The sequence below is a fragment of the Panthera tigris genome, chromosome B1 (genome assembly GCF_018350195.1).
Source record: "Panthera tigris isolate Pti1 chromosome B1, P.tigris_Pti1_mat1.1, whole genome shotgun sequence".
NCBI lineage: Eukaryota > Metazoa > Chordata > Mammalia > Carnivora > Felidae > Panthera > Panthera tigris.
The window spans coordinates 161,790,019-162,337,395 of NC_056663.1; the positions used below are offsets into that span (position 1 = coordinate 161,790,019).

At 42.4% G+C, this 547,377-nt stretch overlaps 3 protein-coding genes, 4 long non-coding RNA genes, 2 other non-coding genes and 1 pseudogene across 13 annotated transcripts; 5 read left to right on the forward strand and 5 right to left on the reverse strand.

Moving 5' to 3' along the window:
- The first annotated feature begins 6,358 nt into the window (after positions 1-6,358).
- Positions 6,359-405,765, forward strand: SCFD2 (sec1 family domain containing 2). Of its 2 annotated transcripts, none has more exons than XM_007075895.3 (9): positions 6,359-7,281; positions 20,417-20,585; positions 64,136-64,263; positions 82,002-82,177; positions 173,687-173,936; positions 371,489-371,634; positions 385,023-385,157; positions 395,716-395,835; positions 405,206-405,765. In XM_007075895.3, exons 1-9 carry the CDS (start codon positions 6,444-6,446, stop codon positions 405,296-405,298), a joined length of 2,055 nt encoding a protein of 684 aa, XP_007075957.2. In that variant the 5' UTR covers positions 6,359-6,443; the 3' UTR covers positions 405,299-405,765. The 2 variants fall into 2 exon arrangements, with proteins under 2 accessions (XP_007075957.2, XP_042840474.1); XM_042984540.1 differs by lacking the exon at positions 405,206-405,765 and adding an exon at positions 396,185-397,733.
- LOC122238040 lies at positions 174,864-177,837 on the reverse strand. The gene is made up of 3 exons (XR_006217014.1): positions 177,388-177,837; positions 176,950-176,992; positions 174,864-176,608 (listed from the first exon to the last, which is right to left on the reverse strand). It is a non-coding gene; the product is annotated as an uncharacterized LOC122238040 (long non-coding RNA).
- A 6,872-nt stretch (positions 405,766-412,637) lies between the features above and the next one.
- Positions 412,638-417,133, reverse strand: RASL11B (RAS like family 11 member B). Its single transcript, XM_007075923.3, has 4 exons — positions 416,845-417,133; positions 416,164-416,220; positions 414,939-415,015; positions 412,638-414,164 (listed from the first exon to the last, which is right to left on the reverse strand). The coding sequence occupies exons 1-4, from the start codon at positions 416,984-416,986 to the stop codon at positions 413,694-413,696; spliced, it is 747 nt and encodes a 248-aa protein (XP_007075985.2). The 5' UTR covers positions 416,987-417,133; the 3' UTR covers positions 412,638-413,693.
- Positions 417,134-484,113: 66,980 nt separating this feature from the next.
- Positions 484,114-488,838, forward strand: ERVMER34-1 (endogenous retrovirus group MER34 member 1, envelope). Of its 2 annotated transcripts, none has more exons than XM_042984541.1 (2): positions 484,114-484,213; positions 484,507-488,838. In XM_042984541.1, the coding sequence occupies exon 2, from the start codon at positions 485,469-485,471 to the stop codon at positions 487,203-487,205; it is 1,737 nt and encodes a 578-aa protein (XP_042840475.1). In that variant the 5' UTR covers positions 484,114-484,213; positions 484,507-485,468; the 3' UTR covers positions 487,206-488,838. The 2 variants fall into 2 exon arrangements, with proteins under 2 accessions (XP_042840475.1, XP_042840477.1); XM_042984543.1 differs by having other exon boundaries at positions 485,051-488,838.
- Positions 484,494-484,615, forward strand: LOC122238279. The gene has a single exon (XR_006217224.1). It is a non-coding gene; the product is annotated as a small nucleolar RNA SNORA26 (small nucleolar RNA).
- Positions 488,839-489,995: 1,157 nt separating the features above from the next.
- On the forward strand, positions 489,996-494,023 carry LOC102948959 (annotated as a pseudogene).
- Positions 494,024-506,253: 12,230 nt separating this feature from the next.
- Positions 506,254-511,111, forward strand: LOC102962486. 2 transcript variants are annotated; one of them, XR_444062.3, is made up of 5 exons: positions 506,254-506,598; positions 506,804-506,885; positions 508,597-508,731; positions 509,352-509,482; positions 510,161-511,111. It is a non-coding gene; the product is annotated as an uncharacterized LOC102962486 (long non-coding RNA). The 2 variants fall into 2 exon arrangements; XR_006216368.1 differs by having other exon boundaries at positions 506,254-506,447.
- Positions 511,112-512,240: 1,129 nt separating this feature from the next.
- Positions 512,241-515,006, reverse strand: LOC122237743. Its single transcript, XR_006216369.1, has 3 exons — positions 514,915-515,006; positions 514,506-514,643; positions 512,241-513,623 (listed from the first exon to the last, which is right to left on the reverse strand). It is a non-coding gene; the product is annotated as an uncharacterized LOC122237743 (long non-coding RNA).
- Positions 514,105-514,226, reverse strand: LOC122238278. Its single transcript, XR_006217223.1, has one exon. It is a non-coding gene; the product is annotated as a small nucleolar RNA SNORA26 (small nucleolar RNA).
- A 14,140-nt stretch (positions 515,007-529,146) lies between the features above and the next one.
- On the reverse strand, positions 529,147-539,000 carry LOC107179017. Of its 2 annotated transcripts, XR_006217016.1 has the most exons (4): positions 538,925-539,000; positions 538,118-538,371; positions 536,165-536,377; positions 529,147-529,761 (listed from the first exon to the last, which is right to left on the reverse strand). It is a non-coding gene; the product is annotated as an uncharacterized LOC107179017 (long non-coding RNA). The 2 variants fall into 2 exon arrangements; XR_006217015.1 differs by lacking the exon at positions 529,147-529,761 and having other exon boundaries at positions 536,001-536,377.
- Between the last annotated feature and the right edge of the window lie 8,377 nt (positions 539,001-547,377).

The following is a 547,377-nucleotide window of genomic DNA, read 5'->3' on the forward strand; positions in this document are numbered from 1 at the left end:
AAAGCCGAGCTCGTGAATGAATAATGCATTCTCTTTGTTAAAATAGAACATTACACATAAGGTCGAAGACCCCCCTCATCCACTACCGTCCTTTGCACAAGTACCCCTCGTTTTCTGTTTGGTGTGAATCCTCGATTTTCTATATGTTTACTTCACGTGTATTGTTTTGGTGGAAGAACCTGAGATTAATGAATCTTAAAGGGTGCGATACTGTGTATCATTCTGCGGATTGCTTTTTTTTTTTTAATTTTTATGAAGTGTCTTGGAGATCCTTCCCATGTTAGTATACATCAAACTATATCCATTTTTAAGTGCTTCCCAATATTCCATAGCATGGCTATCACAAAATGTATATAGCTATTTCCCTAGTGGTGTACATTTAGATTGGTTTCAACTTTTCACTTTAACCACCCTCCCTAAAAACACTACAAACGTTTACAAAAGCCTTGTAAATGACTTCTTGCAGATTTTTACAAATATTTCTCCATGATCATAATGTTCAGTTTTTTAGTAAATAATGCCCCATCATCAGGCTACTTTGAACACATCTTTTAAGGAGAAGGTCATCTATGATGGGTCGAAATTAGTGTTCTGGTTCTTAACTATAACTACTTAGTTGCATGACCTCAGGTAATTAACCTTTCTTTGCTTCAGTTTTCTCATCTACAAAATGGGAAAGCTGAATTTAATAGTCTCTAAGGTTTCTTTTGGTCCAAAAGTTTTCGAATAGGACACTCAGTTTTCAACAGGAAGTCATTCTAGTTTACAAATCAATCATGGGTTTACTCGCTGTCTGGTCAATAAATATTGTTCTTCATTTAACAATTATTGAATATCTGCTGTTTAAGAACTTGGAAAACAAAAATATGAATAAAGCATAGTCCATGCTCTTAAAATGCTATCAATTTATTAAGAAAGTCAGAAGTGTCTTAATTAGTTCCCCTACAAGGGAAAAAAGATGGATATGCTTTAATAGAAACACAAATGAAATGTTTACATCCCAACAATGCCACACCATCTCCCCTTATTTAAACAAATCATGTGGTTTTAATCTCCCCTTACCTTTGAAGACACAAAAGCTATTCCCAGTCTCCCTTATCTGTTTAGGATAATCCCTTGCAGTCTTCTAAACTCTGTTGAGGTATCAATGTTGAGGTCAACATTGTGATATCTTTACTGAATCCCGCTTTATTTCCTTCCATTTCTTTGTTTTATAAATGTATTTATGGAGGGTCTACCAAGTACCAGAGACTCTTCTAAGCTATGCAGATTCAGCAAGGAGTAAAACAAGGTCCTTCCTCTTGGTGAAGCTTTCATTCTAATGAAGGAAGACAGACAATGAACATATAAATGTACAGCTTTGTCAAGTTGTGATAAGGATTATAAAGAAGACTAAGCAGGATAGGGGGACCTAGAGCAGAGTGATGAAGAGGGATTAGGTGCAATTTTATAATAAGACATCAGGGAAAGCTATTCTCATAACGTGACATAAGAATAGAGAGCTGAATGGAGGAAAGAAGTAAGCCCTTGTGCACTTCTGGGTGAAGCCCTATCTGACTGAGAGAATAGGAATTGCAAAGGCCCTGAAGCAGAAGTGTGCTTGGTGCCTTCAAGGAACCCAAAATGAAATGGAATGGAGGGAGTAAGAAAGAGGATAGAGATGAGATCAGAGTTATTGGAAGGTGGGTAGAGCAGAGCTAATTACACCCTTCTAGACTCTATGCTGCTTCTATGGCATGTGTGTTTCACATCCTATGGTAATTACATCTACCTTCCTAGGACTCTTCACTAGATGAAGTCCTTCCTCAAACAGGGCATCTTCTTACATGCCACTTATGAGATGGTGCCCAGCACTTAGATCTTGGCCTCTACTGACAGTAATGGAATGACAATTTTACAGTCTGCTTGGGAATATCTTAAGGCAGTCACTCATAGTCCTGTCTATTTATTATTCCATGAGTCTATAATGAACTTTGGTGCTTTCATGGAAGAACCAACTGCCTTCTGCCATGGATTGTCTTTCTCCTTTCGGCTACCTAAAATAAGCTTGTCTTTCAAGATGCTACTTAAACTGAAGAGTTGATGAATAATAACTGAGGCATCAGAATTGCCTTTACAGTGGAGGTAGCATTTCAGGTAAGCTTTGAAAATAAAGATTTTCACAAGCAGAGAAGCCCATAAATCACTAATAACCACTCATAAAAGGCCTCTTCCTTCCTTCCTTTTTATACTGAGTTCCTTGCCTGGATAAGCTTCTTTATCTCCCTACTCACCGGCAGAGTTTAAAGATAGGTAATTTGAAGACATGATATAAACTTAAGACCTCTTAAAACTACAATACTCTATATGTTATGATTATATTTGTTTTCCATCTTATCATTGTGTGTGTCTGTGTATGGGTGTGTGTGTGTGTGTGTGTGTGTGTGTGTGTGTGTATGTGTGTGTGTGCAGTTTGTTGGTTCTTAGGAAAAAAAAACCCAAAATAACTAAGCATCAGTTTAAATATATCTCTCTTTGGGAAGTACTGAAAGGGATTGCTTAATAGATGATGATTAAAATGACGGCAAGAGGTAAAAATCAAATAAAAGTGCCTTGCTCAATATCTAGTAGATAGCAAGTACTCGTTAATGTGCTTTGCATGAATATGGCATTTAGGCCTGACTGTGTTATTCACTGCCAACTTTAGTTAAGTCCCTTAAATCTCAATGTTCTTCAGTTTCCTCATCAGTAAATTGATATATTAAAATATCAAATTACACCTGCATCCTGGAAAGCTAACAAAGCTAAAGTGAGGGTTCAAATGTCAATGCATGTGACAAGTTAGAGGCAAGATGGTGGTATGCTATGGTTTAGGCCTTTTGTCCTTTGAACAACCTGAATCACTGCAGATATGTAGAGTGCAGTTTGTTTCTTTCTAGATACTTCCTTTATAGGTACTTCAATGGGGAGTTAAGCACCAATTATCCATCTTCCTCTGCATTCTGACATATTTTAATACTAATTTTTATATTGCTATTTGTTTCTGGAAAATTGTGTCATCTCCTATTCAGCTCTATACTGTTGTGTAAACTGCACGCTCCTTAAGAATGAGAACAATTTTTTTTTATTTCTGTCTTCACCAGATAAGTGCTTAGTAAACCCTTAAGCCAAACATTGATCATCCATGTGGAGGGCTTAGAAATGAGGCAAAAGGAGATATGTTTGATTTTGTGAGGAATAATAATTGCTAATTATGCTGAGCAAAGAAGTACAAATCACATTGAAATAAAGTAAATCTGATTATCTTCAAGCATGCAATTTCAGCAGGAATTCTTTTGACTCCACCTTAATATCTGAGAGCAAGAAATGGATTTTTCCTGGATTCTCTTCTCTTTTCTGTCTACCTTGTCTCCCAAGGTCATTTCCTCCAGTCCCATGACTTTTAATACTGTCTATGTGATATATGTCACTGACAGCCAATGACTCCCAGTTTTGCTTCTGTAGTCTCAACTTGTCCTTGAGCTCACTCTGATGTTTCACTGATGCCTTCCTTGATATTGAGTAAGCATGTCAAACTTATGCCAAAAACAGAACCTGTGAGTTGCCCTCCCAAACCTCTCCTGTCCCACTGCCATACTCTCTTTATCAGTAATCATTATCCAACGTTGTTCCAGCCAAAACTCAACGAATTACCCTTGATTCCTCTCCTTCCCTTACGAATCCCTCTCATACCGAGGAAAACCTGCTAGCAAGGCCCATTAGTTCTTCCTGTAAAATATATCCCAAATCTGTCTAATTCCCTCCATCTCCATTGCCACACTGCATTTCGAGTAACACAAACCCTTCAATAGCTTCCTGTTACACAAAAAATCCAAACTTTCAGTATCCAAAAATGCAGTATACAATGGTATAGACAATGGAATGTAATCCTGCCTTAGAAAGGAAGAAAATTCTGACTCATATGTTAGATGAACCTTGATATTATGCTAAGTGAAATAAGTCAGTCACAAAAAGACAAATACTGTATGATTTCATTTATATAAGATATCTAGAATAGTAAACTTATGGAAATAGAAGGTAGAATTGTGGTTGCCAGTGGGAAGGGGCAATGGGGAGTTCTTGTTTAATGGACATAAAGCTTCAGTTTTGCAAGATAAAACAGTTCTGGAGTCTGGTTTTACAACATTGTGCAAATAATTTACTGAACTGTGTACTTAAAAATGGTTAAATGGTAAATTTTATGTATTTTGTCACAATTAAACAAACACATGTCCTGACTGAACGCAGTGCATTTATTCCCCAATCTGCTTCTCTTCTGGTTTTCCGAATCTCAGTGATCACTACTTAGCAGTCATCCAGCCAGGAAACTGGGTGTGAACCTGGAATCCTCCCTCTATCTCATTCTCTTTGTCAATCTTCGTAACATCTTTTTATATACCCCACTCTGTCTAGCCGCTTTGTTGGTATCCTTACCTGTTCTCACCCAGAGTTGTTTCTGTGACTGTTTTCTTTTCTTTTTTTTTAATATGAAATTTATTGTCAAATTGTTTTCCATACAACACCCAGTGCTCATCCCAGTGGGTGCCCTCCTCAATACCCATCACCTGCTGTGACTGTTTTCTAAATAATCTCCCTGTCCTAAATCTTATCACTCAAACTGTTTTCCATTTAGAATTCTTTCCCCCCTAAAACTCCAGATGTGAACAAATTATATCCACTCCTAACAACACTTTAACTGTACTCAATTGGCTGCTACTATTTAGAATCAAAATTAAGACTCACTCTGATCTTGTCCCTTTTTTCTAGTTCCTAGCTCCTGTTTCAGCTTGGGCCTCTCTTCATACAATACACTCCAGCTATACAACACTGTGTGTATTTCCAGAGAATGTGTTGTATGGTTTCATGTCTCTATACCTTTGTCCATGCAGCCTCTGCTTGGGACTGCCAGGAATGCTCCTCCCTATCCTGTCCACCTGGTGAACACCTGGTTTTCTTTGCAGACAACTCAAAACTCATGTCTTATATGCAACGTCTTCTGACCACTTCCTTTTTTCCTTAATGCAATCAAAATTATTTTTCCTCCTTTGTAACTCTTATCCATTAAAAAAAAAATGCTTCTGTAACTGTATTGCATTTGCTTTCTTTACATGTGGGGGTCTTTTTATTTCAGATTCTTTTGAAGGCAAGGCTGTGCCTTATTTCTATTTATATGATCAATGCTTAACACAGTGTCTCAAATATTGTACGTGTCCATTAAAAGTTCATTGACTATATCATTTATTACATGGATATGATTGAACATTTATTGATCATTTAATCAACATTTATTAAAAACATGTTATTTTCTTGTGTTGGATATACCAGGCCTTTAAGTGTATAATGTTGTAGGAAAACAAGATTGTTAAAAGTTACGTCATGATATGGCAAATATTTAGCAGAGGTGAAAATTCTTCATGGATCAAGGAATTTATTTCATTAACCATTGTGCCTTTGTTGCCTAGGTCAGTGATTATACCTAGTAAGTGCTTAACAAATAGTGATTGAATTGAACTGAACTTGTGTAACATTCTGGGCTCAATCTATTGACTTAATTGTGCATGCATACACTGTTCTAGGCAGGGATTAGCTGGGGAGAAATTGAGAAATCATGAAGGATTTGTGCCATTACAAGGAGTCTGGCTGTATCCTATAGGCAACTGGGCCAGACTTGGTAGGACCAGCTTAGTTCATTAAGAAGAAAACTGAATTGGAGGGAAAAGAGATATAAAACTGGGAAATGATGGGGGATCATCGCTAGTGTCCAGTTGAGTGGTGACGGTGGATTAAGCCGGTGATGCCAAGGATGGATGGGCCGAAGGGGCTGGATTCCAGGATTTTTGAAGCAAATCCAGATTTAGTGCCAATGAAATGAGGGAAAGAAGATGGAGAAAGTGAAAACGAGACCAGTAGGTTTCTTATGAGGCTTGAGCGCTATAATGTATGTGACAGCAATCTATTAACTACAAAAATTACACATCACTTGGTTGTTTTCATTTTCTATTGGCGGCTCTGAGTTTAGATGAGCAAACCTGCTTTTAGAGACGTGTAGAGGATCCAAGGAAAATGCCAAATTTCGGATTCGCTTTTATTATCCCAGAGATTTCTCAAGACGCAGGGAAAGGTAACCTGAGCCCAGAGGGAGAGGAGAAGAAAACAGTTTAGTGAGGCCCAGCCCTTCCGAATCACCCAGGAGCCACACAGCCCTGCCCTCTTCTCCCCAGCCCCCACCGTCCTTCCGCAAGTTCTCCGCGCCAGCCAATCACGCTCCGCTACGTCATCAATGTGCGCGGACACTGGACAAGTCAGAGGCAGCACCACGTGTACTGTGTTGACTGTCAAAGCCTTCAGGAGCCCAATTCCCGGAAGCTGTGAGTTCTGAAAGAAGTTCCTGCACTCGAGCGCCCGGAGTCTGCGAGCCCCCAACCATGAGCGCCCCGGGCGTGCTGTCCTTTACCCAGCAAGGCTGGGAGCAGGTGCTGGCCAAAGTGAAACGGGCTTTGGTCTACCTGGACGCCGCCTGCGCCGAGAGCCTGCACTGGGGCTGCGGATCCACGCGGCTTCTGGAGGCGGTGGGAGGTCCTGAGTGTCACCTGCGGGAGTTCGAGCCCGCCGCAGTTGGTGGTGGAGCCAAGCAGCCTAAGGCGGTGTTTGTGTTGAGCTGCCTGCTGAAAGGCCGGACCGTGGAGACCCTACGGGATATCATCTGTCGCAGTCACTTCCAGTACTGTGTGGTGGTCACAGCCGTGAACCACGCTGTCCACCTCACCGCTAATCACGTGCCGGCGGCTGCAGCGGCCGAGCTGGAAGGGCAGCAGCCGGTGTTCGAGCAACTGGAGGAGAAGCTGTGTGAGTGGATGGGCAATATGAACTACACCGCCGAGGTGCTGCACGTCCCGTTGTTGCTCGCCCCTGTGGCTCCCCACCTTGCCTTGACTCCAGCCTTTGCTTCCCTTTTTCCACTGCTCCCCCAGGATGTGCATCTCCTTAACAGTGCCCGACCGGACAAGAGGAGACTAGGAAGCCTGAGTGAGGTGGATGCCACGGCCCTGACCCCTGAGCTGTTTCTGCAGATCAGGTGCCTGGTGTCAGGCCTCAGTTCTCTGTGTGAGCATTTCGGGGTGCGGGAGGAGTGTTTTGCCGTAGGTTCCCTCAGTCGGATCATCGCTGCAGATCTGGCTAATTATGCCCCTGCCAAGAACAGGAGGAAGACTGCCACAGGCAGGGCATCAGTGGTCTTTGTGGACAGAACTCTGGATCTCACGGGTAAGTGGGGTTGCTGTGGGTCTTCCTAACCACTCTCCAAAGTTTTGGGACTTTCACTGATTCAGTATATGCTTTATTGACCTCTTACTATATGTCAAGTTGAGGATACAAAGATCAACTAGATGGGTACAGCTCCTGATCCTACAGAGTTTGTCATCTGGAGGGGAATACACACAAGCAAATTAGCAATTACAGTAGTCAATTTGTTAAACGCTGTAACGGGTAAATACATCTTTAACATGCACTGCTTTGTTAAACGCAACTACATCTAGCTAAAGATACTGGGGACATGGACTTATGCTGACATGGAGGAGAACTGTACACCTGGGAACTTTTTAGAAATGTGCAGATGCCAGTATTCACAGTAATGCTTCATAAGACGGCTCTAATTTGTGGGAGAGATGTTGACAGATGAACCAGTGCAAGAGAAACTGTACAATACATGAAATTATCACAGTTTAGTTTTAGGTCTCTTTAAATGAGTGGTAATAAACACTTAAATATCTTGAGATTAAATGCAATTGTATTTAATTGAATATCTTGAGATTAAATGCAATTGTATTTAATTGAATATCTTGAGATTAAATACAGTTGAGACCAACCACAATTGTAGAAAATATTTTCAAATGTTCATTGATTGATTCTTAGCTCTCATTCTATTGAAGATTCGATTGTATTTAATTGGATATCTTGAGATTAAATACAGCTGAGACTAACCACAATTGTAGAAAATATTTTCAAATGTTCATTGATTGATTCTTAGCTCTCATTCTATTGAAGATTTGGTAGGTCATCTCAAATTTTAATAATGTATCAATCATTTATATGTGTAGAGAACAAATGTAACCCTTAAAATAGATGAAGAGAAAACACTTTCTGATAGTGACATGTGCATATTTTCAAAGGTCAACTTTATGATTCTCTAATTAGGTAGATGTAATGTTACTAGTAGTATAGTCTGGCCACACCCAAATTCAGGGAGAATGATCAGGAAACTGACCTTGGCAAGCATTCTTCTGAGTAGATCGGAAAAACTGGAATGAAGTTGTAAAAACCACAATAGCTGTATTTGAGTCTTTGACCTTGTAAGATTAATTTTCAGATCATAAAATAGAAAGTAGCTAAATGAGAATACTGAGATGTCAGCTTAATTATGTGACCAGAAAAAACAGGTGTCTAGTCTGTCAGTGCGATTTAAGTATAACTGTAACCGCCCAGAACTCTTACAAGGATTAAAAAGCACCTGAGGAGTTTATGTTTGTTGAATTTTTGAGCGTGTGGTGTATACTGTTTATACTTCTATTTCCTTACGCCCCAAATAGGACAGATTGTTTCACGATGAACTGTCATATAGTTTTGTGCCCCTCCCCCACTGTTCTGACTTCAGTTAGGCAAACTTTAGTGTCCTGGCTGTCCAGCATCATAGCGACAGTTCTGTTAAGTCTTAGGCATCTCTTTCTTGCATATGACTCTTGAAAATATAAGCCATCAGAAAACTTCCATGCATTCCCATCACCAAATGTGGCACATCTGCACCCACATATTTTTCTTTCTTTACTTTGTATTAAAAAGAGAGGTACTGTCTCTGCTGCTATCTAATGACAACTTCTTCACCTTTGCAGACTAGGTCCTTTCCCTTTTCACTTCTCTCAAAGATTTACCTCTGTTACGTACCCTCCCCTATTCCTAGATCATCATTAAAAAAAAATCTTTTCTACTGGATTTTTCCGGTCAATGTACAAACAGAATGTAGCATCTTTTTTCTCAGCCCCTCATGGTCCTCCAACTTGTTTTATTTCTTGCTCCATTTTATAGCAAACTTGAAAGAGTTGTCTGTACTTGCTGTCTCTACAATCATCTGCTCCAATTTTCCCTTGAGTCCCCTTCAGTTAGGCTCCTTCCCCTCTAATTGCTCTCCCCCCCCCCAGTACTTCCCAGCAATTTCAAATCTCCATCAAGATCGCTAATGGCCTCCATACCGCCAAATCCAATGTTCAATTATCAGGATTCATTTTACTCCCTCTCAAAGCAGCATTTGACACAGCGGAGTAGAGGACGCAGAGAGTTAAAAATATAAAAAAATATTAAGACATACAAAAGATACACGGATAATATAGTTTATTGTGTAATCCCCATGAATATGGAAATCTGACATGCCATTTGCTTGCTGACCATCTTCCCACAGCCTTCCATCACACCCTCTGTCAAATCCAAATTCTTTACCATTGTTTTCAAGGCCATTACAAGACCTGCCTGCGCATACCTCTCCTACCTCATCTCTCATTGATCTCCCTTCACACATTAGTCTCCCACCTCACTGGCTACCTGGCCATCCCTCAACATGCCAAGTATGTCCCAGCCTCAGGGCCTTTGAAGTTAGTTCTTCTGCAGCTCAGCTTGGAATGTTTTTCCTTCACGTATCTACGTGGCTTTCTTGTTGACTTTTTGGAATCTCTGCTCAGATTTCTGCTTCTCAGGCAAGGCTTCCCTGACCACCTTTTTCTAGCTACTCTGTAACCCTAATTGGGATTAGTTTGTTCTTGTGGTCCTAGTAATTTATAAATTAACGTCTTTTTATTTTTATTTTTAATTTTTTTAAATGTTTATTTATTTTTGACAGAGAAAGAGAGACTGTGCATGAGTGGGGGAGGGGCAGAGAGACAGGGGTAGACACAGAATCCGAAGCAGGCTCCAGGCTCTGAGCTGTCAGCACAGAGCCTGATGCGAGGCTCGAATTCACAGACCGCGAGATGATGACCTGAGCCAAAGTCGGACGCTTAACTGACTGAGCCACCCAGGCGCCCCCAAATTAGTCTTTTTAATGGATACCTTTTCAATAATCACTCAAATTGTCTTCCGGATGAACAGATTAATGATTCATTTGTATCAAAGATGTTTCAACATACTCTTATGACCTCCTGTTGGAAATATTCCAGACTGATTTTCAGTTGGTACGTAGCTGTGTTGTCAAACCTGTTTTTTAAACATTAAAATTCTGTACTAGTGAGGAGAGAGAAATCCTCTACTTTTTGGGACTGCAAGTCCCCCACTACTGTTGCCCAGTAGAGAAGAGTGATAGGACCTAGGAGAGTGTGGGAGTGTTGGTGTGGAGACAGCTGGTCCCCCAGAGCTGCTGAGGGTACTGAGACAGCGAGGGGTGGTGGCAGTGATGGCTGTGGGAATGCAACACTTGCCCTCCTCCAAGGTGGTCCCAAACTGAATGGGGTGGTAGGTGGATGGTATTGGTGGCATTATTGTTAGCATGGATGCTCTCTGTCGTTGGTCCAGTCTCTATGGTGTCCAGGAACATACCTGATCACCATGCTCAAATTTTTTCCTGATCTGTCTGGGATGTAACAAGAATAAGGACCTGGGAGTCATGACAATACATTTAATGGAGAAGCTATTACAAGAGTTTGGTGTGGATTCTTACATCAGATTGTGACTTAGATTGGTGCTTTGTTTATCCAGTAATATCTGCAGCATATAAAAGATTACACCAGGGACACCTGGGTGGCTCAGTCGGTTAGGTGTCTGACTTTGGCTCAGGTCATGATCTCGCAGTTTGATGAGTTCAAGCCCCACGTTGGGTTCTGTGCTGACAGCTCAGGGCCTGGAGCCTGCTTCGGATTCCGTGTCTCCCTCTCTCTGCCCCTACCCCACTCACGCTCTCTCTCTGTCTCAAAAATAAGTGAACATTAAAAACATTTTTTTTTAAAAGATGATACCAACAATTTCTAAAAATCAAAAGATGATTGGAAATTGTTGGAATGAGTTGAATACTTTGAGTTTCAATTTAAATTACTTGACAGCAGTTTTAATATAGGGATCAAAAGGAAATACATTTTTCAGGGTTTGATTTAGGTGTTAATTTTCATGTACATGTATTTTTTATTAGTTGTTTAATATTTTGGATAACATCCTTGACAATTTACCATTAGAAAATTTATATGCTTATATACCTTCTTAGAATAAATTAGCACTACCAAAAATAACCTCATAAATATAAATATAAATATAATTCATAAATATCTGTCATTCTTAACATCTTGCTTACAGTACAGATAAATTTCTTTCTCATCTCTTGTCATCACCTTTGTGGAGAGTAATACTAATTTGCCTAATAGTTGGTATAAACATTTATTGAAGGCCTACTACGTGCCAGTTATTTTTCCAGGTATAGGGAAACAGTGATAAACAAGATAGACAATTTCCTTACTCTCCTGAAGCAGTTAATAAACTCTCCACTGTAGAAACACTGAAATGCAGTAGAAATACAGAAAATTTGTTGTAATTATTTGAGAAGCAAATGGCTGCTGATGTCTGTTTGGTATGATTTTGCCTTACTTTTGCCACGTCTAGACCACCCGGAAGCTTGGGTCCCTGCAGAGTGTGTCAGACATGTTTGCACAGGGCATCTAAGTACAACATTCTATGGACTGTTCTGGCTTCCAGTTTGTTTCAAAGGAGAATTAAAAAGGTGGATGTGATTTATGAATCCCTAAAAGGTTTGAGTCTGTTTCCTTTCCATTCTTTTGTGGCTCTTAAGACTGACTAGAGTGCTTTGCTGATAATCTTCAAGTTCAAAATCGAAAGACAGGAGGTGGCAGTAAATCTGGGATTTAAATTTCCTCTCCTGGTTCAATTCTTCTAAATTTTAGTTTCATGTAAACTTTTAAAATACATCCATTCGATTAAAGATTTACTTCCAATCCAAAGGGTGGCTCTTATTCCTGGGATTATGATACACTGATGCATTTATATTTGTTTTAAGATGTATATATTATTGGGGCGCCTGGGTGGCTCAGTCGGTTAAGCGGCCGACTTCGGCTCAGGTCACGATCTCGCGGTCCGTGAGTTCGAGCCCCGCGTCGGGCTCTGTGCTGACAGCTCAGAGCCTGGAGCCTGTTTCAGCTTCTGTGTCTCCCTCTCTCTCTGCCCCTCCCCTGTTCATGCTCTGTCTCTCTCTGTCTCAAAAATAAATAAACGTTAAAAAAAAAAATTAAAAAAAAGATGTATATATTATTTGTTAAAGTATTGAAATTTGAGACTGTTAACAGCTAACATTTGAGAGCATATTACTTTTCTCACCACTCTGCATATCTCAGCTCCTTTGATTTTCACAATAGTTGTTTGAGGTATTATAATTATCCCCACTTTGCAAATGAGGAAACAGAGAAATTGAGGAGTTATGTAACTTGCCCAAGATCACACAGTTAGTAAGTGGCAGTCAGGATTTGAACCTTGACAGTTAACTCCAGAGCCTGTGCTCATAACCCATCTCATATTCGTTACTACAGAGAAAAGTTTGGAAACTCTTGTGCTAGATAGTAGAGATGCTGCTGAGAGGGTATCCAGCTAGCAGCTTCAGAGACTAAACACAGTTGTTGGGCTCCGATCCTGCCATCGTGTTCAGAAAAGCAATTTATTCTTTCTTCCCCCAATCTGATTTCCCACAAAATACAAAATAATCGGCGAATATTTTAGAGTTCAGAGGATATGGTTTAAAATAAAACACAAGTGTGAGGTATGATTGAGAAGACTTAGAAGACTGATGATGTTGCTGGTGTTAAATGCACATCAGTATAATAACTTCAAGTTCTGGCTTAAGTGGCTTAGTTGCTGTTTGCTCTTCATTGACCTTTGAGGGTTTTCTCATTTGTGAACAGGGTAAAATGGTGACCTTGAAGTGCTGTTGGAAGGATATGAAATCATTCATTCATTCATTCATTCAATATATAACTAATATAGTGGGTAAGATTAAAAAGTGATAGGATTTCCATTTGGTATAGCATAGCTGGAGAAGGCCTTTCTGAGGATGTGACATTTGAGCAGAGATGGAAAGAAGAGGAGAAGCAAGCTGTGTGGCTGTCTTGTTGTAGAACATAAAGACCCAGTGGCAGGTGCAAAGGATCTGAGGTGGGAATATGTTTGACATGTTTGAAGAACAGTAGGAGGTCAGTGTGGATCCCTTCAGCTTGTCATGCAAACACGGAGGGCTTGTGGTAGGAGATGAAGTTGGAGAGATCGGCAGAAGGAATGCACCGTAGGGCAGAGTAAGGACTTAGTGTAAAAGCCAAAGTATGATAGGAGAATTGGGGAGTTTCGAACTACGATGTGACGTGATCAGACTTATGTCATATGGGATCATAAACGGAAGGAGTGAGGGGATTGAGGTAGAGCCTCAATATAAGGCTGCTGCTACTGCTCCCTAGGTTGTATAATAGGCATGAGTGGTTAGGTAGGGTGGTCTTAGCTCTGCCTCTTCCTAGTCGTAGGTCCTTGGGCAAGTGCCCAACTTCTAGGTCTCAGTTTCCTGATCTGTAAAATGAAGATACCCACTCAGAGGGTCATTGAGAGGGTAAAATAAGTTAACACATCTATCTCCTAAAACAGTGCCTGGTATATATTGGGCAGTGGAAAATGTTTCTTACTTTTAATAATTAATGATATGCATTTAAAATGACTTAAGTTTTATTACTTCAAATATGTGTTTTCTCCCTAAGGCTAGGAACATGAATACAAGAATGAGTTGTCACACATGTAACCCAGAAGAATTCTCTTACCTGACCTCTCACCTGCTACTAAAGGACATGAGAGTTGGTAAGAGCTAGCTATTTGTCAGGAGCTGCATTCTGTCATACCTAGAGAAAAAAACAAAAAGCAGAATAAGTGAGGGGCGCCTGGGTGGCTCAGTCAGTTAAGCGTCCGACTTTGGCTCAGGTCATGATCTCGCGGTTCATGAGTTCGAGCCCCGCATTGGGCTCCGTTCTCACAGCTTGGAGCCTGGAGCCTGGAGCCTGCTTTGGATTCTGTGTCTCCCTCTCTCTCTGCTCCTCCCCTTCTTGCACTCTGTCTCTGTCTCTCTCTCAAAAATAAATAAACATTAAAAAAAAAAAAGCAGAATAAGTGAGATTTCTATGATGATTCTGCCACATCGCTACAATTTTGGTCACTTAGCAAAGTGTAAAGAATGGTATGGATGATACCTATTCATTTCATAAATGCTTGTTTAGCAATTTTTATGTGCAGCTTCTGTGCTAGGTGATAGTGACATAAAGCCTCACTATTCAGTATGTCCTGGGGACTTAAAGCCTTAGCTTAACTGAAGCTAATTAAATATGCAGAATCTCAGGTCTCAGCCCACACTTATGAATCAGAATCTGTATTTTAACAGGGTCTTTAGGTGATTTGAAAGTGCAGTAAAGTTTGAGAAGTGCTAATGGAAAGATCAGTCAAAGCTATTGTCCATGAGAGACTGAGAACCAAATGAAAATGCCCAAAGCTCAGCAAGTTAGAGTGAATGACATGTGCCTTCATAAGGTTTAGGTACAAAATTCTCCTTTAAGGGGTCACAATTTCTAGGTCAGTGGTTCTCAATCTGGTTTCACCTTCGAACCACCCCAGAAAGTCTGATTTTTAAAAATGGGTCTTTATAAGAGACTCTTAAAAACAGAATAAACTGAGGGTTGATGGGGGGTGGGAGGGAGGGGAGGGTGGGTGAGGGGTATTGAGGAGGGCACCTGTTGGGATGAGCCCTGGGTGTTGTATGGAAACCAATTTGATAATAAATTTCATATTTAAAAAAAATAAAAATGGGTCTGGTGGGCAGGCTAGAATCAGAATTCTTTTAAAAGCTCCCCACATGTGCAAAGACATAAGAAGGGGCATAGGTTGTTCTGGGAATCCTTTTTGGATCATTTTTTTTAGGGCTTAAGGTGCATGAAGGTTGGGATGAATGAAGGAGTGGTAAAAGATGAGAAAGGGTGATGGGGATAATGAGGAAGGAGGTTAGGGCCATTTTCCAAAAGCCTTAAATTTAATGCTCAGTGAGGAGTCGTAAGAAATTTTTAGGCAGGCAAAGTACAGGCACACATTTCCTGTTGAATGAGTTTTCTGGTGGACAGTGTCGGGGATGGATCTATTGATTCCAAAGTGGGAACTGAGAGGTGAGTCAGACTCTGATGGGGTGGGTTTTTTGTTGCTGTTGTTTTGCTTGCTTTTTTTCTAGTCCAGTTTATTAAAGCATAGTTTACATATAGTAATATTCATCAGTTTTAGTGTGTAGTGTTGTCAACAACAGACAGTCGTGAAACCAACACCCACAATCAAGACATTTTGGAGATTGATCAGAAGACCATTATAACATCTTAGGTGAGAAATGATGTGACTTTAAACTGAGTCAATAATGGAAAGAATGAAGAAAGGAGTCATTAAGTATTTAAATGAGAGAATTATCAGCGTGGTGGCTGATATAATGGAGAGGATTAAGAGAAGATATGCCAAGTTTTCTAGCCTGGGCAGTTGCAGAATCCATTCACTGCGATAGGGAAGGTAGGAGAGGATTCAAGTTAGGGGCAGTATAATGAATGTTATGTGATTCTCTTATCCAAGATTTCTGTGTGGGGAAAGGTATTTATTGAATAAACTTGTATATATACTGCCTTATGATTATCCTACCCCCAGCCCCTTCCCCGGCAAAATCCTACCTGATAGTATGGAATCCTTGAGTGGGCTTTTGACGGGTATGCAGTATCTAATACACACCCTTTGTACTCGATTTGACTGATGTGAGACAGCCATAGGTAGTGTTAAAAAACAGTTAAAAAACAGTAATACTTGTAATAGTAGTATTTGAGATCTGATAACCTAACACCGCTTTCCCCATCCAGATTGTGAGTCAACTGAATATGGGATAAGAAGTTGCCAGGTGGAGGTGAAAATACTTGTTTTATTATGGATACAGTAAACATTAAGGAATGCGGCTTCTTATGTCTATGGACAAGTGACTTCCTAATACTGAATCCCAGAATTGAAAGGTTTACCCACACAACAGCAGGACTGAACCAGAGCGAGTCTTTTTCCTTCTTCCCAAGGGCAGAGCCCATCCTAGGAGTAGCAAGTAGAACAGAACCGGAGAGTCCAGGGGAAAAGTGATTGACTAAAGGACGTAAAGCAATTTTGGGAGTCTTACGCGAATTGTTGTCCTTCTACGTAGAAGGGAACGTTAGGAGTAATACATATATTGTTCTTACAAGACAGAACTATAATAAAATACTGAAACATCTCAAAATAATGAAAGAGAGTCACAGATTCTTGAGAAGGAATGATGGGCAATCAGCAAGGAAGTGAGTCTTTGAATATACTAATTCAAAGCGTCCAGTAACTCTATCTCAACCCAAAGGGGCAATATGCACAACCTCAAAATATTCTGTTTGTGAGTATGTTAGAAAATGCTATTGTTGCATTTCTATCTTTTTAGCCTCAGTACAGTGTGACTAAGCTCTTGTGAGGGCTCGTATATGTATGTGTATGTGTATATGTATATGTATGCGTATGTATATTTTATTTTAATTCCAGTATCATTAACATACAGTGTTAATAAGGACGTCTAAATTCTTGCTTCTCACTTTATTCTGTTTGAGTAGAGGCGAGTGAAGATGTTACCTGCCTTATGATAATGATACTAGCATATACATTCACATATGATCCACAGAATAATGCAGGATTGGTATTTTTCTGGTGCTGTTATCTAAACGAGTTTAGCCCTTGAAGCAATTGACTTAACATAGGATTTCAAGTCTTGAGGTTTGAAGATATTTAGGTGTCAGTTGGACCAACTCTGAGTTTATAGCTTAGTAAGATAGTACCACATTTATGGAAGTTGCCTCAGATTACACAGGGAACTAGTGGACTGTGGGACCACTAGAACCCATGCCTCCAATTTCTTTTTCCTACACACACCCTGGAAAAGATGGCATTGGGAAATAAAACACTCTGTGGCTATACTAGACCACATTGCCGTTGGCCAAAATAACTGGGTTCTGGTTGATTTCCATTCTTCAGCTTTTCAAATCATATTTTTAAATTTCTGTAATAAAGGAAAAATTAAGTTCTCTGAAAATTTAACTGTGATACAAGTCTTTCCATTTTATTCATTTCATAAAAGAAGAATCTGAAGTTATTGTGACATTGAGAGGCCCTGAATTCTTAGTCTTTTTTGGGTCATATAAGTAGCACTAGTTAAATGTAAAAAATGAATCTTGAACCAGAGAACTGAAGCCAGAGATGGAAGAAATTGTATTCAGAAGAGCAGGACAATTGCTTGAAAGCCCATACCTGCTTTATCTGTCATTATCAAGTATGCTAGATATACATATCCTTTTGACTAAATCTAAGAAGCTGAGTGATTATGTCTGTGTAAGTTTAACATTTTATTAATTCTCTGATATAATAGTAGAAACAGTAACTGATAGAATGTAAATTATTTTTCCGGTTAGGTAAGTCTCATGTGCTCCTTCTAGAAAATATTAGGAAAAAATGATGTTTAGGTAGAGTTTATATCAACCAAAATATCCTACTATCCGAAGATAACCTTGTTAAAATGTTGGGGTGTGCGTGTGTGCGTGTGTGTGTGTGTGTGTAACAACATATTTTTTATTCTTTTTACAATAGGAATGTATATTCACCATGGGAAGTTTAGAGGCTATAATTAGAAGAAAATAAAAATCATAATTTGAGAACTGCTTCAATATATATACCATAATTGTAAAAAAAATTCTATTCCTTTACTTTTTCTTATTTTTAAATGTTTTATCTATTTATTTTGAGAGAGAGAGAGAGAGAGAGAGAGAGAGCGAGCATACAAGTGGGGAAGAGGCAGAGAGAAAGGGAGAGAGAGAATCCCAAGCAGTCTAGGTGTTATCATCCCAGGCCCAATTTGGGACCTGATCTCACAAACCAAACCATGAGATCATGCCCTGAGCCAAAATCAAGAGTCAGATGCTTAACCCATTGAGCCACCCAGGCATCCCTCCCTCCTTTGAATGTTTAAGATGTTAAGACATAATAATTTTAAGCGTATGAATGATACTTTGGCTCTGTAGAAATAACTATCAGGTTTAAAACTTGAGGAAAAGTAAGTATGTTGTATTGTGACTTCTCATATTTGGAGAGTTTCAAGAGGGATGGATTAGTTAACAATTTGCAGAGGGTTTAATGTAAAACTTAACAAAGACCCCTGAGTTTGGCATAGGGGAGGAGTGAGAAGCAGCCAGACTGTAGAGGCTTAAGAAATTGGGGAAGAATGGCAGCATATGTATACCACTTGTGCGTGCCATGTGTCAACAAATAGCAGTTGAAAAATAAGAATAGCTTGGTGCAGGGTTCAGATTTGGGGCACCAAGTTCAAAGAAATACTATTTTAATGATGAGTGGATATTTTCAAAAATTTTTAGTGAGTGATGAGGGAACTAGTGGAGAGAGAAATTCATGATGCTATGAGGTAATCCTAGTATCTCCATTCCAGACTTAAAGATATAATTCACTTAAGGACCTCTGACCCCCATTTGGATCTCAGGACATTTATACTCACTAGGCATTCGTTCAGCAAGAATTTATTATTAAAAAAAATTTTTTTTAATGTTTATTCATTTTTTTTTAGAGAGAGACAGAGTGTGAGTGTGGGAGGGGCAGACAGAGAGGGGGACCCTGAATCTGAAGCAGGCTCCAGGCTCTGAGTTGTCAGCACAGAGCCTGATGCGGGGCTTGAACCCATGAGCTGTGAGATCATGACCTGAGCCAAAGTCGGACGCTTAACCGACTGAGTCACCCAGGCGGCCCTCAGCAAGAATTAAGTGAGCAGCTTGTAAGTCTGAGTGCTAAGGGGACAACCATAAACCTAGATAGCATAAATAAGATATGGTTCCTTCTAAGCCTAATAAATGAATATTCTACAGATGGTACAAGAACTCTTTCTTCTTTACCATTAGAAGTCACCTTAGAAGCACTCATGTTGGCTCTGTCTTAAGTCATTTTTATGGACCTGTTTTTGTTGTTGTTTTTGTTGTTAATAGTGTGGTTTTGGTGGTTTCTGCCTCTTGAGTTTGAATTCTTGCTCTGTATCTTGCAAGTTACATATTCCTGAGCAAGTTACTTAAGCTAAATCTTCTACTCTGTACATGAGCATAATACCCATCTATTAGAGTTATTGTAAGAATTAAGTGGATAATAAATGTATGGTATGAAACCTAATACCTGGTTCATCACAGGCTCTCAGTAAATATTAGCTATTGTGATGAAGATGGTGGTAATGGTGACGAGGATTCCTTGGATTCTTGATTTGTTGTTTTCTACCTAGTTCTGTCCAATTAATGTGATGTGGGAAGAAGAACAGATAGAGGTAGAGACAGAGAGACATTAGGAAACAAGAAGTTGACTGATTTAGAACGGGTGGGATCAAAACAAGACTTGCCAAGTCCTACCCGTTGTTGGAAGGAGGTCACCCAACGAATGATAGCTTTTGGAAAGATAACTTGGTTTCATGGAAAAAATATTACACTGTCTCATTAGTCTTGAATTTCAATTTGAGGTCCTCAGTTATTTGTTATTGAGAGTTAATGGATGTGAAGTACCTAGAACCGTGTGTTGTACGCAGAAAGCACTTTACAAATGCTTGTATCATTACAAACTGTTATCATTCATTCATTTAGTTTTCCCGTGATCTAAGAAATATTTAGCGAGAGCCTGCTAGCTGCCAAGTTGCCTGCTAGACGTGCTGGGTACAGGGTGAACTAGATAAAGAGTTGCCATTATGAAGATAAGGTTCTAGCAGAGGGGAGAGTTGCTATTCTTGGTCAGGTCTCTAAGCCCTCTGCGTTGTGAAGTTTTCATCAGTAACATAAAGTTTGGCTCTAAAATCTTACAATAGTATCATCCAATGACACTATTTTCTTGGCTGAATATATGCTGATTATTTATTTATATATTAAATACCTATTGATACCTACTGTATATCGGCACTGTGCTAGCTGCTAGGAATATAGTAGTAGCCAGAGAAGACACAGTGCCTGCCCTCATGGAGCCTTAAGTCCAAAACACAAGGCATGGGTTGACTAGGTAATTGTGAGCTTGATTAGTCTTATGGAGGGCAAAATGCTAGGCTTGTGATTTATGTGACAGAAAGCATATATATGTATGTATGTATATATATGTGTGCGTGTGTGTGTGTGTTATTCTTGATGGAAGGGCCATTATAGAGCATTAATACAGCTTTTTTTGAGTTTTGTGAGTTTATGTTCTCCATTTTGTGAGTTTATATTTTTGTGAGTTTATATTTTGTTGTCTGCTTAAACAGGAGCAACTGGACATCATGGAGACAACTTGGTAGAGAAGATCATTTCAGTGCTTCCCCAGCTCCCGGGCCACACCAACGATGTGATGGTTAACATGGTAGAGCTTACGGCACTCCAGAATGAAGACAAGAGTCAGAGTATGGTTGCGCCAGGCTGTCTTGCACAACCCAAGTAAGATAAACAGGGATTGTTGTTTGTTTGTTTGTTTGTTTGTTTGTTTTCCCTCATCCTTCTCTCTCTTCCCCTTTCTTTTTCGCTGAGACCAACTGTTTTTGTAGGAAGGAAACAATGAAGAATTGGACTGGTTGAAAAACTCATAGCGGATAGCCTTGAGAAAAAAGCATTTTTTCCTCTAACCTTGAAATAACCATATCCATTAAACAACACTAAGGCAAAAACTATGGAGGTATCATTTACAGAGGTGTCATTTGGATATAACTGAAGTTTGTTCTGAGGATAGGTTAAGTGAATCAATTTGTACATCTCCATTCCACAGGCAGTTTCACTTGGAAATGAGTCCAGCCTTACTCAATTTCTTTTTCCCAGTGGACTTTTTCACAGGACTCGATAATAGCCCACAAAGCTGTGAAACGGCGCCATGTTTACGCATGTCAACAATATGCTCTCGGACATCAATGACAGAAGTTTCTACTCCTGTGTATGTTTTTCACATGCTGAGAGAAATCAGTAACAGAAGATGGTGTACTTTATGTTATGCAGCGTTTCAAAAACAAAAAAAAACATTTCTCTAGAAACATGACAATCAAAGGATAACAGTAGTTTTACCTCCTCTACTTTGACCTTCAATAATTCCTATGAGAAAAAAAAAAGGTACTAGAAGGTGAAAAAGTGTCTGCGAATCTGTTTCCCTTATTTCTCTGTTTTTAATATTTTTAAAAAAGAGGATCTTGTGCATTATTGTTTGAAATCTTAACAGTAACAGATACATTTGGAATTTCCTATCATATCTGGAATTAATTTTCAGCTCCTGAAGTTTTCAGCTTTTTTTTTTTTTTTTTTAGATAATTAATAACATTTATTGGATGCCTGGTGTGTATAGGCCAGTGTGGGAAAAAACAGAAAGTTCTATACCCTGCCTTTTTGTATACTTAAAAAACATAGGCCACGTGCCTGCTTTGGCAGTGCGTATACTAACACGTAAGCCTGTGGGCTTGCAGCTATATAAATCCAGAAGAAATTGTGATTGGAAATATTTTTAGCTGGTCATAGGGCCTATTCAAAAGTTGCTCATTAAGAACTTACTATGAGCCTTGTCTGAAGTAAGTAATAGGAATAACATAAAATAACATAAAATATCATCCTTGCCTTTAGGGGATACGTTCCTTGTTGGGGTAGTCATTTTTACACACAGGTTCAATTCAAAAAAAAAAAAAAACCAATAGAAATTATGTGAACTCAAGACTCAGGTGTCTGTTACAGATTGTAAATACTACCAAGTATTGGTTCCACACGGTCTTTGTAGATCCATGTGGACCTTGTGGAAGTGGTTTAGTTTGACCTAATTATGTCTTGAAGAATTTAGAGAAAGAGAAGGGCTAACGTGAGCATAGGTTTAGGAACGACAACGGTCAGGGCCTGATGTGGCTGTGAGGAAGGCAGACAGTGTCAGCGGACCACCAGTGCCATCAGCATTAATATTTTCCAGGACTTACCGTGCGCCAAGTGCACTTCTGGGTATTTTGGGAAGTCATTTAGCTTTTATAATAACCTAGTGAGGTCGGTGTTGTTATTTCCCCATTTTACAGGTAAGGAAATAGAGGCAAAGAGACCTTGAGTAACATCATTAGCAGGAGGTGGAGCTAGAATTTTGAGCCCAGAATGTTTGGCTTCAGAGCCACAGTCTTGACATCTGGGCTGCCTATGCAGGGGCCAGAGAGGAGCTAGGCTCACGAGTAGATTTAAAGAGACAGAAACAAAAATCAAGTTACTTGATGATTTAATTTGGAGAGTCCTATTCATTCAACATAGCAGTTACACTAAGAATATAATCCATTTTGGCTAATTTGAGCAGAAAAGGAGTTGCAGGGGGTCTAGAACTTGGAAAAAGCCTCTTCAGTGCCTTGACATCAGAGAGACTGACCTTTAACTGTTTTGTCATGAGTCATTCTGTTTAAGATTCAGATTCCAAGGGAAAAGGTGAGATTGACCTCCCTTGGACCTTGTGCCCACCCCTTGCTCAGCGCGGGACTGGGAGCAGTTCACACTGGCTGAGAATTATGCCAACATTGTATGTGGCACGGTGGAAGGGTTGTTCTTCAAAGGAAAATGGAAACATTTATCGAAAGAAGGGGAAAGGGCTATAGGCTAGCAGAAGCAGTAGATGCCGTTGAATATTAATAGCACACACTTATATGGGACTTCCTGGGTAACAGGCATTGTTCTGATCCCTTTATATGTAGCGACTGTCCAATTCTCACAGCCTCTCTGGAGGTGGGTTCTACTACCATCCCCTTTTACAGATTAGGAACATCCTAGGGTGACACACGCAGTTAGAAGTGGTGGGGACCATATTGGAACCCCAGCAGTCCAGCTCTGAAGTCAGTGCTTGCCATTACCCTGTGCTGCCTCCACAGAAGCCTAAAATAACTACAAAAAGATCAAGTGAGCAGCCCAGAGAAGTTTGCGAGGAAAGAGAAGAGGCGAATCCATCATTAATGAGCAGGAAGAAATCAAATTTCTGACAAGTGTCATAGGACAAACGTAAGAATCTCTTAGATCTGAAAGTTATGTTGTGATTACGGACAATTTATTTACCCTTGACTCCTCGGCACTCATTCTATCTCAAGCTTAGTCCAAGGCTTAGACCAAACCAGTCTTAGAACCCCATTTCCCTTGCTGAGAAATGGGGAGGTGGCAAGAGAGAACGTCTTCTTAGGGCTTCTCGGTCAGGTTTCTTTGCTTCTGATAAGAGACTCAAGAAAGAGACATGCTTTCCCCTCCTCCTCCCACTCCTCCCCCAACTCCTAGGACTCTGATGTAAGTCCTGAAACTGTCGAGGCATTCTGCTGACAACCTGAAGTTGACGCTAACACGTGGAAGGTGGCGTGACCCCAATGTTGCCGAGAAAAGCAGGGATGGGATGCCGTGTCTGGACTTCATATTATGTAGGAGAGTGTACTTCCTTATTGTTTATGCCAAATTGAGTCTCTGTTTTCTGTAACTTGCAACCAAAGGCATCCTGACTGATGTATTTTTTTGGACCTCATTATTTCATCTATAAAATGATGGTGTTGGCCTAAATGACTTCCAAGCCTCTTGGTTTTAAAGCGTTTTTAAAAAAACATTTATTTATTTTTGAGAGAGAAAGAGAACCAGGGAGGGGCAGAGAGAGAGGGGGACAGAGGATTCAAAGCAGGCTTTGTACTTACAGCAGAGAGCGCGACACAGGTCTCTAACTCATGAACCATGAGATCATGACCTCAGCCAAAGTTGGACGCTTAACCAACTAAGGCTCTTGGCTTTAAAATAAAAATGGTTCCAGAGGAAGATGGCAGTGTAGGAGGATGCTGGGCTCACTGTGTTCTGCTGATCACTTAGATTCCACCCACACCTGCCTAAATAACCCAGAAAACCACCAGAAGACTAGCAGAACAGATTCTCTGGAGCCAAGCATAGACGAGAAGCCCACGGAAGAGGGTAGGAATGGCGGAGAGGCGGTGCACGCTACATGGACTGGCGGGATGGAGCCGGGGCAGAGGGGCAGCCCACTGGCAAAGCAGAGCCCCTGAGTCTGGCTGGCAAAAGCAGAGGGGCCAGATGGAGTGTGTTCAGACAGCAAGCGGGACTTAACATCTGGAAGGTTATAAGTTAACAGCTCTGCTCGGAGAGCGGGAGGGCTGGAGGACAACCGGAGGGAGAGTTGTTGAGCCCCAGACAGCGACAGAGCTCAGCTTGGTGGGGAACAAAGGCGCTCGCCAGCGCCATCTCCCTCGCCCATCCCCCAGCCAAAATCCCAAAAGGAACCAGTTCCTGCCAGGTAACTTGCTTGCACCGCGCAAACACCCAACGCTGTGCTTCTGCAGATCCACCCTCCAGATCTGACTCCCTCCCGGTGCCACAGGGCCCCTCCCGAAGTGGATCTCCAAGGGAAAAGGGAGCTGAGCCTGCCCCTCCTGCCCCTGTGCACCTTGCCGATCCACCCCAGCTAATATGCCAGATCCCCAGCACCACAAGCCTGGCAATGTGCAAGTAGCCCAGACGGGCCACGCCACCCCACAGTGAATCCCGCTCTTAGGAGAGGGGAAGAGAAGGTACACACCAGTCTGACTGTGGCCCCAGCGGTGGGCTGGGGGCAGACATCAGGTCTGACTGCGGCCCCGCCCACCAACCCAAGTTATTCAAGACAGCACAGGGGGAGTGCCCTGCAGTTCTGCACCACTCCAGGGACTATCCAAAATGACGAAACGAAGAATTCCCCTCAAAAGAATCTCCAGGAAATAACGACAGCTAACGAACTGATCAAAAAGGATTTAAACAATATAGCAGAAAGTGAATTTAGAATAATAGTCATAAAATTAATCGCTGGGCTTGAAAACAGTATAGAGGACAGCAGAGAATCTATTGCTACAGAGATCAAGGGACTAAGGAACAGCCAGGAGGAGCTAAAAAATGCTATAAATGAGCTGCAAAATAAAATGGAGACAACCACAGCTCGGATTGAAGAGGCAGAGGAGAGAATAGGTGAACTAGAAGATAAAATTATGGAAAAAGAGGAAGCTGAGAAAAAGAGAGATAAAAAAATCCAGGAGTATAGGGGAAAGTTAGAGAACTAAGTGATGCACTAAAGAGAAATAATCTACGTATAATTGGTATTCCACAGGAGGAAGAGAGGGAAAGGTGCTGAATGTGTACTTGAAGAAATAATAGCTGAGAACTTCCCTGATCTGGGGAAGGAAAAAGGCATTGAAATCCAAGAGGCACAGAGAACTCCCTCCAGATGTAACTTGAATCGATCGTCTGCACGACATATCATAGTGAAACTGGCAAAATACAAGGATAAAGAGAAAATTCTGAAAGCAGCTAGAGATAAACGTGCTCTAACATATAAAGGGAGACCAATAAGACTCGTGATGGATCTCTCTACTGAAACTTGGCAGGCCAGAAAGGAATGGCAGGAAATCTTCAATGTGATGAACAGAAAAAAATATGCAGCTGAGAATCCTTTATCCAGCAAATCTGTCATTTAGAATAGAAGGAGACATAAAGGTCTTCCCAAACAAACAAAAACTGAAGGAATTCATCACCACTAAACCAGGCCTACAAGAGATCCTAAGGGGGATCCTGTGAGACAAAGTACCAGAGACATCACTACAAGCATAAAACATACAGACATCACAATGACTCTAAACCCATATCTTTCTATAATAACACTGAATGTAAATGGACTAAATGCGCCAACCAAAAGACATAGGGTATCAGAATGGATAAAAAAACAAGACCCATCTATTTGCTGTCTACAAGAGACTCATTTTAGACCTGAGGACACCTTCAGACTGAAAGTGAGGGGATGGAGAACTATTTATCATGCTACTGGAAGTCAAAAGAGAGCTGGAGTAGCCATACTTCTATCAGACAAACTAGACTTTAAATTAAAGGCTGTAACAAGAGATGAAGAAGGGCATTATATAATAATTACAGGGTCTATCCATCAAGAAGAACTAACAATTATAAATGTCTATGTGCCGAATACAGGAGCCCCCAAATATATTAAACAATTACAAACATAAGCAACCTTATTGATAAGAATGTGGTAATTGCAGGGGACTTTAACACCCCACTCACAGCAATGGATAGATCATCTAGACACACGGTCAATAAAGAAACAAGGGGCCTGAATGATACATTGGATCAGATGGACTTGACAGATATATTTAGAACTCTGCATCCCAAAGCAACAGAATATACTTTCTTCTCGAGTGCACATGGAACGTTCTCCAAGATAGATCACATTCTGGGTCACAAAACAGCCCTTCATAAGTATACAAGAATTGAGATCATACCATGCATACTTTCAGACCACAATGCTATGAAGCTTGAAATCAACCACAGGAAAAAGTCTGGAAAATCTCCAAAAGCATGGAGGTTAAAGAACACCCTACTAAAGAATGAATGGGTCACCCAGGCAATTAGAGAAGAAATTAAAAAATATATGGAAACAAATGAAAATGAAAATACAACAATCCGAACGCTCTGGGATGCAGCAAAGGCAGTCCTGAGAGGAAAATACATTGCAGTCCAGGCCTATCTCAAGAAACAAGAAAAATCCCAAATACAAAATCTAACAGCACATCTAAAGGAAATAGAAGCAGAACAGCAAAGACTGCCTAAACCCAGCAGAAGAAGAGAAATAATAAAGATTAGAGGAGAAATAAACAATATAGAATCCAAAAAAACTGTAGAGCAGATCAACGAAACAAAGAGTTGGTTTTTTGAAAAAATAAACAAAATTGATAAATCTCTAGCCAGGCTTCTCAAAAAGAAAAGGGAGATGACCCAAATAGATAAAATCATGAATGAAAATGGAATTATTACAACCAATCCCTCAGAAATACAAGCAATTATCAGGGAATACTATGAAAAACTATGTGCCAACAAACTGGACAACCTGGAAGAAATGGACAAATTGCTAAACACCCACACTCTTCCAAAACTCAATCAGGAGGAAATAGAAAGCTTGAACAGACCCATAACCAGCGAAGAAATTGAATCGGTTATCAAAAATCTCCCAACAAATAAGAATCCAGCACCAGATGGCTTCCCAGGGGAGTTCTACCAGACGTTTAAAGCAGAGATAATACCTACCCTTCTCAAGCTATTCCAAGAAATAGAAAGGGAAGGAAAACTTCCAGACTCATTCTATGAAGCCAGTATTACTTTGACTCCTAAACCAGACAGAGACCCAGTAAAAAAAGAGAACTACAGGCCAATATCCCTGATGAATATGGATGCAAAAATTCTCAATAAGATACTAGCAAATCGAATTCAACAGCATATAAAAAGAATTATTCACCATGATCAAGCGGCATTCATTCTTGGGTTGCAGGGCTGGTTCAATATTCGCAAATCAATCAACGTGATACATCACATTAATAAAAGAAAAGATAAGAACCATATGATCCTGTCAATCGATGCAGAAAAGGCCTTTGACAAAATTCAGCAACCTTTCTTAACAAAAACCCTCGAGAAAGTCAGGATAGAAGGAACATACTTAAAGATCATAAAAGCCTTTTATGAAAAGCCCACAGCTAACATCATCCTCAATGGGGAAAAACTGAGAGCTTTTTCCCTGAGAGCAGGAACACGACAGGGATGTCCACTCTCACCGCTGTTGTTTAACATAGTGTTGGAAGTTCTAGCATCAGCAATCAGACAACAAAAGGAAATCAAAGGCATCAAAATTGGCAAAGATGAAATTAAGCTTTCACTTTTTGCAGATGACATGATATTATACATGGAAAATCCAATAGACTCCACCAAAAGTCTGCTAGAACTGATACATGAATTCAGCAAAGTCGCAGGATACAAAATCAATGTATAGAAATCAGTTGCATTCTTATACACTAATAATGAAGCAGGAGAAAGACAAATAAAGAAACTGATCCCATTCACAATTGCACCAAGAAACATAACATACCTAGGAATAAATCTAACCAAAGATGTAAAAGATCTGTATGCTGGAAACTATAGAAAGCTTATGAAGGAAATTGAAGAAGATATAAAGAAATGGAAAAACATTCCGTGCTCATGGGTTGGAAGAATAAATATTGTCAAAATGTCAATACTACCCAAAGCTATCTACACATTCAATGCAATCCCAATCAAAATTGCACCAGCATTCTTCTCGAAGCTAGAACAAGCAATCCTAAAATTCATATGGAACCACAAAAGGCCCCGAATAGCCAAAGTAATTTTGAAGAAGACCAAAGCAGGAGGCATCACATTCCCAGACTTTAGCCTCTACTACAAAGCTGTAATCATCAAGACAGCATGGTATTGGCACAAAAACAGACACATAGACCAATGGAATAGAATAGAAACCCCAGAACTAGACCCACAAACGAATGGCCAACTAATCTTTGACAAAGCAGGAAAGAACATCCAATGGAAAAAAGACGGTCTCTTTAACAAATGGTGCTGGGAGAACTGGACAGCAACATGCAGAAGATTGAAACTAGACCACTTTCTCACACCATTCACAAAAATAAACTCAAAATGGATAAAGGACCTGAATGTGAGACAGGAAACCATCAAAACCCTAGAGGAGAAAACAGGAAAAGACCTCTCTGACCTCAGCCGTAGCAATTTCTTACTTGACACATCCCCAAAGGCAAGGGAATTAGAATCAAAAATGAACTATTGGGACCTCATGAAGATAAAAAACTTCTGCACAGCAAAGGAAACAACCAACAAAACTAAAAGGCAACCAATGGAATGGGAAAAGATATTTGCAAATGACATATCGGACAAAGAGCTAGTATCCAAAATCTATAAAGAGCTCACCAAACTCCACACCCGAAAAACAAATAATCCAGTGAAGAAATGGGCAGAAAACATGAATAGACACTTCTCTAAAGAAGACATCCGGATGGCCAACAGGCACATGAAAAGATGCTCGACGTCGCTCCTCATCAGGGAAATACAAATCAAAACCACACTCAGATATCACCTCATGCCAGTCAGAGTGGCCAGAATGAACAAATCAGGAGACAATAGATGCTGGAGAGGATGTGGAGAAATGGGAACCCTCTTGCACTGTTGGTGGGAATGCAAACTGTTGCAGCCACTCTGGAAAACAGTGCAGAGGTTCCTCAAAAAATTAAAAATAGATCTACCCTATGACCCAGCAGTAGCACTGCTGGGAATTTACCCAAGGGATACAGGAGTGCTGATGCGTAGGGGCACCTGTACCCCAATGTTTATAGCAGCACTCTCAACAATAGCCAAATTATGGAAAGAGCCTAAATGTCCATCAACTGATGAATGGATAAAGAAATTGTGGTTTATATACACAATGGAGTACTACGTGGCAATGAGAAAGAATGAAATATGGCCCTTTGTAGCAACGTGGATGGAACTGGAGAGTGTTATGCTAAGTGAAATAAGCCATACAGAGAAAGACAGATATCATGTTTTCACTCTTAAGTGGATCCTGAGAAACTTAACAAGAACCCATGGGGGGAAGGGAAGGGAAAAAAAAAAAAAGAGAGAGAGGTTAGAATGGGAGTGAGCCAAAGCATAAGAGACTCTTAAAAAATGAGAACAAACTGAGGGTTGATGGCGGGTGGGAGGGAGGGGAGGACAGCAACATGCATAAGGTTGGGTATTGAAGAGGGCATCTTTTGGGATGAGCACTGTGTGTTGTATGGAAACCAATTTGACAATAAATTTCATGTATTTAAAACTAAACTAAACTAAACTAAACTAAAATAAAATAAAAATGCTTCCTGAGCCCTTATTGTAACTTAGCTCTGCTTCTGAGCACCTACAACTAAATTCATTCAAATCTGTATTTCCCCCACAACCTGGTCTTTATTTTCACCGGGTGCCTTTTCCTCTTATTTGACTGTGACTGAGTGTTGTCATGGAATATGAGCTTTGAGTACCATCCAAGTATGAGAGTGTGGTCATAAATGTCAAAGGCAGTGATGAGTTCTAGAAGGATCTGAATAAAGAAGAAAGTGTTCATGAGAGCAGGTTTGGTGAAATAGTAAGAGTAGGAGTTAGATTGCATACGGTAAAGAGATAGGTGGTGAGAAAATTATAAGAAATAAAGGTTTGAAGCAATACAGAAAAAAATGGTGGTTTCTTTATAATTTTGGGGATACTGAGAGAACTGTGCTGATTAATATCTTTGCAAAAGAGGAATTGAAATAAATTACAGCTTCTGTCGTATATACTACACTTCCATCAAGATAATAACAAACCACTACTACCTCCTGCACCACCCCCTGGAACTTCTCAGAGAAATGAGTGTGAGGATAAAGAAGTTAGTAGTAAAATGAAAACAGATGGGTGCCTGGCAATAAATAATGTGCCTGCAATGGAATGATCTTTAGAAAGCAAGTCTGCAACTACGATATAATCCTTGATAATCAAAATTTACTGCTAATATACTTTTTATAAAAGGCTGTTTATAATCATAGCAATTAAAGTTGCTGCCAATGCAAACGAGAAATTGATAACTGAAATTCATCATAACTTGGCTTTCTAGTCCTTGTCCGTGGGTCCCTGGATCACGTGGGATATTTTATAAAAGGAGGCAGAATCTTTTCTGTTCTTATGTTTCTCTTACGAAATGGGTATCTATTCTCGGCCCCAGCTCCACTCTCCCTAGGCTGTTACTCTTTCAGTTCCTTATGTCCTTCAGCCGATCCCCAGCTGCATTTGCTATGTCTGTGCTTGTTCTGATTCTGGCCTAACCCAGCACCCACGTTGCTGCTTGGTCCAGTGTCCACTTCTCCCAAAGCTCCTCATATGCCATCAGGTCTTTCTTTCATCTTAGCACTCCTGTTTCCCTTCCCTATTTTACTGTGTTTCTCCTCAGCCCTTTCTAATAAACTTAATTATGTTGTAGTTTTATATATTCCTTCCCTAGAGAGCTGGAGAGAAAACTGCCCGCTAGAGAGTTCCCTGAGAGGAGGGAGATTTGTCTGTGTTATTCATTACTCACTGTGATGTCCTCGGTGCCTAGAACAACACTTGGCACTCAAGGGATATATGTTGAAGTGATACAGGCAGGATCCATGCGTGGAGCGAGGCCGCTGAACTAAGAGAGGGTGAAGCCAAACCTGAGCACAGATGAGATTAATTTGCAGATGTATAGACTCTAATTATTGAATGTTTGAAATGCTCTCATTGTGTTAGGAAGCCATCACAAAATTGGCCCCATAATTCTACCTGTGGGACTTCTTTCGTAGATGTATCTGCATACATGTAGAATGATATGTTATATTCACTAATCACTAATTTGTGGTCGCGGTGTGAAATGACTGCGCCCTCAGTTCAGTAAATCGTGGGACACCTGTGATGGAATAATATTCAGCTATTAAAAGAGAATGAAGAACTAAGAAGTTGTTGATATACTGATGAGCAGTGGGCTCAGTGACATCTTTCCAATGAAAGAAGCGAGGCGTAGCATGCCTCTTTGCAAAAAATGGTGAAATATATATTCATATTTGCTTTTGATGCACTAAATATATCTGGAAAATGTAGAAGGAACTGATGACATCGTCTTCCTCTGCAGGGCGATGCTGCAGGGTGGGGGCACACTGAGAAGTTAGGGAAGTGAATAAAGATGGAGGAAGGAGGGAGACGTCTGACTACCTGTATCAGTGTGTGTGCTCTGAGTTTTCAATCCTGTGCATGTATCTCCTATTAAAAATAAATAGAAATTAGATTTACGTAAAAGCTCGATTTGCTTCTTAACCACCTTAAACAACTTAAGGTGGGATTTTGTGCTCCCAGGAAGGAAAGTAGCTGCTTCCTACCTTGGAACCTCTAAAATGCTTCTTCCCCATTGTCTTCCCTCCCCAACAAACCCTCCCTTTCTTTTAAAACTTCTATTAAAACACCCAAACGCTGCACTGTGATTATTGGTTACATGTCTGTCTCCCCTACCAGATTGTAAATTCCCTGAAGGTAGTAACTATGCCTGGAACTCTTAAGAGGTTCTAGTAAACTGAATAAAAGGATGAATAAATGATTGAATAAATCTTCATAATCAATTTGAGACCAAGTTTTAAGGTGATGACATAAATCCATGAGAAGCCATATCCACTTGACTTCAGCACTTAAGTCACTGTCTAGCGTTGTTGATTGGTATTTATCTAATCTATCTTATTTCTTCCATTAAGCTTCTTCTTGGTGCTTCTTTCCAAATGTACCTCATTGTCTAGGTCAGTAAGAAGGAAGGAAGGCAGCACCAAATGCCTGAATTTTGTCAGGCATTATGCTAGGTGTTTTAAAATGCATCATTTAACTTAATTCTGTTAAATAACACAGTTTCAAATGAGTAAATTTTAAAGAACTATGGACTTTATTAATGGATTCATGAACTGGGAGGCCTCAACCTAGCAAGTAGAGGGGAGCTCCAAAGGGCTATAGAAAGGAAAGGTTTTAAAAGTACAAAGAGAGTGGAAAAAAGGACACTGTTAGCAAAGAATCCATTGTTTTGGACAAGGTCTCCCTCCTAAGGGGAACAGGAAGGGTTTACCAGTAAATTTCCTAGTGCTGACCAGATTTCCACGTTGACTAGTGAAAGGTTACATTTCTGGGCTGTTGGAACTGCGTTTACGTTAGGTATGAAGTCTTCATTTACCAACTTAGGGCCTCAACCTGAGTGATGCCATTTTGGGCCTCTGGTTTTCCTCTTGACAACTCTAAAAGCAACTCTACAAGGTGGATATTCTTCTTTTTTTGTTTTTATAGAAGTTTTGAGAAAGAGACTTAAGTAACTTGCCCTAAGCCAAACTTTCCCTAAGTGATTGAATCGCGTCATTTAATAAAATTATTTTTTAACTTCAAGGCACATTTCTGTTCTACTATATCATGACTCTGATATATGCTTACTTGAATGAATACATAAATAAGCCAATAAATTCATAAAGAGTGGGTATCCTAGTTTATAAAAAGCAATATTTTAAGTCCAGCTTCGGTGTTTTTATTTGGAGGTGGAAGTTTTTTTTCCTAAGACTACACAGCAATGAAATACATGGAATAGATCTTATAGATAAGAGACAAATGCCACAGTGGTTTCAACTTAACGATAAGCCCGTGTTTTTGTTAACTTTTACACTGTTAAGTAATCTGTGATGATATATGTCAAAGTCACTAACTACACCCACAAAGTCAAAAACAATTGTTAAATCACCTCTTAAGAGTCATACATCTTTCTCCTCCTTCCTGGGTTTCCAAATGCCGATTAAATATTCCTATTAGAAAAAACATTTTCAGAGGAAAGAAAGGTAATTTTTCCTAGGGCAGAACCAGAAGTACTACCTCTGATTTAAAAAAAAAAAAAAATTTTTTTTTAATGTTTATTTCTGAGACAGAGCACAGGTGGGGGAGGGGCAGAGAGAGAGGGAGACACAGAATCCAAAGCAGGCTCCAGGCTCTGAGCGCTCAGCACAGAGCCCGACACAGGGCTTGAACTCACAAACTGTGAGATCATGACCTGAGCCAAAGTCTGTCGCTCAACCAACTGAACCACCCAGGCACCCCAGTGCTACCTCTGATTTTAGATTCACCTATAGATAGAATGACTGAACTTAGATGTGAACATCACATAAGGTATATTTAGTGTTAAGGTGGATGTGGAGAGCCAGCACCCAAGGGTGAAACAGGGTGCTGTCGGAAAAACCACCAGATGCCGAATAGAAGTGAGGCAAGATTTTATTCACAGCCGGGCCAAACCTGACCTCCTGATCTTAAGGAGAAAAGTGCAGAGAATGGCCCCGAACAAAGGTAGCAGTGAGCTTACCTGGATTTTAGTGAGTCAGAATACGTCATTATTTGGTTAACCAATTACAATTTACAGCATTTCATGGTAGCCAATTATATTTTGACACACAGACGTTAGTTTTGGCAGGAGCCTATCAATTTAAAGGTCTTTGTCCTAAGAGGGTTTAACATGACCAATCATAGTTAGACACCTGAGATGCCGTAGGGCAACAAGTATGTGACTTTTTACATGTTGGTCTTGCCTAGGCCAGATCTTGGTAGAAGGGGTGGGGGAGCGTTTTTTGCATCCTAAGTCATCTATTTAGCAAGCAGGCGCAGTCACAGAAGCCAGAGAGGGCAGTTAGTAATTTCCAATAACCCTAATAGGGAACTACATAAGCCTTTTATCTCAATTATTCATGAAAGGTGAGTTTAAGCTGAACTTATGTACAATAAGCTTTCTGATATCTTATAAGTTGACCTATTACAAAGGGGATGTGTGATCACATAGCAGTGTTGTGAATGACCTTGCCACTGGTCCAAGCTGTGGCCATCTCCTCAGCCTGTACCAAAAAACAAGTGACATTAAAAAAACTGTTTCATGGGGCGCCTGGGTGGCTCAGTGGGTGAGCGTCCGACATCGGCTCAGGTCATGATCTCACCGTTTGTGAGTTCGAGCCCCACATCAGGCTCTGTGCTGACCGCTTGCTCAGAGCCTGGAGCCTGCTTCAGATTCTGCATCTCCTTCTCTCTCTGCCCCTCCCTAGCTCACGCTTTGTCTCACTCTGTTTCTCAAAAATAAATAAATGTAAAAAAAAAAAAATTAAGAATAAAACTGTTTCGGGGGGCACCTGGGTGGGTTAGTCGGTTAAGTATCTGACTCTTGATTTCTGCTCAGGCCACAATCTCACTGTCGTGGGTTGAGCCCCATGCCCAGCTCTGTGCTGGGCGTGGAGACTGCTTGGTGTCTCTCTCTAAATAAACATTAAAAAAACCAAAACCATTCGGGGCACCTGGCTGGCTCTGTCGACTGGGAAGTGCATGGAGCCAACTTAACAACAACAACAACAACAACAACAACAACAACAAAAACCAAACCTGTTCAAATAAACACTGCAGTTTGAGTAGGAGGAAGGCCTACCTCTTCTCAGCATGCAGCTTGCTATATTTAACTTTTTTAGGGGAATTCTGAAGGTCATGTGGTCTCAGTTACAGGTTTAGAAAAAAGAATTAATGAATGATTTGTGGATGGTGGGGTGAAATAAAGCAGGGCTCTTTTCTGAAAATGAAGGGATAAATGTGTCTTCTAACAAATAAATAGTTTAATATGCCAGAGATAGTTAACTTCTATTTCTTGATAAAGATTTACATTTAATAGTTAGATTTTTTTTTTTAGAATTCTTCTTTTTTTAATGTATATTAAGAGAAGAGGGTTTGAAGGTAGAAACTCTTTTTCTATAATTGCTCACATATTGCAACTCTGTCATGGTATTTGTTAGTTAAGGAATGTGCAGGCAATCTCCAGAATCTTTTTCATATTGAAAAATTTAAAATGGTTTGTGGTCTCTGTGTTGTGAGAACACTGAACTCTGGGTCATTGTGGGTTTGGGATCCATAATTTAAATGGAAACTATGGCTCCTTTAGAAAAAGCTAAGAATTCTCTGAAGTTAGCTACAACAGAAAAGGAGGAATGGAAAGACTCATTACATTTGAATGACAAGTTCCTAATTAGGTTGATGTTAACTCTGCCAAGTAAAAGTCAACAAGTCCAAAAATCTAACTCCTTGTGAGTTAACCAGCCACAGCCTTTATTGGGGTGCTTCTAAATCTTTGGTTTTATAGACTAGCATGTCTTCAGTAGCATGGCAGAATTGTCCCATATTTCTGGCTACAGCTTTTCTCCCCTATTACCTGCTGATATTTTTGCCTGAGGACTCCTTTGCTTGCTTGCTTGCTTGCTTGCTTTGTTTGTTTCTTTCTTTTTTTAATTTAAATTTTAGTTAGTTAACATACAATGCAATATTGGTTTCAGAAATAGAATTCAGTGATTCATCACTTACAGACAACACCCAATGCTCATCACAAGTGCCTTCCTTAATACCCATCACCCATCTAGCCCATCTCCTACCCACTTCCCTCCATCAACTCTGTTTGTTCTCTGTCATTTAGAGTCACTTGTGGTTTGGTTCCCTTTCTTCTCTTCCCTGCACCCCCCCCTCCCCGTATGTTCATTTGTTTTGTTTCTTAAATTCCACATATGAGTGAAACCATATGATATTTGTCTTTCTCTGATTGACTTATTTCACTTAGCATAATACATTCTAGCTCCACGCATTGCAAATGACAAGATTTCATTATTTTTGATGGCTGACTAATATTCCGTGTGTGTGTGTGTTTGTGTGTGCGTGTGTGTGACATATTTTTAAAAAATATTTATTTTTGAGAGACAGAGCGCGTGCATGTGAGTGGGGGAGGGACAGATAGAGGGGGAAACAGAATCCCAAGGAGGGCCCACATGGTCAGCTCAGAGCCTGATGTGGGGCTCGAACTCATGAACTGTGACATCATGACCTGAGCTGAAGTCAGCAGTCAGATGCTTAACTGACTGAGCCACCCAGATGCCCCTGTATACCACATCTTTATCTGTTCATCACTCGATAGACATTTGGGCTTTCTCCATAGTTTAGCTATTGTTGATAGTGCTGCTGTAAACGTTGGGGTGCATGTACCCCTTCAAATCTGTATTTTGGATCCTTTTACGTCTGCCTTCTAATAACTGTGTCACACTGGGATAATGACTGGTGGTAGGGTGATTGGGATCAACAGGGTAAGGCTAGTTTCCTTTGTTTTAGGAAGAAGAAAATCTGAAGAATGAGATGGTTTTAGCAATACAGAAGGCATTGTGGGGGTCCAAGGCAGGAGAGATCTGAAATCCAGAAAGTTCAGTGGGGTGAAAATTTAGGAAGCTCATCATGGGTGAAAATATGGAAGTAAACCCTCCGAGCATGTAAATGTGTGTTGTAATTTATTTGCAGTATTTATTAATTGACTACTGTGTGACAGGCACTTGATAAAGACAAGATCCTCATGGAATTTTTTTCTAATGGGGGAGACAACAAACAGATAAGTGGATATATAATGTCAGTCAGGAATAAGTGCTCTGAAGCAAATAAAGCAAGATAAGGGAATCAAGAGTGACTAGGGATTTGGGGTGGTGAGGAGGTGTATGGAGGAGATAGAAAAGATCTTTGGGAGATGTCTTTCAAGCAGAGACTTCAAGGAAGTAAATTATAAGTCTTGTGGATATCTAGGACTGGAACATTCCATCCTAAGGAAAGGACTAGTTGTTCAGAGATAACTTATGTTGTTAATTTGCTTTTCCCTAATGGCTAATTATGTTAAACATCTTTTCCTGTACTTACGTTCCATCTGCATATCCTTTTTTTTTTTTTAACGTTTATTTATTTTTGGGACAGAGAGAGACAGAGCATGAATGGGGGAGAGGCAGAAAGAGAGGGAGACACAGAATCAGAAACAGGCTCCAGGCTCTGAGCCATCAGCCCAGAGCCCGACGCGGGGCTCGAACTCACAGACCGCGAGATCGTGACCTGAGCTGAAGTCGGACGCTTAACCGACTGAGCCACCCAGGCACCCCTGCATATCCTTTTTTTTTGACAAGTAACCAAAGTACTATATTTTCCTCTTTATGTGTTTGTATAGCTGATCATATTACATATAATAGTATAATTAATTTAAAACTATAGATTTTTTGTTCTTTCTAAGTTTTTAAACTATAGTTAACATACAATGTAATACTAGTTTCAGGTATAGAATTTAGTGATTTATCATTTACATACAATACGCAGTGCTTATCACAACTGTTCTCCTTAATTCCCATCACTTATTTCAACTGTCCCCCATCCGCCTCCCCTCCAGACCCCAGTAACCCAGTAACTCTTCTGTAGTTAAGAGTCTGTTTCTTAGTTTGCCTCTCTCTTTTTGTTCCCCACTATGTTCACTTGTTTTGGTTCTTAAACTCCACGTATGAGTGAAATCATATGGTATTTGTCTTTCTCTGACTGACTTATTTTGCTTAGCATAATACTCTCTAGCTCCATCCACATGATTGCAAATAGCAATACTTTATTCTTTTTTATGGCTGAGTAATACGTATATATGTCTGTGTGTGTGTGTACATATGTGTGTGTGTGTATACATATATGTATATATGTATACCACATCTTCTTTTTCCATTCATCAGTCAGTGGACATTTGGCCTCTTTCCATAATTTGGCTATTGTTGATAATTCTCCTATAAACATCAGGGTGCATGTATCCCTTTGAATTATTTTTGTATCCTTTGGGTAAATACCTACTAGTACAATTGCTGGGTCACAGGGTAGTTCTATTTTTAACTTTTCGAGGAACTTTCATGCTGTTTTCCAGAGTGGCTGCACCAGTTTTCATTCCCACCAATAGTACAAAAGTGTTCCCCTTTCTCCACATCCTCGCCAGTCTGTGTTGTTAATTTTAGCCATTCTGACTGTTGTGAGGTGATACCTCACTGTAGTTTTGATTTGTATTTCCCTGATGATGAGTGAGGTTGAGCATCTTTTTATGTATCTGTTGGCCATTTATGTATCTTCTTTGGAAAAATGTCTATTCATGTCTTCTGCCCATTTTCAAATTGAATTATTTGTTTTTGGGTGTTGGATTTTATAACTTCTTCATATATTTTCGATACTAACACTTTATCAGATGTGTCATTTGCAAATATCTTTTCTCATTCCATTGGCTGCGTTTTAGTTTCGTTGATTGTTTCCTTTGCTGTGCAGAAGCTTTTTATCTTGATGAAGTCCCAATAGTTCATTTTTGCTTTTGTTTCCCTTGCCTGAGTCATGTCTAGTAAGAAGTTGCTGTGGCCAAGGTCAAAGAGATTGCTGCCTGTTTTCTCACCTAGGATTTTGATGGTTTTCTGTCTTACATTTAGGTCTTTCATCCATTTTGAATTTATTTTTGTGTATGGTGAAAAAAGTGGTCCAGTTTCATTCTTTTGCATGTTGCTGTCCAGTTTTCCCAATACCATTTGTTGAAGAGACTGTCTTTTTTTCCATTGGCTATTCTATCCTGCTTTGTTGAAGATTAATGGACCATATAGTTGTGGGTTCATTTCTGGGTTTTGTTTTCTCTTCTGATCTGTTGATCTGTGTGTCTGTTTTTGTGCCAGTACCATATTGTCTTGATCACAACAGCTTTGTAATAGAACTTGAAGTCTGGAATTGTGATGCCTCCAGCTTTGCTTTGCTTTTTCAAGATTGCTTTGACTATTCAGAGTCATTTGTGGTTCCATATAAATTTTAGGATTGTTTGTTCTAGCTCTGTGAAAGATGCTGGTGGTATTTTGATAAGAATTGCATTAAATCTGTAGATTGCTTTGGGTAGTATAGACATTTTAACAATGTTCTTGCTATCCATGAGCATGGAATGTTTTTCCATTTCTCTGTGTCTTCCATTTCTTTGTGTCTTCAGTTTCTTTCATAGTGTTCTATAGTTTTCAGAGTACAGGTCTTTTACCTCTTTGGTTAGATTTATTCCTAGGCAGCTTATGGTTTGAGGCACAATTATAAATGGGATTTATTCCCCAATTTGTGTTTCTGTTGCTTCATTATTAGTGTATAGAGATACAACAGATTTCTGCATGTTGGTTTTACATGCTGCAACTTTACTGAAATTGTGTTATCAATTTTAGCAACGTTTTGGTGGAATCTTTTGGGTTTTCCATTCAGAGTATCATGTCATCTGCAAATAGTGAAAGTTTGACTTCTTCCTTGCCAATTTGGATGCCTTTTATTTCTTTTTGTTGTCTGATTGCTGTGGCTAGGACTTCCAGTACTATGTTAAATAACAGTGGTGAGAGTGGACATCCCTGACTTATTCTTGACCATAGAGAAAAAGCTCTCAGGTTTTCCCCATTGAGGATGGTATTACCTGTGGATTTTTTTTTGTCTCTGGCCTTTATTATTTAGAATTATGTCCCTTCTAACCCTACTTTGTTGAGGGTTTTTATCATGAATGGATGTTGAACTTTGTCAAATGCTTTTTCTGCATCGATTGAAAGGATCATCTGGTTCTTATCCTTTCTTTTATTAATGTGATGTATCATGTTGATTGATTTGCAAATATTGAACCACTCCCGCATCCCAGGAATAAATCCCACTTGATTGTGGTGAATGATTTTTTTTTAATGAATTGTTGGTTTTGATTTTCTAGTATTGAGAATTTTTACATCCATGTTCATCAGGGATATTGGCCTATAGTTCTCTTTTTTAGTGGAGTCTTTATCTACTTTTAGAATCAGGGTAATGCTGGCCTCATAGAATGAATTTAGAAGTTTTCCTTCTATTTCAATTTTTTGGAACAGTTTGAGAAGTCTGGGTAGGGGTTTATCAATTTTATTAATTTTTTCAAAAACCAGCTCCTGGATTCATTAATCTGTTCTATTGTTTTTTTAGTTTCTATATCATTTATTTCTTTAAAAAAATTTTTTTAACATTTATTTATTTTTGAGAGCCAGAGTGAGACAAAGTGAGAGTGGGGGAGGAGCAGAGAGAGAAGGAGACACAGGATCGGAAGCAGGCTCCAGGCTCTGAGCTGTCAGCACAGAGCCCGATGTGGGGCTCGAACCCACAGACCGTGAGATCATGACCTGAGCTGAAGTAGGACACACAACTGACTGAGCCACCCAGGCACCCCTTTGTATCATTTATTTCTGCTCTAATATTTATTATTTCCCTTCTTCTGCTGTGTGTAGGCTTCATTTGTTGTTCTTTTTCTAGCTCCTTTCAGAGTAAGGTTATGTTGTTTGAGATTTTTTCTTGCTTCTTGAGGTGGGCCTGTATTGCCATATACTTCCCTCTTATGCCTGCTTTTGTTTCATCCCAAAGGCTTTGGAGCATCGTGTTTTTGTTTTCATAAGTTTCCATATTTTTAAAAATTTCTTCTTTGATCTTCAAGTTGACCCATTCGTTATTTAGTAGCACGTTGCTTAACCTCCATGTATTTGTGGTCTTTCCAAAGGTTTTCTTGTGGTTGACTTCAAGTTTCATAGCATTATGATCAGAACATATGCAAGGTATGATCTCAATCTTTTTGTACTTGTTGAAACCTGACTTAGTATGTGATCTATTCTGGAGAATGTTCCATGTGGATTGAAAAGAATGTGTATTCTGCTGCTTTAGAATGAAATGTTAATCTATCTGTTAAATCCATCTGTTCCAGCATGTCATTCAAAGCCATTTTTCCTTGTTGATTTTCTGCTTAGATGATCTGTCCATTGTTGTAAGTATGGTGTTAAAGTCGCCTACTATTATTGTGTTACTATCAATGAGTTCCTTTATGTTATTAATTATTTTATATATTTGGGTGTACTATGTTGGGGCCATAAATATTTATAATTGTTAGACCTTGTTGATAGTACCCTATATTGTAATACAATGTCCTCCTTCATCTCTTGTTACAGTCTTTAGTTTAAAATCTAGTTTGACTGATATGTAAGTATTGCTAGTCTGGCTCTCTTGTTTTTTTGTTTTTTTTTTTGTTTGTTTGTTTGGTTTGGTTTTCATTTATGTTTTGAGAGAGAGAGAGAGCATGAGCAGGAGAGGGGCAGAGAGAAAGAGGGGACAGAGAATCCGAAGTGGGCTCTGCCCAGAGGCTGACAGCAGTGAGCCCAATGTGGGGCTCAAACTCATGAACCCTGAGATCATAACTTGAGTCAGAGTCAACCGATGGAGTCACCCAGATGCCTCTGGCTTTCTCTTGACGTCCATTTGCATTCTAAATGTTTCTCCTCACTTTTATTCTACATGTCTCTATGTCTAAGATGAGTATTTTGTAGACAGCATATAGATGGGTCTTTTTTTTTTCTAACACCCTATGTGTTTTGATTGGCACATTTAGTCCATTTATGTTCAGAGGAATTATTGATAGATGTGTGTTTAGTGCCATTTTATTACCTGTTTTGCCATTATTTCTGGAGATTTTCTCAGTTCTTTTCCTGTCTTTGTCACTTTCCACTCAAAGAGTCCCCTTTAATATTTCTTGCAGAGTTGGTTTAGTGATGATGAACTCCTTTAGTTTTGTTTGTCTGGGAAACTCTTTATCTCTCCTCCTATTCTGAATGATATTGCTAGATAGAGTATTCTTGGCTGCAAATTTTTCCCATTCAGCACATTGAATATATCATGCCACTCCCTTGTGGCTTGCCAAGTTTCTGTGGAGAGATCTGCAGCTGGCCTTATGGGTCTCCTGTGTAAGTTAGGGACTTCTTTTATCTTGTTTCTTTTAGGATTTTTTCTTTATCACTATATTTTGCAAATTTAATTATAATATGTCTTCGTGTTGGCCTGCTTTTGTTGATTTTTATGGGAGTTCTCTGTGACTCCTGGATTTGGATGTCTGTGTCCTCCCCCAAATTAGGGAAGTTTTCAGCTATTATTTCCTTAAATAAATTTTCTGTCCCCTTTTTTCTCTTTTTTTCTTCTGGGACTCCTGTGATATGAATGCTATTACATTTGATGGAGTCACTGTGTTCCCTAAGTCTATTCTTGTGATCCATAATTTTTCTTTCTCGCTTTTGTTCAGCTTCATTATTTGCCATAATTCTATCTTTTCTATCACTTATTCATTCCTCTGTTTCTTTCATCCTTGTGTTCATTACATTCAGTCTGTTTTGAATCTCACTTATTTAATTTTTTCATTTATGACTGTTTTAACTCTTTTATCTTTGTGGTAAGGGTCTCCCTGATGTCTTCCATGCTTTTCTGAAGCCCAGTGAGAATTGAAAATGTTGCTTTAAATCCTCCATCTGTTTCAATTAGATCTCTGGCTATGATGTTATCTTGTTCTTTCATTTGGGATTAATTCTTCTGTCTTGATATTTTGTCTAAGTCTGTGTCTTCTTCTCTGTATTAGAAAAGCCTGTTATGTTTCCTGCTTCTGAGAGTAATGGCTTTATGAAGAAGCTGAATAGTGTCCAGTGTTTACTGTATTTACCTATATATTTTTGCTTATTATGTTCTTCCTTCCTGATGTTTCAAGATTTTTTTTTTCTTTTCTTTTTAGAGCTATTCCTTTTGTCATTCTTACAGAATACTAGGTTTTCGAGTGATGAAATCTCTTAGTTTTCACTCATCTGAGAATATTTTTACCTCCCCTCACATTTGATAATATTTTCACTGGATCTAGTATTCTGGGCAAACAGTTCTTTTCTTTCAATACGTGAAAAAGGTGACACTTTTTTTCTGGCCTCCATGGTTTCTGATGAGAAATCTACTTTCATTTGAATTTTTTCCCACTGAAAATAAGGTATCATTTCTTTCTTACTGCTTTCAAGATACTTCCTTTCTCTTTAGATTTTTGATGTTTAATTGCAATGTGTCTTGGTGTGGATTTCTTTGGGATTGTGTTATTTGGGGTTCACTCAGCTTATTTATCTGTAGGTTTATATCTTTTGCTATTTGGGAAATTTTTAGCCATTATTTCTCCTAGTACCTTTTCAGCCCCACCCACTTTCTTCTCTTCTGGAGCCAATGATAAGTGTATGAATTTTCTATTGCTACTGTAGCAAATTACCATAAACTTAGTGGTTTTAAAACAATACAGATTTATTCTCTAGTGCTCTGGAGGTCAGAAGTCTAGAATCAGTCTTAAAACCCTAAAATCAAGGTCTTGGCAGTTCTGGTTCATCCTGGACACGACAGGGTAGTTCCTGTTTCTTTCTTTTTACCTTTTTTAAGTTTATTTCTTTATTTTGAGAGAGAGAGAGAGTGTGTGTGCATGAGCAGGGAAGGAGCAGAGAGAGAGCCAGAGAGAGAGAATCCCAATCAGGCCCCTTGCTGTCAGTATGGAGCCTGATGTGGGGCTCAAACCCATGAACCATGAGATCATGACCTGAGCTGAAAACAAGAGTCAGATAATTAACCAAATGAGCCATCCAGGCTCCCCTAGTTTCTGTTTCTTGCCTCTTTCGGTTTCTAGTGACCGCCTGTAGCCACATGATTCTAATCTTAACCTCCATTATCATGTTGCCTTTTCTTCTGACCCTGACTCCTTTTGTGTCCTTTTATAATGATGCTTATGATTACATTGGACCAACCTGGATGGGTTTTTTGGAGCAAAATTTATGACATTGTGAAATGCACAAATGGAATCATATAGTATGTACTCTTTTGTGTCAGGCTTCATTCATAGCATAATGATTTTGAGATTCACCACATTATTTGATCCCTTTTTAATGCTGAATAGTAATATTCCATTGCATGAATATATCACAGTTTGTTTAGCTATTTTCCTGTTGATAGAAACCTGGTCTCTTTCCAGTTATTTACTATTATGAATAAAATTACCATGAACATCATTGAACAAATGTTTGGGGGAAGATACACTGTCATTTATTTTTCCTTTCAGTGGAATTTCTGGGTTATTCTTTCATTTCCAGTGGAATGGCTATGTCTTAGGGTTGGTATATATTTAGTTTAAGAAAACCTACTAGATGGGGGCGCCTGGGTGGCTCAGTCAGTTAAGCATCAGACTCTTGATTTCAGCTCAGGTCATGATCTCACAGTTCATGAGTTCAAGCCCTGCATCAGGCTCTGCACTGATAGTATGGAGCCTGCTTGGGATTCTCTGTCTCCTGCTCTTCCTGCCCCTCCTCTGCTCACAATCTCTTCCTCTCTCTCTCTCTCTCTCTCAAAAGTAAACATTAAAAAGAAAAACTAAAACCTACTGGATGGTTTTCTAAAGTCGCTGCCCTATTTTACTCTTTCACCAACAATGCATGAGTTCTGATTGATCCACATTCTTGCTAACATTTGGTATTATCCATTGTTATAGACTGAATTGTGTCCCCCCCCCCCCACTCAAAGTCATGTTTCTCCTCTAATTCCTACTACCTGAAAATGTAACTGTATTTGGAGAAAAGGCCTTTAGGTAATTAAGTTAAAATGAGTCCCTTAGTGTTGGTCTTAATCCAATAAGAGGATTAATCTTATAAAAGGAGAAGATTAAGACTTACTAAGGGACACCTGACACAGAGAAAAGGCCTTGTGAAGACACAATTAGAAGATTGACATCTGCAAGCCAAGTGTAGGGCCTCAGGAGAAACCAGAACTGCTGACACATTGATATTGGACTTTCAGTCTCCAAAACTGTGAGAAAATTAATTTCTGTTGTTTAAGCCAACGGTCTGTGGTATTTTGTTATGGAAGTCTGAGCAGACTTTTTAAAAAAAATTTCTTTTTAATGTTTATTTATTTTTGAGAGAGAGGGGAGAGAGAGAGATAGACAGATAGGCAGACAGACAGAGCATGGGCAGGGGAGGAACAGAGAGAGAGAGGGAGACACAGAATCCAAAACAGCCTCCAGGCTCTGAGCTGTCAGCACAAAGCTTGACGTGGGGCTTGAACCCACGAACCGTGGGATCATGACCCAAGCCTGCATCAGACGCCCAGCTGACTGAACCACCCGGGTGCCCCTGAGCAGACTTTTAAATTTTAATTTTAGTCATTCTTTGGTGTGTGAAGTGGTTTCTCACTGAGCTTTGAATTTGCGTTTTCCTCACGACTAATGATACTGAGCACTTTTTCATGTAGTTATTGTGTAGAGAAATTGGAACCCTCATCCGTTGCTAGTAAGAGTATAAAATCATGCTGCAATTGTGAAAAACAGTTTGGGAGTTCCTCAAAAAGTTAAACATAAAACTAATGTATGACTTAGCAATTCTGTTTCTAGATATACCACTGACCCTTGAACAAGGTGGGAGTTAGGGGTACTGACTTCAGCAGTTGGAAATCTGTGTGTAAGTTTTGACTCCCCAAAAGCTTACCTACTAAGAGCTTACTGTTGACCAGAAGCCTAACTGATAATATACACAGATTAACACCTATTTTGTATGTTATATATATTATATACTGTATTCTTAGAATCAAGCAAGGTAGAGAAAAGAAAGTATTATTAAGAAAATCATAAGGAAGAGAAAATATATCTACTGTGTGAATATTTACCTAAAAAAAATCCACGTATAGGTGAATTGAGACAAGTGTTAAGAGACATTATATCTTTCTCTTTGCTTCAATAGCTGGCAATGTTGAGTCTGGATCCTAGACTGGAGATGAGGCACACCATAGTAAACCTAAAACACGAGTAGAAAATACATCTTTCTTGTTGAGATTTTTTGAAGTCCTTTATTACCACAATAAAGGACCGCAAGCCCTTTATTACCACAATATAACCTAGCTTATCTTGATTGATATATCAGGTAATAAAATCCCAGGATGGTGGAATTTAGGTAACTTTTTTTTCCTTTTATTTTTATGTATTTGAATTCTTTAAAAATAAAATATATAATTTATATATTCAGAAAAAAAAATAAAATTATTTTCGTTGTGGAAAAAATTTTTAAAGTTGAAAAATAATTAGAGGCCATATTTGTTGCTAGTAATCATTCATAAATTGCTAATGATGTTTTTATTGGTAACAATGAACTCATAGAGAGTAGGAACTTTATTTTATGGATTGAATGCATTACCCTCACCACTTCTGAGTTTTAATTATGATTATCTCTATTTATGATTCCAAGTTTTTTTTATAGTAGTATAACTTTAGAATATCTAGAGTTTAAATTAATTAGTTAATTAATTTTTTCCATTTTTTTTTCTTTTGAGAATAATTTTTTATTTTTTAAAATTTACATCCAAATTAGTTAGCATCTAGTGCAACAATGATTTCAGGAGTAGATTCCTTAGTGCCCCTTACCCATTTAGCCCATCCCCCCTCCCACAACCCCTCCAGTAACCCTCAGTTTGTTCTCCATAGATATGAGTCTCTTCTGTTTTGTCCCCCTCCCTGTTTTTATATGATTTTTGTTTCCCTTCCCTTATGTTCATCTGTTTTGTCTCTTAAAGTCCTCATACGTGAAGTCATATGATTTTTGTCTTTCTCTGACTAATTTCACTTAGCATAATACCCTCCAGTTCCATCCACATAGTTGCAAATGGCAAGATTTCATTCTTTTTGATTGCCGAGTAATACTCCATTGCATGTATGTGTGTGTGTGTGTGTGTGTGTGTGTGTGTGTGTGTGTACCACATCTTCTTTATCCATTCATCCATCAGTGGACATTTGGGCTCTTTCTATACTTTGGCTATTGTTGATAGTGCTGCTATAAACATAGGGGTGCATGTGTCCCTTCAAAACAGCACACCTGTATCCCTTGGATAAATGCCTAGTAGTGCAATTGCTAGGTCATAAGATAGTTCTATTTTTAGTTTTTTAAGGAACCTCCATACTCTTTTCCAGAGCGGCTGCACCAGCTTGCATTCCCATTCATTAATTAATTTTAAGTAATTTCTATACCTAACATGGGACTTGAACTCATCATCCTGAGATCAAGAGTCGCACCCTCTTCTGACTGAGCCAGCCAGGTGCCCCTAGACTATTTAGTTTTCTTAATGACTCAGTTTGTCAAGTATTATTTTTTCCATTTTTCTAAATGATTATGAAATAATATTCTTTGGCAGAAACACTGACCCCCAAATTTAGATGTCTCTTTATTTTTTTTATAACTTAGATATTTTGCTCTTCTGTGAAAGAGCAAAGAATACTTCATAAAGGCTTAGTATGCATTAAGGATTAGCTACCTTACTTATGTACTTGATGTAATCACCCAATCCTTAAAGTGAGTATCATTTTTATGTTAGAAGGGGCAAAACTGAGGCTCATAGTAGTTACCTTGTTGAAGGTTATAGAACCAATAAGAGTACTCTGTATTTTGAGGTCAGATTCTCATTACAGAACTCATCTTTATTTTTTTTTCCCCCACATTAAAAGCTGCCTCCATATTTGTACTTTATTTACAGAAGGCTGTTGCTTTTTTTTTTTTTTTTTTTTGAGAGAGAGAGAGCATGTGTGCAGTTGTGCATGTGCGTGTGTGCATGAGCAGGGGAGGAGCAGAGGGAGAAGCAAAGAGAGAATCTTAGGCGGGCTCCATGCCCAGAATGGAACCCAACCTGGGGCTCGATCTCACAGCCAAGAGATTGTGACTTGAGCCAAAATCAGGAGTTGGTTGCTTGACGCATTGAACCACCCAGGTGCCCGGCTGTCATCACTTTTCTTTTTCTGCCAGAATTATGCTTAACTTTTTCTTTTCTTCTTCTGGGACTTTATCACTGAGTACTATTGCATAACTATTCCAATTATGGCTTTTCCAATATTAGAATTAAGTTTGGATAATTGTTTTATGAACCATATTAATTGTGGGATGAGCAAAGGGATTTTCAGAATGCAGCCAAAATCCATTCATACCCACCCGTAGTCTGTGACTAAATTTCTCCTTTGCTCTGAGGAGCGCAACGTAGTCTCTGAGGGCTTTCCTAATCCAGAGTTTGGCTTTGCTTATTATTTAGGATTTTCTTTGTTTCAAGGATTCCCATGCTTTAAAAAAATGTTAGGCTTCACATGGAAGAAGCCACAGGTCCTCAGAGCATATATTTGATACAAAGATTACCCTGAGCATTTTGAATTTAAATTGTTTCAGCATCTCCCAGCATAATTTTTAATTTAGGATTAGGGGTTGTGAGCATTTAGGTGCTTGGTATTGCTGAGCTTTCTCCTTTCATTTACTTAGTGTTTCCAAACTTTCTTATTTGGAGAGCACCCTATTCATTTAGTGAACATTTTTTTTAATGTTTATTTTATTTTTTTTTGAGAGACAGAAAGGGACAGAGTGTGAGTGGGAGAGGGGCGGAGAGAGAGGGAGACACAGAATCTGAAGCAGGCTCCAGGCTCCGAGCTGTCAGCACAGAGCCTGACAGGGGTCTCTAACTCTCAAACTGCGAGATGGTGACCTGAGCTGAAGTCGGACACTTAAGCGACTGAGCCACCCAGGCGCCCCTCATTTATTGAACTTTGAAAGCTGCTTGAAATTTTTCTTTGAATTGATTGATAACTTCCTAAATTTATTTCAAGTAATTTCAAGCATCCAAAAAAGTTACAAGAATAGTACAAGAAACTTTTTTCCTCCTTGAACCATTTGAGAATAATTTGCTATACCCATCATTTCCTAATACTTTAACATGTATATCCTTCAAAGGGATATATTCCAATGTATCACTCTCAAAAAATTAATATTGATACACTACCACTATCTGATACACAAGTTTGGCCACTTATCTCCATATCCTTTACAAAAGCAAAGGGATATTGCTCAGAATCACACATTATATTTATTTGTCATATCTCTTTCATCTCTTAATCTATGACAGTTTCTTAGACTTCCTTTGAGATTCATGACCTTGATACTTTTGAAGAATACAGGCTGGTCATCTTGTAGAATGTCCCTCAGTTCATATTTGCCTCATGTTTCCTCATGAGTAGATTCAGATTATATGCTTTTGACAAGAATATCAAATAAGCGATACTGTGTTCTCTTCATTGCATCCTATCAGGTGGCACATAATTTAACCTTGTCTACTCATGGTGATAACTTTGATCACTTGAGTGAAGGAGACATTTTGAGATTATGTGAATATGCTTTTCCTCATCAAACATTACCCCAGTGGCTTTAGCATCTATTAGTATTTTTTGGCTAAATTATTTCCATGATGGCTGTTCCTTTTGGGGTACGTTCCAGACACGTTGTACTTGTAATCTCTTCATTTTGGGTTTTTACTCCAAATTCCTATCTCCTTTTCTAACAGTGTGATTTTGGCTGCCGAAATCTAGAAGAAAACCTGAAGCTGTTCCTTAGGTATTGAGCTTTGTGAAGTGGTTTCCAGATTTTTGCATTTCAAGGAACAGAAAAATTAAACAACAACATAGGGCTTCCTACTCTTTATTAGGTGAGATCTTCTAGTTTTGCTACACAACACACACACACACACACACACACACGATTATTTATCTTACAATATTGAAAACACTTTAGGTCAAATAACTTAGCTTTATGAGAAAACCTACCTCATCCTTATTCTAAGTAAAAAGTGTGTGCTTGCTGTGCAAACGCAACTTTAAAATAAATCTTTTCTACCCCTAAACAGATGGTGGCCCCTAACCCCTCCTGTGGAAGGAACTATCATATGTCCTGCTCTCCTCAGAGTTGTGTCCCCATTAACACTTCAACACTGTTCTGTATTACTTTTTTTTTTTTAATTTTTTTTTTTTAACGTTTTTTTATTTTTGCGACAGAGAGAGACAGAGCATGGACGGGGGAGGGGCAGAGAGAGAGGGAGACACAGAATCGGAAACAGGCTCCAGGCCCTGAGCCATCTGCCCAGAGCCTGACGCGGGGCTCAAACTCACGGACCGCGAGATCGTGACCTGAGCCGAAGTCGGACGCTTAACCGACTGAGCCACCCAGGCGCCCCAACACTGTTCTGTATTTCTAAGGTGTCAAGGAAGATGGGAGTTATATGGGAGTTCAGATGGTAAATAGTACGAGCAACACAAATTGACTTTCCACCTGAACCACAACTGAAAGCAAAACTAGTGAGGAATAAAATAAGACTATAATTCTATTAAGAAATCAAGTTTTCCCAATTTAGCATACATTTATATTCTGGAAACAATCACGCAGATTTTCTATCTATATATGTATGTATAGATAAAATGGTGTCACCAATGGTGAATAGAGTAATAAATTCTGGAATCGCTGTATAATAATAACAGAAGAAAACATTATGCTGATTTTGAAATGACCCTTCTTCACGGAGTGGTGTGGGGAAGTGATAAAGTGACCAGATGAGTTTGCTTCTAGGAGCATCTATAAAACTGTCACTACCTCCTTTTTTTTTTTTTTTAATGTTTATTTAAACATGAGCATGAGCGGGGGAGGGGCAGAGAACGAGGGAGACACAGAATCCAAAGCACGCTCCAGGCTCCAGGCTCCGAGCTGTCAGCACAGAGCCTGACACGGGGCTCGAACTCACAGACCATGAGATCATGACCTGATCCGAAGTCAGATGCTCAACCAACTGAGCCACCCAGGCGCCTTGTTACTACCTCTTTATCTTAGAGTTTCTTGCCACATGAACCAATCCTTAACTTTTCAAGTCTGGAATTCAAACCAAAACACACAAATGTGGTCCAGCCTGGAGTTCCCCAATGGAGCCAAGTGCTAGCCTTTGGAATGGGTCATGGAAGTAACCTACAGGAACTTGAAGTATATCCTCAGAGTCAGAAAAATGTGCATAAAGGGGATATGTGGTTGTTAAGTAATCTAATTGTGTTAGTAATTTAAAATCCTCATAATTGAGTTAATCTATTTATGCATTTAGGAATCCTTATGAAAAAGTCTTTCCTATGCTTTATTGTTTGCTGCGAAAAAATATGAATAAGTTTGTGTTGATTATGGTATTATGAGTAATGAGCTGGTAGAGATAGGAATGAGAAATGTTTACCTGTGCTGAGATGAAATTCAGTTACCTGTACTTATTTTATATGATGGTTAAACAGTTTTGGGGTTATGTTCTGGTCCATTTTTTCCTCCACTTCTATTATGGTCTTTATTTATTTATTGGACATTGGTATTTAAATACTGTTTTCCAATTCTGCAGGATTTTTTTTTTAAGTTTCTATTTTAATGACCCAGTGCCCATCATGACAAGTGCACTCTGTAATCCCCATCAGTTCTATTCCATGTTGCAAGAGGTTTCATGGGCCTGTTGCAGTGCTGAATGAAAGCACCTCACAATGAAGGATGAAATGATGAAGTAGAGTATTCGCTGGAAAGAGATGAAGCTTTGACTATATATCAGTTGGAGATTGGTCTTTTATTCCGAGCACTATAAAGCTTGTATTTATCCTGGAATTAAACAGTGTTTTATCCTGGAATTTTTTGTTTGTTTGTTTCCTTAACAGGTGGTTATGATTTCTGCACTGTTAAAGACATTCCAGTACATTTATAATCTGGAAACAATCACACGGATTTTCTATTAGCTGTGAACTGGGACAGAAGGAGCATGCATTTTTAGGACATTTGTTGTTTCCGCATACCAAACCAAGAGTATATAAGTCACAACAAGATTATTATGTTAATGAAAAGTTTGTAACACACAATACATTTATTCATGCTTTTTAAAATGACAGCTTTTTCTTCAGAACAATAAAAACCAAATTTGTATGGTGCTTTATTCTTGTTGAGCAAATAATGAAAATCACTTCTCTGTAGTCTAACGAGTCTATCGTATTAATGACTTGATGGGCGCATATCAGCGACTCTCTCCGAGTATGAACTGCATCAGGGTCTGTATTTTTTCCAATCTACTCTGCTTCTTCCCCCCAAATATACTCCTATGTGATATTTGAATTAAACGTTTTTGAAGTGATCTTACCTCTTTCAGGAATATATTCGATAGTTATGAGGCTGTTCCTTAACAAATGTAACAGCAGATACAAAAGCTCATTGAATCAGTCTCCTCCTTTCAGTTGTGGAACCACAGGAGACTTTCTGTTGATGTGATTTTTTTCAGTGTCCTTGAGCAGCTTCTGGGCAGTTTTCATTTACTAGTCCTGATTGTGGCATAGTTGCTTTTCCACCAAAACCTCATGTCCTTGAACAAGGTACTTAATGTCTCATAGTCGCAGTTTTCTTCTCTGTAAAAGTGAAGCACACTAGGTGATTTGTAAGGAGCCTTTGATTTGAATTCCTCTTACTTTATGATTTCCATGTGCTGTGCTCAGAAAATAAAGTCCAGAACAGGAATTACATGAAGACAGTGGCTTCGTGTCTGTTTTGTTCACTGCTGTATCCCGTTACCCAAGAATAGGGCCTGTGCATAGTAGGAACTAATACTTGTTGCATAAATGAACAAAAGCCAACATACGAACCTCTAGTAAGAAGAAATGGATGAATTATATCTCCATTAAAATTACATTTTATGTTCACACTTTGAAAGCATTATAGTTTTAGAGTCTAGCTGGGGGTTATTTTTGTAAGACTGGCTGTGTATGTGTGCAGTGCAAGTAAGAGTACATCTGATTCTAACCCTCCCCTGATAAAATACTTCAATGGCTCTCCATTGCCTTCTGGGTAAAGACTATCACTTTTAACTTGTTTTTGAAAGCCTTCTTAAATCTGTGCTCTGCTAATTTTTCAGCCTTAATCTTGTCTATTTTTTCCTGCTCCCTCCTTCCTTTCCCTTCTATATGTTCACACGCTTGGCTGCAGCTACACTAAACTTCTTTCAGACCCTCAGTCTTCTGCTGTCCCGCCTTTTGATCATCCTACATGTTGCTCTTTCATTCGCCCCACCCCATTGTTAGCTTTGCTTCCAGAGAGGGTACCTTTTATTTCCTGTATCAGCTCATAGTGTATTATCTTCAAATTACTAGTTTAGGGGCGCCTGGGTGGCTCAGTCGGTTGAGTGTCTGACTTCGGCTCAGGTCATGATCTCACTGTTTGTGAGTTCGAGCCCCGTGTCGGGCTCTGTGCTGACAGCTCGGAGCCTGGAGCCTGCTTTGGATTCTGTGTCTCCCTCTGTCTCCGCCTCTCCCAGCTTGTGCTCTATGTGTGTCTCTCTCTCTCAAAAATAAATAAATGTTAAAAAAAATTTTTTTTTTTTTAATTACTAGTTTAATATCTCTTCTGTCCAACCAGACTTTGGGAGCTTGCTCAGAAAAAGTCTGCCTGACCTGTTCATTGTTATACACCATTGCACCTCTAGTGCCCGGCACTGTCTATGGCCCATGAGGTGTTGGTGGTCTGAGTGCGACGCCACCCATGCACCCAGGATGCTAACATTCTGATAAAGCCAGAATGCTTCTGTCCTTCATACCCTGTGACCACTTTCACTCCCAACTCATGAAAACAAATTTTCTTTAATACTACATAATTCGAGTTAGTGATAAATGTTATAACAAAATAAAATGCAGCAAGTGGGATTTGGAATAAGAAGTGCCACGTTAGCAGGTGCCTTGGTGACTCGGTCATTAAGCATGTGACTTCGGCTCAGGTCATGACCTTATGGTTTGTGAGTTTGAGTCCCACATCGCATGAGCTCAAGTCCTGCTTCGGGTGAGCATGAGCCCCGCTTGGAGTGAACTCAAGCCCCTCTTGGGGTGAACTCGGGCCGTGTTTGGGGTGGGCACGAGCCCCTCTTCGGGTGAGTTTGAGCCCCACTTTGGGAGAACTCAAGCCCTGCTTCAGGTAAAGCATGAGTCCCACTTTGGGTGAGCCCTGCTTCTCTTCCTCTCTCTCTCTCTCTCTCTCTCTCTCTCTCTCTCTCTCCCTCTGGCCCCTCTGGGATTCTCTCTCTCTCTGCCCCTTGCTCAATTGCACCCTCTCTCTTTCTCTCAAAAAATGAAAAAACAAAAGGAGTGCCACATTAGCTAGCTAGAGCAGTCAAGGAGTGAACACTTGAGCAGCACCTAGAACAGAACTAGCATTTAGTAGGTGTTCAGTAAATGTTTGTTGAATGAATGAGACCTTATTAGTGAACATCTGGAAGAAAAGGGTTGTAGGCAAAGGAATGGTTGGGAATATGCTTTGACCCATTCAAGTAGCTGAAATCAGGCAGTGTGACTGAAGGGTAACAGACAAAGCTGAGAAGGTGAGAGATGAAGTTGTCGATAAGTAAGGAACTTGGATTTTAGTGTAATGGTAGTGGGAAGCATGGAAGGGTTTTGAGCAGGAGAATGATATGACCTGATGGCTTTGGGAAGTCACTCTAGGCCAAGCCATCCTCAGTTCTTGCTTGGACCGTGTAGCAGCCTCTCACCCAGAACTCAGATCCATTCTCTACAGTGAGTGATCTTTTTATTTACAAAAACAATTTTTTAGGGGCACCTGCGTGGCTCAGTCCGTTAAGCCTCTGACTTCGGCTCAGGTCATGATCTCACGGTTTCATGGGTTTGAGCCCCAACGTTGGCTCCGTGCTGACAGCTCAGAGCCTGGAGCCTGCTTTTGATTCTGTGTCTCCCTCTCTCTCTGCCCCTCCCGCACTCATGCTCTGTCTCTCAAAAATGAATAAACATTTTTTTAACGTTTATTCATTTTTGAGAGGTAGGGGAGGGGCAGAGAGAGAGGGAGACAGAGGATCCGAAGCGGGTTTTGCACTGACAGCAGAGAGCCCTATGTGGGGCTTTAACTCACGAACCTCAAGATCATGACCTGAAACTGAAACGGAGAGTTGGATGCTTAACGGACTGAGCCACCCAGGTGCCCTTATGGTGAGTGATCTTTTAATAACGCAAATGTGATCGGTCAGTTTGTTGCTAAGGACTCTTCAGTTGCCCTTGGAAGAAAGTCTACAATCCTAGTGTGGGTTTACCAGGCCTTGGGTAAGATGCCACTGCAACTGAGGGCAGTGGCATACTAGGTCTTCATGCTCCGTTCATTTCCCTGAAAAGGTCTCATATTCTCCTCTCAGGCCCCCTGCCCATGCTGTTGCTCCTGCCTGGACTGCTGTTGCTCAGGTCTTTAACTGGCCACCTCCCACTCTGCTTTGGGGGGTCCCTATCACATCCTCAGCCCCCTCTGACTGCCACCTCCACACCTAGACCGGGTTAGGTGTTGCACTCTCCCAGAGCCGCCCCCCTGCCCCCCATTCTCTGCTTTGTCACCTCTGCGGGAGCATGCTCAGTTCCAGCCTCCCTGCCAGACGGCTCGCCCCCTGAGGGCAGGGCCCTGGAGGCCGCCTGCAGCTGTGGATGCAGCGCCTTAGTGAGTGCCTGGCCCACAGCAAGAGCTTTTATTCTGAAATAAAGAGCCAGGGAAGGGCTGTTCTCCCGTGCCAAGGGCCTACTTCATGTGTCTTTCTGTGTTCAACTGCTTTCTCTTCTATTGAGATGAAGGGTAATGGACTATTTTGTGAGATGTGAGGTAATTGTTTAAAAAAGAGTCAGGAGGACAGATGACTGTTGAAAGCTCTATGAATAATTTAATTAACAACCCTACCTTCAGAGCTCATTACGCTCAGCACGGATGGAAGCCATTATTCCCTGCTGTGGAGAACTATGACTCAGATTGCTTTGCGTTTCAAATTAGTTGAGGATGCTTTGTTGTTGTTGTGATTGTTATTGTTGTGTTTATGTTGGAGCACTCTGACTGTGACTGCAAATCCTGTGAGTAAGCATAACGTGCCCTGCACTCCATGAAGAAGCCATTTTTCTGAGTTTGGTCACAGGATAATGGCGTGCGTTCGCATTTCACTCTTCGTGTCCTAATTGCATGCCTTCCGCTTGCTTGAAGTAGCACCGTGAGTCAACATTGAGCCATCTCTCAAAAATTAATGCTGTCCTCTTTATATTTTATTTGGTGATGAATATTTCCTGTTAGGTTCTAGCAGACTGCATTTGACATTTTGTACATGCCAAACCGAGGCAGCTTCTAAGATTTCATTCCTAGTCGAGTAATTCTGGTGAATAAAGAGCCAGGAATTAACTGAAAGGAGCGTGTCTTCATGAACAGAAGTCTCCTGACACTTAACGCTAATTCTAGCAGGTTATTGCAGTGTGTCTATTGTTGGCCTGTAGTCTTCTTCAAACATGACAATTTGTCATAACAGTTTCATTTTGAAGGATACAAGATAATCGGCTTAGCAAAAAAGAGCATACATTTTGTATGTATCCAACTTTTATGTAGTTACTGACAATATTGAAGCTAATTAAATTTCATGGCAATAAAATGGATCTTTTCATAGGACACATGTTCTGCCTTGTGTTGTATATTTCAAGGCATCTATTGAAACAAAATTGTGTTCTGGTAGGTACGATGAAATACAGTTAATCTCATTGGAAAACTTGACTTTAAAAACAGAGAAAAGGGTAGAAATTGTTTAATTCTATAAGTTTTGGGGAATGTTCTTTTGTTGGCTTTTTATTACTATCACTGGATTTGTGAGAAAGGAAAGGATTTTAGTAAAAGAAATAACAGCATGGAATACTCACCCGTCTTTTACTGAGTTTCACAAAGTTAATCAAATTGATACCTATGAACTTGGAGCACCAGAGCATAATGGAAACCATATAAATGTAGCTTGTTAGAAATCCAAGAAATTAGCATTCTAGTTCAAGCCTCTTATTTTACCGAATGGTGTAGGATCATGGTTAGTAAATGGATTTTGGAGTCCACCAGGGCCTGGGTTCAAATTTGCACTCACTGGCTATGTGATTTGGGCAAATTATTTGATCTCCTTAAGAATCTGCTTTCTCACTTATGAAATGAGGCACTGATATTTATCCCGGAGGGTTGTGATTCAATGAGATAATATAGTCATATTGCCTGTGACATAGTGAGTTCTGAGCAAATGAAACTAAGAAAGATTAATTGAATTACCTCAGGTCATGGAAGCAGTCCATAGCACTTTGGTGGCCCCAAGCTCTAAACCTTGCCTCCTTTCTTATTAACAATGGGTGTTAGGCAAGTGGTTTCATTCTGTCTCTGTTTTATCAGGGGTCAAATAGATAGAGGCCATTTTTCCTCTCTTTCCCAAAGATATAATGAAAAGCAAATAAGAGCTAGATTGGAAATAATTCCTTGGGCATTTTAGACTTTAGTGTTTTGTTTGTTTATTTGTTTTTTTGCCTTTTCAGCTATATAAATGGTATTTATGCAGAATGGTTTAAAATTCAGCAAAGTCTTGGAGGGAAATGGTTAGAGAAAGCTGAATAAAAGTGGAAAGTGGCATCGTGTAGAAGAGTGACTGTCAATGTCTACAGGTGACCTACAAGGGGAATATTATGATATTGTTTATTTTTTAAATTTTTTAATTTTTTTTTAAATATGAAATTTATTGTCAAATTGGTTTCCATACAACACCCAGTGCTCATCCCAATAGGTGCCCTCCTCAATACCCATCACCCACCCTCAAAGAGAGAGAGAGGGAGACACAGAATCTGAAGCAGGCTCCAGGCTCTGAGCTGTCAGCACAGAACCCAATGGGGGGCTTGAACTCACAAACAGTGAGATCGTGACCTGAGCTGAAGTCAGACACTTAACCGACTGAGCCACCCAGGTACCCCTGATATTGTTTAAAACAAAAAGTGGAAAATCCTGACAGTGAGCATTTCCTGCTTCATGAGTTAATATAGATCTACTTATTATACTTCCTTCTTCACTCTGTTTCATTGCATCTTATGTGAGGCGCACACATAAAAGAAGAATAGAAGATATATTAAGGATTAGAAAAGAAAACCAACATGGAAACTTTAAAATTATTGATATTCTATAAAATCAGTTCTCTTTGATGATTTGCATAATACAGGCCTGGCATGGTTTAGTAGGTGGATGACCAAGCTCAGGAGCCAGTTGCCTGGGGGTGAGTCCTGGGTCAGCCACTTACAGGTTGAGTGTACTTAAGTAAGTTGGCTTCTCTGAGACTTTTTAAGTTGGTGTGGCCATCATGGCTTAGCTCAGGGTGTGAGGATCAAATGAGACATAAGAAGTTGTGTTGTAGATTCTGAAATGTTTCTAAAATAGAAAATAGTGGTGGTATTTCAAAGTATTTTTAAATACTGTATTTTACTTGCCTTTCAAAAATCTTCCCTAAGTTAGCCATGAAAAAAGAAATAAGCTGTTTTTGGGTGGGTACGATTATTAAAAGATGTTGTCCAGCTGTTCCTGAACGTAAGACAAAAGACGAAGCAAGACGAGGTAGGTTGATAGACAAGCATAAAGGGTTTAGATTCGGTGTGATGGGACCTAATAGCAGTTTGATTTGTTTGAAGCCATAGTGGTTTTCTCAGGCATATTATAGAATTTTCTTTAGGTGTCTTCGAAATCTAAAAATAGATTTCCACGTGTTTGTGTTGGGTGAGGCAGTGTCTTGATGAAGATGTAATTTACTACGACCTCTAATGTTCACTTCTACCCCAAAGTCGTACATCCGCTTGATAAGTCAGTCTGGAAATATTTATGGAATCTGAACTCCTCATAAAAGTAACAGTTCTCATTTTAAAATATCCCGTTGTGTGCATCCTGTAGAATTTCAATATAATTAATGAGGTAAGAAGCTGGCATAGAAGTCATTGCTTAAAAACCTTCCTTCCTCTTAGCCATTCTGATGGGCATGAAGTGATATCTCATTGTCGTTTTGATTTGCATTTCCCTGATGATGAGTGATGTGAAGCATGTTTTCATGTGTCTGTTGGCCATCTGGATGTCTTTTTTGAAAAAACTGTCTACTCATGTCTTCCACCCATTTTTTAAAAAAAGTTTTTTCATGTTTATTTTGAGAGAAAGAGAGAGCGCACAAGCAGGGGAGAGGCGGGGGTGGGGTGCGGGGAAGAGAGAGAATCCTAAGAAGGCTCCACACTGTCAGTGCAGAGCCTGACTTGGGGCTCGAACTCACAAGCTGAGGTCATAACCTGAGCCAAAAATCAAGAGTTGGACGCTTAGCTGACTGAACCACCCAGGTGCCCCAATCTTCTGCCCATTTTTTTTAATGTTTATTTTTGAGAGAGAGAGAGACAGAGAAAGAGAGAGCGAGCATGGGCAGGGGAGGGGCAGAGAGAGATGGAGACATAGAATCTAGAGCGGGCTCCAGGCTGTGAGCTTTCGGCACAGAGCCTGACGTGGGGCTCGAACTCACAAACTGTGAGATCACAACCTGAGCTGCAGTCAGAGGCTTTACTGACTGAGCCATCCAGGCGCCCCTCTTCTGCCCATTTTTTAACTGGATTATTTGTTTAAATTTTTTTTTTTTTGCTTTTGATAGCTGTAAGTCTTGAAGTAATCTATAGTACAGTTTCTTATTTTATTCTTGCAAATCACAATTCTGTGCATCAATATGTCATATGCGGGAGGATTGCCTGAGTTGGAGTTTTCAGTGTTTGATATGTATCATTATGAATTCTGTATTGTGTACTGTTGATCTTTTCACATTAGAAAATGAAGCTACTGGGGGCACCTGGATGACTCAGTCAGGTAAGTGTCTGACTTTAGCTCAGCTCAGGTAGTGATTTCAGTTTGTGAGTTCAAGCCCCACAATGGGCTCTGTGCTGACAGCTCAGAGCCTGGAGCCCGCTTCAGATTCTGTGTCTCCCTCTCTCTCTGCCCCTCCCCCACTTGTGTTCTGTCTCTGCCTCTCAAAAATAAATAAAACCATTAAAAAATTTGTAAATACATAAATTGAAAAAGGAAAAAAAAAAAAGAAAATGAAGCTATTGGCAGTGTTTAGTCATATATGTATGCAAGTAGATAGAAAAGACTAATGCATTTCCCAAACAGGCTTCCTTGTATATCTTATGAGAAAATTCTGACCTTTGATTTTTTAAATTACCATTGCTGTTGCTACCACTGCTATGTTTATTGAGCACTTAGTATGTGTTAGGCATTGTTTCAGGTGCTTTAGATATATTAACACATTCAGTTCTCATAATAATCTACTGAACATGTGCTATTACCATCCCCAAGTTAACAGAGGAAGAAACATGTACAGAGAGGTTGAGTAACTTCCCAGTGACATAGAGCTAACAAGCAGCAGACCCAGACCCTTTATTGTTTGGTTCCAGAACCCACACTTCTACAGTCCTGCCTACCACTGGTCTGTTCACTGGCCCCTTTGCGATGGCACTCTGTGTATTGTTTAGTCCCTCATCAGGAAAACGGAAAATTTGTACAGTTGGAGAGGATAAATAATTGCGTAAAATACGCTATTATCATTATAGCGTGGATTTCAGTCAACTTCTCTTGACTTACCAAATTTGACATCAGGAATTGATTTCAGGTGAAGCTTCAATAGTGTGAAATAGTCTATTGGATCAATCTTGTGGGCAAATTAGAGCAAGACAGTGATTAACTCGTACGTTCAACTCAGATGCTGACATAGGAGTAAGTGTGTAAACCACCACACAGCAGTCCCAGAGAGACTTGGAGAAGAGGTGAGTGCAGGACATAGAGGGGCTGCCGGTAAGTACAATGTGGTCTTCTTCGGTGCCAGTCATTCAGAGAGCCAACATCAGTTCTCGCGTGTTCCCTTGGTAAACTTAAAATGACCGTGTATGATGGGGGGGTTGGTTGGGTGCACTTAGGAAACTGTTTTGTTTAGGAAGTAAACATTAGAAGCTGTCACACATATCTAGACAATCAGAATTGTTTCTATCAGCAAAACAATTTTCAAGGAAACATGACCTGACTGCATCAGTGTTAGAGATCATGGAAACCTTATGTATTTCTTGTAAAATGTTGCCGTGAAAAAAGCCAGAGAGTACAAGCTCCAAGTGACTTTAGTACGTATAAGCAAATCAGGATTGTATGGAAAAAAAAAAAGACTCCCTGTCATTAAGTGAATTAACTGAATATCTTACAAACCCTTGAACACATTGAATTTTAAGACAATTATCGTTCATCAGCAATAGTAACAACCGTCATAATGAATGAACACAACTACTCATATTTATTGTGAATCCGGAAAGTGCTTTCTGTGCATTATCTTTTTTAACCCTTACCACGGCGCCGTGAAGTAGTCACTATGGTTACCTCTGTCTCACAGATGAGAAAACGGAGAAAGAGAGTTACGTGCACTAGATTATACAACCAGCAAGCATTATTCGTTTGCTTATTCAGCATTTATTGAGTAGACCTCCCGTGAGACCTGGCAGTGTTCTTGGTAGTGGGGACTTTGCAATGGGTAAAACAAATCCCCTACTTTCGTAGAAGGACCTTACCTTCTGTGAGGGAGCTAGACAACAAACAGATAAACATGGAAGCCTATGATCAGTCAGATGGTAATAATGATTACATAGGACAGCAAAGCCCAGGAAGGGAGAAAAGGAATACGAGGATAAGGTGCTGGGATGGGCTCTTTAGTTTTTTATGTGTGTTTTAGTAAAGCAGGGTGGGGAGCTCTCATAAGGCGATATTTCAGCAGACAATGGAAGAGAGAGAGGGATATGTGTAAGAGGAAGACCATTCCTGGCAAAGGAAGAGAAGGGATCTGTGTGCTTGGACTGCCTGAGGAAGATCCAAGAGACTGTGTAGCTCTTGGGTGGGTGGGCGAAGGGGAGAACAATCAGAGTTTGGACCCCAATTTGATCAGACCCCAGAGCCCACATTTTAACCACAACACTAATCCAAGGTGACAACCACAGCCTTGACCTAGTGTGATTTTGGAGGCACTCTGTATTAGCAAAGTACACACTCGCATAGAAAAGAGGATGGCAGTGACGTTCTACTCTAGAAGTTGTGTGTAGTGTTGAGAATATGTGAGAAATCCCTGTGGTTTGGGGAGAGGTGCTTTGGAGAACAAAAGGAGGGAACGACCGTGGACCATAAACTTGGGAAACTGGGAGTATCCCTGCTCGGAATACTTTAGTGGTTCTCTCTTGCCTTCAGAGCTTTGGAGAAATGGCGTAGCTTTCCCAAAGCCCCATAGGAAATAGACCTAGTTTTGAATGATGATAAAGACCGTTTTCGTTACTGCCAAGCTATGTTGCACTTTTCAGAATGTGAAATTGACTGCATACTCCTTGACTCCCTGTCACCTACCGAATGATAAGCCTTGGCAGTGAACATGGGGCCCTTGGAGAGTAGCGCCTTCCCCTTCCCCTTTGCCCTTACATCTACTGCCCTCCTCTTGCATGTCAGCATGGAGCAAAACAATACTCTTTAGTGCCACGTACGGGGGACTTTGTACTGAAATGAAATGCCTGTAATATCCTTCTTCCCCTTGTTTTCTTGTTTTGTCATGAAGATATTATATCTCCCTTGAAGACTTCACTATTTTCCTTCCCAGACTGAGTTACAGCTTCTTGCCTTGGCTGCTTTCAGAGCTTATAGATCTCTGTACTTGCTTATCATTTCTCTTGGAAATCATTCTTTGAGTCCCTGTCCTCCTACCCAGGATTAGAGCCCTTGCTCTGTGCTACCAGAAGACTCTATGCAAGCATGGATCTGCCTCTTATCACATTTTGGGGGGTATTTTGTGTGTGTGTATGTGTGTGTGTGTGTGTGTGTGTGTGTGTGTGTGTGTGTAAATATTTGCCTCTTCTTTCAGGCTCTAAAGTCACTGAAAACTTGTGCCTCCTTTTTATCTGTATTGCAATCACTGAGAAGAGCACTTGGCATATAGTTTACAGGCAAATTTAAATTGAACTTAGAATATTGGATGCTGAGTTATAACGATGACAGTTTCGATCAGAGCAAAACAAGGAGAATATGTTGAACAGTGATGGTGGTTCACTCAGAAAAGAATACATAGTAATAAAAACAGTACTATTTAATGAAAGATTATTGTGTGCCAGGTTTTAAAGTCAGTGCTGAAACACATCATTCCATTATTCCAAATGAAATTCAAACTTGAAAGACATACCCTATTAAGTATAACTTTAAAGCTAAATTAATGTCATAAAACCAAACTATAAAAAATACATTCATTTTCAAACTGTTGCTAACTGGACTGTAGGAAGGGTGAGTGGAGCTTTAAGTGGAGGAAAAATGCCCTTGGAAAGGGACAGAAGTCATCTTTGTTATTTTAGACTCAGTTTATAGAACGTCACTACAAATGTGTATACTTGGCTACATGCAGAGATCTTCCGGAAAGAACACTGTACTCATTTATAATTTGGAGGTGGCGTGGTGGGTGAGACAGAGGGCTGTTGGAAAAGTGAGCCCAGATGAGACCCTGCATAATGCAGTGCTTCGTGCTGTATCAATGGTTAATTGTAAAGGCTGCAGAAGTACCAGCCTTAGAACCTAAGGCCCAAAGTGGGCTACTTAAGGCCATGGTTACTCCGCCTAATTCCTGATTTTCATTCAGTAGAAAACCCATTCATTGGGAATTCTATTGAGTAGTTTTTGAACACTAATTCTCATTGCTGATTGCTTTGTGTTCCCCTGGCAAGTATGCTATCTCAAACTGACATGTTTCTAATCACCGAGAAATCATTTTTAGACATGCCTTTAACTTTGGCTTACAAATCATATATATGCTAGTCTAGCAATGTTGAATTACACTCTGAAATATTTTTAAACGCAAACCTCAAACAACTTATCATATGTTTTTCTCACACTTCTCAGCACACTGTAGCTTTGCTTCCCCCACTTTTTTGGGGGGAGGTGGGGGCTTGATTTTATTATGTCCTTCATTTCTCAATATTTTGTGCTGATTAAAATGGATTAGATATGCTTTATTTCGTCTTAATACTTAAAGCCTGTCAGTAGGAAAGACTATATTCGTGCTCGGAAGAGATATTTAAGAAGTTATTTTGTTTTCAACTCTTTTCATTATCCAGCAGAAATTTATTCTAAAGCTCTTGTGTGGTTTCGCTGCAGGGACGCGGCTGCCAAAGCCTTGTGGGAAGCCTTACTGAGCACCAAGCACAAAGAGGCAGTGATGGAAGTGCGGAGACATCTAGTGGAAGCAGCAAGCAGAGAAAACCTGCCAATCAAAATGAGTATGGGTAAGCGCTTCCTCTTCTCTGAGGGCAGGAGCCACAGGCTCCAGGAAGTGGATTGAAGCTTGCTCTGAACTGCGGGCCAGCCTAGCCAGCATGGCTTCCCGAGGAGGGCATTCAAGGCATTTGTAAACGGTTGAAAGAGTAGGGAAGGAATATGGACACACTGCCCCCAGGGCTCAGCAACGACCCCTCCTGTTTTAGACTCAACTTTGGGAACTCCAGGAGAGTCCTTGCTTACAAAGACTAATTCTTCTAGTTTCTTTACTAGATCTGGGGCTATCAAAATTGGTCTGGACCTCCTCCCCTCCATTCTATTCCATTCCTCCTCCTCCCCTAACCCCCCCCCCAACTCCCTTATTGTGGATGAAGAAAGGGTCTTTTATTGGTTTTCAATTAATGACTGAACTACTGTGCTGAGCAGGGGAGGGGCAGAGAGAGGGAGACAGAGGATCCGAAGCAGTCTCTGTGCCGACAGCAGTGAGCCAGATGTGGGCCTCGAACTCACGAACCCTGAGATCATGACCTGAGCCAAAGTCAGGCGCTCAACTGACTGAGCCACTGAGGCGCCCCAAATTTGTGTTTAAAATGGCTTTTTCCTTTTGATTAAAAAGTCAGAGAACTTGTGTTTTGATCGATTTTAAAAAATGAATTTGATGTTTTACTTATTTTTAAAATTAAATAATTTTATTAATATGGAAATATTTAAAATGGATATTGAATCTGGTTAATAGGTAGAATTTAATTTTGGAAACTTGCAAAAGTTTCTTTCACTATTTTTAAAAATAATGTTTTTCTTGGGGCACCTGGAGAACTCAGTTGATGAAGCTTCCGACTTAGTCTCAGGTCATGATCTCATGGTTCTTGAGTTCAAGCCCTGCTTTGGGCTGTGTGCTCATAGCTCAGAGCCTGGAGCCTGCCTCGGATTCTGTTTCTCTCCCTCTCTCTCCCTCTCTCTCTCTCTCTCTGTCTCTATCCCCTCCCTCGCTTGTACTCTGTCTCTCTCAAAAATAAATAAACCTTGGGGCGCCTGGGTGGCGCAGTCGGTTAAGCGTCCGACTTCAGCCAGGTCACGATCTCGCGGTCCGTGAGTTCGAGCCCCGCGTCAGGCTCTGGGCTGATGGCTCGGAGCCTGGAGCCTGTTTCCGATTCTGTGTCTCCCTCTCTCTCTGCCCCTCCCCCGTTCATGCTCTGTCTCTCTCTGTCCCAAAAATAAATAAAAAACGTTGAAAAAAAAAATTAAAAAAAAAAAAATAAATAAATAAACCTTTTTTAAAAATTAAAAAAACTAATGTTTTTCTCTTGTAATCTGCTTTTAGGTATTCAATTAATATTAGTACATTTTATTGGGTGGGAAAATTTTTCTTTGCTGAGATTCATAGTCCAAGTTCTTGATTATTTATGAGTACAAAAATCAAACTACCAAGTTGAAATAGAAGAACAAAATTTTGAAAGTGAAAGAATGTGGATGAAACTAAAAGGAAAAAAGGTACAGGATCATAATAAGAAAAAAAAATCATGATTCTGAGTGTGTTAGGTGACTCCATATGAGGGCTTTTTGGAACATAATGATGATAGAAAAATGAAGGTAACTAGTGTTTATTGAGTCAGGTTTTTATCTCTTTCCCTGTGTTAATCTTATTTAATCCTCACAGTAATTCTGCCAGATGGGGACCATCAGTATCCCATTTTTGGATAAGGAAACTGGAATAGAGAAAAACTAAGTTGCTTAAGGCCATATATCTGAGAAAGGTTAGGAGAATTCACATCAGATATTCTGAGATGAGAGGATATGTTTTTTATTTATAAAATCATCCTATTTCCATATTACCAATGCCAGAGGTCTATGTGTTATTTTGGAATAGAAACAAGGTGCTACCTTGAGACTTTGAATTTAACTATTAATTTTCCTCCCTCCTTCTTTCTGCTTCCTTCCTCCCTCTCATCCTCTCTTTCCTTCTTTCCTTCCTTCCTTCCTTCCTTCCTTCCTTCCTTCCTTCCTTCCTTCCTTCCTTCCTTCCTTCTTTCCACAGTTCTAGATACACATTAATAACAAGTGTATTTACTTTTTGGAGTTCCTTATCCATGAGAATGTTGAAACAGGAACAAATTCATATTGTGAATCAAGAAAAGTAGGATTGCACAAAGGTCTTGGTGATAAGGTTCATTTATATTGCGGTTCGGTGATGTAACCTTACAATGCTATCACAGAGCATAAATCAATTTTATTGTGCAATATAGGACTCTTGAAAGATCAACACACTTTTGTAGAGGACTATATCTTTTAAAAATAATCAAAGACAAATAAATGTTTTAAAAAGACAGGTAACCCCATAAGGAATTAAAATTCAAATGTTTCAGTTTTTGGTTGACCAAACAAACAAACAAACAAAAAACCCACAAAAAACACCCATAAGCCTCAGATGAAATGATTTGCATTGTCCCAAAATTCCAGAAAAAAAGAAGGAAAGAAATAGATAATGGTTAGCAAATTTTGGTTGTAAGAAGGACCGAAAAGATTGGCCCAAACCACACTTTATTCATGTGCCAACTATAATTTGGTAAAAGCTTAACAGTGTGACTCCCCATTTCTGCTTCATATCAACTAGTCAGAATTTGTGCTGAGTCTCATTTTCATATACCAACGGATAGATAACCATGAACGGTAAGGAAAAGATCTGGAGCTTAAACGTAATAAAACATTGGTATTTGAAAATTCCTTATCATTTAGCTTATCATAAAAAAAAATCGGGTCTGGTGTCTTACATGGCTGCAATGCTTTTTCCAGCATCACTTAAAACTATGAAATATGCTTTAAACTATGTACTCTTCTCCCACTCCCTACTGTAAATTCTACCAAAGTATACATTTTTCTGTAATAGAAGCTTCTAGTACTTTTGAAACATTAAACAGAAATTTTAATTCTAGATTGAGGAGTCTCTCGTATTTAAATTCACTGAGAGGGATCCTATGATTGAAGCCTCAGATCTTAAATGTAAAATTTCTCAGTACAAGGTGAGTTCATATTAAAACATTATAAACTCCGACAGAAAGAAACATCTTTCTGTTAAAGGAAAAAACGCTTAGTTGCTAAAACAAAGAAAAAATTCATTTTATCATTTCACATATAAACATATGCTGTCTTTCCAAAATCTTATTAAGTTGTCAGTTAGCTAAATAAATGTGTCCCAGAAAAGTGATTTTTGAAACATCGTAAACTGAATTGCATTTTCAAAATGAAAAATGTATCCTGAAAGTACAGAAGAAATAGACTCTAAGAAACCCATTTGTTTGGATACGAAATGACCATTTCCAGAAGAAATGACCAGAATAAGGCTGTCTCCGTTTCTACATTTTGCATTTTAAACAGAGACTCGGTTTCTCTGGAATACGTCTGTGGTTGGAGGACCTTCACCAGTGTGCACTCTTGCTCTCTGCAGAGTGGACGTCCTCCCCAGTGTTTGGCGGGGGGCAGGAAGATCACATTGGAGCTGAAGGAAAACAGATCTCTAGAACATCGTTTTTTCTTTTGAGGTCAGATTTCACGAGAAAGTATTCTACGCTTGATGCCTCTGCGTTTTCATCGTTTTCTTGCTTATTAATGTAGTGCCGTCTGGCTTCTGACACTTCCTTGCTAAAAAGTCTCCCAGACCACTAACCATAAGGAGGTTTCCTCTGTCCTCATTCTTCTGGACTTCTTTGCAGCATTCACTGCTAGACTCACCGCTACCTTGTGCGTGTGCCTGTTCTGTGACTGTGATGGGGTGCGAAGTCAGTTATGTCTGGGTCTGCCACCAAAGAGCCAACCTTCAATTTCTATGTCCATAAACATAGGGAAAATATCTACTTCCTAGAATATGGAAGGAGGAAGAAAGCCGTGAGCAGAGTGAAGCTTCTGACCGAAGCAGTGCTGTGTGCTTCAGCTGTAGAAGCTGAAGTCTGAGTGAGTGAATCTACATGGGAACCTAACAGAAGAAGGTTGTTTGATGAGAGGGAAATCAAAGCAAACAAACCCAGTTAGATGATTTTCCCCTTTCTTTCTGGGAAATATGCTTACTCATTCTTTCCAGTTCACTTGTCCTTTTCTAGTCTTTATGCTGAGTGTCTGCCTTTTGATAATGCATTCTTTCTTCGTGCAGAATTCTAAATAGTTTTCCCATGTTCAGCTTAGTTATGAATCCATTGAACTCTGTTCACTCCCCCCAAATCACCTTGCTCGTATTTGGGACTTCCAAGCTTCTGTGGTCACTTTTATAGAAAACTCTCTTGAGCTACGTTTCCAGATGACAGTGTGGGCAGGGTCCGTTATATTGAGCTACTTCTTAATTGACTCTCCTGGTCCTGGGGCACAGTAGTGTCTGGTCCATATACTCATTATGAAGTGGGGTGAGTTCTTTCAACCATTTGTGAGAAGACAGGCCTTTCCCACCTTTACCATCGCAAATGCTCCAGTTCCAAGCCCCAGACAGACAGAGCCCTGGTTTGCTAACGTCCCTCCTACAATGTGATGTCCAGAGCTGAGCACAGATGTCTTAGTCTTTACCTCTGTTTGGACACTAGACTTCTCCTAATGAAGCTCCAAATGAGATTGATGGTTTTTGGTTCCCACCAATGCCACACTATCATGTCCCTCTTTTACCGCATAATAAAACTGGCTTGAGAAAATTTTACTCAAATATACTTTTTTCACCATCGTTGAGAATACTCGCTTCCTTTATTGGTACTGGAGTTCATCCAGTTCTGACTGGATAACAACTATGTTTTGATCATGTTTATATCTTTTACCTTCATTTTGGAGAATTTTATCTGGAATTAAAGGGAACATGCACAGCTGCTGTGTGTGTGTGTGTGTGTGTGTGTGTGTGTGTGTGTGTGTGTGTGTGAAATTGTCAGACTGCACAAAGGATAGGTTAAAACCCAAATAAGACCCTCATACCATGTGATATATGGTAATTTATAAAAGATGAGAAAATCTGGATGCCTCATAGGACACACACACTGATTATTAACTCTCACACATCCTTGTCTTCATATAGAAGCTGTTACCACAATTTGGGGAATGAGGAAGTGAGTTGGTTTTTATTGAATCACTGCTTTATTTCAGGTACTCTAACAGAGTTTTACATAATTTGTTTCATGTAAACCTTTCAATAATCGTACGAATTTGATACTTTTTATTTTACTCCCATTTCACAGGCAAGGAACGCCGAGACCCAAAAAGATGCAGTTTCTTTTCCAGGATTACTGTGCCAGTTGTTGATTTGCTGTCTCTCAGATGTAAACTCACCCCTCCGCTCTGTAACGCTAATGAAGGCTGGGACTCTGCAGACCTCGTTCTGCTTTTCCCGCTGGCTTCCTGCTAGAGAGAGACAGCAAAGCCAGAGGGGATGTCCCTCTGGTCCCTTCCTCTCTGCTTCCTGTGGATTTTCCTGCTGCTTGTCAGGGTCATGCCAGCTCGACTTCACCCCTGCACCGGCAGGGTCTTCCTGTGGTAGCAGCCGAGTCTACTCTGCAGTTCTGCCATCATGTGCAGAAGCAGCTTTATGAGCCCGGGTGCCATTTAGGAGCCTGGGCGCTCCTCCGAGGTGCCAGTCCAGTCGGGGAGAGCCCCGTTCTCAGAGGACTGAGTTTTACTGCAGAGGGTCCTGGTTTCTAAGTTTTGATAATTCCAACCTCTTCCCTTTGTTCCCTCTGCCCAGTAGTGGTATCTGCTTCCAACAATTGCTATGACCACGATACCTTGGAGATTGTATTGTATTGTATTGTATTTTAGAGAGCACGAGTTGGGGAGAGGGGCAGAGGGAGAGAGAGAGAGAGACAGAGAGAGACAGGCCGGGTGGTGGTGGTAGAGAATCTCAAGCAGGCAGAAGCAGGGCTCGATCCTATAACACTGGGCTCATGACCTGAGATGAAATCAGGAATCAAACACTCAACTGACTGAGCCACCCCGGTGCCCGAGTTCTCTTTTTATCCTTTCAGTTACACAGTTAACAATTTGTATGTTAAATTTTCTCTGTTCAGATAACTGCTCTGTTTTCTGCCTTTCTGGGCCCGGACTTATATACTTTTACAGCAAGTAATCCAGGATACAAGCCTGGGTCTGTTGACTTCTGTATCAGGCCTCTTGTGAGATAGAGGACTCAAACTACTGAGGACAGGAGGAGAGCGAGAGGGGAGCGAGAGGGGAGTGGGAAGAGAGCGGGAGGGGAGCGGCTACCAAGCTACAAACACAGAGACGAGTGTGTGGTTCCTGTGCTTAAAACCCTTTGCTTCAAGATAGTGTTCAGACTCCTTACCATGCAGATTATAAAATTCTTCTGCCTTCTGGCTGGATGCTTCCCCCATCATTTCCCATTGCCTTGCCTCCCTTCTCCCCATATTCCAGCAGGAACCTCTGCAGAGCCAGGTCTTTCTTAGCTTTGCCTGAAATATTCTCCTTTGATTGTCCCTGCAGATCCATTTCACACTTCTGTACCGTGCTTCTGGGGGGCTTACCATTTTGGACTGCCTCAGCAGCCTTTCCTGTCCTCTACCTCGCATGTGGAGTCGCGGGCGGGAGTTTGAGCGGGTGAGAGGACAGTGTGGTTGAGGTGAGGGTCGGTTATGTCCCTTTACTCTCCCCTCATTGGTTTCCTTGATATTCTTGATCTTCCTTAGCCTGCGTTCTTGCCTTATTTCTCCTGTTCGAGGGTGCCGTCCTTCCTGCCAGGAGCTTGACTAATAGAACCACTCACCTTCCAGTGCACGTGTGTGCGTGCACACGCGCGCACACAGAGTCTCTTTCTTGTCAAAGTCCATCTTATTTTTCATGATCTAATACAGAAGTCACTTGCTCTGCAAAACCATATTTAATCTCCTTCTGCTCTTCTTCCTAAACCCTTCCTCGGCAGGCTGAATTGATTTCCGTGGCTTCTGAGGACCCACAGCTCTTTTTCTTGTTGCACTTACCACAGTGCGTTGCAGTTAGATGTGTGGATCTGAAACCTTTGTAGGGAGTGTCCGTGTCATATTCTTCCCTGGCTCTTGAGCTTGGCACATAGCCGGTGGCTTAGGACTTGTGAATGGATTGCTTAATGAGTGTGGATGAGTAACAGAGGGACAATGACTATTTCTGTCTTCACTTACATGAATTGGTATTTCTTTTTTTCTTTAAGTATTTATTTATTTTTGAGAGAGAGCAAGCATACATGAGAGGGAGAGGGGCAGGGGCGGGGGGACAAAGGATCCGAAGTCGGTTCAGCACTGACAGCAGAGAGCCCAATGTAGGACTTGAACTCATGAACTGTGAGATCATGACCTGAGCTGAAGTCGGATGCTTAACCGACTGAGCCACCCAGGTGCCTCTGCATGAATGTTTCTATTTGTAGATTTGCTTTCTGATAGTTCTTGTTGCTCTTGATGTCTGTGTGCATCTAATCATGTCTTCTCCCTCGGGTTCTTTTCCCTTTGTCACTCTGCTCTTCTGATTATCTTCCTCTTTCTGGTAGTTGTTTTGTGCCTTCTGTTCCTTATGTTTAGTTTCCTAGAAGACTATATATTTTTGTATCCCCTGTTGTACCTTGTACATAGATACTCAGTTAATGATTGCAACTGATCTCAAAGCCTTACCCTACTTCTTTCCCCTTCCCCACCCAAACTGAAACACCCATTCAGTCTCCTGGCTTTTAAAATTCTCATCCAACACTTTTTCCATCATCTTTCTCATCCCCTTCCATCCTCTCTAATACACAACATCATATATCCCTGTCAGTACTGTTTTTGTTCATATCGTTATTGCAGCAGTTACTAGCAAACCCTGACTAGTTGGACCTGAGAACTCTTATCTATGCTTCTTGGTATTCTCCACACCAAACCAAGACCTTGAACTTACTCTATACCCAATAAATGTTCATGAAATTAATAAGTACATTTTTAAAATTTTTCAAAAATGTTTATTTATTTTTGAGAGACAGAGACAGAGTGTGAGTGAGGGAGGAGCAGAGAGAGAGGGAGACACAGAATCTGAAGCAGGCTCCAGGCTCTGAGCTGTCAGCACAGAGCTTGACATGGGGCTTGAACTCACAAACAGTGAGATCATGACCTGAGCCAAAGCCAGATGCTTACCCGACTGAGCCACCCAGGTGCCCCTTAATAAGTACATTTTTGAATTAATTCTGTTAGTTCAGTTGATGTTTATTATGTATTTATTTAATGGATTTCTTTTTCTATCACTCTCTTGTGGAGTCCAGGAGTGACATTGATTTAGAACATTGGTTCTCAAACTTTTGGTCTCAGGAAGTCCTTTACATTCATTTTAAAAAATTTATTTAATTTTTAGTTAACATATAATGCTATATTAGTTTTAGGAGTGGATTCTGAGAGTAACATTGATTAGAGCATTAGTTCTCAAAACTTTTGGTCTCAGAACCACTTTAAATTCTTAAAAATTGTCTAGGACCCCACAAGCTTTTGTTTATGTGGATTATATCTGTTGTCTCTTTGAAAGGAGAAAACATTGCATTAGAAATTCAAGCAGGGGGGCGCCTGGGTGGCTCAGTCGGTTAAGCATCCGACTTCGGCTCAGGTCATGATCTCACAGTCTGTGGGTTCAAGCCCCGCATCGGTCTCTGTGCTGACAGCTCAGAGCCTGGAGCCTGCTTCCGATTCTGTGTCTCCCTCTCTCTCTGTCCCTCCCCTGCTCATTCTCTGTCTCTCTCTGTCGCAAAAATAAAATAAAAAACATTAAAAAATTAAAAAAAAAATTTAAGAAATTCAAGCAGGGACGACTTTTTAAAATATTTATTTATTAATATAAAAATATGATAAACCTATTATATGTAAACATGAGTCACATTTTTATGAGAAATAACTGTTTTCTAAAACAAAATAATGTAGAGTAGCACTGCTTTACATTTTTGCATACCTGTGAGGTCTGGTTTAATGGAAGACAGCTGCATTCTCATATTTGCTTCTTCAGTTAACCTGTTATGATATGGTATTTTGGATGAAATGTTTAAAAATAAAATGGCCTTACACAGATACATAGTTGGAAAAAGGAGGACTATTTTAATACCTTTTAAGAAAATTGAAGATATTCTTCTTTGACGCCAACTTTACAAGAAGCAGTTTCTTAGATTTAATGACATTGTGGAATATGATACCAGATCATGGAATTTTCCATCCTGTTACATTTAAACCCATAGATCTCTCTTGCACATTAAATGGATCTGTTACACATGCATTATTTTATACCACATACAACTTGGAAAATATTTGTTCTCTAAATTATGCATAACTTCCAGATATTGACACATATTACATAATATAAAAAACATACATAACATAAAAAACATGATATCCCCACGGATATCATTAGAAAATGTTTAATTATTTGGAGTGTAGAGATATAGGGGCAGATGCAAGTATTCCAGAATTGTAATTTTCATATGAAAACTTGACCTTTGTCATTGACAAGACAACTGTCATTTTCCTTGGAGTGACAGGCTCACTTCATTCATTTTTTGGCAAAATGTACAAAGAACCAGAGTTTCTCAGTTGTTTCCTCCATAAGAATTATGTGGCAAGAAAACAGTGGCAACTCAAGTAATCACAGCAGTGCTTTTCCTCCAGTCATTCACTGTATTACAGTTGGTACGAGAAGTGCTTGTCGTATATTTCCCATTTCTTTACACAGGATATTGATGTTTTCTTGAGGGTTGAGATTTGATACAAGTGACCTCTAGTTTTCTCGTGACCATTCTGAAGTGAGACTGACCACTTGTGTATTTTGGCACCACTGCCTGTGTTGGTGCTAAGGCCCCAGCACTTTTACCTACCATTGTTTTTGTACCATGTGTAAACACTGCACAGTAACAAAACAAGGAGCATCTTAGTATTATTATTAAAACAACTGACTTTTTCGGCTACCCGATAGTGTCTCAGGGACCCAGAGGTCTGTGGAACACCTTTGATAACCGTAATATGAAAAAATTCCATATTTCCTGGGGTACAAGATTGGCACAGTTTTCTAGAGATCAGTGGAATCATAGCTGGGTGTCAAAATACAAGGAAAGAAAGCTCATTGAAATTTTTTTCTAGATATTATCCAGATCTACAGGTAATAGACAATCATGTTTATTCATTTAAAAGATATTTGTTATCTGCTCATATTATATATTAAGTCTTTGTAGGGAATAAGAAATGTATAAAATATTGTTTTGTCGGGGCACCTGGGTGGCTCAGTCGGTTGAGCGTCCGACTTTGGCACAGGTCATGATCTCACGGTTTGTGAGTTCGAGCCCAATGTTGGGCTCTGTGCAGGCAGCACAGAGCCTGGAGCCTGTTTCAAATTCTGTGTCTCCCTCTCTCTCTGCTCCTCCCTCGCTCATGCTGTGTCTCTCTCTCTCCTTCAAAAAATAAATAAAAAAAAACATTAAAAAAATTTTAAAAATATTGTTTTGTCTTCAAATAAGTCATTTAACTTTTCTGAGTCTGTTTTTCTGTCTGCAAGATGGGGGGTTAGCAGATTATCTGCTTATCTGATAATTAGATGATTTATATGAAACATAGCATTTATGAAATTCAAAGTATTCTGTCAAAGAAGGGCATATGATGGAATTATTTATTGTCTCCTGGGCATGTAAGATACATTATAAACATAATGACCAATGGTTATGTAACTGCGTATGAAGAGTATTCTACCCAATGTAGAGGTGGAATTATTCTGTCTGAAGGATTTGTTCCCTGATCATTTCAGTTGGAAAATGTGTGGCTAGAGTAATGGTTTTCAGAAGCAAAAGTTGAGATTTGGAATTTAGTTACCTAGTGATTATCTCGAAGCCTAAGTAGTAAATTTCTAAAGGAAATAAAAGGTTGACCAACTAGAGAGAGAAGGTAGAATGGTTGAGAAGGGTGGAGGACAGAACCCTAAACAATACCTCTGTTTAAGGGTACGAAGGAAATAGAGAATCTTAGAGAAATGGACAGAAAGTTTTCACTGAATTAAAAATAATGCCTGAAAGCTTTTAGGTCATTAAACAAATGCTTCCCTATTACACCTCATGTAACTTAATTTGCCTCTGTTTCTCGGTGTCCCTCATTTGCAAGATGGGAATCTGAATTTTTAATGTCCCTTCTTCAAGCATCTACCCTCTGGCCTATATTTTTAACTTAAATTGGTGCATCTTTTTTCTCTTCTTTTTCCTTCCTCTGCCTCTTCGTCTTCTTTCTCCTTCTCTTCCTCTTCTTCCTTATTTTTATGTTTTCTTCACATAAGGGATCCTCAACAAGAGAATAAGGGCCAGGAGTTTAAAAACCCGAGAATGATATGATGAGAAGGCTCATGGCTACAAGATGGGAGTTTCTTTCCATAGAGGCTCCCCTGAGAGCAGAAATTCCTTTCCAAGTGGGGGTAGACCCACCAAGGAAATGCTCCTTCCCTGGCGGCCTAGAATACTGCCCTCTAGAAAACAGGGGTAGTCTATCTGTTCCCTTACATGCTTTCTGCTGAGTTTATAAATGTTGATGCAGTGTTTAAGTTAGCTTCAGGAAGGCTGCATTTCCAAGGAAAACCAAACCATAAATGTTTCTGGTGGTTTTATATTTCACTGTTTTGTGTAACTTTTGGGGAAAGCTGTTTATTTCCTATTTGTGACCCCTGGTCCCACAGCAGTTATGCTTTATTCCACACCATCTTGAAAACATATCTTGCAATAAAATTCTAAATTTTGGAATGATTTGATTAAATTGATTTGCCTAATTAAAATGCTCTTTTCACATTAGTTTCTTACTCTATCTTTGTAGTGCCATAGAGCTCAAAATTTGTGTTAACAAGAAACATACGCGATCTAAAGGATAGCCCAGGAAACCTTCAGTATATATAGTGTGATAAAAATGGACATCAATTTCCAGCTGGACTTTATCCAGGTTTCACTATACAGATGGCTGTATATACTGCCCTTCAGATCCTTACGGGAGAAGATTTATAATGTCTTCCCTCTCCCTTCTTTAATAACTTGTTTCAGCGTCTAATGGTCATCACGATCGTGAAGTTTGTTTCTCATTTCTGACTAATCTCTCCACCTGGATGCTGACCATATTTCTTTGCCCTTTGACCTCAACAGAGGTGGGAAGCTGGCAGTTATTTTTACTCTTCTGTTTCTTTATCCCTTGAAAGTCAATGCTTCATCCATTGTATAAATCAGTGATAGTGATAAACTCAAATTTCCCAGACAAAAATACATATCTGTTTATTTTACCTGAGGCATACGTGATTTTATTTCAGAATTAAGAGGCTATTTAAAAAGTAATACTAGCACCTGCTTCTCGAAAATTCAAATCATAATGTACATGAACTAAAAAGTGAAGGTACACCCTCCCTCCCCACTATTGTGCTCTTCAACATAATCTTTGTTCCTAAATTACTTTCTTGCTTTCCAAGCCTTTTTCTATGTAACATGGGTAAGAAAGTAAGTAAATAAATATGAAAAATATTATGAGAAAAATAAAATAAAGAAGCATACTAATCATATGGCAATATAGTTTCCCTTGTGATTCTTTTCCCTCATTCTTTAAAAAAAGGTTTTTTTTTAACGTTTATTTACTTTTGAGAGACAGAGAGTGAGCAGAGGAGGAGCAGAGAGAGAGAGGGAGACACAGAATCTAAACCAGGCTCCAGGCTCTGGCTGTCAGCACAGAGTCTGAAGCAGGGCTCCAACCCATGAACGGCAAGATCATGACCTGAGCCGAGGTCAGACGCTTAACCAACTGAGCCACCCAAGCACCCCTTTTTCTCTCATTCTTATTAGTGTTTTGGCTAAAATACCAGAAGGAAACTTAGTCATACAGTTGTGCCTTATTTTAAACATTACATGTACACTTTAAAAATTATGTAAAATTGTTAAAATTTTAATTAAAATATTTTAATGTTTATTTTTTATTTTATTTTTGAGAGAGAGAGAGAGAGAGAGAAAGAGAGAGAGTGGGCATGAGTAGGGGAGGGGCAGAGAGAGGCAGACACAGAATCTGAAGCAGGCTTCAGGCTCTGAGCTGTCAGCCCAGACAGAGCCCAGCGCGGGGCTTGAACTTGTGAACTGTGAGATCATGACCTGAGCTGAAGATGGACGCTTAATCAACGAGCCACCAGTGGACGCTTGAGCCACACAGGAGCCCCAATTAAATTGTTAAATTTAAAATGTGTGAAGATATTGCTACATCCCTAGAAAAGTGTTTCAACGAAAGCTAAATATACACCCACCTGCAAACACATGGGCATATAGCCAGTAGAAATGAGTGCTTACATCCACCAGTGAGTGCTTACGTCTAACATATGTTAGAATGTTCATAGTATCATTATTTATAATGGCTCCAAACTGTAAAATATAAGCAGAATAGATGAAAAAACAATCAAAGCAGAATAGATGAAAAAAAAAAAAAACCCAGTACAATCATTTAGAGCAATAAAGCACATTAAAAAAAAAAAAAAAAGATCGAGATTCTGGATAATGTTGAACAAAAGCTAGACACAAAAGAGTACATATGTGTAATTTCATTTATATGAAGTTCAAAAGCAGTTAAAAAAAAAAGATCTGTGCTGGTAGAGGCAGAAGTAATGGTCTACCTTTGTGGGATTACTGACTGGATAGGTATACAAAGGAATCTTCTAGAGTGTTGAACATATTCCATACCTTGATCTGAGTGGTGGTTACATGGTAGATATATACGTAAATATCAATTGAACTGTACACTTAATATTTGTATGCTTTACTTTATGTTATACTCCTCATTTTCCACCTGTTTTACCTGGTGCTCCCGAACCTGGAGTTGCTGGTGTCTTCTAGGGAGGTGGCTCCCTCTTTGTTGCCCTACCTTTTCATGGCAAAGCCTTTTATGGGTGGCTGAGGTTAGGAGGTTTATTTTTATGGTTTGTTTTGCTCCATCATTTAGTATACTTCCAACCCTCTTTTACCTTCCAGGAATTTATATTTTAGCTAAAATTTTTTTAATATGATAAACATGACAATAGTATAAAAATAGATAAAAATGACTATATATATATATATATTTATAAAGTTGGAGTTCACTTACAGTTATCATTACTTGAATATTCTCATTTCTGCTGTTTCTCAGTTATAACTAAGTACAGTTATGTCTCCCAGTGGAAAATTTCATTCAGGTTATCTTCTGATTTATATGGATTTATAGCAATATCTTTTTCATAACTAAGGGAATTTGGGTATGGGCTTTCTCTTGGGGTGATGAGAATGCTAAGTGTATCGTGGTGATGGCTGTACAATTCTGCCAAGAACTGCTGAATTGTATATTTTAAGGGTGAATTGTATGGTACGTATCCAAACAAAATTTAGCCAAAGGTTAAACATAAGTCACGAAACTCCCCTAAAATGTAGAAAGAACAGGACATTGAAAAGTTGGTAGAAAAGATAAAAGATATAGAGAACCAATCTAGGAGGTCTAAGAACGATATTTGAAGTTTCAGAAAGAAAGAGACAGCAGAGTATAAGAAATTAGCAAAGGAAGAATGAGACTTTCCCAGATGTGAAGAAAGTCAAACTGAATAGGCCTCCTGAGAAGAAAGTGGAAAGAATAAAAGACTTCTAAACTAGACATAATCACTGTGAGTTCTTAGAGTACAAGAGAATAAGAGCCTGGGGGCCCCCAAATGGAAAAAAGAATCTCACCTACAAAGGGACAGGAATGAGATTGGCACACATTCTTTATTAGCAACCATGAAAACCAGGATGTAGTGAACAGCACATTATTGGCAACCTAGAATTGCAGACCCAGACAAACTATTATGAAACTCTGAGGGCAAGAAAATGCCTTTTCAGGGACACAAAAACTCTGCTTTCTTCAAAGTTTCCTTTCTGAGGAAGTTACTTGAGGATGTCCAGCAAAACAAGGCAGTATACCAAGAAAGAAAAATCAAGGATTTAATGAAACAGTTCCAACAGAGGAGAGCAATAAAAGCAGTTCCAGGCTGCTGGCTGTGCAGAAAGGCCTAGAAAACAGTCTGCCCATGTTGGAATGGGACCATGAAGGGTTTGACAGTATTGAGGAAGGAAAAAACCGCACAGACTCCAAAGGTAAGAGAGTGTATTTGAGGTTAGAAAACGTTAAAGCTTCGGTGAAGGCAGATAATACCTTATCAGAACAGAGAGAGACAGAGAGAGGAAGGAAGGAAGGAAGGAAGGAAGGAAGGAAGGAAGGAAGGAAGGAAGGAAGGAAGGGAGAAAGGGAGGGAGGGAGGGAGGGGAAAAGGAAGAATGGAAGAAAAAAATATGCCATAGAGCATTTTAGGAGCAGAGTATTATATGCATAAGGAAATGTAATCATAGCACTTAATTTGGCTCTGTCATTAGTAGTTATATAGTTTATAATGATGTAAGCACTATCGATTGATTTTGAACTTTTCTAATGAAACCATAGAAAGAGCACATAAGACTGTGTTATGGCTACAGAAAAAAATATAAATGCCTGTCATCGTGACAAGGTACAAATATAAGTATTGGTGATTTGAAAGATGAAAAGGGGAAATAAGTAAAGGGAAGTGTAAGGGGGGGGGTTGACTAATGTCCTCTTTTTAGAACATGGAAAGCTGGAGGCTACCATCTGCAGTTGACAGAACAAAAAAGAAAGTTTTAGTATATAATGTAGGTTACAAAAATAACCAACAGATGGGGGCAAAATGTTTGAAATCTTTTGTCTGCATATAGACTATCTTACAGTCTCTTTGTTGTGTGTTTCTATCCCTTTTTATTTTTTTCTGGCATTCTGATGGAGTAAGGAAGGGATATAAACCTATTTGTTCAGTCTACTCTCTGAGCCTTTTGTATGTTATTTACAAATCTCCTAAAGCATCTTTCACGCACAAGATTCAGGCTGTCTTGTGTTAACTGTTGAATTTTTCTCTGATGGTCCTGCCTACGACCTATGGTTTCATTTTAGTAGAGCTGTTACCTTTATGTATTGTTGTGGGTGTTTTTGCTATAATGTGTATACATTCCTGGAAAAGTTGTTTTGCAGAATCACATACTAGGAATCAGGATTCATGATAAAAAAAAATACCATTAGCAGAGGCCCATTCAAAAGTCTTTGCAAATTAATAATCTGAGTACTGACAAAACCAGTAGGAATCTTGATAAAATACTAGCATAGATAAAAAAGATATGCTAAATTTCTATACAAAGGGAAATGTTACAGCATATACAGGACTCTATGTGAACCAGAGAGTTGAAGGTAGCTTACTGGAAGGGGATGTAAAGAGGAGGAGAGGCTGTTTAGTTGTGCCGAAGATTAGGAGAACAGGAAGCACTTCCAAGGCAGGGGCACATGGCCAGGCAGAGCCCAGAGAAGGAGCTGGAAATGCGTGCGCACTGGGTATCATGGTTTGTTTCGTCTTATGGCTTGCAGCGTTCAGCTCCTGCTATTAGGTGGCACAAAATGTTAAAATAATGAGAAAAAATGACAAATGAACAGATGTGACTTTTGTGTAATACTGAAATTATTCCGTTTGCCAATTGTGTGTGAACAATTAAGTTTTAGCAGGACATACTGTATCTAAATATTTTAATGTACTGTGCCTTTATTATACTAGAAAAATGACTGAAGAAGAGGGAAATGTTATGCTGATTTCTGGGAACGCAAGACTTAAAACACAAAAGTTTGTTTATTCAAATTTCACACACTGGGTTTTCACGAAAATGATGAATAAAAAAACATGCAATGACAGTATTATTATTTCTCATACCAAGAGGTTTTTAAAAAATTTACTAGTAATATGCTGTTTTAGACAAAGTTTCTGATGGTAGTTGCTTTCTACCATTAAGACACAGTTCTATGATTAAATCAAGCCCAGCACTGACAGAATAAGATGTGCAGGAAAGATTTACCAGACTTGCATCTAAGTTCGGCCCCATTGCTGCCTTCTTGTCCAGTGGAGAGAATCTGGTGTTCAGGAGTTTCATCCACAGTACCGATGAATGGCAGGAATGCAGTCTGAGACCCTGGAGAATGTTAAAACACTTGAAGGACTGCTATATGCAAAAGTTGGAGCTAGAGGCTCTGAAGGAGTGAATCTTCAACAGGCATTTTGTTTTGTTTTTCTTACAATCTCTAGTCCTTTATGAGATGGGGCTCTGGGTCTAGGTCAAGGCAACCACCCTAGTAAAAATGATGCCAAACATTTTCTTCTGATGCCTTGTCTTCCAGGTTTGTTTGTTTGTTTGTTTGTTGCCACTCCAGTTCTCCATAGGTTTTTATTTCATGTAACAGCCAGCTTTTATCTTCATGAATATTGTCATGAACCCACTGATACCAGTGATAAGGTTTTAGCTCCAGTCATAACAGATTTCTCCTCCGACTTTCTGTACACACGCGCATCATTAGAAATTTTGCCTTTTTGCTTCTTCGATTGTTATGTCCTCAGTCTTGGAGAGGCACCCTATTTTGAGCTCACCAATACTTACTGGTGTAACTTTATCTGAGAACTTATTTATGGGGCATTGTAGAATTACAGGATAAACTCTACTAGCAATATGGCCTTGGCCAGATGGCTTAACATCTGCGTCTTTACTTGTGCAATGTAGGTAATAGTTTCAAATTTGCTGTTGTCACCATGTTGTTTTAAGAATCACAAAGGCTTAGGAAAGCTCGCCGTCAACTCTGAAGTTCTGCCCAGTGCAAGGCAGTAGTATTACTGATGACATTCTTCTCATGATTTCACCATTGATAAATTATTGTTTCTCCAGGGAGAGTCACTCCGGGGCAGCTCCTGTCCTATATTCATCTCTTCAAGAACAACGTCAAAGCTTTAGTGAGTCACTGTGGGCTCCTACAGCTTGGGCTGGCCACAGTTCAAACTCTGAAACACCCACAGACTGCCAAATGGGACAACTTTCTGGCTTTTGAAAGACTCCTTCTCCAGGTATGTTGCTATGGGAGTTTCTTGGGATATTAATAGTTAAAATGTTCACTTCTGGGGAAAAACTTGGATTTTTATTGTAGTCTTAATAATAAGTCATATTGTTGACATATGCTCTATATCATATTCTCTAAGAACCTCCAAATTAAAATTACACTAAGAATTTTCCATACCTTTTTTTTTTTTTTTTTTATAGTGACCTCTTTGGCTTTTCACTCAATATCAAGAATGTCTTTTGAGCATTTGACTAACCTTTGGGAACCTCTTCAACTTTATGCCATTTGGACCTTTCTTGATCTCTATGGCATCTTTATTCAATCCTTGCTGCTTTTCTTGTAGAATATTGCTACTATTTACATTTCTTCTGACACTAATCCTCAGATAACATCTAGCATGTGGCTTAAAATGATGTTTAGTAAAAGATGAGGGAAGGCAAACTACATTTGTGAATGTGGTGAATTTGAAGTGATTTGTATTGGGTCAGGACCTTTTCATGATTGATAAAACTTAAGAAGTTATAAAGCATTTCAAACTTAAATAAAATAATATGACATATCCACATATTCTCCACATAGAATCAGAATAATTTACCATTTTTATGTTTACTTTATATCCTTTTTCATTAAAGAAATAAAACTAGAAATAAAGTTGAAACATTTCTGATACTATACCCTTCCTTGCTCTGATTCTCCTTTTTGTTTTCCCAGAGGTATTCACAAACTCAATTCCTTGTTTTTATATTTTTATTAAATACTTACTTATCCATAAATAATACAGAGTATTGGGCTCTGGGTTTTACTTTTTATGTAAGTAATATTGTATTATAAATATTCCTAAACAACATGTGTTTTCCTCTCAACATCCTATTTTTAAGATAGTTCAAGCTGACATGTATTGATCTAGTTCATTTAAACTATACCATACTATTTGATTGTATGACTATACACACTTTATTTCTCCAATTCATATTTATCCAATTCAAATATTCCATATTTGTATGCGTGTGTGTGTGTGTGTGTGTGTGTGTGTGTGTGTGTGTATGGAGAGGGACAGAGAGAGTGAGAGGAAATTCAGTGGAGAGAGAGAGAGAGAGAGAGAGAGAGAGAGAGAGAGAGAGAGAGAGAGAAGAAATAGAGAAAAAAGAATATGGTGAATCTCCCAGGACATGTTTTTTGGTGTACATGTGAAAGAGTTTTTGTAGGATACATACCTTGGAAAGGATGTTAGATTGTTGACCATGCATATTGTTGAGTTTACTGAATATCCCAAAAGTGATCACCAAAGAGTTTGAACTAGTTGACCCTTGCACTAGGCATGGATGACATTTTGTTCCCTTACATAGTGTCCAGTACTCAGTTTTATCAAATTAGAACATTTTTTAAAATAGTGGAGTCAGTGCTATTTCTTTATGTAAGTTTGCAATTCTCTGACTCCTGATGAGGTTGGACATCTTGTATAGTATTTATTGGCTTTTCAATCTTCCTCTTCTGTCAATTACTCATTCTTTTTTGTTTTTTTGTTTGTTTATTTATTTTGAGAGAGAGAGAGAGAGAGAGAGAGCAAAGGAGGGCAGAGAAAGAGGGAGAGAGAATCCCAAGCAGGCTCTGTGCTGCCAGCCCAGAGCTCAGCGTGGGGCTTGATCTCATGAAACGTGAGATCATGACCTGCCAATATCAAGAGTCAAACGCCCAACTGAGTGAGCCACCCAGTCACCCCTCAATTGTCCATTCTTATATTGTGCCCATTTTTATCTATTGGGTAACAGAAAAACTGTCTCATATCATGCCAATACTTCTCTAAGGATGTGGTTTGTCTTTTAACTTTAATTCCAGTATATTGTACAGAAGTCTAAAATTTTAATGTAATCTAGCTGGTTAATATTATCCTTTATGATTTGTGCTTATTTATGTTTTATATTAGAAACCTATTTATACCCCTAATTTCTAAACATGTTGTTCTATATTTTCCACTAAAAATTTACTTTTGACATGTGAAATTTTAATGCACGTGGAATTTATTTTTGTTTATGGTATCATTCAGATCTTTCTTTTCTTGTTTTGAGAGAGAGAGGGCACAAGTGAGCGAGGGGCAGAGAGAGAGAGAGGGAGAGAGATAAGTGGGGCTTATCCGGGACTCATGTTTACCCGAAGTGGGGGCACGAGCTCACCCAAAGCAGGGCTCGTGGTCACCCGTAGTGGGACTCAAAGTCATGAGCTGTGAGATCATGACCTGAGCTGAAGTCAGATGCTTAACAACTGAGCCACCCAGGCGCCCCTAACTTTCTTTTCTTCCGTATGGATAGTCTAGTCTCCCCACATTATTTATGAAATACTCCAAGTACCATAAATTATTTATCTAAGAGTCATTTTCCTCTTTCTCGTGTTGGCAAAGCATCAGTTTTGTTCCAGTGTCTGCTCTTTTCTCATGTGATTCAGGCAAATCCTGATTGGTCTCAGAATACATTGGCATTTTCATTTCCTTACCTGATGATTAGTTTAGCAGCTCAAGCCAAAGATAGGCAAAGGGTAGTCTGCTAGACTACCTACCTAGAAACACTTCTAGGAAACACTTCTAGGAAACACTTCTAGGAAAGGTTTTCTTTTTCCCTGACAGAAGATACATAATTAGGAAACAATTTCCTTTTTCTGCCTCTTGATGTATGTTTGTGACATGAGCAGTTTTGATAATGAAGGGAGCTCACTGAGATCCGAGGAAGACAGAGTCTGGATCTTTGATGACTTTGAACCTTAGCTCAAATATCTTGTTTTGTGATATAATTATTCTTCTCATTGTTTGAGTCATTTAAAAAATGTTGGTTTTCTGTTATTTGGAGCCAAAAGATATTCATCCTTTTCCTACTAATATATGATATGCTAAGACGCCACATAAAAGTGAGCATGTTTCTTACTTTCTAGTCCGTTCCAGGTTAGTCAGTTTATCCATCACAGAATTAATACTACAATGTTTTAAAATCAGTATGTCCAGTTTTATGCTTTTCTTTATAAAAGAGAATTACAAGATTTATTTGTGGGTATTTTAAAGATTTTAATACCATTGTGAGTTGAATTTCTTAAGGTTCAATTTTCTAATTGTTTGTTGCTGGCACACAGGAATACTCTTGACTCTTGCCTGGTGATCACATGTCCAAAAACTTTGCTTTTGCATTATATTTGTTTCTTCCTTTCTACACTGGACACCATTTCTTTCTTAGTGCACTGACCAGATACGAGGACACTGCTCAACAGAGGCAGTGAAAAGTGGTATCTTTGTCTTATTCCTGAGTTTAAAGAAAATGTTCTAAAATTTTACCATTAAATATTATGTTTGCTGAGGTTTTTTTTGTTTTTTGTTTTTTGTTTTTTTGTTTTTTTACTTTTTTAAAAATCAGGCTAAGAATGTTCCTTCCTAAACCTAGTTTGCTACATTGTTGTTTTGTTGCTGTTGTTTTTATCATATGTGAGTGTTGGATTTGATTTAATACAGATTATGAATTTTTTAGATGACTATGTAGGGTTTTCTCACCCTTAATTGTTAACGTGGTGACTTGTAGTCATAATTTTTTAGTGTTAAAGAATCATTACTGTGTTCCTGGATAAGTTCAACTTGGTCCTGCCCCACTGCTGGATTTAGTTTGCAAATACTTTACTTAGCTATTTGCACTTATGCTCCTAGGTGAGATTAGCATATGATTTTTCTTTATTGTGGTGCCATTGTCTGGTTTTAAAACAAAGGTTATGATACTTTTTTTAAAAATCAGGATGAGTTTCATTTTTATATTTTCTGGAGCTATTTGTATAAGAAAGGAATAATCAGTTGCTCAACAGGGAGATATCTCTAAAGAACCACCTCCCCATAGCTTTGTTGTTGTTAGATTTAGATTTTTATTTCTGATTTAATCACTTAAATATTTCTAGATCTATTTAATTTCCTGTTTCTTCTTGAGACTTTGGTAGTTGATATTAGCTTAAGTTGGCTATTTATTTGTATTTTCAAATTTATTGGCAGAAATTGATTCATAGACTTCTCTTAAATATTTAAATCTCCTTTGAATATATAGTTATATTCCATTTTTAAATGCCTAGTATTTTATTTTTATTTATTTATTTTTATTTTGCTCACTTTGTTTTTTTATTTTAGTGTTAGTGGAATTTTATTAATCATTCTAAAGATCCAGCTATCTGTATCTGCATCTATCTCATGTATACTCATACCTATAGCTAACTATTAAAGGCCATGAGTTCATACTAACCACAATTCTGATCTAATACCACAGGGTTATTGTAGCTTTTTCCCTTTCCCTATTTGTAACTTCCCTCTCTGACCATGAAGAACCTGTCTCCCCTTACCCTCAACATATTGAATGACATGATAGATTCCCCCCATATGTAACCAATCTCCCATTAGAGTTGCCGCACCTCTCACGCCCTCCTCACCTCACCTGGGCTCTGTCTTCCTGCTGCAGGCCATGGCCAAGTCCACATAGATGTTCTCTTTCGCCTCCCACACAGGCGGTCCTCCTGAAGCTGCCACGTGCATGCCCTTTTCGCCTCGCTGGAGCTCTGACATCTTGCCCTGTGCTCCCCCTGTCTCGCCCTCGTGCATGGGTGCCTTCCTCACTCCTCTCAGGCTCCGGGACCCACGAGCAGACCCCACTGCTGCCCCCACGGCACAGACACCTCCTCATTCTGCAGGCTCTGACCCCAGCCAGAATATTGCCTTTGCCACTCCCCTGTTCAGATGATCTCACCTCCCTGCTCAGGCTCTGACACGGTCTTTGGAGACTGCTCTTCTCCAACTTCCAGTGAGTGCTTTTTTTCACCTCCTTTGGTTCTAACAACCCTGTAGACTTGTTACTTCCCCCCTGGATCCCTGTATAGTCCTTTAGGCTCTGATAACCTGCTCCAGGCCACTGCTCCAACTCCTTCCCTCCCCATTGCCCTGCCACACAGCTTCCTCACCCTCTGCTGCCCACCACTTATGTCCTCTAAGGTGATTCTCTAGCTCCAAAGTCTAGCAAAAGTGTTTTAACACAAGGCAGAGCAGTTTTCTCCCAGGAATGATCATCTTTCAACTCACTAGAGGTTTCTGAAGAAACTTGATCCAGTATTAATGCTAAGCCATCTTATATTTATAATTAAGTTTTAGAATCCTGTTCCATATTAGACTGCCTCAGATGTGACCACAGGACTTGGTGTGGTTCTTTCAGCAAGTGGAAAGGAATAAAAACACTGGGGAAAAGAAGTAAGCGTTTAAAATGCAAAAACCCTACTTCTTATCATAATTGCATGTTACCCGGCTAGCACTGTGTTCTCCATCATTTCTGGATCCTTGCATGTTAGTGTTGTAGCAGAGGCAAACTTGTAGACTGGCCATCATAATTGCTCTTTGTATATGGACATGCTTATTTTATATAGTATACATTTACCCATTAGTGTAACAAGTCCTAATATACGGTGAGCTATCCCTTTTACAGACGTTAGTTTGATAGTAGAGCATCTAAGTTTATTTTGAGGACGAAGGCAACTTCTAGCATTTCCCAAAGAACTTGAGAGCCACTTAGATGCAAATCTCAGTCAGCACGGAGAGTTGTTTATTTCTTTGGAGACTCATTTCCACCACTTTCTACCAGGCCTTTGTCACCAGGACCTCAATGTTGACTTTATGGCCTAAGTAACGTTATAGACAATCTTGGTTAAGAAAAAGAAATTGGTCCTGGAAATCTATACTTAAGTACAGGTTACTGCATTTCCTCTACACTACCATCTTTTGGTTCAGTGGTTTAGGCGATTTTATGACAAATCAGCAACAGATCTGAGTACAATTCATAAGACTTATGTTTGGCTGAGGCTTCTGAAAATGACAGAAAGATCATGTTGTGTGCTCAAAAGAGAAACTTTTTTGAGTGTTGTTGGGGAAAAATCTAATATTTATTAGCAGTGAATATGCTTTTAAAGACCAAAGGAGATAAAACAGCTTCTCAACTCCTTTTCCTCTCCCTTATCTCCAAGGTCCAATATCACAGTCTGTGTTTTAGGTGTTTGGTACACGTGTGCACATTGCCAAATAATTGTTTCTGTTTCAAGTTTCAAATGTAGGAAAGAGCAGATTTAATCTGAACATGGATACATATGTGATTCTATTCATGAATGTATTCACTTGTAAGAGTAGCTTTGCTTTATTTATTTATTTATTTATTTATAATATGAAATTTATTGTGAAATTGGTTTCCATACAACACCCAGTGCTCATCCCAACAGGTGCCCTCCTCAATAAATCAAAGTACAGATTTACTTATTTTGGATAGTCGTCTACGAAGAATTCTCTTTTTAGAGTGGAACAAGAGAGATTGATTTCGTCACCTCATCTAATTAAGATCAAATTGCCTACCTCATAGTGTTTGCTATTGTTAGGATTGAATGCAATTATGTACGTACGTCACTAAGTACAGTGCTTGACATTTAGTAAATACTCAATAAATAGTAGTTATTTATTCTTTCAGCTGAACCACAAATATTACAAATGCCAATTTATTTTATAAGAGCAATGCCTTCAACATACTCTCGCCTAGACTTTGTTTTTCTAACTTGAAGTTTGTTAAGGAAAAATGAAGTTGTTCCTTAGGACAATGTTACTGCCTTTTTGTATTTACTGTTTGATAATATTTAACAGCATTTTTCTTTAAAGCTAGATGTAAATCCCAGTGTCTCTAATCTGCATGTCTGATGTTTTTGTGCCAATTGTCACAAAGAAAAACTTTATTGACCATAATTTACTGTGGTTATGAAACAGTAGCAAGCTCTGTGGTAGAAGAGGCAGCTGTGTTTATATTTCCTAAAATAATATACTTTATACATATGTGTTACCCATCTCCAGTTATTTCTTTGGGCAGAATTTACATTTCTAAATTAAAATATCACACTTGGAAAGGGAGTTTGAAATCAAATAAAATGAGTTACAAAGCCACTCAAGATAACCCAGGTGCATGTTGCTTTAGTCTTAAATTTCACTTGCCTTTGCAGTGAAAAGTAGCTATACCATTTTACTAGTTGTCAAACCAGTTTTTTTATGGGTAGAATGAACTCCTTTTATGAGATACTAAATTTCAGAATATCTCTTCTGTAACAAATCACATTTCCCTTAGCTAAAGAGTATGCCTGCTTGTGCTGTAACAAACTGGGGGTTCACCTTCCCAGTCCTCTAGAGCTTCTGTGAGGTCCCCAGCCATGGGGCGTGGCTTGGAAGTAATGCCTCATTTCAGTTCCATGCCTGACCACACCGACACCCTGGGAGGTCCCGTTTTGTTGTGACTTGTCACTTGCAAAAGTGCTGGTCACATCATTTGGATAAAGAGTGAGGTACGAGGCAGAAAAAGATGATTCCCAAAGCAGTCCTGAGTGTCGTTTACACATTAAGGAGATTTTTCATAGGATTTTTCCTGAGAAGGAAAACTGTGGAGCATGTTTAAAAGAAAACCTCTTATTTCTTTTATACTCGACTCTCAACAGTTCTGACACCAAACATGTAGGACTCCCTACACCAACCAATCCTCCAACTCTAAACACCAACTGGGTGATCTACAGTTCAATCATGACACTAACTAAATGGAGCTAGTGCAGACCCCACAGGTTGTAGGCACAGTCCCACAAGACTCCCTCCCTTCCCCCCACTTTAGACATCAATTGCAAGTCTGGGCTTCTCATACTTCTGACCAACCGGTTAGATATCAGGTCGCCCATAACCCCTTTCTCGGGCTTGATATTTGGTATAATGGCACACAAAACTCAGGGAAACATTTATTTAACTTGATCAGTTTATTATAAAGGGTATTACAAAGTATATAGGTGAACACTCAGATTATGAGGTACATAGGGTGAGGTCTGGAAGGGTCTTAAGTGCAGGAGCTTTTGTCCCCATGTGGATGGGATGTGCCACCCTCCCAGCACATGGATGTGTTTACCAAACCAAAAGCTCACTGAACTGTATACTTGAAGTATTTTTATGGAGGCTTCATCATGTAGGCATGATTGATTATTAACTCAGTCTCTAGCCCCTCCCCCTCCCTGGAGAAGAGTGGGTAAGGCTGGAAGTTCCAAGCTTCTACTCATAGCTTGGTCTTTCTGGTGACCAGTCCTCAGGAACTATTCAGGAATCCACTAAGAGTTACCTCATTAGAACAAAAGATGCTCCTATCACCCAGGAAATTGCAAGGGATTTAGGAGTTCTGTGTACCAGGAACCAGGGTCAAAGACCAAATATTAGAACAAACGATGATTCTAGAATTTGTATCGCTCAGGAAAATATAAGGATTTTAGAAGCTGTGTGCCAGGAACTGGGGGCAGAGACTAAATATATAGTTCTTATTATGTCACAGTGTTTTTTACAGTATTACATCAAAATAACTGCAAAGGCAAGTATTAGAGAACAACAACTTTCCCCCACTCCAGATTTCCATGAGGTGGGTCTTTGTAGGCATGCTCTTAGTCTGTCTCTGACCCTTTACATCCTCCTCTCTTGGGAAGAGGACTGTCTTTTCTAGTTGGCAAATTTGGGATGATTGAATGGGCTCAACTCTGCCTTTTCTCCTCTCAAGAGGTGCTCTGTCTGTGGAGAGCACTGTGGTACTCAGCGGTTTCAGCACCAGAATCTGCCTTCTTCTTTCTCCACTCTTCTTACTCCTTAGAGCAAGCTGGCAGCAGGGAGTAGGTGCTCTGCCCTGTGTCTCTATGGGAGGGCTCCCTGGTCAGAGCTTGCCCCTGACCCGGGGGAAAAGGCTGTCTGATTCTGGAGCTCCATAGGAACAAGCCACTTGGCTGACAGACCTAATATTCTATCACCCAGACTGGCCTTTATCACTAAAAAAAGGGATGTTTCGACTCATGCCTTTACTAAGGTCTGCTTTATTTCTAAACTTGTTCAGAAGAGAGGTGTGGTTTTTTTGTTTTTGTTTGTTTTTTTTTTTTTTTTTTTTGGTGGTCCCTTTGGAGAGCCCTACAGTAATCAGTTGTTTTGAATGAAATGTCTTAAATATTTTGGGAGAAGAGTTAAATGGGGATTTATTAGTTATCTCTTTGGACATTTGTATTAAGCAGTTTTGTACCTATAAAGAGATGTAGGGGGGAGATTGTAACATAATACATAGGAAAACTTTATTTTTTAATGATTGGGTTGAAAATAACAAAGGTAATTTTCCATTCTGAAAATAAAAGGGGCAGATTTGGTCAGAAGAATACTACCATTTTTCATTGATTCTAAGATGTCAATTTTTCCCCACATTTTAGTATTTCTGAAATTGGGATGCATCCTGAAATTCATGGTATTTCTTAGTTTAATGGCAGTATTCTGTTTCTTGCTGGAAGTATATAAAATAATGGTATATATTATTTGGTAATAATGGTATATATTATGATCAGTGGTATCTTAGAGTCAATAAAATGGGGCTTTGAAGGTAGGAATTCAGACCTTAGGTTTGACTTGGTGTCTTCCTGACTGCTGTATTGCCCATTGGGTTAAAATAATGTTATTTAAATGGCAGTTTTCCTTCACTGGCCATGACTATGACAAATGCCTTGGCACATGATGTATTCATTTCACTGTAGCACTTTTCATAAATTGAGGAGGTTTCCCGCCCTGCCCCCCCCCTCCCAGGCCCCCCCTTCCCCCAGTAAGTTTGTGCCTAGTGCACTATGCTGTGAATACATCGTTACCTCTGGGGTAATCCTGCTGCCATGTAAGAAGTCTAATTGCCCTGAGACCTCCATATTTTTAATGTTTTTTAATGTTTATTTATTTTTGAGAGAGAGATAGAGACAGAGAGAGACAGAGAGAGAGACAGAGACAGACGGGGACGGGGTTGGAGAAAGCATGAGCGGGGGAGGGGCAGAGAGAGAGGGGGGGACAAAGGATCCAATGTGGGCTCTGCGCTGACAGCAGAGGGCCTTATGTGGGGCTAGACATCATGAGCCATGAGATCACGACCTGAGCCGAAGTTGGATGCCAGACTGAACCATCCAGGCACCCTGAGACCTCCATTTTTGAGATGACAAGGGCTCTTGTAGAATCCCCAACCTTGCCTACCAGCTGTGTGAGGGAGCCATCTTGGATGCCCAGCTCATGGAGCTTTCAGGTGGTTGTAGCTCCAGTGGACATCTGACCACAACCACACAATGTTCCAAAACAGGACTGCTCGAGCAAGCCCTCCTCAAATTCCAGATATGACTCCAATATTGTAATTAAAATAAAGTGTTTAATTCAAGTAGAAAAAAAATTTTTTTTTCTGTGTGGATTCTTGATAGCTTAAGAATGTGTTGACTTAGCTTTGGTCCCTAGAGTGAAATATAACTTGTATAATATTTTAAATATAAAAACACTGCCTTTACATTGCTAAAAATTGTGACAGATTATCTTAATTAAACCCATGATTAGTGTTTTAAATCACTACTGATACATAAAATTTAATTATTGAATTTGCCTACTTTTTACCTATCTTGCATGTAACTCATTTTGATTAAAAACATGTGAGACATATTATTCACAACTGCTGATTACCCATTATGAACTAACTAAAATTTAGTTAGAACAACCGACCTGAAATTAGTTAATACTATTTAAGAAATACAAACACCAAGAAACACTACTTAGAACAAGCGAAAAAAATAACTCCTGAATACAAAGATTGTATGTTCTCACAACTTTTCTAACCGTTTTCTTTGTTTATCCTCCTTTCCCTATAAATAGCTGTAGGGCCTCTTTCTCATGGTTCTGGAGAACCACATTATGGCCACATTATGGCTAACTCCTAAGTATTAATTTCAGTATTAAGTTATAGATCTCCTTTTCCCAGCCACATGCACATGCACATGCACATGTGAACACGTGCATGCGTACACACACACACACACACACACACACACACTTCTTCCCTGCATAACAGGTCAAAAAAAGAAAAATAGAGCTGAAGTAACATTGATTCTGGTAAATAGGAAAACTTGGGACTTTAAAATATTAGGGTTTTTTTCCCCCAGCTTTTCTGATGGCTGGTCCAGATCAAAACTTCAATGTCACGTCCTCAGGAAAGCCAAGCCTTCCCTGAGTAGCTCTGTCATCACTTTAGTTTAATTTTGTTTCTCCTTTGCTGATAGTTTTTGTTTACACACTCATTGTCTCCCTTGCTAGACCGTAAGATAAGTGAGACTAGGGACTTTGTTGACCCTGTTTACAGGTATGTTCCAGAATGTACATTCTTCATTTTCATGCTGGCCATAGCAGGCTTACCTGCCTGCCTGTGGGAATTTGAGAAGTTTGTTATAAACATGGAGTTCACTTGCCACAGAATGGCACCTGAATACGAATAACTACTTGAGTGCTTTATGAGAGTTCAGAATGATGCTTTGCATAGACATAGGACTGAAGCTTTTTGTGTTAACACCTATTCTGACTTCTTACATAGCACATAGCCACCCAAAATAATGGCTGTCCTTCCCAGTCACCTTTGCAGCTAGGTTCTGGTGAATGAGACACAAGCACAAGTGAGGTGGGCCGCTTTCAGGCTGTGCGCGGAGAGGGTAGGTACACGCCTCTTACCCTTTCTTCCTGCATGCTGAAATGCAGCCAGGATGGCAGGAGCTGGCGTGGCCATCTTGGGTCGCGAGAGGAAGCTGTGCGTTGGAGATGTTTAAATGAATGATGGGAGGACCATGGTTGGTTTGCTGAAGATGGTGTGAACACTGTACCAGCCCTGGACCACCTACCCGGACTTTACGTCACTGAGAAATACATTGTCTTCCTTGCTAGACTGTAAGATAAGTGAGACTAAGGACTTCGTTGACCTTGTTTACAAGTATGTCCCAGAATGTACACCCTTCATTTTCATGCTTGCCTATCTTGCAAGCCACTATAATTTTGGGTCTTTGTGACAGTAGCTAACCTACATTCTGATTAACATGGTCGTCTCTTGCTGCCGTTTTCATAGCAGTGGTTTGTTCTGTGAGCCTTGAAATTCTGATTGTTTTATGATCTCATGAGAAAGCGGTCAAAGTAATGAATTGTCTCAATGCCTGCACTTTTAAATGTCACCAGTTTCTGGGATATTTGGAAATAGTGTATGGGATTTAGATTACTTAAATGCAGCCATAAATTATTAGAGCTTTAAAATTTTCCAAACAAATTTGCTGAATAAGTCCTAGATGAAAGACATTTGGAATTAAAGAGACCTGAATAGATTAACATGTTGGTCCCTCAGGGGCTCACATGATTAGACTCTTTATTAATTGACAAGACTTCTACCCCCTCATTCCCCCCACAATTCTGAATGCCTGGGGAGACACTGTAACTAAAACGTCTCTGGTTTTTAGAAATACAAATCATCCCTTCATCACCTTTTCTCTTCTCCCGGGGAAGCCCCTGCCTTCTAGTTCTCTGCCAAGAAAGGTGTCACTCCCCAATGGTGGAGGGAAAATCAGCTGAAAAGACTTTTGCAAAAGAAAATATTCTATTCATTCCATGTAATAACAATCTGTTGAGTCCATGCTGCCTGCTGGGCCGTGAGGTTACCGATGGAAACATTTATGGCTTCTTGCATGTGCACAGTTTATCATGTAATGTCGATTGGCTATCAGTGCCTGAGCACCATTTGTGCCATGGCCGGGGATCTGGGACCAGATGGGATTTTCTAGGCTTGTCTGAATATGTGAGTGCTGAACCTGTAGTATTGCGTCTGTGGAAAAAGTAAGTCCTAGATTCTTCTCAACCAATTTATACATACACTTTTGGAACTGCTGATGAAGACTGGGGGACTGCATAGCAGAGTCTGGACAAGTTATGAATTTGCCTATGGTCTTACTGCTAGCAAGTATTGGAGCCAGGTTAAAACCCAGATCTGATTGAAACCATGGGCTTCACTAGTATGTATGGCTGGAATATTTGTCCTGGGGCAGAACGTCCGAATAACTATTGGCCGTTTAAGTCTTATATTCCACGCATTCTTGTTCCTGGGCATTCAGATCAAAAAGTTTTCAAAAACACAGTAGGATCTACATAGGCCATGAATTAAATCTTCAGTTTATATGCATTTATTTGATAGCTTTGTATGCATTTATTAGATAACTTCATCTGTGAGTACTAAGATCATTAAAATGCAACATTTCCCACTAATTTTTCTTTGATATATCCAGAAATTTGGCAGCCAGCTTGGATTTTCATCTTGAGTTTACTCCTCAGCAAACCTTTTACTGAAACCTCATGAGACCTATACGTTTCTCCATAAGGATACATAATCTTCATTTCACTTTTCTCCTGCAGAATATTTTATTTTAATGTTGTTCTTCTTCTCTATCACATTAAAGTATTTCTGAATAATAAAAAAGACAAATGGAAAACATAAAAAAAAAATACCATGCATGAATTTCTTGTTTCTTTGCCTAGGGAGGGCACATCGCCAGATTTTGGAGTTAGGTGAATTTGTGCCAACCATCTGATTAGAAAGTGAGAGTCGAATATATGGGCTGAGGAAACTTGCTTTTAAACTGGGCTTGCCTTAGAAGCAATGATATCATATGTTATTCCAGCTGGAAGCTAGAGTTAGGGATCAGGCAAAGTAAGTTGAAGGCTAACAATTTTGGTCCTTAGTGTTCTGTGGGTCTACCAGAAAAGTTTCAAATACGCATTTATGCCAGTGGCCAAAGACACATCTGGGTGGGTCTTTGTTTTATGAAAACCAAGAAGGGTTACAACCATTCTGGTTTGCATGACCAGAAGGGAAATAATCATGATTTGTGCTTCTCTGTGCAGACTGAGGGTTCTGTCCTGAGCCACTCCCTCTCTCTGTTTGTACTATGCTGTCCACCCCAATGCTTGCTGGGATTTTTTTCCCCCTTTTTAAACATCTGGGTTCCTAAGAATGGAAGGCAGTAACACTGTTTAATTGCTTTTCTTTGTTTTTTCTTTTTTTTTTTTTTTAATGTTAGTCAGCCTTGGAGAAACCAAGTCTTGTTTATGCTCATTCACAGGAGATCTTGGGTGTAACTTAAGGGCAGGTCTTTCTGAAGGAATCTTGTACCTAGGTTGGCTGAATATCTAGAGGATCTTAACACTTCACTTTTTTTTTCTTTTAAGTTCATTTATTTATTTTGAGAGAGAGCAAGTGCAAGTGGGGAAGGGGCAGTGAGAGAGGGAGAGGGAGAGAGAAAATCCCAAGTAGGCTCCATGCTGTCAGTATGGAGTCCAATGCGCGGCTCGATCCCATGAACCCTGAGATCATGGCCTGAGCAAAAATCAAGAGTCGGACGCTTAATAGACTGAGCCACCCAGGCACCCCCACTTTACTTCCGACTTAAAGATTCTGAGAGAGCTAGAGGTTAGCTTGACATTAGTGGGTACCTGATACCTGAGAGAAGGCTTGAGCCTGGGTATGGATTTCTCCTGCAACTTCTATTTTTTACCATTCTCAAAGGACTAGATAGGATGAATTATTTATTGAGGGCTTACTTGTTTTTGTTTGTTTGTTTGTTTTGTTTTGTTTTTGCCAAAGGGGCTGCTAATCCTCAAAAGTAGGAGAAATATTTGTTCAGGATCTCAGGTTTTTTTCTAGCAAGGGACTCTGTGAGGATTTGGCCAACCTGCGCATCTTGACTAAATGACTGTGCCTTGGTACCCCCTTCTGTTCCTCCCATTCTTTACTTCTGAATCAAGGGACTTAAAGCAGAGCGGGATAGTGCTGAATGGAAGCTGACCAGTCTGTCTCTTTTTCCCCAGAATGGGTTGGCACTGGGAGCAATAAATGCTGAGTGAGGAATGTCACATGATCCAAATATCCTAAAGACATACATTCTTTAGGAGAAGCATTGTATGTGGTTTCCCTCAGCCCTCTTTCCGCAGACTTTTCCAGTAGGGGCAGTGATAGCTTATAACTTGTAGAATAGTGTTGCAGTATCATTTTACAAATATTATAGAAATACTTCTCTCCTAGAGTAATTTATGTCATTTTCTGTCTGTGTAGGAGGAAAAAAAAAAGATCCACAGCTGGCGAATTGCATACTGGTTATACCTTATATTTTTGAAAGGGATATTTCCTAACAGCATGCAGAAACGCTGTTTTTATCTTTTCAATATCTTCATTTTGAGCTCTTTGAAAAGAAACAGTTGAGCAAAACAGAATTGAAAAAAGTCTAAGGGGAAAATACGTGTTAAAAATTGATAAATTATCATCCTGCCACATAGAGCTATTTCTATTATGATCCACTCCTGTGATTTTTAAAAAAAATATTGTGGTTTGACAAGAGTACAAAAGATTCCTTTTTGTACTTAGTCCATGTAGAGTTGGTATAGTCTTTTTTTTTTTCAGTGAATTATTTTGTTTTGTTTAGTGTTGCTGTTTTGTTTGATATATTACTAAGTATTTTGAAGTTTGTTTTTATTGTACCATTTTGGATCATAATTAAAAAAAAATTTTAATGTTTATTTATTTTTGAGAGAGAGAGAGAGCAGAGAGCACACACATGAGCAAGGGAGGGGCAGAGAGAAGGGGACAGAGGATCCACAGCAGGCTCTGTGCTTAAGCACAGAGCCTGATGCGGGGCTCAAACTCATGAACCGTGAGATCATGACCTGAGCTGAAGTTGGACACTCAACCAACTGAGCCACCCAGGTGCCCCTGGATTCATACTTTTTAAATAGAAAAAAATGAGGAAATAAAACTGGAAAAATTTGGGTTTGGTATTCTTAGTTATTAACTCTTACTGAAAAATACAGAATTTTTCTTCTTTCTTGTTGGATTCATGATACCCATACTTTATAACTGCATTCTTTAACTTTAGTTTTGGTATAAAAACATTATAAAATATAAAAACATTATAAAACTTATACATGTAGAGTATGTTAAGGTGTTTTGGGAGTAGAAGGAAAATACATGCCACTGTAATATATATGTAATATTGTTATTATTTTTTAGGTGACTTTTGTTTGATGGTTTTGTTTTCTTTTGCATATATATATATATATATATATATATATATATATATATATTTAAAGATCATAGTCTAAGTGAGAAAAAGAAAAGAAAGAGGTATATTAATAGTTATCCTATAAATAAAAGATTTTAGAGGAAAGCTGCCAATTTAAATATGATAAATACACTAACCAAGGCATACTCCAGAAGCACTCTTCTCTCTACTGACCAGAATAATTCCTAGTGGCACCCACCAGATTTAAATTCTCCTTACGGGGGCCCTTGGGTGGCTCAGTCGTTAAGCATCTGACTTTGGCTCAGGTCATGATCTCACGGTTTGTGAGTTCAAGTCCCACATAGGGTGAGCTTGAGCCCCGCCTCTGGTGAGCCCCACGCTCTCTCTCTGTCTCTCTGTCTCTCTCTCTGCCCCTTGCTCACTTGCGCCCTCTCTCTCAAAAATAAGTAAGTAAATAAATTGTCCTTATGAATAATTAGTATTCTGATTAGGAAAGTGTGTTCATACTTCAGTGTGTTCCTTCTGAGCATGACAAAAGAATAAAGAAAAAAAGAAAAGAAAATACAGACTAAAGTTTAAAAGCAAAGATACTTCACTTTTGTAGGAATGCTGAGGAAATGACTTCTAGGTGGAGATTATTTCTTAAGCAGCCACCAGATAAAATCCATCCTGCTAGCCAACAATATTTATTGAGCATCTACTACACACCCACACACATTCTTTGGCACCAAGGCTGCATTAGTAAATAAGAAAAACAAGGTCTCTGCGATTGTGGCGCTTAACGTTATACAGTGAGCAGGGAAGCAATAAATAGTTAAATAGTAAGGACTGTGGTCAGCACAAATTTTGAGCACCTATTGGATGTGAAACACCCTATTCAATATTAAAAAGGGCTTTTCAGGTGATAAAGGATGTATGTCTTAACACACGAATGATTTCTTTTTTAGTGTGCCATAGCCCCTCACACATGCATCCGTAATAACGCGTCAGTGACAGCATGGTTCACAGTTATTTGTGTCCCCCTCCATCTGCCAGAGCTGTGTCTATACTGACAGAGCAGCCTCTTATAATTGATTTATCCATGCTTTCCCTTCCCTTAGAATACACCTGGGGTATAAGAAACAGTGCGTGTTGGTTCAGTGAATGCGTAGTTCCTTATGGTTAGGTATTTTCATCTGATTTGTCTCAAACTGATCTACACCATACCCACACAAGAGAATAATTCTATGGTAGAAGCATAAAAAGATGAAAGAGTTTAAGTGACTATTTACAGTCAGGAGGAATCTATGTGTTTTTTATGTGCCTGTGAGAGAATCATGGATCATAGGTAACCTTGCTTTAAGAATGCTAATTTGACCTCCGATTTCCCTTGTTGTGAAAGGTCATAGAGGAGGGTACAGCTGATCCTGTCTGTAATATGATTGAATCTTGTCAAATCTGTGAATCTCACAGGAAACATTTATCGTCTTTCCTTTGCCAAACCACTCCCACTTTGATCTTTCGCTTTGCGAATCCCTTCTCAAGTCTGTACAGGATGTTCGGACTGAAGTTATAAGATAGCTGCCCCTCACTGCCATCTCGTCCACCACCACTCAGCTCGGAAGTGCCAGGAGCCAGGCTTGTGTGCTTTATATGCATTGTCTTATTCAAACCTTACAATTCTGGGAACTGTTTTCCAGATGAGGAATCAGAAGCTTGGAGGTTAAGTATCTGCCTAAAGTTACGTATGAATGGCGGAGCCTGGATTCCAACCTGCCTCTGGCTGACCCCAGAGTCTGTGCACTCAATAATTATACACTGACTTAAAAGGCTCATTTGAAAAATAAGTTAAGTAAATGTCATTGTCAAGCTGCGTATTTAGTAGAGAAAAAGCAGCTCTGCTTATTTGGAAGAAAATCACATGCACATCAATTTATCAGGAAATATAGTCAGAGCCATGATTTTTATTTTTTTGCAAAAAGAATTCTTTGCTTTTGCTTTATGAATAAGCAATACAGCTTTGAATGTTTTTCGGGGAGAAGTCTCCTCCAGTACATCTAATTTATTTTATTTGCCACTTTTCAATCAATAATGCATATAGGAAGAGAGGATTTAGGCTCCCCAGTGCAACACCCAAAGACTGGATGTTCTAGTGTAATGAGGTTTCATCCAAACAGCAAACATAGGTACTGAGTTCTTGCAGAGACTTTGTGTTATTGTTATTTGCATTTTCTTCAGAAATCTCAGCCATGGTTGTATATACCAACCATGGACGCTCATTGTTGGGAAGTGCTTTAGCAGTCATCTTTGTAAGAATTCCCTCTATGGCCCATCTTCTCTAGAGACAGCTTGTGTGAGTCTATTTTAGACCCACAGTTCTTTCTACACACTGGGCACACAAATGGATTTTACCATGTGGTTTGAGGGGAAACAGAATCCAGAGAGTGGCCTATTTGCTTTTTTTTTTTAACCTCTTTATTTAAAAATTTATATTGGTGTTCCTCATATACAGTGTTCTTTTCTCAAACTGTACTTAACTTTGTCGTCCTTCCGTGGCTGAAATTATAGTTGGTGTTCTTTTTTACAAAATTATTGAGTGGTGATAGGAAGGGTCTTTATTACTGAAGGACAGGGGATGTTCAACAAAGAGGCCAGAAGAGGTGCTCGCAGAGGTCACCCATACCAGCCATTTTTAAAATTCTGGCAGCCGTATGCTCTATTATCTTCTTTAGGAAGACAAAATGGCAAAGAAACATGAGATCTAAGACGTCCTTTACAGCTAGGAGATCTCTGAAATGTAATTCCATCAGGCTTCTGGGTTTTGTTTAGAGTGATTAGGGGTAAATAACCCACAGCAAAATGTAATCACACAACAACTGCACAGAGTGTTAAAAATAATTTAGTTAGTGATAGGTTAGTGATAGTTGTAGGTTGGTTGGTTTGCGGTGGTAGAGGTGACTGTTTTAATGAGATATCTGGCCATAGTGACTTTAATATGCAAATCTGATTATTTAATTGTCCTCTGTGGTTTGCACAAGCTGTTTTCTTCAATTGGATCACTCTCGTTACCTATCCAGAATGCTTTCTTTTATCTTGCCTGTCCAAATTAGCTGCCTTTCCCAGATGCTTCCCATCATCTCGCATGATTATCCTTTGTTTTTATTGCCTAATTTAGTTGTTCCTCAGCTTTCTGAATGTGGGGTCCCATATGTCTTATTCATTGCTGTTTTCCACCTGACATGTATTAGATGTTAAATAAAAATTCTGCTCAACTTACGAGTTTAAAGCAATGTCAATCAGAATTCTAGAATCCTAAAAAAAATCATTTTTAGAATTTGATGAAGTTATTCTAAAAAATAGCCAATAAAAACCCCAAAACAATAACGTCGAGTGAAAAATTTAAGCCCACATTATGATATTTATCAATATTATGTATCAACATATATCAATTATATATCAGAAATGCTTATGAATATTTTCTAGGGATTTTTTTTTATTTTTGGTTTTGGTTTTTCTATTTACCCTTTTAATTCAGTAATAACCCCCAAACTTCCAATCAAAAATAACTACTAGTAATGTATTACTGCTACAATATAGTTAGGAGACAGGTACAGGTATTTTAGTAATTTAATAAATTTAGTGTATTTAATGTATTAAAAGCAGAGGGAAATGTAGCAGAGGGATTACTGTATTAAAGGGTAAATTAAAATCCAAAAGAAATCTAATATTAATTATTAGTAATATGATTTATCTTGAAATAGGGAAGACCATTCCAGACATAAAAGCCATGGAATCAATCACAAAGGGGGAAAATCAGATATGCTAGCAATATGGCTTAGTAGTTAAGAGAAATGACTTTAAGATGATATGGTCCTGGAACTGAATTTTGCCCCCCAACACTTACTGAGTGATCTTAATGGGAACTTATTTACTCATTAAGTCTCAGTTTCTTCATCTGTAAATTAGAGGAGATAATAATAATAATAGGAAGCTCATTAAGCCTTTAGATTATAAAAGCTTATGTAAAGTACCTGCCCTTTGCCAATCACATAGAAAACACAATAGCCATTATTATTACCTTTAAAATTTTTACAGAGGGTGCTGATAAATCAAAATACCTTAAAAGGATGGCAGAATAGCAAAAGTATTGCCATAAAGACAAAGATTGATATACATACAGGACATGTGATGAATCCATTCATATGGATAAGAAAAACATAATTGTTCAACAGACATCCTTAAAAAAAATGTGGCCAAGCCATTTTATAGAGGAAGAATAACGGTGGTTCATAAGATATGAAAAAATGTTCACTTTTCCTTGTCATAAAAAATGTAAACTCAAACTACATTGAGAAGCTGTTATGGAACCAGGCTGGAACGCTGGCGGAAAAACCAAGCGGCACTCGGAGATCTTGGTGGATGGGAGATTTATTTAACACCAGCGGGCTCAGAGGAGACCATTTCTCCAAAGATCTGAGCTCTGAATGAAGGGGGGAAGGGCTATTTATAGTTGCCAGCTTCCAGATCTGTGGCGGGTTTTCGTGCGCACGCGGCAAACAGGGCAAGAAGAACCTGGAAGAGGGGTCTCCAAGCTAGAGACCAGAGCTTGTTTTAGTCCCGTTGGCCATCTTATGGTATAAAACTTTATTCATTTTCCCAACAAAGCAATTTACCACTTCAAATTAGCAGAGATTGACAAATGCTAATTTAGTGTTGGGCAGAGCTTAATAGCATGGTCATCAAGACATATTACTGTTGGGAGAATGAATTTTGTCCTAGCACTTTGGCAATATATGACAAGACCCTTGAAAAGGTTTATACTTTGCCGGGGAATGTCACTTCTGATAGATCATAAGCATTAAGAACACAATCAGAGATACTCATATGATTTACTTTGAAAGATGTTCATTACAGTTTTACTTATAATAATGAAAAATGAGGTGCAATATAAATGTTCCACCATAGGAGAATGGTAGAACACAGCATGCAGTCATTTAAGTCAAGTTATTGAAGAATATTTTTAATGAAGTGAAGAAATGTTAATCATGCAATGTTATTAACATTTTAGGTATATGGATGTGAAAATCAAACTGCATTTATAGTATGAACACAACTGTTAAAGAATAACAAGGAAAAAGATGAGAAGTAAAGGGAGGTTAGGTACATAGAAAAAATTAGAAAAAAATGTAGGAAAATACACGAAAATGATTGTCATTGTTTCCTCCGAATAGCGGGTTTTCCAGTTATCTATTGCTGCACAGCAACTTGCTCCAAAACTTAGTGGCTAGGTTATAATTTTGTGTGGCAGGAATTCAAGCAGAGCTCAGCTGGGCAGATCTTCAGCTCCGCGTGGTAGGTGGTGAGGTGACTAGGTGGCAGTCAGCTGGGAGAGGGGCTCATCTAGAGGACCCAAGATGGCATCAGTCATGTCTGGGCCCTGTAGGTGAAAGCTGGAACAGTGGATCCAGTTGCAATGTCCACACAAGGCCTCTCCGGCATGGCCGTCCCAGAGCAGTTAGGCTTTTGAGGTGAAGGCTCAGGTCTCCCAGAGAAAGTGTTCAGAGGACCTGGTGGAGGCTGCGAGACTTCTGATTCTTAGAACCTAGCCTCAAGAGTCCCCGAACATAACTAGTATTGACCCGTTGGGGATCAAGGGGAAAGAATTAGACTCCACTCCTCAAGGGGAGGAGAAGCATCCTCTTCTTTAGTCTGCCTCAATTTATGATTTATAACCATCTTTAGTCTGCCTCAATTGGATTGGGTGATTTTTATGTGTTTCTGCACAGTCTGCGAAGTCTGTAATGCAAATGTATTATTCTTTGTACGTTTATAAGAGCTCTTTATATGTAAGCCTTGAATTAGATAGTTTGCATGAAGTACTTAACATTGTGGCTGGCATAAATAAAGCGCTGTGTAAATGTCAGCTGCCATCAGTATTATCTTTATTCCTTTCTCATTAGAATAGAAATGTGTCGGTGGGTTTATTTTCAGTGGCTCATTCAAAAAGGCATTAAAAACGCATAATTTTGCCTGGGAAAGCAAACAAGATTTCATGAGCAGTTAGTTGATACTTAAACTAGGTTTTGAAGGGTGAAAGGGAATCTACCAGCTAGGAAAAGGCAGGAAAGGCTCTCCAAGTAGTCGGAGCTGCATATTCAAAGACATGAAGTTCAGATAATGCAATGCATGTTGCAGGATCTTTTAGCGTTAGCAGGGTTCAGATATAAGATGCAAATTTGTGGAAAAAGGGCCGAAGCTTGGGGAGCAAGGATTCAATTCAAGAGGTAATGCAGAAACAGAATATACAAGACTTAGTGACTGATTAGCTGTAACAATTCCTTGAGAGTTACTGCAAATAAAATTTATCTGTTCACGAAAGCAATCGTGCTCTCTGCTCCTGATTCAGTTTGCTTCTCTCTTTTAATTTCAACATGAATTGTATGCGAAATGGACAGAATTCAGAACAAGTAATAAACCACACATGGATACATTTCCTTTGAAACCCCCAAAAATAAAGAGTTGGAGAAAATGACTGGCCAAGTTGTATTTCTGGGTTTAAAAATAGAGTGATTTATATGTATCCTTTTTCAGAAAGTCAACAGAACCAAACATTTGTCCGTCATCTCAGAGTGGTTGCTCCTGCCTGTTGAGCTTATTAGCTCCACTCTTACTGTCCCAGGGCTCTCATGTTCGTGTGCCATATGGCCTCCACATCTGGTGACCAGTCCAGGCTCTTTTGGGGAAAAAAACCAAAATTTCCTTTGAGGTACTACATAAATATATTTCTGTAGAATCTGCTACTGCCCACGTCTACAAATATCTGGGTCCCAAATTAAACACGTAAAGCTGAAACGATTACTTTTCAGAGATAACAGTAATGAAATAAGACAGAATACAAATTAGAGCTCGAAGCTCTTTGGCACCGTTTTTTTCTTCCAGCATATTACTTGCATTGATGTCCCTTTGATGTTTTGACATATCTCTGAAATCATGATTAAATATGGTAACCAGAACTAGCACTGACTTATTGTACTGGGCAAGCCATTCGGAATCAATATTATAGAGGAACAAATATGCTATTTGGAATAGCTTTTCTACTTTTAATGAATCTGATTTGTGTTGAAGCTCTAAATCTTATTTTTTCCCTTCCAGAACTGTCATTAAAGCAGTTATCTCAACAAGTTATTAAACCAAATAAAAACTGTAAATAGAAAAGTAACTTCAAGCTATTATTAGCAAATGTTTATCACTTAATATTTTTAAAATTTATTTTAGACAGATTTCCACTGTCCCGTGGATAAAAATGACAATTAGGTTTTTTGGCAACCACTCATTTCTTCCATCAAAGGTTCAAGAAGGCTGTTGGAGCACGTACATGTGTGATCCTGCGTTAGTGACACAATCAGGATTCTGTGTTTCAACACCAAGGTTTTTATTCTTTTCTTAACTCATTGAGTCATTGTTGCTTCTCTCACTGTTGGAGAACATGATTAAAATTTGTACCGTTTTCCTGTGTTAAAGAAACAAAGCAAGGAAAAAAGGAAGGACATAATCCATATAAGATGGTTGTATAGGAACAGATTTTCAAAGTGTTAACTGATGTTGTGAAAAGCTGTTTTAGTAATAGGCCTAATGGGAAAACAATGTGGTCAGGAAACTCGGTGATACTGAATTTAACTCTTTCAAAGTAATGTCAGGTACCGGGAACAAAGGAACACAATGAACAGAATCAGTCCCATGTGTTGTTAAACAGTTTTTTGTTTTGTTGTGTTTTGTTCCTCTGCGGCCTCTTGTAGCCTTTCGTGGTGTTGACGGTGATCAGGGCCTGGAGATGTCTCCAGCTGCAATAGAGCTGCTGGGTTTTGCCTGTTCCTCAGCAGTTAATCACCAGCTTCCAGCAAAGCCATCCTGTCCTCCCTTCCTCAAACCTGTCTCCTGGCAATGCCATTTTAATCTTAATTTTTCTTTTCTAGAGCAATAGTCTTGATTTTGAAGTTCCTGTGAGTAATAAGAAATAAGAAAAAAGTAAGCGAGCAATCAATGCAGTCATATTCCAAAAACTGTGGTAAAACTCTGGACAATATCCATTAGTCGTCATTGAAGATAGAGATGGAGAGGCATAAACATTTCAAACTGTGGTACTATTGCTGAGCATAGACAGCTCCTAGCAAGGTCTTTTTAATCCGTTAGATTTGGATTGAGTGGGGTTTTGATTTAATTTTACAATTTTTGTTGCAAGGCAACGAACGTCTCGGCAAAAGTAAGAATGCATGGGGTAATTTAGTCTCCATTGACAAAGACTCCTGTGAATGGAAGGACCTGATTTTCAGTCTTTGAAATCCTTTGTCTCTTAGTTTCTTCATCAGTCAAATGGGGATATTTTCTTCTCTCCTTTCCTTGAGGAGATTCTGTGATGGTCAATATTACCTTACTCTCAAGTCTCCAAGGAGAGCTGCTTGATCTTTCCAAGCCCCTTTTTCTCATTTGTGCAACAGGGTGGTTCTGGGCATTAGAAATGAAGGATGCATTGCACTCTGCCCAGTGCCCGCTAGGTCATGGGTCAGAGCAACAAAACAAAACACAAAAAACACTGTTTAACACCACATGGGACTGATTCTGTTCATTGTGTTCCATTGTTCCCGGTCCCTGACATTTGACTGTTGTAGTTACTACTGTCACTTTTGCTCTTCTGCTGTTGCTAGTACTCATTACCTTCGTATTTGCCAATTCTTTATCAATACTAGTACTTTCCTAGGCTTAAAATAAGCACCGTGATACAGCTGAGATTCATTTCTAGCACTTTTAGCATTCAAAATTTTGTTTTGCTTTGTTGGAAGGAAAGAGAAGTTAAACATTTCATATATCCCTGCATGTAATTTATATTAGGGTTTAAAATTTTTTTATTTTAGTGAAGCATATTTATTTTGGTAGAGAAATTTGCCCTCCCTAGACTCTTAGCAGCAGACTCAATCAGAACTGGGTGGAGTCTCCCAGGTTCTTGTATGTGAAGCCCTGAAGCTGACCTCTGAATCATCAAAGATACCGAGTTATGGTTAGCAAGATGTTATTACTGTTTCATTTTATCTAATGTTGTAAAATTGTACATGTGTGTACATTTATATGGTCTTTGAATAATTCATTGCCACATTTAACATAAGACTATTCTGTGTACTTCTGATAAATTGTTAGAATATATTAACATATAGACACACAGCAACTACTCAGTTACTTATGTCAACAAATAATTATTAACAACTGTACTTTATACTGTGTTGCATATTTGAAAGTTGCTAAGGGAATAGAGTTTAAAAGTTTTCATCATAAGAACAAAAATTCTATAGCTATGCATGGTGACAGATGTTAACTAGACTTATTGTGGTGATCATTTTACAATTCATACAAATATCAAATCAGTATGTTATACACCTGAAACTAATATAATGTATGTCACTTATACTTCAATCAAAAACAACAAACAAACAAACAAACAAACATATACTTACTGAGTGTCTGCTATGTGACTAATAGTCATGCTCCGTGTGGTAGGAATAGATCAGGGAATATTACAAAGTCCCTTCCCTCATAGAACTTACATTCTAGTTAAGAAGACAGAATATGTATATATTAATTATATATATATATTAAGCATGTTGGGGTAATAGCATGTATGATAAGGAGCTTAGAAATTGATCAAGTTGTCAAGCATCTGTTCATTGATCAGTGCCTTTGCTGTAGTGGCCCCTAACTAATTTGAATATTACTATTGTTGGTAAGTGCTCTGATGAAAAAGAAATCGGGGTCATGGGGATAATAAATGGAGGGAGGTGTAGGGGAGCTACCATAGACAGTGTGGTCAGGCTTGGACGTTTCTAAAGATGTGACATTTGAGTGGAAACTTGAATGAAGAGAAGGAGTGAAGCTTGTGGTCATCTGGGGACAGTGTTCTAGGCAGAGGCAGTGGGAGGGGCCAAAACCCTGAGGCAGGTTGGATGACACTGCTGGGGTGTGAGGGTCAGGAAGCAGGGAGATGTGCTCAGAGAGGTGTGCTGGGGAGGGTGGGGGACAGAGTTTGGGGACTTGCAGTCTGTGATAGTGGTGGTGGTAGTAACCGTTATTATCATTAGTTGGTATTTTGGTCTTACTACGTCTTATAATAATGTCAAGCATTGAAAAAAAAAAAACATGGCACTTTTATTTGGATGAATGAGAAGATTTTAAGAATGGTTTGAAGCACAGTTCCACTGGTACTCTTACATGCTGCATTATGGGGTTGCACCTCTTAATTTTTGGATTCCCTTTTTGCTTGAACTAGCCTGCAGTTTTGTGTAAAAAAAAAAAAAAGAAAAAAGCTCTTCAAAAGAGCTTTTTTACAGGCCTGACTGAAAGCAGGTAGGCGTAGGCTCCGGAAGAGGTCTCCCTCATTCTGGTTCTAATTTCAGCCCCCTCTTTGTATCAAAGTCAGGTCCCTAAAAAGAAATGAATCTAAGGCAGAGGTTTTTTAGAAATTTTTATTTTGATCCAATGAAGATTTTGGAGTTTTCATTTTGGCACTGTGTATCTCCAAGAGGACTTTTTCCCCCATACATCTGCAGCGATTAGATATAAAGGGATAGTGATCTTAAGTTCTACATTCCATTTATGCTAGAGACTATTATATCTAGAGTCTTCTATGCATTTAGGTTGTCTTCAGGCATTAAACTTTATAAAAAGGTAGTGCTTTTTACACTAAGACAAATAAATCTAGAGTAATCATCATTATTAGGAAGTATTTATGTGTCCCATATGTGTTTACACACACTTCATTTATCATTATTACAGAAGTGTTTCAGTATTTTAACAACTGGAATAGCTGTAGTGATACATACAAGCTGTCTTTGGCCCACTGTCTACCTACACTCAGTTATGCATAGATTTTTTAAAAAATCAACTATATTTGCTAACAGGATAGAAAAAGTAGAATATGCTGGTTAAAAAAATTAGTGATGTTGTCATTGCAAAGAGTTAAGGTTCACCCGTGAAGCAGAATTTGAATGGTTCCATTGATTTCCTTTTAAAAACTGCCATTTCAAGAGAACAAATGATCCCATGTAGCAGTTACATAAAAAACCTACTCAAAAACCGCACGTGTATGTGAGCCATCCTCCTTGTACCTTAATTAGTATTAGTCATTTGTCCATAATTCTTCACCTTCTTTCCCTCCATTGCACGCATGCTCATGTACACACACACACACACACACACACACACACGCACGCACGTGCAAGTAGCTTTTTGCTTACTTTTGATTTGGATACTCTCTCCAGCCTGTCCTGGACTGTGTTGTTGGTTTGGGAGGTGAGATGGGCAAATACTTGCTCACAGGTGATTGCTTGCACCATGGCAATGTCAACTTGGGCACACTGAAACACCTACCTAAACATTCTTCCCAAATTTTGTATTGCTTTGACTCCTGCAAATCTTGGTCCTTTTGAAGCTATGATATGTGGTTCATTTACCAACTTTGGGGAAGGAAAGGAATACTTGGTTTTGAGGGGCATGTTTCCCCGACAGTAAATTCTGTTAGGTTCTAGAAACTTCTTCCTCACAGGAGGAACAGAAATGCCATAAATGATACTTTAAAATTCAACCAGAGGAAATTTGTCTTGGGGGTATACCATCCATCCAATATAAGGAAACTGAAGGAGGGAAAAAGATAAGTGAAGGTGAAATAGCAATAGAAAGTAGAAAATAACTTCATTAGGCCTAAAATTCAAGCTCTTTAGTTGACACTTTTGGTTTTTTGGTAAGTAGTTTAAACCAGTGAATCTCAAACTTTTTGGTCATAGAGCCCCTTTATATTCTTGGACATTATTATGGACCCCAAGAACTTTTATTTATATAAGTTATACCTATTAATATTAATCATCTTTGAAATTAAACCTGCAAAATTGTGAAAATACTTAATTTGTTAAAAATAATGATGATAAATTCATTGCATGTTAATAGATATGATACATTTGTAAGGAAAAGTATACTTTTCAAAACAGAAACATTTAGTGAGAAGAGTGGCATTGTTTTACATTTTGCAAATCTCTTTAAAACGTCTGGCTTAATAGAAGACAGCTGGACTCTCCTATCTGCTTCTGCATTCAATCTGTTGTCATATCACACATTACATTACTTCTGGAAAACTTCACTGTATGCTCCTGAGAGAATAAGAGTGAAAAAAGGCAAATGATGTCTCAGTATTATTATGAAAATAATTTTGACCCTGTGGATCTGCTGAAAAAGTTCCCCAGGGGTCCCCTGACCGCAGTTTGAGAACTGTTGGCCTCAATACATCTTTCCAGTCACACTCTTGTGTCAACCCCCCATGCAGCCTTTTAGCGTCAATATTTCAGCCTGTTCTCCCCACCCCCGCCTGTTTATTCTCCTAGCTGGTTTAGAGACCAGACTCTTAAGCATTAAGTAGAAGCTATTTAGTACAGGGGAGTATCATGGAAGTGTTCAACTCAAGATATTAAGAAAATAGCCAAAGGGTTAATTGAGAATGAGCGAACCCACTTTCTGACATTAAAACTATAGCTGACGTCTTATCCATGGAGCAGGCCCTGAAGATGATTAAGAAGGCAAATTGAAAAAGCATTTCAAAATAGAGCCATAAAAAAAGACCTACACGCATATCAACATTCTTTCACTTATATATAGTATATCCATTTATCCAACCTTTTGATGTAGTGCCAGATCTCTTCTGGAGTGAGGATTTGCTGATTAGAGCTTCTTAAGACCAAGGACTGTTTTGTTATATTTTTCCTAGTCTTAATACAGTGCCTGATGACAGTAGATATATTCCTGCATGGTTGCTAGTTGAGTGCATAGTGAGAGCATGCATCCATGAATGAGTGAAGTAGAGGCTGTGTAGTGAAATTATGTTCATTATAAATTATCTCTGACCCCATTATTAGCACTCTAGGGAGGTGTAGTCATGTGGACATTCTTAGATTCACAGAGGAACAGACCATTAGTTTTGTGCCTCCACTGGATCCTTAAAGAAGATCCCCACAGTCCTACCCCAATTCCAGCTTTGAAAGAGTACATTGGGCACAGTTATTAACCAAAAATCTGACTGTTATTCAAAGGGGAAGCCTTGGTGGCTGCCATAACCTCATCTAGAATTTTTTTTTTTTTTTTAATCTGCCATGATCAAGGACCTTGTAGGATGCGTTAAGCACTCTTTGGATTGCTGGTATTATGTGGGTACCTATATGGACTTTGACCTCAGAGAGTGAGAGCAGAAAGGCATAGTTTTCGTTGTGTATCCCCTGCTGTGATATAACTTTCATAGGATGACCAACTTACCCTGGTTTGCCTAGAACCTTCCTGGTTTTAGTACTGAATGTCATCCGTTTGGGGATTTCCTTCAGACCAGGCAAACTGGAAATCCAGAGTTGATTTATCGGGTTGGTAACCCTACCTCTACCCTAAATCTGTGGTTTTAGGAAATTAGGGTTTTTAGGAATACAAATATTGAATATGTTACTGTGACAAATTCAAACTGCCTCTGTAGAACACATTTGTAGTAACCTCTCTCTCAGAGTCCCTTAGTTCCCCAAGGCAGACTCCCAAATGGCCAGACTTCTTCTGGATAGTCTGTTCCACTGGAATCTTTGTTTGCCAAAGATCACAGGAACATTTCCCACTCAATTCATCATTTAACTTGAGATACACTTTTGATAAGATAATTTGTATGACTTTTCCAGGTCTTCCTTATGCTTCATTCTGAAAATGTCCAACTGCCCATTTCTTTGGAATTGTATCAGGTGGTTATGGCTTTGATTGGGAGGCGAGGCTACTGCCATAGCTTTCGCAGCCATGGCACAGTGCGGTACACGTGGCTTGGAGTCAGGAGACCTGAGTCTGCACATTGGCTCTGTGACGAACCCAACGGTGAGGACGTTGGATTGGTGATCTGGTTTCACTGAGCCATGCTTTTCTATATAATGGCAGAGATTAGAATAGCAACATCACAGCCCTGTTCTGACTGAAGAGGTAGAACTCACAGGAAAACGCATGATATATACTGAATTATTCAATGAATATTTGTAGAACTGTTGCTGATTAAATCTGTCGTGCCCAGTTGTTATTTCAGTGATAAACTAGTTTACTGCTTCTAGTATTGTTTTAATTTTACAACATAATATATGTAAAAAGCAATTATTTCCTGATATAGTTAATACTGACTTTCACACTGCTCAGCCACATTTTTGCTGATCCGTGATCCAAGCACTCCTGTTGTTTAAGTTTGACCTTTTCTGGACATTAAGGAGTATTGGTTTTGTCAATACAGCAACTTAGAAAAGCATGAAATGTGAACATTTTTTTTTAAATCCTTCCTCTTCCCTTCATAGGAAGGAATTTTTTAGCAAAAATATATTAAGTCTCCAGATTTTGCCAGGTTCGGTGTTAGGCACTGGGAATACATGGGTTAAAGGTTCCTGTCTTTTTGGAAATTTCTATCTATTTACATCCTTTGTTTTACTTATTATAAGTTTTTTGGATATTTAAGGCTTGCAGACAAAGACAATAAAGAACCAATGAAATAAAGTTATGGAGAGGCAAGCGATATGGAAAGAACAAGGCTTTTGGAAGCCCAGAACTTGGATTCATGTACTTTCACCACTTCCTGGCTGTGTGGTTCTGGACACATTACTTTCACTTCACTGAGGCCTTTTTTTTAATTTGGAGAAACGAAATAAGCGCACTTGTCTGATGTAGTTGTTTGGAGCAAAAATAAATAATGCATCCACCAGCACTTTATTCATAACTAACACGTTTATCATGTTCTGAGAGCCTTACACTGTTCTAAGTGCCTTACACAGATCTCAAAAGCCATGAGGTGCAGATGAGGAAACTGAGGTAACAAAAGCTTATGTGACTTGCACAAGAACGTAAAGCTAGTTAATAACGGACTGGTGTTTCGAACTCAGGTAGTCTGGCTCCAAAATCCATGTTCTCAATTACTATGCTATGTTGACCTTCACAGTGCCCTCTTTCAATGTTAATTATCTAGAAAACTTTTTAAAAATTAGAGATGTCTTGAAAGGTGATGTGTTGCCTGAAAAGATTAGTGGACACCTTTTCACCAAAGCTGTTGTAGTTGTGTGAATCTTACAGAGAGAGGGTCAAGATTCATACAGAAGGAGGTCAGGATTCTATGTTGGTAGTTATTTTCTTTACACAGCTTCAAAATGTTCCACTGTCTTCTGGCTTTCATGGATGCTCCTGGAAGTCAGCTGTCAGCCTACTGTCTCCTTTGAAGGTTTTTATTTTGCTTTGTTGTTCCTGGTTTCTTTAGCTTTGTGTCTACAATTTCGTTGTGATGTCTGTACCTGTGGATTGTTTTGTAATGTGTACTGTTTGGGAATTATTGAGCTTTTTCAATCTAAATATTGACATCTTTTTAATTTGTTCTGGAAAATTTTCAAACATTATCTCATTGAGCATTGTTTCTGTTCCATTCTCTTTTACCTTTCCTTTTGGAATTCTGATTAAATATTTGTTAGGACTTCACATTTTATTTTTTTCCCCTTTCCCTTTTATGTATTTCTATCTCTCTGGGTTGCATTATGAATCATTCTTTGACCTATCTTACAAGTTCAAATTCTCTCTTCAGCCATGTCTAATATGCTATTTAAATGTGTCCACTGAGTTTTTCTTTAGATTACTGTATATATATTTTCAATCTGGAGGTTATATTTAGTTCTTTTTCAGTGGGTTAGGTCACTTTGTATAGTTTTCTATCTTATACAAATACAGTAAACCTTGTCTTTTATTTCCTATGTGTGCAAACATAGTTATTTTATAGTTTGTATTTAGTAATTCCAATCTATAAAGTGTTTTTAGGGTCTAACTCATGAGTTTTGATTTCTAATGTTATTATTTTTTACTCTTTACTACCCAATGTATTTGAATAATTATAATTATTTGAGGGATGTTTTTGATGCTTTCCTGCAAAGAGAATCAGATTTGCTTCTACTAGGTACCTGAGAACACTATTCTCTGTAATACTTTAAATTAAAAATCATGTATCTAGGATTTTTGGATGACCCAAATTAGTGAATTCAGACTGCCAATTTATGCAATGACCAGCTTTTGATTATAATTTCTCACTAATATATCTCCCTTCCTGTTCTTTTCACTTATAGTCCTTTGAGGGTAGAGATAGAGTGTTGCATGTTGACTTTTGGTTTCCCCTTACATTCAGTGGGGAGCCTTCTGGGACTCCAACCTTCTCATTAAATGCTCTCTTTGACCACTCCTATGAGTGGGTTCTGGAATTTGATTTATGTCCCCACTCCCTACAAAACCATCAGATCATAGCTCAGGCATATGCCTAAAGGCAAAAGTGGCTTTTATGCTCTGCTTATATCTTTGGGTTCCCTCTTTCTTAGATTTAGGCTTGCTAAATCTTTTTCATCGGGAGAATTGATCTAAACAAATTATTGGTCCACAACATTCTTCTGGTATATATGTATTTTCAAATGTTTATTTTGTTGCCTCATTTTACTTTTCATAGTTTGTGACCTTTAAAAATTTTATATCAAAAAATTAAAAACTCATTTATTCTTGGTTATGTATATAAAAGGAAATGAATATATATTTAGCACATTGTAATTTCTTTTTAAAAATTTTTAAAAATATTTATTTATTTTTGAGAAGAGAGAGAGAGAGAGGGAGAACACACAAATGGACGAGGGGCAGAGGGAGGGAGACAGAGGATCCGAAGCAGGCTCTGCACTGTTAGCTCAGAGCCTGATGTGGGGCTCAAACTCATGAGCTGTGAGATCATGACCTCAGCCAAAATCAAGAGTCTGCGGATTAACTAACTGAGCCACGCAGGTGCACCTTTTTCTTTTCTTGTTTAAAAAAAATTTTTTTTAATGTTTATTTTTGAGAGTGGGGGGCAGAGAGGGAGACACAGAATCTGAAGCAGGCTCCAGGCTCTGAGCTGTCAGCACAGAGCCCAATGCAGGGCTCAAACTCATGAACTACCAGATCATGACCTGGGCCAAAATCCAACTGAGCCACCAAGGCGTCCCCCCTTTTTCTGTTTTTATTTTAATTCCAGTTAACCTACAGTGTTATGTTGGTTTCAGGTGTACAGTATAGTAATTCATCAGTTCCATGCATCACCCTGTGTTCATCATAACAAGTACACTCTGTAATCCCTAATATCTATTTAATCCATCCCCTACCTACCTCCCCTTTGGTAACCATCAGATTGTTCTCTATTATTATTTCCTGCTTTATCTATCCCTTATTTTTCCCTTTGCTTATTTGTTTTGTTTCTTATTTTTTGTAATGCTTATTTATTTTGGGAGAGAGAAGGGGGGGGGTGCAGAGAGAGGGGGAGAGAGGATTTCAAGCAGAATCCACACTGTCAGCCTGGTGCCTGACATGGGGCTTAGTATCCCAAATGGAGAGATCATGATCTGAGCCAAAATCAAAAGTCAATGTTTAACCAACTGAGCTACCCAGGCACTTCTGGTTTGTTTCTCAAATTCCACATATGAGAGAAATCGTATGGTATTTGTCTTTCTCTGACTGACTTATTTCACTTAGCATTATACCATCTAGTTCCATTCATGTTGTTGCAAATGGCAAGATTTCACTTTTTTATGGCTGAGTAATATTCCATTATATATATATATACACACCTCCTCGTTATCCATTCATCAATTGATGGACACTTGGATTGCTTCCATATCTTAGCTAGTGTAAATAATGCTGCTCTAAACATAGGGGTGCCTGTATCCCTTTGAATTAATGTTCTTGTATTCTTTGGGTAAATACCCAGTAGTACAATTGCTGGATCATAAGGTAGTTCCATTTTTAACTTTTTGAGGAGTCACCATACTGTTTTCCACAGTGGCTGTACCTGTTTGCATTCCTACCAACAGTATGCTAGTGTTTGTTTTTCTTCACATCCTGCCCCAAACCTGTTAATTCTTGAGTTGTTGATTTTAGCCATTCTGCCAGATCTAAGGTGATACCTCGTTGTAGTTTTGATTTGCATTTCCCAGATGATAAGTAATGATGAGCATCTTTTCATGTGTCTGTTGGCCATCTAGATGTCTTCTTTGGAGAAATGTCTGTTCATGTATTTTGCTTATTTTTTAATTGGATTTTTGTTTTTTGGATGTTGAGTTGTATAAGTTCTTTATACATTTTGGATAATAGCCCTTTATCAGATATGTCATTTGCAAATATCTTCTCCCAATCCATAGGTTGCCTTTTGGTTTTGTTGATTGTTTTCTTTCTTTTTATTTTGATGTGGCCCCAATAATTTCTTTTTGCTTTTGTTTCCCTTACACTGTAATTAAATACATTATAAATATTGAGAATCAAAATGTATTTCTTCTTATTTTAATAAAAAAATTATCAAGAATAAATGTTGGAACATTGCTGGCCGCCTTGTTTTATAACTTAAAATATGGAGCAAGCACCTTTTCTATGACTTGGCGATACGTCATCTTCCTTTCTAGGTTTGGATCAACTTCAAACATTTTATCCTTTTCACTCTGAATGTTTTGAATATGTGGTAGTTTCTACATCCCTTCCTCTGGAACATCTTCACCTCCTCATCACAACCACTTTCCTCATTTCCTCATTTACGTGGATGAGTTCACCTTCACTAAGATCCTCTGGCTGCATAAGCAGAATCTCTTGAATGGCAGCAGTGTTAACATTCTCACAGTCAGTTATTTCTCCTATAATGACGTTTGCACCCTGTTCGAATTTCACTTCCAGTGTTACCACTTTTTATTTGCTGCATTTTCTTTTCTCTTTTTCTTTTTGTTGTCTTTCTCTCTTTCTTCCTTTTTTCTTTCTTCCTTCCTTTCCTCCTCCTCCTCCTCCTCCTTCTCCTCCTTCTTCTTCTTTGGCTAATTTCTGTTTTCTGTTATTCATTTTTGTGAAATGTCATGTGAGTTCATCCCTGGGAGATGAGGAGGCAACATAACTATTTTGTTGTCTGTGTGTGAGCCAAATGACAGATGTGTAGTGACCAATCACCAACAGGCTTTGGAAGAAGTGATACGGCTGGTCACTGATCATGATGCGCATCAGTTATTTATGTGGTGATTTGTGCACCTAGAAGCTAACAGTGAAGTTTGTACTTTATAATGTTACTCACAGTTAATATACCAAGGTAATGGCAATTTGAGCTATGTTTTGAGGAACTGGTGTTAACAATTAGTGTTAGTAATACCTAGACAAATATTGTTCACAGCTGAGCTTTGTAGTAGTATACTATGATTATGTTAAATTTTTGTGTTCTGGAATTAATAACTTTTTTTATTTGTTAAGTCTGATTTTTACCTATTACTAATTCTTACATATATTACAATACCTTTCTTTTCTTTTCTTTTCTTTTCTTTTCTTTTCTTTTCTTTTCTTTTCTTTTCTTTTATTTTTTTTTTTTTTGGTTCTGTAATTTTCCATAAGATTAATTGTATCAGAGTCAAGATTTTAAGCAGTGGGCTGTTTGTTTGTTTGTTTGTTTTAGCCTCATTTTCTTTCTCTCTTAGTATGCCCAGTTCTCATCCTGGGCATCATCATTCTTTGCTGTCCTCCTTTTAATAGCATTTGCTTTTTTTCCAGGAATGGAGTCACTTTTTCTTGGATCTCTTTATATCTCTTTGTTTACTTCCTTGATACGGTGGAGCACATCCTGCAGTATTTTGTCAGGTAAAAGAATGGTTCAGCAGCAAAAGCATCATGATGACAGCCTTTTAACGTGCTTGTCTCCTGAGTCATGCTGCTCCAGTCTGGATTGCTTGTCATATATGCCTAGTGCACAGTTGTGATCCTAAGTTCTTTATATACCATCAGCAGATTCTCTTCTCTGTTTAGAATCTCCTGTTTTTTCTGTATCCCATGCATTCCTCTGTTTATTTTTCCCCTGTCTTATAGAGTGCTTAATCTAGTAATTTCTTGAGAAGGAGGACATGGGTCATATATCTTGAGACCTTGAATAGCTGGAATACCTGTGTACTACCCTCCTATTATATTGATAATAATTGTTATATTGACTAAATATGCAACTTTAGCTTAGCAATTATTTTCTTTTGAAATTTTGAAACTGTTGCTCTCTTGTTTTCTTGCTTCAGGTGTTGCTTTTGAGATATTTGAGCCTATTTTGATTCCTAATTCAATGTAACTTTTTTTTTCTCCATGGAAATGTACACAATCTTATTTTTATTGTCAATATTTGAAGCTTTCACAGTTAATGTGCTATGCTGCAGATCTATTTTGCCTAGTACTCTACTTTGCCTGTCCTTCAGCTCTGGGACATTTTCATGTTTTTTGTTTTTGTTTTTGTTTGTTGTAGGTTTTGGTTAATCCATTTCTCCATTTTTCCATGTTTTCTTTCTGAAATTCATATCATTTGGATGTTTACCTCCCCCCACTCTCCCCTGCTTAACTAGTCTTCTCATTTTTAAATATTTTTTTCTCTTGTTTTCTATTTCTTCTGTGTGTTTGTTTTCTTTTTTGCTCTTCTGGAAGATATTCTCAACTTTATCTTCCAAGCTTTTTATTGAGATTTTTTATTTTTGCTATCATATTTTTAATTTCAAAAGTTCTTTGCATGTTTATTGTGTACATGTGTATCCTCTATATATTATTATTTTAAAAAATAGTATTTTGTTCTTGTTTTATGGATACAATATCTTTTCCCTGCAGGGTTTTTCCACTTTGTTTTTTTTTAAGGTTTTTTTTTTTTCTCCATCTTCTATGTTAGAAGCTTTCCTCAGATGTTGCATAATTCCTGATTATAAGGATTAAGAGTAGATGTCTAAAATTTCACATGCTGAACCTATGGTGGGCTTTTAGATTCGAGGTTTACAATAGGTGATCAGATGAATTGTTTGCTGGTGAGCCATCAGAATTAGTATTAGGTTTTTTTCTCTTGTGCTAGAGGTCTTCCCCAAAGAGGAATACCTGCATATTCCTATAATTTCCTGCAGAAAATAGAAAAGGTCTGGATGAGAGCCATGTAAAAGAAGGGTTGATGTCTTTGTCTGTTTGGGATGTTTTAACAAAATGCCACACACTGGGAAGCTTGTAAACAACAAAAATTCATTTCCCATAATTCTGGAGGCTGGGAAGTCCAAGATCAGGGTGCCAGCATGGTTACATTCTGGTGAAAGCTTTCTTCCAGGTTCAGAGCCAACATCTGCTGTCTTGTCTGCACACAGTAGAAAGGTGTAGGAACCTTCTGGGGCACACTAAAATCCCATATGTGAAGGCTTACCCTCATGACTTTAGCATCTCCCAAGAGTCTCCCCTCCAAATATCATCATCGCTGGAGGTTAGAATTTCAACATACGAGTTTTGGGGGATCACAAACATTCAGACCATAGCATGTGGGTAGTGTCAGCATCCAGTTTTTGATATACACTCAATTAATTCCCAAGTTTTTGCCAGACAGTCCCTAGATCACAGTTCTGTGTTTTACTCTCTCCGCAGAATAAACCTCCTGTCTCCTGCCAAGGTGAGGTAGGGACAGTTGCTAAGTGATATGGAGTGCTGGAGAGGACTTAGGGATCTAACCACTTCTCAAATAGTTTCAACCCACTTCTTATAAATGTACCCCAGTTTCCCCCCAACTTCAGAGGAAACTTTTGCTGCCATTTCCTGGGCCTTTTATGGTTTCTATGGTGTAAATAGGGTTGTTTCTCTAATTTTCCTCCAGTTAGGATTTGGCTTTCTTAGTTTCTTCTATGTCCATTAACAATTAAACATTGACTTTCAAGTTTCCAAACTTTGTTGCTGTTATTTCCTCTCCAGTTTTCTTTGCATTTGTGGGTTTATTAAAAAGAAAAAAAAAACTTTTTCCCCTGTTTTCTTTTTTGAATAATTTTAGTAGGCTTTTGGGAGGTAGCATATTTACATGAATATGAATATAGTCTGCCATCCAAACTATAAGTTCCTTTGATCTTTCTAAAAGTGAAAATACTAATTACAAATCTTCAACTACAATTCCCTGATCTGACTGGAGTCAAATACAAACTAAAGGGAATATCTGACCATACTTTTCTCTTTTAAAAAACTGTTTCTATTATTTATAAATGATAATATTAACTATATTTTTCCAGCAAATACTCAAACTTTACTAAATTTTTTAACTTTTGATTTTGAGAATGGATGTATATGTTTCTAACGAATAACAGGGAAATGTGAACAGAAATGAATGACTGAAGCAAATTCACTGAGTATGTGTTTGTTGTGTGATGACATTAAGTCTGTTAGAAGCTACACATATCATAATATAACTGAAATTTATGCCGTTAAGACAAAATATACTTTTATCTACACTTATCCCTCACAAGTAAATATATAATCAGGATTTTATCTGGACACCTTTTGCTGAACCAGAGACTCTGTTTCCTGGAGGAAAACTTCTTTCAGTTATTAGCAGAGCACTTACCCTATGTTTCCAAACTTTCTTATCCCAACTTTCCAAACAGGAAGCCCCAATCTTCTTTCCACATACCGATTATTGCTTTTACCTTAAGGAGAGAAAAAAAAAAACCTCTATGATTAGTCACAGAAACAGTGCTTACATTTTCCTTTCAAATATTATTTTATTAGGCTGCTATGGTAATTCTTTTCACTTGTAATCCACTCCAAGAGTTCAAAGTTTTTGAGATTCATGTTCATAACACTTCTTATGTGGGGTGCTTCAAGCTGGCGATGTAGGAAGATCCTGAACTCACCCCCTCCCATGGACACCCCAGATGTACAGCTGCCTATGCAACAGTTCCCTCTGCCAAAGACCTGAAAACTAGCTGAACAGCTCTACTATAACAGAGGATAAAAAGGCCACATTGAGAAGAATAAGAGGCAGAGACATGGTCTTGCCAAAAGGCCCTGGTGTGACAACCCACAATTAGAAGGAATCTCACAAATACAGAGCTTCTTCCTAAGAAGCAAGGGGTTTATGCCCCATGTCAGGCACCCCAAGCCTTGGGACTTGCACTGACTTATGCTAGAGAGATGAGCCTGCAAAATGTCTGGCTCTGAAAATGAACAGGGCTTCCAGGAGACCCAGAGGGCTATAGAGAACTTAGAAATTCTCCTCTTAAAGGACTCAGGCAGACACTCACTCGCCCTGGGACCCAATGCAAAAACAGCAGTTTGGAAAGCACTTAGACTATGAAGATTAATTTGCTTATCTTCGAGTATCTGCTGGAGAGGCTTCTTGGGACTCTCTCAGGAAATCAAGGTACTGGTGGGTGCCAGTTTTGCACACTCCCACCGCCTTGCTGGCATTGGTAGGTGTGTGCAGTCACAGCTTTCCCCAGCTTTCCCACTAACCTGGGGGTGTGCCCCACCTCTGGGCTCTACTGCTCCCTTGCTGAAGACATCTGGTGTGCCCTAGCCCTGCACTCTCTCACTGCCTTGCTAAGTCAGAGGACACATCTGTCCCTGTGCTGTCCTGCTGCCTTGCCAAAGCTGGCATCTGTGTGCAGTCCATAAGACTCTTAGAAGAAAAACAAGATGGTAAGCTTCTTGACATCATTAGTCTTGGTGATGATTTTTTTTGCATCTGACTCCAAAGGTAAAGGCAACAAAAGCAAAAATAAAAAAGTGGGACTACACCAAAATCAAAAGCTTTTGCACAGCAAAGGGAACCATCAACAAAACGAAAGGGCAACCTACTGAACAGGTGAAGATATTTGCAAATGATACGCCAGTTAAGGGATTAATATCTGAAATACATAAAGAATTTATATAACTCAACACCAAAACAATAATCTGATTAAAAAATAGGCAGAGGACCTGGGGCTCCTGGGTGGCTCAGTCAATTAAGCATCCGACTTCAGCTCAGGTCATGATCTTGTAGTTCATGAGTTCGAGCCCCGCGTTGGGCTCTCTGCTGGCAGCTCAGAGCCTGGAGCCTGCTTTGGACTCTGTGTCTCCCTCTCTCTCTGTTCCTCTCCACTCACGTTCTGTCTCTATCTCTCTCAAAAATAAATAAACATTAAAAAAAAATAGCTAGAGGACCTCAAGAGGCATTTTTTCAAAGAAGACATACAGATGGCCAAACAGTGTATGAAAAGATGTTCAACATCACTAATCATCAGGGAAATGCATATCAAAACCACAATGAGATATCACCTCACACACGTTGGTATGGCTATTATCAGAAAGACCACAAGTAACAAGTGTTGGCGAGAGCTAGTGTTGTGGAGAAAAGGAAATCCTTATATATTGTTGGTGGGAATAGAAATTTGTGCATCCCCTCTGGGAAACAGTATGGAGGTTCCTTAAAAATTAAAAGTAGAATTACCATATGATACAGTAATTCCACTTCTATGTATTTATTTGAAGAAAAAGAACACTATGTTCACTGTAGCATTATTCAGAATAGTGAATATATGGAAGCAACCTGTGTCCATTGATGGATGAATAAAGAAATGTGGTGTATATATATAATGGGACACTCAACCATACTCAGCCATAAAAAAGAATGAAATCTTTCCATTTGTGACAGCATGGATGGATCTTGAGGATATTATGCTAAGTGAAGTAAGTCAGACAAAGGTCAATACCATATAATTTCACTTATATGTGAAGTCTAAAACCCAAAATGAACAAACAACAAAAGTCATAGGTAAGAGAACAGATTGGTGTTCATCAGGAGAGAGGGGGTTGAGGGGCGTTGGCAAAATGGGTGAAGTTAAGTCAAGAGGTACACATTTCCAGTTATAAAATAAATAAGTCATGGGGATATAATGTACACCATGGTGACTGTTGTCAATAATATTGTATTGCATATTGTATTGCATAATATTGTATTGCATATTTGCTAAGAGTAAATCTTAAAAGTTCTTATAAGAAAAAAGTCTTGTAACTATATAAGTGTGTGTGCATGCGTGCGTGTGTGTGTGTGTGTGTGTGTGTGTATCTACTTCTACATCCTACAGTGAGTATTTTGTTGAGGTGAGTGTCAAGTTAGAGAAGTGGAAAGAGGAACAGAAGTTGCTAGGTAGGAATTAGATGAACCTCTATTACAGTGAATCTAGAGTTGACTCAGTTTCTTATATCCTGGTTTAAAGGTTTTACATGCAGAATAGTACCCACTCATGCAAAGAAATATTACATGACTACAAGTTGTATTTCTGATTTTGGCCAACAATTCAGTTCTACAGACTGAAGTTGTCCCCCTAAAATTTATATGTTAAAGCCCTCAAACCTCCAATATGACGGTATTTGGAGATGGGGCATTTGGGAGATTATTAAGTTTAGAAGAGATCATGAGGGTGGGACCCTCAGGATGGGATCAGTACCCTTATAAGAAAGCAAAACAGGGTGCATGCTGTCTTTCTTTCTGCCACATGGGGACACAATGAAAAGGCAGCCGCATGCAAGCCAGGAAGAGAGTCCTCACCAAAACCCAACTGTGATGACACTCTGATCTTGGACTTCCAGCCTTCAGAACTGTGAGAAAATAAAGTTCTGTTGTTTAAGCAGTCTGGTCTATGATATTTTATTATGGCGGTCCAAGCTGATAAGACACTTGGAAAGTCTGTGATTAGTCATATGGGAGATAGCCTGTCTTCAACGCATCCCTACTCTGGAAATATAGCTGGGGATGTTTTCTCACACCAACCAATTCTCCAGTTCTTTACACACCAACTGGTTGTTCAGTCACTCAATTTAGTTCTTCCTCTCTCTACCTGAGATCCCCCAAGTATCCTCAGTCCTACACGATGCCAATTGCAGGTTTGAGGCCAACCATACTTCTGACCAACGAGCTACAAATAAGAGTTCCCATGATCCCTTTTCAGGTTCAGTAATTTACTAGAATGGCTTATAGAACTTAGTTTCAGTGTGAAAAGCATGTCTCGCTCTTGGCACCGTTGCAATAAAGGATTAGAGATTGGTGCACAAAGTGGAAGCAAAAAGCAGCCTTATTAAGGACAGTACACTCTCGCGGTGGGAGAGTGGGCAGGCCCTAAGATGGCAACTTCCCTGAGGCTACAGGGGTCCTTTCCTTTCATGTGAGTGGGGTCTTGTGTCTTGGACACAGGTGGTTTCTAATGGTGGCTGCTTCCAATCATTTGGAGACTCCTCCCACAGGTTGGGAGGAGGAATTTTTGACCCTACAAAGTTGGTATCAGAACCGTCCTGGCAGCCTTTCTCCATTGGGGCAAGTTGGCTATAACCACAGCGTAAATGCATTATAATGAGTCTAGGGGTTACCCTGAGGCAGACGTGGAAGAGGAGAGCTCCTATTCTACACCCATGGCTCTTGGTCTCTTAGCCCCAGGGTCTCTGAAGCCACAGTCAGGATGTTGTGCCCTTAGGCTTCTAATGTTTAATGTATTTATCATCATACTTGCCTCTAGCTCCTGCCTAACTAACTGCCTACTCATCATTCCCCACTCGAGGACTTGGGACTCTGTAATCTTTCAGGTCAAGGGATGAAGTTTCCTCAGTTCTTTTGGGTGTTCCTTCCACTGCTCGTATCTAGCTTCTACCTAACATTAGGAAAACATTTTATTTGCATTTACCAATTTATTATAAAGAATACAACTCAGCAACAGCCCAGTGGAAGAACTGAGAGGGAAGAGCATGAGGGGTTTGGGAGGACACAGAGCTTCTCTGTCTTCTCCAGTGCACTATCCTCCCAGCAGGTTGATGTGTTCACCAACGCAGACACCCATCAAATCATCAAATCTCATTGTTGAAGAATTTTTATAGAGCTTTAATCTCCAGCCCCCTCCCCTTCCCTTAGGACCGTGGGTGGGGCAGAAAGTTCCAACCCTCTTATCCCATGGTCTTTCTGGTGACTAGCCTAAGTCACCTCATTAATATAAACTCAGGTGTGGCCCTATAAAGGGGCTTGTTTTGAATAGCCAAAGACATTTTTGTCACCTGGAAAATTCCTAGGGTTGTAGGAGCTCTGTGCCAGGAACCTGGGACAGAGACCAAGTACAATTCTTTATTATACTTCACTTCCCAAAGGTCATACTCTATTGGTTGTGGATCAGCTCCTCATTCATCAGGTGTGTTAAAAAGGAAGGGAGGCATAAAAGCAAGTAAACACTTATGCGGTGTGTCAGGATGCTTTCTGACTATAGGTGACAGAGAAATGGCTTCAAGAATAAGGAAAAATATGCAATTAGGAGAAAAATGCTGTCCCCTTCTCTGCCACAAATGCCAGTTTTCGAGGTGAAATAATGTTTGCCTTTGGAGGAACTGAGCGGTTACATCGGCTTTGCTACAGAATACAGAACTTCAGCCCCTACATACTACTTAAAACAACTTTGGCAGTGATATGTTGGCTGGTGAGAAACTAATTAGAAGATGGGACCATTTTACATACTCTTCAAATGACCCGGAGTTTCCACAGATGTTTCAGGGAAATGCATACCTGGTACTCTTCCATTAGCCAATTACTTTGTTGCAACTGTCACAGGCTCTTTCATACAACAATTATAAAGAATTATGTCCCTACTGGCAACTCAAATGTACACTGTTTAGCTCAATTTGAGGGAAATTTGGTGGTAATTATAGGCCCGGGTTGTTTTTTTTTTTTAAGTCGTTAAAGGAAACTGTCACAACAATTGAGAAGACTTTGATGAAAAGGCATAGGCAGACCACATTCTCCAAGAAGCTTACATGTTAGACTCTTGTAGAATCGTGTGTGCACACACACGCACTTACACATACCCACACACTCCCTCACACACTCTTACACACTCACACGCAATCTCTCTCTCACACACACACACTTACACCGTAAAACCAAAAAAGCCCAACTCCAAAACGATTTAAAGAGAAATGGAGAAGTAGAGAAAGAGTGAGGAATAAACTATAACATAACTTAAAGTACTGTAATTTTAAGTTTATAGTGTTTAAACATTGATTACATGACTTCTTGCTGGCCTCTTATGATTTTTCAATGATGTTTTGCTTTTTAGGATCTCTTTTTGGACACTTAAAATATTAGCTTATATCACATAAAGGAATCATTTTAATATTGAATTTTTCAGTAGAATTACTAGATTGGAAAAAAATTCTTATTTGAATCCATAGTACCTCACTCTCTTAAAGTAAACCTCTGAGTTGAAATTAAAAACAAGGATAAGCATAAGCACTTATTAAGACTGTGTGAAGCTTGATTCTTTTAAAGTCAAGTAATTATTGTTTTGTTTAGCGACTTTAAGGCTTTCAAGTATTAAAGTTTTAATCACTCAAATTTATAGGATTTAGAGAAAGTCATATGGGTTATCATTATATATGACAAAAAAGATCCCATTATGTGTCTATAGGTTTTATTCTTGGGATCTGGCAAAGAATTTGCTTTTTCCCTCTGCAAACTCCCAAAACATTGTAAGTCATTGGAAGCCAAGCATTCAGTACAAACAGTTTCAGTTTCCATATTTCCTATCAGTCCAGCCAAGAGCCATCCTAGGCAAATGGGAAGAAAAAGTTTATTTCTGGAAAATATGAATAAATTCTTGTACTAGTAAATATTTTCTTACCCCATATTTTGTATATTACCATCAATTAGCATGGGTCACATTGACTTATGTTATAAACCAGCTCTGCATTTCATTTTAGACCAAGATTAAATATTCATTCATTTTTTTTTTTTTTGCCATCTCCCAATATGATATTATATCTGCAGTAAAAAACATCTGGATATTTGCAGTTGGAGATGTCTTCACCCTTTTGAAATATGACATTCAATAACTAGTTCTCCTTTCACTGTTAAGTAGCCATCAGCATGTCTCAGATATTTGGGTAGGTTTTGCATAAAAAGCATTTGCTTTTTGTATCATTTAAGACATTTTAATATTATAGGTGAGTGGTGCAAAAGCAAGTTGGACTTCAGCGGGAAAAATCTAGAATTTTGTAATAAATTAGGAAATCATGCCAACATCGTTAAACCTTAATGAAGAATAATGATCTTTTCTTCCTCCTCTGGTCAGGCCTTGAGTGTTTCAAGTGTGCGCGTGATGTTCCAATACTGCCCCCTACCGTTAAGATTTCACTTGGCCCTTCCAAAGGAACGTCAAGAAAAAAATAGGAAAACTGAACAGAAGACTTGGGACAATTATGTCTTCTCACATTTGGCATTTTAAGAGCGAATTCTGATGAATAGTTTAGGCCCTTTAAGCACAGAAATTGAGAATAATAGTGCAATATATACTTCTGTTTCTCAGTTTGTTTTCTTTTGAATTAATGTCGTTGCCACTCTGTTCCTTTGAGTTAAACAGAGGAAACTTTCCTCCCCTGACATACTTTGAGATGATGGATCTCACTCTGGTTTTGTGAATGTGTTTTTGTTTTAATTAGCACTGGTTTCAAGGAATTTTGCCTCTTTGAAAAAGCACACAGGGTATCTTTGAGGCTGGATAAAGAATGATGCTTTTGTCTATCTTCAGTGTAGCTTTGGTATTTTTAATAATAGGAACGAGTCCGTGGTAAAGTATATCAACTCAACAAATCATATCTTGGAATTCATCCAGTCTTAAATCTAACTGTCTGTAAACAACTTTGTGTTCTTTTGCGTTGAGCAAAACTACAAATTCACGTGAACAAAACTTTGGCATAAATAAGATTTAGACTGCCTCTTTTTTGGGGGGGAGGAGGGTTGAAATTTTCTTCCCTTTTTTATGGGTATTGCTTTAACAAAATGATTTTGATGACATTTCTTTTGCCAATGCATATTTTCTGACATTAAAAAACAAATCAAAAAACCACTTATCATATGAATCATTGTTAAAGTCAGCAGTAATCCACTGTGTAAAATCTCCCTGTAAAGACACAGAGGCTGGGGGCTTAAACCTGGAGCACATTAAATTAGTTCCAGTCTCTCGCGAATGGGCTTTGCCTGGCTTGCTTAGGCAGGCAAAACGGAAACAGGCAGTTTATAACAAGAAGTCTGCTTTAAAAACCACGGGGTTCATTGGAGAAAGATTTATATCCCCCACTTATATAAACATTACGAATGTGGACGGCAAGTAGGAGGGAAACCTTTATCGAAATCTCTTGAAGAGGTTTTTCATTGTGAGTAGAATGGACAGCTCGCACTGTTGTTTGAAGACACGCCAGCATTTCGACAATCATCTTTTTCACTGCTTTGCCTGATTAAAATGTAACATTGTGAAGACTAACCAGACCACCTACTTTTAATTTATTTTCATGACGAGACCATGTTGGCATCAAAAGTAGAGCCAACAGACTCTGTGCCCAAGGAGAAAACTGTCATGTCGGCATTAAAGAAAAATAATAAAAGACAATATAATTGTATAAAGTGTTGGTTAAGGGGAATCTAGATGTCAATTTATATCGTCTCCTGATTTAAAATGATTTTTATAGATAAGCGCTATTTTAGATATCATGTTATCTTTAGGATTATAATAGGACACAGATGAGGCTTGAAATGTTTGTTCCAATAAAATGAGAAAGACTGCAAGGAAAGATTACCATGGGAGATTAGAGTAGCTATTTATTTGATATTTCACATATGGTGATTTCAGGTCCATGAGCTACATTTCTGTTTTCCTCTCATTTGTTTTTACTTCATTTTCAGTAACTTGAAAATTGCCATAGAAGTGTACTTTATTTTGCCCTGAATACGTCTAATGCTTACCAAGACTATCTTTTTCTTTAGACTCGTTAGCAGTAGCCACTATTTGATTGGCCTTAGTCGCAAGAACCGGTTTTTCGGTAGGATTTCTTTAGTCTAAAACATAGCACGTGTGTTTTTAGCCTCCTTGGCTGGTTCCAAACATAAGGTTATTTCAAATGCACCTTACAAATTAGGACGGACTGTAAGATGTGACATGGTGAAAGGATTTGAAGGACATAACATAAAACCAGGACCTGCAGGAGTGCGGGGGTTAACATCTCCGGGAGCTCTGCCCAGGAGGGCCAGCAAGGGCTATTTGCCCACCAGGCCTATTAGCCATGACTGCAATTAGAGATAAAGGCAGATTTCTGAAAAGGAAGAACATTCATTTGACTTCACCAGGTGTGCAGAAATGGAAGATGTGATTAGGTGCAACGTAAAATTAGCTCTCTGGCTAGGAGTAATAATAATAACAACAACAACAACAATAATAATAATAATAATAATAATAATGTTAGTGGGTCTGATTTATTAAGGTCTTATTATATGCCATGTGCCATGCTAAATACTTTACCTGTATCATTTATTTTTCATCTTTGCACCAACTTGATTTCTTGTTTGTCTGTTTTTTGTTTTGTTTTGTTGTTTGTTTGTTTTTTTGCAACGACTTGATTTCTTCTGTTATTTTTTTTTGATGTTTATTTTTGAGAAAGAGAGAGTGCGAGCATGAGTGGGGGAGGGGCAGAGAGAGGTGGGGGGACAGACAATCCGAAGCAGGCTCTGTACTGACTGCACAGAACCTGTGGTGGGGCTTGAACTCAACAGCTGCGGGATCATGACTGGAGCTGAAGTCAGACACTCAACTGACTGAGCCACCCAGGGGCCCCACAACAACTTGATTTTTTAAATGAGAAACCCAGAATACAAAGGCTTGGATCACATGCTCAGGGCAAAAAACTGGCCCTTGAAACCAGGCATTCTGATGTAGGGCCATGCTCTTAGCTTGCTTACCCATGAATTGTTCTTTTTTTAAAAGATATTTGACATGTCCATATTATATCTCTAACTTATAAGCCACAATTCTCAGATCAGTGGCCCTGAGCATAACAACAAACTTTTTCCTGTTGTGAACTGGGATGGAGGCAGAAGGGATACAGGGTGATTGGTGCCCAAGGCTGTCAGGTAATGATGTAAAGAACTCTGGTCAGGGGAGTCTTATGCTCTGTATAGAAGGATTATGATAAAGGATGATTCTTGCTAATCTGTAGCTGGTCCATGGTCTGTCCTTCCAAACAATTAAGTTATTTTAACTCTGTACTCTTTTCTAGTGATAGTTAGAATTCTGTGGAAGGCTAATTTCAAAGATAAACTGACCTGAAGTTAAAGGCATTAGTATTCTTAATCACTTACAACTACTGCTTCCTTTGTTGAGTAAAATTTGGTTGAGAAATTGGACTTATGTACCTCTGTGATATGAAGAACAGAATATATATGTTATTAGAATGAATTTTCGTAATGAATAGCAGTGAATCTTGAAAAGTAAGGCAGAAATTCACCACTGACAATAACAGAATTTTAGGTTCCAAAGAGGTTGTGATAGATAATAGTGAATTTCTTCTTTACGTAATTGGAGTAAAGTGTTGACCTACAGGAAGAAAAACGCCAAAGTCATAGCTAACATAACGGCAGTGGTACTGAGAGGAAGAGGAGAAGGAAAAGCTTACTCTTGTTAGTATGTTTGCCTGAGAGGTAAGGATCTGCAGTCTATAGTTGATTAAAGGAGAAACAGAGTTGCAACTATGGTATTTATAGTATTTCAAATGAAGAAGGTAATCAGTAAAGAAGCCTAAGTTGTGATATAAATGGGTGGTGTGTGTATGTGTGGGGCTGTATGTGTAGGTGTGGGTGGCAATACCAGTGAGCTAAATTCTGTTCTGTCATAATAGGAAGTCCATAGACAATGGCAAAAGCTTATTTATGAAAGAAGTGGCATAATTATAACTCATTATTAAATGACTTGATGATAATCCCCATGTAAACTGACACTAAAAATCAGCGGAAAGTGGTTTGCTCTGAGAAGTGGGAACAGCTTTGAGAGGGGGTGAGGCGGGAGGCTGTTGCTTTCCATTCTAAACCCTTCTGTACCACTTGAATCAAATCTTCTGAACCACGCTCATGTTCTACTTCGATAAAAATAGACATGCTTTTAACACAATGGTGAGAGAAGCAAAATAACACTCAAGGTTCTGCTTTAAAAAGAGCGAGAAGAAGAGAAATCCCTTCATGTACCCCATTGCACTTTCCTTTCCCCTGCTAAATGGGAATCTGAAAAATTAAGTAGAACACAGCATATAAGTAACTGTTCTTGGTTTTGTTTAGTCTCAAAAATTCCCTTTGTTGGTAAGGTGAAGGTTTCCAGAGAAGACATTTTTCAAATCTGTTTGGTTAATTAGGCCAGCTTTTTTGATGACTAAATAAACCTGACCAATGACCTGTGGACCATTTGATAAATTTCTGATCCCAAGTTACTGAGGTCCATACATTTAAGTGATGGATGTAGTGCTGCGATGCCTCAAGGACTTCTTAGATTATCTTTGCCTTTTCCTTACCCTTACCGGAATGTACTTGCATTCTGTAGGTCTGTTTCTTTGTAAAAGATAATCACAATAACCTTGACTGTCTGGAATCTTAAAGCTGGTTGACCACTTATGAAATCCTGTTATGTTCTCTTTGGAGGTGGTTGGTAATCCCAGCTCATTACATACTTTTTCATATCAGCATTTGTCTTCATTTCCTTTGCAGACTATTTTTGCTCATTTCTTACATCGTCATTCCTAGATAGACTTTTTTGATCATATATATTGTTCCTGAAAACCTTATTTGGCTGAACTTATTTGACCTTAAACTTATCTTTAGTTCTCAGGAAACTTAGTCATTTCCCAGTTTAGCAATCTGACAAGTTAGATGTTATTTACGTCTATAGGGTTTTTAAATAAGGAGATGGTTTTCAGTCTCTCTCTCTCTCTCTCTCTCTCTCTCTCTGTGTGTGTGTGTGTGTGTGTGTGTGTAAATATATATATGTATATGTATTTCCTGAGTATGTAGTCTTAGTCTTAGTAATTTCTTTTGTGCCATAACCATGAATGGAAAATCAAGCTTTCTTAGTATACCATCCTTAAAGGTTCATATGAGATACTGTTGTTTTGTAATATTTTAAAAATGTACTATCTTATCTAAAGATAAACGTTTACTATATGGTGACACTTTTTTCTGTAGAGCACTTTTATTTTTTTATTTAAAAAAAATTTTTTTAGTATTTATTTAATGCTGAGAGACAGAGAGAGACAGAACACCTGCAGGGGAGGAGCAGTGAGAGAGGGAGACACAGAATCCGAAGCAGGTTTCAGCTCCAAGCTGTCAGCACAGAGCCCGATGCGGGGCTCACACTCACAGACCGTGAGATCATGACCTGAGCCGAAGTCGGACACTTAACCGACTGAGCCACCCAGGCGCCCCTGTAGAGCACTTTTATATCCTTATCCTGTTTAGTTATCACAGGACCCCTCTAAGGGAGGCCAGGGAGGAGTCATCACCCCCATTGCATAGACTGGAAGAGGAGCAGGGGAGTGATTTGCCAGCAGTCCCACAGTTGGTGGCAGAACAGCTCTGTGCTCTCTACCGGACTTCATGTTATGCGGCAGGATTTAAATCTAGTGCAGGGGCCAGGGCTTTCATGAAATAAGCTGCAGAATGCCACAGTCAGGGTTTGTGCTTAAAACCATAAGGAGTTGTGTTGGACTATGCAGAGTGGGGCTTTCAAACTGCACTAGGAGCCATGCAGGTAATATAAATGAGGTGTGTGACACTGGGGAGTTTCAAGGACGGTAGTGATACTGAATGCAGGTGCCCAGAGGGGGCAACTACTCTTTAGATATTCCTTTTATTCAGCAGTTTAACCTCAGTGTTGCTTTAACTTGCAGTCAGAAGTTTGAATTTTTTATGGGAAGTTTCCCAATTTTCACACGCCCTTCTTGCTAAATAAAATATTTGACTCTTAGGGCCTGTAGCTTAGGACCCCTGACATAAATATTACCATTCCTGCTTAGGCACTTACAGGCAGTCAGGGCCGAGGCCATTCCAGGGGTTGAGCTCATTTTTCCGTGCACCAGGGGTGATCTTGCCTGGTAAGGAGACCAGGAAAGGGGTGCTCTTGGGACAGAAGAGATTACCGGCTGTAGACGTAGGACCTTGATACATCCAGGAAACCCCTTTCTAATTGGTGTTTTCAGATTTTCCTATGGAAATACCTCTTTGGAGTGACAAAACATCAGCCTATTGTTTTCTAGATATTTATTTATTTCTGTTAAGAAACCACATGACTATGTTCATGTTTGATGTATCTAGGAAAAAATAATTCATGAATATTTTCAAATTTGATTTTTCTGTTAGTAAAGATTGGTCAACTTTATATTTAATATTGTTCTAGATATAAAGCAAAGTAAATGCAAACCTTATACTTTTTGTTTATCCAGTATAGTTTTTCTGTGATAGCATAGTTTGGTTCTTAAATAATATTATATGTCTATTTCTGTTATGTTCAGGACCTTTTTATAGCAACTCTGGTTTTAAAAACATTTATAGCAACTCTCTGATCTCAACTTCTGGAAGAGTTCACAGACATAACCTGCTACAGTTTATTGGATAGGAAAATATTCGTATTTAATTTGAATCAGAGAATTTAATAATCCAGTTCTGGTTATATTGGTTCATATGCCTTCACCCATTTATTTGGCATCGATTATTTCCCTGTCATTGAGGGTTGAACAAAGAGCAGAAACACAGAAGAAATCTCTGCTCTCATGGAGTTTATCTTCTAGCATACAGAGAGAGATAATAAAGAAAATAAAGTCGTTAAACATGTATTGCATTAAAAGGTCAAATGCTATGAAATAGGAAGTATTCATGGTGGTGAACTTTATGACTATAAATAGAATGTTCAAGAAGACCTCACTGAGAAGGTGACATTTGGGCAAAGAACAAAGGGAGATAAGGGAGTAAGCCCTGTAGATCATCTGCAGGCAGAAGTTATAGCAAAAGCAAAGGTCCTGAGGTGACAGGTGCCAGCTGTTTTCAAAGAAGAATGAAGAGGCCTGTGTGGCTAGAGCAAAGCAGACATGGGGAGGAGATGAAGTCAGAAAGACCCGTAGGACCTTATAGGCCATGATAAGGACACATACACAACACACACACACACACACACACACACACACACACACACACACACACTCATCTGTCTCCAGTAAAACTTCAGAGCTGTTTCCCCAGTTGGTTAAATGGAAAAGGCCAGTGATTAGGGATTATTTTCTATTATTAAAGTATTCTGTGCCTGTTGAATGTTGGGCTAAAGAGAAGATGAAGGAATAGGTTGGCTGTATTAGGAGAGATTCAGGTTAATTAAGGGTTGGAATGTGGCTCCAGAATCTCTAGTTTTCCATATAGAATTAGACCCCACCTATGTATTTTTGTATCATGTTGCTGATACCTTCATTACAGCGTTCATTTTATTATTTATATTGAAGATAAGTACCTAAAGAGTTAGTTAATTTGCATACTAATTTTCCAACAAATATTTCTTGGGTGACGTTATGTGCCAGGCATGGGCTAGGTTTTGGGGTAAGAAGTGATTTGCACTTAAGGATATAGCCAACATTCTAGTGACGGATTCTAGCCCAATGAAGGTTATGCAGATGTGCTTGAAGGTAGCATAAAGTAACCTCCTGCAGTCTACCTTTTTGTGTGTCTAAAAGCAATTACGTAGCATTATAGATTGAATGTTTGTGGCACCCACTGCCTCCATTCATGTGGTGAAGACTTAAAACCCCTAATCTGAAGCATTTGGAGACGGGGCCTTTTGGAGGTGATTAGGCTTAGACGAAATCATGATGGTGATACCCTCCTCATGGGATTAGTGCCCTGAGGCACTGAGAAGAGACCTCACACCATGTGAGAATACAGCAAGAAGGCAGAAAAGTCCGCAAGCCGGGAAGAGGATCCTTACTATAACCTGGCCAAGCTAGCACCCTGACCTCAAATTTCCAACCTCTAGAACTGCAAGAAAGAAATGTCTCCTGTTTAAGCCAGCCAGTCCATGGTATTTTGTTAAAGCAGCCCCAGCTGACTAAGATAGGTAGACAACCCATCTAAGCTTTTGCCATATTTGTTGTCTCCTTTTGGTTTCATTTGACAGAAATTTAAATCAAGTGGTGATGAATGACTTCATCATGGTTGGCTCTAGCTTTTAAAAATAGTTTATCAGGGGGCACCTGGGTGCTTCAGTTGGTTAATAAGCCTTTGCCTTTGGCTCAGGTTATGATCTCATGGTCTGTGAGTTCAAGCCCCTTGTTGGGCTCCGTACTGACAGCTTAGAGCCTGGAGCCTTCTTTGGATTCTGTGTCTCCTTCTCTCTTTGCCCCTCCCCCACTCACCCTCTGTCTCTCTCTCTCTCTCTCTCTCTGTCAACAAATAAATAAACATTAAAAAAATTTAAATAGTTTATCTAGAGACTGTTACTGCTTCTTGGTTCTTTTCCTTTCTTTATTAATGTTTAGGTACATTCTTCCCAGGTGATAGCAAAGGTGTTCCAGCAGCAATAGGGTATATTCCCTCAGTGTGGAACTAGAGAAGAAAGAACATGCTTCCTTCCCAGGAACTTAAAGAAAATTTTCAATGCTGATGATCTTTGCCCTCAAAGGACCTGGCTTGGGCATTGTGGCTACTGACTATTCATTTTGTCTAGGGGGATGAATATATTGCATGACCATTCCTGGGTTACTCTTAAGTTCCTGAAGTTAGCAAATGAAGTCAACTCTACCGTATGAGCCAAAATGTGAGCAGTTGTCCCTCAAAGGAAAACTGGGTGTTGTTAACTAGAGAAGGGGCAGTGGATACTGAGCAGGAAAACACAAGTGATCCACATCTGGGGTGGACCATGGATATCAATTTAAGCAGTTATTTACTTACTCCCATTTTTTTAATTTTTGTTTTTAATATTTTGTGTTTTTTTGATATTTTGTGTTTAATATTTTAGTAGATGAAATGAAGAAACTTCAATTGAATCTGTTCTCTGGTTTTAAAGGGTCACATGTCAATAGGCTGCTCTCAACACAGTAATACTATGGCTATACTCTTAACTCTTTGGATCTTTGCTCAGTAATCGTTTTAAGAATCAATCAATGCACAATCTGGAAACACAGTGCTGGGCCTGCTCCCTCTTTTCCATGGCAAGCGGATGGATAGGGCTAAATGTATTCAGACTGACTTCATTATGAGATTGGACCTTTCTTAGATTTATTATGAAGTTGGAAAGCCATTAAACACACACACATGCCATTTTTGAAGCATAAGGACTTTCTCTTTTTGCCTATTACAGACTGGTTGAATGGATTGTTTTCCCTTAACCATGACCAAACATTTGAACTGTCAGCCAAGAGGTCCCTTTAAATTTGCAGAAAGCAATGAGTTATAGCATAGATAAATGCACACTGGAAGTGTATCTAGTGTTGTAACCATGCAGATCACTAAATCTTCCATAATTAATGTTTGTTTTTGTTTTTTTCTTTTTGCTGCTGAGTAAGCATGAGATTATGGTTTTAGTTTTAGCCAGTAGTGCTGAGTTTTGTTTTTTTTTTCCGCCCCTCAATATTATTTAACCCTTAAGCATATGATGTTCCTCTGAGTTGCTTTGGTGTTTAACTGAACTTTTCCACTGAGCTACTTGAACTGCCTGAATATCCATAGAACCTGAGGGCTGATGCTCATTACTGTATGCCTCTTCTGAGAGGACAGTGCGGCCACTGTTGAGGATGTATTCTAGTCTCAGGGTATCTGAAGTATGGGGCAGGACTATCTCCTTATGTTAAATTTTTTTCTGTTGGAAACAGTAATTTCTATTATTTTCTCAATTATAAAAATATATTTATCATAAAAAATTAGAATAGGTTGTATCTTCCCGAAGCCACATATAATTTAATTATCTGGAGATAATCAATGTCAGCATTTTGTATGTTTCCTTTCTGATCTTTTTACTCTATTATTGTGGCTTTTTAAAAAATTTTATATATTTATTTTGAGAGACAGAGAGAGACAGAGAGGGAGTGGGGGAGGGGCAGAGACAGAGGGAGACAGAATCTCAAGCAGGTTCTGCAACGCCACCATGGAACCTGTCACGGGGCTTGCTCCCACGAATCATGAGATCATGACCTGAGCCAAAATCAAGAGTCAGACGCTCAACTGACTGAGCCACCCAGGCGCCCCTATTTTTTATTGAAAATGGAATCATGTAATAATGTTGTTCTGTCCTTTGTATTTTTCATTCATGGCGTTAAATATCTTCCATGAGATCATAGTATTCAGAGTGTTAAAAAAGGTATTATAATTTACTAATCATCTTGCTGTTGAATCACTAGGTTATGTCCAGTTTTTCACTCTTATAAACAAGGTTTCAGTTTATATATTTCTGCATATCAATAATTACTTCCTTGGTATAATACCTAGATTTCCTAGGTCAAAAGGTTTGTACGTATTAAGACCTTTGATGCTTACTGAATTTTGTTAGTCTCTAGATATGTGCTAATTTAAGTTCTCCAAAAGCTCTAGAAGCATGCCCATTGCTTCATACCATCAACAGTATTGTTAATTTACTGTGCAATATTTTTATTTCATTTTAACAAGCACCTTCTGATCAATTAAGAAAGGTGTTTTCTCGTGTTTGCTCATTTCATTGTCTGTATTCATATTTTGTGAAATGCTCAATTATGCTTTCCAATTCTTTCTATTGGGGTTTGCATCTCATAATTTGTAAAAGTTCTACATATATTTATGATATCCATCTTTTTTCATCCTGTTACTTGATATTTATTTGTATTTTTTTTTATAAAGTTTATTTATTTTGAGACAGTGAGAGAGAGAGCAGGGGAGGGGCAGAGCCCCTGCACTGGTCAGAGCAGAGCCTGACGCTGGGGTCAAACTCACAAACCGGGAGATCGATGACCTGAGCCAAAATCAAGAGTCAGATGCTTAACCAACTGAGCCACCCAGGTGCCCCTATTTATTTGTATTTTTTAAGAATACAAAGACTATTTGTATACAATCAAAGCTATTTTTTCATCCTTTGTCTCATTTTTTAACATTTATGGAATATATTGTATCAGATGTTATCATAAGAACTTTACAGTGATTATCTCATTTATACCACCCCAAAAATTGTATGAGTCAGGTATTATTATCAGTCCCATTTTACAGTGAAGAAATTGACTTCACAAATGGCAACTTGGGAATGAATCTATGCAATTTAACTCAGAGCTGGCTCTCGACCAGTTATCTAATTCCTCTCTTGCTGGATTTTGCTTTTGGTGTCATGTTTAAAAATGCCTTCTACCTCTCAAGATTATGTATCCATTCCCCTGTATTTTCATTTAATATAATTATGGTTTAATATTTACCTATTATTTAATCTAAATGTTTTTATCCCATAATCTCTGGATCTCTTATGTTCTCTTATCTGCAGACACAGAGAATAATTGCTTGTTGCTTTCTTATTCAGGACTCTGTTTTTAAAGCTACTGCTAAATTCCCTTCTCTTTTCTTACAAACAAACAAACAAACAAATAAATAAATAAATAAATAGCAACTAACAGTGTTAGTTCAACAAACATTTGCTGGGCATGTACCTTGTGCAAGAATCTCTGTTAGTCACTGTAGGGATAACAAAAGTGATTAAGGCACAATTTACCTCTCCAGAAGCTTGTGATGTAATGGCAAGAAAAAGAAAGAATTTTAAGGTGAACTGTGATAAGTCTCATGAGGAAAGATACACAGAGTAGCGGGAGGGGAGAAGCAGAAAATAATTTGGTGAGTAAAGAAGGAGTGATTAAGGAAGGACTTAATGAGGAAGGGAAATTTTGTTTTTTTAAAATATTTTTTAAATGTGTATTTATTTTTGAGAGAGAGAAACAGAGCATTGGCGGGGGAGGGGCAGAGAGAGAGGGAGACACAGATTCTGAAGCAGGCTCCAGGCTCTGAGCTGTCTGCACAGAGCCTGATGTGGGGCTCGAACCCACGAACCGTGAGATCATGACCTGAGCTGAAGTCAGTTGCCCAACCGACTGAGCCACCCAGGTGCCCCAAGGAAATGAAATTTAAATCAGACCTTGAAGGATGGGAAAGACCCAGACTCCACTATGAGGCTGATCATGGAACCGTCTCATAGGGCTGTTGTAAAGATCAAAGGAGTTAATACATGTAAAGTGTGTACAACAATGTCTGGCATGCAGTCAGAACTGAACTCAATGTTGAGCATAAGTCTTCATGATCACTACTTGAACAAGATCTTGAAAAATGCCGATTGTAGAATAAGTCCTACCTTCTAGATGTGTATTTATATGTCAGAGTATCTCTCTTGATTTTTTTTATGTTAGTAGTTGCTAGTTTGTATGTTTCGTGATTTTCTACCAAACTTTCACAGAGCTATTCATGTTGCATTTGGAGGAGAGTAGGCTGTTTATAAAGGAAAATAAGTTTAATTAACTTGGAGCCAGTTTTATTAACTTGTATATATCATACTTTTATTTTGAAAATTGTTCATTTGTTACAAATTAACCTTAGACTTCTTTTTAATTAAGAGAGTCTGATAGTCTCACTTATAGATTGTAATCACAGTTAAATTGAAATATCTTCAAACAATTTGTGTGTGTGTGTGTGTGTGTGTGTGTGCGCGCGCACATGTGCTTTATATTAGCCTTAGTAACTAAAACAATAGCTTAAAATAAGTGTATTGTAATAATTCAAGTTTAAATCAGGGAGTGCATAGAGTTTTAAAAAGTCATGTTTGACACCTTTGCTTTTAGGTCACTTGGGTGCTTGGGGGACTCTCCCAATTGGAGGTGCGCCCCTGCCGGGAAGCAACGGTCACCTCAGAGGTTAGGAAGTAGGAAGCTTGAAGCTCCGAATGGAATCTTGGGAGCAGCACTGTAGACCCGTCTGAACCCCAGGACCAGGACTAGGTCAAATAGATGATGACTGCTAAGCCCATCTCTATTTTACTTTGAGAGCAGAAGCCAGTCCCCAGGGCTTGAGGGCAGGCTAGGGCAGAAATTCAATGTAGATGGACCAAGGGCTAGTTGTAGCTTTTCATGATCTTCAACATTCATGCAGCACTTGAGTGGGACACAGTGAGAAACTAGATCATCTCCCTATTCCTCTTCTTTCTATCCATGCCATTAGAATCATCACTTCCTTCTTCACTGGGACTAATTGTCCTTGTACCTGTGTGGATTTGGAGAGAGAAACATGGAAGTGCCATAACGATACCTTTAGAGGAAGAAGAAAAGGCTGTTCTTCCCCAAGACTCACTTTTGCTTCTGCTGGAAAATTGTCATAATCAGAATAAAAATCTATGACGTTTATGATTTTGTGTCCTCCTTAGATGTATAGTGTACTGCTTATGGTACATGCCCTGCATGTTAGGAAAGAAGGGAGGGAAAATTATAAAGACCATTTTGAAGATACTTTTCATCCTTGTGGTCTTTTATCTTACCACATAACTTTATCTCCTCTGTCTTCCAGTAGAGGGGCAGTTGACATTGTGGACTGCACAGTTTTTTGTTGTGTACAACCGCCTTGGGCACTGAAGGATATTAAGTGTTCCTGGCCCCCTTTTCATTTCCTACACTATATGTCTGCGTTTCTCCCCCATTATTGTCTCTGCCCAAAACACCACTCCCATTTCCAGATGCCCCCTGGAGGGAGAGTATCATTCAGGGTTGAGAACCTCTACCCCGGCTACACAGTACTATCCTTTCTTCAAGATGCCATCTATAAGGGCTCACCCTTCACATCACCTCCTCTGTGAATATTTCTGGTTTTCTCTCTAAGTAGAATTGATCCCCCCCCCCCCACACACACTCCTATTATATTGACACCTATTAGGGCAAATACAGAACTACATTGTGGTTGGGTTTGGGGGCCTCTGTGTCCCCATTAGAGAGGGGATTTGAGGTTGGGGATGGATAATGTTGTCGTCTTGGTATCCACAGAGTCTGGCACAGTCCCGGCATCTTCTTGAGAAGCTTTTCCTCTCCTTTCTCTATCAGGTCAAGTAAAATTGTAATTTCTGAAAGTGTTTTGCTTAATGAAGTACCACTTGAAACCAACCAAAAAAGACATAGTGTATTGTAATTCAAAGTATTTGGGAATTGCTTCTAATAATGTATCTAAAGTGTTAGTTTCCTATTCAGACCAGGATTTTGAAGTCTGCCAAACTGTTGGTTTGCTAGTGTAAAACATTATCCTAGGTCAAAGTTGCCATGGTTCTCTACCACTTAATGCGGCAAGATGTTTTGTGATCTAGTTCCTGCATAAGCTACTTGTCTTAAACTTAATATTGAAAAGAATTATCATTTCCAGAGAATTTCATCACTGTCCATACTTTCCTTTGTGTTGTGTGTTCCACTGAGTCAGTCGCTGTGGTCTGAAGTGAGTATTTTTCTCTTCCGTCACTCTATAGTATGTGAGAGTCAATTAACTATGGGTGATATGTGAGAATCAATTAACTATGGGTGATGTCCAATGGCTTCTGTTTGGGAGGGCATTTTTATATTTCATCTGATTTGCTTTAAATGTTTTTTTTTTTCCTAGCAGGAGATGAGTCAAATTCATCACAATAAATCTCTCTACAAAAAGAATCTTTGCTTATCAGGAAAGTTAATCACTTATAGCTGCTATAAAGATTATTTCATGGTTGGCAAAGGTATATTAGAGCAAGAAAAAAGTTCCCAAGCTTCTGCAAGGACTTGTGATAACAAACAAAGGTTGTTCTTTCTACTTAGCACCATTGCCATTTGACAAGAAACAAATGATAAGTACAAAAGTGAGGCATTGATGAGGTGAGTTCTGTGTTGCCAAAGTTTGCTTAGGGTTACTGCACCAGCCACCTGGAAAGGCCTTTGGACACACAGGGCAGATGACGGTTCAGTTAGTTAAGATACATCTTAGATTGCTATAATAAATAGACTTTAAAATGTAGTAGACACAAGCAAGATAGAATTGTATTCATTCTCATGTAAAAATCCTCATCAGTATTCAGGGGCTAGTATTACAGCTTCTTGGTGCTAGGGGCCTAGGCACCCTCAATTTGGTTGTTTTGCTACACACACTTTGATTTTGTGGTCTCACATAGCTGTTCCAGCTGTTGCAAGCATTTCCTTATTGCACAGATCAAAAATAGGGACAGAGAGTAAGTGATGGGTACAGCATGAGCCCTTTAGAATCGTGACCCAGGAGTTGCACCTGTCACCACAGTTCACCATCTCAGTGGCCAGACCTTAGTGGCATGGCCATACCTGGTTGCACGGGGGACTGGGAAATGTAGTCTTTTTTCTGGGTGGCTGTGTGTGCCAGGCTAAATGGGTGGTCATGTTACTAAATGAAGTAAGGAAATTGAATTTGGGGCCACAGGAAACAAGGTCTGCTAAAATGGCTCTTGCCATAAGTTCTAGCACTGAAAGTCAGTGAAATGAATTACGCATTTTGATGAAACCTTTCTTTGGGGTAGAATACTTTTCCTAGCTCATTTTATAATCTTTGAAAGGCTCATTTTATCAGGTAATGCTGATGAAATTGGCTACATCATTGTCCTTGCTTGGATCAACTGTTTTGTTTGCTCAAATCAACTGTTGTGTGTGACTGTCATGTGGATATGAAGCCAGAAGCAGGCAGTCTGTCATACTCCCAGGCCGCCTGTGGCTGTAGAAATGGAAGCTACTACAACTTTGTTCTTCAAGGCATCATCTTCTACCTACTAAGTAATCTCCATCATCCTCATCACCAAAATATAAGGGAGATGGACGATTTCGTGAGTCCCAAAGTTTAGGCACTTATTATAATTATAATTCTATTAAATGTTAGTTTTCATTTCTTAAGGTCTTATTTTTTTTTCAGTTTTTGCTCAATTTACTTTGACTTCCAAAAAAAAAAAAAATCTTAATCCCGTCTCCTTTCTCTTAGTTCATTCTCTGTCTCTCCGCCAGATTGTGTGGGCTTTACTTTTTCTAGCAAACTTTACTTGATCTCCCAATTCTGGATTGGGTACCCCTAATATATTCTACCATAACACCAGGAACGCCGCTTACTGTCTTCAAACCAGCCCTCTGTATTGTAATTGTCTATTCCTATGTCACTATCCCCACTAGACTCCGCGCTGTGCAAGGGATGGACCGTGTTGTTCATTTCCCAGGATATTTCTTCTATCTAGCATGCAGTGCCTTAGACACACATTTGTTAAATAAAGGTAAGAGTGAATGGATGAAGAAAAGGAAGAAGAGGGAGGAAAATCTAACAAAGAGGGAAGAACTCTTAATGATACAGAACAAACTAAGGCTTGATGGAGGGAGGTGTGTGGGAGATCTGCTAGATGGGTGATGGGCTTTAAGGAGGGCATTTGTCCTGATGAGCACTGGGTGTTGTATTTAAGTGATGAATCACTGAATTCTACTCCTGAAACCAATATTGCACTGCATGTTAACTAACTAAAATTTAAATTAAAAATAAAGGGAAGAAGAAACAGAAGAGAAGGAAGTACATTTGATTTCATTTATGTTCATATGTTTGCAAGCGGTTTCTGTCCGATCCACCAGCTGGCAGCCTCCTCACAGAGCAGTGAGAACAGTGGTCTAGAAGGCTTTGTCTCTCAGGTGCCCACTCACTTAGCATGGTAGTTGTTCCTTTTCCCCTATTCAGGGCCCTCCTCTAAGCCTGTGGTAGGAAGCAGAGACGACATCAGGTGTGGTGGGAGTGAGAACATTTCTGTGTTGGCTCACTGGCCTGCTGGCCAAGGTAATAGTGCCATTTCCTCCCCAAGCTGTCTCCTCGGGTCACTCCCGGGGGGCTCCAGGAGGATTATGGAGTGTGTAAGTGGTGTATTTCAACCATGTAGTATATTCTGCTGGTTCACAAATGTAAATTTCCTTTGGCTGTCATCTGTATCTTCAAACATTACTAATTTAGGGGCGCCTGGGTGGCTCAGTCGGTTGAGCGGCCGACTTCGGCTCAGGTCATGATCTCGCGGTCTGTGAGTTCGAGCCCCGCGTCGGGCTCTGTGCTGACAGCTCAGAGCCTGGAGCCTGTTTCAGATTCTGTGTCTCCCTCTCTCTGACCCTCCCCCGTTCATGCTCTATCTCTCTCTGTCTCAAAAATAAATAAACGTTAAAAAAAAAAATTAAAAAAAAAAACATTACTAATTTAAAAACCTATCCAGTAGTCTCAGACTTAACAAAATATATTCGACTAGTGCTTTAAGTTGCAGACCTTTGAAAGAAGTTTTGTGTGTGTTTGGCGGGGGGTGGGTGGGGTGGGCGTTGTTTCTAATCTGTGTTATTTAATTTAAACTAAGTAATTCCTCTTCTCTTCTCTTCTCTTCTCTTCTTTTCTCTTCTCTTCTCTTCTCTTCTCTTCTCTTCTCTTCTCTTCTCTTCTCTTCTCCTCTCCTCTCCTCTCCTCTCCTCTCCTCTCCTCTCCTCTCCTCTCCTCTTCCAAGAAAATGAATCCCAATGTGGGGCTTTGATCTCACAAACCGTAAGATCATGACCTGAGCCAAAATCAAGAGTCGGACGCTCAACTGACTGAGCCACCCAGGCACCCTCATGTTATTTAATTTAAATCTATAAGTTTTCAATGATACATTTTATTATAGTGCATTTCATTATTATCTTCAACATTGAGAGCTCTTTCCCAGTTTAATGTGCCTGCTCTATAAAGTGAAAAAGTATAATTTGAATAGATAAAAATCATTGAAATTGGGCTATTATGTGGAAGGTAGAAAGAGATACAAAACGGGATAGGTGAAAAAACATTGCTATGGTTATGAATTCACAGCCCTGGTAATAGATTCTTAGTGAATAATTAAGGAAACTGGGGCTTTGTATTGTGGGCTTGTAAAGCTGGAACTGAGAACCTTGAAATCCTCTTGTGCCGTGTTCCCATTTTGCAGATCAGGAGAGAGCCCAAGTCACATATTCAATGTCCCTGAAAGTGGCTATTGTCTTTGTTGCTTGTTAAGTGCTCTTCAACTTTTAAAACTGTCATGGCCTGTAATCATGTGGCCTGATAAAGTATTCCATGGGGCAAGTTTAAAAATGCCAAAGTATTCTATGTCCCTGCTCTTTTTCACTTTAAATCTTTTGGGGGGAAGAAAGACTTTTTTAAAAAAAAATACACAAATGAGTGGCACCTGGGTAGCTCAGTCAGTTGGGTGTCCGACTTCAACTCAGGTCATGATCTCGTGGTTCGTGGGTTCAAGCCCTGCATCGGGCTCTGTGCTGACAGCTTGGAGCCTGGAGCCTGCTTTGGATTCTGTGTCTCCTCCTCTCTCTGCCCCTCCCATGCTCATGCTCTGTCTCTCAGTAATAAATAAACGTTAAAAAAATTTTTTTTAATACAGAAATGAATAGTAACTATAAATTTGATTCTTGGTAGTATTTCAATCATCTTTGGAGTTAATTTTAATCTACAATGAATGCTAAAGAAAATGGAAAGATTTCATAAGAACACAGTTAGCATATCACGCACTGAACTACTTGCAGATTAAACTAATTATTTAGTCTCACTCCACTCACAAATGAAATTTTAATTTAGTAAGATTTTGGGGGGTTTATATTGGAATAATTTGGAAAATATTACAAATTTGTCTCAAGTGGATTTGCGTATCCAATTTCTTAGTCTCTGAACACAGGAAATTCAAAAATTCAAATATATCACGTTACATGGCTTTCTTTTAAGAAATAAAATTTATTTCTGTACTAATAATATTTGATTTTTACTTAAGTGGAAAAAATATTAACTCTAAAAGTGATTTCACGGGACATCTGGATGGCTCCGTCAGTTAAGCGTCCAACTTAGGCTTAGGTCATGATCTTGTGGTCTGTGAGTTTGAGCCCCACGTTGGGCTCTGTGCTGACTGCTCAGAGCCTGGATCCTGCTTCAGATTCTGTGTCTCCCTCTCTCTCTGTCCCTCTCCCACTCATGCTCTCAAAAATAAATAAACATTAAAAAAATAGAAGCGGTTTTAAATATTTGCTATTAGTTATCTTATGAGTTCCTGAATTGCAGTTCAAATTCCTATGCATTTCTTTGGGGACACCTAAATTATATGCAGCCATTGTTGGGGAAGAAAGTTTGATCTGCAGTCAGAAAAATGTGAAACCCCAAAGTAAACTGAAATTGGAGTTGAGTAAGACTTTTCCTAGTCAGTATGGTACAATGGTCTGTTGCAAACATGCAGAACAATCATCTGTCTATGCTGCACAGCAGAGACAGCAACATTTGCATGGATGATATGAATCTTTATTATAAACAAAAACATTCCATGCCAACTGTACTGAATAAAAGGCATTTCTTCTGACTGAGAACAGGGGGTGAGATGTGGGGGTGTAGGGACTCACTGTTTCATATTAACAGATGTTTTTCACTTTGTGGTGGATTTATTGGTGTATTCTCCCACCCCAAGATTCCGGAAAAAAAATGAAGAAATAAACCAATTTCAGATTTCATTACTGAGTCTTGTTTCATTATTCCTGGTGACTAATCATTTAATTGGAGTAGAGATGGAAAATAGAGTTGATTTATTAAACCAGCATTTTCCAAACACTTTAGGATGTACTTGGCAATATGACAGGAGCTAAGTGTACAAAGATGGCTGGTACTCGGGATGTTGACAATATTTTTTGTTCTACTATATCCAGCTTCTATTGTTGCCATTGGGACATCTGTAGTCACTGTTAATATAATTCCTTTGAATGTGATCCATTTTTCTTTGGCTGATTTTCAGATGTGTGTGTGTATACCTGTGTGGATTTTTTTTTTACAATCTCATTACAATGTTACAGTGTCTAATTTTGGATGTCTTTTTATTTGCCATGCTTGATATACATCGCATTTCCTGTGTCTGTGGATTTCTCTTTTTCTTCAGCTTGGGGTAATTCTCATATATTATCTCTTCCAGTACAGATCTTCCTCAGCTTAGGCTGGAGTTACAACCCATAACCCATTGTAAAATGAAAATATCATAAGTCAGTCGGGTTCCTGGGTAGCTCAGTCGGGTAAGCATCCCACTCTTGATTTTGGCTCAGGTCATGATCTTGTGGTTCATGAGATCAAGCCCTGGATCAGGCTCTGCACTGACAGCATGGAGCCTGCTTGGGATTCTCTCTCTGCCTCTCTTTTTCTGCCCCTCCCCTGCTCAACTGCATGCATGCTGTCTCTCAAAATAAATAAATAAACGTTAAAAAAAGAAAATATCATAAATTGGAATGTATTTTCATACATGTAACCCACCAACCATCATAGCCTACTCTAGCCTACCTAGGTGCTCAAAATAATTAAATTAGCCTGTTGTTGGGTAAAATCATCTAACACAAAGCCCGTTTTATAATAAGGTGTTGAATGTCTCATGTAATTTATTGACTGTTATACTAAAAGTAAAAAGCAGAATGGCATGTAGGTACAGAATGGTTGTAAGTGTATTGATTATTTACCCCCATGGTTGTGTGGCCGGCTGGGAACTATAATGCACTGTCCTTCCCCAGCATCACTAGAAATCTGTTACTACATATTGCTAGACCAGGAAAAGGTCAAGATTCAAACTATAGTTTCTACTAAATGGGCATGAATTTCATACCTTTGTAGTCAAAAAATGATCAGTAAGTTGAACCACTGTAAGTTAGGGACTGTCTATATTGTCTCTTTTCTATTTTTTTTTCATTCTGGAACGCCACTGAAATATGTCTTAGACTTTCTCATTCAATCTTCTTTTCATATTTTTGTTTTTGCTTTCTTTGCCATATTTTTGGCAACATCTTCATATTTATCCTCTAATGATTTTCATGTTTAGTGTTTGAAGTCAGCATTTTTTAATTTCAAATATATATATGTATATAAATATATATATACATATATATTTATATGTATATATATATTTATATATTTATATAGATTTATATTATATTTTTATATATTTTATATTTTATATAAATATATACATATATTTATATTTTATATAAATATATACATATATTTATATTTTATATAAATATATTTTATATAAATATATACATATATTTATATTTTATATAAATATATTTTATATATTTTATAAAATATTTTATATTTTTATATATGTATATTATATATACACATATATATATTTTTTTACTTTTAAAAACTCAGTTTTATTCTTCTTTTTAAAAACGATTTTAGTTTATTTTTGAGAGTCTGTTTTTCCCACTTTAATTTTTTGATCTTCATCTTTTGTGTTTTTGAACATTTTATATAGTATTAGTTTATATTCTTTGATAATTCCACTCTTGAAGTTACTGGGATCTGAATCTACTATATAGTATGTCTGCTGATTCATACATCACTTGCTTCCTCATATGTTTTGTAGTTTTTGGTTGTGAGCTCATATCTAGTAGAATCATCTTTTGTAATTTTACAGGTGTAAATGAAGGATATGTTCTTTCAAGGATAATTTGGCTGAGCTTTTCCCCTAGAGCTAGGGTCACTAGGGATGTTACCGATCTGTGACTCGTTTAGCCCGCTTCAGTGTCCTGACTTAATATAGAAGTTGCAGGTTCAACTCTCCTACCTTGAAGGGTTCCGAAGGCCAAATACTTAGATTCCTACACAGAAGCCAGTGGTACACCAAGGCAGTACCAGCTTTCTGTTGGCTGTTATCCAGAGTCTAGTTTCAGCATCCTGGTTGATTTGTGTTTTAGTGTTTTTGTCTGTACAGGCTTTCTTTACCTTCTTATAAGCCAGGAATGAATTAAAAAGAAAGTTTGTTATCATACGTGATTGTATTGCATGTGTGTGTTATTGTAGCAAGAGGGCTTATCATAGTATTTATGCTGGTGTTACTCCAGGACACTGTAATACACCTTTAATTATACCCTACCAATAATCTGTGTTGGTAAGAAAAAGAAACATATGACATAATTAATCCTGAGAAATTTGAATAATGAGGCACTTTCATGTGGGGAAACACTGTCAGTTAGAGATTAGTCCCATATGAACAAAGAACTCCTCTCTTCTTGGTTTTGGTGGACAGTATATCAGTGCAAAATCTTAGCCTTTGACACTGTCTTTATGCTAGGTTAACAAGGTATTTTTACATGATTTTTAAAACAAAATAAACACCCAAATCAAGTGTCTTGGTTTACTTTCAAGATTACAGATATGGACTAGCTCATTAAGTAGCATTTAGAAATGCCTGGGAGCAACAGGCCAGCTGGGTATTTTGAAGTGAGACTGTTTCAAGGGTTGGAATTTTTTGACCTGTTATTATACTTTGGTCATATCAGTGTTCCTGCTGAATATTTTTTTTTTAAAAAAATTTATGTTTATTTTTGAGAGAGAGAAAGAGTATGTACAAACATAAACCTAGAAGTATATAAGCTTTTTAAGCCTATATGATATTATAGCTTACATATTGTTCTACAACTTTCTTTTTCTGCTTAATATGTCTTAGAGTTCTTTCCAGGTCACCACATATAGATGTGCTTCACTATATATATTTTAATGTTTATTTATTCTTGAGAGAGAGAGAGACAGAGCATGAGTGGCAGGGGCAGAGAGAGAGGCAGACACAGAATCTGAAGCAGGATCCAGGCTCCGAGCTGTAAGCACAGAGCCTGAAGCGGGGCTTGAACTCATGAGAACCGCAAGATCTTGATGTAAGCCAAAGTCAGACACCTAATTGACTGAGCCACCCAGGCGCCCCCCCCCCCTGCTGAATATTTGATTGATTCTCTATAAGTCTGTTTTGCCTCTCCCATTATTCTTCAAGTTCTGCTGGATCAATTACCATTAAATGTTAACCTACATGCAAATGAAACATGGGCCTTGGACATGGAAGTCAAATAGGAAAGTCATGTACAGAAAGAATTATAGTGCAATAGGCTAAGTTCCAGAGTAGACGACGGTACAAAATATTATGGGCATCCACGGGACAAACATCTGTGCCTATGGTACAGAGGGTCTGACCAGTCTGGGAAAACTAAACAGATGAGGGGACATATAAATTGGGTATTAAAGAATAAGTAGGATTACCAAGTAGAGAAGAGGGAGGATGACAAATTCCAAGCAAAGGGGTTGTTATTAAATAGAACAGATTAGAAACACTTTTCAGACAAAGAGGAAGAGATACTTAAAGAGATGAGTATAAAACATTCATCTTATTACAGGGAGTAAAACCCATTGACATTATAGCTCCCATTGACATTATAATTCCCATTGGAATTATAGCTCTTTTATTCCTCATATTTACCCCCTACCTCCTTTTCCCAGTGTCACTAAATACTTCATCTTTTTAGATGCACCTAGATTATGAAGAATCCACCATGTAGAGATTCTTTCTTTGTGGGCATTTTCTGATCCTTAGACTATGATCTCTGGTCTTTCTAGCTTCTTTAGGCCAAGTCTTGACCACGGGCTGCCCTTTTTGTGAATGGGTTCCCCCTTGCTTCTTGTGTTCATTTACCATGACTTGCAGCAGGAGTAGGGAGAATACTTTGCTTTACTTCAGGTTGCCTAACCCATTTCTTTCCCTCGTTTTTAGAAACTGTGCCTTTTTCAAGTTGGAGAATGACTTTTGTCTCAGTTTATTTTCTCTTTTTTTTTTAATTTAGTTTTTAACATTTATTATTTTTGAGAGACAGAGAGAGACAGAGTGTGAGCAGGGGAGGGGCAGAGAGAGAGGGAGACACAGAATCCACAGCAGGCTCCAGGCTCTGAGCTGTTAGTACAGAGCCTGATGCGGAGCTTGAGCCCACAAACCATGAGATCATGACCTGAGCTGAAGTTGGATGCTTAACCAACTGAGCCACCACCCAGGTGCCCCTCAGTTTATTTTCTTATAACTTTTCTCTTTCCAATATATCCTCTAGCCTTCATCCCACTCTGTGTACCTTGTCATAGAATAGGCCTATGTCACAAGCTTGAAGGAGAAAAGTACACCAGGCATTACCAAGGCAAAATTAATACTTTCTATTCTTCAAGTAGTTTAGTTTGCTTCACAGATGTTTGTGTGTGTGTGTGTGTGTGTGTGTGCTGCTAAGGCAAAGAAAAGATATTAGCACATTGACTTCTAAGGCCTCATCCTGTTTTACTTGCTATGAAAAGTGCACCTGATACACCCTTGTTCGTAGTAGCATTGTTCACACTAGCCAAAAAGTGGAAACAACACAAATGTCTCTCAACAGATGAGCAGATTTTTGTTTAATGTTGTATATACATGCAACGGAATATTATTCAGCCTCAAAAAGGAAGGAAATTCTGACACATGCCGTAGCACCAATGAATATTAAAGACTCTATGCTAAATGAAATTAGCCAGACACAAAAGGACACATTATTGTATGATTTCATTTATATGCAGTACATGGAGTAGTCAAATTCATCAAGATAGAAATGAGAATTGTGGTTTCTAGGGCCTGGGGGAGTGGGGGATGGAGGGCTATTGTTTAATGGGTATAGTTTCAGTTTGGGAAAATGGAAAATTCTGGAGACGGATGGTGGTGATGGTTGCACAACAGTGTGAGCGAACTTCATGTCATTGAGCTGTACACTTAAAAATGTTAATTGAATGCCATGTATATTTTGTCACAGTGAAAAAAAAGGACATGTGAGAAAAGGTGACTGGGAGGAAATCATATTATGTCAGGGGTCACTGTTTCAGAGACTTCATTGATTCAGTCACGCATCCATTCAACAAATACTGAGTTCCTACCAAGTACCACGTATGTTTTAGACACTAGGGATACAACAATGAACAAAACAGACAACAGTCCTAGCCTCCCTGAGCATTTTTGTGAGGTGAGAAAGAGAGTGAACAAAGTAAATCGGCTAAAAAAAGAACTGGAGAAAAGTTCTGTGGAGAAATTTAAAACTGAGGAGGAGCATAGGATGAGTTGGGATTAGGTGAGATCTGTTAAAATATGTCAGGTTATTTCTGAGAAGTGGCTTTTACGTGCAGACTTGAAGCTGGTGTGGGGTCAGCCATATGAATATTTGGGGGAAAAGTATTCCAGGCAGAAGGAACAGCAAGGATAGAGGCCCTAAGATGGACTTACAGTAGTAATAATAGATTTAACTTGCTGAACACTAGTTTTATATAACTATTAATCTTTAAAACAATTCCGCAAGTAGTCTTATTTTCCAAATTGAAGTTCGTATAAGTTAACACAATTTGTACAAGGTCACTTAGCATGTAGCAAAGCAGGAATTTGCAACTATGTGTGTCTGACTAAATATCCCTGTCTTTGTGCTTTTTCATACAGTCTTCTATGGCAGAAAGGTAACAATATTAATTGGGCGTCCTCAATGAATCAGTTGCTCCACATTTTAAAACATTCCCTTAGAATATCATGTGAACACTTTTAAATTATAGTTTGTGATCAGGATGATAAAAGTCACACAAACAGACTTCCAGCTTCTGTTTCCACAAGTAAGGAGCTTGGAAACTGCCCCTGTATCCTAACAAGTAAGAAGCTAAAGAGACTGAAAAATCAACAACTCTTCTTGGATCCGCAAGAGAGGAGCGCACATAGGGCAAACTGTGCCCTAAGATTGGAGAGACAGAGACAAATACAGGGAGTCCCAGCTTCTCAGAGCAGAAATGCACAGTGAAAACTCTCACAAGAACCAGTCTAGGTAAGGAAACCTGAAGTGTAATTGATGAATTGCTAGAGGCTCAGTGCAAACAGTTCTGAGAGTTAAGAACTCTGGGGGGGACCCAGTTAGAGGGGGGACCCCACAGCATTGTGAGATTCACCTCCAGGTGAACTTGACTGCATTCACACAGTAAATGCAGAAAAAAAAATCCCCTCAGGCTTCTGAGAGGGAAAAGGAACTATTTTGAAATATGCCAGAGCACTCTCTTCTTCTCAGCAAGGCCTAACCTCAGGGGAAACTAGTTAACCAGAGCACAACCTGCTGGGGTTTTGTCAAAGCCTAACTGACCTGGGAAAGTGAAATATCCAACTCCAGCCCACTTCAGCCATCCTGTCCCAACGAAGAGGAAAGAAAAAACAAAACAAAACAAAAAAACAAAAAACACAACAACCTGAGAAACACTTGTGAAATTTACAGTTCAGAGGCATAGGCTCACTAAAACCCTGAGACCTAATCATAGAATTATAGAATACTTCTCTAAACCCCACACCTCACTACCACATTACGAAAGGTCAATTTATAGCAGTTCCTTTTATCCGGTACTTCATATGTGGCTATCACAAAAAAATTACAAATGTGCCAAAAGGTGAAAACACAATTTAAAGAGACAGGTCAAGCATCAGAACCAGACATGGCAGGGATGTTGGAATCATCAGATTAGGAATTTAAAACAACTATGATTAATATACTGAGGGCTGTAATGAATAAAGTAGATAGCATACAAGATCAGATAAGCAGTGTAAGCATAGGGATGGAAATTCTAAAATGCTAGAGATAAAAAAAAATACTGTAACAGCAATGAAGAATGCCTTTGATGGGCTTATTAGTAGACTGGAGGTGACTGAGGAGAGGATCTCTGAGCTAGAGGATTTATCAACAGAATCCTTGAAAACTGAAAAGTGAAAAGAAAAAAGAATAAGAAATAAAACAAATAAACCAAAATCAGAAGAGAATATCAAACGACTGGGGGATGACTACAAAAGTAACACATATGTACAATTGGAATATCAGAAGGAGAAGAAAGAGAGAAAAGAAGAGAAGAAACATTTGTAAGAGTAGTGACTGTGAATTTCCCCCAAATTAATGTCTGACAACAAACCGCAGATCCAGGAAACTCAGAGACCACCAAACAAGATAAATTCAAAAACAAAAACAAAAAGACCCTGAGCATTTTCAAATTATAGAAAATTTAAGATACAGAAAATAAAATCCTGAAAGAAGCCAGAGGGGACAAAACCCACCTTACCTTTAAAGGAACAAAGTATTATATCTAACTTTTCCTCGGAAACCACACAAATAAGAAATGAGTGTAATGAAGTATTTAAAGTGTTGAAAGAAAAAGACCCATCAACCCAGAATTCTGTAACTCCATGAAATTTTCCTTCAAAAGTGAAGGAGAAGTAAAGATTTTCTTTTCAGACAAAACTTGAGGGCATTTGTTGCCTGTAGACTACCTTGCAAGAAATCATAAAAGAAGTTGTGTAGATAGAAGGAAAATAATATAGGTCAGAAAGTCTGATACATAAAGAAAAGCTTCAAAGAAGGAATAAGCCAAGGTAAAAGGATATTTCTTATTTCTAACTGATGTAAATAGTAACAGTTTGTTCAAAAAGATAGTAACAATATATCAAATTTTGTATGCTTATGCATAATTATATTTATGTATGCTTATATATATGTGAGATAAATGATAACAATGATACAAGGGAGGAAAAGAAAGAAGAATTAGGGTCATTTTGTTATTATAATGTACTACCCATAAAGTGTTGTAGTGCTATTTGAAAGTAGACTTGTGTTAGTTGTGAAAAGAACTTTTCCTTTTAAATTTGAGAGAGAGAGAGAAAGAGAGAGAGAGAGAGAGAGAGAGAGAGAGTGTGTGTGTGTGTGTGTGTGTGTGTGTGTGTGAGTGGGGAAGAGGAGCAGAGGAAGAGAAGGAGAGAATCTTAATTCTTCATGCTCAGTGTGGAGCCCAATGCTCCCAATCCAGGGCTCGATCCCATGACCATAGGTTCATAAAAGTGGACTTGTATTAGTTGTAAATTTATATTGGAAACTCTAAGACAACCATTAAAAAAGGTAAAAAGAAAAAGAAAAGCCTAACTGATATGCTAATAAAGAGAAAAAATTGAATCATGTAAAACGTTCAATTAAAAGCAAATGGCAGAAAAAGATTAGAAAATAAAAATAGGAAGAAGAAAGGCATCAAATAGAAAACAGTAGTGAATATGGTAGATATTAATCCAACTGTATCCATAATCACTTTGAATGTCAATGGTCTCAATGCACCAATTAAGAGAGATTGTCAGAGTGAATCAAAAAACATATGACTCAACTATATGTTTTTTACAGGAAGCCCACTTTAAATATAAAGACCCATATGAATTAAAATAAGTGGATGGAGAAAAATGTATCATTCTAACACTAATCAAAAGAAAGTAACAGTAGTTATATTAATTTCAGACAGAGCAGAATTCAGACTAAGGGCAGTTATCAAGTATAAAGGTGATTATGTAATGATAAAGGGGTCAGTTTCCTAAGAAAACATAACAATTCTTAATGTGTATTGATAACAATAGAGCATTAAACTATATAAGGCAAACTGAGAACTGGAAGGAGAAATAGATGAATCCACTATCATAGTTGGAGACTTCAACACCCTTCTCTCAGAAATGAACAGATCTGGGACGCATCAGTGGCTCAGCTGTTTGATCATCCAACTCTTGATTTCAGCTCACGTCATGATCCCAGGGTTGTGGGATCGAGCCCTTCATTGGGCTCCACACTGTGCTTGGAGCCTGCCTAAGATTCTCTCTCTCTTTCCTTTGCCCCTCCCCCCCCCACATTCTCTCTCCCTCTCTAAAATAAAATAAAATAGGGACTGCTGGGTGGCTCAGTCAGTTGAGCGTCCATCTTCCGCTCAGGTCATGATCTCGCAGTCTGTGAGTTCGAGCCCCGTGTCGGGCTCTGTGCTGACAGCTGAGAGCCTGGAGCCTGCTTCAGATTCTGTGTCTCCCTCTCTCTCTGCCCTTCTCCCGCTCATGCTCTGTCTCTCTCTCTCTGTCAAAAATAAATAAACATTAAAAAAATTTTTAAATAAAATAGAAACAGATGCAGTGCAGGAAATCAGTAAGAATATAGTTGAATTCTACAACATCATCAATCAACAGGATATAATTGAAATTTGTAGACTACTACACATTTTTCTCAAGCTTACATGGAAAGTTCACACATCTGAGTGTTAGACCACAATCTGGGCCATAAAACATATCTTAACAAATTTAAGAGAATAGAAATCATATAGAGGTGCCTAGGTGGCTCAGTCAGTTGAGCATCTGACTCTTGATTTTGGCTCAGGTCATGATCTCATGGTTTGTGGGTTGGAGCCCCATGTTGGGCTACTTGCTGACAGTGTGGAGTCTGCTTAGGATTCTCTCTCTCCCTCTTTCTCTGCCTCTTTCACTCTCTCAAAATAAATAAATAATAATAATAGAAATCATATAATGTCTGCTTTCAAACCACAATGGGATGAAACTAGAAATCAATAACAGAAAGATAACTGGAAAATCCCCAAATACATGGAGAGTAGAGAACACATTTCTAAATAACACATGGGGTAAAAAGAAATCTCAAGAGAAATTTAAAAATAAAGCACAACTTATTAAAATTTTTGAGATGCAGCAAAAGCAGTGGTTAGAAGGAATTTACAGCTTTGAAGGCATATACTAGTAAAGAAGAAAGATCCAAAATCAATAATCTAAGTTTCCATTTTAGGAAAGTAGGAAAAGAAGAACAAATTAAATCCAAAGTAAGCAGAAGAAAAGAAATAATAATGAGAACAAAAACTAGTGAAGTTGAAAATAGGAAAGCAATAGAGAAAAATAAATGAAACCAAAGTTGGTTTTTTTGAAAAGATCAATAAAAGTGATAAAGTTGTAGCCAGGCTAATTAAGAAAAAGAGGTAAGACAAGAATTACTAATACCAGAAATGAAAGAGGAGACGTCACTACAGATCCCATGGAAATTAAAAGGATAATAAAGGAATACTATGAACAACTCTGTGCCTACTAATTTGATAACCTCGGTTGAAGTGGACCAATTCCTTGAAAGATACAATGTGCCAAATTTCACACAAGAATAAATAGATGATCTGAATAGGGCTGTACCTGTTAAAGAAATTGAATCAATAATTAATAATTTTCCAAAACAGAAAGCACCATGCCTAGATGGGTTAACTGGTGAAGTCTACCAAACCCTGAAGGAAGAAATTGTACCAATTCCCTACAATTTCTATCAGAGGATAGAAGCAGAAGGAATACTTTCTAACTAATTTCATAAGGCCAGCATCACCTTAATATCAAACCAAACAAATATATTACAAGAAAACTGGCAATATCTCTTATGAACATGGATGAAAAAATCTTCAACAGAATAGTATTAGCAAATCTACCCAAAAATGTATAAAATGAGTTACAATTTAAGATTGATCCTAGGTGTGCAAGACTGATGCAACATTTGAAAATCAATTATATAATCCATAACAACATTGAAAAATCAATTATATGATCGTATCAATAAATACAGAAAAGCATTTGATGAAATGAAATGCTTTTTTTCTCATTCATGAAAAAAAAATTTCCAGTAAACTAGGAAAAGAGGGGAACTTTCTCAACTTGATAAAGACAATTGACCCCAAATCCTACAACTAACATCATACTTAATGTTGAGAAACTTGAGGCTTTCCCACTAAGATCAGATAGAAAGCAAAGATGTCCTCTCTAACTACTCCTTTTCAACATTCTACTGGAAGTCCTTGCTAGTACAAGGCAAGAAAAGGAAATAAAAGGTATACAGGTTGAGGAGGAAGATGTAAAAGTGTCATTGTTTGCAGTAAAAAGTCAGAACTAATTGACAAAACAGTCCTGGAACTAATAAGCGATTATAGCAAAGCTGCAGAATGCAAAGTTAGTATCTAAAAGTCAGTTGCTTTCCTATATAGTAAAAATGAATAAGTGGAGTTTGAAATTAAAAACACAATACTATTTACATTAATACCCCCCCCCCAGAATGTAATACTTATGTATAAATCTGATCAAATATAGACAAGATTTATATGAGGAAAGCCACAAAACTCTAATGAATCAAATCAAGGAAGAACTAAATAAATGAAAAGATATTCTTTGTTCATGGGTAAGAAGACTCAATACTGCTAAGATGTCAGTTTTTCCTAAATTCATCCATGGATTCAATGCAATTCTAATCAAAATCCCAGCAAGTTATTTTATGGCTATCAACAAAGTGATTCTAAAGTTTATATGGAGAGACAAAAGACCCAGAATATCTAACACAATATTGAAGAAGAACAAAGTTGGAAGACTGATGCTACCTGACTTCAAGTCTTACTATAAAGCTACAATAATCAATATGTGTGGTGTTGGTGAAAAAACAGACAAATAGATCAATGGAACAGAATAGAGAGCCCAGAAAAAGACCCCCATAAATATAATCTGATCTTTGACAAAGGAACAATGGCAATGCAGTAGAGCAAAGGTCGTCTTTTTAACAAATGGTGCTGGGACAACTGGACATTCACACGTGCCCCCCCCCCCCCAAAATCTAGATACAGACCCTACACTCTTCACAAAAATGAGCACAAAATGGATCATAGGTCTAACTATAAGCTACAAAACTTTAAAATTCCTAGAAGATGAAATACAAGAAAACCTAGTTGACCTTGGGATGATGATGACTTTTTAGGTACAACATCAAAGACACAATCCATGAAAGAAATAATTGATAAGCTATACTTAATTAAAATTAAAAAATTTCTTGTGAAAAATAGTATCAAAAGAATTAGAAGACAAGCCACAGACTGGGAGAAAATATTTGCAAAAGACTCATCTGTTAAAGGATTATTATCCAGGGGTGCCTGGGTGGCTTGGTCGGTTAAGCGCCCGACTTCGGCTCAGATCATGATCTCACGGTCCGTGAGTTCGAGCCCCGCATCGGGCTCTGTGCTGACAGCTCAGAGCCTGGAGCCTATTTCAGATTCTGTGTCTCCCTCTCTCTCTGCCCCTCCCCTGTTCATGCTCTGTCTCTCTCCGTCTCAAAAATAAATAAACGTTAAAAAAAAAAAAGGATTATTATCCAAAACACATAAAGAACTCTTAAAACTCAACAATATGAGAATGGGTTGAAGACACCTCACCAAATAAGATACACAGGTGGCATGTAAGCATATTAAAAGATGCTCTATGTCAAATGTCATCAGGAAAATGAGAATTAAAACAACAATGAGATAGCACTACACCCCTGTTAGAACTGCCAACTTCTGGAACAATGACGACACCTAATGCTGGTAAGGATGTGGGGTATACATTGTTGGTGGGAATGGAAAATGGTATGGCCACTTTAAAAGTCAGTTTAGCAGTTTCTTAGAAAACTAATCCTGGGGCGCCTGGGTGGCTCAGTCGGTTAAGCGGCCGACTTCGGCTCAGGTCATGATCTCGCGGTCCGTGAGTTCGAGCCCCGCGTCGGGCTCTGTGCTGACAGCTCAGAGCCTGGAGCCTGTTTCAGATTCTGTGTCTCCCTCTCTCTGACCCTCCCCCATTCATGCTCTGTCTCTCTCTGTCTCAAAAATAAATAAACGTTAAAAAAAAAATTAAAAAAAAAAAAAAAGAAAACTAATCCTATTCTTGCCATACCATCCAGCAATCATGTTCCTTGGTATTTATGCAAAGAAGTTGAAAAAAGGTACATAAATACATCTGGTATAGTAGGTCCATTTTCTAAATAGAAGCATTGTTTTGGAGAGGAAGGTAATAAAATAGTAATAAATATAGTAGTAGAAATGAATATGGACTCTTTTATAGTTTATAAAATAACCATCTCATTTATATCCCACAAAAGTCTGAGACATGAGCTGAAAGTCTGAGGTGAGATATTATCCTTTTTACCATGAACTTGAGGCCCAGAAATGTCAAATGCCTTGCTACAGTTAAGGGGTAAGGTGGGACTTAAATTACACCCTTTCACACTGGGCCTTTAAGGAAATGAGATGTTTACTTTCTGAACTATTCTAGTGCATTTTCAAAAGAGGAGGAAAAAATAGTAATATCTTGCAGTTAATTTCTGTAAAATGTGATTTGAGGTGCTCCAGAAAGGCTTTCTAAGACAAATTTCTGCCCAACTACCCCTGAACCCAAAATTTAACCATTAGTCATCTCACTCCCTCCTAGATTCTGTCTCTCTTCTCTGCTAAAATGCAGAATTCTCTTGGAAAAGTTGAGCCATTGAGTCATTCATTTCTTAGAGGAGGAATGCCTCATTTACTGGTGCTGGCAAGAGGCCCGTGAGTTCTGATTCTTGGTCGGGACAAGGGAGGGGCAAAGTCAGAGAAAGGAAAGTAGAGACCACTAAAGTCAAATTTGCTGCCTTCATGATTGTGCCTTTGGGTCCCCACTCTGGCATTAGGCCTTCTCTGGAGTTTATCCAAACTTCCCCTCCAGAGCAGAGTGTTCCGGAATCGCTTCTGAGCAAGATGGCCCAGCCTGCTGAGATTCTGGCTGGGATGCTTGTAGGAGAAGGGGCTCTGGAGCCTTGTCCCAGATCCACTGAGCTTGCAGGGTGATGCAGGCAGGTCACGAATGTGAGCAATGCTGCTTTGTTCCTGCATAGAATTCCCATGCTGCTGGTCACTCATGAGAGAGCCTGAGGCCTTGGGCAGCGCAGTGCCCTTCTTTTTCTTAATTCCTGTCAAGTGGTATGAAATGTTTGAAATAGCACTTAAGATAAACTGTTGTGGTTTTCACAGACAACCTTTGAGCTGGCCTCTCTTAGTGGTGCCTTTACCATCTTTCTCTTCCTCCTCCCTATTCGGTAGGCGTTGCTTTGCTCTGTGGATCCTGGAAGTCAAATTCTATCACAGGTTTGGATAGCACATTCTCCATGAAGATAGCTAAAATTTGTAGTTTCATCTTCTCACATATCCCTGATTTGCCAAAATGTTACTCCTTTGCAGGAGTCAGCAAAATGACATCATTTCAGTTGTCTGCTAAGAGTTGCGAAATTGTCACTTAGCCAAATTAAAAAGAAAGCAGGAGGAAGAAGGAAGGAAGGAGGAAAGGAGAAAAAAGATGAGTTCTTAGATAATATATACATTCTATAGAATATTTGTTATTAGAGGCAGAATTTACTGAGAGCTGAAGCAAAGAATGGACATATTGAGTTGGTGCTGATTGGAGGAGTGTGGATATTTTTATACAGGCTTCAGAAAGCCCAACATTGACCTGTTTTTATTATTTTTATTGGCTCCCTTGATGATAGACAAACTGGCCTAACCTGGGGCCAACAGAGCCAGCAGGAAATTTAGGTCACGGATAGTTGCATTTTAAAAACTCCAGTTTTTAGAGGCTGCTCAATCATTGTAATTGATTGATGATAACATGGCAAAGAGAGCTCTTAAATCATTAAAGGTGGCCCGATAAAGACACATGGCTAAAGATTTTGCTAGATGCACAGTTCCCAACTCTCTGTGGTGTTCTGTTCTGCTTTCTGAAGAAGTAGTTTGTCTCTCATTTTGTGTGACTTACGGCCCAGCTGGCCTGTTTACAGAAAACAACCTTTTAAACTTGGCAGTTCTGTTTGAAACATAGTGTAACATCATTTCCCGAGAGATGGGAGGAAAAACACATTACAAAAAAAGTTTGTTTCCCTCCTAAAACATATGTGTGTTTTAAACTGAAGAGCCATTGAAAGTTGCTCTTTTTGTCTTTCTCTGAAATCAAGGCCTTAGCCTTTCCTTCTAGCTGAAGTTAAGGGTGGCTGAATTAGATTATTTGATAACTCCTGTAAGCTTCTTATGTGTTCCTGCTCTTGCTTTGGATAAATGCTAATCTGTAATAAAAACTCTAAGTAGATAGCTCTGTTCTTCCCAGGACACAGGAAATGTGGCCCAGTGTAATGGCATTTTAAAAAGATTTTATTGAAGTAAATATAATATGGAAAAGTACAGCTCAACGAAGTTTTACTAACTGAAGACATCTGTGTAATCAGCACCCAGATCAGGAAACAGAAAATTGCCCGCAATCCTGGAAGCCCCACTTTTGCTGCCTCCCAGTTACTCCTTCCTTCCAGTGGGTAGAGACTTCTGAAAGTATAGATTGGTTTTCTCTGGTTTTTGTGTTTTACGTAAATGGAATCATACAATGTGTTCTTTTTCTATGGCCTTTTTCATTCATCATTGTCTTTGTGAGATGAAACTATTGTTGTTTTATAAAATTATGGGTCACTCTTTATAGTCGCTATGTAGTATTCTATTGTGTGACTACAGCATAATTTTTCTGTAAGGGCATTTTCAGGGGGAGAGAATGTAGAACCTGTTTTCACTTCCACTAAGGACTTTGCCATTTCTCAGCCCCATTGAATCATCTGCCCCACAGACACAGAATGCAAGCTACTTTCAAGTGCCTCTTACAGGGATAAATTTGGGGAAATACTTTCTGTGTTATATTACATTGCTTTTTCTTTCTATTAAGCCTTCTTGATACATTCTTCTAGCTTTCTCACGAATCACTCATGCCATTATTTTGCTCACTCTAGAATCTTCCATTCATTCTGGGCCTCTTTTTCACTGTCCTGAGTTTAGACATCCCCCTTTCTGAAATACTTACATCTGTCCCATTCTTACATTTTTCTCCAATTCTACCCTCTCTGTTGTCTCCTTTGAATCGCCTTGTTTTACTCTGAACCTCCTTTCAAAAACTTTGGAATAATTCTATACTTGTCTTTTCTCTCATACTATGTATCTAATCCATCAGCATAGCGTGCTGGCTTTAGCTTCAAAATATTTCCAGATCTAAGCATTTCACATTACTTGCAATGCGCCACTGCAGACTAAGCCCCATTGTTTTGCTTGGATTACTGATTGCTTCCTAACTGTGTCCCTGCTTCTAGCCTTGCCCCTCCATAGTCTGTTCTTTCAACACACCTTGCATGATAGCCTTTTCCAACATATATCTGATCATACTATTCCTCTGCTCCAAACTCCTTTCATCTGGGAACAAAGGCAAAACTTCTAAGAGTGGGCTCTGTGGCCCTGAACCATCCGCATTCTTCTTTGCCTCATCTTACCACCTTCCCACTTCTCTTGCAAAGGCAACTGACCCTGTCCATACAACTTCCACATCATTGGTCTATCACACTCTCTGCTGCTTCTCTTTTTGCGCATATCTCTTCAGTGCATCCTATCCTTTTCTTCACATAGTTGTAGGTACACATAGAAAACTATGCTGTTTGTACAAGATATGCTGGGTTAACAGCTACACAGAACCGGAGGCCACTTGCCCAGTGGTCTGGCTGCTTCAGGTTCCAGCCAGTTGTCACTCGGGCTTGGAGTGTAAGGTAAACATAGCATGGTGACACCCTGGATGAAAAATTCTGCCTTAACATTTGTGGCTAGAACTACATATCCCTCTACCAGAGCTGTTTAACCTTGAATGAGGTTCTAGAACCTGTGAGGTACCTTTTTGGGGGACTCTAAGGAGTTGCAAGTCAATAGATCACCTCTGATTTATCTCATCTACTGGGTTCCCCTGATGATTTGTCCCAGTCAGAATCCTGGTATCATACTTTGTCTCAAGCATCTGGATTTCCCTTCCTCACAAACTCTGGATTCCCTCTGACTGGGAAGCACTGGAGAGTAAACGCATAGTAGCCAGATACAGGTTTTGGAGAAAGACAGTCCTGAGCTGGAGTCTAGCTCAACCACCCACTAGCTGATGTCCTTGACAAGTAACCTTTCTCATCCTCAGTTTCTGCCTCTGAAATAATAATACCTGTGTTACAGGGTAATCAGGAAGATTAAATGAGATAATCTATAATTGTATCTTTGTAAGTGTTCATTTCTCTTGTTGTGGTGTCAGCTATTTCATCATAGAGGTAAGTATGCTTTTGATACTATGTTCAAAGAAGTGAATTAGGTCCTGGAGATAGCATTAGGAATAAGTTGTGCTTCTTGCCACCAAGGATTTTTCAGTCTTAGAAGAGAGCTAGACATGGACAATTAAATTCAGGGTGATAAGAGCCATGGTAGAGGGAAATAGAAGCTTCTCTAGGATCACAAAGTAGGCGTATTTAACACATCTAGGGAAGCTCTGAGGAGATAACACTTGAGTTGAATCAGGAGACCAGGTGGAGAAGAGGGAAAAGAATTTTCCAGGCAGAGAGATAAGCACAGAGGCAAATGCAAGTAGTTCAGGCAAACCTGTAAGGAAAGGATTCATGATAGATGAGGTTGAACAGTTATGTGAGCTATGAAGCTAAGACAGTAAAAACAACAAAAACAACAACAAAAACCCATGTCATATTCAAGGCTTTATCATTAAGGCAGTGAAAACCATGAAATAATTTTAGGGAGATCAACTTTTTGGCTTAGAATGAGATAAATCATAGCTAGAGAAAAGGGTAGTTGCAATTTAGGGCATCGAGGAAGGAATAAAGAAGAGATGGATATATCAAGTTGTGGGGACTTGGTGGCTGATTTGATGTGGCAGGGACAAGAGAGAGCTGCAGTAGAGCCCAGGTTTCTGTCTTGGTCAACTGGAAGAATAATGGTCCCACAAAACAGTATAGGGTACACAGAATGAAGAGCAGACTTGGCAGTAAAAATATTCATTTCAGTTTTAGATATGTTGAGTTCAATTTGCAGATGAGATATATAAGTGGAGAAGGCCAATGGACAATTGACTCTATGGGTAGGGAGCAAAGGATGGAAATTTGGCTGAAGATACAGGTATATAAGTTGTATTAGTTAGTATTCAGATTAAGGTGAGATACCAAAGGAATCCACAAATACAGTGACTCAGATAGGATATTTCATTTCCCATACACACAGCCATCTAGAAGTTCTTGGTTGGTCCAGTCCAGATGCCGCTCAAATGTGGTCCACCTGACCAGCAGCATTGGTGTCACCTGAGAAGCGGTACAAAGTACAGAATCTTCAGGCCCCATCCCAAACCTAATGAGTCAGCATCTGCATTTGACAGATTATCTACATGCACATTACATTTTGAGAAGCTCTGATTTAAAGAAGCATGTTGTTCTGCGTTTCTCTCAAAGAATGTAGTTGAAGCAATCTTGCCACTACTTAATCTGCATTTTAGCCATGATAAGGGGAAAAGAGAGTAGAAAATAATGAGCTTTCTTTTTAGGATATGAGATCTTTAAATTGGTAATTATTGGTATATACCATATTAGAAATTAAAACTGAGAAAATTTTGTTTTTGATTCCTTTAAAAATAACAAACCTGTTAACATGCTAACATAAATAACATATTTTTATGAAGAATAGCTATACTTCTCAAACCAGAAAGGGTAAGAATGGCGTTGGTTTTATTTTTGCAAATCTCTTTAATGTGTCACTGAGTAGAAAACAGCTGGGTTCTCATATTTGCCTCCTCATTCGGTATGCTGCCATATGTTGTTTTGGTTGAAATTTATGAAGAAAATCCAGCTTCATGCAGATACAGAGCTGGAAAAGGGAAGAATATTTTGATAGCTTTTTCAGATATTCTATTTTGATACATGCCTAGACTCTACAAGCAGTGATTTCTTTCAAGGGTAAATTGTAATGTGGAATCTGAAAGCATACAAATGAGCTTTTTGTACTCTTTTACATTAAAATCCACTGGTCTACCCTGTATTTTGGATAGATCGTTTGTATATCCTGATTTTCTTACATCATACGTTGGTTATTTGCAAATATTGGCTCACTAATGTATGCAAATCTTCCAAATGTTGACACAATGCATTATGCAATTGAAAATAATCACATTTTTTAATGTCACCATTGATCTCATTGTGTAAGTGCAGAGAATCTGCCAGTGGTAGATACACATTTTCCAAAATTTGAATTTTTGATTAAAAGCCAGAATTTTATCATTGGCAATAAATATATCAATTGTTTTTCCTAAAGGAGCAAGATTACTTTGTTCATTTTTGAGAAAATGTTTGCCAAATACATGAGTCTTAATAATCATAATTTCTCTGTCATTCTTTCAAGTAAAAATGGTTTTACATGACAGAAATCATTAGTTCGGTTCACACCCCAAATAACTGCATAGGTGTTTTTCCTTAAGATAGCCATTGTGCTTTAGGGTACAGAAGTGCTTTGTGCATAGTTCCTACTTTGTTACATAAAATATTCAAGAAACATTTATTTAAAGGTTGAAATTTTATAAGAGTAATAATTTTTACTTCTTACTCCATGGCATTCTTAAGTGAAGCTGGCTTTTAAAAAATTCCATCTGTGAATACATAGTATAGTGGCAAAGAATACAATGACTGTTAGCAGAGTTTGGAACCATTTTCCTTGGTCTGTTAAGATCCCAGCAATTTTATCCACCATTATTTTTACACTGTTAATACAAATGTCCACATAGTCAAAAAGGCAAAGAATGTCTTAGTATTGTTATAAGAGTAGTTTTGGCATCCTGAAAAGGTCACTGGGATCTTGGGTCTATAGACCACACTTTGAAAACCACTGTCTCATATGATTATTCTGAGCTTGATGTATATTGGCTTATATGAGATTGCATGGTTTTTGGACTGCTTAGTTCTAGAAAAAATTGTAAAGTGGAAAATTTTAAGTTTGGTGTGTGTCTATTCTTTTCCTTTCTGTGACAGCCTTGGAGGCACTCCCCAGCACCCTAGTGGGACAGAGGGAATGAGTACCGAGGGACCTCTTCATGCTTGCTCTTGTTCGTCTGGCTAGTCATTGGACAAGTATTGATGGAGCCCTCTCATGGACCAAGTTCTTTGTCTGGCCTCTGGCCCTGATGCAGAGCTTCTCATCCCCTACCTCACAAAACCGCCTGTATTCATTTCCTATTGCTACTATAGCAAATCAAAACAAACCTAGATGCTTAAAACAACATAAGTTTACTACCTTACAGCTCTGTAGGTCAGGAGTCCAACACCGGTCTCAGCAGGCAAAAATCGAGGTATTGGCAGCACTGCATTTCTTTTTGGAGGCTTTAGGGGGGGCATCTACCTCCTCACCTTTTCCAGTCTAGAGGCCCCTGCATTCCTTGGCTCGTGGCCCCCTTCCTCCACCTTCAAAACTGGCAGCATTGTATTTCTCTCTGTATGGTCAGAAGAGAAATAGCCATAGCCAGGAAAGGTTCTCTACTTTAGGGACTCATGTAAGTAGACCAGACCCACCCAGATCATGCAGGATCATCTCCATCGCAAGATCTGTAACCTTAATCACACTGGCAGAGTCCCTTCTGCCCTATTTGCTTATGACACATTCTAGGAATTAGAATATGGGCCTTTCTTGGGGGAGTCATTATTCTACCTACTACACATTCTTCGTAAGTGTGTGTTAAATATTTGTTGAAGGAGTAAAGGAACTATCTTATCCCATTGGTCATTTCTCAGAGCTTTGTTCCTCCCTGATATTGGTCATTATTTAAGGCTCGGTTGAGGTACTGTCTCTTCTGGGACTTGGTGTTCCTCTGCTGTCTTTTCAAAGTGAATGAAAACTTCTCCTAAAGCACTTACTTACTGCTTCTCCACTACTGTTTACTCCTACCCCTACCCACCTGTAAGCTCCTTGACTCTTGTGTCTCGCCTTGTTCTTTGTATGCCCAGATTATAGCACAATGTCTGGCACTTAGTATGTGTACGATAAACATTTGTTGATGAATTCCTGAGTGCATCAATGAATTATCCTCACACATACCAAGTTAACCAAGTTACATTTTTGTGTTTTGCCTGGGGCATATACCAGAAGTCCATTTCCTGCAAATAAGCAGAATGACTTTCATCATGGGCATTTAAAACCTGTATTAATGGCAAAACATAAAAGACTCTTAAAGGTAGAGAACAAACAGAGGATTACTGGAGGGGTTGTGGGAGGGGGCATGAGCCAAATGGGTAAGGGGCATCTACTCCTGAAATTGTTGTTGCACTATATGCTAACTAACTTGGATGGAAGTTAAACAACAGATGAATTAAAAAATAAATAAAACCTGTATTAATGGTATTAATGTAGGGATGGCCAGTGATGTTTTGGGGTAGAAGGGTCTTAGGCACTCCCTCAAGCCCCTGGCAACATTTACTAGGCTGCATCCAGGGACCCAACTATACCTGGGAGGAGTTGCAGAGATGGGTTCTCCAGCCTCAGGTTAGAGTGGCTTTGAGTTTCACTGAGGTTCTGCAGGCCGCACCACAGAGGAGCGAGGACGGAGCCAGCCCTGCCCGCTCTGTAGCCACAAAGCAGATGGCCTGTGTGCTCCCGTGCCTGCAGACGTAGCCCCCCCAGGGCCTGACTCTGACTCTGCAGAGGTGTTTCAGTTCAGCCAAGAAAAAAAAAAAAAAGGCTTTTCTAAAGACAACATGCATTTTACAGAGAGCCTTTTGTATGGAGTTACTGGGGACTCACTCAAAAATAACAGGAGCTCCAGACTTGCAGAATTAAAATTAAAAGAAAGTTCTGTCACTCTAGACACAGCTCTAGTCTCCCACCTCCTACTAGTTGGCTCATTTATATCAAAATGAGTGAGAAATTTAATCCCTGGTACTTTATAAAGAAGCTTTTTTTTTTTTTTTTTTTTTTGCTTTGGTTGTGGTTTGCTCTGTGTGTGTGTGTGTGTGTGTGTGTGTGTGTGTGTGTGTGTTTTAATGGCAGTGTTTAATAATGTTTATATTGCCTTTAACCTTTGACTAACTTTGCAGTTACGTTCCCAGATGTGGTGTCACATCCAGTACTGGTAGGCTGCCCCTCTCTCCTTCGAGACTACGAACTTCTTATTCCTAGAAGGTTTTGAATTCCCTACCAGTCATCTTAATCACTTCTACTGGGTAGGAAAGGAGTTCATGGGGTAGGAGGTCATAGTAGTAGCAATCGGTTCATATGTGTCAGGGGCCATGCACCAGGCACTGTGCTTTGTGACTTACTTCTGTTATTAAATCTGGAGAGCAACCTTGTGAAGCAAAAGCTATGGTTGTCTCTCTTCAAATGTAAGGTGAAGTGTTTTCCCCAAAAACAACCCTCAGAAAAGAGGGTGTCCTCTTATGCTTGAGTCCTCACCAACACAATCCCCCATCGTGGGGATTACTCTATTTTAAATCACGAAGTAGTTTACTGTTTGGGCATTTGTGGTATTTTGCCCATTTTGCAGGTGAGGAACCTGGGACTTGCAGAAGTTAAATTAAGTTGCCCCAGGTCACCCAGCTGGTAAGTGCAGGCATCTATTTTTATTCCCATACTCTCATTATTAATCCTACTCAGATTCTTTCTTTCACCTTTAGAAAGGTTTCAATCCAGGGTGTCACTGATCTTTTCCTTCTTCTTGTTGAGGTTTCATTCTAAAAGCAGAGAATATCAGAAAATGGATATATATCCAGTCTGGAGCCATGCTTTTATGGGTAGTACTAGGAGGGTCTAGTTCTAAGCCAGTGTGCATAGGATTCCCTCTGGTTCATCCTTGCCAGACAATCCCCCTGCCTCCCTTTGCCATTGATGGAAAGTTCATTGCTTCCTGAGCCAGTCCCTTGTCTTGGCTGATGGCTCTGTTTGTGAGGAATTCTTATCAGCTGAAATTGTCTTTCCTGGAATTTTCAGTCTGACTGAAGGAGATCCAAAAGTACCTGGATTTGTCTCCCTTCCCTCGAACTCCCTTCTCCTCCCCTCTCCTCCTCTGGCCCTCCCCTTGCCAATGAATGTTTCACTTTAGAATATTTTTAGATTTATAGAAAAGTTGTCAAGATAGTAGAGAGTTCTGTATATCCTCACTATATTGTTAAGATCTTACAGTACTTAGCAAAACAAAGAAGCCAATATTGGTACATTCTTATTATTAACTGTAAACTCCAGATTTTATTCTCATTTCACCTAGTGGTTTTTTGTCCCCCTAACATTCTTTTTCTGTTCCAGAAACATTTTGTAGAATGTTCCTCAGTTGGTATTTATGTGATGTTTTTATTATGGGGTTATGTGTTTGGGAGAAGAATACCACAAAAGTGAAGTGCCATTCTCATCATATCATATTAGGGGCACATAATATCATTTGAGTTTATCACTGGTGATGTTAACCTTGATCTTCTAGGGTAAACTTCTCCTCCCTCTTCTTTCCATACACAATTTTTTAGAAGCAAGTCACTATGTACAGCCCACACTTAAGAAGAGGCGGGATTAAGCTCTACCTTCTGGAGGGGGCAGTATCTACATAAGTTATTTGGAATTCTGTAAAAAACATCTATCTGTTCTGTATGTATGCATGCATCTAATTCATAAGTTTTTTGGAATTCTGTAAAAAACATCTATCTGTTCTGTATGTATGCATGCATGTATGTATGTATTTATGCCATCACTTATTTATATCAGTATGGCACAAAGCACATTTATTTTGGACTTTGAGTTATATAATCCATTACTAGTTTATTTTCTTGCTCAAAGTGTTTCAGCTTTGGCCACGGGGAGGCCTTCCAGTCGTCTCTTGTGTCCTTTTGACATGCCCCATCCTTTTGCTTTTTATGGACTTCCTTACTCTCTGGCACAACAAGATCTTCCAAGTTCTTCTTATATTTTCCCTACCTTATCCCTAGAATCAGCCATTTCTCTGAGGACTCCTGATTCCTTTTATTTGAGAATGATGTTAGAAACCAAGATCTGACCCCCGGCTGTGCTCATTGCTACCAGAGTGTCATTACTTCTAGATTCTCACAGTGGCAGAATTAGGAAATAGATGTATGTATATCAGCCCATGTCATACACATATCTATGATATTTCTCTATCTACATTTGTTTCTGCAGGAAAGCTTTTCTTTTTTGAGCATTGATATTTTTCTGGGTAGCCAATAAGGAAATATGATTCACTACCTACTATCACCAATGATAATTTTTTTTTTTTAAAAAAAGGAGAAAAAGGTGAAAATGGAGACCTTGGCATAAATATGGCTTAAGAACTGAGCCGTCGCTAGTCACATCATGTCATTTCAGAGATGAAGAGATACGAGTTCACTGGGATCCTACGAGGTTAAGGAGCTAGTTAGTGGTACAGTCAGGTTTGGATCTGGGTGTTTGAAATGGAGTCTCTATTTCCACCACATCACATGCCTCTTTAAGACTGATTAGCAAATATTCTTGGCTTTGTATTCAACTCAATAATTAGCTTTTGGGAATGCTTGAAGCAGATTAGAATGTAATTTTAGAAATTAGGGTGCACAGGTATTACCTAGCTAACAGAAGTTTGCTAGAGTGTCATTAGTGAGGGAGCTTGTTCTCTGGCAATGTATTTTAGATCAACAACTTGAAAATGATGCTCTCATGGCCAGATGTTGGTGGGTAAATCTTTTCAAACGATTATGGTGATTACTCTATGTTGTTTTACTTTTTATAACTATCTTTTAAAAAATCCTTTTGCTCTGGGAAAAGACTTAAAAGGGCTCCCGTAGGCTAGATACTTGATGCATATACCTGTTTTTTAGAAATGGGATATAAAGCAATGAAGAAATCTGCTTAATGTTATCCAAGATGTTGGTGATAGGGTAAAAAGGAAAAATGAAAGCTGTAGCCCCCATGGCCCCACTTCTAACAGGCCAACCACACAGCTCCTTTATTATAAATTGCTCTGGGCAGCTTGTAAAGCAAAGAACACTTGAATGTTTGTCTCCAGAGACTCCTGAGGCAATAGGACGGTCCTAGGATGTCTTCAAATGTTTCAGCCATTTCCTTTGAGAAGTGGGCGTGTTTATACTTGGTAAATCATGTCTTGTCACCATGTAGCAGTAAAATCTTCCTGTTCTTTTCCATTTGAACCTATTCATTCCAAAGAGTTATCATTTTGTTTTTGTTTGGTGCATTGTGAACATCCAAGTTTTTTAGTGGAAATAAATGGTAACAGCTGTTTTTCGTGTACCAAATAATATAATTGTGAACCTTAACCTTGAGACGATATATCCAAATTTTTCCAGGTGTGGAAATGACTTGACTAGAAAAGTTCATTTTGGAGTAATCATCCCCATATAGAATCACATCCAGCTGCTCGCCATCAACTTCATTCAAAGAGAGAACATTTCTATAGGCCATTTTTTTATTCCAACACTCCCTTCATAACCTGGCTTTTCCTTTTAAAATATTGCATTTTCACACACTTAAACACACATGCACGCACGCACGCACACACCCTAAAGTCTCATCTTTCTTCTCTTCTGCTTTACTCTTCTCTGTAGCTGTGCCCACCATCTAGTATACTATATATTTTACTTCTTTAGATTTTTAATTGTCTGTTTCACCCAACTAGACTGTAAGCTGTGTGAGAGCAGGGAATTTGTTTTCTTCACCGCTGCATCCCTAGACCCAGAATAGTACCTGGAATATAGTAAGTGCTTAATGAACCCTTTTGAATGAATGGCATGAAAGTTGCAAGTTGTAGTCATTTGCTCCCTGATTTTAATATAAGTACAAGTAGTTGAGTTTTATTTTATAGGATTATTTTATACTATAGGTTAAATAAAACATATTATTTAAAATGGGGATTTATCTGTTTATGAAAAATCTCAGAATTTGTATGAGACATGGTATAGTTACTTGGAAGTTATTAGGTGACTCCAGAAATGCAGTACTGTTATCATATGCAAGGAATTTTGAAATTCTCTGCTAAATATCACTCGTGAAATTAGTGGAAGAGCTAAAAGGAAAAAAATTTTAAGTTTTAAGATAAATTATCTTCAGATCCACCCAAAGATACCTTGAACCTTCAGTGACATTGCCCAGTTTGATCCCTTATTCTATTCACCAGATTTAGCAGAAAATGACTTTTCATTGTTATAAAAAAATCCTATGATCCAGTAATTGCACTAGTGGGTATTTACCCAAAGAATAAAAAATATTAATTTGGAAGCATATATGCACCTCTATGTTTATTGCAGCATTATTTACAATAGCGAAATTATGGAAGCAAGCCAAGTGTCCACTGATAGATGAGTGGATAAAGAAAATGTGGTATATATACACAGTGGAATATTACTCAGCCATAAAAAAGAATGAAATCTTAACATTTGCATTGACATGGATAGAGCAAGAGACTATAATGCTAAGCAAAATAAGTCAGTCGGAGAAAGACAGATGCCATATGATTTCACTTATGTGTGGAACTTAAGAAATAAAACAAAGAAAGAAACCAAAAAACCAGACTCTTAACTATAGAGAACAAACTGATGGTTACCAGAGGGGAGGTGGGTGGAGGGATGGGTGAAATAGGTAAAAGGGATTAAGAGTACACTTTAATCATGATGAGCACTGAGTAATGTATAGAATTGTTGAATCACTGTATTGTACACTGAAACTAATATAACACTGTATGTTAACTATTAGGAATCAAAATGTTAAAAATTTAAAGACTACATGAAAATAAAAACAAACTTTGATTTTGGAATTAAAAAATCTATTCTCTAAAAAAATTTTTTTAATGTTTATTATTTATTTTTGAGAGAGAGAGATACAGAGACAGAGTGAGAGTGGGGGAGGATTAGAGAGAGAGGGAGACACAGAATCCGAAGCAGGCTCCAGGCTCTGTCTGAGCTGTCAGCACAGGGCTCGACATAGGGCTTGAACTCACGAATGATGAGATCATGACCTGAGCCGAAGTCAGACGCCCAACCAACTGAGCCACCCAGATGCCCCTAAAAAATCTATTCTGACTACTATTTGCCAAACATAGAGAATATTAAAAAGAATATGCTGTAAAATTTAAGGCAATTCCTCTGAATGTCAGCATGTGTTTACATATATAGATGCTGACATGTTTTTGTTTTTAATCATTGCTTTAAAAATACATTTTTTAATTTAAAATTCTAGTATCTGAAGTACTTACACTTATAAAACTAATGGGTTCTTACTTGTTTAAGCAATATGTGAGATTATATAAAAGGTTCTGCAACTTGACTAGTGCAGTGTTATAAACTATATCATTCCAAACAATCAATCTAATGCCAAATCTCTTGCAGCTTTCTCTCCAGGACAAGAAGCAAACAAATAAAAGGCAACATAGTCAGTGAACATCACAAACTTGTTTGCAAGATATCTTTGGACTGATGCGATGCATAAATTACATCTTTGTATAAGAATGATGTATTTTCATATTACCACCTTTTATTCCAGAGCATTGGGGAGTCAACCATGTCTGTTGTGTTAAATCAGCTGCTGCCCATGATGAAGCCTTTGAACCAAAGGACCAACAATGATTACAGCCCTGAAGAATTGTTGATCCTCCTGATATATATTTACTCTGTTGGTGGAGAGTTTACAGTGGACAAAGACCTGGGGGAAGCCGAAGAAAAAGTGAAGAAAGCATTGGCTCAGGTCTTCTGTGAAGAGTCTGAATTGTCACCTTTGCTGCAAAAAATCACAGGTGAGTGTTTAATAAAAAATACAGGACATAAAAATCACTGACACAGAAAAGGGTTTAAAAATAAAGGCATTTTAGGAAGAGGATGTAACCATGTTCATTGGAGTTGTCTGGAATTTTACGAGGCCTGATGAACGCTAGCCAGCCTTTAGGACTAGGTTTTCATTTCAGTGTTCCCCCCCCTCCACCAGTTGTAGTGAAATGGCCTTCTAGTTGCCTGCCACAGCTCCTATTTTTAGAGCCTTGTTAAAATAGCAAAATTCTCACGGGGTATAATATCTTTAAGAAAAAATAAAATGCAGGGAAGCCTATTCAAAAAGGTTTCTGTTGACATATTTTCTTTGAAATAGTCATTTCAAGCTTTAAAAAAACACACACCGATGCACAAACCTGCCCTAAGATGCTACCCAATGTCATAGGATTGAAAATAGCAATTTTCAAGAGTACTTTCGTACTTTTGACTTCTCATCTTTCGTTTTGAATCTGAATTAATTGGTAGTATCTCAAATAATATCTAAAACATACTATTAGTGGCTGATTTGGGGAAAATATATAGTTAAATATCACAAAATGTAACCATTTTACTATGATGTAACTCATGGAGACATTCATTTCTGTGTTTCTTATCAAACTCCATATCATTTATGGGCTTTTTTTGTTTTTGTGGGTTTTTTTGTACAAAGTTTATTTCCATTGGTATGGATTGAGCCCAGGTCTGTTTAAGAGTGAGAAATTGTTGAAGCTTACATGCAAAACTTAAATCCTTTAAAAACCTACCGAGTTCCCATGCATTCATGAATGTGTGCGTATTGGTGTGTGTAGACCTCTCCATTCAGGAAGGCTCCACGGAGGCACAGTATGTATTTTCCAACTTTTCCTCCTGTTGCCTGTTGTGCCTCCCTGACAGAATTTTCCAGATGGCTCAGCAAAAGCCTGTGTAGTTGTTGACCTTGGTGCTCTATGCACGTGTGCATACCTGCCGACCTTTTCTGCGTTTGGTTATGGCAAACAAAACCCTGACAAGACGGAAACCCAGTGAAGTTTCCACAAAAATAAAACATTTTCTTGCTTCGCATAGAACCTATCTGCCAACTGAAAAACGTGCTTAAGGAAAACTTGTGGAATTCGCTCACGTTTCATTAAGTTATAGCACTGTATGTGATTACGTGTGTTTGTTGGGCTATAAATGAAGATTGACTTAGAAAAGTTTAATATGGTTTATATAGTGCCTTGAATAGTAGTTTGATTCAGAGTAAATTTCAAAGCTAGGAGAATTTAGTTGGAAATTATTCTTAAAACGCACAATTTCAGAAACAGACAACAAAGATGGTTTGTTTTAGCTGAGGTTATTTGGATGGCTTTTCTGTAACGTTAGTATGTTACTATATTATTTTGGGAATTGAAATCATGCTGTAAGAGTATTCATTTAATATTTGTTCAAGGTGTTTATTGACCCAGCATTTCACTCTTTATTAGTTTCTCTATTTATGATTGCTTAGGATATTGCATTTTCTTGCTTTTAAATGTGATTTCACATTTAAAAACACTTCTGTACATTCATGCTTGTATCAAGGAAATGAGTAGGTTTAGCAAATGAAGCTTCAAAATAAGAATTTGTGAGAGTTTCAGTATATTTAAACAATTTAGAGACATTATTTTGCAATACAAAGTATACATTCCTACCCAGATTAACTTTGCATGTAAAGTTTAAACAGGGTGGATAAGATGCACTATTTAAATTTGGCATAAGTGAACTTACCAGTGTAATACGTATGTGTTGATCAACCTCTGTGGACACCAAAAGGCTTTATTTATGACGATAGACTTTTCCTTGGCCATAGATCTGCCCCTTATTAAGTATGTTGGCTAGTCAGATGTCCTGAGAAGTGTACTGCTTATGTTACCAGGTAGCTACTGACGAGACTCTTTATATCTCAGGACAAAAAGCACTAGGAAGGTGTTGGAGTAGCCGTGACTCAATCTTGTAGAAGAAGGTGGGATGTTCCAGTATATATTGAAAGAACAGAATTGCCTTCCAGATTGCCTTCCACACGCTTGGCCTGTTGTGGATCTAGGTTGACCTGGCGTTTACCATGAACTTGCAGACAGTGTTGCGTTTATGTTATTCCAGTTTATAGTCTTGGCTCACTTGTTACTGTGTGGTGGAATTTCTTTTATGCCTTGTGCACGTTTTGGGGTTGGTTACATTTGGTTTAAAAGTATTATTGAAAGCAGGCAATTAATCAGTAGAATTCCACATTTTATATTGTAATTTTACTAATCTCAATGTTGAGAGAATCAAGAAAACAATACTTTTTCTGTACTGAAAACTCAAGTAGGGGATCATCACCCAAAAGTGAAAGGATCAGGATTTGGACCCAGGTGTGCTAGATCTGGAGCCCAGGCCTTTAAACAAGAGATTCTAAGTCTGCCACAGGCTCACTTCCATAACCATTGCATTTATTATATCTTGTAACTCACGCTTGCTTACACGTACTGTTGTATGCCATGCATGCTCAATCATTCCATCATGTTATTTTATGAACGCTGAATTAATATTTGGTTAATAATGTAGATATTGGCCTGTGCTTTTTACTCTGTCTATAACAGCTGCTGATAGATGTTTCATCCTACCTTCCTATTTTTGTGCATGTATCCTCTTTGTTTCTGCATTGCTATGAAGAAATGAAGATGTTATTTCTAGTCATTGAACTCTATTGGCTGTCTAGCTTTCGAAAATAGGAGTAGCAAACTTAAATTCTTTATCTTTCAATAATATCTCTTGATAATAACTGCCCTGTTTGAAGTTCATGTGTTTTATATGTTGAATATGTAATTTGCTTTTGGCAATTTCTTTCATTTCTCCCTCTTCTCCCCTTTTATGGAAAGGACAATGAGAAATTGTAGTTGGCAAAACAAACCAAAACTTAAGCATGGTCAATGGCAGCATACTATTTTCCTTTTGATAGCTATGTTTTAGGGAGGGTGGTGGGCAAAAACTCTCTTTTCTACTCACACAAAATAACCAGGACTGGCTCTCTGAGTGTCAGGAGTAGAATCTGTAAAAAGAAAATTGGTATGGCCTGAAAATGTCAGTTAGTGTGCTTTCTGAGTCTCGCTGAGTTCAAAGAGAATATCAGTTTCCAAATACGCTAGTGTTTGCATAGCAGTCACAAGAGAAAACAAAGGAAAACCATTTGAACTTTCTTCAGAGAATGAAGTCAAAATTCTAATTTTAAAGATCTGTGTCAACTTGGAATGTCATCATACAATGGGGTGTATCAGATAAAGCGTAGAGCTAAGCTGTAGAAATCCTTGATTCAGAAGTCCCGGCTCTGTCATTTCCTAGCAGTGTGTCTTAGTCAGCATATCATCCGTCTTTGAACCTTGATAATAAACATAAGTGCCCTATTGACCACTCAGTGAATTTACTAAAAATAAAAGGATGCTATACCTGTGAGTTAACTTCCAATCCATACGCACTGTAAATAAGTAGCTTTCTCCCACTGCTGTTGTTATTTGTATAACATCTAGGTGTCACGTAGGGCAGTGCTTCCCAACCATATTCCCATTGTGACACACATAGACAATGAGTATGTTTGCATAGTGTACCCAGGTAAGTGGACAGAACTTTTTCATCAGAAGCAACCACTCCCAGGAGCTTTGACCACTTCAATGCCTCCCTACCTGACCTGTGAACTGAGATGAAACAGCTTGGCACACATACAAGCTATGAGGAGCAAATTAGTGCTCCTAATCAGGTGTGTTGTTCAGAAGGCTCTGGAATCAGAAAACAAAGAAAAAACAAAACTTGCATATAGTTTTGACACCCAAAACCCCAAATGGATAAAGGACCTGAGTGTGAGACAGGAAACCATCAGAACCCTAGAGGAGAGGGCAGGAAAAAACCTCTCTGACCTCAGCCACAGCAATTTCTTACTTGACACATCTCCAAAGGCAAGGGAATTAAAAGCAAAAATGAACTACTGGGACCTCATCAAGATAAAAACCTTCTGCACTGCAAAGGAAACAATCAACAAAACTAAAAGGCAACTGACGGAATGGGAAAAGATACTTGCAAATGACGTATCGGATAAAGGGCTAGTATCCAAAATCTATAAAGAACTCACCAAACTCCATACCCGAAAAACTGGAAAGCACTCTTCTTAAGGACACGGGGTAGGTAAACATAATCTAGTGAGCTTTCAACTGGGTTCCCTTGCATCCCCCAGAGGAAACCTAATAAAGGAGAGTTTCTTCATCAACTTCAAATGAGGAAGCAGTTAAGAATTTGTTTTTCCTTTTTTTAAAATGTTTTATTTATTTTTGAGAGAGAGAGAGAGAGCGAGCATGAGCAGGGGAGGGGCAGAGAGAGAGGGAGACAGTGGATCTGAAGCGGGCCCTGCGCCAGACAGGAGAGAGCACGATGTGGGGTGCGAACCCATGAACCGCAAAATCATGACCTGAGCCGAAGTCAGACGCTCAACCGATTGAGCCAGGCTGGTGCCCCAAGAATTTGTTTTTCAGTGGGTTGTGGAAGATACCTCATGGTACTTTCAGATCTACTTTCCAAATGGAAAGCATTTTTGTGCCCTTAACCATAGTGAAACAAAGCCACATTCTACAACCAACAGTGAAAATCTCGTTGCAATGATTTATGACAGCTTTCCTCTTTTGAAAAGCTCAGGTAAATACAGACCATATAAAATTATTATTGCTATTCGTGTCTGCCACTTTATTATAAAAACTTTCATCTCTGTTACCACAGGCAGAGACATTTTAGGATGTTAGTGGAGATATATCTTTCAAACAAAGCATTTTTCATAGTTGGCCAAGTGCTTTTCCCAGCCTTGTAGAAAGTTAGTCTTCGTAATAAAATATGAAGTACTTCCAAACAGAAAATTGTAAAAGATGAGGAGTCAACAAGAAGTTCTCCTCTTACGCTTCCTTTACTCTATCACCTCTGCACTTTTTTCCTCATCTCACGGGTTTACCTCAGTAATTAATCACATTTCAGACTATGCATTTCTGCAGATTACTGCTCCTAAGGGCACTATTCCAATTGAAAAATAGTTTTCAAATTTTCAAAACTCGTTCCCTTGAGAAGTGGTTCCTTAGACCTTCAGCATCCCTCCTGGTTTGGCAATGACAAGGCTGTTGCTATAGTAACTGGAAGAGTGATCCTAAAAGCTCATCACCAATCTTCACGTTACCCACACTTGAATGAAAACTTTAGCTCATTACAGTAGGTGATAGTGTATAAAACCATGATTACAGAATTCACCCATTCAGCTGAAGGAGTTCAGGAAGTAAGGTAAAATTTATTTTAGAAGAGATTCTACCTTCATTCTGATTTATGGATTCTCAGTTATTGTGGCGTTTTTAGACTTTTCATTAAGGTATACACCTTCATCTCTACTGTGTCAGGTTTTTTTTTTGTTTCAGGGCTGTCAAAACAAAACAAAACAAAAAACAACTTTAAGACTGTTGTTTTCTATTATGGTTTGCAACACTCTTTGGTATAATAAGGTCTATTTTTCCTCTTGATTTCTAAGATTTCTGCTGGAAACTCTGATGAAGAACACATGTCTGCCCTAAATCTCTCCCATGAGAAATGTTGGAACTGTTACATTTAGTTTTACTGTCCAACATATTAGAATAGTTAACCACAGCACATATTACAAAACAGCTATATCAAGTGAGGTTTAAAATGTTTATTTCATATTTAAAATACATCATAAGCTATGTAGAAAGATATTTAGATCTGCCTATTAAGGTAGCTAACCAGTTAAGTAATGTTGCTAAATACTAAGGGATCACTACAAATTTCTTTCTTAAGTACTTAATTTTTTTCATGTCACATTGTAAAAACTCTCATTCTTTTTTTTTTTTAATTTTTTTTTTAACGTTTATTTATTTTTGAGACAGAGAGAGACAGAGCATGAACGGGGGAGGGTCAGAGAGAGGGAGACACAGAATCTGAAACAGGCTCCAGGCTCTGAGCTGTCAGCACAGAGCCCGACGTGGGGCTCGAACTCACGGACCGCGAGATCATGACCTGAGCTGAAGTCGGCCACTTAACCGACTGAGCCACCCAGGTGCCCCAAAACTCTCATTCTTAACTAAGACACTGGAACAGATATTCTTGCATTAATGTGTATATATGCACAAATGTATAAGTCGTACTGTCCATCTCACTAATTTTTGTGTGTGCACATGAGGTCAATAGTAACAATTGTTAACGTGACAGATGGAGATTAATTATTGCTGATTCTTATTAATTGCACATTACATGGGGTATAAATTTCTCAATTATGAAAGAGAAAAAATGGAGTGCATGGAGTACAAGAATAGTTTTCTTGAACGTGTAGCATGGATGAAATAGGAGAGATGGGGTCATGTGGTTGAAAAGAGTACAGCTGTGAGGGGTGCTAGTTTTTACTCCTAAATACGCCTGTATCATAAAGCTAGTATGAAGGTTAAAAGACAAATATAGTAAAAATAACTATGATTGAAATGACACTCAAGATAAAAAGATGTTAAATGTGATATCAAAAACATAAAATGAAAAAAGAGAAAAGAGAGAAACAAACCACAAGAGACTCTTTATGACAGAGAACAAACTATGGGTTGACAGAGGGGAGGTGGGTGGGAAATGGGCAAGATGGGTGATGGGTACTAATGAGGGCACTCGTTGTGATGAGCACTGGGTATTGTATGGAAGTGATGAATCACTGAATTTGACTCCTGAAATGAATATTGTACTGTATGTTAACTAAAATTTAAATTTAAAAAAGAAAAAAAGGAGAAAAATGGTCAACCCTCCCCCCCCCCAAAAAAAAGAAAATGGAGTGGGGGAGAGTAAAAATGTTGAGTTTTAGAACAGGATCAAACTTAAGTTGTCATCAACTTAAAATAGACTACTATAGATACAAGTTGTTAGATGTAAGCTTCATGTTATATGTAAGCTTCATGGTAACCACAAAGCAAAACCTATAGTAAATACATAAAAGATGAAGAGAAAGGAGTATAAACATACCTCTAAAGAACGTCACCAGTCAACAAAGGAAGACACCAAGAGGAGATGAAAGGAACGAGGAGGAGCTACAAAAATAGACAGTAAACAGTGAACAAAATGGCAATAAGTAATACTTATCAATAAGTACTTTAAATGTAAATGGACTAAATTCTCCAAATAAAAGGCATAGAGTGGCTGAATTGATAAACAACAACAGTAACAACAAAACCAAACAAGCAAACAAGTAAACAGAAACAAGACCCCTGTCTACATGCTGCCTATATGAGACTCGCGTTAGATGTAAGGACACACACAGATTGGAAATGAAGGAATAGAAAAAGATATTTTATGAAAACAGGAACCAAAATAAAGCTGTAGTAATTGTACTTACATCAAACAAAATAGACTTTAAAACAAACTTTAAAGAGACAAAGATGGACTTACATAATGATAAATTGGTCAGTCCATCAAGAGGATATAACATTTGTAAATATTTATGCACCTGACACAGATGCACCTAAATATATAAAGCAAATGTTAACAGACCTAAAGGAAGAAGTGGACAGCAAGACAGTATGGAATTTTAATACCCTACTTACATCAACAGATAGATCATCCAGACAGAAAATCAATAGGGAAATACTAGCATTAAGTAACACATTAGAACAGATGGGCTTTACAGATATATGCAGAACGTTTCATCCAAAAGCAACAGAAAACACATTCTCCTCAAGTGCATATGAAACTTTTCAGGGTAGATCATGTGTTAAGCAACAAAACAAATCTTAATAAATTTAAGAGGATCAAAATAACTTCAAACATATTTTTCCAATCAAAATGGTAGGAAACTAGCAATCAATTACAAGATGGAAACTCAAAAATCACAAATATGTAGAGGCTGAACAACATGCTACTGAATGACTAGTGAGCCAATGAAGAAATCAAAGGAGAAATTTTAAAAAAGAAATTTAAAAAAAATACATAGAGACAAATGAAAATAATATATCAAAATTTATGGGATATAGCAAAAACAATTCTAAGAGGGAAGTTCATTATGATGTATGCTTCAAGAAATAAGACAAGTCTCAAACAATGTAATTTCAGACCTCAAGGAATAGAAATAGAAGAACAAATGAAGTCCAAAGTTAGTAAAAGGAGGGAAATAACAAAGATTAGACTAAAAAGTGATTAAAAAGACATTAGAGAAGATTGGTGAAACTAAGAGCTGGTTCGTTGAAAAGGTAAAGATGTTTGACAAGACTTTAGGTAGACTCACCAAGAAAAGAAAAAGAGAGGACTCAAATAAATAAAAGTCAGAAATGAAAGAGGAGACGTTACAATTGATACCATAGGAATACAAAGGATTATAAGACATTACTGTGAACAACTATATGCCAAAATATTGGAGAACCTACAAGTAATGGATAAATTCCTAGAAACGTACAATCTGAATCATAATGAAACATACAAGACTGAATCATAATGAAATAGAAAACTGGAATACACCAATTACTAGTAAGGAGGTTGAATCAGTAATCAAAAACCTTTCCCAAAACAGAAGTCCAGGACCAGACACCTTCTCTGTTGAATTCTACCAAACATTTAGAATTAACACCAATCCTCAAATTCTTCCAAAAAATAGAAAAGGAAAGAACTCTTCCAAACTCATTTTGCAATGTAAACATTACCCTGATACCAAAAGGAGACAAGGACACCACAAGAAAATTAAAGGCCATATAATATTCCTGATAAACTTAGATGTAAAAACTCTCAACAAATGTTAGCAAACTGAATTCAACAATACATTAAAGGGATCACATGCCACTGTCAAGTGGGATTTATTCCAGGAATGCAAGGATGGTTCAACATCCACAATGTGATACACCACATTAACAAAATGAAGGATAAAAATTGATATGATCATCTCAATAGATGCAGAAAAAGTATTTGGCAGAATTCAACACCCATTTATGATAAAAATTCTCAACAAAGTGGGTAGAGAGGGAATGTACCTCAACATAATAAAGGCCATATGTGACAAGTCCACAGCTAATATTATACCCAACAGGAAAAGCTGAAACTTTCCTTTAAGATCAAGAACAAGACAAGGATGCATACCTTCGCTGCTTTCATTATATGTAATATTGGAACTCCTAGCCAGAACAATTAGGGAAAAAAGAAAGCATCCAAATTAGAAAGGAAGAAGTAAAGCTGTCACTATTTGCAGATAGATAACATATTATATATAAAAAACCCTAAAGACTCCATCAAAAAACTGTTAGAACTAATAAACAAATTCATTAAAGTTGCAGGATACAAAATCAATACACAAAATCTGTTATATTTCTATACACTAATAACAAACTATTGGAAAGAGAAATTAAGAAAATTATCCCATTAATAATTGTGTCAAAAAAAATAAAATACCTAGGAATAAATTTAACTGAGGAGGTGAAAGACTTGTTATATTGAAAATTATAAGACATTAATGAAAGATTGAAGAAGAAATAAACGAATGAAAAGATATTCTGTGCTCATTGATTGGGAGAATCAATATTCTTAACATGTCCATACTACCCCAACCTACAAATTCAGTGTAATCCGTAACAAAATTCCAATGGCATTTTTCAAAGAAATATAACAAATAATCCTAAAATTTGTATAGAAACATAACAAAACCAGAATAGCCAAAGCAGTCTTGAGAAAGAACAAAGCAAGAGGTATCATGCGTTTTTATTTCAAGCTACATTACAATGCTCCAGTAATTAAAACAGTATGATATTGGTGGAAAAACAGACACATAGGCCAATGGAACAGAATAGAGAGCCTAGAAATATACCTATGCATATGTGATCAATTAATTTACAACGAAGGAGCCAAGTATATACACTGGGGGAGGACAGTCTCTTCAATAACCGTTGTTAGGAAAACTGGACAGCTGCATGCAAAAGAATGAAACTTGACCACTATCTTACATATACACAAAAATTAGCTCAAAATAGATTAAAAATTTGAACATTAGATCTGAAACCATAAAACTCCTGGTAGAAAACATAGGCAGAAGCTTCTTGATGTAGATCTTGGTAATGATATTTTTAATCTGACACCAAACTCAACAAAAGCAAAAATAAGTAGGACTACTTGATACTGAAAGCTTCTGCATAGCAAAGGCAGCCATCAACAAAATAAAAAACACAATTTATTGAGTGGAGAAAGTATTTCAAATTATGTATATGACAAGGGACTAATATCCAATATATATAAAGAACTCATACAACTCAATAGCAAAAAAAAAAAAATCAGATTAAAAAATGGGCAGAATACCTGAATAGACATATTTCTCCAAAGGAGACATGCAGATGGTTATTAGGTGCATGAAGTAATGCCCAACATCATTACTCATCTGAGAATGGCAAATCAAAGCCATGATGAGATATCATCTCATACCCTTTAGGATGGCTATCATCAAAAAGATAAGAAATGAAAAGAAAGAGAATAAGGGAATTCTTGTGCATTATTGATGGGTATGTAAATTGCTGCATCCACTATGGAAAACAGTGTGGAAGTTCCTCAAAAAATTAAGAATAGAACTACAATATAAACCAGCAATTCCAGTTCTGGGTATTTATCCTAAGAAAATGAAAACACTGGCTTGAAAAGGTATATGTACCCCTATGTTCATTGCAGCATTATTCAGAATAGTGAGGATATAGAAACAAAGTGTCCATTGGCAGATGAATGGATAAAGAAATTGTGTATACATATATATACAATGCAATATTATTCAGCCACAAAGGAATGAAATCTTGCCATTTGTGATAGCATTGATGGACCTCATGGACATTATGCTAAGTGCAATAAGACAGAAAAATATCTCTCTTATATCCAGAACCTAAACAAACAAACACAAAAAGACAAGGTTATAGATATAGAGATTGGTGGTTGCCAGAGGTGGGGGTTAGGAGGTGGGAGAAATGGGTGAAGGGGATCAAAAGGTAAAAACTGAAAAGAAAAAAAAAGAAGATAGTACAGTGGGGAGAGGGCCTAATTTTTAATGCCTAAATATGCCCATAGGTATGTAACCTGAAAGTAAGTCACTTATCTTGTTTTGGATTCAGGATCCTCATCATAAAATGAGAGTCTTATTAGGTGACTCTAAGGTCTCTTCTTTTCCTACAATTCTGTGGTTCAAAATTTATATGGTTTTTATTTTAACTGAATCAGTATACTCCCTTCCCTACTTCTAAATCAGCTTCTCCCGCATACCATTCTGTCTTTTTTAGGATATCACTGTCATCTCAGGAGGAAAGCCATGGAGTCACTGACTCAACTTCACCCTCTATATGAGTTGGCTACTCCTGCAGTCCACCTCTATTGTCTTTGAGATGCTGTTTACATCTGTCCAAAGATGCTCTCTTATTCCCAGGCACATATTGGCCATGGCCTTCTCTTTATGCCTACCCACCCATTCATTATGCCATCTGATGCCAGGCTAACATTCTTTAATTTTATATTTTAAAATCTGTAAGGGTTTTCCTCTGCTATTGAAGTCAGATTTTCTCATTGTAGAAAATTTGGAAATAAAAAGAACAATGTAGAGGCCACATATAAATTTAATTTTATTGAGTAGTGATGGAAAACAGATTTTGCCATTTGCATTTAATCTTTTGTGAATTGCCTGTTCATGGTCCTTTCCTTTTTTTCTACTGTATTATTCATTTTATCCTTAATGATTTGAAATCAGAGCATTTGGATTATTAAGGTTATTAACACTTAATCGTGTAATTTGCTGATATGTTTTCCTAGTTGGTATTTGTTTTTCATATTGGCTCATCTGGGAAGTCCAAAATTAGAACTATATTTAGGAGAGTTGGGGTAGGGACTCCAACAAGTGTGATTAGGATTCTTTGCATCATCTTTTTTTGGCCTCATTCTTTCAAATTACAACTGTCTCTGTGGACCTCTCATCTCCCCAGGCCATTCCTGGCTTATGTCATTCCAGAATAGCAACCCAGGGGAAAAAAAAAAAAAAGGGGGGGGCTTTTCTGATCAATCCTAGGAAACAAAGCTGACTGAATTTCAACCATTGTCGCCAAGAGACTGGGGTTCCCTCTGGCCACATTGGGTCATGTGGCCATAACTGTTTTGGGAGATAGAAGGGAGGGAGGCAGGAGCAAGGATTTGGAGAAATGTACAGTGGACTGTGATTGACAGTCCATCATTGCCTCTTAGAATGGGGATTGGAGTGATTCTACAAGGAATCGGACTTACAGGACCGACATACTGACATATGCTTCTTGAGAACATTCACTGATAAACCAGTTTTACATCCTTAGAATTACAAAAATACAACTATCTTGTCTTCTGGCTCTGGTAAAATTTGGTATTTGACCTGTGAATGGAAGAAGTTGTCATTGACAACTGAATAAGTCATTTTGAGAGTAAGAATTTGTATACTGAAAAGTAATTGTCCAGAATTGTCACTAGTATCTTAGAAAACAGCATCAGAGCAACTATCAACTAAAGTAATTCTTAGACATAAAGCTGCTTTCACCATATGATTACCCCTCCACACTCAAGTACAGTAATTGTACCTATCGTTCATAGCTGCGTAATTATTTATATTTCTTTGAATATAAGCTTTAGAAGGGTGGGGATTGTCATTTGGATAAATTATAAAGTTCCATTTATGTTATATGTTCCTTAAACTATCTACAATTGGATTTTTCCTGACTTCAGAAATCATTTGTTCGTTGTAGAATACTTTAAAGAGCGTTTGCATCTTCACCAACAGAATAAAATTAAATATTACCCATAAACCCACTACCCAGAGAAAATATTCTTAGTATTTTGATGTGTATTTGATGATCTGCTGACTAGAAATTCAGATTCTGCATATGCCTCACAAGTAAAGGTATCAGGTAGGAATTTGTTTTAAATCTCTTAGGCAGTTTATCTATTAAGGTCATAGTGCCTAGAATAAGGAAGGTGTAGGTATATTGTCAACATAAGGTTTTTAAAAACTAACATCGGGAACGAAGTTGTTAAGAGTGTTCGTGCTGAATCCCTGTCCCAGGTTCTAGGAAACTGTGTCTCTCTTGAAAATAAAATTACCTTTAATCAGAATGTAAAGGAAGGTCCTATGAGACCAAAAGGGGTTCTTAAAGACCTATTTTACCTTGGGTAAAAATAAAAACATTTAGGTACAAGCAGTTCAGCCTACTATTGCAGCAGAAGAAAATTAAAAAGGGACACAACAGGCTGTAGGCTTTGGCTTATATTAGTTTATTATGTGAGAACAAAAGATTAATATTTAAAAAACCAGAAGGAGAACATATGTGCATAGCCATGGCGATAGTGATTTGTATTTTGAAATTTAGTTTTAAATGTAACCAAGAATGTAATTCCCATAGAAGCCTGACTTTTTCTGCCTTCATGTGTTGCCTGTTTATTCTGTCTTTAGCACCTGGACTGAATTGGTCCCAAAAGGAATGGTAATTTTCACTGAAGTGTTTATAAAACAAAGCCCCCTTCTCCTTTTTTTCCTCCTTTCATTTTAAACACAAGACATATGCCTGCACCTCTTCGTCAGGCTCTTGACTTGTTGCCAACCCAACAGAGAGCCATCTGGAACAGGAAACTGATATGATGCAGTGTTCATTAACAATTTACATTTTCCACCATGCAAATGTTTTGGGGTTTTAATTTTAGAAGCTGTGGTTTTGTCCAAACTATACTCTAATATAATTGGACTCTTTATTTCCTTATTTTTGTTGTGGTAATGAAGAAAAACAGTTAACTCTGGTTTGTTCTTTTCATACTGCATTTGGGGTTTCTTCACTACAAATCACCAGCTCGCAAAGAATTTAGTCCTTGGCCAAGAAAGGTTTCTTCCTAGTTAAGATGTAGTTGGACACTTCCTAACGGGGAGTGCAGACCCTTTCTGTCAAAGTATAGAAACCATGCACGAAGTAAACAAGAACACTTTAGTTAGAGCTCACAGTAAGTTTGGAAATGTCTTTGATGTACAAGAAGTGAAGCATATGTTTTCATCTATTTAAAAAGCTTAGAATGCTTTCTTCAAATGCTTAGAATTTCATTCTGATTTCAAGGCAGAAACTGATTTCAAGGCACGAAGTGATTCTGTAATTGTATCTTTTTTATTAAACTTCAATCTCTTGCTCACCATCCCCTTTCTTCCTTCCTTCCTCCCAATCTCACACATCTATGAGAGAAATCAGAAAGCTGGTCACCTTGGGACTAATATTCCTTATTACTTCACGTTGTTCTCCTTGAGAATGCAGAAGCCCAGACAAAATGACATCATCTGAGATGAGTGTAACCTTTTATTGCAGAAATGGATATGTAATGGCTTTTGACTTTAGAATGATTATAGCAGTTCAGAGCAGTGGCCCTTCCAGATATTAGAATGCAACTGCTGAAGCTGTTAGATGTCCAGAGAGCAATGTACAGAGTTCAGAACAGAACAAAAGCCACCAGGGTATATTCCTTGGAACTTCTTGGTGGTGTATGTGCAACTTAACATTGAAATATCAAATTCCTATTACTTTCCTATTGGTAGTATCTTTGCAGTTCTTTCTTGAGCCAATTTATGCCTACATTTATTTATTTCAAATTCAGATTCAACGTGAAAAATCAGTGAAAAAAAATCTGGGAGTGTGTGTGAGTGTGTGTGTGTGTGAGTGTGTGAGTGTGTGAGCGTGTGTGTTCATTGGCTTTTTTTAAGGCCACGGCTCTTGTTTAGAAGTTTGGCAGTGAAAAAAAAAAATCTGTATTTTGCTTAAAATAATAGAATAGCAAAAGTGGACATGATCATGCTGAAAAAAATCCGGGTCATTACTCTCCTGGGTAGGGAGGAGCTCGAAATGATTACCAAATAGTGTGCTACACCCACAGTATTCTCTGTGTCTGGACGAGAGCGACACATCCTCTGCACTGTACTTTTCAGAGCAGTTGAATGTCATTTTTCCGTGATCACCTTTTCACTCAGGAGGCTGCTTTATTCTTTCATACCTTTTGTTCCAGCCACAGGCTTTTCAGTTCCTCAAACACATTACAGTCCCTCTACACTTGAGGTCCTTGCAAAAGCAGTTCTCTCTAGCTAACTCCCCAACCACAAGCCCCGTTAACCCCTTCTTTTTTAAAAATTATTTTTATTATTTTTAATTTTTTAAAATTTACATCCAAATTAGGTAGCATATAGTGAAACAATGATTTCAGGAGTAGATTCCTTAATGCCCTTTACCCATTTAGCCCATCCCCCCCCCCCACAATCCCTCCAGTAACCCCTTCTGAGCTCAGACCAGACTGCAGGGCCTGGGGTCAGCCTCCTCCGACTCTCCACACGAGCTCAGAGTCCCTCACCTCCATCGTGTGTCTAAAGTGAACAGTTTGTTATGTATTTGTGCGCTCATTTGATTAGCGTCTGCCTTCCCTCGCAGACAATAACCTCCATCGGTTTTGCCCACTGTTGTATCTCGAGTGGAGGCTGTGTTTGGGGGCACGTGGAAGGCTCCTCAGGATTTATCGCATGAATGCGGGATTAGAGAAGACTCTAACTCACCTGCCCCCTTTCATCTGACACTTTGCCACTTGGCAGACATGTTGCAGCTTTACCAGAGGAACTCAGAGGTGGAGAGTAGAAAGGTTGGCTGAAGAAGAGAATGGAACACCAAAAGAAGCCAATGCATAGAAATGAGAGTTTTGAAATCCCAATGTTTGAAATGCAGCAAAGATAATATTTCACACAGTGAAAACAAATATCAGCCATTACTAAGGAGCTGTTGTTTCCTGTTTTAGGATCTTTATGCTACCAGATTTTAAAATTTGGAGGGTTTTGGTTTAATTGTTTCTTGCCCCCATTTCCCCTTATTTTTTTTTTTTCATCTTTATTGCTTTGCTCTTTGTCTCTTTTGTCCCCTCGTCTTGTTTTCGTAGCCAGCTACCAAGCATGCCATTCAGCCACGCCTGGGATGCAAAACGTGTTTATAAGCATAGCTTTTCAACCTCTGGGTCTCTCACAGCTCTTCTCCAACCTGAGTGTAACAAAAATGAACTTCGGCCTGTGGAAGGAGGCTTGGGGAGCAGGGGAGCTTCCTCTCAAGATGGCGTTTCTTGGGAACCCCGCTTTCTCTTCCACACAGCTCATGCTCTATAGTTAGGTGGGCAAATGATTTGTCCTACAGCGTATGGTGGCTTCAAAGGACCCATTATGTGAAGGAAAGTAAGCCGTGTATAGGCACCATCATTTGAGAACCAGGAGGATATAACCTAACACAATCTACCTTCGCCCCCTCCTCTCTTCCTTTTTTGTTTCTCTCAATTAAGATGCAAGAGTGACTTGGGCGTCCCTCCGAGGTCATGCTGAGTATAAGCAGTGCCGGAGGGACCGGGGAGGGAAGGTGTGTGTGGTCCTGGGGTTTATTTTAAGCGGGGAGTATCTCTCTTCCATGCCACAGAGACCCCTTAGTTTTGGCTTAATTTCCCTCAGACCCCCTCCGCATGATTCCTGGACAGTAGGAATACCTGTTGGGAATTTCCAGTTGTAGCCTCTAGCCAACTTCCTAGCAAATCTCTGCTCATCCGGCTTCTGTAGTCCTTTCTGGCTGCTCTCCCAAACCCTCCCAACCTGGACTGAACCATTTTTCCAGAAATGTTTTCTAAAACAATTTATTTTTGTACAGCATCTGCACCCCCACCCCGACCAGTATCAGGTCCTAAACCATAGGAGTCAATCATGAAATTAGCATTCCTATATTATAGCATTGTATTTTATATAAAGACTTAGAGTATATAATGTTTAATATAAAGTGGAGGAGAGTGTTTGCCCTTAGCCCCAAGTATCTCTTTGTCGCCTTATGTGTAACTTGGGGCCCCATCATTAGGCATCCATATCCATCGATAGAACCGTGAGCATGCGTCCTGGCTTCTGAGGTTAGCTTCTCAACAGCAGGAGTTGACTAGCCTGAGCACCACCTTTTGCTTTTTTCATACACATAGGAGAATATGTGATAACTATTTGTTGCCTACAACAAATTGGGAAATTACAAAATTCTAGTGAGGGAGAGGAGAATGAGAAAGGTTTTAGATCTGGGTAAACAATATACTTAAGAAGTCTTTGGTTTTCTCTTCCAGGGTTTAAGTAATTTTATTTCCATCTCTACAATAAAGTATTTTCCAACTGTGCTATATTTTAATACCATTTCCTATACCCAAAATACACCTCCTGCTCCCCATTCTTACCTGTGAAGCTCCCACCTATTCTTTAAGCTGTAACACATCATTGCCTTTCTTATTCCTCCCCTAATCTTCCCAACCCACAGTGACCCTTGTCCCTCAGTACTGATTTGTGACCATCCTAGGACACTTGTACTGGTGTTGCATCATACGGCTGATATTTGTACATGTGTGTTCTTCCTATGTGGTGATCTTGAACAAGCTACTTAATCTCTCTTTGCCTCCACTGCTCTGTCCTTAAAATGTAATATAATGTTATATTATATAATATATATAATACCTATCTCATGAGGTTGCTTTATGTAGCATTGAGCTGTATACAGCCATTGTTGGTTATCTCTTCTATCACATTAAGCTCCTTGAGGGCAGCAACCATTCATTATTCACCCTTGCATTCTAGTTCCCCTTGTGAAATGGTGTTGCTGAATGAAGAAAGGGATGCATACCGGGTTTTGACATTTTCATGATGCTCTTCATGTTTCCTCTTTTCCTTGACTTGGTTCAAACTGAATGGAGACTTTGTACTAATAGCTTACTTTTCAGGGTCTAGAACTGGTTCTGAGATGTATACGCGGTGATAGAAGTATTTCATAAGGATTCTTGTTTGTAAAATCTTTCTTTATAAAACTCTGTTTGCTGCATTGCAGAAAAATTTTTCTTCTATTCCTGAGAAGCCAAATACTATAAACAATATATCATCTTCTTGGCAGTAAATCTAGATATTCTTCCCCAAAGCCACTTTGCTCATCTAGAAATTGAGTCTCTTGTTTTTCTTTCACACATACATATTTGGAACTGAAATATATATTTGTTTAACTTCATAAGAAAAAACCATTTAACCAATGCCTAGTTAAGATGAACGTACTTTCTGTTCTCTGAAGAAAACCTTATAGTTGGGTTATAATCACCTGACCGTCAGCTTTCATTGGCCCTGCCAGGTATAGTTGGATTATCAGACACCAGTGCATTTGCTTACATGAGAAAAACAGCAATGATAGAGTTAGTCTCTCTTTCTCGAACACACTTGGTCCCATGTTCCTAGCACACCAACCAGTACTCATAGGAATTAATATTTATTTTATACCAAAAATGTCTAGGCATAGCACCGAAACTATATTGTGGGATGATCTAGCTCATTGGGCTCATAGCCTAAACAATAAATTAAGATGTTGGGCCTCTGAGAAGACAAAGCCCTATTCCAGCAATATTCTATTACAATAGGCTTATCATTGAGGCACACAAGCCTTTGGTCTCCTGCTCCCCAGGATGGGAATTCTTAGATTGCTGTTACCACAGATATACCTGTGAAGATCCATTTGACTTCTTCCCTAGAGTTGTTTCCAAGCACCGTTGTGCAAACCAGTTATGTTAGAATAACCTGAGAGAACTGTTCCAACATGGAGCTCTGCAGATCCTACCCTAGACCTACTGACACAGAAGGTTGAGTGAGGGGTCATCTCTGGGGATCCATATGGAAATGGAGCAGTGTTTCTATCTGGAGCCTCCTCGATCAGGCATGGGAAGGGGTTTCCCTTGAGATACCGTCCCACTCAAGGTATCTAGGACCTCATTCTCTTCTCTGAAACACTTAAACATGGTCCTGGGCTATCAAATGGGGTAGGAATTAGCCACTTGGAGTGTGTCAGTTGCCAGAATCTTGGGTATAAGCAAGCATCACTTCATACAGGCACTGAACTGGTTGTATCCATCAGTGCCCATCACAGAGCTATTGAGTGAAGGAGCTAGAATTCAAACCTAGGCCCCTCTGGGGACAAGGCCAGACTTCTTCATGTCTGTACCATGTTGCCTACAAATTCCAGACTACTCTGCTCCAGCCACTCCTTCCCACCTATTTATTCTGAGTATTTCTCATTGTTTACTGTGACATCGCTGTTCCATTTAACGGCTGAAGTTGTTGCCAGGACAGAGTTTTGCTGGAACTCTTCCTTCCTGTTTATGGTGAGTGAACTGGAGCTTGTCAGCATGTCAGGGTTCAGAAGTCACAGGCCAGGATTCTTTTTTTTATTTGGCACCAAAGTAAGTGAGTCTTGGGAAGTTATTCCTTGGGTGATCCCATTAGGTCAGAACCTGGTTTAAATGGATAATAGGATGTGATGATGGCAGCTGAAATAGTAAAACAACAACACATTTTGGAAAAGAAGATAAGAAAAATGAGAGCAATCTTCGTAGCTACTTATATGAGTGCTCTTGATTAATGTCTGCTTTTAAAAGAATCAAATTGCTAATGCATCTCTAATCGCTGTACCAGTCATAGCCACAGAGTTCTGTTTATGTAATATTAAACAGTACACAGGCAGGGCTGGCTGGAATGTCACTTTCTTCCACGAAGGGGGTCAGGATTACATGCCTTGCTTCTGTTCTCCATACCTCATCTTTGTAGCACACCATTCTGGTTGTGACCGGGTCACAGCATGGCACTCACTCAGCTCTGCTAGTAATTCACGGTTGATTCTTTTGTGGACTTGGAAGGGAAACGGAATTGCCCATGACAGCATTCTTCCAAGTCAGGCCGCTTCTTTCCTGCTACACCTCAGAAGCAAACTGAATTGCAGATGCATAACTAGCAAGCCTTAGCTGTTCTGTGGCACTATTTTGTTTGGCCTATTCAGTGTTTGTGACAACTTTCAAATGAAAGCCAAATTGGAACCCCAGAGAGACCTCACATTGCTGGAGACATATATTTATATTGATTTCTCTTTGAAAAATGTGAAGAATGGCAGGAATTGGAGCTGAGTCATGGCTGCCCCCTGAAAAGGAGCCTGTGTGCTCCAGCTGTCCTACCACCCATCCCTTGCCTCATTCTCTTGTGTGACCTGGGGGCCACAGATGCTGGGGGCCACAGACACACAGCAGTTTGTGGCCTCCGCTACCTTCACTGCCTTGTTCTTACCCCACCTCCCTGTTAGTGGAATGAACAGGGAATGAACAGTGGAATGAACAGTGGAATGAACAAGGAATAGCGGTTCTGACCAATTTGCACATGGTTTGCTTATCATTGTGCATTGTGAATTCACTTTTTTGTGAATGGAAACTCAAGATGCACACATTTCTGAGGGTCCTTAGAGGCCTAGAAATATATCAAGCACAGACCGTGGCTCAGAGTAACCCCTTAGTAAACACCTGCTGAATGATTGAATCTGCAACTACAAGTCCCAGGTGTGTGGGGACTCGGGGCCATTTGTTTGGCTGCAAGAGGAGACATCATAGGGCAGCTTGGGGATATTAATGGCACTCTTAAAATACACACAGAGCTTGGATGACAGCGATTTTTCAGTCTCCATGAAATACAGGACTTTATTTTTATTTTGTGATGGAATACCTTGGCCACTTCATATGTAAGCCTGGGGACATTAAACTTTAGTGACCTTATAAAATGTCAGTAAATTTTCTTTCTTCTCATCCAAGCAAACAAGTCCTCTTGGATTCAGTTGGGTCTGACAGTTTCCCTAACCTGATACTGTCTGTTTCTCCCAGTGTAGGCTATGAAACAGGGACTGCATTCCACATCTCTCTTATCTTTATGTTCCAGAGACATTTGGAGTTAACCATAAATTCTTGTTGTGTTACTAACACCCAGGCTCTGCCCCACCAGGCCGCACACATGTTATTGATGCCCCTATCACAGTACTTTAGGACTAGGTTAGAATCCTGGTTCTGCTACTTATTCATTGTGTGGCTATGCAAGTTATGTGTCATTTCTGTGTCTTCATTTTTTTCACCTGCAAAATGAGTATCCTGGTAGCGCCTACATTGTAGCATTGTTTAGAACACATTGTGAGTGCTCAATAAACAAGAGCTTTTGTTTTGGTGGTGGTAGTGACAGCAGCAATAATATCCATCTTAAATTATAAGAATGTAGCCACTAAGAACTTTTGTATGATTTAGCTTTGTCTTAAATGCATTTAATACTTTGAGAATTACAAAGTCCTTTTGTCTCCAGACTATAAAAGTGTCAAACAATATGGAGGTTCCTCAAAAAATTAAAAATAGAACTACTCTAAAACCCAGGAATTGCACTATTTAGGTGTTTATCCAAAGGATACAAAAATGCTGATTCAGAGGGGCACATGCACCCCAATGTTGATAGCAGTGCTATCAACAATAGCCAAACTATGGAAAGAGCCCAAATGTCCATCAATTGATGAATATATAAGGAATATGTGGGAGATATACACACACACACACACACACACACACACACACCATGGAATACTACTCAGCAATCAAAAAGAATGAAATCTTGCCATTTGCAACAATGTTGATGGAAGTAGAGTGTATTATGATAAGCAAAATAAATAAGTCAAACAGAGAAAGACAAATATATGATTTCATTCATATGTGGCATTTAAGAAACACAACAGATGAACATAGGGGAAGGTAAGGAAAAGTAAGATAAAAAGAGAGAAGGACTCTTAAATACAGAGAGCAAACTGGGGGTTGCTAGAGGGGAAGTGGGTAGGGGAATGGGCTAAATGGGTGATGTAAGGAGGGCACCTGTTGGGATGAGCAGTTCTACTCCTGAAACCAATACTACACTGTATGTTAGCTAACTTGAATTTAAAAATAAATTTAAAAAATTAAAAATAAAATAAAAAGTATCAAATACTTTTTTCCCCTTAATGTATGATCAGGTTTTATTTGATAAAACAGGAACCTTTCAACTATGCTTACAAGGCATCCACAGCTTTCCTGGTCATGAAAGGCAGATGAAGCCTGTATGAGGGAAGGTAATTCTCTTTCCATAGTCATTACAATTCTATAAAACCCACCACTCTCTCAGCCCTGATTACTGGAGGAAAACAAGACTCTGGTTTCCTTGGGAGCTCCTTGTAGTAAAGGCTACCTTTGGAATGTGCTGTGATGTCTCTGCTGATTGGCCACAGGGATCTGGGTTTCATCTGTGTTGTTGGAATACCTCAGTTTATCTGCTTTCTACAGGGGATTATAGTGCTCCTCAGGGGTTTGGAAAGTTCTAGAATGAAAACATCCTTCAGGGGTAAGACATGCCTATTGCAAACACTGGCAGTCCCCAGAAGTTTAACAGTATGTGTTAACCTTAAGGAACTATCTTTTTCTTAGTCATCAAAGCACAGGACTTTTAAACTGGCTTTATTTATTTATCTTCTATAATGTCTATTAATTTGGTATGTTTAGACCATTTATATTTATTGTAATTCTTGAAATGTTTAGATTTAGGTCTACCACTATATTATTTATTTTCTGATTTTCCCTTATGTATTTCATTCTACTGTTTTCCCTTTCCTTCATTTTGGGTGGTTTGAACATTTTTTAATATTCTATTTGTATAGTGTTTTTAGGTCGCTCTAGAGATTACAATATACATATCTAATTATTATCAATATTTTGCTACAAATGGAACATAAAATACTATTCATATATCTTAGTCCTTTTATGTTTTAGTTCTCATGTAAGAAAAGTACTTACATCAATGTACATTAAAAACTTCATCAGATGTTATAATATTTTATTTTAATCATCAAATATATATTTTTTTTGTTTTTTTGTTTTTTGTTTGTTTTTTTTTAAATTTTTTTTTTTTAACGTTTATTTATTTTTGAGACAGAGAGAGACAGAGCATGAACGGGGGAGGGTCAGAGAGAGGGAGACACAGAATCTGAAACGGGCTCCAGGCTCTGAGCTGTCAGCACAGAGCCCGACGCGGGACTTGAACTCACGGACCGCGAGATCATGACCTGAGCCGAAGTTGGCCACTTAACCGACTGAGCCACCCAGGCGCCCCCATCAAATATATTTTAAAGAGCTCAATACATCAAATGTATTTTAAAGAGCTCAATAGTAAATGTATTTTAAAGAACTCAGTAGGAATCTATTGTATCTACCTATTTACCATTTGCAAGGTTCTTCCTTTATTACTGATGTTCTAAGTTTTCTTCTGATTATCATTTCCATCTGGTACCAAGTTTCCTTCTGTCTGAAAACTTCCTTTAGCGGTTAAAAACTGGTCTGTCAGAAAGGAATTCTCTTAATTTTCTTTCATCTAATAATATTGATTTCACCTTCAATCCTGAAGAATATTTTCACTGAAATCAAAGTTCTTTTGGCATTAAAAAAAAAATGTTTCACTTCTTTCTAGCCTCCATGGTTTCTGATGAGAAAACTACAGCCATTCTAATTGAATTTCTGGGTTTGGGACAGTGTTGAGTTCAAGCTGGGGGAAACAAGAGTAGGGGATACTTACCATCAGGTTGATAGGATTTCAGAGTCTAGTCTCTCACATTCTGGTTTCATGCATTCTGTGCAGGTTTTGTAGTTGCACGTAGAGGGAGAGAAATAATGGAGTGTGTTTAACTCATCTGACCGGATCTTCTCTATGCATCTCTTTTGGGGAGGACTGGATATGTAGTTCTATGGGAGCTTGAACCCCTTTTAATATTAAGAAATTGTGTGTGGTATGTATGCATATATATATTTAACAAACGTGTATTACTTACTATGTGTCAAGCATAGTTTTAGTTGTATTACAATTTATTTAATCCTTATGACAGTCCTGTGAGGTGTATACAGTTATTGTCCCATACTTTACAGGTAAGGAAATTGAGGGTCAGAAAGCTTAAGTTAGTTGTCCAAGGCCACATAGCTAGTAACTGGGGGAGCCAGGATTTAGATCCCCAGGGAGTCTGGTTTCAGAGTTCAAATCTTAATCGCTACACTAAACTGTCTCTAATGAAACTGTTATAATTATGTAATACAATAATAAATGAAAACAAGAATAAGAAAAGAAGAAATAATATATCATCATTTTTGAGCACTTTCTATATCTTTGTTCTATACTAATAATTGTATACACATTATCTTATAGAATTAATTTGCTCATCGTTCCAGTTTTTATTGAGAATTATGTTCAGTACTATGCTAGGTGCTTGGGCCCCAAAAGTAAACAAGAAAACAGTTCCCTGCCCTGTTGGAGGTTATATCTCAGCAGGAAGAGAGTCATTAAACAAATGACTCCCAAATAAGTATGTGATTGCAGTTATGAAAAGTGTCACAGAGGAGACTGTTAGTGGGGAGGACATTCTAGTGGGGTTTCTAACTTAAATCTACCAGTAAGTATATGATATATTATTTTGAAAGAACAGACAACCTCAAAATTTTAGTGGCAGAAAGCAATGAAAATTTATTTCTTGCTTATACTACACATACATCAGGAGTGGGCTGACGGCTCTGTTCTACATCATTATTTTTGTCCGCCTCAATCTAAGACACAGGCTGACAGAACATCCACCAGCAATCACATCATCATTCTTAGAAGAAGAGAAAAAGAGCATAGTAAACAGGACTGGCTATCGAACCTTCTACCAAGAAATAACACAGTAGCTTCTGCTCACATTTCATTGGCCAGAGTAAGGGTATGGGTGACTCCTAACTCACAGGGTCTAGGAAAAGTGCAGTCCTACCATGACCTAAAAGAAGGAAACCCACAAATCTTTGGGGGAACAGCACTAAGAGCTACCAGGCTGATCTTGAGGTCAGGGGAGGTTTCCTTAGGAGATGATATTTGGGTTGAATTCTGAGGCAAAGGGCAAAAGGATTAGGGTTGGGAAATAGATGGAAAGGCGAATGTGGCCAAAGGGATGAAAGGAAATAAGATTGCACAAGGCCTTGTAAGCTAGTTTAAGGGCTTGGGATTTTGTCCTAAGAGCTATGGGAAGCCAACAAGAGGTTTTGAGTAGAGATAATAATGATATTTATATTTGAGATGGGATCCTATGACTGGTGTGGAAATGGATGGAATGGGAGGGGGTGGAAGATGAATCAGGATAAGCCAGTGGAGAAGCTGTTGTCCTACTATGGGCTAGAGAAGATGATAACTTGGTTTAGGCAGTAACAATTGACAGAAGGGGGTGGTATGGAGAAATGGGGCCTGGAGATTGTTGGGATAATCCTCCAAGATCCCCTGAGGTGTTACTATTATCTCCATTTGAAAACTAAAGTTTGAAGAAATAACAAAACTTTGCTAGTGAGTGGCAAACCAAGAATCCAAACCTGACCTGATTCTAAAACTTGTACTCTTAACCACTGTGTCATACTGCTTCAGGGGAATGTATTGACAACATTTTATTCCCCTATAATGGAGAAAGGATGAGAGAGAGTATAGTGCAAATTTTCAGGGCTCCCACTTGGCCCAGTACAGCTTGCAGACCTTTTGATGGCAGATACCAGGACTCTTATTGTTCTCTGCTTGCTTTATAAACCTGGGATCCTAAGCCTGACCAGCTATGCAGTAAATCCCAGTCAGGTTTATGCTGGTGTGATGTGAAAGTCAAAGTTAATAATAATCTTATGTAAATCCTTTCATTTAAATTAATGTATGCATTAATGCTAGAGGTATGACATTTTGAAGTTGGTTAAGGTACTTTAGAAATTTTAGTGTATCCTAAGTTCTTCCTTCCCTCATCCTTCCCTTCTTCTATTCTGTGTTCCTTTTTTCTTTCTTTTATCCATTCACGTGGTCATTGGTCATTTTCTGAGTGACATTTATTGCAGGCAATATAGCAAAGTGATTCATAATTTGGACCCTAAAGTCCTTCCTTAAAAACCATTTCCTTACCTTCCATTGACACCAGAATTCCAGGCCTACCTCAGTATCTACCAGTCCGTGAAGCCTTTTCAGCCTCTGTCAACCAGTTTCAAAAGACTTTCACTTGTAGTTATATTAAGTGCAATTTATCTTAGACTAACCCCCTACTGCTTTCTGTAGTCTGTTCTCCTTGAGAATGGCGAGTTCATTCTTTATACTTCCCTCACTTTCCCAAATGTACTGATCACGGTGCTAAGTACACAGTTATTTCCTAATACACTCGAGAATAGAAGAATGAAGGATATTTTATCTTAATCTTTATATGGCATTGACTTTGGAACATGATAAGCTGTGAAACACAAGTGGTCTTATAATCAGTGATAGAATTTCCTATAACACAGATCAGAAACCAAACTAATATATTTAAATATGAAAAAGTTTAAGTGGTAAAATTTTATCAGTGTTGCCTAGTATCCTTTTTCGGTTCCAGGATCCCATGCAGGATACCATATTACATTTAGCCATCACACGTTTCCCTTGGCTGTGACAGTTGCTTAGACTTTCAGTATTTTTGATGACCTTGACAGTCTTAAGTACTGTTCAGATATTTTGTAGGATGTACCTGAACTGGGATTTTTCTAATATTTTTCTGATGATTAGTTTGGCATTATGGGCTTTGAGGAGAAAGACCACAAAGATAAAGTGTCTTTTTCATCACATGGTGTCAAGGGTGCATACTGTCAACATGATGTTGACCAGGTGGCTAAGATAGTATTTCTCCTGTTTCCCAACTGTAGTTATTGTCTTCTAACCCTTCATGTATTGACCTCTTTGGAAGAAGTCCTATATGCAAGAGGGGGAGTTATTATGCTCCACCTCCTTGAGGGCAAATTATCTACATAAATTACTTTAAATTCTTCTATACAAGAGATTTTCTCTTCTCCATGTGTCTATTTATTCACTTATTTATTTATATTGATATGTACTAATGGATATTTATTTTATATTTGTGGTTATAATCCAATACCACTTCATTTTTGTTGTTGTTGCTCACATCGTTCCAGTTGGGCCATTGGGAGCTCTTTTAGTTGGCTCCTTGGATACACCTTTAAGAGATTTATTTTTTGTTTTTTGAGCTCTTCCCTACTTTCTGACACTCTAAGATTATCCAAACTCATCTTTACATGTCATTCCCTAGTCTTAGAATCAGCTATTGCTTCAAAGAGCTCTGGTTCTTTTTACTGAAATAATATTAGAAATCAAGATCTGGTGCCAGATAAGTTAGTTGCTATTGGGATGCCATTGGTCTTTTAGACCGTCTTGGCTAACAGAGTAAGGAAATACGTGTATGTATACAAATCCATGTAAACATACATATTTATAAATATTTCTATTAGGAGACCATCAGTATTCCGATTAAGCTAAACATTTGTTTACACTGATGTCACTAGCTCAAATCCATTACCACATGCATCATTCTGACTCCACTCCCTTGTTTATGTGTATACTTCCACACCAGCAGTTAGAAACTTGGCTTTTAGTATCCACTTACTTAATTGTTTAAATTCAGTTTACACAGCTCTTCCTCTAACCAGAATACTACATAAGTGAAGTTGTAACATTCTCAGAGTAACATATCCAGAGCCATCCTTTTTCAGTTGTAATGTTAATTTTGATCTCCATGTCAAGGTATTTTTTGGATTCTTCCCATAATATAATTACTATGTTCTCTCTTGCAACTGATAAGCAATTTATGGTCATTTACTTGTGAGACCATACAGATCTACTACTCCACATAAACTTTCACCATTGACTCTTGCCCAAACCAGTCTTACAATGATGGTTGTAAAAGAGTGATTTTCAACTCCACTATTCATCAGTTGACATTGTATTAGAAAGAAAAGCTCTCTTTTCCCATAGCTATCTATGTATATATTTATTTATTATCAGTATGGGCTTATGGATTCTTATTTAATTAAATGTGTTGTAATTCATGAGTTTTGGTGCCCGGTTGACTGAGATCTAGCAAGTGTTAGCGTCTTCAAGCTGGCTTCCCTATGCATTTGACATGCCCCATTATTTGTGGACAATTTCTTTACTTTCTGGTACAATAGATGTTCCAGGCTCATCTTATTACCTTTCTTCCTTCATCCCTGGAATCAGCCATTTTTCAAAATTCTCTGGTTCCTTTCAGTGGGGGGTGGTGTATAGAAACCAAGATCTAGTCACTAGGTGTATTCATTGTTATTGGGGTGTCACTGTGTGTGTGTGTGTGTGTGTGTGTGTGTGTGATATTATATTTCACTTTTTCACAGTAAGAGCCTTGGCTCTCAGCAATGTTAACATATTTACTCCATTTGCTTAATCCTACAGCACACAAAGAAAAAGTAGTTTCAGAATTGCTGTAGTCATACCACTGTGAAAAAGAAGCCTACTAAAAATAGATCAGGATTTACTTACAGTTCTTTTTTTCCTAGACCAAGGGTATTTATCAAAGCATTGTGTTCTAAAGTTACTTGGATCAGTTCTTCCCTAGTCCCCCCCTACCCCCATGTGGTTCTGTTATTCAGTTGGGATCATTTATTGATTTCTGTTTGCATTCAACTTTTAAGAGTTATTTCCTGTGGTTATTAGTTTAGTTGTATTTTTTCAATATATGCAACATTAACATTCTCCCAAATTTAAACTTACATAAAAAGTTGTATTCAGAAATGTCACTCACTCCTCTATCCCTTCCTTGTTCCTCGTGCTTCATTTATCTCTTTGTAGGTGAACAATTTCATTGGTTTATGATTTATTCTTCCTCTGTTTCTGCTTGCAAAAATAAGTTGGGAAATGTGTGGTTTCTTATTTCTCCCTTTTTCTAACTCAAAGGCAGCATACTATATGTATTCTTTTGTACTGTGCTTTATTTACTTAATGTAGCCTTGAAATTATTTTGTATTGGTTCATCAGGAACTTTCCTGCCCTTTATGATATTTGTCTAGTATTTCATTGTTGGAATCTAGGTAGTTTCCAATACTTTATGACTACAGATAATCATGCAGTAGATAGCCCTGTGTGTGTGTGTTAGAGATATCTGATCAGGATAAATTCCTAGTTGTGTTACTGTAGTCATGGATTTTCTGGCTCAGGAATAAATGCATCTAGTTCTATTAGAGATTGCCAAATTCCCTTCTATAGGGGTAGTACCCTTTTGCCTTTCTACCAGCCATGTATGAGAGGGACTGTTTTCTTTCAGCCTCACAACAGATAGTATTGTCAAGCTTTTGATTTTTGTTAGTCTGATGAGTGAGAAATGGTATTTTAATTTTTTAATATGCATTTCTCTTTAATTGAAGTTGAACATTTTATCCTATTATAATGTCATTTATATCTTCTATGGGAACTTTTTATTCGTGTCTTTTATGCATCTTTCTATAGTATTTTTGGACTTCTTTTCAACAATTTTTTAAAGTTCTTTATAAATCAGGGACATCAGTTCTTTAGGATATATTCACACATACTTTCTTCCAATTTGTTGTCATTCAATTTTGCCATGAATTGCCATGAATTTCTTTTAGATGGTTAAATATATCAATCCCTTTTTTAAGCATCTGGATGTTTTAGTCATAATTACAAAGCCTTTTTAACCTTTAGATTATAGAAAAATTATAGAGGCATTTACACATTTAAAATTGTTTAGTATTATTTTTAAAATATCTAGTCAGTTTGGAGTTTATGCTGATGAACAGCATGAAGAATGAGCCAAAATTTATCATTTCTCAAATGGCTATCCAGTTGTCCCTCCACCATATATGAAAAAGTACACCTTTGCCCTCACATATTGAGAAGCACCTGTATCACATACTAATTTCCATCTGTGGTCACATCTCTTTCTGGACTTGCTGTTGTGTTTCACTGGTCTGTGTACTCATGCTTCATGACCATACTGTTTTAGTGATAGAGACTTTGTAGTAGGTTTTAATATTTTGTGTGGTTATTCCTCTTTCACAGCTCTTCCTTTACATTACTTTCCTTAGATAATTTTGTCTTGTTATTTTTTTTCCATATGAACTTTAGTATTTAGTAAGGTCAGTTTGTTTATTTCCAGGGGGGAAAAAAAGTTTCTTGGTAATTTTATTGGGATTTCACAAAGTTTAGAAATGACCTTGGAGAGCACAGACATCTTTGATGATATTGAGCCATCCTCACCAAGAACCAGGGATGTTTCTCTCTTTGTTCAAGTCTACAATTGTGTTTTACAGGGGTGCTTTAGACGAGTGTTTTTCATATGAGTTCTACACTCTTCTTTTTAAGCTTATTTCTAAGTATTGTATCTTTTTCATTGTTATTGTCAATAGGATTTTCTCTACTATCAGCCCTCTTAATTTCAATCAGTGTTTTTAAAAATTCTGTCTAAAAGCACTGCTTAACACGTTTTTGGTTTTCATCTTAAACAACTGTCTCAGCACAGCCAGACTGTGTGCTATGGATCAAAGATACTTGTTCCATGAGTAACTTCCTCTATGTCAGCAAAAAAGTTTAAAACTTTACACATGTATTGTGGACTAGAACCCCCTGGAACCGTCACCACCCAGAATCTAGAAGATCAGTTGTTATCAAAAGGAGAATAATTCTGGAAGCTCTGTGAGTTGCACTGTGGGTTAGTACAACAGGAATGTTGTAACCATGGTCAGTCCATCAATCAATCAATCAGTCAGTCCATCAATCCATCAGAAATCAGCAGCAGGTCTCATTGGGACATCAGCATTTGGACGTGCAGCTTTCCCGCTGGGTTTCTGTACAACATATGAGTGACCAGTGCAGCCCCATAAAGTCACTCATCCTGAGTTTCTGCAAGCCAATCCTTTTCATAATGCGTGAGGGTGAAGTGCGTTAAGTATTTTACCAGACAGGACATGTTGGTAGTTTCTTGCTTGTCCATGGGAGCTGCAGTGCTTTAGTGTGAACTTTGTGTTTGACATATTTCTGTCTCCAATGAGGCATTTGAAGCGGTGCCAGGAGTGAAGATCTGTCTTTTCTATACTTAATCTCACAGCTGTGGGTTTTCGGGATTCATTCTACAACACAGTTGGGTGGGGTGGGGCGGGGGGGTGGTGATTATTTATGCTGAGGTTCTGAATATTTGCATAGTCGTGAGATTTTAATGGAAACTTACAAACCAGTTTTTACAAATGACTCCCAGCATTGACATATTTTATACTCACTGGAAAACACAGATACTAGAAAATACTAAAAAAAGAAAGCAGATTTTCAGGGCTCCGAATAATGCTGAAGTAAAAGCAGAGGTTCAATTTCTGTAATCTCTTGATATTTGCTGAGTTTGGGCTGAGGCCATATGTGATTCCATAGGGAACCTTGTGTATCTGTTCATCTATGTGTATTCATCTCTTGTCCAAATCTTATTCTCACAGGATACTTTGTCAGAATGTCTATTAAAGCATCTTTTTCATAATAACAACTTGTAATATAGTCCTAATGACCTTTCGATACCTAATTTAGTGAAGGCAATTAAATTTTGCTATCTAGCAGGGATAGATAATGGCTATTATGACTAATTAAGGAATTAGATTAACAAAACATTTGTCTTTTCGTATATACATATATGAATGTGCATACTTTATTTATTTATTTATTTATTTATTTATTTATTTATTTATTTAATCTATTTAGTCTTTCACAAGTGTGATAGAATTTCTGATTCCTAGTAACCTCAGGACCATCACCAAATATGCTAATATTTTTAGAATATAATAAATAATAATAAGAGATCATATTTATTGTACATGTCTGTGCCAGGCACTATTCCGAGCAACGTATTTATTTCTCATAGGGGCCCTATTAAGTTGTTGCTATTATTATCCTGCATTGAATAAATGAGGACACTGAGGCCAGCTTACCCAGGTAGTAAGTATTGGTAATGTAGTTACTGGGCTCTTCACCAGCACAAAAGTAAGCACTTAGCAGAAGTGAAGGTTAAGAGTTCGGGGTGTCAAAAAAAAAATTAAAAAAAAAAAAAAAAGAAGGGGCGCCTGGGTGGCTCAGTCGGTTAAGCATCCGACTTCGGCTCAGGTCATTATCTCGCGGTATGTGGGTTCGAGCCCGCCTCAGGCTCTGTGCTGACTGCTCAGAGTCTGGAGCCTGTTTCAGATTCTGTGTCTCCCTCTCTCTCTGACCCTCCCCCGTTCATGCTCTGTCTCTCTCTGTCTCAAAAATAAATAAACGTTAAAAAAAAAAATTAAAAAAGAAAAAAGAGTTCGGGGTGTCAGTAAAAAAGCCAAAATCCATGCAGCTTCCTACAAGGCCCTTCGTGATCTGCCCTCCTTGTTTTCTCCACCTTCTCAGCCTTTCATCAGTACCTCCTGCTCCTCTCTCCTCCCTTATCCAGCTGCGCTGATTCAAACACACTGGGCATCTGAGCATGCTCCTGCCCGGGGCCTTGCCCTCCCATCTTCTTGTGCTCACAACCCACTCGGCTAACTCTGACTTCCTTCCAAGCAGCCTTTCTGACCATCCTATAAAAAAAGAGCGATAGCCCTCTCCCCATATGAGCCCTCTGCTTTTTCAGTCTGCTTTATTTTTTCCCACTGTACTTACCTGACATAGTATAGTTTTACTTTTATCATGTCTACCTTATGTCAACCATTAATCTGTTCTCTGCCTTTGTAGTTTTATCATTTCAAGAATGGTATATAAATGGAATCATAAAGTAAGTGAGCTTTTGAGACTGGCTTTCTTTGTTCAAATGGACTTGAGATCTAACTTGTGGCATGTATCAATAGTTCATTTCATTTTATTTCTGAGTAGTATCCCACGGCATATATGTTTCACCTACGAATGGCCATATGGGTTGTTTCCAGCTTGGGGCTATTACAAATAAAGCTGCTATGGACATTCATGTACAGGTTCTTCTTTGGGTATACATTTTTATTTCTCTAGGATACATGCCTGCCAGTATAATTGCTAGGTTGTAGGAGAAGTGTGTATTTAGTTTTAAAATAAATTGCCAGGGGCGCCTGGGTGGCTCAGTCGGTTAAGCGTCCGACTTCAGCTCAGGTCACGATCACGTGGTCCGTGAGTTCGAGCCCCGCGTCGGGCTCTGGGCTGATGGCTCAGAGCCTGGAGCCTGCTTCCGATTCTGTGTCTCCCTCTCTCTCTGCTCCTGCCCCGTTCATGCTCTGTCTCTCTCTGTCTCAAAAATAAATAAAACGTAAAAATAAATAAATAAATAAATAAATAAATAAATAAATAAATAAATAAATAAATAAATTAAAATTAAAATAAATTGCCAAATTATTTTCCAAAATGGCTGTACCATTTTACATTTCCACTAGCCATGTAAGGCCATTTCCTTTTTAAGATGTAGAATATCCATGGAAGTTTTTACGGTGTGTTGTATTATTATGTGTCTTATCAGACAAATTGTAATGTAAATCCATCAGAGGCTGGGACTGTGCCACTCTGTCTCTATCTACATGTTTGTAGCACAAAGCCTGGCGTATTCCACTCTGCAAATATTTGTTGGATGAAATGAAGCACAAATATGGCTGCAATTTACACAGTGCATCACATGGCAGTTTCTAATTTAGCTTTTGATTCCCTGGGATTTAACATTCTGTCGTAATTTTGATGTCTCCTTTTTCGCCACACATATTAAAAACCTGCAGTGATGTTGACTTTGGCTCTGAAGGATTTATATTTCTTTAATTATAGAGTCATTGCATCTTTTGAGACTTTTGATATCCCAGCAGAATATAAACTAAAAGAAATGCTTTTAAGAGAAAAGCTATAAATTATTAGAATTGGAAAAGAAACCCCGAGCTACCATGTCTTAATAGTGAAGATGTGACATTGCTAAAATGGATTAAAAAGTCCCAGACTCCTTAGTCATATACTGCAGAGTGTATCTTTTCTCACAGAAGTCCTCAAGTCTGTTGTGCTGTATCACAGGTCACCTAAGCAGTCTTTATGAAAGCTATGCCCACGAGACTCAGGAGGGACTTTCAGTGTTCTAAATTTGAACTGTTGAAGGTTGAACTAAACTGACATTAGATGGAACAATAACTTGTAATTAGTTTTTTTTTTTTTTATATATAGCAGTAAGATTTGTGTAGATCTTCCTGGAGGGTTATGTTAATATAAGGTATTTTCCAGAGTCTGAATTACTGAAAGACCATCAGAAATAATGTACAGTTGAATGGTTTTTCAGTTTTTTTTACATCCCCAACCTCTCGTTAGTGATCACTTTGTGACTTACACACCTCCCCAGCATAGAGTTTGCCCAATTTCTTCTTTTACCTCTTTTCCTCTTTTCCCTGCGTGCGAAAGGTCAGTTTTTTGTCCCTAATGAGAAATAGCACTTTTCCATCTTAGAAAAACTCAGCATCACTCCTTCCCCACATAAACATCTCTTTTAACTCCGTATCTCATAACTCCCTCCTCTCTCCTTTCAACAACCATCAGAGACACAAAGTTCCCTTTCTGACTTCCACGGATTGAAACTTTACAAATCTCGAGGCTTTCTTTCTCATCTATAAATGACAATAGCGCTGTAACGTGGGGCACCATGGTCTATCACTCATTTGTCTCATTGCCTTCCCAAATTAAACATGACATAGCAACTATAAGATTGTGGTGTTAGAGTCACAGGGTGAACCTCTGCTGGAGGGAAGATGAGAGGGTCAGTGGTTAGCAGAGCTGCTTTTGAGTCACCGGTTCCTGGTTCCCAGCAAGTCTCTGGACCTAAACCTCAGTTGTTCCATCTGTAAATGAAACAATAGGACTGATGTGAAGATCAAAGGAGATAATACATATGATCTCTGAAGACAATGCTTGGCACAGTTCTGTGCCTCCTGAGTATTCGCTTTTAACTGTAAATTCCGTGAGGGTGGGGATTCGGTCTGTTTTGTATATAGCTGTATTCCCAGCACCTAAGACGATACCCATTGTCAGTTCACTAATATGTGCTGAATGAGTGAAGGAATGGTCAATAAAGACCTCACTCTGGAATACCACTTCCACCGGCACTATGCATCCCTAATCCCTAATCACATACTGTAGGTATTTTCATCCCAGCTTATTTCTCTCCTCTCTGGACCATACCATCCATGGTATGGACCATACCCTAAGAGAAGGATCATACCTTCTCTTAACATACTTACCCTGAGACTGTAAGACTACAGAGTGAAGAAGACAATCTCTACCCTCAAGGAACTTCTGTCTTATGAGGAGCACAACTAAACAGACAGGTTGTTTTCCTGGTTCCCTTTCATCCTTCATTCTCTCTCTTTTGGCATTTTTAGTGAGTTTAGCGTGTGTGCAGTTTCTAAACGTTATTGTCATGTATGATTTGAATCCACCAGAAAATCTGTTTATGGGGAGATGTTTGTTTTGGGCTTCTTTTTTTTTGTTGTTTGGTTGCCAAATAGTTTTCACTTGTTATCCTCTTTTGACCGGCTTCCAGTAGAATTTCAGATACAAAGCAACAGATGGCTGGGAAGAAGGTTTCACAATGTCCCCTGGGCCTAGTGAAATCCCACTTGCCACCCCAGGCATTGTAGTTTCTGACAAACCTTCAAAGCTTCTCCAGCTTGTTTTCCATTGCAAAAGTATACAGGGCTTGGAAGTCACCATAGCATATTTTATTATTACCCTAGCGAAGTTCTGGTTATTGCAGCTCTCTGTAGAAGAAGCGAATATATCATAGATATTGGCACAGATCTCTTTAAAATTGATTTTCTTTTAATGATTGAGAATGTTTTGAAATGTCACAGGGGACATGTGTTTGTATAACTCCACATCTTCAGAAATGACGCCAAGAAATGTTCTGTGAATTAATAAAATTAGCATTTAGTTTAGATACAGATTCCAAAACATTGAAAAATATGGAAATTCTACCACAAGGCCATCTACAGATGGCCTAACTTCTATCCATCATCAAAGAAGTTGCTCAGATTTATTTTGATGCCTTCTCAAGCAATTTTACCCTAATTTGTACAGAAAAACATTTTTTTAAAATTTCTGTGTCTCATGAAAAAATGCATTTGGTGTCTTATGACTACTTAATCTGTAATTTGTCTACTTCATAGATACTGTCTCTTTTATAACTATAGGATTAAACAGAAAATAAATTAAACCAGAATCCTGATCATTAACATATCTCTTAATTGAATAAATCAGCACAATTGGACTTAGTCAAAATTAAAACTTGTTTGTTTCAAATCAAGAAAGTGAAAATACAGTCCACAGAATTGGGAGAAAATGTGTGCAAATCATATATTTGATGATAGTCTAGAATTCAGGATATATAAAGAACCCTTACAGTTCAATAATAAAGACAAATAACCCAATCAAAAAGTGGGCAAAAGAGTTTCATAGACATTTTGCAAAGAAAATGACCAATAAGCATATGAAAAGATGCTCAACTTCACTAGCCATTAGGGAAATGCAAATCAAAACCATGTTGAGATATCCCTTTACACCCACCAGAATGACTATATTAAAAAAGGCACAGTAACAAATGTTGATGAGGATGTGGAGAAATTGGAACCTTTATAGTTTGCTGGTGGGAATGTAAAATAGTGTAGCCTCTTTGGAAAACACTTGGCGGTTCCTCAGAAAGTTAAACATAAAGTTATCACATGACCCAGAAATTCCACTCAAGAGAGTTGAGGACATACGTTCACACAAAAATTGAAGACATCTGTTCACATAAAAATTACTAACTGTTGTTAGTAATAACACTTATAGTTGCCCCAAAGTAGGAACAACCCAAATGTTCACCAACTGATGAATGGTTTGACAAAATGTGATGCATCCATACAATGGAATATTATTCAGTCCTAAAAACAGATGCAGTACTGACACACTCTACAACCTGGGTAAACCTTGGAAACGTTATACTGAAAGAAGGCAAACACAAAACAAAAGAAAAAAAAAAAAAGAAAAAAAAAAAGAAGGCAAACACAAAGGGCCACATATTGTATGGTTCCATTTTAGGAAATATCTGGAATAGGAAAATCTATAGAGATACAAAGCAGATTAGTGGTTGCCAGGGGCTGGGAGAGTGGGGAAAAGCGAGGACAGAAGGGAATAGGGAGTGGCTGCTAAAGAGTCTGGATTTCTTTATGCAGTGATGAAAATGTTCTGGACTTAGATAGTTGGTGACAGTTGCATAACCTTGTGACGATACTAAAATCCACTGGATTGCATGCCATAAAATGGCGAATTTTATGGTATGTGAACTGTGTCCCAACTTTAAAACATTAGCTCAGAAGACCTATTAAAAATTGCTTAACAAGCTAAAAATCAACTGATATGAAAATACAATCGTCCAAAGTTGTGATTTTCTCTTTGAGATCTTATTAAAAAATTGTTTATGTCCACAAACATCCCCCCTCCAAGGATCTAAAGAACAGATTTTATAAAAATCAGCCAAAACTTTATTAACCCTCACCCTCAGATAATTGCCTAAAATTCTGCTTTAAGGGTGGTCAAGTGTCCATGTCAACGTGTATTGCATTTATAGGGCGTTAGGAGGTAGACTGTAGTTTGCAGTACTAATTGAAATAAGATAGTGGATAACCCCTGAGACTACTGAGACTAGAGCTATCACATACTTAATGTATTTCATATACCCAAAGACATACTTTTTTTTTTTTTCCAAATTTTAACATCTTTGGAATGTATCTTTCAAGTGATGATGTCTTGGATTTGAGGAAAGATGGCGGTTTTGTATTGTGTGTGTTTGCTTTTAATGCCTCTCCAGAGTGGTTAGCCATACAAGATTAACTTTGCTCTTCCCTAGGGGGCTATTTACATTAAAATATCATTGCCAGAGCACCCCCAGCGGTATGTTTATTTGGAGGGTTTGAAACTCAGTTGTTGACATATCTCCTAATTGCATAAAAAATCGTTCTCAGACGTTAAATGAAAACTTCCCACAACACTCCCTCCCTATCTTTTTGTATTATGAGTACTAAGAGTGGTCTCCCTCCTTTGTTTCTTTACAAACTAGAAAGAGAAAGGCCTCTCAAGTTGTCCAACCTTCTTATTCCCTTCTGTCATGTTGGGCCATTTGAAGGAAGTGAAAACTTGAATTAATCAGACATTTAAAAAAAAAATCCTGTCTCTCTATATGATATTTTGATTTGAAACTTGGAGAATAAAGTCTTCAAAGCTTCTATAATCGACCATAATGTAATAGTTTTTAAAATATTGCTGTGTGACCTCTTCTAATCATCCGATAACATCCTACAATAAAGGATAGTCCAACTTTTGCCCAAGTATCTTCTCTAAGGTCTTTGGAGCCAGAAGGTTTTGGATTCCTGAGTGGAGATTGGGAGGATATTGTTAATCCATAGTTTATGAAATGTTTGTTTTACTCCTAAACACAGAGAGAACCTGATAATTACAAATGGCGATACTTCTTAAAAATATAAACGTGAGATGAAAACTTAGAGCATACTAAGCCTAAGAAGCAGTTGTCAAAGGGAATAGAGAGGGAGGGGATATTTTCATTATTAGAGCGCCTGGTTCTGTGTGATAGTATCCTTTTACAAAGGCAAAGCTTTGCTGACATTGCCTTTAAACAAATATGTTAATCCTAACCATCTGTCTATATGTGTTATACAACAGGAGTACCTAACTATTCCCATAGTGAAGAAAGGAATTTCTTCATGTATATATTAAAATGTATATTTATGAATATAAATATATTTTCATGTATGCTTTTTATATAGCACAGATATTTATCTATGTATGCCTTATAGCCATTAAATATTCTCTGGGGTCTTAGCTCAATGGTGATTTGTAATGGACAGAGTGACTTTCTCATGCTCTTGGTTGAGGATTTGAAATTGGTTAGTGCGTCCAAGGTACAAAGCACAGTGTGAGGGGAGGAGAAGCATTTAGTAAGAGCCTAATAATTGCTTTGCCAAAACCATATGATAATAATTACTGGGTATTCCGAATACTCTTTTCAGTTTGGATTCCTGTTGTTCAAAATTTTTTTGTGTGCTTGGATGAGCAGTCTCTCGTCTGGACAATCTCTCCTCTCCCACTTCCTTTCCAGCGCTGTTCAAACCTCTCCTGGTAAGAGGAGTAGCTTTTAGAGGACAGGTTCAACCACAAGAAGTCAATGAACTCTCAGTTTTTTGTTTTTTGTTTTTTGTTTTTGAGAGAAAGAGAGAGAAAGAAAGAGAGAGCGAACAGGGGAGGAGCAGAGAGAGAGAGAGAGAGAGAGGGAGAATCCCAAGCAGGCTCTGCAATGTCAGCACAGAGCCTGCTGCAGGGCTTGAACTCACAAACCGTGAGATCGTGATCTGAGCCAAAATCAAGAGTTGGATGCTTAATGACTGAGCTACCCAGGGGCCCCAGCAAACTCTCAGTTCTGTACCTATCTAGCTACCTATGCCTAGGCATTATAGCCAGTGATGGCACACATGGCCTAATTGCAGGATATCTTCTTGGAAAACTCACTTCAGACCCAAGATAAGGCAGTGTTCCTGCTTGACTTACGCCTCATTCTGTGTCTCATCTTTACTCAGTGAGTACATATAGAAGAACGGGTTGTTGGGGCACCTGGGTGGCTCAGTTGGTTAAGCGGCTGACTCTTGATTTCAGCTCAGGTCATGATCTCATGGTTTGTGAGTGTGAGTCCCTCATCGGACTGTGTGCTGATGGTGCAGAACCTGCTTGGGATCCTTTCTCTTCTTCTCTCTCTGCCCCTTCCCCTCTTCCTTTCTCTCTCTCTCTCAAAAGTAAATAAACTTAAAAAAATATATAGGTTGTAGCCATTTGACACATTGATTGTGTTACTACATTAGGCAATACAGCATTGTGGATAAGACCACAGACAGTGGAATCAGATCAAATGGGTTTATATTCTGATTCTACCATTTACTAGCTGTGTGACTTTGGGTAAGTCATTTAACCTCTCTGTACCTTTGGATTCTTATCTATACCATTTGGCTAGCAATATAGCATGTGCCATGTAGCTGTATCATCATAATGAAGTGAGATTATATATGTGAACGACTTAGAATATTACCAGCACACAGAGTAAATTGCTTCTTGATTTGCTATAGAATATAGGATTTCTAATGTAGACCTTATTGTTTAGACAAGTACACAATGTGCAGAATAAAAATTGAAACCTTGGAAATGTTTTCTCACCCAAGTTTTAAAAAATGACGTAAAACTATAAATTTTCTTTTTGTCAGAATGGAACCTTTAAGATCAGGCTTCGCAAAAAAAAAAAAAAAAAAAAAAAAAAAGGTTTATTAATTAACCAGTTATGATTGCTCTCTTTCCATTTCTAGAACTAAAATAGATTTCTGACCTATGAGTGCTTTGGTAATTTGGTAATTTGAATTATTTGCTATTAAGTAAAGGATAAGTAAGACTAAAGGCAACTAACTTAGTGTAGTAGAAAGAATATGAGCTTGAGAGATATGAAGACCTGGTTGTAAAATTCCATTTCACCGCTTACTGCTTTGTGATCCCAGCCAAGCACTTACCTTCTCTGAGCCTTGGCTCCCAGATTGTAAAATGACACTAATAAGGCATTTGGTCTATCATAGTTCAAGGGAAGTGATGGCGCTCAGAAAAAAAGTTCTTGTAATTCAACCAACAACTAGTTTCTATTAACCATGCAAAAGATTTTGAAAAATCAGCAAAGTCTTATGATAGTTCTAGTGGTGGTGATGCTTTATCATTATTATTATTATTACTATTATTATTGAAGTATGGTTGACATACAGTATTATGTTAGTTTCAGGTGTACAACTTAGTCATTTGACAGTTACATGCATTACAAAGTGCTCACCACAATAAGCATAATTACCATCTGTCACCATACAAAGTCAGTATGATATTATTGACTATATTCCCTATGCTGTACTTTTCATCCCCATGACTTATTTATCTTATAACTGGAAGTTTGTACTTCTAAATTCCCTTCACCTATTTTGCCCACATCCCCGCTCCCTCTCCTCTGGCAACCACCAGTTTGTTCTCTGTATTTATGACTCTGTTCCTGTTTTTGTTTGTTTTGGTTTTCAGATTCCGCATATAAGTAAACACATACGGTATTTGTCTTTTTCTGTCTGACTTATTTCACTTAGCATAATACCCTCTAGGTCCATTCATGGTGCCATAAATGGCAAGATTCCTCTCTTTTCTATTGCTGGGTAATATTCCATGGTGTGTGTGTGTGTGTGTGTGTGTGTGTGTGTGTGTGCCCACGCACACATGCACATGTGTGTGAGTACACGCTACATCTTCTTTATCCATTCAGTTATTGATGGACACGTAAGTTGCTTCCATGCCTTGACTATTGTAAATAAGGCTGCAACAAGCATAAGGGTGCATGTATCTTTTCAAATTAGTGTTTCTGTTTACTTCAGGTAACTACCCAGCAATGGATATTTACCCAGCAATTCCAGCGGTGATGATCTTGATCTTACAATGCTCCTAAACATGCTGGTGATTAACAATGATCATGGTGCATCTGGCTGAACCTGATGTACACAAGCTCTCATGTAGTATTTTGGCCTGAAAAGGGAGACAAAGTATATCACAAAGACAACTGGTATATATTTTAGAGGTAAACTAATAACGATAGCTGATTATGTGAACTAGTGCAGGTTACTTAATTGTTGTATGTCTCATTCTTGATAAGAGATGATTGGCCTAGATGGCTTTTGAGAAGCAAATGTCCATGAAAGATGGAATAAGCTTTAATACCAGAGGGATGACTGAGCATTTATCAAACTGGGATATAAATATTGCTGGAGTTCGCCATGATTTTTTTCAGAAAACATGTGGGTATGAAGAAGGGAGGAGTGATAATTGGATCTTAAAACTGATTCTAAACTGTGAAACAGTCAAGCATGTAAAGGAATCCTATGAATAAAGTTTTGAAAGCACTGATCTAACATTGAAATAACTACATGTAGAAAACTTCTATTTTTATGTTGTTATTTTTACCATCATATTGTGATATCTTAAAATTAGATGTGATCACACTTAGGGTGATTAGCTACATACGTACCTCACAATACTAGATTTCCTCAGAAGGACAAAGGAAAGTTCTTTCTTAGAGGAAGAAAATCCGCGTAAGTTCCGTGATGGTTCTGTTGGATGTTAGGACAATCTTATAGCTGAAATGTATCCCTATACCTTTTCTTGGCAAAGTTTGAGCAATAAACAAAATGTTTTCTGGTGCATTTAAAAAGGGTAATTACCAAGCCTATTCCTCCTGGTTCTACTCTGCTGGTGAAGGAAGAAATAATTGGTTCTCAAAAAAAAAAAAAAAAAAAAAAAAGGCAAATAGGGACAATGAGTCCTGTGGGATAACCCCAGGGTGCCAGCAGCCAGCAGCTCTGGGCCAGCAGAGAAAAGCATTGCTGAGGAGCCCTTGTTTGTCACTATTAAAAGGTTCGTCAAATTTGATGAAGAATTATATTTAAATGCTTAGAGTTGGCAGGTCCTCTTTCCTCACAGCTTTTAAAATTACTTATTTTGCCACTGATTGGTCCATCCACCTCATTTTCCTCCTAATATTTCACTAGCACCTCTGCCCCTGACAGTTATGAGGACTCAACGCCAGCCAGATATCAGTAGGCTCGCTCAGCCCGACAGTGGCTCTGGAAGGAGTCTGGCCAGAGTGGGATGCAGAGGATTTGCATGAATAATGCTGTGTTCTTGTCAGTGGCTTGGGTCCTGGGAGGATGCTAACACGTTTCCATAGCAGATGGGTCAGCTCTTGCCTGCCATTCTGTCTTTTGAACTTCCTGTTCAAGGGTATGGTTTTCATCAATCTTGATGCTGTAGAGAACACCTACTTTATAAGATTGGATTTTTTTTTTTTAGCTAAAAGAAAATAACTGAATGTTTTTGTGTATAAGAGGTTTCTTTAGAAAAGATTAAAAGGGGGTGGAGTAACCAGCCCAGATGTCCAAGTGAAAAGTTGTAACTGTGATAGAAGCTTTTTTTTTTTTTTTGTAATGCCTGAAAATTAAGACTGAGGAGAACAATCTTCCAGGCTCAGATTTCATGAAATGCCATTAAGAAATTAAACCTTTTGCTATAAAACTGCTTTGCCTTATTTTTTTTGTAAACAGTCCCTGCACATATATGTCACTTTGCCCTGCTCATGTCTACAAATCTTTTGGCAGGAAAAATAATGTCTTCACCTTTTCTTTCCAGCATCTTGATCTCATTTTCAGAGGGACAATCCAAATGTGGTGTTTGTAGGGTGAGCAGAATTTGGAATGCTTGGTATGCTGGCCTCATTCAGATGGTATTTGCTGCTGGGGGCTAAACATGGCTCAGGTAAATTATAGGGACCAATCAACCTTATTAAACCCATAAAATTAGCTTTATTCAAGCAGTGGAAAGTGAATAAATCTCAAAGCTTTGTACATTTCCAGAGGGAAAAATAACATTTCTGTCATGTCTGTGTGGTAGAAACACAAGTATGTCCTACTTTAAGGAACTCTAATAAGTAAAAATAGAGACAGTAAAAACATATAAAGTAGGTAGTGATTATATACCGTTCTGCATTTATGTTGAGATTATTATTACTTGACAATAAGTGGCAAGTAATACATGATACAGTGAGAATGTATAACACAATCAGAAAGATCTGATTTTATTGTGTTTCTTGATAGCAAAGGTCTGTATGAGATTTTAAGGTCAAACAAATCTGAGGGAAAATGCACCCGTTAGTTAAAATATGATTCACATGTAATTTTTGAAGCAAAGACACATCTGTCTCTGCAGTGGTAGTCTGCTGACCACCAAGAGCCCCAGCCTGATCTGCTATGCCTGATTGGCCTAAAAAGGACCCCACACTACAGATCTGATATGGAACCATTAAGGAAGGCAATGGTAGTCACTTCAGGGGTGAATTTTTGTTGCTCTTGTGTTTGGATATTTAGCAGAAGGGATGAGAAGCCTAAGTCCTGAATAGGCATTTACTGAACACGTTGTGTGCCGTAGACTCTATGCCTGGTGTACTCGAGGCACAAAGCAGTGGTGGAGAGTAATTATAGGAGAATTACTACTAATCACAGAAGAAGGAAGAGTTAGTAGCAAGAAGCAGAAACCCATCCAAACTAGATTACATGAAAAGGGGATTGATCATAAGCAAAGATGGGAAATATGGAATCCAATTGCACGAAATACAGCCAAGCTTAAGACAAGCTAAAACATCTTTGAGTGTTGGATCTTATTCAGACAGCCCTGCTGTCACAGTCTCTTGTCTTGCTTCTCTGCACACATCTTCCTGTCCTTTTCCTGGCAGATCGTTATCTTTTGCCCTGCTCTTGGTTTCTGCATCTCTGTAAGCTTAGTCAACACAGAGCTTTGATGCGCCACGTAGAACTCTGTGGCTGTGGTCTATACAACACTTCACTTACTTAGAGCTTACGCTTCTCTTTCCCACAGCTAACTAATTCAGTTTTTGCATCTGAATTTCAAATTCCCAAGAAAGAGAATCTTACTGAGCCCAGTCTCTCAATTTAGTTGGCCCTGGACCCACATTATACAAAAAAATCACTATGTGTTGAGGGTTTTACTGTGCCTGGTCCTGTGTTAAACACTCTACAGATCCGTCCTGTCTCATAGAACTCTCAACTCTTCCGTCTGCAGCCTCTCATTTAGTCCTGCAAAAATAATACGTGCCTCATGTGGTTTTGGAGGAAATAAAATGAGAGGATGATGTATGTCTGTATAGTACATTTCACAGAATCTGGCCTTCATTAATAAGGGCTTCATTAACATTCACTAACAATCAGAGTGGTATGAATGAATGAGATCTGGCTGCATTAAGGCTCTGAGGACTTTCTTGTTGTGGTTTTTGCCAGCAACTCTCTCTCTAACCTTCGCTGGTTTCTACTTCATCAGAATATAAGAAATGAGTTTTTTTTTTATAAGTATCATACCGATATTATGATTGTGTTTTTAAAAGTCCTTATCTTTTAAGCAGATGTACTAAAATATTTCTGGATAAAATCATATGATATCTAGAATTTACTTCAAAATAATTTGAGAGGAGTTGGTTTGAGGTGAAAAAGATTGGCCATGAGTTATAATTGTTGAAACCTTGTCAGATTTCATTACACCAGTCTTTCTACTTTTGTATAAGCTTGAGATTTTCTTTTTTTTTTTTTACTTTCTTTTTTTTTTTTTAAGTTTTTATTTAAATTCCTGTTAGTTAACATCCAGTGTAATATTATTAGTTTCAGGTGTAGAGCTTAGTGACGCAACACTTCCATACATCACCTGCGGCTCATCACAACATGTGCACTCCTTAACCCCCACCACCTATTTCACCCATCCCACCACCCACCTCCCCTCTGGTAACCATCAGTTTGTTCTCTGTAGTCTGTTTCTTGGTTTGCCTCTCTCTCTCTCTCTCTCTTTTTCCTATGATCATTTGTTTTGTTTCTTAAACCCCACATATGAGTGAAATCATACCATATTTATCTTTCCCTGATTGACTTATTTTGCTTAGTGTAATACACTCTAGCTCCATCCACGTTGTTGCAAATGGCAAGATTTTGTTCTATTCTATGGCTGAGTGATATTCTTTATATATATATATATATATATATATATATATATATATATATATATATATATACATCTTCTTTATTCATCAGTCTATGGACACTGGGTCACTGTTTCCATAATTTGGCTATTGTAGATAATGCTGCTATAAACCCTGGGGTGCATGTATCTCTTTGAATTCATATTTTTGTATTCCTTGGGTAAATACCTAATAGTGCAATTGCTGGGTCATAGGGTAGTTCTACTTTTAATTTTTTGAGGAACTTCCATACTGTTTTCCAGAGTGGCTGTACCAGTTTGCGTTCCCACCAACGGTGTGAGAGGGTTCCTCTTTCTCCACATCCTCACCGACACCTGTGGTTTCTCATGCTGTTGATGTTAGCCATTCTGACAGAACTTTTATGTAATAAAAAGTAAAATAAAAAAAAGAAAGAAATAGATTGGAATAAAATCACAAAAGTCTTTCCAACTGCTTTTTTTTTTTTTTATTCCGCCATTTAGAACAGTATAACTCCTAGCCGGTGTTTACTCTGAATATTTAGTTCATAAAACTTGTCTTTGAGTTTTATACAACTAATATTTTTTAATTCTACGTGTAATGTGAGATAATTAGAAATAATACTAACCTCCACCATTCCCATTCCCAAATTCCCACTGTTCCTACAGTAATCCCGTTATCTTTACACACTTTTTTTCTGTGGTCATAAGAACATTTCTGTACAACATAGGCTTTTGTGTATTTTTGTTTGTTTTGTTTTAAAATTTTGGGGCTACTTATTTATCACTTTATTACCTAACACATCAAGGGAGGGTGTCTCTAATAAATAGGCATGGATCTAACTTCTTAAAAAGAGCTGCAAAATATTCCATGACCTATGTATGAATGGGGATATACATTTGATTTCTCTAATATTGGCTTAAACTATCATAGAAACTTCTCTTTCAAGTAACAGTTCAGAAAAGCAGTCAGGATTGGACAGCAGCTCCAGCATGTTAGGGGTCTAGGCTGCTTCTGATGCATTGTTCTGCCATTTCTGGGGTGTTTTCTTCATCCTTGTGCTTAAGGATGGCTCACATTGTGTTCTAACCAGTTAGAAGGAGGGCTGGGGCAGGGGAAGACACGATCCTTCCCTTTAATGGCCACAGCCAGAAATTACAATCATTGCCTTTATTCAGGTCACAGAATTTAATCATGTGGCCACAGTCTTCCCTTACTGACAGATACTCAAGTGATTTTCATTTGTTTTCTTGCCGTCACAGACAATGCTGTATTAACACTCTTGTACGTAGATGCTATGTAGTTGCATTGTTATTTCAATAAGATAGATCCCCAAAAGTGGAATTGCTATAAATCTGCATTTTTCACATTATGAAGTAAAACGCTTAAAGGAAATTTGTCATTAGATTCATATTTTAGTTGATAAAGATCTCTAACTCTTGATGGCATTGTCTTATACTGAGCAATCCTGTTTTGACAATATCACCAGATTTGTTCAGCCATGTTTTGACAATTATTTGAATATTTTATTGTGTGTCATTACTTATAAATATTAATGAGCAATGAAAAAATGAAAGTTTTGCTGTTAGTGAGATTGCTGCTGGAATTTAATAGAATATGAAATTTTGAGAGCTGAGGATTTTGTCTTTTTTGTTCTCTGCTTTATAACTGACACCTAAAAAAGCATGACATATAATAGACTCTCAGTACATATTTATTGAATGAATGAAGAAAAAAAAATCAATGAATGAATTTTCATTGAGGCAAATTGGAAATGATTAGGAGCACTAAAAATAGTAAATGTTTAGGCTCATTTAGATACTATCCTTAATTGATCGCCTGAATGTTCATTTGTTAAAGAACAGAACAGGAAAGAAAAGAAAAGAAAAGAGAAAAGAAGAGAAAAGAAAAAGAAAAGAAGGTACACAAAATGCTAGAAAGATGTCATTGAATACATGGTGATTGAGGGGGGGCTTAGCTAACTTGACAATAAATTATATTAAAAAATAAAATAGGTAAAAAATAAAATAAAATAAATTATGGATGCAAAATGTCGCTTTAGTGTTTCAAATGCTGAAAGAAGTTAATGGAATCATGGCATGTTGATAGGGATATGGTCCACTGTAGAATATTTTGCCGAGAAAAGAAGGTAGTTCAACATTTTCATGACAAAATTTTAGAGAAGGTTAAAATTATCAGAGCTAACATCACAAAATTCCCATCAGCAAGTTCCGAGTCTCAAAATTAAAATGTTCTTTTCTTACTTTGTGTCTATTTTGTCCTTGAAACTGTTTATTTCTGTAAGGTCAGGCACCATTTCTGTTTGGCTTACTATGGTATCTTCAGCTCCTAGCCCAATACCTGGTATACAGTTGGTGCCTAATAAATGTTAACTGAGTACAAGAATGAACACTTAGGAATTTAACTTAAATTATGCTTAACGTTTTTATTAGTATTCTTTTGCTGGCAAGTAACAGAAACCCAACTCCAACCAACTACACAAAGAAGTTCTTACTAGGCAGAGACTCAGTCTAATTGAAGACTATAGAAGCTGGGGCAGCTTAGACATCTTGGGCACTAAAACTGGGGTCTGGATTGCTGGCAGGACTCTTTCTTTCTCTCTCCCTCTCCATCTCCTTCTCATTCTTTGGTCTCAGTGTCTTCTTACCTGAAATTTTCTTTAAATATCTGAATCCCTGGACTTATATCCTAGGAACTCACCCACCAGAGAAGAAATGTTTTCCTACCAGCCGCTTTTAACGTTGGATTGGTCTTGTCATGTGCTTTATGCCATTGAGGAAAACATCTATCACCAGAAGAAAGGGGGGCAGTGGTGTTGGGGAAGCATTGCACATTAAACAAAGATATTTTTTGTGGTTTTTTTCGTTTTTTGTTTTTTTGTTTTTTTGGGTTTTTTTTTGCTTTTTGCATTTTAAATAATCATATGCAGGGGCACTTGGGTGGTTCAGTCGATTCAGCATCTGACTCTTGATTTTGGCTCAGGTCATGATCTCATGGTTTGTGAGTTTGAGCTCCCTGTCAGGCTCTGCTCTGACAGTACACAGCCTGCTTGGGACTCTCTCATTCCCTCTCCTAAAAAAATAATCATATGCAAATTGTATGAATATCTGGTGCTTGAAAAAGTAGAAATGGGCACCTGGGTGGCTCAGTCGGTTAAACTTCCGACTTCAGCTCAGGTCATGATCTCATGGTTTGAGCTCCATGTTGGGCTCTGTGCTGACAGCTCAGAGCCTAGAGCCTGCTTCGGAATCTGTGACTCCCTCTCTCTCCGCCTCTCCCCCAGTCACGCTTTGTCTCTTTCTGTCTCTCAGAAAATAAATAAAGGTTAAAAAAACTTTTTTAAAAAGGTAGAAGCAATTTGAACAGAATTCAGAAGTTTATAATGCCTAAAATTTTGTTTCGTTATATGAGAAAAGAATCACCCCTTTAGAACGTAACTCTTACTCTTAAGTTATATATATTTAATTTCCTTCTATGTTTTTATGAATGATTTTTTTATAAAAGTGGGGGATGCCTGCACATGTAATATAGTCATTGGAATAGTGGTAAGGGTGTGGGGTTTGGAAATATTCTCCTTGGTTATAGTTTTTACTCTATTATTAATCTTGGGCAAAAGATGTACCCTGAGCCTCAGTTTTGTGTTTCTTCTTGCTCGTGAATCAACTTTGTGGGTGTTTGTTTGTTTGTTTGTTTTTAAATCTATACACTGATGAGATTAAAAATAATATTTACAGGATGATTGTGAAGATCAAGAAAGATAATGGATGTGAAAAAAATTTTGTTACAGGGTACAAACATGAAGTGATTATATTGTGTCATATATATATGTATATATATATATGTATTTACTATTTATTGGCAAAAATTTTTTTATGTGTTTCATTAGGATTCTTATAATGAATTTAATCTTTATCAGTCAAATAGATTTACTTATAGAACTAGGAATTGTCAATAATTATACCTTTTTAAGATATTTTTAATTACAATCACTAATATTTTCTCCATTTATTTAGGTGAGCATTGAGTAATGTATAGAATTGCTGAATCAATATGTTGTATACCTGAAACTAATATAACATTGCATGTTAATTGCACTTCAATAAAAAAATTAAGCCCAAGCCTTCTATATCAGTCTAAAATATTAGTGAAAAAATATATATATTATGTAAATATATATATATATATATATATATATATATATAGTGTGTGTGTGTGTGTGTGTATATATATATATATATATATATATATATATATATATATATAGTGATATTCTTAAATTGGGATCCATGGACGCTCCCACCTCCGAAATTACATGTAAACTTGTGTTTATACTTGTATCAGTTAATACTAGTTTTAGCTGTGAGTAACAGAACACAAAGTAATTGTGGCTTAACAAAATATAAGTTTATTTCCTTCTCAAATATACAAAAACTCCAGAGATAAGCCATCCAGGACAAAGTATAGCCGTTTCATAATCATTAATGGCCCAGGCCCCTTTCCTCTTATTGTTTTGCTTTACTACAAGACGCTGATTTTCTCCTCACAGTCCAAAATCACAGTTAAGCATTCAAGACACCAGTAAAGAAAGCGGAGGAGTAGGAAGAGGTCATGATCCTTACCTTTAAGAATACTTCCTGGAAGTTGAGCATGGCAATTTTGCTTGTATGTCATTGGCCAGAACTTAATCACATGACCACATGTAGTTAGAAGAGCAACTAAGAAATATCTTCTTTATTCTGGGGGTTTCATTACTAAAGCAAGAAAGGAGAGTGCCTAATGGGAGACTCTTGTATGTCTGCAATACTATGGATATATACTGTATATAGGGAGAGAATCTATAACTTTCATCAGAAGCAAAGAGATCTATTATAATGTATAAACACTAAAAACAAAACAAAACACTGTTCAAAGTGGAATCAGGCATTTTATTATGGGAACTTATAGATAGGGATATCTTTCTAGATCATCTTCTATCTGTGCTGTGAGCAAGAAAGTACGAAATAATCAGTCAGTCAAAAAGCATAGATTTGGTGCTCTTGCCTGCACAGTGTAGATAACATTTGATAACGATGGTGTATCATTTTAATTCACCCTCTTAAATCAATCACTTTATATATCATAAGTCATTGACTTCTTTTTCATAAACTCTACTTATAATGTATCACTTAAAAGATTTTTAAACAATTTAAAATTTTGTCTATACTCTTTTCTTCTTTCATCATTTTGGATACTAATCATGATTCTTTTTGAGAATTAATTGACTTTTGTTTTTCATAATTAATGTAATTGCAAATTAATAAAGTCTAGTAAACATCTTTCTTAGTTTAATTGAATTTTTGCTTTTAAGCTTTTGCTTTGTACAAATCATTTCATCTTTTTGTTTTTACCTCGTTTTAAGTAGCACATGTTGAGCAACACATAAAATGTCAAAAATTCTGATTTAATTCATTTCAAAAGTAAACAACTGATAAAACCAACTCTAAGAAAATAAACAGTTTTAAGACATTTTAATAGTTTTATTTTTGTTTTTATTGTGCATAGTCTTTGCTTATGCAGTCATTTGTAGCTATAAATGGTTGGGTTATTTATTTTAATTAATGTCTACTAAGAAGTTTCTCTCTTTAGAAACAAGTCAGATGTCAACATTAAACACATGACCAAAAAAAGGTCTTAACTGTCAAAGTAAAAATATGTCAGGATTTTTTAAAGGATTAAAAACAATTATGCAGCTATAAAAAAATCAATCTTGATTGACACAGAAAGATGTACATTTATATTGCTGAAAAGGAATGGAAGCTTATAAAGCAAGTATGTCTAATGTGTTTTTTAAAATATTCAAGTGTCAGGGAAAAAACTCTCTCTCACAATAAACCAGCTATCCAACCATTTAGTAGCATCTATCTTTGGATGATGGGATTAAAGGTGGTTTTTACATTCTAGAGTACTCCTTTCCATGTTGTATGGATTTTTATAATATCATGTTGCATTATGTTTATTTCTGCAGGGGAGTGGGGGAACTAACTACCAAGCTTTTCTAATTTTGGAGAAAAGTTAGTTATAATAAAATGAATAAACAAAGGTAGCATTATTTTCACCACAGGGCTCTATCTTTAAAAATAAAATCGTCACTTAGAAGGTAAAATTATATACTCGTGACTGACTAGTGCAATTTTGCAGCATAGCATTTGGGAAATTTCCCAGGAAATTTGATATATTGCTACTTTTGTTGAAGAAGCTTCTTTGCATTGCCTGTGGTGGGCTGATAGCTGCCCTGAATTGCAATGGGATATGAAAATGTAGTAACTCAATGTGAATTAGAAATTTAGTCTCCTGGATATCCTTCCCTTCAGAATCACTGACTCAATGTTAATGAGGATGTGTGTGTATTACTTATCTCAAGGTGTGAGATTAGCAGATGACTGCTGGGTAAATGAGTAAAGCTTTTGTGCACTGTGCAAGCAAGAATAAGCCAGCTATTTTAACCCAAGCTCAGGCATTGCCTTCTCTGGATTCCCTAGCGGATCTTTCAGCTGAATCTGAGCCTTAAAAATAAAGCCACTTTCTATGCTTCTCTGTGCATACTGAGAATCTTGCCAAAGCCTTCTATGAGGTATCTGTGAATTTACCCTGGGAGAACACCACACAGTGTCCTTGGCTTCCTGTTCTAAATGATCCACTCCAATGACACACTGTAATACTACTCAAGGTAGGGAGAATGAGCTGCCAAAACCTATTTATCACTTTGCTGGCCTTGAACTGGGCACATCCGTCCAAAGTTGCACAAGGGTCATAGGAAGAGCGACCGCCTTGCCAACACTAGTATCTTGTATAAAGATTAAAATGAATTGTCTAGTGTTTCACTGCATTGGTTTTCCTACCCTACAAAGTGCCATTCTTTAAAGATGTATACGATAGTGAATTTGGGAAAATGGATGCTGGCACTTACACAAATAAATATTGACTGTCCAAAGCTACAAGGCGTTGGTGAAATAGATGATGGTTATTCATAAAATGGAATATTATGCTACCATTAAAAATAATTGTGAAGAATATGCCATAAATATGCCCAGCATATTCTATTGGATGGATGTGTTTGACTAAATAATCATGTGTTTAACTAAAATAATGTGTAGAATATTATCCCAGTTTTTAAAATTAAAAATATATACACAGGAAAAAAGTATAGAAAGATACACACCGATACATGTTTTGTAGCTACTGTTGAGTGAAAGGATTATGTTTGAAATTTTCTTTCCTTTCCCCTTTCCTTTCCTTTCCTTCCCTCTTTTCTTCTTTTCTCTTCCTGCCACCTCTCATCAGTATTTAAATTTTCTACTGCTGAAATAAACTGAAAAGTTGTTTAAAATAAGTTAATTAGGGGCACCTGGGTGGCTCAGTTGGTTGAGCATTCAGTTGCTGACCTTGGCTCAGGTCATGATCTCATGGTTCATGAGACTGAGTCCTGTGTCAGGCTCCGTGCGATTCCCTCTCTCCCTCTCTCTCTGCTCCTCCCCTATGTGCTCTCTAAATAACTAAACAAACAAACAAGCAAATAAACTTAAAAAAATAAAAAATAAAATAAGTTAATTAGTGTTGATCCTTACCTAAAATAGAAAGTTTGCCAATTACCATGAAACAAAGGGGATGGATTTTAGAGCAATTTTGTTTCTGACATTTAAATTTATATTTTAAAAAATATGTTTTAGAAACCAGGGAGGGGAGGCAGGGGTGATATAGGAACTCTGTACTTTGTCCTTGATTTTCCTCTAAACCTAAAACTTCTCTAAAAATAAAATATATTAATTAAAATTTTAAAATCCCCTTTACACTTACACTACTTGGCCATCTTTTATTTTGTCACCTTCTCAGGTTATGTTGGTTAGCCCCTGTTACATTGATACTTGAATTTGAACAAGCCGCAGGGCAGTGTTTATGAACAACATGGTTCTGGCTCTAGTCTGGAAAGCAATGAGGGCTCGCTGAGCCCTGCAAAGACTGTAGGGCCAGATACTGTGGATTTCTCCCTCTGACTGACTGACTTCTCCTGGCTCTTGAACCTCAAACTCCATCAGCCTCCTCCCCATGCTAGTCATAGACCAAAGCAGACTTTTTACCCCTTGGATTTCTGTATGAAATGGTGATGACTCCTGTCCTTCCTCCCATCATCAGTGGCTTTACTGAGAAATCAGTTCAACACCCACATGGGTTCCCAAAGATTGCCACAGTGCCATTACAGATTTTTAAATTTTTTTTGGTTATGATCCAGCCTCCAGAAAACCTTTATTGAAAAGTAAGTATGAATACTGACTATATTTGGCCAAGAGCAAGGTGTGAGGTCCAGGATGACCTGGATGAGTTTGAGATGAGTATAGGAGCAAGACGGCCAAGATACATAGGATTGAGATCTCCATCCCAATCCTGTATATCTTGGTCCATGTTCCCTGTGGCATGAGGCTACAGGGAGAAGGAAGAGAAAAGAAGGTAGAAGGAAGCCAAGTAACATTGGTGAGGGGGATACCACTCTCCTGTGCTTGGCTTAGAGTAGAATCCTGGTCATTATTTTTACCTAACCAACCAGTAGTGACGACCTTACCAACTAACTATAGTTACTTCATCCCTTTCCCTTTCATCATTCCATAAACACATATTAGAACAAATATTTGTTAGAACAAATATTTATAACCCCCTTCCCTTATGAGGCTTACAATTTAAGGGAGAGAACTGGTCAAATAGCCACACATAAAAACGCATCGTTGCAGCTGTGACAAGTGATATGGAGGAGAGCTGCATTTACTGAGGGGGAAGGGGTGAATCTAGAAAGTCAGGCAAGACATCCACAAGGAAGTAACACTTCAGCTGAGATCTGAAGGATGAGTTGAGTGAAGGAGGCAGGGAGAGTGAAGGGTTTTCCAGACAGAATGAACAGCATGTGCTAAAAGCTCTACTTAATGTTTGGTAGGGGGCTACTAGAGCACTGAGCAAAGCCTTCAATTTTTAATGTTCTGACTCCTGGACACCCCAGGGGACTCATTCAGGTGCAACTGAATGTTCTTCTAAACCTATGATACTCATTTTTTTGTGTGTTTTGCTTCAGCTCTAAACTTTGTTTTTGCAGCTGCACTTTCTGGTACAGAATTTGCACCCGTATCATAAAACGGTCACAAGGAAAGAGTACACATACTGATTGTTCTGATTCTGATTACTAAATGGCCGCTGTCACCCAGCAGTTATTTCGTCACCTTGATAACTGTAAAATAAGCACCAAAGGTCAGGCTCTCAAATTGAGACTGTCTTAACAGCATGGTTCTCGTACACTTTTTAATTTCGCTTAACGTTGCAGCTTTAATTTTAGGTACAAACTAAATTAGATCGAGCTTTGCCTGCAAGTTGTTTTCTTTGTAATTTCTTGATAAGGTGAAGAGTTTTGTCAAGCACTGTTTTTAATGCTGGAATTGAGAGAACTTCAAAGACAATTAGTCCTGGTCAGAACCTTCATCTGTGATTATTTTCGTGGTGAAATGGTAGTATTAAATCTCCTGATGTTAAGAGAATGATTTTACTTCAAAGCACAGTTCCAGAATATTCTGTCTGGTCTTGCCACAAGTTCATGTTCCTTAAGGTTTTATTCTTGTAAGAGCTGTTCAGTGAATACAGTAGCAAGAAAATGGATGAAAAACATATGGTGTTCTTGTTCAAGGGCTTGGTTGGTCATTTTCTTTCTTTAAACCTTCAGTCAGTAACCTTATTCATTTCTCCAGTGTATAGGATGGTACTGGCCTGTGTTAAAACTGCTGAAAAATGATGAAGCATATAGTAAGGTAGTGGGGTGGCAACAGGAAGCATTATGTCTATTTAATTATTTGAGTTAGAAAGACACCAAACTCTGTCTTGATAAGATATGGTAACAGAAACCAAATGAAAAGAGAGAAAATTATTATAAAATAACCTTTTTTTTAAACGTTTTATTTATTTTTGAGACAGAGAGAGACAGAGCATGAACGGGGGAGGGGCAGAGAGAGGGGAGACACAGAATCGGAAGCAGGCTCCAGGCTCTGAGCCATCAGCTCAGAGCCTGACTCGGGGCTCGAACTCACGGACCGCGAGATTGTGACCTGAGCTGAAGTCGGACGCTTAACCGACTGAGCCACCCAGGCGCCCCTAAAATAACCTTTTTAAGGCAAAAAAAAAAAATTGGTGTAGAATGGTAATGTTTTTGAAGAATGTTGACCTAAAAGGTAATATGACATATTTTGAAGTATGGCATTACTAATATAAATGCAAAATAACAGTTAATGTCTTTAAATACAACTAAGTGTAGTTGAAGAAAAACAATAAACTCTGTTAGATGAACCAGAGTATTATTGATGGTTTGCTGGGATAGTTTCTCAGCAGGATTGCAAAGATTCTCCATGCTTTCTCCAAATATGACATCTGACTTATTTGCATTATAAGCGTTCTTACAGTAGAAGTATTCATTTTCTTTCCAGACTTCCCTTTTGTATTTAGACCAAAGTTTGTCTCTGTTATCCTTTTCCCCAGGTTACTTCCCTGATCTATATCCTTGAATTAATTTATATATGGCATAAATATTCCCAGCTCATAAGAGCCATATTGAATTTATTGTGCTAACTGGTATAAGCAACCTATGACCACTGCCAGTTATATGCCTGTCACTCGTGTAGTAATATTCTACTGAGTGGAAGCTTCACTGCCACTCTCAAGGTATCTGTTGCCATGACTAGAAGTCTCTTCTCTCCCTTTCTCTCTTTCTCTCTGTTTTTGCCCCCCCCCCCTTTTTTTTTGCCTTCTGTAATGATTGGGAAAATGAATCGGTCATTTTCTAAAAAAGAAACATGCTTACATAAGTAAGCTTCTAGAAACACTCATCCTCATGGAAAATTGTAGACGGCCCCCAAGAACATATTTATAATATTCTAAATTATAAATCATAATTTATTAAGCATTTCCTACGTGCCAGGCACCAACCTAATACTTTACATGATTATCTAACTGAACCTATGAAATCAGTGCCTTTTGAGTGCCTACTTTTCAAATAAGAAAATTGAAGCTCAGGTAAGTTAAGAAACTTACTCAGGGTTTCATAAACAGTAAATAGTGGTTCTAGAATACAAACCTCATACGGGCATATTTTAAAGCTGTGGTTGTTTCTTTTTCCACGTAAATATGTCATACTTCATTGCATTAAGGAATCTTCTGAAAAAGAGCTTCTTCAATAACAGAGTTTTTACCCCCAGCCATTACAGCCACTGTCGCATGTCTGCTTTCAAAGACTTCAGTGAGCTAGGAGTTTCTCCTGAATTGTTCTCAGAGTTTCCTGAGATCGATGTTGAAAGTAAATAATGTTGTTTTTTGAAGATGAGGCATGAGTGGGCTCTGTGATATCTTTAGGACATCTGCCCAAGTAATAAATCCCTCCCTCCATTTATAATTTCTACAAGTTCATTTGCATTACAGGATATTGTTAGAAGTGTGATAACAGCTTTCCCATTGCATTCAAGTGTTTGATCAGAAATGGATGTGTTAGGAGCTATTGCCAAAAGAAGGCAAATTTGAGATAATACTGATACTGTATATAAAGAACAAACTTCTTAATGAAGGAGGGAAAAAGGAGGATGTGATTGCAATTTGTCTCAAAATTAGCCACAAATGGTAAAAGATCCGGGATGGAGAGCTGATGCCTTCAGCTTAGCTAGAATAAAATTTTGATAAGCAGAGAATTTGCCATAGGCACCCTTGTCTAAGAACTGTTTATATTCATCTGGGGTGGTCCTAGAGGGTTAATTCAATCAAGTAAATCTAATTTTAGTGATTAAGGAAGTCGTTTGAGATGAAGAGACCTTGAATAAATTCTGAGCACCTTCATCGAATAACAGTGAATCTTATTCAAATCATATATCAGCCTTTCACTTGAGACATAAGCAGTCATGTCCTAGAATCAGACAGATATGGATTTGAATTCTAACTTCCCTGTTTGTCAGGTTTGAGAATTTGGACAAAGAATTTCACTTCTCTGAACTTGACTTTTTTATCTGTTAAAAGGAAAAATAGTATTTGCTCCTAAGGATCATTAGATAAATTTGTGAATGTGAGATCAGGCTCCTCTCCTTTGTTTTCTTTGCGTCTCCTTATAAAATGAGAATTATTTTCAATGTAATGTATGATACCTTTTCTCTAAGGAACTAGGCCTCCCTTACTAGCTCTGAGGAACTGTTTCACTAGGGGATAAATTGCATACAGAATAATTTCTCTGGGTCTCTTTTTAAATTAGGGCTTCAAATATAAAGATTGATTATACCATTTTATACTTTTAAAGTGCAAAGTCATAAAATCAGTCTTTATAAGTAAATTATGAATTAAGCCTAACAAAAACATTATTCCAAATCCTATTTCCAATTGTGAAGATGAAATTTCAAATTAATTTTCACTGTCTTATTAATAAGCATGTGTTAAGCTCCCATTACTATATGCAAGACTTTATCGTCTGTATTTTAAGGATGAACATAGATTTTTATAAACATAGATTTTTATAAATGAAGCTTCCATTTATGTCATCTCAATATGAACTCAGAATATTACCAGATGAATGGTTCTTTTTAGTAGGCCAAGCTCATTTCACATTTGTAATTGTGTTTTCATATCACTGTGCTTCTGTTACATTATGTGTATTCCGTGCAACGATAGCAGCCTTGTTTTTCACGAGACTAAATTCCTGGAGTGCACCCGAAAAGCAAGTTTTCTTCTGTCTAATCACACGTGTGATATTACATCTCTCACTTGAAGCAAAAATACTTTCTTTTACTGTGTGTCAGAGTTGAATCATAATTTTATCTTGTAATTTTATTACATTTATATCACGGTAGGAGAAAAGTTGTAATATTTGAATAAACTTTTAAAAACATAGATAGGCAGAGCTCTTGATTTGGGGTATCAATCAGAATATCATTCTTCCCATTCCTCAGTTCCCCGACTGACTTGAAATATATTTTTGCTACTAGGTATGTATGTTATAATACTTAAGCAAAAATTACCTATCATTTAAAAAACTTTTTTCTAACATTTTTTTTTTTTTGGAGAGAGAAAGAGAGTGCATGCACAAGTTGGGGAGGGGCAGAGAGAGGGAGACAGAGGATCCGAAGCAGGCCCGGTCCTGTGAGCACAGAGCCCAATGTGGGGCTCGACCCCACGGATCATGAGATCGTGACCTGAGCCAAAATCAAGAGTCGGCTGCTTAACCAGCTGAACCACCCAGGCGTGCCATAAAATACCTATCATTCTTTGTTTGGTTCTCCGATAACTAGAAGCTGAGTTTGAACAGAAATGAACAAAATTTCCAAGTCAGCTGTTGTGTACACAGAACTAAATGGACTGACAGAAGAGACCCTCTTGTATCATTGTCTACTAGTATTGCTTTTCCTTTTGAAGTGCTGAGGAAGGACGGAGAAAAGCGATCAGATTTGCATAATGGAAATAGGGGGGCATATTGCCTTTATGAGAATTTCTTGCGACACACCTCCCCAGGGAAAAAGCCCTTAAAAACTACCATCTGATCTCCCGCCCTGAAGCACTTCACACACAGGGGTTATTTTCCAAATGAATAAATAACACAACTGCAGTAAGCAGAACTCTGCCCTAGAGGAACCCACGATAGAAAGGCAACAGAAGGCAGAACCATGGACTCTCATCCACATCCCATCATACTCTGAAAAGTCTTGCTGGTTTGTATTTCCCGTTTCATTTGTGCTTACATTGCCTTCTCTTCTGTAAAGTAGGAGAAGAAGGTTCCTAAGACAGGAATGGGCTGGGTACGTCCTAGTGGTTTAGAGCAGGGGCTCTGAAAACAGACTACCTGGGTCCAGTCTCAGCTCTCCCACTTACCCGAAGTCTGAGCTTGGACAAGTCATTCTCTGTATCTGTCCTCGTGGTGAGGACTCGCTGAGAGAACAGGCGGAAAACACTTAGAAATGGGCCCAGCACAGAGTAAGAGCTCAATAAACATTAACCATTAGAATTGGCAATGCCAAAATGTAGGAGTTCAAGTTTGTGTTTTCTTCACTGGTGGGTGTTCGGAATTCAAGAAAAGCCTAATGTTCTAAAAGCTTTCAGCACATGTAAAATAGAGAAATGTCAAAACAGGCCTGTAAAAATTATAGCATGTTTTAAATATTGATATTTCTATTATATTCTATTTCTATAAAAGCACTTGGTTAATGTTTTTAACCAAAAATATAATGCAGTGTATTTTTGCTACTCACAAAATAATTACAGGATAGGTTCTGAATTCATAGTGCACTCTACGTGTTATGAGCCAATAAGGCAGCAGTTCTTGAACTTTATGGCCTTTTGGGACCTCTTGACATTTTTATAAATAATTCGGAAACCACAGAGAGCTTTGTGTACGTAAGTTTTATCAATTAGAAATTAAACTGGACAACAACCAACCCATTACGTGTTAACGTATAACGTGTATTTCCAAAAATAACTATATTTTCAGTAACTATATATATCTATATAGATATATAGATATAATTGAGTGGCATTATTTTAAATTTTTGCAAATTTCTTTTAATGTCTTGCTCAGTGAAAGGCCAGTGGGTTCTCCTGTCTCCTTGTGCACTAAGTCTGTTGCATTATCCCAGCAGGCAGCCACTGTGTTCTCATGAGACAATGAGAATGAAAAAATAATAATAATAACGTGTCATGCCACATATCCACATTTAGAGGTCCTTCATAAGTCAGAGGCTGCACCAAATGGCCCTTCACAGTAGCCCTGTGACAGCTTTGGGTAATACAGAGCACAGTAAGTTTTTCGTAGAGGAAGTAGAATTACCTAGGCTTCTATTTCCTTAGCACTCTGATGTAACTCTACAACTCTTTTTTTTAATTAAAAAAAATGTCCATTCTTCATTAATTACTGAGCAAGGCATATTATGTTGGCCTAAGTATTATGGAAAAAATTGTTTCTGGCTCATTTGAAGGAATTATTTTTGTGGACCTCAGTGTCCCCATTTGTAAACAAAGAAGAAAATTACGCGAAATGAGCCCAAGAATCATTTTGGTGTGAAACTCTGTTTTTCTCACTGAAAGTGGAAAGATTATCATTAAAAAAGGAAGAAAGAGCTTGCTTAATGTGTCTAGTTACTGTAGATCTAGGGATTTCTTACCACGTACAATTTCAGGTTATAAAATTGCAAGGAGCAATAGGTTTGTTCTGAGAGTTACTGAAATCACACTCAGCCTCCTGCCACGACAAGGAGTCTTGAATCGAGTTACACTGCCCTGAATTAGCTTTTGAAACTCAGCTATATGGAAGAAGGGGCTTACACATTACCCCTTCCCGGTCTGTCAAGAAAAAGAAAAGGAGATTTACCAAAAGGCATTTGCAAAATGGAGATGAGTCAACTGGGCTCTGCTTGGTTTATAAGTCAGTGGGCAAGTGATCAGGCAGGCTCTGAAGTCCAGTCCAACCAGATCCACTCTGCCACTTGGCACTGACGGGACCTCCGTTTCCGCATCTCTAAAATGCCTACTTCGTATGGTTGCTGTGAACGCTGGATGAGACAAGATGTTGTCGTGCTAGGCCCATAGGGGTTCCAAATGGTGGCTCTCTGCTTTACTGAGTTTCTTTGTCTGTAGAATGGAGCTAATGACACCTCCTTTTTCACAGTTGTGGGAGGATTTAACCAGCACAAGGCCTAGCGTATAGGAAGAGTTCGATCAATAATAATAAGACTTAATTTATATATTATAATATATAATTTACATACTAATATTATAATAATTATATATAACATAAAAAATATATAAATAATATAATAATACATAATATAATAGACAATAAATTATATGTTATTACTCTTATTTACACAAGTATTCTGCAACACCTGAAGCATTATGCTATTGTGTACCATACAAAAGACATCTTATTCACCACTTAGTGTGTTTATTTGTCTGTTGTGGCAGACAAATCCCCAGACTGGGGCTAGGTGAGATCCCAGATGTGGGCTAAGAGAAGGTGGAGCTATAATATAGGTCCCAGGGTGGTCTAGCGGGCTCTCAAAGCTGGACAGTCTCCTCCATTCATCTGTTGCTGTTCAGTTTCATTCCCCTGCAGGGAGCTGAGGCTGGTCAGAGACTGTTTGGTTTTCTTGAGTAAAAGGAACATTTGTATTTCTCCTTGGGCCCCCTGCCTTCCTGTCTGCCGCTATCTACCAGACAGCTGCCCACTGCTCCTTCATTCACCCCCCACTCACCTCCAAAATTACTTCTTCACTTTGCTCCTTCTGCCCACCAGGTGAATGCTGAGCAAGATAACCTAGAGATTCTTTATAGTGGCAAACATTTCGCAGTTGTTACTACTTGAATGATTTATCCGAATGTAAGTGAATGGCATCTAGAGACAGTGGGACATTCAACGTTTTGCCAAAGCAGGGTGTCTGTTCACTCTGCTCTGGAAATGTTAACTCAGATGAACAGAAAAAGACCCACCCATTCAATTGCGTGAAAAAAATCTTTCTCAGGATTGCTTAGGGAATTCTGTTTTCATCCAATAAGCCGTATGTTTCTGCGGTAACTATCTGGAAGCGTGTTCTTCATTCTTGTATTATTTCTTTGATACTTGCCACATTTTTGTTTCATCTCTTATTGTTCACGTATTGAACTTCCCGGATGATTCTCTAAGGATTTTTTTCTTTCTACTTCATTTCCCTTTTTTTCTAGGTGTAAGATCACTTCGGTTTTACCTTTCAACACTTCTTTTGGCTTTTCAAATGATTTCTGTTATCATTTTGAAATTGTGAGAGCTCTTTCTTGTTCTCTGAATGTTATAAGGCATCCTCTCCTTTTTAAAAAAATTTTTTTCAATATTTATTTATTTATTTTGAGGGAGAGAGAGAGAAAGAAAGAGAGAGCCAGAGAGGGGCAGAGAGAAGGAGAGAGAATCCCAAGCAGGCTCTGTGCTGTCATGCAGAGCCTGACGCGGGGCTCATTCCCACGAACCGTGAGATCATAACCTGAGCAGAAACTGGGAGTCAGTCGCTCAATTGACTGAGCCACCCTGGTGCCCCAGGCATCCTGTTCTTATTACACTGATGTAATTCTCTTCTCTCTGAAGATATTCCTTATCATTTTGGTAATGCCCTGCATTATTTGTATATCCTCTGAATTGCTTTATTCTGTTTGTTTTGATCTCTGTCTTTATGTTGGAGGCTTGTCTTAGATTTTTGGTGAACTTATTCCTATTTAATGGTTCTGTGCATGGGTAGGACTCTGCTTTTGGTGCCTGGTGGGCTGTACCAACTAGCCAACAAGCCCCTGAACCTGAGCAGAAGTATCTGTGGGCCTTTTCTCTCATGTTGGTCCAGTCCTCCAGAGTGGACTCTTCCAGCCCAAGTCTTCTTAGGTCTGTAATCTAAGGTCTACTTTTTGTATTTATAATTTTTTTTTTTACCAATAGCAATCAAGGTATGTTTAATTATGGTATTTTTGTTGCAGGTATCTTGAGGGATTATTCATACTCATTGCTAAGTTGAAATATAGCAGTTTGGGACCTAACACTAGATCGTATTATTTTATAGGACAATAAAAAAGCGCATATATCACAGTTTTTGTCCATTTGGGGAATTGCATTTCAATATAATTAGTTTTCTTAGCAATCTTATTTATTTTATTTTATGCATTCAAAAACATCATTCTGCACATGTTTCCATAGGCTTCACCAGACTGCCAGAGATGCCTGTGGCACACAGGGACAAACAAAGTGGTCAAGAATTCCTTTGCAGTTAAAAAAAAAAAAAAAAAAAAAGAATTTCCTTTCATTCGCCTTTCTGAAGGTTTAAGCCTTACCACCAGCATTCCCAGAGCTGCTCCAGGACAAGGGGCGAGCTAGGTATCACCTTCCAGTATCCCCCTGTTTTCCTTGCCTCAGCTTCACTCTGCTATTTTTGGTGTCCTGGGTTCTGGGGGCTCTCTATTTCATTTTATCCAAGATCAATCTCCTTTTCCTTGGAGGGAAGGGAGAGATCCATCACCTCGCGGGAGTTGGTCTAGGGAAGATATCTGATAGTCTTTCAATCACTTGCTGCCAGTACCACTTACCTCCACTCTATACCCTGGGCTACAGCGGTTTCTGGTCCCCCGATTTCCTGAATGTTTCTGAGCTGTTGTGGCTGAATGACTTGCTACTCAATGTTTTTCTCACCATGTGCTTTTTATCTTGAATCAGGCGCATCTCCTGTCTGTCCTATTTTGTGTCCTTGTGAGTTAGTACCTTTTTTACTGCTTTACTGTCAGTTTTAGAAGCTTGTTAGACAAGCCAGTATAAACTTGTATATTCAGTCTTCAACATATAACTGCAAGTTCTCAGCAATTATTTCTTTTTTTTTTAATTTTTTTTAACGTTTATTTATTTTTGAGACAGAGAGAGACAGCGTGAACGGGGGAGGGGCAGAGAGAGAGGGAGACACAGAATCGGAAGCAGGCTCCAGGCTCTGAGCCATCAGCCCAGAGCCCAATGCAGGGCTCAAACTCACGGACCACGAGATCATGACCTGAGCCGATGTCGGACGCTCAACCGACTGAGCCACCCAGGCGCCCCATCAGCAATTATTTCTTAAGCAATTGATAAAGAATGCAAACTCAGACATCCAAGCTGAAAGATTCATTAAGGGCAGCAGGTTAGGGGTAATCTTGCATTCTATTTTGACAGTAGTTTTGAATTTTGACTGTAAATTGGAATCACCTGAGGAGTTTTAAAACTATTGGTGCCTTCATAAAAACATGCTCAACATCACTCATCATCAGGGAAATACAGATCAAAACCACAATGAGATACCACCTGACACCTGTCAGAATGGCCAACATTAACAACTCAGGCAACAACACATGTTGGCGAGGATGCAGAAAAAGAGGATCTCTTTTGCATTGTTGGTGGGAATGCAAGCTGGTGCAGCCACTCTGGAAAACCGTATGGAGGTTCCTCAAAAAACTAAAAATAGAACTACCCTACGACTCAGCAATTGCACTACTAGGCATTTATCCAAGGGATACAGGTGTGCTGTTTCGAAGGGACACATGCACCCCCATGTTTATAGCAGCACTATCGACAATAGCCAAAGTATGGAAAGAGCCCAAATGTCCATCAATGGATGAATGGATAAAGAAGATGTGGTATATATATACAATGGAGTATTACTCAGCAATCAAAAAGAATGAACTCTTGCCGTTTGCAACTACGTGGATGGAACTGGAGGGTATTATGCTAAGCGAAATTAGTCAGAGAAAGACAAATATCAATATGACTTCACTCATATGAGAACTTTAAGATACAAAACAGATGAACATAAAGGAAGGGAAGCAAAAATAATATAAAAACAGGGAGGGGGACAAAACATAAGAGGTTCTTAAATATAGAGAACAAACAGACGGTTACTGGAGGGGTTGTGGGAGGGGGGATGGGCTAAATGGGTAAGGGGCACTAAGGAATCTACTCCTGAAATCATTGTTGCACTATATGCTAACTAACTTGGATATAAAATGAAATATCAATTAATTAATTAATTTTTAAAAAAAGAAAAGAAAAAGAAACACACACAAAAACAAAAACAAAACGAAAACAAAACTATTGGTGCCTGATTCCACCTTGAGAGATTCTGATGTTATTGGCCTAAGGCGTGGCCTGGGAATAACAAATTTTAAAACTCTCCAGGTCACTGTAATATGCATCTAGTTCACTGCTAATTTAGGCTTTGGTCCTGAAATTCTGCATCTATTAAAAAAAGCCATTTTCCCTGAGACATTAAGTGTATTGGAACCGAAGACACAGTCAGCTATCTGTGTGGTTATCTGACTGACTTGAGTAGTAAAAGCATACATTATTATTTTTTTTTTTTTACTAAATGTAAGATCAGTTCGTATGTTTTCTGAAAATAAATGAATCTCCTCTACTCTCCAAAATTATGTAAAAACATACTAGTGAAGAATTACTTATAAATGAAATAGGACTCTATTATTTAAATAATATATTTGATAGCAGTATCATGGAATTCTAAAATTACCAGCTCTGTCTTAGCATTGTTATTGAAAGTAGACTGTTAAAATTCATCATATTTGTGGGGCACCTGGGTGGCTCAGTCTGTTAAATGTTAGACTTCAGCTCAGGTCACGATCTTATGGTTCATGAGTTCAAGCCCCACATAGGGCTCTCTGCTGTCAGCACAAAGCCCACTTTGGATCCTCTATCCCCCTATCTCTTTGCCCGGCCTCCACCGGTTCTCTCTCTCAAAATAAACTTAAAAAAATATTTCAAAAAAATTCATCATATTTGTAACTACGTTTGTAGTTAAGTTAGTAATAAATCCAGCTGTCTGTTGAATGGTCAGATTTCATCTGATGACATTAGTGACACTCGGAAGTTAGGTGCTGAGGGCAGGGTGGGGGGGGGGGGGCGGGGAGAGATGCCTTTTACTTGAATTCCAGAGATGGCTTGTAGGATAGTAATGAGTGCTTCTCCACTTGCTAAGCTACCTCCACTCTCTACGCTGGGGTCAAGTTCCTGCTAGTCTCTGCACTGCCAGTTAGCTGCTTTGTATCCATGTTGGTAACTTTCTGGCTACAAACACAGCATTGTACGACTTTACGTTTATGCTCTATCACGTTGGAAAACTAATGAGAGGCTTCTGTTACCCTCCCTCTCAGCCTTAGGTGCCACATATCTTCTCCCAGCTTTACTGAGCTTTAATTCTGCTGTAATTCCTCTTCCCTTTCATCACTGTGTTCCAGTATATGGAAGGATCTAGAACTGAAGGAGAGAGAGGAATGAATAGAAACATATATTATTACTGGCTAACCATAGTTCTTTACGAGAGCAGCTGAACAATTAGAAACACATCATATATTATGGAAGATCCTGCCTCGAGGAGGGAGTCACGATAGTCCCCACTACTCGTTAGCGTTCAAATTGTATTTCATGTGTGATTGTGCAATTTAATTGAATAATATTTAGGAAAAAATATTAAATATCAGTCTCTTTGTGGTGGATAAAACAGAATCAGCACTTTCCTATAAAATCTGCTCTTTTTCCTTCACTTAAGTCCAAGAGCTGTCATTTCTTTGAAGGCCAAAACATACATTTGACGTTAACATTTCAGAGTCATCGCGGGACCCCAATCTAAACTGTGGCTGAGGCTGAGTGCTCGAGAATTGCCGTAAGAATGGACATCCCCTGGGCCTTCACCTGAGGTCATTAAATTGATTTAGTCTGGGCCCACTGGTTGTATTTTAATGCAGCTTAGCTGTAAAAATACAAGGCCCCTTTGTGTAATACAGGCAGCGCATTGTTATTTTTCTAGGCCTGTCAATGTAAAAAATGTGTCTGTTTGCCTTCCCTTATGACCTGAAAAGAAATTTTTTTTTTTTTTTTAGCTATATTACAGAGTATCAGGACACCCTGGAAATGTTGGTTTTGGAAGGTCCCTTGAGGAATAACATATTAAAAAAAAATCTGGCAGCATCATTTGGTGCGGGTGCCAGGGATACACATGTGCGTTTGGGGGTACTTTATTACCCTTTCCTTTTAGTTAAGTACCAGGACCAGGAGCGAACCACATGAAGAGTCTCTTACAAGGCTGGTGGTTCTTCTGATGGTGGTCGGCCGTGGCCAGAGCAGTCGTTTTGCTTGTAGCCAGCCAGGAAAGAAGCCAAGCAAAGGGACACATGCTCCAATACCCAGAACCCTAGGAAGCCACACTAAATACACTGTGCCCAGCATTTGCCCAAAATAAAGCAGATGGCATCTGGCTTGCCAGGGCATTGGCACAGTTTGTTGTGGGTTACTCCAGGACCCTCATGTCTGTCATAAGCTTCTGTCGCGACCCAGTGTTTCTTCCCCCCACCCCTCCTTTTTTTCTTTTTGGCATGGAGACATCGGTAGCCGCTGCTTTAAATATGTCTTCTTGTGGGTTCCTTTAGGGTGGTTCTGTTTTATCCTAGTAGGTATTGGGATGAAGACCTTACAGGGAATTGCCACACACCCTCATATGTGGTTTTGTAACGGACCTGCCGTTTGGCTACTTTCCATACCTCTGGGACTCCCAGGCATTCTTTCCTCAAGGGTCGGTCTCTGGCTGTGGACATTTCAATGCTACGAGTGGACACAGGGGAGAAAGGCCATGTTACTTTTCTGTCGCTCACCCTGCTGTGGTGTGGCCTCTGAGACGCTCTTCTCAGAGTGTCCTTGGTCCCAGTCTCACTGCCTCAGGCTCTGGAGTTTTGCAGGCTTCAGTTGGAATCTGAACTCCGCCGTCTCCTGTCTGTGTGATCACCAGCAGGCTACTTGACGTCTTGGAACATCAGTGTCCTAATGTGTAAGATGGAGATTAATAGCAGTCCTTCAAGGGGGTGCTTTGAAGATTAAATCCAGTAATGGATGCAAATTGCCTAGTCGATAGTAAGTGTTCAATAAATGTTAGATACCATAATTAAGTGTTATTACCGCTATTACTCTGAATATCCTGACCTTAACCCATGCCCTACACCCACAAATACAAAACCCCTAAATTATCCTCATTGCCACTTCCCTTAACCCGTTAAGTTTAACTTTTTAAAGTTGGACTTAAACAAAAAGCTTCATTTTTGATGACCAAGCTACTCATTGTAATTCGTTACCCCACCCATCTCTGGCTTCTTAAACTCTCAGAGGCTAATTTAGTTTGTTTGAAATAACGTTGGTTAAAATGTCCTCTTGTGCTTTGCTACCTGTTAGATGGATTTTGGTATATTTTTCGATTCAAGATTCTTGCCCTTGAGGAATCTTAAATTTAGTGGGGCAGCAGACATGTAAAAACTGAACTAAAATACAGAATTATAGGAGAGATGAAAAGTATACAGGGCACCAGGGGGAAGATGCTCCTGGCTAAGCCCCAAGGAAAGCCAGGGAGTGTTCCGCAAGGGGGCAGAGCAGAGCTATTTTCTGAGGAGTAGGAGGGTGCCAGGTACACAGCAGGCTGATTCCTCTCTAGGCAAGGGAACAGCAGATGGCGGTGAGCAGTACAGCGACATCCTTAAGAGTTTCAGGAGAACCGCGTGACTGGAGCACATTGTGCAAGCGTGGAACCCCTGGACTGAGACAAGAGCTTCTGGGGGTGGGGCAGGGCTGATTACAAAGGGCTTTGTGTCCCCTCCTGAGGAATGTAGGCCTGGTCCTGTAGACCGGTGGTTGAGTGAAGGGGGGTGGGGTTTTCAGCAGTGAACTCCTGGTTTTCCTGTTCATTAAAGTACCACCTACGTAAAGTGCGCCAACCAGAAGTCTGTAGCCTAATGAATTTTGCATAGGTGTGCACCTACGTGTACAGGCCGTGTTTCCAGCAGCAGCTTCGTACATCCTTCCATCGATCTCCCAAGAGGTAACTGCCATTCTGACCTCCACCACCACACATAAGTTTTATGTAGCTGGACTCAGACACTATGTGCTCCTTTGTGCCTGGCTTCTCTTCTTCAACATTTTGTCTGTGAGACCCATCCCTCTTTTTGCATATGGCGGTTGCCTGCCTTTTTGAGTGCTGTATAGTGGTGCATTGTACAGAAATACCTCTGTGGTCACTTGCGACTACTGGTTTTTTTTCAGTTCTTATCCTAAAATTACCTGAAAGTGGATCAAGAAAGGACTCCTTCCCCTCTTTCATTTTTGCCCTTTTCACAAAATGTTCATTGTGTAAGTCCCAATTACCATTTGGCCTTTAAGTTGGGGCTGTCCCACTATCACACCTGAAGGACCAAAGATCTGTCAGTAGCTGCAACATTAACACCTTGAACATCTCAAATAAACATGGCTCAATGATGTCCTAGTTCATAATGTAAGGCTTTTATTTTTTTTATTCTTTATTGCCTCCCATGACCTTCTACCTTATCAGTTAACAACTGATTATTGAGAACTTACTGTGTGCCAGACATTAGGACATATGACAAGAAGTTTGTAATTAGTCAAGCAATTGTCTTGCAATTAGTCAAGATTCTGCCCTAATATGGAGGGTTGGAAAATGCTTCCTTTATTTTTTTATTTATTTATTTTTTTAAATATTTATTTATTTTTGAGACAGAGAGAGACAGAGCATGAGCGGGGGAGGGTCAGAGAGAGAGAGAGACACGGAATCTGAAACAGGCTCCAGGCTCTGAGCTGTCAGCACAGAGCCTGATGCGGGGCTTGAACTCACAGACCGCGAGATCATGACCTGAGCTGAAGTCGGCCGCTTAACCGACTGAGCCACCCAGGTGCCCCTGAAAATGCTTCCTTTAAAAAAAAAATTTTTTTTAGTGTTTATTTATTTTTTGAGAGAGAGAGAGAGAGAGAGAGGGAGAGAGAGGGAGAAGGAGAGAAAGAGAGACAGAGCATGAGTGGGGGAGGAGCACAGAGAGAGGGAGACAGAATCCGAAGCAGGCTTCAGGCTCCGAACTATCAGCACAGAGCCTGACATGGAGCTCAAACCCATGAGCCATGAGATCATGACCTGAGCCAAAGTCGGATGCTTAACCAACTGAACCACTCAGGTGCCCATGGAAAATGCTTTCTTAGGGAAATGACAACAGATCTGAGAACTGGAGGGTGAGCAGGAGTTAGCTAGGAGAAAGGAGGGGAGCAGCATAGGCAAAGGCCTTAGGGTGGGAAGACACCCTTAAAGTCCCAGAAACTAAAAGAAAGCTGGTATATCTGGAATGAAGAGGGAAGCGGGGAAAGGTGACAGAGTTGGAGCTGGAGATGTAGACAGTGACCCAGCTGTGTGAGAGCTTGTGGTCCCTTAAGGATCTTGGATTTTATTATAAAGGCATTGTAGGGGCGCCTGGGTGGCTCAGTCAGTTGAGCGTCTGACTTCAGCTCAGGTCATGATCTCACAGCTCATGGGTTTGAGTCCCACGTCAGGCTCTGTGCTGACAGCTCGAAGCCTGGAGCCTGCTTCGGATTCTGTGCCTCCCTCTCTCTCTGTCCCTAACCCACTCACATTCTGTCTCTGTCTCTCTCAAAAATAAATAAACATTAAAAAAAATGTTTCAAGGCATTGTAAAGCCTTTGAAAGATTTTAAGAAGGGGAGTGCTATGATCTGTTTCATATTTTTTTAAATAGTTAGATTCCCTAGGGCACTTTTATTAAAAGAAAGGGGGCCTACTGCCAAATATCTATCTGACCTATAGGTTTGGGCCCCATAGGAAAATTAGCTCTAATTGAGGGACCAGTCATTATTCTTTGATGGCTTCATCTCCCTTCCAACATGTTTGTGTCGCTTCTGTATGTTTTTTTTTCCTCCTCCCATCCTAGACTTTCAGAACTTCCTGCCTTTTGACGAGAATATGAGGGGAAGAGCTTGGCAGGACTAATTTTAAAATCCTTACTTTCCTCTTTAATTGAAATCTTCTTTTAAAGGTGGTGCTTCAGGATCTTAACTTTAGAGGGGATAAACTTTGATACGTCTCTAGTCTACTTCAGTGTCATTAGCTTTACTCTGTATCCAGCCAGAGAAACGATTTAGTGACATAAGCAATTGTATTAACCAGAGTAATCCTAGCTACTGTAATTAAACACACACACACACACACACACACACACACACACACACACACACACAACATTCCCATGACTTATTCATTAATGTAGTCAATGGTATTATAATAGCATTGCATGATGGCAGGTTGCAGCTATACCTGTGGTGAGCATACATAATGTATAAAGAAGTTGAATCACTATGTTGTATACTTGGATATAGGTATATAAATATATATAGGTATATATACAAGGATATATATAAATATAAATATATATAGGATATATATATATATAAGGATATATATATAAATATATATATAAGGATATATATAAATATATATAAGGATATATATAAATATATATAAGGATATATATAAATATAAATATATATAGGTATATATACAAGGCATATATACAAGGTATATATATACAAGGCATATATATAAATATAAATATATATAGGTATATATACAAGGATACTTGTATATAGGACATCACCATGTTGTATACTTGAAGCTAATGTAACATTGTGTGACAGCTCTATTCAAATAAAAAATATTAAAGAATAAAAAACATATAAAACCCCAAATCAAATGGCATAACCTAACTACTCATTTTCTCTACTCATTTTCTCACTCACCCAGGCCCAGTATAGTTGTGATAACCCTCCTCCGAGAAGTCACTCAGAGACCTGGGCTCCTTCCCTGAAGTGCTTCCTCAGAGTCTCAGAGCCTTTAGCTTCCAACCACACTGCTGGGGAAAAGAGTGGTGCGGAAGATTGTGTGGGCTGTTATGTTGCTGGTCCTCAGTGGGGCGACCATCATGTCTGCTCACTTCCATTGGCCAGAGCATAGTCACATGCCCCTAGAACCCAGCTAGAAGGAAGGGAGGCTGCGAAATGTCCTTTTCCGTACCAGGAAGAAAAGGTAGAAGGAGTCAGCATCTAGCCAGTCTGCTGCAGTGATAAATAAAATGTGCCAAAAGTTTGTTGCCTTTTGTAAATTAGACTCATGCATCCTTTTAGTCACTAAGTGTCATGAGTACCCTACAGTGCCAGGCTCTAGGAATACACTGGGGAGCAGGAGAGCCAGTGGTTTCTGCTTCATGGAGCTAGCGGTTTAACCAAGAGACAGACAGAAATAAAACAATCACACAAATGGGTATTTAATTATAACATTGTAACAAGGGCTGTGAAGGAAAATAGCCTGATGTTATGAGAGAGCACATACTGGAAGAGACCTGCCCTAGTTGAGAACGGTTTGGACAGGGCCCCTCCAAGGAGGAGACAGTTAAGATGCCACCTGACAGATGACAGGAAGTGGAGAGACCGAAAAAATGAGCAGGTTTCAGAGGGAGCAAAAAGGGGCACTGGAAATTCCAGGAATTGAAGGAGGCATGGCTGAGGCCCAAAGAGAATGGGGAGCCAGGAGCCAGATGATCCAGAGCCTGTGGGCCGTGAAAAGAAAACAGCTGGGGAAAGAAAGCAGTAGGAAGCCATTGAAGGATTTTCAGCCTCAGAATAACATGATCATATCTGTGTTTTATAAAACACCGGCCTCAATGTAGAGAATGGATTGGAGCGAGGCCAGAGATGGTGTTGGCAATCGGGAGCGTTATCTGTGTGGCTTTTTCCTGGTTTCTGTTCTTCCTTCAAGCCTCCCACCACTGTACGTAAAACTATCAGGCTCCAATGGGAGGGCTGTAATTTTCAGTTCCAGACATCGAGATGTTATCTGTATTATTGAAGTAGAATAATCTAATCTAGTTCTGAGCTCTTTGTCATCTTGAAATATTCCTCATGGCCACTAGTGTCTGCTTGAGTCAGTTAATCATCTCAGCTATTTAGCCAGACTGTTGCTGGCAAGGTTTGTCGCCACTTAATCTGGAGCTGGTAGAAAGCAGTGCCCATGACTTCTCCGTCTGCCATTTTGAAACTGTCTGAGCAGCACCTCATTTGTCCAGTGTTATTGGGAAAAAGCTGTCCCTCATAAGATCTTGTGTCTCTTAAGGACTTAGAGTTCTTTTTAAGACTTTAAAAATTTTCTGATTTCAAAAGTGGATATAGAAACAATATTAAAGGTAGAACTTTAAAGGAAAAACTTCACTTAACTCCATTATATGACATTTTTACTTTTGTGTATCACATCAGAGTAATTGTGGACCTGTGTACGTATATCGAAATATCTTCTGTTATTTTTTCTTTTTTTTTTTTATATATATATATTTTTTTCTTTTTTAATCAATACGGTGTCTTCTGGTCTGTAGCAGAAATAAATAAATACTTGTTGGCTGAGTCAATGAACATATGAATGAATACATGTTAATTGAAGAACTTTTTAAATGCTGAAAAACTACAAGAAAAAATTTGAATGACCTAAAATAAACTCAACAACAACAGCAAAAGAACCCATAATCCCTCCCCTGAAAGACAGATTCTGCTTGTGCATTTTTACACAGTTATAATAGACCATTTTGTATTCTGAGTTTGTAATGAAACATATCAATGGCCTTTTTCCTAAAGTATTTTATATAATTTTCTGACATGAGGTAGAGCAGATACCCTTATCAGAAATGAGACCGAGATAAACTCAGACTTAGATTCGATGGAGGTGCAAGGGCAGAGCCAGGCAAGGTCCCCTGATTACAAACGACACATTCCTCCCACTCGCCGTGTACTGCTGCCTCTCTGTTTACTCTTATATGTCATCCTGTCACTTGGGGACAAAATGAGGATGGGGAGGTGGCTAATGGCAGTGACACATAGTGGTTTAGAGTACCGGGAAGCCAGACTGCCTGGGTGTCGATCCACTTCCTCTGCGTGAGCTTGCACAAGGTACTTAACCTCTGGAAACCTACCGCTTCAGACTGTCCTGAGGATTAAATAAGTTACTACAGGGTATGAAAAGTACACGGCACACACGTGGCACGTGGTGTGCACTATGTGAGTGTCCGTTATTGCTGTTATTATTACTCCCGGTGATCTATATCCAGATCACTGTATATTCCTCATCGCCAGCCACCTACATACATTAAGATCATGAGTATGCCAGACAGAGCTCCATGCCATCAGATTCCTAATGGCAATGATGGGCGGACATTGTAGATAGCTTGGGTGTGTTTTTGCTCTCCCTGGTGAATTCCAGATTCACAAAGGTAAAGATTTGTCCCTTTCTGTGTGGAAATCCACATGTGATGTCTCTTAGGCTAAATAAACTGAACTCGGATAAAAGCAGGTACTCTACTCCTTGGGGCTCATCTTTGGGACATGTCTTCGAATTCTCAGTTAGTTGTTCATCTGATTCACTCTTCCAGCTAAAAGTGTTCCCCAAGATTGTTATGATGGCTTCTTTCCTTCTTTCTTTCTTTCTCTTTCTTTCTTTCTTTCTTTCTTTCTTTCTTTCTTTTTCTTTCTTTCTTTCTTCCTTCCTTCCTTCCTTCCTTCCTTCTTTTTTTTTTTTTTTTTTTTAGGTCAAGACAACACCACAAAGGTTAAAGTAAGCCACTAAGTTTTTATTAGACTGTTTGATCAGAGTAATTTCAAGCCCTCACCCTAGAAGCCCTGGCTGCATGCCCGGCCCACATTCAGTAATGTATACTTCCTTGGTATACTTCCATGTGTATACTTAATGTACATTAATATACATTAATACTTAATGTATACTTCCAGTGTGTATACGTCCTTGGATGCCATCATTCAGAGCAGGAGGCCTGTCAGGGCTAGACAAGCTAGCTGTCCCATTTGCAGAATTAGACACCTCTGTAGACTAGTATCGGTTTAAACCCAGGAGGGTACCCACCCTGAGATGTCCATTTCAGAGAACATTTCAACCTCATTTCTCTAAGGAGCCAAAATAGCAAAACATTCCATGGGGCCCTTGGGAAGAAATAAATGTGTCTCATGGCTTTCTTTGGGTATCAACAACCTAAGTAGAACCCCAGAGTCTAAAGATAGGAGAAGGTTTTAGTCGCAATTTCAAAATTGTGAGAAGGTGGGTGGGAATGTGCACATGTGCGTGCACATGTGTGTGCATTGAGGGGTGTGCGTACATGTGAACAAATGAGGGTTACCGTCGGGAGAGAGAGTTAAAGGGTCGGGAGGAAACATAACCTATAAAGAAAATGCTTGGAAGAGAATTGTTTTTACTGTTTTGAGAATAACAGGGAAGAAGTGTAATGACACATTCATATTAGGTGGGTCTTAGTTTGCACAAAGCACTGGATAATAAGCTCCATGGGAGCAAGAAATTTGGTTTTTTGGAAAATTCACTATCTTTAAGTTCTAAAAGAATTCTGGAAGTATAGTAGGCATTCAACAAATATTTGCTGACTATGAAATATGAAAAGAAATAAAGGCTTGGGTAATAATTACCATACACATCACGGTGAGCCCACCCAGCACTGAAGTGAAAGCGTCCGGTGCCACTAAAACCGGAACTTTCTAGTTCCTTTTAAAATGTTATTTTCTATTTTCTTGTTTTATAATCTTCTGGATATCACAAGAAAATTGTATGCGCTAAAAAAAATGACATATAATTTAGTATCCTCTATGCCACTGCTGAAAATTTGTTCTGAGAAGTTTTTTCAGTATGTATTTTTCAACCGTAGAATAGAAGTAAAATCTGAACTGAAACTCTGGAGAACTAGATTCTGGTCCCACTTCTGCCCCCTAGTAGCTGTGTGATCTTGTATAGTTAAGTGACCTCTCTGATCTTTAGCTTTCTCATCATTAAGAAAAACCAATTTTTAAGTAGGCTGCACGCCCAACGTGGGCTTGAATCCATGACCCTGAGATCCACGACCGACTGAGCCAGCCGAGCACCCCTCGTTTTCTCATCTTTAAAATGGGGTGGTCAGCTAAATGATTTTGGGGAGACTTGCAAGCTCTACAAAGCTGTGATTTTTTTTTTTATTCTGTGGATAGTCAGTAAACATTTATATTTTAAGAAGTTGGATTAAAACAATGAATTAGTCTCTGAAGAGCATTTCAAGGCGTATTAAAGTTTTTCTTTGTTGATAGGAACTTAAGTTGAAATAACCATAGACTATTTTTTATTTTCCAAAATGTGGAAGTAATTAGTAGATAGATCAATTTGTTTACTCCTTCAGTAAGCATTTTTGAATACTTGCTGTATATATGCCAGGTATGATGTGCAAGCATACAAAGAAAAATACATCATTTGGCAGAATATAAGATGTATACATGTATATGATGCAATCTAATTTTACAAAGAAATTTGAGGGTAAATACAATTTTAAGTATGTTTTACTATATAGAGTGAACAAAGATATTATTTTATTCGTATGTATATATTTCCATAGTGTATGAAATCATAAGTTCTGGATATATGGTAATATGTTACCAACCCTCAAAATTGTACTTTTAGAGCTAAATTACATATCTAATAAATATTATTGGCCATGGAGTGTTTAATCAGTGCTTTATCATGAAGGGTATTTATCAGTGCAATTTGCAAGCGTCCTAATGGGGCTAGCAAAGCAAACACCAATACCACACTGAAGACGAGTGACTAGAAAGTCACCCAGTACAACAGAGGTGAATGACTTCTAGAAGGCATGCAGTCAAAGCAACAATATGAGTAAAATCTAGTACAAGGGAGATGGTAACATGCTATAAATGTGCCTGAATGATTCTCCAGGTAACCTACTTGTGCAAGTCACCTCTTTGCAGCGATGTGTGGGGGCACACGCTCTGCCACCGGGGGCAGCCTGACGCTTCTGCTACTATCCACCGAATACAGCTGGCAGACTGCCAGTTAAATTTTCTATTGCAGTAAGTAACTTGGCAGGGTTTCAGTAGCGGGGTTTCGTACCGAGTGAACTATAAGCTAACGCAGCTCGGTCCAGGCCCAAGGCAGGTCTGCTTTTGTGGGGAGAGGACGTAGAAGTTGGTGTGGGGAGGCAGGTGGATGTAGTGTATGTTCTGGCAAAAGCAAAACAAAAAAGGGACCATAAGAAATGTTCTCGCCTCCTACTGCCCTCACTGTCCAGGAGGGGGTCAGAACCGTAAGCGTATAATGTGATAACCGGCCTCTCTAACCCTGGCTGCACTGAGTCTCCGAGGGAGCTTTGTAAAATTCAAAAGAAGGCAGAGAAGGAAAAGGGAGAAGGGGAAATGAAATCTAAGACCTACTGAATCACGATTTCGGCAGTTAGGGTATTTTGAACCGCTTTTCTACGAAGGCTAGATAGGATATGTGAGCGCAATAGTGAGAGCCGAACCTGAATGGCTAAACAAAATCTACTTTGTGAAGAGCCTTGTGCGTCCTGCTAAGCAGAATCGATTTCGTCCTGTAAAGTGTGGGGAATCATAGACGCTGATGACTACCATGATCGTATTTGTGTCTCGAAAAAGTTGCCGTTCCTGAGAGGCCAAACTAGAAACAAGGCCCCCTGTGAGATGGAGAAAAGGTGCCGGCTTCCAAAAGGTGCTGAAGGGGAAGGCCGGCAGGCTCTGCTGTGAGTTGTAAAAGGTTTCTGGATTGGGCAACGAGGTGTCAAGATTCCCAGCTAGGTGTTAAGAAGGAAAGAATAGGTAGAGTAATCCAGTGTGGAAAGGGCATAGTGGCTAAATGGAATGACTGTAGAACATTCATCTAACAGGAGTAATGATATTATCTCCAAACTGGTCTCCCTGCTCCTGCCTTTGTTCCTTAGTAATCTTTCCTTACCACAGCAGGCCAGATTGTCTTTTATTTTATTTTATTTTATTTTATTTTATTTTATTTTTAATTTTTTTAACGTTTATTTATTTTTGAGGGAGAGAGAGACAGTGTGAGTGGGGGAGGGGCAGAGAGAGAGAGAGAGAGAGAGAGGCACAGAATCTGAAGCAGGCTCCAGGCTCCGAGCTGTCAGCACAGAGCCCAATGCGGGGCTAGAACTCACAAACCGTGAGATCATGACCTGAAACGAAGTCGGACGCTCAACCGACTGAGCCACCCAGGTGCCCCCAGATTGTCTTTTAAAAATTTTTTTTTTTTTAACGTTTATTTTTGAGACAGAGAGAGACAGAGTATGAACGGGGGAGGGGCAGAGAGAGAGGGAGACACAGAACTGGAAGCAGGCTCCAGGCTCTGAGCCATCAGCCCAGAGCCTGACGCGGGACTCGAACTCACGGTCCGTGAGATCGTGACCTGAGCTGAAGTCGGACGCTCAACCGACTGAGCCACCCAGGCGCCCCACCAGATTGTCTTTTAAAAACATAATTCAGAGGATCTCATTCCTCTGCTGAAAAGATTCTATGGCAGCTTCTCACCTCACTCAGTAAAAACCAGTCTGTCAGCCCCACTTGCCATGTTCTTTCTGACTTCACCTTCCATTCTTACCTTGTTCACTTCACTTTAACTACATAGACTTCCATATCGTCCCTCAAAAGGACCAGGACTGCTCCTGCGTCAGGACCTTTGCACTTGCTGTTGTTTTGGACTATGTTGAAGCCAAAAACAGGCACTGGCACCTCAGCAAGTGAAAGAATGGCTCTTTCCCTTACTTGCTTCAGGTCTTTGCTGGAATGTCTCCTGCCCTATTTAAAATTACAAATGCGCCTCTCTTGGCACGCACTGTACCAAAATTTTCGTATTTAAATCTCCAGCCTACATAGCTTTTCTGAAGGCAAAACTGTATTTAGAATACCACTCATTCATTCATTCATTCATCCAACAAGTATTTATCAAGCACCTACTGTGTGCAGGACACTGTTATAAGCACTGGAGATGCAACAGTGAACAAAATACAAACACCCATGCCCTGGTGGAGATACATTCGAGCTGGGGGGAGACAGACAATGAGCAAGTAAGTGTAATATCTATTATTATGGCATGGTACTTTTTATGTCATCTTTTCAACAGACCTGACACAGGACCAGGAGGAGAGTAGAAGGGACTTAACTCCAGTTCAGATTTAGCAGGAGAAGGTAGTGACAAGGAGGATGAGAAGAGCTAAAATACTGGATGCTGAGGCTTGGGCTGGAGAAGGAAGAAAGCCACTTCCTCGAGACCACAAAAAAGCATAAAGAAGAGAGAAGAATAAATCATGCTCCTTTTGCCCACACAATTAAACATTTTCACTTACTTCTAAAGGCTCAAAAATGTCCTTCTAGTTCTTACTGAAGAAGACACAGTGCCAGACACTGTCACAGTCTCTAGAGAAACAGTGCTGGGAACACCGTGAAATTACAGGGTCGGAAAGGACCTTTGAAATAGGTTAGTCTGAAATCACCATATTTTATAAATCACAAAACCAAGCCCCCGAAAAAGCGAAGCAGTTTGACGAGTATCCCAAAACCAGTTAATAGCAAAGCTGGAATTCGAAATGGTCTTCAGAGTCAAAGCCAGTGCTCAGTCTCCAACACCATACTGTTCTCCTTTCTTGGGATCAAGCCTTTGAGAGACATGAAATCTTTTAAAGACATAAACCTGTCATTTTATGATGAAAATGACTGGGGAGATGATATTTTCCTTATACATACTTTCTTTTCAGCTTGCTTTTCAGGAACCTCCGTAAAATATAGTGCACAAGTAGTCTAGAAATGAGAGACCCGGTCGTTGATTCTCTTAGTTAAGAATTGTAGTTATAATTAATAGAAATCTCCTCGAGCTAGCATACACAATATAAAGGGGCCAGCCAGAAAAATTTGTTAAAGGTTGCCATAGTGATTGATGTAGCTTGGAGTGGGGGTCTGCTCCCTATACAAACAATAATGCCAGGACAAAGCTATATGGTAAAAACAAAGCTTGGCAAGGGATTATGGGGGGAGGGTGGAGAGAAGAGTTCACCAAACAAGAAGAGTCCTTGTAAAGTGTATAGAACCCCAAAAGATGTTTCTGTTGATTGGCTCCTCCAGGAAGCAGGTGCTGAGACGGAGTTAGAGTGCAAGAGCTTTATGGGGTAAGGCGTAATAACTTTGAAAGATACAGAGGGAAGGGAACAGAAAGGAGCAGCGAAAGCCTTTGACTAATAGGTAGTTCTGAAAAAACTGCGGCATGGAAGAAGGGGAGGCAGCCTAGAGAGGGAGAGCCTGACACCATGATGCAGGTCTGACAAAGGTGAGACCGACCCAAGGGGGCAATTTGGGAGTACAGATTGCCTGTCAGGTTTCTAGGAGAAAATGGCCAGGCCCTGGATGATCATGCCTGCACCATCCTCAGCCATTGGCTGGTAATGTCCACGATGAACGCACTTGGCCTTGGCTCAGACCAAGGAGTTTGCCAATGACGCAAGAGCTGAAGGCTACCCATTAATTGCACTCCTTGCAGCTCAAAGGCAAGTTCTTTCTTGAAGGGAGATCACAGTGACCCCCCCCCCCCAGGATGGCCACAATGTCTAACATTAACTGTGGCGTGTTTTACTTACAAAATGCAGGAAGTGTATAATCCGCACATCAATGTCAAAAAATAAGAGATTGCATACTTTACAAAAATACATTTGGGGAAATTTGCTTTTATTTATTTGTTTGTTTGTTTATATATTTGTTTCTTTATGCAAAAAGCTGTTTCTGTTGAAGTACTGGGACAGGATCCATGGGCAGAAATGCTATCTTTTAAAGTTTTTTATTTACAAAGGGTATGGTTTCAAAGGGTTTTGTTTTTTTTTTATAATTTAAACATGGACGCACACAAATGTTCTCTCAGTTACCACTTCAAACATCAGATGTGTGTCCTAACAAAGTTTTTTCTCTGCCATGTATATTTGTATACTTTCTATATACAGAAGTGGAACAATATTAAGAGTGGTATTAAAAGTGACATTGTGCTAGATAATATCTCTAGCACACTTTAACATCTTTCATTTGCCCTAAGCCCTATGTTTTGTTATAATTGTCTAGAAATTTTCTTCCGGATAATTGTTATCGTTCCATTTTATATTTCCTCGATGTAATTAATCTTTCTTTATAAATGCATGAAATTTCACACAATATGGCCAACAATTATTTAGAGTTTAAGCATGACTGGTTTCTTTTCTCAACAGTACTTCTTGTATGCCCAGTCGCCCTAATTCATTTGTATTTGTTAGTTGACAGCCACCTAAGATCTCCAGACTAATCAGATGCTTTAATTTTCTGCCATCTGTTTTCAGCCTCTTTTTTGGCTTGAAGCCATCACTTTTACTTCCCTCTGCGCTGGTGTGGGCTTCATCTGACTTCCCCACAGCGCCTTTCCTGGTTCCATTTGATCTGCTCTTGCCTTCAGCGTTTTGAAGCAGAGCTTTGCAGAGATGTTTTCCTAGCTTCCTTCCCTCTCAGACGTGTTTTCTTTAATAGGATGTCAGTTGATTAATTTATATTAAAATTGTTTTTTTGTTGTTGATAGCTAAGCCCGCTGCCATGGTCAGAAATGGTGAGGTGGTATTTATTTTCAGAAATAGTGCCTGTGACCCCATTATTGTTCTAACTTACAGAGTCTAGGTGCTTTCTTGTTTCTCTGTCCTGAAAGACAGAAGTCCTAATATCTCAAGTTGTGAGTATTGTGCCCAACCTTGCTCCAAGACAAACCAGAAAGAGCATTCGGATAACAATCATGTAGTCCTGAGAAGGAGCTTTAGGAGACTGCTCCAAGAAAGGAGGCGGTCAGCTCAGAGTGATTCCGGGGTTCCATTGGGTTCCTATGTCTGGAAATCTAATATCTGCATAAATGGGTGAAATTAGGATAAAAGGGAATATTCACTGGGAAAAAAAAAAGGCTGGGAAAATATAAAGAGGAAACTACTTTTGAATGTGTTTTATTCCCCCTAAGAGTGTTTTGTCTTATGCTAGAAATTTTCCATATATGTTTTCCGGGATACATTATTTTATTTATTTATTATGCTATTTAGATCCTGCCTTAAAGTTTCAATCTCTAGGAAATTCGGTACATACTGCCTTTCTTTTTTGTTGGATTGAGAAAGGCAAAGGACATAATGTGTTCAGCCAAGCTGAAAAGTTTCTTTGTTTTAATTGGATATCAGTACATAAGAAGATTAATAACAGACTCACTATGTCAACAAGATGTTTCTGGTTCTTTTTAACTATATATGTCCCAGTAGAAAGTCTTTTGTTTGGAGGCCAACAAAATTCTCATGAAAAACTCTCTAGTGTTTTCCTTCAAATGTGACATTTTTTGAAATGCATGATTAAGGTCAACATATTTGGAGGGACATTTCACTCCTTACTGATCAGTTATCCTTACTGATAAATACAATTTGAAGAGTGTCCACTATACATGTTAAGTTGTGGATAAGGCTTTCCTCTTTGACATGTGGTAGCCAGCCTTCAAGATGGTGCTCAGTGATTTCCACTTCCTGGTATTCACGCCCTTGTGTGAATACCCACACTAAAAAGGACAGACCTACTAACTAACAGGGTATTGCAGAAATGACGGAGTGTAAGTTCTGAGGCTAGGTCGTAAAAAATATTGTGACTTCCGCCTTGCCCTCCCTCGATCATTCCCTCTCAAGGAAGCCAGGCATCACATGAGGACATGTGGACAGGCATCCTGAGGACAGTCAGTGATGAGGGAGGTCTACATGGAGAGGAACTGTCCTCCTGTCATACTCAGCACCAACTTGCCGGCAATGTGAATACACTATCTTGGAAGCAGAGTCCGCAGAGCCAGAACTCCCAGCGAAGCCACTCCTGAATTCTCGACCTATAGACACTGCGAAATAAAATATTGGTTGTTATTTCAGCCTCTAAATTTTGAGGTAACTTATTATCCAGAAACAGGTAACTAACACAGGTAATGTCAAACTCCTGACATGTGGAATTGAGATACGGAAGTGTGGCCACATGTTTTAAATCCATGTTTTAGCCCCACACGTTATTGTGAGTTCTATGATTTATCGCCTCATGTTCCTTTTCTAAAAACTGAATAAAAAACAGGATTCGGGATGCCTGAGTTGCTCAGTTGGTTGTCTGACCCTTGATTTCAGCTCAGGTCATGATTCCAGGGTCATGGGATCGAGCCCTGCATTGGGTTCTGCACTGAGAACGGTGCCTGCTTAAGATTCTCTCTCCCTCTCTCTCTCTCTCTTTCTCTCTCTCTCTCTCCTGCTTGTGCTCTCTTTTTTCTCTCTCTAAACATACATCTTTAAAATATATATATATCAGGATTCATCCATTCTTTTAGGATTTCTACAGCTCCTGGGAATTCTTACCTATTATACCTGTGGAATGAAATCAATGAAATAGCATGGATTTTATAGCTATGGTTTCTACTTCTTTGTGGCTTCAAGGCAGTGGTCTTCCTTTTGTTGTGTCAAGGGAAATACTGAACTTATTATTGAATTTTATGATTTTATGGATCCCTTCATATAATCTAGTCTAGTGATTTTCCAACAATTTTAGAAGTGGAATCCTTTTTATTCCACACAAATTTTACCTGGAGCCCTAATACCTGAACAGAATAGATTACTGTTTCATTAGTATAAATATATTTTATAACTTGAAACATGAATATATTACAAAAACAATCAGTAATAGCAATGAGGCATTTAAGAATTCATAAGTTTAAGGGGCGCCTGGGTGGCTCAGTCAGTTGAGCGTCCGACTTCAGCTCAGGGCATGATCTCACAGTTCATGAGTTCGAGCCCCGCGTTGGGCTCTGTGCTGACAGCTCAGAGCCTGGGGCCTGCTTAAGATTCTGTGTCTCCCTCTCTCTGCCCCTTCCCCACTCATGCTCTGCCTCTCTCTGTCTCTCAAAAATGAATAAATGTTAAAAAAATTTTTTTTAAAGAATTACTAAGTTTAATCTAAGCTTACTGTGATGCTTGTAATGAATTAAGGCATTTCGATGACTACAAAAACTTGAAGTTATGCATTATGGATGGCAGTTGCTGTCATCTCTGGCACACAATTTACTTGTTTATCTTGTGTTAGTTGTTGTATTAAAGCTAAGTTACACTGTGATAACCAGTGAATCCTGTAGCCGCAGTGGCTTACTGCAACAGAAGCTTGTTTCTCACTCACCTCGAAATCTGACATGGTTAGATTCCCGACCTTCCCTTTAATAGTGACTTGGGGACCCAAGTGCCGCCATCGTGAGGCTCCACCAACTTATACTTGCAGCAGGCAAATGAGGGAGAAGGAGTGAGGAGCAAGGGAGACAGAAAGTGAAGAAGGAACACATACCCTTAATCATCTTAGCCAAGAAATTACCCAAATAACCTTCACTAATTTTGGTCAGAATTAGTCACGTGGCCAACCTAGCTCAAGGGAGGCTAGGGAATGTAAAAGAGCATGTTGGTACTGTTGAAAAGCAACAATTTCTGCTAAAATTGCAAAATATTGCCAAAACACTGATACACATAGGCAAGCAAATGTGTGTGTGTGAGCTTGCGTATACATATATACATATATATACACATGTATATACATATATATACATATACATTTTGTAAGTGGCTTTTCTTACAATACCTGAATACTCTTCAACTAAACACTAGTACTCTTTTTTTTTTTAATGTTTATTTATTTTTGACAGAGAGAGAGACAGAGCATGAGCAGGGCAGGGGCAGAGAGAGAGAGAGAGACACAGAATCTAAGCAGGCTCCAGGCTCTGAGCTGTCAGCACAGAGCCTGACGCGGGGCTCGAACTCACAGACCGCGAGATCATGACCTGAGCCAAAGTCGGACGCTAAACTGACTGAGCCACCCAGATGCCCTGTCTTTTTTTTTTTTGAATGAGGAATGAACTTTTATTTTCACCCAAGTACAAAATTAAATCAGAATCACACTGATTGCATATGTCAGAGAACAAAGATGTTAGTTGCAAGCTCACGATGGGCAAATTATTTGCATTATATATTTCATTATGTAGCAATATGCTTATTATGGAAAAGTTTAACTGCATAAATAAACATAAAGAAAATATAAAAATCATCATTATTCCTACCACACTTACATAATCATGGTTAACCATAGTCTGTATCATTTGAAAATTTATACACACATATATATGGATAAGTGAATATATATGACAAATAAAGACTATATACAGCTATACTATGTGTGTATATATACTATGTATATATACTATGTGTATATATGTGTATATATATACTATGTATATATGTGTATATATATGTATATATATGTATATATGTATGCATATATGTATATATGTGTATATATATGTGTATATATACTAGGTATATATACTATATGTATATATATGTATATTTGTCTATGTCAAGTTTATTGTCTATATGTTATTTGTCTATGTCAAATCTAAACATGTCATATCTGGAAATATATATGTGTGTATGCAAGTATACATATATGTATGCATATTGATATTTTCTGTGTAGGACTAACTCTTTTATCTATGTGGCACATATAGGTGCTTTGGTGAATTCCAGTTGGCATGTAATACTTACATATTTTGTTTTTTTCTGGACTTCCTATGTTTTGATAACATAAATCAGACACTTACGGACTCCTTGAAAACTAAGGCCTAGAAATGAGACTAATGCAACCAAGACAAGAACTTGGCATCTCAGCCAATCTTGTGCTTTTTCCTCTGCTTTATTCCCCGGTGTTCTCAAACACATTTATGCATTCAATGGCATCCTAAAATTAGTCATAGATCCTGGTAAAAGCCAGGTTTGGTCTGATTTATACAAATATGGAAATCATAAGAGTATAAGGCCTTGTGCAATGTATCTTACTTAAATTCTGCAGAGATTACGGAGTCAAATGCCTGCAGGGACCAGACAGGTAATGACACGGGAGAAGGGGACCTGAGTCATGCCACAGAAGCTGGACACCCCTGCTCGCCTCTAGCTGATTGTGGCCATGCGGGAGTCAGAGCCCAGTGTGCTCAGATCTTGGTGGGGGGAAGGTGGTTTCTTGTTTTTGTTTTTTGGCTTTGTTTTTGTTTTTAGGAGAAGCCTGATACTATCTACATAGAAATAATGTCTCTAATATCGGGTTGTTGAAACCAGAGCGATTTTGTGCACTTCCCGATTTGGGCTGGGGAACTGATGGCAGTTTCTCTGCCATGGCATATAAGGAACCAGAGAAAATCATGGTTGATGCTTGTAAACCACGTCAAGGTTCTCACTGACCGAAGGGCCTAGAAGCCATCAGAAGTACTATATGGCTCTGCTGAGAAAACCCTGTCCATGAGACCGGACGTAAGAGACATTTTATCTTTTTGACATAGTCTGTTTGTCCTTCAGCTCATCTTAACAAAGTAGAGTGTGCCTGCCCCGTGCTATAATACTGAAGGAGGACAAATCCAGAAAGAAGGAAATTCTTGAGGGCAGCAGATGATAGAAATGAAGAGCTAGGTAAGGCCTGGGAAAGAGAGCCCGGCTGCAGAATACCTGACAAGAATGAAACTCAAGTACTTTGGCACCATCAGGGGCAAGTAATTTTACTACTACTGAAACAGTGAAGCTTGGTTTTTGAAGCCGCAATTTGTGCCTATCTCAAGAGCTGTGCAGAGCCAACCCTAAACCACATGTACAAAGCGGCCTCTTCCATTTCCAAAACCAGAGACAACGTGTCTCATTCTCTTTGTTCCTCTCATCACCCAATACTTACTGTAGCAAAACGAAATTCTTATACTTCCCAAAGTGCTGGTCCAAGGCACATCTGTTATTCACTTAGTTACTTACACGGGACATCTCATCGCCTGATATAAACGCTGTTTTACTGTGCACAAGTGTGGTAAATAGGTAAATGTAACGCGATGTTAGTATAATCTGCATAGGTTTGGCATTAGAGTAACTTGACGCCATAGAAACTCTTGAAGTTTACCAAATTAGGTGCAATGACTATAAATCCCTATTGAGTGTAGAACGTGGTTTACGTACCCTCTAGACTCACCAACACCTTTGTTTCCATCATCATCAGTGAGAAAGTCAAGCATCTGTAAAGCTGTTAGAGACAACATAAGATGCAGCAATGCTGAGGGTTCTGGAAACAACCCCCTACTATTAGGGATCCCACAGATGGTTGCACAACCCCTTTTAATTATCATATCATTGACCCAATATTAGCTTCTTCCGAGGGATGTGTTTTATATTCCAGCCCACCAGCTGGCATGGATATGCTGCTTGAGGATCGCATAAAAGTCTTTACGAAAACGCACACAGCATCTGTCTGGTAGCAGATTTATAGATGGAATACTCCCTGTGGTTCTCTCTCTCTCTCTCTCTTCTTACCAAATAAGGGAAATGAATAAACGCCCAAAACCTGAGCAAATATTAGGATTCAGCAAGGGTTTTATCTTTCTCACTCATTCTCATATCCACAAGTTTAAAATCTTAACCTCTGTTTTCAAAATTGGTTGTCTTCACTCTTGGTAAAGATCATTTACAAAATCCATCAGTAAAAGATGAGCCATTAAAGAGGCACAGTGCAGGGGCGCCTGGCTGGCTCAGTCGTTTAAGCCTCTGACTTCGGCTCAGGTCATGTTCTCACAGCTTGTAGGTTCGAGCCCCACGTCGGGCTCTGTGCTGACAGGTCAGAGCCCGGAGCCTGCTTCAGATTCTGTCTCCCTCTCTCTCTACCCCTCCCCCCGCTCATGCCCTGTCTCTCCTTCAAAAATAAATAAACGTTAAGAAAAAAAAAAAGGCACAGTGCTTGTTGGCAATGCTGGAAGTTCCATAATGAATTTGCTACTAAGAAGCAACCAGCAAGCAGTGTGCATTGGAAGAACTTAATGTGGCTGTGGTTTGCAGAAAAGGTAGGAAACTCAAAGAACAGAGATATTTATCATTGCTTGCATAATTTAGAGCCTTTTACATGTGATCTTAGCCAAAGGCCAAGAAGTGATACAATTTAGAGCATTTTAAAGAAACTTTCAGCCAAAGTAGTCAGGGCAAAATATCTATGTTAAACACAGCTATACGCTTTCCATTTTTCACACTAGCAAGCTTCCATAATGAAATGTTTTGAATCTCAAATCATTTCCTTTTGATTGCAGTGTAGAAAATTAAATTTTGGTTTGAATGAACCCCATATTATGAGATTGACGTGTGGTTAGAGAAAAATATATCAAGTGCCAAAGTGCATTGTTCCTAAATAAAGATCCTTCAGATTATTTACTTATTCTGTGTATTCATTCATTACTTTATTAATTCTAGAAAACTGATATTAGAGCAAAGCTCATCTCTCTCATCATATCCTTTATGAGTCACCCTCCCTGGCAGATATATAGGCTAAAGACAGAACATATATTACTTCATCTGATAGCATTAACTCAGCAAAGAGTGCTTTTAACAGAAGTAGGAAGCCAGGGGAGAATCTAGTTCAAGAGGGAATATATATGTAGGATTTCAGGCCACGCCCACCCATTGAGTCCTTGTGACATGTCCGCAGACAGCACTGTGCTAGATGCTGGTGGCGGTGGGTTGTTAGTAGGGTGAGGTCACTGTCCTCTAGCACCCACGTCGAGAAAATAAGCACAAGTGGACATGTCATTAGCCGCTCAAGATAGAATGAGATTAAGCGTCAAATAAGGGATGCCAACATAAGTCTGGACAAGCTTCTGAGCAGAAGAGGTAGATGAAGGCAACACAGAGACAGGGAGAGAGAAGCGGCTCTCCAGTCAGAGAATCTTGTTCTCACCATTCTGTAATAGCAGTATGGTCTTCAGTCAGTCTCACTGAGTTCCAATTTCCCTGCCGATAAAATAGAGATCAAAATAACTTCTTTACCAGTTGTTTTGATGGTGAAAATAGACAATGCATGGGAAGTGCATGACTGGTGCAGGAGGACCAAGTACTTGGCAGCTATTGCTGTGGTTCTTGTGACCTAGCAGAAGCAGGAGTGGAGCAGCCAGTCCTCATGCGGAAGGTATGCTTTATCAGGAGGGCAGTGAAGGATTTGCTTCGGGCCTGCCATTTAAAGACAGGAATCAGTGAGAAGGCTGGTTTACTAGAAGTTTGTCTAAAAAATAAGCTAGAGTCAGAGTGGAGTCAGATTACAGGGGGCTGCCACTACATATTAGAGTATATCAGAGTCAGATTACAGAGAGCCTTGAATGCCAGGAAGAAAAGTTCAGACTACATTTTATGGGCAGTTGGGAGCCACTGGAAAATTGCTGGATGAAATTGATGTCTTAATGCTCTTATTTTGAAAGATCTGATAACTGGATATGCAACCTGGATTGGAAGTTAAGAGAGTCACTTGGGGCACTTGGATGGCTCAGCTGGGGCACTTGGATGGCTCAGTCGGTTGAGCATCCGACTTTGTCTCAGGTCACAATCTCGCAGTTCACGAGTTCGAGCCCCGCATCGGACTCTATGCTGCCAGCTCATTGCTGGAGGCTGCTTCAGGTCCTGTGTCTCCCTCTCTCTCTGACCTCCCCCACTTGTGCTCACTGTCTCTCTGTCTCTCAAATATAAATAAACATTAAAAAATTTTTTAGAAAGAAAGAGGCAAGAGGTAAGGGTGAGGCAGAGAGAGAGAGAATGAATATTTATTAAACACCTATTGTATATGTTTTAGACCATGGCCTGAAAGCCAATCTCTGATTCCAAATGGATTCTCCACTAAGGAAGAATCAGGCAATTTCTCTTCCTCTGTAACGAAATGGAAAGTGAAAACATAGAGGGGCTTTTGAGAATTCTGAGGGGAGTAGACTAGAGCAACCAAACTTCCATCTTTAGTGGAATAAGAGAGAACCATGGTGCTGGAAGAAGGAAATTGCAGAATGCAAATTGTTTGAAGGAATACTTTGGACAGTATTAAAATAGTATAAATATATGGGTTTTTTTCTTATAACAACTGAGAATTTTCTATGTTCTCTCCCCCTATCCTTTGGTACTTAGAGTAAAAATCATAATGGAGAAGATTCAGAGGCTTCAGATGTAAGGCGTGATTGCCACATAAAACTCTCCATTCAAATCCATAGTCATTAAAACCAAACTGTAATAAAACGGAAGCTATTTAGGACATGCTCTTCTGTGAACATTTGAACATCTGTAAGGAAATATAGAGGAGCCCAATTATCAACCTGAAAATTGTGTCCAAAAAAAATCCAGTTGCCTTTACAGTTGAGGGTGAGCCAAGGAAAAGTGACTTCATTTTGGCAGACTCCCTGGTCTATGGAATTCTCTTCTGACTCATGAAAAGATTGACCAGCTCTGGAGTTGGGGGCACAGGAGAGGGTGGTGAAGGGGATATGGAGCACCCACAACTATATCGTTAGAGTTCTCTTACTGGATTCCCGTTAATCCCAATAAATAGCTTGGCAAATCAGAAAGCAGGAATTTTTCTAGATTTGTATTCATTCTTCTTTTCAGAAGTATCTCTTCAACATGCTGTTCTTGTTAAGAAAAATTCTGGGAACCGTGTGACTCTTGAAGAGCCAGTTTGTGCTTCCAATTAACATTTCCAAAAAATGTTACACCTAAAGCCTAACATTGGCCAACACTCTTAAAAATTTCATAGTACCGCCATTTTATTTTCACTGAATGCAATCTTAATAAAAACTTCCATATTCTGGCTTCCACGGAAGTGGAATGTTCCAAGAAAATACCCACGGTCCCACGGTTTGGTTGAACTGTGACATTATGTTCATTGTTGGATTGTTCTGATGTTTATCATAGATTTTCTTGCCTCGCTTGGCCAGGGTGAGTTCTCTGGCCTGTAACAGATAGATGTGGTTTTGAAGCGATTAGACATTTTTCTGTGAAGAGACAATTTTATAACTGAGAGAACGTTAAGTGTTTACAAAGCCCTCAAGTTCGGACGCTGTAAAAAGCTTTGACTTTACATGCATTAGCGCTTATAGGATGTGTCTTGTGTTGGTTTGCCTTTTTCATTTGGTTACATAAAATGTGCTTTTCAACCTGGCAGGCAATTGCTGACTGGCAACACAGATGCTGGCTCAAAGGGAAATAAATGGCCAATCTTACCTTCTGATCGGACTCTAAACTCAGAATAGAGCTGCCTGGAAGAAAAAAATCACTTAAATTCTGTGTTCTTATGGGAAAATAACATGAATATCTTTAGCTCAGGACATCAGATTTTATATCTTTATGATTTTGTATTACGAAAAAAAAATCTGTTTAAAAACTCCATAAATTATTATGGTATGGAAATCATAGGAAATGAAAGTCCTTTATCATTCTCTTGCATTCTCAAATATCTTTCTCTGACTATTTTGGGGAGTATTTCTCTGCATTTTTTTTTCTAGAGTTACTAATGCATATGCATATATTCATTAAAATGGATTGAATTCACCATACGGCTATACTTCTACAACTTATTTTTCTCTCACACATGTTTTCTCGCTAGTATGTACAAACCTACCTTATTCTTTTTTGATATAAATGTTTTAGTGGGCCACTTTATGAAGTGGACCATAATTTATTTGAATAATCCTCTGTTGATGACATTTACATGGGACGTTCTTCGTTTACTTTTTAATTCACATACAGGAAAGTTCACTGTTTTTGGCGTAAAGCTCTATGAGTTTTGATGAATGAGTACAGTCACGTAACTACCACGACAATGGAAATGCAGCATGTGCATCAATCTAGCACTTTCCCCGTACTTTCCTTTTGTGGTCAAGCCTCTCCCTCCTCACCCACCATCCCCCTCCCACCAGCCCCTGGCAATCACTGATCTATTTTCTGTTTCTATAATCTCACTACCTCTAGAATATCATACAAATGGAATCATGCAGGATGTAGCCTTTTGAATATGGCTTCTTGCACTTAGCATAACGTGTCTTATATCTATCACTGTCACTATGTGTACCTACCTGTAGTTCATTTGTTTTCATTGCTGAATATATTATCTTCTTTTGTGTAGAGGTGCCAGTTTCTTTATCCATTCACCAGCTGAAAGACATTTGGGTTGTTTCTAGTTTGTGAAATTATGAATAAATCCACTATGAATATTCATGTGTAGGTTTTGGTGTTAATGTAAGCTTTAATTTCATTTGGATAAATGCTCAGGACTGAGATTACTGGGTCACATGGTAAGTGTATGTTTACCTTTATAAGAAACTGCCAGATTGTTTCCAAAGTACCTGGACCACTTTGCATTCCCACCAGCAGTATGTGAGCATTCTAGTTTTGTGTGTCCTCACGAGCACTTTGAATTGTCAGGTTTTTGTTTTGTTTTGTGAACCATTCTGATAGGTGTATAATAGTATCTCTTTCTGGTTTGAATTTGCATTTCCCTAGTGGCTAATGATATTGGGTAACTTTTCATGTATTTATTTGCCATTCATGTATCCTCTTAGGTAAAATGTTCAAATCTTTTCCCATTTTCTCATTGGATTGTTTTTTTATTTTTTATTTTTATTTGTACTTTTCTTAAATGTTTATTTATTGTTGAGACAGACGGAATGTGAGCTGGGGAGGGGCAGAGAGAGAGGGAGACACAGAATCAGAAGCAGGCTCCAGGCTCCAAGCTGTGAGCACAGAGCCCCATGCGGGGCTCGAACTCACAAACTGTGAGATCATGACCTGAGCCGAAGTCAGACGCTTAACCGACTGAGCCACCCAGGCACCTGATTGTTTTTTTATTCTTGAGTTTTAAGCATACTTTGTATTTTCTGGATACAAGTTCTTTATCAGATTTTGTTTTGCAAATATTTCTCCCAGATTGTATTTGTCTTTCAGACTGTATCTTTTTACAGATCAGAAGCTTTGTATTTTGATGATGCGCAATTTATCTCTTTTGAAGATTATGATTTTGTTGTCATATCTGAATCTTTGCCTAAGACCTCAACAATTTTCTCCTGTTTTCTTCTAAAAGTTTTATAGTTTTATCTCTTACATGCAGATCTTTGATCCATGTAGAGTTACTTTTCATATAAGATGCAAGGTATTGCAGTTCATCTTTTTACTTAAGAATGTCCAATAGTTTCAGCATCATTCACTGAAAGATTATCCTTTGTCCATTGAACTGCTTGCCCATTTACCAAAATCAATTGATCGCATGTATGTGGTTATATTTTTAGACACTTTATTCTCTTCCCAAGTTATGAATTTTAAAGGTCTGCCATATTGCTGCTAAATCCACCCCACGAAATGAAGCTACCAAATCCCATTTAAACTATGCATTTGTTTGTAGCCTAATGAAGTCAAAGTGAACACATTTCATAGTTAAATTCAGGTCATTAAACACTTGCCTTGTTTATGGCAGAATTGGGAGAACAAAGTTAATGAGAAATAATGTGTGCAGCCTTTGGTTTAAATAGTTTAGTAGTGTTTTTCCAATGATGAAGATTGGTGTTAAACTTCTCCAGATTCTTCCTAATAGGGAGTGTGTAAAATTCCAAAAATGATTCCCCCTTACATTCAAACACGCACATGCACACACACATACACATCATGCGTCAGAACGAAAATTTTATAGCTTGAAAACGTTTGATAGTTGTGTAAACTCAAAATAATAGACTCTTTTTATTACTAAAAGCTTGACTTTCTTCCTGTATTGAGACAGAGTATTAGAAACTGCCTTGTTTGTTTGTTGTTCGTTCGTTTCAACCAACAGGATCCTGAAGCAAGGTATAAAATACACATAACATGTCTTTATCAATGAAATGGTTCAGAAAACACCCCCCTCCCCCATCCCATCTGTCTCTCCTCTCCAGATTGCTAGCTTACTATATGCTAGCCTACCTAACCCTCAAAAGCCCTGAGGATATTTCATCAAGTAAGTGAACCAACACTGTGGTAGAGAAATTAAAAAAACAAAAACAAAAACTAGCAAACCTGAAAAGATCCAGTCAGGCATTCCCCATATATTAACCCATAAAATGCTTGACCAGGGAAAACTTAGAACCCTGGGGAAGACCTTTCTTCCTTTTCCTTCTTTTTCCCTTCCTGTATCCTTCCCTCCCTTTTTTTTTTTTCTTTCATCCATATCGAATAGGTGACATTGAGCCATGTCAAGAAGGAATATGACAATTTCCCTCTGATAATTTAATTGCACAGAGAATATGTATCTGTAGAGCATAGAGTATGATTTACAAAGAATTCTACAGAACCAAGTTTCACCATGACACATTGATATTTTTTTTACCAGTAAAATAAGATAGTGGCAGTCTTTGTCTAATTAGCCCCCCCAAAAGGAAGTTAATATATCAAATTTTCTCTCATATATTTTTTTAAAACTTTAATGCTTGCTACCATTAGTCTATCTTAGAAAAACTGCAATCTGGATTAGCACAAAAATATACTTAGTTTTCATTAAATATACATATAATAATTATTCGTACTCTTCTACAAATCACCCCCAGATTCCAGGTAAAGAATTTAAAGAACTATCAGGGTGCCTGGGTAGCTCTGTCGGTTAAACGTCAGACTTCGGCTCAGGTCATGATCTCACGATTTGTGGGTTTGAGCCCCGTGTCGCGTTCTGTGCTGACACCTCAGAGCCTGGAGTGTGCTTCGAACTCTGTGTCTCCCTCCCTCTCTCTGCTCCTCCCCTGCTTGCTCTCTCCCTCTCTCTCTCTCTCTCTCTCTCAAAAATAAAGTGATGAAGCCCAAGAATGCATGGAATCATAGACATTGGGGGCTGGGAGGGAATCTACCCAAGCGTGTCAGGACACCAACACTGGGCAGCCTCACCCATTTTACTGAGGTCACTGCCAGGACACTTCACAGCTGGACCAGTCCTTTCCCTTAAGTAACCGCATAAAGAGTATGCCAGATCATCTTAAAGGAGAATGTGGGCCTGAGTGATGGAGCAGGCCCCAAGAAGGAGCAGACAGAGGCAGCTTGGAAGTGGGGAAGCTGGGTAGGCTGGTGATGTGTTTGCAGAGCTCTTGAGTTTGGAGCACTCCAGGCCAACAAGTGCCCGGTTTTGGATGAGACTGGCCCCGATTAGAGACTGGCCCTCTCAATGCTGCTCTGGTCAATAGGGACTTAAGAGCCTCTATTATGTTGGCTTACATCGATTCTGTCAGGTCATTAGAGCCACAGTTAATAATACACTGCTGTTTCAAAAGAGTGAAGTGTGTACGTCTCATTTGGTCAGAGAAGTCACAACTTCACACTCTTACTAGCAGGAAAAGTCTGGAAGAGTTTAGTAACCATTTTCAACTTTGGAATTTGTCCTTCTCCATTCCTGGCTTTTTTTTTTTTTCTTTTTAAATGGGTTACATTAGAAAGTTTGCATTTCATTAGGTTTCTTCTGTTACCATGGACCCCACCCTCTTCCAGTGACCCTGAAGAAGCAATTGTCACTATGCTGGTTGCCTGGCAGTTATGGCGTGGGTCAGACAACAAAAAGGATCTGGCTAAAAATTAGAAGTGAGGAAACAGCAATATAATGGTAAGCCAGTAACGATTTGTAGGCTTCTCAGTATAAATTCATCCTTGTATCCACAACCAGCAGGAGATTAATTCAGCCCTGGAGATGCCCTGATGTCCTTATTTCCCATTTAGTGTATCACTGCAAAACTGGTCTTGTGGCTTGGTCATGGTGCTGTAGAAGGACTGGTCAGGGAACTCAGAGATGGCATTTTTAGCTCCTGGCAAGTCCTCTGTTTCTCCATCGGTGTCTATTGAATGTCGATCGTGTGCCACGTATCGTGTGAGAGGTTGGGAACATGGTGTTAGTTCCTGCCCTAGTGGAGCTTCAGTTACACTCAAATTAGCAGTGAGCTTTGGGCAAGTTTCCCCTTCTGTAAATGAAGAACCAGGACTGGATGTTCTCAGAAGGTCCTTTACAACTAGAATATTCTATCCCTGAAAGCAGAGCATTCCCAGTATCTCTAGGTGAACTGACCTGCAACTTAAGCAGTAGGGAAATTGAACTCGTAGTGTAAGAATTTAACACAAAGATGTGGGGGGAGAGTAATTTTGTTTTAGTGGTGATAGCTTACTTTATGGGAAGATTTTATAGAATTATCCCGAGAAAAAGAAAGAAGAAAACGATAAATCTTTGTGGTTTTATCATCCTTGTTAATTCAAGTAGATGTTGAGCACATAATTCAGTCTAAGTAAAAAGATTTTCTTGAAATATTTCATATATGGAATTGTCTTTGTGCCAATCAAGTCCATTTACACTTATATTTAACAAAAGTTAGATTTTGACAAACTGCTATTTAAAAATTAGATCTATGAACCCAATAATACTACTCCAATTAACAGATTCGGTGTCTCCTATGGGACAGCAGGCCACATGGGCCAACAGAGGTGAATGAGAAGGCACAGTCCTTGTTTTCAAAGAGCTCACAGTGTGGTAGTTTCTCCTGCATGAACTGAGTAGCTTTTTTAAATTCTTTATACACACACACACACACACACACACACACACACACATACATACACTCAAATCTTTAGCATTTATAATGGAAATATGATGACCTTGGCCATATCAGTAGGGGTATGGGAGGTGTGATACCGAAATAGAACATGCCAGGAAAGCTTTGGAAGTGAAAACTTTGACTAAATCATTGGAGATTGGAAGAAGCTGTCTCCCTCCTGGAAGGGTGAACTCTACATTGTACTTCCTAGGGATTTTCTGTCAGCGGCAGAGAGAACATTCAGTTTTCTTTGATATATTTCTTGGTTTGGAAGTATCAGTGCCGTTTGGCATCAATTAAATGAAAAAATGTTTTTTTGTGGACTAGCAGAAATGTTAACTTTAGTGTTGATTTTCTAATTCTGGTTTAAAATAGATACCCCATCTGTGTTTCATCCAGGACAACTTGAAAATAAAGATATTTTTAAGTGTATAAATGTGATTTGAGAATTTGAAAAACTTAATGTGGTGTTTATATGAGCAAGTATAGATTTCTTTTTCAGAGGTGGCCACCCAGAAGGGCTAAGCCACCTTCCCCTCTATTCTCCCCCTTCTCCTTTTCATTCCATTCCTCTGATTCCTAACGACAATCATAGAAGCTTCCAGCAGAGCAAATGCAGCAGGGCTGTGGAGATGCTCGTGGGATAAATCAATCACAGGTGCCCTGCTCAGCCATGAAGAGATAAGGTACACAGCATAACCAGTGGGTCCAGTATACCAGATACAGAGTCTAAGCAGATATTCTGAGAGGAGGGAAAAAACCCACAATTTTAGAAGCTGTATTAATGCCTCAGTTACCGAGGACTGCCATCTTCAAACTGCTTGGGCTTGGGATAATGTGGGCCACTGTGTGATTGTTCAAGTGGTGACAGGACAGAGGCAAAGGGATACTGGAACTCTTCTGTAGTAACATAATTCCGTAGGTCAACTAAGAACCGTACTTGGAGTGACTGAAGGAAAAGCAAATGGCTATAGGCATTTTAAATAAGCTTTTAATGAAAATACTATTGGTGATTGCTGGGGGGGAAATGGAATATTATATTTTTATAATAAAATTTATAAAATTTTCACAGGAAGTAGTGGTCCCAGTTTGGCATTAGATAGCCACTCTTCAAAACAGGCCAAACTAAGAGTTTATAAAGAACCAATGGTGTCCTAGCCTACCATTTATTCATTCAACCTTTTATTCACCAACTATTTATTAATTGGCGATTTTATGTCACTTTTCCTCAACCTTCCCCACCACCCCCCCCCCCTGCATCTTTTTCTTCAATATATTCCTCCAAGTCAATCTTGCCATTTTTTAAACAGGGCTTTAAATCTTGTTACCCCATTGCCTGGAACATGTTAGGTAAAAAGCCTTTGGTTTTCAATGTTTGTTAGCCTCTTTGAATTGAATAAGAAAAGAATTGAGGCAGCTATCACCACTCTGGAGAACTCTTTTGGCGCCAAAATTTAGCCCAGAATCCTTCATGTTGGGGAGGTTAATTAATCTTCAAGTCTTCATGTTTCCTTATGAAGGCTAAGACCTGCCATTATGGCTTTAGAAACACCGCTGCAAGTATTTAATGAAAGCAGACATCTTGAAAGCAGGATTCCATTGGTTGGTTGTTTCCACATGCACAAGAACAATGCTGTTTGCTGACTGTGGCATTTATGTTCCAACTTGGCCTCAGATTCATTGGAAGGAGAACTCTAGAACTCGGACGTGTCATCAGCAGGGCTTCCCCACCCCCCCCACCCCCCCACCCCCGCCCACCACCTGCAGTCTCCCACCTGAACAGAGAGATGTTTGCAATGTTGGGGATGAAGTTTTCCCTTGAGTGACTAACTTCACGTGGTAAGGGTGTGCCATGGCCAGGGGTGACGGAGCGCACACACTACAGGTTCACACTCATCAGGTTTCACTCCACACTGGCAGTTGGAGTAGCATCTATGAACATTATGCTGAAAGAGATCCAAAGTGGTTTCAGAGAAACATGCTACAAAAGCAGTGGTAATGCCAGGGCAAAAAGAAAATAAGAGTGGAAAATAAAATGAAGCTAAAGGTAAGATAATCATTGCTATAAACTCTAAAAGAAAAGCCACAAGGTCCTGTATAGTTGATATTGGTCTACGTTTGGCACAGAGCTTCCTAACAGACAAAGAAACACGAGAACTAAGACGAGTTAGAATTTGGAAGAGGGGACTGATGTCATAGCATTCTGCCCACCCAGACTCCACCTTCTCAGAAAGGGCTACGCCTCCTAGATTCCTGGAACATCCTGTAGCCACACTGTTATTTTCAGGGCCAGGTTCACATGGGTCTGTAATTCCTTTTCCCAGAGTATGCTTTCGTAAACTAGGGTCCCGATGGTCCCAATGTACTGTAAGAGTCGGGAGTTCGTTGAACTGGAGCCGTAGCTGCAGTTTTCCACTCATCTCAGCAATTCTCATCTTTTGGTGAGCAAATTCAAATCAGAAAGAAGGAATGGGAAGTAGGGAAGTGAACTAGTCGTTTGAAATGAAGTGTAGTGTCACCAGAAAGGATTTTTCCTCTCTGGAGTCTAATTCTACTTCTAGATCCATGTACCCATGGATCTAAATATTTGTTGGGCTCTCTATGCACAAAGGTCTCAAGAAGACACAGCTACCCACGTGCACCATAAATTAAATCCGTTGCCTATGATGTACTACAGAAGTTTCATGCATCTTTCTTTCCCCTTTTGGGTAGTTTTCAAAAGGCACTGCTTAATCTGCAGATTTACCTGGCCCCATTTTTTATCACTTACACAATAAATAATTCTTGCCCTCCAACTTTGTGCCAGGCACTATGCCAGGCACTGGGGATAAAGCAGTGAGTAAAAATGTCAGAGTCTCTAGACACATACAGTTTCTAATTATTATTTTGCTGTTGTTACTTAATGTTAAGAAGAAAAACTTTACTCTTGCATTTTTTCTAGCTGACCCATCAGTCTCTTAAGTATTGTCTCATTTCTATTTTGATCTCTAAATTACCCTGTGAGGTAGTTTGGCAGGAATTAATCCCCCCTTTAGAGATCAGGAAAAAGTTTAAACTTGCCAAAGTCATACAGAACTGGGATTCAAAACCAGGTCTCCCAGCTCTAATGCCTAACCTTTCTTGAATACACCATTCTCTCGATTAGGTATTTTCACTTAATTTTCTGACCTCCAGTTTGCTAGATGGAAAAAAAGATACACAGTTCTCTGTGACCCTATAAATATAGACATATACGTTTCTCAGAAAACCAAGCAGGTCAGGAGAAATAATCAGAACACAGGGTTTCGTGGATTTGTTGGCTGCTTTAATGTCAGCCTCCAATAGCCTCGGAGGCACTGTTTGCATTGGGTCAGGCACATTTTCAGGGCTACCTTACGGGTAGAGAAGACAGAAAGATAACTGTGTTCTTATTCCTTGTCACTATCAATTTTAAAAACTCAGGCCCCAGTAAAAGAAAATAACATTTTTCATTGTCTGTTCCTTTTTGTATGCGCCTCTCAGTAGTTAACTTGCTTTCGACATCTTTTTGCTGTGCAACCTCCTTTCCCAACCTACCGGAGATCGTATCCTTCCTACCCCCAAACTGAAAGAATAAGAAACTATGGTAGAATTTCCGACAACACCACAAATCACTTGATGACAGCGTCCCCAGTGGCGTTAACCATCATGCTTTATGATACATGGACCTACGGCCCCTCCTCGTTTTTCACATTGGGATGCTGGCATCCAGTCACCGGATTAGAATTGGCCGGTAATGGTTTCCATCTGCTCGCCTGGCATCGATGTCACCTGGGCTCTGTCTGACGGTCTCTAGGGCCAAGGCTAGAGACACTACAGAAGAACAACTACCTTACTCATCTGTCGGCACTGTTTATGTGAACAAAACAAGATTTTCCTGAAGTATATAAAAGAAATTTGCTGGAAAGGAAAAACCTAGTCAAAAAGGCCTGAAACGCTTTTCCCCACCATCTCTCTTCCTCTCCTCTCCCCAGCATCTTCACATTCTGACGGATCTCCAATGTTGCCTTCTCTGATGACCTTTTCCCAACACCCTCACTCTCCGCCTGCCCCTAGAGAACTTATTTCATCCTGCATTATATTGCCATTATTTATTTGTATTTCTGTCTCTCCCACCCGACTGCAAACTCTTCAAAGGAGAACAGGCACTACTGTATCTTTTAAAGCCCATCATACCATACAGCGTGTTTCCATTCAGGGGATGATTTGCAAGTTTAGAAAAAAATCAGTAATCTCTGTTAGTTTTAAACTAAATCTATAGGAATAAAATATAGCGAAAGTTGCCATTCTAAATAATGAATTAGTTAAAACCCTTTTCCCTTTTATAAAAAGTTAGGAAGAGGAAGTGTGGTGTTAGGGTTTTAAGATCTCCGTTTAAAGACAATTGTTAAAAACAACTGAGAGTTGTTATTGTGGAAAACCAACAGGACATTTGAAAGCATTTGACGTACTTTAAAAGTGACCTTACACATTTGACAGGTCTATCATCAATTAAATGGCCCAATAAGTTATGCTTATGGCTCTAAAATGGGTTTCTGCTTTAATTAGAAAACATTATGCATAATATGAAAACATTATGAGGGTTTCATCATCTAAGTGAAACATAGGTTAGTCTTGGTAGAAATTATTTCTAAGAGAATAAAGCGCTTTTTAAGTGTATCATGTTCACGCAGAGTTTGAGTTTAGGGAAAGACGATGATGGGGCTGCAAGAGAAATTCTGGAAGGAAGAATGTCTGGGACACAATTTCAACTCAAACGAAAGCCAGACCATCTACCCTGGCCTTAGGACCCTCCACACCAACTTTTCATCAAAAGGCCAAGACAAGTATCCGTGATTGGTTCTCTGAATAGTGACCTAGACACCCAGGCTCCATGTTCTTCAATGCCTGGTTACTATGGTCACATCTGGAGGTCTCTGTGGGCGAGGCATGGCAGTGGTACACATCACTTGTGCCCAGGAAGGAAAGGAAAGTACTCTGGGGAACAGCTATCTTCCTCTGAGATCTGAATTTATCTCTGTAGGAACCTAGACCCTAGCACAGAAGAGTGGCAGGGAACTGGAGCTATTTGCACGGGAATTCCTAGGACTTGGTGACTGACTGGATAGGGAACTATAAAAGCACGAATAGTCCTGACTGTTGCCTCACTTCTCCCTGTGTCTGCCCTTTGTGTCTTTAGGCTCTCTGAAAATTATTTCTGAAAAGTAACTGGACAGAGTTCTGAATAGTTTGTCTGTTATTTAGTTCTGCATGAGTGACCCGTGAATTCGCAAGATATGTAAATTGGCTTTTTACACCTACTCTAGACCATAGGAATGTTTAGCGGAACCGTAGTCTGAGTTGAAAGAGAGTATTTCATGTAATTAATGTGAATCAACATTAGCAAGGATAGTACTGTTACAAATGCATTAAAGGCCTTTACAGTGAAGGAAAGTCATGAAATGGCATGCTAATTTAGTGTGTGGGCACCAGAAAAACTATTATCTATTCAAAAATAGTTGTGAAAGAAAAGAATCAACCAAGACAAGCTGGTTGCTAATGGTTTTGGCGTGGGAGGGAGAACGGCATTGCAATTCTTGGCTCTGAGGTAGGGTCAGGAAGGTCAGTAGCCCAGGGTTGACCTTTGTGTTTGGAATCTTTCATATTGACTCACCAGACTCTTGTAATTTAGTAAGGCAAATAGCAGAAATGTAGACGGCGGTCTCTCGCCTGAACTTTAAACCTCCCCGGTCGCTAGTCCTTTATGATAATAATTAGCATTGCTTGCGATCCAAAGCAGGGTAGCCACGTTAAGACCTACTGTATTAATCTAAATTAAATCAAGGAGTGACCACCAGAGAACCCGCCAGGAAGATGGGGGTGGGCAGCTGAGCAACAGAGCTGCATAAACTTGTATTTGGTTTCTTTGGAAGCTTGTTTGGAGGTGAGTTTTTACAAGAGTGATACGTCTGAGAGAATGAGAATTTCAGCCACGGAGATACGATCACAAGCTTATCAAGTGCGGGGGTTTCTCCACCCCCTTTAAATCCAAGCAGGCTTTGTACTCCTTATGTCTTCTCCTGATGATGTCACTTGATAGTCCAGTGGTATTTTTCTTAAAATTAAGACATATCTGTTTATGGTAGTACGCTATGAAGCCAAAAATTTTGAATCAACTTTAAGCCCATCACCGGAGATAATCGCTGTAAATATTTTGGTAGGTTTCTCTCAATTCATAGGCATATGTATATATAAATATATGTATACCTACCTATACAAATAAAACTTAAATGCAAATTAACCTTGATATCAGGAGTTCTCATCAAGTTAGTCTCAAAAATTTCCCTTTAATAGTTGCATTATATTTTAAGAGCTACTATTATTTATTTAAGCATTTCCTATTTTTGGACATTTCAGTTGTTTCCAGATTTTGAACACATCCTTCTGCATAAATCTTTGTCCTTATCTTTAATTACTTCCTTAGGATAAAGTCATAGAAATGGAATTACTAGGTCAAAGGCCACAATTCTTTTTAAGACTCCCGATGAATATGAGTCACACTGCACCCCAGGAAATTTGCTGCAGTTTATTCCTATCATTTGGGTGTCAGAGAGCCTGTGTGACTGCAGTCATCTCAGCATTGAGTATTATTCTTGCCTCAGCAAGCGAGGGTTGGAACATTGCACTGGACTATCGCGTCCGTAGCTTTATTGGCTGTTCTCCTTAACAACTGGCCATCTTGAGAACATAGTGCAAGAGGTTGTTACAACAAGACTTATTGTGGCTGCCCTTAGTCTAAAGGCTAGTAAGAATGGACACAGACAACCTGAGGCGTGTCCAGCATGAGCACACGCATTACATAGTTCTTAATGAGCAAAGTCAGGCAGGTATGAGTTTTGTGATATTTACGTGTCCTAAGCATCCTTTGGGAGGGCTGTGTTTGGTCTACAGAGTCAGTGTGCTGGGACTCTTCCCCAGAAATGTCTGTCTAGCAATGAAGGAACTTATAAGCATGAAACCTGCACATCATGGGCCCAGTGGAGTTTTCCTGCTGACAAAGAATTGATTGACTGAATATAAATCCCTCTGACTTGAGTGATTCTGTCTACTCAGGATGAATTGGGGAGAAATCACCAGAAGGAAATTGGCCTCTGAAGTGTGAGAACATTGGATTATTGCCGTCAGGAGCAATGCTTGTCAGGAGCATTGCAATTTTGCCTTATTTTGCAACTCATGTTATTTGGAGCAGTGTTGGAGTACTGTAAGATTTAGGTCTAACTTTCTGTAGGTGTACATGATCTACGTGTATCCTTTTCCATTTCAGAAATCTACGAACAATAGATTTATAATAGTTGATTTAAGTTTTTAAGGCTTGGTTTATTCTGTAACGATATCAAAATTTCACCAGTTTTTAAATGCTTAACAGTGTCATATAAATCAATTAAATCATTCAACGAATGTGAGTGGCTGGGGCTATCACCCTTCCTGGGCTTAGGACAATGAATGTAGCCAGCAAATCTCTGCCACCATAGAGCTTACATTCTGGTGTGGGAAGTCCATAAACACAGAGTATGTCACATGCTGATTATAGCTTTGGAGAAAAATAGAGCAGGGAAAGTGGGCAGGGAGGGCACTGAGTGGGATATATGGGTATGTCATTTTAAATGGGATGGCCAGGAGAGGCCTCCCTGAAAAGGCGATGTTTGAGCAGACCAAAAGACAGCAAGGCAGTGAGCCTTTTTGATATTTAGGGGAAGGACTTGCCAGGTAGGAGAAACAACAGATGTAAAGGTCCCGAAGCCGTTGCTTGCTTGGTCTATTCCAGGCACCACAGCCAGAGGGTTGGGAATGAGCAAGTGGGGGCAGGAGGGGAGACGGCCGAGTGCAGAGCAAGGACCTGGTCAGCCTTCATAGAGACTTTGGCTTTGGCTCTGCGTGAGAACAGGGTCTCAGGGGTTTTGAGTAGAGAAGGCATATGATTTGCTTTCCGTTTTTGCCGACAGCAGAGGTGGCTTATTCACCAAAGCAGGAGGGAAGCCAGAGTATTGTGGGCACAGGTGCAGAGCCTGTAAGGTGGGAGGTGGGAACTGGTGGAGGGCCTCCCTGATGGTTTCTGGTTCCCAGTGAAGGAGGAAGTCAGGCCGCCCGCCAGCAGCAAGGTTGAGGGAGGAAGCCCTGGAGGCTTGAGGAAAGGAGAGGGTTTGAGGCTACAGGTCTGGAAGGATGGGAGACTGAATGGAGAAATGTGGGAGGAGTAAGAATTGATATGGCCATGAGCACGATGATGATTAATAACTTGAGTAAAGGACCAGCTGTATCAATTATTTCTTGAAATCGTTTTCAAATTTTCCTCTAGCCAGTCGCCTCTCCAGTCTTCACCCTGTAGCCTTGGCTGATTCTCTTTGCCAGTCATGGTACATTACAACTCTAAAAGTCTGATTATGAGAACTAAAATCCTGGACTGATAGAGCTGGAAAGGGCCTCAGAAGTCATGTGGTCCAACCCCTTCATTTTACAGAAAATCCACCAGTGAAATAAAGCGACCTGCCAAGGGCACAGGACTCATGCGTTGTGAAGCTGACCTCAGATCCTGTCTCCTGATTCCTAATCCAGGGCTTTTCATATTATAACAAATTGCTCTTTATTTTTTCCGCCAAATTAGTTATTTATTTTGAGAGAGACAGAACGCAAGTGGGGGAGGGGGAAGAGAGAGGGAGAGAGAGAGAGAGAGAGAGAGAGAGAGAGAGACAGAGAGAGAGAAAATCTCAAGCAGGCTCCACACTACCAGCGCAGAGCCCAACCCGGGGCTCAGACCCACAAACCACACGATCATGACCTGAGCCAAAATCAAGTCAGACACTTAACTGACTGAGCTACCCAGGTGCCCCCCCCCCGAAATTAATTTTAAAAGAACTTAATCTTACTATTGTTGAGTATTTTAAAGTCCTTATTCTGATGGACTGTAACTGGTTTAACTTTAAAAAATACAAGAAAGGGCAAATACTTTTTACAAATTGGATCGAGGTTTGTACAACCCATATATCACTTACTATTTTATCTTCATGTTTAGTATAGATGTAAACAGCATCATCATCATCCTCAGGAATTTGGGCGAGTTGCTTTGCTATTTTGCACAGCATGTTTTTATTCATCCTCTCTCTCCTGGTCTTTTTTACATGTGATTGAAATGTTTTCCACATTTGCTTCCAGCGGGTGAAGTGTGGTCCATGTGGTACCATTGCATAACCACCCGTACCCCTGGATAATTGCCCTCCTTATTTTTAGGAAGCAGAAAATAGCCTATTGTGTTATAATTAGTCAATGGTGCCCACCCAAACTTGAATATTATGCAAGAACTTTTGCTTCTTTTCTCTTTTAGGAGAGAATGGGGACGGATGCGGGAGGGAGGATAAGAGTTTGATCATTTTTTAATGTCCTGAAATACCATCTTGGGAAAGATGTGCGGTTTTCAGGTTCCCTGAGATACTTTAAAAAAAAAAAATCCACACCAACCCAATTTAAAACTAAATGTTTCAGAAAGTAACAAGTATGTGTTTTTGTTCAACCATCTTCTAGTTAGAACCTCTTACTCATTTCCAACACAATTCACTTATGTTGTCTAGTTCAAAGAAAATTTAGTAAGCGCACTCATGGCTAAAGACCCCAGGAGTTTTAGCTAGATTAAAATCCTGTGGAGTTTTGAAAATCTACATAAAGATTGGAATATTTCTTAAGGATGCATATTATAACAGTATACGGTTTGTCCAATATTTCTTAACCTCTTAACCCCTAAGAAATGAAAATGTTAGCTCAGGACAGATAGGATTTTCTTGCTCTCTGCTCCTGTATGATCCAGAATGGTAACCACAAAGCTAAATTTGCGACATTAAATTGATTTCCATGACAACTGACTGGAATATCACAGATACTGGATTATTGACTGATTCAGGATGGAGGTTAAGGAAGATTCCTGTTCGAACAGGATCATCCAAAACCAGCAGCAAAGAGAATATCAGAACTGCTTCCATGCTCCCAGCCGTGTGTCCTTTTCAAAAATGTTCTCATTATCCTGGGAGCTTTGTTTTCTTTTACGAGGGTTGTTGTTGTCGTTGTTATTGTTGAATGTTTTAATTTTGTCTGTTATTTATTTATTCCCTTACTCCCCCAGAGGTGATCGGGTGGAAAAATGGTTATTTTTAGTAATAGAAGCCCCCTCTGTTAAGAAGCAGTCTCTGCCTTCATTTAATTTTTCCTGCGTAAATAAGATTTATTTTGGCCCCGCAGTCAAACACATCTGTACTTTGTGCAGGACACATCTGCCTTTCTACAAGAGCGGCTGGTCCCCCTGGTGTTAGATAAGCCCCCGTTGCTCTCTAAAAACCCCTCACGGAGAAGAGAAGGGAATGTTGAGTGGGAAAGAAAAGCCCCCTCATTCTTTAGCCCAGAGTGCCTCTTTGTGGCCTGAACAAGTTATTACAGCAGGAAGATGAAAGAATCCAAACTCTTTACCACTTTGCTCTTCATTTCCCCACCTCCCCCAAACTTAATACGTTTTTAAAGGCAGATGTACTTTGATGAGAATATTATTTGATGAAGTCGTCTGAATACAAAGCTTCTGAGGTCACACGGCGCTGCGTTACCACCTTGGACGATAAGCCAGCGTGAGCGCTCTGACTCAAGTTATTTTGCTAATAGTGATGGAAAACATGTGCTGGTCAGTTTGCAAAGTCTTATCTGAACTGCCTGCTGATTGACAACACTCACTGGAGAGACCTAGCTTCTCCTGGGAAGCCCGCCCTCACTCTCATGCTGCTTCCTGCAAAGGCTGGGTTAGTTGCAGTCTTTTAAAACTTACTTCTCTGTATCCTTTACCAGGTTGTAAATTCCTTCAAGGTAGAGCTGTCTTATTCCTCACCTATGTATTCCCAGGGCATAGTGCAGTGCCAGGCACATAGTAGGTCTGCAATAAACCCTGCATGAATGATAGGTGTTTAAGGACTAACTGTAGTGGATCAGAGCCATAAAATCCATAATCTTGGTCTGTGTCCTGACCATCTGAGTATACGGTTAGTCTTTATTACTGGGTTTTTCCGTACTTACGCTTTGAAAACTGCCTTAAACATAGTGAGTTTTGCTTAATGAAAAACTGAGGTAGCAAATAGTAGACCCTGTAATAATGCTGGATGTTTTGACATAGTTCCTGTTCTCCCTCCCGAATTGCTGGCTTTGGGTTTGTTTTGCTAAATCATTAGCTTGTAATGTCTGCTTTTTATTCAAAACATCTGCCACCCAGTACACCAGGAAAATTTTCTAGTGGATACTATAAGCTTAGAGAAAGAAATAGTGCATGTGCCCTAATTGCAGGGAATGCTGAGTTATGCTAGTTTGCGGTAAACAGGGACCCCTAACCATTTTTTGGTTGTCCACTTACCATCTGCATTGAAACATGCTATGTAGGAAACCCTTTTCTTTTTTTTTTTTTCTTTTCAGTGTGCTTAACTATATTTTGAGAATGGAGCTAGGTCCCACGGAACACGTACGTATCATTCACAAACCTTTGTTGATTTCCTATTCTGTGTTTGGCATTGTGCTAGGATTACAGAAGTAGGTAGGATTGAACCCGGCCTCCCTGGACCTCAAAGGAAGACTGAGGAGCCCAAATGCAGTGTGATCCATGCTCTAACTGAACTACATCCTGTGAGAGCTGAGGTAGCACAGTACAGAGAGTAGTGCATATGAGGTGCTTGATAAATGCTGGATGGATTGAATTCAGGGCCTTTTTAAGGTAAATGGAAGCACCTTTGTGTATGGCAAAGCTGAACAGAGAATAGTGTCTTGGGTTACAGGGCGAATAGCCAGGCAGATAATGTTGCATACCACACTTAAAAACATTGAACTTGGGCAAGGCAAGGAAGGAACGCTTGGATTTTAGGTGTGGCTGGTAAAAACCAGAGACTCTAGCTATAATCCCTTTCTTACCTCCCCACCAGTGTGGACCACTAATATCGACTCTCCAAAAACTCTGAGACTTTCTTCCCCAGGCTTTTATAAAGGTTGTTCCTTCTGCCTGGAAGAGTCACTGTCACTCTGTCTCCAGAGCAAGTGTCCCCTTCATCCTGGAGGAGCCTCCCTTCTCTCACAGAGCCTGTGTTCCTGCGTCTGAGCACTATACCGTTCTGTAACGTGAACACATTCACCTATTTCTCTGCCTGCCTCCCCTCCATGACCCGGAACCACGTGGGAAAACGTGTGCGCCTTGCTTTCCTCAGGGCTTCCCACTTGCTTGGCACAAGGCTTAGTAAAGGTGCATTGATCAAAATAGTTAACCGATGAATTCCCAATAGCGCTCTGGTATATTGGATCCCTGTATGTGACTTCAGAAGACCAGGCACTTTTCAGTTGACCTTTTTGATTTTATGCTGGAAGAAGAGACAAACCCTTCTCATATAGATGAGGGGAATATAAAATCCCTCACTGCATAGAATCCAAGCAATAATATCCTTCCCTGCAATGGGAAACAGGGGAAGTTGCTTAGAGTATTGGAAAGTATGTTTTTTTAAATAAAAAGGATTTACCCTTGAGCCTGTTTCCTCATCTATAAACAAGGGGTTGGGCCTGATGATCTCAGAGGACCTTCCAGCAAAAGTTGTTCTAGGAAGCCACACCGTAAATACTATAAAACCATCTGATTCCTGCCAAAGTTCCACATAATGTTTATTAAGACTTTGTAGAGTGCCGAAGAGTAGTTTAGAAAGAAAGTGAAGAGACTAACCCTCCAGTAGCTCCTATCTAGCATACAAGAACTAAGCGATTTTTGTTGGCTGAATGAATGAGAAAAAACAAAACAAAACACATGGGGGGAAAAACAACCCCAATAGTTAAATAAGAAGTATACTTACTGTTGATGAGATTTTCAAGAAGGAAAGGGAGAATTGTCTGCAAGGGCACAAGTGGACATTTATTGTGAAAACATGTCATTTAAACAGTTCCGTTATTTATTTACATGGGAAAGAGCCCATGAATCCACAGTGAAAAATCCTCATCATAAAGGAATTAGGCCATGACATTAGCATAGCTGTAGGTACAGGCCAGTATTTGATAAATGTCACCAACTCATGACCTGGTGAAGTACCTTTTTGCAATTTAGTAATACGGAGTGCCAGGAAGGTACTAGAAAGGTGTGAGGGGGAAACGGTGCATTCTCAACGGGTTCCTTTTCTCGTCCCTATTCAGACGGCTGTTTTTCTGGGGCTTCTGAGAGCTTCCAAACCCAGAACCGCAAATGTGTTTGTTGTCAGTGAGGCCGCCATTTGGAACTGGTGCTAGAGCTCTGCAGCTCCTTTTCTGTGTAACAGCCCAAGTGTGGTGCGGTTCAGTCTAGCGAGGGCCCCTTCCTGTCATAAATAAGATTACTTTCATTTCACTTGTGGAGTGTGCTATTCCTCAGAGTAATGAATTTCCTCTGTGCCTTTGAGCACATAAACATGGTTTGCATTAGCTTTCTCTCTTTAAAAAAGAAAAAAAAAAGGGGGGATAGGGAGGTGGAAGGAGGAGAGAGAATCTGAGCAAAATTAATAGACATCAATTAACTCCATAAATGCAGATGGATATTTTGCTGACTGGCTGGAAACAGGCTTGTGAGCAGTACCAGGAAATCGCTAGTTTGTCTCTTCTGGAAAGCTATGAAAATGAACAAATTTTATTCTACATGAGCAAAGGAACCGAGAAAGAGAGACAACATGCTTTTTTGAATCTCGTTTTTAAGAATTGTATCAAAAAGTCCATCAGAGTGGCCATGAAGTCCTGACAAATTGCCCTGGGTTCTTCTGGAATTATCAAGTACGTCACAGAGGACAATTTACGTGGCCAGGATTGTAGAGCGGTTTCTGCTTCTACCTTGCCTGCCTTTGCCCTGTGTGTGTGTGTGTGTGTGTGTGTGTGTGTGTGTGTGATTTTAGACTAATAAGATATCCCAGCCTTTCCCAATTTCAAATTTTCCCCATTGAGATTTGTAAGTTATGTAGTTCATAGCACTAAATACACAGTTGTTCATTTTTATGGCTGGGAATCTCTTGTCAAGAGGTGATTCATTATAACGTGGCTGGACATTTCTCATTGTTGGAGGTACATACTTGAGCCTGAAAGCTATTTAGGACCCATTGACCCTTTGACTTCTGCCAGGATCTTTTTTACTGTTGTTTTGGGAAATTTGCGGGCAGAGAGTTGGGGCATGGGGTATTTTCAAATCATCCAGGAGGAGTTATATCATTAAGGTGGGGGGGGGGGAGTCTAAGATTGGTTTTCCAAATTACTTACTCTTAATGGAAAATCCACAGATTTGTCTTTTCAGAACCTTTTTCTGTCTCTCCAATTCAATGTCTATTTCAACCCCCAATTCATAGTATATTATGTGCTCATTTAGATCTCCAGGGAGGAAGAAATAATAAAGTCCTGAGAGCATCAAGGAACTGAGTTTCAGGCCACAGGTTGTCACTGACAATTCACTACAGATAGACTTTAACTGAAATAAAGATACTTGATGCATTTCACAGGGAGGTGTCGTCCAGCTCAGCGTTGACCTCCTGCATAGGTGCTCTTGTTACAGTTGAGAAGTGCAGCTGGTTTCCATTTGAAATGGAAAGGATGGAGTCATTGAAGGAGTCAGTGCCTCTTATAGGTGAAGGTTGCTTTGCTGAAATGTGTACAACACACGACAAGGAACCTCAAAAACAAGTTTCCATTTCACTTGACTGTAGCACAGGAAATTGTTCCTGGCTTGTTTTTGTTATGAACAGAGAGAGCCTTGCATATTAAAAGTTCCCCGTAGTTGTTTAATATTTGCTTGGTAGTGTGCTAGTCCCTAATCAGTCCTTCTCCCCCGTAAATCATGTCAACTCTGTCACTGTTTTCATTGGAAGCATGAATTGTTACGTTGAAAATCTCCCAGGACGGTAAACCTCTGCAGCTGTGGGAGGCTGGAGCCATTTACTGGTATTATTAAAGGAAGCTGACTGAGTTCTTGGTCAGCTTGGGGGGGGGGGGGAAGCTGAGATGGAGTGAAATTCATAAGGTGCACAGAAATTTAGAATGAAGGTTCTATTATGAGCACAGCTCCATAACAGTATCCTCACAGAAATAGATACATAATAGTAACAACTGTTCCATGAATTGGCACACATAATATTTTGCTATCTTTGTGCCTTTTTTAGAGGGAAAAATTGAATCCAAATGTGAAGTATAAAATTAGACATATCTGATGCTGTAGAATAGTGTTTGAATTGAATGCTTTTTAAAGGTATTCTGTACACAGAAATGTCACCTTTGTTTCCTAAAGGCATTTTGAAAGGTTTGCCAGTAATGGCTTTATAGTCTTAATTCTCCTTGGAAACTGAAAATTGTCATTATCCAAAGATGTGACTGACTAGATCACCTCCTGCTTTGTGGGGATCTGAGGAATGTCCTTAGAGTAACAAAGGATGTGTTAAAGGGGCTGGATTTCCAGGAATGGGAAAAAGAACAAAAGACACTGGCTTGGCTGCTGAGACCAATATCATGCCTAAGACATTTCTTTTCCAGGATGTTTCTTCGTTCGTTCGTTCCTTTATTCAATCATTTGTTCCTTTAAAAAATGTTTATTGAGCATCTACTCTGAGCCCAGAACGATACTGGCTACTGGGAAGTCTAATTTAAAGACAAATTGCCCACAAGCATAGGGCTCTCTGCCAAGAATGTTCTGTCCTCATTGCTGTAGTATAAGAAGCAGCTGGATTCCCCAATTCAGCCTTGACATTCAGCCCAATTCAGCCTTGACATTCAGCAGAACTCAGTATGTCTGCATCTAAGAGCACAAACCGGTTTTTATTTTTGTAATTCAAGTATAATTAACACTGTGTTATATTAGTTTCAGGTGTAAAATATAATGACTCAACAATTCTATAGCTCACTCAGTTAAAAGCACAAACCTGTTTGCTTGGCTGTTCTTTTAATTGCCAGCATTTTTGCTATTGTGTAAAAGCCATCATTTGTTTTAAAGGCGGTTTCCTGGGGCGCCTGGGTGGCTCAGTCGGTTAAGCGTCTGGCTTCGGCTCAGGTCATGATCTCACGGTTCATGGGTTCGAGCCCCGCGTCAGGCTCTGTGCTGACAGCTCAGAGCCTGGAGCCTGTTTCAGATTCTGTGTCTCCTTCTCTCTGTGACCCTCCCCCGTTCATGCTCTGTCTCAAAAATAAATAAACATTAAAAAAAAAACTTTTTTAAAGGCGATTTCCTAATTGGATAGAAATCTTTGTCGTATCTAGAAGAAGCAGACAAGGACCTAAGATACAGTTTATAGAAAATATTTTGAAGTCATTTAAAGAAAGTAACTAAATTTGGAATAATTCTAAAGTTAGCTGTCAGGAATAAGTATCAAGATCCTGCAAAGCTATAGAAATCAGTGAATGTGTCTGTTTTTTTTGGGGCAAGAACAGGATAATAATTAGGGAAGGAACTTCTAAAATATCAACTGAGCAAAGCAAATGGAAGATTTTGGGGAATCATATGGGGGGGTGGACACCGTGGGAGATATGGGGTGGGATAGATGATCTCTAGCCTAATTTAGGGCGGGAAGTGAAACATAAGCCCTTGACTTAGAAGATGATGTGCTCCAAGCTATGGTGCAGCCCCCGAAAGTACGATGAACACTACAGTGAACACTCAGTTCCTCTAGGTCAGAAGACCAATGAAATGTTGGGTCCTTGACCAAGTTATAGGAAAGCAGGCTGAAGACATGTACAGAGCCATCCTGTGTTCCTACCTGGAATGTGCATGATGTTTCTGGCCTTGTTCCTCAAGAAAGACAGTTGGGCAAGGTTCAGAGAAAGGCAGCTGAGATGCTGAAGGGAGCAAGAGGTGATGGCAAGACAGGACCTGTGCGATATTAGGAGACAACAAAAGGGATGAGAGGTCAGATGGCTTATGGCTGTACAAGAAGGTTGCATATAAGGTCAGCAGTGAATCTCAGTACTGCTAGAACCAGGGAGTACATCAGTTGGGAGCACAGTCCCCTTCTCTGGACCCCAGTTTCTTCTTTTGTAGCCCACATTCTATAGTGTGTTCAACAGCACATCTGTCCCGCAAGAGCTCATTGAAAGGAAGGCATTCTTTCACCAAGTAAGTTTGAAAATCTCTGCTTACCGTATCTTCCTCCAGTAGATTTGCCGTTGGCACTTGATATGAAAAGCTTTTCCTTAAGGAAAACCTATTTAACTTCTGTATTTCCCAAACCAGTATTTCCCAAACTCTTTTGACCATGGAACCCTTTGTTCATTTAGTGCCTATTAGGGCTTTTAGAAATGTTTTTGGGAAGACTGGACTCCAGGATCTTGGAGGTCCCTGGAAAGAAGTTAGTCCCAGCCAGAGCAAGTGCTCCCTGACAGGGTGCAACTTTTTACTTCTAGAGCCCACACAGGAAGAACGTCATAGTTTGCAAGGAGGAGTTTATAGCTGCTTATGGGCGAAGGCAGGTTTATCAAAGGTAATTGGGAGGTGAGGCTCTCAGTCCAAAGGAAAGCCACTGCACTGCACACAGTGCTTTTTAGTGCTGCTATTGAGACCCAGGGCTTCGTGTTAGGGCTCAGATTGTTCTATCAGAACATCATATGCACCATCAAATGTTCTGGGGCTTTTGGGCCAGTCACTTTCCATTATTTAAATTTTGAGGGCATGTCCATTAAGACAATACCATCTACTTTTTCATTTGATGGTGCATATGATGTTCTGATAGAACAATCTGAGCCCTAACACGAAGCCCTGGGTCTCAATAGCAGCACTAAAAAGCACTGTGTGCAGTGCAGTGGCTTTCCTTTGGACTGAGAGCCTCACCTCCCATCATCTACTATAGCTTGTCTCCAAAAACCTGGCTAAGTCTTCAAGTTCAACACTTCTGTAGACTTGTGTGCCTGTTTTTTCTTTCTCTAGAAACCTTACGCTATTTTGAAAAATGTTTTATACATGCACCTCCCCATCCCCTGAGCTTCTGGCCGACTGTTCCTCCTCTCTCTTACTTCTCCACCTCACCGAGCATGTGTGTATAGCCTCAGTGTCCTTCCAACATTGTAAAACGCTTTCCTGTTATTTATTGGACTTCAGGGACAGCAAATGAATGTGATAGATTGAAAAACGAAAGCTTGAATAGCTTTCTTGCTCTCTGACACATTTTAAGCCTGGCTTTCTTTTTTAATGTTTATTTATTTTTGAGAGAGAGACAGAGACAGAGAAGAAGTGGGGGAGGGGCAGAAAGAGAGGGAGACACAGAATTCCAAGCAGGCTCCAGGCTCTGAGCTGTCAGTGCAGAGCCCGATGCGGGGCTCAAACTCCCAAACCATGAGATCATGACCAGAGCCACAGTCAGACGCTTAACCGACTGAGCCACCCAGGCATCCCTGGCCTCTGTTTCTTTTACTTCATCTTTCCCATTTTGCTAGGTATTGTCCTCACTCTTCACTCTGCTTTGTGCAGGGATGGGGAAGGAGAGGGGGAGGAGGGAGGGTCATCCTGTATTGCCTGTTTCAGTGGGCTCCTTTGCCTGTGGCTCCTGGTTGGCACCAGCTAATGGAGAGGCATCAGCTGGAGATTTTAGGAGAATGAAGTTTGGGTATTTATGGCCCCACCTGCTGTGAGGCCACCCCACCCCCCACCCCCACCCCAGCTCCTTTGTCATGTTCAGGATGCTGCCTCCCTCCAATTCCTCTTCAGGCCTGGGCATGGCCTCTGTGGCTACTAGCCCTGGAGTGCTATACCTCCTTGTTCATTTCCTTAAGCCCTGCCCATTCTTTGCAAATAGCTCTTTTATTAAACTCTTCTCACATTTCCCAGTTGGAGTGTGGCATCTGTTTCCTGCAGAGACAGAGATTCTGACTGAAATCCCCACTTTTCTTTAACCTGTCTTTTTGCTGTCCAGCCAATAGCACTGTTCAGTAGAGCCCAGCTCAGGTTCACCCTCAAGAAGCCTCTCCATTCCACATGAATCTCTTCTTGTGATGTCCTGGCTCTTATATTCTGCCCTATTTATAAGCACCTAAAAATGCTCTTTTGTATGTGGACTTAAATGCCCTAAGACTGATGTTCTTTATGCTTACAGCTGATGCTTCATGGGTGTGCAAGAAGGCTGGCTACTGTTGGCCAGTTATCAAACTTTTATAGAGTGCTTCCAGACATCTCAAGCAGGTTACAGAGTTAGGAGGTGGGTACTATTATTATCTCCATTTTATAAGTACAGATGCTGACACAGAAAAGTTCACTAGTGTGCCCAGAACCCATCGTGAGTTCTGGAACTAGGATTTGAACCTAGGCAGTTTAGCTCCAGAATCCATGCTCTTAACGCTACACTAAGCCACCTCTCACAGTGTTTTTAAATGTTTTGAATTATCAGTTATTTAAAATTCAGATTCCACTTTACAATGTGCATTTCTAATATCTCTTGAGAAAATGGACTGTCCGACTATTAGGACCCGTAGGCCATTGCAACACTGGGCCAGAGGTAAGTGGAAGCTGCCCTGTTCAGCTATGGGGGTGCTCTCCAGCTTTTGAGAGTCTCTACCCATCCTGGTCCTGCCTTCATGCTCCTTCCAGACATCTGCACGAGAGTGATTTTTGTGTGTGGCCTTTTGGAAACCACTCACATGCCCTGAGTCTTTATCTCACACAAACTCCGGTTTCCCCAGGTAGATAAGGTTTGAGGAGGGTAGCATCTGTATTTCAGGCTTCTCATAACACCTAACACAGACTAGGGCATACCTGATTAAAAAAAGAAAATGTGAGTTTGGAGAAAACAATGTGCTCAAGTTCACCAAGTTAGCTAAGCAAGGTGATTCTTGCACTTGGATTGCACTTGGATTGGGTTTAATCCCTTAAAACAGTTTGCCTATAAAGCCTAACAAGTAAAATCTCTCATATTCCTACAACATAGCTGCTGATGTCAATATTGCTACTACTACTGACTAAAGAATATCAACTTCACCTCCGGCCCCAGTGGCTTGAAGTTTGTGGCAGAGAAGATAGCCACTACTTGCGAGAGCTGTCGGGGAGGGGAGAGCAAGAAGGCAAAGGGAGGTTTCGAAGAAGTTGAGAACATAGGGGATCTTAGTGCCGATGGACATGAGTTCCAGAAGGCACAGAGATTTGGAAATTGGGCAGGGGGAACTGGAGGCCGAGAAGGGATGTGCAGAGCCATCTTGAGAGCAGGCGTGATCAGGAATGGCCTTGGGTGACAGGTGTGAAAAGGAGTGCAGGGCATGTTGGCCTTGTCCTGATGCTCTCCAAGGCAGAGTGTTGTGGCGAGACTGTATGCGCTGAAGGAGAGGTGGGTATGGGGGAAGGGAAAGGCTTTCTCAGAAGCACACAGACCTCTGGGCCCCTCTCCCTTCCTCTTTCCTCCTGGAGCAAATGGTGGATGTGTGACGTACAGAAGTACCTGCTCAAAGGCAGGTGCCACTGTGAGTGTGCAGCAGAAGACCCCGTGCAGGGTGATGCTTTTTACGTTTGTGAATGCACACAAGATCTGGAAGGTTTCAGTGGAATTTGGATGTTGCCATAAAACACAGCTACGAAGCTTGCTTCGGTCGTGTTAAGAGCATATCTTGTCTTTTTCAATGTGCTGCTCTGGGGGTCTCTGATCACAAGTTTTCTTATTACCTGTTATTATAGTTTCCCCTGTCCTTATGGGACCGAAGGATCTCAAGAAATAGATGCCAGTTTAAGAAAATGAGTCATCTTTCCTAAGACAGGGGGCTGGTGCATTTATCATGGTATAATGGACATACGTGCTGAGTTTGCAGATGTCTCTTTGGTGTAACGGCCGAGGAGAGGGGGCCTCACAAACCCTTCCTCACGAGCAAGAAACACTGTTGGTGGTTGGGGGCCCAGAGTTGGCCAAGACTTGGGGCTCTTAGTACTTGCCGAGCGGGGTCAGGTGCCTGACCTTGAGCAGGCAAGCCAGGGACTTTCCCATCAGCAGAGGTCCACTGTGGTGGGTCACGCTCATTCCCTCCCCTTGGGGTTTCATGGAAAAGTACAGAATTTGAAGATCTCTTCAATGTCTCTTGCATCGGCCTCTATGGATTTGGGGAGGGGAGTCATAGCAAAAGTTAAGAGTAGAAATCCCCATCTCCCAAGAGCAGGGAGCTTTCAGGAAAAAAAAAAAAAAAGATACTTAAACCCTGAAAATGTGCCCAACCGTGAGCAGTGCTCCTGACTCTCCACCCTTCTCACTTCCAGGGCTGTGCCAGGGTGTCAGGAAGGTCACCTGGAGAAGTTTCTGTGATGCCCCCAAAAGTTTAAGCTAGGGTTGAACCTTCCCACCTCCTGCCCCCGCCATGGCCCTTCTGCCTCCAACCACACTTGGCATAAGACCAGTGCTCACTGCCAGCTCTACCACTTACTAGTTAGTTGTGTGACCTTGGGCGAGTTATATACCCTCCCTTGTGCCTTAGTTCCTTCATCTGTCAAAAGGAATCATCATGGTACCCATCTTGTAGGGCTGCTATAAGAATTCAGCGAATTCAACAGTGCCTGGCATGTAATAAGAGCTATCTTAAGTGTTAGTTGTGGGGCTTGCTTGGATGACAGTGACAGTGGGGCCCTGACCAGCCAGCAAGTCACCTTTAAGTAAGATGTAACCAGGTTTGCCCTGATGCTTCCCTGTAAGCAGACGTTGGTAATTGAAGTCGGCCTGACCTGGCCTCCGCACAGCCCTTGTTTACGTCTCTTTCCACACTCTCCAATCTTCTGGTTCTCAAGGAGCTGAGATCCCCACTGGATTGGCCAGCCCCAGACCAGAGTGAACCCGAACCAGACCCCAGAGGTCTCCATCACTGACCACATACCGTGTGTATGTTGTTATTCAGTTTCCTTTCATGGCTAAGGGATGGACACCTAAGTACTGCTTCTTTTTATAGAAGGCTCTGACTAGCATATTTGCTGATTAAAAGGGAGGCTTCACAGAACACTCATTTTGAAGAGCATGGTAATAGTTACGAACGAGGACTATTTCAGGCCTTTACTGCAAAATGTTTACTTCCTAAAATAAAGAGGGCATGCGTTCTGTTTACTTCCTCCTAATGAGAATTCGTCAGGAGTTTGAAGGCTGTTTTTGTGCCCCCTCTGTCTTCCCCACGTTTCAGCCTTCCCCGTCCAAGAAGCAGCTGACCGGTGCTACCATTAAAGTTTGCATTTGACTTTGAAAGGAATGCTCTGCCACTCTCCCATGAGAACTGTAGCAAGCTGCCTTCGTTGACCAAACATATATGAGAACCTTTAATGTCTTTCAAATCCTGTCACTGATTCCTCTCTCCTCGGGGAAGGTGTTCCTTGACCCCATCCTACTGTGTAAAATAATTCCTCCTCTCTGCTTTTTCTCTACTGGCTCGTGCCTTCATCGCTGTGCTTATTGGACGACTTTGACATTTAACGACTACTTAGTCGTACCTATTATATGCCAGGCACGGTGCTAGATCCTAAAGGTCTAACTACAAATGGGATTTGAGAACAGTGTTATCTGATAGAACTTTCAGTGGTGATGGAAGTGTTCTGTATCTGCACTCTCCGCTGTGGTAGTCACTAGACACATGTGGCTGTTGAGCACCTGCTGTGTGGCTAATAAAACTGAGCAACCAAATGTGTGATCTTGTTCATTTAAATTCCCATTGAAATAGTTAGGTGTGACTAGTGACTACTCTATTGGACAACGTGGCTCAAGATCATAGCCCCGTAAAAACAAAGCCCTTCTGTTTATCACTGTGCTCCCAGCACCCAAAACAGTGCCTGGCATTTGGTATTAAGGAAGGAGGGAAGGGAGAGGGGAATGGGCAGAGAGAGGGAAAGAGAGAAGGTCTCTGTCCTCACAGAGCTCAAGATATAGTAGGGACGTATTTGTTTACAGATCTTGAAGTCCAGAAGGCAGGGATTGTCTTTTCGTTGCCTGTACCCTTAAACCTATGGTCTAGAACCGTATCAAGGCCACTGGAGGTGCTCAAGAAATGTAAGTATAGGGGCGTTTAGGTGGCTCAGTCGGTTGAGCGTCCGACTTCAGCTCAGGTCATGATCTCACAGTTCACAAGTCTGAGCCCCACGTCAGGCTCTGTGCCGACAGCTCAGAGCCTGATGCCTGCTTCAGATTCTGTGTCTCCCTCTCTCTCTGTCCCTCCCCCGCTCACGTGCTCACTCTTGTTCTCTCTCTCTCTCTCTCTATCTCTCAAAAATAAATAAAGACATTAAAAAAAAAAAAAGAAATGTAAATTCAATTGAACCAGATGCTGAAACAATGGAAGAGTGGCAATGATGGGAATACTAGTCACCGTAGTGGTTATTGCTGTTAACAGGAGAAAATGGCATAAGTGTGTGCTGCTCTGTCTGACAAGCGGTGTTGGTGCCTTGCTGTCGTATCCCCTCCAGACCTTCTAAGCCAGCAGGCAAATCTGACTCTTCTGGCCTGTCCTCACCTTTGGCTCCATGCGACTTGGACCTCCAGCCACATGCCAATTAAACCTTTATGGAGAGAAAGAAGGAACGTGATAGCACCGCCTCCCTGGGGGCCTCTCCCTGCTCGGAAGCTGCCTTTGTGGCACCACAGCATTCTGGCCTTCCTCTTCCTCTCCTTCCCTTCCTGGCAGCCAGACTGGTCGGCCGATCATTCAGCGGTCCCATTGACCGCAACAGCCTATAGCAGAAAGAACGCTGACTTCAGAGTTAGACCCCTTAGATTCAAAAATTAGCTGTACGACGGACTGCCTGTGTGAACTTGGGCCACTTATAACACTCTTATACCTTCAGTTTCCTCATCTGTAAAATGGCGGTAACAATGCATTTCTCGCAAATTTGCTGTGAAGATTAAGTGAGATGTTGTCTGTAAGTACCTAGCACAACGCTTGGGGTTCAGAAACTGTTAGCTCTCTCTATCCTCTAAGAACATACCTACATACACACATTCCTTAACATATCACTAGTATGAATATAAAGCCAATTTGGGGTGCTCAAGTTTTAATTACACTTCACCCCTTTTGGATTCTCCTATGTACAGTTTCCACTATTAAAAGATTAAATTACTAAGATAATAAGGTAAATAGTTTACCCTTCATCTGGAAAACTGGTTTAATTATTATAATAAAGGTAAGCCTCGTCTGAGTGCAGCATAGTGGAAACCCCATTCACAAGTAAATAAAAGTCAAATCTTCTTCTTTTTTCTCCACTGCAAATCAAGCAAACCATGTAATTAAGCCAAACAAACAGAGAAAGAGGAATGAAACAATGGAAAACCAGTCAGTGAAAGGCTGGAAAGTAAGTAATTAGGGTTAATTTCTATTCCACTGTGCACTGTCTTTGCTGTCCTGGTAGAACGGGCAACAATTGACTCACATAAATGATACTGTAGAACAGCCCTGCGAGGGAGCTTATCTATGGCTCTCCACGGCTACCATGTCCCTCCCCCCCCTCAAAACAGCATGAACAGCAAACAGCCCTTCAGCAAACTTAGTCCTTGAGGAAGCCACACCGTACCACACAACTGCAGTTAGTTTTGATTACTATCTTGCAAGATTATATTTGAGGAGTAACAAAAATGCTAGTGTTTTGCGGTTTTTGGGTTTTTTTTTTTTTTTTTTTTTTTTTTGGTTTTTGGTTTTTTTTATCTTACAGTGAAGGCAGCCAATGTCATAGCATTTACGGCAACACCCGAGATTTAATGAAGAATTCTAGATCCTTTCAGATGAATGCTGGACAGGCTCGGTTCTAGTCTCAGTTCTGCCATCAATTAGCTGTGTGCACTAGGAAAGCTCTTTAGGCTTCAGTTTCCTCATCTGTCAACTGAGGAGGCGGGGAGTGTAGCTGTTCACTATATAATCTCTCGTATGGCATATCTTTGTGACACTCTACTATAGTTACTCTGAATGTGCAATTGTAGTGTAGATCACCTGCAGATGTTTCTTTAAAAAATATTTATAACTGATACAGACTAGGTTATTGGACAACTTCCGTGTCCGCATTGAAAGGCAGCTTAGGAGTTACAGTCCATTTGCAGGCACGGGAAGTAAAGAGATGGGTTATCTTCATCTTGGGATGGAGAATTATTTTCATGTTTCCCTTTTCCCTTTTTAGAACCTTAATGACTTTACAAAGTTTACTCATACAGGGGCGCCTGGGTGGCTCAGTCAGTTAAGTGTCCGACTTCAGTTCAGGTCATGATCACACAGTTCGTGAGTTCAAGCCCCGCATCAGGCTCTGTGTTGACAGCTCAGAGCCTGGAGCCTGTTTGGGATTCTGTGTCTCCCTCTCTCTCTCTGCCCCTCCCTCGCTCACACTCTGTCTCTGTCTCTCCAAAATAAATATTTAAAAAAAATTTTTTTTTAAAAACAACAAAGTTTATTCATACAATAAATATGTATGACATTCCCTGCATGGCCTAAAGCAGAGTGCTGAGCGGTGTGGAGTTCAAGATGAGAGCACAGCCCTGTCCACAGGGGCTCAAAGGCCAGAACAAGAGATCAACAAAGCGCCCTAAAGCCCTGCCCTCGAAGTCAGTGATGTTCTCCCCGGGGGGGGGGAGTCTTGGTGACTGAGTTTTCCAGGCAGACAGGGTGTTGGAACACATGCCACATTCAGGGCCGTGCAAGTTGCTAAGTAGTGGTGTGGTTTTCGTGTGTGTGTGTGTGTGTGTGTGTGTGTGTGTGTGTGTGTGTGTGAGAGAGAGAGAGAGAGACAGGAGGTGTGGCTCACAAAAGGCCTTATATGTCAAATCAAGGGCTTTATTCTGGAAGCAGTATAGAGCTGCTGAAGGCTTAAATAAGAGGAAGGGCCTGATTGGATTCTCAGGGCCTTGGTAAAAGTGGAACCTTTCTTTTCAGAATTTGTCCACTTTGCCTTTTAGTGCCTCAGCCACACATCTCCAAAGAGAAGCATTACCTCTTCTGGAATAGGACCTCGAATTCTTCTCTTTTACCCTGTGTGTGATTTTTATTAAATACTAGAGATATTGCCTCAATGTAAAAGCATCTATCCAATGTAAGAAAGTCAAGAATGTGGTGCAATGTGCATATTTTATCTATTTTAGCACAAGGAGATATTTATCATTCAACAAAGTTATGTTGAGTAGTTACTATGTTAATATACTATGTTAGTAAAACAGTCCTATAATAACTAGTTGCCGTTCCCTTGAGGGGACCCTTCCTTCTCTCTGCTGGCATCATTCTACCAATGCTGCTCAAAGGATGCAGGAGGCCAGGACCAGGTTGGCCTGGAAGATAGGCCAGAATTCTAGGTGTTGTGATGCTCGGTATTATATCTGGGAACTTCAGGACTCAGGTTTCGGCTTTCAGTTCTCCGGCCCCTCTGTGCACAATCCAGCTGGGCCCCTAACCTGTCCTCCAGTAGAAAAGGGCACACTCAGATGCCTCAGGGACCGCACAGGTAGTATGAACACAAAAGGTGGGTGGTTGGGGACTGTATCCCATCTCAAAGGGGTGACTGCTGCCCGGCTCCAGCTGATTGTTGCCAAGCTAGAATTGGGCCCAATGATAACAAGATATAACTTCTTAGAAGAAGATGGAAATCCCTATTTGTATATGAAATCTTTCAATTTTGTTTAAATAGTGGAGGCAAAATCTTGTTGTGACCCCTGGTAGAACTCGAGTATTTATCACCTGACTACTTAATAAGCCTTGCAGGTATGGACCTCCTCTGTTCTTTCCCACCCTGTGCTGTCCTCACACGGGGTTCACAGGGGGCACCCCGTGAAAGCACTTGCATTCGGAGGCCCCACCTCCCCAGCATTCACGGAGGCTGTGCTGTGCCTCAAGCACTGTGCTGGGGTTTTGATGCTGAAAGAAGGGCAGAGATTTGAAAAATGCAGTCCCTTGTGTGGAACATACAGGTAAACAGACCATTTGTGACACGCTGGTCAAAGGAGGGTATGTAGTGTTCTGGAAGTTCAGGGACTGCTGTGAGGGAACAGCCCAGCAGGGACCAGAGAGGGCATTGAGGAATTCATCTCCGACACCCTTCTAGACTATCTGCGGTGACTTGACTGAGTCATGCTGACCATCAGCAGGTGGCCTTTCAGGTGATTCCAGAAAAGCTTAGTGGACTCAAGAATTATAGAAGCAGAGTGCCGAAGGTCAAATGGACCAGAACATGACACAGAGACTCTTCCAGTGTTAGATGGCAATAAAATAAATCAAGAGGACTCATTTGTATTTCTGATGCCTTTTGTAAAATAGATTTTTCTTTTGCAATATGTGTGAGAGGTGTAGAGGCAAAAACTCCTGCAGTATAACTTTAGTGTTCCTCTTTATTATCCACATGCCAGGGCCACCATAAGATTTCTGCCAAAGGCCTGCAGGATAGGCTTCACACAGGTGAGAGCCGTATATGAGAGATGAGGGGACTCTAGCCTCACACCTGGAATGAGGGGAACAAACAAAAACATGGAAACCAGCTAGCTACTCTCAACCAGATTATTACACAAAGCGTGACTTGCTTTGCAGAGAGGAAAGAAGGCTCTTTAATTTCCCTGGCATCTGAGTTTGCCAACCTTTAAAAACTAAAAACCCTTTCTACTTTCTGTTGGCTTCCACGCACTTCAGAACGTCAGTTCTCCTCTCAAGAGAAGGGGCGTGGTTTCCCACACAGCCCTGGCACCTCTTGGGGCCACAGAGTGAGTCCAAATCAGTGACCGGTGGTGCAGGTGGCACACTGTTAGTTAACAGTGTACTTGTTGAGCACAATGTCTGTGGGAACAGTTGGTGCAAACTCTGGTTAAGATCTTTCCAGTGGGTTCAGCTATATTCAGAACTTAATGAGACCTGGGGTCCATGGAAGGCTTCCTGGAAGAAGTGACATCAAAACTGAACTTGACCAGGGGCAGGGTGGGGACGGGGGCAGTTGCCTGGATGGCTCCGTCGGTTAAGTGTCTGACTCGACTTTGGCTCAGGTCATGATCTCACAGTTCGTGAGTTTGATCCCCAGATCAGGTGCTGCACTGACAGCAAAGAACCTGCTTTGGATTCTTTCTATCTCCCTCTCTCTTTGCCCCTCCCCTGCTTACTCTCTGTCTCTCTCTCAAAATAAAATAAAAATAAACTTAAAAAAGAACTGAACTCAGCGGGTAAGTAGGAGTTAGCCAGATGTAGAGGATAAAGAAAAGAATGTTCTGGGTAGTGGAAATAGCATAGCAAAGACCCTCTGAGGGGAGAAAGTTCAGAGCTGGCCACAATTTGAATGTGGGTTAGAGAGAAGTGAGGGGTAAAGCTGAGTGTGTAACCAAGGGGAAGCTCATGAAGGGCTTCCATAAGGCACCCAGAGTTTACCCTGAGGCTTCCCACCTTCCCTTTGAATAGGAACAGAGCACAAATGTTACAGTACATGGCGGGGGGGGGGGGGGTTGGTTAGTGGGGGAAATGGCCTCTTCCACATGAAAACATGATGTTCCCCTGCTTCCAGGATCCAGAGACGAAAATGTGACCGTGAGACATATCTGTGTATGAAGTCAGCTATGTTGAATACGAAATATAAGTCTTTGTCCTATTAGTTTTTACAAATACTTAGTCAAGGTAGAAACCAAAGCAAAGAAAAATAACGGCCCCATCTCATGAATAGACCTCCCATAATTCCTTCAGATTGGTGTTACCTCCCCCTACCCAGCCCTTTTATTAATGCTGTGCCTCTGACAGGGAGAATGGAACTATCCTGCAACCTAATGAGAATTATTAAATAGAATACAAATGAGTTAATCCATAATCTAGTGATTTTGAAACTGTGGAAATTCATATTAGTAATGGACTGAATTTTCTTTCATTCTCTGAAATAAGGGATTCAAAACAGTGTAAACAGAGTCTTAGGGCACAGGTGACTGAGATGCTAACTCTATGTAGTCCTTGTCAACTTAGCCAGTCCCCATGGATTTTGCTTGCCAACATTCTTGTCAACTTGGAACGGTCATCTAATGTTCTTGAAAGTAATAATAATTCCATTATTTATTTAAAAAATTTGTTTAAGTTTATTTTTATTTATTTTTGAGAGAGAGTGTGTGCGCAAGCATGGGGGAGAGGTAGAGAGAAAGGGAGAGAGAGAGTCAGGTGCTCAACTGACTGAGCCACCCGGGCACCCCAGTCGTTCAATTCTTTAGAAATCAATTCCTGATTGTTATTCCTTTATTGTTAATTCAAGTTTCCATTCAAATTAAATTTCATAGGGAAACCGTAGGAAGCATAATCATGGTTGGATTTACAGAAGAGGGTAAGGTACTTTTTGCCCCAGATGAGGATTTTCTTCTGGACATCTTTTCTCCAGCCCTATGACTCAGGGACAGTTGGAAGAGGTTATGATGCCCAGAATGTGTTTATTAGGCCAAACAGTCTTTAATCACATTGTATATCATTATGATTCTTTTTATTATTCTTACCACTACTATTATTCAAAGACATTTCAAATGGAATTTTAAAACATCTACATTTTCAACTATTGCAGAGTCAAAATGCATGGCACATTTGTGACTCTGTCCATGTCAGTGATGGCCGAACATCTGTCTTCTTTTTGTGGGATCCCACCAGAAAGGAATTCCTGATGATGGAGAAGGGTGGCTCTCATCTACGGTTATTTCCTTGGCTGAAGATGGAGTGGTAGGCACCAGGAAAGCTGAGTTAGCTCTTCTGAAATTAATACTCCTTTTCCTTCTTCATGATACGAGACTACACATTTGAGAATGAACAAGAGGGATTTAATCTCATACCACTTGGAGACTCCAATAGCTGAGTGTGCCTTCAGCCCAGTGACTACAACTTTCTTGTGATGTGAAGTGCTCAGAGGGACACCCTGCAGATAAATTGATTCCTTCTGGAAATACAGCGAGCCTGGCTGCCATTTCCCATTGTTTGGTAACATCTCTTGGGAGGTCAGAGGCCATGTCTGTCTTACTCGGCACTGCAGCCCCACAGTGCCTGGTACGTAGGAGGCCCTGGCTAAATATCTGATGAATGATTGCTAAGACTTTACCTCTTCGGTGTCAAATGCTTGTTGATGACCCCAGCCCTTGCTAATAACCATAGGTTTCTTTGCACATTAGTCTCAGTTTCACTACTAACTAACAATGTGACCTGGTTAGATAATCTCTCTGGATCCTAAACTCATTTATCTCCAAAATGAAGAAACTGAGTTTCACCCACTCAAAAGTCCCTTGGATTTATACCAATGTTCTACCGAGTGTTTGAAAGGATTAGATCGTCTAATAAGGAAGAATATAGGGAAAATAACATTATTTACTATTGTTCTTCATTAGCAGACCAAGATATCATCTGAACCTTTAATTGCGTCTCTCTTGACAAGAGAATTTACCAGCATCCAAGATCTCAGAATCCGAGAGCTGCCAGGGATCGAGGCTTAGGAGATCCTGTGGGCAAAGACATTCTCTTCCCGAAATAGTTGGGCTTTGGCCGCAATTTCTTATCTGACCATCTACACTGGTGACCCAGTTACACCATACAGGAATCTCTCTGAGTCTCTTTCTGCTTAAGGCCTATTTCCCAAGAAAGAGGCCTCTTTTCCCCAGGCCAAAACGCTGGGCTTGGCCTTTTCTACATTTTACCACGTAGAAAATTGAGAAAGTGATGGCAGGGACATCAGAGAGCCTTTCTCTGAAGGCTACAGGGCACTCGCATGCATGGTCTCCTCCAGACCCCCTCCTCCTCCTGGTTCTGCTCCAGAGTGGGCCCCACATAAGCAGGAGGCTTCTCTCCACACCTGCTCCTGGGAAAGACCAGAGAACATACCACAAAAGGCTTTTTGTCTTTTTATTCCTGCCGTGGAAAGTTCCAAATGCCCCTACCACCAGGGCCCACCCGTGTTCTCCCAAAGCTCTTTTATTCCTTGATCCCACTCCAGGGGGCCCCTGTCTTGGGGGTTGAGTGGGAGGAGGGGAGCCTGGAGCTCTCTTCCAAAGCTCATTTGGAGCCAACGATAACAACCTGCTATGTACAGGCAAGGGTACAGGGAAAAGTTGCAGAGCCGGCTCGGAGGGATACAATCCTAACAGTCTCCAGTGCTGCAGCATAGAGAGGTCCTCGATTTGGGGAAAGAAGGTCACGGTCCCCTGAGCCAAAACTAGTCAATACTTGCCCTGAAGTTATGCATACCTCCTGAAGCAAGATAAAAGTTAAACATTTGAAAGGTCCCCAATGGCACTGCTATTCTGATTTTTTAGACACACAAATGCAACCCGGTGCTTGTTCTGGATTTTGAAAAAAGATTTGATCGTGCTTCCAATGAGCAGCTTTTCCAGTAGAAGCTCTGGAATGCAGCCTTATCTTCCCCTTCTCTTGGACTGATCCTTTGTCCTGGCTGCTGACCTCTCTCCTTCCTCACAGGAGGCAGTCGCTTGATTGAGAACAGTAACAGATGCAGACAAGCCTAATTTGTCCTTGGCAAGAACCACAATCTGCATTTCTGTGGGGTCAGGAGAATCGTAAATAATTCATAGGGTTCTGGTTTTCTGAGATGGGATGGGCCAAATTAGCCAGAGTTTCATTCTGTTCTCCCCAAACCCCATGCACTCCTGAAGCTGCTTTATCCCTGAGCCCGCATCTCCCCTTTTATTCCTTAGAAGGGGAAGGGAGGAGAGCTCTCTCCAGATGAACATAAAACACATTGAGTTGGTATGCGAAGATGCTGTGATGCAGAAACAAGGACATCTTGAAAGACGAAACGTAAAACAGCGTCTTTAAAAGGGAAAATAGCTCCAATGTGTTTCCAGTATGGGCCGCACAGGAAACAGGAAGGAGGCTCCAGCTGGGGGGCTTTTATCCTTGCTCTGTGATCATCCGGGCACCAGGTCTCCAAGATCTTTTTTGTTCCAGCTCCAGGAGACAGCGGGTCCTAATGGCCAAAGAGACTTGGAATGCCAGCGCGACCCTGTGGGCCCCTCTGTCTCTTTGGCATTTAAAAATTCAAGTAATAAGCCTGGTCCGACTCAGAGCTGTGAATGTGTGAACAAGCCCTTCCGCGGTCCGGAGCGACTTTTATTTGAGACTTAATGCCTTTTAACCAGAGACTGGGGAAGAAAGTGGCTCAAAAGGCAGACCTCAGTCTTCTGTTAAATGTCACGTAGTCACAGAGCAGTGGCTAAATAGGATCAGAGCGCCACTTTGGCCAGATCTGGGGTGGAGAGAGACCCCAGCTAAGTCTCTACAGCCATCCACAGGGACATCCACTGTCCCGGCTGCTGAGCCCTCAAGCATGGGGGTGGGGTGACCTCCGGCGGTACGTGTGGGAGACGAGTCAGCAGTGGAATGCACAGGGACTCCCGCGGTCATCCACTTCTGTCTGCCTTCTCTACTTCAGGCTTTGAGTTTGTCCAACACGGGCCTCCCCCACCTCTCCCCTCTGGCACGCTCTCCTCGCCCCTTCCTTGGAGACTGAGTCAAGAGAGGGGTCGGTCCCTCAACGCGGGCAGTGCTTAGCCCTTTTCCACAAAGGTTTCTTGGGAAAGGCTGAAGGAGAAGAAAGGTTCTGGGATTATTGATGAACTTTATTTCTCTCCCCATTTTACTGAGATCAGGCATCATGCCAATCACGCGCTGCTCCAACAGCATCTAGAAAGGAGACCCAGCAAACACAGTAGTCACTCTGTGGCATCAGTTTGCTTCCTCTCTTACAATAGGTGTCATTGGGGGGTACCTTAACTTCTCCAGCAACAGATGTGGGTGGGATCATTAACACAGTGGACCTTTGTAAAGTTTTTTACAACATCGATGACAGCGATAAATATGCTTCCTGATATTATGCGGCATCTCTCATTCTTTGCTAGCATTGATGAGGGGAATGCCTTTGCCTTGTCAACAGTGAGGGCAGAGAGGACGTCAACTTCCCGGGCTCTGCAGAAGATTGCAGGCAGATAGGGATGGAACCGGGCAGCAGCACGTGAATGTGGACCCTGGGGTGGAGGAGGGGCAAGCGGGGGAGACAGCGCACAGTTCCCACCCACCACCTGAGGTTCCCACGGCTGATGCGTGCCTACCCGGCTCTCCAGACCCGCCCCTGTGTCCGTGGGCCACATCATCTCTTAAGTTCCTCACCGAACACTGGGCCTTGCGGCCCATCCTCTCTACCTTTGACGGATCAAGACGCTGTTGCCGGAGAGTTTAATCACCTCGTCCGAGGGCAGTACTAGCAGAGCCAGATATAGAACCCAGTTCTCTGGCTCCAAGTCCCCTGTTCTCTCCACGTCCCCTCCATCATTTCAGGGCGGCCAAAGGCAGTGTAAGATAATGGCAAAATGCTGGGGCTTTGCGGAGCAGTAAAGTAGCAAGGCGATGTGAAGGAAAAGTCGGCATTCTCAGAGTCTGGACACAGTCCACCCACAGTGTGCCCAGAACACCTGGGCTTTCTGATACATCCTGCTGTGATCTGCGGCCCTTGAGGTACTTGTCACCTCCCTCCCAACCATTCAGGGCAGTCACCCACCTGAGGGTGCCAAACCCAGCTGTCCCGGGTCAGGCCAGCCTTGGGACAGGGGGACGGACGGGGGTGCCAGACAGGCACGTCTGTACCCCAGCTCCCTCACCGTGGCACTCCCAGCAGACCCACGTTGGGCCACTACTCATCTTTTTTGACAAGCCCACGTGTTTTCCATGCTTCCTTCTGTCCCCAGCTCCTTTTCTGAGAGTACAGCTCTTTTTCTGTCAGGTACAAAGCAGCCCATGAATAATTTCAGCGTCAAGGTGGGGGGCGGGGGGGGAAGGTACCTGTCTTCGTTAAAAATGGCATTTTGTTGGGGCGCCTGGGTGGCTCAGTTGGTTAAGCGTCCGACTTCGGCTCAGGTCATGATCTCGCGGTCTGTGAGTTTGAGCCCCGCGTCGGGCTCTGTGCTGACAGCTCAGAGCCTGGAGCCTGCTTCGGATTCTGTGTCTTCCTCTCTCTCTGACCCTCCCCCGTTCATACTCTGTCTCTCTCTGTCTCAAAAATAAATAAACTTTAAAAAAAAAATGGCATTTTTTGTTTTCACCAAACAACCCGTATGTTCCAGCCCCTCGCCACTGTCACTGTTCTTTCAGTTTTCTTGAAGCAGTCATTTCGAGGAGAGAGACAGCATATGTAAAAAATTACACAGAGCCGATAAACATACATAAAGCCAAAGCATCGAGCTGCTTTCAGACGTGCATCCCAGCAAGCCACTGAAAGTCTTTTGATGATTTAGTTGCAATATGTAAATAAAAGATCTGATTAAAGAAAAAAACACACACATTTGTTAAGGCTGCTTGGAGAAATGTATCCACTTGTACAGACATGCACATTTTTTGAGTGCGTACCCTACCTCATTCCAAAAGGATTTAAGATAGCTCCGGGTCACGTATTGGCAGATAGAACAATCTGAACTCAACATCTTAATGCCAGCATTAAATGTCCTGCCTGCACAAGACGCGCATTTCCACAGCTGCAACACCACCCCAGGCTCTGGAACCAGAGAGAATTAAAGGTGCTTCCTTCACAGGGCAGTTGGGTGGAGCATTGCAAAGTCACCTTGAGGCTGGTTCTGTTCCGATGTGGGGCGGTGGTTAGCAGGCTCTTAATCTGTCTCCCACGATCAAGTCCTTTTGCCCGACCTCAACCAAAGTTCTGTCTCCGTGCCAGTGTTATTCGCCCAAGCTGAGCTCTTCCTCAAAAACCGGTGTGGATGTCCTCACCCTGCAGGCTTGGAAGGCTTCCATCTTCTCCCTAGTTCTCTTCTTCTCCCTCTGAACCCTGATTCCCAAGGATCTTCCCTTGAGCTGCAATCTCTCCTCCTAAGGTAGAAGGGCAAGAATGTGAATTTTGGAATCAGCAGACCTGGGACTGAATCTAGAGTCTGCCTTTTACTATCCTTAAAACCCTGACAACTCACTTCACTTCAGTTTGCTTCCTTTGAAATGGGAGGGATCATAAGACCAACCCCAGAGTTTTAGTAAGGATGAAATGAGAGAAGTCTATAACACTCAGGACCTGCCTGACACAGAAGTATTTAATGCATGGTTGCCATTGTTATTAACTTACATCTCCCATGCACACTGGACATCAGCCGTCAACCTCCTTCCTGAACCCCCAGTATTGCCTATAAACAAGCAGGCCAGATCAACTCGGTCCTCCCAAGGTACCCCCCAATACTCCTTACTGAACCTCCCTCCTTCCTCCAGCCCATTCTCTACCCTAATCAGTATGATGTCCCGATTCTGCACACCAGGGGCCTGCCTTGCATTGCTTCCCCACACACACGTCTGCCCCACAATGTCAGGTGTGCGTGCCCAGGCTCTAACACACTCTTGCCACCACCTCAGCCCTGTTCTGATGGAAGTGAAGGAAGAAATAATGCTTAAGAATTAAAACAGTGGGCTTTTTCTTCTAGATCCCTGCATGTCTCCTTTGTTGGAAAAGCCAATCCTTTGGGTGCTTCATGATTTGCACCCTCTATGTTTTCATTCATTCTCAAAAGGGTAATTCTCCAAGGATAAGCAAGGTAGACACAGCACCTGCCCTCAGTTTGCTTACAGTTTAGTAAAGGAATAGTCTTCAAGTGGTAGATTACATGTTTGTCAAATTTACATGGTTCTTCCACTTGGGCAAGTTGCTTAACTCATCTGAGCCTCGTTTTCTTCATCTGAAAAATGGAACAATGAGAGTCTCCACCTATGGTTTGACAAGCAGCCTCAGCTCACCCCTCTGCCGGACCCCTAAGGCAGTGCACAAACCTCACAACTGCATGAAGAGCCTTGAATTAGTTCACTTTAAGTCACTGAAACGAGGCTGGCACCTTGTAGGTGCACAAGAGTAAGTCGTTATTGATTGCGAAGGTAACACGGGGCTAACACAACACACTGGGCTTACAGGGGTCACTATCATTCAGTGCCTTGTGTATCTTAGCAGTGGCTTTGTCTCTTGAACATATTTGTGGTCATTCTTAGACATAAGAAGACAGCTCTCTTATTAACTGTTGCCAGTTCCTTTTTCAGGAGCTGCTGAATAGGTAAGATGTTTCTTTCAGTTGTGACCCCTGCTTCAGCACTCCTTCTAAGAGGATAATAAATGAGCATGGTAAATTTTCCTGCTGCAGTTAACTACTGTCTGAGAGCTGTGTCAAGAGATTATCTGAGAGCGTTGGGATAAATGATAGATTGCTTGGAGGCTATTTATAAATACAGCATAATGAGGAACCACTGAAAGAGGCATGAAGGATGCGCAGGAGGGAGGAAAGGGAGGTGATGCCAGAATGTTAACAGTGAAGACAGAGGAGGAGGGTCAGAGGAGGGAAACATACAGGGAGGTGAACAACTGGCCTGGACACATGACAGCAGAGAGGGCAGGAAGGGGGTGCCGGGAGGTGAGGGGACAGGAACATACAGGGAAGGAGAGATCATTGTCAACCAACAGGAAAGGATGAAGTTTGAATAAACAAAATGCATGAGGCAGGTTGGGAAGAAGGCAGAATAAAAGAAATGGAAAAAGAAACTCAGGCTGAATATAATTCAGTGCAGAAATGGAAAATATACATTAGATTATGATTATTTTGTTTAAACAGAGGAGCGAAAGTTTTGCCTGATAGAGGTTACTGAGCTTCTCTGAGGTCACCCCTGTGAACATTCCGTGGCGGTTTTATCCCCTCCCACACCTTTTTGTTTTTGTTTTTTGCATTATATTTGAAATGGACACACAAGGGAAACTTAGAGTGTCTTTATCAGAGTTGAACTCCTAAGTTATAGCACTTCAAGTACAGAAATCATAATATGATATGATGATAAGAAAACCATCAAAGAAATGATAGTATGGATGAAAACAAAACAGAAGTTCTATTGATACTAAGATTTCTGTCGCCTATCCTTAGAATGCTTGATCAACCATGGCATATCCATCTCATATCATAATCCTTTAAGATGAATAGAGGAGGTAGTGTGGTTTTTATTCCACCAAAAAAGCTTAAAGTGCTTACTTTAATCCAAAATAATCCCAAATAATTTTAAATGATTTAATTAATAATCTCAATCCAAATAATCCCTACTTGACCTCTCCGAGATTCCATTTCCTCCTTCTACAAAATGTGGGTCCTGCTACTTCCCGCCCCCCCCCAAGGTTATTATAACTATTAGAGATAAAATATATAAAGCATTTGGAACAAGTAGATGGCCAACAAATTTTAGCTATTATTTTCATGCAAGAGAAAATAGTAATGTGCATCTTTATAGCTAAGAAAAAGTATTATTGCATTAGCAAAAAAGGTAGGGGAAGTAGGGTGGAAGATTAAATTGAGGAAGAGAAAGAAAGTAGTCACACGAAAAAGCATGCTGGCGTCAACTTATTATATGATGAAGGGAAATGTATTCCTCTGCTGCCTCTGGGTCACTGTGCCTAAATGGAAATAAATACAGAAATGGAATAAATCCCGCCATAGACTTCATGAGCTGCTAGTAAAATGGGGGCCCGGCATCCCTCAGAAGTTATTTTGATTTGTACTTGAAGGTAATGAGATAAGTGGGAACCACGCTGTAAAAAACAGCGTTACACAGATAGAAGCCTGGGGTTTTGATGTTAAAAAACCTGAGAATTAGCAGCAGCCACACCCTCCTGGACTTGACGGCTGAACGTAAGTCCTTTCTAGAGCCCCAGGATACACAGGCCTTCTATATTATGTTTGGAACTAGTGTGTTGGATAAACGTGGCTCATCAAGTCCAATCAAAAAGCAACCCATTTTGTGTCTCAGTGTTATTTTATTCAATAGGGGTTTGGTTCTTCCCCTATCCCTGGGTGAATATTTGGGCAAGTTCATAACTTTTCTGCTCACCCTTGAGAAATACAGTCTTGGGGCGCCTGGGTGGCTCAGTTGGTTAAGGACCCACTTCAGCTCAGGTCATGACCTTGCGGTTGGTGGGTTCAAGTCCTGTGTTGGGCTCTGTGCTGCCAGCTCAGAGCCTGGAGCCTGCTTCCAATTCTGTCTCCCTCTCTCTCTGCCCCTCCCCTGTTCATGCTCCGTCTCTCTCTGTCTCAAAAATAAATAAACATTAAAAATTTTTTTTAAAAAAGAGGAGAAATACAGTCGGAATTTAGTAATTGGTATGTCCAACCCCATGTAATAGGGCACACCTTCAAGCTTGAATGAACAGTAAGGCAATTCTCTCTCTCCCAGCATCTGTCTGCTGCAGCTGAAGAAGGGATGTGTGACTGGCTCTCTCTCTTCCCTCCTGGGAGGTTTCTCCTCCCCTTCCTCCTCCTCCTCCTCCTCCTCCTCCTCCTCCTCCTCCTCCTCCTCCCCTTCCTCCTCCCAGAACTTAGATAAACTGCAGTTTCCACCCTTTGCAAGGTTTGAGTTCAGAGCGACAGGAGAGGAGTGAGGGGGAGGAAAGTCCCTTACCTTCCTGACACTGTGTGAGCCAGCGTGACGCTGTCTGCTCGTGGCAGATGTCTCAACCTGCTTGTTCTCTTATACGCACGATGGTGGGGTCTGTGGAGACACCCACATCACCGGTGATTCCCGTCTGCAGTTTCTTCTGTCCTAGCTACTCCAGTCGGTCAGTTTGATGAGCAGGGATTGCACCGTGGTGTTTATTTTTCATTTTGGTAAAAACAGGTAGTTGCGTGCCATCACCTTCTCAGTTAACAGTATAAAAACCATGAGGGATCATTCAAGTAAATGAAAAGATGGAGGTAAGTAAATCCGAGCAGAAATACTACTGCTTGGAGTCACTTCAGTGCAGAACTTATCACTTATTACAATTTATAGGAGGCTCTGATGACACTTGGCAGATTGCCAGTCCCCGATGTGCTAGGTTCCCCTTCTCAGATGGGATGACTCGCTTCTCCATGAGCTCTCTTTATTTATTTATTTATTTTTTTAATAAATGTTTAAATGTTAAATTTATGTTTGAGAGAGAGAGACAGAACGCAAGAAGGGGAGGGACAGAGAGAGAGAGAAACACAGAATCCGAAGCAGGCTCCGGGCTCCGAGCCGTCAGCACAGAGCCCAATGCAGGGCTCGAACTCACGAACTGTGAGATCATGACCTGAGCCAAAGTCGGTCACTCAACCGACTGAGCCACCCAGGCACCCCATAGAAGAGTGTTGTTTTGAAGAGGAAAACACTTGTGAAGAAAGAGAGGGCCATTGAAAATGAGTTCATTCATCTGTATTTTAGAAAAATAAGTCATAATACAGTGAAGGGAGAAATGGAGTGATAACAACTGTTCATTTTAAAATCATTTCAAACTGTTGTGAGTTTGCAACTAAGTCACAAAGCATTATGTCTCAAGCTCTAAATTCTCACCAAGTATTAGTCCAAGTAATATGAAATTGCAATTCTATACATTTTTAAAATGTTCACATGTTGGCAATTTCATTTGGTTCAGACTTTTCTTAACCTCTCACCACTACTACTGAATTTCACCTTGTAGTTGAGAAAATGTGAAACTTAGATCAGGTGCCTGTGTAACCCCACAACCAGACCCTAAGCTTCTGGAGGTGAGCGGCATCGACTTGCTCACTCTTACGTTCCCTGCAATACCCGGTACACAACAGAGCTGAGAGAATACTCACCAACTCTTACCACAGACTCAGACTCGTGCTTGAAATGGAGCCATCAAGTTATTAGCCACCAAATGGTGCAATTAGATCCTAATCATTGGTCCTCCCCTCGATACACAAAGTGGAAGGTATGAGAAGTTTACGAACCTTACATGTGATCAGCAACTTCAAGAAAACTTTACGATTTCTCCCCTCTAAATTGCCCAGGGAAAGGAGAAGGACGGGAAAAGTGACATCTCCTCCAGGATGCAAAGCGGGTCAGCTCTGGAGGGAAGAGGTTAGGTTCAGCCTCCAGTCCCAGACTCCTGCCAAATCCACGGGAGGCAGCCATCTTGCCCATGCCCCTCCCCTGATGTCAGGCAGGGACAAGAGCTAAAGCAGGGCATCGAGAGGAGTCATACACCACTTCTGCCCACTCAGTGTCTAAGGAGAGATTATTTCTTGGCAGTTGCTTCAGCATTTTTAAAACTCCCAGCCAGAGCCCTCTCCCTCTGGTGTTCTTCTGGTCTGACTGGAAATTCCCAGATGTGTTTAGGGCTTTGTTCTAGAACGGGTGAACACTCTGGATTTGCAGGGTATCATCTGTTGAATATTCGGAGAGAATTTTTTTTTAATGTTTTTTATTTATTTTTGAGAGAGTGAGAGACAGAGCGTGAGCAGGGAAGGGGCAGAGAAAGAGGGAGCCACCGAATCCAAAGCAGGCTCCAGGCTCTGAGCTGTCAGCGCAGAGCCTGACACAGGGCTCGAACTCTCGAACCATGAGATCATGATCTGAGCTGAAGTCAGATGCTTAACCAACTAACCACCCAAAAGCTCCGAGAAAGTTTTTCAACCTAACTCAACATTAACTCTGCTGACTCTGACATAGAATTTCAATCAGATATGTGGGTCTTCTAAAATCATAAAGTCTTCTAAAAAAAAAAAGTCATTTGATGTTTGTGTTCCTGAATTATTGTTTTATGTTTTTAATTTAAAAAATTATTTATTTATTTATTTTGAGAGGGAGAGAGAGGCAGCAAGCAGGGGAGAGGCAGAGAGAGAGAGGAGGAGAGAGAGAATCCCCACCAGGCTTCACGCAGAGTGTGGAGTCTGATGTGGACCTCGATCTCATGGCTGTGAGATCATGACCTAAGCCGGAATCAAGTCAGATGCTTAACTGACTGAGCCACCCAGGCGCTCCCTGAATTATTGTTTTAGTGCAAAAATATTTACATCTGGCATTTTGAAATCTTCTAAAGGAAGTTTTTCAGACACCTTGGGGGTGTCATAATAGAAGAAAACTGCCACGGTTTTGTATAAGGCATTAGACACCACTCCAAAATACCCTCAAATTTATCAACACCCAAATTCCCAAAGTCACAAAGACCATATTAGCATTTCCTTATAAATGCATTTGGGATCCTCAGTAACTTGAAAGACTTCTATTTTAGTATTTAGGACGAAACATAAAGCTAATTAATAAAATATGGAGCTAAGCATCATGCCAAAATGAAATCAATATTTATTGTAAATAACTAAAACAACTTTGCTGTAGGAGAAAGGTCCTAAAACTGTGCTCGGAAAGATGCTGAATACGTTCCTATATTTTCACAAACACATGCTGGGTATTACATCCAGCCTCAGAGCTGCATTGGAGAAGAGCAAGGATCACCCTAATGCCAGGGAGCAGTCACACAGCCGAAGAACATTGAATAAGCATTTTATAATCGATACCCCTAAAGCCCCAAGAGAAATTTTAAAACTTAAATTGTCTGAGGCTTAGCTGTATGGCTCCCAATTAACGGAATGAGTTGTGTTTTTAAATACTCATGTCCTGCTGAAAATTCCCCATGGCTTTTTTAAAAAGCTATAAAATGTGTTTCTGGCGACAGAATTCACCTTAATAAGTTTCAGAAGGTTTGATAGTTCATTCACACGTTAGCTTATAAATGATGTAGGCAAGTAAGCAAAATCCCTTTTCCCATCTTCTGCATTTTTGGGAGGAGTACAAAACCCAGCTGCATTTCATTACAGTGATTTTGGAAAGCCCAAGACAGTGCATGAGGACAAGAGGACTCAAAATTCAGTACTTGAGGGGCGCCTGGGTGGCTCAGTAGGTTGAGCGTCCGACTTCGGCTCGGGTCATGATCTCACAATTTGTGAGTTCAAGCCCCGCATCGGGCTCTGGGCTGACGGCTCGGAGCCTGGAGCCTGCTTTGGATTCTGTGTCTCCTCCTCTCTCTGCCCCTCCCCAACTTGTGCTCTGTCTCTCTATGTCTCTCAAAAAATACATAAATGTAAAAAAAAAATTCAGTACGTGGAACCTGAGGTTACACATTGCATATGGTTCTCTGTGCTTCTCTCTCTCTCTGTATCAAATGCTAGATAATTTTAAGCCTCTGCTGACCTAAGAGTTTGTCACTGACGATTGAACAACAAGAACTATTTAGACCTATTTAGCATTTACAATTTATAAGCCACTTCCTATTCATTCTATCGCATGATGGTAACTTTGAGTTCAGCCGTGCCCCCAAAGGGCCTTGATCTCAGAGCAACTTAAACCTCTGTAAGCTCTTTTATGAGTCTGATCCCATCGGAAAGCATTGGATTCCAGTGACAATCACCTTGTGGCTCTTTTGTTTCCCTGATAAAGAATTAAAAGCAGGTTGGATCCTCCTAGCAGCGTTCGCGGCGCACCCTTGACAATAGTGGCTTTGTGGCAGTGTTGAGGTCATCATTTTATAAAGCAGCACAAAAATGTGCTCTTAGCAGCAAAGCCAACACTCACATTCTTCAACCGGCCATGTGAGTGATTTTAATTTTATGCACGTTTCCTCATTTTCAGTATGAATACGGTATATTCCACACAGCCTGTGCCGCTCAGTTTTACAAAAAAAAAAAAAAAAAAAAAACGCCTTTGAAGTAACTCACCAACCGGGGTCATATTTACAGTGTATTTCACTGGTTTCCTGTTTGGGGGCCTGGCAGAGGCAACAATGAGTAGGCCTAAGACATGCTCTGAGAAGGTCCCTGGTTCCCCTTCTTCACGCACGCGAGGCACTTCAGATGCTTTGCAGAGAAAGGGTAAGCTAATAACCCTATTTATGCAGTCACAATGCTAGGTGGAGTCCATATTTGGAGAGAGACTTTATCTTAGGAAAGCAGATGTCCAACGAAACAGCCTAAATTCTCCAGGATAGGTGAGATCAGATGGAGTATCAATTGTAATGAGTGTCTGTTTAGTAGCAGGCTAGGCTACTGGGTTCCCTCCTGAAGCAAATCTGAATATTGCTTTTTCCATGTTCCAAGTGATGGAACCAAACCAGAGAACAGGAGAGGGTTTGTGACTCCAATTCGTCTTGAATTTTCCCAGCGGAGGTCACCTTTTTCATGATATAGATGGGTTTCAAGGTCTTAAGCAGGTTAGTTTATAAATTACAACTGACGAATTATCGAAAGGAGCCCTCAGTTTCTGGAACTGAGAACAGACCCTTTACAAGCCACTTTATTCTGACAAGAAAGAAAAATAGCAGTTGTTTAGAAAATGTAGGTCATTTGGGGCACCTGGGTGGCTCGGTCGGTTAAGCGTCCGACTTCGGTCCAGGTCATGATCTCACAGATCGTGAGTTCGAGCCCTGCGTCAGGTTCTGTGCTGACAGCTCGGAGCCTGGAGCCTGCTTCGGATTCTGTGTCTCCCTGGCTCTCTGCCTCTCCCCAGCTCATGCTCGCACTCTGTCTCTGTCAAAAATCAATAAACTTAAAAAAAAAGAAAGAAAGAAAATGTAGGTCATTTAATATAGATCGTGGTACGTGAGGTAAGTCTCCTAAACTAAATACATCTCTTTTAAACCTTTGTGGGGTGCCTGGGTGGCTCAGTCGGTTAAGCGGCCGACTTCGGCTCAGGTCATGATCTTGTGGTCCGTCCGTGAGTTCAAGCCCCGCGTCGGGCTCTGTGCTGACAGCTCAGAGCCCGGAGCCTGTTTCAGATTCTGTGTCTCCCTCTCTCTCTGACCCTCCCCCGTTCATGCTCTGTCTCTCTCTGCCTCAAAAATAAATAAACGTTAAAAAAAAATTAAAAAAAAAAAACAAACCTTTGTGCACACATGCACACACACACACACACACAACTATTGTTGTCAAATTATCTTGGCTGCTTTAAAATAGGGCTTTTCTCCATTTAAGATATTTCACACAGAAGAAGAGTCATAAGTATTACTTTTTGCAAATCTCTGCAGTACTGTGACCTTAGTTGTATCTACCTCTGAAGCCAATTTTATAGGCATTGAAAATGACAAGTGCATATATTGAACATTTGAATTTAGTTTTATGGGATCTGGTGCCCTTAACTGGCTAGGCACAGTTGTCATTCCCTTTTTTCCCCTTCACTTGTGAACTTTCGTAGACTTTTATCTGGCAAGCAGCCAGGACTTATGTTAAAGGCATTAAAACAATACCTTGTGTAGGTTGAACCATAACATTCTCGAAAGCCTTTATAATAAAGCAAGGAATCAAGTAGTTCACACTGTAAGTCAATAAAAATACCTTCTTTAAGAGAGAAGAGGGAGTAACGATGATAAATAGTACCCAACGGAAATCCTTGCAAATGGATTGTCTAAAAAACCTTCGTTGCCCCACATGGATCATTATTTTGACTATTTCTGTCATATAAATCTCTCTAAAATCAATTGGGATGAAGCGCAGAGAGTAAAGGTTGCTACTTGTGCCCCAGTGGATGGCTATGTGTGCAGTTAGCCAGCTGCTGAATAATGTTGACCAGTAGGGAGCAGTAGAGGAGTGTCGGAGCACAGACCTGGCCAAAAATCAAGATCCTGGAAAACAAAATAAAGACGTCTTCTCTTAAAATGATGTCAAGTTTCTCCTGACAGCGAAAGACATTTTTGAACTATGTTGCAAACGTATCCGTTTTTAGAGAATGGATAAAGAACATCCAAACAATAAGCAATATCAAACGTGAATACCAGTAGTTGTACTGATGTTTATTATAAGTTGAAGCTCTTTACTTTGGAGGAGTGGAAAAACTCAGCAACAAATTCTGTACAAGCTTCAGATCACCATTAACAGCTCTAACCCAAAGCAGGTCTCAGACTTGTCCTATAGGAGGGTCACCAAAATCAACGTCGTTTCTACAAATGCCAATTTATACCGAACATTCACGACACTCACATCGATTTACCAATAAGTGTGTGTGTCACTCACTACACAGTCAACTAGCCTGTGTACAAACTACACCAGAGTTTATAATATAAATCTCTTTTCTCCTTGGCCTTAGTAACCCCATTGGCGTGGTACTGAAAATGCCAGTGATAAAAACAACACTATCAAGACCACCACGCTTACTCTGTGCCAACACTGTGCATTTCACATCTATTACACTGTTTCCATTTCAAGCCTGACTTTACTACATGTTCAAAACTGACTTCTTGGTTCCCTGTTCGTATACCTGCCCATCTCATATAGAGTACCCCCTCCACCCAAGCCACAAACATAACAGTCACCCTTGATCCCTCCTTCCTTACCGCCCACAAGTCCTCTTGATTCTGATTCCAAAGTATATTTCATCCCCGATTCTAAAATATATTTCATCCTCATTCTCTTCTTTCCAAGTCCACTGTCACACCTTCACCTGGGTCCCTATCATCTCACAGCTGCATCACAGTAAAAGCCTCCAGCTGGTCTTTATCCTTCCAGCAGAAGTTTGGTCTTTATATTAGAAAACACAGGTCAGATGCCAGCATTTCCCTGCATGAAACCCTTCAACTGCTGCCCATTGAATGTGAAATGCAATCCAAACCCCTTCAGATGGCCCCAGTCCCTGGCCATCCATTCTGCCTCACCCCACACCCACTCCAGGTTCTCTGACTCAGGACCTTCCCACATGATGCTGCCTCTGCCTGAAGGCTGTGTGATTTCGGGAAGTCACCTAACCTTCTGGGCCTTGGTTTTCTCCTCCATAAAAGAGGGAGCTTGATCTTTTTCCAGCAGTGACCTTCCTGTTCCCTTTGAAAAGACAGAAGTTCTCTTGAATTTATCTTTTAATAAATTCTACCAAGCACTGATCCTGCAGTCATATGAGAGGTTAGCCACATGCCCATTGGAAAATATTTTCCAAGTGTAGTACAGAATATAAAACACTTTGAAACTGAGATGTATATGTTAACCAGCAATGTTTCCAATTAATAGAGGGATGTTTATACCATGTGAGGAGCCTTAAAGCCTAAATTACAGCAGGGTAGGAGACTTAATCCTTAGAAAGTAAATTTCCTTTCCTCTTACTAGGTTCTGTCTGAATGCACCAGTTATGTGCTAAATTGGCATTCTAGCCACCCTTTATTAAAAGTGCATTTTCAAGGTTTATGCTGTTGTCATCAGCAGGACAGTATTTCCAATTTCCTATTGTCGGGCACCCAAACTGGGGTTCCGGGCCAAATGTCCTTTCTTCCATTGCCTGTAGGAGATAATTAATAATAAGATGCTCCTAAGTCAGTGCACCACAGAAAGGAAAGATGAATTCTTGACATATGTCTGTTTATAAACTGAGCCAACCCCACCCCAATCCAATCCAGTTCTGCAAGCGTGCTTGAATTTCTACTAGATGCCGGGTCAGGTTCCAGGTTGTGGTGAGTAGATCCCGGGCTACACGCCGCAGCAGGCAGACTCAGACAGAAACAGATCGTGTCAGAGATCTGGTGAAATAATAGAGGACAGGCTGTAGGCTCTGGGGCAACCAAGTGCTTGTCTCAGTGTGGGGGCATCAGGCAAAATGTGATAGACGAGTAGTGTTTACCTGTTACAGAAGAAAAAAGCATTCCAGAAAAGGGAGTCAGGTAGGCGGACAAATAGGGCTGCATCAGCAGTGTCCTTTGGGCCAACAGCCAGGGCTCAAGAGGGTCTGTGGTCAGAGACAGAGCTGGAAAGAGAGGCAGGCAGGCACCATGCTGTGAAGAGGCTGGTGCTAGCCGCCTGCTTTCCATACAGCCTAACGGCATCCAGACGTACCCATGATAATAGCCACACTAGATAACGTACTCAGACCTCACGAAATGCCACTTTCCACGAAATAACTCACGCCATGCCCTGTAGACCAGCTCTCTTCCGCCCTGCTGTGCACCATCGCGTAGAGAAAAGGAGACTTAAAACTGCGTGACCCGGGGCAAGTCACTCAACACCTCTGAACTTCACTTCCTCATCTGTAAAACGGGGACGACTGAGTTGTTGTGAGAACTAGCCAAGTTGAGAAATGCGAAAGATTTCGTTGGCACCATGCCTAGCACACGGGTGTACCTGCTGCCATTCTCGTGTTCAACAGCGTCACCGGGATTCATTTCTAAGATTGTGAGAAATGGAACAAGCTGACCAGATTTGCGTGTTCAAAGGTGTCTCAGGGGGCCGAGCCACCTTATTGCCAGCTCCAAGGGGACACCGTGCACTCTGAGGTCAGTATAAATGTGCCCCTCGGATGTGGGCCGTGCGACAGCTCTGAGAACAAGACAGGAAGTAATACGGAGATGATGAAAACTCGAACTGGGGGGAGCAGAGAAAAGGGGGTGGCAGTAGGGGTGCAGAGACTAGTGACCGAGCAGGTAGGGACTCTAAGGAACCACCAGGTTTCTGGCCCGAGCGGGTGTGTGGAGGGAAGACGGGTGTGGGAATTGACTCCGATTAGGGTCTGTTTCTGAAGATGCCTCTCCTACTTCTTTGCAAAGGCAAAACAAACACAATTTTGGACTAGCGATTTCTTCCCGTGAAGTGTGAGTTCCTCTCAGGAGTATAAAGAACGGGGATCGAGTGTGTTCTCAGTAACCTACCCCAGGGAGGCACAGTGCCAGGGCCGATGTCAGAATTCTGTCGTGATTTGCCGTTCTAGCAGTCTTGTCCGGCGAGACTATTTCTGCATTAATGATTGCAATCCCCTGAGGCACATTTTCCGGTGAAATGAGGTACCTACAGCTGAAGTCTCCTAGTAGCTGGGAGCAAGTTCTTCACTTTGCTCATGTCTGTTCAAATGTACATCAACACAGCGTGCGTGAGTGTGGCGCTTTAATGACACAGAAGAAGAAAAATCTGTACGTGTGTCCTTCTGTAAAGACAACCTCAGCACATCCTGAAAATGAGAGACACGGCAAAGAGCCCAGCTTGTGTCGCTGCCTTGGCCGGGTCAGCGGCTCTAGAACTCACACCCGCAGGCCCCGGGGAAGGCTCCATCTCCCGGAGCAGGTGGGCGTAGGGCTGCAGGGAGAATTTCTTTTGCCCCTGTTGGGTCCCCAAATGTCTTTTCTAGTTTACCTTCCTATTAACCACTTTCAAAGAAAAACAGAGTTCGTTTAATAGCTCACATGAAATACATTTTTGGAGGGGATTTCGTTTTTACTCCCGCTCTCCCCGAGTGCGATACCTATCAGATATGCGTGCCACATTGTATGTGTAGCTTCCCTCCTGGGGGCCCAGGCCGAGAGCGCTGTTGACACCTTGATCGTCCAGGGTCCCCTCCGCAGAGCACACGTTTGAGCTGAGATTGATGTCACGCTGTTTATCCTTTAGCCACCGTTCCTTCCTTTTCTTTAAGTTAAAAAAAAAAAAATTTAATGTTTATTTTATTTTGGGGAGAGAGAGAGGCAGAAGGGAGACAGAGAGAGAGACACAGAATCGGAAACAGGCTCCAGGCTCCGAGCTGTCAGCACAGGGCCCGTCGCGGGGCTCGAACTCACAAACCTTGAGATCATGATCCGAGCCGAAGTCTGCCGCTTAACCGACTGAGCCACCCAGGTGCCCTGTTCCTTTTCTCTGTTTTAAACCAAAATATACTCTTATATTTTTCAAAACAACTACTCATAATAAACATCCAATAATTTGGGTCAAAAATCTAAAAAACAAACTTTAAAGAAATAAAACATGTGTACAATTTGATACTTTAGTAATAATTAATGGGGCGCCTGGGTGGCTCAGTCGGTTGCGCGTCCGACTTAGGCTCAGGTCATGATCTCTCAGTCCATGGGTTCGAGCCCCGCATCGGGCTCTGTGCTGACAGCTCAGAGCCTGGAGCCTGCTTCGGATTCTGTGTCTCCCTCTCTCTCTGCCCCTCCCCTGCTCATGCTCTGTCTCTCTCTGTCTCAAAAATAAATAAAAACATTTTTTTAAAAGTTAAAAAAAAATAAGAACAGCGGCTACCATTTGTTGAGCCCTGATCATATATAAGTGTTATGCTATGAACCTTATAGCTGTTACTGTGTTTAATCCTTACAACCACCATGGAAGATATATTCCTTCCAGGGCTCACTTGAGAAGGCTGGGCTCAAATGGACGTAACCGGAGCCTTACTCCCAGACACTGAAAAGAAGGTCTGTTGGAAATGCCTAGAGGCCTGAGAGTCGGAACAAAGGCGAGGGAGCCCAGTGGCCCATGACTCCCTTGCTCCAGAGGGACTTCCCATTACTGCCTCAGCCTGATTGTTTATAGCTTCTGGAGCAAACTTCCACGTTGGGCTGTTGGCCTTGAGCCTTGTGGTTGAGTTCCTCCTCCGTTACGATGACCATTTGCTCTACCCTGGCGCCCTCCCCCCAGTCCTGCTTTCACCCCTGCATTTCCTCTCTTCTGGTCACTACTGAGCGCTTTCCATGTGCCAAGCACTGACCTGAGAACTGGACTCACAGCAGTGAGTAAAAACAACTGTTTTGTGTAGGGCTCTGTTCTGTGGAGCTCAACTCTACTGGGCACAGACCCAAAATAAACAAGAAATAAGAAATCACCTGAATCTGGCTTTGAAATCAAACCCCTTTCCATCTCAGACGTGACTCCAGGGTTCTGACCAACCACACACCAAAGCCCCTTGCAGGGGCTCTTCCCCTCCGTGGTTGGCAGTCTGGTTCCCCTTCTTGGGCTGTCAGAATTCACTGAAGGGATAGCCCTGGCCTCAGTGTGCCTCATTCACAAGCCCGGATAATGAACAAGGTCGTGTCAGTCTAATTCCACCCTAGCAAATTCCTCTTTGTTATATGTTCAGCCTCCCAGTAGCTACCAGAGAAACTAGCCAGTTATACAGTCTTTACTCCTGAACTGTCTGCTTCAGATCTATCTTTAGCTGAGTGGAATAATCTAGAAGGACACCTGATGGCCTCTCTTTTAGTCCTTCCTTGCCAGATGCCTGCATCTTTCTTCCGTCCTATGGTCTGGCCCCTTGAGCTCTGGAGACCCAAAGGCACCCTCTGCTGCTGTGGTTATCCTCTAATGATCCTGGATTGTCACTCTTCCCACAAAGTTCTCACCTCCTCAGCCTTGTAAAGGGCAAGGAGGTGTGACTGCCTCTCCACCTTAGGGTGGAATATGGCAGACCCTTAATATTCTTACAAACCAGTCCCTAAGCCCTTAGCCCGTGTTCAGGTTCATAAACGATGCTGTAATAGCACATAATTTCTCCCATAAAGTGCAGTCAAATGTGAAGTGGCCTCTTCAAAACCTAAATGATGCTATAAATATTAGACAAAAATATTTGAATTTCTTCTAAGAATTGTCAGGTGTATACAACTCCCGCTTCTCTCCACTTCCAGTACAAGGAGTGCACTCCTGGGGGGCCGTTTTGTTCCAAGCAAAGCGCCGCCACCTCACAGGGGTTACAGGGACTGCAGGCAGAGTAAAAACAGCAGTAGGGTAATGAAAACTGACCCAGCGCTCCCCTCACAGTGTGTGAGGGGCTCCATGCTGAGAGCTTTACCTATGTAATTCTTAATCCTCCAACAACTTGTGAGATGTTTCAGAGGAGAAAACTAAAGCACAGAGAGATTGCATAACTCACCCCGATTTCCAGCTAGTAAGTAGTGGAACAAGGATACAGATTCAGGCTGCCTGTCCCCAGAGTCAATGCTGAAATCTCGTCTATAATCTCTCTCAACATGAACCAATAATAAAGCTGGGATGAGCTGTAGGTACAGAGTGGTTGGCTGGGCTCACTCACTGTTGAGTGGAGCTCCCATATCCGCCGCTGCTGTGTGGCATTCAGATCCATGCTTTGGTCAATGGCAGATTGTCACATGTCTTAGGTGTTTGGGTCCCTAAGAATGTGAGCTCCTTCAGTGCCAGGGGCATGGTGGCATTCCAAGGTCACTGAACCTGCTTCCTGCCCAGTTCAGCAAGCTTTATATTTCTAGTTTGTGGCAATCCCCTTCCCGTCCACCAGACTTTTCCATATTTCAGGAGGAGGTTAAGCCCTGGGAGAAAGATCTGAGTTTGGAGATAATACTTCTGATTCAAGAGAAGGCTGTGGGGACAGAAGCAACAATTTCCTGTGACTTAAAAGGATGAAATTAGGGTGGAGGAGAGGGGAAAATGGGTGATGGGCATTGAGGAGGGCACTTGTTGGGATGAACACCGGGTGTTGTATATAAGTGATGAACCACGGGAATCTACCCCCAGAACCAAGAGCACACTTTACACACTGCATGTTAGCCAATTTGACAATAAATTATATTTAAAAAAAAAAAAAAAAAAAAAAGGACGAAATCATTCTTTACCTGACTCTGGAAGACAAGGAAAATGTCTTCCCCTAACAAATTGTGTTTATTGAAGCTGCTAGGTGAGGGTTACTTAATTTAAATACAATAGCACCCTTCGGCAGAATAGCTGGAATGTATTCCCAGTGCTTTCTTGCATAAAGTCTTCTGCTATAAATTCAAATTTGTGTGAGAATAGAATCTTAGAAACAATCCATTGTTTCTTTCATGTTCCTTGAGCTTTCTATCCTCTTTGTAAGTGAAAAAGAAAAACGAACACTGCTTTTCATTTTTGCCTGTTGTCTTCCCTTCCAGGCTCAGATTATTAATGTGTTTCCTTAGTGTCCTTGCAGCGCGTGTTAGTAGAAAAACTCCCACAGCTCAGGGGCTAAACACGACTCAGTCACATCTTACTCACTGTGCATCTCTAGTTCAGGTCAGCAGAGGGCTCTGCTTCTCATAGTCGCTCAGGCACCCGCCCACCCGCCCACAGGATCGAGACACACACTCCCACCGTCACTGAGGCAGGTAAGGGGGGACAGCAGATCACAGACAGGCTGTTACAACTCTGTATGGAAGTAGCCCGTTCCCCCGTTCCCTCAGCAACTTCCCAGTCCCATAGCCAAGGCAGTTTCGGGGACGATGGGGTTGTACATGTGCTAGGTGCCTAGAAAGACAAGAAATGAAATGTTAGAGAACAGCCCTTATGAATTCCATAACTGTGTTATATTCTACCATGAACTATTTTTTTTTTTGCTAAACTATGTTTCTATTGTTAAATATTTTGGGCGGAAGCAATGAATTTATATATGATTTTAGAATATGTATTTGAATGTATTCTATGGCACTGTCCCCTAGTAACATTTGGCTGCTCCTATATGAGGTCCTTTGTACATGTGCACACACATGCACACATATACACATACACACACAGCCTGCTACCAATCCCCACACCAGCAGCTTCCTCCCTCCCGCTTTCCAGTTATGTTTAGTAGCAAGAGAAGTATAAAGCAGAGGTCCCATCTTACTCACTTTCCTGTATCTGGGTTCTTGACCACCTCTGTGCAGCGTTCCTCTTTTGTGGTAAAGAATTTGTAACAGTGTCTATCTTCCATGCCAGCCAGCTGCGCAAATGCTGAACACACACACACACACACACACACACACGCACACACGCCTGATCACCTGTTTGCCCTGAGGCCACAGATTGGAAGACCAGACCCAAACAAAGCTTAGCTCAGCAATACAACCAAATGTGCCTGCATGTTCTGATTTGCTCCCAGTTAAGCTCAGATTGCTGTCCTGTGTACCTTGTCTCCTCCCTGCTGCAGCCTCTGACTCTGTGCCTTTTTCTAAGAATGCCTTTTGTGCCCAGCATGTAAAAAGCGTACTCGACACAGCTAAGTGACAGCAACCTGTACCCTTGGCCCTTGGCACACAGCAGTCGCGTCCACACGAGAACAGAGATAGATGACTTTAGACGCGAAATGAGGATATGTGAAAGGTGGAGCCACAACCCAGTTGTAAAACTTTGTCTATGAATCCAGGTCATACGACCACTGTGGCTTTTGAATTGAATTATCGTGTATTGCCAGCCTCGCAGATTATAAGGTGAAATGTTAGCGGGACACGAGAGCCACCTGCCCTGTAGTTGAAACTTACATTTAACATAAAGATTAGTGACTGAGAGGCTCTGGCTAAAGATGTACTGGCACTGGAAGCAACTCGACACCCATGGGAGTAAGACAGAGAAGGGGAAGGGACAGAATGGCACACGGCACGAGCCAGAGGCTCCAGAGCCTAGGCGGTCCACAGAACTAGGGGACAGAGGGCTTCAGGAGCTCAGACCAGGCTCAGGAAAACACTGGTACCACCAGGCCCAAACTGGCAACCAGGGCAACAGTGAGAGAGAGAGTCCAAGAAAAGTCAGCAGCAGCTGAGGAAATGTGTCCATTTGTGAGCATATTAGGAGTAGAGAGAACTGAACGCTTCCCTGATGGAAGCGTTGGCAGGAAGTAAGAAACATTAGAGGATGTTCTAGGGGTGCCTAGGTTCTAATTCTGGGACTGTCATGTGTTAACTGTATTCCTTTGACAAGTTACTTTAACCTCCCTATGCTTATTTCCTAATCTGTGGAATGGAATTAATGATACCTACCTCAGGGGGATATTGTGAAGAGTCGACAAAAGACTATGTGTATCTTATTGTTATAAATATTGTATATGTGTATAACATTACACATATTATATAATATGTATATATTGCTTAGAATGAGAGCTGAAGCATAATAAGTGCTTTAGAAAAGTTCGTTCTAGCAGAGGGTCTTGGGCCCCAAATGCTAAATAGTATTTAGGACAAAGTCCCAGAAATAGAGGCAAGCTAGGATTCCTTGTAGAAGAGACCCAACTCCACACTAGAGAATCAGAACGTAGATAAGCCATGGCAGAAAGATTAGAATATGCAGGAACATCCCTTTTTGAAGTTGGTTGAAGACGGATGACGACGGACAATATAGACAAGCCTTGAAAACATTATGCTAAGTGAAATAACGTCACAAAGGTACAAACTCTGGATGATTGCACGTATATGACGTATCTAGCAATAGTCAAATTCACAGACACAGAACTTAGAATGGTACTTGTCAAGGGGTGGGGGCAGGGGGGAGTGGGGAATTAGTGTTTGTTTAATGGGCACAGACTTTCAGTTTTGCAAGATGGAAAGAACGCTGGAGGTGGCTGGTGGTGATGGTTGCACAACAGTGTGAATGTGCTCACTGCCACTGGACCACACACTTAGACATGGTTATAATGGTGAATGCTATGCTATGTGTGTGTGTGTGTGTGTGTGTGTGTGTGTGTGTGTGTGTGTATAAAATATATATATCATATATTTTATATATATATATATATATATATATTTAGCACAATCTTTTAAAAACTAAGGAAGTCTGTATAAAATATGGACTTTAGTAACAATAATGTATCAGTTTTGGTTCATTAATAACCACGAATATATCATACTAAATATAAGATGCCACTAGTAAGGGAAACTAGATTCAGGGACATGTGAGAAATCTCTGTATGTACTATTTTCATAGTTTTTTTGTAAATCTAAAACTGTTCTACAAAATTGAGTTGATTTTAAAAAAAAATAGCTGTAGAAGATGGTAAGAACAGAGGCAGAGAAAGAGCTGCTTTGGCTAGAGTAAGTGATGGCTGAGATTGCCGGAATGATGATTATGAGTCTAAAAACGGATCGTAAGTATACTATGGCGAGGTAATATGAAGGTATTATGGTGAGCGGGGAAGGTACTGAAGATTGGGAGATTGGTCACAGTGTCCGGGGAGCAGATAGATGACTGGATGACCATGAAATGACTGGGAAGGGATTTAGGTCATCATGGACCTGTACTCACAACGATCCCACTTTACACATGTGCAGGGAAAAGCCATATAAACACACGTCTAATCAGCTGAGCATGTTTCCGATTCCAAATGAGGAAGGTTACTAAGCCCACATTCTTGGACATTTCCTCAAAGCCAAACAATAAGCAGACAAGTAGGAGTGCATAGAATGGCATAGAGCAGGGCATGAGGCATTGGCCCCAGAGCCCAGGTGGTCAGATATGTAAACATGTCAGGACTGAACTGTCCAGTGTTGATATTAGGAATTAGATGTCATTTTAAAAATTAGATTTACCCTTTTTAAATTCTTGTCGTCTCTAAAAGTTCCTAAAAAGCCTTTATGAATCAGATCCAAGTTCAACACATTTTTAGCACCCATGAAGGTCTGTACTGGAGCATTTACCCACGCTGTTTTAATTCTCATAACTACTAGTGGTTTTACCGTGGAGCATTATGTGAAAAGACTCGCATCAAATCATCTGAGTATTAAATGATAAAGGAAGGAATCAAACTAAGATCTTCTCACCATAACTGAAAGGATGAAGGGTGAGTGGCTAGGCTCCTTCTATAACACTGTCAAATCAAAGGAAATCGAATCCTATGCGGTGGTGAGATGTTTGCCTAGAGGCGTGATCCAGCCAGACATACTGGCTACAGAAAGAGGTGCTAGAGGGGGCATCGAAGAGCAGAAGTGGGCACAGAACAGCCCTTTTTGCAGACCGTGTGCCCTGCTCTACCCCCAGCAGCACCAGGTGCTCTCACATCAGCAGCATTGACATCATGTTGAATAAGTGAGCGTGCAGCAATTCTGACCAGTCTACATGGGAAGAGGGTGAAGAAGCTGTGGGGGGTGCCATAATCCATGTCGCCGTGTAGGCAGAATGACGGGGAAATGACGGGGGCCTAGTGTGACAGGGCCGGAATGAAGGGAACAGACGCTCAGCAGCAGGAGGAAAGTGAGCATTGGGGTGGGCCGCCAGAAGGACCCAGGGCCTTGGGCTGACGCAGATGGGAAATACTGCCTATGCTAGAAACAAAGAACTCTTTAAAAGCCAGTCACATGCTATGAAAATGTCAGTGTGAGATCCTTCATGTTTTTTGAGCTTTCGTATTCCACGCCATTTATTGGGATACTTTTAATATGGCTCCCAGAGAGGGGAAGATGTACAGCAGGATGCAAAAAGAGTGTGGAAAGATCAGTGTGAAACGTAGCAGTCTCCAGCTTGGACTCCACTGCTCATGATGGCTATGGCACACAGGAAGTGCTTTTTGAATAGTTGCAACATGGAATAAATGCCATTAACACTTGCACGCACGCACGTGCGTGCATGTGTGTGTGTGTGTGTGTGTGTGTGTGTGTGTGTGTGTGTGTGTGTATCTTTGTGCAACTTTGGTTACTATGTGAAATTTTTTTCTAACGCATCTATTTATCATGTATATTCTGCCTTTGTGGTCAAGAATCATGTAATTAATGCCATCTTTGCAAGTGTTAATAGCTTCTGTGAGGCTGTTTCCATCGTGGTATGAAATCTAAACTGTACAGTTTTCTAAATTACGGACTAAGGTTACACGGTGTTATTTTGTTTAAAATGCTTACCTTAGAGCATCATTTTTCATGCTGGCTCATCATTCGAAGCCCTGAAGTAAAGACTGGACAACCAGCTACAGTAGCTCCCCTTATCTGCAGTTTCGCCTTACATAGTTCCATTTCCCTGCGGTGAACCATGGTCCAGAAGTGGATGATCCTTCTGATGTATCGTCAGAAGGTCAATAATAGCCTAACACTATGTCACAGCGCCTACATTATTCACCTCACTTCATCTCATCACATGGGCATTTTATCACCTCACATCATCACAAGAAGAAGGGCGGGAACCATACAGTAAGATATTTTGAGTGAGAGAGAGAGAGAGACCACATTCACACAACTTTATTACAGTGTATTGTTACAGTTCTATTATTAGGTGTTGTTGGTAATCTCTTACGGTGCCTAAATGATAAATTAAACTTTATCATAAGTATGCATATAGAGGAAAAAACATAATACATAGAGGGTTTGACACTCTTCGTGGTTTCAGACATCTACTGGGGGTCTTACCACAGACCCCCCCCCCCCATGGATAACGGAGATGACTATACATTGGATGGGAGCTGGGATTAAAAGATTGAAGGACCCCTTCTGACTCTGAGCCCATATTTCTGTGACCCTCATATCTTCCAAGGTCAACATTCTCTTTGCAATATGAGGTGGGTTGTAGTACTTGGGTACCTCATCTTCACATCACAAACCAGTATTGTTTAGCCTGAACCATTCAGTCAGTGAAATGAAAACTCAACACACTCAGTTGCACTCTTGTAGAATGTGCCTGGGAACGTGGATGCAGGTAAGTCGTGTGCTCCAGGGGCCACTGGAAAAGACTTTGGTGTTAGGAAAGTGTAAGGCTGCTCTTAGTATAATACAGTATCTTTCTTTAATATTTTGGAAATCTTGGACCTCACGGCTAAAGCCATTAGTAGTCACTACTAATGACTTAACACTGAACAATTCCAATCTGATGGTATATACTCTTCATCCTCTACTAACTTCTTGTACCTTCAACCAGTCCCAAACTTAAATAACAAAAGGCAAAAAAATTCCTGACCTAGTTTTTGAATCTTTTACATGATGCATAGATAAAAATAATTTCTTTGCACTAATTAACTGAAAAGTCTTGGAACGTAACAGCTTGGAAGCTTTCCATTTCTAAATTTGGTGCCCAGAACATAGCTAAGTGGTTCATTTGAAGGAAAGATGTGTTAGTTTTAATTAACCCATCGTTGAGCTTTTCAATGGAAATAATTCAATAAAATCTTTGTATTACTCTTTCTTCCAATAATCACAAGAGAGTAATGTAATTTGAGAAAGACAAATGTAAGACTAATCCTTCACTCCCATGTCTAATTTTTCTTATACAGCTTTTAATTTCCATGTATTAGATTAACCATTCAGATAACACACGACATGGGACTTCAAAGTTCATAGTTATTGCTTCTTCTCTTGTCCAACTTACGAAATCAGAAAGCAGCATTTTCTCCTGACCACCACCTCTGTTCTTATCAATAGCATATCTCGTGGAGGGTGGAACAAAAGTTGGAGAGAAGAGACAGCTCCTCATTGGGTTTATAGAAGAGATACATGTCTCAGAGAAGCCCCTCTCCCCTCTTCCTAAGAAAAACAAATAGATAGTCATGGTCAGAAGGGAGAGGATTTGATTTCATTTGGGGGATAGACTTTTGAACACAGCTGAATTTGTAACTGTACCTTAGATACTTGTATCTGAAGTAGTTCAACGTAGGATAAGGAACACTGGGCCCCGAGGGGGACAGGATCACAGAAATGAAACGTCAAGTCAAGATCATGGGTACTCTCAGAAAGATAAAGTGCCTTTTAGAACCTGGCTCTGAGAAATGAGGACAATGCAGTTCAAGGACCTTACAGCATATGCAAAAGAATTAAGTGTATATAAACATTTTTAAAGCAGTAGGGTGAGTGACCCTAAATATTCCTGCTGCTCCTCTGACCTTATATTGCATCAGAAGAAAACAGCAATAGCAAAAATAATGATGATGGAGAGAAATATTTTCTTTTTTCTTTTTTTTATTAAAAAATTTTTTAACATTTATTCATTTTTGAGAGAGCGCAAACAGGGGAGGGGCAGAGAGAGGGAGACACAAAATCCGAAGCAGACTCCAGGCTTCGAGCTGTCAGTACAGAGCCCAACGCGGGGCTCAAACCCACAAACTGCAAGATCATCACCTGAGCTGAAGTCGGCACTTAACTGACTGAGCCACCCAGGCACCCCAATATTTTCTTTTTTCAATCCAGAAAGCAGATGAACTTGTATGATCCCAGTAGTAATCTCACTTGTAATTTTCTTTCTTGATTAGTGACCAGGGCATTTCTGATAAGTTGCAAACTCAGGAAAATACATTTGTTCTTTTAAAGGGGGGTAATTAGAGCACCTGGGTGGCTCAGTCAGTTAAGCATCCAACTTTGGCTCAGATTCTCATGGTTGGTGAGTTCGAGCCCCATGTTGGGCTCTGTGCTGACAGCTGGGAGCCTGAAGCCTGCTTCGGATTCTGTGTCTCCCTCTCTTTCTGCCCCTCCCCCACTCATTCATTTTCTCTCTCTCTCTTTCTCTCTCTCTTTCTCAAAAATAAATATTTTGAAAAATATTTTGAAAAGGGGGGGTGGTAATTAAAATGCTTCAGCTGCTTACTTTGGAGATTTAAACTTGGTCAAACCCGTGTTTGTTTAGTAAATTCTTGTTTTAAACAAAGCCATTATGTGTGTGTGTGTGTGTGTGTGTGTGTGTGCACGCGCACGCGCGCACGTGCATGGTGCTGTGGGAGGAGGAAGAAGGAAGCCAATGAGCTTGTGTATAAACAAGTCACTTTTATGTGAATTTGAGGCCTGGGGCCTCCTTTTTATTCTCTCTCCTTTTGGGATCTCATTCAAGCTCGGAACCTCAACAATATTATATGTGAAGATAGTTAATTTGGAAAAGTAAGGTTCACAACGACCGTGACGGTAAAATTGTGGATAGTCTGTTCTGGGTAAAAGGGATTAGGCTTCATTTCAGAGCCCGATTCCATCATCTGGGAAGTCAGCCTGGGGAAGGGGCAAGTTCCCCACCAGTGATTAAAGGAGAGGGAAAAGATACAAGACTCTACAACTTCTGACTCCTTTCTTACTCTGTCTCATGGTCATGCTGGTTCCCCCAACCTGTTTTCGTCATTCTTAACACAGCTGTCATTTTAACATATCACTTGTAGAAGAAGAAGCAGACAGGAGGAGGGCCACTTTTTAGAGTGTGGCCAAGGAAAATGACCTCGGCCATGCTATTTTCCAGCCCAGCTGTGTTCTTCTTAGCTGTGTCACCTGCAAGCAGAAATACTACAACCTGTGGCTTGAACCTACAGGGAAGTCCTTTTCAGCCCCCCTGAAAGGAATCATTTTATGTTAAAGCCACCTGGAAACGAACTTGATGTCCTTAAGAGCTTGTAAGGTGCCGGAGTAAAAAGTATTCAAAGTGAATGGCCGTCTTTCAGAACGTCTGGAAAGGAGATCCCTGCTTTGGGTCAGAGCTTATGCTCGGGACCCTACGAGGTCACTAAGAACTGTGAGTTTGTGTCACTCTGAGTCTGCACTTCGCGTCCTGACCTTCCTACTGAAATCGGCAAGCTGTAGAATTGTCCATGACTTCGGAGGCTATTTTCTCCAACCCTGTTCAGAGAGGCTAAGGGAGTACCATGGCCCCACTTGAGCTCCAGTCCCACTCCTTTGAATGCTGCCCCCTTATGTCCCAGGGGGAGAATTCATCCCCCCTTTCAAACCAGTTCCACCGTTACTTTCCATCGGTGGAACCGCCGTCCTCCCATCTCAGAGGTACAGACACTCTGCCACAGCTCGTCACCAAAGCGATAGTTCTTTTCCAGTGTCATCCCAGGCCTCCTTCCCTCCTTCCTGCCAGCCCCTCTGCGGCATCTCCTGTCAGTAACTGCCTTGGGAACATCCCTAATTCCAGTCTCACCCCCTCTATGCCATACCGCAGACTATCCCCAAGTACTACGATCCGCACACAATCCCGAGGTTGGAAGAAACCAGAGAATCCATCTTGTTCTGCCACCTATCTCATGCATGACCCGTCCTGGAGCATTCCCCCTTTCCTCAGCCTTCCCTCTGTCCGAAGTCATCAGTGGCTTCTCTTGCCTGTAGGATATAAAGTTCTTACGCCTTAGCTTGTGTTCATGCCCCTCCCTTCCCATCTCCTGCCAAGTCTGCTTGCAATTCACCCTTCCAGCTGGTCTCCCAGCATCAACCAGTGAGGCTGGTGTTCCCACTCCTCCAAGAACACCATTACACACTTCTGCCTCCGAGTTGCAAACGAGAGCTGGTCAACCATATTAGCTTTAAAAAACAAAAACAAAATCAGTTTTCCTCAAGCAAAGAGTCCAGAGATCGAGCTGATTTCCTCGGTCTTTGTCCTCAGGACTCTGTCTGTATCTTGGTTCTGCTTTCCTCCATGTTGGTTTCACTCCCAGGTCACCCCCTCCATGCAGTAGCAAGAAGACTGCCAGTAGCTCCAGGATTATATCCTCTGAGCAAATCACCAGGGGGAAAGGAGAGCTTCTGTCTACCCATGGTTCCTGCCAAAGTCTCCAGATCAAATCTCATTGGACTGATCTGGATCGTGTACCCATTCTGAACCCTGACGGTGACCAGATGGATAAGGTGCTTTGGTTTAATCAGTTCAAGTTCAGCCCCACCTGCATCACAAGAGCTAAAGGTAAAGTTCAAGAAAATTAGGGTGCTGTTATCAAAAGAAGGAGGAATGGAGACTGCAGTCATTCCTTCTACCCAACGGGTCCAGCCCAGTCTCCTCAGCTTCTCCTCGACAGTCCAGCCCAGGTCCCACTTCTATCAGGCCACTTTGTAACCAGCCTATGCGCTATGACTCCTACAGTCTTACCATACTTGCTTTCTGGAGCATTCCGAGTCTCCATGGGTGCTAAGGTGCTTGAAGGCTGAGGCCACATCTTATGCGTCTTTCCATTGTAGTTTTCCTCATTGCACCTAGGACTGTGCTTTGCATAACTGATACATAACAGACTTTTGTTGTGGTGGCAGTGTGCATGCCTCTGTGTGTGTGCGTGCACGTGTGTGTGCGTGCAAGTGTGTGTCACAAAGTGGGCTGAGGTGCATGGGAAAAGCAGATGTGCGTCTCCATGGAAACGGATCAGCAGGCAGCCCCTGGGCCTGGTGGCCGCATGATTGATGCAGGCATTTGGCCATCTTGGTAGTCAGGGTTGAGACCTCAGCTGAGGGGATTTGCATCATTCCATGCTGGGCAGTAAGATGATGAAGTTACAAGGTGCACCGAATGCAGGCTCTTTTGTCGCCCTGACCTCAACTTCAGCAGGAAAGGACAAAACGAATAGACCAAAAGGCAAATTAGAGTTAAGAATGAGGACAGAGCGGGAAGAGGGGCATTTTGAGGGGAAATAAGGCCATAAATTAGAAGAAAAAGTCAAGACCATGGCCAAAGGTGAGACGACCTACTTGTTCTCAGTGAAAATAAAGCCCATGTGCTCTTACACTCTTTGCTCACAGCCTAATTTTACCTGATTTCCTTTGTGTGTACGATCTGAGTGTATGTGTCTGTGCGTGCACGTGCACACACACACATGTGTTTCTAAAATTTAGCCATCTCTCTCTCTCTGTCTCTGTCTCTGTCTCCCTCTCGCTTCCTCCCCTCCTCTCATTTACTGTCAGTGTTCTCTGGTCCGGTGACCCTTTTCTTAGTAACTAGTTCCATGTGTTTATTGGCTTCTATTTGTAAAATAACTTAATTAACTAAGGTCATGTCATCTTGTCCTTGCATTCCTTATAAATGGGAGGAATTTGTTTGGTATGGTTTAAACATTTTAGGGAAGAGAGAATTTGCTTGTGTCATATAAGAAACAAGATCTTGTGTAAAGCTGATCTAAAGAAGATGTTCAGGATACTTGGGGGTTAACTCTGGGTCCAGGGAAAGAGAAAAGCTTGCATTCTTGAAGAGTCTCTAACAAAGGGAAACCATGGGCCATTGTAACAGAGCTGGCAAAGGTTTTGGAATCCTATACCTGGGTTTCTCAGACTTTAATATGCTTAAAAATCACCTGGGGTTCTTGTTAGACAGATAGATTCCTGGGCCTTACCCCAGGAATTCTGATTTCGTAGATCTGGGGTGGAGCCAGGAGCCTGCAATTTTTGCTTGCACCCCATGTGACTCTTCAGAGTGGTCCATGCACCACACTTTGGGAAATACTGACCCAAGGCCAACCTCCTGCTTTTAGGCATGAATAAACTTCAGCCACGAGTTGTGAAGTGACCCTACTGGGTATCCCACTGCTATGATGGGCTTGCCTTCTGTGAGCCCCGGTTCCTTCCTCAGTAAAGCAGGAGTGTAGCATTATCTATTTCCAAGAGTTATTGGGAGGATTACATATGATAATACGTGTAAGGCACTTTGTATAACACCTAATACATAGTAAGTTCAGATTAATGCTTAAGTATTATGACCAGCTTGTCGTTATTATTTACGGCAAATTAGTTCCCCGCTTGAACTGTATTCACCAGTAGAGCTTGCCAAAAGGTACAAGGGCCATTTGGGATGGACTGCCAAGACGTCTCTGGGTAACACAAGGGGCTCTCCAGAGCCGCACAGAGGGATACCTTCCTCAGCTCTAGCCACGCTTGGTCCCACAGTTCTCGCGGCAGGTGACTGACGTAGGACTCGACCGTCTCCAAGGGAAGGCTGCCCACCTGGGAGCTTTTCCTCTGTCCCACGGTGGCTGTGAGGGAGGTGGTCTGTCATAGACACAGAGATTTTGGATCAGATGGTAAGCGGACAAAAGTCAGTTGTTGGGGTGGGGGTGACACTCCAATGAAGGGTCAGTAACGAGAACTTCTCGAGCACATAAAAAATGGCGCCGCATTGCAGGATTGTTAGTGCTGAAAGGAACCTCAGCAAACATCTTACCCAGCACCCTTGCCTTCTCAGTTAATAAGTGAGAAAAGTATCTGGTTTGAGACAGAGCTGGGATAAGAACCCAGTTAATTCCCTTCCTGACCAGAAATAAACAAACACGTAGTACCTGCCTTATAATATTAACAAAAGGGCCTCACAGCCCAGCCAGATTTTAATATGTAAGCCCAAGTTCATAACCTTGTAATAAAGACCAGGATCGCGTGTTTATGCATGGGCCTACTTTCTAATTGCTCTGAGCGTCACGGCTTTTCCTCCCCACCTTGGGGAGCAAAAATAGCCCTTTTTAGTCTGAAGGATCAATTTTGATGCAATGGGAGAAAATGGGCCTTTTTTCCCCTTTGTGTCTGACTTCATTTCTCACGTACAAAGAACTTGTGTTTCGAGTAGTGCCTGGAGATGGCTATTGGGATCATAACAATCACGTTTACTGTTCAACTGCACAAGGGGGCCGTCTGTCAGGTTTAATGGTACTCTCTTAAAAACAGCAACAACCCGCCAGTTAATAAAAAACAGCCTGGGCTGAGTCCTGCTTGAGCTGGTTAACACAGATTCATATTAACAAGTGAACATACAAGTATAACCTCGGTGTGATGTGAGCACAGACCTCTAGCAGGCTTGGGGTTGCACCTCATCCCGGGGCGCCTGGCCCAGCACTTCGCGTCGCGTGTTGAAGTCTGGTCCCTGCGGACACGATCAAATGAGGACCGAGTCAAAGAAGTCAGGAGCAAGGAGAATACTTCTGCTGAGCTCGCCGCCGGGAGCCTTCTCTCTCTCTTCCTCTGTTTGTGGGACCTGGTGTGTGCCTGCATTGTGAGGCTGCGGAGGAGAGGGAACAAAGTCTCGTAAACGTGCTTGGTGAGCGGTGGCCATTGGAGCCGCTTGGTATGTGGGCCTCAGCCTTTGTGACAGGGTCAGCCAGGATTTGTGAGAGCCCGTAAACTGCCACGTCAGGAAGAACCCGCTGCTATTCTCAGCGGCCGAGGGCGGGTAGCAGCTGCCAGGAGTGTTGTTTTAAACCCAGACCCCATACGGCTTCTACCCTGCTGATTCTTTCCGTGTTCCTCTCAGACTGGCAGATGGTGACAGTTCCCCAGATGCTGCGGCTTTCATGTTCATCTGATGTTTATATGGCGTGCCAGCGTTATTTATGTCCGTGGAATTGCACACCCGGAGCGTGCAGACCCAGGTGGCGCACTCCCCAGGCCGGCCATCGGCGTGGACTCTGAGCTACGTGGGCGGAGATGCCGAGTCTGGGCAGGGTCCCTTACGGTTTCCAGCCCTCCTGCCATATTGTGGTTGCATCCCACTCCTCTGGAAGGATGACCTTTGCACTTGAACCCCAGAACGGTTTCTGCAACTGTGGGCTATCACTGATCCTCTTGCCTTCTCCCTTATAGGACTTTAGACCCCCAGGCCGTGTGAGCTCCCCAGAACCTTGAAGGCCTGAGATGTTAAGAAGTGTTTCATTCTGACCTCCGAGCCGTTTTGGTTTTCTTTTAAGCAAACCTTAGCCCTGATGCGGAACTCGAACGTATAACCCTGAGATCAAGAGTCCTGTGCTCTACCAGCTGAGCCAGCCAGGCACCCCTTCTCCCAGTCAGTTTTGCTAGGACTTCGGCAATTCTGTCTCCTTTGTTGCTTCCCCCTTGGCCATCCCTCCGTTTGCTCACCCTGCAGCAGCTCCCTGGAGTACTGCAGAGGCCGGAGGGCCCAGGACGGCAAGGTCCATCTGTAGACATCTGTGATTGTCCTCCTTCATGAAGAGCTGCTCTTCCTTTATTTACTTTCAGTGAGGGCAAGCTATCATACGACTTCAACTTATTGGCCACAGAACTGAGCCAGTTGGACTTCCTGTCTAGGAGGTCATTAATTGCCGTGAAAGGAAGAGCCTACCTTCTTAGCCATGAAGCTAGGAAGACATGACAGCTGCTGGCAGCCACATTTGCACGTTTCATAGACGATGCCAGTCTGCAGGGGAATGAAGCTGATCATCAGAGTGAAGAGACAAGAGGCAGAAGGGGTGTGGTGGGTTCCAGGTCCTGTCCCAGGACCCCGCTGGCCACCTACTCTTCCTTTGGCTTGGTTACTTCACCCAAAAAATTCCCCTCTTTGCCTTAAGATATTTAAGTTGGATTTCTGTCACTTGTGACCAAGAGTCCAGTCTACTGTAGTGTCCTTGATCTCTGTTATGAAGTCACTCCACTCTCCTCTGGCCCCTCAGCAGCACTTCCCCTTCCAATCTACAAGGGAGAGAGGTTTTCCTTCCGGGGGTGACGGGTGGATCTGACATGCTTCTGGGGAGACAGCCACTGTTTCCAGAGATGACAATTCTTTGAGCTCCTAAAGATGGTCTTGGGCTTCTTTCAGACTCAGAACTCTGGCTGTGGAGAAGTGTATTCCAAGGCCCCTCGTGATATCTCAGAGACCTTGAGGCCAGAAAGGAAACTGGGCCCCCCCATCACCTTCACTTCACCAACAAATCTGAAGTCCCTATAGCGTTGCTGACCATAGCGGCAGGTATCCGAACCTAGTGCGGGACACCAGGATGATATGCTCATTTATCTTCCATGCTTGGGAAGTGTTCCTGCAGCCAAATAGCTGCCTGTCCTTGAACACAGCATCCTATTTCAGGCAATATAAGGAATATTTTTCTCAGCCCCAAATCATTACGGTTGACCATTGCCTTTGTCTTGAAGTACCATCATGGAAAGAGCGTATGGTTTTCTACTTCTGGGTATGGAAGTATGTTATGTTTTCCATTCCAGATCTTGAGGTGGATTGAAGTGGACTCTGTTGCCAGAGTCTTTTCATGAATATCCCACAAGGTTATGGCAAATAAGACTGATTCTCAATGGTATTTAGAGTAAGGCTGAGATCAGGGGCTCTGGAGTCCAGCTGCTTCAGTGGACTCCCAGCTCTGTCACCTACCAATGGCCCCTTAAGCAGATCACTTAACCCTTCTGTGGCTCAGTTCCCACATGTGAAAAATGGGAATAATAATATGATAATAGCACCTGTTTTACAGGGCCATTGTGAAGAGTGAATGTTCTAAAAGACTTCAAAGGTCTGGCATAGGTTCTATCACATTAGTAATCATTCAAAAATAGTAGCAACAGGGGCGCCCGGGTGGCTCAGTCGGTTAAGCGTCTGACTTCGACCCAGCTCATGATCCCACGCTTTGTGGGCTGGAGCCCCATGTCGGGCTCTGGGCTGACAGCTCAGAGCCTGGAGCCTGCTTCGGATTCTGTGTCTCCTTCTCTCTCTGCCCCTCCCCTGCTTGCACTCTGTTTCTCTGTCTTCCCAAAATAAATAAGCATTTAAAAAAATTTTTTTTAAATAGTAGCAAGAAATAATAATAGTTGTTTCACATGGAGCCCATGAGAACTGGTTTCTTATACGGTGGCTGTATATTTTGTTTCTGGGAATGGACGTGGTGAAGCTGGCAATGAGAAGACCAGTGGGTATAGGAAGAGAAAGATGCTGCTATGATCTCTTGCTTGTGTTGACACCCACCACCCTACGCCCTGCCGTCCAGTACAAGTGCAAAGGGAAAATCCTCGAACACCAGCTGCTAAGTAGGGAAGGCCTGGCCGTGTATCTGCTCACTGCTTCCTCCTCAACAGAGCTGCCTCTGTGGGAGAGAGGGGGTGGAAGGTGAGCCTTGAGGGCGGGAGGCAAGTAGCCGACAGATGGAGTGAGGAAGTCTCCAGAAGAGCATACAGCGTGGGAGAAGGTTTGACGTCAGGAGCAGGAGGGGTGGGTGAAGAGGGTGGGTTGAGATTCTCTTTTGTGGATCAAAAGGAGCGGGGAAGAAAAGCAGCGGATGAAAGAGGAGTATGTGACCATGCAGATAGGAGCGGGCTCCTCAGGGGAGGAGACAGAGCCCCTTCCGTGTCTCTTTTATGGCCCTAAAAAAAAAAAAATCCCTCCTCTTCCCACTTCTTAGTCAGATATGTACATCCGCAAACCCACCGGCCCCTTGAGCTAATGTTTGTGTTTAAAGGACATGATTAGGTCCTGGACTTAATTTATGCGCTTCTTTGATACCGATGCAGCTGTGTAAGCCTCAGTTATTTTATTTACGTTTCTTCAGACTCTCCTTTTATGATTTTTACTAGACTGCTTGTTCCTTTTTTCTTTTTTCTTTCTTTTTTGCTGCTTTCTGAGCCTTAGATCTGTTTGCCCATATGTATTAGGTTGTCGTATATGAATCTGCCAATCCCCCCCCCCCTTTGCCTATAAAACAGCAGTTTCGTATGCTTCAACTGAATTTTTTCAAGTTTAGGCTATAACTGTAAGTTTCCATAGGAGTCAGACCATAGCCACCTGCACTGAGTACCTCCGCTGAGGTATAGCCTTAGTGTGACAGAAAGCTGCTTAACTGTCAAGATCAAAGAATGGGGGCACCCGGGTGGCTCGGCCAGTTAAGCATCCGACTCTTGGTTTTGGCTCAGGCCATGATTTCATGGTTCATGGGTTCAAGACCCAGAGACCGGGTTGGTCTCTGTGCTGACAGCATGGGACCTGGTTGAGATTCTCTCTCTCCATCTCTCTCTCTCTCTGCCCCTCCCCTGTTCATTGCTGTCTGTCTCTCTCAAAACTAAATAAACTTTTTTTTTTTTTTTAATTTTTTTTTTCAACGTTTTTTATTTATTTTTGGGACAGAGAGAGACAGAGCATGAACGGGGGAGGGGCAGAGAGAGAAGGAGACACAGAATCGGAAACAGGCTCCAGGCTCCGAGCCATCAGCCCAGAGCCTGACGCGGGGCTCGAACTCATGGACCACGAGATCGTGACCTGGCTGAAGTCGGACGCTTAACCGACTGCGCCACCCAGGCGCCCCAAAACTAAATAAACTTTTAAATAAGATCCAAGAACAGACATGAGACCAGCTCACATTAGACGGTGGCCTACCATGCCAGGCACTGCTCATGTGTTCATGCTCAAAATCCTCCCGCCAGCTGGTGGCATAGGCATAGGTCCCCAGAACATCCCCATCTACGATTAGATTAGGAGGCAGAGGCACAGAGAGGTAAGGGAGCTTGCCCACAGTTACATAGCCAATAGGCGGCAGAACTGGGATTTGAACCCGGATAGCTTGGCTGGGAGTCATCAAACGACCACACTACAGAACGTTTGACTAGTCAGCAGTCGACAGTACTCATCTGTCTGTTGTTGACCGCTACTGTTACTATTCGCTAAATCTTCCTGCCCAGGCTTTTCAGCTGTTAGATATCCTGATATTGTTGTTGGCTTGGATGAAGGTGTTTTTCTTTAATTTATTTATTAGTGCTTATTTATTTATTTTTGAGAGAGCGAGAGCATGCGCACCCACAGTGGGGGAGGGGCAGAGAGAGAAAAGGAGACACAGAATACGAGGCGCACAGAACCTGACGATGGCTTGAACTCACTAACCGTGAGACCCTGACTGGGCCACCCAGGTGCCCCTGAGGTGGTTTTTCTGAATAAACTCTGACATAAATCCATTAGGAATTACCTACTTCGGGTTTTTGTTTTTAGTTGGTATTTTACTGCCTGCGTCCCGCACCACCTTTCCTGTCTTCATGTGCGTGGTTCCTGAGACTTCACAGAGCCTTTCCATATTCCTCTCCTCATTCACCCCCACACATCCCCATCTCCCAGATGAGGACGTCCCCAGGTCACGCAGGTGACTTCTATCTGCAGACCAGCATTGGCCGTGATCCCGTGTGAGGCTCTCCCCAGAACTCACCTGGTAGTGTTGAAGACCTGTGAGCCCCCCCTCCCCCCCACTCCACCGCTTAGGACTGTGTGAGGTGATCCACCCTCTCTGAGCTTCTATTTTTTTATTTTTAGAAAGATTGGAAGTATTTATTCCTGGAAGGACTGGCATCCAACACTGTCCTGAACTTCTTTACATAGTAGACATACTAGAGGTTTCCTTCCTTCATTTCTGTGCCACTCTAGGCCGGCTGCCCTGATACTCAAGTCATGGTCATTGGCATAAACTGACACCAGGACTATAGGGTGTGAAACAAACCAACCTAGATGCACATTCTCTCCCACTCTGTTGTCATAAACTATTATAGTGAAATGACTGCTTTTAGAGATTTTCATTTGTCAGATGGGGACAATTGTAATAATAACTCCCTCCAAGTTTCCTTGTGAAGTTTGAAGGAGATGGCGGGTCCTGGCGCTCTCCGAGCACACAGATGAGTGTGCTACTAGCACACTAGCTGTACTACAACAGCTACAACATAGCTGTTGTAGTTGTTCCTGTTACTTGTGCTCGTGGTACTTTTCCAACAGGCTTTTAGAGTCGACCTAACCAGCCGAGTACGTTCTGGTCCTGTGGGACCTTGTAGGGTGGTACACACTTTTCTGTTGTTCTATGGCTACTAAACAGAAACTTTTACTAGATTTCAAGATGCCAGCCGTCATTTTATCATTGGTTGCCTGCTATTTGATGACTTTCCCAGGGACTAGTTAGGTCACACGAAGATTTCTGCTCTTATCTGGGGAAAAAAAGTGGGGGAGAACGTAAGTAACGTTTTAGGGAATGGAAGGATTGCCATTTTTCTAATGGACCTGTTTCCAGCATGTGTCCCCCTTATCACTAACAGATTGTAAAGCTGTAGACCTTCCTGCTCCACACTAAATCATGAGGTGTGTATCAGGAAAGAAAAATACCTTTAGCAATCTGTACGGCAGCTCCCTAATGCTTGGTTCACTTAGATGGTGCCCATATGTGGTTACTGCTTACTTCAGACGATACTTTAAAATTAGCTGTTGCACTAATAATGGAAATATTTTAAACTTCATTCCAGAGGAGAATTAACCTGGCCTTGTTTGCTTCTTTGCTTTGTTTCTCTCACAAGGTTGTTAGCCTTCAAAGGCACTAAGTCTGAAGCAAGGCGTTCCTTTGGAGTAGACCCCGGGGGGGCTGCGGACTGGAAAGCAGCTACCTTTAGATTGCCCCCCAGAGAGATCCCTGGCTGTGGTGTGTTACCGGCTGGGCCCCACATGGGAAGGCCTGGGGTAGGGGGTGGGGGGTGGGGGTAGGGAGCAGCTTTTGGCCTTTACTCAGGGAGGCTGACAGGAAGTGGAGGTGTGGCCTCCCTGCCTTCCTGCTCTTTCCTGCCCCCAGTTAAGGCTTCTTTTTACCAACCTGGCTCCCGAACCCATGTCTAGGTACTCTCTGTACAGCTACCACACTACTGCCTGTCACCCCACCGTCTCTTCCAGGAGGTTGTTCTCGAAACACTGGCCACCTGGGCGCAGAGAGCCTTCTTTTCTGAACAGTGTCGGAATGCGTTTTTTAAAAACCCAACTTGGGGCGCCTGGGTGGCTCAGTCGGTTAAGCGTCCGACTTCAGTTCAGGTCACGATCTCACGGTCCGTGAGTTCGAGCCCCGCGTCGGGCTCTGGGCTGACGGCTCAGAGCCTGGAGCCTGTTTCCGATTCTGTGTCTCCCTCTCTCTCTGCCCCTCCCCCGTTCATGCTCTGTCTCTCTCTGTCTCAAAAATAAATAAACATTAAAAAAAAAAATTAAAAAAACCCAACTCCCCCTTCTCGTCCATCATCATTATCTCCGGCCTTCAGGGTGTTCTGTTTTGCTGTAGGAACAAATGACCCCAGAGTTCAGAGAGGTAATTCAGTTAGGAACTCACTTCCTGCCCCTGTCACACGTTCAGTGTGGCTTGGTGGCCTCACTCTTCCACACATCTCGTCAAAAACCCAGGCTGATGGAGGCTCAGACGTCTTGAAGCTACACCCCCAGAAGGAGGAGGCCTCTGTGGACATGATGGTGAGGAAGGACCAGAGCTGAGCTGGAAGGCCACGCAAGCTCTAGGAGTCTCCCTTCGCGCAGCATATTGGCAAAAAACAGTCATGTGGCCTCTCCTAACGGCAAGAGGGCCCCTCCCCCTCCTAGCTAAATTACCCAATCTTGATGGTAGAAAACAGAGGCTTGGAGTTTAAAAAAAAAAAAAGAGCATTGCTAGAATTCAGCAGAGTACCTGGCTGTCTGGCGGGTCAGGGAGAGAAGGAGGGAGAGGCGGCAGAAAGGAAGGGAATAAAGCCACCTCTTAGAATGAGTTAGTCATAAACTAGACTCATCTCTTCCGGGTTGATCTTTACCCGCATAGTGGGCGCCAATCTCAGGATAAATGTTTAGGGATATACCCAATGCAACCACACAACTTTTTCTCTAACTTTTGATTTGCACTGCGCCCCCATTCCCCTAGTGGCAGAAACTTACTGTCCGGCCATGCCAGCCAGTCTTTTCCAGGGCCATGTCTAAGTTCTGGGGGCTGAGGCTCTAAGGAGCTGGTACCTGTTCTACAGGTCCTCTCTGTCCCCGAAGGCATCCGCCAGCAACATCCTTCAGCCCGCCCCCGCGCCCCCTCCCCCCCCCCCCCCCCCACTGCATCCCCACTGTCAGTCCACAAGGTTCTGGCAGGTGGCTGTTGGGAAGCTTTCTGTGCCCTTGAGCAAGGGCCCAAAGACCTCTACGAGTCTGTTGGAAGCGTCATCTATAGCCATGCCACTCTGGGCCGCGTGCAGTGCTGGGCCGGGGAAAACTCTTGTGACCTCGCCTGGCACATGACGTAGCCATTCTGCTCTGGGTCCTCTGCTTTCTTGGGCTCCACTCAGGAGGCGACGTTCTGTAAACCCACAAATGTGTCCAAGGTTCTCTCACTCTTTCCCAGGGACCCTACTGCAGCCTTGGGAGCTGGAAGCCTACCTCTGCCATTTTCCATCCCCTGGGTATCTTCAGGCCTAACTTCCAAAGCTCAACCCAGCTGACTAGGAGGAGACGGAGTGTAGGGTCAAAAGAAATGCGATTTTTTGCACGTATATGACCCCTTAATATTTAAAATATTCTCTTGCCATGCTAATGGCACTCTCAGGGGTAACTCCCTTCTTTTGTCCCCGTATGTAATCTATCCAGGGCCATTTTCAGTCTTGTCCCATATCCTGTCCACTGGTGTCTGCCATCCCGTTGGGTGTACAGATGTATTTTGTTGAGGCCACCACTTCTGCCCAGAGCAGACTCACACTCAGCTTCACAGAGCACATTCAAGAGCCTGCTGCAGTTGCCAGACTACACCTGCCCAGTGTGAGACTCTCCCCAGAAGCTGGACTTCCCACTGCCCTCCTGGATTCTGCACCAAAGTTCAAAGACATCTTGCCCAACCTGACATTTTGGTGGCACAGACCTGGCATATTTAGGCCCTACACCAAAGGGTGAAAGCGTTGCACTCTCATTGTTTCCATGGACTATTTAGGTCTGGCTCTTATGGTTTGCCCACGTACCCCTGCATCTTCCAAGAAGCAGGAAGTGTCGAGAAGTCGGGGTGGTCGCAACAGACCGCAGTCCCAACAGCGGAGCCGGGGGAGCCGGGAAAATATATTTCTCTGTGCCCCTCGGTAATCATTTAAGAAAAACTCCATCTGCCTGGAACCCCGAGGGAAGACAGCCCATCACGAAAAGAGTCTGAGAACACCTGTTGGTTAAGTCAAAAATGAAAGTAATGGGTCTCAGACATCAAAAGGGAAAGTGACTGATTTTGGAAACAGCTGGAGCTGAGGACAGTGTACCCAGAAAGAGCGGTCCTGTGTAGTTCCAGGGCTCCTTGGCTCTGAAACCTGAGCCAGAGTTTCATAATGTACATATTGGAAAAGATCCCACCCCAGTGTTAAAACATAAACATATAAATGTGAGTGTTAAATATAAATGTGTGTGCACAGAGTGAACTAGTGTTCTGAGGGTCTTTTCATGTCCTATAAGAACTTAGGATGAGAAGGTGGGGCCCCAAAGAGGTCATGTGGCTTTGCCTCGGGTCCCATAGGCAGCTGTTGGCTCAGCAACATCTAGCAAAGTCCAGCCTCCTGGCTGCTTGTCCTGTGTTTCTCCTCCAGAAGCCTTTGTGCTCGGAATTTTAACTCAGCCTAATGATGCAAGAGACTCTTTTTAAGCCGGATCTTAAATTACCTGTTTTTTAATAAATTGGTATTAAAAGTGCCTTGTAGAGGGAAGAAAATAGAAGGCAGGATGTGGGAGAAAGAGAGTGTACATTACAGCTCTGGAAATAGACACAGAGGAAGAGTCAACCTGCCCCTTGTTTGAAATCTAGCCTGTCCACCCCCATGAAGGTTACACACTGGCAGGAAAAAAGAATGGAGCCGCCATTTTCTCCTATTGGTTGCTTGCGCTGGTGGGGTCCTGATTCCTCCGCGCAAGCAGGAGTTGGAAAGGCAGATGCTCTTTCTGGGCGAGAACCATTGATTGCAATGAAGAGACCTGGCACGTGACCCCCAGCAGTGGGGCATTAGTGCTGACTCCCCTTTGTGTGCCTCTGTCCAGTTGAAGCGGCAGTTTCACTGGCCCGTTGGCATCAGCGGGGTCACGTCAAGGTCGCTGTAGTTATCTCTCTGCAGAAGAGGAAACCGATGCAGAGTCAAAAACCTGTGCAGAGGTCCACAGTAAGTCCGGGTCCTCTGACTGAAAGCCCCCCCTTCCTCCGTGGCACTGCGGCGGCCTCTGTCGTGGCTTCTATGTTTTAGAGAGGATGGGCCACGTGAGAGTCCTAGGGAGGCAGGAGCCCGAGCCATGAAGTGAAGAGAGCACATGTCTGGAGCACCTGCTGTATTCGGGGCACTGACTTCCTCTGATCTCTCCGTTGTGTGTATGGCATTGCACAGCCTCTGATGTGGCTTCCCTGATGGACCTGGCTGGTACCAGACTTTTAAGTCCCTGTCTTCTCCTTTCCCTGATTACGCAGCAAGTCACATATATATGCTTGTTCTTCCCGCGATTTTCTTCTGTGATTTGCCTTCTGTGATTTGTTCGGATCCTTTGCCTATTTTTCGACATGCTTGTTTGCCTTTTTCCCATCGATTTTCTTATTGCTTTCTTCATTTGTCCATGTAATCCTTTCCTGGTTTTATATGTTACAAATATCCTCCACTAGCTTCAGGCTTATCTCTTCACCTTGCTTATAGGAGCTTTCAGTTTTCTAAAGATGTGAAAATTGTGGTTTTTCATATTTAGGCCTTTTAATACCCTGGGATTTTTTTTTTTCCATACAATTTATGCTAGGGATCAAAGTTTATATTGATTACATCCAAACACCACTGTGAGTAGTTCATTCCTTCTCCACTAGATTTCAGCATCATCTTTTTGGGTAGCATGTGGCACTGTTTTCGGTGTTGGGTACATTACAACAGATATTTTTTTTTTTTTCCACGGTGAGCCAAGGCGGGAAATGATTATTCTAGTGCAATTTGCCAAGATGTTTTTTTCTAGCTGAGTGATCAAATATATGTAACTAGGGAAAAGAGAGCATGTGAGAACAGTACAAGGGTCCATCTGATAACTGGCCTCCCGTCACGGCCTGCCTGAGAGCATTCATATACACCAGGGCACGGTGAATAGTCCTCACAGGCTGGAAACTCTGCCAGCAAGACAGAGATGCAGAAGAGAATACTGAGAAACAAGAAAGTGTCTTCAAGCCTGCTCAGTTTCCCATGTCCCAGCCAATTGCTTTCCAAAGATTATGACTCTTTCCTGTCTGATGAGTACTTCCTGTCCCTTCCAGCTCTCCTACCATAAATACCTACAAAGAAAAACAATCTCTGAATTCTGAAGAACAGGAACGCTAATCCTCTCTTCTGGAAGTCTCTCGTACTGTTACATGGGGCTTTTTAAAGGATGACAGCCTATTCCTTTTGATCTTAAGATTTTTCAAGAAAATAAAATAAGTAGCCTTATTACGTTAAACTACAAAAACACATATAATATTTCTAAGGGTGGGGATGAAAACTGATTGCTCATGACTTCCGTCACGGTCACTGTCACAGTAAATCATTTGTAGTTCCAGTTATCATGAGAATCGTAATACTCCCTTCTCTTTGTTCAAAAAAGAGTAATGAGTTTGAGGTTTGGACACCAAACATGTTTTTTTAGAAGCAAGGGAGACAGATCCTCCCAACCTTTTTGGAGTTGGAATACTAGAGCCTTTGTTAATTTGAAACATAGTGTTTCCAATTCTTCTGAAAGTACACAATGGAATATATTTATTTTTTAAAAGGAAAAATTTTTAATATTTTGCTATGAGATTGTGAGGGCATTTGGGGAATCTTTCTGAGATAAACCTGTCGCATCCATGAGTGATCATGATGTCTTTGAAAGATGCATTTTATACCAAGAAGGAGAATGGACCCAGCTGACCATCAGAACCTACTATGGCTAAAAGTGCGGATCCCCAGGTCCTACCCCAGGAGACTCAGTAGGCCTTTTGTGACAATTGTCTATGCTTTTTAAAGTGAGTCTCTTATTCTCTCAACTTCTTACAAGTAAAGGATTCCACTGTTCCAAACTCAATTTTGCCTGAGTTCCAAATGTATATGTTGAGGGGGAAAGAGAATTTAAGGAAAGAAAATCTTTTTTTTTTTTTAATTTTTTAATGTTTATTTTTGAGAGAGAGAGAGAGACAGACAGAGTGTGAGTGGAGGAGGGGCAGAGAGAGAGGGAGGCACAGAATCTGAAGCAGGATCCAGGATCTGAGCTGTCAGCACAGAGCCCAATGTGGGGCTTGAACTCATGAACTGCAAGATCATGACCTGAACCAAAGTCAGATGCGTAACCAACTGAGCCACCCAGGCGCCCCTAAGAAAGAAAATCTTAAGTGGGGGCTCAGGCTATAGAAATAAGGAGACGATCAGATTTTTCTGAGTTAGGCTTTTAGTTCTGTAAAGAAAGATAAATTAAATGTATAATTAAATGAAATTCAACATCCAAATTCCAAAATCCACATACTTTTATTTTCACCTTAAACTATTAGATCTGGAAGATGATTTAAAAGGATGAAGCATTTGCTTTTAAAATCCAGTTAGTTTAAGAATAAGAGAAGAATAGGATAAAAAATACTGGATACATAAATCCCAAAGTCATTCTTCCTTCTTGAAAAGGGAAAAAAGAATATTATAATTCTCATGAGTCTTTCTATAAGTGAAAGGTTGGAGAAAAAAAAGAGAGAGCGAGAGAATTAAATTTAAAGCCACAAAGGAATCACTCCATTTGAAATTTGTATAGTTTTACATTTCTTGGAAAATATGCCCAGGAATATGTAATTACTGAAGCCTGTAAGAACGCCATGTTCTATTAGGAGCTCTGACTTTTGTTGATAAGGAATTCTGTCCCCTTGGTTTTGTTTATTAGTGGTGGTGTTTTGGGATTTGAGATTTTTGCCCTTGACTTTAGCAGAAACACAACTCATTTTCTCATGGATTAATACTAAGATGAAAAAAGAAACATTTATGAAAAGCTCTGCGTTACATCCTCATATTTATTTCCATGACAAGGATCCAGGATAATTTTGCTTAAGTTCCAAATGTATGTGGGGTGGGGGGAGGATTTAAGGAAAGAAAATCTTTAAAAAAAATTTTTTTTAACATTTATTTATTTTCAAGAGACAGAGACAGAGTGCGAGTGGGGGAGGGGCAGAGAGAGAGGGAGACACAGAATCCGAAGCAGGCTCCAGGCTCCAAGCCATCAACCCAGAGCCCGACGCAGGGCTCGAACCCACCAACAGTGAGATCATGACCCCTGAGCTGAAGTCGGACGCTTAACCAACTGAACCACCCAGATGCCCCATAAAGAAAATCTTAAATGGGGGCTAAGGCTATAGAAATAAGGTGGCAACTAGATTTTTCTGGGCTAGACTTTTAGTTCTGTAAAGACAGATAAGTCAAATGTATAATTAAATAAAATTCATAACACTGTAATATATGAATACAGTCTCATTGAACAAAAGTTAAACAATACAGATAAAAGTAGAAGTTCCTCTTGATGACCTTTTATCTAATTCCATTTGTCTTTCCATGAGCAGCCCTTGTCATCAGTTTGGATACAATCTTCCACACCCATTTCTAAGTATTCACATATAAATATATGTGCAAACATATACCAAGAAGTATATAGGCTTTTTAAGCATATATGATATTATAGCTTACATATTGTTCTGCAACTTTCTTTTTCCACTTAATGTGTCTTAGAGTTCTTTCCAGGTCACCACCTATAGATCTGCCTCACTATATGCATTTTTTACACCTTTTTTAAAAAATATTTTTTTTATTCTTGAGAGAGAAAAACAGAGCATGAGGTGGGAGGGGGCAGAGTGAGAGAGAGACACAGAATCCGAAGCAGGCTCCAGGCTCTGAGCTGTCAGCGCAGAGTCCGACACGGGGCTTGAACTCATGAGCGGTGAGATCATGACCTGAGCCAAAGTCGGACGCTTAACCGCCTGAGCCACCCTGGCACACCAGCCTCACTATATTTTTAATGGCTGCGTAATATTCCGTGCTATTAATCTAATCATATTTCACACGTTAAATAATCGTCTCAAAGGTCAGATCACCTTTGGGTCGCGCAAGACAGTGATTAACCGTGGGAAGGGACGTGGGCAGGAGGACAGTTGACCTGGAAGTTACCTCACCTCACATCCCCAGAGGGATGTGTCTGATCAAGCTGACAGAACCCAGCTAACCAACGAAACTGTGTCTTGAAGGAGCTGAAATAGCCCTTTGATAATGATTAAGACACATGAGAAGTAAGGCCGACAAATTGTCACTGAGAGCAAAGTTCAGATGAGAAATGTGTCATTAGTACAACAGATACGGGCAATTAGACTTTGTTTTACAGAAGAGTCATAGCATCTATTTCTTTGTGTTGCACGGTTCTCTGAAAGGGACTCTGAAAGACAGGAAAAATACAGGTCGGTGTTATTCTTTTTGCTTTATGGTCTCTTCCTTCAGAGTTTAAACCTATTTGTCAAGGCTCTACTCTTAAATTCCAGATATATGTGGCACGAGAGGAAGCTGAACGTTTTCAAGACACGGTTTTTATAAAACAGTATCATTTTCATTGTCTTCCCCCCCCCCCCCCACCCCCTGCCCCAACCCCCCTACCCCCTGGCTATCCTCCTGGGTGTTGAATTCTATAACATTGTTGCAGCCTAGAGATCTTTTAAAAATGAGATAAATAGTAATATATCATTGGTGTGAATAAAGAAATAAAAAGAATTCTCAGTCTTGGTCTCAACTGACAAACGAAGTACTGAGAGGTCTTATGCTTAATTAATGCAGACACAACCAGGGAGACAGAATGTGTTTAAAATGGCAAGTGCAATCGCTCAATCACGTGCTTGCGGAATATTTTTAGTGCGCATCGTCCTTATCCGTTTCTAAGGTTTATCTGCTGAATAATTGTCCGCACCACTGACATTTTGACATCCTGGAGCTTTTACGTTTAAGCTCTCCTTTCGTCGTATTGTTTGGTAAATAAAATGTTCTGAATAGGCTAAAAATAAAGGTGCGCCATGGACCTGAATTCACCCCTCCCTGTGGTTCTATTTTAGGCACCCCGAAGGGTTGGAAAGATCAGGGGAGATGAGGTGGACCGCCAGAGCCATTGCACCGTGAGCTCAGGGACTTCTTCATCCCGGCCCCGTTACACCAGCTTTGGGCTGGTGGATAAACCCAACGCCTGCGTTCAACAGGGCCTTTTTTTTTTTTTTTTTTTTTTTTTAACAAAACTGTGAGTGACTAACTTGGTTTCTGTCGTATCAGATGTTTAGAATTCAGCACACCGTCAGGCATACTCCAGATCACTGCCAGGGAAGCTGGGGCGGCAGGCCGCCTTCTCGTGTTAGGAGCAGCATCTTTAATCACTGAGCTACTCTTCGTTTGCTTTTCATTATTCTTTACTATTTTAGAAGATTTTCTTTAGCAGCAGCAGGGTAATCTGAAATTCAAATAATGCCAAATTCCCTTCTGCTTCACGCTTTTATTTTTCGGCTTTCCCCTTCCTTGGTAGATTTACGTGAGCCGTATCCTCGGCTACGTGAAAGCTGTGTTACATCGGCACATCTTATTCTGATGAGGAATGCTCTCGTATGAAAATGCTCGGGAGAGCTAAAATATCTCCAAGGCCAAACCAGTGGCTCACTTATTTTGAGTAGTATTCAGGAGAGTGAGATGCTTCATCCCTGGACTGCAGCCCTCTCCCTTCTGTACCACTCCCCTCCCTTCTCTACCACTCACCCTGAGGCTCACTGAGTACCGCTTGAAGGCAGTAATAGCGATAGCTGCCTTTCGTCGAACATCAGGCACTCTTTCAAAACCTTCCATGTATTCGCTCATTTATTCCCCTCAACAACCCTCTGAAGGAGGCCCCGTGATCACTCGTGTTTGATTGATGAAGCCCCTAGAAGTTAGGTGAATTGTCCAGGCCCACGCTTGCTAGTGCTTGATGGAACCAAGAATCACACTGGTCTCCCTCTTTCCGGAGCCCATGCTCCCGACGGCCACATGAGCCCTCCCCTCCTAATGCGGCACGCCCAGCCAAGATGCTCGTATCTCTCCACATCAGCTCCCAGCAACTCTCGGATAGCATTAGCTCTAGATTCAGAGCTCCCAGCTTCCTTCAAACTAGAATACACTTTCCAATTTCTCCGTCAGGCCTCACGTCCCACCTGCCGCTTAGGGAGTTAGTTCAGAAGCCAGTCTTTTTGCCAATCTTCTGCAGTGTCTGCTCTCCACTTTCCTTTTTCTCTGGCTACCAACTTTCTACTATCTAGAATCAATATTTTATTTATATATATTTATTTATTTGTTATTTATTTATTGAGCCAATATTTTAACCCTTCACCTCCACCTCCTGTGCACTCTAGTCCTGACACACAGGGACACTAGAAAATATTTCCTGTCACATCCTATTTTCATCAAACTCTCCCCCCTGCCGAATTACCAGCAGTGGCTTCTCTTTAATCTCCAGTGTTAACGTGGCCTCCTACCATTCACCGTCCAAGTGGGTAACTTGTTCTCATGACCTAACTTTCTGAATTGCCCTCACCCCTACCAGAGCAGGTCTTCTGTTTAAGCCAGGCAGCATGTCTCACATGGAGCCATTTATTCTGCAAGCATTTGGCATGTGCCTCCTGTGTGCCAGATAAGCAAACCAATGTGAGTGCCTGACTTCTAGAAGCTCCATGTCCAATGATGGAAACAGTTGGGTTCAACACAATGGGATGATGTTCTGATGTGCTATTTCTGGGGGCTTTGTAAGCTAGTGGGAAAGAAGCCCTGAGAAGTGAAACATTTCGTTTTCCAGCCTCTCCTATACAGAAAACCCACCAAAAGAAGCCGGGAGAGATGTCAGGAAAGCAACCCACCCTATCTGCCGTACACTGCTTTGTTGTATTCATAGCATTTAGTTCTTCCGAACATTTGTTGTGGGTCTATTTGTTTATAGTCTATCTCCTTAATTGGAACGTAAGAAGACTTAACTAGAATGTAAGCATACTCGATGAAGCAGGAGTGTTGTGCTTGTTCATAAATGTATCTCCTGGAAACTGCACCTAGTTCATAGTAAGTTCTCTGTAAATATGTGTTTCATTTGATCAGCTGGAAGTAGCTTTCTGGGACTGTGCTAAGAAGGGGTGTGAGGCTACCTCTCACTTCTGCAGGGAAAAAGAAAAAAAAAAAAAAAAAGCCAGGATTTAGAAGTGCCATTCCTGGGCTTGGAGAGAGGGTCTCAGCACCCAGGTTATAAAACTGCAGTCTGGGGCCTGGGGGGAATTAAGGGAGACTGCATGGGAAAGGTGATGTTCGAGCCAGCACATCAAAGAGAAACCTAGTTAACCAGGCACAGGATCCTGAAGGATGTTTCTAACAGAGGGAAGAGCATGCCTGAAGCTCTAGAGAACGTGCTCATCCCCCCGCCCCTTCCCATAGAGCGACATGTCTCTTTCCACCGTTTGAAACCCCCTTTCCTCCCCAATTTTCTATCAGTTTGTTTTCTCCTCCTTAGTCTTTGGTCCTACAACAAGAGACCTCTTGCCTGTTGCCTCAGGACAGACTGCCGCCTGCCCTCAGAGATCATAAGGCTTAGGGACACTAAAGTGGCCTTCTGAAATTTAAACATGAAACAGAACTTCATGTTTCTTCTTTCAGCTACATGCCTCCTTCTAACTGCAGTTAGAATCTCCACATTGTAGGAGCCCTTCCAGATTATCTTTAGTCTCCTATTTGATGTGCTAAACCTTCTATAGCTGGATTTTTAAATTGCCCAAAGTCAGAGACTATACCGTTAACTTCCACAATAGGATTTGTTTCTCTCCCTAAATCCCATGGGCCTGGACTGTGGCCTAGCAGTCTCTACCCTGACACATCCACCCGGGAGAGCCATTTATTTCCGAATTTCCAAATGGGAGAGATCTCCTTCTGAAGCTCAGAGTTCAGCCCTGCGTTGCTGAGATAGTCAGAAGGAGCCTGAGCGAATCTGAGGTCCGTTACTCGTTGTCGAGTGCTGTTGTTCCTCAGTGGCCTCTCAGTTTCCTTAAAGGCCTCTTTGCCTCCGCTGCTTCTGTTCATTCTCTGTGAGGTGACCGGTCAACACTGAGTGACTATTGCCTGCCAGGCACTGTACATGGCTGATGAGTATGACCAAGTGTCGCAGATGAGCAGGGAAGACCAGAGAGCCACTTGCCCTCGGTCGTCCTGAGTTGGGCTGCCAGCCACCCCCGGGAATGTGTGTCGCCTGCTTGGGTTTGCATTCCTGAGCCAGCTGGGTGGGGGGGGCTATGGTTATCAGGAAGGCAGAGCTGCCTCTCTCGGCTCTCAAGGATGCCTTTGATGTCATCAGCCAGTGGCCGTGTGCCGCCATAATTGCGCATGCCGGGGTGAGGCCTATGGCAGATTCATGCCAATTGTGTGCAAATCTGAGCAAGACTAGAATTATGCAGATGATACTTCTTTATATGGCTGTTATCTCTCATTTGCTTTCCCTTCTCTGCTGCCCGCCCCCCCTCCCCACACATTTTCCTTCTCCTCCCCTGGCTCCTCCCCTGGCTACTCCCAAGCCACACCCATCCTTTCCCTAGCCACATAGCTCTTGCTACACTGATTGAAACCGCCACGTTACCCATCTGTAGCCTACACTACACTGTCAGCTCCTCAAGGGCGGGGGCCCCATCTATCTTTTTCATTCTGAGGATCCTACTCCAGTGCCTGACACATAGTTAAGTACACATGCTATATGTGTTTAGGGAATGACTGAGTGACTGAATGCCTTTCCCTCCTGGTGTTCCTATGCTTGGCTTTTTTCTTTTTTTAATTGAAGTGTAGTTAACATACAGTGTTCTATTAGTTTCAGATGTACAATATAGTGATTCAACAGTTCTATGCATTGCTCAGTGCTCATCAAGATAAGTGTACGCTTAATCCCCTTTATCTATTTCACCCACCCACCCCCACCTCCCTTCTGGCCACCACCAGCTTGTTCTCTGTATTTAAGAGTCTGTTGTTGTTGGGGTGCCTGGGTGGCTCAGTTGGTTAAGTGTCCAACTTTGGCTCAGGTCATGATCTCACAGTGCTTGAGTTCAAGCCCCGCATCAGGCTCTGTGCTAACAGCTCAGGGCCTGGAGCCTGCTTCAGATTCTGTGTCTCCCTCTCTGCCTCTCCCATGCTGATGCTCTGTCTCAAAAATAAATAAATATTTTTTTTTAAAAAGAGTCTGTTGTTGTTGTTTTGGTTTGTCTCTTTTTTCTTTGTTCATTTGTTTTGTTTCTTAAATTCCACACAAGTGAAATCTTAGGGTCTTTACCTTACTCTGACTTACTTCACTTAGCATTATACTCTCTAAGTCCATCCAGGTTGTTGCAAATGGCAAGATTTCGTTCTTTAATATGGCTGAGGAATATTCCATTGTGTGTATATCACATCTTCTTTATCCATTCATTGACGAATGGACTCTTGGGTTGCTTCTGTATCTTGGCTTTTGTAAATAATGCTGCAGTAAACATAGGGGCATATATATCTTTTCAAATTAGTGTTTTATCTTTTTTGGATAAATAATCAGTAGTGGGATTACCGGATCATGGTATGGTAATTCTATTTTTAATTTTTTGACGGACCTCCATACTGTTTTCCACAGTGGCCGCACAATGCACAGTTTCCTTTTATTCCACATCCTCTCCAACACCTGTTAATTCTTGTGTTTTTATTTTAGCCATCTCTAGAGTGATATAGTTGCATATGCTTTTTGTAAACTGTGTAATATAATCACAAGATTCAGACAGACTTGAATTTGAAACTCACCTCTGTCACTTTCTAATCATATAACCTTGGCTAAGTCCCCTTCTCTTTCTGACCCTCAGTTTTCATGTCTGCAAAACAAAAGTAATACCTACTTCTCAGTGTTGCCAAGACGATTATTGTGATAACATGCAAATATCAAATCTACAGTAATGATCTGTGTTTGATTTCATTTCCCTTCTAATTGGCTAGGTAGCTTTTTTTATTCATTTTCCTTTTTCACTCAAAATTTGGAGGCTTGGTATTTGAATCAGTTAGGTTGAGCTAAAGATATCTCAAATATCTCAAAATATATCTCAAATATATAACCCCAAATATCTCCGTGGCTCAAAATAACAATGGTTAGTTTCTTCTTTGGGCTTTGTGTCCACGTCAGGTTCATGGGGGCTCTGCCAGACAGCCAAAGACCTCCTCTTGACACAGTCTTCCTTGATCACCAAAGAAGGGGCAGTGGTAAATTACATACTGGCTTTATAGGGGTTTTTTTTGTTTGTTTGTTTTTATGTTTATTTGAGAGAGAGGTGGGGGGAGGGAAGAAAGAGAGGAAGACAGAGTATCCAAAGCAGGCTCTGCGCTAACGGTGCAGAGCCTGATGTGGGGTTCAAACCCACGCACCATAAGATCATGACCTGAGCCGAAGTCGGATGCTTAACCGACTGAGCCATCCAGGTGCCCCCATGCTGGCTTTTAAAGGCTTCTGCTCAGAAGCAGCACATTTTCTGCCACTCATATTCTAGGGCCCAAAGTGAATCCTACGGCCCCATCTCACCTAGGAAAGCATGTAATCCTACCACACACCAGACAGAGGAGAACTGGTTGGTATATTGTTGAACACCAGAGACTACCCCCAAAAAATCTAAGGTGAGTTGACTTTAAATTACAATGAAATCTTAAGTTACCTTGACGTAGATTGAGAGTGAGGACTTCAGAGCAAATGAATCAGTAAGATTGTAATGGCGACTGTAAGACCTTCTTGAGAGAACAAATTACTTGAAGGATATTAAGTGTTCATTATTAGTACAGGCACTGAGTTGCAATCCAGTCTTAAATATTCATCACAACAGGCAGCGAGCAAGCTGCTTGTTAGTAGATTACCAATCAGCCCTAGTGTCAATATGCACTTGGCAGTAATAAAAGTACATTTCTTTCCAAATAAACTGGAATCTAAGCTTGTCGTAATTTAAAATGACCTTTCTCCTGGCTACTTGCTTAACTTTGGATTATTTTACTATGTTTATACTGCATTTTTTTTTATCATAATCACTCAGTTGTTTATTGATTGCTTGCTCTGGTAAAAAGGCAACATCTAGGCTCTGGATCTGGACTGCCCTGGTTCAAATTATGATTCTGCCATTGTCTGTGTGGCCTTGGGCAAGGTACTCAACTCTCTGTGCCTCTTTTCTCATCTGTGAAATGGGGATGATGATAACACATACCTCATAGGATAGTTCTGAAGATTAAATCAATTAATATATAGAGTACTTAGAATAGTACTTGGCATATACTAAGTAAGTGCTTGATAAATATTAAATATCATCATCATTTTTTTAGGCACAGTGGAGAAATGCAAAGGAAGTTTGATGCAGGCAGAAATTTTTATATTTTGTTTGCTATTGTATCCCATGTTTAGAACAACCACGTATCAGGCACTCAGTAAATATTTACTGAGTGAATCAGCGAATGGGCTCTACCCTCATGGAATTTAAACACCAGCCTAATCCTTTATTCCTTTCTTGGATAATAAGAGAACTCCCTTCTCTTTAAATTATCTTGACCAACCTTGAACTTTCAGTTAGAACCAGGCCCTAACCTCGCCGACTGAGGGTTTGAATTTCCCCTTCACTTGCTAACTCACTCAAACAAATTTTGGCCATGAAGCCACACTCGAGTTTTGCTGACTTCTCTTCATACCATCAATTGATGATGCTGGCGTTACAATATCGAACCTCTCACAGCAGAGGCTGGTGACAGTGAAGTCACGCTAATGACGATCTGGATGGTTGTGATGTTATTTAATGTAGCTTTTTGCCCTACTGAGTTTCCTGTGTTCTTACTGTCAGGAAGGGATGGGGAGACACTGAAAATGTTTGGGCATGTGAACTTCAAAGCTTATGTGCTCTCTCCCCCCAACCAGCCCCCCTTCCAGATGACCTCTGCTCTCCCAGACCCACACATTTCACCCAAATCCACTCATCAGTGCGCGTGCGCGCACACACACACACACACACACACACACCTTCCTTTCCAATCTTCATCTGTGTGTCTTCCCCCTTCCGCTGTGGACCCTGTAGAAGGCCACACATGATCTGGCTCTGCCTGCCAGACCTTTCTCTGACTTCCTTCACCTCCCTTTTCCTCTTACTACTCCACTCCAGCCACTCAGCTTTCTGGTTCTCTGAAGCGTCCAAAGCACCTTTCTGCCTTCTGCACTTGCCGCTTCTCTGCTTAGAAAGCTCTTTCCCAGGTACCTGCCCACTCACTTCAGAAAGGTTTCTGCTAAAATGCGACCTCTTCCAAGAAGCCGTTCTTGACCATGTCCAGAATAGCTCCTGGCTCCATTTTCCTTCTGAGCACTTATCTCTAATGACACATTATGCTTTGTTACTTACATGTTGTCTATCTCCCCCATTGAAATGTAGGCTCTATGAGAACAGACACTGAATCTTGAGTCCCTAGTTAGCACTCAGTAGGTGTTTATTGACTGGAAAGCAGGAGGAGAGGAAAGGGAAGAGGAAGGGAGGGAAGGAGGGAGAAAGAACAAACAAGGAAATGAATGTGTGTGTATTTATAAATGTTGATAAAGTGCTTTAAGAGAGACTAAAAGTAAACCTGATATAGATGGGGAGATCAGAAAAGCCTTCTTTGAGGAGATGCTATTTACTTACTTATTTTTAATGTTTATTTAATTTTGAGAGAGAGAACATGCGGGAGTGGGGGAGGGGCAGGGAGCGAGGGGGGCAGAGGATCCGAATTAGGCTGTGCACTGACAACAGCAAGCCTGACGTGGGGCTCGGACTCACAAATCGTGAGATGGTGACCTGAGCCAGAGTCAGACACTTAACCGACTGAGCCAGCCAGGTGGCCCAAGGAAATGCTGTTTAAAACAGAGACCTAATGTGTGGTGAAGACCAGAGCAGGTGGAGGCGAAAGAATGTGCAAGGACCCCAAGCTCGAGGTCTGCTGGGGCACGAGAAGGGCAAGTGGGCGGGGGAGGCGTGGGCCTGGTCACAGTGCTATAACACAGCGACAGCCCTAAGGGGGCTCATCTGGAACAAAGCAGGTTTGCACATAGGTGCATTTCGAGGGTCGGGGGGTCACGAAGGAGACGGGAAAGCAGAACCATTCTGTAAGGCACCTGCCTCCATGGACTTCTGAAACCATGAGGCTCTTTCCCAGCTCCTTTGTGGGTTACTCGCCAAACAAGCCACCACAGCTTCCGTTCTGTCATCTGAACGGTGAGCATGATGACACCTACTCCTGTTGTCGTCAGCGCGGTCCCTGGCACCTGGGAGCCACCTCATCACCGTTGGCGCACTCTAGATTTCCCACACTCAGCGCTCACAGGGGAGAGGACCCTGCCACTGAGTAGCACAGGGACGTCTTATGGAAGGACGCGTGCTCCTGACCCGCGTGAGAAGAACGTCCTGGGGCCGGGTATCTGAGGGGTGCACTGGCGGTCTGCAAGAGGAATTCAGGCAGATGCAGAGGAACATTTTCGTTTTCACAGTTATGTGTTTTCTGATGCATGTTACAATAAGTATTAGCACATCAGGTCAGCTGCCAGAGAACTCATAAAGAAGTTGGTCTGAAGTTAGCTCACAGGAAAAGGCCGTGGATACTGGAACAGGCAGCACATAGAAGCCGCAGAAGTGAAGGTGACGAAGGGTCGGCTGACGTTCGAGAAGCACAGACTCAGCAGACCCAGTGTCTGTGAGCTGAAGGAGGCAGAGGAGTGGAGTGGCCTTGAACCACTTTCAAAATCAGACTCTGCAGAAGAACCGATAGGACGTGGGCTGGAGAGGCCTGGCGTGGGAAGCCAGGCAGTGGCACTCCCACGGCTCGTGGAGAGAACTGAGTGGGACTTGGCAGGACCCAGAAAGGCAAGCAGACCTGACGGTGCCCAGGGGAAGAAAAGAGCGATCTTAGGGTCTTTTTCTAAGATGCCCATTGACAGAGAGGTTGTCTAAATCAGGGCTATGGCTGAGCTTGTAAATAACAAGGAAGAATGTGCCTGGGCCCACATTTAATGGCAGAGTCAGTCTTGTCTGTCAGGTTTTCTTCCCCACTAGAAATACACACTCTGCTGCTGACCTCGTCAGAGATAGGGAAACCCTGAAGACTGTGTTGAAGGTTGAAAAGTAAGATTGAGTGTGTGATTTCTGCCATGAATCAGCGGCAAGGGGACGAGGTTAGGCGGGTGGGACTGTGGCACTCAGGCATGTGCATTTGGAGAAGGTCAGTTCAAGGAGCCAAGAATAAATTACACCGCTGCCCAGGGGCCAGCCTTCTTCCTCGCCAGCCAAAGGGAGAGGCATTTGGGGCAGCCAAGGAAAAGAAAAGGATGTGTGCTGCTTTTCCGAATGGGAATACCTTTATCGTTTTGCTAATGTGAAGCTTAAAGTACATGCTTATTTGAAAAATCAAAATGATACAGAAGTACATAAAGTGAAAAGTTGAAGTCTCTCATAATTCTATAGATAACAACTCCTAACATCCAACAGCTGTTTATAGAGCACCTACCACATGGCAGGCACAAACATGATTTTAGGAGCTTCAAATATATCCATAATTACAACAAAGATCTTTGTCCTTATTGGGCTTATAGTCTAGAGCTGTGCTGTCCAATACAGTAGCCACTCGCCATAGGTAGCAATTAAATTAATTAAAAGGAAGTACAAGTTAAAAATTAAAGTTCTCCAGCCAGACCAGCCACATGTACATAGCCAGGTATACATAGATTTGTGTACATACATATGTGTATATATACATGTGCATATACACGTACACTTGTGTTTGTATGCACGTGTGTGTGTATACTTGTGTGTGCAATTATGTGTGCATGTGTATAGATATACCTGTATGTGTGTATGTGTGTGTGTATATATATATGTATACCTATGCATATATGTATCCATGTTTATATACATACTTGTGTATGGATGTATGTATGTGTGTTGGGTATATGTATGCATGTATGGATATATGTATGTGTGTGTGTGCATATATATTATATATATACTCGTGGGGCACCTGGATGGCTTAGTCCATTAAGCGTCTGACTTCAGTTCAGGTCACGATCTCACGGTTTGTGAGTTCAAGCCCCACGTTGGGCTCTGTGCTGACAGTGCAGAGCCTGCCCGGGATTCTCTCTCTCCCTCTCTCTGCCCTTCTCCCACTTGCACTCCCTCCTCCCCTCTGTCTCTCTCTCTCTCAAAATAAATAAACTTTTAGAAATGTATGTATAGGTGTACCTGGGTGGCTCAGTCAGTTAAGCGTCCGACTTCGGCTCAGGTCATGATCTCACAGTCTGTGAGTTTGAGCCCCATGTCGGACTCTGTGCTGACAGCTCGGAGCCTGGAGCCTGCTTTGGATTCTGTGTCTGCCCTTCTCTCTGCCCATCCCTCACTAGTACTCTGAGAGAGACTAGTACTAGTCTCTCTCTCTCTCTCTCTCTCTCAAAAATAAATAAAAACATTAAAAAAAGTTTTTTAAATAAGAATATATGTATATTCTTGTGTGTATTTATAGGCATGCACATGTATATATATTTGTGTATATACATGTGTGCCTATGTGTATGTATACGGACATATCTAGGTATATGATAGTATATAGATTATATTGCATATATGCTGTACCTACTGTTCAGAAACCTACTCTTATCACTTACCAATCCAGTATGGGAATCTTCCTTTATCAGTAAATAGATCAATCACATTAGTTTTTATCCTCATATTGTTAGATGCTTAATTTCAATTTTCCACTACTATAAACAGTATAACTGTGACTGCCCTTGGAACTTCTATCCTTGTGCATTTCTCTTAACATGACTTCTTAACATGACTTCCGTGAAGTGGACAGAGACGATGCGTGTAACCTGTGGAGCACCCAGTGAGAGCTCGGTGCCAGGAGGGCTGTGCCAGGCTGTGCAGAAGGCCCTAGAGTGGCCATTTCAAGGAGCCGCTGCCCCCTCCCTAGAAGGGGCCCTGAGGCTTTTCACAGCCCGCAGAGCAGACTGCCCTCCTTGGCCCTGCAAACGTAATGCCCAAAGCTACAGCCAACAATTCTCCATGGCGTTTTGGCTTGGTTGTTTGCTTCAGAAGACTCCCACGGTCTGGATGTAGCCCCGTGGTGCATTTACTAGCCACCTCCTGGGTACCTGACTCCGCATGAGGCGCCAAACCTGTTGAGTTCTGAGAACCGTCTCGTTTTACGAGCTCACAAAAAAGCCTTTGTGGCAGCGCCACTGTTCATTAAACCTGGATCTGAGCTATCCACGCGGTTTTGTTTTGTTTGTTTGTTAACAAACAAGAGGCCAGGATTGGCGTGGAAAGGACGGCAGTTGTGGCCGCCACAACTGCCGTGGTGTGTGAAGAGCGAATGCAGTGTTATCAACCTGGACAATCTGGGTTGACTGGTTTTTGTTTCCCCAGTGGAAGCCCAAAAGAAACTCTAACCATTTGGGAGTTTTTATTCCTAAACTAACTCCCAGCTCCCTTGCCCTTTCGGAGCTGAGGAAGCGGAGACGCCCCGCTGTTAAATGTATAAATTCTGCCTTCAGATCAGGGAGCTCACCAGCTCTCCGACCCCTCCCCCTCCCCACCCTTCCGGGGAAAGAGCTCCCACTCACTCCCCCTCCATGACACGTGGTGGGTATAGAGTCACCGCTAACACAGCTGTGGGCTCGGGAATGTCCCTACCTACAAGCAAGTGAAAGCCTAGAAACCCTAGGACTTTGTGATCATTTTTGTCACCCTGTAGACATGTAATCCACCTGAGCTGTCTCCATCAGAGGCTGAATGGGATGACAGAGAGACACGATAGGAGCCTAAGACTGGACTGGGGTCGGGACTCATACAAAGCAACTAGAAGGCTTTGTACGGCCCACTCCAGGATGGGGAAGCCTGGCCCCATCCTCTGGGTAAATATATGGATGTGTGTGTGTGGATATATATTATATATATACTTGTGGAGCACCTGGGTGGCTCAGTTGGTTAAGCATAGGCAGGGAGGAGGCAGGGAGAGCAGCCGCCTTCCCTCCTGCCCCTTCCAGGCTCCCTCCGACTTCAGTGTGACCCGAGCCCCGAGTTGCAGGAGGCAGACATCCGCCTGTACACTTGCCTGAGTTCTCTGCATGTGTTCTCTGGGGTCCACCCTCACGGTTCCTCCTTGCCTCAAAGAGAGATGAAGGAAACACGGTCCTTTTCCCCTTCCCCCTCCTGCCCCGGGCCCCCTGGCAGCCCTCTCTGGACTTCGCCCCGTCTCTGACTCAGGCATGGCTAACCCACACACTAATCCACACTGCCTCCGAAACAAAGTACAGAAAAGTGATAGATCAGAGGCCTCATTTAATGGGAGCTTAAGTTTCAGGCGTGGTGCTGCTGGCTCAGTTCAATGGAGATTTACAACAGCAGGTGCAGGGGAAGCTTAGATTGAGGCAGAGGGATTTCATGTGTTGGGGGAGGGGGAAAGGAGAGGGCTCATTTGATCTGTCTGCTACTGGAAGAAAAATAAACTCCATTTGTTCTTTTATTCTTTTAAGAAACAAAAGGGATAAAAGAAATTTTAGGCCAGTAAGCTTCCCTTTTATTCTTCCCTATTTCTCAAATAGATCAGAAAATGATCCGTATCATTAACCACCTAGTCTTCCCCCAAAATATAAAATTAAAAAAAAACAACAACATTAATGTTCCTCCATACTTACAAATCTCATGATAGCAAGCTCAGCAAGGCTGGAGCTCAAGAAACACAATGGAAAAGAAAAGACTTCGGTTTTTAAAAAGCTCCTCTGAATGACTATGAGAACAAGAGGCAGACAGCAATTTGAGAGGCTTTTAAATGTGCCGTGAGTTCGACTTTTGATTCCATCCTTTTCTATACATGGACAATTAGCCATAGCACGGGTTTGTGTGATTAGCAGACAAGCCGAACCCTGAGTGATTTAGCCATTGTAACTTGGGTAAGAACGCGTTTCCCAGTGAACCATCCCAGCCAGAAATGACCCCATGTTATTCCCACACTGTCAGTTTTTTTGGCATTTCTAAAATAAAGTACAACTTTGTCTTTTACAAACTCCCTCATGGGCAAGGAACCTTCGGTACTATTTTTAAAACCAGCGACAAGACTGGACCTGGGCCAAGATTCTGAAAGGAGCAGAAATAGTATAGCTCGGTGTGGTGTCTCCCAGCTTCCTTCTTGGCCTGTACCTCCAGGAAGCCTTCTGAGCGATCTTCTGGGTGGAGCTCTGGGCCTGGCCCCCCAACACTGAGGAATAGGGAGGGTCACGGGTACAGGGCTGGCTTCAGGTGGTAGCACGTCAGACACACGTCTTGGGGGACAATTGGCCTCCGGCAGGTCCTGGAACAACTATCCGTGGAAGGAGCATCTGGGCTTCTATTTCCCTTTCTTTCTGAAATGTCAGATTGGACCATTGGTTCTGAAACTGCACAGTCCCCTGCTAAAATAAAATGATGGCCATCTTTCCCCATGCAAAGAAAAATCAATGAAGCAGACCAAATTTTCCCCATCGTAAGTTTATCGAGCTATTCAAAACCACCAGAAATGTCAGCACTTTGAGAGGGGACTTCGAGTAGAAATGGCAAGTTTATAATTCAGTAGAATGGATTCAACAGGGTGAAAACGATGAGCCTGTTGGGAAATGCTCGTATTGAGACATGCTGGTCCGTGCACTTGTCTGCGATCACTGCCAGGAGCCCATGTGCTCCTTGGGAACAGGAGGGTTTGTGAACACGAGCTCTGGTGTGAGTGGCTCTGTGGGCACTTCCCGCACTTGTGGACAGGTCTCGTTCCTGGAAAAGGGGCCCAGAGTCGAAATGACAGGAGAGAGATCTGATGTTCCAGTAACAGGAGATTATATAACTGATCAAAACTCAATGCCTGCCCTCCTTCTCTCTCTGCACCTCCCCCACTCGCACTTTGTCTGTCTGTCTGTCTCTCTCTCTCTCTCAAAAATAAACATTAAAAAAAAGGGGGGCATCTGGGTGGCTCAGTCGGTTGAGCCTACGACTTCGTCATGATCTTGTGGTCCATGAGTTCGAGCCCCATGTCGGGCGGGCTCTGTGCTGACAGCTCAGAGCCTGGAGCCTGCTTCGGATTCTGTGTCTCCCTCGCTCTCTGCACCTCCCCCACTCACTCACCCTTTGTCTGTCTGTCTCTCTCTCTCAAAAATAAACATTAAAAAAAAAAAAATCAATGCCTGCCTTTTTAAAGAAATAGCCTCAAACATGGTATTTCAGTTACTCTGAATGCTGAACTTCAGGATCTCTTTGTCCAAGGTGATTTGGCTTGATTTGATAGGGGAGCGTATTACCCACATATGAAATCCTATTACTTAATATGATACAGTATCACTACAGTTTCTACAAAGTCCTTGGTGCCTCCCTCTGTAACCACATAATCTGAAGATAAAGAAACTATGATAGTAGAGCTAGGGCAGTCAGAAGAGCTGCCTTGGAGAGATTTTTCGGAGGCATCTTAGAGGAAATGTTTCAGAACAGTAGTGGCTGTTTCCTCGTTTCAGTGATGAACCAGGGCTGTCCGTTTCGCAACCTCCTTGGCACTTCCCGAAGCCGCGCACACGTTCAGCACCAAGAGCTGTTTTCCCACCGGCTGCATCCTGCTTTCTGGGCCTCACTGCCAGCTTGACCTTGCACCCTGCTATTAAAAATGCAAGATGCAAAGCATATTCCTGACCGGTTTTCTTCCTTCAGGCTTCCCCCCAACGTGTTTTCACACACACACACACACACACACACACACACACACACACACATGCACGCCTCAGATCTCGGCTAGAATTCTGGGCAGTCACATCCTCTCGTGACCGTGCAAGTCCTTCCCAGTCCACGACACATCCCAAACCCGCCTGATGATAAAAGATCACAGCTGTCATCTCTTCCTTTTGTCAACTGTTTTCCAAAACCGAGTTTGCTGGAGGCTTCAAAAGCAGTGTGACTGGTTTTCGTCTTATTTTTTAAGATGGTGGCTGACACATGTAAAAGATCATATGATACATATATTATAAAGCACAACTGCGTAATAAATACCCATGGACCCAGTGCTGGCACCTACTCCCACCCTCAGAGGTAACCACTTTCCTGACGTGTGTATTTATCATTCTTTCTTTTTAGAACTGTTTCTTCTCGTACGTATGGCTGTTGAAACCATGTAGCGTTCAGTTTTGCTTGTTAAACAATTTACGCGGCCAACTGAAGCTGCTCTGAAGCTGCTCTCGTGAAGTAGCCTTTTTAGGACTCGATCTGCTTCCGCACGTAGGGCCGAAGTCGCTCAAAACCATCAGGGAGCTGTCTGTCTGGCATTTCCTGCAGAGACAGTTTATTGGCTCCTCAAGAATCAGTGCTATTGCTTTACAGCACATTTGGTCTGATTCAACTCTTTTTTTCCTATTACATCCCTGTTTCCGCCATTCACATATTGGAGAAATACATAGTGGGTGCCTTCTACGAGCCACGCGCTGGGCTAGAGATCAGCGGCAAGCCAGGGGGAGCCCCCGCTCCCGCTGGAGCTCACGGCCAGCCTCCTCTCCTTCCCTCCTCTGTCACGTGAGCCATAAGTGCAGGCCGCAGGCTAGGAGAGTCCAGGCCCTTGAGCCACATACGGCGAACAAAGGGGCCATGGGACCAGTGGGCTGAGAGCCCAAGGGGAGGTTTATAGAAGGACTTCAGGAAGTGGTCAGCCTCCATGGGCCCCATCCTGGGCCCTCTGTGGCCTCACCTGGATATTCCTGACTCTGGATTTCTTTGATAGGCTCACACACTCTCCCAAGCATATTTATGTCATTAGCACCACACCTGCACAGGAGGCCCCGCCGCGGGGTATAGACCAAGGGCTCTACAGTGAAAGAGGAAATCAGCCCTGTCAGCGCTAGAGTCTGACAGATGACAAAGATACAATTGCCTGGGTACAAAAAGATACAATGGAACCTGGCGAATATATATACTTTGTAATTTTTATATGATATAATGTAGAATATAAATATAATGAATCCAAAGGATGTATGTATAATTCATGTAGTCTCACCCAGCTTCCACACGGGCCACCCACCAGAATAACTGACATCCTGCAATCCCTCTATAAAATAACATGGCTAATGCCAAAACCCTGACCCCCCTCAGCCCTGGGGCCCATCTCCACATGCCGGCATATCTGTTCTTCCTACTTGCCTTGTGTGATTCCCCAGAGTCCGAAGCCTGCGCTGGCCACTTGTACTCTATCGAGTTGCAAGCTTGAATTAAATGTTCCTACATACTGATGAAATACGAATTCAGAAAGAAAATCATGTCAGTGAAAACCGAATTGAATGCTTTTGAAAGACTTCAGTCAAGATGAGTCACTTAAAAAATGCTTTTGAATTAGGTGTGAACAACTTGAGTGTAAAAGACTGAAGGGAAAAAAGTTAAAATGTAGAAGAATTCTGCTCTCCGATTGTGCAATGGGTGTCTTTAACTTCTTATTCCCCTTGAAATGGACTAAAAATGGAAATTGTGCATGGTACGTACTGTTTTTTTTTTTTTCTTTTTAAGACAGAACTCTGTTCAGCAGACAGTACTCAAGGAAAACACCTGAGCTTTCCCTCAAACATTAGTGAATAAATGGACATTTATGTTTTAATTCTAAATAAAATTTTATGCATATGTGAACATACAACATACAATGTAAACTATGTGTGGGTGAGAGAAATTGATTTTTTATGATCCCCTTCTTTGAATGACTCTCAATCACCTTCAGTCCCAAGCACATTTGAAAAAGAGGACTTCTATTATAGTTTTGCCTATGCACTTACCAGGACTGCCCTACTCAAGGGTGGATTTATGGTCAGCCAACCTCCCTAAAAGATTTCTGATGTGATGGCACTTGCTGAGGATGATTTGGCTTTTTATTTTGTTTGGTTTTGTTTTCACTTGCCAAACATTTATTGAGAGCCATGAGAAAAGACCCTATTTTAGAAACAATGGTTTGAAGAGAGAGAGAAAAGGCAATGTCAGACTGCTGGATGGATGAGGGAGGTCATGACCTCCCAAAGCTCTGCCCTTTCTGACCAGTCACACTCCCAGTCGACCTTTTCTCTAACCACCCCGGGAGCCAATGGAGCCAGGACCCCTGCTCCAGGGCTTTGCTGGGCGGCGGGAGGGCAGGGATGTGACCTGGAAGGTGGCCGGATGTTCCCAAACTGCAGGCAAGCAGAAGGATGAAAAGGCGAGCCTTGAGTAACTTGGGTCCAGATGAGAAAAGCGCCCCTTGACTAGGCTCAAATTATATTTTTTGACCCTAGTTCTTCCCAATCAGTTGTGAGGAGCCTTTCGAACTGTGAATAGTATCACTTAAAAGGGAAACATTTCAAATGCTATTCTAGCATGCCCCCCCCATGTATCCAGCCATGCAAGTGACGTGCTTCTGCTTGAGTGCACGCATGCTCACATGTGTACGTGTGTGTGTGTGCGTGTGTCCTCTCATGTGTGTGCTTTGGAAGGCCTCCAATGAGGGCTGCTTCAGCATCAGTCCAGACAAAGGCCTTGGACACAGCGGCCTCCTGGTACGAGATGCTTGATTTTGCTCAGCACCTAAGGAATAAAGCCAACCTTACGGAAAATAGGTTCTTTAGAAAAGGTTCCCCGAGCACCAGAATGATTCAAGCCTGCTCCCTGAGAGAACACACAGAAGAGAAGTAGGCAGACTGGAGTAGGAGTACAACTTCATTTCAGCCGTCCCGGGAGGATCATGTGCTATTCAGCCATCTCTCCATTTCCACTTTGTTGTTGCTGGAAACGTGGGTCCCTGCAGGGTACAGAGCCATGGAAACCACTCTTGCACTCTGCTCAAGTGCAGGGACTTCAGTAAGTGGAGACGGGGAGAAGGGAGCAGAGAGAGAGGTAGCATGGACACAGGAGCCCTATTTTGTTGCTCCAAGGAGTAACTGGACCCCTGCCCAAGAGATCCCCAAGCCCTCCAGAGAAAGAAATTGCAGGGGCATGAGTCATCCCCCATTTTAGAAGAACACAGGGGTTCCAACCCTGAGGGGGTTGGGGGCCTCCCTTATCAAGACTGGGCAACTGGAGTACACAGATCGTGCTTGGTTAAAGGCTGGGATCAGCTTCTGGCTTATTATCTATTTAACTAAGTGGATTAAATGAGAATTGACTGGAATTGTACACTTCAAGTTCCCTTACAAAACACCGTTATCTCATAAGCTGGCTTAATGGAACAGGCTGTCAGGGGCTTATTAGAAGTAACTGAATACAGCGCCTCACAGAGCAACGATCCAAAGGAGGGTGTACAGAAGGCTGGGAGACCTCACACCTTGTGCGGCTACAAAAGACAGGCCTGAGGTGTGACTGCAAACCACACTGTTTAGCATCCACACCGGGGGACAGGCCCAGGTCTTCCCAAGAAGAAAGGCATTTGCCACTCATTCAGTTTAAAAGCATTTCTTCCAGGGGTGCCTGGGTGGCTCAGGTGGTTAAGCATCTGACTTCAGCTCAGGTCATGATCTTGCAGTTCGTGGGTTCAAGCCCCATGTCGGGCTCTGTGCTGCCAGCTCAGAATGTAGAGCCTGCTTCCGATTCTGTGTCTCCCCCTCTCTTTCTTCCCCTCCTCGCCTTGTACTCTGTCTCTCTCTCTCAAAAAAAAAAAAAAAAAAGTTAAAAGCATCTCCTCCATGTTATGGCTGAATTAAGTCTTTCATTGATCTTTTATATGTGTGGCCTCAGCACATATAAAAGATAGCAGAATGGAGTGGCTAACAGGATCATCTTTGGAGTTAGACCGCAAGACTTTGAACCTCAGCTTTGCCACTTACTAGCTGAGTGATGCTGTGTTCCTTAACTTCTCTCTGGCTCAGTTTCCCCGGCTGCAAAGTGGGTTTCTGCGGAGATGCAACAAGCTGATATGTATACACCTCTTAGCATAGCGCCTGGAATAAGTGATGATCTGAGTGACCGTTCAGCGATTGTAACCGTTACTCTTGTCACAGAAAAAACTTCATCGCATTTCATAGCTCGTGTGCCCACATCTCCTTCCGCTGTTAATTGCAGCGTGAATTTGGAATGAGCCACGTTCATGGAGGAGATTCTGGATGGGAGGCCTCGGGCGTGGAGGAGCTCAGGTCTGTGATCAGCAGGACATTTTGAACCCTGACTTTGCCAGGGATGGCCATGTGACCTTACACCAGTCATTTATCTTCTCTGATCCACGTTTCTAAAGTGTGTGTGTGTGTGTGTGTGTGTGTGTGTGTGTGTGTGTGTGTGTGACTTTCACTACAGACTTTGGGTAAATGAATGTAAATCCTGCTTTGAGTGAATGTTGATGTAATTATGAATAATGCTCAGAGACTGGCGTGCTCTCCCAGAAACATGCACATTGTAGAATACTTGCTTTGAGGGTGACAGATATGTTGGAAAGAGTTGATGGTTTGGATGGAGGTCGCTCTTGTGCAGTTCTTTGTGCACAATGTGCACAATGGAAACAATGGACTCTTTTTGAGGGAAGTTTTACTTTAGTTGTGAATTTAGGACTTTTTATTTTCCACCCAGCATTTGATAGCCTTATTTTCCTGTTGTGTTCATTTGAGTTTAATTTACCAGTAATCTGTAAACACTTCTGTCAAACAACCTGCTCTACAGTTGACCTAACTCTTTGCAATTACACGGCCTTTGCTTCATTATCTCCAAAGCAGAATGTACAATTGCCATGAATAATCAATAAGTTTCAGGAATCGATAGTCCAGTAGATGATTCTCTTTCATTCAGTCTAGTGGATGAACATCATATTACTCACTTTCCAAAAAAAAAAATTGAAATAAACCATATGAAAAATTGGATGAATCTTTCTGTTTGACGGAAAATGAATTACTTTAAATAAAAAATTTAGCCTGTTTGGGGTGCCTGGGTGGCTCAGTCGGTTAAGCGGTTGACCTCAGCTCAGGTCATGATCTCGTAGTCTGTGAGTTCAAGTCCCACATCGGGCTCTGTGCTGACAGCTCAGAGCCTGGAGCCTGCTTCCATTCTGTGTCTCCCTCTCTCTCTCTGCTACTCCCCCGCTCATGCTCTGTCTCTCTCTCTGTGTCAAAAATAAGTAAACATTAAAAAAAAAACTTATCCTGTTAGCTGAATTGTGCACCTTGTGTCTTCTTATTTTCATGCCTTTTTTTGTTTGAAAGACTAGTAGGGAATATTCAACACTCAGATATAATTGATATAATTTCCCATATTTTAAATGGCTTAGAGTGAGGGTTTAAGGAAAGAAGTTACATGATTGAGTGAAAAGCCATAACCTTCCAGGGCTTCTTCTGGTTGGTTATTGACTAGAGTGAAAAGCCATAACCTTCCAGGGCTTCTTCTGGTTGGTTATTGACTAAAGGACAAGCTGGCATAGCTCAGGTAGGGTTGCAATGCCAAGGGTAAGCATAGTGTGATATCAATCCCTATACCTGTGGATCTCAACTCTTTTTGGTTATGAGTCCCTGTAAGAATCAGGAGGAAGTTATGAACATGCTCCTCAGAAAACAACACATTCTGTCCTTTCCACAAAGCTTGGCATAGAATTCTGGGGAATTCACATGAGCTCCTGACTTCCCTCCATCCACTCCACTATCACCACAGTTCACGGAACATGGGGAGGCTTCCTCTCACTGCTCTTGACCATGCTGATTTTTTTTAATGGCATGAATTGGACATTTCTGGAAACCAGAAGTTTAAAACTAGTCAGAGAATTTTTATGATACAATAAGAAATATACATATTGGCCTTTGTCCCCAGTTCCTGGCACACAGCTATTAGAACCCTTGGAATCTCCAGAGTGGTAAGAGTGTCCAGTATGCTAGGGGGATGACTGGTGGTAAGGGCCCCCCCTCAGCTGCAGGATGGAGGGCTGGTTGCCAGAAAGACAAAGGCAAGGCATCTCCTCATTTCACACCCACTAGGACTGATCCAGATGATAACCACAAGCAGCGTTGAGGATGTGGAAAAATCGCAATCCTCTCACACTGCTGGTAGGAATGTCAAATGGTGCGGCCACTTTGGACAACAGCCTGGCAGTTCCTCAATAGGGTAAACATAGAGCTTCCAATTCTACAATTTCACTCCTAGGTATATACCCAAGAGAAACGGAAATGTATATCTCTACAAAAATTTGTATATGTAAAACTAGCAGCATTATTCATAATAGCCAAAATGTGAAAATAACCTAAATGCCCATCAACTGGTGAATGCATGTGTGAAATGTGGTATAGCCATACAGTGAATATTAGTCAGCAATAAAAAGAAAGGAAGCACTGATGCATATATTACTACAACTCGGATGAACCTTGGAAACCTTACTCTAAGTAAAAGAAGCATGACACAAAAGATCATATATTCTCTGGGTCCATTTATATGAAATGTCCAGAAATGGCAAATCCATAAAGACAGAAAGAAAGCAGATTAATGGTGCCAGGGACTTGGGGTAGAGTGAGAAAGTTAACAAGTATGGGGTTTCTTACTGAGGTGATAAGAATATTCTAAAATGGATCATGGTGATGATGGCCGTACAACGATGTGAATATACTAACAGCTATTGGATTGTATGCTTTAAATGGGTTCAGTGTATGGTATATGAGTTATACCTCAATAAAGCTGCTCCCAAAACAGAATGCAGGCTCTGGATCCAGGCTGTCTGTGTTTAACCCCTGTGGAAGTTCTGGAAGTTCAGGTACTATATTCGGAAAGATGTTTCAGGAAGCATAGTCAGGAAGTAGGGAAGTGAGCCAGGGAAGGAAGGAAAGCCAGTGAAGGGGCATTAATGAGTGAGTTATTCTTGTGGGCAGCTGGAGCTCCATCCTCCCGGGACTGAGCAAAGGCTTTGGAGACCACACTTCGGAATTGTCCCCCTCCAGGGGGTGAGGAAGCGGGGCTGTGCCCACAAGTGCTAACTTCCTAGCACACAAAGGCCAAGCATGCTTCTATAACCAGAGAAAGCCCTCAGACAGGAAGAGAGACAGACAGAGAGAAACAAAGAGACAGAGAGCGAGAGCCATGCAGGTACTTGAGGTAGGAAGCAGTCAGAGTTTGTTCCGCAGACCAACAGGTGACATCCAGGGTGACTGAGTGGGTATGGACAGAGCGTTGGCAAGGTCTGCTCACAGGGGTATTACTTAACCTCTCTGTGCCTTGGTTCCTTCATCCTTAAGATGGGAAAATAATAGCTCCAATCTCATAAGGGTACTGCAAGGATCAATGAGTTCATGTATCTGAGTATTGGAGACAGCCAGAAATACTCATCTTGAACCTTTCTTTTTTAAACTTCTGACTTATCTGTGATCATTTCACTTCTGAATTGGCTTCTAACAAGATAGAGAATAAATCCAGCTATTATAAGTGTCAAAGAAAAATAGAAGCCTTGCCGAGAATAGTCTTCTTATTAGGCTGTCTTTGTGTGTTATCAGCTTTGAATGGCTGCCTTTTGAAATACACCATATGCTTTGTTAGCACATTAGGCAGATGCCCAGCCCAGCAAGTTCTGTTACTGGAGCAGCTCTGTAATCTCTCATCCTGGCTATTCTATTTTACGGAAACTGTTGGTGGGATTCAAGCAAGAGAGGTTCATCATAGCCCTCTCTGGTACTTTTCTTTGTGTCTCCCCATTTTTTTCCCAAAGCTGTGTTCTGAGGATAGTAGACCCCAGGGAGCTCTCTTTCTGTGAAACTTTTACAGAGAGGGACTGAAGCCAGTGGCTGCCATCCCAGGCAATTCTGAGTTCTACTTCTATCAAAGGCATTTATACTCAGTACGTTTCATTGCTCATGGATGATTGAAACAGCCCAGTGGGGGAACAGCCAGGGAAAAATAGGGTTAAAAAAAAAACCCCAACTGTGTTACATCGAACTCAAGCTGTCATGATTAAAATTTAATTTAAAGGTTTGTTCACCCAAGAAAATATCTCTGGATTGTTTCAGGCTGTGACTCTTCAATTAAGCTGACTTTTCACAAATCCAAAATTGCCGTGGATGAGCTCTTTACTTCGCTTCGGGATATTGCTGGAGCTCGGAATCTCATGAAACAGTTTAAGTCTGTGTATGTTCCTGGAAATCATACCCACCAGGCAAGTACATATGTTTTAAAGTAACCGTCTAATCTGTGTTGTATTTTTAGGATTCAGAGACCACAAAAAAAAAAAAAAAGTTTCCATTTTAGCCTCCCTAAAATGAGGGATTTGTTCTAGATGAACTCCAAGCCCCCTTCTAGTTGAGAGTTCTGGGTTCCCCTGAATCTGAAAGCTTCTTGATTCGTTTGTACCACAGGCTTGATGCAGGGAGACGAGCACTGGACTGGGGGGTCAGTCCCTGCTCTATTACTGTCACATACCTATTTTATAACCTTAGACAAGTCCCTTCCCTTCACTGGGCCCCAGTTACTATAGGTGCAGGTAAGGGGCTGGCCTTATGTGATTCCCAAGCTTCTAGATCTAAGCAGTCCCTAAACATTCTGAACAATTAGAATAATAAAATTACCTAATAATATCATAGCAAGGAAAAAAGTTGGTGATCGTAAAACCTTTGTCATTTAAAATCCCCTCACCACTTCCTAAGGATGGTAGGGGAACTCTAGAAGGATGTTTTGACTGGTGACCAGGAAGGTAGTATCAGAACCCAAGATTAAAAGCTCAGTGAGGGAGGGGCCCCAGAAAGAGCCAGGAAGGTTAAGGAGCAAAGAAAGGCTGGAGTCGTTGAGGCTGGGTAGTGTCCGTTGGACAAGGATGGAGACAGAACTAAGGTTTCTCGTGGTCAAAGATGAGCCTTCCAGGAAGAACACATGTTCCTGGTGGAAAAGATGATTCGTGGGGTGTGTGCAAGCATCTCCTCCTACGTATCCCTGTGAAATCTCAGGAAAAGCCACTCCATTTGCCAAGGCTCTTTGGGAAGTTGAATGTGCTGTCAGTGAGGGTCAAGTTCAGCATCCAGATGCTGATGCTTTAAGGTGGGCATGTAGATAAGAGCTAAGGTTATCTGCCATAGCCTAGCAAAATCCGGACTCTTCCTGCCATGTATCCTTATAGTAGCTGATACTTGAAGAGTGCTCTCACGTTTGGTTTGTCCTTTGATCCTTGCAGCAACTAAGCTAGGGAAGCGTCATTATCCTGAGCTCTAGGAAGGCCATGTGACTTGCCACAGGCACACAGGTGACCAGGGCCGGATGCCAAGTTTTGGCTGCCAACACAAAACCTCCTCCCTGCTATACCGTGGATCTCACAGAGACTCTGGAAATACTGATTGATGGTGCTGACGGGCATCTGAAACCGCCCACCAACATATGAAAGACCTTAGAAACTGGCACTCAACTTAGTAACATCAATTCCCATCTTTGGTTCAATGATCTGAGAACACCACCACCACGAAATACAGATAAAATCACTCACAGAATTAATCGTATACAGTTTGGTTGTTAAAAAAAAATCACCAATCTTGGGGCGCCTGGGTGGCTCAGTCGGTTACGTGTCTGACTTGGGCTCAGGTCATGATCTTGCGGTTCACAGGTTCGAGCCCCACATTGGGCTCTGTGCTGACAGCTCAGAGCCTGGAGCCTGCTTCATGGATTCTGTCTCCCTCTCTCTCTGCTCCTCACCTGCTCATTGTCTCTCTCTCTCAAAAATAAATAAAAAACATTTTAAAAAATCATCAATCTTAAATACAGCAATATGGACTAGTTCTAAGAAGACACAGAACTGGTGATACATGATGAGATTTAGACCAAAGAATTCCAAGAAGCAAGTTGCTGCTACATTTGGCAAAGTGCAAATAAAACACTAAATTAATAAGCTCTTTTCGATTTTATGATCAGCACTGTGACTAATTTAGCCAAATTCACATAAATGTGTATTAGCTATAAATCTTGGGCATGATAAGGACAATGACAAATTTTCTAGACGTTATGGCCCTGCTGCCAACGCTGCTGTCATTTCTCCAGACCTCAGAACCCTGTCCTGCAACCATGGCCTTCACAAAAAGAAATTTCCCCTTGTTGTATAGACTCCCTTACAGTGAGTCAATAACGTCAACCCATTCACTGAAAATCCTAAATGTCAGTGAGTGGGATGTGGGGGGCAAGGTGGGGACTGTGTGTGTATCTTCAGGGGATTTAGTAAAAAATGATACAGACACAGGCTGTGAAATACTGTGAAACAATTGAAATGAATGGGGCAACTCTAATGTGCTTATTAGCGGGACTGTGAGTAAACCCTTGTCTCAGGCTCTACTTCTTGGAGAACTCAAACTAAAACGGAGGTTTCTGATCTATTAGATGGGGGGAAAAACACATGTAATGTAGATCATTCTGTGAAGCTTTTTTCTATCTTTGTTTGAAAACAAAACAAAATAAAATAAAAAGTATATGCGTATGTATATTTCATAAATTTTTACAACTAAGAAAAAATTTATGATGGTTATCTTGTAGGGGTTGAGAAGGATTGGATGGATAAGGAAGAACTCTTTGACTGCTTGCTTTATATTTATGGGGATAGAGAAAGAGTTTTTGATGGGATTATGGGTCAGTTTTACTCGTTTGGGTTTTTTAAATATTTTTTGAATTTCAAGTTCTCAGTCATAGAGGAAAGCCCAGTAAGGACAGGGATTTTGATCTGGTTTGTTCACTGCCATATCCTCAGTGTCTAGAAGACACTTAGCTATAGTGAAAGCTTAATAAATATTTGTGGAGGGCATCTTGAATGCAATACCTATATCTTTATCATATAGCAGAGGATTTGTTGGCATACAGGGTATGTATAATGAGAAAAAGACAAATGTCCAAACTAGACTCAGAGTCCAGCTGTGTCTAGTTTTGAAGATGGGCCTTGACTAGGCAACTTTCTATCCATCTCTTCTCCCAACTTGGTCCTCAGCCCTAGATAAAAAGTGTGCTTTCTATCTAGCTCCACGCTGTTTATATACAGAGTCTAGCTGAGATGCTTTGGGCTCCCTGGGACACCCAGGAAAACACTAGACCTGGTCTACCTCCAGATTCCTTTTCTAGCTCTAAGCAGTGCTGCACATCTGGGCTCTCTTCCCTGGATCCCAGGCCCCCTCCCAGAAGCCCTCTCTCCTGCTCCAGGGCACAAGCTGGCTCTCAGAGCTACTCCGGTACCCTTGCTACCACTGGAGGCACCTCTTAGTTCACCTTCATCCTTTAGTCTTTCAGGAAGATGCGTCAGCCACAGCCCCGAGAACACCACTCTCGTCATTTTAAGGGAATGTGATTTCATACAAGAAATGAAGTACATATAAAGTCTCTGGAAGAGCTGGGAGGAGTGGGAGCTAGGATGTATCTCCAGAAATGAGCCCAGAAGATCACCACACACCTGGCCCTGCCAGGGAACCAGGACCTCAGCTACAGCCAGGAGAGTGGGCATGACTGGGGATCATGAGGCTGCCATTGAAGCTGTTGAATTACAGAACATACTACCAAAGCTGGAGACAGCATCCATGTTTGTTCACCATGGTATCTGCAGAGCTCAGCTCAATACTTGCCACCTAGTGGGTGGGTGGATGGATGGATGGATGGATGAATGGATGGACAGACGGAAGGCTTCTGGACTGTGGGACCAGACGGTTCCATCCACAATGGTGTTTCTTATACTCTTAATGCTTAGTGAGATGGATGTTAGCAAGGAGGTTAACAGCAGCATTTGGGTTCATAGCCCAGCATAGCAGCATTGGGTTCATAGGTCCATAGTCCTATTGACTGTGTGGTTTTATTTTTTTTATTTATTTTTATTTTTTATTTTTTATTTTTTTAATGTTTATATTTGAGAGAGAGAAAGGGCGGGGGCGGGGAAAGGAACAGAGAGAGAAAGGGGCAGAATCTGAGGCAGACTCCAGGCTCTGAGCTGTCAGCACAGAGCCCGACACAGGCGTGACCCCACGAGCTGTGAGACCATGACCTGAGCCACAGTCGGACGCCCAACCAACTGAGTCACCCAGGCGCCCTCAACTGTGTGATTTTAGGCAGGTTACTTCACCTCTCTGTGCCTACTTCCTCCTCTGTACAAAGAAGCTAATAATAGTACCTCCCTCATAAAGATGCTCCAATGATTAGGTGAGTTGGTACCTGTGAGGCTCTTAGGGCAGGAGCTGACACAAACAGCCCTATGTAAGCATTTGCTGTAACAGTTGTAGGGAAGGACAAAATAGGCCTTTTCTTAGTCCTCTTTCGTAGCATTTCGCCTTTCCCTTTGCTAGGAAAAGGGCCACATAGAAGGGGAGTCGTTCTCAAGCTGACTACACCATTAGCTGCTGTGTCTGGGAAGAGTTTGTTGCTGACTCCCATTTGTCGGAGGAGTTTGTGTTCATAGACTGTGTTGAGTGGAAACCAAAGCCCCCGGTTTTGCTTGTGAAGCAAGTCTTCTGCTCTCGTTTCTTACTGCAAACGGTCCAGTTCGGGGGGGAGGTTTCACCTCCTCCCTGAATGCCACAGTGTTTGATGTGCTGCTTTTCCTCAGCTGCAGCATCAGGAGACTATTAGGCCGATGTCTCAGGGCGAAGAGCGTCTGCGCCCTTTCAGACAAAATACCGTATGACTCTCACATGACTTGCTTTGGCAGAAGTCTCAAAGTGCTGTGCTGGGCTGCACTGGAGAAAACTTTCCACAGATGTGTACTGTCTCCTGTGCCTCTGGCACACAGAGCAAGAGCATTGAGAACCAGCAGTGCCCAAGGAGGCTTGATTCATCTGGTGCCTGGTGAAATAAGGCTCTCTGAACAGTCCGTAGGACCAGTCTCTTTGTCAACAATCCCCAGCCCCGGCGGCCCGAGTTCTTTCCAAGTGCTAAGCTCTCTTCTTCCTCCTGATTCTATCTACCAAACTCCAGACCTGCTAGCGTCCTTTTTGAAAGAATCAACACAAGATGGGACCATGCTGGGGACCAGGAAACTTGGCTCTGTCCTGTAGTCTACTTCTAACTGCCTGGGTGAACTCAAGCAGATTAGTTAATAGCTTTGGGCTTAGGTTTTTTTCGTATTGAAGTTAAAGGGACTACACTCAAAATTTTACAAAGTAATCTGCTTTTGGGTTGGAAGGAAGGAAGGATGGATGGATGGATGGATGGATGAACAGATAGGCAAATGAACCACTTTTCAATCTTCAGAGCAACCCATTTCCTTTTAAGAAGATGAAAGGAGAAAAAAAAATCAGTCATAGTGTAGCAAAATATAAAAATAAATAAGCCATGGAACAGACAAAGCCATCAGCAGTTTTGAACAGATGTTTTTCTGTACAGTCATGGATTGAAACAAAATGAACAGTCTCTCTACAAGTCTAGTTTTCCTGGGAAGTTGGCTGTTTAGAATCAAGTCTGCATAAAAGGGAGAGGCATCTTCAGTAACAGGACTGAGAGGGTCCGTGGCTGCACCAACACCAATCAACAAAGCCAAGGGCAGCAGTGCTGATTGATGGGGATGTGGTTGTGGCAACAGCTTAGGTTTTCTTGGATTCTGATTATCTTGGACCATCTTTAAGGTGCACCAAATTCAAGAAGATGTTGGAGTTGGACCGGTTTCTCAAAATGGTCTCTGACTTACGTATAATGTCTGCGACTGCTGCTGTACTCAATACGTTCGTTCAAGAACTCCAATCAGGTCAATAAAAGAGTCTTCTGGACCTTCTCATACATTAAATCTACCATAAAAGAGTAACCAGAGACATAGACACAAATATTTTATTTTTCACATTTTGATTAAATACAGTATTTTTAAGAGTCCAGTTTGTTCTGGAAGACATACTGGCCATTTAAAGAGAGGGTTTCTGGTATAAGACCAATTTTTTTGAAACTTCCAACTTTTTCATGTATAATACCAATCAGAGATCTCATTAGGTTCTACTAACTCTACCAAACCTTCAGGCTATCTCCATGAGCCTGTCATAAAGGGCCATATTGTGATGTACGTGGCCCTAGTCACTTTTACCTTTATGGACCCGTTCCTCTATAAAAATAAAAAAATATTAAAATTTGTATTGTATGGGGGTGCCCGGGTGGCTCAGTCGGTTAAGCATCCTCCTCTTGGTTTCAGATCAGGTCATGATCTCCCGGTTTGTGAGATTGAGCCCCATGTCGGGCTGCAGGCTGACAGCATGGAGCCTGCTTGGGATTCTCTCTTTCCCTGTCTCTCTGCCCCTCCCCTGTTCACACTCTCTCTCTCAAGATAAATAAATAAACTAAAAAAAAATTTTTAATTGTATTGTACAATTGAATTGGTATAGAGACAATATTATATATCAAAACATCTTTGACCTAAAAGTTCATTTTTTTTCCTTCTGATTTTAAACTAATACATTTTCATGGGTCCCTGCAAGTCTGGTGGGCTCTAGGCATTGTGTCTTCTGTGCCTAATGGATTAGCTGGCCATGTGGTCAAGGCCCCCACTTGGCACCAGTCTGCCTAGGACAGGGACATAGCTGGCCCTCAGGGAGCAGTAGGCGATTTTCTTCTCTGGAGTAGTCCTTGTGACCATTCAGGAAGCAGTCCTTGCAGTTCCCTGGGAGCTACTCAGTTTGGTCCCAAGGTAACAGCTCAGAAGTAAGGGAACTAGATTCATGGGGGGAGGGGGGGCGGGCAGAAGTCCCCTGGCTTGAAAACTTCACATCCTATAGGAGCCAGTTTCTCTGGAACAATTCCATAGGCAGCCTCCAGCGTTCCTCCAAGGGACATGCCCAGTTATACAAGAATCATCGTACTCAGACAAGCCCAAAGCTCTGGCTTTCTATCCAACATTTAGAGCTTTCTCCAGTCTAATGCAATTCACTAAGCAGGGGTCAATTTTATCATAAGCCATCTTGCCTGGCTACAGTTTGACATTCTTCTCTTATCAGGTTTCCAGGGAAACAGAGCTAGAAAGTCAACCAAAGGTCAAATTCTTATGCAGAAGAAGGGAAAAGGGTTTAATAATCCTTTGCCTATAACATGCAACTTGCCAGTTAAGGAAATAATTATATTAATGTTTCAATACAGACTTTACAGGGTGTCTGTGGCAGAGACAATGCTCTGTGTTCCCCAAACTCCATTTCCTTTTCCTCCTGGGCACAGGTAGGCCACATTTTCCAGATTCCCTTCTGGGTAAATGTAGGTTTGTGACTAATTCTGGCCAATAAATGGTGGGTAGAAGTGATACAGAACACTTTCAGCCTAGGCCCCTAAAATCTCCCCGGAGGTCCTCCACGGTCCGTCTCTTCCTTCATCTGCTGATGAGATGCATAGGCTTCCGTGTGGGATTCCAGTGCCCTAGAGAATGGTGGAGCCACTCAGCAGAAGGGACCTGGCGAGTACCTATATGGTTGGGGGGTGGGGCATAGACCCTCCACTACCAACACGCACCAGATGTGATATAAGCAAGAAATAAATGACCTGCAAGAAAAGGAAAGAACGAATTTGCCTGTGTTCTTAACCTCTCTCCTCCCTACCTGCCAAAGGTGAACTGACAGAGATTGTTTGACTGGGAAAGTTAAATTACTATGCCCTCCTCTCTTAATGTGGAGGCAAGCCACACAACGGATCTCCCCTCCAGCCCTCTCTAGCATGGGAGGAAAACTTTGAGCCGAGCACTAGGGGAACACATCTGTTTCCCCTATCACCACCTTCTACATGGTCCTTTGCTGAGAAGTGGGTGGCTTCTGGCTAAATAGAAAATTCCATGACAGTCAGAGGTTTCTCATCGAAGAAGCCATTGCTGAAGCAGTGCATTCCGATCAGATTTCAAAGACATGATTTGAGGCACAAAGCAATCCAACCTAAGTGGCTGAGAGGAAGGAGCCAAAAGCTTTCATCATTAAAACCCTAATTGGAAAAACTAAGAAATGGGTTTGCTAAGAAGTCAGGAGGCCAGTACTGTGTTATGTCTGAGAAAGTCTTTCCCAAATTTTCCTCTTTAAACAGACAAAGTTAGGGGCGCCTGAGTGGCTCAGTTGGTTGGGCATCCAACTTCGGCTCAGGTCACGATCCCACGGTTTGTGGGTTGGAGCCTCCCATCAGGCCCTGTGCTGACAGCTCAGAGCCTGGAGCCTGCTTCAGAGTCTGTGTTTCCCTTTCTCTCTGCCCCTCCCCCACTCACCCTAGCGTGTGCATGTGCGTGCTCTCTGTCTCTCTCAAAAATGAATAAACATTTTTTAAAAATTTTTAATGGACAGTGTTATTTTGTTGTTCTGTGCTTAGTAGTTTTAGTAAAGAATTAGAGGTCTTCTTCTATATATTTAAGCGGGAAAACCTTATCAAGGTCTCTTTTTTTTTTTTAATTTTTTTTTAATGTTTATTTATTTTTGAGACAGAGAGAGACAGAGAATGAACGGGGGAGGGTCAGAAAGAGGGAGACACAGAATCTGAAACAGGCTCCAGGCTCTGAGCTGTCAGCACAGAGCCCGACGCGGGGCTCGAACTCACGGACCGCGAGATCATGACCTGAGCCGAAGTCGGCCGCTTAACCGACTGAGCCACCCAGGCGCCCCAACGTCTCTTTAATAAAACATGGGTTAGTGTGCTTTTTGTTACAAGGGAAAATGGAAAATAAAAGAAAAAAGTTCAAACTGGCTTAAACGAGAAGGTAATTTATTGGATCCTGTGACTTAAAAGTCGAGAGAAGGGACAGCATCCAGTAGTGAGGAACCATCAAGGGGATGATGCTGGTGGGCACAGCGAATCAACGGGGAAGAGCGCGCGCTTGCTCTTCCTGCCTCCAGCATCCCTCTAGTGCCCCCTGTTGGCGGAGTCCAGCAGGTCTAGATGGCAAAGCACACATGTAGTCTATGGAGTCACAGGCCAGCGTCACAGAATTAAGTACAGAAGACAGGGTTTGGAGTGGAGACACAATAGCTTAATCACTGTCACATCTCTATAGCAAATGATTTTTCAAAACTGCTGTCAAATGAAAAGATAATCCGAGAGAATGCAGTCAAGAGATCTAAGAAATGACTATCATGGAGATACATCAAACAGTTAATTAATAAAAGCACCTATGCTATTTTGCTAGATCGTGTGCGTGTTTGCTGTTATTTTCTGTATTGAAGTTGTAATTTCTTTTCTCACTCTAAATAAATGTTACCTACGTACTTTAGGAAAAAAAATAAAATAAAAAGAGTTTACAATCTTCCCCGGTAACATACAATGATCACAAAATCCCAAGAATGAAGCTATTAAGGGAATAGCCCTTCCAAACCTCTGCTCACCCCCAAGGGGAACCCCAGCTCAATGGGTATCTTCTCCCGGGTTCTTCATTCCCCAGAGCTTAGCTGAAAGTGGAAAAGGGGAGAAGACGAGGTCCCCGGGCCCTCCAGGCTTCCTTGTCTCTGCTGTTTGCACAGACTGCACTGGAGAGAACTATCCCATCCTGCCTGGCCCACTGCTTCTTGCACAGAGGAGGTACTGAGTCAGCATTTTAGCTGGATTACAGACTTTTTCCTGTCTGGGCTCCTCCCACCATCACTGCTCTTTCCCCCTGCAGGAAGTGCATCCTTTGGAGAGCAACAACCTTTTTGTACTTTTTGTAGGTTGGGGGGCATACTCTCTCCTCTCTTAATCATGACAGCCTAAATGTTATTTGTCTGGGTTTCTGTTCAAGTTATTCTATATAACTGTATATAGGCTCATAAAATAAATAAATGTAAGCTCCTGGAGAGAGGGCATGGCCTGTCTCTTTATATTCCCTTTTGCACTTCGTATCAGTTAGAATTTCATTCCATTTCAAGAAACAGAGATCTGAAAAATAATGGCTTAAACATAGGACGTTTTGCATTGTCATGTAGAGTAGGTCGATTTAGTCTGTTCATGTTATGGCCCTGCCAGCCGTCACCAGCTAAGGTTTCTTCCAGCTCTCTGCTCCAGCATCTCGAAGGAATGGATGGCCCTGTATGCCACTGTGGCTGTCGGAGCTCCAGACATCACTTCCATGTTCCAAGCAGCAGAACAGAGGAAGGGAAAGAGCATACCCCTCCCTTTTAAAAAAGGAGAACTTTGCAAGTCCGAGTACCCTTCTGCTTATATCTCGTTTTCCAGAACTTAGTTGCATGGCTGTACCCAGCTGTAAGGAAGGCTAGAGAATGCAGTCTTTTAGCCAGTGGAAGATATGCCGAGCTACAAATGAGATGATATTACTAAGGAAGAAGTTGATGAATATTTGATGATATTGCTGGAAAAGGTAACAGAATATTGGTAAAGGACTTCTCCTTGGGGAGCAGTTTAAAGAGATTAAAGTTTAAGTTGAAGATTAAAGTAAAATTTAAACGTCCAGAAAGGCTGAGATGACAAAAGGGCTCTCAAGACAGTTTACTCAGAGAGGAAGATTTGCAACATTCAGAGGCCGTTCCCCACCCTTGGTTTTTTTAACATTGAAAATATCGATTGGATTATCTTATGATTCCAGAAGTCTATCTGTGAACTTTAAAAAATTTAGAAAAAGAAAAAAATAATGCCCATTACTCCCGGAACCTAGAGACAACCCTAATTAACATTTCGGTGTGCTCTACGTGAGTCTCCTCCAGGCATAAATAACGTTAATTTTTAACAAGTAAAAGAAAAACTCACTCTTGTTATTTGTAGCGGTGGGGTTGTTTTGTTTTGTTTTGTTTTGTTTTGAGAGAGAGAGCATGAGTGAGCAAGGGGGCAGAGAAAGAGGGAGAGACAGAGAATCTGAGGGGCAGAGAGAGAGGGAGAGAGAGAGTGTAGAGCCCAAAGTAGGGCTCAAGCTCATCAACCTTGAGATCATGACCTGAGCCGAAGCGGGATGCTTTAACCGACTGCACCACCCAGGTGCCCCTGTCGTAGTGTTTTAACTGTGTTTTTTGAAAAAGAGATATCTTGAAGTGTTCCCCAACCCCCCACACTGCCTTCGTTCCTTGTCCTGCCCTCCACTCCATGATCACTGCTCATGGCAGTCTCAGTAAATCACATCGCAATTTATCTTTCGCATATTTCCGCAGCTGCAAGCTTCCAAATCCCCTGTGACACGTTTTATACAAATGCCGGCCCAGCACACACTCTGTTCCTCACCTTGCTTTTCCCACCCACGCTTTATTCTGCCCTGTGCTTTTTGCCAGATCAACACGAGGGCGTCCCTCTCTGCTTTCGTGCCATTTCTTGCAGTGGAGTTACCCCATTTATTAAACAGCTCCTACCAATGGGCACGTGAGTTGTTTCCAATCTTCTCTACGACAGACAATACACAGACCGTTACGGGTCTCATTTGCGTGTGGTAACATATTTATAGGATAAATTCCTAGAGGTGGGCTTGCCAGCTCAAACGCACTTGTCATTGTGATGGGAACTGCCAATCGCTCTCCACACTGACTGCAACAACTTGTGCTCCCACCAGCAGCACGTGAGAGGGTCTGGTTCCCCGCGCCCTCATCAAAAGTGCGTGTTTTCAAACCTTTCCCTTTTTTGCCTGGGTGATAAATTTTTAAAACAGATCTTAAACAGCTTTATCACGGGGAAAGTAGACTCCTTATTTTTGCTTTTGTGTTTTTAAATTTCTGTCTTTTAAATTCCTGCTCAGTGCTTTACCTTTCATGAACATTGACCTGTGAGATCTCTGGGTTAGATCAGTAGTCAGACGGACTAATAAATATGAAGGCTGCTCCCCTCAGCTGAGTAGTTGCTATTTCTCCCTGTGTTTTAGCCCTGATAAATGCGCCTATTATGTCCCAGCTAAATAATTGTTTATTTTTTTACCATTTGATTTTTAAGTGATGTCTACACACAACATGGGGCTTGAACCTACAACCTGCGATCAAGAGCCACGTGCTCCACTGACTGAGCCAGCCGGGCGCCCCTAAATAATTGTTTATTATTTTGATGGTTTATACCCTGCTTTAGTTCAAAGCATTTTTTTAAGTTTCTTTATTTGTTTTGAGAGAGAGACAGTATGAGTGGGGGAGGGGCAGAGAGAGAGAGAGAGAGAGAGAGAGGGAGGCCGAGAGAGAATCCCAAGTAGGCTCTGCACTGTCAGCACAGAGTCGAATGCGGGGCTCAAACTCAGGAAACCCTGAGATCATGACCCGAGCCGAAACGGAGAAGTGGGCGCTCAGCCGACTGAGCCACCCAGGCACCCCTATTCCTAAAACATTTTAGGTAAGAAAATTGGAATAAAGGGAAAATAAGAGTAAAAACAAACAAACCCCCCTCTCCCCCCCCCCCCCAAAAAAAAAAAAAGAAAAAGAAAAGGCTGTAAGAAAAGCAAGATGAAGCCAGAAATGAAGTCAGCTCACCAAGTAGCCTCAACACTTGCCAGAGTCTGGTCACGGATTCGGCCAATGCAAAGAGACAAGGAGTTCGAAACATGTAGGCAGGGCTCTGTCAGAGCCTGGCTTTTCTGAGGCTATGGTAGTCATCAGACTGTGTGGGGAGGAGACATTCCTGCTTTCAGCTTTCACGCTCCAGACTCCGGTGCCCTGTGGGACTAGAGCAGCCGAGACGGCAGCAGGAGGGAGGAAGGTGGTCAGCCGATGGGAAGAACAGAGGCGGAGAAAGAGCACGGTAGGAAGGAGATCAAGGCCGGAGGGGAAACATGCTCAGAAAGCACACCGGTCAGGGGCGCCTGGGTGGCTCAGTGGGTTAGGTGTCCGACTTCTGCTCAGGTCATGATCTCACGGCTCATGAGTTCAAGCCCCAAGTCGGGCTCTGTGCTGACAGCTCCGAGCCCGGACCCTGCTTCAGATTCTGTGTCTCCCTCTGTCTCTCTTCCCCTCCCCCGCTCATGCGCTCACACACTCTCTCTCCCTCTCAAAAGTAAATAAACGTATAAAAGAAAAAAAAAAAGTGCACTGGTCAGAGGCCTCCAAACGTTATCTAAACGTGCACAGTCGGAGCGTCATTTTATCAAACTGTAGGAGCCGTGGCAAATCAACATCAGCTTCATTCTACCGAAATTCTTATGGTGCCATGTAGCCTGCTTTGTCTAAGCCCTGACCTTGGTCAGATTCCTGTTTGGCACCTTGGTTTCATTTTCTGGCCAAGTCCTACTTGGAGATGAGCTCCACAGAGGAAGAAGGGATTGCTTGAGGCTGCGTTCATGATGAGACGTCGTGAGAAAACATTCCAGTTCCTCGCCCAGGGAGGCATAGGTCTGAGGATGTTGAGGAAAACCGGAGACCCTCGTCATGTCTGTATCAAATGACGATACTTTGCTTTCCTGTGTTTTTCGTATGTAACATTGTCGCTTTAAACCCTGATGAAAAAACTAGTTGTACGAGGCTTATAGCTCTGGTAAGAGATACTTACTTGTGGGAAGGGCTAAGACCAAAAAAAAAAAACAGTGCCAGAGTATCAGGGTGAACGTTACCGAAAAACAAAACAAAACAAAACAGTGTTGTTCTAATTGTCTTTTCATACACACAAAATCACCGCCCTTGCCTGATGTCAAAATAAACTTGTTGTGTTTCATCTGGTGCAGATAAAGCTATCTTTGCTCCGGACAAACCAAACAAACCCTTTCACTGACAGCACAATATTTTGTCTTTCCAGGCATCCTATAAGCCATTGCTGAGGCAGGTTGTGGAGGAAATATTTAATCCTGAGAAGCCAGATCCGGTGGATATCGAACACATGTCTTCAGGCCTCACGGATCTCCTTAAAACTGGATTTAGCATGTTTATGAAGGTAAAGTAACCGTGAAGAGGTAATCCTGACTGTAATGCTCTCTTTGATGGGCACGAAAATGCAGGCACCTTGCTCACCCTGGTGAGGACCGTATAAGATAACAGCCAGTGTTTTGGCTCTTCTGAAATCAGGTACAATCTTTATTTAACTTTGGTTATAAACAGCCTGACCTGCCGGCCTCGTCCAGCTTCTTTTGACCTAAACGCTGTGGTCTTTTCCAGTATGAATAGAAGCCCTCCAGGATGAAAACTAATGAAAACTTTTCTCCTCCTGGCCCACAGTTTCACTTAATCCATATACTAGTCACAGGTCTTACCGATGGTCTATTGCTCTTAATTCCAGAACTTAGGTAGGATAATGAATAACTCTGCTCGGTCATATGACTAGCATCACCCCAAAATCCATTTGAAAATGACTTTTGTCTTAGCCCAGCAGACTCCCAGGTGGCAAGTGCTAGACTTTCTCTGGCTAATATCAAGGGCAGGTCAAAAATGACTGAACTGCCTTTGCCATGGGGATAAAAGGATGGAAAGTACACAAATGAGACCTATTTTTAACTTACTATAAAGTTTCTAAATTTAAAAGGATCTAAACAAGATTACAGGCTGGCCTCCCAGTCTACACCAGGATTTCAGTTGTAATAACTCTTGGAAATAACAGAATGTTTTGCCTACTTCAAAGCGTCTTTGAAATCATGAATTAATCTACATAGAAGATCTGGCCTTTTCAGAGTTCAATAAATGCATATGCCAGGAAAACTGGTCTACTCTAAAAGCCAGAGGACAGAAGCCAGACAATCAGACTCTAGACAAAGCAGTAAACAGGCTGGAGGGGCCGCCCGGGTCTCCTTCCTGCTGCCCCCAGTTATCAGCTGTCTGCTGCACCCATGGCTGGTGGATTTTCCCTTCTTTCTTTTCTTTTTTTTTTTAAATAACGTATTACAGATCAGCTTCTGGAACATGTTCGCGGGCTCCCGTGTTGAATGTAAGTCCAAGGTTGTCCAGTAACCCTTCACGATGGCCAGTTTGTGGAGAAACTTCCAGGCTAGGCATGGTCTCCGAAACCTCCTCCAGTCGAGCACCCTCTTCCTTCATTCACAAGCTTGGACTTGGCCCTGAGGAGAGGCTAAAATAACACGTGTGGACTTTCAGGCCCTGGTGAGTGAGGTCTGAGGATGGCCCGACGGGCTGCAGCATTCATGTTTGTGGTTGGCCAAGGGCATAGTGAAGGCTCCAACCTGTCTGCAGCCTGCTCACCATACGTGTTTCCAGTTTGCCCAGTGGCATGATACAGGCCAGAGGAGGCCTTCCAACTCGCTCTTGTCCAGTGATGTTCCATAGAAACAACTGTTTCTTAGCAAAAGGATCCTGTGACCAAATATGTTTGGGGAACACGGAGTGAGACAACAAATGTAATTGCTTCGGAAGGCACAGTGCCTTTAATATGCTAATGGACTTTGCAACTGTCAGGCCAACAGAGCCTCCCTTGTGAGAGACCAGCCACTTGGCGTTTTCCATTACTGTTTCATAAACTGTGACACATCACGTTTTTAAATTACCCTTTTAAACTCTGCAGAGTGTTTTCTGCAGCTCTTCCTGGAATCAGAAGCTTCACTGTCCTAAGGATTTGGCCTGGGAAGGTGTTTGGAGCCGTCCTGGCCTGCTCTGTTTCTCTCCATTCATATCCCTGGAGTTAGGGCCCATGAAGAAATGCTCTGGCCCCTTGAGACGGATCTCAAAAGGAGGTTTCCAAGTAATGGATTTCAGAAAAAGGGGGAATTCGTGTTTTCCCGGCAGCTGTCAGAATCCATTCCACACCACCAGCTGCCAGGCCTCTGCTGTCAGTTGCCAGGGGATGTCATCTGTCTGCAGGGGGCAGGAAGAGTCTCAGTGGGCTGGCCACAAAGCCCTCCTCACCCTGGCACCCCAAGGGAGGGTCCTTTTGTTCTGTTTCTACACGGGCTTCAATGGCTTCCAACCCCACCTGTTCTGGTCGTCTCCTGCTGCGTGAGAAGCCATCCCAAAACATTGACTTAACATGCTGTTGGTCATTGACTGTGTGCATGAATCTGCACTCTGTGCACAGCTCGACAGAGAAGGAGTCACCTTTAAGATGGCCTAGTCACGTGGTCAGCAAGTTGATGCGGACCGTCAGCCGGTAGCTCAGCCTGGCCGGTGAACCGAGGCACGCAGTTCCTCTCCATGGCCCGAACTTCCTCACAGCATGGCGGCTGCATTCCAAGGGCAAGCATCCCGAAAGAGAGCCAGATAGGAGCCTTAGAAGTCTTATGACATCCCCTCCACAATGCTCTGTTTGTCGAGGCAGTCACACATACCCACCTGTGTTCAGGGAGAAGGGACTTACTCTCTTCCTCTTGAAAATATGTTGTGGCCCCTTTTGGAAAGCACAGTCTGCTCTCAGCCTACATCTACACTTGGCTGTCCAGCCTGACAGGGTAGTGTTGGGCCAAGTGTTACAAGTTTTTCCTCCAGTCCAGAGGACAGAAAATTCACTCATGCTCCTGACCTGGTTTCAGAAGAAGTGCTTCCAGAAAGGCTTGGCCAATGGAAGACCTGCCTGTTTGCCATCATTTGTTTGAACAATAGAATCTCAAAGCCGACCAGACAAACAAAAACGAAACCAAACCTTCCTGAGTGCTTAGACGCTGCACAACTTTCCTCTCCTACTTCCCTCTCTCTCCACTGTGTCAGGCCCTGGAAGGGAAGGCCCACAAACTGGGGAGAAGAGGGAGTACGCCCACAAGATCATTCTTCAGGCAGTCCTGAGAAAGTGTTTCAAGTCAGCCGAAGGCACTCCTCAACCGGAGGGTAGACTTGTACTTAGCCACATAAAGCTCTGGGCTTCAAAGGGCAATGCCTGCGGGGGGAGGGGGACCCTCAAACTGGGGAGAAAAGGCTTTGTCAGAACCTGGCATTCGTCAAGCAGCCAAGCATTTCTCTAAGACGCTTGTGCACGGAGCACCTTGATCTCCTTACGGGAAAGCTTGATAGTGATCTAATACATAAATCGAAACATACCTTACCCCTCTCGCTTCAACGTTAATTTAATTTAAAACTAGCATGTCTAATAGGCAGCACTCTTAAAATGCATTTCTGGAATTTGCGGTCTGGAGTTCAGCCTCCTGAAAATAACATATCTTGTATCTACTCCATGTGTTTGGCCCCCAACTTGTTTTGACTAAAGGACACGATTTGTCAAGATGTTTTCTCTGTTGGGATTGGCATGAGGAGGGTGGGTTTTAACTAATGAAATTGCATGAGGCCCTTTTACCTCCTGTCATGTGTTTTTTAAGAAGGCTTTTGTTGTTGTTGTTCCGTTTCCTATGTGGCCATGCTTAATTGGAAAAAAATGAGAAGATTTGTGAAAAAGACTCGAAGAAGACCCAGAGCTTGCCTCTGGGCCTTTCTCTGAATTGATAGGAGAGCTCCATTGCCTTGGGTCCACAGGAAAAGTGGCTCAACAAGCCCGGAAACGCTGGTAGTGGAGAGGGGATCAGAACTGAAATTCTTCCAGTTGAAGTGAAGATGTTTGACAGAATCATTTACTGGGGATCATTTATTGTGAAGACCAAGGAGTGTCTCAGGGAACTCAAGGCAGCAATGTGGTGGGCCTCAGGAAGGGTTGGGACTGACATCAGGGAAGCCCCTGGAAACCAGACAGTTCTTTGAGACTCGCCCTGGCCGGCAGAAGACGCAGAAGAACAGTGGCCGGCATTCCGTAGGTGCTCGGGATTCGTCGAATGAATGGCCGGGGAGCTGTGCCACAGCTTTGGGCTCAGCTTTGACTGAGCCTCATCTACCTCGGGTCAAGTCTTGATTCCCAGGGCAGGGTCTCGAATTGGCCCAGCCTCGGTCAGCGGCCCGTTCCTGAACCAGTCTGAGGGGCAGGATCACACCCCTCAGTCACGGCATGGCTGCCGGAAGCCCACCCCACAACCGTGAGAACAAAAGAGGCCATTCACGTGTGTGTTGGACGGACACCTGCAGAGGCACCCACAGCAGGGGTGGAGGATGCCGTGGGGGCTGAAGGGCAAAAACGATGAGCCTCAGGTGAGACCGGATGTCAGACCCTTGGACTATAAGAGCTAGGCATGCCTGTGGATCATCTAGTCCAGCTCTTCATTGTTTGCACAGGAAAATGAGACGGAGAGATGAACTGTTGGCCGAGGTCCATTCTACTCGACGGCATTTCTGACAAGAAGAAACCCTGTTGGCATCCGTTGATTAAATCAGCACACGGCCTGGAAGTTCTGTCTGCGACACTATTTATAACCATTGTTTATGTTTTCTCCTTCTTAACTATGCTTCATACTATGAAGTAAGGCTTGATTTTTTTCGTCTAACACTAGCTAAATACGATCCGTAAGGTCTAGTGAGATGGATTCTCTCACGGTAGGAATCATTAAGCAAAAACAAAAACTTGGCTCGGGCAGTCTACGATCTTTGTCTGCCTGTGAGCAATTATCGAGGGCCTCTCTTGTGTGCTCGCCGCTGTTGTGGGCAAGGGAGTCATGGAGACAAACGAGATGCCCCGCCGGCCCTGACAGAGCTCACCTTGTGAGGCCTGTAGTTTGTTAGGGAGATGGACAAGAAAACTGAGGAGTGCGGGGAGGAGGGAGAAGCGGTGTGCCAGATGGGATGGGAGGGCACAGAGAAGGAGGAGCCAGGCAGGGAGTCAGAGAAGGCTTCCCAGAGGAGTTGAATGCCGTCAGAGCAACAGAAGTTAGGAACAGAGCCATCAGTGCCATTGAAGGAATCGTGGATGGCTCCCAAGGGCTGGAGCTGAGGGTGGGTGGGGGGAGTGGAAGACTGTGAAAAGCAGAGAGATAAGCAAAAGCCAGATCAGGAAAGACTAGAGGTCTGAAATTTGACCAAAACACTGAGGTGCCATCGAATGGTTCGCCGGAACGTATAACCAATTTGTATTTTACAAGGGTGGCCCTGGCGATGGCAAGTGAGGGGGGAAATGTGGCCAGACCCGCATCGGGCAGCAGAGGGAAGGTGAGAAGATGGGGAGATCCAGGGGGCTCAAGCCAGGCTGGGGGCCTGAGGGCAGGGACACAGTGCTGGTGGGTTCCACAGGACAGGGTGTTGCTTAGATGTGGAAGCAAATGAGAAGACACCGTCTAGGGTCGTTCACCTGGGGTGGGGAGACTGGATGAGTGGTGTTAACGTTCCTGAGAAGCAGGAAGGGAGAGCAAGATAAGTTGCATTTGAGGGTTTAGCTTTGCAGCTCAGCAGAGCCTGGGCCGACAGTAGCAATCTGGGGTTGCTGGTGCAGGTGACCCATGAACCATGGGCAGTGCCCGGGGCACCCAGGGGGGTGTTTGGGAGAAGAGCAGGGACCAGAGGCCCGAGCAGTCAGGGACACGATGTGTAATGGAGCAGGCCAAGCAAGCAGAGCCCTCTAAGGAGAGAAACCTAGGGGGCTTAGAAACAGGATGGAGTGGGGGAAGTTTCGGGAAAGAGGAAACCACCCACCGCAGCAAATGTGACAGGGGGGTGAAGCCACACCACAGAGTGGCTCTGGGAGCGTAGAGACCTTCTGCAGTGTGATCCAACGAGTAAGTTCCACCTGGAACCTGGTCCTTGGCTGATGCCTCTGAAGAATGAGAAGTGCGGCCTTAAGAGATGAAAGCTAGTAAAAATGCTTTCAGTCTGAAGAATCGCTTTGTAAATGGGAGTGTGTGGAGCGGTCTGACTCCACGGTGAGGCAGACGTGGCTTTCAGCCTCAGCCCTCCAGCTTGGGACGAGTTACTCAGCCCCTTCAAGCCTCACTGTCTCTGTAAACCGGAGCCTCTATCTACTTCACAGGTTCTCGGTGTTACATCGAGTCACGCTGGCCCCACCCCCTGCTCTATTTCCTTCCGGAGCCCTTACCACCTTCCTTCCTTGCCAGTTTCCTTACCTCCTTTGTCATTCTCCCCGGCCGAAGTATAAACTGAACACCAGCAGGGATTCTTCTCTGGTCCGTCCACTGCTGAATCCCAGAACTCCCGGAGGGCGCCAGGGACACCGGAAGCAGAGGAAACCCTGCTCGGGGAAACCAATCAGGACATCAAGGAGCTCCTTCGGGGCCCAGAGCTGCGCAGAAGGTTTTGGCAGCCTGCGCTTCGGAGGCTCCGACGGATGGACGGTGGACAGAGACTGTCTTCTCCGTCCAGAACCCATGCCTGAAAATCACAGCCAGCAAAGGCTTGGAAAGTGAAGAGAGCGGGGAGACTGACTCGCCTTACTAATCTGTACATTTGCGAGGGCAAAAATAATGCTTAGAGCTTTTAGCTTCAATGCACCTTACACCACGAACTCGCATGCATGCGGGATGCAGCCGTGGAGGGCCGGTTATAAGGAATGTGTTATTCTGATGGAAAAGACTTTGAGAGACCCCGCCTCCCAATAGCCTGCCCGCTCGACATGTTCTAGAAGGAAAGTCTGGTATCAAAACATAAATCTAAACAGAAACCACAAGAGCAAACGGCAACGCGTATGCATCGGACCCTTTTATTTGTACCAAAACCAACATTCCCTCAACTCCTTGGCCCCAGGGTATTGTTCTTTGTTGTTACTGTTCTTTGTTTCCTTTTCATCTTTCAATATACCCTTCCAAGACTCTTGCCAGTGTACTTCAGAGTCCAGACTCTCTTATGGAAAGCATATGTTTGGGGGAACATACTGTACCACTTGAAGTTCTGGAGCCAGTTGTATTTCTGTTCCAGGATCAAGTGAGAAACCGTTATTTACAGGGCGAGAAGGAACCTCAGGTTAGCTATTCAGCCGCAAGACCCACACGTGAAGCAAAGAAAGACTTTCTAAAAGATCTCTAAGAACTAAGAAGGGCATCTCCAGCTAACCCATGCGTCTCATTCATTCATCTATCCACTTATTTTATTCGTGCAACCTCTGTGGAAAGTTTACCACGAGCAAGGTCTATGCTCAAAGCCACAAATACCAAAATCCCAAGATAAATATGATTGGTCCTCCCCCTCCAGCAGCTCACTGGCCAGGAAAGGAGACAGGCAGGTAGGTATATCAAGGCAGCAGTCCAGCTGGACAAGGCCAAGGCAGAGGTGTGTGTCAGATTCGGGTCACGGGACAGGAGTCAAGAGACAATTAGAACTTCCCAGAGGAAGGGATGCTTTTTAAAGAGACTAAGAGGGAAGGAGGTAAAGAAGAGAAGGAGAGGGTACTTTACACAGAGGAAACTACACGTGCTACATAAAACAGTATGATGCAGTGATAGTCAAGATATTTAGTAACCGTAGTTCCATGGCACAGAGGCCAAAACCCACTGGTATGGTCCCAACCAGTGCCTGTGGCCCACGGTCTTTCCTACTAACATGGAGAATCTCCAGGGTTTGTAGAAAAAAAAAAAAAGTACGATGTTGAGTGGTAGAAGTCAGGGTGGTAGTTACCCTTGGTGAGGCCATGACAGCAGGGGGGGCCAAAGTGGGGCTCAGGGTGCTGGCTTTCCGTTTCTTGATGGCTTTGTTTACCTTATGAAAATAACTCAGACCAAACACTGTGATAAATGCAATTTTCAGTGCCAGTGTTCCATAAAGGGACATATATTTACCAAAATGTTCAAAAAACCCCTCAAATACCATGCAGTCAGGCACAGCTCAAATTCTTGGGAATGACTCCAGGAAACAGTATACACCTGAAGATGGAAATAGAGACGTGAAGCAAAGCCACATTGAAAGAGCCATGTATGCTGGGTTAAGGAGTTCGAACTCCGTCCTCAGAGACTCGCGGAGAAAGCAAGCACAAGAGAGGGCTGAGGGGCGTTTTCAGAGCTATCGCGTGTAAACTTAAAACTCTCCACCTGCCCAATGCGGCTGTGAATTGCGTTTGCCTCCAAAAGATATTTTGAGGGTTGAATAAGGTACTGCACAAAAATATTTAGTGGAGTGCTCACTACATTCCGCAATAAATGTGTGCATTTTAGAAAGCTTCCTCAGGCAGGAACGAGGAGAATGAATGGGGGGGAGGGGGTGGCCACACCGGCACAGGGAGATGAACCAGAAGGCTGTGGCAGTGACCTAGTAAAGACGGAGTGAGGACCCGACCACAATAGGGACAGTGGAACTCAAGGGGATCAAGGAGAGATCCACAAATTTGGAGGGGGAGGGGGGCAGGTACAAATTAACAGGCTTGATCTGGGAAATGAAAGGGAGTCAAGTCCAAAGTGACCATCAGGTGTCAGGCTGAGGGGACTGTGAAGATGGTAATACTGTTAGAAAGTCAGCATGGGCAGGGGCACATGGGTGGTTCAGTTGGTTAAGTGCCCAACTTTGGCTCAGGTCATGATCTCACGGTCCGTGGGTTCAAGCCCTGCATTAGGCTCCGTGCTGACAGAGTGACAGAGAGTGTCTCCCCCACTCGCACTCTGTCTCTCTCAAAAATGAATAAACGTTAAAAAAAATTTTTTAAAGAAGTCGACATGGCCAATAGACTACGGGGAAGATCATGCATCAAATGTGAAACCTGTTGGGAGACACCCAGGTGGGCATGTCCACAGGAACTCAGTAGAGGTGTTTGTGCTAAGGACATACATTTGGGAAGTATATAGAAGATTGTGGAAGGCAAAGAGTGGTGAGGTCCTCATCTCAGGGATGCTGCATTGGAGTGAAAAGAGCAAAGGGCCAAGATGGAACCCTGAGGAACATGGACATTGAGAGGGGCAGACCAAGAAAAGAGACTCATGAAGAAATTTGAGGAGAAAATGATCAGAAAGGTTGAAGAGCAGCCAACAGAGAGTGCTATTGGAGTAGCCAAGCAGGGTGTCATCGATTGTGACAGATGCCACAGAAATGACCTGTTAGATGAAAACAAAGTAGTGTTCCTTGACTCCTACATGTGCTGGCCGTGATGGCCTCAGTGAGAGCAAATCCAGGAGAATAGGGTGACTAAAGCAGGATTGTCTTGGGTCTATGTTACGTGGCTTGGAAGAAAGCAGTCAACAAATGCATTCCAGGGGAAGGAGAGCTACAGGGCAAGAAGCTGGGGGGTGGGGGGGGAATGAGAGGCCATCTTTCTGGAGATCAGAGCTCCCAGTATTCACCACCACCCATTTCGGCAGAAAAGGTTAGATTTCTCTCTCTCTCCCCCTCCCTTTCCCTCTCCCTGTTCTTCTCCCTCTCCTTCTCTCCCCCTCTGTCTCTCCCTTCCTTCTTTCCATTCTGAGTTTCCTCTCCAGAAGCCAAAGAGTAACTTATATAACTGGAAACGCTGAATGTATTACCTTTTTAAATGTTTTTAAAATAAGATGTTGAGAAGTGGGTATATTCAGGCAAGGGAGCCAGAGGAACCCAGCCGAGAAAGGAGCTGAAGCAGGGGCAGGAGAACGGGCCTCCTCTGGGGCTGCTGGCCACCCTGCTGCTCCTGGGGACCGTCTGCACGGCCAGAAGAGGGGTTGGGAATTCGTGTGAATGAGTGTATACGCCCCCCGCCTCCGTCGACCCTCCTTCGTGGAGTCAAAGACTGTTTCTCCCGCCCTCTGGCTGAGGTGGCCGTGAGGGCAGTTGGCAACATGCTTCCTGCAATGACGCCACTCGGATGCAGGCCCCTGCAATGATGCCAGGAGCAGGCCCCCAGCCTGCTCCACCCAGCGGAGCAGGGTCACACCGCTCTCCTGCCCACTCCTCCCCAGACCTGCACTGGCTTCCAGGTAGGGCTCAAAACATAGTGTCTTCGGAAACTTCCAGGTGGGCCCTTCCATTAGTCACTAAGCCTATGTGTTGGTCATCTTGCATTTCCCGGGAGGTTCTGCAAGTCATTCTAATTTTAGTGTATAAGACTTGGCCTTATGGGTGAAATCATAAGGCATCCGGAGAATTCTCCACGACATCTGGGGGGCCATTCGACACACCGTAGGTTCTCAGCTAAGGTTGGCTTGCGGAAGTAAAGGGTGTGACGCCTGCACTGGAGTATAAGCTCCCAGGCCAGGTGCTGGGCCCATGCCTCTTTTTACCCTCTCCACCACCAGCCCCCCGGGGCTCTGACCATCCATCCATCCCACAGGTATTTACTAAGCACCTCCCATGTGCCAGACTAGGTCAGCTGAGAATTCAGCAGTGAACCAGATCCCCAGTTCCAGAAGAGGACACGGCCAATAGGGAAACAAACAAACCAACCGATCCGATAACCACAGGCTGTGGCCAGCTCTTCGGAGGAAATAAACAGAGCTCTGTGACGACTGGGAGGCATGTTTATGCTGACACCTGAGAGCTGCCAAGGAAGGAGTGAATAAGTTGCCCCTCAGCCTTCTCTTCCTATTTAATAGCCCCACTACCTTAACCTTTCTTTCAACAATGTATTCAAAGGGGTATAACACGGTGACGCGGTCTGCGTTCTTCTGGTCGGTGGGTTCACCGCGCGCTAACATACCTGATCCCTAATGAATCGCCCTCTCTCTCGGAGGCTTGTTTTCGTCCCCTGCCCGAGGGGGCGGCAGCCCTGGGGTCTCCGCGGAGGGACAAGAGGCAAGGCCCCCAGCTGCTCAGCGCTCTGCCACTGATGCCCGCGGTTTGTTTTGCAGGTGAGCCGGCCCCATCCCAGCGACCACCCTCTCCTGATCCTCTTTGTGGTGGGCGGGGTCACAGTCTCAGAAGCCAAAATGATCAAAGACCTCGTGCCGTCCTTGAAGCCAGGAACCCAGGTACTGAGACCTCTGTGAACGAGGGCCCTGAGGCAGAAACGAGAGGGTGGGTGGGGGCCCTTCCTTCCTTCCTTCAGCTCCCTGGCGCCTCTCCCTGTCTCCGTCCCGCCTTTCGTGTCCCACCCACCCCTCCCTGTCACATTCCCCCTCCCTCTACTTCAGGGCCAGCTGTCCTCCGGATGGGGGTGGAGGGAGAAGAGCTGTCACCTATGGTCCCCTCTTCCGCCTCTGGGCTTCAAGGGCTAAGGTGCTATTGTCCCTGGTCCTGATTCCTGAGGGGCGTATATTCTCGTGTGTCCTGAGGGGTATATAAACCTTTAACTACTCAAGAGTTTTCACTGCTTTGCAGGCTCCAGATAACGAGGGCTGCTCCCAGGGACCATCTCCCCACCGTGGCAGTTAGAGGCACCTTGTCGAGGCTGTGACAAATGTGGTCTCTTTCTCCTCTGTCGCCTCCTGCCAGGTGCCTCTCGTTCCCCCTTGTAAGTGGCCCCGTGGTTAAGAACACCAGCCTCTTGATCTTCTAGGTCTGTCTTTGAGTCCTACCTCTGTCCTTCACTAGCCAGCTGATCTGGGAGGGCGAAGCCTTCAGTTTTCTCGCTGATGGAACAGGGCCAGGGTGGCTGTGAATCTTAGATCAGGTAAGGGGAGAGGGTGTCATTCCTAGCACAGTGCCTGACCCTTAGCTCTCAGTAAAGGGTGGCTACTGTTGTGAGCAGCAGCCCCCTGCCCTGCGGGAGGGGTGTTAGCCGCTGGCCTGAGGCCGGGCGCCCAAGGGGAGAGGCTTCGGGAGAAGGCGAGCCCCCTGCCTGCGGATCTGCCCGGGGAGGCAGAACCTGCAACTCAGTAAGACTCCAAGTCCTTGCCTTACTGTGGGTTCCCCAACACAGGCCATGTGACAGGGACGTGAGAGCAGCTTACATGATCCCAAGAAGCAGAAGTGAGGGAATCTGAAAAGAGACCGTAGAGAGAGAAAAGCCAGAGAAGCACGAACTGCTGGGCTGGTTCACGCCAGGGGCAGCTGAGGCTTGTCCTCTGGGAACCCGAGGAGCCCCTGGACGGCATACGTCATCTTCCCGTTGCCTCTGCCCCCTCGCCCCCGTTTGAGACTCGCCCCCCGGAGGGTCATCTTCGGCTTTGTGCCACCTCTGCAGGCCACTGAGCGGCAGTGTCGAGGATCCGTTTCGTGAGCAATTGTCTTTTTGAGCAAGACGTTTTTAAAATCCGAAAGCACACTTCTCGCTGCCCCTAACGAGGTGAACCGGATGCTTAGCTCTCCGGAACGGTGCTGCGCTGTGACACCCCGACAGACATGTTAATCCCCGCTCTGAAAGGATGAAGTGCAGACGTTTCCAAAGCTGTGTGACCTGCGTTTGACAACCCGGACCTGGAATCTGCAGTGGCTTGGCTATAATCTGACCGTGTGCTCAGACCTCCGCAAAGGGAGCTTCTCAAAGACTTCGGAGCTTAAGGAGCAGCCTGGTTTGCTCTGTTGCCCTTGTGCCACAAGTTCCCCCGAAGAGCTAAGGGGCCCCCAGGAAGACCCCAAAGGCAGCAGGGAAGACCAGCGGAAGAGGCAGGGGCACCAGAGTGCCGTGCATCTCCGAGCTTCTGCAAGGAGGTGGATCACCTAGATGTTTGTGGAGCGACGCACCTCAGAGGCAGATCTCCCTTTCTCGCCCTCAAAAGACACAGCTGCCCTAGTTCTGCAGCCAACTCTGCCCGGATCTGGGACATGAGCAGCTAGCTTTCTGCTTTTAGAAGTACAGCGGACGTTAGGCCTCACTGCTCTAGCCGTACACGAGATGGCACGCGGACTGGTGCCATTGTCGGCTCAGACTCCCTCGTCTGCTGGAGAAACAGGTGAACTGATTGAAAGGAACAGGTTCTACCGAATCTACGTCCCCCACAAACCCTCAGCCAAGAAACTAACTTGGCTTGACTGTCGACATAAGCAGCAACAATATACCGAACGCTTTTTTTTTTTTTTAACGTTTATTTATTTTTGAGACAGAGAGAGGCAGAGCATGAATGGGGGAGGGTCAGAGAGAGAGGGAGACACAGAATCTGAAACAGGCTCCGGGCTCTGAGCCATCAGCACAGAGCCCGACGTGGGGCTCGAACTCATGGACCGCAAGATCATGACCTGAGCCGAAGTCAGACGCTTAACTGACTGAGCCACCCAGGCGCCCCACCTATCTAACACTTATATTCTGTCTTTCCTATCCAGCCTACACTTGAACATCTCCAGAGATGAGGGTTTGCCCCCTCCCCCTGCAGCCTGCCTGAGTCTCGGCGGCCCTTACTGTCTCCCCTAGATGCATCCAAATCTGCCTTCTAGAGCCTCACTCATTAGCGCTGGTTCTAGCTCCTGGGCTCCGCAGAATTTACAGGCAAATCAGGTTCGTCCCTTTTCCACATGTTCTCCCCTGGCTCTGCTCTTCTCCAAACCGAGGCTTTTCGGTCCCACGATACTCATCTGGGAGTGCCCTGGCGGTGGTGGTGGCTCTCCTCAGTCCCACTCCGTCTCTCCCTCTAGCACTCTTAGAACGGAGAACCATACCTCAGTGTGGACTGGCCAGTGCAGAGGCAGTTGGGGCCGCCTCCTCCCTGTCCCCACCACAGCCTACAAGGCCCAGCCCACAGTCTGCGGGATGGATTCTTTTGGCTCGGTTTTCACGGTTCTAGATATACCGACATCAACTGAGCCTATAGCCTTTTCTCTCCACGTTCCTCAGTCCTGCCAGCAAGACTTAAGCATCCTGGGAGACTCCTGCTAGCCCTTACCCTTGCCTGCCGTTTTGGCTCTGGAAGGACCACGGGGGCCGGCAGTGGTGGGGGGAACCGGCAAGTCATGAGGGCAGGAGAGGGGCCTTTGGCCCATTGGCCACACAGGCCTCTACCGCCTCACAAGAGTGGACTGCCTCCCTTCGGGTCTTTTCCTACCACTCTTCGGCCTGCTTGCTCCCCTCCAGCGTCAGGACTTTGGGCTTTTCTTACTATTTATTCCCAGCACCACAAACAGGGTCAGGATTGCTGAGTGTCATGATTATTCATTCAATGTTGAATCTTGAACGCTAGAAACTTCACGTACAGCATTGTAGTATGAGACAAAAGTAGCTCTTCTGGAGAATTCACCAACCTGTCAATTCATTCTGAGATTACGGACAACTAAAACCAGTCTGACTCTGGTAACAGCTGCTGTTAATCCATACGTTCTCTATATCTACATGGGTGCTCTTGGGACTCAAGTACAGGACTCTGAAATCACATCTACTAAGTGGGATTAGTTGATTATTCCGTGAACATTTGTTGAATGGCTGCTGTTGTGCCAAGCACTGTTCTTATGCTAAAAATAGAGCAGGGAGCAAGCCAGACTTGTGCCTGCTCTCATGGAACTTACGTTCTAATAACGAATGACTGATGTTAAACATGAAAACTCCAGCCACAGATAAGTGTACTGAGAAGACAGGTGCTGTGGTGGGAATAAGCAGGGGTGAGGGGTGGTTCCTTCATCTGGCACAGCTCCTTATGGAGGAGAAGGCCTGTGGGCTGAGGTTTGAAAGGCATTCAGCGACCAGCTCTTCAAAGGAAACAGAACCCATTCAAGGCACATCTAGAAATGAATTCTCTTCCACAAACAGTGACAAGGGGAGCGTGAAACAAGGAATCCAGAAACCACACCTGCCACCTGCTAGTCTTACGGGACTGTTGTCATACTCTAAAACTCCACTCCCTGCCCGTGGTTGTTGGACAACGTGCCAAGGAGAAAATTGGGCCGCTGCAGAGGCCCTCTGTTCCGACTACGAAAAAAAGAAGGATCCAAGAGTCAACTCCCCCCACCTCACGCCCACCCCGAGCAGCCACCGCCGGGAGGTGGGAAGCTTGGTAGGCTTCCCCTCGCTCTGGAGTGCGCACGCCTGGCACCGGCCTCTGTCTCGTTCGCCGCCTGGTGTGGGGCCCCATGCCCAGACGGCTCTGCAGGCGAAACTCTGGTTGGATGGTGGCCAAGAGGCCTGCAGAAGCCTGAGATTATGGGAGGAAAATAACAGGGAAGGACCCTTCCAGAAAACACAGGGAAAGGCCAGCTCAGGAGACAGAGGAAGGCCGTGTGGGCAGGTCAGCCCCTCCGTCCCCTGCTTTTCATAGGCAGTACACGTTGCCCCCCACACACGCTTTCTAGCGGTTCTCCATTTCTGGAGCTGAGTATTTAGTGAGAATGTGCTAGGACAAAAAGGAGGCTGAGAAATATGCTCCTACACACAGAGTTTTGCATAACTTCAGGGTTCAGGATACCTAAATCTTGGCTCTAAAACCCTCACTCCAGGTTATACTAAACTCGATTGAAAGCCCCAAGGAGAGGAGTCCTGTGACCTCCTTTTTTTTTTCTCTCTCTCTTTTCAGTTTAGATATATTTTATTCTGAAGCTTCTTACTGTGAGGAAAACATCTGTAGGATTTTAAGTTTATCTTTTTTTTTTTTTTTTTACTTTAATGTTTATTTAATTTTGAGAGAGACAGAGACAGAGTGTGTGCTGGGGAAGGGCAGAGAGAGGGGGAAACACGGAATCCGAAGCAGGCTCCAGGCTCCGAGCCGTCAGCCCAGAGCCCTACACAGGGCTTGAACCCACGAACTACGAAATCGTGACCCGAGCCGAAGTCAGACGCTTAACCGACTGAGCCAGCCAGGTGCCTCAGAATCTCCCAAGTTTAAAAGAAAAAAGGAGAAAAACCATTGTTATCCCCTGCTTCTTTCAATGCACAGTGTTAGAAATCAGCTGGATGTGGAATCTAAATCCCGGACTGCCCCGCTTCCTCCGTGTTCAGCAGAAATAGAACAGGAAGATGCTGGCACCTACAAATTATAGTGGTGGCCTGCAGGAGTGGAAAATGGAAAGAAAGCCAGAGGGCTGGGTCAGTGTCGCAGGCTGGCCTGCGCCTGCGGGAGCCCCAGCCCATCTGAGAACAGAGACTGAACCCTCCTCTTCCCGCTGGAGCGCAAAGGGCTCTAGGGCTTGCTCGGAGGCTCTGGGGGCCCTGGTGTCACCCACCCCCCCCAATCTCATGGATGAAATCCTCATCAGTGCGCTCGGCTGCCTGGGAGAAAACTAGTTCTCTTAAAGGAATTCTCTCGTGCTTAATCTGCCTGATATCACACATCTGATGGTAGTTTATATAATTTTAATTTTATGTCTAACCGGCCGATTTCGGGCTCTCTTAAGCATTCTCTTTCTCATTTTCGACTGCCTTTTTGTCCCCCATTTGGCTACTTCTTTAGAACGTTTAGAACTATTTTAATCAAGTAATGCAGAAATGCCTTAGACTAAAAACCTCTAACAGTGCTCTGATGAGTCTGGAGACCGAAAGATCCCTAAGATGTGAAAATGCTTAAGGACCATCAACTGTTACAGTATAAATGACGTGTTGGCCATGCAGTCCGGCTTCCCAGTGAGAGCTTTAGACAAATAGTTGAACTGATCTGGAACAATTTTCCTGGAGCTATTTGAGCTGTCTTTTACTAAAGCCTCCCCGCGTGAAAAGATTCCTGCCGACCCTCACCAAACTCACTGCCTCCTTCCTTGTCCGACCATCTTTGTTCGTTCATGTAATCATTCACTAAGTCACTATATCAAGGACCTGCTACGTTTTCGGTACCGTGTTCAGACACAGCGGAAAGTCTCGGCTAAGGCAACAAGGAATATGGTGTCAAACCAACAGCCATGGGAACACACTCCGCCTTTGGGGAGGGGTGGGCTTGGAAGGCTTCCTGGAGGTGGTGATGCACGAATAGATCGATGAAGGACTGAGAGGTCTTCAGGCAAAGAGTAGGGTAGGAAAGCATTCCCAAAGTTCCACTGGCGAAACTGCGAATAGTGGAGGGTGGCCGCAACGTAAAACTCTTGGGGGGGGGGAGTGCTGTGGCAGCGAGGGGGTGACATCTGGAGTGCTGAGCAGCCATCGGATTCTACAGTCCTGGGATGCTCTCTAGGAGGGTTGGGTTTATCAGAGGACAGGGAGGAGGCAGTCAGGATTTTAAGCCGATGAGTAATACGGTCAGATTTACACTTGGGTAAGATGGCTTTGGCACCTCGTCTCCCCGGCACTGGCCCGGGGACTGCTGTGAGCTGGAGGGAGGGAGTGTGGCAGAGGACGAGAATAGCCCGGATGGTGATGATAATGAAAACGATAATAGCGGGTACCATTTTAAGCCCCTCTAGAATCTGTCAGCTGTGCTAAATATTTTATGTATATGTTCACGTGCGATCTGCGTAATTATCCTGTTGGGGGAGGGGTGTCATTCCCACTTTACCGATGAGGAAATTGAGGCTCAGAGTGATTAAGCAACGTCTCCAGAGTCATTCCTCCAGCAAGGGGCCCAGCTAGGTTCCAAGTCAGATTAGGCACTCCTAAGCCTGTGCTCTTAACCACTGTACCATCCGGCAAGGGTCCTTGGTCTCGGCTTTCTCCTCTTCTCGGAGACCCCCTAGCTCACTTCACACACAGATTTGGTTTTCCGTATGTTTCTTTTCAGCCCTCCACGAAACACGTCCCAGACACCCTCTGGTTCAGCCCTCATGCTAAATACTTGCCTGTTTAGATATCAGAGGCCTGGTCTTTGGTTCCAGCTCAGTGGAGGTCAGGGAACCCCCACCCCACCCCCCACCCCCGTCTCTGTCAGCCGTGGCTGGAGGCCCAGCACCCGATCTGAGGGATGGATTCTTTCAGCTTGGTTCTCACTGCTCTAGAAGTGTCGACATCAGTGGAGTCTATAGCCTTTTTCCTCCAAGTTCCTCATTCCTGCTGGCAAGACTTAAGCACCCTGGGAGACTCCTGCTAGCCCTTACGCTTGCCTGCCATTTTGGCTCTGGAAGGACCACGGGGGCCGGCAGTGGTGGGGGAAACCGGCAAGTCATGAGGGCAGGAGAGGGGCTTTTGGCCCATTGGCCACACCGGCCTCTACTGCCTCACAAGAGTCGACCGCTAGAGAGCATGCAAAGCACTTTGGTTTCCGTGCACACACTCTTAAAAATGTCTGAAGAAGGGTTTCTTACCTTGTGGTCTATGAACCCTAGTTGTACACAAACCTCACCTAAAACTATATTCCGAATCTCGTGTGTGTAAACAGACACGTGTTTTTCTAGAGAGTTCTTAGCTTTTATAACATTCAAAAGGAGACCTATGACCCAGTCACAAAACCACAATAAAAGAGCAGCTCACAACTGCTGGGCACCCCCTGTGTTCTACGCACTTGACTTTATCTAATCCTTGCCATGACGCTGCCAGCTCAGGGCTGTTGTTTTCCTCCTGGGACACGGAGTGTGAGGCTCCAAGTGAAGTGACTTTCCCTGGGGCATAGAGCCAAGCAGCAGCGGAGCCGGGCTCTGCGGGGGTCTGGGGAGTGGGCGGGCCTGGGACCCAGCATTCTTCGCCACCTAATGGCTCGGCGTGGAAGACGCTGAGGAGTCAGTGGAGACCCTCGCCAGAGCCACACGTTGAAATGGCGTCTACACCACGTGTGCAGATGACAGGGGATGCTACTATTCACTTGCTGCTCTCAAACTCTCATCACCTGGCTTTCAAGGACAAATGTGAGCACAGATTTCAGTGTATTTTTCCCCCCGCCCGAAACACACCTTGGCTGACGTGAACCATGTATTGTTTCAGACCGTTCCCTTTCGAGCAAAAGTAAAACAGCAGCTTTCAAAGGCTAATTGTTGCTTTAAACAGAAAACGTGTTAATAATCCCCACTTCTTTAACAAGAAGAAGAAGAAGAAGAAAATTACAAAATGCTTTCTTCTCTCCTTCCTCCTCTAACTTGGGCCCCATCTGCCTTTCTTCCACACTGGGGTACGGACTCCGTTCTTGACCAGTGAGCTGGCAATTGGTTAAGTCCTTGGTTTAGGTGCACCCAGAACAGTTTTGGGCGGCAGGAGGGGAAGATGGTGGAATGTGTGGCACCGACCGGCACGTGACTGGTGGCAGGTGGCTGGGCGAAGCCCCGTCCCGCCGCCAGCCTGGCAGTCCCCTTTGCTGAGGCGCTGGGCTATGGGATTCCAGCTCTAGCCTCCCTCCCCATGTCCACAGTCACCTCCTCACCTAGTCGCCTGTGCGAACCTCACCAGCCCTTACCCGGCGCATCACGGAGCCAGCGCAGCCCTGGGGAACAAGTCGTTCCGGTGCTACAGAGAGAAAGCCACCCCGGGGGAAAGGTCCAGAATGAAGGAAGCAGGAAGGGTCACCACAGAGACGGGCCAGAAAAAGGGGGGTAAAGTGGCCTGGCCCAGACCCCTTGACATGACAGAAGTGACCAGATAGGCACTTAGGCCCTGGACTCGGTCTGCCTGGGTTGGAATCCTCACTCAGCTATCTCCTGTCTGTCCTTGGACAAGTGATTGAACCTCTCTGTGCTTTATTTTCCTTATCTGCAAAATAGGAATACTACACCTGTTTCATAAGATTGTAAGGAAGATGAAACGGATATCAAATGAGATCATCCTGAGTGCCTGGCATGTCATAAGACCCGATAAACATTAGCTGCTAGCATCATTATTCCATCGTTGTTATGGGTTGAATCGTGTCCCCCTCCCAAAAGATATTGAAGTCCGAACACTGTGAGGGTGACCTTATTGGAAATAGGTCTTTGCAGGTGATCAGATTCAGATGAGGTCATTAGGGTGAGCTCTAATCCAATATGACAGTGTCTTTATAAAAAGGGGAAATTTGGACAGAGAGACAGACATGCATAGATAGAGGATGGGGTGAAGACACAAGGAAGCTGAGAGGGGAGCATGAACTGATTTTCCCTCACAGCCCTTGGGAGGAACTACCCTTGCCAACACCTTGATCTTGGACTTCTGGCATTCAGAACTATGAGACAATAAATTTCAGTTATTTAAACCACCCAGTTTGGGGTACTAGGAAATGAACAGAGTCACCATCATTAGCACCCACAAGGACATCCACCTCTTGGGTGTGCCTTCTCGGGGGCCCTGAAGGAGCAAAGGCTTCCTGGAGAAGAGAGAAACTTCTATATTGAGGTCAAATTACTGGATCACAAAGCTACGGTATGACTGGATTCAGTTCAGCAGTAAGGCAGCGGCTGGGCACGGCCACTCTCGGTGCCAAGGGGTCAAAGGCTCAGTAAACACAGCCCCGCTGTCCCACGGGCCATCTCTTCCCAGGCTGTGCACCCTTCCTTCCGCCCAGGACTCTAGTGGCATTCAAGCGGCCGCCTTCTGCCTTATCTCCACGGTATTCCGCTCCGTGCCTTTCCCCATAGAAACACACTGCATTTTATTTCTTGTCATCCGATAACCTGGGATTGGTATCCCTAATCGTCTGTGGTGTGTTTGTCCCCTCCTGCTGATAGGTTATCGTGCTGTCCACGCGACTCCTGAAGCCATTTAACATTGCTGAGCTGTTATTTGCGACTGACCGGCTGCATCCAGACCTTGGCTTCTGAGCATCTGCAAGGATGAGACTTACCTGAGCTGGAAATACCGATACCGTTATCCTGTCACCGTTCAAGATATGCCTCCCAAACCGGTGTCCCCTTGCTAACGGTGGCCATGACAGAATTCTGCCTGAAGGGTCTTGGCAACCATGCAGCGAAGTACTCTGCTCGGATTCCCAACAACTTAAAAAAAAAAAAATTACTTTCATTTTTCTAAAGGTGTCAAACTTTCAGCTGGCCACGTTTGACATCATCCCCGTTTCTCCTCAACCCTCTCTTTGTGGTCCTGATTCCTGTGATCCCGGATTCTGTGATCCTGGAATCTTCCTGATTCCAGCCGCAAGCTCACTCTTTCTAAATAAACGCCTGTTGGCGAGTGTTGGTAGATTACAAGCCATTTGATCTACAGTTGCTCAAGAAATTAGACATGCTTCACATCAGGAGTGTGAAAAAAGTTTGGTTTTCCTTAAGATTATGTAACTGGGGGGGGGGGGATATTGCAAATGGGATCTGAGACCTTGCTGAAGAGGCGAGGAAGGGAGGGGCGGGCAGCAGTTAGGAAGGGGCTGGTGGTCCGCCTGCCGTCACAAAGTCCGGCACCCTCCCGGCGTGCTCACCAGGCCGGCCCACGTGTCTACTCGGAACAGAGGTGGGAGACAGGCTGACTGGAGGCCTGTCCCTGCCTGTAAAAGGTGTCCTCCCCTCCCAAAGGAAGGCCCCATAAAGATCCCCTGGTCCAGGGAGTCGAGACTGGAACCCTATCCCCTGGGACTTGTATTCAGTAGTGTTGCTGTCGAAATAGAGAGCTCTCTTTTCTGTTTGCCTAACTTTCCCTTCTGGTCATATCAGAAAAACCCGGTGAAATTGTTTAAGAACTGTGGCAAAAAGCAACTGCTTAATCCACACGCTCGCAGGTGTGTGGTTCACGGACCTTTCTGGCATCTCCAAAAGATGTTTGTAATAAAGAGGGAAAGCTGACAAACAGTTCGAGAGAGGGCCAAACAGGTAGAGGAAGTCAAAGGTAGATCAAAACCCTCACGTGCCTCTGATTCTAGTTCTCTGTAAGATAATGTTATTTTAGGAAAAAACTGTGAAGTTGGAAATCATTCTGAGATGCAATCAAAGCAGTTTTTATAGACACCGATGTTTTGGGGGTGGTTGTTTGTTTGTTTGTTTGTGATCCAAGTGTGTTTTCCACCTGAAACCGGTTCTTTCATGGTGCTGAAATACGGAGACCCCAGATGCTTCTTTCATTCCCCTAACCCAGAAGTCTGAACTTGACTAAGGAAGCAAATGGCAAGCCCAAAAGAAATGATCATCAAAGCAGACATCGCTATTTTCTAAAATTAAAAAATTATGTACCCTGTTCTCTGTCTCAATGTACATTCATTCATTTGTTCAGCCATTCATTCATTCATTTCCAAATACTGAGAGGCACGTCCCGGGCACCCTGCTAGGTTCCGGGCCATGCTCCTGAAGGAGCCAGCCGCGCCCCTGACTCTGTGACTCTCACAGAACAAGCAGCTGGGCCTTCTCCCGGTGCCCCCGCCCTGTGTGAGCATCTGCTCCAGGTTAAGTGGTAAACCATATGTCCGTATGCAAAGGAAACTTTCTGGAAATACAAAAACCAAACTGCTAACAAGTAGTTACCTCTGGGAAGGAGTATGGGTGGGAGGGCTAAGAAAAGGGGGAGGGGAGTCTCACTCTTGGTAGACTTCTGTGTGGTTCGAATTTTCTTCACGGCAAACATGTAGTTGTGTACTACTTTTGAGGCTTTAATGTATTCTTACAAGTTAATTTTTTCTCTAAAAAAAGAATGTTCAAAAGCTGCTAGTCTGGAATTAACAAAAGAAGGACGTTCCTGATTGTAAATGTTGTCCATTAGCATTTACCATGCCCCCCAGATGCCCCCAGGACTATATTAAATATGGTCAAAGGCAGTCTCTATGTGCGGGGAATGTCACAAGTTAGGTTTATCACCATCTTTTTCCATCTCTGTGGTCACTGGTTGGAGGAACTGAGCAAGACAGGCAATCAGGTAGTGGGAGGCTTTGGAGAAAAGAGGAAGTTCACGGTGGCCGGAATTTGGTTTGAATAAGAAGGTAGGGACACAGGACAGAACCCCATCCCTTGCATTAAAAAAGCAGGAACCTAATGGAGACTTGGTATAAATCCTGCAAAGGGCCTTCGTCAGATAAGGAAAAAGAAGGGACTCAGGAAATGGCACGTCGGCCCCCTTGTTAGAACCTCCTAAAACCTCCTTGGTGTCGCCTTCTTCTTGTGCTCACTGCCGGGGAGTGGGAGAGGACAAGGGAGAAAGGGATTGTGTTCTTGACCTCCTGTGAAGGTCGGTGAACAGAGTTCCAAAGTCTTCCCTGGGTTCGGTCTCCTCTGTGCTCACAAACAGCGGTTGTGGCCCTCGCGGAGCCTCGGTGCCTCCATTTGGAAATTACGCATGCTCACGGAAGCTACCTACCTCACGAGAGAAGCTGCTGTGGACGGAAGCCAGCCCCGACACAGCAGCTAGCACGTGATGGCAAGGACTGGGCCTTTACCAGCGAGGACAGCAAAGAGGTCTCCTCGCGACATGATAAAGTCTCAACAGGAGAATAATGTCAAACGAAGAGAAAGTTCAGAGGCATTGCTGGGAGCCACGAGATGAGGAAATAGAGGAGGAAGAACGCGTTGGTGCCACAGATTTCCAAGACAGAAGCGCCCAGAGGCCAGGCGCCGATGGCCTGGGTTCCAATCCCACCTCTTCCACGCTGCAGTTCACTTCTTCGGTTCTCAGCGGACCGTGGAATCGGACGATCATAGGGCCGACCTCATCGGGTTGGCGTGAGAAGTAAAATCATAAATCCGTGTGAAGCACTTAGGACATGGCACATGGCAAAGCTGGCCAAGAGCCTGTAGGAATCCCCATTATTGGTGGTAAATGTCTAATGATGGCTCATTCAGGGCCTCATGTTGTCTCCGACAGCAGCTTCTCCATCACGAATGAACGTTAGCCCCGAAGTCTGGGTGGATCCTGAGCTTGACCTCCTTGAGGCTGACACCCGATTCAACCACATGCCAATGTACCAATTCTAAAGGGATCTGGGCTGCCTGAAGGTGGCTTACAAGACGGCCGGGCTGTCGTGCTGGTTTCTTCTCTCTCGGGCCTGGGTGTGAGTGTTGCCACCTGAACTCTGGCTGGCGGAGACAAAACGAGCACACACAGATGCGGCCCTTCGCCAAGGACCTCACAGGCCACTCTCTCCAAACACAGTTGATAGAGGTGTAAATACTGTGCAGCAATTGACTTCTGCCTTGGTGAACCTTCCGTCTGGAGTCCGCTTTGCGGCAAACAGCGCGGGCACGCCGAGCGTTTGGAAGCACCCCAGGGGCCGTGTCCGCCAAAGGTTGTCCCCAGAGGGCCAGGGCTATGGAAATGGCTCTGTTTACACCAGGGCCCCTTCCATTCCAGTGTTATCCCAGTAACAAAGAATTCCGTCAAGCTCCCCTCAAGACCACTCTTGTTTATATTACCTTGGTTAGCAGAACCAGAATTTCAGTAACAAATACTCCAGTATTATAAATGTCTGCCATCCCTCCTTAAGAAACATTAAAAAACTCCTCGGTCTCTCTCTCAAAAGGAATGTTAAAAGACAAAACCAGGGGCGCCTGGGTGGCTCAGTCGGTTAAGCGTCCGACTTCAGCTCAGGTCACGATCTCGCGGTCCGTGAGTTCTAGCCCCGTGTCGGGCTCTGGGCTGATGGCTCAGAGCCTGGAGCCTGCTTCCGAATCTGTGTCTCCCTCTCTCTCTGCCCCTCCCCCGTTCATGCTCTGTTTCTCTCGGTCTCAAAAATAAACGTTAAAAAAAAAAATTTTTTTTTAAATAAAAAAAAAAAAGAAAGACAAAACCAGATGATGGAGGGTATTTGAGAAGGGAGAGGGGGTGGCTGGGATCTTGCCACAATCAGTAACAACCCTAATCCTGTTCTCTTCACACCAAGTTAGGGAAGTAAGGAGGACGGTAAGAACTTCCAGGAAACTTCTAAAGGGAGTGCAGAAAACATCAGGTCTGCGTAAGAACTTCCCGGAAACTTCTAAAGGGAGTGCAGGAAACATCAGGTCTCCTAGTGCAGTTACTGTAATAAATAAAGCCCTATGATTCCGTCTTGGCCATCCCCCGAGGGCCTGTGTTAATTTACCGGCAGAGACTCTGCGGAGCAATCCCCACACCCCACCCCTGCAGGGGCAGGACCAAGAGTTACCCAACTGCTCTCCTGTGACAGATCTGCCCACAAGCCTTTTCGGAAAACGCCTTTGTTTTCTCCCTCGGGTCCAAGTGGCCCGTGTCTCCAGAACGAGGGGCGCCCCGTGGGCACGCCCACCTTCCAAGCAGGCTGGGGGCTGGCAGGAGCCCCAGGGAAGGCAGGAAGGTTCTCCCACCCGGCACACCACGCAGCCGGCGGGCCGCAGAGCGCTCGGAATGGTTTTGATTTGCGGCGGGGAGGAAACTGGAAAGCCAGACAGCAAGACAGGCCCGGATCCGGTCGTGAGGCTGACGGGCTGTGGTTGGTGCTGCCCCCCCCCCCCCCCAGCCCCTGCCTGCGTCTTTATTACCGAGCTGGGACTGGAGGCCAGTGAGCCAGGCTGATGGCCACAGCAGATGTGGCTGGCCAGGGGGCCTGGGGCCGGGGAGGAGCCCCAAACCCAGGGCTGCCACAGGGGGATGGAGGAAAGTGGGCCCGGGCAGGGAGGACCAGGGTCCGCCAAAGAAGAGGAGAGCACCCGGGGGCACTTTGCTTGGAGGAGGGGAGCGGGGAAGCTTGGGCCGGCTGCCCAGGAGCTGGGCTGTGGCTCCAGACGGGCGTGGGGGGGCGGGGGAGTCCTGAATCCGCTCCTTAGGAGCTGGACCAGCTCCTTCATTCTTCGGCGCCTCCCTTCCGCCTACCTGTAGAAGGGACTAAAAGTCGTCTGTGGGGTTGGTGTGGGGAACATTATTTCCGATACCTGCTACAGCCTGACACAGGTTTCAATAAACAGGAACATTCATTGTTACTACTTGTGTGGCCCAAGCAGGTGATGTACCCTGAGCCTCAGTTTCCGCATCTTTAAGATGGGAGTGCTAGTATTACCTTCCTCAGAGGACTCTTCAAAAGATGAAAGGAGAGCATTTATAATCGGGCACATTACAAATGCTCAATGAATTTTAATTCCTTTCCTTTCTCCATCACCCCCCACCACCACCACCACCGATCCCTCCCTTTCCTTCCCCTGGTGGCCAAGGAGGCGGTCCCCGTCCTACGAGGGAGACGCGGTTTCTCAGTGCCATATGGTTGCAGTTCAGAAATGTTAAAACCAACACAGAGGGATTAAGAAACACTAATAATGAAAGAGATGCGCAAAGGTAATGAAACATGAAGCTAAATTCGTGAGGAGAAAATATGGTGTGTTCCTTCCAGAACTATAAATATTTAAGTTAGCCTGAGACGCTGCGCAGAACTGGGACCTGGGAGGTTTCCCAGCAGGGTCTCTCTCACAGACACTTCATCCCCCTGGATGGAGGGCAGCTCTGAGACCCCCTTCCCACCCTAACTTCCGAGGTAAAGTAAGAGCGACGGAGTCCAGCATAGTGGGAAAGTGAGGGGCAACCATGAAGTGCCAGGAGGTCAGGACGTGAGGCTCACAGGGAGGAGAGGACTGCCCAGACGCCTGCAGGCTCGGAGAGCAGATGGACGGGGGTGGGGAAGGCAACGGTGTGCCCGTAAATTGATGGCGGGGCAGCGCTACTCAGCACCTTTCGGAGATAAAGCCCCCAGGAAAACTTTGTGTCTTCGTTAATTCCAGAACATGGGTAGAGGACCTCTGCTAGGTATATAAAGTTTAACCTCTTGGTCACTGGACATTGTTAATAGAACCACAGAAAACGAATGAAACCAAAAGCAAGCAGAAAGCCCTTGGAGATGATGGTCAGTGCCTTTGAACTGAGGCGTTTTTAGAATCTCACGCGAATACCATTCCTCGCCCTGCCCCCCCACACCTATCACCTTCTCAGAGGTTAGGTTATGGGTAAGTGTGGACAACTGCCCTCCATATCAGGCAGGTTTGGGGTGTCACCAGAAGCCCTGTCAAGAGCAGGCAGGGTAGGGGTGCCTGGGTGGCGCAGTCGGTTAAGTGTCCGACTTCAGCCAGGTCACGATCTCGCGGTCCGTGAGTTCGAGCCCCGCGTCAGGCTCTGGGCTGATGGCTCGGAGCCTGGAGCCTGTTTCCGATTCTGTGTCTCCCTCTCTCTCTGCCCCTCCCCCGTTCATGCTCTGTCTCTCTCTGTCCCAAAAATAAATAAAAAACGCTGAAAAAAAAAATTAAAAAAAAAAAAAAAAGAGCAGGCAGGGTATCTACCCTGTGGGAAAAGAGATTTGGAAGTCTGGCACCATAATGCAGTAGGCCCTCAACAGCCGGCCATTTTGACTGCTTGCCTTGGTCCCATGGCCAAGCAGTGCCCTGTGCATGAAACATTATGAAGAAATAAGAACATGGCATACATTCAGAAGCCGTTGACTCCTGTCCTTTGTGCCACCTTGCGGACATCGCTCAAAACTCAGAGCCTGTTTTCCTCACCTGTAAATGGTGGTATTTCCTCCCCTCCCTCCTCACAGGGGTACCCTGAGGATTCAATGAGTTCATGTACGTGAAGGCCCTCCTCAGAGGTGTTGTTACGGGACCGTAAAGATGGCAACTCAACGTGGCCTGCATGAAAGGTCTCCCAGTCCCAGATGGAAGCAGGGGAGAGAAGCCCGGCGGTTTCGGCACCTACGTTTGTGGCAGCAGCAGAGGCAGGAAGGGCTCCTGACCAGCCCCAGATGAACAGCTCCGAGCTTCTACAATGGGAACAAAGCATGTTTTTTGAAAGCACCATACCCCAGGGAGTTTGCCAAATAAGCCACGTGTCTAGAGAGAAGCCGTTATCTTGTACAGAAGCGTGTTATCTTCCAGGTTTCGCCGAGCTGTCCTAACAGCATAAGACACAGAGCTGGACGCTTGTCTTCGCTTTGCCTGGAGAGTCGTGAAGGAAATGAATAGGAGACACGCTACTCTTGACTAGAAAGCGGCAAAATACAGTTCCAGCGCTCCCAGGCTGGGTGGGGCCTTTGACAAGTTGGTTAGCTGGTCTATAAGCCTGTTTCCTCCTCTGTAAAAGGGGGTGAAGAGAAGGCATCTCGTCGGTTGGCTGTGAAACCAAGAGGTAACCCTAGGAAGCCGTAACGCCTCACTCAAAGTGCCCAGTAAGGACAAGTCACTGAGGGACACTTTGTCTGAAGGACAGAAAGTGAACATTTCAATGGAGACCAAGCCAGAGGTCTACGCTTTTAAAATGAGATTTATTGTACATAAAATAAATTAATTACAGTTTAAGCCAAAGCATGAGTGGCTTCTTAAAGTGCGTCTGTGTACGGGATTTGGCGGTCGCCCCTGTATCCGTGCACTCGCTGTAAGACAGTGTTTTCCGTACTTAAGCCACACTCGGCCAGGCCTAGGAAACAACCCAACGTCATTGCCGTGTGCCATTTACACAAATCACATCAAAATCAATGAACACGGTTTTTTTTCCTGTACCTGATGCAACAGCTAAAAAAAAAAAAAAAAAATTATACAGTCTCACAATTACTCAAAGTCTGGGGCTGAAGAGTTTGAGTTCTCAACCATTTAACACATGCTCAACTGAACATACTCCTCCTGTGTCAGGAGGAAGCAGCCCTTCCTGCAAGCCATATAAGCTTCCGGATGTCCGTCCATATACATAACATCTGGCCCATAAACCCCACCCTTTATTGGGGGTGGGGGTAGTATTTTCCTCCTTGTTCTTTAAAGAAGAAATCTCGGGTGTCCTTCAGGTTAGAAAGGCATCCTGTAAGGAACAGTGTTCCAGAGATGCGAATCAGACTCGTAAGAGAAAAAGCAGTCCTTCCTCTTGGGGGGGGTGGGGGGGGGGAGGGAGAAAAGGGAAAAAAGAAAGAAGAGAGAAAACGTGGAAAGGCTGGGAGTGGTTAAGCTGTTCTCTCGTTCCCACCATCAACCACATCCATACAGTTGCGGAAACTACAACTGACCTTCATTTACAAGGTCAAGAACAAAATCCAAAGCGGTTACGCCGCCCTCCCCACTCCAAAGGAAAAGACGTGGAGCACATTTCACATACTCAGAGTGGCTCAGTGGGCTCATTCCAGCCTCATCAATCCTGTCCCCCCCCTCCCCGGCTCAGAACGGAAGTTTCTGTAGCAGTTCCACAGACCCTCCTGGCCGCTCTGCTCCGGCTCCTGCTGGAACCGTGAATGACTGCCAGCACCCATCATTCCTGTGCTGCAAGAACCTCAGGCCCTCTTCCTGGGAAGACCAAACCCCCCCGAGTGTCCCTGCTTCAGACGGAGGTGACAGTCCTCACTTTGGCAGAGAGGGCTTGCTTGAACCTCCTCTTCAGGTCCTGCATGTTGGGGGACTTGGGCCTGGGAATGAGGGAGGTTCTCCGCTTCTCTGGTGTGCTGCTGGGCTGCTGTTTGTGACTCACTTCCTTGCACAGGACGTGGAAAGCGTTGTAGACGTCGTTGTAATTTTCGCTGACCGACACTTCATAGAACGAGCAGCCCAGCACGCTGGCCAGCTGCAGTCCGAGCTGAGGGTCGACCTGCTTGATGTGCAGCAGGTCAGCTTTGTTGGCCACGACCACCACGGGCAGCCGGGCGCCCAGGTGCAGCTGCTGCACGTGCTGGTGGAGCTGGCCGATGAGTTCATAGCTCTTGTAGTCAGTGACGGAGAACACGATCACCACGGCGTCTGCCCAGCGAATGCACCGATTCAGCTGCTCGCCGCAGCTCAGGCCGTTCTCGTGGACCTGAAAGAGAGGGGTGACGGCAAGGCGAACGGTGAGGGCCGGAAAGAGCCCTGGCCTGGCTGGGCAGCGGGTTCAAAAGCGCCCTCGACGGTAACGCCAGGCTGCAGGCCATCAACAAGTTATATCCGCACACACTCCGGCTTTCTTGACGCTATGTTGATCCAGCTGCACACGGTTGGAATAAATAACAGTGCAGCTCACCACACTCGAGTGGAAAATTGACCTGCAGAGAACTCCGTGCGGAGAGACTTTGTAGTTGCACAAAATGGGAAATTAACTGGCTAGACAGTAAGTCTGGGGAAGTAAAGATAGGAGCTGGAAGCATTTAAACCTGGAGAACTGCCCAGTTCAAGAGGGAAAAAAACACACACATACACCAGCATGGCTCTTTTGTCTATAGAGTAACTTTCCACAATATAAAAGTGATCCCAAGCATTTGCAGACTACACCTAAATGTTTGATTTTTAATACCAAATACACACATGTAAAAACCACTCTTTTTAAGCACAGCAAGGAAACTTTGCCAATTCCAAGCGTGGTTTGGTCTTTCCTCCCAGACAGAATCCGCCTAAGAGAAGATCTGTGCCCCTGAGCCAAATCTCCCAAATTAAGCCAGGCAAAGACTGACCAACGGCCAAATAACACGGAAGTGACAAGCAACATGGAAAGGCCTAGATGGGACTCCCCCAAATTTCTCTCCTCTTTAGCATGAGGCATCCTGAGAACTGAACAATTCCACAGCCTGACTTAGTCCCGAACCTCAGAGCTTCTTACCTGAATACCTGGCGTGTCTTGAACCTGAATAGCCAGGGTTTCACCTTCTATTTGGACTTGTCTGGTATAGAGATTACCTATAAAGGCAAAAAAAAAAAAAAAAAGAAAAGGTTTTCCCTTCTTGTACAACTTTTAAAACATGGTGGGATTTTTTAAATAGAAAAGACAATATAACTTGAACCAATGCACAAAAATAAGTTATAGTTTATTCTACTTAATGAGCTCATCTCAGTTATTTTGTTTTTAACTGCAATGTTAACCCCAGATTTGTGGCTTTATTAAATCCAAGGCAAGTTTTGCAGGATTTTGAAACTGATTTGTCGAATTTCTTCCACATCTAAAGTATTTCCTTGAAGTAAATCTTCTTGTTCAGCATGCATGGCATTTGTTTTTGTTTTAGTACTTCACTACTCTTTGATGTAAATTTAATCATTAAGTACGATAGCTTGGTAGGCAAATATTGTTCGTAAATGCACAGCCAACGTTATCAGTTGGAATAAAAACTGGAATAAAAACGTGACTTGATGGTAGCCAAATCTACATCAAAGCAGAAGGCTGCAATGCCTTATCTTGGGATGGTTTATGCAGCACAGTTCGAATAATCCCCTTAGGTACTAAATATGGTCTAAGGATTTAAGCAATTTGCTAACAGAGCATAGGTAGAAAGCCCTTAAGCCTCCCCAGTGGCCATCCTTAATCAGAGACATTGAAATAGTGTCTTCTCATTTATTCGGGAGCCCTCCTCCTCACATTCTACCATCCAGTTATTTTTTCTTTGTTAAGAAAAAAGAACTTTAGGTTTACAACTGCTTTCCTTTGGCCTTTGCTTTAAAAGGTCACCTCTGAAAGGCAGCCAACAGAGAGGGAGAGGGGTGGAGGGAGGAGTTGGCCATCTTTTTTTTTTTTTTTTTTTTTTATGACTTTTGCAGGAGTGTTTTGAAGGGGGAGGCTCTTGAGTACAAAGGGTGCTTCCAACTGGGGTCCCTATAGTTAAAACATACCAAGGAGAATACTTTCAGGCACTTGATAAAATGATGAATGGGCTTGGAATGGAATGAGGCCAGATGGCAGTTATGGGAGGGGGGGGGAGCACGGGAGGGGGCAAGCAAAATTGGAAGTGGCAGGATCCTGTCGCCCAGACTGTCACTGTGAAGGAGCCTGCCTGGGAGACCCCGCAGTACTGTGCAAGCTGAGAGGGCTCTCCCCAAATTTTGCATCTGCTCACCTGCGTTCCTTTCGTAGTCACCAATGAATCGTTTGGTGAGGAAGCGGACCACCAGAGCTGCAGGGCAGAAGAGAAAAAGGAGAGTTCACTCTGGCATGAGAAGTTACATTGGTCTCCACCCCACCCCCAGCCCGGGAAACAGCTCTCCCAGAGAAAGCAAGACGGGCGGCCACCAAGTGAAATTCCTACCCTGCAGCTCCTTGACCCTTCTTCCAGACACAACGGAGAGGGGCTAGAAGGCATCATGAATTATGGCTCTGTCCAGCTGGAAGGGTCATTTGGCCCACCCGCCTCCTCTGAGCCCGCCTGAGCCACACCTAAGCCTTCCAAGAGACGAATGTCTTTCCCAACCTTAAAGTCCTCCAGGAGGGCTTCCGTTCACTAAGTTCCCTTTCAGTTCCAGGCACTGCCAGAGGCTCAAAACCCCCAAAGTTCTAATCCCAGTTGCGCCGGTGGTGCCCAGAAGGTGGCCTGGCCATTCAGGATCCCCGTTTCCCTCATCTGTCCAAGAAGGGAGTTGGAAGCAAGGCTGGCTCAGGTCCTTCCGGAGGGGCAGCGGATCAGGAGGAGGGGACGGGCGGTCAGCTGCAGCTCCCACCTCTCCCCCACGCCTCGGTCACACGCAACTCCTAGGGGGCCGCCCCCGTCCAGCCCCGGGGACTGCCGAGCACGAAGACTCACCGGTCTTGCCCACACCACTGGCCCCCACCACCGCGATCTTGACCAGGCGGCGGCCCGCCGCCCCCAGGCAGCAGTCGGCGGCGGCGGCGCTGCCCGGGGCGGGATACTCGGCGATGGTGCACATGTTCTGAATGAGGCGCATCGCCGCTCCAGCCGGGGCTGCACCACGCGGCACCTGCGGGGCGGGAGGACGCGTGTGCTGCGCTGAAGTCGGTGGGAGGACCCTGCCCGAGGGGTCCGCGGAATAAAGGCACCAAAGCGCAGCCGCGCAGCTGCTCGGACTAGCTCCAGATCGGGACTGGGACGGCCTCCGGGCTGCGCGCGCGCTGTTTTCTCCGGGGCTCGCCCCGCCCTCTGCCTCCCGCGGCCAATCCCGGGGCGCCCCCGCGAGGCTCCGCCCCCGGCGCCGCTCAGCGCGTCCCGAGCCCCTAGGGGCGCCGGGAGCCAGTGTGGGGCCCCGTGAGGCGTGCGGAAAATGGGGCTGCGGACCCGAGACTGGGCAACGTGTGGGCGCGAGCCGAAGGCGCAGCCAGTGGCGGCCGCGGAGGAAGGCAGCGCCGGTGCCGACCGGGGTCCCGCTGAGCGGGCACGCGGCCGATGCTGTGGCTGCGTGATTGGGGGCGCCTCGGGTTCCGGGAACCGGACGGGGCTGGGCCTCCGGGCGGGCGCGGGGGATGCGGCGGCGGCGGCGACGAGGGCCCTCCAAGAGCAGATCCTGGGCAGCCCCCCACCCCCCCGGGTGCCCATCCCGTGCGCCTGCTTCTCGAAGCACGCTGCGGGGCCTCCGGCCTGCACGCCCACGCGCGGTGGGGAACGTGCTGGCCAGGGCCTCGGGGGTGTGAGCGCTTGGAGTCGGAAAGCGCGCGTCCTGCTGCCTGGCCCCGTGCAGTCTCCTTCATTTGAGGCGTGGTTGCACTGACTTGAGTGCGTCCGGATCGTAGATCTGGCTGTGATGGCAATTAGTTACAAAGACCCCGTATCCACTCCCCTGAGATGTGACATTTACCATTGGGACAAAGTAATGTCACCCATTTTGTTGTAGACCCACGTTCTCCGACCCCAGCGCGCAGGGTCGTGAACACACGCAGCGCGAGAACACACAGCCGGTCGGGTGGGTGTACTGCGCGCTCAGAGGCAAATCAGAAGGTAATTATAGAACAAGCTTTCTAGCGCTTCACACACAGTCACACCTCCTCAGAGAGCTGTGAAATGGTAAGAAAACAGTAACCCCAGCTGTTTCTGGATACCGACTGGGTTGGGAGACCGAACCCGGAAAGGGTCCGCAGCCCTTAGTTTTGTGGTTATAAGGAAAGGCAAGATTCTTGGTTAACTGACTTGATGCGAAGGAAGACGTGGGCTGGCACTCATTAAATCCCAAGCTCAAGCCCCTTACGTTCTTTTTAGGGGAAGTCTTCAGTGGCAGGCCCCATCCGGGCGACATTCTGTAGCTGGAAGAGACTGCAGAATGTCACCGAACACTCCGAGACACTCCCTCTCTCGGCTAACGGCTCTCCTCCCCACTGTTCTAACCTTGTGGGCCCCCAGCTGTTCCAGAGACTTTTATCCTGGGGGCATATGGCAGCCAATGGTGTGGCTTTGTGTCCAGGCCTCCACTAAAGATTTAAATACAAAAAGTAAAATAAACCCATTCTTTTATCTATATGTGTCAGGCATCTAGTTTGATTGCCCCGCATGCCCTGAACTTAACTGACCAGGTATTTGACAGTTCATTAAACTGACCCAGCTCAGACTCTTGAGATGAACCCTCTTGCCTTTCCGTTTAGGTGTTTGTGGGAATTCGACGGGGAGATAGAGGGGGTAATCTCAAACTGCCTTGGTAGCAAGTGGAGGAGGGGAAGCTTTACTAAGACACACAACCTTGGCAATAAACATGATAAAAGGTTGACTTCTAGGAAGATCACAAGAATGAAATTAATTTGCCATTTGAGTTGGAAGGAAAAAGAGCATTTCCGATATGCATGAGGTCTTTCTGCGCGATTTAAATCAAACTTGAATTTTGTTTTCTATAAAAGCAAACGTAGCAAGACTATAATTACAGGGAATCATGTACTTTTTAACCGCTCCCCCGAAGAAGCCTGTAATTCTATGATGCTTACATCGTTAAATAATTGCATCAAGTTTTTAACTGCTTTTTGCACACACATGCACACTCATACACAGACATGACAAAAATTGTCAGGGGAATTTTGCTTTGGATCATTTTCGCTTCTGGAGCTTGATTTTCATGACCATGAGCCTGTACCAAACCTATGATTTTTCTGTCTGAAAAATCACACACACAAAAGGCTGGATTTGGTATTCTTATTTTAGGTCTAAATGATCTGGCTGTGCTTTAAAGAACACAGAAAAGAAAGACACAAGAGAAAGTTAGAAAAAGAAAAGAGAGCTCTTCAAATTAAAAAAAAACAAAAAAACAAAAAAACGCCTAGCAAATCGCCCACCTCCACCCTGCTTGCTTCAGATAAGGGCACTGAGAGTTACCCCTTCTTGGAAATGGGTAGAACTGATAAAAAGGAAGGGGGAGGGGCAGGGGAATTGATACTTACTGAAAGCTTGTTTTATTCCAGGCAGCAGACTAGGGATTCAGCATATAAGAATCTCACTTTACCTTCACAGCAGTCCCAGGAGGTAGATATGATCATTACTTCCACTTGCAATTCTGTATTGCTCTTAGTAAACCACACCAGACCTTAGTGGCTCACGGTTCTGTGGGCTGACTGTGCCCTGCTGGGCAGTCCTCGCTTGGGGCCTCTCATGTTGTGTAGTTGGATGGCAGCTTTGGCTGGAGTCATCTGAAGGCTCATCGGGGCTGGGTGTCCAAGATAGCTTCTTCATCCACACATCTGCATTTCAGCTGGAGTGGCTGGGACAGCTGGAACTAGCTGGCGTCTCTCTCACCATCTGACCTCTCTCTGTGGTTAGCTCGGGCTCCCCCACAGCATGGAGGGTAGCTTCCCTTAGTATTCTAAGACAGGAAGTGGAAGTTGCCAGTCTCTCTCTTTTTTTTTTTAAATGTTTATTTTTGAGAGAGAGGGAGACACAGCATGAGCAGGGGAGGGGCAGAGAGAAAGGGAGACACAGAATCCCAAACAGGCTCCAGGCTCTGAGCTGTCAGCACAAAGCCAGATGCGAGGCTTGAACTCCTGAAGGGGGGGGGGGGGGGGGCGGGATTCATGACCTGAGCCGAAACCAGACACTTAACCTACTGAGCCATCCAGGCACCCCAGGAAGCTGCCAGTCTCTTAAGGGCTGTGCAACAGATCTCTTCTGCTATATTCCATTGGTCAAGGTACAGAGACACAGATCCCACCTTAAGATGGGAATAGTGCGAAGGAATTTGCGGCCATCTGCAAGGCCCCATGCTTCCAAATGAGAAAACAGAGTCTTGGATTAAAAATTCCTCAAAGACCACGTATCATATAAGGGACAGGGCCAAAGTCTAAGAAGGATGAATAACATAGAAAATAGCCAGGATGTTCACAGTGAGATGGTCTCCTGTGACACAATGCAGCAAAGTGGTCTGAACTGCTCTCTCTCTGTTTTGTTTGTTTGTTTGTTTGTTCCAGTTGAGCTAAAAGAGATGAGGATGGGAGGTGGGGAACATGAGAGACCTAGGGAGGAAAAGAAACATTTTGCCAAGTCCCAGTTTTGCCTCAGCACCTGGAGTTTCTATCACCTCCTTTGATCTTTAGAGGTGATCTTTCATCTGAGAGCTTCTGAGACAATCCAATTTCTGCAAGCCCTTAGAACAGAAGAATATAGGGGCTCCTGGGTGGCTCGGTCGGTTAGCGTCCAACTTCAGCTCGGGTCACGATCTCGCGGTTCATGGGTTCGGGCCCCGCGTCAGGCTCTGTGCTAACAGCTGGGAGCCTGGAGCCTGCTTGGATTCTGTGTCTCCCTCTCTCTGCCCCTCCCCTGCTTGTGCTTTGTCTCTCACTCTGTCTCTCAAAAATACATGTAAAAAAAAAAAATTTTTTTTTAATTAAAAAGAAAAGAACAGAAGAATATAAATTCAATGTTAAATGTCTGGGCATGGGTATAGCAGGCACTATGCCGGGTCCTGGGTCTACACCGGCAAACAAGGCAGACGCGGTCTTTGCCATCACTGTAGTTACATTTAACATGGGAGACAGAGAAGTGAATGAGCGATTTCAATACAATGTGAGAAAATGCTTTGAGAGGGAAAATTCGGGAGCCAGACGATTACATGATGGATCAAAACACCTGGATTGTGGGAGTCAAGGAAGAATGTGAAAAAATTCAAGTCATTGAAAATGTTGTGTATTGTGTACAGGCACGTGCGCGTGTGCAAGTGCACGTATGCACCTGTTTGAGCGAGTGTGAAAGAGACCTCAGAGGTGGGGAGTGTGGACTGACATGGGTTAGTCTGCAGGGGAAACAGCTTTGGCCAGTAGACAGTAGGTGCTCGGTAATAAAAGCAAAAGCCTTACCTTGAGAGAATCCCGACGTTCAGAGGGAAGAGTCCTGGTGATTTCCAAGGACAGGCACAGTTATTGACAAAAAAAAAAAAAAAAGCCCCAGAAGTAGCATGTGTTCCTCCCTTCTTGCGTGGGACCACGCCCCAGGGAAGTCAAATGACCTTCTCCTCTGTTCACGTCAGCAAGGGCTGCTCTCAAATCAGATCTCCCTGAGCATCCAGACCTATGTTTTAGACTTTTGTCAACTCCGCCTGTTTAGATCCAATAAACAGACACCTCTTTAGCAATTTATACAGAAAAATCATCAATGTGGGGAGTTACCTGCATTCGATGTTGTCAGAAGGCCTAGAGTCCTAGCCTGCAGAAATGATGCCCAGAGCTGCGGAACTGGCCCACCCAGGGAGCCCTACGTCTTCCACTCTACTGTTTCTCAAAAACCACACAGCTAGTGACTGGACAGGGCAGAAAAGCCCAGAATCTCCACAAAGGAGCCTGACAGCAGAAAACAACCAAGCCACAGAGAGATGGCGTCCTCCCTGCTTCTGCCTTGCAAATCTTATCTGAGAGCATCTAGTTTGATAGGGAAAAATCTGTTATAAGATGGCCGACGGGGCTGATAGGGAAATAAAATGACCCCTGGCAAGTTATCAGTCCCTAACTGAAGACCCCCCCCCCATTCTTCTTCCCACCCCACTTGCCCCAGGCACCAAATTACTACTAATGCGGAATGCGGAAGTAACAGACTAGAAATTGTCCCACGTGCTTGTGCTCAGGCCTCAGACCTCTGGAGAGTGATCTCCTCTGAGCGGGTTGGTGTGAAATAAACCTCCTGCCTTCCAAGATCGCCGAGCGCCGCTTGGTTCTTCCGCCCAGTGATCCAGACCAGGTTCTGTAACATTTGGTTCCCTGACCGGGAAACCCAAACACATTGGCCTTTTGTTGCCACCGGTTTGGGAAAATGGCAAGCTGGTGACAGAACAAGGAATCTCAATGGAGAAGGTGAGCTCTGCTTGATTTTCGGCAGTCTTCCGCTGGGTCGCCTCAGGCCGGCCCCGCCCCGCAGTTTCCCCCAGACTCAGGAGACTTGGCAGGTGAGGACCTGGACCCGACATCCATCGGAACTGGTAAGGCCTGGGGCCCAACTTCAGTCTGGCCCACCCATAGGGGTGGAAGGGGGACCTGATCACTCCCTGGAGACCTCAGTGGTCTCACAGGTAGAAATTCTGTGGGAGGGAATGTGATAACCTCTGGTATGTATGTGAGTGTGAATGTGCAACTCGGTCTGGTTTGCCTGTCAAGTTCGATTCTGTGTCTCCATGGGTGGGCACCCTTAAGGTCCCCAAAAGCCCAGGGAGTCTGAGTGGGCCCCGCGGGTCTGCGATTCCGTGGTGAACAGCACACAGTCTATGGTAGCATCGGAATCGTTTTCTGATCGTAAGTTACAAAGCTGAGACCGCTATGGCTAAGCATCACCTGAATTCCTTCGGGACACGGCCAGATGGGCATCTGACTCGTCTCCTCATTAGAGGGGGCACCCCTACCACTCTGTCTGTCTTTGCGACGCTGTCTCACGGGAACATTATGGGGTCAGGACAGAGCAAAGAAGGGGTTTTCGGGAGACTGTGGAATTAAAATGACCCCGGCAAGTTAAGGACCCTATGTGAGTTAGAATGGCACACTTTTGGTGTAGGATGGCCCTTGGAGGGAACCTTAGGTGTCCCAATGGTCCGCCGTGTCTGGAATGTTGTCACCAGACACCCAGGTTACCCTGATCAGTTCCCGTATACAGACTCCTGGTTAGAGGTTGCCCAAACCCCTCCCCCTTGGGTGCGATTTACCTACAACAAACAGGGACAGACTAGGGTCTTAGTCGCCTTGACAAAGTGGCCCAAGGAAGGTCAACAGAAGTCTCGACCTCCACAAATTCTCACTGGTGATCTGGGGGAAGAACCAATCTTGCCCCCACCATATGAATCCCCTGGTTCCCAATACTCCGCCACCTTCAGTCTCCCCACCACGTCCGGACTTGGAAGATCCTCTCTCCCCTGGACCAGTGGCCAGATTGTGCCCTCAGCCAGGCACAGGCACTCTCCAGATGCCAGTCCACAGCCACTGGTACCAAGAGGCTCTCCTCTGGGGGATCCAACAAGGGGCTAAGAAGCCCATGAACGTGCCCAGCAGCAAGGGAAATCCCCCAGGGATTATTATGAAAGGCTATGCGATGCTTATACCCCGTGGCACAAGAGTGCCACGACAAAAAGACGGGGAAGGTCCAGCCACCAAAAGGGGGAAGGCCCAAAACCTCCTTAGCAAGGGATCACTGCACCTACTGCAAGGAGAAAGGGCATTAAAAGAATAAATGTCCCAACCAGGGAAATGTCCCCAAAACCCAGCCGATACGCACAAGAACCCTGCAAAAAAAGACATCACAGGTCTAGCAGAAATAGATTCAGACTGAGGGGGAGCAGGCTCACTTCTTGGCCCCCATGAGCCCACGGTCAAAATAAAAGTAGGGGGCCAAACTATGACTTTTATGTGAACCTGGGGGCCACACAGTACGGCATGAATTCCTCTACTTACCTGAGTGGCCTATCCCTCTCCTCGGCCAGGATATACTCTCAAAGCTGGGGGCCCAAATAACCTTTGAGCCAACAGGAGGCACCAGCCTCCGATTGGGTCCAAATGGAGGCTATTCTGCACCCAGGCCCAACCAAGTGGCCCACCCGAATTCAGGACTGCCTTCCCTACTGTGTGGGCCAAGGACAACCCCCCCTGAATCGCCCACACCCGGGCCCCTGTCATTGTAGGGTTAATCCCAGGGGCTCAACCGCAGAGACAGCGGCAATACCTCCCTCCCCACAAGAGGCAAGGGCAGGCATCCAAGAAGACCTGACCAGCCTCAAAGAAGCAGGCATTCTGGTTGAATGCCAATCACCCTGGAACACCCCACTCTTGCAGTCAAGAAGCCGTTAGGAGGATACCGACCAGTTTAAGCTCCTTGCACCCAGTGGTCCCGAACCCGTACACCCTCCTCAGCCAGATCCCAGGCTCTGCCAGATGGTTTACCTGCCTAGACTTAAAGGATGCCTTCTTCTGCCTCTGCTTGGCCCCCTGAACCAACCCTTGTTTGCCTTCAAATGAACCAAAGCAGACACAGGGCGTCAGATACAACTGACTTGGACGCGCCTCCCACAGGGATTTAAAAACTTGCCTGCCCTCTTTGGGGAGGCACTGGCCAGAGACCTCGCCGGCTTGCCAAGGGAGGCCACACGCTGCACCCTTCTCCAGGATGTGGATGATGTCCTCCTTGCAGCAATACCCGAGAGAATTGTACAGAGGGCACAAGGGTCCTCCTCCAGCTCCTGTCGGACTCAGGGTATCGGGTCTCATGAAAAAAGGCACAGATCTGCCAACAGCAAATCTGATACTCAGGCTTCCTCCTCACCCAAGGGAAAAAAGCACCAGGGCCAGAGAAAAAGAAGGTCATCACCTCCCTACCCCAGCCCCAAACTAAAAGGGGGCTACGAGAATTCCTGAGGGCTGTGGGATTCTGCCAAATCTGGATTCCCAGATTCCCAGCAATAGCGAGAATCTCTTGGTAGGGCCAGATCGAGAACCCCCTGTCTGGAGAGAGGAGGCCAAAGCCACTTTTCTAGAGATAAAGGCCACCTTGGGGCAGGCACCAGTCCTTGGCCTGCCAAATATAGAAAAGCCTTTTAATCTCTTTGTGCATGAGAAGGAAAAGGTCGCAGACCGTTGGCCCTTGGCAAGGCCAGTAGCAGTCGAAGAGGCTGGACCCAGCGGCAACAGGATGGCCACAGTTCTGCTCATTAAGGAAGCAGATAAACTCACCCTGGGACACGAACTAAATGTCAAGGTCCCTCATGCTGTCGCGTCTCTCGTGACCACTCAAGGACACCGCTTCCTCTCCAACTCTCGGCTAGCACAATACCAGGGGCTCCTCTGCAAAAATCCACGGGTCGCTCTTGAAACAGTGTGGACGCTAAACCCCACAACTTTCCTATCTTCTGAGTCAGGGAAACCAGACCATGACTGTTCTAAAGTGACTGATAAAGTATTCGCCAACCGCCCAGATCTGCGTGACCAGGCCCTACAGAACCCAGACTTCACCTTGTTCCGTGATGGTAGCAGTTTCATCACAGAGGGCATTTGAAAGGCAGGGTATGCAGTGACAACCACAGATGAAGTCCTAGAGGCCAATGCCCTACCTGTGGGATGGTCAGCCCAACGGGCTGAATCACATGCCTTAATCCGAGCCCTCACCATCAGCAAAGACAAGCGAGTCAACGTCTACACTGATTCTTGGTACGCCTTTGCCACTGTACGGACACATGGGGCAATCTACAAGGAGAGGCATCTCCTCACCGCAGCGGGAAAAGCCATCAAAAATAAAGAACACTAGGGGCGCCTGGGTGGCTCAGTCGGTTAAGCCTCCGACTTCGGCTCAGGTCACGATCTCACAGTCCGTGGGTTCGAGCCCCGCGTCGGGCTCTGGGCTGATGGCTCAGAGCCTGGAGCCTGCTTCCGATTCTGTGTCTCCCTCTCTCTCTGCCCCTCCCCCATTCATGCTCTGTCTCTCTCTGTCTCAAAAATAAATAAACGTTAAAAAAAATTTAAAAAATATATTAAAAAATAAAAAAATAATAAAAAAAATAAAGAACACTAAATATTCTAAATATTAAATACTAAAACTCCCCGAGGCCGACTGGCTCCCAAAAAAGGTTGCAGTTCTACGCGGCAAAGGACACCAGAAAGGAGACGACCCTACGGCAGGAGGAAATCGCCTGGCGGATGGGGCAGCTAAAGTAGCAGTCATTAGGGAGGCGGACAATGTCCCCTCCCTTACCATGGCCCTGACACCCCCGGCAGATACCCCTCCACCAAAATATACTAAAAAAGAAAATAAATGGGCCAAAATCGAGGGGGCCACCCAGACCAACGAAGGATGGCGGAAACTGCTAGATGGGCGCATCTTCCTCCCAGCGGCCCTAGGAGGGCATCTAGTAGGCGAAAACCATCGACTTACCCATCTAAGAAAAACTGCATTAGAGGCCCTCCTCAAAAAGCAATACTACATCAGCCAGCTGCCAGCGTTATGTCGAGCAATAAGCGAATGGTGTGTGATTTGCACCAGGAATAATGCCCCATCTGCACCACGACCCCTGCCGGTGTCCAAAGGGTAGGAGCTACCCCCTTTGAAGATCTAGAAATAGACTTCACAGATGTACCAGCCAAGCCGAGGATTTAGATACCTCCTGGTAATAGTCTGTACGTACTCTGGATGGGTGGAAGCTTTCCCTACCAGGACAGAACAGAGCCGGGAGGTAGCTAAAGTCCTCTGAGAGAGACTGTCCCCGGTTCAGCCTACTGGCCACAATCCACAGTGATAATGGACCTGCGTTCGTGGCGGACGTTACGCAAACTTTAACCAACTCCCTCAACATCCCTTGGAAGCTTCACACTGGTTACCGGCCTCAAAGCTCAGGGAAAGTAGAGCGAATGAATCACACCCTCAAGGGAAGCTTAGCCAAGTTCTGTCAGGAAACAGACATCCCGTGGCCGGACCTGTTGCCCCTGGCCCTCCTGCATGTCCCATCCCACACCAGGAACTCAAGGTTCCTCCCCTCCTGAACTAATATATGGGAGGCCCCCTCCATGTCTAGGGAGCCTCCCAGGAAACCTACACCAAATAGAGGATAGGGGATTAAGAAAACAACTTCAAGCTTTAGGGGCCACCCTAATAGAGTTACAACGATATACCGTAGAGAGGGACTCAATCTCTTTAGGATCCCCCCGTACAGCCTTCTCAGTCTGTACAGGGGACTCAGTCTGGGTCAACGATTGGAAAAAAAGACCCTCTCAAAAAATGGACTGGGCCTCATACCATTATTCCGACCACCCCTACCGCCCTCGAGGTCACAGGTATCATTCCATGGGTCCACCACTCCAGAGTCAAGAGGGCCAATCCTGAGAAGCCCCAGACTTGAAAGACTGGTAGTGGGGGGATGGGGGTGGGCGTGGATACCAGTCCCTAGTTTCAGAAATGGATACCAGTAAACCCCAGGGATTCACTCAGGGCTGGGCCAATGAAATCCCTCCCTGAGAGTTTGGCTGGTAAAAAAAGGATGCTTCATTTGCCCTGATATTAATCAGCTGGTAGAAAGTGAGCCCCAAGTTCCAGGTAGCCATCACAGCAGCCTTGTGCGGGAGTCTGCTTGAGAACAATACCAACCCAGAAGAAAGCATGGGGACCAGCACACTGATGGAATCTTTTCTAGCCCTGTATTAAGTCAGGCCCCAAAATCCAGACTTACCCATTGAAATTCCCAGTCATAAGAGTCAAAAACGGTCACTTTTGAGTCACTTTAAGTTGGTTTGAGTTAGATCTCCGCCACTTGTACCGAACAAGCCTTCACACATCCTGTTTGCGTGGAGTCCTGGTCTCTGCCCAGGCCACATTGAGACTGACCCCTAGTATCGGCAACATCCCTCCTTCAGAACTCTGAGGCTCAGCCGCTCCTCCGTTGCTGAAAGTCACAGCTATCAAGCAAGCTGTCCCTTCCTTTTTATTTCATCTCTGTGGATACTCTAACAGTGCTATCCTGCAAACTCTAGAAACAAACACACAATTGAAAAGGATATTAGTACATCCAGACAATGGAACGGTCAGCACAAAAAAAACAAAAAAAAAAAACAAAAAAAAAAAACTGTCACAACACAAAAAGACATGGAGGAAACTTAAATGCATACTATTAAGTGAAAGAAAACAATCTGAAAAGACTGCATACTATTTATTCCAACTATATGACATTGTGGAAAATGTAAAACCAAGAAGGTAAAAAGATCAGTGGTTGTGGGGGGGGGGGGCGGGGGGAGGCGGGGGAGGGGGGAGGGGACAGAGATGGAGGGATGAATAGGTGTAGCACAGGTGACTTTAAAGGCAGTGAAACTACTCTGTGTGATATTGTAACAGTGGATACAAGTCACTATACATTTGTCCAAACCCATAGAATATACAACGCCAAGAGTGAAACCCAATATAAACTTTGGGTTTTGGGGGATAGTGATGCGTCAGTTGAAACTAACATACCACTTTGATGGGGGATGTTTAGAGTGGGAGAGCTATGCATAGGTGGGGGCAGGGGCTATATATGGGAAACCTGTACCTTCTGCTCAATTTTGACATGAATCTAAAACTATATATACAATAAAGTATCTAGTCCAATTCCTTTTTTACAATATTCCTACTAAGAGATTGTCCAGCCTACTCATGGATGCTTCCAGTGATGGGGGGACTCCCCACCTTTATGCTGATATTGTATCTTTTCTCCTGCAGCTTCCTACCAGGGAGACTGATGTTGACTCGCCACTCAGGAGCTTTCCAAACCCCTGATCTATGGCTCCTTTGTCATTTTCCTTTGGGGAGGACTAAAGCACTGGTAAGGGAAAAGGAAAGGCAGATGCCTGTGACATGGAATTGTGAAGGAACCGCAAACACAGGAGGCATGTCTCCTGCATCTGTGTTGAGGATGACTAGTGTTTTTAACGTTCAGTTTTAAAAATGAAAACGACCTGGCTGAAAGGGGGGAGGAAATAAACTTAAAACTGCTTACTTTCTAAAAGATCTCTGAGTACGCAAATAGAAATAGATATAACTATCTGCATAATATAAGGTTTCACCCAGTGGCTCTATGCAGTGTGTGTTAGATGTCTCCACTACGTAGAGCTATGCCTGGTACACAGCGGATGTTCAATGATTTTTTTTTTTAATTGTCAACTTTCCCTTTAGTTGAAGCTGTACTGAAAGACAGAATCACTAGATTCAAAAGGCAAAGTAGGAGGGAAGGCAAGTTGGAACTCGAAACTCGATTAAATAAAAAGGATACACACACTCTCACACACACACACACACACACACACACACCTTGCCATCACAAAGATCACCTATTGACTAGAACACTTTAACTCTGAAACAAGTAAGAACCTTAAGTTCCTGGAATGGGCCTCCCCTCCCCCTCCCACATACTTTGGTTGGTTTCCATGGTAGCAAATGGCCCACATTTCCCCCTTTCCACACTCAGGGAAAAAAGAGGGACTAGTGTTCTACAATTATATTCCCTTGCTACTCTATCAGATGTTATCTTTCTTACTCTGGATGGTTTCCTCCACCCTCTTTCTTTTTCTCAATGCAATATATAAGCTGAAAGTAAAAGAAAAGGTGAAAAATCATCCTTTTTTCATTCAGGGCAAAGTCTGATATTTTCTTCCCCTTTCACTGATTCCAGTCTTAACAACCCAAGTCATTTTTCTGGGAATCTAGATGATGAATTTGATAAGAAATCTGATGACCATAACCCAGAATAAATTCAAGTTTTAAAAATTACTTGGAACAACTAGTGAATCTCCGCTGTGTTTTCACTGAAAGCAAGAAAGCTCATGGCGCCCATTTTCCCAAAGAACATGGAACATCAATGTCCAATGTCATTGTCGATGACAATGTCCAATGACATTATGCATTATTAATAAAACCACTGTTAGGAGTTCCTTTAGTTAAATGAAACGTGATAGTGCTAATGTTCTTGTAGGTAATTTCCTTCTTTTCATGCCTACAAGCGCGCCCATCTGCCCTTCCCATTTCTCACTCATCCTCTGTGCAGAAAACAAAGGAACAGAGAGAAGTAAGTATCAGCCTTGGTTCCCCAGGAATGAGCACTCTTGGGACACTCGACAAGATACTGTGATCAGGAAATACGCCCAAGCAGAAAGGTTCAGAAAGATTCAGACAATTGAGCCAATTGTTTGACAAAATCTTGGGTTTCAAATTCCTAAGTAGATTGGGCACACCTAATATCTGCCCTCGAACTTCCCCTCAGGGTGCCTTAGAGGTCGCCAAAGGACACCCTAGCCATCCTTATTTGTCTATGCACAGAGGGCAAAGCCTCTCCCCGCAGCCTCAGCTCATTAGCATACTATGCAAAACTAAAAGGAAATCACAACTCTCCATAGCTACCCACCTGCGTTATGAGGAAAGACCCAGCTTCCCTTCCCTCCATTCCTCAAATCCTCTAGCCAGTGGAATGGAGAGGAATGAAGCCTTGTCTGGGCCCAAAGACACTGATTCTCATTGCTTTATCTAGCTCTCAGAAATACAGTAACCACCAAATACTTTCCAAGCCCTGATTAGCACCACCGTGTCAGGCCATTCAGCAATGTCTAAAGCATCACAGGCTATGGTGTGAATTACAGAGGCGGAGCCCCAAGTTCGCAGAGATACAGGTTACCTGGTCAGTGAAAATGCAATTGGTGTCGTGATCATTTCTTAAAGGACTGTGAAGCTTGGCCACTGCCAAAAAGGATTACCATTCTCACCGTAGTCTGTGAAAATTTAGGATTTTCATCAAGATACTCCCTTCCAATTTAAAAAGAAAAGAGACTAGCAGAGGAGAAAAATTTGATGGGATGGCTTTCAGGATATGCACAAATGACTCATGTACTCACTTGATTTGACAAGGTTTCTATATAAAGAAACAACTTCGCCCCAAAATAGAAGTTGCCCACAGCAGAATGTAGCTCGTAGAGGAATTCTACATCCAAAGCATGAGGAACACGAAGATGGGCCGGAGCATTTCTGCCTGGGACGTTATGTGAAGCCCATTAATGATTCATCTGGAATGTAAAACTATCCAATCCACGTCCTTAAGTTTTATAAGACAGGAAAACTCCAGTGTAGTCTGAGAGATTTCGTAACTGGCTCGAAAACCAAACAACAAAAATGTACCTTTTTTTTTTTTTTGCACAGAATGTGTACCCCCATGCTAACTGGAAAATATATTTAGCTCAATGGCAAAAGAATTAGAACAGATGTTGTGACATACGATATGTTAACTATCCAACGAGATCAGACCTATGAAAGTGCCTTTGATTATAGAGCTTTGATATCTTCAGTATGAGAATGAAGTGAAGAGTTCTTGCTTCAGCTGGATTGTCCCTTGATCAGTTATGGGAAGTAGTGTATTTATAACTCAGTCAAATCCCCTCCCAAATTCTTCCTTACCTGGGCCCAGATGAAGAGATAGGCTGGAAAGAGCAAGGGGCAGCCTTTCTTGTGTTCATTCGCCAAAACGCACAGGAGAGCCAAGAGCTAGGACACTCCTCTGCTCCCTATCCGCAGGCAAGAGATGGAATGATTTCTTTTAGACCGACTAGTGCACTGCATTAGCAACCAGCCGCACCACGGGTCTTAGGGCAGGAAGCGCAGGTTCCTTGCGGTCACAGGGTCCATCAGGCCCAGGAAGGGGGCGGAGAGCGATATTGGGACTGCTGCCCTGTGCACTGCAGGCTCGGGGAGATTCTCTCTCCCCGTGATGACACAGCGTGACCCTGAGGAGGCCCCTTCCTTAGCACAGGCTGCCGTGCTCTTTCCCTCCATCCTTCCCCTTCAGTTCACTCCCCCCCCACCCCCCACCCCCCACCGCCAGTGCACTTGATTATATGCTCCAAGCTCTTTACGCCCTTCACCATTTGACATGCTGCATTACTTGTTTGTTTATCGTGCAGCTCTCCGCACTAGAGTGTAAGCTCCATGAGAGTCGGGATCTTGTTTTCTTCTCTGCTCTAACTCCGGAACCTAGAAAAGTGCTTAGTACAGGGCACGTAGTAGCGCTTAATGGGTGCTTGTGAATGAGTGAGTGAATGAACGAATGATTGAATGAACGAATCTGTGCATTCCATATGCTTTGAGAAAGGCAGCAGTGGAGAGGGCCTGAGGAAGCTAGACGTGTGGCCAGGGAGGCCTGGGGGAGTCAGGACTGGAGGGATGGGGACGAGAGCACAGAGGTGAGAGAGGATCTTGGGCTGCTCCACGCACGGGCTCAGTCTTGGCTCACTCCTGCCGCTGATGCCAGCAGACGGACAAAGGGGATGGGCTTGCGGTGCTAGGTGATGTCGAGGTGAAGGTGGACAGGGGGCTGCCGATGGCCAGCTCGGGTATCAGAGGAGCGGACTTAGGTCAAGGGCCCAGGATGGGAGGCAGGACTCGGAAGTGGCAGAGGGGAAGTGGGGAAGGCTTGGGAGACACCAAGCAGGCCAGTTACATGCACCAAGCATGCCTTGGAGACGAACCACAGCTCGAGCCTAAATGACAGAACAGGAATATAGAGTGTGTTTGACGTACCAAAGTGCTCTTTGGGGAGGTGGGAGCAGAGAAAGGGAGTGGTGTCTCAGGGAGCCAAGGAGGTGACTTTATCAGGATTTGGGTGGGTGCCTGATTCTGGAATCTAAGTGGGAAGTGAATCAAGGATGTCCGCCTGGAGGAAGAGCACTGGGAAATAATTCCTGAAGCTTCCTGTGGGCCAGCCACAGTGCTACATGCCAAGCGACCAGCGGCTGCACACCACACACGAAGACAGTTAAGGAACAAGCAGGCTGGACTGTAAGCTCACAAGGGCAAATACTATGATTTTTCCCCCACCCCTGTATTCTCTGCATCTAGCAAGTGCCTGGCAGATACCAGGTCAACAAATAGTTGTTGACTAATATAAATGAACAGAGAAGATTCTGTGTAAGAACTGGCAGATGTGGTTTTCCATTGTTCGCGGTCTCATGTGGGTCTTAGGGGACCTGCATGCCTTCCCCTACAAGGAGAATTAATACTGATGATGCACATACGGCGTCCCAGGCACTGTTCCAAGTGCCGTCTACATACTGACTCATTTCATCGTTCCCACAAACCTACAAGACAAGGTCAATACCATTGTCACACCTGCTCGCAGATGTGGAACTCAGACCCAGGAAAGACAGGCGGTTTGCTCAAGATGACACGGGTGGGAAGCGGGAAGAGCTGCATTTGAACCTAGACAGTCTGGCTCCAGACCCCTACAGCTCACAACCTTCTGCCCACTTCTCAATAGGTTCTACTGTCTAGTTACCCTGGGCAAAGTCCCCACTACCCTCTGCCTTTATCTCACCTTTTCATCTTTGCCGCAGCTTGCAGGTGGAGGAGGTTGTACTTGGAATGGAATGTGTGAAATGTAAGGATGAGGAGGGCAGCGGGTTGGCGGAGGGCTGGCGTCCCCAGCTGTGCGTAGAGGGGGGAGCTGGGTAGAGGCTGCAGTTGTTAAAAGTGACTTCACATATAACCTGTCGGGGTAAGAGCATGTCTGCCCAGAGCCATGTGGATCACAGCTACAGGACCGTGATTTGACCAGGAGGTTACCTACGTGGATTTTGGGTCAGAGCATAGGAAGCTTAGGACCAGCTACCAGGAAGAGCAATGCCAAAGCCAAGAATTTCAGCTCATTCCTAGTCGGGGAGGAGAAAAGAGTATCACTTCTTGAATTTAACTTAAGCATTCGATTCAATCAGCTCTTCATTTTGCCCAGGAGTCTCAAGGCCAGAAAAAGAAATCACTGAGAATCAAGTCTGCAGAGTGGAGTTCAATTTAACTCCAAGGTACTCTGCAAAGTTGCAAAAATGCTTTAAAAAAAAAAAAAAAGTCCAGGGCACCTGCTTGGCTCAGTCGGTTGAGTGTCTGACTTCGGCTCAGGTCATGATCCCGTGGTCTGTGAGTTCGAGCCCTGTGTCGGGCTCTGTGCTGACAGCTCAGAGCCTGGAGCCTCTTTGGATTCTGTGTCTCCCTCTCTCTGCCCCACTCATGCTTTCTCTCTCTCTGTCAAAAATAAATAAACATTAAAAAAAAATAAAGTCTGTGTCTTGGTGTTTTGCTTTTCCACCTTCTGTCTTTCTATTACATAACAGCAGCTCCATTCAGAGTAGGGATAATGCTTCACAATAAGCCCGGCACAGTGACCAGCAGCACATTTGCAACACTGGTGGCTGTTGACAAATGCCACAGCTCCACTTGAGCATTTAATCATCCACAAAACCTCCGATTGCTTCGTATGTTCTGCCCATGTGACCATTATGTATAGAGAACACGTTCCAGCAGGGGGTTGGAAGAGAGGATTCTATTTCTGTCGTAGGCAGAAAGTTCGTTCTGCTTCCCCTGTAAACTTACTTACCTTCAATTGTCCTTATCAACATGATGTTGAAAAGTTGATAAAGTTGGTGCTTTTGAAAATACTAAAAGTTTAAAAAGAAGATACTCCAGAGATACTAGGTGTTTAGCTATGAAGTAGGGTTAGTCAAGTTCATTGGCTCAGTTGCCACGTGTATGAGGCCATGTGAACATCGTTGAAATTATTTGACACAATTCCTGCCTCCAAGGAATGGGTAGTCTAGCTAGGAAGACAAGATCTACAGGGGAAAGAATGGATGATTTGCCATGATGCCTAAAAATCTTGCAAGTCGAGGGCACCTGGGTGGCTCAGTCGGTTAAGCATCTAACTTCGGCTCAGGTCATGATCTCACCGTTCTTGAGTTCAGGCTCCGCATTGGGCTCTGCACTGACAGCTCAGAGCCTGGAGCCTGCTTTGGATTCTGTGTCTCCCTCTCTCTCTTTCCCTCCCCTGCTCATGCTCTATCTCTCTCTGTCTCTCTCTCTCTGTCTCTCTCAAAAAATGAATAAAGCATTAATTTTTTTTTAATCATGCCAAGTTGTACTTAAGGAGAAAGAGGAAAATCAATAGGGCTGGAGTAGCCATGGGAGGCTCTTTGGAAGAGCTGGACGTTGAGTTGGACCTTGAAGGAGAAGTAGGGACAGATGAGGGATTGCATTTGAAGGAGGAATTAACATGGCCTCATGGAGAAAGTGGAGGAGGCTTCACTGATGGAATGAATCATGTTGGGATGGGCAGGGGGAACTCAGAGGGATGAGTAAAATGACACCAGATTATGGAAGGATTTGGAAGCTAGAGAGCAGAGCATTTAGACTTGAGTGTTTGGTATGTGGTAGGGCCCAAACTCAGTGGTGAACCCCTCTCACAGTAGCCAGCTACCCCGACTGGCAAGACTGGGGCCCTCCAGAGCCAGCGAGAACCAAAGGATTTGAGGGACCAAAGGAACCAAGAAAAGAAACATTGTGGCCACAGCTAATGTCAGGAATGGACCATGATGCAATGACTGACTTGAATCATGGTCCATTTCTGACATTTGTTACTGCACGAGAAACAAGGAAGCTAACGCTACTGATCCTGGTGCCTTGATGTTCCAGGGGCAGAAGCCCCTGCAGTATCAAGCAGGAGTAAGAGAAAGATGGGGGAGAGAAGGTAAAAAGTGGCCCCCAATCTGGAGAAGGGGGATGATGAGGGCCAGGAGCCTAAGGAATTGGCTGGTTGAGCAGAACTTGCCCAGAGGCTAGAAGAATCAGTGAAATTACTTACATGGAAAGCAGATATGGGAACGGAATTAATCCAGAGGCTGATAACTCTTAGCCACTATTTATAAATAGAATTTAAAGGCAAGCTAGGAAAAAGGAGAGCCCTGGGTGTCCAAATAGGGAAGCCAAAGTATGACCAACCAGGATTTCTTTCATTCATTCATCCATCTATTCATCAACAAAATTAAGTGCAGTTGCCTAGTTGTCCAATTCCAAGGGGCCCCATTCACCTTGTTTTCTATATAAATGGCTCCCTTCGAGTACCATGTAGAGGAAACTTAATGGTGACTTTGGAGCTGTGCACCGGGGCGGCTGGATTCCATGCCCACCACGTGCCTGGCATTGCTATAAGTGGAGATGAATATGGGTTTCAGGGTGAGTCCAAGAATAAGAACCAGCCAACCAGCCAAGGTTGGAGGCTGGAAGGGCAGAGAAAGACAAAAAAGCAAGACACATGTGCACACAGCCCCCAGGCAAATCCTGCCAGACCCCAGGACTGGGCCGGTCTTATTTGCGCCCACTCATTCTTGTCCTCCCGCTTAGAACAGATGTGAAGAAAGCTGAAGGCAAAGAGGTCCAAAGAAAGAGGTGAAAATTGGAGCATATTTATAGACACATGCTAGATTCATAAAATCTCCTCAATGGAGCCTCCAACCGGGTGGCCTTCCTTCCATGACGAAAGGTCAGCATGTGTACAAATGGGATCAGCCCCCCAGGAGACAGACCAGACATCAGAAATGGCTTGATTGCCAAGCCCGTGCTGTGGAATAGATAAATAGCTTTACTCCCCCTGGAAGGCTGCTGGTGGAGAATAATTTCAGACCTGTGATGACACCTTTCTCTCTACCTCATTAAACACTTACTTGACTGAGAAAGGTGAAGTCAGTAAAAATTTATGGACTGCCTTGCCCTAATTTCTGCAAAACTTCAACTCTGCCTTCTCATTGGCTGCATGATTTACTGAACGTGAGCTAACAGCCACAAGCCTGCTACCCGGAGAGCACAGGGATGCTTTCCGGAAGTCGATACCAATGGCACGTTGATGGCTTATATAGTAGTGACCTGGACATAATACCACAGCGGATGTCTAATTGCTTAAAACGATGAAAAGAGATGTCATTGAATAGAATGCCTGAGCCAGCAAAGCAATAGAAAGCCTGAGTGTTTTCCACAGAAAGCCTCTGCTCACAGCTGTCTCTTACTCAAGCTGAGATCCCTCGATCCTTGGGTCATTGTGGGAGATGGGGTCAGTCACAGTGTCAATCTTTGCTGCTGAAGAATAGTCCACGATGCCATTAGCTAAGAGAGCGGGACTGGTCTCAGCTAGGGAGCAGAGGAACAACAAAGCTGGTTGGAATGGTTTTCATTTTATCTAGGGAGGATAGAAAAGAATCTCTCTTTTCAAATTAGTCAGAATACTTCCTGCAGAAAAAAAAAATGGCAGAAACTTAATTCAAACTGCTTAAAGGATCAAAATGGAATTTCTGGGCTTGTGTAACTGGAAAATCCAAAGGTACATTTGGTGGTTTCAAGCATGGCTGGATTTATGGGCTCCAACAACATCCATAGGTCCACAGCTCTCCTGTCGGCTTCTCTTCCCTTGCCTGCCTGCCTTCCCAGGCAGGCTCTGGCCAAGTGTTTGTCCTTGGAAGCTCCAGGCTTACATCAGCCACACAGCTAGAGACTCTTGGCCGAAAGAGAAGACCTCTTTTCCAGTAACACCAACAGAACTTCCAGAACTGAGTCTATTTGGCCTGGCTCAGGTTACACGCCCAACCCAAAATCAATCGTCTTGGCCAAGAGGATAGAAAATGTGAATTGTCCAGGTCTAGACCACATGCCAGCCCTGCAGCATCGTGGGTGGGGTCAGCCCCTCTGAATTGCCTGCACCAGGGGTGAGAACACTCCTGGTCATAAATGGGAAGATGGACACCCAGGCAGGTCAAAGAGCAGATCTCTAACTTATGCCATCCTCCCTACATAAATGAATAATCTCTTCTGGGGTCCTGCCTCCTGACGGTGAAACAGAATGGGGTCTACCCAGGCCAGGATGTGCTGCCATGGAGCCCTCAGGGAGCTTTCTGATTCTCTTGCTTGCATGTAGGTGTGTGTCTCTGAAAGACAGGAAAGTGGAATTAGATGGCATTTCTAACGGCCGGCCCACAGGCACTGGACAGTCAAACTGCATGGGGCAGTGAGGGAGGTGATGTTTGCGTCTCCAGATCTAAGTCTCACCTCTACCACCTGCTTCCCCTGTGATCTTAGGTTAGTCTGAGGAATTACTATAGACTCCCTACCTCCAAGACCGGTGAGGGCGTGAACACTTGAAATTATGAGAAAGTGCTGGATGGATTATTAGTAGTAACAACAATAGCTGCAATTCTCTGAGCCCCTACTATGTGTCAGACAATACATACATTATTGATATTACTTGCACTTTATTTTTATTAAGATTTATTTATTTACCTATTTATTTTGAGAGGCAGAAAAGGCGCATATGTGCAGGAAAGAGAGAGAGAGAGAGAATGGGGGAGGGCCAGAGAGAGAGGGAGACAGAGAATCCCAAGCAGGCTCCACACAGAGCCCAAGGTGGGGCTCGATCTCACGACCTGTGAGATCATGACCAGAGCCAAAATCCAGGGTCTGACACTCAATGGACTGAGCCACCAGGGTGCCACTATTACTTGCCTTTCAAGTTAGGAAAACGGGCAAGCCACTGTAGAGCTGGATTTGAACCCGGGTCTTTTTGACCCCGAAGCCTACCTTCCTTCCACCAAGCTCTGTGATCTCTGTGGCAGTTTCTATAAGTTGTCCCTACACACCAAATTCTTCCCCCACGATCCTTTCTTCCTAACCAACAAGATCCTATTTTGTTCTGAGTAGAAGTGTGCCCAGCCTGAAAGAGTGCATCGTGATAAATCGTTGCCAGCCATAAGTACCCCCTTTCCTTCTGCTAGGTATTTACTTTCCCAGGCTCCCTTGCCACCGAGAGTGGCCAATGAGAGATAACAGAAAGCTTTTTGGAATCATCTTCTAGCCGGATAAAAGAAATATACTTTTGTTTCTCGCCCACTCCTGCCCCATTCTTTTCTGCATGAGACACTGATGTGATGTCAAAATGCTTGGAGCTGTGGCAACCATCTGGTGATCAGAAGGCAGCAAGCGCGAGGATAAAAAGTTAACTCAGTAGCAATGCGAAGGCTGGCCCTTTGTTGTTAGCTTTGGGCCAGTGAGGAAGGAATGAAAGCATCTCCCTCCAAGACTTTCTATAAGTAACCAGTAAGACATGTCCTTCCATTTTAAATGATTGCTGCCAAGGGCAATCCAAACTGGTACGGCCTCGAGTTTTCATTTGGATCTGAAGAGTGAAGGAATAGAGCAAACAATGCAGAGATAAATTGGGATGACAGAGATGTGAGAGCAAAGAGACAAGAATTCTGGTCACACTGACTGCATGGTAACTTTGGTGGTCACGTCTCCGTACCTTACCGTTCTCGTCTGTAAAATAAAGTTGTTGGATTAGAACATTTCTAAGATGTCCCCATGACTCTGACTTTCCCTGATCATCAGACCACTGACCCAGGGCTGTTTGGGGGCCCTGGAGAACACGGGGTCGGTCCAACAGAAGGAAGGAGGGATACTTAGGGATATTTCCAGAGGCCTTGGCCTAAAGAGGCATACTGTGAAATACGGCTCAGGGGGCCAGGTACTGCTCGGCTGAGTTCACAAATCTGTTTTAGTCAGGAATGACATTGGAAATATTTATCAACCTGAGGCGTCAGAGTGACCTGTCAGGAGGGATCCTGGCTGCCACACAGGACACACAGGACACCTGTCAGCCCTGACTGAAACGCAGCTTCCCTGTCACATCTGCTGCCCTCCGCTCCCACCAACGCTTGTTTTCAGCAGAGATTAAAATCTCTTGCCCCTACCCCAGCTACCTTGTCCTTTCCCGAAAAAAAAAAAAAAACAAAAAAAAAGTTTTTTGAAGATTAATTGTTTCTTAAAATTGCTTTGTAGCTTCCATGACCTCCATCATTTCCATGTCCATTCACCCTCTCTGCCACCACTGTATCCCATCTCCTCTACAGCTGCCATTAAGACCGCCATAACCGCTGAAATGAGCAACAGGTGATGTATGGAAGTATTGAATCACCGTATGGTGCACCTGAACCTGATATTACACTCTGTGTTAACCAACTGGAATTTAAATAAAAACTAAAAAAAAAAAAAAAAAAAAAGAGTATAATTTAAAAAAAAAAAAAAAAACACCATAACCACTGAAGCTTTTGCCAATCAGGAAAGTGGTTCCATCAAAACCACATCTCAAGCACCACTGAAGAGTCCACCTTGGGCTGGGTGAAGCGTTGGCCAACCCTCAGACAATGCTCCCCTCACTTCACAGCTGGGGTACTTCTGTGGCCATTTGCTATGTGGTCCTGAATAATAGCTGGATTGACAGAATTATGCTCAGTGAAGGTTACCAAAACTATGGCATCTCTCTCATGACTTCAATTACTTTGATCTTCTCATACTGCTAAAAAGAAACTCATGAGAGGGGTTCTTCAGGGTCTTCCTTAACCAAAGGCCTTTTGTGCAGGTCAATGGGCCTTTGAGAGTCTTCTTTTGAGACAGGCCTCTTTGGCTCGCCCAGAGGGTTTCTTGTCCATCCACCTTTGTGCATGCATGGCTGCCTTTACTTCTTACACGGTGGCATCGTGACAAAGGCAATGCCCTTGGAGTGCTTGTTGTCTGCTTCTTGTAAAACCTCACAGTTGATGAACGTTCCCCAGTCGTTCACAATGGCTCCTCAGGTTCCCATTCATCACCTCCTACTTCCGGTCTCTAGTGAAGGTCTTCTGCAGCCATGTGGCTTATTCATGATACCAGTTAGAGTAGACACTGCCATGAGCCTTCCTTGGGGGTTTCCTTGACAGAAAGAAGCTGACCAAGATGCAGATCTCAAACTTTGCAGATTTTATGAACCACGTCAACGGACCGGTGAGACGCCCTTTCATTCTTTAATGACAACCACACACCATCACACACCCTAAGAAGTCCAGCTCTGAGACTGAAGGTTAACAGGATGCATATTCCTTTTCCTGAATATTCTGGTGTAATTATTTCACATTTTCATTGCTAAGCTTTTGTTCTCTTTTTTTTTTTTTTAATTTTTTTTTCAACGTTTTTTTATTTATTTTTGGGACAGAGAGAGACAGAACATGAACGGGGGAGGGGCAGAGAGAGAGGGAGACACAGAATCGGAAACAGGCTCCAGGCTCCGAGCCATCAGCCCAGAGCCTGACGCGGGGCTCGAACTCACAGACCGCGAGATCGTGACCTGGCTGAAGTCGGACACTTAACCGACTGCGCCACCCAGGCGCCCCTTTTGTTTTCTTATCATTGCTTTAATCAGTTCACTGTTTCAATGCATCTGTGTCTCTTTTAATAAACCAGTCTAAATTCCCAATATTAAGAAGGAGTTGAAGGAATAAGAGGAAATATCCAGGAATCCTGAAGAAAAAACATAAAACCCAACCCACACACTCACGTTCAGTTTGCAGGGATTGAGACTGAGACATTGGATAAAGTAGTAGTTAGAATGTCCATTAAGGTTGACCTGTTGAGCTGGGGTTGGGAAGTCGAAAGGCCTGGAATAGCTGCACCACTCCCCTTAGCCTGGCTAGAAAGCACTCCGGCACCACGCATGACTGTGTCCATGGGGGCCCCACACTTTGAAAATGGAGGGAACCTCCAGCAGAACAATATACCATACAGGAAACCACTCTGATGGCATGAACGAGTCTCAGAATAAGTCTGTCCTTGTGGCAGACACTACTGACCGTTATCCAGCGGCCAGTCCCAGCCCCCTCCCCTTGCTGCTTCTGCCAAGGAAGCAGAAAAGGCTAACCTCTCATTTCTGAGTGTCCTTTGCAGCGAGGAGGATCTAACACATTTCCAGCCGATGCAATAAAGGAAGTGGAAGTTTGTTGAGAGTTTCAGGAAAACCTTTTGCCTTGATGCCGCTGACATTGCCTCCCCCTCCTGAACAGGGGTAGGTCGGCACCCCGGTAGCAAAGCAGGGAGGGGAGGGTGCAGGTGGGGGAACATGTGGAGTACTGTTCCAATGGCTCCATTCTGGCAGTGAGGCAGGAAGCAAGACCATCGCCTGAGCGTGAGGATAGGGAAGGAGGCGTTGGGGAATGGAGGAGGGAGGCGGAAGTGTGACTCAGTCACGGGGCAGCTGGGGGAGGTCCTAGCAACACATACGGGGATTACCGAGCACACTCAGGGCTGACCTGAGGTTAGTGACCAAGAATGTACAGGGAAAGTAGCCTCCATGGATGAGTGCTTTTCTCTAGCCTTCTTCATCAGCCTGATGAAGACATGGAATAGGATTTAAGTTGGGTTCGTTTTTGCCAGGAAAGTACAATGAAAAGAGAGAGAGGAGGAAAGGGGTTGAGGGGTTTTCTACGGAAGTGACTATAAACATGGACCGTGGATACTAAGCGGGAGGCAGAATTTGGAAGAGGAGTGAAGTGGGGCAGTAAACTGCCTAATGGAGTCTCTACCCCCGGAAGCCAAAGAACGGTTTGAGACGAGCTACCGGAGGAAGGGAGCAGGAGAAGTGGAAAGTGGTGGTCAGAGCGGGACTTGAAATGGAGATGAAGGAGGTGAAGTTGTTGGTCACGCGACCAGATTGTGATAAAATACGGCGTCCAGTGTTGAAAATGCAGGCAAAAGACTTAACGTTCTCCTCCTTCCTGGAATCTCCATATCCAGACCTAAGGCCTGAAACCCCAAAGGCACTATCCTTCCACTTCCCACCAAACTGACCCATGTACGCCATTAACTGGAAGCTCTTCTCCAAGTAGAGGAGCTTCAAGACCCTTCTTTCTTCCCTATCCGTGGTAGCGAACTCCCAGCAGGAGCCTGGCTCTGGAGGAATCCCAGTGCCAGAAGGAGCAGCAGGGCAGGGCCTTGGATGAGGAGGACCTCAGGGGGTGGAGGGGTGGTTCTGGTGGAAATGGAGGCTTAGTCCCAGAACAAGGTGAGGGCTCAGGAGTGAGAAACGGTTGCAAGATCAGGCACAGCCAGGCCTCCTAGGCCGAGGGCGTGTTCTTCAGGGCGGAGAATCCCTCCCATTGCTTCAGCTGGGGAAAGTCCTGAGTCCGGGGCAGGCGGGGGGGGGGGGGGGGGGGGGGTGGTGGTGAAAGCCGAGGAATGGGGTAGAGCTGTGTCTGGCTGTAAAGGTTAGAAGCTGGTGCATTGTGTTCATAATCAGGATTCCGGAGCTGGAAGGAACTTTACAGAGCAGCGGTTATGGTTAGACGTGGCTACGCACAACAGAAGTCTTGAGGTGGCCATCTCAGGTGGGCTCCACTGGATGGTCAAGGTCACTCCACGGCTGTCAGGGCCCTGGGCTCATTTGTTGCCCAAATGCACCACCGTACCTGTGGCTTCCGTTCTAGTGATGTTATCTGGGGCAAGTAGCTTTATCTTTCTGAACTTCCGTTGCTTCATCTGAAGAATAGGACTCCTAACAGGATCTACCTCATGATGCCAATCAGCGGACGAACTAAGGTAACTGATAAAAAGTGCTTTGTGCCAGGGCCAACACGAGAGAGCTTAGCTGTTACTTATTTTGTTCAGAACCAGTCCAGTGCCGGGTATAGAGTCGGAGCTCAATAAATACGGAGCTCACTACATCTTTGTGGAATCGAACAGTAATTATTGTCATTATTGTTGTGGACTTGATTCAGTACTCACAAGCTATGTCCAGACCCGCTCCATTTACACAGCACTTAGGAAGGACCCGTCTTTATTTCTGGATGACCATCGCCTGAGTTGAAACGGGCCTGGGGAGCAGTTGTTGAAGGGCAGTTGAAGGACGGACCAGCCCACATCTGCCCAGCAGAGTCCAAGGACAGCCGCTTCAGCCAGACCAGACGCTGCTAATGGCTTTGGTTCGCCTGCCAGATTCCCCCTCCCGTCCTCCTATGGGAAAGAAGCAGACAGGAGACATGACTGAGTCCTTGGGAAGACAGGGCATGCCGGAGGCTGGGAGGCTGGGAAGGAGGGCAAGGAGGTGGGCACCAGAGGGAACTGTTCACACAGGTTCTGCACTGACCCGGGAGGCTTTCTCCTTCCTTGTACCCTTGACTGACTCCGGGTGTGCAACCTAAACTTCAGATGGCCTGCACTTCCTTTCTCCCGGAGTCACAGAGGGATTGTGGCGAGAAAGCTCACGGAAGTCAACACAAGCCTGGTAATATGAAAACCATATGAAAACTTGGCGGGGCCCCATGTCAGCCTAATCGGCTTTTCCAGACGTCCCGAGCCCACAGACATTGGCCCTTTGTGAGGTCGGCGGGAGAGGGGGGCGCCTGGCTCCCTCGATCCCATTCCACGAAGACATAATTGAAAAGGAAAGAGAAATAAGAAAGGCTGCCAGACTCTTCTCTCTCATCTCTGTGCTTCGAAGGCCTTAGACACAGGGCGATGTCAGGCGCGCCTTAAAGGATGAATATACATGGAGCGCTTGCTGCCTGCCAGGCTCGCCCACAGTGGTTCTCGTTACTCTCACTTGATCCCGGTGATACACCTTACGCCCGTTTCAAACCCAGGTCTGTGAGGTTTGTGTGGGTCAAGTAACCATGGTGACACACCCAAGACCTGGTGGGGCCCGTGCAGGCCCATCTGGCTGAAAAATCTGATCTTCCCTTATTCAGAGCTGCGTCCCAGATGACCTTCCGGTTATTTCAAACGAATTTACCAACATTCAAAATTTTGCCTCAAGGCTTAGCTCTCAGAAAAAGACGTTTCCAAAATCCAGAGAGAAGCTGAGACATCATTGTTTTCTCTCAGCCTTATTAATCTTTGAGCCACCCTCTGACGTGCCAATTGTTATTTATACCTGAAGTTACTGCATCGCAAAGCCTGTTGGGGTGGAAGGGAGACTATTTCTTAGAGCTGTCGTTATGTGGTGCTAAAATTAAACGTTCTTCCAGGGCAACCGGGAGGAAAAAAAAAAAAAAAAACAATGAAATCAGAAAGTGAGATAAATGGCTGTGTAAGTTTAGTGGCTTGTTCTTCAGATTCCCAAAGACCAGAAAAAGCGAGCTCGATGTGCATGTACGTACGCAGACCATAATCTGCCTGTAATCTACAACTGTTCAGACATCCAAATATATCTCCTTGGGGTGGTGTCTTGAAAATAACTTAAAGCTATTTTGAATGTTTATTTGAGACAGAGTGCAGGCAGGGGAGGGGCAGAGAGGGAGGGGGACAGGAAGCTCCACACTGACAGCAGCGAGCCCGATGTGGGGCTCGAACTCGTGACCCCGGAGACCATGAGCTGAGCCCAAGGCGGCCGCCCAACCCACTGAGCCATGCAGGCACCCCCGAACGATTGTAAAACTCGACCAACCTGTGTTAAGACCAACCAGCCCCAGGCGTTCCAAATTTCTTGCCCGTGGACTTGGGGGACCGCCCCCTGGAGATAAAGCCTGCTGCCACCAGGGTTCACCTGAGCCCGGACCATCTCAGGGCACACGAGGATCTGCTTCCACTTCTTCGTGAAAAGATTCATGAAGGAGTCTCGTGCCGAACTGGGAAGAGGGAAGGAAAAAGAGCGGCAGGAGCCAAAGCTGTCAAAATACAGGGGGTGAAACCACCCAAGGGCCCCGCAGCAGGAGCCCCATTTAAGGAATCTCCGCACCACTGACAGAGGGGCGCTATTCAGCTGTTAAGAAGGAGCTCGACCTACAAGGATTAGTGGAGAATGAGGTTTCTTATTGTTTTTCCATTTATAACACATCTTTCTATTGCACATTTTTTTTTAATTTTTTTAACGTTTATTTATTTTTGAGACACAGAGAGACAGAGCATGAACAGGGGAGGGTCAGAGAGAGAGGGAGACACAGAATCCAAAACAGGCTCCAGGCTCTGAGCTGTCAGCACAGAGCCCGACGTGGGGCTCGAACTCACAGACTGTGAGATCATGACCTGAGCTGAAGTCGGACGCTTAACCAACTGAGCACCCAGGTTCCCCTCTGTTGTACATTGTTTAAAAGTAGCGACCAATATATAATATCTACTGTGGGTTTTTTTTTTAAATTGGAAGTTACCTGTATCTATAGCTCTCTGTCTCTCCATTTGTGTATATCTATATTAGTATCTATATACACGCACATGCTTTGACCACCCCTTGATCCATAGCTAATAAGCTGGTAACGATGGTTGTTTCTAGAGAAATTAGACTTTGTAGAGAAATTTGACTTTAGAGGTCAAAAAAAAATTTGCTTTCCACTACATATACCCATTTATGATATTTGAATTGTAAAGCTTTTTAAAAGTGATTGCTAACAGTTTTGGCACATATCCCGTACCAGATCACATGTATAACCTCATTTAATCCTCGCTATACCCAAAAGAGGGAGGAATATTATTGTGACAATTTTACAGATGAGAAAACAGGTGCAGAGAAGCTCTACCTGTAGTAAGTGGTACAGCTGGGCCTCTGACGCCAAGCAGAGAGGCTCCAAATACCGTGGGCATGTAATGCTTTTAAAACAAGGTCAAGCCACTAAGTTTTTATATGTCAGGGGGAGCCCTTGCAGCCATTTCTGACCTGGAGGGTGGTGCCACCCCTGGGTCCATGACTGCCGGGTCCAGGTCCCAACAGGTACAGGGAGGGGTGGGCGGGATTTGGAAGGAGGTGGGAGTGGTGAGGACCCTGTACCCAGCGCCCAGGTTCCCCAGGCTCCTCAGAAAAGCAGCTGGGGATTCATTTTCCAGCAGCCCTTGATCCCCATTATTCTATTGCTAATTTAAAAATAAATAAAGGAGATTTTGCTTTAAACCTCCATTATGTTAGCATACCAAGAGAAGGAAATTAAAGGAGAGCCCCGCCTGGTCCCCAATGGATGGAGGGAAACTGAAACCCACCACCGTTTCCCCCACCGCATTAAAGAAGCACATTGTGTTGTCTAAACCGGTCTGGGCCACAGTGAGAATGGCACTCTCCCCAAAGTCACCGCAGCCCTGAATCGGGTCCGGCTGGCAGGCCATCTGGCCGCAAACCCCACAGTACTCTACTTACGTTCAAAGCAGTACTAATTGCCTTGTTAACAAAGCTCCTCTCAAGAGAATGAAACTTAAGCAGAGGAATATCAGAGCGTGATTTCAGGAGAAGTGAGCTGATCCAGAGACTGATAGTATTTCCAGCAACCGAGTCTCCGAAGGCCCACAGAGGAAATAAAGAACATTTTAATGGTGCTGTCAGGAGGATACGACTTGTCAAGGCAGATTTGCAAACAGGAAAGGGGCAGGGACCATTCTTGTCTAGACATCTGATTAGTGGGAAATTGTAGGCTTATGAGGAGTGTGGATTTTTCTGGCCGCTGTTTCTGAGGAGGTCAGGCTTTCCTGCACAAAGGGCTGGATGAGAGAAACATTTGTCTGTGGGAGAAAATGTTGACTGGTCCTCATCCTCCCTTGGGTTCCAGCAGCCTATTTGGGACAAAGAGAATGCACGGGTAGATTTAAACCTGCTGCTGCTTGGGGTGGGGCAGCGTGTGGGGAGGGGTCTGGGGCTCCAACAGGCTCTGAAAATCCCAACCTCTTCCTGACCTTCATCATCAGTCTCAGCTTGCCTCCTGATCATGGTAGTGGATGTCTGGTTCTGCTAAATAACAGTCCACCTTTTGTCCCACCCCCACCCCCCACGGTGCCCCAGAATACCACGGGAGCCACAGCACTGCCGGGGTGGGATGTGGAGGGGGGATGGGCAGACAAATAATGCTCGCTGGGGTAGCAATGAGGCCAGGTGAACTGGGTGTGTGTGTGGAATAATCACATGGCCTGGGCAATGGGGGGCAACTCTGGAGGTGACCAGTGGGTTCTAAAAGGAATAGAATCACAGGACGCCTGAGTGGTTCAGTGGGTTAAGCCTCCGCCTCTTGATTTCGGCTCAGGTCATGATCTCACATGTGGTGGGATTGAGCCCCACGTCGGGCTCCCCACTGAGTGTGGAGACTGCTTGGGATTCTCTCTCTCTCTCTTTCTCTCTCTCTTTCTCTGCCCTCAGCCTCTCCCCCTGCTTGTGTTCTCTCTCTCCAAATAAATACATAAATATTAAAAAATAATAATAAAATGAAAGGAATGGACTCAAACCGAGAAACTTGGGGTTCTAGGATAGGTTCCTCATCTCAGAAGTGAGGGTATTAGCCTCACTATCCCTGTCCCTGTGCCACCCGAGGTCTTACCGTCCTCCATCACTGCCTTCAGCCCTGGGCTGCATACTTTGGCTGTGACCTAAGACAGGGCCAGCCAAGCACAGCATGGACGCCTTTTGTGGTCCCTCCCCACATTGAATACGGCTGTCCTGATCTGAGTGCTTGATATATATTAACTTATTTAATCCTTCCAATAATCTTGTCAAGTAGGTACCCGTGAGCCTTGTTATTATATACATCTTAACACAGGAAATAGAGGTCTGAGAGCTTAAGCTGACGCAGCCGAAGATCACAAGACTAGCCACCCCCTCTCTCCCACTGTCTCCCTGCTCCTGTCTCAGTCATATGGTAAACAAGGGAAATCTATTCATCTGCATACAGGTGCGATTTGAAAACTAGGCGCATGAGGAAAGGTAAGAGGTGGAAGGGCATCCAGACAAGCTGTTCTTCCTTGTTGGGGTGAGCGATCAGAATGTGTGATAGAGATGGAAATGGCCAAGGACAAAGGGGAAAGTTCCTTTTCTCTCTGGGTTGTAATCCTGCCAAAGCAAGCTGAGAGCCATTGGCTAACTCGTTCTAAAGGTTAAGTCGGGCACAACTTCACAGGGGGTGCTGGGGTTGTGTTCCAGCCAGGAGTGACTACGGGGCTGGAGCTGCAGAATCAGACCATCCAGGCAGGGCTCAGATCGGGAGGGTTCCGCACTACTGACTCATCAGGGACCTACTTGGCTCTCTGGGCTTGGTTTCTAGTCTGTCTATGTTGTTTGGCTTTAATAACCGCAAATGCTTTCCATGACGGCATTCCTGGCTATGGGCACGCAGAAGCGAGTAAGGAAGGGGCTGCAAGGGCAGGGCAGCCAGCACCTGTTCATCGACGGCAATTCTCCAAAGAAGTAGGGCATCTGGGAGCCATTGGCAGCCGACGTTCACAGCAGCTTGGGGTGAGTGCAGGGCTGGGAGAAGAGTCGGAGTGGGGCGACAGTGGCATCTACCTTGGAGGGGAAAGGGCAAAGTGCGGGCAGAAGGTAAATTCTAGATAGGATGGACAGGAAGAGCTCACTGAGAAAGTACCTAAAGGAAGTGAGGGAGCTGGCTGTGTGGCCAAGGTGGGGAGGGATGTGTCGGGGAGACATTCAGGAAGAGGAAAGAGTTTCAATCAATGCAAGGGCTCTGGTGTGATAGTGGCCCCGGGTGCTGAAGGAGAAGCAAGGAGTCTGGAGCAGAGCAGCATCAGGGGATGGGAGCAGAAGATGAGGTTTGCCATGTCGTGGGGAGGAGAGGCACATCATGGGGGTGCTTGTGGATCCTAGCTAGGACTATGGCTCTCTTCCGAGGGTCAAGAGGCCACTGGAAGTTTCTGGACAGGGGACTGACATAATCCCACTTGTATTTTAACAGGTTCATTCTGGCTAACGTGTTGAGAGTAGACAGAAGAGGCCAAGGTGGAAGCTGGGAGACCAATTAGGAGGTCACGCAATAATCCAAGTGAGAGAAGAAAGCGACATGGATGGACCAAGGCAGTGGCAGTGAGGGTGGTGAGAGGGGTCAAATACTGGAAATAGCTTGAAAGTTGGACCAACAAGAATTTCTGAGAGTCTGAACGCTGGGTATGAGACAGAGGGAAGTCAAGGGTGGCTCCAAAGCTTTGGACCTGAAATATTGAACGATGGTTTCCATTAACTGAGAAAGGGAAGCTGTGGGTGAGGTCTTTGCAAGGGGGTGATTGGAAGTTCTATGTGAACATGTTGAGTTCATGGTGTCCATTGTCCACGTCAAGATGTCGACGGAGTGACAATTGGACATACGTGTGGGAGTCAGAGGCAAAAACAGCCACTGGTGTTTGCTGACATGAAGCACAGCCGAGCTTGGGGCCCCCCACGGGATATAGGGGTGTCTCCCTAACGGCCCAGGCCACATCTACTCTGATGCCCCCAGAGCACTCACCTATGGTGATGTCACAAGGGGCACTACTGATCCTCAGAAGCCCCCGCCCTCAGAGCATCAGAATATGTTTCAGAATCATAAATAAAGAGGTATTCAGATTTAAACAATACTAATATCAAAAACTTACATTTTCAAGAAAGAGAAGGTAGAAGGTGGACGGTTGACGGTCGGTTTTATAGATGCGTCGCCACAGACCTGCTCTCAGTCAAGCTGCACACACAGAGCTCTCAAGCATCAAACAGGATCCCGTCTGTAAAAATAATGCACCAGCTTTTTATCAGGGCACCTGTTGCCTAGTGTTTCACCTGTGTAGATACTCAAGGGTCATCCGCTCACATCACCCCTGGGGAACGTGTCACCTGCCAAGCTGCCCATCAAGGCCCTCCCTGCCCGGGCAGAAGAGGAGAACAGAGCGGGGACCGAGGAAGCAGTTTCTTCTGCCTCTGGCACCCTGTCCCCCAACACCACGTGTGACACCATCGTGTCCCTGAAGCCTCTCTCTTCCGGTCACACACAGATGGAAGCACACCACTGCAGGAAGACACTAAAGAAAAGAAGTGCCTTTCCAAAAATTGCTCTCATTTGGAAACCTTTCCTAAAGCCCCTGTGCTGTGGTAGAAAGAACACGGAACTGAGTGGCCCTCCACCCAAGTTCTGCTGTGAACCGGCCAGGTGACTCTGAGTGTGTGTTTCACCTACTTGTGTCTTTGTCCCCACATCTAGAACACCGGAATCTGAACGTCCCCTGTGGTTGTTCTGAGGACGAAAGGGCAAGGAAGAACGTCACAGAATGAGCTATTATTTTATTGCGTGTTACGTTAACGACATAACTCTTAGGTGTTGTTATTATTGCTGTTGTCATTCTTGTTACTGAATTGGCTCTATGCCGAGTCGCTCTGTGATCTTGGGCAAGTCAGTTCACTTCCCGAAGCCGTGGGCTCCTGTGTCCCACAGAATAGACGCAACGCACCCCATTCCAGGGTTGGAGACCAGGGGGAACCCACATTGCACATTCAGGTGGCACAGTGGCCGATGAGGCACACGTGTGAGGGAAATATGAAGGCGCCATCGGAAGCAGGAGCGTTGGTACGGGAAGGCCAGGGATTTGGGGACTGGCGTGACTGCCACGTCCTGCTCTGTCTCCCTTCCACGCTGGAAGGGTATCTTCTCCATTTTCCTCCGTGTCTCCCTTGAAGCCCGGATCCCTGGAAGACCTGTACAAAGGGCTTGGAACATCCTATTCTGGTGCTGTTCTTGTCCATCATTTCAAGGAAACAATCACGTCTCATCAACTTATTCCAGGAAGCAAGTTCCGTGATGAACCAAAAGGTCCAACTTCCTGAGAGTCTCCATTTGCGGTGTGTTAGGGTCTTGCTTATGGTTCAGTTTGCCCTGCTGATAACTCTTTTGGCACTCCAGTCTCCTGTTGCATGCAGATGCATTACCTGAGACTGAGTGCACCTTGCTAAGTTAGGAGGGAATCGCTCACGGGCAGCCCACAGGAATCATTGGGTACCTGGGGCTCTGCCGACATGGGAAGAGAAAGCAGAGGAAGGTGGAGTACGGAGAGTTCTGGGCTAAGGGCCAGGAGCAGAGCCAGCTGAGGCATACAGCAACCCAGGCAAGCTAAACATTTGGCCCCAACTCAATTGGGAATAGTATTTAGTTGCTAGTATCAGAGACCTGACCATGATATCTTCAGCAAGAGGTTTATTCCTCTCTCACTTAACAGTCTAGAGGGCTTCTGTAATGGCTCCACAAACCCAATAGGACCCAAGTTCCTTGTAGCTTTCTGCTCCACTATCCTAGTTCATTGCTTTCATCCTTCAAGTCGGCCTCATGATCCAACATGGCTGCTGGGAGCTCCGGCCATTACATTCATATTCCAGGCAACCGGAAGGAGGAATCAAGGCAGGGCAAAAAGAGGGGCGCCCGGGTGGCTCAGTCAGTTAAGCGTCCGACTTCGGCTCAGGTCATGATCTCACGGTTCATGGGTTCGAGCCCCGCATCGGGTTCTGTGCTGACAGCTCTGAGCCTGGAGCCTGCTTCCGGTTCTGTGTCTCCCTCTCTCTCTGCCCCTCCCCTGCTCACGTTCTGTCTCAAAAATAAATAAACATTTAAAAAATTAAAAAAAAAAAAAGGAAGGGCAAAAAGAGTCTGCACACCCTCTACTTTTTATTCAGCCCTCCCAGAAGTCCCATAGCAACACTACTCACATCTCAATGGCCAGAGTCCAGCCACACAGCCGCTCCTGACTGCAGAGGAAGCTGTGTTATACATGAAGACACCGAGGGTGGTTTGCAGGAAAGGAGAGAGTGAGGACTGTTAGTGGTAGCTCAACCTCCAGTTTACTGTCCTGAGCAATTCTTCTCCAGCCCCAAACTTGCATGCCCACCTACCAAACAAAACAAAACAAAAAAACACGTCATGAAGCAGCATACTTAACTTGTTACTCCAATGTCCCCTAGAGAATATCAAAAGATAGTTTCCAAGCATGTTACACTATACTCCTCCTCCAGAGGAGTTCTAGTAAATTGAGTTTGCTCCATGTTGCTACATTTCCAAGGATGCTTTAGGTTAACAGCAATGTTTAAACTCTCTTCAAAACCCAGGGGTCTGAGAAGTTACCTGGGAGGTGCACTCAGAAGTCTGGCTTTGGCTAGAAGATCGAGGCCTTAGTCTTAGCAATGGTAACATCTGTCTGGACCCTTTATCCATCCCACAAACATTTGCTGAACATCTAACCTGCCTAAGACATTGTGCTAGACATTGTGGACCCAAGAACCAACACAGTGCTCACAGTCCAGTGGGGCTTCTAGAAAATTCACAGGCATCTGTTATGTATGGTGGGGATGTGCTGAGGGGCCAAGTGTGAGGCTTCCTGGTAGTCCACTGGCAGCAACCTTGACCCTATCTGGGAGTGTCACAGAAGACTTCCACAGAGGTGACCTCCAAGTTGAGAGCCAGAGGCCAAGCAGAGGTCATTCAGAGTGTGAATAATAAAGGAGCCACCAGATCAGAGCATGAAAGAAACTTCTAGCAAGAATGCAGAGAATGAATTGGAGAGGGGCAAGTATCGAGGCGGGTGTAGCTTCATCCAGGAGAGCAGAAGAGAGCAGAGACGGCTGGATGAAGAGAAGGAGAGAATGCAAGAGCCATTCTGGAGGTGGCATTGAGGAAACTTGGAGACTAGTTGATGGGGAAGATCAGTTTGGGCTGGGAGGAGGGGTTCGAACATGATGGCGGGTTTCTGGTTTCAGGAACTCCGGATGGTGATGTATAGCGGAGCTGGAGAACGCAGGGGGACCAGTGGCCAAAGCCTGCACTCCACCTGCACCATGAAGAGCCCAGCCTGCAAGCCCAGCTCCCCCGTGCCCTCCCACAGCTGCCCCTGCAGCGGAGTGCACCCTCCACGGGACTGACCAGGGCCGGAGGGCTGCACGACCCTGGGAGAAGTTCAGAGCTGTGTGGGCAGGAAAATCTGGGGTCCTGGAACATAAGCAGGGTTGGTGTGGGTGCTGGGTGAGCATGTCCCTGAGGGAAGGGGCCTAGCCCAAAGACAGCAGGAGAGAAGGGCTCCAAGCGTCCCTGGGGCAGGGGCCCGGGACAGTCTAAGGGAAAGAGGAGGGAGCAGGAAGATGCTGAGCTGAGTTCTGGGCAGGCTTCATTTGAAAGACCCATGGGGACGACCAGAAGGCAGGCAGACATGTCATTCCGGGCCACGAAAAGAGATTTGGGACTCACAAGTTGTCCTGTCCATTTGCCACCCTCGGTGTCACATTTATAAAACAGGACCGTGCTAGGCTGTGTGATGTGGTCCCTGAGCCACCTTTCTCGGCCCAACATTCTCTGTGCCACAAGCTTCCCAGACCTCAGTGCCTCGCCCCAGGGCCAGTGCACCATGTAGGGGCAAAGCATGAGGAAGTCAGTCCCAGGCGCCCAGCCTTGGCCTGATTCACCAAATTCTTGTAATCAGTTTAGTTACACAACAAAATTCAGATCAGAGTGAGGATTAGCAGAGGCAGTTTGCGAAGGTGCTTTGAACTTCACAGAGGAAAGCCCCCTCCCCCATTCACACAAAGAAATCCCGAGGCATTAAAGGTGACATAAACACATCGCCACCTCCTGGCCCCACCGCAGGCCCCAGGCAGCCGGCTGGGTGATCAGTTGGCATCCTGAATTGCCTTCCCCCATGACATTCCACCTGGGTCTCCCAGAGTGGGGGAAATGGATTCTGTCCTCAGCCTGCTGGTCCTGGAATTGCAAACATTCAGTGAGCTGACCCCCCAGAAGGCCCGCCTTCTCCAAAATTCCCAAGTGCAGCCCATAGTGGGGACGAACACTTCCCCACCACCTCCCCAGCTCAGTGGGAGCCCAGAGCAGAGGGGAAGAAGAGGGGGCCAGAGCCAGGAGGCAGAGCAACCTTCCTCCCGGCCTGGTCTGCAGCTCGCAGGTTATTGTTCCCAGATGGAGACTGTCAAACCCTGTCAGTCTCAGATACACGCCGAGAGCGCCACATCCGCATTCCTGGAATGTGTAACTGCCCGGCTTCACCTTCTGTGGCCCCCAATTCAATAACATGTCAAGTTCCTTCAGTCTCACCAGAGCTAAAATCCTCTCACCTACTCACGGGCTTTGCATTCGAAGCATACATGCACTGTGGCTGTCTAAATATTTAAGCTGGGCTGAGGGGAGGCATATTTCCTCAGAACTGATTACACTGAGTCGTCTGAGCCAAGTGGGTCTCACCTGTTTGTGCTGCTTTCATGATGAGCTTTGGAAGCCAAGGGCCACGGACTGTGCTTATGAGGCCTTAGGACCGATGGTCACGAATGCTGTCCCCCCGGGGGTCGGCAGGTTGTGGTACTTCGGGAGAAGGAACGTGGCCACTTGGCTGACTGCTCTTTATTTCAGGGCCTGGCTGTTGACATCACAGGGGTCCTGCCAGAGACTGCTGGAGGGATCCCGCACCCTTCGTTCCCCATTCAACATACCCAATCCGCCATGATAGGAAGCCCTCTCCTGTCCTGGCATGGCCTCTGAGTTGTGATGCTGCTTCTCCCCTGGTAGACCCTTTCTACCGTGAGTATATTCACTGACTAAGCAGAAACAAATTGGGCTCTTGTTCAAACTGCTTTGAGTCTGCAGGCCACAAGCATTCCTGTGGGGACAGATGAGGGTACCTGGGGCCCAGGGATGGTAAGTGACTTGTTCAGGATCACACAGCAATGGGTGATAGAACTGGATCTATAGTCCTAGGCCTTTGGCTTTCTATCCATTATGGGTTGAACTGTGTCCCTAGAAAGGTATGTTGAAGTCATAGCCCCTGGAGCCCGTGAATATGATCTTACCTGGAAATAGAATGTTTGTGGATGTAATCAAGTTGAGATGAGGTCATTAGGATGGACCCTAATTCAGTATGACTGGTTTCCTATAAGAGGAGGGAGATGTGGACCGAGCCACACACACGGAGGAAAGATGGCCATGTGAAGATGAGACAGAGATCGGAGTTTTGCACTCCCGGGCCGAGGAACACCTATATGAAGCCACTCCAAGCTGGAGGGAGCAAGCAAGGTAGGGTCCTCCTTTGAGGCTTCAGAGAAAGGGTAGCCTTGCCAACTCCTGGAATGCACACTTCCAAGCTCCAGAACTATGAGAGCACACATTTGTGTTGTTCGGAGTCATCAGTTTACGGTACGTGGTCACAGTAGCCCCTAGGAAAGCGACACGCCATCCAATAGCATTTCTGAAGCAAGGACTGGGTGAAATTCTGGATGCAAATGGAGTTCCTTGGAAGTTAATGAGAGATGGCTTAGTTATGGGTGTAGGACTTCAGAAGACCTGGCAGGTTATGTGCTGTGTACAAGTCCTCTCTGGGGAAAGACCCACCACTCTGTGCCTCCTCTTATCCTGAGACATGCCCTCCTCCATCAAAGCCCAACGATATGGGCTCCTTATCCATTTTTAAACTTTCATTTATGAGTTGATGTAAAATCAGAGGGACTTTTCCTCTAAATCCTTCTCTAAGCTGCCCAGCATAACACTGGTCATTTGCTTTTAAGTGGCCTTCCCATCTGAGGAATTTCAAGGCACTTACCAAACTCTGTGACCCATGGGGAGTGTCCTCTGGGGTTAGGAATTTCTGGTTTACATCTGCCCTCTGACCTCACCCTGTCCCAATGACTCCATTAAACGGAGTCATTTAGTTCAGTGCATTCAGTAAAGATAAGAGCTAGTATAAAAAAATACCGTGGCTCGGGCTTAGGGCTGACTGTGGGTTATGGGTTTGGGGAAGTGGATGCTTTGCAATTAACCTTCATTGTCTATCCTAATTCTCAAGAGATGGAGATTATGAGCTGGCAGTTTTCTGAGAATCCATTGGACAAATCCTTGAGTCTGTAACAATATTGCTTACAAGGCATCAGTTGGTGGTTTGCCTCCAAGGATGGCTGTGTTCATAACCTAAAACCCAACAAAACCAATCCAAGAGAACCCTTAAGCTCACTACCTTCTGTTAACTTCACACATTGTCTGAGGTTGGTTGTCCAAACCCAAATCTCTTGATTGCATAACTGTGGGAGTGACTGTCCTAATAAACATGTTCTATTTTCTTGCCCCACTGCTCTTCTCTGAAGCTTCTTGTTTACTATGGAATTGCTAGGAATCTAAACACGTCAAGGGACAGTTTTCCCTGCCCCTCAAGGCATGAATTCAACTAAGTGGAACCATACCTTTGCTTTCTTCCCAAATCCACGGGCGGAACCAATTTAAACCTCATGATCATGCAACGCATATACGGAAACTCCCCTGTGTTGTTTTCATGTTTCTCCCGAGGACATAATGTTCTTGCCTGAGTTTTATCTACCAAAAACAGGCCCCACTCTCCAAGGACTATTGGCCTAAGCATTGGCCACTGCTTAAATCGATTATGGTACCCCTATGCAGCCACAGAAAGTCATGCTTTGGAAGCAAATTTAATGACATGGGGAAACATTTATGGCCTTCTATTAAGTGGAAAAGGCTGCTTACAAAACAGAGTGTACAGTATGAAAGCAATTATGTAAAAATTATGTATATATCCATAGAAAATCTGAAAAGCTATATTCCAAAATGTAAACACTGATGAAATACTCAGGGCTGTGAATGTGCAGGGGCTATTTGTGCAAAAGGGCATCCACTTGAGAGAACAGCAGTGGTGGACATCTTGGCACAGAGCTGTGCCTACTGAGAAGGTCCGTCTTTTTCTTTTCTTTTCTTTTCTTTTCTTTTCTTTTCTTTTTTCTTTTCTTTTCTTTTTTTGATGTTTTTATTTATTTCTGAGACAGAGAGAGACAGAGCATGAGCAGGGGAGGGGCAGAGAGAGAGGAAGACACAGAATCCGAAGCGGGCTCCAGGCTCCAAGCTGTCAGCACAGAGCCCGACGCGGGGCTTGAACTCACGAGCTGTGAGATCATGACCCGAGCTGAAGTCGGACGCCCAACCGACTGAGCCACCCAGGTGCCCCGGTCTGTCTTTTTCTAATCATGCCCGGCACCAGATAGATTGGCAGCAGCCTCTGGGATGATGAATGAGTCTAAGTTTTTTCCTCTATGTGCTTTTTCATATTTTGCAAGAGCTCCTCCATGAGTATGTGCTACTTTTGTGCCAAGTTCAAAAGCTGTAATTCAGCCAATGTTTAGGAGATAATTGTTGGAAATATGAGCGCTGACTGCATATTTGACGATATTACAGAATTATCTTTAAGTATGCTAGTAATATTGTTGCTATACTTTTAAAAGACTCATTAGCTTTTAGAAATGCAAACTGAAATGTATGTAGATGACATAACGTGATGTCTGAGTTTATTTCAAAATAATATGGGAAGTAGTTAAGTGGGTAGGAGTAGAACATAAAAAAATGTCGTGAATTATTCATTGTTAAAGATGAGTGCTGGGTATATGGGGGATTGTAATACTATTCCATTTTTGTATATGGTTTAAATTGCCGTAATACAAAGTTTAAATAAAACCAGAAAACTAGTGTGGGTCATGTGGCTGAGAGTGACCTGAAGTTTTCCGTATCTTTGCTTCTGATAGAATGGTGCAAGTCCACAGGCTTCCTGCGTGTGTCTTCCCATAAGGGGAGGGGGGGCAGGGGTATGGCAGCTAGTGGGGGTACAATGCCAGTGAGGCCAAGAAGGAAAGCAGCAGGACACATGTCACCTAACCACTTCTGCCAAAACTGCCCGGATTTGGCAAAGTAGTGACATTGTCACCATCCCAACTGAAGACAGGCAAATAGGTTCCATAAACTGGATTCCCAAGCAGCTTTACAACAGCTGTCACATGTTTAATGGGCTTAATTGTGCAAAGGTTGGTAACCAACAAGTCTTTGTCTCCGCTGAGGGAAAATAAGAGGGAAAAGGATTAATTTACAGTGGAAGAAACTGGATTTAGCTGCATGGACAAACTAAGTACTAGTAAGAAAATGTTAAATACCCATAGGGTTATTGTATGATCTAAGAATGATTTCAGTGGCCACAAAAGATTTGTCATTAGTTAACAAGTAGTCAACATTTACTCCCAGGGTTGGTTCTGCAGCCAATAATGATATCAAGAAGCCAGGTGCCTTGTTCCTTGTTTCTGTCTTTGTTTTTTTTTTAAGCAGACTTTTTTTTTTTTTTTTAACAGTGGGCTTGTTGCCTCATGGTTACAAGATGGCTGCAGGACCTCCAGACATCACAGTCTTATGTGAGCATGTCTTATGTGAGCAGAAGGAGGAGAGCAAAAAAATAATAAAATAAAATAAAATAAAATAAAATAAAATAAAATAAAATAAAATATATCTCCTGTGTAGCTTGCTCTTTTCTTTCTTTCTTTCTTTCCTTTCTTTCTCTCTTTCTCTCTCTCCCTTTCTTTCTTTCTCTCTCCCTCTTTTTCTCTTTCTCCCCTCCTCCCTTCCTTCCTTCCTCCCTTCCTCCCTTCCTTTCTTCCTCCCTTCCTCCCTTCCCCCCTTCCTCCCTTTCTCTCTTTCTTCCTTTCCCAGAAAGGAAAACTCTTGCCTTTGTATCTTACTGGATGGTACTTTGTTGCCTGGTCACCTCCAGCTGCAAGAGGACTAGGAAAATGAGTATCTGGCTCTTTAAGGCCCAACAGGAAAGATGCAAAGGACTGAGAGTGGCTGGGTGCAGCCCACCAACAACAGTGGCTCCTGTCACTTGGAGAAAGAAGGTGTGGAGACCTCAAGGCTATCCCCTGGAGGGAGAGGACGCCAAAGGAGGAACAGTGGCTCCCATAGTTACGGAAGAGAGCTACATAGAGTATCTTTCCTCATTACTGAAGCAGTTTTTACTCATTCTGGGAAAACTGAACAAATGCAGGAAACTGCTATAACTACATCACCCGAAGAAATGCACTGATAACATTTTAGTGCCAGGAATAGCTTCTAATGGAGCTGGATCTCCTAAGCCAAGTAGAGACAGACACAGGGTCTTCAACCGAGGCCTTCCGGGTCTGTCCTAGATCTGTGAGTCGAAGTACAAGGTTCCGTCTTGACTCCTTACACTCCTCAGGAACGGAGAGAGGGGACGCGGCTAGTTTATCAGTTACGTATTGCTGCACAATGAGCCACCCAAAACTTGGTCACTTTAACAACTCTTCATTATTGCCATGATGCTGTGGGTCAGGAATCTGGGCAGGGCTCGGCGCGAGTACTCGAAGAACCTGTCACAGTACTCGTCATGTCACAGAGGCTCAATAGTGGTGTTTTTATGGTTCATTCCACATGCACCACTATTCCAAAGGTTTTGCAATGCCCTAGGAGGCCCCACATGCTCTGTCAGCCCGCTTTGGGTTCTCTGTTACTTCCTTGTCCTTGTCGCTCCCTATGCCCCTTCCTCTGACCCCTCCCGCACCCCTTCCCTGATAGCGGGTCATTCCCTAGGCCCACAGTCCTGCCCCTGGATATTCACACAGCAGACTTCCCATATCCTTTAAGACTTCCTCAGACACTACTTTTCCATGGAATCTACTCTTACCATCTGTATTCATGCCCTAGGACTACCAATTACCACAACCTGGGTGGCTTAAAGACAGCAGACATCTATTTTCGAACAGTTTGTGGGGCCAGAAGCCCCATGTCAAGATGCTGACAGGCCCACACTTCCTCCACAGGCCCTAGGGGAGGATCCTTCTTTGTCTCTTCCAGCCTCTGGTGGCTGCAAGCATTCCTTGGCTCGGGGTTGCCAACTTCTGCTTGTGGACTCTTTACCTGTCTACGTGTCTCATACTTCTCTCTGCCTTTTCCTGTCCTCCTAAGGACATCTGTCATTGGATTTATGCCACTGGAGAATCCAGGACGATCTTATCCCAAGACTTGTGATGGTTAACTTTCTGCATCAACTTGACTGGGCTCAGGGAGGCTCGGGGAGCTGGTAAACCATCACTTCTGGGTGCGTCCACGAGGTTGTGTCTGGAAGAGAGCAGCATTTGAATTGGAGGACTGAATAAAGCAGACAGCCCTCCCCAACACAGGTAGGCATCATCCAATCCACTGAAAGCCTGAAAAGAACAAAACTGCAGAGAAAGGCAGATCTGCTCTCTCTCTGCTTGAGCTGACACATCCGGCTTCTGCCCTTGAACTCTGGTGCTTCAGTGCTTAGGATTCTGGACATACACCAGGCTTTACACTACCAGCCCCTTGATTTTCAGGCCTTTGGACTCAGACTGAATTACACTACCAGCTTTCCTGGTTCTCCAGCTCGTGGAGAGTGATCATGGAACTTCTTGGCGTTTATAACTGCGTAAACCAATTCCTACAATAAATCTACTCTCCTGTCTATCTGTCTGTCTGTCTGTCTATCCATCCATCCATCTATCCTACAGGTTCTATTTCTCTGGAGAATCCTCATACAAGACCCTTAACTGAATTACAGCTGCAAATATGGTCACTTTTTTACCAAATATGGTCACTTTCACAGATTCCAGGGGTTAGGACTCAGACATACATCTGGGGACCATTATTCTACGCACCATACCACCCTATTTAATAATTACAAAATTAGGGGTGCCTGGGTGACTCAGTCGGTTAAGCATCTGACTTCGGCTCAGGTCATGATCTCGCGGTTCATGGGTTCAAGCCCCACATTGGGCTCTGTGCTGACAGCTTGGAGCCTGGAGCCTGCTTCAGATTCTGTGTCTCCCTCTCTCTCTGCCCCTCCCATGCTCATGCTCTGCCTGTCTCTGTCTCTCAATAATAAATAAATGTTATAAAAAAAATTTTTTTTTTAATAATTACAAAATTGTGTCTACACACATGTGGTCCTCCTGATGTGCCTTCCCGGTTTTTATGTTCCAGCATACTTGAAACTTTCTAACATACTATATCATTTGCTTATGGATAACTTTATGGTTCTTCTCCCCTTGCACTGGAATGTAATCTCCCACTAGAGTGAAAGTTTTGTTCATTGATGTAACCCACGAATCTAGGCCTACAGTAATGTTTGGCACACAGTAGGGGCTCACTAAACACTTAACTGAATAAATGAACGAATGAGTGCCACATGTTATGGTGAACCAGTGGCCTACATAGCTACTGGCATCCAGGCAGGAGTCAATAAACTCCTGTCGAATGAAATGAGAGTAAACAGTCGTGAACCTACCGTTAGGAGAACCCTGGTAGGTCCTATCTGGAAAAGCAGAGCTACTCCCTTCCCAAGCTTACTTATCTAGTTTTTAATGTCTTTTCCTCATCATATTTCCAAACCCTATGCTGCCCACTTTAGGAGCAGTGATTCCGTCCTGGTGATTCAATGTTAAAACAGTTCCTGAGCTGGGTGAGCTGAAAATTACTCTTTCCAAATTCGAAAAGGTTACACTTCCAGAGAATAAATTCTGGTCTCCTAATAAGGTATAATTAATCACACCAATGAGCATATTGACCAAAAATAGTTTCCAAACAGCAACTTAATGCCAGATAATTATAAATCAGAGGGTTTGATAAATTCAAGATACTGCTAGATGAAGCATTGATGACCCAAGAGGAGCAAATCAAATATTCCATGGAAAGATAAAAATGGGATGTGCCGTGTGCCTGCTTTCCAGAATGCAGCCGCCCTGGGCAACCCACTCATGCTTACTCTCACTGTCCTCTATAAGCTACTCTGGGATGCACTCATTTCTTTATTTCCTGAAATGATGACCTTTAAAACTAAAAAAAAAAATGAAATTACTGGCTGCTAAGAATGCAGTGTGGGAGTTTGGGTTTTTGGTTGTTTCATCTTATTTCAATTTGGCTTGGGTTTGGTTTTTTGGGGTTTTTTTTTTTTTTTCTGCCTTCTATAGAGTTCACAGCACAACTGAAATCTTTAAATAAAAGTTTATTTCCTATTTTTAATAAAGGAGTAGGAAACGTTTTGAAGGATGTTTAGAAAACTTGGATGAGCAAAAGGAAGAAAGTAGGGTTTTGTGTGTTTGTTTTTTTGGTTTTTTGGGTTTTTTTGGTCCTGAGATCCAGAGTCACGTGCTCTATGGAGTGTGCCCATAGGCGCCCCAGGCGCCCCAGGAAGAAAGTGTTTTAATTGCCTATAACCCCACTGCCCAGGGACATCTGCAGACATCTCGCACACTGTGTCCCATCTCCACCTTTTTGCATCTCATGACCTCCCTCACGTCCTGCCCATCTCACTCTGTTCCCAGGTTTTAGCTGTGTTTATTATGGTGATTTAAAGGTGACACGTGCCACAGTAAGCAAACAAACCAGTGACGCCCCGCTGACTCTCCTACCCTTTCTCTCATGCTGTGTCCTCAACTCCTGGGGCCACTCCTGCGGGAGAAGCCATTTTCTGCTTGCATTTGTCTTGCAAGCATTAAATCACAAGCCTCCAGTAAGTAAGGGTGGGGTGGCTCAGGGCGGGAACTGCACCCTGGAAGACACTTTGGCTCTAGGCCTGTCTCAGAAGTACTGTGGGTATTTAGCTGCAACGATCAAATAACGAAAAGAATAAAATCCAGCCATCATCCATCGTTACTGACTGCCTACCCATGCCAGTGTTCACATTATCTATTGCTGGCTGGCAGGTTATCCTTTTGAGTTTCTCATGGCTGCCAGCGGACCGTGGCTGGGCCTGGAGTCGTCCAAAGGCGCATCTGGGCTGAACCACCAAAGGCTCCCTCACATAGCAGGTGACATGGTGCTCCACGGACTCTCCTTCCCTCTTCGTGTAGTGTTTTACCCTCTAGGCCTTCTCCACTTGTCTGGGGCTTTGCAAGGCATGGTGTCCACAGGGTACTTGAGCTTCTTATGTGGCAACTGGCCTCCAAGTGGAAAGCAGAACGTGGAAAGCTGGGCCGGGTGAAGGCCATACCTAGAACCGGTACTGGGTCACTTCTCCCACTTTCTAGGAGTGAAAGCTGTCACCAGGCCTACCCAGATTCCAAGAGGCAGAGAAACAGACCCTACCTCTTGCGGCAGGCCACCCTGCAAAAGGAGATGTGGGATGGGAAATATTGTGGCCGACATCTTTGGAAACTACGGTCTGCCATAGCTGAGCCCTGTGTATGACCAGAGTATAGCCCTCCGTCCTTAGAGCTAGCATCTAGTAGGCAAGGAAGACACAAAACAAATAACCACGCAAGGGAATACCTATTTTCACAGTGAAAAGCTACAAGGGAAAGGAACAATGAGAGAGGTGTTTGGCCAAGGAGTGTCTCTCTAAAAATGGAGCACATCGACCGAGACCCCAATGATGAGGAGGAACTCTCCAAGGCAATATCATCCTAAGCAGAAGGAACAGTGTGTGGGAAATAAGAGTAGGGTTAAAGTGTAGGGGCCAGAGGAAGATGGGTGCAAAGTGAGGTTGGAAAGGTAAGCCAGGGATAGGCTGTGTATGGCCTGACAGCCCTCATTGAATAATCCGGGATTTTTTTTTCTTGGTACAAAAGAAAAAGGTTAGGCTTGTTTAGGTTAGGCTCAGCTATAAATGACAGAAACCCAAAATAATAACTCTATTAAACTAGGCACAAATATATCTTTCTCTCACATGTGCTAAGTTTCATGTAATCCATCAGAGGCAAGGATGCCTGTCCATAGTTTCAGAGACTAGCACCTTCTGTCTTCCATCGGCCAACCACAGAACACAGTTTACCCCACCTCATGGTTCAAGAAGGCTGCTTGAACTCCAGCCATCACATCCACATGGCAGAGGGCAGAAAGGAAGAAGGAAGATATGTTTTCTCCCTTTCAGGATATGCATCATTTCCACCAACTCTCATTGGCCAGAACTTAGTCAATCATGTAGCCAAACTTGTCTGTTAGGAAGACTGGAGAATAGAGGGTGTCTATGTGCCTTGTTAAAATTAGATACTTTATTATAAAGGAGGACAGAAAGAGTGGATAAACTGCAGCCTCTGCTATAGGGCTGGAAGACTTTAAGGAAGGGAATCTTTCTTACATTGCCAAGATGTGTTATAACATAGGACACTGGCTTCATTGTCAAAGGTCCTAAGTTCCAGTGCCCCTCCAACACACATAACTGTTCTCTGGGTGACCTTGAGGATTTTCTTAACTTCTCTGGGCCTTCGATTCTCCATTTGCAAAAGGGAGGCTATCTTGCCCGCGTCCTAAAAGTATTATGTTAACTAATGAGGCCATGATAATAAAAGGGCTTACCGGGAGTAGAAGTCATCATTTTTACGGAGGATGTTAATTTTATCCATTCTGTGAACTATTTAAAGATTTGGAAATAAACAGCGCTCTGTCTTTCTGATGTTCATCCTGTAACCTGGCAACCAGTAAGAAATTTTTAAGCTCACAGCAGTGGAATGATGCTCACTGCCCTGGTGTGGACAGAAGTAGGCTTCCTCAGAAATGCCAAAGTTAAACTGACCTGCGCCCTGAGCAGAGAGCGGTCATGAGCCTTTGGTCTCAGAGCTCAGATTTCCGAAATAAATGACCAGAATGTGGTTTCCAGTAAAGCCGGACGTGTTCATACGTCACATAGAGAGAAGCAGGATTTAGGATGAGTCGGTCTCTAAATTCTGGATTAGAGGCAAAGTAGAGACAGAACTAGAGCCCATTTGTTCTTGTTCTGAAAAGCTCCCTCTACCAAATAATATAGTAAGATTAGCTATTGTTTATGAACTGCCTACTAAGCTAAGCAGCAGACTCCAGGCTAAGCTCTTTAAATAATTCTCATTCATCACTCAACAGTCCAAAGAGGTGGGGACCAATCACGCCTCCATTTTCCAGATGAGAAAACTGGGGTCTAGGAGGCCACTAACAGCAGGATCTGTCCCAAGAAGTCTGGCTCCATAACCCTCGAATGCAAACCACCAATCACCCTGCCGCCAACTACCTAAAGCCTTAAGATGCTGCACTTCCAATTCCACACACAAGTCTTGAAGGCCTCTATGCGCCAGGCTCGGGACTGGGTGTTGGTGTCGTAGAGGAAAAAAAAAAGACACAATCCTAATAATCCTCAAGGAGTTCACAAGTTGGTGAGGAGGGACCCTGGGTAAAGTCCTGCTGGGCATGCTGAGTGGTTGCTGCATATATTGTAGGAAGGCCTAACCTGTTCTGGAGGCCATGCAAGAAGCAGTCGGGGAGGGCTTCCTGGAGGAGGCAATACCTGAACTGAGTCTGATATCTCTGATTTATTTTTAAAAAAAAAATTTTTTTAACGTTTTTATTAATTTTTGAGACAGAGACAGAGCATGAACGGGGAGGGGCAGAGAAAGAGGGAGACACAGAATCGGAAGCAGGCTCCAGGCTCTGAGCCGTCAGTCAGCACAGAGCCCGATGCGGGGCTTGAACCCACAGACCGCGAGATCGTGACCTGAGCTGAAGTCGGACGCTTAACCGACTGAGCCACCCAGGCGCCCCAGATGTCTCTGATTTAAATACCCTCGAATGTGTCTGAAATAGTATACATCACACACACACACACGCGCTACTGCTTTATAATTACTCCTTTCGATCTACCAGTTTGATCCCAATTTATTTACAAACAGAGCTGCAGTACCATTAGTAAGGATGGCTGGGTGGGCCTTCTTGAAAGTCAGCCCACCTATTTTATGGCTCAGGTGTTTCATTTTAGGTTCCAGCAGATTTTAGAGAAAAGGCAGCCTCGCGTAAGAGTTCAGAGGATGACAGAGGCCAGGCCCACATCTGCTCCCGCCCCACCCCTGTCTGGAGAGCTGGGTCCCTGCTGTGATCCAGGTCATTCTTTCTTCCGCTCACACTTCCTTACCACAGGCCTCTTATGACCCATCTTTTATCCCCACGAAAATTGTTTCCATGGAGAACGTTTTGTTCTATTGGAAAATGGAAACCTTGAAACAGAAAACTAAAGCACGTGTTCAGTTTTTTATCGCTTTTCTGGGGGTCGTCACATGGGAGGGTCCGTGTCCTGCCTGTACCCATCTGAATACTCTTTCTCTTTTTTTTCCTCATGGGGTAAGAAAAATGAAAATGGGACTCCATCCCATTGCAAGGAAGTAAGATCCAGAAAGAGTGCGGCGGGAATGGTGGGGCGGCCTGGGTCCCTGGCCTTGCCTCCTGAGAGGTGTGGTGTTCTGGATATTCAGCTAGTATTTACTAGATGCACAAGAACGTGGGCTTGGCACAGAACTTGTGCAGTGGATGGCAGTACAGAAGGGGTGTGGCAAGGGCACCTGCTTGGAGCCCGTACTTGACATTCATGGAGAAAATTTCACAGGTTGCTGTCAGAGATGATGGCAGGCTGGATATGGTGAGGAAGGAGTTAAAGGCTTCCTTCAAGTTTCGAAGAAAGAGAAGATCAAGGGAGTGGAGGGAAAGAATGAGTGGAGGGAAAGAATGAGTGGACAGAAGAGAGAGAAAGAAAAAGCAAAGTTAAGAACTAGGGTTCCCAAAACCAGCTTCTTCCAGAAATTCTTTTCACCATTCGTTAAAGGTCTAAAACCCACATTTCATGAAAAACTGTCAACGTTTACCATTAAGACTAGAACTCCTATGTGCCATGACAGTGTGGGTTAAAGCATCTGAGTCTTGGGGAAAAGCAGAGTTATTATTATTTATTTTTTAAGTAGGCTTCATGCCCAGTGAGGAGCCCAGTGCGGGGCCTGAACTGCTAAATCAAGACCTGATTGAGATCAAGAGTCAGATGCTTAACTCTCTGAGCCACCCAGGCTCCCCAAAGCAGAATTAATTTTAAATTCCTGATGGTACTGCTTCTTAGCTGAGTAACCTAGAATAGACCTCAGTTTTCCTTGTGAGTAAAATGGGTATGAAAATACCTGAGTAGAGGCAAAAATGGCTGGGTCCATGGGTTGCAGGCAGGGGCTCTGAGAGAACTGTGGGCCTTTCCTTCCCTTGCAAGATTAGAAAACCTGATGGCCTGGCCCGACTGCTCCCTACAGTCATTCAGTGAGAGAGGTCTCCAAGGAAGGCAGGTCTGGCTGCTGAAGGGCTGGAGCAGGGCCTGCCTGAGGGGAGAGTGGCCCGGTCCTGACAGCACAGGAAGAAACGTGTAGGGGGAGTGTGGGTGAAAACGGAGGTAGGTGACCACCAGTCTTCCAGCTCCGCTCAGTCATTCCACTGATAATCTCTGGTCCATGGGGTTCTCACATATTAATTACTTTTCTTCTCTTATCCCTGTGTATAGCCTTGTGATACTCTGGAAAACAATGCACCTGTCCATGAATTTATGCCCTATATTCCTGATGTGGAGCTTTCATGCCAACGTACCCAGTTTTTTTTTGAGCAAGCTCAACGCCCAACACAGGGCTTGAACTCATGACTCCAAGAGTCACATGCTTTACCAACTAAGCCAGCCAGGCACCTTTGTCCACATTTTTGAAGTTGATGGCATTTATGTTCTTTCTTCAATAGCTGTCCCTTTCTCTTAGGTTATGTTGACCTGTGTGAACTCACCCCCTTGAGCAGGCATTTAATGGCTCATATTCAAGTTCTCAGAACTGAGCCCAGTTTGCTGTAGGGACCGTGTGAACAGTTGGGTGTGTGTGCACACATGCACGTGTGCACGTGTGAATGTGTGCATGTGCATGTGTGTACATGCATCCGTGCATGCACGAATGTGTGTGCATGTGTATGTACCTGTGAATACATGTGCATTATGTGTACAGGCATCTGTGCACACATGAATGTGTGTGCATCTGTGTGTGTACTTATATACATGTGCACACATGTGTGCATGCATCTATGCACGCCTGGACGTGTGTGTGTGTGTGCATGTATGTGTACACGCATCTGTGCATGCGTGTGTGTGTGTGTGTGTGTGTGTGTGTTCCCACCCAGCGTGGCACCTTCTGTCAGCTCTTACACTGTATTACCAACCTCTCTTTTAATAAATTCATCCCAGGGGCGCCTGGGTGGCTCAGTCGGTTGGGCGTCTGGCTTCGGCTCAGGTCAGGATCTCGCGGTCTGTGGGTTCGAGCCCCGCGTCAGGCTCTGTGCTGACAGCTCAGAGCCTGGAGCCTGTTTCAGATTCTATGTCTCCCTCTTCCTCTGACCCTCCCCTGTTCATGCTCTCTGTCTCAAAAATAAATAAATGTTAAAAAAAAAATAAAAAAAATATAAATTCATCCCAATCCTTTGACATATTTCATCTTTAAATCCACAAGAATGTTAAGATTCTATCTGGGCTTCAGAAAATATATATTTAAAAAGTCACTTCAAATTGCATGATCATTAATCTGGGAACATTATCCTTTTTGATCGTTCAAGTTGTTTCATAAGCAAATGTGTCCTTTTCCCTCTCTGTTTAGTAAGTTAACTAATTATTCTGGCATTGTCCTGATTTTTGATGTTTAGAAGCCCCCACAGTACTTCCTTGCATTATGTAGATTTCTGACAGCTCTTAAAATAGCTTGTAATCAGAAAACAAAATGATATTCTCCAAGATAGGCTTTAAAGAATACATTCTCCAGGGATGGCATTAAAAGAAAAACTTATATATGTAAGCAATTGCTTAGGAATGCACTTTAGTACAGTAATTTCTTAATGTGATGACACGGTCTAAATATGTTTTACTTGCAAAGTACTTGAAACAACTTATCAAGGTACTTTGTGCTGTGGAATGAGTTACTTCTCTCCAAGTCAAGAGATCCAAGTGCTCTAAGGAGAAATAGAATGTAATGCCTATTTGGAGGGATAGCTCCAAAAGAAAGGAAAAGAAACACTAAACCTTACTAAAACTTGGAAAATGTAGTGTGCTTAAGGGAAATGGTTCATTACAGTTGATCTTGATAAAGATATCATAATGCAGTGAAACTACTTTAGTCTTGGATATAATTGTAACATTCTGACTTCTTAGAACCCATTCAGTATTTCACAGGAATCTAATCGTTGATTCAGCTATTCAGGTATGTTTAGTTTTGTCATAAAATTTACTAATGTATCATATACATAGAAAAGTACATTTTAATGTTGAGGCAGTGTTTCCTTGTAAAGACAACATTTTTCCCATTATGAAATGTTACACACACACATGCACACACACACACACACACACACACACACACACAGTTAACACAGAAATGTCTAGAGATAATAAGAATCACCCATAATCACACATTTAAGGACAACCACTATTAACATTCTGGTGTATTCCTTCCAGCCATCTTCTCTGCATAAATAATCTAATTTTTCAAAATTAGGGCATCATAACACGTCTACAATTCTGCATCCTGGTATGTTGTCCCTGGTGTTTCTTCCAGACACATGCTGGGGAGCTTTCTCCACTTCAGCATACATCCTTTCACACCGTCAGCAGCGTTGGCTACATCGTCTTCCATTGAATGAATATACCATGATTTTTAAAAAATCGGTTCCCAGGTATGCACTGCTTGTACAAACAATAGTGTGGATAGGTCTCTGGGCACATCTGTGACTAGTTCTCTGGACCAAAGGGTATGAATATCTGTAAAGCTGTTCCCATATAAGGCTGAACTGCCCTGCAGAAAACCTGTGCCAATTAATGTGCTGGGAATGTGTAAGGATAGTGGGGAAGGTGAACGTGCACACTGTGGGTTCGCGTCTTGCCTCTGCCCCCTCCAGTTATGTGATATTCCTCAGACCTTCTGAAAACTGGAGGAGATAAACATATGTCGTGCGACTCCTTAGAGGATCAAATGAGATGGAGTGCTTTGGCCGGCAAATGGCACCTCATGACCACCAGCAGGAGACCCTGACAACCAGATTCTTCCACTTGCTGATTCAATTCTCTCCGCAAACACTTGCGAGTGTTCTCTGGATGTCGGGATCCATTCCTGGTACTTGGGGTGCATCCGTGGACAGACCGATGAAGATCGTGGCCCTAGCAGACCTCCCGTTCTAGTGGGGGGAGGAGACAGACAGCAAACAACATGAAAGCAAGCAGACGAATCAAACAAGTAATTGCACAGTATACGAAGGCAGTGGGCACGCTGTGGGGGAAGAAGCAGAGCACAGTGAGGATTTCCAGGAATTCAGAGGGCTCAGGCTGGAATTTTAAGAAGGGTAATCAGAATAGGCGCCAGTGAGAAGGTGACAGTTGAGGGAAGACTGGAAGGGGGTGAGGGGGTTAGAGCGGCAGATAACAGGAGAACGCGCTCTAAGCAGGAGCGCGCCTGGAGCCTTCCAGGCAGGTGAGGGGCAGCGTGGGTGGAACCCAGGGCTGAAGGGGAGGCTGGGAGGAGATGATGTCAGAGACGTGGCAGGGGCACAGACCACATAGGTCTTGCGGGAGGCTGGGGGGCGAGGAGCCACTGCACAGTTCTGAGTAAGGGAGTAACGTGATGCTTCACGTTTTGTAAAAATCACTCCGGCCGCTGTGTTGAGAACAGACTACAAGGGTCAAGGGTAGAAACAGGGAGCCTGTTAAGGGGCCTCTGCCATGGCAGGTCTTGGTGACTCCACCCAGGGTGGGAGTAGCTAAGGTGACCACAGTGGTCTGATTCTGGACATGCTGTGAAGGTACCACCAGCAGGATTTCCTGTGGGGCATGAAGGGAGTGTGGGGTAGGAGAGAAATAGGAGTCAAGGATGTATTCCATGGCTTTGACCTGAGCACCTGGAAGGATGGAATTGCCTTTGAGAGGAGTGAAGATCAGGACTTGAGCTGGGGAAGTGCTGAGTTTGAGGAGGCTGCCAGACAGCCAAGTGGGGATCCTGAGAAGGCAGCCAGGTAGATGGATGTCTGGAGTCTGGGAGAGAGGGCTGGCATGAAGATATAAATTCACGAGTCACCGGCATATGCGTGGTCATTTTACAGCTCCAAGATTAAAGAAAATCTCCAAGGGCACGTATTTGGAAAGAAAAGAGGAAAGGGTCAAAGACTGAACTCTGTGGGGGTTCCAACCTTCCAAGATGAGAGCAAGAGGGGAAAACCACAAAGGGGACCGAGAAAAGACAAAGGCTAGCCCCGAGATGGGCCGAAAGCTAGGACAGTCTGACTGATGTCCTGGAAGCCACGTGAAGGAGGAGGAGGAGTTGGGGTGCCTGGGTGACTCAGGAGGTTGAGTGGCCCACTCTTGATATCGGGTCAGGTCGTGGTCTCCCGGTCATGGGATGGAGCCCCGCGTTGGGCTCTGTACTCACAGCCCAGAGCCTGCTTGGGATTCTCTCTCTCACTCAATCTCTGCCCCCACTGGCGATCTCTCTCTCTCTCAAAATAAATAAATAAACATTAAAAAAGAAACAAAGAGAGAAGACTTGGAGGCAATGAGTACAGACAAGTCTTTCAGGAAGCTGGCTCTAAAATACATGCGGAGCCAGCCTGGGCCTCCTGTTCCTGCTGCACTCTCCGTAGCTGGTGCTGCCACTCTGGCCGTGGCCACTCACCCCGACTCACCCTCAGGGCTGCAGCCGGACAGCCACCTGCTGTGGAAGGCGGGGCCCTGCACCCTGCAGGCACCCGGCTGCCCCCCACCCTACCCCAACGCCTGGGATCTCCCCGGCCACCAGATGGCCAGCACACCACGCCCAAGTGGGCCACTACCAGCACCAGAGGCAGATACGGTAAAAGGAGTGATAAAAAGAGCTGCCCAAGGAGCTGGGTCGTTGTCGTTGGACAAGAACGGAGACCGGGACTTCGCTGTGTAGACCGAAGAGATGGAGGTCTAGAACCTGATGTTTGCCCACTCCTTGCTGCCCCTACGCCTGCTGCAGGAACCTGAAGTCTGCCGCCCACCGTCTCCCACATCGCATGGCCCACGGGGACCTTCTCTTTCCCTTTGCACCTGCCCTCTTGAGTCTGAACCCCTAAGTGAGGTGATGAGAGACCAGGTATGGGTGAGGAATCCTGGAGATAAAACCAATTACATTTCAAACCCACCAAAAGAGAGAGAGAGAGAGAGAGAATGAGAATGAGAGAGGGGCCCCCTGGCTCAGGAGGCCAGCGTTCGGCGAGGCCTCCTTAAAGAGCGGACCCAGGAGCGTATGGCTGTGGCTCTCTTCAGTGGTTGAGGAAGTATAATGAAAAGAAGGTGGTGTGTGTGTGTGTGTGTGTGTGTGTGTGTGTGTGTGTGTGTGTCTGTGCGCGCGCACGCATTACAGAATGGGAAAGATAATGGCATGTGTGCAAGTGTATGGAAAGGGTCTTGGAAAGAGAGAGAAAACTTTCTTACATAGGAGAGCGGAGAGCTGCGGGAACAGCATCTTAAGTAGGCAAGAGTGAATGCAAGTGGAAAAATCCGTCTGAGATTGAAGCATAGGAAATTCACCTACACCAAGGCGTGGCTTCAGGCTCTGGTAAGTGGTAAAGGAAGTCTGTGAACACTATCTTCCCATTGCCACACGTTCTCATGCATATACTGAGCATCTACCGAATGCCCAGCACTAGGTTGTTCATTAGGTCATTTTACCAGCTCCTTACGTTATTGGCATGCCTTTACCTCTCCAGAATAGTCAGGAATGTTTAGAGGATTTACAGGGTTTCAAGTGGCAGGGGTAATAGTCCCCATGGTAGCCTGAAGGGATAAGCATCTTTCCAAAGCCCTCCCTGACTACATGAGCCCTTCCTGGGGTCAGGAATTTGAAGCAGTTGCCCTATCATCCATCCCTAAGCACTGATAGAAGCTTGAGCTAAAAATAGTTGTGCTAAAAATAAGAAGTCCAGTCTTTGTCTGAATTTTGTCAACTAAAAAGCCAACATCTACATCTACATATTTGGAGACATTTGCAGAAACCCTTGGATATTTGGAAACATCAGAAACCTTGGCATCATTTGGCATTTGCCAAGCTTTATACTCCTTATCTAGGTATTTTGGTTTTGTGTAGACAGAGCCAGGCAGCGTGAATGATCCATTTAAAATCAAGCCTCTGTCCACAAAGGTCTGTTTCCATCCTCCTGGAAGCCCTCACTAAGGAAGACGACAGTGCTCACGGAACCATGAGAAACAAAACGTCATCTCTGTTTGACCTTGATGTTGTCCATGAGAATAAACACACCCTTCTATTTAGGGGTAAACTCTTTCACCAAATTTTCATTTTGTGCTTTCACTCTCATGCTAAGCAATTAAACTATTTTGGTTTCTTCCATTAACTCAAGCAATTGCATCTTTCTCCCACCTTCTTTCTAAAGTTTGATGAAATCTTAAACCTGTTGTGGCTGACGTGTACTATTCGGGTTCTTATCAGGCCTCGTGGTTAAGTCAGTGCTGCCTTTGTTGCCTTTGGATGAGGTTACTGCAGTTCGTTATGAGTTTTTGGATAAGATACTGCAACATAACCGACTGGAAATTAAATCCAACGCACTGTTCGGCTTTTCAAAACACCTGTGAGTCTTTGCAGTCAATTAGGTATTAAGTTCAGCTTCCCTTATTTTTTCAAGGTATCATGATAAAAGATAGGCAGATGTTTTATCCACTTTTCTTTCCGTCCTTAATAGCACTTTGTAATCCGTCACCCCATGTTTATACATACTTATTATGTATGAAATGCCCTTCAAATCAAGAAAAAGCAAACTTCTCAGTAGCTAGCTTCAGAATCTCTGATACCTCTTTGTCCCTCTGGTGTAGTAATAATTCAAGGATGTTTCAATGACTTTCTATATATGGTCAGATTCCACGTGAACGAAAATGTTCAGAGGCAGCTAGTGAATCTGCCAGCTTCTTACTCCTTCGTCTGTGGTTCCTACAATATCCTTTATGTGATGTGAATTTTGAGAGTTAAAAATCTGTGAGATTGCTCATTGCTGTAGCTAAACCTTTGAATCTCAGAAATGTTATATTTTTTCATCACATATGTATAAAAAGAAGAGAGTAAAATTATAATTATTGGTGAGTATGTATAATTGAGTTGTATTACATAGAGTAACCCTATTAGTTGAATCAGATAGAATGCTGTAACAAACCCCAAATGTCTGTGACATAGCGTTACAGAAGTTCATTTCTTCCTCATCATTGTAGGTGTCTTGCTCAACCAGTAGCCGTTCGTCCCCATGGTCATTCAGGAACCTGGGCTCCTTCCAAAATTGTGGGTTCAAGAGGCCCTGTTAATTTGGAGTCCTCTGAACCTGGCTACCAGATGGTGGAGGGAGCATAAAAAAGGCACACCCCATTTCTTACAGGTCCCAGGTTTTTTTTAATGTCTATTTATTCTTGAGAGAAAGAGAGACAGAGTGTGAGCAGGAGAGGGGCAGAGAGAGAGGGAGACACAGAATCTGAAGCAGGCTGCAGGCTCCGAGCTGTCAGCATAGAGCCCGATGTGGGGTTTGAAGTCACTAACTGCAAGGTCATGACCAGAACCAAAGCTGGATGCTTAAGCAACTGAGCCATCCCAGTGCCCCTAAAAGTCTCAGTTTAGAAGAGATACACCACTCTATTCATACTCCATGGGTGAGAATTAGCCATACGTCCTGATTTGGATGCAAAGGAGGCTGGGAAATGTAGCTTCTGGTAGGGCAACTGCATCTAAGTGATAACTCTAAGCTAAGGAAGGGGGTAACATGAGTGTTAGCCATCTATCTCTGTCATACTTGTATAACGTAATTACATTCAAAAAGTATATTCCATAATGACTCCTACTATTAACATTTGAAATACAGTTAACAAATAGAGTCATGCTATACATACTGGTTTATTAACTAGCTTTTTATTAACAATATATTGAATCATACAGCTGTCACATGTATTTTAGATGTCTATCATTTATATGAACAGAGCATGGTTACAATTAGCAGCCAAAGCATTTTCTGGTCTGTCTGTTTGGTAGTTAATATCACAAAGACAGAGACCAGTATGGAACTGTGTAGTAAAAGAAGGTGACTTCAGGGCTCGGGGTCAAGCATATCTGGGCTCATGTCCCAACCCTTGTATTTACTAGCTTGTCATGATAAGGAAGCACTTTCCTTAGCCTGTAAAATGGAGATAGGAACTTCAGTTTTTCTATCTGTAAAATGAGGATAGTAACTTTTTAAATTAGGTTTCTGTGAGGGCTCCAATACTGACGACTATATTTTTCAAATATTATACATGACTTTATATGATTTATATGTTTTTTATTGAGATATAGTTGATGAAACATTCTATGAGTTATGTTAGTTTCAGGTGTACAAAGGGATGGTTTGGTATTTGTATAAATTGTGAGATGATCACCACAATAAGTCTAGTTAACATCCACACTGCACATAGTTATTTTTTTCTTTGTGATAAGAACTTCTATCATCTATTTTTTAGCCACTTTCAAATATAATACAGTGTTATTAACTGTGGTCACCATGCTGTATGTATATTACATCCCCAGGACTTATAACTGGAAGTCTGTGTCTTTTGACCACCTTCACCCATTTCACCCACCTCCCCCACACCCCACACCACCTCTGGCAACCACCACTTCGTTCTCTGCATCTGTGACTTTCAAGTCTCATAAGAAAACTTTTATACTGTCAGCATTTTACGGCCTGGTGAGGTGAACGAACAAGTAAAGCCAAGTTTAGACTGTATCGCATCACTGGAGATCTTGATGCTGATGCAGTAGGTCTGGAGCAAGACGATGAATCTACATTTTTAGCAATTCCCCAAGGTGATTAATATTGTCCAAAATTAAGGAACACTGATATAAAGACTCTATCCAGACAGTATCTCAAGAGGCAATTTGGGTGAGACAAATTTTCATCGTAAGCATTGCAGACATTTTGCAACTCTGTCCCCTGCCTGCCAAATACTGTGATAATGAAAATGCCCCACATTTTCCCAAATATCTCTTATGGGAGCAGGACCACTCATGGTTGAGGACAACTGATCTAGTTCAAAAGCGTCACCTTTTCAGTTGAGGAAGGTGAGTCCTAGAGAGGTGAAGGGACTTGCTTATGGTCACACAGCCAACGGGTCGTGTGCTGGGAGTAAACCAAGTATTCTGCTTCACGCTGAGGGCTAGTTCCACCATGTGACCAAATCAGTTTAAGATGCGTTTAACTGCAAGTCAGAAAGTCCAATTTGATCTTACTTAAATAACAGGGAAATTGATTGGCACACTTCACCGGAAGTCCAATGGTAGAGCCCATTCAGAATTATATGAATCCTGTGGCTATGATTCTGTATGCTTGTGGCTTAACTGGCTTTGCCTTCCTCTGTGTCAGTTTCATCCTCAACCTGTAACGAGATGCTGGGCAGTTCCCCCGGGTGAGAAGGAGAATAAACTCAACTAGTCACAGAGAAGAGTCAAGGACCCAAGCAAACAAAAGGAGTGGCCATTCAAGTGTAGACTGTCCATTGTGGCTCATACTGCCAAAATGAATATTAAGCACACTCAAAGAAAAAAGTCTACGAACAAGAAAGTAATTAAAAAGTAGCAGTAGTCACTAATTGTATTTTCAAAGGCCAGTATAGGAACCTGAGTCAGATACCACAGCGACACTTCCTTATGGTCTCAGGGCTCCTACTCATCCATAGTCTGACACTACTTCAGAATCGTTATGTTTCTCTTTCCTGGAAGCTTTATTCTCTTTTCTCTTTCTTCCCTTGTCTCCTGCCCTGTCACTCACACACATTCTCTCTCCAGGTTGAGTGCCAAAGACCCAGAAAACAACAAGCCAAGACAGGACTCACCACAAAGTTGGAGGTAGGAGAAAAGCTGAGCAGACAAAGGCAAAATCATGCCATAATTGGAGAGGGCACCATTCTGCTAGACACTGCTATTTGTAGACATTTGATGCTATTTCTCATACCATTGCCACACACACACACACACACACACACACACACACACACACACACACACATATACTCTCTACAGCGTCCTTGATTCTTTGCTGATTTGCTTCAGGCTTAAGATCCTAGGCAGGAGAGTCCCATTAGCTGAACCAACAGCATATTCCCATGTCCTAGATGCTAAAGGGCAGAGGAAAGTGTATGTTTGAGACAGGTGCTGCCTTTGGCCAAGATTCATACAATAGGGAATTGTCCAAACAGGAAGGTAACTCTGATGCTGGGCAGGCATCTGAACATGGCAGTGGATGGATGGATGGTTGGTTGGATGGATGGATGGATGCAAGGATGAATTTGGTTGTTCTGATGGACCACACAGAATTCTTCCCCCCCCCTTTTTTTTAACATTTATTTATTATTGAGAGACAGAGACAGACAGAGCATGAGCATGGGATGGGCAGAGAGAGAGAGACACAGAATCTGAAGCAGGCTCCAGGCTCGGAGCTGTTAGCACAGAGCCCAATGCGGGGCTCGAACTCCCACACCACGAGATCATGACCTGAGCTGAAGTCAGACGTTTTACTGACTGAGCTACCCAGGTGCCCCAAGTTCCTCCCCTTTTTAATTCCCTATTCTTTTCTCCTGAGGCTTTAAAGCACAGCAGGACTTTCCCAGGGATTGGGCAACCATTCTATTGTTCAAAGTCTAAGTACTACTTTCACCTCCTTCTATGTATAAAGAGAGGATAAATTAAATTAAGGTGAGGATAATGTTTGTGAGAGAGCCAGAAATCATCCGTGCCTTTGTTAATCTAACATGTAAAATAACTGTAGTTATGTGTGTGAATAAACAGGTCCTCAGGTTCTCCCGCAGATCTCCTCCACAACCTTTGATGAGTCATGTCTGACATCTTCAGACATCTGTGGCCACGAGGATAGACGTAAGCCAGTATTACATGAGGACGACCTGGGCAAGCAAGGCATTTAGTACATTCAAAGCCAAGACATATACCTTGAGACTTCAGAGTCAAAATTTTGTGAAATGACTATTTTGCTCAAGATCAATGTGTCTACAGTTCTGAGCACACACTTATATATGAGGCACTTAACTATGTCATTGCACTTAATCCTGACAACAATGTCAATATCCCCCTTTTGTTATAAGGAAGCTGAGAGGATGTACTTCTCTTGAGGGCACACAACTGGTAAATAACAGAGCTGGGATTCCAAGCTGCGCCTGTCCAGGTGCAAAGCCTCAGCCTTGTCCAGGACACCCAGCGGTCAGACTCACAGCCTCATTCCCTCCCACACCAACTGTACTAAAGCGAGTCCTTTCTTTGCCTCTTTGATACACTTGACTGCAGTCAGTTAACCCGCTTTTTTACATAGACTTTCTTAATGGATGGTAATGCTGCTGTTCTAGAACTAGTTTTCCCTCCCAGGAACGTTTCGAAGTCACGCTGAGCAGTAGCAAATTACATTTTCCTCAACAAATTTCTCACGTGGTCATAAAATGATTGTGGATGTTGCCTGTGTATGTTGGTGTTTATGACCTGGCTGTGAGCAGTAATTCAGGAAAACATCAAAGTTTTGTGGGTGACAAAGAATCACCTCTGATCTTCACTTCAAAGACAACCAAACAAAAACACCTTCCCAGCAACACCTTTGAGATTAATGTCAATCAGGTTTTTCCTCAACTTGTTGATACAAGTATGTGCATTATAATGAATGAAGCTTGTTAGAAAACTATAACCCTCCTCTAAAATGGCAGTAAAAATGCCCACAGGACACACACAATTTTTTTCCTGATGTATTATAAGAGAATTTAGCAAATGGACACTTTTTACCCCTTAGCCCTGATTCTCTAACACCTATTTTAAAAGGGTGCCAGCAAGTTTCCATCACAAAGAGGGCTGGTGCTCTTTCTAAGCCCGAAAGTCTAAACACCTGACATTCTCTGTACTGTCTGCAGAACTTTCCTTTCCTTCCTCCTCTCCAGAACCCACAACTAATTATCCCTCTTCTCCTGACTACATGCTCAGCTTCACAGCGCCTTTTGGTCTGGGTCTGGGGCCTATTTGAAATTCTCAGTTCAATCTCCAGCTCTTCTGGAACATGGCAACTTGAGAAAGGAGGCCTTGCTCCTGGCACACTTCCCAGGCTGCTTCGACGCCTCATTTTGGTGCCCCACAAGTGCCCAGTGCGACCTCAACCACATCACTGACTGTATGACATCATCTATGAGCTCTCAGAGAGGCAAGACCATGTCTGGATCATTTTTGTAGCCCAGACACATAGCCCAGTGCCCAACACACAGTGGGTGCTCAGTTAGTGGCTTCTGTCCAATTACGTGACTGAATGGAAATACAGACCACCCTTCCTGCATATGGCTGAAAAAGAGAGTCCCCAGGGGTCTAGGAAAGGAGAGCAAGCATGTTGGGGATAGGTCAGCTGGAGCAAGGATGGGCAGTTGGAGTATGTGACATGGAGAGGTCCAGGGAGTCAGAAGAAGTACACTTACTAGAAAGGAGTGCATTAGGCACAGGCTAACGGTGACAGAGATGGTAATACAGCCATTGTAGGGCCCGGGATAGAGCTTCAGGCCCCAGAGGGCTGGTGGTATTTTCTGCGTAATCAGTGTCCAGATGGACTCTATCCTTTTTAACTCTTTCCATCCAGAAGTGTGTGGCCGGGATTTCATATTTCTTTGCTATGTGTTTATGTGAGGTCCAGGTTAATGTGGTAGCACCCTCAATTGGGGGACAGCTTCCTCAGTTCTGCACACCCATGGCCTCCATGATGAGTCTGGCCCAGTATAAGCTGGATAACACCCCCTGGGGCTTGACAAGATCATCTGTGAGTAACAGACTCTGCTATTGATCGAGGGCACTATGAAATACCTGAAAATGGTTTCGAGATATTTTCAGTCTCAATACCCTGACCTTAGTAATTCATTACTCAACAAATATGTGCCGAGTTTCAGATACATGTTAGCTACTGTGCTAGATCAAATGATACGGCCTCACACAGATCACAGTTGTAATGAAAGCAAGAACAGCAATGGTCAAATGTAAAAACATTACACTTTTCACATTCACTCTGTGCTTCCACAGCCACAGGAGAATGTGAGCAAGAGCAAAAGACAGAATATTTGCTATGTTCAATTTCATCTGAATTCCAGCACATATTAAAAGGGCAATTTCTACGCTGAGTTACTGAAATGAGGTGAGAGTTGATTTGGGAGAATTTTATGAAGAGAGATTATTTTCAATTTTTATGTAACATTCATCCCAGAGTCCAAATAACAACCATGGGGATCCACACAGCCAGAAGCATGAAGCAAATATATTAGAGGGATTCAGTCGCAAAAAACAAAATTCACATTACGTCTTACAGGTCGGCCGGTCTCAGAGTCGTGGGGGGAGGCCGCCCATCGTAGCCCAGTTCCTTCTTCAGACTCATCAGTGAGAGAAGGGACTCCTTCCTCCCTGGAGAAGAGTGAGGAAGGGGGCAGAGACAGACAGGTATGTTATCCTACTGGAAACACCTCTACCTGGAACCTGGAGGCGTGGGGAATCGCGCACTTTCCAGGAACCAGCTCAGTATTTGAAGTAATCGATTTCATTCCTTGTGACGCTGACTTGGATGCTGTCTTTCAAAACCAAGTCAATCACACGTGTGCCTAACCTAATCACCGCAATAAGGGCTGCCCACACCCACAGCATGTAGACCAGTAACAGTCGCCTAGGATGGATACAAGAAGCTTCTGACGAGCTGGAGCTGTGCAAAATCCCCAAGCGCAAGAGTGTTTTCTTGCCTCTTGTACCGTCAATCCCAGGTCTACCGCGTCAGCATTGGGATCCATACAAAGATCCCAGAGTGGTCAGTAATCACTCTAAAAAGCATATTATCACAAACTTCTCAAACGGGTAAATGCCCACGGATACCACACCCTGACACACCAACTCTTGACATTATTGTTTTCCAGCAAGTCAGCTTCATTCAACATAGGCTTTAATAATGTATTTCAGATATTCTTACTCATCTTACTGAAAACAGAGTGCAATTTTGAAAACAAAATGAACAGACCTCCATTTACAAGGCGACTCTTTCACTTCCTTTCTACTGTTTTGATTATCACTTGAAAGATTTATCTTATTCTCCTTTTGTTTGAATTTGGAAACTGGAATGTTGAAGAGCAGCTGATAAAGCACATATTCCAGACTTTAAAGTTTTAGCTTAATATTAACTCATCAGGGGGAAAAAAAAAAAAGTATGAAACTAACCGATCTCCATTTGTCATGAAAATATGGCAATAAAAAATGCACCTGCAGTTACAAAACAGGTCAAGGTCATTTGTGGCGCTTATTAATCCTGCCACTCCTGTGAAAAAGGCTAAAAGCACTGCCTACATTTATTTTGCAAATGGAAAAAAAGTAACAGGTTTCGTCTTGCTCTGGGTATAATAGCAAAGCCAAAAATAGAACCTGAAAGCATTCATGTTCCTTTTTTGATATAGAACAGGACTCAACCCAAGCAGTCTCATTAAAATTGTGCTACAGAAGAAGGAGGCTGCCTCTTCATTCAATTTTCCTTAATAGAATTAAATAGTTCATCATGGCTGTACTTTCAAGTGGGTACCTAATGCTAATTAGTTTAACTGACCAACCAAAACTCATTTATACAGTAAGTTCATAGGCTACATTGGATGCTAAACAAAACAGGTAGCATGTAATCATTTTAAAGAATTCCTTTAAGAAAAAGCAGTATTTAAAATCCAATATAATCAAACACGAGAGGACCGCAGCACGATTGCTTAGGGTCAGCTGGTCAACATGCAACCTCTAATATAGGTGCCTTACTACAACTCTGGATTTTAAAAGAGTTCTAAATTAAATCCCGCAATCACTTTTAAGAAAAAGCACCTTCCAAGTTTCAGAAGTTGAGAATTCCATGCTGCCATCCTGTGTCCACCATCTGGCCACTGCAGCTATGATTTTCGTTTCCTCCCCTACGTTTGTGCGTTTATGTATGAGTGTTGCAGTGGAACTTAAGTCAGTGTTGCTAGTGTTTTGCATGTGCTTAGGAACCCTAACGTGTCCACCAGCCACCTATACTACTAGACTGGGAATAGAGTAGTTCTCACAAAATATTAGCAATATGCGGATCCTCAGGAACAAAATGAGGAATTTCATCACGCCTGCTGCACCCAGTGGGCAGGTAAAAGGATTAAATGAGATCATCTATGCGGCTCAATACACATACAGAGCAGGTAGTAAAGGGCGCCATGAAGGTTAGCTCTTAATATCTTTAATACGCTGGCCTGACACACGCCAGCCTTGCCAACAGCAATGTTTTATTGACATACATCTATACAACACATTATCAATAAGCATCATTTACGGACTTCAGGCTCTGGCATATTCTGGCAGCCACCAGCATCTCCGGCCACATCCCCCACTGCAGCCCAGTTTATACCATGCCTCGTCCTGTATTTCTCTCCACACACCCCACCCTTGGCGTTTTGTGCAGAAGTCACAGCAGCCTTCCTGCAATTCCATGAAAGCACTGAGCTCTTTCCTAGAACACACACTCTGCACATGCATTGCCCTCTGTGTGGAACTATACCCGAGGGTCCTCTCCTTTGCCCCATAAACTTGTCTTCAGTTTTCTGCTTAATCAAAAGCTGAGTCTTTGATTACTATTGTAACTCTTGTTAAGTGCTAATTTTACATTTTTGATGTGATTCTTGTATTAATGTCTATTTTACCCACTAGACCCTTCCACCAGGGCGAGGTTCACATTTTGGGTTTTTTTTTCCCCCTCACTATCTATATACCTCCAGGTCTATCGCAGCGTTTGGCCTATGTTAGGTTCTCAACTCATATGGGTTCTATAAATAAATAAACAAACACATCCCAATAGGAGGCTACGGGCTCCCAAGGACTGAGCATGTCTCTTTCCACTTTATTTCATAATCGCTGTTCCCCTTACCCCTGGCCTTAACTCTATTATGAAAATATGCATGTTTTACGAGGTTAAAATAACTTGGGAAAAATAAAATGTAAATTTAAGTTTAAAAAGAGAGGGAAGAAAAGAGATAACAATGAGATAAACACAGAAATGGCTGGTTGGTCAACATTAGCAAGGGGCAGTTTGGATAGCAGCTAAACCACTGCTGCAGGCTCATTCAGGGACTGGGAGGAAGGACTGGGAAGCCGAAGGGTTTGAAAAGCCCTATCCCATCCCCCACAACATTCTTCTTCTTAATAATAAAATACTTACGTTTTTCTCCTTAGCATTTGTCACCCTAAGATATATTGGGTATTTTTGTCTTGATTTTTCTCCACTGTAACATCTAAGGCTTTTGTTTCATCCATTTAAGGATTAGAAACGTGCATGGCACACAGCAGGCACTCAAATGTGATAAAAATGTGGCACAGTAAAGAACAGCTCAGGACTTTAGGAGGCTGTATGACCCAGAGCTGTGGCCCAGGGGCTGAGCTGGGGAGAGGTAAGGGCCAAAGCCTCTCCAGGACAGTCCCCGAGGAAGGAACGTTGGCCTGAGAGAACCACATCCACGAGGGTCTTGAGGGACGCCATTCTCCCGCCCCGGTTCTCAAGCTCCAAAAAGGAACTAGACTAGTCTCCCAGTCTAAACCAGAGAGGAAAGTCCCAGGCCGTGAGACCGGGCCCGCCCCTTTCCGCCCCCGCCCTCTCGAGGACTGGCTGCTCTCCCTGCCACCCCGCCCCAGGCCTCCCTAGGATTGGCTGCTCTCCCCCCCGGCCCCGCCTCGTCCTTTCCCCGTCCCCTTCCCGGGGATTGGCTGCCTACTTTCCAGCCGCGGCCTCTGGCTGGGTCTCTGGTGTTCGCGGGCTTTTGTGTCTCACGGAGTGCGGCGGTGAGTGGTGCTCGATTCTCAGGTCCCTTGCGGCGGGGAGAACACTCGGCCTCCGGGCCCGGGTGGGGCTGCGCTTGCCCCGCTTGCCCCGCTTTCCTTCGAGCCTTGCCCGCCCGGAGCTCCGCTGCTCCCGGCGGCCAGAACGGAGGGGTAGAGCAGCCCTCGGCGGCCCGGGGGGGCGGGCGGTCCAGCCCGTCCTGGGGCCGCGCGAGGCACAGACGCCGCGCGGAGCCGCCGGGAAGCTTCCCCGCGGGCAGGCCCGGGCGCCCTAACCATCTTGCGCTTTGCTCCCCCAGGGCGCAGCTGCGGCCGCTTTGCGGCGGGTTCGGGGCCCGGCCCGCCTGCGGCTGTGGGAACCCGACTTGGAGCCTGCGGAGTCGGTCTCCGACGTGTGCGGGGCTGCAGCGGCCTGACTTCCAGGCGCAGGTATGTCCCCGTCCTGGAGGGAAAAGCGAGGCGCTCGGCCCGGAGCACGTGGCCAATGGCGACCGGGGGTTCCCACGTGCTTGGTTCCAAGGCCCCCCAATTGGCTGCCCCTTCGGATAGAGGGCATGTAAGTTCCCGACTCCCCCACCCCCTGCAGGACAACTGCTTCCGGTGGGTTTTCGGACTTGGCCCCAGAAACCGCCGAGGTGCAGGGGGTGTTGTCGGGAGAGGAGAGCAGGGGTCGTAGAGAAGCCTGTAAAACCCCAGACCGCCCTTTCCTGTGCCCTTTTAAGGTTGACGCAGTGCCTTAAGAAGCTAACACAGAAGGGTAAAGTAAGTCTCCATAAAACCCGGGGACGAGACTGTAAAACTCCTTTCTGGATCCTGTCTGGAGTCACAGATCGCCAGAGGAAATTTTTCTTTCGGTTCAAGCACCCTTGTGATATTTCAACACATCTCAGAGCACAAATGATGGATTCAAACTTAACATTGATGGTACATTCAGTTCAAGTGTTGGTATTTGTCACTGAAGGCAGGAACAGCCTATGAGAATGAGACTGTAAATTGAGAACATCTGAAGACACTGGCTCACAAAGGTCATAAAGCCTCTGGAGCCACACCTCACTGGGTAGAAACAACAGGTCCAGAATACTTGAAATTGACCCATTTTTGGTCACCCCAGGGCTGCTTCCATTCCTTGTTTGGGTGAGCATTATGGGCCCTTGAGCGAACGGTACTTAGACAGTTATGTAGAAAGAACTATTGGAGCATATCATCAACAGGTGAAAAACACATGATCTTCACTTCCTAAATAGCCTCGCCATACCTTTCTACCAGGGGTTGGAGCATCCATCAAAGTTTTGAGAAGAAAACATGCATTATGACCTCACTGGGAAGAGGCCTTGGAACGACTGCTAACACTGCCCTCGAAATAAAAATCTTCCTGGATTCACATGAGACACGCCAAGCTAGATCCGGATCAACACCTACATGATAGTGAGAAGGCCATCCATACGAGTGACCTCAAGTTGAGGATTTCCAGGCTCCAGAAGCAGATGACACCATGAAGTAGGCAGCTTTGTCCAAGATCTTGAATCAAGAATGTTGTCTTCATTTATCTTCCCTTGAAGCCTCTCTCCCAGACTTGGGAAGTTCTGTGACCTAGAAATTAAAAACAAAAACAAACCTCTTTTATTTATAGAAAGATTGGGTGGAGCTTGCTTGTCTTAATCTTGTCTCCCTCTGTCCCTCCACTATGGGCTCCCTTTCAAACTGTGTCTTGCTTCAGCTAACCGTTATTGCTTTTTCAACAATTCTAGCACAATCCCAGTATCCACTCCCACCCCTCTTCCAAACCCTGGCCACCTTAGCTAATTTATCTGACTGCTGGTTATGTCAACACCTAGATAACGCACAAGAACCTGAGTTAGTTTTTGTTCCTGCCCATGCAAGCACCTGGTGGACCCATTCTGGACAGTGGATGCATAAAAGGGAATGGTATCCACAAACAAGAGGACACAATCACTCTACTTCCTCCTATGGTAGAGTACTTTGGCATTGGGAAACTTCTGCGGAAGCTCAAGGTCTATCATTAACTCAGGTGAGCCTTTTGGAGGGAAATTTTTCTGTTTGCATTGAAAACAAAAATGGCACTGGACCCTTCCTAGGTGACGTACCAAAACAATACTGTAATCAAACAGTATGGTTTGATTCCACAGATGGCACCTTCAGACCTTCTATAGATGTTGCAAATGAGTCCAAGACTGATTATTATGATGCAAATGTTTGCCTAGTCACTGGACAATATTCCTGGTTTGCAGGCCACACGACCGGGACCTGGAACAGCTCACCTTTTCCCCTAGTCGGTCTGCCCAATACCCAAGACTACATATGGGTGGACCAAAATTCTGGAATGACCTGGTTAGGTAATGACACCTATCTCTATAGCTGCCAGAATCAAACCAAAGGTCTTCTATACCAGATATTTCGCAACTTGTTTTGTTCTTATAGGCTGACAGAGGCACATGGTAAATGGAGATGTGCAGATGCCAACATAACTAATGACAAAGGTCATGGTGGACACCCGATGCCAGCCTGGTGGGTCACACGTTCCACTCTGACCTTGTCCGTGAACAACTCTGGTCTTTTTATCTTATGTGGTAATAAAGTATACAAGGAGTTCCCACCTAACTGGTCAGGGCGATGTGGACTCGGATACCTGGCACCTTCCGTCAGCCAGTATCCCGCTTTCAATGGTAGCCAAATTACAGATGTGGGCTCCTTAATACATAAAGTAGCACCACACAGACGTACCCAACGAGACGTCATAGACCATCCACCTGTTTATCACAACCCCAATTCGTTAAGGGCCCTTTTTTCAAGATTGGGAACTTCTGATCTAGAAGAAGGAATTCTAAACATTTCCAAAGCCACCGAACAAGGATTGGCTGCCACGGTGCAGACCTCAGAGACGCGCCAGTCAAGAGTTAGCAGCTTACTCTCTGCCCTCCAAAATCACCATCTGGATCTACCGGCTGCTCAACAAGGAAGACCGTGTTCGGTCGTTGGCAACCAGTGCTGCCTGTATGTAAACAAGTCAAAAGAAGTGAGGTTTCTTTTGAACAGTGTGAAGGAACGGATCGACAGTCGACGTCGAATGAGGGAATTAGCCTTTCATTGGACTGACCTCGTCTCAGGAGTGAGAGACTGGTTCAGTGGACATTGGGGCCACATGTTTGGATTTGTTCTGCTCGGCTTCATCATTGTTCTCATCTGTGTTGCCGTTCGCAGATCTCTCACCTCCCGAGTTCCTGCCCAAGTGTCCTCTTCACAGCACTACACGGGGCTCCTTGCCTGTGGAACTTCATGTGAGGTTTCAAACAAGGAAACCAGGGGACCAGCCCCACCGGAAGGGCATAAAGACTCCTTTGCACTGACAGCATCTGAACAAACAGCAGCTGCAGAAGGAGGCCTACTTCAGACTTCTCTTTGATGAGTAAAGCAGGCCTTTCTGAGAATTCAGCTGTCCTAACCCTCTCTCCAGGGAGCCTTGTGTAAGGGAGGAGCCTGACTTGGTATCTGGGCATCCGAAGAATTGTGTAAATAAGTCCTAACTGCACCTTCCGTACTTTCCGCTGAAGCCTTAATACCCACTCCCCATCCCATTAAGCTGGTATATAAAACCTTATCCCTGGCTATTCAGTGGCGGCCTTTTACATGCTTCCACATACATATATGATAAATGTTGCTCCTATCAATCTGTTAATTCATAGGCCCTCAACCATTTGAACCTGTATGTTTAATAACTGAAGACTTTCCCTTCAGGAGGAAGCTGTAAACCATTTAATAGCTGGGAGGATTTGATGTGCTCTCCTGATTGCCCGTGTACGTTTACTCTCCAGTCTAAAGGGGAGGTTTGTCTGGGGTGAATGGTAGCCATCTGATTTCCCATGGGCAGAGGCAGGGGATAGGATTGTAGAGACGGGGCAGCATTTACTGTATTGAACGCATCATCTGCCCAGTCCTGTAGTGAGGTCCTTACATTTTTCTATAGAATCCTCTCCAGTTTGTAGGTGAATAAACTCAAAGGGTAGATGACATGTTAAAGATTACATTATTACGAAAAACAAGAACAAGGTGCACAACAGGGTATCTGGTGCACTGCTGTTCATAAAGCAGAGGAAATAAAGTATACATGTGTATATATGTAGATTTACTCAGTTTTGCAAATAGACCACTCAGGATACGTCAGAAGCTAATGAAAGTGATTACATACAAGAGGCATGGGCAGTGAGAGTCTCACCCCCTTTTTTAAAAGTTGAATATAAACAAACTGATGAACATTTTAGCAAATTGACAACTTTTTCATAGACAGAAAATAATTCTTACAAGTTATGCAAAATAAACCCAGTAATTCTGGGTACACCTTAGAAGTGGGTTTATTGTTCATAGTAGTGTTGTCAAAAGATTCAAGAAACAGCCTAGTCCAGTGAGACAGCGTAATAACAGTTCCTTCCCTGTGTGTGTTAAGCAAAATGTGGCTGAACTCTTGGCATTGAAACTAGAGAAGCCACTGGAAGATAAGCATGCAGGGCTCAGCATCCGGTGTGGTATGTGGATCATAAGGCAGATGACGGATGCAGGGTGCTATGTTAGAGTGGCACAAGTGTTAAGCCGTCAAGGGAAAACATGGGGAAAAGAAATCTAGATTCATAGTAACCTCAATTTTCTTCTGTAAAATGGAATTAAACAGTAAGGGTGGGTAGGGCCAGTACTGCTTACTTACCTTTTTTGGCCATAAAAATGAGTCTGTTACTAATTTCATAATAGAAGGCTGATAGCCACTGGCCCTTGGATTCAGTGTTCATAGTCAGTGTTAAAGAGGTTTAAGACAAAACTAGATTATTTGTTTGCTTGTGTGCCTGCTGTCTGCTCCCTGCCAGAATGTAAGCTTCACAAAGACAGGTGTATTTGTGGAATCACAGTGAAGAGGGTTGTGGTGAGATGAAAGAATGCGTGCAAAGCCCTCACAGTTGACCATGGGCATTGCTTAACTAAATGTAAGATTGAGTTCACCTGTAGCCAATATGAGTCTCTGGCAGATTTGAACTTTTGCATTGACTTTTGTCAGGTGTAAATTTGAAAACTTTTGAATAAAGTTGATTATAAAAGTTGGAGTTCTTGTTCTGGCTTGCTTTGTTCCCTTCAAGTAGTCAGGTACATCCGAAACCTCATACGTACATGCAAATGTATTTATTGAACGCTTATTCCACAATGCCAATGACTAAGTGAAGGGAGAGTCCGGTCACTGGCATGATAGAAAATGTCTGTTGGAAAGATAGTCTTATCAAATAGCATGAATGGTTCTGAAATATGTTAAGCCCCACATTATTGGGTTAGAAGATAGGCTTTCCTGCTTCCATATTTAAAGTTTGTAGGGGATGGACAGTCCTAGAAAATAGTTTCAAGTTTACTAATGATGGACCCAAAGACATTTTTGATATGTGAAACTTACAGGGAAAATATCCATTATTCAGCCGAACACAATACATTGGTTGGGAAAAGAGTTCATTATTTATTAGCCAACTCAAAAGGCTCACCAGATGTTTTAGCAATTCACTGAATTATTTATCAACATTTACTGAGACTCAAAGATGCCACAAATCAAGAGCCATTGTAATCAATTCTTTTAGTATTAACACTAATCCTCCAAATGATTGTTACAGTGGTGAATGATTTCAATGTCTTAAGTCTACAACTAGGACTAAGGTGGCTCTCCAAAAGACCTTGTTCTTAAGTGTTTTGTTTGCCAGTTGATACCATTTTAGAAGTTTTGGTAGCCTGAATTGAAAACATCAAAATTGAACTATTGTGCAAAATGCCCTGTTTCTTTTTAAAGTTGAACTGTCAAAATTGTAGCATTAACAGTAGATCATGCCACTGCAATTATCACTGTGGCCTTTACGTGGTGGTTTTCTACTTCTCTGTTTATTAATTGAAATTCTACTGCAAGTAAGATTTATTTCAATCATTTTTATCAGTATGGACTCTTGGATATATACATTGTTCTTTGGTTGTAATGCAGGACTGTCATTTTTACTATTGCTCAAATTGTCCCAGCTATGTCCTCTGAGAGCTCTTTCAAGTTGGCTCCCGCATCCTTTTGACATACTCCTGTCCTTTGTTTTATGTTTCACACTTCCTTCCTGGAGCATCAAGATGCTCCAGCCTCACCTTATGGTTTTCCTGCCCAGCCTCAGGACCCATCATATTCCAAGGAACCATGGTTCCTTTTCCTGATAATGCTATTGAGAAACCAAAAGCAGGGTACAAGGTATGCTCATTGCCACTGCTGTTAGGGTGCCCACCCTTGATGGACAAAGCTAGAAAATCTGTGTCCATGAATCCATGTGTATGCGTTGGTACCTATATTTCTATGTCTAGACATAGTAAAATAAATTAGTTCATACTGATTTCTTCAACTCCTCTGTGATGTGGAGAACAAAGGCAAAAGAGATACAGAAAAAATTAAACTTCCTTATAACTTGCAGCCCATTGACAAGTACTTGGGACAGGCAGAGTGACCTTCCTCAAGGAGCTAAGCTGCCTCGATGTTAATACTTTGCTAGAGGAAAAAGGCAACTTTAGCTTGACATTAGCCCAACCTCCAGGATCATGTAAAAAAAAATCCCTTTAGAAATACAAATCAAAACCACACTCAGATACCACCTCACGCCAGTCAGAGTGGCCAAAATGAAGAAATCAGGAGACTATAGATGCTGGAGAGGATGTGGAGAAACAGGAACCCTCTTGCACTGTTGGTGGGAATGCAAATTGGTGCAGCCGCTCTGGAAAACAGTATGGAGGTTCCTCAGAAAATTAAAAATAGACCTACCCTATGACCCAGCAATAGCACTGCTAGGAATTTATCCAAGGGATACAGGAGTACTGATGCATAGGGGCACCTGTACCCCAATGTTTATAGCGGCACTCTCAACAATAGCCAAATTATGGAAAGAGCCTAAATGTCCATCAACTGATGAATGGATAAAGAAATTGTGGTTTATATACACAATGGAATACTATGTGGCAATGAGAAAAAATGAAATATGGCCTTTTGTAGCAACATGGATGGAACTGGAGAGTGTGATGCTAAGTGAAATAAGCCATACAGAGAAAGACAGATACCATATGGTTTCACTCTTATGTGGATCCTGAGAAACATAACAGAAACCCATGGGGGAGGGGAAGGAAGGAAAGAAAAAAAAAAAAGAGGTTAGAGTGGGAGAGAGCCAAAGCATTAGAGACTGTTAAAAACTGAGAACAAACTGAGGGTTGATGGGGGGTGGGAGGGAGGGCAGGGTGGGTGATGGGTATTGAGGAGGGCACCTTTTGGGATGAGCACTGGGTGTTGTATGGAAACCAATTTGACAGTAAATTTCATATATTAAAAAATAAAAAAAAATAAAAAAATAAATAAATAAAAAAAAATAAAAAAATAAAAAAACAAAAAAAAAAAAAACAAAACAAAACAAAAAAAAAATCCCTTTAGAAACTTCCTTTAACTCTACCCGCCCCACCAAGATATATGTTAGCGATCATCCTCCATGTACATGTGTATGTATATGGCCCACTGATACACATCTGAAGGGTCTCATGACTAAGGTTTTGCTACAGTAATAAATTACCTTTTCCCAACAACACCCAGCCCCTCAAGGTCCTGGAAACCTTGCTTCCAAATTCCTTAGAGACTTATGCTATCCCTAACCCCCTCCTAACTTAAAAGTGTGTAATCAGCCACTCCTCACATCCCCAGTGCAGCTCTTTCTGCCCACAGGTCCTGTCCCCTTTAGGAAGACCAACTTTTTGCACCAAAGATGTCTCAAGAATTCTTTCTTGACCACTCACTCCTGAACCCCAGCTTTTCACGTCAGTCTATTTTTTTTTCCGGAAACAATGAACTATTTTATCATATATGAACAGGTATACACACACACATACATATATATATCATAAATGAATAGGTATATAGATAACCTCTTTAAAAGTTGATCCATCATTGGGATCTAGATAATCTAAGTACAAAATGAAAGTGATCAAGAAAACCACTTAAATTACTTAAAGGAAATGAAGTCAGTTCCTCACTCAATTCTGTGTTACACAGATGGAAGACTGGGGAACAAATACTTTTTATTGTGATGATTACATTGTGACTTTATAGAAGATAGAGTATTTAAATGTAGCAGTCTTAACCAGCACTCCTGCAAAGGAATATTTCAGGAGGAACAGTTGCATTATTACCTTGCAACAATTTTGTAGAATGTAACTTTCAAACCAAGAGATCTGCAAAAATCAAAGATTAAGAGGATGTCCATTGAGCATTAAAAAAAATTATAGCACAACGTAATAACAACTGTGGGAAAACATGTATAATAAAAATAATTGTTGGGGCGCCTGGGTGGCTCAGTCAGTTGGGTGGCCGACCACAGCTCAGGTCATGATCTTGCAGTCTGTGAGTTTGCGCCCCGCGTCAGGCTCTGTCCTGAGTGCTCAGAGCCTGGAGCCTGCTCCCGATTCTGTGTCTCCCTCTCTCTCTGCCCCTTCCCTGCTTGCTCTCTGTCTCTCTCTCCCTCAAAAATAATAAACAATGAAAAAATTAAAAAAAAAAATAATTGTTAAGGAAAATGTGGATGATTTTCTCAATTTTCCAAAATTTCCAAATTTTTCCAAATATTATATTTTCAAAATAATCTATTTTTGAAGGAGATCCTTGTGGTGACATAATTCATGTCTTGCTTGTGACGGTGGTTACATGAATCTACACATGACAAAACACATAAAACCATGGAACACTGTCATGCATATACCAATGTTAATTTTCTTTTTTCTAATTTTTTTTTAATATTTACTTTTAAGAGAGTGAGCATGCGAGCCACAAGTGGGGGAGAGGCAGAGAGAAAGGGAGACACAGAACCTGAGGCAGGCTCCAGGCTCTGAGCTGTCAGCACAGAGTCTGACTGGGGGCTCCAACACACGAACTGTGAGATCATGACCTGAGCAGAAGTCAGACACTCAACAGACCAAGCCACCCAGGCGCCCCCCAATGTTAATTTCCTGGTTTTGATATTATAGTTTTGCTACTGGGGGAATGTGGGTGAATATTTTTGCAACTTTCTGTGAATCTATAATTCAGAGTAAAAAGCTGGGCTTTTTTTTTTTTTTTCCAGAGTAAATGCTTGAACGAGAATTTTGAAACGATCCTTTTGTCCTTTCGTAATCCTGTATGTTTTCTTCATCAAGTTCAGCAATTTCCTAATTATCTGCTTATTTACTCATCCATTCATTCAACAAACGGTAGTTGAGTATGTGCTAGCCATTGTTTTAGGTTCAGAACACACAGCAGTGAACAAAACAGAATTAAGGCTCACATTCGATCAAGACAAGAAAAACAAACAAACAAATCACACTTCAAAAAAGTAAAAATAAAAACAGAGTGATGTGATTATGAGTAGTTGGCAGGCTACCTTATACCCAGCAGAGCAATTAAGTGAAATCTGCGACAAGCTAGTCTTTCAGTTATATGGGGATCTTTGCATACCTTTGCTGGGGATTCAGTTTCCTTACTATAAGATGGGAATGATAATAAAAATAAAATCCAGCTTCTCGCCAAATGCCGCCAGCACAGCATTTCATGGAGATTGGCCAGGGTGGCCTACGTCTCCCTTGGGCCTCACGCTGGGAAGCTGTTCATGATCGTAGATGTTATTGACCAGAACAGGGCTTTGGCTGATGGACCTTTGTGTCAGGTGAGGAGACAGGCTGTGCCTTTCAAGTGCATGCCGCTCACTGACTCTGTCGTCAAGTTCCCTCACAGTGCCTGCCAGAAGTATGTCTGACAAGCCTGGCAGAAGGCAGATATCAAACAGGGGCAGCCACGAGATGGGCCAAGAAAATTGAAACCAGAGAAAGGAAAGCCAGGATGACAGATTCTGATCATTACAAAGTCATGAAGGCAAAGAAAATGAGGAGCAGAATAGCCAAGCTTGAAGTTAGGAAGCTACAAAAAGCAACTCTCCTGAAAGCTTCTCCCCAAAAAAGCAGTTGCTGCTAAGGGTGCGGCTTCAGCAGCTGCTGCAAGGGTGCCAGCAAAGAAAGATGGCTGCTGTGGGCAAGAAGGTTCCAGCCTAGAATGTTCCTGTCCTGAACGCTGCAGGCCAGAAGGCAGTGCCTCCAAAGGCTCTGAAGGGTCAGAAAGCACGTGTTCCGAAGGCATCTGGCAAGAAAGCATACAAGCATAAGAGGCTATTATAAATAAGTAATAATAGACGCTCTTTTTGACAAATAATAAACTATCTCACTGGGTTTTTGTGAGATAGTATGAGCTTTGCACACAAAGTGTCAGAAAATGCCTGACATATAGAAGAATTAATTTATAAATGTTAGTTTCATTATTACTTTAAGCTGGGGTCTCATAAGGTTTTGTGGAGGAAGAAAAATTTAAGCTGAGGTCCAAAGGACAAAAAGGATCCAGCCTTATGGAGATGGGGGCCAGGAAGAGTATTCCAGGCAGAGGAAACAGCTGGTATAAAGATTCAAGTGGGACAGTTCAGCCACTGAAACTAGGTAGGAGAAGGTAGAGTGGTCATGTGCTGTGTCAGCCTGACTAGGGGTTGTGACTTTTATTTAAGTGCTTCAGAAAAGCAATGATCCTTTAAAAAGGATCGCTCAGGGGGCACCTGGGTGGCCTAGTCAGTTGAGCACCCGACTTCAGCTCAGGTCATGATCTCAGGGTTTGTGAATTCGAGCCCCGCGTCAGGCTCTCTGCTGTTGGCGCAGAGCCGGCTTTGGATCCTCTGTCTCCCTCTCTCTCTCTGCCTCTCCCCTACTGGTGCATGCACTCTGTCTCAAAAATAAATAGACATTTAAAAAGTAACAAAATAAAAAAAATTAAAAGGATCACCCAGCCTGTCTTGCCGAGAAAGGAGGCAGCAGAGACACCAGCTGGAGGAAGGGTTATTTCAGAGGCCAAGGTAAGAGATTCTATAGCCAGGATTGTAGAAGTGGAGATAAAGAGAAGTGAGGGATTAACTTTGTGTCAAACTTGATTTTCAAACCTCCCGTTCTGCTATTGTGCTTTTCTTTTTCCATTTTATAGATATTTAAAGTTGTAATAGATATTCAGATATTCCAGCCCTTTCTGTTGAGTTCTTCAAAGCAGAGAGAAATGGACTTTTCTTCCACAGATGTGTTTCAAAAATTGTCTACTAAGAATTCTCCATAAATTTAAGCTTTTATATTTAATTTCTTACCTATAGACTATTTGTTTTCAAATTTTGAATCAGTTATCAAAATATATTCATTAGTTTTCCTTACCTTTGTGATTTTGAAAAATCTTATACAACCAGGTTTTCTGTTTCTCTTTTAAATTGGAGCTGTGATGGGGCACCTGGGTGGCTCAGTCCATTAAGCGTCTGACTTCAGCTCAGGTCATGATCTCGTGGTCCGTGGGTTCGAGCCCCGCATCAGGCTCTGTGCTGAGCACTCAGAGCCTTGAACCTGCTTCGGATTCTGGGTCTCCTTCTCTCTCTGCCCCTCCTCCATTTGCTCTCTTTCTCTCTCTCTCTCTCTCTCTCTCTCTCTCAAAAGTAAATGAACATTAAAAATAATATTACAAAAATAAGTAAGTAAATAAATAAATAAACTTTAAAAAAGTTTAAATTGGAGTTGCATCTCTTTCTGGATTCTTTTTCACTGAAGCAGACTTCTGCTATACCACTGCTATTCTGAAATGGCTCCATAATAGGTTGTAAAAGCTGATAATAGCCCTCTGCTCCTCTGGGCATTCTTTTATATTCTAATCCATGTGAATTAAAAAATAAATTTTCAGGGCGCCTGGGTGGCTCAGTTGGTTAAGTGTCCGACTTTGGCTCAGGTCATGATCTCACGGTCCGTGAGTTCAAGCCCCACATCAGGCTCTGTGCTGACAGCTCACAGCCTGGAACCTGTTTCAGATTCTGTGTCTCCGTCTCTCTGACCCTCCCCCATTCATGCTCTGTCTCTCTCTGTCTCAAAAATAAATAAACGTTAAAAAAAATTTAATAAAAAAAAATAAATTTTTTAAAAAAATAAAAAAATAAATTTTCTCTTTATATTTAGCATTCTCTATATATTCAATTGGGCTTACAGGAAAATAAAAATTGCATAATTTATACACATGTATGCAGTGATAAATTCAAGAGGGAAAACAGACATAAAAATATTTAGCATCAAGTTTCAGAACCTATTTCTTACATACCTGGTCATCCGATGTTTATTTATTTTCTGTCTCCCTCCATCCTTTATTCCTGTAAACTCACTCTATTTACGAATATGCTGTGTGGAGCACCTGGCGGCTCAGTTGGTTAAGCGTCGGACTTGAGCTCCATTCAGGTCATGATCTCGTGGCTCATGGGAACAATTCTGCCTCCCTCAAGCTCTGTGCTGACAGCACGCTGCCTGCTTGGGATTCTCCCTCTCCCTCTCTCTCTGCCCCTCCCCTGCTTGTGCTCCTGTTCGCGCTCTCGCCCTCTCTGAAAAAAAAAAAAAAAAAAAAAAAAAAAAAAAAAAAAAAGTTACAGGTCTCCATCTATTCAATTCCTTTTTCAAAAGACTCCCAGTAATAAAGTTAAAAGCTAACACTGAAAGGATACTTACTATGTAGCAGGGACTGTTTTAAGCACTCTATATTTTCAACTTGTAACTTTCCCAGCTCTGTGAGGTAGGCACTATTGTTATCTCAATGTTACAGATAGATAAACTAAATCACAGAGAGGTTAAGTAAATTCCCAGTTTCTTTTTTTTTTTTTTTTTTTTTATTTTTGGGACAGAGAGAGACAGAGCATGAACGGGGGAGGGGCAGAGAGAGGGAGACACAGAATCGGAAACAGGCTCCAGGCTCCGAGCCATCAGCCCAGAGCCTGACGCGGGGCTCGAACTCACGGACCGCGAGATCGTGACCTGGCTGAAGTCGGACGCTTAACCGACTGCGCCACCCAGGCGCCCCAGTAAATTCCCAGTTTCTACAGCCACTAAGGGTGGCAGCCTGATTTACAGGCCAATCTCTGAGGCACTCCCCAATATGGTTTATAACTACACGAATATATACTACATCTTTTGTTGTTTGAAGTATTTTATATTTTTGTGACTGTTATAGATTAGATCTCTTATTGGTCTCTTAGTGGTCATACAAGGATCCTATTGACTTTTATCTTTTTTTTTATTGCCATTTACCTATTTTTATATCTCCAGGATATTTTCCAGCTGATTCCTTTGGATTTTCTAGGAATATCACCTACATCACATATGAATAATGGTGCTTTTCTCTTTTCATGTTTCATTATATTAACACGGAATTTCCAAAGCAATATTGAATCATTGTGTCAGTGGGAATACACCTTGAGTCCTGAAGTTAAAGAGGATGTGTCTAGGGTTTCATTATTAGATCAAATTGCGTGTTTTTAAAACATATTTGAATATATTCATCTTGTCTCTGATAAGAGCAAACATTCCTTTAATGATGATAGGTAGATCTGAGATTTCCCTCCCATTCAGACTTAAATTATATTGTTAATGAATTAATTAATTATTAATTGAAAGTAGGCTCCACGCCCAACGTGGGGGTTGAACTCATAACCCTGAGATCAAGAGTTGCGTGCTCTACTGACTGAGCCAGCCAGGCGCCCTTCACACTTAAATTACAAAGTGAAGTGCTTTGGCTTAGCAGATCTTGAAAATACAAAAATGGAGTTAATTCAGCTAAATTGGATTTGAAGGTCTAGGAATGCCTAAGTATGATTTAGAGATTATAGGGAAGGGAAACGAGCTTGAGGTGAAACCGTGTTTACCAATATACTGTTCAGGGCACTAGTTCTCAAGCTTGACTGCTCATTAGAATCAACTGGTAAGATTTACACAAGATGCTGATTCCTGGGTCCCATTTCCAGGTAATCTGATATCAGTCTGGAGTGCAGTATGGGCATTGGGAATTTTGTTTTTTAATTTTTTTTTTTTTACATTTATTCATTTTTGAGAGACAGAGAGAGACAGAGCACAAGCAGGGGAGGGGCAGAGAGAGAGGGAGACACAGAATCTGAAGCGGGCTCCAGGCTCCGAGCTGTCTGCGCAGAGCCCGATGCGGGGCTCAAACTCACAAACTGCGAGATCATGACCTGAGCCGAAGTCGGATGCACAACCGACTGAGAATGGGGAATTTTTTAAAACATCCCAGGTGCTTCTAATGGGTGGCCAAGTTTATAACCACGAATTTAGGGGAGACTTTAAACCTGTTTCTCCCACTGTGCAATTTCTGGTTATTAGGGTTTTGTAGGCTCCTACTAAAACACATCAGTGTGTACGCCAATTTTCATAGCAGTGTTATTCACAATAGCGAGAAGATGGAAACAACCCAGTGTCCACTGATGGATGTGAATGGATGAAGAAAATGTGGTGTGTACATCCTGCGGGAGATTATTTAACATTAAAAAGGAATAAAAGTCTGCTAGATACTACCACATGTATGGACCCGGAAGACATCATGCTGAGTGAAATAAGTCAGAGGACAAGTACTGTAGGATTCCACTTGTATGAAGTTCCTAGAATAGATCCATAGAGACGGAAAGTAGAACAGAGATTACCAGGGGCTGGGAGGAGAGTGGATGGGGAGTTATTCTTTAACGGGTTCAGAGTTTCAGCTTGGGAAGATGAAAAATTTCTGGGAGCGGATAGTAATGATGGTTGGACAACATTGTGAAAGTTCCTAATGCCACTGAATGATACGCTGAAAATGGTAAAAAGTGGTAAAATTTTGTTACGTATATATTCCAACAATAAAATAATTGAAGCAGAAAGAGTTGCCAGTGGTGGGATATGAGCCACCTTTTCCAGCTAGGTTTAGAGTGTTAATGTTAAGGAGTATAATTCAAGGTGGTTTAGTAATTGGCTTAATAGAGTTTGTCTGGTGGTACTTCCCCACCCCGCCCCCCACCCTCCACACACACCATTTTCAAAGAAGTTTGCCCCTTACTTTCTTAACAGTTGGCTGTCATAAAACCTTCCCACGCGTGCAGACAGGTGGAGGCGTGATGCTGAAACCGGCAGCACAGCACTGGGTGGCCTATTGTGTGGGACCTTTTGAAGCAAAGACCAGAGGCTCCCGCCTGGACTGCACATGGACCAAACAAAACTGAGACATCAAAATCACCATTTTTATTAAGTGAGACGTTTATCAAGAGGGGTATCATTTGTATCTGACTTGATAATGCTTTTAGTGTTCCAAAGAGAAAGATGAATTGAATGGAAGCATCTCTGATTGCTGTCAATTTTCATGAGATAAACGAGGCCATTTAGAAATGGCCTCGAATGAAAGAAATGGATCACAATATCAGAGAAAGGCTCTGATTCACAGTAGTTGTGATGATGTGCTTCAACAGAAGATACATGAGCTTTCTTGGCTTGGTTTTCCTATGCAAAAGAATTGTATCCCAAACCCATGTTGGATACAAGTAGCAAATCACTAATACTTAGAATTTCTAAATTTTGAAAGATGCGGTGTCTAGATCTATCATAGATACTTCCTCACCAAGCAGAGGATTCTAGAACTGCACTGTCCAGCAGCATGCTCCTGAAACGTGGCTAGTGCCACTGTGTGTATGAATTTCCTACAACTGCTGTAAGAAAATACCACACACGCAAGGGCTTAAAACAATGCATGTTTATTGTCTTACAGTTTGAAATCAGTTTCACAGGCTAACACTAAGCTGTCTGCAGGGCACACGTCTTTTGTTGGCTCTAGGGAAAAGGCCATTTCTTTGGCTTTTCCAGCTTCCAAAGCTTCCTTCCCTGCAGTCCTTCCTCCATCTTCAAAGCCAGCAGCATAGCCTCAGCTGGAGCGCTATTTTCTTCTGTTCGGCTGTCCAGTCGCTCTGTGTCTCCTTTTTATAAAGACACCTGTAATTACGTTTAGGGTCCACTCAGATCAGCCAGGATCATTTCTCCATCTCAAGATTTTTAGTTTAGCCACATCTGCAAAGTCCCTTTTACCACATAAAGTTCACAGGTTCTGGAGATTAGGATGTGGATATGTTTGGAAGCCATTATTCAACCTACCGTATTGAGAAACTGCACTTTGAATGGAACGAAATTTGATTTTATTGGCCATGTGGATAGTGGCTACCATATTGGACAGTACATTTCCAGAGTCACAATAAGTTCTATAGACCCCACTGCTTTACAAGTCATCTAAAAGCCAATATCAGTTATAAAATAAATAAGTCACTGAGATGAAAAGTACAGCATAGGGATTATAGTCAATAATATTGTGATAATGTTGTGTGGTGACAGATGGTACATACACTTGCCATGGTGAGCACGGTGTAATGTATAGAATTGTTGAACCACTATGTTGTGCACCCCAAACTAATACAACATTGTATGTCAACTATACTTAAATAATTTTAAAAAAATGTTTCAAGCTACTCATGACTGAAATGGAAAAAAAAAAGGGGGGCCAATCCCAGATGCTTCATTTCATAGCCATCTTGAGTTTATTGTTGGTCTGCTCTTCAAAAAAAAAAAAAAAATCTACATAAGTGTGTTCTTTAGAGATTTGGAACACATCATCCCATCGATAGAATGAGGAAAACTCTTAGTGATCCTTCACCATTGAGCAAAATTTAATGAGTATTTATGATGGGCCAGGCACCGACCTCCAAAAGTAGTTCACAGTCTACAACGTAACGGATCTACATTGTGATAGCAGGAAGCACTGGGAGCATGAGATCAGAAACTGACCCCAGGGAGGCCCAGGAAGGAATTCTGGAGGACGTGAAACCTAAGTAAAGAGATGGCCAAGCCAAGAAGGATAAGAAAGAACACAGGCAGAGAGAAAGGGGTGAGAAAACTACTACGAGGAGAGGAGGAAGCACGCCCAGAGGAGAGGTTAAGAGAGGGATCTGGGAGGGCAGTAGTGCTATATGACTGAATGTGTGGGGTCAGAAGGGGCAAGGCAGGAGAGAAGGAGGGGGCCAAATCTTGATGGGCCTGGTAGGTCATGATGAGGAGTTTGGACTTTATCCTGAGTGTCAGTTAGTATTGGCTTTAATGCAGATAAGACACAGCCAGTATGTGCCTAAAACAAGGCAGATGATTATCTTTATAGACACCAAGGCTGGTGGGGATTGTGCTCCCTAGAGCACCTCGGGGGCTCAGATTCCTTCCACCTCATTTCTTTGCCATCCCTAGTGTATTTATTTATTAGGGCTGTCATAAAAAAGTACCACAAACTGGGTGGCTTAAACAACAGAAATTTATTGTCTCACAGTTCTGGTGGCCAGACACCCAGGATGAAGGGGCTGACAGGGTCAGTTTCTTCTGAGGACTATAAGGACGAATCTGTTCTAGGCCTCTCCCACAGCTTCCGGTGGATCTCTAGAAACCTTTGGCCTTCCTTGGTTTGTAGAGGCACCTCTGCTTTCATCTTCATGTTCATATAGTGTTCTCCCTGTGTGTGTATGTCTCTGTGTCCAAATTTCCCTTTTATATAAGTACACCAGTCATATTAGATTAGGATGATACTTCAGTACAACCTCATCTTAACCAATTTACATCTGCAATGACCCTGTAAGATCACATTCCAAATAAGGTCACGTTCTAAGATACTGGAGGTTAGGACTTCAACATATAAATATGGGGGCAGGGGATGGACAGAATTCAACCCATAACACCTAGGATGTGGTCCTTATCCTTATGGTCCAAGATAGCACCAGAGACCCAGCCACTATGTTCAGAGGCAGAATCTCCTTTAAGGGCCCATCCTTGCGGGTCCTTTTTCCACATTGACTCAGAGATTTGCTCTGGAGGTACTAACAGATTCTGGTTCTGAGCGATCATTGGAGTGTTGTACTCCTAAAGAGGGCACTGACCATTTGTTAGCAATGCCTCTTCCTCAGACGTAGGGTCAGAGAATAGCTTGGCTGCAGAATGAAGACAGGGAGAGGAAATGTTACTTCTCAGATCATCCTAGAAGGAGTTCAGGAAGAAGAAGAGATTTCAGGACACATTCACAAGACCAAGTTGCTGGGCAGTGTGGCTCATTTCCCACAGGTTGACTACATGTACATCCCCCTGCCTTTTGTAATGTCTGTTCTCCTATGGGTTGTGGTTATCATGTTTGTCTCCTTTACAAGACAAGGTGTTCCTTGAGAGGAAACAAAGCTCCTTTGAAGTCTGAAGGGTCTCACAGAGGTGGGAGAGAGGTTAGGGATTCAAAGCTTAAATCTCAGCTCTAGCACCTACTGGCTGCAGAAATTTGACCTCCCAAAACCTTAGCTTTATCGCCTGAAAAATGAGGTAACAGTATTTACCTTATAGTATTGTTATGATCATTAAAAATAACAAATGCAAGTGTGAGAGCTCTCATAGATGCTCAGTGGTAACTATTATCTATTATTCATCATAGTGTCTCTCGAAGGCCTCTCTCAGGGCCCCTCGCAGAGTAGGTTCTCCACAAATACTCGTTGCCCCAGTGGAAATGTAGACTGCCAGCAAAGCCCTGTGCTATACTCAAGTCTGGAAATTGAAGACAAATTAAAATAACCATCACAGGAGGTACCTGGGGGGCTCAGTCAGTTCAGGGTCCAACTCTTGATTTCAGCTCAGGTCATGATCTCATGGGTCGTGAGTTCGAGCCCTGCAATTGAACTGTCAGCACAGAGCCTGCTTGGGATTCTCTCTCTCTCTCTCTCTCTCTCTCTCTCTCTCTCTCTGTCCCTCCCCTGCTCACACACACATTCTCTCTCTCTCTCTGTCTCTCTCTCTGTCTCTCAATAAATAAATAAACATTAAAAAAATAAAATAAAATAGCCATCACACTACTATAAAACAAAAGACATTAAAAAAGAAAGTTTTCAAATTCAAGCATTGTAGGGAGAAATAATACATCTACTGTAAAAAGTAACACCTGAAGTACATAATAAGTACATGTGCATCATTTTATGTCACAAGACTGGTGGAATAAACAGGACAAAATGGTTTGAGGAATTCCTTACACACAGGAGCCGGATCTGACTCAGCCTTCTGATGGCAGGTGTAAGGGCAAACTCTCTCAAACACAGCTGTGACAGCCCAGAAAAGACCTCTAAAAGAGAATTAAGTGTGACCTTGGACCAGAACAGATAGTAAACTACATGTAATGGTGCTACCGCAGGCATCTTTTCATATGATTTGGGGCTACATATTTTATGGTGTCTCATCATGGGAAATGTCTCCCAAAGCATATTTTCATTGCTAAAAGTGCAAGGTCAAAAGAGCTGGGTGTCTTACCTACATGTGGGAAGATGTGTTTTGAATTGCTAAAATGCGATTATACACAGATATTTTTGAAGAGCAGTCCAGCAATAAACTCAAAATGGCCTGTCTGATACGGAGGATCTGGTATTGGGCTCTGGATGTCTTCCAAAGCAGTACTATCAACAGGACCTCCCATGGGGATGGAAACGTTCTGTATCTGTGCTGTCCAATTTGGTGGTCACTAGCTACATGGCTAGTTAGATCAAATTTAATTAAATCAAAATTTCAGTTCAGTGATGTACTATAAAGGGTCATTATACAGCAAATAGTAATGAAGACTGGGTGGTCTTGATGCAAAGATAGACAAAGCAAATGGATCAAACACAATAGCAGTGCAAAATAAGTCTACACATGGCTACCTGATTTATGACACTGCAAGTGGGGAAAATGATCTTTTATTTTTTTTTAATTTTTTTTAACGTTTATTTATTTTTGAGACAGAGAGAGACAGAGCATGAACGGGGGAGGGGCAGAGAGAGAGGGAGACACAGAATCTGAAAGAGGCTCCAGGCTCTGAGCGGTCAGCACAGAGGCCGACGCGGGGCTCGAACTCACGGACCGCGAGATCATGACCTGAGCCGAAGTGGGACGCCCAAACGACTGAGCCACCCAGGCGCCCTGAAAATGATCTTTTAAATTAACACGTTGGATTAATTGGATATCCACATGGAAAAAAAAGCATCTGGATCTACTTCTAAATCCCACCACTTACAACAGTCAATTCCAAATAGTTTACTGTTCTTAATGGGCAAATTAAAATAGTAAAATTTTTAGAAGAAAACACAGGAGAAATCTTAATGACCTGGAGTAAGCAAAGACTTCTTACATCAGAAACAGTCAACATAGAAATCAACAAACTGGAAGATTACAATGAAGAACTTGTTTATTTCTCAAAAGACTTCATTTACTAAAAGAATGAAAAGAAACCCAGAATTGAAGAAGATATTTGCAACACATATACCTGACAAAGGATGCATACAAGAAAACCGCTTACATATCAACAGACTGTGGTATATGTGTCCAATGGAACACCACTCAGCAATTAAATAGATTACTGACGTATGCAACAACATGGAATGAGAAATACAGTATGCTGAGTGAAAGCAGGCTTACACAGGAGTACACACTGTTCAATTCCAGGATTATGAAATTTTGAAACACATAAAGCTATATAGTGGAGAATAAATCAGAATGGAGGTTGTGCCCAGGAAAGTGGAAATGAAGATTAACTGGGAGGAGGCATAGAACTCAAGACTCACTTGCTCAAAACTCAGCAAATATACAATAAAGATTTGTGAATTTAATTTCACATAAGTGATATACAGGCTAAAGTATTTAGAGGACATGTATTGCTATCTGCAATTTACTTTGAAATGCAACAACATTCAGATGGATAAAGGATAGAAATGTAATAAAGCATGTTTCATAAAATGTTATTCATAGAATCTATATGGCAGATTTATGTATGTTCATTGTAAAATTCTTTAAACTTTGCTAAGTATTTGAAATTTTTTTGTAATCAAACGTTAGGAAAAATACAAATAAAAAAGACACTCAGCTGACAAAAATGAGTAAAATTTTAACAGACACTTCATAAAATTATAAACAACTAATAAACATATGTAAAGGTGCTCAACCTCCTTAATCATCAGGGAGATGCACATTAAACTCGCATGAGACATGATTATCATCCACCAAAATTGCCAAAATGAAAAAAGATGAAAAATACCAAGTGTTGATGAGAATGTGGAAAAGATGGGACTGTCATATTTTGCTGATAGGAATGTAATTGGTGTACTTTGGAAAAGTTTAAAAATATCTAAATTTGAACACGGCACAACCTATGGCCCAACATTTCCATTTCTAGGTATATATCCAAGAGTAATGCATTCATCATGTTCATCAAAAGATTTCTATTACAATGTCCATAGCAGCAATATTTTTAATAGCGCCAAAATATACCCTATTCCAATGTCTATCAACAATTGGGCAAATTGTGGTGTATTCACACAGTGAAATGCAATACAGCATCCTCATGAACAAACTATAAATGTAGTTAACGTATGGATGAACCTGATGAACATGAAAGTGAGTTAAAGAAACTAGACATAAAAGATTACATGCCGTAATGGACCCCTTTGTATAATGTACAAACACAAGGTTGCTACTCTACTGACCACTTAAACAATTCTAAGGATAGTGGATAACTCTGAGCAGGGAAGGAAGTGGTTAGTGATTAGAAACACTTCTGGGATGCTGGTTACATTGTTTCTTGAGCTGGCTGCTAGTGTGATCTATTTGTGAAATTTTAGCAGGCTGCACATTTATGATTTGTGTACTTACCATAGATATGTCATATTTTGATAAAAAGCAGCTTCTGCCAGAACCTGTGGACAACACAGGGCCACAGAAGGATTGACATTTGAGAGACCTGAGAAGGATTTGAGACATGATTAGATTTGCATTAGAAAGTTTAATCCTCGGCTTTGTAGAGGATAGCAAGGAGAGGAGCTAAGGGGCTGTTTGTAGAAGTAATCCAGGCAAGCAAATACGAAGGCGTGAATTAAAGTAGGGCAATAGGGCTGACAAGGACAGTAATAGTACCTACTTCACCGGGGCTCTTCTGATGAGTTAATGGGAAGGCACAATGGGTTTAATTATTGTTCCAAATCAAACAAACAAATCAATGCTCCTTGCATACCATGCAGAGCAAGATATAAGGTATTCGGATTAGAAAGCTTTAAGGGAAACATCTTAATTAGTCCATGCAACCTTGCCTTCTTTCAAGCACAGGTAAAATCACCTCCCTGCCTAAGACCGGATAGTGTGGAGTACAGAGTAAATGGCCGAGGTAAGGAATACCACGGAACATGTCAGAACCTGAGCGTGACCTGTTCCTATGGTGCCCCAGGTAAAGGGTTAGGACCATTCGGGCGCCTGAGCTCCAGCACCTGGAACCCAGCGCTACTGTAGGCGTTTCCCTTCCTCCCAACCCACTCAGTTCAGAGGTGGGGCCATTGAAGGGGGCGGGCATTCCGGTCGAGGGGTGGAGTTGGGGCCAGAAAATATGCCAATGGGACGCGAGCTTTCCCATGGTTAGCCAATTGAACGCGCCCTGGGACCGCCCCCATCCGCTGATTGGCACGACGAACCTCCCAGGAGTCTTGTGTCTCGCGAGAGTCCCGGTTTTCGGCGGTGCTTTGTCAATTGGTCTGGCGCCTCCGACACTTGGAGCCTTTTGCCGGGTCGAGGCTGAGTGGGGGGCTGTCTGGTGTCGTGGGTACGGCCAGGGACCTTGACGAGGCGCAGGCTGGGAGCTGCGTCTCCTCCCACCCTGGAGCCCGAGGCCCAGGTGAGGCGCGGCCCGGGCACTGGGTTCTCGGGCTGGACCTTTACCTGCCTTCTCCTCCGCCAGAGCGGAGATGGACTGGCAGAGACGCTCTGCTGCCACTTGGCAGAAGGACGCCGTGGTAGGAAAGCGAGACCCGATTAAGCCCTGCCAGGTACTGACTCACTCCACCTATGTGGAAGGGTGTGCAACCTTGAAAGGAACATTTGGATTAAAAATAGTGGGTGAACTTGTGGTTCTAATGCTAACGCCCTTTTTAGTTCATGGAGTATACAGTACAGTATACTATGCTTCTAGGGTTTAACCGCCTTAAGTGTCCCAGCCCGTTTTTAACACGTGCTTTTTCTGCTAATTTACAGAGTTCAAGTGGAGTCACACTTACATTTTGAACTTCGTTTCTAATGCAGACACTTAAAGCAGCTCTATTCACCTCCCAAAAAGGTAATGCGGATTCCTCCAGTAAAGGAGCATGTCAGTATTTATTGAATTCTTGTGCTTGTCAAAAACCACAACATTATCTGTGTTTTCACTGAAGGAAAAGCACTGCCAAAAAAGCGGGGGGCCTGGGGAGATGGGGAGGCAAAGGAGGATTGGGAAGCAAATACTTAACCCTATAGATACCGGAATTTTCACCCACCGGTGTGAAAGTTTGTAGAAAATAATTGTTGGTGAGGATATGGAGGAATTGAAACCCTTGTGCATTGCTTGTGGGCATGCAAAATGGTGTAGGTGCTTTGGAAAACAGTTTGATGATTTCTCAAAAAATGAAACACAGAGTTACCATATGATCTGGCAATTCCACTTACTGGTATATACCCCAGAAAACTGAAAGCAGACACTCAGTTACTGGTACATCCATGTTCACAGTAACATTGTTTCTAATAGCTGAAGGGTAGAAACAACCCAAGTAAATGTAGAAAGGAATGGATAAACAAAATGTGTATATACATGCAATGGAGTATTTAGTCAACCTTAAGGAGTCAGTAATACCTGCTACAACATAGGAGAATCTTGAAAACATGCTAAGTGAAATAAGCCAGACACAAAGACAAATACTGTATGATTCCACCGATATGAGGAACTTAGTCAAATTCATAGAGACAAAAAGTGAAACAGAGTTTACCAGGGTCCAGGGAGAGGAGAGAATGGGGAGTTACTATTTAATAGGTACAGAATTTCCGTTTGGGATGATGGAAACGTCCTGGAAATGTGATGGTTGTACAACATTATGAATGCAAGTAACGCCTCTGAATTACACACTTAAAAATGGTTTATGGCCTGTATATTTCACCATACACACACACACACACACACACACACACACACACACGGCAGAACTCATCAAATACAGTCTATATTTGCAACCAATCATTGGATAACTTTAATTCCAGCATTTGGGTTGTACACACATAATTTGTGAAACCTTTCAAGTTTTGATTTGAGAACTAAATGAGAGAAATTCATGTTCAAAGCTTACAAGATGCTGTTTTTCAGTGTATGTGTGTTGTTTTAAATTCTGAATATACTAGATAGTATGTGCAGGATGAATATAGGTAACGATGTTTAAATGTTAGAATTCCTAAACACTCAACTACATACATTGTATTATACACACTGGAGACAACCAAATCTATTCTCATTATGTACTTGGAAATAAACTATTTTGATATCTTACATTTGACCTATCAATCAACATCATTAGAAAAACCATAATTTCAGGGCACCTGGGTGGGTCAGTTGGTTAAGCATCTGACTCTTGGTTTCAGCTCAGGTCATGATCCCATGGTCATGAGATCAAGCCCCCATCAGGCCCTGGGCTGAGTGTGGAGCCTGCTTAAGATCCTCTCTTTCCCTTTGCCCCTCCTCCCTGCTCGTACTCAAAATAAATAAACTTAAAAAAATAAAGTGTTAAAAACAAACAAAAAAGCCCCATAATTTCAAACTAGCTCTTTCTAAACATACAGCCAAGACAAATGGCATCTTCCATACTGTTATTAGGATGGATTTTATCTTAGGGTTTTTTTGGGGAGGTGGGGAGGCTAAATGCTCCCTGCGCATAGTTCATATATTTCAAATACCATTTTCTTAGCCATTCGACAAGTAAGAAAATGCTGATTTATTTTCTCCCCTTTTGTATATGGGAAAATACAAGGTGTTCAAGCTGAGATGGTATATATATGATGCTGAAACCTTCATCAACTCCTCCAAAGATTGTTTGCACTCTTCTGTTTGGACTGTTTTTCCATGTGTGGCTTGTGAAATCACAGGAGGAGTGACTGTTGCCCAGGTACGTGTTTAGCTGGCACAGCAGTGCTTTCCAGGTTGCCCACTAACCTTGTGAGTACATGTGAATAGAATTATTCTTTTTTCCACCATCAAAATGAGTGACCGTTATTTAGAGCAACCAATTCATGTTAAGTTTTGTGTAAAGTTAAATAAATCTGCAAGTGAGACACTTGAGATGTTAAAAGTAGTTTATGGTGAAGAAGTAATGTCGGGAGCAAGAGTTTTTGACTGGCACAAAAGGTTTAAAGAAGGCAGAGATGATATCCATGGTGATGTGAAAAGTGGCTGTCCAGTTATCCACAGAACACAGGAAAACATTGAGAAGGTCAGAAATCGGGTTGGCTCAGATAGCTGAAAAGTGAAATGTAGACTAAGAAACAAACTCATGCTGAAAGAAAACTTGCACATGAGGAAAGTTTCTAGGAGGATTATATCTCATTCTGTTGTGGTTCAGGACCCTGCCGAGGCCAAACGATAACAGAGCTGCACATGAACCTGACACTTGGGTATATATTCAGGGCACAATCCTACATACAGTTTAGTTTCACGGGTCTTGGAGTAACTTGTATCTGAATCTCAAGTGAGCTGAGCTTTTTCAAACGTGTTCCGTTGGCTTTGTAGGTACATGATTTGAGCAGAGTCAAACCTGTGGAGCTGAGTGTGACAAAGGAGAGAGCGTGGAGCCTAGAGGTTTATTGGGAACCTGGCCCTCTGTTACCGCAGTACCTAAATTTCTACCTTGTCTTTTCAGGGTGAGCTCATTTGAATAATCAGTAGGTTACCTACAGTCTGGGCAGTTAAACTTTCAACAGGGAGCTGGACATCAGTGTTACTCTGTATGGAAATACTTCATGTTATTTTTTTAATGTTTATTTATTTTTGAGGGAGAGAGTGTGAGCGGGGCAAAGAGACAATGGGGGGACAGAGGATGCAAAGCGGGCTCTGCACTGACAGCAGTGAGCCCGATGCGGGACTTGAATTCATGAACCGTGAGATCATAATCTTAGCTGAAGTCGGATGCTCAACCAACTGAGCCTCCCAGGTGCCCCTTTATGGTACTGTTTCAACAACGATAAGAAAAGAATGGCCATTTTTAGGCAGAAATATTCAGACGTGTAATAATGGAATTTTTGTGGTGGGAGATTGAGGTCAGATGTTGGAAACTGGAATTCAAATCTGTCAGCAAGAATGAAACAGAAGAGGCTGTAGGAATAGTGGGCAGTTTTAGTAAAAATATACTCTTCCCTTCCACTCCCCCCACCCCCAAATCAGGACCTGATTTTGGTCAAAAGCCCACAAAACTTTCTATTCTTTATGTAATCTAAATTTTGGTTTCAAATGGACTCTTACATATAAACTGTTTGGGTCTGGAATTTGGTATGAAGGGTAGACAAATAGAGTTCAATTTTGTTCCTAACTTCTTTCACCAGAACGAGATTCCACGCTTCGAGTTTTGAAAGGCATGACGACAATTAGCAACGTATGAATAACAACATACACAATCTCTTCATCAACAACAAGGAACTGCATTCTGACCTTCACATTGTCTACGTGTGCTACTGAGCGTGGGGTCATATCCTAAGCTTCAGCTCTAATAAGCATTCATCAAAGGGAAGGTATGATCTTGGATATTCAGTTGGCCACAAATAGCTTTAAGTACATTATGGTCAAGTCCAACGGTAGCTTTGCTGAAACATTAATAGAAAAGCACTGGTAATTCATGTCAGAATGAGATACAAAATAATAGGTGAAAAATGATTTCACATAAAAGAAATTTTGATAAACCTAGAAAACAATTTATTTTTGTCCATTAACATTAGCATTTTAAAGAGCTACTTGAATCACATGTTGTTCCTTCCCATAAGAAGAGATTTTGAGTACAACAGGATGAATTTCTCATTGAGAAACTTGTTTTTGCCCCAATTTCCTTCTAGTCTCCAGTAGGACACTGTCATCATTCAGTATTGGTATTGTAGCAACTTAGATGCACCAAATTGCAACATATAGGGCTTAAGTCAGAGCCCCATGGCAGTGACTCTGAAAAGACTAGTTTTGTTATACTATTAAGGGTTTTTTGTTGCTGTTTTAAAAGACTCCCAGAAATCCAAATTTACATTTTGTGGAACATGAGCCAAAACTAATTGAGGTTGTTATGGAAAAATGGTCTCATTTTAATGGTCTATATTACCTCTGGGACCCTGCTGGTCAAAGCTGTGTGGCCCACGAGGCAAAAATTAGAATGATGTTTTTCATATTATCTTAATTTTTTATTACTGACTTTGTTACAGCTTGATCTTTGGAGGTGCTTTGTACTGTGTAAATGAAATTTACTGAAAATGTACATAAATAACTGACGTCCCAATACACCATAAATTGATTTTTATATTAGTGTTGATCATCTGTGTTGTTTTATGAGGCATTTGCTAATCCTCCATATTTTAGCCACCTGCCCATGTCTCTTAATGGTTTTCATCTAAATAAAGTTTAACTTCATTGCCATACCTCAAATTTTTTAAAAATCGACTAATGGATAGATAAGATCTAACCCCCCTGACCCGCAGACCCATAACCCATAATAAAAACACAGCGTAGGAGGCAATGTGGTGAGGTTCCAGCTCCAGCTAGACTTGTGATCTGAAGCTTTCAGTCTAAAGTATTAGTTACCAGAGGCTAGCTACTGCAACCAATTACAAGCTCGGTGGCTTAGAACAGAAGTTTATTCTGTCAGTTTTTGAGCCCCAGAAATCAAGTATATGCTCTGGGGAGGAGGGGGTCAGTTGCTTGAGTCTCCCAGTTTCTGGCGGCTGCCAGCCTTACCTAGCCTGAAGTTGTATCTACATCATCTTCAAGGCCAAAATCAGATTTTTTTAAATAGTTATTTTTGAGAGAGAGAGAGTGAGCAGGGAAGGGGCAGAGAGGGAGACACAGAATCCGAAGCAGGCTCCAGGCTCTGAGCTGTCAGCACAGAGCCGAGGTGGGGATCAAACCCATGAACCGTGAGATCATGACCTGAGCCAGTCAGTTGCTTAACCAACTGAGCCATGCAGGCATCCCTAATCTCTTTCTACTTGTCTTCACACAGCCTCCTCCTTTGAGCATGGAATCTTCTGCCTCCCTCTTACAAAGGCATTTGTGATTAGATTTAGGGCTCACAGATTATCTAGGATAATCTTCCCATCTCCAGATTCCTAATCTAATCACATCTGCAAATCACCTTTTCCAAATACAGTAACATTTACAGGTTTGAGATTAGGACTCGGTTATCTTTGGGAGTCATTATCCAGTCCACTATCCCATAGATTTTTCTCTTCTGTAAAACACCCTATAACCTCTAGAACAGCACTGCCAATGAAACTTTCTGTAGTGATGGATATATTCTGTATCTGTTGCTAGTACAGTAGCTTCTAGCCACTTGTGACTGAGCATTTGAAATGTGGCTGACACAACTGAGGAGCCACATTTTTCATTTTATTCAGTTTTGATTTAAACTTAAATAGCCCCATGTGACTAATGGCTATCACACCGGACAGTGTCTATAGTTCTAAATCCTGGTCTCTGTGGCACCTTAAAAAAAATGAGTTCCCTATTTTTCCGCACTGTTTCACTGCCTGGCTTAAGACTACTTACATTTTTCACCCAACTACACACACACACACACACCCCCACATCATCTCCTTCAGGCTTTTTATCATCAGCACTCCCTGGCCAGCCCTGTCTGAACTTATAAATGTCCTCCAGTCAGTGCAAATACATGTACTTCCTATCCCCCCTCCCACTTTTTCCCCTCTAGCAATTTTGGTCTTCTAACACATTTGTTGTGTAAATTACCTAAAAATCACAAGGCTGGGTTTTACAATGTAATAGGTAATATTAAAAAATGCAATTTAGATACAAAGGCTGCAACAGTGTTATGAAATAAGCATTAAGAGGGATTCCAAGGTGGGGATGCCCGGGTGGCTCAGTGGGTTCAGCATCCAACTCTTGATTTCGGCCCAGGGCTGTGGGATCAAGGCCCGCGTGGAGATCCGAGCTAGGCATGGAAAGTGCTTGAGAATCTCTCCCCATCTGCCCCTCAAAAAAAAACAAAACAAAACAAAAAAAAAACTCCAAGGTTTATATTAATTATCTTTATTTAAAATTACTGGAAAATGAGCTATTTACAGACAATCAGGGCAGGTCAGAAGGAAGAACTAGCTGATACTAGGCTCTGTTCATCTTGCTACAGTTACATTTCTCCCCATACAAAACCTTCCCCCATCACTCCAGTGCAATACTTTCAGTTCTAACAATCTAGCACCATCCTGCCCTTTAAATCCCCCCTTCATAGCCGTTCTGCTCATTCATCAAAACCACCTAACATGCTGACAGATGCTCCCTTTGTGCCAAATTGCAACTTCTGTAGGTTCAATGTAACTAAATACTATGAAGAGCTTATATTCTTAATACCTCTGTGCTCTCCCCTGACCAAACTGGCCTCATCTGTTTCAGCATTTCTACAGTTACACTACAACATGAAATGCCAAGAGAGGGAAGTAACTTTCCAAGAGGTCACATAGCCAGAAAGTTACATGAGGATCCGTGTTCAGGGCTACACATGTGACAGGACCTTGAGTCAGTACCTAACCTGTGGTTGCTTCATCTGTAAAATGAGAGCACAGCGTCACCTTCACAAAGTTGTAAGAACTAAATGACAAGATGAGAAATCGAACACCTGCTGTGCTGCCCTCACTGCCAGCGCTGTCCTGCACTGGATACATGGTTGCTACAAGTGAAAGAATATTTGACCTCATTAGAGGCATGTATATGTTGTAAACTGCAGAGTTGGGATAAATCAGTTAAAATACCAGCATTAGAGTATTCCAGCTTCCATGGCTTGTGCCTGTAGTTTTCAACCTACAAAAAAGAAAAATTTTCAAATGACCTTTTACATTTTAAACAGAAAGCAAATTTTGAGGTACATTCTTTTCAGTTTGTCTCAAAGGTGGCGCAGGAAAAAGCCTTGTATGCACTGTTCCAATACCCAGGTTTCTCACCTTTAAAAATAAGCTGCCCTTGGGGCACCTGGGCGGCTCAGTTGGTTAAGCATGGGGGTCAAGATTTTGGCTCAGATCATGATCTCACCATTTGTGAGCTTGAGCCCCACTTCCGGCTCTGCGCTGGCAGCAGAGAGCCTGCTTGGGATGTTCTCTCTCTTTCAAAATAAATAATCGTCAAAAAATAAATAAATAAATAAATAAATAAATAAATAAATAAATGGCATCTCTGAAGGTATCGTCAAAACTAAGGTTAAGGTTAAATTTATCACTGTGCTATTATTAACCGTATAAAAATATCACAAAGGTGCTGAAACTTCAAGAAAAATTTCCTCTGGTTCTGCTGTGACTCCAGACAGGATCCAGAGAGGAGTTTTACAGTCTCGTCCCCGGGTTTTATGGAGACTTACTTTACCCTTCTGTGTTAGCCTCTTAAGGCACTGCGTCAACCTTAAAAGGGCACAGGAAAGGGCGGTCTGGGGTTTTACAGGCTTCTCTACGACCCCTGCTCTCCTCTCCCGACAACACCCCCTGCACCTCAGCGGTTTCCAGGGCCAAGTCCGAAAACCCACCGGAAGCAGTTGTCCTGCGGGGGGTGGGGAGCCGGGAACTTACATGCCCTCTATCCGAAGGGGCAGCCAATTGGGGGGCCTTGGAACCAAGCACGTGGGAAACCCCGGTCGCCATTGGCCACGTGCTCCGGGCCGAGCGCCTCGCTTTTCCCTCCAGGACGGGGACATACCTGAGCCTGTAAGTCAGGCCGCTGCAGCCCCGCACACGTCGGAGACCGACTCCGCAGGCCCCGGGTCGGGCTCCCGGATTCGCAGGCGGGGGCCGGGCCCCGAACCCGCCGCAAAGCAGCCGCCACTGCGGCCGCGCCCTGGGGGAGCAAAGCGCAAGATGGTTAGGGCGCCCGGGCCTGCCCACGGGGAAGCCTCCCGGCGGCTCTGCGCGGCGTCTGTGCCTCGCGCGGCCCCGGGACGGGCTGGACCGCCCGCCCCCCGGGCCGCCGAGGGCTGCTCTACCCCTCCGTTCTGGCCGCCGGGAGCAGCGGAGCTCCGGGCGGGCAAAGCTCGAGGGGACGCGGGGCGAGCGCAGCCCCACCCGGGCCCGGAGGCCTGGCACCCTCCCCCATGCCCACCGACACTTACGGCTCAGCTCCGCGGGACTGAAGCCGACGCCTCGCGTGCGGCACAGAGAACCCGGCGGTGGCGCGGCGACGAGGTCGGCGGCGCAGCGGGAGGCGGGCAGCCAATCCCCTCAAGTCTCCGGCCAGGGGGCGGGGCGGGCCCGGCCATTGGTCCCCGCGGTTCTCGGCCCGCCCCGGTCTTTCGGGCTCCTTCGGGCTCCTTCGGGCTCCTCCGGGCTCCTCCGGGCACCTCCGCGCTCCTCCGCGCTCTTCCGCGGGCGGAGGATGCGCTAGGCCTGCAGGAGCATCTTTCTCGGAAGCTCCGGAGCCCTAGCGCCTCCCCTTGGCCCTGGGGGACGTGGTTCTCGCAGGCGCTGTGCCTTCCTAGGGGCCCCTCCTAGGGAGAGTTCGTGGTTACTCGAGGGCTGTGCCAGGATCCAGATTCCCTTTCCTACAACTACACCAGTCCAGTATGTGTCTTGAGTCTGTCCTGCTAATCTGGAAGCTTAAAGAGAAGCCGGACCTTGTCTCTTTGACCAGGCGCACCCAGCGGCTCCTCCTAAACCTGAAAGGACCACTGTTCCTTCATTCGTTAACCGCGTTCAAAGAGCGGACTTCAATCAGCAAGCGGTTGGGGAGCACCATAATTTCCTAGGTGACAGACTCACACTTGACAAACAAGCGGAATAAAATCGGAGTATGTGCTAAAGTAACTTGTATTACAGTCCTGAGTTTACCATCCGTTGTCAAATTTAGTCCTCAAAATATCTTATCAGCCCCACATTTTAAGTGGATAAACAGACACACTGAGTAACTTTCCAAGGTGACAAATTAGCTAGTAAGTGATGGATCGGGGATTTCAACTCAAAAAGTCTGGAAGTATAGCCCCTTAAAACACCACACTGCCTTTCCACAGGTGTGTAAGGTGGGGCGGGAAGGCAAACGTAGCATCTACATTTGATGGGCTGATCGAGATAGGCCGCCTATGTGGTTGGGGTCCAACAGGCACAAAGAACAGCTTGTGGAAGAACAGGAAAGCACTTGACCCGTTTAAGGAGCCCAGAATGTAAATGGAACTTAAGGATGTAGGAGCAGAGTGGTCTGAGATGAGGGTGGCTCCGGGCCAGACGAAGCTTGAGGCCCCGGTGGAAGGCATATGACATGCTAAGAACAATGGAAAGCTGTTCTAGCAGTTTTTAGGAGTGGAAATGATAGGATCTGATGGAGGGTGTGGTTTGAGAGTCAGTAAGTTGCTTTTGCTGAGAAGAAAAGGAGTAAATTTTATTAATAAATCGTGGCAGCCAGCCACTACTTTGCAGATATTCATAAGATCAATGTAAAATGGGTTAAAGTGGCAGAGGGAACACCAGTTTGCTTGTGCGTTTACCTTTCTTATCTCAGATTCTTCTGAACATGTCTCTGGTTTCACACCTGTTCTTGTTTTAGTCCTTTTGGATGTCTGAGAGGCATTAACCTTTCCTTCGATTATGTCAGTGAATGTGGACAAGTTGCATGGCAAGAGTCTTGGGACAGAGAAAGAAAATCTCAATAAAGAGACCAATGTAGGAATCCAGTGGCGATCTAGTGGGGTTGGCAGTAGTGGTGCAGAATGTCTTCCTCCCCAACCAGGTGATAAAAACTGAAAGAGGTTATGAAATCATTACAAAGAGTGTTTAACTTGAACTCGGGGAGAAACCCACCTCAGTCCGAAGGCTTCACACAACTCTGGCCAAATGACAACTGCAGCTCATTGGAAAAGGCGAAACCATTCATTGTGTGTAGAGGAAAAATGGCTTCTCAACTATTAAAAAAATTACTTAATTAAAATTAATACAGAGATGATGGAGTAAAATTAACTCATTGTATAAATTCAGGGTAATCTGTATGTGGTATTAAAAATGCTTCTAATTCGGTTTAAAGAAGATGGAACTAATTGGCTTTATTACCAGATCTGATTGAGAGAAATCTGTCCCATCTGAGAGAACTTAGCTTGATCCAGAGGACCAGGGACCCAGGTGGAAAGGCACAGGAGACCCGATGGGCTTCTGCTGTCTTCCTAGTTCCCCAAACTCCCTCCTCAATAAATAGGTCCATCTTCCCTAGACCACCCTGAAGTGCCTGCCCCTGAGCTCCAGGCTCCATTCTTGCCAGCCTGCCACAGCCTCACAAGCTATCCATTATTTTGGGGTTTTCCCCTTCCTGTCTCTTCTCTCACTTCTGCCTGGCTCTTAGCTTCTTTATGTATATATACTCTCTCTCTCTCCCAACCTGAATAAACCTTCCCTCCATCAAATGTCCCCCAGTCCCCCAAACCACACTCTCCTCCCCTTCCTAAGAGACCTTCAGAAAGACCACACCAACACAGGTCTCTAGCCTTATTCAGCCTCAGCCTCATGCAGCCCTCAGGTCAGTATAGTCTGACTTTCCTCTTCCCAATTTCCCTGACACTACTCTCCAAGGTCACCAGTGACCTCTCAGCGACCAAATCCAATGCTCCTTATCTCCTCTAACTTCTCTGTGGCATTGGGCATAGCCGACCACTCCTTCCTTGATTCCTTCTTCCCTCTGATTTCTAAGTCTCCACTCTTCCCTGCTTTTCCTCCTACACCTTCCTCCTCCCTCTTTTGTCCTACCCTTTCCGGCGACATTCTCTCTCAACTCTCTTGCCTTTTCGCTGTTTGCTCTTGCTGACCCACCTCCCAGGAATGATAGTAATACAACTCATTAATTGAGTATCAGACACTTTATACATGCCATCTCTAATTCATAAGACAATTCTGCAAGGGAGATAATGAGAATATTATTAGTATCACTGAGTGAGCTTATGAACCAGTCATAGTGTTTAGTCTTTTACATAAAAATATCATTATCATCACTTTAGAGATCATAAACGGAGACCAAGAAAGCTTGAGTGATTTTCCTAGACGGCACAACTTTGGCAGAGCTAGGATCCCCATGCCGGGCTCCCAGCCTGCCTGCTTCCCCCCCCCCCCCCCCCCCTGCAGAGGTGATCCCTCAGCCAAGACTGCTCTCCCCAGCTTCAGGTACCAAATACCCACAAGCCCTGCACACATCCTCATCCGGTGGACCCAGAGACACCACAGATCAGCTTGTCTCAAGCAGTTCATTCTCTTCTTCCAACCCCACACTTTTGCATCCTCTTGATGAATAACACTTCCTTAGCCCCCGCGGTCCAGGATTCAGCCCAGATGACTTCCTCTTTCTGCCTCCTCTCCAATTCTCAGCACCCTGCTTCCTCACCTCCTTTCATTCGGTCAGTTCTCTCTATAGATCATCCCTTGAGTCTCCCCTCTTGTACCCACTCCCTGTTAAACTTTAGTTCTAGCTTACATCATCTGCTTTCTGGCCCACTGCGGCAGCCTCCATTCAGCCTCCCTCCCTCCAGTCTTCCCTCCCCCAGTATAATGTCCACACTGCTATCATCTCCATTGGAAATCCTTAAATGGCTCCACACTGCCACCAGGATCAAGACCAATGCCCTATCTTTCGACCTCCCCGCATCCCACACACCTGTTATGATCCAGCCATACTGAACTATCTGTATTTCCCTGAATGTTCTGTCCAGCACTGTTCCATACAACTCTCTGTGATAATGGAAATGTTCTGTAACTGTGCTGTCCATTATGGCAGCCACAAGTGGCTAGTCAGTCCTTGAAATGTGACTAGTACAACAAAGGAATGATTTTAAATTTTTATTTACTTTTAACTAATTTATTTTTAAATGTTTTTGTTTATGTTTCAAGAGAGAGAAAGCATGCAACTGTGTGAGCGGGCCAGGCGCAGAGAGAGAGGCGGTCAGAGGATGCGAGTCAGGCTCTGCACTGTCAGCAGAGAGCCCAATGCGGGCCTCGAACTCACAAACCATGAGATCGTGACCTGGGCCAAAGTCAGATGCTTAACGGACCACCCAGGCGCCCCTACTTTTAACTAATTTGAATTTTTTTTAACGTTTATTTATTTTTGAGAGACAGAGACAGAGAGCCCGTGGGGGAGGGGCAGAGAGAGAGGGAGACAGAATCTGAAGGCTTCAGGCTGTTAGCACAGAGCCCAATGCAAGGCTGGAGCCCAGGAACCTTGAGATCATGACCTGAGCTGAAGTCGGATGCTTAACCGACTGAGCCACCCAGGCGCCCCTAATTTAAATTTAAATAGTCATGTGTGACTGGTAGATACCATATTGCATAGCACAGCAATTTATATCTCAAAGATGTCCAGCAGTGTGGACATCACCTGAAATCTTGTCAGCAGTAAAGGCTCTCAAAAAAACAAACAAACAAACAAACAAACAAAAAGGATCTCAGGCCTGATCCCTGATCTGCCGATTCATAATCTGCATTTCAACCAATGTAATTTATATGCACGTTGAAGTTTCAGGAAGCACTGCTCTAAGAGCTCTTGCTTCCTTGCCTTTGCACATGCCGTTTTGTCTGGACTGCCCATCACATCTCCTCCTTTGTTCCTTGATTCCTATTTGTCCCTCAAGACTCATCATCTGCAAGCACAACCTATTCTTAGTATGGTTTTCTGGAGGACAGAGAGTGGTGGGAAGGAGTGAGAAGGAGAGAGAAAATGTCTATGATAAAACTACATGTGTCTTGTAATCCCAAGTATCTATGTATCTGTATCTATGCTCGTATATACACATATTATATATAGTCCGTGTGTCTACATGAAAAGATGGTTACTGTTGGTAGTGCTTCTCTCAAGATGGTGGGATTTCACGTAATTTTTTGCTTTCAAATATTTCTGAGGTGTCATTCAAATTCTTTACAATGAGTATATATTATTTGTAATCAGAAAATAAAATAATAATCAGGGGGTGCCTGGGTGGCTCAGTCGGTTGAGCATCTGACTCTTGGTTTTGGCTCAGGTCGTGATCTCATGGTTCTTGAGTCTGAGTCCTGGGCTCTGTGCTGGCAGAGTGAAGCCTGCTTGCAATTCTCTCTCTCTCTCTCTCTCTCTCTCTCTCTCTCTCTCTTTCTCTTTCTGCCCCTCCCCCACTCGTTCTCCCTCTCTCTCTCTCCTTCTCTCTCAAAAATAAATATTAAAAAATTGTTTAAAAATAAAATAATCATTTTCATTACAGAAAATAAAAGAAAGCCTATTTTACCCTTCTGTAGACACCTGTATGAACGTGATTTCAGAATAGAGTACAGTGGAACCTTGAACGATGTGGGGGTTAGACGCACTGACCCCAGCATGGTCAAAAATCTGCATATAACTTTTGACTCTTCCAAAACTTAACTACTAATAGCCTACTGTTGACTGGAAGTCTTATGGATAACATAGTCAATTAACACAATCCTGTATACTATAGGTTTAAATATACTGTATTCTTTTTTTTTTTCAATTTTTTTTTAACGTTTATTTATTTTTGAGACAGAGAGAGACAGAGCATGAACGGGGGAGGGTCAGAGAGAGGGAGACACAGAATCTGAAACAGGCTCCAGGCTCTGAGCTGTCAGCACAGAGCCCGATGCGGGGCTTGAACTCACTGACTGTGAGATCATGACCTGAGCCGAAGTCGGCCGCTTAACCGACTGAGCCACCCAGGCGCCCCTATACTGTATTCTTAAAATAAAGCTAGAGAAAAATGTTACTAAGAAAATCGTCAGGAAGAGAAATACGTTAACAGCATCACACTGTATTTATCTTAAAAGTCCACACAGAGGCAGCCCTGGGCAGGCCAAACCTGTGTTGGTGAAGGGACACCTGTATAGTGCTTTTCAAAAGGACAGCTGACACCTTCCACAGTTAGAGATGCTCATTTGATTAATGGCTGGGAGCAGCAGGGCAACCGCTCACTGAAATCAGATGAAGAAAACATCATGGTCTCCCTTGCGACGCATTTGCTGTTCTGTCTCATGTCTACCCTTGTGCCCCAATAGACATGATCCTAACAGGATAAAGACAATCACTGCATCCCCTGCCTGGGTTCCTCTCTATGGCTGCAGCCTCAAAGCGGGGTCAAGTGTCCCGAGAGGGTCACCTAGACTCATTACAGGTATCTGCGGAGTCATTTGGGCACCTTGGGTGGCATCTTAGCTGACCCGAAGCATCACGGATTTGCTCTATTAAGAACCGGTGTTTTTGTATATTGCATTCCATTCTTTTCTAAGTTTTGGCGATGTTTTCTTCACTGGAAACAGTGTGACAGTTACCTATAGAGGTTATTTTAAATTCGTGGCAAAATGTGTTTGCTGAGCAGTGGGAGGCAATTTCTGCAAGGCTTAGTGGGATCAGCTGTGGAAATCAATGGGGTCCAGTTATAGAGTAGGGCCACAAAAAGCCATCAGCGCAAACAGAGGAGGCAACATAGCCTGGGGCCAAAACACTCTGCACAGCAATTAATCTGCAAAGTCAGAGAATATTGTGAAATTTGATTAAGCAGCAAGATGAGGTGGCATTTTTTAGACTAGAGAGCTACCTATTTAGGGTATGATGCAAACATTCATTCAATTCTAAAGACAGATTAGAAGAAAATTTATAGTCTTTGCTTTGGAGCAAAGGTGTCTCATCTAAGCGAATGACACCATTTAAAGTCAGCCTTTTTAACGTGTACGATCATATTTATGAGTCTATACCCATTTATCAATTTCCCTGCTGTCAGCACCCATCTGGCCATATCGTGGTGGCTCCAGAGATATAATATGACTTGGGTACCAGATGGAGCCAGACTTTAGGAGGCCTGACAATGAAACAATTTGAGTGGTTCTTCTTAAGGAAAAGAAGGCAAAAACATCCTACTCTTAGGCATTGAACAAAAATACTCAAACATGCGAACACATCGTAGGGCCCTTCCCAAGCCTGGGACCTAAACTTTAGCAGCTTCATTCTAAACCGGCCTGTGTTGCTCGGACGCGTGAGAAAAGGTAAGCTGTGGCTCTCCTTCAACAACATCCCTAGCATGGCACAGCTAGGGAGAAAATTCTGTGTTCGTACCGCAAGGCCTTCTTGCTGAATCAGCAGAATAATGGCCAGCTTTTATTGCACACTTATTATTATGTGTCGGGCACTGTTCTAGGTTTTTGACATATGTGGTCTCCTTGAATCCTCACGCTAACACCGAGAAATAGGTAATGTGATGGTTTCATTTTATACATGTGGAAACCGCGACCCAGACAGGTGATCACTTGCCCCAGAAGATGAACCAACTGTGTGTTGAAACGCAAGTAGAGGCGGGAACTGGTTTCTAGCTTTGGGATTCCTGCTGCAGTGCTCTCTCTGCCTGACTCCAGAACTGGTGGGAGAGAGCACACTGGGTCACCACGCTGAGATTGACCACGTGACCCTGGCTCTAGGAAGAATTTGGTAAGAACGGGCAGGTCTCCAAGTGACCAGATGGGTCACTAGAAGGTGGACCCAGTTACCGGAACTGGGGAGAAGGTCTCAGCCAAGTTTGGAGGGCAGGTGTGGAGAAGCTTGGTTTTGAGCTCCAGGAATCTCTCCTACACAAAATGAGATTGGTTTTAGAGGCTCCGAGAAGATGAGTCAACCTGCAGAAAGGTTCCCTGACAGCCACAACCTCAAGCATAAAAATGGTCAACTGCCTATACTCTCTGAACAGCCACCAAGCCCTCTGGATAAAAAAAGCTGCTGGGAATGATTGGGGAACAGTCTGACACTGCTTTTCTCCGCCGTTTGGGATGGAACATACCTCACACACACACACACACACACACACACACTACTCTCAAACCATCTCTGTAAGGCATGCTTTTGGTTTCCCAATGTAGGAAAGTCCTAATAATATATCGAAAGCCCTCTGAGTCTTGCTCTCTCTCCATTCTTTTTTTTTTTTATGCTTATTTATTTTTGAGAGAGAGAGGGAGAGGGACAGAGTGAGTGAGGGAGGGGCAGAGAGAGAGACACACACACAGAATCTTGAAGCAGGCTCCAGGCTCTGAGCTGTCAGCACAGAGTCTGACGTGGGGCTCGAACTCAGGAACCTCGAGATCACGACCTGAGCCGAAGTCAGATGCTTAACCAACTGCGCCACCCAGGTGCCCCTACATTCGTGACATTTGTGGTAAACCCCAGCTCTGTTCACAGGTGATAAATGTCAGAAGGGAGCCAGACATCCATATATAAAGGAAGAAGGCAGTAGTACAAGTTAAAAAGTGAAATGGTGTTACCCAAGTACTTGAAAACAATTTGTAGTTATTTGTAATATTTTTTGTATTTGTTTTTGTATTTGCTTATTTGTAATTTATTCCTTCTTTCTTTCTTGTTTATACCCCCATGTTAGTCCAAAGAGGACTTGGCTGTAAGTTTACAAGAATACATTGCAATGAGATTTAAAAAGGAAAAAAAAAAAGTGAGGAAATCGGAGTGGGGGGTCTAGCACACAAAATATACCCATGAGGCTCTGTATACTTTGCTGGAAAAAGGCCAAAAATTTTGCTCTGCACTGCCTGGCAGTTGATGCAAAAATCAGAAAATAGAAACCATTCACTCAAGAGAAACACAAATATTCCTGAAACAATTTCCTCCACTGGAACCAGCCTCCTCAGTATCAATAACCTGAAAAGAATGTTTATGAGCTCTCAAATTTACACATGTCCAAGATTTTTGGTGTCCAGGTAGAGTATTTCCTAGTCGATGTTTTTTTCCAAAGCCTAATTAACACGTGGCAAGAGGGTTATCAGTCAGGCCAGATGACATTGGAGAAGAATCTGGGATTTTGATTACGAAGCACATAGGCCACCCTCCCCTGGCACACTGAAATCAGGGGCTGAAGACACATGGTATGCTCCCATACGAAAGATATGATAATCTGGGTGAATTACCTGGTCAAAAGCCAGCCTTAAGTTATATATATATACATATATAATTTTATATAATATTAAGTCATATATGCGTGTGTGTGTGTGTGTATACAGTGGCAGGCAGATCTTTGAGGCACGTAAATGTCTCTAGTAAGACTGTAAGAGTAAAATTCAGTTCTGAAGCAATCGATCACCACAGGAAGTCTTACACAATAAAATGTGGAGCCCAACCAATTAGACACAAATTGATTTTCATGTGAAATTAACTCGTTGCTTAAAGTATCAACTGAATAGTTAACAATAATTTCATCCTCTTAGAACTTCAAGAGGCTTGGGAGGAATGTGAATAGGTGTTTTCTTTTTTAAAATGACCAGAGAACTTTGAGCCCAGTGCCTTTCTATTTTGTCCATTCATTTCTCTGAATTCAAGGAGGTATTCAAATTCTCCCTTTGGCCTTTCCTTGCTGGAAAGTTCAAAACTAAAGACTTACGTCTAATATTTTCCCTTTAATCTCATCCTGACACTGTAGTGTCTAATCCTACAACTGAAAGTTTTGGAATCAAAAAAAGTGAAGATAATCAAGAAACCCCAAGTTCCTTTATTCTTAACTTTTTATCGTGAAAATATCCAGGGGTGCCTGGGTGGCTCAGTCAGTTGAGCGTCCCACTTTGGCTCAGGTCATGATCTCACAGCTCGTGGGTTTGAGCCCCGAGACGGGTTCTGTGCTGACAGCTTGGAGCCGGAGCCTATTTCAGATTCTGTGTCTCCTTCTCCCTCTGCCCCTGCCCCCCCCTTGTGTGCTCTCTCTCTCTCTCTCAAAAATAAATAAACATTAAAAAAATTAAAAAAAAGAAAATATCCAACTATGCACAAAAATAAAATTCAACACACCCCTGTGTATTTATTTTTTCAGTCAACAACTATCAACTAAAACCATTCATTTTGCAGGCTAATTTGCAAAATTATTTTAAAGAAAACCCAGATATCATGTTATTTCACCCCTAACTATTTCAGTATTCATCTCAAAAGAAAAGACATAATCATACCTAACAATACCAGTATGATTGCTAAGAAAATAAACAATAATTCCAAACTATATTCAACTTTCCCCATTGCCTAAAATTGTCTATTTTACAATTTGTTTGGATCAAGATCCAAACAAGGTCCACTCACTGTATTTGGTTATATTTTGTTTCTTTTAAGCCTCCTTTAGTCAAGAAAAAAAATGCCCTTTTTTTCCACAGCACCTTTGTCAAATGACAAAATCAAAACAATTTATTTTTTCTAACTTTTTTTTAACATTTATTCATTTTTGAAAGGCAGAGAGAGACAGAGTGCAAATGGGGGAGGGGCAGAGAGAGAGGGAGACACAGAAATAGAAGCAGGCTCCAGGCTCCAGGCTCCGAGCTGTCAGCACAGAGCCCGACGCGGGGCTTGAACTCATGGACTGTGAGATCATGACCTGAGCCAAAGTCGGCCGCTCAACCAACGGAGCCACCCAGGTGCCCCAAAATCAAAACAATTTAGTAACAAGTTTGATGTCCTTTGTTCAAGGGAACACAGTCCATGGTTTGGGGGAGTACAAGAGTGGGGCACTCTTCCCAAAGCATTTTGGGCAAAAGTGAGTTTTATAGAGCCTTAGAAAGGGCAACAGAAACAGGGCATGAGTGGCTAGGAAGTCAGAGATTTTAAATAAGACTAGCAGGTCCTATTTTGTAGGATAAGGTAAGCTCACTGAGCCCGAGTTGGAGGGTGATGACTAGAGTGGCCGTTTACGTTAGGTTTCTTTGACAGGTGCTTCCTGTAAGTGCAGGTTGACCTAGGTTTTGATTCATGAGGAGGGCCAGGCCCCTGGGGTGGCTTCCGTTCTGTGGGTCCTGATATAGGAACCAGCTTTATCAACTTCGGCTTTTCTATCGAACGGTTTTTGAGACATAACTCAGATACAATAAAATTTATCCCTTTAAGGTGCACAGTTCAGTGGGTTTTAGTATATTCATAGACGTGGGCAATCATCAGCATTATTTGATTCCAGGACATTTTTAGCACTCCAAAAAAGAGACTGATCTATTAGCAGCCACTCCCCAGTCTCCCTCCCTGTATCTTCTGGCAACCACTAATCTACTTTCTGTCTCTATGGATCTATGTCGGACATCTCGTATATGGAATTAAACAACTTGTGGTCTTTGGTGTCTAGCTTTTTTTACTTAGCCTGATGTTTTCAAGGCCCAACAGACAGGAGTACCGCTAGGCAGTGCTGGACTCCTTCATCCCTACTGATGGCTGCGTTGATTGGATATACGGCATTTTCAAATGTATTTACCATGTTGTATGGAAACCAATTTGACAATAAATTTCATATATTAAAAAATAAAAATAAATAAATAAATAAATAAATAAATAAACAAATAAAATGTATTTACCAGCCGGTGGCTATGCCTTTGGATTTTTCTAGAAACCAGGCCAGTTGTCTTGCAGAGTGTTCGGCCAGCTGGCTGACTGCCTCCTCTTGATACCGGTTCACTTGTTTCTCTACCCTCTGTTCTTCTCATAAACTTGAAGACCCACCTCCATTCTGGAAAGTCTCGTTGTCAAATTGTGTGTGGAAGAACCACCGGGCACTCTTGCTTTAAGGAGCAGAAATCTAGGCCCCAGCAGCAGCAGAAAGTCTCACTTAGTAGACATGAGAGGGGGCCCGGATTCTGCAGATTTGAACACACTGGTTGATCCCGATGAGGGTATTACCAGAGCACATTCTGCGAAACTCTGCTCGTGTCCTTAGAACTTGGCTTTCATGGCACTGGATGCCATAAAAGCAACCGGTAGGTCATTGGCTGAGATTTTTAAAAAAACAAAGTTGGAGGTATTATGGAATTGCTCAAAAGAGCCTAGGTTAACATCCTAGCTGATGTCTGGTGGCTTGGAGATAGGCATTTGAAGGAATCCTGGCCAAGAGAATTGTGCTGTGGGTGTTAATTAGCCGCCCCGAGTGAGCGAAGCCGCCAAATGTGGCTGGAAAGGCAATGAGTGCCAGAGAGCCTTTCAGAATTAAAGTACTGCACGCATCTTTACAGTATTGAGCTCAAAATTTACAAGTGTGCCCAGATAATTAGAGTACTTTTTGGTTCAGGGATTTTTAATTCTTAATCTGAAGCTATCGTCTTTTTGGTGACCAAGAGGCAAGTCCGTTGTGTATATTCTAAGGCGGCTCTCCGTGTGCTCTAGAAAAAGAGCTACAACAAAGCACGAACACTTTTGCTTCACTCTTTTCATTATCTAGTGCATTTTACGCCCAAAACTCCTGAGTGGGAAGAGTTGTCTTCCCTTAACTTAATGATGAGTTTTCTTTCACTTAACAGATGAGTGATGCTTTTAAAGGTCTTTTAATGGTTCTCTAGCAGTCAAAGCAGCAAATGAACTTCCATTTATGCTCTTCGCCTCATCAAGCTATCACAGAAGAGGGTAATGTGGCCGAGGAAACACCGCTGTGCTTTGCTGGGCTGTGAGAGGGGAAAGAAAATGGACTTCTGGATATGAAAACTGAGTTTTCACTTTCAAATGCCCTTCTGAGAGCGTTTACAGGGGAGTTATCCTTAGAAAGGAATGTTAATTCCTAAATAATAATCACCCCTGCTTCTTGACTTAGTAGCCTGACTTATAGGGGGTGAGTGCCGACAGTAAAAGTATGAGTTTCTTTTTTAACGCTTATTCATTTTTTTGAGAGATAGAGACAGAGCATGAGCGGGGAAGGGGCAGAGAGAGACAGGGAGACACAGAATCCGAAGCAGACTCCAGGCTCTGAGCTGTCAGCACAGAGCCCAACGTGGGGCTTGAACCCACCAACCACAAGATCATGACCTCAGCTGAAGTTCTATGTTTAGCTGACTGAGCCACCCAGGCATCCCAGCAAAAGTATGTTTTTAAAAAACTTTTTATGGTGGAAAATTTCAAGTATTCCCAATAAGGAGAATATTGTAAAGCTTCACATACCCAGCATCAGGCTTCCGCAATTAGCCATGTTTTGCCAATCTCGTTTCATCCACCCAAGGATTTAGCTTTGCTCAAGCATTTTCAGGAAAATCCCACACATTGTGTCATTTCACTTATAAAAACTTCAGTATGCATTTCTAATCTATAAAAACTTTTTTTTTTTTTTTTTTTTTTTTTTTTTTGAGGGAGAAAGAGACCGAGTATGAACAGGAGAGGGCCAGAGAGAGAGGGAGACACAGAATATGAAGCAGGTTTCAGGCTCTGAGCTGTCAGCACAGAGCCTGACGCGGGGCTTGAACTCACGAACCATGAGATCATGACCTGAGCCAAAGTCGGACGTTCCACCGACTGAGCCACCCAGGCACTCCTCGATAAAAACATTCTTGAATGTAATTGTATGTTACTTCCACACCTAACCATACTCATTTTTATCATCGAATACCAGGTCCGTACTCAGATTTCCCCTATCGTCTCTGAGCAGTCTTTTTACAGTTAACTTCTTCTAATCAGAATCCAAACACGATCCATTTGGTTATGTCTTTAAGTCTCTTTTATTCTATAACAATCCTCCTTCCTCACCTGACCGATGATTTGTCACAGAAATTGAGTAATTTGTCCTGTAAAACGATGGCACTTTCCGGATTTGTCTTCTTTCTTCCCTTTGGTGTCACTTAACTTGTTTCTTTATTTCCTATAAACCGGCTTGATGAGATTTGAGTTGAATGTTGGGGCAAGAAAACTTCACACTTCCTAGTGCATCACATCATGAGGCACATAATGGCACAGTTGTGCCATTTTTCTAGGCTTTCTTAGTGGGTCCGGATGGTGTCCATGTGATTCCTCTGTTACAAAGTCAACAATCAGCCTTTACTTCATGTCTTAAGCTCCCACTTATAAAAAAACAGTTCATACAGGAAAGGCAGGGCACGTTCTTTTTCTTTTCCTTTATTTTTCGAATTTCAAAGTAATACAACCTCTAATAAGAATAAGAAGGTTTCATACTATTATGAATTCAGGATTTTTATGTTTTACATTTCTTCAAAAGTAAGTTTTTAAATTGTTGCTGGGGATGGAATCCTGAAATGTGGGCATCAGCCTTCTACGATAGCATTTCTTAAGGTATGGCCACAGACCATACATACATCAGAGTCCCCTGGGACATTATGTAAACACCTGGTCCCCACCAAGACCTCCTGGGTTCGAGTCTTTGGGAATAAACCCTGGAACCTGCATTCCTAAAAAAACTCCTCTAGGGATTTCTAAAATAGCTATGGAATGGATAGCCTTTTGGGAGCACCTCATCAGAGTTTGGGGACAAAGCATCAAAGTGGGTACACACCTAAGCAGTTACTCCAAAATAAGAGCATGAGATTAACCACTGATAATTCAGGAGAAGGGAGGGTGGGATAAATTAAGTCCTTGAAGAAGGGCTCAGCAAACACGAGGAGTGCTATGCAGTGCTGGCCTCCCTACACAGCTTTATCTTGGTTGAGACAGTCTGGGTTCAGACTACACCTTATAATTAGGACTCTGGGAAACTTTCATAACCCTAAATCCTGTACAGTGTGGTTCTACATGGCATTGAACTAATTCCTCCTGTGGATTCCCGTGGACCTCTGTTGTTCACACCCACAGCCTCAGATCCTACACAGCTGCTGTCCACTGGGCCCCCGAGATTCCCCCTGTGTGATTTGTGTCATCTCATCAGGGAACACAATTCCTCATCCATTAGGACACAGAGTGCCATTCATATTTGAAGTATCAATTAGCACTGTCCTCATATGTTCTATTTTTGAATTGCTCATCTCCTCCAGGGAACTCACTTTTAATATTTTATTAAAGTCCCCTAGTGCCTGACATTTTAAGCAAAACATTTGTTTAGTTGGTTTTCCATAAAAGTGATGATCCATTTTTGTAATTTCATTTGCCTCGATTTATTGAATATTAAATAGCGTTGTTGAATGCACTGACCCACGGGGCGGAAAATACAGATGTTTGAAAGAAGAAGCAAACTTGTCTGTCAATTGAATTTTTCTGCAGATTTGGAGACCATTAAAACACATCACTCAGCACTTTTCTGCCCTTGTATCTGGAAAGAGAGAATGGGAATCAGGGTCCTAGAGCACAGTGGAAGTCCCAGATCTCCCTCTGAATGAAATCCCACTGTATGCCGGTGAAGCTCTGTGTTGTGCCAGTATCCTGCCAACAGAAAGGGTGTGGCAAAGGACAGGGTTGAGCGATCCTGCAGGGAACCAGAATTATTATATGCAGCCTGTATGGAGATTCTTCCAGCTGCTGCCCATGTCTAGCATTGTTGCCTCCAGGCAGAATCCTGGGCTTCGGAGGCTATTTGATGAGGGCAGGCTTCGCAAACCCAAATGCCTATGGGGGCCAGGAATAATGGAAAGGAGTGAAGAGACTTGGATAGGAGACTGGTGAGTTATGGAGACTTGTCTCTGCTGAAGCGGGTTACTCCATTCAATTTCTTCTGGCTGTGGCCCGGAATGTGGACCCTAAATGGCTAGGGCTTTTGACATTTTGAGAGGAGCCAATAAGCTGAATTTTTATGAGAACTGTCTAGATTTCAAATGTTGGCATTAATTCAAACAGGTTTTAAACATAGTGATGATTAAAGTAAATATACCCATGGGCCACTATTTTCGGGCTTGTGATTTAGGGGATACAGTACTTTGAATTAATACCACGGTGAAACAGAAGAGAACTTATGTTTCCCAGATCAAGACGAGTAAAAGTTAAGTGTCTAAAGCCAGTTTGCTGATGCCATTAGCAGAGACTTAAACCATAAATCTTATAGGGATAAATTAGCTCTATTCTGGTCAGTGGCCAGAGGCTGGAATTTTGCAGTTGTGTGCCATTTGTCACCTAGAAGCTCTGGATGAATGCTTATGGATCAGGGCAGAGCCACGACTCAAAGTTCACACTCTAATGATTGTGGGTCAGGGGTGACCTCTTCCTACAAGAAAGCGATCATTACAGAGCTGGCCCCCCTTTTTGAATCCTCGCAGGAAAACAGAGCTGAGCATGTAGGCTGCTTTCTTAAAACCCAAAGGTCTGACTTGCAGGAAAAGAAGGTAGTGGGAATTTAGACGGGAGTGCTTTCCTCTTTCTGAAGAGTGAGAGCCAGATAGCGTATTCTGCTGGGAGTAGATTTCAGGGTCAAGTTGTCTTCTACTTAGTCAGAAAGAGAAAGCATGACTATATAATTACTGCATATGGACTGTTCAAAAGAAGCAACAGGTCCAAAATGGAGTCGCTAACATTAAGCCCCACCAAGACTTAATACCTTAATACTTAGTGCAGTTTTGGCCTCTCCTTGGAGTAGAATTTAAAACTCATCAGTCTGGAATTTCCTGATCAGCATTAGTGAGGTAATCTGCCTAAGACCTCCTGTTCTTCTCCCTAAGGGAAGGTGACCTTGCCTGAAACAATCCTTTTTTTTTTTTCTTTCTTTTGCAGATAACTTTCTTGTCCTGCCCTATTTGTGTGTATGAAAGCCTTCCATTTTCTATAGCTCCTTGGAGCACCCTTCTAAGGGATGTTGCCCGATTCATGAAACATTGAATAAATCCAATTAGATCTTTTAATTTACTGGGTTGAATTTTTATTCTTTAACCGATTTGGTGGCAGGGGTGGGACTGAAGAGAACTGGCAGATTTGGGAACAAGAAACACAGGCGTGGCACCTGCAAACCCTTTGAGTTCTCCTCCTGTTTCCAAGGGCTGTTGCTAAGTTCTCTGTTCTGATCTCTTTTCTCTTTGCATTGAGCTCCTGATCTAATTGACTTTTCACAGTTCTCTATTTGATTGGAAACCCCAGTCCTTGGTTCTAGCCCTTGACCCCACACTGAGACCTGTTGGTGGCAGCTGTCTGGAATCAGTCCACAGTCCTGTTCTTTGGGATCTGCTGGTTCAAATCTTTCCCCGGTTCCTAGGTTCCATACACAAAACTGTTACTGGTTACCAACCAAAGTTGGACTGGGTCCAGGATCAGACTGGGTCCAATTTGGGCTAGACTGGGTCCAGTGGGAGGCCTTAGGTGAATATTACACAAGGGCTAGTTGCTAATGGGAATTTCAGAAGTCAATAAAGTTGGTGGGCACAGATCCAGCATGTAAAGGTGGTTAGAGGATGTGCCACCTCAAGGACTCCTATGATAGACCCTCTTCGGTATTAGTTTGGCTCCAGGAAATACAAAGACCTAGCTAAATTAAGAAATGGGATCCTTGGGATGCTTGGGTGGCTCGATGGGTTAAGCATCCAACTTCGGCTCAGGTCACAATCTCGTGCTTTGTCAGTTTGAGCCCTGCATCCACCTCTGTGCTGACAGCTCAGAGCCAGGAGCCTGCTTCAGATTCTCCCTCTCTCTGCCCCTTCCCTGCTTGCACTCTGTCTCTCTCTCTCTCAAAAATAAATAAACATTAAAAAAAAAAAAAGAAGAAGAAGATTTAAACAAACAAACAAACAAAAAAAGGAAATTGGATCCTTTAGGGGCACCTAGGTGGCTCTGTTGGTTAAGCATCTGGCTCTTGATCTCGGCTCAGATCATGATCTCAGAGTCCATGAGAGAGAGCCTTGCGTCAGACTCTGTGCTGACAGCATAGGGTCTGCTTGGGATTCTCTTTCTCTCTCTCTCTCTCTCTCTCTCTGCCACTTCCCCCCCCCCCCAAATAAATAAATAAACTTGAAAGAAAATAAAAGTAAGAAATGGGATCCTTTATAACCAAAGAGTTGAGGGCACCAGCTTATGGCACACCTGCTGATTTTATGTTTAAGGGCTATAATCCTAGAAGCTGCACATATCTAGCAAAATGGCAAAACTTTACTAACGATAACCTAGAATTACAATGGCCACTACAGGGAACATCCCAATGAGACAAGATAGCTCATTTAAGAAACACACTTGAGAGCAAGGGATCCCAAGTTGAACAAACAGAATGGGATGCCTAATTTAATTGGTGAGCAGAAGCTTTCAAAAGGCTTTAAGATTCCAAAGTAGCTTCATTAAAAGACTTTTTACAAGGGCTAATAAAAAACTGAAGACACAAGAGGCACCTTAAACAAAAAGATAAAAAGACTGATGTGACCCCCCTCATCCTTTTTTCCCTGAGAACCCACATTTCACTGTCTGATCTACCCTTCCATTCTGAAGAGATTATCCAACAGTTACCTTGTAAAATAAAACTTTGCGGTTGTAGGTGAACCTCCTCAGGTACCTTTCACCCCTTGGCCAAAGGCTGAACTAACGGCCATAGTTAAAGAATGTCCTTAACCTGGGGAGGAACCCCAAAAGTTGTTTGAAGAATTTAGAGTCATTATCAGGGTCTATGACCCCAGGTGTATACAGCTCGTATACATGTTGGTAGGACCTGGTAAAGGCCAAATATGGATGCAGGAAGCAAGATGGCAAGACGCCAAAGATGATATTTGAGATCTTTGGTCTACAAGGTCTCAGGGCCCAGCAAAAGCTCACAAAATAGCAGCTGAACTTTTACAAGCCACTCCTAGAGTCTTTCCTGCCCGTCCTCATTGGTCTATTATACAAACTTGCAAACCAAAAAAAAAAAAAAAAAAAACCCAATGAATCTCTGGCAGACTTTGAAGGCTGTAGCTCTTTCTCTAGGCATTTGGGGTTCCATGCAATAAATAGGGTCACCCAACCTGTTTTGGCTGCCCTCTTTGTACATGGATTATCTCTTGAGATTAGCAGATCAATAAAGAGGCAGAAAATAGGATGGGAAGCCACTACTCTACCTGAACTCATGACTATAGCTGAGTATTTTGAAAGCACCCTGGAGCAAGATCATCAACAGAAATCCGCCAAGCGATTAGCTTTACAGCTCCAAGGCCAGAGACCCAAACAACACCTGGGCGTCTAGCACTGCACCTTCCTAGGGGTCCATTATCAAAATGCTGGTCCAAAGATTGATGTCGCAGCTGTAATCAACTGGGGCACTGGAAAAGAGATTGTCCTCAAAGGTCCCATGCAAATTCTTCTCAAATGCCCTCATACTTACCTTCAAAGGGGGGCCCCTCACAGAGTTGAAGGGACTCTGAGGGGTTCTCTGCTAAACTATTACCAGAAATTCCCTTAAGTAGCCAAGGGAAAACTAATGTTAAAATTAATAGGAAACCTTGCCAAATTTTAATAGATACCGGAGTTATATGTTATACCTTAAACCCTACCCTCAAAGCAAAGAGGAGGTTTCCACAGTTGGAGGAGAGGGTGTCTAATAAAGTTCAGAGAGAATTTTTATCTCAACCAGTACAAATGATTCTGGGACCTTTTACTGACAAACATTCCTTTTTACTGTGCCAGTCAGTTCCAGATAATCTATTAGGTAGGGCTCTCCTTTCTAAACTAAAAGGGCTAATATATTTTGCCTCCAATGGAGACTTTGTCTTAGAATTTCCTGACCCACCAGAACCTGATCTTTAAATTTTGTTTTTTTTAACATTTATTTATTTTTGAGACAGAGAGAGACAGAGCATGAACGGGGGAGGGTCAGAGAGAGGGAGACACAGAATCTGAAACAGGCTCCAGGCTCTGAGCTGTCAGCACAGAGCCCGACGCGGGGCTCGAACTCACGGACCGTGAGATCATGACCTGAGCCGAAGTCGGCCGCTTAACCGACTGAGCCACCCAGGCGCCCCCAGAACCTGATCTTTTATGTTCCTTATAGTCTGTCCTTGACACAGGAAAGGAAGAATTCCAACAAAAGTCCCCGAATTTAATGGAGGAGCCCGAAAATCTGTGGACTACTTCTGATACTGACACTGGAAGAACAAGAAGTATAGAACCCATAATGATTCAGACAGATATAAATAAAACTCTCCCTATGTTGTCTCAATGTCCCTTCAAGCCTGAGGCCATCCAAGGCCTCACCCCACCTAATAGAAGGCCTAACTGCCCAGGGGCTAATCATTCCCTGTACCAGTTACTATAGATCTCGTCTGTTCTGAAACCCCCAATGGACAGAGAGGGCAATTCGTTCAGGATTTGAGAGCTATGAATACGATGGTCATTCCTGGTTTCTCAGTTGTTCCAAACCCGAACACCCTCATGTCCCAAGTTCCACGTGACTCTGTTCATTGCTGCTTTTGGGGCATCTCTGGAGACATCATCAGCCAGTTATCTATTTGCCTTTACTTGAAACTATCAACACTGGACCCGGGTAGTTATGCCTGAAAGGCTCACCCAGGCCCCTTATTTCTCTCAACTAGCTTCACCGAGCTCTAAGTACCCTCCAGTTCCCCGGGAAACCGAGCCTTTTATGGTATGTAGACAAACTTTTTGCTGTGCGTGGTTACCAAAGAGGGATCCTCTATCTATTTGCTGCAACAGTTAGCTGAAAAGGGACAGCAAGTCTCTAAGGAAAAATTACAACGATCTCTAGACATTGTTTAGTACCTAGGTCATGATCTAAGCTCTGAAGGAATTCAGCTGTCTCCAAAAAGAACTAGGCCAATTCGGGAATCTTTTAGACTTACAAGTTAAGTGACAGCTTTGTGGATTTATTGTAGACTGTGGGTTCCTAATTATCCTCTTTTAATTTCTCCAACTCCGTGAACTCCCTAAAATTTCAGTCCCTGAACCCTTTGCTTGGAAAGACAAATGTGAGAAGATTTTTATAAGACTAAAACAAGCTCTGTAGGAACCGCCTGCCTCAGGGTCACCTAACTATTCAAAACACTTCACCTTATTTGTACAAGGAGGGGATAATGAAGTCGTGGGAATGCTCACGCACGGACGTAGTGGTAACGTAGGCCTGCCGCCTATGACAGCATACAGTGTGGCTCAGTTGCTCGCCCCTGTCCCAGCTGATGTGAAGCTAGAGCCACAGCTGCTAGGGGAGTGGAAGCCTGCGTGGGCCTGACCCAGGGGAACGACATCTACTTGGAAACTTCACACTTTGTCCAAAGTCTTTCTCGCTCTGCACTGACTCAACGTTTCTCTGCAAGTCGACTGACTTCCTGAGGTCCTTCTGCTTTGACCACCTAAACTACATCTTCTACGTTGCGACACCCTTAATTTGGCTCCGTTACTACGTCTATCTGATGAAGGTGAGCCCCCGGACTGAGGTCTTAGCTCCCGTTTTGTGACGCCTCATCCTGACTTACGAGATGCCCCTTTAATCCTGATCTAATCTCGCTTAATTGATGGGTCATCCCGTAGAGGCAAAAAAGGAAATTTTCAGGCAGGTCGTGCTGTTATTCCTCAATAGGACCAACCAGAAAGCAGAAACCTGTCACAAGCCAAATCCACAGAGCTCCACGCCTCACCTGAGCTCGCCAGTTATCCGAAGGACAAACTGTTAATATTGATATGGAGAGCTGGTGTGCCTTTGGAGTCATCCGTGATTTTAGAACGTTCTGGAGACAAAGGGATTTTTCTTGCGTCCTCCGGGACTCCGGTCAAAAATGGGCAGCCAGTAAATGATGTTCTTAATGCTTGCTATTCTGCCATTCTCTTACCTTCTGGAATTGCTGTTGTCAAAACTGAGGCTCACTCTGAAGGCAGGGAGTATCGGAGCATGCCCTGGCTGGCTCTCGTGCAAAGGCAGAAGCAGCTGAGTGTACAGATTGTGGCACATGTGGAGGAAGTCCATTCTGCTTCTGTGAAAAATGGCTCGGCATTGCCATAGTTTTGCCATCCCGATGTCCTTGTAACATGGCAGCAGTCTGCTCCTGAGTCAGAGAAATGGAGATGGGTAAATGATGGCTGTAGATTAAACAAACAGTTGGAGCTAAATAAACCAAACCCCGTTTTTCGGTTTCTGTATTCCTTCGCCCACCTTAGCGCATTTAGGATGACTCAAGTTATAGACTGATATTGGTAGGGACGCTTCTGCAAGATTGCAAAAAACAGTCTACCAGCAATGCCTGGCCTGCCACGGCCATAATCCTGGCAAGATATTTTTGTCCCCGGAAGCCTCAGCCCTCCTTCCTCTGGACTCTGAACACCCGCAGCTGCTCTCCATTCAACTGCTACTTGGTACGGGTTATCGATACGTTGTTATCGTAAGTGTGTTTTCCAGGTGTGCGGAAGCCATCCCCTGACATCGGTTGGTGACCTCACAGCGGCAAAGAAATTGTTGGAAAATGTGTTTCCCACTTGGGTTATACCTTCTATAACTCCAGTGATCGAGGCACCCACTTCACTGGGTAAACCATATGAGCCTTAATGAATACCTTGCAGACCTCTTCGGATACCACTGTCTCTATCCCCCTCAATTGTCGGGCAAGGTTGAGAGAACCAATGGATCCTCAAATGTAAAATGTCTAAACTTGCAGAAACCACTGGATTTCCATAGCCTACAGTATTGTCTTTGGTCTTGCTGACTGTTCACAGCACTCCCTTCGGGAAAATCCGTCTACACAAGATAGTCATCGGCAGACCAGTGTCTATTGTTATATAACCTTCTGCTGAAGATACACAACTTTCAGGCTAGTATGACCAGCCACAGTAAGTCTTAGGTTTGTCTTATGTTTAAGCATATCGTCAACAGATTAAAGAAGCTTTCCCGGATCCCATTTTAAGGGATCCTGTAGTTCACAGTCTAGACCCTGTTGATTATTCTGGAAATGTCATCAGAGGAAGACAACCCCATTGTTCCTCATTGGAAAGGACCTTAGCAAGCGCTCCCAATCACACACTACTGCAAAACTAGAACACACTGAGCCTTGGGTACATGTTTCACCGATAAAGAAGGTTCCGCCTGACATGTGGGCAGATGATGCAGACCTACAAGTTGACTTGACAAGGAAGAGAGGTAGCTGACATGGAGGTAGACTGCCTTCACTTCACCCAAGACGCTGGATCAAGATTTTATACTTTAAACATGAAACCCTTTCTCCTTTTTCTTTTCTTTACTCTGGCATTGGCATGGAGAGACAATGCTCTCATTCGTACCCCCCAGGCCATTGCTAAGGGGGGTAAACTCTCAGACTGCAACATTTGTCATGATGCAAGAGATCCTCCCTGTGACCAATTTCTCTTCAATTCCCAATGCCGATGCAAACTATGTCTGAGACACCCCCCTCCCCCCACCACTTAGAAGTATGTACCAATTAGACATGTTTACCTATGTGAATCTTAGCACATTTGGACCCTATGTTCCCATGATTATCTAGACCAGATCTGCCCCCGGTCACCGAGAGATCTCACCAGCAGCACCCGTCTTTCTAAGGCACTTAGGATGACTATTTCAGGGTTGGAGATTCTCTTCCCACACAGGCTAAAAACCTGACTGACCCCTAGTTTAGGAGTAAATACAAGAAAATGGTTTGAGCCCTCTCCTTAACTCTTAGACACACTGTAGATTCTGTTGCTAAGATGCTAGCTGCCCAGCAAAGACCCTTATACTCTGGCCAAAGCTCTTCTGAGCAAGGAGGTGTCAGTGCTGTAGCCAACACAACGTGCTGTACCTGGATTAACACTCCTGTAGAGGCTGCAACTCTGTTATGTAAGATCAGTGGGCAAGCCACATGGCTTAAAAGGGGGACTTCTTCAACGGGGTCATTCTTTGATTGGTTTGGTCTTGGGGACCATGGCTCTGAAGTGCACTCCAAATGTTGGGACTCATCCTGCTTAGAGTTATAATGATCTCCCTGTATGCTTCATCCTCCTGAAAGCCTTCCATGCGTTTTTGCAGCCACTAGCCACCAAGGAAACGATGTCCCTAAGATTGGGATAACAAAAAAGGAACAAAGAAAATGAGCAACTGGAAAATCGCGAGCCTGAAGTCATGACCTGCGAGTACCACAGAGTCAGCAAAATCCAGGATGAATGAACGCTTCGAGAACTAGAGCGGCCACTGAGAGAAGCGCTAATGCCTTAAATTTTGATCACCTCTCTCAGTGGGGCTGAGTTTGATCAAAAGGGGGGAACGGTTAAAAGGAAGCAACCGGCCCCAAATGGAGTCACTGGTGTTAAAGCTGCACCAAGACTTCATGTCTAACCTGCCGTTTCAGCCTCTCTTGGTCTTAAACTCAGTCTGGAATTTCCTGATCAGCACTAGGGAGGTGATCCGCCTAAGATCCCCCTGCCCTTCCCCCTAAGGGAAGGTGACCTTGCCAGAAACAACCCTTCCTTTTCTTTCGGTGGGAACTTCCTTGTCCAACCCCGGTTCTGCCTATCAAAGCCTTCCATTTTATGCAAGTCCTTGGAATACCCTTCTGTTAGTTAGATGGGATGTGAATCTTAGATAAAGCCGCGTAGATGTTTCAACTTACTCCACTGAAGTTTGTTCTTTAACAAGATGTGGTGGTCTTTTTCATGGTTAACTTAGCGCACCTAAGAAATAAATCTGAAGTTGAGGAAATCAAATTTAGTTCAAAGAGAAAGTACAGATTTCAGAAAGTACACTAAATAAAATTCTAGGTATCCTATAAAAGGCTAAGGGTGTACGGACCAGAATTTTACTTCTGGCTCTGTCTGCAACTGAACCAGAATAGTAACAAAACAGCATACAGCATCTTTAACTATTTACGTAGGACTCTTGAAAGTTTTGAATTCATTTGCTTGGTTCATGCAGCTTTTGAAAGGTCTATTCGATGAATACAGCATTCTAAGCCAAGTAGTTGCTCACGGCCTATCTCTTTTAGGCCATCCTGATGGTAAGTGATAGGTAGGATGTGGACGGTGTTTTACGAGGTAACAGCATCACATCCACTGCCATGCTGCTCAGGTGGCTTTGTCAGTGGCACCCTGAATCTGGCCCTCTGACTCTGTTCTCTAAAAAGGAATGGAAGAGTAGAGCCTCTTTGTCCCTGAATGGGGACCAAGCTGTACAGTAAGCGAGTTCAGGATGGTCGTGTCTTGTTTTCAGCGGCTGCCAACTCTCTAGAAGGACAGGACCAAAGAGGAGAATTATAGGTACTGCCCCTTGAAAGATAACTCATTTCGGGTGCCACATGTGAATCCCTGCCCTCCAACCAGGTGGTGGTGGCAGTGGGGTTTGTTAAAGCTATGGAAGTGATCACATATGGGCTGCTAGGGCAGGAGGGTATAATTTGGCAAAAAGACCTATGTTCCCTTTATTGAAAATAGTGTTTATGAATGGAAGGGATGTAAATGCCCCCAACAAAAGCCTGTTCTAAGTCTGATCAGACTATAGAACAAATCACCTGACTTCAAGAGTCCATACTTGGACTTCTTCCAGTCTTCTTTCGAACACATTCAATCCTATCCCCATTCAACACTTTATTGATCACCTACTATGTCCGGTACTGTTCTGAGGGATATGGCAGTGAACAAAGCAGTCAAAACCTCTTAAAAGTGATGGAGCTTATATTACTCCTTACTTCACTAAGAAGATGGGGGTTATTTCATGTTAATTTCCGCAACCTAACAGATGGATTTTCCAAAGCCCTAAGGCTTCTGATCTGTCCCTCTACCCTTCTAATAACTACCTTCATCAAGCTGCACTGCTGGGTTCACTAGCCCCTCATTTTTTGATGACAAACATACACAGGGCCTCCCCAGACTAATAGTCATGAAAAAAGGGACAAATAATATGATCAAAACTTTCCACTGTTCTCTTGCCTCCCTTAAGCTGCTGAGATCTCTCCTTATTTTATCACCAAATCTCTCTAGAAAATCTCATTTCTAAGGGAGGCTCATTTGCTTCAACTTCTTTACTGCCCACTTACCTTCCAAACTTTGCCTTCCCCACACCCAATGAAGGCTGTTGGTTCTATAGAGTTCAGATCAGAACCTGAAGAAAAGAGAAAACCACCAGGAACACAGGATGGTGAGGAAACAGTTCTGACCAAGTGAGCCAAGGGTTTCAGGTAAAATAATTACCTGCTAATTATCTGAGAGCCTCCTGTTGTATGCCAGGCATTGTGCCAGGAATGTTAGGTTTCTAGCGAAATACAAAAAGTGACCTTTGATGAAAAGTTACAAGGAAGACGCGGCTGAGAAGACTTCCTCTGGAAGTAAGGTTCGAGCTGAGTTTTTGGGAATGGGTGGACTTGAAACCGAAAGAAGAATAATTGGCTGAGGGAGGGTAGAGGGGAGCCATGAGCCTGAGGACCTGGAAGCAGGAAATGGGAATGCTGTGCTAGTTTGGTTTAAAAATTTGGCAGAGACACATTAGGAAAGTCCTTGCAAACCAGGCAGAGCCACTCATTAAAGGTACCTTTGAGCGCTTCAATCTTCTACTCCCCCATCTCTCTTTCCCTTCAAAGCCAAACGTCTTTGTCTTCTCACTTCCCTTTCACTCACCACCTGGTTCCAGTATGTGTTCTCTCCTAATCATTCCCTGCAAACTGCCCTTGGGACAATTCAAAGGACTCCTGAGTAACAGGTCCTGCTGAGAGAATACGTACACGAATCAGGGCACATTACTTAACACTCTCTGAGCCTCAGTTTGCTCTAAAATGGGAATTATAATATTGCCTTCCTCAAAGGGTTGTCGGAAGGATTAAATATATCTTAAAGCCTTGCTCAAGAATTGATCATTGCTACTATTTTTATCTTCCTTGATCCCTTAGCTCTCTCTGATGCATTTGACTGCTCCCTCCATCTTGAAACACTCTTTGGCTTTTGCAATGTTGCACATTTGTTTGCTTTCCCTCTACCGCTTTAGTTTAGTTTAGTTTGTGTTAGTTTTCTTTGGGTCCTCTTCCTCCACCTGGTCCTTCCATGGTGGAGCCCTTCCTGACTTTCCCCTTGTCTATTCTCACTCTAGACACTCTCCCTACACAATTTCACCCATAAATCCATGTCCTGCATTATCTTCTATGTATTAACTACTTTTAGATGGATCTCCTCCAGTACAGACATTTCTTCTGAGCCCCGGATTTGTACTTGATATAACTATTCAGGTTTTTCATGGTTATCTGAAACTCAACACCTGTGAAACCAATGTCACTTCTTCCCAACCATCTACCCCTGAACCTTCTCCATCAGCACTCCCTACCGTTAAAAAAAAAAAAAAAAAAGACATTCTTTTTCATCCTGGTCGGAAACTTGGGACCCATCTTTGACTCATCCTCATCTCTCATCCCAGTCTATCACCAAATTCAGCCGACTACCTCCCAAAAGCGTCTGCAATCTGTCCACTTTTCTGTTTTTCCACTGCTGCTACTTACGTGGACTCAGGCTACCAACAACTTTCTTGCCACAGATTTCTTTTCTTTCTATCTTTATTTTAAAGTTTATTTATTTTGAGAGAGAGAGAGAGAGAGAGAGAGAGAAGGAGAGAGAGCACATGAGCAGGGGAGGGGCAAAGAGAGAGAGGGAGAGAGAGACCCAAGTAGGCTGTGGGCTGTCGGCACAGAGCCCAATGCTGGGCTTGGTCTCATGAACCCTGAGATCATGACCTGAGCCAAAATCAAGAGTCAGATGCTTAACCAACTGAGCCACCCAGGTGCCCCTTGCCACAAATTTCTAAATAGCCTCACAAAGAGAGCTTTGGCTCTCCTTCGACCCTTTCTCCAGATGGTAGCCAGCTTTCTTTCAGTCAATCAAAATGTATAAGCAAATAGCAATCTAATCTTGTTCCAACCTAGTTTAAAAATCCATCCATGGAGTTTTCATTTGACACTTCAAAATAAGCCAGTTGTTCCAAAGGCTTAGGGAATCTTAACCACCCATAGATACACTCATGATCTTCGATGCACTTTCCCTCTTGTAGGAACTCTAAATTGATCTTCACTCCAAAGTTAGCTTGTCCTTATGTTATACTAATTGCATGCAAAAAGTAGCAAAGACATCCATAAACAGTGCCAATGAACACTGCATTAGAAATCAAACAGTGCAAACACTGTGACTGGCTTCTTTTATCCTAGGATCACCAGTGGCTCACAAAGCTTCTGGCATAAGGTATGTGTTTAGTAAACAGGTGTCTGATACATGGTGAAAAAGGAAAAAGGCTGCCATAAAGTTCCTCACAGAACTGAAATATAATCCACAGAAACCACTTTGGTTGCAGACTCTACAGGCAGCAAAATATTTTCCCCGTGGACAGCCAAATGTTTACTAGCATTTGCATAGCAAATGAGCTGCAATAACCTATTTGGCAATGAGGAAAAAAAGAAAGGAAAGAAAGCACCAGGCACAGTGCCTGAGGCCGGATGAGATTTTTACAAACTTGCAGACGAGCCTCCTCCCCTCCAGGAGCTTCCAGACCTCTTGGAGAGAGGCAATCGCCCTAAAATTTAATATTCACTCTCTTGACTCTCCCTATGGATAAGGCATTGTGTCTTTCTTTGGGTGTAAAATGGTGAATGAAAACAGGTCTGTCTCTCAGTCTCCTCGTGTCTGATAAGGATTGGGAATTGGACATTAATCAAATAATCACATGTGCAATAATAGCAGCTATTCTTGGCATGGTGGTGAGTATGTGCCAGGCATATTTTTAGTAGTCTACATAAATTAATGCAGTCACAGTCTATGAGGGGTACTCTTACCACCTTCATTTTATAGAGACAGAAATTGCAGCAAAGAGAGGTGAAGAAACTTACCCAATATCATACAGCCAATGCCATACAATGTCCAGGCAGTCTGGATTCAGGGCTCATTTTTTTTTTAATTTTTTTTTTTAACGTTTATTTATTTTTGAGACAGAGAGAGACAAAGCATGAACGGGGGAGGGTCAAAGAGAGGGAGACACAGAATCTGGAACAGGTTCCAGGCTCTGAGCTGTCAGCACAGAGCCCGACGCGGGGCTCGAACTCACGGACCGCGAGATCATGACCTGAGCCGAAGTCGGCCGCTTAACCGACTGAGCCACCCAGGCGCCCCAAGGGGTCATTTTTTTTAGCCACCCATTCTACTGCCTCCATGCTGTGTGCTATACAGCAAAGACATATTTACAAATATGAGGTCCATGAAGGGAAGACGGATGGTGCTATGAGGACATGTAACAGGGCATCTCAATTTTTCTTGGCTTATCTGAAGGCTGAGTAGTGGTTGTTTTTTAAAATTTTTAAATTTTATTTTTAGATAAAGAGAGTGAGAGAGCACGAGAGGGGATAGAGGGGGAGAGGGAGAGAGAATTCCAAGTAGGCTCCAAGCTCAGTGGCAAAGCCCCATTTGGGGCTCCATCCCATGGCCCTGGGATCATGACCTGAGCCAAAATCAAGAGTGGGAGGCTCAACCGAGTGAGTGGCCCAGGCACCCCTGAGGGCTCAGTAGTGTTAACCAAGCAAAAAGGGGAAGTGGGAGAGGGAAAGACATGAAACTGGTCACAACGGAGGGGAGACTATGGAACCACCTGGATATAGTGTGGTTCATTGGTAGCGGTAGTGGGTGGGAGGAAGGGATCTGGAAGGCCTCATGGAGGAGGCAGATCTGAAGGAAGACCTTGAAATATTGGTTTAGTTTGTAGGGCAGGGAAGAAAAGGAAACATGAATTCAGATTGAACCTAATTAATTTGGGGGACAGGAAGACACTGGTTTTTAGGATTCTTTCAGTTGTGAATAGCAGACACTCAATTTAAACTGGCCAAAGAAAGCAATGGCTTTACTAGCCTAAGTTGCTGAATAGTCCAGATTATAGATCTAGCAGCAAGTAGATAAAGATGTTGTTAGGATCTCTCTTACATTCCTCAGTTCCATTTTTCTACGTTGGCTTCAGTCTCAGGCATGGAAATATGGAAGCTCTAGACTTTATCCTATCAGTTCAGCAAACTCAGGAAGGGGAGCCCTTATTTTTCCAAAGGCCCGGGGTAGACTCTCATTGGCTCCGCATATATTACATTCTCCTTGTTGAACCAATCACTGTGGCTGGGCCATGAGGTGCTCTCATTGGCCAGCCCTGGATCATGTGCTTTCCTCTGGAGCCAGGGGGCAGGGGCAGCCACACTTGAACCTTAGGTTCTGAAAATGAGAAAGTTTCCCGAAGTAGAATCTAGAAGCTGGACAGGTAAACACTGGGAATGGCACCACAAGTGATTGGCTGGAGCAGTGCTCCTCACACTTCATTTATTTAAAAAAAAAAAATTTTTTTTAATGTTTGTTTATTTTTGAGAGAGAGGGAGACACAGAATCTGAAGCAGGTTGCATGCTCCGAGCTGTCAGCACAGAGCCTGTCGTGGGGCTCGAACTCACCAACCGGGAGATCATGACTTGAGCAGAAGTTGGACACTTAACCGACTGAGTCACCCAGGCGCCCCATCTCCTTGCACTTTATATGAAGAGTCTCATTTAGTAGGTCTGGGATGGGAACCTAGAGTCTACACTTCTTTCTAACAGCCTCCCAGGTGAGACTAGTGCTATTGGTTTATGGACCACACTTTGTGGAGCAGGGCCATACGATCTGGAGTGACTGCCTCCCTCAAATTTACTTAGACTGTTTAGGACTAGCCTGTATCCCATCCTTCCATTTGCCCACTCTCCTGTTTTAACTCCATACCTTCATATTGGCTGGCCTATATGTGAAATGCTTTTCCTCAAATTTCTCTCATTAATTTGTCAACATTTTTATGACTTTACCTCTATCACCTCCAAATGTCTCCTCGATGAGTGACGCTGAGGTTAGGATTCTTCTTCAACTGATGCCTTTTCCAATTTAGACCTGTGAACACTAACCTTGTGGCAGTATAAAAATACATTTAATTATTCATGAGTCTGACAAGATCTGTGGTGTTCATTGATCTGTTGTGTATGTAATTCACTGCCTGAGTTTCAATCTGGGTGTTTGTCTATATCGAACACTTCAGTTTTAGGCTATAGGCTGTTAAAAGGCATGCAAAAGATCCTTGGAACTTGCTGATATAGCACTCAGTAACCGGATGATGTTCAATGCTCATTATGTCATTGGTGTTTTCAATCCTCTGGCCTTTGCAATCCACTGTGCCGATGTTGGCAGAAATAATGCCTCTAGTATGGTATAAAATTTCCATATCATTTAAGGCTTTGGATTAATGCCTTTAGAATGGAATGTCTGTGAAATTGAGTCCTGAGGCCTGAGTTTTAGCCTCAAGTGTGTTTCGTGCACTTATTTTGTGACTTCCTCCAAGCCCTCAAACCTCTTTAGGCCTTTTACCCAACTGGCCATATTGGGTGTCTTGTGGTCCTCTTCTCTCCCATGGTGCTCTGCCAGCTTTTCAGACCTGCTTCATTTGTAACGTGTGGGTGACACCACGGCGGTAGGATACTTGACCCTCTGAGTCTTATTTTACCCACTTGCAAGAGGCAATAATAATCATCTGATAGCTATGGTGGTGACTGACGGCCATGACTGCATGGAAGATCATGGCTGACGATGGTACGACGTCATGGCCGGCTATTGCCATCATCAGGATCCGTTTGGAAACAAGATGCTGCCAGGATGACTTAACATAAGCAGGAATATTATTCCTTAAATCCACTGAAATATACAGAGCGGGGGGAGGGGGGGGGCGCCTGGGTGGCTCAGCTGGTTAAGCATCTGACTTCATCTCAGCTCAGGTCATGATGTCACCACTTGTGAGTCCAAACCCAATGTCCGGCTCTGCCCTGACAGCCTGGAACCTGCTTGGGATTCTGTCTCTCCCTCTTTTTCTCTCAAAATAAATAAATAAATAAATAAATAAATAAATAAATAAATAAATAAATAAATAAACTTAAAAGAAAAAAAAAAAGAGAGAACTAAACAGAGCCAACAGGATCCCACAGAACTTCAGGCAGCAGTTGTCCGTGTTCTATTTCCACCTCAGGTCCTCGAGATCCCAGCCCTCAATGCTCTCATCCCTGGCAGCGAAACACTACGGAAATAATGGAGGTTTGGAGGCATGGTATTTTGCCAGTATGTCAGCCTTGGTTAGTAAAAAGCTACCTTCAATTGTATTCGTTTCTCTTCTAATTCGATCTGTCATTAAAATACATCGGTTTCAGAATTATCACGGGTTCCACCTCTGTAACTTCTCTGTTGAAAGCACTGAACTGCAACTTTGTAGAATTGTTTCACTCATTCGGAAAGCGGCTCCCCCACTATAGGCGAACAAATCGGCTAAGCGGTGTAGATCCGCATTTTGAGCCACCAGCCACGACCTTTTATGCCGGAAAGGAGGCAGCACCCTCACCAAAGCCTAAAGAGGCTGCGTGCCCGAGAGGTCTGTGTTTCCTGAAGATGCGTAAAAGTTTGGTTCCCATTCTATCCGTATTCAAATCGCTCCTTGGGCAGTCTCTAGTCCTCGGCCAGAACCCAGACTTCTCTTTTGTACCTGCTAATGTCACAAATTGCCCGAGCGCGCCGTGGCTGGCCTCCGCCCAGCCCCAGATTCTTGTCCCCTCCCGGCGCCTTTTACCAGGCGGCCGGCCCGCTGCCGGCCAGGGCTTTCCAACAACCCCATGACCTGACCCCATTTACTTCTTGGGTCCCCGCCGGTGCCATCTGGCTGGAACCATGGGGAGAAACCAACAGTTGGACGTGGTCATCCCTGCCCCTGGCTTTCTCCACTCGCCCCAAATGAAAACCCCGGGGCTGTTGGGGTGGGGGGGGGGGGACGAGCGGCAGGAAGGAAAAAGCGAAGACGGGAGACGGCCCCGGGTCCCCGCCGGCCCTCTAGGCAGCCCCCGCCTCCCCGGCCCTCGGACCGCGGGAGGCGCGGCCCCTCCAGGCTCCCAGCGCCCAAGGCGGTCCCCGGTTCCCCGAGGGCCCCGGACGGCCGCCCCCGCGCCGGAGTCAGCCCTGGGGACCCGCGCGGTGTGGTTGCTGCAGCCACGCGAGCCAGGGCCTGGCCGTGCGCTCCAG

Coding starts and splice junctions, on each gene's coding strand:
- SCFD2 (XM_007075895.3), top strand. CDS start 6,444: ATGAGCGCCCCGGGCGTGCTGTCCTTTACCCAGCAAGGCTGGGAGCAG. Junction 7,282..20,416: donor CAGAACTCTGGATCTCACGG/GTAAGTGGGGTT, acceptor CTGCTTAAACAG/GAGCAACTGGACATCATGGA. Junction 173,937..371,488: donor TTTGCTGCAAAAAATCACAG/GTGAGTGTTTAA, acceptor GGATTGTTTCAG/GCTGTGACTCTTCAATTAAG.
- RASL11B (XM_007075923.3), bottom strand. CDS start 416,986: ATGCGCCTCATTCAGAACATGTGCACCATCGCCGAGTATCCCGCCCCG. Junction 416,221..416,844: donor CAGTGGTGTGGGCAAGACCG/GTGAGTCTTCGT, acceptor TCTGCCCTGCAG/CTCTGGTGGTCCGCTTCCTC. Junction 415,016..416,163: donor TGACTACGAAAGGAACGCAG/GTGAGCAGATGC, acceptor TTGCCTTTATAG/GTAATCTCTATACCAGACAA.
- ERVMER34-1 (XM_042984541.1), top strand. CDS start 485,469: ATGGGCTCCCTTTCAAACTGTGTCTTGCTTCAGCTAACCGTTATTGCT.